The sequence below is a fragment of the Cyrtonyx montezumae genome, unplaced genomic scaffold (assembly GCF_038088225.1).
Source record: "Cyrtonyx montezumae isolate F1298 unplaced genomic scaffold, pur_monq_1.0 scaffold_3, whole genome shotgun sequence".
Classification (NCBI taxonomy): domain Eukaryota; kingdom Metazoa; phylum Chordata; class Aves; order Galliformes; family Odontophoridae; genus Cyrtonyx; species Cyrtonyx montezumae.
Window position 1 is genome coordinate 152,068,166 of NW_027072034.1, and position 576,716 is coordinate 152,644,881.

A 576,716-nucleotide genomic window follows, 5' to 3' on the forward strand; every position below is an offset into this window, starting at 1 on the left:
TCAACAAGACAACATGATAGATGCTTATCTTAACTTTGCCTCAAAAAAGAAACAGAGCATCTGATATGATTCACATTCTATTAGCCTTCCAGGTATACCTACAAGTCTTGAACAGCTTCTACTGAAATCATCTGATTTTACTTCAGGTCTGCAGTTCATACTGGTACAATAAATTGGATATGAAATAATCCCATGAATGCTGGGAGTCTTGACAAATATGAGGGGATCCTTACTGTTTTAGCTTTCTAGCTTATATAATTAAATTCACATGCACTGTTTGCACTTGTGTTTGCATGCTCCATCAATACTACACATTTCATATAAATGTAGTGATGCTCACCAATAATTTATAACATGAGGAAGGGTATTGTCAAGATAGCAAGACAGTCAAGATAGCAAGAAAAAGGATATTTGGATATTCAAATATTTGCACTTCCTCTACATGGATAACTGTGTGTCATAGTCAAGGAGAGCTTTTCACTTCAGCTTCCCAAAACTGCTAGCTATGCAATATTTACTGAAATTCTGTTGCAATGTTTATCTGCAAATACAATTCATAATTCCTTAAACACGTATTTTTTGAGTTCTGCGAGAAAAAATGTTTTTTTCCATCTTCCCTATTTGTTTGGTTTACTATTGAATAAACATGTCTTATTCAGTCGTCGGTTAAATTTTCTTAATATTATCTAGTGACTAAGAAAAGATTTACTTTCACAGTTTCACCTTATGTTTTAACAGTTCTAGAATCTTTTTTTTTTTTTTTTTTTTGCTGTTGTTTTCTTTCATACTAAGACTATTTCTGTAAATAAGTTTCCAGCGGGTTTGTAACTTTTTCCCAGCTTGGAGCAAACAAGCTAGACAATCTACTGAATAAATCCTGCTGTGAAAGATAGACCAGTGCACATGTGAGTGAATATTATGTAGGCAGTACTAATGAAACTTTCAGGAGTTGAATTGTATGCTCACAAACAGAAGCTTGGGGTAGCCCACAGTATAATAGTGTCTGCAGTACACAGATAATGGATGAGGTGTGCATTTTTTGGTTTGACAACCAGTGGGACTAGCATCTAGGAAAGGGGAGTGTGCTCCAGAATAAAAGGGGACAAAAAAAGTAGTGGAGTTGAGAAGAAATGCAGAAAATGCAAGAGAAATAGTCTTGAACATATGTTATCCAGTATAAAGCTTATGGTTCTGCCACTGGTAATGGCATTAACTAGTTTCTTGTGATTATGGCAACGTTTTTTATTACATCTGGATATGTCTGGTATTTATCAAGTGCTTTTGCTAAGCAGTATTTTCTGTCTTCAAATTTGATTAATAAAGGAAATTTTATTTCAATCACCAGGAGACAGAGACAGAAACTTGCTCTGGGAAAGATCCTTGCTATCCTTTATATTTTTGAAGGAACCCCCAGGAAGATTGAACCTAATCTTTTCTGTTGCCAGGAATACTTGGCAGAAGGTTCCTGATTATGCTTTGACTTATGCTTTGACACATTTAAGATACTGAAAACAGCCCTATAGCTGATGGAGGTTTATGGTTAAGTCTTAATTTCTCTTCATTCCATAGGCTATGTACGTTTGGTTACAAAAGAGGAATGAAGGAATGAAAGAACAGCTGATGAGAGTGATATCTGTTTTTAGGTATTTACTGATGCATTACAAGCTTTAATTAAAATGATCAGACCAATATGTTATACTTATGCCAATTTTTGCTTCTCAGGGAATCTAGTACACAAAGATAGCAATAACTATTTCCTTCTCTTTAAGATTAACTATGTATCTCAAAAGTACATCCATCTCAATGCAGTAATTCTGCCATGTTTTCAGTTGATTCTACCAAATATTATCTAAACAGAGGCACCTAAAAATACAGCTTTCTATAAAATCTTAACATGGCCCTGAGCACTTTGCATCAATTTTTAATGCTGCAGATTTCAGGAGTGTAAATTGTGCAAAATTTATCAGCATCAGACAAGAAAACCTTTTTTTTTTTTTTTGCCTTTATTTTTTTTTCTTCATTGAAAAGAGGATTTGAGGGCTATTCTGTGTCTACAACAAACTGATATTTCTGGATATTTCTTACTTCTCCTTGACTTCATCTCAGCAGTCCCTTGATCCTTGACGTTATCAGAACCCCTTAGTAGGGAGATGAGTGTTGGAAGTTAAGTATAGGCACTGTAAGCAGAAACATGACCCTTTGTAAAAGCAAAGAACTCAGGAAGACTCAGAAGAGAACTGGGAAGGGAGAACTGACATGGCATAAGAAATGTGCCAGAGTTAATGCTGCTTTCTAGTACCTTTTCCTCTCTATGGGCCTTAATTTCTTGATGAGCACCAGACTACTTTTTTATTAAGAGGGGAGAGTTGGATGAGTGGGGGACAAATTTCCACAGGAAAAAGGGATGTATTTTCAACAGAAAAACAAGTGAAATAAAAATAGAGTTCTGTCATTGCTCTTCATTGTCTAGAATAGACTGGCAAAGTCCAAGTCCCATAGAGGTGAACAATAATGAGTAATGTTGATTTTTGCAACTTCAGTCAGAGTGTGAGTAGGAGAATTACACTGTAGTCTGAATGTGGTATTCTGAACAGCTGTTTACAGATATCCCTGCCTTTCATTCTCTACTTCATTACACAGAAAACTGGTTTGCTTGAGTCATTGGTCTTTGTTTTATTTACTGTTTATGAAATTTTAAAGCTACATTTTCCATTAGAGATTCAAATGAAGTACAGTGCAACAAGATATATTTTACCCCTAAGCATTTACTACTAGATGTATTTCAGCTCCTGACAGCAGTGTAATTGGGCACTCTTTGGTTGCTACCTTCATGGGAATTAAAAAGTTTTTAAATAACTTCTGTGCTAACCTGAAGTATTGTCAGATGATTTTTTCCAGAAGTATTACTCATGTGAATTATTCAGTAATCATGAATGATCATGTCCTGAATTATGCTCTTATCACAGAATAACAAATTATCTAACTTGGAGTATCTTCAGAAGGAGTTATTCTTACCATTCTTCAACAGCTTCTTTCATTGTCTTTTCTAAGCATTAAAAAAAAAAATGCATATGACACCTCTCACTTCAGGAGTGTAGTTCATCTTGGAATGACAGACAATGTTTTTGGCTTCCCTAGAAAAAACATCATACTGAGTAGCTCAGGAGAATTTACTGTAGAAGGATCATTGGTTTGTTGGTCATTCCAGTTGAGCAAGTAAGCTATATCTGATATCTTGGTTGTAAACAGTTTCCTATTTAACTAGCTATGCTAGATAGAGACACATTAAAAGAACTGATTGCCCAGTGAGTTTCTTTTCCATGCAAAATATCTTAGATTGAATGTGGTTGCTTGTTTCATAGTTTGATTGATGTTCTGTGTTTTGTTTCTGTATACTTGTCTCTTTCCTAGATTTGCTTGATATGATTTGGTTTGAGAATGCATTTTAAGAAAGACTCATTAGCATTCATTACTTAATCTGGCTTCTGGACCTTTTTCTGATAATTAGTGCACTATAACATCTCTCCCTTTTCACCTAGTTTTGCCTCCTCGTAACCTAAGTCAGATGAGTTCTGCATCTGGCTTAGCATTAAATTATTGGGCATAGCAACCTGTCTACAACCTAGTGTTTTTTTTTACTAGAAGAGGGAGCAGCCTATTCTGACAACAGACCTGTTCTGCAAAAAATAAAAATAAAAAATTATCTTTTCCTAACCATAAATGCTTTCTTCTTAGTTATGGAGACATATCCCTCATTCTTTTCTTGTTACTTGTTCTTCAGTAGCTAAATTTTTCTTTTGAGGAAGCTGCAGATTTTCATGCTGTCCTAAGACTAGAGCTTTAAAAAGATTTACCTTCAACAGAATAAATGGAATAAAATGACTGATTTGTTCAAGGGCATTTCTGACTCATGATACCAAAAGAAATAAACACTAAAATCTCATTTTTCTAGTGCCATCTTTCACAAAAATATACAGTTGAACAGATTGAATGGAAACCATTTCTCCCAACTTAGGCAACTGAAAAGTTACGTGCTTAAAGCTGTTTGTTACCTGAAACTTGTTTAACAGTCACTGAAGATAATATGTTCTGCATTGGACTTTTTTTTCTCACAGCTTGCTTTTTACATTCGGTTAATGACTTGACATTGACAAGGCACATGTTGTCTGTGTAGGAAGTCATTGGTAACTAGACTTCCACTCTACAGCTGAAAAGCAGATGTCAAATATATTATTTTTGTGGATAGGAAGAACAATATAGCAGAAAACGAATGAATAATTAGATGCTTGCTTCCTGATTTTAAACTGAGAGGTGTGATGCTCTCAAAGGCAACAGACGCACATACAATCTCTATTGCTGAAGTAGAGAGAGGATTACAAAGAATTGGGACGATATTAGAAAAAAATATATAGACTGGTGGAAAATTGCATTAAGAGATGAATGAAAGATAACCTGTTATTAATGTGATAAAAAATAAAATAAAATAAAATAAAATAAAATAAAATAAAATAAAATAAAATAAAATAAAATAAAATAAAATAAAATAAAATAAAATAAAATAAAATAAAATAAAATAAAATAAAATAAAAAGTAAAGATAGTGTGGAGTTAAACAACAGGACTGGTATCTCTCAGAAGATGAACTGTACTTACCATCTCCATAACAGTAAAATGTGACTCCCTTTTATCTTCACAGTAAATATAGAAATAATTTTACCTTGACTTTTGAACTTCATTTAGCACACTCTCATATTCTCCATAGAAAATGTGAAGAATACTAAAGTTGTCAGAAAAATGAATAAAATGTGTAATGATATACATATTTATAACTAAGCACAGAAAAGACCAATGGCAGATAATTAGTGCTCCATGCTATGAGAAGGTCTAGGTTGTCCCCACTGGACTGCAGTCGAAGAGGTTGAACGTAAAACTGAATAAATATAATATCCCTCACATGTCACATTGTTTACTACCTGTGTGCATTGCGTACACCTGATGAATTTGTTTCTGAAACATCTGAACTTTTCCTGAATTATCATTGTGCTACTCAACTATTATAGTGCTAGTCAAGCCATGCTAATGCACTATTGTGAAAACTGATATGCATAGGTCACGCTGGAAGCTGCGCATGGCCATTTGGAACATGGCTTGTCTTTTATGCTGCTGTTAATGTTGCTGAAATTCACAACCTCATTGTATTATCATTAACTGTTTGGTCTTCATATAAGTTCAGAAATCATCAGTAAATGCTAATGGGTGTAATTTCTTGGATGTGTAGGAGTTCAGTGTAAAGGTGTCTTCTTACACACATCCATGTCAGATGCTGTTCTGTTAGGCTGCCCCTCTGTTGCCATCTGTCACAAGGTGACAAAATATAGTGGAATATTTGTGGAAGGTTCAGTTTCCTCTCCTATATCATCAACATTCACTGCTGATGGGTGGGCAGCATAATAAAATAGGAGGCATTTTATTTAAAGCATCCCTTGTATCAGCCTGATTCAAATCATGCGAATAGAAATATTCAATGGGGATAAAAAATATTTTAAAAAGCCATATAAATATTTTACTGTGCCTTACAAATTTAAGGCACTTAGATGAATACAGGACTATGTCTGCATGAAGGCAGCAAAGGTAATTTTGGTTATGTCTTATACCACCATTCCTGTATTTATCCTGCCATGAAATGAACGTGAAAAAAGTAGTTTATTTTTATGTAGTTTTATTCTACAGGTGTCATTTGAAAACATAATTTCATCAAAAAAGATGAAAAAAAAATCAAAATAGAATGTAACCAGCAGGCTCCTTTATTTCCAACAATGTCTACTTGTCTAAGATGCAAGGGAGTAAGAATGGGGCCTCTATACATAGAGAAGAGAAACTATAAGAATGTTTACATCAACTTACCCCTTCTTTCCTATTATTAAATTTTTCTTTGTCATTCTTTTCTTTTTTCCTACTCCTTGGCATATAGGCTACTCACACTCATCCTCCTACATTCATCATACAACAGATCTGAGTAGGCTTAAGGGAATAATTTATGCATCTACAGGTTCTTTAAAGTATATTTTATGACCATTTTGGAGCAAAGCTATAAGGATTCAATTTGTCACACACATGGGACTCTAAATACATATCTGTATGTATTTTATATTTCAAGCCACAAACCCCTCATTTAAAAAATTGGTAATTTATTATCTGTGTAAGATAGAATGAGCTTGCATGTATTATGTGTTCAATCCATGTTTCTGTGTGCTGATCTGCTCGTCGAAGTGTGAAGTACAGAGCATCTTGCTGAAGTGCCAGAAAGTTCTGCCTCTGGAAAATCTGATCCCCTCTGATGTTATTGCTCTTCTAAGGAAAATAAAATGTATTTCAATAGAGCAATGATGAACTGGAAGTAAGGAAATTGAAGTTTAAAAACTACCACTAGCCAACTCTATTACCATGATCTTATCATCGTGCAATATAAAACTCAAAATAAAAATGAAATGGAATTAAGATGTTTACATTCCACCCTGTCTTGTAAATGTTCAATTTTCACATTTTGTTTTCTACTGTATCTGCCATATCTTTAGATCGAAAGCAGAGGTCTGCTACTCCATATGCTTAAGTTGTAACAGTGTTCAGAGTAATGCTGTACTGCTTAAATGCAACTGGAGTTTTCTGGAGGTCACATCTAGAACAGACAATATGCAGGCAGTTAAATTAAGTTCAAAGAGGGCAAAGTTGTTTTGCTTCATTTTGAGATGGAAGTTGAAATTAAATACCGAGTATTTTGGTAAAAACATAGGTATGATAAAAACAGAGGGTCAGGAGAGGTTCTCAGGGTTGTTTCAACCTTTTGATACCTTTTTATTTTGACCCCAAATCTTCCATGGCATTAGTCTTTAATTTTATATGTATGTGTACAACCTGTAACCAAATGTGATAAAATTCACATGAGACTTTCAGGTTCTTATATAATGGTAAGACTGCTTTTTGTAAACTAATTATTTTCAGTTAGTACTTCACTAAGATTTTCATTTAATGTTTTACGGTATGATTTCTTTCCTCATTTATGTTCTGAAAATCCTCTTTTATTCCTCTTATTTTGTACATAATGAGTTCAAAATTAATTATTTTGGGAAGTCTTTTAAACTAAGTACATTCCTTTATATTTGGATTTTACCTTCTGTTTACTAAAATACTGCCTCAAGAAATTTAATAGCTCTGAAATATCACTTCTCAAGTAGCATCATGCCCAGAAGTGTCATCCTACACAAGCATTAAGTGTAATATTAAGTGAAGTAGACACAAAGGGGAAAGGAGGTATTTGCATATAACTTGGTCCATTTGGGTAAGTAAAAAAGAGAAGACACGGGAAAGAATTATTACATTTGGAATCCAAGCCCTATGAATCTTACCATGTTCAGACTCTTCTCAATGGAAGTCTATGACTTCTAGAAGGAGTCTGTACCTCATCACTTTTTCAGGTGTGTGCCCCAAAAGAGAGAACTATTTTTTGGATCTAGGAAGATTCCTGAGCATCAGTTCGTGGTTGCTAGAGAGACATTGCACTTTTATTGCTGGCATGGCCCTTGCAGCTGCCTAGGGCTTATGCTTTCTACATTTTTCTTGTCTCTCTTTTTAAGCTAAGCCTGCCATTACGTTTTGAAGCTTCAGATGATTGAGCCTTCCAATTTTCTGTGGGATGTTGCATCACAATCTCATTTGTACTCTACTATCAAAAAACATATTTTATTATTTGATTATTTTTCATAAAAAAGCTGAGGAGACAACAACATAATTTTGTGGGTTCTGTGAGAATTTATAGAGAGACACATTGAGAACAATATAGCAGTATTTCTTACAAGAAAGAACGCTGGAGAAGGAAATATTTTTACACAGATTTAAATTCTAATTTTAATCTAATGTAAGCAGTGCTTGAAGTTTCTGACTTTTACTGAGTTAAAATCACCTTTTCTGAGCATCTATGCATCTGATTTTGATACAGATTTATTTTTATACATTAGTGTGTGTGTCTAAATCCCTCTCTTGATGAAGCATTTTGCTGTCTGTTCTATGAGAAAGATTAAAACTGAACATAAACATGAGTAAAAAAACTGCTAAATGAACAGTTTATTCAATTGCATTTTTAAAATATTTTGAAAGTTAAGATTTTTACCTTTCTACTTTTATATTTGCTGCTGGATAACTGTTCATGACATTCAGTAAGCCTCTTGAAAAAAAGGACATGCAATGAGACCTGAGCTGTTGTGTTATTTTCTTTCTCACTTTTTAATATAATAGAGAAAATAAAATCTTAGTCATTAAAAATCACTATTAACTATCACAGTTCAGTCCAATGGGAATGTTTTACTCATATCTTCAATAGCATATACAGTGTTAAAAGCTTTTAGAAACTTATTACTTGCCATCAATTTTAATAAAAACACCTCACATCTGCTATTTTAATTTTAATGAAAAATTCTTTTTTTTATGTGTGTGAATGGAAATTAAGAATTAGGCTTTTTGGTACATGTGTTATCAAGGGGAATTAACTCAATGATTTATTCATTGTTTTTTCAAAGTGTTTCATTAGAATTCATATTCCTCTTGGAGAGGAATAATTAGAGTAGGCAAAGATGGTAAATCTTTGTTTCCAAAACAGATCTACTCAAGGAACGCACAGATTTGTGGTATAATGGCTTAGCAATTATTGCACTGCATTTTTTGGTATAAAACTGAGGACCATTTCTCTTCCTTTTATTTTTTGTACCTAACAGAAACATCTTTGTCAGTGAAGTGGTATCTAGATTGATTCTCCAGAATAGATGGACATCAAAATGAGTCTCTCATACAGTATACATAATTTCTTTGTCCAGCATCTTTCCATCCTCTTGTTATAAGTACATGCATGACACATAAACTCAATAAAACTTCTGTGGAGTAAGAAAATCCATTTAATTCAGTGATGTTAACCAGGTCCATCAAGTTTAGTACAGTAACAGCCCTTAAAATAATATCAGTTTAAATTAGGGTTGTGAACAGCTTAAAGCTCATACTAATATTTGAGTGCATAATCACTACGACAGTATACATTTACTGGATTAAACTAAAAAAAAAAAAAGTAAGTATAGACTGAAACTAACAGAAATGAACTACTTAATTGACATAACAATTCTCATAAATGCATGAAGCATACCATTCATTTTTAATTTTCAATTGTTTTCAGTTTGTTTTTCCCTCTGGGATCTTAGACTGCTGGATCTGATACAAATCTTGTATTTCAAGCTTTTACTCGGGTTTCACTGAATGCTTTCTAAATATTTATTAGGACATAGAAGAAATACCTTATTGTCACAATTTAACCTTAACCATTTACAGAGCTATATTTTTACAGACCTTTATAGTGATTTTTCTGCTATGCCTTTGTTTTATAACAAAAGCCACTTATACATCTACAGACAAATTGGTATGTATTATCATTATGTCAGTAAAATCATCGTTAGCTGTGCATTTCTGTAAAGCATACAAATCGATATGTGATAAAGGACTGATATCTACTTATTTTATCCCTTATTTTTAGCAGCGTTTCTTGGCCAGTGTGAACACTTTACTCACCAATGCATGAATCTGCACATACTCTGTAAGAGGCATGAGATGAGTTGATCATTATGGCAATCCTATAAAATTGCATAGGATCTGCAGCATCTTCATGTAACCATTTTATTAGTTATCATTGCTAATAAAATGGTTACATGAAGAAACTGCTACACTTTTTGAATAATCAATCAATAATGTGAGCCAATTACCAATGCTGCCAATCTCAATTTAACTGTCCTCATCCTCATCTTAGTTAAAAAACAGATATTGTTAATTGGAATGTCAACATGGAAGAAATAAATTGTCTTACAAACATTTCAGCCTTTGAAGACTGTGAAATAATAACACTGATGATGAAGCTCCATTTAAAGATGTTGCATAACAAATAGAAAATAATATCTTGTTACATTTCCTGTTGGTTTTGAATATAATTACATTTATCTTCTCAAATTCTGTGATGCAGGCTGAGCTCCAGCTCAGGAACAAACTTCTTTTCTGCCAAAAGAGCAAATTAAATTATAATTTTATAATCCAATCCTTTCTTTGGCTAATCCTATCTATTGCTAGTGTTCTTGGATAATATGATTAGTTTGTTATCTTGATAGTGTTTCTAAAGAAGATATGCTGAGGCACATGCTCTTTTGATATTGTGATTTTCTCCTTTCTATAGATATCAGGTTTTAATGCCTCTGTTTTTGTATCTCACTTCTGTTAAAAATCCTGTAGTCTTGATGATCAGCTAAAAGAAACACAGAAATTCTTCAGTTTCCAGTTAAAAAGCTGCAAATGTGTTGAAATTCCATTTAACTAATAATGAATAATCCTGTGACTGTTGCCTATGCAACTGTAAAACAGATGATTAATCAGAATTTTATTCACTAAAATTCTTAGTTTCCTAAGTTTTTCCATATGCATATCCAGCCAAGACCTCTGTATCTTAAATTTTCATCAGTGGTCCTAGTATTCTAGCTTCAGTCAAATAACATCTTCCTGTGGCTTACTGTAATATTGAGTAGGGAGTTAATATTGAGTAAGGTTGGAGTTCTGTCACCTAACACTAGGATGAGTTCTTATGAAATGTCATAAGCCTTTTTGCTCCACCTCTCTGTATGGGCAAGCATATTTCTATATCTTGTTTCCAGATAAATATGCAAAGCATTATCAAAGACTGAAGATTTAGTAGACCTGTTCTATAATATATTTAGGAATTTTTTAGTCTACTTCTAGCATATATGAGATTTTATTCATCTTATTCAAATCAAAATTTCATTGGTAGATGAATAGATAGATAAATATTTAATGCAAAAATATTAGGAATTATTAATACCACTTGGTATTAATAGTAGCTTTGCTTTTCTGACACTAAAATAACCCTTTTTTGGTTGTTTCAGAATCTGATTATGAGCTGAAATGTGATGGATCACTGTCTCAGATTCGTTTTTAAGTCCATCTATTTATGGACTTAAAAACAAAACAAAACAAAACAAAAAAACTCAAAAAACCTCAGGACAGTTTAGTTCTGTCTCAGAAAAGGCAATGCAAAAGTGCCTTGGTAGAAAATATGTTCTTTTAAAAATTCTAGAGACTTCAAGCAGTGGCATAAATGGCAAGCAATTAAGCTTTGAATTCAGAAATGTGACTTTATGTCTTTAATCACAATTAATCTAATCATTTATACTCTAAAAGAGTCTCTGTGACTTTTTAGACTCAATATGCCTTCTGATCAACTTTCAAGATATTCCTCAAAACCTGTGCTGGGTTACTGTATGCTTTCCTGTATATATATATACTGCTCAAAACATCTGGATGTAGAACATACACATACATTAATAATCACCATTTTAATGTGCTTAGGTGTAAAAGAGGAAAATGAAGATTACTACTTTAGTTTTCCCTCTTTCTCTACTACTTTATAGGATAGACAGTGCAAGGAACTAGAAACACTAGAAAAATTACTGAAGTTACAACGTCAGTGTTTAAAGCAGTTTGTTGTAGTGAACTGTTATGAAAACTTGGTGGTAATCATCTTTTGTGTGATGCTACCATATCTGATGTAGCTGGTGTGAAATTGGCTGACCTAAATTTGAGATTGATTAGTTGGCCACAGCAACTGTCAGGAGCAGACTTTTGGTTGCCACCAGTTGGAATAACATTTGAGCTATTTCAAAACATCCCTCAAGAATATAGGCTTGAGTGGAAAGATGTGAGAGGCATGTGAATGCCACAGAACATATTAAAGGGGGGACACTCATAATCACAGAAGCCTAAAATACTTAAAATTCCCTGTGTGTAGAGGGAGCTACTACTTAACCATCTTATAATCTTGGCAGAAATTTCTATCTCTACAGCAGATTAATATATATGATAATTTTATAATCTTTTGTGGTTTGGCTCCTTCATCTTTTTCACTAAAAAAATCTTAAACACCTTTTTCTAACAAAAAATTATGCATCCTTAACAAACCTTTGGAAACAATTCAATAAACGAATATATACGCATCAGGAATTCATTGAATATTCTTTATTTCACTTGGCTCCCATCATTTTATCTTCAAGCTTTATACTTCTAGGACCAAATTTATCCCCAGTGTATATTGAGTTACCTGCTGTCAATGGAATTATGTTGCAGGCATGTTTGAAGTTGTGTTTGAAAAAGAATATTCAGGAATTTTCTGTGTTTAGTCATAACAAGTACATAGTTTATGCTGAACTGCTAATTAAAATCTGTTCTTTGAGTCTCTAAAGAACAGTATTATGTTTCAGTTTAAAGGGCAATACAGTGAAATAGGAAGCGATGAATGTGCCTGATTGGATATACATTACCATATGCAAGTGATTAGTTACATTTTTCATTCAAAAGTTGCTTGTTTTTTAATAAGTAGTTATTCTTTGTACCCATTTTTCTCTAAGTATCTGAAGATAGTACTGCTACAGAAATAAGGCAATAGGGCAGCTCTTAAATTGCAGCTTAAAAGTTGGTGAGGTTGATTCTTGAATGAGTCTAATATGGTAACACCAAACAAAAAACATGCTGCAAATTTCTGAGTGGATTCTTAGAGGCAGGTTTTAAATATGTAATATGACTGCTGATGGGTCGCATTTAATGGGATTAAAACCTATCATCCTGTATTTTCCTCACATTTTTAAGAAAGGTAGTAGGCAACATCTGGGAAACTAGAGACTGGAGAACTTAATGTCTGTGCCTGATAAGATCACAGAACAGATCCTTCTGGAAGCTATGTTAAGTCATATTCAACACAAGGAGGTGATTCAAGTCAGTCAACATGTCTTTGACGAGAGTAGATCATCCCTGATCAATCTGGTGGCCTTCTATGATGGAGTGATGAAAACAGTAGACAAATGAAGGACAACTGATGTAATCCACCTAGACTTCTGCCTTTGATATTATCCCATATAATTTCTTAACTTTAAATTGGAGAGACACGGATCTGAAGGGTAGATTATTCAGTGGATAAGGAATTGGTTGGACAGCTGCAGACAGAGGATTGTGATCACTGGCTCTATGTTTAGTAGAGGCTGATCACAAGTGGTGTGCACAGGAGTCTTGTGAACAATGCTCTTCATTATCTTTATCAGTGACCTAGACAGAGGGACTGAGTGCACCCTCAGTGAGACTGCTGATGATACCAAGGAGAGTAGTGCAGTTGAGACAGTAAAAGGAAGGGATGCCACCCAAAGTGACCTAGAGAAACAAGAAATGTGGGCTCATATTAACCTAATGAGATTCAACAAGGCAAAGTGCAAGATGTTCCACTTGGGTCAGGGCAATCCCAGATATGTGTACAGACTGGGAAAGAGTTCTTTGAGAGCAGCCCTACAGAGAAGGATGGGGGTTTTCTGGTGAATGAAAAGTTTGACATGAGACAGCAGTGTGCACTTGCAGAACAGAAGACTGATGTTATTCAGGGCAGCATCAGAAAAGGAGTGGTCAGGAGGGAGAGGAAGAAGCTTGTTCCCCTCTACTATGCTCTCAGAAGGTCCCATCCAGAGTACTACATCCAGTTCTGGGGCCCTCAGCACATGAAAGATGTGGAACTGTAGGAGTGGGTCCAGAGCGGTCCAGAGTAGAGCCATGAAGATGATCAGAGTGCTGGAGCACCTATCCTATAAAGAAAAGATGAGAGAGCAGAGAGCAGGGCTCGTGCAGTCTGCAAAAGAGATGGCTTGGGAGAAACCTCACTGTGGCCTTCCAGTACTTATAAATGAAAGGGAGACCGACATTTACACAGTCTTGCAGGACAAGGGAGAATGGATTTAAACAAAAAGGGAAGAGATTTAGTTTAGATGTTGGGGAGAAATTTTTTTACTCAGGAGGTGGTTAGGCACTGGCACAACAGGCTGCCCAAAGAAGCAGCAAACTAATCTGGCAGGTGCCAACCTTGCCCACAGCAGGGAGCTGGAACTAGATGATCTTTGAGGTCCCTTCCAACTCAAGACATTCTGTGACCATGATTCTATATGATGAGAAACACTGATACAGCATAGTCAAATTTTTAGTGATTTCAGTTTGGAACAGCTTGTAAAAAACTTGTATACTTTTATATTTTGGAGGTTTTGTATTCCTAAAGTGAATAAAACCAGTTTTTTGTTGTTGTTGTTTATTTGTTTGTTTGTTTGTTTTTGCAAGAGCTGTTGAGCTCTGAGTAATTCCCTCAGTGAAAGAACAGAGAAAAAAAACCAACACATTATTAAAAATCAAATCTAATGAGAAATGAAGGAAAGGAACAGAGACTCCCACTGGGTTCATACTTAGAAATCATAAGACACTGTAGAGTAATAGGAGCAAAAGTTTTCTCCACAAATTTGTTTTTTCCAGAGTTCTCCCTTAGAAAATTCCCTGCCAAGGAACACTATTTATTTTTCCCCCCAGTGGAGAATCTTGTTTTCTACTTTCGCATTTACGGCAAACTAATGATCCATAAAGAATCATGTCCCCACCATTAAAGTTATTTGAAGTTTTTGTACCTTGAAAAATAATGTCTCATTATACAACTGGGTACTCATAGGGCTTCCTACTTTCAGTCAGGATTTCATTGTATGCACAGAAGACAAATAAGGGGGTAATGCCCTGTTTATATTGAAAGGCCTCTGGTACAGGAAGAAAATATGAATTTAATCAACCTTATTTAAAAAAAACCAAACCCAAATACATCTGGTGGGAGTATGTAGAGTATAGAGTAGGAATGTATGAATTTATCTCTAAAAACTAAAATTAACAAACAGCAGGCTGAAATACTGAAGCTACACAGACACTATTTGACACTTAAGCTAATTGGCACAATGCCATTTATTTCTATAACCTTGTTCTCCAAAATGGTGGCCATCATCTCTTGCACCTATGTTCTATTCAGATAAACTCCTGAAGCATGACAGAGGATAGTTCAGAAGAGTCTTACGTGGCAAAGAGCAAAACCACACCAATGATTAAAACTGCAACAGTGAGTAGTAGGAAGTATATAACTTACTGATATAAATGCATTGGAGTCTTGAAGAGATTGGTTTGTTGAGTAGAAATATTAGGAGTAACTGTAAATGACTCAGTCACAGTAGGTTTTAGTAGAAATGAAGGGACAGCTCATTTAGAGCCTTTCCCAGGTTCTGGGACTGAAAACTAGACACATATTCACACATTGTAATACCTTACATAGTAGCAAGGCATTAGGATGAAGTAATGAGAAAGCTACTTCTAAACTAATGAACCTGGAAGCCCTTGTAAAGTCCTATGGAGCTCATGCATTATTAGGGTGATACTTGTTAAATAACTGAATCTCTCCTGAAAGGACATAAGATGCTTTCTAGTCAAGAAGTCCCTGTAGGAAGATGATATCCGAACAATATGTGTAATCTATGTAATCAGGAGTGGACAGATTCTATTTAGTCTCAGCACAGGATATACACATTAACAATAAAGAAAAATGTAATAGATTTGTTTTTTCCTGTATTATATAATCTCATGTGAAGATTACTTTCTGTAGAAACCAGCATACTTTAGTAGGCAGATAATTAAGCCCTGGAAGGGTTTTCACAAAGTTAATGGATCGTTCATATTCTGAGGTTCCTAGGAACTTATCTTACATACCAGCTGCATATAAAAAGCTAATATATGTTTTGCATTATTTAGTTAAGGATGTTTTTGCCCTAATGGACAGACTGACTCTGTGTGCTTTTCTAAGAACAATATGATAACATAGAACAGGCCGTTGTCAGCTCCACGACAGTAACATTTCTGATCATACAGCCTAACTGATGAGGACTGGAGGCACCTTACCTAGTAAATGCCAAACTTAAACAGACCAGATATCTTTCTACAATCGTCAGAAATACCTTCTCCTGTCTATTTACAGAACTTATTGCGAATGATTAATTCTTAAGAATCAGACATTTAATGTGCCAAAATGAGATCAACTGGAGTCCAAAAATTTTCCTTTCATTTTAGCACTATTTTTATGCAGATTTCAAATTAACATATTATGATTCATAAAAAATAAAAATTGCAGAGCCACACAGAACATAGTCTTGCTGTGCTTTTAGTCTCTAAATAACTTACATTTACTACATATCTTATTACAACTGTGAAATTTATGTAGGGCAGTAATGAAACCATCAAGCTAAGCATGTAGTGAGCTATTTTTGCTTTCTTGTTAACTGCTTCTTTGTTTGCATTATATTTCATGTCTTTGTAAATATGATTGAATACAATAATAACTCTAAGAGAACTGCAGCAACTGCTTTGTTTTGAGAAATATTTTAGTGTATTGAACTTGTGCTGAACATGAATATTGTAAAAGTAGAATATTTTTTAAAATGAAGAATTGCTTAAAGTAAAATATGATGCTAATTAGAAAGAAGCTCATAACAATGCAGAATGGTATAAACTTCTGTTACAAATGTTGGTAACCTGATTTTGAAAAATAAGTAAAGCAAATATTGCTACAACAGTAATCTTATTTTTTAAAGGTGGTGGATAACCAGTATTTCATAGATTTCATTAGAAACTATCAGGCATTCAGTGCTTTCAAGGACAGGCAGATGAGGAAAGGCAGCTTCACCTGCAAAATTCCATCAAGTAAGCATGTTGATAAAGTGTTTCAGATCTTGAAGATTATTTTCTCACAACAAGTAAGCTTATCACAACTTGGATTTTTTACACAAATACGATAGAAAGATGCACAGTCATGGAGACGGACATTAAGTTAAAATCATACCCTAAAACAAACAAATGAGCTTCTGTAAAGTTGTTATGCCTATGTATGGATGACACCTTACTGTGAATATCATATTTAACTTGATGTGGCTTTTTTGTCTTGCTTGGTTTGGCTGAGCTGTTATCCCTTCTCAATACAATGGTCAGTGTTTTCAGGAATTTCTTCTAATTTGAGTGCTTTAATAGCATTATCTTTCCCTTTTTTTTCCCTTTTAATTTAAAACACTCTAAATTTTTTCTCATATGGGAGTAGTCATCTCTGAAATAAATTTAAATTTGTTGACAACAGATCTATTTTTCTTAATTACATTTAATAGTCTTCCCAGAAGTATCAGAGGTTATTGGTTCAGGATTGCTCTTTCCTCAAGTATTCATCCCAGAAAACTATCCAGGATTTCTTAATTTGGAGTGTTCCTAGATTAGCTCCAAAACTTTTCGGTGCTGAATTTAGTCACCTGTGGACATTCAGAAGTATCTCAATTCATGACACAAGAGTTTTTTGAATAATAAACATGTCTCAGTGGGTGATCAGATAATGTTCACTTGCATATGGACAGAAAGAAGAGTCTTCGGAACTGTGGCATTTGAATGCTTTCTAGATGCAAGCATTCAGGAAATGTAAATTGAAGAACTGGTTAGTGAAAGCATGATTCAAACACTTGTGATTGGGGCAAAATTCTTGGAGAAGGCAGAATGCTTTGAAACTGATTCAGTAAAAAGGGTTTATGCAGTTTCACGAGGTAAAAAAAGACCAAAATGTTTCCTGGGAGCTAGGACCAAATGCTTCTACCATTCAGCCAAATGTGAAAATATCATTGTTAGCTCCAGAATCCCATTTCCCTACTCTTCTTGTTTTTTCATAACCCTCGTATGCTAAAAACCACCACCATAGTGCCATATTACTTCAATAAGAAACTTGTGGAAACCAGACTCCAGGTCAATCCAAGTGTCTGTCTTGTCTTGTTAGTCCCCTGCACTCAGAAAAGTGGCAGTCATTTAAAAATTGCTCTAATCCACAAATTGAGGAAAATGTCTGAACTAGATGAAATGGAATTCCACCTACAATCACATACATTTGTATGGTACTAGATAGGTAAATTTTCATAAAGCACTGTAAAATGAAGTTAAGAGAGGTTGCCTGGCGTTTTACATTTCAGTTATGCAGATGACTCAAGGCCAGATGGTGGAATAATAGAAATTCAGACTGAAAGTAATTTTAAATATAATGAAGCATAGGGACGGTTTAATAAGGAAAAGATTGTCATTGTGACTAGGGGTCTTTCCAAAATACACTGGCCTAAGTAGTAGCAATGATCTTCCTCTAAAAGCAGTAGAATTTGTTCTGTATTTATTATATTGCCTTTAATATTCTAGTGCTCTAATATTATTCTTGATGCATCACACTCTTACTTTGAGGTAGTTTTGTCTGCAACACTTCCAATTCATATTCAACTAAATGACCTTTCAATTAAAAAAGTATGTATCTGTATCTATTATGGACAAGAAATAAATGGGGTTCCTATAATGCAGAAGTGCTCAGTATTACTGAAAACGGGCATTAAAAGACTGGAGAAAATCTAAAATAACTGAATGGAATGACTATTCTATTAATTTAACATTAAATTATAGTTTTCTAGACATGGTGAAAGAAGTTGTTTAGAATCTGCTATTTTCTCACAGAAGGTAGGAACAAGGTAAATTAAATTTACATTATCTTGCTCTTTGTGGAATGGAAACTACTGATTATGTTGTATTCAGTACAATGATCCTTTTGACATAAAGAAAAATCATGGAAAATTTTGCAAAAACCTGATTTCACTCACTGTAATAATGTATTGTCAAGGTACAAAAATAATATAATTATTGTATTTTCACTGTTTCCAATATGACATGTTATTACTGTTTGCATGGGTGATATATTGAAACCTCAAGTTATATATATTCATGTAGTTTAAGTAAACAAAGTGAAAAAATGACTCTCCCAATTGTCTACAGAAAGAACATTATATATATATACATAATAGGGGCAGAAATCTTCCAGAACACAAGACAGAGTTAATAGAGTTGCCTTAAGACTCAAGTAGCAATAAAACACAGTGAAGCCAGAATTTATATTAATAACACAGTTCAGAAATATGCCACAAGTGAGACAGAGCCCTTTTCTTAGACTTATTCCTTAACAGTGAAAAGCTGAAGAGCTCCTTGTAAAAGGCAATTCGATTTGCTATGGGGCGTTTGGTTTAAATAAAGGACACTTATCCTATCGGGAAAAGCTTTCTCTTCATAATCAAAAAGCCAAAAGTTTCCTCTACCATCTGAATCAACTATTATTGAAACGAAAAAGTTAACTACAGCAGAACTGTGACACCAAACTTTTTTAGCTACCTGATGAGAAGATTCCCACTGGTATACCTTCTGCCTGATGTAGTAAAAATTTCAGAAATTCTTAGGTTCAAAAAGGCAACATATCAGACTTGCTGAAATGCTTTATGAAAGGCTGTCAGAAAGTTTTCATCCATCTAGCAAGTAATCATAACCCAAGCAAAAAAAATCTTTCTTATTGAATTTGTACAACAAAAACAAATTTTAAAATTATTTTGAAAATAAGTAGATGTTTTTACTTCATGTAATTAACTTCTAAAAAGCTCTGCTGTGAACTCCAAGTTTCTGAGGGCAAATAGAGCATTTCTCTGTAGAGTAGTCAGACTGCAGTGGAGTTAGAGATCACTTTTTTCCAATGTATGCTTGGTATGTGGAAAGATGGGTTTAAAGTCCAAAATCAGCAACCTTTAAATACTTGGTCACTTTTTCTAGGTTCTCTCTTCTATAAATAAGCATGCAAAGTAATAAATATATCATTTAAATACAGTTACTTCAGATGAAAGCACCTAAAACTTTCCCAGCTTCCTTTCCTCAAAGTCTGAACAGTGAAAAATAGAAATAGACATTTAGACTATATGTTATTGATTGTTCTTTTAAAAAAAAGGTTGCAGTCACATGGCCAAAGGAATATTTGCAGTGAGGATAATGTTTGCAGCTTAGATTTCTACTGGAATTTGTGCGGGAGAGAGTTACTCAACTTAAAAAAAATACTGATTGAATCCTCGTAGTGTCCTTTGTGGACCAAAAAACAAAGACAGTGATGTATCTGTTCTTTGTGATGTCCTGCTGACAAAATGAAACAACCTATATAATGTGGTAAAAATCATTCAAATTTTTATTTATTAGCTCCACTGGAGAGCTGTGTCTAGATCTTCATGTAAATCTGAGCTTTTCTATCACTGTCTGTTCCTCTTTCGTTCATGGTTTGGATCCAGCTCACCTACTGCACCAGAACTCTCCAAATTAGGATTTTCCTATGGATGATGGGATAATAGTGTATTTCTCTCTGTAATGTCTTTCCATCACTTAGTCTGAGAGTGACATTTTAGTCATAGATCAGGATGAAAGCAGTATTAAATCTCTGCACATCTGCTGTTTGTTTACATGGTCTCTATGTTAGCCAATCTTTCCTTAGGGTTTTTCATCCAGATTTAAGGTAGAAATTTTCAAGTTCTTAGCCTTGAGGAAGACTCTGCTCAGTTCTGCCTCTAAAATGCTGGCCTTGACTTTTGCTTTCAGATGTAGTAATAATAACATCTTCCTTTACTCACAAAGAATATCACTGAAGTAAAATCATGGATTAGCACATCTGTGTACATTATATTGATAAATGACACTATCATAGAATCATTTGTGTTGGAAAGGACCTTCAAAGCTCATCTAGTCCAACTCCCATGCAATGAGTAGGGATATCTGCAGCTGGATCAGGTGCACAGAGCTCCATCTAATCTGACCTTGAATGACTCCAGGGACAGGGCATCCAGCACCTCTCTAGGCAACTTGTTTTAGTGCTTCATGATCCTTATTGTAAAGATCTTTTTCCTCATATCCAGTCTAAATCTCTCCTCTTTTAACTCGATACTATTTCCCCTTGTCCTATCATAACAGAATCGGCTAATGAATCTGTTCCCTTCTTTCTTGTTAACTCCCCTTTAGATACTGAAAGGCTACTCTCAGGTATCCCCTGAGAGCATTTTTTCTCCAGGCTGAACAGCCCCAGCTCTCTCCACCTGCCCTCATAGAGAATGTTTAACATCCCTTGGATCATTTTTTGTGGTCCTTTTCTGGACATGCTCCAACAGGTCTACATCTCTCCTGCACTGAGGACTCCACATCTGCATGCAGTGCTGCAGATGGGGTCTCACCACACTGAGTAGAGAGGCAGGACAACTTCCCTTCACCTGATGACCATGCTTCTTTTGATACAGACTAGTGTATGGTTGGCCTTCTGTACTGAAAGGACACATTGCTGGCTCATGACCAGCTTGCCATCCACCTCCAAAGCTCTTGTCAGCACAGTTGTGCTCAATCCTTCATCTTTCAGTTTGTATTTATAGTGAGGTATTGCCAGGAGTCAGGTGGCAATTCTGGATCCCTGGGCCCACTGCTCAAGCTTGTCTAGGTCTCTCTGGATGGTATCCCATCCCTAGGTCATGTCAGTTGCACCATACTGCATGGTGTCTTCAGCAACCTTGCTGAGAGTGCATTTGATCCCATTGTTGATGTCATTGATGAAGATGTTTAAGAGCACTGGTGACAGTAGTGACCTCTGAGGGACACCACTTGTCAGTCATCTCCATCTCGACCTTGAGCCATTGACCACCACTACCTCAGCACAGACTTGTAACCAATTCTTTCTCCATAAAATGGTCCCCCAGTCTTTCTAGTCTGGAGAGAAGGACGTTATGGGGTATGTTGCCATAAGCCTTACTGAAGTCTGAATAGGTGACATCAGTGCCTCTTCTCTTGTCCACTAACACAGTTATGTCACTTAGAGGGCCACTAGGTTTGTCAGGCAGGACTTGCCCTTGGTGAAGCCATGCTGATTATCCCATATCACCTCCCCACCATCTCTTTCATGTGTCTTAGCAAAGATTCTTGGAGAACCTTCTGCATGATCTTCCCCACACTGAGGTGATACTGACAGATCAGTAGTACCCTGAGTCATCCTTTCTACACTTCTTAAAAGTGGTTGGGACATTGCCTTTTTTCCAGTTACCAGGGACTTCACCTGGATGCCGTGACTTTTCAAATATTGAAAATGTCTTGGCAACTAAATGAGCCAGTTCCCTCAGGAGTTTGAGATGGAACTTACCAGGACCTATAGACTTAGGGATGTTCAGGTTCCTCAGGTGACTGTGAACTTCATCTTTTCTTAGAGATTAGTGTCACTGCATATTCTTTCTCTGAGTCAAATCTTGGGAGTCGTAACCTTTCAGATTTTTTAAAGTCAGTAGCAATAGCAAGTCTACAGCAATAAGAATTTTAGTGCAATAGCAGACAGTCTTCAAAGGAACTTCGAACTTTAGTTGCTATTGTGCAGTTTTTCTTTCAAAATGATGCACCATGTTCTTACAGCTGTGCAGCACAGGCTAGATACTGTCTTTGATTCCATCTCAGGTGTTCACTGTGAAAAGATTCAGACTTCATTGTGACTGATACTTACTTATAAGTTATCTCATACTTGGCTGCTTGGAGTCTTGGCAGACATACAGTATTGAGCGTCTTGTGATGACTGATGATGAGTGAATAGAGAACTTACAACTAAGCCTTAGATGGGTGCCAGAGAGTTTGGTTATCTGAAAGGCAGACAGAAAAAAACTAAAAACAGTGATCTGATATGATACCAGCTTCTAAAACTCTGCTAGTGCCACAGCTGCTTGGTATTTTAGGTGGATAATTTTGCTGCTGCTTTTAGACTTATTATTCTTGAAAATTATTATGGAGATTTACTCCTTTTGTGGCCTTATCTTGGTCTGGGAGATAATAGGACCTGGACTTGGCTTCATCCCCAGGCTTACTTGCTTAGAAAAGAACATGACTGTGAGAGATAGGAAAAACATAATCCAAGAGGAAATGGTAAAAAGGAGCATTGGAGATGTTCCCATTATCTCTTCATATTCCTGCTCTGTGGTAAGTAGTGTCCTGATCAGCCTGATTGATGACAAACAGAGATAGAATTTTATAGTGAAATGTTTATAAACCAAAGCTTACCCTTTTTTTTTTTCTTTTAGAATATCACTGTCTGTGTATTTCTGCACTGAAGTCTGAAACAGACTTCAATCCTTCCTTTGCTGGTTAAACACTTGAGAAGAAACCATCATATGAAAATATTTTTTTCCTTTTTTTCCCATCTGGTGAAAGGTTTTATAAGGGCATATTACTTTATGCCCTGAATTTCCATGCAATTTTTAGTCTCCAAATATTTCAATATTCATTTAGGGGATTTATATATATATATATTTTTTTCTATTATAATTTGACTTATAATTCCTGCTACTTACCAGGACTAACTGAACCTAAGATCTTCTGAAACACTAAACAAACAGATAAAACTCAAACAACGAAGAGTAGAAATAACTTTTTATTTATTTATTTATTTATTTTTTACGGAGTGAAATATTTAAAGGGCACTGCCTTGTTTGACTTGTAAAAACATTGCACGTCAACTGGATGCATGTATGGAATACCTTCTCACCTTTTTGCTCTGTTACTGGCATAATTAGAAAGTTATTAATTTCTGATACTAACTTTATCTATTTCAATAATTCAAGCTCAAGGCAACAGTAAGCTCAGGAATTGTCTGGTGGTCACTGTTAATTTCTGGATGACTTAGACTCATTGAGTTGTAAGCACTGAGTGCCATCTAGTGTGCACATCGGTAGGAGACAAAAAGCAGCCAGGAAAAGTCTGTGGTATCACGATGAGACCTCCTAGCCAGTAAGTGCATGGAAAAGAGTTCTATGTAAGAATTATTAAATTATGTTGCCTCATTAAAAAACAAAACAACCACATTTCAGATTAGTGATAGAGATATATAGACACAAAACTCATTGGAGGGTCATATATACTATTCACAGAATTTGTAGGGGCTGGAAGGGACCTCTAGAGATCATCTAGTCCAACCCCCAATTACTATTGCTTCAACAGGCTGAGCTTATTAAACACTTTGTATCCCTTGTATCCTTTTGTTCCCCGTGATTTCCCAGCATATCACCTTATCATTCCACTTTATGTCTTAGAACAGTTAAGCCATTTGCAAACTGTGATTTGTGAAATTACTTCAGCCTTTTCCTTCTGGGAGAAAAGTAAATCTTAACTGAGAGGTCTGGCAGGGTTAAAAGCTATTATGTTCCTCCAGCAATTTGATGTATCAGCAATTATAATCCCATTAGGTGACAAATTGACTTATCAGTGGTGATAGATCTGTTGGTCTGACACTTCTCCCTTCTAGTTTTCCAGTTTTCTCTGAAATCAGTAGAAACCTTTCCACTGATATCTGGAACTATTTTCTGAAGGAATGATTGTACTTTGGTGAGACAAACAAAGCTCTTACAGTAAACTCTCACAAGTGTGAATATAACTTATTTTTTCACCATTACAGTATAGCCTGAAGAATTCTGCCATAAGGGTAAAAGATAAAATCTTTTCAAATTTCTAAGATCATAAATATATATGTAAACTGATCAATGGTATGGTCTGAAACTGCAAAATGGAAGCTTATAACTTAAGCTGGTCTTATATGTAAAATATCTCGAGTAATTTTTTCAAGAAAGCTGCTTATGTATGCATTTCTATGTCTGCTGGATGAGATTGAAAATTATTAGAAATTCCCTAACATGTTTATGACAAAAAAAAAAAAGGGGTGTTATTGTATTAAAATTGAAGGTAACGTCTCAAACAAAAGTTCCTATAAAGCTACTGAGAAGGTCTCCATGTGTATTCACAACACATTAAACTTGTTCTTACAGAAGAAATATAACTACTTGAAAGAGTAAATGGCTCATGAAATGCTTAGGAAGTGCTATATACTACGTACAGCTGTATGTGTGCAAAAGGACAGAAAATAAGTGACATGCCACATTCTGTAGAAAAAATAATTATCCATGAAGCTGTTGCTGATTCTACATATTGTTTCTATTACAACTAAGTTTACTAACTTATGGTGGTTGTACCAATCACTTTACTACAAAGGGAGGTCAGGTGAGAAAAATACATAGGCACACATACCCACACACCTGCTTAAAATTCTCATTTACTTAACCTAGTTACATTGAAAAAGAGAACACCTGGGAAATGACTGCAGAGTTGTAGCAGCAAAATGTGGTGAATGGAAAATTGATTCTTCCAGTTGAGGTGGAGGATCTGCTGCAGAAACCCAACTGAACTGCTATGGCACAGTGTCCTTCCCCAGGGAAACAAGGCTGCAGAAATCCTGCCTACTCTGCCTCTGTTACTTTAAGAGCTTTCACTTCTTTTTATGTATTCTTGTTATACCCTTTCTGCTTTAAATGTTTTAAACGTGATGAATACATATTGTCTGTTGTCTCTTCTGTGCACAGCTCAGGTTGTGCCCAGCTCCCAGGGCTGCATTGCTTTAGCGTCAATTTTAGATTAATGTTATGCAAAGATGCTGTCATAGAATCATGGAATCACTCAGGTTGGAAAAGACCTTAAAGATCATCGAGTCCAACCATGACCTAACCTTACCACCCTAACTAAAAACCCTCCACTAAATCATGTACCTTAGCACCACATCCAAACAGTTTTTAAACACATCCAGGGATGGTGACTCAACCAACTCCCTGGGGAGCCTATTCCAGTGCTTAACAACCCTTTCTGTAAAGAAATGTTTCCTGACATCCAACCTAAACTTACCCTTGTGCAACTTAAGGCCAGTTCCCCTTGTCCTGTCACCAGTGAGAAGAGACCAACCCGCTCTTGCTGTAGAGAGCAGTAAGTTCTCCCATCAGCCTCCTTTTCCCAAGACTAAACAGCCCCAGTTCCTTCTGTCTCTCCTCATAGGACATATTCTCCAGGCCCTCCACCAGCCTTGTAGGCCTTCTGTAGACCTACCCTAGCACCTTAATGTCCTTTCTGTATTGAGGTGCCCAAAACTGAAGACAGTACTTGAGGTGAGGCCTCACCAATGCTGAGTACAGGAACTGGATTACTTCCCTAGTCCTACTCACCACACTATTCCTGATACAGGCCAGGATGCCATTGTCCTTCTTGGCCACCTGGGCACACTGCTGGCTCATATTCAGCCAACTGTCCATCAGTACACCAAGAGCCCTTTCCATCAGGCAGCTTTCAGCCACTTCTCCCCAAGCCTGTAGGGTTGCCTAGGGTTGTTGTGACCAAAATGCAGGACCTGACACTTGTCCCTATTGAAACTCATAAAGTTTACCTTGGCTCACCAATCCAGTCTATCCAGGTCCCTCTGTAGTGCCCTTCTCCCCACAGGCAGGTCAACACTCCCTCCCAACTTGGTGTCATCTGTGAACTTACTGAGGGTGCACTCAATCCCCTCATCAAGATTGTAAATAACCATGTTAAATAGGAGTCACCCCACTACTATACCCTGGGAGACACCACTCATAACCAGCTGCCATCTGAATTTAACTCCATTGACCACAGCATTTTGGGCCTGGCCATCCAGACAATGATTTACCCAGGAGAGCATACACCCATCCAAACTAAGGGCAGCGAGCTTCTCCACGAGAATGTTGTGTGGGACAGTGTCAAAGGCTTTACTGAAGTCTAGGTAGATGACATTGACAGCCTTACCTTCATCCACTAAGTGGGTCACCTTGTCATAGAATGAAATCAGGTTTGTCAGGCAGGATCTACCATTCATGAACCAATGCTGATTGGGCCTCATCCCCTGGCTGACCTTTAAATGGTCCATGATGACTCCTGAGATTATCCGTTCCATAAACTTCCCAGGCACTGAGGTGAGACTGATGGGTCTGCAGCGACCAGGATCATCTTCCACTGTCCTAGTGAGTGTCCTAATAAATCAGGTCCATAACAGGTCACATATTCAGACAACGTAGCATCACATATTTGGAGAACTTACTGGAAGTGGTATAATTGCGGAGGCAAGCTTAGCAGGCAAGCCAAGTCAAAATATAATGAAGTAAGTTTGGAGTTGAAGAGATTTGCTGTTGAGACATAAAAACTCCAGGTGTGAATGACTCATGATCTCCTCAGATCTCAGGACTGACTCACAATTCAGTAAATATCATGTGCCTTTTTCACACAAATAGAATAAGAAGCTTTGAGCTTAGAAACCAACACAGAACAACTGATAAACTCCTTCCATGAAAGCTTTCTTTCCATAGATCAAGTAAAAGATCAAAATGGCTTTTGCAAACATTTGTTAAAAAGTGCAAAAATTGAAAATATTTGTTACATGTCATATTTGTTAGACGTGTATTATCTCTGAAAGAAAAACGAATGTGGTACTAGTGGAGAAAGTTGTATATTGTCAGTAGAAAAGACTAGGGAAGCAGGAAAGGGGAAGCAAAAAAACAAATACAGTAAAATAGTTATCTTCTGGATGAAAGGAAGAAAAATAATGTTTAGAAAAAATTTAGTGGAGAGGAAGAATAATGCTATATACCCTAAAAGCAATAGCAATATCTTCTTTTGTTTGTTTTTTTGTCTAATATCTATTCAATTGAGTTATGAGTCTTAGTGCTCAAGATCATTGAAGAAACATAGTTTGTCTGTTTCTCTTGAAGATAAAGACTTAGAGATCAGGAGTAACATGATTTTTCCTTTTTTAGAAGTATTAATCTTTTTTACATAGCCTTTTACAGATGTTTTAGAGTGCTTATCCAATGAAGTCATGGGCTGACATGTTACTATGCTAGCATGTCAATATTCAATAACTAAACATGACTGATAAAGCACTTTGTCTCCAGAAACTGCTCTGTCACTCACTTGTAGATATTCTAGTGGGATAACATTGAAAGACACAAAGTACAGAAACACTGAAATGTGTAAATGGAAATCCTATTAATTCTCTTGCCACAGGACTTAAAAATATGAAATAAAACACAAACAGCACCATAGAGCTGTTTCCACAAGGCTATATTGTTTAGGAAAGTGTTAGACCTTCATTATTACACATATAAGAAGGCGAGAGAGATGCAATGACTGGAACAAAGAAGAGGAGTCTGGATACTTATTCTCTTACAAAAGAATCAGCTTCCAATACCCATAATTTTTTTAGCTATAGATGTTGTTATACTAAAAACTTTGTTAGAAGAAGTACCTCCTACAGAAAACTAGGAATTTATTACTAGTTTAATAAAAATATCAATAGTTTTATTATTATCTCAGGTCTAATAGTGATATTAGAATATAGATAGGATAAAAAATGAAATCTTGGTATTAGTAATAAAACATTTAAACTTCTATACATACATTTTGTTTCTACCAAATTTCCTGATGGATGTTATGCTCATCTTTCCTCTGCTTCTCTGGCTTCTAATGTTGTCAGTTTCATTCTGTTGGTAGTGGGTGGTGAGTTGTCAGCATTTGGAGTCCTTTGTAAGAAGGAATATGTTGTTCATGTTAAAGATTTCTTCTTCCCCACTGTAAAATCCGTGTAGGGTATATTGGAAACACTGAAGAAAATGTTGTATTCAAACAGTTAGTGATCTTCAGCAGGATATGTCTGCCCTACTGGGGTTGTACTAAGGGCTTGAAAAGCCTGTATATCAGTAATGTAACCTGTAACATATAATATTCTTGGGAAAGGTAAACTGGATGTTGATCAAAGGGTGGAATATATTGATCCTAACTGAGAAACCATTGAACACCTAGATGTAATTGAACCACACAGCAGCTTGAGTAGTCTGTAGCTCTGGCACAGCTCTCAGGGCCATGTTGTGCTGCAGAAACCACTGCAGCCAGTGATTTACTACAGGGGAGTCTGCAGGCAGCTCCTACTTGGTACCTGTATGGCCTTGCCTTTATATAACAGTGCAGCAAGACGTTTTCATGTGAATATCCTTTAAGAATAGTTTTCTTATAAGGAAAATCTATAATAACTTAGACAAAGGATGGCTTTTCTTCATGGATAAGATCTGTCTGCTTTGCACTATGATAAGTTTTGTGTGAGATATGTCCAGTGCACAGCATCTGATGGGATATAACATTTACTTATTATCAATATTCACCACTCTTATCAGGAAAGGATGAGAGACCTGGGTATGTTCAGCCTTGAAAAAAAAAGATTCAGAGGGGATCTGATCCACGTCTATAAATATCTACGGAGCAGGAGGCAAAACGACAAGGCTGGACTCTTCTAAGCAGTGTGAAGTGATAGGACAAGGGGAAATGGCCACAAACTGATGCATAGGAAGTCCTGCACAAATACGTGTGGGAACTTCTTCACAGTGCAGATGATGGAGCACTGGTTCAGGCTGCTCAGAGAGGTTGTGGAGTCTCCTTCTCTAGATATATTCAAGACCCATTGGGACACCTACCTGTGCAACCTGGGCTAGGGAGCTGCTATGGCAGGGGGTCAGACTCGATGATCTCTAGAGGTCCCTTTCAACCCCTACAATTCTGTGATTCTGTGATAGTCTTCTTCTTATTTAGTCTTATTAAGCAGTTATCAAATTAATTCATCTGTGTTCTTACTGAGATTGAGACAAAGCCCTGCATCATCATGTTCTCACTTCAATTCCCACCCTGATACAGAACATGGAGTCATTTCTAAATGTTAACATAGATTTGTACCTTTTGTTTCTTCATAGTTCTTCACCTCTATGCTACATGCATATTTACAATAATCAGTGCCATCTGCATGTGTTAGACACCAAATGATAGATTTGGTCATTCTGTTTGCTACTTTTAAAGCCATTTTTGCACAGCTCCAAACTCACCACTAGTGTGTTAAAACAGAGCTGAAGTTTACCTGAGTAGTTCAGAGAAAGCATGAGACTCTCTAAATGCAATAAAAATCTACCGTTTTTAAGTATTTGTAAGTATTTTTCACTAAAACTAATTAATTCTTGATTATTCTTAGAATATATAAGAAGCATAAAAAGACCATGCTGTCTTAACAAGGGTCCCTCTGGCACCTGCAAAAAAGACAGTTGAGCCAGGTAAGTAAGCTGACCTCAAGTGAAACTCAGGCCATCCGCATGCAAAAAATGTATATTCAGGACTAGCTCCTTGTACTAATCCAGCACTTCAGGCTTCTCACATGGCTGCCAAGCTCAGTCTTTTAATGTAATTGATGCAGTTTCTTCTGTATAGCAATATCCATGGGAAGAGTGATTTTAGGGTAAAATATTTCAAAAAGAACAATAAAATAAGAAGCAAAAGAAAAGGTGAAGGGCATGTGCAATTTGGATAGGCTACTTAGTGCAAAGTTCTGGCTTCAGTCCTGGCCATCTTTACAAGAGAGGAGGTTCAGGAATGTATCCAAGCTTTCCAAAGCAACGGGGGTCTTCTTTCAGTGTTTTTGCAGAACCAAATTTATCCTGACATGAAACATGATGCTTTGTGTCAATCCAAAATATTTATCCTTATCTTTTATTATTAGCTCTTATGAACTAACAGATACTTGGATCAATATTCTGTCAACAGAATAATTTCAGTTTACGAATTAAAAACTAAACGTAGTCAAGTTTAGAGGAGTAAAGTAAGGTAACTATTCTATAAGAATATATCAAGACCAGGCAATTAAATTTGAGAGAATCACAGATGGAAGGGAAGAAGAGAGAAAAAAAATTAGTAAGCTTCTGAAGTGTGAAGTGCCTTGGGGCTCAAACCTGTGTGCTTTCATTTTTACTTCATTTTAGTGCTTCAGATTAGCAATGTATGTAGTAGTGTTAAAAATAAAAACTATAAATAAAAAAAATGTGCAGCCTGCTATTCTGTTTTACTGCTGACTAAAAGATCAACGTTTTCTGGAGTCATGGCACCATCTCCTGGCAAGACAGAGTGTTTGCTTGTAATCAATAAAACCGTAAATGAAATCCAACAAGCTACCTATGTGCTACCTTCGTAGTTTAAATCTCCATCTTATTTCACTTGCCATAATCCTTAACTGCTTGTGTTATCTTAATATCTGAGCAGTGAGCCCATGCTATTACTAAATGAAAAAATGGAAATAGAAGCAAAATTACTAATGAATTTTTGAAGACTAAGCAGTCAGTTGTACATTGACATCTGTGTGGAAAAATACATCCTCTGAATTTGAGTATGTAAAATGTTATGATGAAACTTCACTGTGAGAGAAGACAAACGTATTTCACCTTTGCTTCCCTAGTCAAACCATCTATATCCCTTCATGAGGTCATGGGAGAATCTAATCCGTGTCTGACATCTGCTGACTAAGTACAGAAAATCAACCTTGGGATTAGAAAGTGCACAGTGCCACATCAAGAGAGTGTCATAAATCATCCTGCAATACTTTGTGCCTTGCTTTATCCTTCAGACTCAACAGACCTCTCAAATCACACTGTAGCAGACCAGACATAACTTCCTGACATCCCTTTCAGCAGAAATTTTACTGTGATCCTGTTAACTCATCAATGCTATGATTCTGCTGGCTTTTCTTGAAAAGATTTAGAATAATTGAGCTGACTGGAATTGAATTGCTTATATTTTTTGGGAAAATGTTACAGGCAAAAGAAAAGAAACATAAACACAAAGCAAAAGAAAGAAACATAAACACAAAGAAGCGTGATTTATGATTGTCTGATTAATTTTTTTTGGATGTAGTAGTAACAGCAATCATCCGTCTCATTGTGGTCTGTTAACATGGTGTTACTGATTTTTGAAGACGTAGATAATAAAATTAATCCAAACTAAAACTGCAGAGGAGTATTGAGAGTAAACTCAAGTTTGCCGAGGAATGCAAACTTGATGCCCTGTTGTTCTCGTTGTGTAGAAATAATGAGAATGCTCATATGAACAAAATTGTCCCAATAAAAGAAACAAAGATATAATCTTATAATATCACCTGCTCTGGTATTTTCCCCATGACTTTATTTCACAGTGCAAGAAGAGATGGACAGATTTTCTTGTTAAAATACTAAACACTTGTTCACTCATTAGGACTTTATAAATAGTCTATTAATATCTTTAATAACACAACATTCTAAGACTTAAGTTTTAAAAAGTCAACATATAATTTATAACTGCATTTATGAATGAAAAAAAATTCAAATCACAATCATATGTTGTTTATTTGTTTTTTGATTGTCTCTAAGCATTTTAAAAGCTGTACTGAGCAGTAAGACCATAGCAAGATCACTTGCTACCATTTTGGATTTTATGAGATATGACTACTACTCACTTGTTTGATTTGTCATTTCACTGCATAGCTAGTAAAGCATGTTCATATCAAAAGTTTTTTTTTGATATACACATCACGCTTGCATGGATAGACACCCTCAAAGTCATGATTCATAAGGAATGTAGACAGAAGCTTGTACCATTTAAGTAAAATAAAATGGAGGGAAAAAAAAAGAAAAAAGAGAAAAAAGCTTTTCATAAAATAAAAATCTTTAGTTAGGCTTTAGAGACACTTAGTGCACACTCCAGTTATACACTCTTCCTGGAGAACTCCTGAGATGAAATGTCATTCTGTTCTAGCAGAGAAGTCCTTCTTTACATATTTACACTGTCCATATAAGAAGATAAACTATTAAAAATGCTTTTTTCTTTGATTTTATGTGTGACCATGAGAGTCACAGTTAATGGAATGTCCATTTTAAAAACATAAATATTTTCCTCTGATTTTTTTAAAGCCACTTATTAGCCAGTCAAAAATGGTACTTTTCATGCAGATGCTTTGTTCTCCCCACCCCCAATAGCACACACACACACATATATATATATATCCTGCAGTAGATCAGCTGGATTCATAATTAGTTTTTGTATAACTAATTTTAGCTGCACAGCCTGGGATCATTAAAGAAGACCCCTGCCTGTCCCACACGTTAAATTCTGAGCAGCCTAATCTGCCCTTCACAACACTGCCTGCACGTAAAATTGAACATTATGCACTAGCACAGGACCTCTCCTACAGATTCAAGAATGTGTGTACTGATTACACCATTTGATCAGGCAAAAATACAATTCTACATTTTTATTTCTTTCTTTCCTTAAAACTTACATTCAGACGTATCAGATGGATCAACCTCTCCCCCTTCTACTGGAAGTTACAGAACTTGGGATCATGCGTTTCTTGGCTTCAATGTGCACAATTCTGTTGTTGCTGCTTCCACCTGCTGCTTTCTCTAAAACCAACAGGCTCTAAATGACAAAAAATTCCTGTGTGAAGCTTTAACTGATTTTGAGGAATTCTACTACATAGAAGTCTCTGGATTCATACGAGGTTTAAAATAAGCAATGTAGCTAATATGCCTAGGTCTGGTGGCTGGTTACTGTTAACTCCACTAGGGAGAGCTGGTCACTGTTATTGGCTTTTGTGTTTAAGCAACAAATGAGGGAGTCTAGCAAACAAATCCTTCACATGCTGAGCTAGACTTTTATTGCTTCAAAATAACAAGGTACACTTTTTAAAAAAGTGGGGCAAAAATATTACTTAATGTATATATATATATAATTTTATTTTATAGTTATTCATATGTATTCCACACAGAAATCAACTGGGTTCTAAGATCCTTTTCTGTATGTTTACCGACATGGAGTATATCACAGCCATTAAGACAAAGATTAGATTGTTGTATACAGGGAAAATGGTTTGGAGATTTGTAATTACTGACTGGATTTAATTCCAAGGCAAACAAGTCACTAGCTTGCTTTTTCTTCTTGTCTATAATCAGAACCCTAAAGAGTAAAAAGGTTGTTGTGATAAACTGCTAGATTCTCATGACTTTTGGTAAATTGTTGAGTGGGATCCTGCTATAAGGTCCATTAACTCCTTCAGTACTCTGAGGTGAACCCCTTGAGGCCCCACCAACTTAAGAATATTCAGCTGATACAACTGCTTCCTTACAATTTTGGTAACTACAAATGAAAAGTCATTGCTTCCATAATCATGGTCCTCCAACTCAGAGGACCAGGCAGCCCCAAATCTATTATTAAAAACTGAGGCAAAAAACATGTTACATTAAAGGCTAAATACAAGTTTGCCACTGTAAGTCTGATATTATTCGACTAGGCTCTCTTGGCCACCTTTAAGGAGTTCAGTCCCAATCAATGAGTAATTTCATGTTTAGATTAACGATTCTAATTGAAGCAACATATTCCATTGGATTGCCACTGGTATTGACATTGCATGCAGAGCACATGCATGTATGAATGCTTTGGGTGTAATGGCTGGGCTGAAGGAAGAGGCTGGGGACAAGAGGAGTACACCATTATGATGCATTAAATATCACTGCCTTATCCTCATCCCTACTTGTTATGTGACCATTCTCATCAGGTATCAATATGGTGTTTTTGTTCCTTAGAAAAGAAAACCCTATCTATGTTGTCTGACATCACACTGGCCTTTGTAAACTCATGTTGAACTTTGGCTTTTCTTGTTTTGTCCCTGCAAATTGAAACTACAGTCTGTAATGGTAATTTCATTCTCACAGGTAGTTTTGAGAGGTCTCCTGATGTCAGAACAATATAATCTGCAAAATCAGGATGAATTTGAAAAATGTAATATACATCGTGTTAGACATGAGACCAAAGCTCTTAGTCTGAACACACTTTACTCAAGAAAGTCTCATTTTACATCCTTCAGAAGCTTTTTTACTTACTTCAGTAAGCTTTTAATATAGTCAGGATAAATTATTTTGATAAAACCTCATTAAGAAATTACAGATTTACTATTGTAATGTAAATATGTAAATGTTGTTATGCCTTCATATCTACAGGTGCTACTCTTTTACACTTAGTGCACTGTAATTCCTTGGCAGGCATGTAGTGCTTACTCTCAAGAAAAACTCTTAGGAATTCTGCAGTTTCTTTGGGGGAAGTCTGATTCCAATATTGTCAATGTTTAAGCATTTTAAAATCACTTAAAAAATGCAACTGCGTTTCACAACCAAAAATCAATTTTAAGAATGATTTCATTATTTTGTGTTTCTGAGCCTTCAGAGTGCATGCTGTGCATGTTTTCTGACTCTTTACTACAGTATGTGTTTTGAAATATGCTAAAAATCATTGAAAGCAAGTACAGTTCTTATCAGAGAGGCTTGTCCTTTCAGTAAAACAACAAAAGGGGGATTCATTTCAGGTAGCTTGATATCAGCCTAATGTGCTGAACAGCTCAGATGAATCCATTCTTTGTGAGTAAATGTTAAATAAACTGAGTCTGTAGGTCTGAATTCTTTTCCTGAACCAACATTGTGCATATCCTGTAACATCAATAGTCTGCTCATGAACAAAAGATTTCAGACCGCACAGGATTTATTTTCATTAAACCACATCACTCTCATCTTCTTACCAGACAGAACTGCTGCTCCTAAGATTTTAGTGTTCCTTTGGCTTGCTGCTTATGACAGCAGTTACAACTTCCAAAGTGGAATTTATCTGACTGAAATTTAAATGCTTGAAATATAGACCTCTTATTCTCTGTTCTATTCCAGAATATAAATTTAATATAAGCTAAACTATTGAGCAGACATCATCATATCATGTGGGAAACAAAGTGTGAACCAGATGAGGAGTCCTTGTGACAAAATTTGAGGGGAAAAAACCCTCATTGTGGAGCAAAAGCACAAAAACCAGCCGTGTTCCCTGAACAAAGATGGCAACCAACGAACTCTCTTAGGAAGGCTGTTTGCATGCCTATGCTCTTCAATCTATAATAAAATAAAGAAAAGAAAAAAATAATACTAGATTCTACCATGACCTGAAGTCATGCTAGATGAGACTGCAAACGGAATATAAAACTACAAAACTAAAACTAGCTTGCAGGTAGCATTTTTTTTATTTTTTTTTTTCATTCTGTCATCTGAAATGCTCAGTATGAAGCAAGAATGAAGTGCCTCCAGGTTGTAAAAGCTTCTCCAAATTCTGAAAGCCATCGACAAAAATGAGCCTGTTATTAGCATTATCAATTAGAGCAGAGATTGCAAAGGGAAGTTACCCAGACACATTCAGCCTGAATCTGCTTCAAAGGCCGCATTCAAGCTCCAGGCACTTTCTGTTGGCATGAGTGCTTACTGCTTTTTAGTTGGAATTTCCTTTCTCTCTTTAGACATACACAAATTCTGCGATTTTCAGAACATAGTGTTGAAATTAGGTTTTTTATTATTTCATTTCTCCTTAGAGGAAGGGATTTTGTTCTATTCATTGCACGAAGGAAAGGTGAGAAAGTCGTGAAAGTGTGAATCACTTTGAAAAGAGACTTGTGGCTTCGTTGTGCCTCCATTCCTCTATTTTATAAGATAAGAAATGACACTTTCCTAGTTTCTGTAGACCATACAGAAGATAAAGTTTGCAAATTTTTATAAACATATGAGTTGTTTTTGGTAAGACCTCAGCTGACTAGAAAATCAAGAGATTCTCTTGAATTCTTAATTAAACTATTTCTAAGCATCTTCAGGACTTGAGTTCAAATAGCATGTTTTATGAGCATAGCAAAAAGCTAAAAATATCAAATTTTGTTTCCTCTATACTATGACTTGCCAGTAGGAAAAACTCAGTATCAGAAAATTAACTTTAAACTAGATATTGATATGTATTTAGTGATTGAATACAAATGTCAAATTCCCATTCTCTGTCACTTTCATCTCCACAACATTTGTTACTTTCAAAAGGATGCTAAATAAATATCATGGATGGGTTTCTTATTCCTTCCTGCCTGGTAATTATAGCATTTCTTTTAGTTATACTTCACAAAAACAATTAGTGTTAAATTATATTTTGAGCAGGACTTTACATCTTTGTGTATTAGGAGTACTCTATTATTTTCTGATGCTGAATGGGAGATGTGCATGTCATTATTTCTCCTACTTGAAGGATTAACAGTGAATGCTTGCCCCAAATCCTCAGTGAATCCCTTAAATCCTCAATTTAATAGATTTTTTCATGTTCAAATGATAAATTGGTGACTCAAATTATTAAATGACACTACTACTGTTTTTTATTCTTATGAAAACTCAGATGAAGTAAACTCATAAATTAATTTAAGAATGAATTATTTCCAATGATTAAGTATAAATAAATGAAGCAACAACTTTCTGTGAATAAGAGCAGGTAAAATCACAATCCAGTGAACAGACCACTTTTAGAAAAGTCTGGAGAACTGAACATCATTCTTGCTGTGTTACTGTCATTGCTTAAATCTCATGCCTTTTCTCATAAAAAAAAGGACTATGAGCCTTTTAGACCTTGGATTAGTGCACTGCCATTTTGACCACAATGCTACAGCCCTCTTTTTGTCTACTTGGTTTTTACATCCCACTTACAGGTATGCCTTTGCCGTGCTGCAGTCTTGCACTAAAGTCATAGAATCATAGTATCATAGAATGGCTTGTTTTGGAAGAGACCCCAAAGATCATCGAGTTTCAAGCCCCCCTACTGTGGCAGGGCCACCAACCTCCAGATCTGGTACTAGACCAGGTTGCCCAGGGTCCCATTCAACCTGGTCTTGAACACCTCCAGGACAGAAACATCCACAGCCTTTCTGGGCATCTTGTTCCAGCACCTCACCAATCTCTCTATGAAGAACTTCCCCCTGACATCCAATCTAAACCTTCCCCTCTTGAGCATAAAACCATTACCCCTTGTCTTGTCACTGCCTACCCTTGCAAAAAGTTGATTAACCTCCTTTTTACAATCACCTTTTAAATGCTGGAAGGCTTCAGTGAGGTCTCCTTGCAGCCCTCTCTTTTCCAGAATATGGGGTTAGGTGTCGGTCATAGCCACAACTGTTCCTTCAGAAACAGGTAACCAAGGTGTCCCAAAATGATAACTTTGTGATTAAGGCAGATTCTGGGAAAATGAGAGTTTGTTTCATGGTGGAGTTTAAGTAGAAGTTAGTCTGCATCACTGCTGTAGCAAGTTGGCTAAGGTGAAGAAGGGGCATCTCTTGTGATGAGGATCTTCAAAGGCTATTTCTCACAGCCTTGTTTTTGAAGAAAAGGACATCAACTTTGAGAAAACATTCAAGGCTCTGTATTCCAGGTGCCAGACTCACACATTAATTTATTTCACTTGGCTAAGACATGAATTTTATATTATTTGTATAAAGGAGGGAAACCGTGAAAATATAATAAAAATAGATTTAGACATGGCTCTGAAATGTAATCTCTACAGGAAAACGTCATCAATGTTCAAGCCAGAACTGTATCTGTCTGTATAAATGATTGCTCAGAGAAGTAGACTTCTTATTTATAATAAGGGCTAAAAGACATTGCTCCTTCCCCTAGAGGAAAAAGCCAGAAAATATCTTCAGGGATTTTTAGATGTTTTCTTCTGCCTTCATCAGGAACTTAAAAGGGTGCAGAGGATGTATTTAAAATGTGCAGAGCTAGGCCACATTTTCAGTTCATCTTTTCTTCTCTGTATGGAGGCAAAACAGTATGTTCCTAAACTGTGCTGATGTCAGAACATTTATTTATTCTTTCTGCAGAATGGCACAGGTGAATGCAGGTGAACATAACCAAAGAGCTACATGCAGATTCTGGTTCTGACATGTTTGCAGAAAGGTTCTGAAGAACCAGTCATTCCTTATGTAAAAATGAAATGTGAGACATCAGTGGAGCTGCATATACCTGGAAAGTGAACTACTGCCAGAATAGGAAAGTCAGATAGTGTGCACAGCATTACAATTATACAACTATAGTCAGCAAATGGAAAATATTAAAATGCAAAATAGGGTCTTGTGTTAATTAGAGAAATGAAACCAAACCAGATATTTTAAACTTTTATTTGTCAGACTGAAGTAACAGTCTTTATACAGCACAATTTGCATAATTTCTCAAGATACATCCTGTATACAATCACAAAAACATGACATGGATTTATACATAAAGTGAAAACAGACAGATTTACAAGCATTTTTGTACAGTTCTCATACTGCTTTAGTTTCAGTTTTTACAACCTTTAGAACAAGTCTGTATTGTTTTCTCTGATGAATCTGGAAGCAAAATGAAAATTAAAATAAATTCAAAACCAAAATGAATATTAACAAACCACCATCTAGGCATGCAACATTCACTGTGGAAACATTACATTTCTCCAAGGACTAATTTTTTTTTTTTTTGTGATTTTGTGGGTATTTTTTGGTGTTTCAGGATTTTTTTAAACATTGGGTATGCTGCACACGTTGTCTGTAGCATGACAGCACACACGCTACTCAACCATTGTTGAGCACCTGAACACATCACTGAACATCGATAAGATACAATCAACTAAGGACACATTCACATGCTTGGATGTTAGATGGAGTTAATAATTTAAACTCAGTTTGTTTTACAAAAATGTGTACCTATTTACAGGGTAACAAATTAAGAAAAATGTCTTTCTCTCAAATCTTCTATTTTGAGTTATGGTTATCTATATATTATAACTTTTGTGATCATCAGTATATTTGCTTATTTATTTTCTTTAAGTAATAAAACAAAACATACAGAAAACATCAAAATGCTTATGATTTAAAGAGAGAGTATCCGGATTCATCTATTCCTTCTATTTTCCTTCTAAAGGCAACATGTATTCACAAAGAACGACAGATCCTGCATGCCAGGTGTACTGAAAATTCACAAGGCATGGAGGAATAGGGTTTAAATATAATGTAGATGGATACTTACACTAATTTTCCTCTCTGTTTCATTACCCTTATAAGTTACACTCAAACAAATGCAAATTTTCTCTGTTATTCACATAGGTATGTACATATCTAGATATATATGCAAATAATGGAATCTGGGACATTCAACATTGTAGCAATGAAAATAAAGTACTTAAAAATAGTGTCAGTTATGATTCAAATAATAATTTAAAAAAATACTATTAACATCTTTATGATATCTCCATGAAACTAAATCCTAATTAAATAATCTCTATTGGGCACACACTAGCTTACAATATAATAGATGTCTTATTTTTCTTCATCATCATCCTCAAAGAAAGGATCATTATCAGCTGGTTACCAGCTACCATATCCCACAACCATGCAGACACCCAGCATCAGAAAAATAACTCAGACATTTCCTAGGTCTTGATTTAAAGCCAGGTTAAGTCAAGAGAACAGTTATTTCTGACTTTAACTAGTTTGGATTGGGTTTTTGTTTATTCCACAACAGATGCATGCAGTGTAAAAATGTGGGTAATAAAGAAGCAGCACTCATTGCCCCTGGATACTATCCCTTTAAAGTGTAATGATAAAGAACTAGCTCAACATTCTTCATAGAAACTCTCTTGTCTATTTTAAACCTGGAAACAAACAAACAAACAAACAAACAAACAACGTGGTTAATTGCTGCTCATTGTATGAGTAATAATAATGACCACATTAGAAATCCCTGTCATTTGTAAACACACACACTGTGCTTTTGCTCATTTTTCAGCTTGTTTCCACTATACAAGGCCTTGAACAAAGAAGCAGCTTCAATCTCTGTCGACTCAGCAGATTTATGAATAAAAAAAATTAAATGCCTGTGCTATTGCCTACCTGCACCATGCATCTTTAAAGCAATTGTTGGAATGTGCAAACTCATTAATAAACAATCACTCAGAAATGATAAAAGCTGTTGTCATATCTAAGCATTTTTTGGCCAGATAACAGAAACAAAAACTAATGAGAAAAAAGTGAAAAAAATACACGAAGATATATACAAAAAAGTAAAAAAATACTAATAGTCCTTGTTTGATTATTTTTTAAAAAACATTGTCACAAGACAGTTTTTCTCAACTGCATTCATAAAGCAAGGAACAAAAAAAACAAGGAAAGAAAGCATTCAAATATGAATCTGTGTTGCATAGAGTGATTCCAGTACAACCTAGAAATTTGGTCAAAAAAAGGAACTTGGCACACTTTGGAAACATCCTTTGACCTCTGAATGATACTGCCTTGGAAAAGAGAGAGCGTGTGGGCCCAGGTCAGTCCCTGTCCTGCCCTGTAAAACACCTAAGGGGCCCCATCCTTGCTGCAGCTGGCCAAGGTTGGCCTCACTCCTGACAAACTCTGCTCTTTGCTTTTCATTATAGGAATCCAAAACTGCAATTTCAACATCCAGAAACAAGTTGTGTGTTGTTCAGAAAATCTAAGATGCTTCAATTAAACCAGTTGCTGACAGCTGATTAGCAGGCAAAGATAGTTGTTTCATACAGCCACAGCTATACCAACCAACACAACTATTTTATATAAATATTGGCCACATTTGTATACACTGTGAGAGCAAAGCACACCTGTCCTCTTTCTCAATTAAGAGTGATGATTACAGGCTTCCCAGGAGGACAGCCGGATAGCACTTGTTCCTGCTGGAAGTCTCCATAGCAACTACCAGCATGACTTGCTGTCTTTATAATAAATCTTAGCAAGAACACAATTACCAGAAGTTTGCACAAAATTGCACACCTCATGGCTTGTACTTTGCACAGTTATTGAAACTGGACTAATTTTTTTAATTATTATTTTTTTTAGGAAACAACAACCACAGCATAGCCATCAGGAATGCAAGATAACCCACTAAAAATAATCACAGATGTCAAATATATCCACATATTTTTTTTTTTGTTGTTGTTTGAAAGGTTTTTTTTTTTCTTTGAAATAATTATCCTCTTATAAAAACATACGTAACATCAAAACATACAGAATGTTTACAATAACTCTAGTGGACTTTTAAAATGTAAGAGAGGTGGGGTATACACATATTGGTGAAAGCATAGAATTCAATATTAAAAGCACACCTGCTACTTCCACTGTCAGTGGCACTGTGTTTATAAAATAGGATTTAGATTAGATCATTCTGCTTGCAAGTCAAGCAGGCTATCAGCAGGTTATCAAGAGCTTCATGGGAATTTCTCTGGTGCATATATCTTCAATATTTTCTGTGTTTCTTGTTGTATTTCTTTTCCACGCTGTTATTTTAAGTTGGTAAAGACAAATAAAAAACTCTATGTGGGAATTGTCACCAGTTTAACTGGCATGTGGTTTTGTAATGATCAGTCCAACTTCAGAATGAGCTGAGCTTTATTTTTCCCTTTATCTATTTTTTTAAAGTATGCATTATTTTCAAAAAACAATATTTTCAGTTAGTCTTGTATAACTCGTGGGAGTGTGCTACATAGAAATATATTCAGAAAAAAAATGAAGACGTTAAGTGATTTGTGAAATGTCCTTGTTTGTCAAGAAAAATTCAAGTTTGAAAGTTAGATCATTTTCTTTTTAAGTATGCAAATGTCATGAGGTGATATTTCAAGCGAAACTACTTTCTAATGAAACTGTGAAATATTAACTGACTTCTAGGGAACAGGAGAGTTAGTACCGCATTGACTCTTGTTTTAAAGAAGCTGTTTTTAAATAAAAGCTCTTCTTTTGCTTCAAAAATACTTTGGAGGGAAAATGCAAAACCCAGCCTAAACCATCTCATGCAGTAGTTGCTGCCCAAAGTGAGCTACCTGCTTGATTGCAGTCCCTGAATTGTTGACAGTCTTAAGTGTTGCAAGTTACCTTCCCATTTGTTTCTTTCATAACTCAATACTCAGCCATTCAACAGAGATAGCAAGATGATATTCTCAACTTCAATGCAACAGCCCCCAGGTGGGAGCTGTCCTGGTATCTCTTTCACTTAGGTTTCAGGTAATGTTGACAATGAGCCCTGCACTGAGCAGGGTGGTGGTAGCACACTGGGTTTACTACTCCAAAATGCCTATGGAATAGTCTACAGTTCATCGTCTCTGTACAGTTTTGGAATAAGACTGATTGTTAAAAAATAGAAGGACTAGCTGAAATAATTGTGTTAGTCCCAGTGCTTGTATCTCCTCTATTCCAAATTTTGTTAAAGCTGCTAAAAAGTAGAGTGAAGTACAGTGTCACTGAAATCAAAACAGCATTCTTTCTTCCTGTTATAGTGCATTTTACATACCGTCTTTTCTCTTTAAAACCACATCCCAAACTACAAATCATTAGTATAGTTTTATCCATTATATTCTAGGGCAGTGGTTTATGTCGACTGTTAACACACAGAAGCAAAATAAACAATTAGGTCTGATTCTCCACACCATAGTTTTTAAAAGGAAAAGAAAGAAGGAAAAAAGTAATGTAAAATAACATTACTGCTCTTGCATATGCCTTGCACTTTGTGTCAAGTGGCATAATATCACTACAACAAATTATCAGAGGTCCTACGGTGCAGAGGAACAAGTTTGCACATCTAATAAGTGAGATTTGGAAAGTCAGACACTCTAGGTGCTTTTGCATAAAATGATCTCCTTCTGGTCACACAGGAAACCAGACTGCACTTAACATCACACTGCCTCCAGCTGCAGCCAAGCTATGCATTAACACCTGCCTTCCAGCCTTCATTATTTTCTTCACAGTTACTCTCTTCACAAAGAGTCCAACAACACAGAGCCCTCATAGCAGTCTTCATTTCAAACAGCCTCACTTTAACTTCTGGGCCCAGCTTGTTGTTATTTTTTTACTTTGCTGTCTTTTGCAGCAAAACAAGTGTACTAGCCCTCATTTTAAGTGTGCTACATAGCCCAGAGACTGCTCTTTTCTACTTTGTATTCAGAAAGACTAGCTAAACACAATGATTTCAAACGATAGTCTTGGAGTGATGCTGTTTATAGCAAACTCTTTTGTGCCCTAAGGAGACAGCTCTGCTCAGTGTGTTTGTGTAGAGCTGACCAACAGTTTGTGCCAGTTTACTATTCTTTTCCTTAGATCCACTTTGTCAAGCCAGATGTAAGCTTCCCCAATCAATGTCTTTTTCATGAACTTCCCTCCATTGGAGACAAGCAGAATCTGGGAAAATAATAATAAGAGATAGTTATCAATGTGTATAATAAAATGTTCAATTTGCTGGCAAACCCAAAAGATTCACAGATATTGAGCTCTGTTTTCTGGTTTCGCAGGAAAGAAGCACTGACCATAACCCCTTGTTTAGGACCATCTTCTCCATAGAAAAAGCCCAGTGAAAACTGATCTTTTACCTTTGTTCTATTTTATTATCACAGTATGTAGCACCTAGAAGATGACAGTTTTGAACTTTAGTGAGTAAATTGTTCACCTGCTGTTTTACAAAGAAAAACACAAGGTCAAGTTTTATCTTAAAGTTTAAAGCTTTATGCAGCCAATGTACCAATTCTTCTAGTTTGTGGATGCTGAACAGTGTCTGATATATTAAAATAAACAAACAAACAAACCAAAAACAACCAAAACAACAACAAAAAACAACACTCAAAACAGACTGGTGTGTGAGAAATTCCAGAGTTCTGGCTTCTGATCTCAGCAAGAGGTAGTCCAACTTAAAAAGTTGACTGTGTCAGGAATCCCTGCTATGTCTCTGCTGAGAGCCAAAGTATTGATTATATAATGCCTCAGTCAACTCAGAGTAGGAAGGGAATGAATTAGACCAGGGAACTCATGTGAGCTCTGAAAGCAGAGTATTCAAGACTCTCCCTGATTTATCTTACAAGCATCATGTTTTCTAGCTAAGCAGTTTAGTGTCATGCAAGCAACAACTTCCTTCTCTACAGGATCTGATTCATTGTTTGGATTTATAGATCCATTCTAGATGTTTCTGGGAAGAATATATTTGATAATAGACATACTTCAAGGAAGGGGTGAGTTATAAGTCCACAATTGGATAATTTCTACAATATCTTAATTTTTGAATATCCAAATTAACAAGTTCAATACTAATTTATTTTTTTCTCAACTTTCTATGTTTTTGAGAAAGAGAATTTATGAAAAAATGCATTTCAGTGATTAGTAGGTTAGTAATCCAAGTCACTGAGCAGACCTCGGGCAATGAGTAAAGGATAACAGTAGGAGGCTGTCACCCTCCATGTGAAGCAGTAGGAGAGAATTAGGAGCTTTTTGTTTTTATTTCACAGATACACACAGCAGAAGAATGTCAGGACTCAAGAAAAGTTGTACCTCACTGAGATGTTGAAGGACACTGTACAATAATAGAAACCTAACAGAACTGTAGAAGAATTAGACTTTAGTAATCAAGAATGTTAACATTTCTACACTGTTTCCATTCTGATAATTATTTTGACAAAGTAAAAAATGCAGATTTTACAGTACAATGGAAATTCAATACATAGGGGGAAAAGAAATCTGCTATCATTTTCCTGGATGAATTTCCCATTTTTCTGGCAGTATTTCATACCAAATAAGGTACCTCCCTGGAGAGGCTGGACACCTCCATGTGTGTCAGTCAACAAATTTAAGGAGGGAGGAACTCAAACGAGTTGGCCAGAGCATGGAATTATTAGGGAATCCCAATTCACTCCTCAGAAAGCCTAGGGAAGAAGGCAGCCTAGTGGTTTCCTAGGTCACTTTCTTCTGAATAAATGGACAGCCCAAAGACTGGCAAGCAGAGCCAGAAGCTCTGATGAAAATATTCTTCTTTTTCAATTACACTCATATAGAACATTCTGAATTGCTAATTGCAGACTCAGATAGGAGACAGCTAGGGAACAAGGCAAAGGAGCCAGCTGTCCAGTGCTTTCCAAAGAAGTCCCAGGTGGGTTGCCAAGGAGCAGGGAAATCAGAAAAATGAGCTGTTAGGGGCTGAGATGAATGCCTGTCTGAAACTTGTCAAAATGTTTTCTTCAGAATATCTTGATTTTGTCACATCAACGTTTTTGGAACAGAAAAAATTCATGACAGAAATTTTCTGTATCTTCTGTCCTTAATCCTTCTCTCCAGTCCTACCAGCTGGATCCCTAGTAACTGTCTTCTCTAGTTTGTCTCTTCTCTCAGCCTTGTTTCTTCCCTTCTCCTGTCATTAAATTCCAGCCTTGTTATCCTGAATCAAATAGCCTCCATTCATATTTCTTTTTTCTTTCTTACTCTCGATATTCATGACCAGCCAAGCCTAGACTTTTTTTTTCCTTTATTTCTTAAACTCAATTATCCATAGTCACATTTTCATGGTTAATGTTTACTGGTTTTGCTTATTGCCCCATTGATTTTTGGAGTGCAGATCCTTGTCCTAACTTTTAACTTTAGTCAATTCCTTATTAGGTGCTTTCAATGACTAAAATGTTTGATTTCTTCTCCTCTCTGATCTAATTTTCCTTTACTATCTCCCTAATCCATTTCTGTTCCATACATCCTGTTTTGCTTTCCTTTTCTTCTTCTCAAATCTCTTTTGACATTGCCCATCTCTTTCCTCCTAAATGTTCATCACTCTTAAATTCAGCATCCAAATCAGCCATCTTCATACTTTCCAGTAGGAACAGATTGACTGACAGGAACAAGTATATGAAAACATATGTTCTGAGTCAGACCAAAGATCTCTCTAAGAAAGTGTTTTTCTTCCAAAGGTGCAGTGCTTGATGAATAGGATAAGAGTCATGCAGTGGTACATTGCTAAGATACCTACTACGTTCTACAGAATGTGAGTTCAAGAAAAGTTTAGATAACACTCTAAGAAATATGGTTTGATTTTTGGGTAGTTCTGTGTGGAGCCAGGAGTTACACTGGATGATCATTCCAATTCTGTGATCATTTTCTGATTCACAAGCAGTATGTTTGTGTAATAGCTTATGAGATATTTTTCCCATGAATTTATTAAATGATTTTATACAGATAAATTTTCCTAGAAATCATTTAGCATAAAAAATAGCTTATTGTAATAGACTTTGTAGGTTAGGCTCCAAATTACATGAAAAATAAACAATTTTTGTTTGTTTTAAACTTGCTACTTGTTAGTTTTACTTGTAATCCTGCAGTTGTGTGCTCAATGATGCAGGGAAAAAGATTTTCCATGCCAGTTACAAAAAGAGTCTGCTAAAGGAGAGACAGCCTTTTTTTTTTTTTTTTTTTTTTCCATTAGATGTAGTGTGCAGGACCAGATACATCACAATGTTTCTGATTTTACGTTGCTATGTCTCAGGCTGGCTGTTCCCATGGCTACTTCCCTTACTCCTTAACAACTTGATAGTTCATTTTCCCACACAACTACGTGGGTTCTTCCTTACTGTCCTCACTCCTTCAAACTGCCATTAGAGGGTAAGGTTTTTACAGGAATTTTAACTCTTAAATTTTGGGAAGATTTTATTGACCACATCAAATTTTCCCATGTAATATAGTTTTTGATAGATTTACTAAATCTGTTTAATCAATAAGGATATTAGGATGTCTTAACACAGGGAAAACTGTATCTATTATTGTTGCTTCCATTTTCTAAAAACCTTTCATATTGGCTTTAATTTTAATATTATAGCCAATAAGTTTAATGTAGGCATGTAGATTACTGATCTGATCTTATTCATCAAAACCTAGTAAACATGTTTATCTGTCATTCAGTTTTTAAAGCTATCTTCAGCAGACATTGGCACACTCAAGATTTCCTCCAGTTTGCTTTCAAGATTAGCATGCCCTGGAATTGTTCGTCATCACCACTGACTAGATGAACAAGAACTCATTTAGTTGTCTACTCATGCGAAACCAACTGAAAGTAGACAAAGTGAATTCTACCTCTCCAAAGAAGCATATCTGACCAAATCTGTCTAAATCAGCTATTCCTGAATTCCCATAAAAACAAACAAAAAAACCCAAAGAAACAAATAAATCATTTGATGTGCCACAGACCATACACAGAGAATAATATCTAAATTAGCATATTTAAGTTGGATGATACAATAAACCTTCCAAATATATTGAAAAATATTTTTTAAATATGTATAACTTCTCTAGAGGACTTTAAGAATAAGATAAGCCTTCAAATTTCAGAGTTGGTCTATAAATACTCTTCCTCAGTGGGAGGTTATGGATTAAGAAATCTTGGTGAGTGTCCTCTTTTTTAAATTACTTTGTAATTTTCTCTTTTCAGCAAACAAACAAGGTAGAAATTGATCTCAAGTGCCCGTAGAACAGCATGAAAAGCATATAAAATTAGATTTTGATAACATGTAAGATTACCTGAAGAGAATGTCCAGCAGGACTCAAGCTAAATCTAAATGTTTCATTGAATGAAGGCTCTCGGTCATGCCTGCATACCCTCGTTTTCTTCTTAATTACTCTCTTCTGGGTCGAGACATTGACAACATACAGTTTCACATACAGGTCTAGAGAAGAATAATTCAATAAGTTAAATACAGAAATTTTCAAATAATCATTGTTGCTAATAATTTCAATACATGGCTACATTGAGAAAAAAACAAGAGCACAGTACTGTACAGAGCCATGCTCTGTTCTCATTTGCATTGCGTAAAAAAGGGAATCACTCAACTAAATTCAAGGAAATTCCTTAGTGTTGATAACATTGTAATTAGAAGAAAAAAATATTTTACATCTTCACAAACATATAAAAATATTATTAGTAACATGCGTGTCTCATTTTTAATAAGCATTTTGTTACCAAAATAGAACTTTTTAATAGATCTTTTATAACCTTACAAGTTATGATGCAAAAAGATAATTAATTTTAAACAATCAGAAGTGCTTTAAAATAGGGATTAACTTATGAGAGTTAATTTGTTTCCAAAAAATATTTTCATTTTAATGAAAGTTATTAAAAGGAGGAAAGAACACTTCCTAAGTTATCCTATAGAATATGACATTCCTATTAGGAAGCAATTTCCTTTCCCAATTTAATGGTGTTGTTAAAAGATTTCAGATACATCTTACTTAATGTTTTCCAAATATCATGAAGCTCTTTTCTGTGACATACCTGGTAAATGATCTGGAGATTTAAATTTGTATGTGATATTTCTGCACTGAAGGATTTCTACTATCAGCTGTTCTCCATCTGTTTTCATTTCCTTTTTTAACGCAATCTTGATTTCACCCATAACTTGTGTTTTACCTGGAAATACAGGGAAAAAAAGAAAGAAAAAAAACATGAGCAGCTCAAATAAATAGAAAAGCAAAAGGCCAGCAGGCCGAGGGAGGTGATCCTTCCCTTCTACTCTGTCCTCATGAGGCCACATCTGGAGTGTTGTGTTAGGTTCCGGGCACACCAGTTCAAAAAGACAGGGATCCTCTATAGAGAGTCCAGTGGAGGGCGACAAAGATTATGAAGGGCCTGGAACATCTCATGTGTGAGAAAAGGCAGAGAGATCTGAGTGTGCTCAGACCGGGGAAGGCTAAGAGGGGATCTCATCACTGATTGTAAGTACCTAAAGAATGGCAGTCAAGTGGATAAGGCCAGGCTCTTTTCAGTGGTGTGCAGAGACAGGACAAGGAGCGAGGAGCAAAAGCTGCAACAGGGAAAGTTATATACAAACATGATAAAGAGTTTTTTTAAGGATGAGAGAGCTCTGAAACAGGCTGTCCAGAGAGGTTGTGGATTCTCCTTCTCTAGAGATATTAAAGAACTGCCTGGATGCTTTCCCGTGTGACCTACTGGCAGGAATCGCCTTTAGCAGAGGAGTTGGACTTGATGATGCCCATAGGTCTCTTCCAAGCACTACAATTCTTTGATCCTGTGATTATTTTTTTTTTATTTTATCATTTTAATGTTAGTGTTTCTCACTGTTTGTTTGTTTTGAGGTGGTGGTGATTTTTTGTTTTGTTTTTCAGAAGATATCAAAAGGTATCCAGGAATTTTAAGGATAATGTAATTCTGTGTCAAACACTTTCATTGTATAAATAGATTACATGCTTCAGCATGTACTTGCTTCAGAGAAGCTTTGTTTACAGAAGCAAAATTTAACTGAAAATCTTTACAAGGCATACGGTAGTCACTATATATCACCTTTTCAGAAGCTTTTAAACCAAAATACCAAAGTGATCTTATAAAACAAGCGAACAAACCAGAACAAAGTCCCACCAACAGTTAATAGGGCACTGAAAAGTAAGATTCTCAGAGGCAATGAATTAAGAAAAAAAAAACAAAAACACTTAAGCCTCATGGAGTCTTTATTACCTAATTTCTTGTGCCAACATGATGGAGACTTATTGTACTACCAGTAAATTCTACAAGCTGGTGCCAAGTGTAAGGAGCAAAGCAATTTTGCTGAAATTAAACAATTATGATGCAAATGGAGAACCTTCTCACTTAAAGTGTAGAAAGGTACCACACAGCTTTTTAAAGATTACCTACATGTATCACAAATGTATTACCAAAACTGAATAATCCCCCACTGAATAAGCCAGCTGTTGTTTAACAAATATTCATGAAAAACCACGCATTCTGTTGTTTTTCCCATTTACATTTTTTGGGGGGGATCATGAAGGAAAAATATAATTACAAATTATCACTACTACAATCTGGCCCTTCAAACCACTGCACAAACTGAAGCTGGAATATGATTTAGTTACAAACAATAGAAAGGTTGCATTGATTTCAGCTGAACCACTGCTTCACCCGTAGTCGATAAGATGGAATAGAACATGCTCAAAAGCAAGTGATTCTGTCTTTATATTTAATCTCCTGAAAACCCTGCTTGTATTTTTGAACATGCAGTACTGGGATTTTACTTTCTAGTGATTATGCAAAGGGAATGGAGCCTGCATCTTAATTTCTCCTACAGCATGCAATGAAATAGACTTAATACCAGTGTGATGACACACTGCACTAAAATAATTGGCTGCTTTAAAACACAGCAAAAATCCGAGGTCTCAGGAGAAATTCCTTTCATTGCCTGAAATTTTTCCTTTTTTTCACATTCTTTCACCTTATCTTTCTTTTTACAGATTTGTAACAATAGCTCAGATCTACACTGGTCAGTAGAACTGATTCTTTAAATAAAAAAGGCACACTGATGAGAAGTGTAAATATAGGTCTGCTCATGAGTTTTTGGTAGAGTTCACAGTTGGCCAAGAAGAGCATGAAAGTTCTTTGGATGACATGGCAGAAATGAAGCTGTTTGGTCTGTCATGTAATGGAATGACCTTGAGAACTGCACTGGTAGGAACAGCTAAAAATACAGTGCCCAGTGACAACTGTCTGCATTTTTTCTACAACTTTATTAAACATCAGTGATGGCTAATCTGTGAATATAATTAATTGTGGATATTTTGCTAATGTTTAGATGATGACAAATAAATGCTATCGTGCAACCTTGAAAGAAAGTAAGTACAATGAATAAGAAATCCATATCTTTCTAGGAAAAGACCAACATGGCTTTCTAAAACACTGGAATATGATTTGATATTTGAATACTATTGTTTACCTGAAGAAAGACAAATTTCAGATGGAACAGACATAAATTAGGAATACTGAATTGGCAAAGAACTACATAGTAAAGTATTAAGAAATTACCTTCAAATTCAATCAAGCAACTAAAGACTGAAAAAAAAAGATGCAGTTGCTTTCTACAGATGTATGGTGGAGTAAATATAGAAAGGGACTGCCAATATTCAATCTGATTTTGTATCATATTTACATTTTAAGTATATCTATCTATCTATCTATCTATCTATCTATCTATCTATCTATCTATCTATCTATCATCTATCTATCTATACATACATACATACATAGATATATAACTCAACCTTACTGAGGTACAGCATGAGGAAAACAGGCATGGATGTTAGCATTGTGTTCAATTTAGGAACGCAGTAGCAAATCAAATCTTAGAAGATATACCCATGACTAAACACTATAGTGATTATTTTGCATGGCAGCATATTTCTTTTTAGGGGACCAGACTTACTAAATCTCATTAACAATTAAAAGATGATGGTTATTTAACAAAATTGCTGTGAGGCATGTTGAGAAATTAAGGAATTTAGGTTTGCTATGGCAATGGAAAAGAAAGCTTTTACTCTTGCAGAACTATTATGTTCTGTGCTGTCAGAGGTTAATTAGTTGCTATTTGTCTTAAATGACTGCTGCTGTAAATCACAGGATGCATCATCTGCACTGCTGCTATCACTATTGAAGTTATCACGAAATTGTAAATTACATTTCAGTTTCCAAAGATTGATTACTATGGATTATGCTGCAATAGCATTCTTATCAGATGCCTGCTGACAACAAAAATTACCTTGACAGCAATAAAGATCTGTCTTTGGTTCATGCTATCAAGGCTCATTCAGCAGTACACTTAAGTGAGCAGGTAAATTTCACTGGACAACAGCATGAATTTTATCTTGTTCAATTGTCTGAAACAAGTCTCTGTCACAGTTGAGAGATAGGTAGGTTGGCTCCAGAACTACAGTCAGTCTCAGAAAGAGCAAATTGGTCCGTGTTTTAAGAAATCTCAGGAGCAAACTCCAACAATTTAGTATGGAAATCAAGGAATAAAGGTCAGATAATAGATCAAGGAGGGACATTATGTGGTAGTGCAAAAGTAAATTATGAGCTCACCACAACCTCCCTTCAGGTACTTGTAGAAAATGGTAAGGTTTCCCCTGAGCCTCCTCTGATTAGAACACTAAGTAGCATGGCATAAAATCTAAATAATCAAAAATGAGTTATTGAAAACTTTATTTAAAACAAACAAACAAACAGATATTTTACAGCTTTTGGGAACTAGTCAGTGTCATTAGAGAGAACCTAAAATCCATGCTGAGTTCTGTCTCCATAGCCCAGTTTCTTAGTGGTTTTCTGTGACCTTTATCTCTATGCCTGACATCAGAGATGGAGACATTAACAACTGCATCTCTAACTTAGAGGTGTTTGGATTTATTAACCAGGATGGAAATATTTTAGAGTCTTTGCTATTGTAAGCATAAACAGTACTTCAGTGAATGATCACTTATCCCATGACAGAACATCAAGACCTAGAAAAGCTGATAGGAACCTCTGCCACAATTGTGTTTCCCTCCACCCGTAATCTATAAACTCATACAGACATAATATTCTGTCTACCAAGGAATGCTGTTGTAGCAAGAATTGTTACTTCTCGATTCTTTTAGTACTATTTTGAGAGCCAGCAGACAGCTGTGCTTCAGCAAAACAAGATAACATTATCAGCTTCCCATAAATAATTCAAAATTACTGTGAATACTCAACATATATTGTTTTCATTTAGTGCTGGAGTTAAACAACTACAGCTGAAGGTAAAGAAGAAGGGTATTCACTGTCATTTTGAAAATAAATATGCCAAGAATCCTAAATAACAACCAAAGTCTTCCAGTAGTTGTTTATGCAAACCTTGCTATTTTTTTTTTTGGGGGGGGGGGCTTGTTTGCCTGTTTTGTTTGTTTGTTTGTTTGTTTATGTTAGCTAGTTATTTACTGTTTTTTTTCAGTGGCAACTATTTGTTTTCAAAATGTCTTATCCTCTTGCTGAGACAACATCTACTGGTGGAACTATTGTGAAATAATGATGGATGAGCTTTATAAACAATGTATACTAGTATTTCCAGACTCTGTTCTTTCTGTCCTTCTATTATCTCCCATTTCTTGTCTTTTGCCTTTCTCTCATATATTTCTTTCTCCCTTGAAAATTGTTACATTTTTATTCTGTAGACTTTTCACCTCTGTGTTCTCTACTGTAAGAAAAATCAAACATCTAATATAGTCTTAAATACTATTTCCTCCTGTCTTTCAAAACTTTTGGTAGATATGTTTGGATTTAATGGCATGGGACTGACTCAGTAAATACACTCTCCAACTCCCGAGAGAATGGCTACAGGCAGGTTCTTAAGTTTGTTGCTTCTCTTGCAATGAGATACTCAATCTGCCCTGCACGATGCTCTCAACAGGTCCCAGGACAAACTAAAGTGCAGACTGAAGCCACCTCTTTTTTCTCCTGCTCTAAACAGCAGTTGCAGCAGCTCATAATTCCTGGTATATGTTCAGTCTTCTCTCATTTGCCTACTTGAAAACTAGGTGCTAGTATACATGAAGGTCTCAGATGCTCTGACAAATTATCCCCTCCCTCACCTGATATGTGCAGGGATACTGTGTCAGGCAGTCAAACTCCTCTGGAATGAGGGCATAAATGTTATCAGGTCATCTCCTGGCAAACTGGTTCTCTGTGGGAACAAGGGATGCTCCACACTGGGAGCAGGAATGTACTAAGAGAGTTACTCTCCATTTCCCTTCCTTTTCTTACCCTGAAGACTTGAGCTGGTGTGGAACAGCCTGCATATTATGAAATGAGCAAAAAAGGTTAATATTTTCCTGTCTCCTCTGATGTGATGCACATGCAATCATGTAATGAGGGAGATAAGAAGAATTAAGAAACTTTGCTCCCAGCAAACACAATTTACAATTCTGTGGGCAGTGTGTATGTATGGCTTTAAGGCTCAGACATATGAACAAGCTGACAGATTTATGTTATGATTCCTAGGACTACCACCCATTCACACTGCCCACAAAAATTTGAATATGCTATTGCAGAAATTTAGCCTGCATTCCTAAAATTCTTAGTAAAATTAAACATACTCTTTGACAGAGAATATCGTTAAGACTTATTTTTTCAGATAAAGCACTTATGCAAAATACACTTTTGAAACAAAGACTTTACTTGATTAATTAATTTATTTATTCGTTTGTCTATTTATTTGCCTGATGAGGAGTGAAATCTTTCCCAGAAAAAATAATCTCTGTTCCATTTATTGTTCACCCCGTGTTTTTCTGTTTTATAGATGTGAAGAGACAGAAGTAATACTGTCTCTGAACTGATGGCATGTTTAAAAATTCTTGAAGTAATTTAAAAAAACAATGGGAAAATAACACCGATACTTTGCAAGTACTTAAGTAAAAACATAAAGAAAAGCTATAGATGTACAAGTCCAATTTCAACTGGATTTATTTCTCTTAGTTGGCAACCTAAAATGCTTTTGCAGAAGTTGGGTAAGTGTATAAGAAGTCAGCGAGGCAATAAAATTAAAAAAAGTGGACTATGAAAGAAAGCTTCTTTAGTGTCAGAACATCAGTAAATGGAACTACAGAATTAGAGAACAGAGATTTATCAAGAAAAGCTTTGTCATTTAAGTGAGAGAAGTACATGGTAACATTGAGGCATTTTAGTGGAAGTTAAATCCTAACTGTAAAAATCACATCTAACAAATTTAGATGATCAGAGGTGACTACAGAGATTGTTTTCAATTATGAAGATGAATACTGAGTACCTGAATTCGAATGAACAGTGGTAGAAGGAGAATTAAAATGGGTAGAAGGAAATCGAGAGTGATGCAGAACTAATTCCAACAGTCCATTCTACTATGTACCTCTGCTTATTTATACTTTTGCAAAAGAGAAGTCTTAAAAGAGAAAAGCTGATTGTTCTAATATTATCCCTGCAATTCATTTCAATACCAGAATTTCAGGAAACTCAGCTATGGTTTAGAATAATATATAAATGACAGAGTTAATCAGAAGGAATTTTAAATGACAAACTCTTCTTAAACATATCTTGGTATGGATAAATGCCTTTTGGAAGGTAACTTCCCTTTCTTCAGTGGTAAATGTGAGGTGAGGTGATAGCTTTGATTTAAAAACCTGATTTTTAGTCATTGAGCTAAAATAATCCAAATACACGTCTATAATTTTCCATAAGATCAGTGAGTTGAAGCCAAAATAATTGTCAGAATTAATCTATTTTAATTGAACTTCAACAATATGTGCAGGCTGGGTGTCAAAGGGAGAACTATGCAGCCTCATGTCTCAGGAAGAACTCCCTTTAGACACCTTTGTTCCCTTTCATTGTCACCATAAATAATTGTCTGAGCCTAAATATACATTCACAACAATCTTTTCACAATTTTAGCATCTTACACAAGGAGAAATATAATATACTGCATATTCAATTCCATAAAAGATGGCTTTCCATGGCATGTCAGAACTGTTGGTGACTTGTCCTAGATTTCCAATGGGAAAAAATTCAAACAGGGAAGAGAAGAGTTTAATGCCATGCATACAGAACAACCTGAACTGGGATTAATATAATGTGTTCTGAGTCTCTTCTATCAAAGCATTACTGTGAAGTAAATGTGCTAATGGGAGAAGAAATTTGCAAACTGTCATTAAAAATATGTATTTGACTGTTCAATAAATTATTTTGCACAGTACTATAAAATGTTCAGTTAAAGTGAGTGGAAGCTCGTTATCCATGTCAGTGGTTTTTATCTACATAAAAAGAGGGAAGATTTTGCTAGTTTGCTTAGGTTCTCATTTAAGTGATGGCAGACTTTAAACTATTTCCCATCTCCTCTGACAAATACAATTTCTTTTTATCATTTTTAGTCTTGAGATGCAAGTTTTTAAGAGTTTGGCATTGCAGTCTGAAATGACATAATCCCTCCTGAAACAAACTTCACTTTCTGTGCCAAAGCTTACACTTTCTCTGAATACACATATGAAGATGTGAATATCACAACAGATTTATTTATTCTTTATTCCTCCTTGACTTCATGGAATTAAATGTTCTAGCAACAAGAACAAGTAGAAAGCCCAGCAAATAGGTTAAAGTTAACTTGGTCTATACTACAAAATGATAAAAGTATAGTGGAAATCATCCGAGTGCTTTAAGATGAGTAAATGACTGAAGTTACACATGGAGTCCCATGGATGTTAGCAAGAGACAACAGAACATGTCCTCAAAAATTACATTAAAGAGCATCAGATAATTCTAAATCTAAACCAGAATATTAGATGGCAAAAAAAAAAAATCTAAAGAGAAAAGCTTAGACTGCCAATTTGTGTTTGTATACTTATTACGTCTGTGAATCCAAAGAGAAAACAGCCCTCTGAACAAAATATTTTGTAGGTAGGTTGTAAACAAACAACCGCCAACCTAAATTCTTGTGCTTGAAAAATATGGTAAGAATAACATATTCCCTAAGAACAGCAGCTAAAAATGGAACCTATGATGCTAAATTACTTGAAGATTTTATTTCTGTAAAGTAATGATCTTGTTGGGAAACATCACCTGCTGACCACCTGGGAAGCAGTATGAGATAAAGTTTATTTCTACAATTTCTGATACATTTCTAGGTCACCCAGACCATATAGGAACTTCCCCATATCTCTTCGCAGATAGCTTGTTAGGTGGTGATTTTTCAGTTCCCCTTAGTATCTTAGAGGTATTCATACAAAAACCTGGGTTGAAAAGGACCTCAAAGATCACCTATTTTCAACCCCCCTGCTGTGAGTAGGGTCGCCAATTACTAGAGCAGGCTGCCCAGGGCCACATCCAGCCTCCACAACCTCTCTGAGCAAACTGTTCCAGTGTGTCTTGACCCTCTGTGTAAAAAACTTCCTCCTAACAGCCAACCTAAATCTACTCTGTCTTAGTTGAAAACCATTCCCCCTTGTTCTATCACTATCCACCCATGTAAACAGTCATTCCCTCTCCTATTTATACACTCTCTTCAAGTACTGGATGGCTGCAATGAGGTCTCCCTAGAGTTTTTTCTTCTTCAAAGGTAAACAAGCCCTTCTTTCATAGGAGAAGTGCTCCAGCCCTCTGATCATCTTAGTGGCCCTCCTCTGGACCCGTTCCAAGAGCTCTGCATCTTCCTTGTGCTGGGTCCACAGGTCTGAATGCAGTACTCCAGATGGGGCCTCAGAAGAGCTGAGTAGAGTGGGACAATCACCTCCCTCTCCCTGCTGGCTACCCTATTTTTAATGCAGCCCAGGATGTAGTTGGCACTCCGGGCTGCCAGCACACACTGCTGGCTCATGCCCAGCTTCTCATCAACCAGAACCTCCAAGTCCTTCTCTGCAGGGCTGCTCTCAAAGAGTTCTTCCCCCAGTCTGTATGAATATCTGGGATTGCACCAGCGCCTTGCATTTGGCCTTGCTGAACCACATTAGGTTCACATGGGCCCATTTATCCATCCTATCCAGGTCCATCTGGATGGCTTTCCTTCCCTTCAGTGTATCAACTGCACCACTCAGCTTGGTGTTGTCTGCAAACTTGCTAAGGGTGTGCTTGATTCAATTGTCTATGTCACTGATAAAGATGTTGAAGAGCACTGGTCCCAAGACTGACCCCTGGGGGACACCACCAGTGATCAGCCTCCACCCAGACATAGAACCCTTTGGCTGCTACCAGTGAACCAGTTTATAATCCATCCAACAGTCCATCTTTCAAATCCATACCTCTCTAATTTAGAGAGATGGATGTGGTGAGGAACCATGTCAAAGGCTTTGCAGAAGTCCAGGTAGATGACATTAATATAAACTAATATAACAGAATGTTTTGATGCTTTCCCCCTCCCATAAATCCCACATCGAGGGGAATTTTACACAGCAAAAAGGTACTGGTCTATGTTTCGCATATTACACGTTTTTATTCCAGTTAGTTTGGATAGTGTCTCATTCCACATTTACTGCATAGAGAATAAGCACAGAGTCTGAACTTCTAATGCAGTGGAACAGGCTGTCTTATTTCACAGCTTGCCTAAGTCATTTATAGCACATAAAAAAATTACTTAACACATGGTGGCATATGTAACTCTATAAAGCTTTTTTTTTTTTTTTTTGAGAAGGAGGTGGAAGATGGCATTTGTATACACAAATATATCCATACACATACTCAAGCTAACGCAATATGTTAGCACTCTTTTCTGTTATAAACACAAATTAGGCACATTATCGTGGTAAGTAAAGGTGAAAATTTTTGTAAGAACCTGCCTATTCTTTCTCCACATCACGATTTCCAGATTCCCCCTCAGATTTATCCTGCAGTTCTTGGTCTCTTCAGTGAAATATGCTTAAAGTCTTGCTCATACCTCCCTGGAGCTGCACACTGGTGTGCACCGTCATGTGCACTGCACAGCCTGGGTACCAGAGCAGATGCTTCTACACTGACTGTTCGTGTGGAAGACAGGTAATGCTATTATATTAATAGTTTTTCTGTTGTGTGCTTACATTACCTGAAACAGTGGTTGCAGCCCACTGTAGAGATGCTATTTTTCTATTATTAAATAAGAATGATTTGTGAAATAATTGCTGCTAATAAAACTTTTAAGCATAAGAGTCTGAAAAATTGCATATTCAATATGATAGCAAGAGCTGTGATAATTCTAACATGGCTCACTGTACCAAACAAAGCTAATCTGTCTTCCGGGACTTCGAGAGTGTTTTGTACCTGGCTGCAGAGAACCTAAGAAATCTTAGCACAAAAAAAATAATACTTGTAATTACAACTGGGATTCAGCTATTTTCAGAATCTGGCCAGTGGAGCAAATGAGGGTTGATCCTTTCCATTAATAAGGATAAACATGGAATCAGCCCAATCTAAACTGGAAAAATCAAAATTTTGCTCAGAAAGGATGGACAGAAATTATATGCAGAGTGTTCCACAGTTTTACGAAGAATTCAGAGTACTACAGTCACTGGAGGATTGGTACCTGGAAGCAGTGTTTGCAGTAATGTGGAGCTGATTCCTAAAGTTATTAGCAGTTTGGAGAAATATCAGTTTAACTTTTCAGGTCTTCTCTAGATCCTTCTGTTAATTGTATACAACTCTTTCTAAACTTTGTTAACTTTCCATCTGAAGTCTTTATGGTCAAAAGTACTTTTCATTGAAATACACAGTTTATATCTGATCTAGTACTGAGAAGTTATAGCTGCAATGCTGATTCCCTCAAGCTAGTTATAATAGACATATACTAAAGATGTCATTTCATTGCACCATTGAGCTGATGTGTGCAGTTAAAATCAATGGAGATGCATCTTAATAATAATAATAATAATAATAATAATAATAATAATAATAATAATAATAATAATAATAATAATAATAATAATAATAAACCATAATCTGAAAACCTAGAGCAGAAGAAATACTATAGGGACAATACAGCATTTAAATAAATGTACTTATGGACCTTTGTGTTAAAGATTGCCATGATGAAAAAAAAAAAAGAGTGAAATTTGTCCCTATTTACAATGTTCATGAACTGGGAAGAAATCTGTTAAATAAATAGAATTATATATCATGTAAGAAACAATAACAAAGCTCAAGATGATTTGATAAGTCCAAGTGGACTAAATCGTTATATGAAAGAGCTCTTAATCTCTTATGGAGTAAAAATTCAAATTGTTTCTGAGTCTCTGAACATTCATGAAGAATGAGGGATATGGGGGAAGCCCTCATATTGAGTGAAAGCTGAAAATCAGGTATTTTAGAAAGACAGAGGAATCTAATTTCTCCAAATGGAAGAATGTGGTATTTTGATGTCAGAGATGCAAGTGGAAACCTTTTTTTTTTAGTGCAAGACCAAAATTTTCTTTTCAATACGATGACCAGAAACCTCCACAACCACATCTTAGGTGAGACACCCTATTTGGTGACACACACCAGAGGTAATCAATCCCTTGTTCTGAGCTATGGGAGTTTCTCCAGGGCAAAGGCTCTCAAGAATGTGATTGTTCACCTAAAATTGACAGCAATTCTACATGCAGTTTGTCCAGAAAACTATGAATCAGAAAATACACATATTAATATTTAAATATGTTTATCTGGCTTAGAAACTCCCCATAAACTTTATGAGGTCACTGAAGCAAATATCTATTTGCAGATAAAGTAAAAATCTTTCTAACATTAAAAATCATATTCTACTTCTGTATTTCTTTATGAATACATATCTTTATGTATTCAGTAATAATTATATAATTAACTGCACCCCCTTCTATAATGAGTACAAATGAATATCTCATAGCAAGCTGATGCTGCTAGAGCTACTGCAGATTTTGTTTTCTGTCAACGGTTTTAAAAGAGGAATTACTTTTTTCCTGTCTTCTGACACAGTCGTGAGACTGCTTTGTGAATAAATGACTCAGCCTTTCAACACATTGCATCCTGCAGTCATGAGTTTATCAGGAGTCTCTAAAATTTAATGCTGTTCTTCTGATTTCTGAAGTCTTGATCGTAATCTGACTGCACAAATTGATCCTCTACTTTAAGGAACTGAAAGACAACCCTTTCTATGCCAGGGTGGTTGGAACTAGATGATCTTTGATCTCCCTTCTAATCTAAGATGTTCTATGATTTTCCCTTGGATATTGAAACAATTTATTGTGAATCAGGTTACTAATAAATAACATTTAACTTAAAACTGTTAACTTAAGAATGTTCTTATGTATGGTAATAAGTCAGAAGTCACGTGACATATTACTGAAGGTTTTTGCTAGTGATGCTGAGTGTGACATTGGTCATGGTAACTAACCATGACCTGACACTAGTTCAGAACTTCATTCTTTATGAAAAATAACCTAAGGGAATCATAGAATCACAGAATGGCATAGGTTGTCATCCACCAGATCAGGTTGCCCAGGGTAAATATACAAAATATCTGCACAATATGAATTACTTATATCTCTCTTTTTTGACAGAAATTAATCCCTACTTAATGTTCAAGAAAGGTAAGTTGTGCAAAATGGTATAAAATACAATCTTCTACCTTGATATTTTACTATTTGTGCAAACCAGCATGGAGATTGACAGCACACAAGAGTTAAAAGAAAAAAAAAGGAAAATACCATGTTCTGTCTTTGAAGTAATTTTAGTGAAATGCTACAATTTTCTCCCATTATGACTACATACACCAGAAATGTGTCCTTGCATGCATTTTAACAAACTAAACACTGGGGATCTACTGTTAAACTGCAAAGTTTTCGGCTGCTGTTATATTCCTCAGTGTGGAATCCACAAGTTTTCTTTATTGGTAGCTCTTCCATAGAGGAAAAAGCCTTCCTCCACCATTTTTGTTTTTAGTTCTTTATATTATTTGGCTGCAGGGAGGAATGTAGCCAACTAGATCCATGACTTGGAACCAAGAGCATTGTAAAAAGCTGGGAAACTGCAAAATTCATCCTGAAATGGCTTGCATGACTTCTAGTTATTTTGTGTAAGGCAAGCCAATCAAGCTTTGAAATCAAATTTATGAAATACAATTCAAGGTAAACAATAGGTACAGCACTCTACATATCATAGAAATAAACTCAAGGTATACATCATGCTTTCAATTAATAGCCATAATATTTTCCTTTAAAATAATCAAAAATTCTGCCTCAGGCCCTCCGTGATACATACTCTCAACTACTTGCACAAATTATAAATTGTAATTGTTTCTTTTAGTTAGCATAATAGTAGCAGTTATTAACAAAATACATTTTTAAAAGGATAGTATTGTAATTTTCAGTTTTCAAGGGACTGAGGCTGAGACAACATAATGAGACAAACCAGCAGCTTAAATAGCCATGTACCCCTTTTTATTTTTTCATTCTGAGTCATGTGGGACAGGATGCAGAATTCTTGGTACACCTATGTATTAGAATGGTCTGTATTGAATATTTACACTTATTATTTGTACAAAATTGTAAGCAATTATAAGAAGGTCTTCTAATCAGAAAGGTCAGGCAATTACAGCTACAGATAGCAATTGTAACTAAATATATGTTGTTAACTGCAAATATGTACTGGTAGTCTTAATTATTTTTCTAACCAATCTCAAAGAAGCACAAAGGCACAACATAATAGCGGCTTTCAAGCTCCATTCTGAATTTCATTCTTTATCCATGTGACACATAAGCTAAAGCAAAGGACCACATTTTTATTGAAAATGCTTCAAAATATAAAGCAAGTCTGCTGCAAGTTCAGCAGTGCGCTTTCTCATTTTGGAAGCTTTTTGATATGTTTTGAAGACAGGGATTTATAATGGCAGAATTAAATACTCTTCTGTTAAATACAAAAACTGAAGCCATTACTGGGAACAAGTCACTGAATCTTCCTTGCTGCTTTACCCATAAAACATAGTCCTACTTCTCAAATGAAGAACAACGGAGGAAATATAGTCATCTTATTTTCCATTATTTGGCAAAGAGATTTTTTTAAAAAAACAAATCCTTATTTACAAAGCCTGTGATTAGATATGCCAAGTCTTCCTGCATATAGGGAAGGGAAAGAAAAGTACATGCTAAGAAAAGAGTATGCTACCTGTTGTCAGACTCAGTAGAAAACTGTAAGCAGTGTCATATAATTATCTGGACAAATTTGGCTAACAGTTGTTAAAAAAAGTGCTATGGAGTGTTTAATAAAAAAACTCCTGCAGATCATTGCTTTAAATTCTTCCTGGTGATATCTCATCTGAAAGAAAATAATACTCTGGCACAAGTCTAACTGCGGAGATCATCTTTGCCTGTAACTAATCACTGATCCTTACTCATCTTAAAACAGAAACAAATTTACACCAGTGCTGAAGAAAATCTCTTCATGGACCTCCTTATTTCTTTTCACACAATTTCCCTAACATTAACTCCTTCTTTAGCCACAAATGTTCACAAAACTGCCTAGTGAACTAGTTAGTAAAATCTATCATTTTAACTGCATCACTCACAGCATTCCACAATGCTTTGATTTGGATTGCTCACACAAATCAATTCAGGATATGTTTTGTACCACCACGAAGTATGAAATGAGGTTGAGAGAGTGGAAGGATTAGATTTTTCAGTGCCAGCAACATGGCCGGCATACGACTGTGTTTTATGAAACAAGTATAGACTCATAAAATAATCGAGAGAAGAAATGGCTAGAAAAACAGCAGTTCAGCTGGAAGGGACCTAAAAAGATTATTGAGTCCAACTGCATGACCTTTTCATGGCAAAACATAAGTTAAAGTATATTGTTAAGAGTATCATCCAAACGCCTCTTGAACGCTGGCAGGCATGGGACACCAACTATCTCTGTAGGAATCCTATTCCAGTGTTCGATCACCTTCGTGGTAAAGAAATTTTTCCTAATAACCAGTAAGAACACCCTCTGGTAAGTAATGTATCAGTCCCATGCATTCTATAGTTGGTCATGAAGGAGAAGAGATCAGCACCTCACTCTGCTTTCTTTCCTCAGGAAGTTACAGAGAAAATGAGGTCACCTCTTTGTCTTTTCCAGGCTAGACTCAAGTGTCCTCAGGATCTCCTCACAGGACAGGACAGGACTTCTGGCCCTTTTACAGCTTTGTTGCCCTTCTCTGGATGTATTTAAGTGCTTTAACATGCTTTTTATACTTTCGAGCCCAGTACTACACACAATGCTCAAGGTGAGGCTTCACAATGCTAAATACAGTGGCAGAATAATTGAAGTCTCCTATCCAACTTCTCATTTACAATAGGGTTAACTTCAAGATGACATCAGCCTACTCAGACCTTGTCTGTTGAGTTGTGAAAATTTCCAGGTGAGGCCTTACAGCATTACTGAGCAACCCTACCCAGTGTTTCAATTAAACTCATGGTCATTTCTTACCCCTTTTCTTTATGTTCTGTTCCATTTTCCCTTGCTTCAGCTTGTGAATGTTAATTGTTTATTTGCTGTGGAGCTGTGCCTGCCTCCATCTTCTCTATAACCTTCCAACAGGTATTTAGGAATAACTCATTTCCTGATTTTTAAATAAACCCTCAGCCTCTCTTCAATGACATTTCTTCTGGCCATTAAACATCGTACTGACATTCTGTAGGAAGCTCCTCAGTATAACTGGAGACCCCAAACTGGGTCCATTTGTCTGAATGTGGTCTCACTAGTACCTGAAGACAATAATCCATTCCTATAGCATGCTCCCTACACATATATTTTTGCAGATCAATGTACAGCAATAATGATCATAGGACATTTTCCAAATATATTGTTTAACAAATAATTAATGTCAAGGTAAAAGCAAATTCCACAGAAAAAGTTAGATTTGATGTGTGCTTCAAACAAGTTTTGTTAAGCAGACCTTAATAACACTGTATATTTTGGGATAAGATCATGTAAAAATCAATTGCTTTGTGGGAAAAAGACATTGTCTGCAATGTCTACCCTTTTTTAAAAATTGCTTTGAGCATCAACTGTAGATTTTCAGTTTTCCTCATTTTGAAGGATTAAAAAGAATAATCATTTTGCTTTGCAGTTCTCACATTATCTCCCAGATTGAAAACACACTCGCAAAAAATTTTTTTTCATAGCCGGCCCATTTTTATGTCAATAATAAAAATAAGCTGCTTCAAGAAAAGAACTATAAATATAGCTGTATATAAAAATATCAACAGGTCATTACTATTCTATGAAAGCAAGTCCATTTGTATATTCAAGAGCTTTGCAACTAGAGATAGAGATCAGTAATACTGTAGCATTAATGTAAGTCCAATTCTTCATCACTTGGTATTGCTGCAGGAAGTTGAAGAGACCAGAATCATACATCTTTCTGACTGTCCATGTACAGTTAGATTTGTTTTTTATATGATTGAAAGGCTGGCAGTGATTCCCAAATAACTTCTAATACTGGGAACATACGTTCTTAAAGTAAGCTCAATATGAATGTTTATATGAAAATTGATATGCACTTTTTAGAAGTGACCAGATTTGCTCCTGTCCTTTTGGATTATTATTATTATTATTATTATTAATTTGCAAAAATTGAAGAGGAGATGTAGCCATCTTGATCATTTAAACACAGGGTGTCACTGGCACAGGCTGTGAGCTCATAGGCCAGTGGGAGCAGATCAAAGTTCAGTGATACTTGGACTGAGTGTTACCATTACCCTAGAAAAGTCTAAGCAATGAAATTTAGGCTTTTCTTCATTCTTGTTTTCTCTTATGGACATTCAGGGTCTTTGTGGGCTGCTTACTAGCAAAGCTTTTAAGCAGGCCCACACTACATGTTATTTTATACAATTTGACTAGTTCCTGCGTCAGCTTTGTTTCTTTTTCCCATTTTTATCTTACTTCCTCTAACAGCTCCCAGAGTTCTTTCTCTTCCAACTTAGGAACTGTTGAGTCCAACTCTACAGGATTCCTTGTGTTCTTTCATTAACAGTTACCTGAGTGGAAGTTACAGACAGGAATTTCACAGAATCACAGAATGGACCAGGTTGGAAGGTACCTCAAGGATCATGAATCTCCAACCCCCCTGCCACAGGCTGGGCCATCAACCTCCCCATTTAATACTAGACCAGGCTGCTCAGGGCCCCATCCAATCTGGCCTTGAACACCTCTAGGGACGGGGCACCCACAGCCTCTGTGGGCAGCCAGTTCCAGCACCTCATCACTCTCATTGTGAAGAACTTCCTCCTGACTTTCAACCTAAGTCTTCTCTCCCTCATTTCCCCTTGTCCTGCTGTTATCTACCCTTTCAAAGAGTTTACTCCCCTCCTGTTTATAGACTCCCTTTAGGTACTGAAAGGCTGCAATTAGGTCACCCTGCAGCCTTCTTTTCTCCAGGCTGAACAAGCCCAACTCCCTCAGCCTGACTTCATAGGAGAGGTGCTCCAGCCCCCTGATCATCTCTTTGGCTCTCCTCTGGACCCTCTCCAACAGCTCTCTGTCTTTCTTGTACAGAGTGCTCCAGATTTGGACACATTACTCCAGATGGGGCCTCTCAAGAGCAGAAGTAGAGAGGGGCAACCACCTCCCTGTCCCTGCTGGTCACTCCTCTCCTGATGGAGCCCAGGATGCCATTTGCTTTTGAGCTGCAAGTGCACACTGATGGTTCATATTAAGTTTTTCATCCATCAGGACCCCCAGGTCCTTCTCTGCAGGGCTGCTCTTAAGGAATGCTCCTTCCAGTCTGTATAGATGCCTGGGATTCCTCCAGCCCAAGTGCAAAACCTGGCACTTTGCCATGTTGAAGCTCATTAGGTTCACCAGGGCCCACCTTTCAAATCTGTTGAGGTCCCTCTGAATGAATTTCTTGAACTGTTGAGTACATTTCCAGGTTTGTACCAAATAGTAGTTCTATAATTATGTAAAATACTGTGGTATGCATCAGAGGCAGAGATCATTATCTTGTTATATAGACTATTACCTGGATGTGACAAGTACTAGGGATCTTGGATAAAGAAGGATAAACTTACTAACTGTAAGTGTTGCATTTTAATGTGATTTATGTATTTTTCCTATTTGTTTAATTAATTTATTTTTTTCCAATTGTGTTTGTTATTTTGTTGTGAGATCTATAGGAATAGAACTGCAATCTCCACTGAGGTAGAGAATTCAGATAAAAGCATATACGGTCTCTTTAGGCAACTCAGAGCTTCTTATGAGGTTTCCTTAGGTCAACAGGGAGGCTGTTATCTGTTAGTGTGCTTTGAGGCTGAGCTTCCTTTAGCAAATACAAGGCAACAATTCTTCTGAGAGACAAAACCAATTAAGAGGCAATCAGTATCTTCAGGTACAGTGTGATTCATGAGAGTAATTTCCCTTCTTTCTAATGAGCTTTGTGTCAATCACTGAATCCATGAAAGTATTCCACAGCTGTCTATACCATCTCCATGGTGTCTATTTTTACTCCCCCCCATGAGATTTGAAGGTTAGAGAAAAGTTTAGTGTAGGTCTTCCCTCAGGCAGAACCAAAAATGAAACATATTTTATCACTAAATTGAACACTAATCTTGGCAGAATTCCTGTTCCCTTTTGGAAAAAAGAAAAAAAAAAGAAAAAGAAAAAAAAAAAAACGTAACAGATTTGAAAAGAGGAATTTAGAGAACTATAAGTATTAGGCTGTATAAATGCAAAGGAAGCAGAATCAGTATTTGGAACATATTGTTAAGATTGGTCCTTAATCTAGATCTGTTATCTTCTTTGATTTTCTTATTTAATGAACTAAAACCTGATCTTTGTTATCATGTTATGTCTTTTATTTTAAGATTATTATTTTGAATATGCCTGAGTAAACTGCTGACCCAAACTTTCTCCCCCATACAACTTTTCACTTCCTAATTACAGTCTTTTCTAATAAGAAGCAAATTTAACCTAACCTGTGCTTCTTGTTACTTCAAGATAATTATGGAACTTAACACTTCAAGTGATAATTACACTTGCTATTGAGCACAGCAGCCATCTTAGAACAGCAGACCTAATCAAATAAGCATTTTTTTCAAATAAAGTTAAATATGCTTAAAATTTACTTCTTGATGCATATAGAATAACATTTTACAGTAAATGTTGGAGATAGACCCTGCTGATACAATTCATTTGTCTGAATGTTGACGTGTGTATGTGAGGCAGATGTCAAGGCTTCCTATAAAGCTTAAGAAAAGCAAGTTCCCTTCTAAAGTGTGGTCTCTTTTATTTGCAATTATATCCTTAAAAGAGGGCAGATGAATGCAGATGAATTGCACTTTCCACTGATTGCAAAAGGCTTTCCCAAGTGGCTGATCATCCCATAATTCCCCTGACAAATTCCAATTGTTCCATTATCTAGTTCAGAGGTCCCAGCTGTAAAAGATACTAGATTAGATGGTTTGGTATATCAGACAAAAGTCCAGGTTTTTAATTAGGGAATTGATATAGAAATTGAATGCATATAAGACTTAAATAAAACCTTTACTATAGAGAGAAATGTGTAGACTACTTGAAGGATCATACCAGAAATGTTCTTATTCTATTCTTCAGATTCAAAAGAAGTTGCCAATCAGTAATACATAAATTACTGTAAATGTACTTTAAAAAAAAAGAAGAGTAGTAAACCAATATAAAACATGAAAAGTCAATTGCAAAGCTGAGTGAGATTAAAGAAATCCCTTACTTTTCTAAGTGAGACCCAGTTTGATACATAGGGCTCATCTCATTGAAGATTTTTGCTATCCATTGGAGTCACAGAGGTGTTTATTTTTCAGATTATGAAACTTCATGAAACAAATGTTGTATTTCAAATGATTAAGACTCCTGCAAAAAGAGATGAAAAAACTCATCTACAACTGAGGTTTTTTTTCTAAACATGTTGGATGATTACTAGATCATAGTCTGCATACGTACATGCACATGTATATATATATCTATATATATTTGTATGTGAATGCCATTCATTCATTTATGTATATGCATACCTATTGTATATATACTGGCACACACATATATGCATGTGTATGAATATGTTTAGATTTGTATAGACATATGCATATAAATAATTGAAATTGACCTAATCCTAGGAATCTGTATGAAATCTACCTTGGCTCAGCACAAAGTTTTAGCTTGCTGAATTAACACTGAATCTTCAGGCACAGGTTTATAGGATCATTGCAACCTATACTGATCATTGCTTCCTACACTGACTTCAAATTGCTGACTCCACTTTTGCTCCTAACATGGATTATTAAACAAATTTTCCACTTCAAACTGTTAATAAATCTTACCTTCCACTTTACAATCTAACCACTAGTTTAGAAAATTCACTGATATTAGTAAGAAACCTAAGGGGCAAAATATTATGGGCTATGGATATTTCTCTAAGGTAAGGAAGCTGATCTGAATCCCAACAAGAGTGGGTAGCAAATGACTCCTTCTTTCTGTATACACAAAATTCTGAAATGGTGTAGAGCTTATTGAAAGTAATACAGTACAGTGAATAAGTCCAGTGAAAACCTGTGGAGATAAAAATAATCATGGAATGGGACATAAGTAAAGCTGTGCTAAATAATAGAGTAAAGGATGTGGAGACTGAGCTCAGGGTTGCTCGGAGGACAGGCTTCCTACGTTCAGAGATCATTTCAATTCTTACCCAGCTAATATGCACTGATCCTAACTTTCCTGCACTTCAGTGCTCTTCAGTATTGTCCACAGTACTTGAAAGTTTCTCACTGTGTGATCCTTCCGAGCCAATCTGAGTCTATATTTCAATGACTTATATGGGTATATTCTGATCTAAATTGTTACATGATTCTAGCCCACTACATCTATTTGACTGTGTATATCACTCTACTCATGATTTCATATACATCTCCTATACTTTGCATTGTTGTGATGTTTGTTTTATAAAGCAATGAAATAAATGCATACATCAATTCAGCTCTCATAAAATCAGCAAGCTAGGATGAGAACAAACTATAGGGGAAAATTAAATGGAAAGAAATACCAAAAATTTGCTTGACTTCCTTCTGTATGGGGGGACTTTATTGATTTTCTTCTCAAAAAGATTTGAAAGGTTCTTTATCAGAGATTTTCCACCAGTGCAGTGTGGAAGAAGGAGGTGAAATGTTCATCACTGTTCACATTATTTCATGTTTTTACTGCAAAGTATGGCAGCTGACACACTTATCTCCTTTATTTCATGAGACTCCTTTATATAGGCATGAAGAAGATTTCTCACCATACAGATCACAGGATGATAGAGGTATGTATATTTTTATATGTGTGTATATATTTTATATCTGTAGAATTAATAATGATTCAAAACTGGGTTCTCAAGTTACTTAAGTGGCAAAGTCCATAGGTTTATACTTTGGTGTTTCATTAGCATCTAAACTGGTGCAACAGAAAAAGATTGGTAGACAGAAGTAGTAAGTTTTGAGGTTCCTACATCTACATTGCATATAGTTGGGAGCTTTTCCCTGTAACTGGATCAACTCTGTCCCCCGATACGAATGTTAAATTTCTTCACGTGGTCCAGTTCTGTCCAAAAGACTCATCATTGGTTATGATTATGACATACTCAGGGACAAGAGCACATACTATGCTCAACTGAAGAAGATTTCCCAGTTAAGTTTCCCTCAGAATGAACCTCCTTTGGATGTATCAAAACTATTCTAAAAAGAAGATCAACTCAACTGGAGAATTTATTTCAAAGCTGAGTTACTCCTCTGAATCAAAACAATTATGCAGATGAAACTTGCATGATCACGACGTTAAAAAAGGTTCTTTTGGAAGTAAAGCAGGGAAGTCAAGGCTATATTTCAGAGTGGGGTTATGTTCAGATTGCTTAGTGGGGGGTTTAAAGTGATCCCTGAATTTTTTTGCTTTAGTTTTGCTTGGAGATTTTTTGCTCTGTATTTTCACCAATTCTTTTGAGTAAGTAAACTCCAAAGGCTATTAGCATGCTTACAAATAGGTTAAACTCAATGCAAAATGGACTGGAAAGTTAAGGATTTTGATCAATACGTATAAGGTAAAAATAGTTTTTGTGAGACTACCCAAGACTGATTGCCTCCCAATGATTAAGACACGCTGAATTGATTCTGAAGGTAGGATATTCATCTGTCTCAAGTGCAATGGAGATGAATGAATCTCTGAATCTGTGGCAGACTTACATTCAACCACCGATAGATATCTACAGTGCATCTAAGAAAATATCCAGAAGGACAGCAAATTCAGTCTCCCTTTGAAATCTCATTTTTTGGGTAGCAGCCAATAGCACTTATGTGATGCATGTTTCAGCTATATGATATTGCAAATGAGTTGAACACCATCTCAAGAATTCATTTAAAAAGGCAAAAAAGAATAGTTAAGAAGAAAGTATGGAAGGCCAGATGCTGATAGTGTACATTACCTATACCTGCCAGATAGGAGCATTTACTTTGGGTACTAATTCCATTGTCCTATCAAAATGTTGCACAAAATTTTGAGGCTCCTCTGTTAAAAATCTATAGTTAAACATATTAAGTACCATCAGAAAAGTATTTGTAAAAGACTTTCCAATCAGTATTCCTCTAACCATTCTGTGTGGTTGAGAGTGCACTGAAACCTTTATTTAGTAATGAGAGACTACATTATAAAAGTGAGGTTATGTATTCAAATATCTCATTGAGAAACCAAAGAAGAAGGATTTCTTTTCTATGCACCACTATTTAAGTTTTTATTATTTAAATTAAAAATCTAAACTTCATCAAAATTGAGAATCTTTTGAAAAAAAAAAAAATCTGATCTGAGAAATGTATTTACTGGGATTATTCAAGGGAGAATAATTACACAGTTAAATTCACAAAAAGCCTCCAAAAATATCTGACCACTTTTTACTTAACTTATAATCAAAGCTTCCCTAATAAGAATTTTCTGCTTATAATTATAGCAGGAGCCAGAGATTAATTATCTATTTTGTTGTATGCTTTAATTGTGCCCTATGTTTCAGGTGATCCCAGAAAGGGGAAAGAAAGGAGATAAGTGTTTGGCTTTCTTGTTCCATCACATTTGGCAAGCCAAGACTGTTCAAGTCTCATTAAATTTGCATAATTTTGTAAATTCAGAGTAGCCCCTTTGAGTAAAGTGGAATAACACCTAAATGTGTGGATAAGGACTGATGAAGAAAGGCTCATTCACCCAAACTCTGGCTCCAATTTTATATGAAAGATCTTTGTGTGCACAAAACATTAATAAACTTTGGAAATAATAGTTTTCATGTTCAAATGTATAAAGGGTTTAAAATTGACTGGTAACCTATATAGTTTATTAATTGTAATAATCTGCAGAATAATTTTCCAGAAAGTTAGGAATTTTTTTGTTTGTGGGAGTGTTTGAAGAGAAAGCAAAGCATATGAAATAAGATCCTAAATTTGGATATTGTGTGGGCTTCTCTTTTTCAGACATTCAGGAAAGTTGTGTGAAAAGTACCTTTATATAAATACAGATTATTTGCATATTGCTATATAACATGTACAAAAACAAATAGCCTTAAGAGCAATGTACATACAAAGAGTTAAAGTGTCTGTGATAAAGCTTCCCTTATCTCTTTTGCCTGTCATGAAAAAATGAACCCTTAAAATTATGATATTCATCAGAAGAGACTAATCTGGGGAAGGATGTTTGAATAATTGTATTCAGATCACTAAGTATCCAGTACCTTCAAAAACATGAACAGTATTCTTTCTAAAAAGCTAAAAACTCAGACACAACCAAGGAGAATAAATGCGGTAGATATGAGATGAGCAGCAGGAGGAAACAGAAAGAATCCATAACAGTATGACTCAGTAGGCACTGATAGAAGTTACATATAGGTCTTTTTCTATTAAATCACACAAACAGAGTAATTACTGTAGCCAATATGTCACCAGAAAATACACGAAATTCTAGGCACTATGGCAGTATGAAGCATGAAATATGGTGGTAGATGTACAAATTGGATGTTCAACTTAGAACTGCAGAAACTTCGAGTTATTTCAGAGCATGGGAATTCAGTCATGCTACATTAGCACATCCCAATCAGTTAGATTCTAAAGCAAAAGAGGCAAAATATAAAGCAAACTTAAAAAAAAAAAAGACATTTCATTTCATTCTATTATAAAACAAATAAATTATATAAATATATATATATAATAATATGATATTTCATTAAATTATATAAATGGTCAGGTTGCCCAAACAGCTACTTTACTGGAGCACAAAATACTTCAGTCCCTGAATCATTTTCAAAAACATAGTAAAGTGCAGCAACCTACTTTGGAAACACAGCATAACATTTTCTACCACATTTATCTTAGTCTTCTGTTTTTTTCATTCTCTTCCACTCACAGTAATAGTAGTACGAAAAGAAATAATGCACAAAAGGGAAGAGAAGACTATAATAGCCCAAAGGAGTTACACATGCCAACATTGGACAAACTGCTAGGAGTCCTTTAGTAGAAATATGAACTTGGAGATTTTCCAGAGCAGAAAAATCATTATTCACATGTATTTCATTAAAAGTATGATTCTCTAAGCCTACTGCCATAGGATGAAAAAATGGATCATTAGAGTAACCATATGCATCTATATATAAAATAGGGACAAAGCACAATGTTGTAATTACAGCTATGACGGCAGATTCTTTACCATGAGAATCAGAAGAATCTAGTCACTTTCATCACAGAAGAGATTCATACTAACTCTAATGCATTGATTTTCAAAACTTCTATCTTGAAACAAAATTTACAGGCTCTTAAGCTGTTTGAATACTAAATTAAGTAACAACTGAGGACTAATTTTAGCCTGCCTTGTGATCGCACCTGGAAATGCTCTAGCCATCTGTATTCCAAGATAACTGTTTGAACATCAGCCTAAAAAAGGATTTATATTACGAAAACAGATGGGGGAAAAAAACATTTCTGTATGTCAACATAATAATATAATTTATATTGTTGTAAGTTAACTAATGACATAAATAAAGAATAAATAATCTTCTAGATTTTTTACATGAAATGCAATACCATCTATTATAAAATGTTACAAACATTAAGTAGCCACAAAATATTGTAAATTATAGAAGTAGGTTATGATATTTACAAATATATATATAAGATTTTCTTAACAAATGATTTAATGGCTAGTACCTATCCAGACCCAGTTCATGAGTGGGTAGTCAGCCTGGCTAGCTGATGGTTAATCACAGTAAGGCTCCCTGGATTATTTACTTCTCTTTTAATCACACTACATACCAACAATTTGGCAACAGGATTGTTTATCATTATATAAATTTATGTTGTTTGTCACATGAATACAAGAATGTAGATAACCTTGCCTCATTTTCCTCCATGCTTTTATCTCTGGCTGCAGTCTTTATTCTTATTTAAATTCTTCCTGCTTCTTTTTAGGAAAACCAGTTGGGTTCTCCTGGCAAATACCACAGGAAAACAGCACTAATTACTCCAATTGTTACTGGAGAGCCAGATGGGCAAAGTAGACTGCTGGGCCAATCAGTGATATCTGAAAAAAATGCTTCCCAAAATTTAGGAAGCTAATCATCCTTAGGTTTATAATACTGTTGTTTTTAATCTTGAATCAATTCTTCAAATTAGTGTCATTTTTAGGTATTAATAGTTGGGTATTCCAAGTTTGAGGAAGTGTGTATAAAATGGTATAGATTGCTTAAAACAACAAAAATAAAAACAAAAAAACAAAAAAAAAAAAAACAAAAAAAAAAAAGAAAAAGTCTACTAACAGTGTATTCCAGCTTCATTCACTGCTTAAAGATCCTGTATGGCAGAAAGAATCTTTTCAATTTTTAAAAGTAAAGGCGCTGAAGTATGAGGAAATCAACACATGACAGGTACAAGTGCTTTCATTACTTATTTTCTATTCGTGTCCCATATTGAAGCAGTTATTCATATGAGAAATCACCACTGCTGCTTATATTACTCTTACATCCAACCTAAATCTTCCCTGTTTATATTTGAAGCCATTTCCTCTTGTTCTATTACAACAGACTCTCCTAAAGAGCCTGACCCCTTCTTTCTTGTAGTCCCTCTTTAGATATTGAAAGACTGCTATCTGATCGCCTCAAAGCCTTTTCTTCTCCAGGCTGAACAGCCCCATCGCTCTCAGCTGTCCTCTTAGGGAAGGTGTTCCACCCCTTGGATCATTTCTGTGTCCCTCCTCTGAACATTATCCAACGCATCTATGTCTGTCCTGTACTGAGGACTCCTCATCTGGATACTCCATTATCCCAGGTGAGATCTCACCAGAGCAGAATAGAGGGGCAGGATTGATTGCCTTGTCTTCAGTCACCTTGACTACACGTAAGTTAAGATGGTAATCATGCCTATAAGCTCAGAGCTTCTTATTGATAATATGTTTCAGAAAAGAGATGATCAAGTTTGTATTTCTCTTTAAGAAAGACATTGAGAGTGTTCAGCAGTTTCTTTTCATATATGCTACTAGACGTGGACTCGGAAACAAGCAGGTTTCAGGTCTACGTTGCTAACACTTTCGATTTACTGATTTTCTCTTTAAATCCATTACAATCAAGTCAGTAGTCATACATATAGTGATTATAAGAGTCTATTGATTCAAGAAAAATATTTTAAAGTTATGCATTTGTAGATTGCACTCTTAGAACATTTTCAAGTTCTCAGGTGTGAATACATGTTAGAACTGAAGGTTCAACAGTACTGAGATATTTCTGTTATTGGGAAGGCAGCAAAAAGCAAATGTAGTATATCAGACGTACAAGAAAACAATGGATGGTGCTATTTTTAGTTTTGAGATACTAGACTAAAATGACCTTGAAAAGAATTGGATAGAGCCTTTTTCAGAATGGAGTTATTATTAAAAATCTTAAATTATCTGCAGTTATGAAATAAACTGTTTCTGTCATTTACTGCTGCACAAGCATGTTGTGAATCAGGTATTATGTGATAGAAGATAGAAATTTTGTCACCAGAAAAAAAAAAGGTCAGTTCAACTAAATCTAAGAAAAGTAAATACAATATATGTTTTGTAGGTTAATTGGAGACTTCTTAGAATGCATCTGTCTATTCATTCACTTCATAAACCTTGATGTAAATGGACATTGAAAATATAATAACACTTCACATTTCCTGGTTAACAACAGTTTCCAAACTCTTAGTACATGGTGTTATAGATGCAAAATTCTGATATTGCTCCAGTGATTGAAGCTCAATACAATGGCAAGAAAATAAATAAATACATAAAAAATAAAAAGGGGATTTTTCCTGCTACACCTGGATTGTATCTGTTTCAGACAAAAACTGGTTAAGGAATGTGAGACATGAGTGCCTGAAGCTGCCAGGTAGTCAAAGGTATAGAAGAAAACACTGACAAAGAATAAATGTGTTTCCCCTAAAAAATAAATAAATAAATAACCTTGCCTGAATGGGCATTTGTCCCCAGACAATAATTTGCAGAGGAAAGGAGCATTTGTAGTTCCTATATTGTACTGCCCAATAATCATTGTCATGTCTTTGACTGATAGTAACAAATACAAACTCAGTGTAATCTGCCCTCTTTACACATTTTGCAGGTTCTCTTTCTTCTCTATAGCTAAAACTCTGAAAGAAGTAAGTTATTATCTTTCTATGTACTGACTGAGAAAAAACAACAAATTGGTTGATTTATTAATTAGAAATAAATTGTTACAAACTAGCAAAGAATTTCCTTTATACAAAAGGATCTGCATGTAATATGTGGAGTATTTAGAGTCATCATATGGTCAAAGAAGAGTCTTAAATATCTGAAGGGGCAAATTATGACACATAAACTGGATTCTAATGCACCTTGTAGCTCTGGCATGAAGTGGTGTTACACCATTCTACATAAAAAGCGAAGATGGACTCCCAAAATATAGTCTATGAGTGTCTTTTTATCCCTTTATTTTTTGCATTTTCATTCCTATATCACAGTGCTTTTCCATTAAATATCAAAGAACTTATTTAAAACACATACAACAAGTGGCTGGATGTTTTATCATCTTTCCTTTATGCACCTCTGTGGGGCATGTGTCTCTAAATGTAATGTTTTTTCCTCTCCCTTTCCCTTTCCCCTTTCCCCTTTCCCTTTCCCTTCTTTCCTTCCTTTTTCCTTTCCTTCCTTTCCTTAATGCTTTTTTTTTCTCTTACTCATTTCATATGACCTTACGTGAGGTTATATTTCTCAAAACTTACCTTCTAGCAGATACAAAGATGTAAATCAGACTGGATTATGAAAGAATGAAAGTTACATAATTTCTATACTTAATATGATCTCTGTCCTACACTACTTCCTAGTCTCGGTGTTTTCATTCAAAGCCATTATTACTTGTACAAGTGCAATAAAAGCCACCTTAATTTTAATCCATCAAGAAGTCTAACATTTATTATTGCCTACATCATGAATATTAAGTATTTCATTATATTCTGATTCACAGTCCTATTTTTTCTGTGAAATGATACAGATAACCGCAAAAAGAAATTCTCTTCTTCACTGAAATATACTTTCAGCTACAACACTAATACATCAAAATAGACAATTGAGAATAGGCAAGAAATTAAAAATCTCAGTGATTGTATTGTGATTAGCCTTTAATAATTTGCAGTATTTTTCTGTTTTCCCCTCTTATTTGTTTTCTTCCGGTTGAAGTTCTGGAATTGTGACCTTTTCTCTCTGAATATCCTCAGAAGGATTGATATCATAGTTCCAATATTGCAACCATTGGAATTAAAAATAATAATAGAATGCTAAATGTTTAAAGTGTGGAGATGAAGAAAATTGATGTCAGCAACTGCTAACGACCTTATTTTCTTCTCAGTTTTACCACAGTGAGTCCTTTCACTCAGCCAGAGTTACTCCAGCCTAACTAAACAGTAAGTAAAGGAAGAATGAATTTATACATTTCTCCAAGTTTTAATTACTTTAAAGAATGTGGCAATGGCTAGTTGGGCCAGTACTGTCAGTTTATCTTATGGTGTCACACGCTGAGGGCATGAAAACCATGACAAATGCCTAGTTTTACTTCATGGCTAACCACATGTTACTCTTGGGAATCCCTTCTAGAGGAAAGACAATACAATTTGAAATTTCTATTCCAATTTTCTATATTTCTATTACAATTTTCTATATGTATTCCAGGCATGTACAATGGATTCCTGTTAATGAGGACAACTCCGAAGCTATAAAAGAATGATATCCTGCCCCTGTTTTGAGGTTTGATTTGTATTTCCAGCTTTTTTTTTCTTAATGATATAATTTAGATTTTTAAATCCTTCTTTCTTAGTTTATTATCCAGTCTGATGAACCACACAGCTCAAAAATTAAGAAAAAAAAAAGTTATGTTTTTAGTTAAGACTGCTCCTACTAGATGAAATAAAAAGCAGGTATTGTAAACTTTTTCTGTTTAAGCATCGTGTTATCACAAAACTTTTTCATCCATAAGTAGAAAAAATATATAGCATGCAAAAAACAAAACAAAACAAAACAAAAAAAAACACTAGGAGAGTTTATGAATGCTTATGTAAATGAGGAGTGCTTATCACTACCATGTTATCTTCCAAAAGTTCAGTAAATAAATATTTATCGTTAGAAACATTTATTGTTTTCAAAAATTACAAATCTATTCCTTCCACGTGATCTGGAAATAGGTCTACAAAACCTTTACCAGAATATTCTGGAATTTTCTGAATAAGCTGACATTCAGAAAACAATTGGAAATGTCAGAAACTGAGCCTGTGGACCATAGAAGAACTGCATAGAGAAGTGCTTGGAATTCAGTACACATACTGGTTGGGAATCACAGAATCACAGAACTGTAGGTGTTGGAATGGACCTCTAGAGATTATCTAGACCAACTCCCAGTTTAAAAAGAAAGTAAACTGCACTATGTTGAGGGGCATGAGTGGGGGGTCACTCCATTCCTATAAGAAATTTACTATTTCATGTCTGGAAGTCTGTAAGCAAGGCCAAGCAAAGACCATGACAAGCTTTACAAGTATTTGATGACTCCAAATATGGAAAGAGTGAAGGCATTTCATGCTTACTGATGTTTCTTGTAACATGTTTCATCTTTCCTAAGAGAGCATTCATTTCATATGAACCTTTATGTCTGAAATGCCAAAATGTTAGCTTACATGTATGTACACAGCAACTTCAAAATGAGAAGCTTCAAAATTTTCTTATAGCAAACTATAAGTTGAAATGCTATTGGTATCTATACAGCTCTTTTTTATTAGAAGTAATTGCAGCTGAGTTTGCCTTGTGAATTCACAATTTTGAATTTGAAGAAAATAATCTTCCCTATGTATTTCTTAATCTGAAAAACATTTGGTAGGAGGAAAATACCATGTATGATCTGTTGGCTGAGGAGTTACATAGGGTAGATAAAGCAATCATGATCTAAGACTGAATCAATATATTAATCATGTGCTTTTAATTATTTTTAATTAGTTATTTTCAATCCTTACAGGGAACACAACTGTTACTTTGTCTGTAATGTCTGAAATATTCCAGAGACATGTCATAAGCAAACTTTAAACAAAAGATATTGCATTTACTGAAATGAATAAAGAAATTGGTTTCCACAACTCAGTGAAGATCACAATATGTACCATAATATTTACTGAAATTTAAGAAGATGAAGTTTTTCATCTGCTCAAGGCAGAATGTCAAGTATAAGATAGCATGCAACAATGCATATCATAAAAATAACTAACACAGTGTCCAAGAACAAAACTCTGAAATATTTTATACTCTTAACTAGTATGAAAATACAGAAAATGACAAGATGACATGTTTATAGAAACAAAGATTATCATAGCAATACTCAGTTATTTATATTGACCATTTGGTTTTTTCAGCAAAATAAGTAGTACTGTTTACCAATATTTGCTTACTTGGTACATTTTCATAGCACAAAATTCCCAATAAAACATTAGCACATTTCTCAGATCAGTAAACAATGACAAAAAGGAGCTTTAATTTTTCCCTGATAATTCTACTAGTGCACATTCTGATGTTGTAGACTGTGTTCAGCTGCCTAAAAACCAGTTTTCACTGCCATTTCAGATTCCTGCCTTGCCTTTTCTCATGCTACCCATCTTAAACGTCTTCTCTGTGTAATTTCCCTGTCATATTTCTAAACCTGTGTGAGTAGCTAGCATGACTAAAATATTTCAAATATCAGTAGATATGCATGTTTAAGGAAGTACATTCATTCCACACTACATTGTTTTAAATAGAGTAATCTATATGCTACTTTTCACAGAAGTCATCCATTAAGAGTATTTGAAAATATAAAAATAGTATTAGAATTATAATTTTAGTATGTTACTAAATTCCTATCTGCAAATGAGAAAATAAATGAAATCTCATTGCTATGAGAGCGACTGTTCAATAAAAAATGGGAATAAATATTTACTTCTAGTTAACTGCAGAGCTCATCTAGTCCATAACATAGACTCTATATGATACAGAGAAGATATCATCTGACCTTTAAGTTTATCGTTCACTTCTGTTCATTTATGAAAATAGTACCGCAATATTTCTATAATATTGAAGTAATTCTTTTGGGTAATATTGAATTCATATAAATTCTGAACTACATCCCCAAAATATAACTGTATTTACATACGGAAGCAAAAATGCTATTGAAATACTTTCCAGCCTTTGGTTTATTTTATCATTTGAAATCGATCTCTTCCCACTTTGTCAACTAGAAGTCGGACACTAAAAACTTGTCTGTCCCCTACCTTCTCTCAATAGAGAGAAGCAATACTTGAGGACGATCATTCTTCTTTTTCTTTTATTAGATTTCTAATTGGACTAATTGAGTTAGTCTTCAATTTAAGGGAATTATGATGCATCAGAAATGAAAATTAGGGAACTGATATTCTTGAGCTACTTGTAGATTTTAAAGATGAGCAGAAATGTACCTTTGGCTGGAAAAATACTTCTAGTGACGGTGTCTTACACGTGTATTTTTGAGAATTTGAAAAGAGTGGGGTATTTCTGTCTTCTTTTTGAGTGATGCAAATACTACAGTAAAGCATTTTATATTTGTATTTACTCATGATCCAAAACATGGACTAAGGGGCAACTTACGCTGAACAAAATGATGAAAAGCTATTTGTTGACAGTTATCTTTTTGTATTAGACACACCATAACAAAGTAAAAATGGAAAATTCCTGATTTCCCATTTTCTTCCCGCCACCTCTCTTTTCAAAGTAGTTTGTTTGAAAATATTTATAAGAACCCTTGAAGTAATTGAAGTTTGATAAGCAACTGAATTTGGATTTTTGCTTGATAGGTAACGTATTTAAAGATTTAACAAAATGCATATACACAGTTCAGGATTCTTGCTTTGAAAAAGAGAATTTTACGTTTTGCCCTTCAAATTCTAGTTTAATTTCATCAAAACTCTGCAAAACTAGATTATTTTGACAACAAAAATAGCAACAGCAATTATTACCCCAAGTAAACAGATTGCAGAAACCTGATAATTTTTTTTAAGCTGAACTTAATGTGAAATTAACTTCAGTTGTGTATATGAATTTCAATTTATGACTTAAGTAAAAACTCAAGGTAGTGCTGGAATTCATTCTAATGATAAAAATATTATTTTAATAATAAAATGATAATTAAGTTTTATACTTGAGGTCAACAGAAGGTTATACTTCAAAGAAAATAACTTATATGTAAAGGGAAATGGAATTTTCCAAACATATCCTTCAATACAAAACACTGTCTCTTACTTTTCATGCAGTTGTCCATTATTATACACAATGATCACATTGCTATTTATCTTTAACAGCCATCCTGTCAGGCTCTTTCCAGCTCCAGTACTACAATGGCTCCTTCTTTGGTAGCATCACATTCATATTGAAAAAAATTAACTCAGGATTTTCCAATCAAATAACAGTTTCACTATGATTTAAGCAAAATGGTCAAGCTTGATGTTCAGCTAACATTTATATTTAATGTCAATGTTTTATAAAGTAAAAAAAACATTAATTTCTTCATGAAGTATTCTGAAATACTTATAAAATAGAGCCTGACAGCCACTGGATGTTTTCTACTGATGTAATGAGTATTGAGTCAGCTCCATATTTCATATTTTTTATTCTGACACTATGAAAAGCAATGAACATTGAAAGACAGATATTATTCATTGCAATCTATTTAATTACTTTAAATAAACAGGTAAAACAAGCTTCTCATTTAAACTGAAGACTCATTACATTGTCACTATGTGCAAAGGGCCCTTAGAATAAATAAAAGAGATAACTTTATATTACAAAGAGAGCATAATCTAATCTTTCATAACATAACGTATAAGAGAAATCATCATATCAGTTTTATAAATAGAAGGGAATACCACTGTAGCGTTGTTTGTATTTCTTTTTACCTTCTGCATCAGTTAATCCCACTCCTGACTGCTTTATTGGTTCTTGTCCATTCTGGCTCATCTTCCCTCTGTTAAAGAAAGAAGATGGTCATAGTTGTCAATAGGACCATGAAGAGGAGATTAAGAAAATGATCAAATCAAGCCAAAGATTCTTGGCTCAGCACAAGAAGAATTTATTGAAAATAAATAAATACATATACATAAATTCAAGAAAATAAAAGAGGACAAAAGCCTTTTTTCTATTGCTGTTTCAACAGATCACATTACATTTTTGTTTGTTGTTTTTGTTTTGGAGACAACTGCAATCACATCTTACTAAGCCTGTGCATACCTAAAGAATGGAGCAATTGAGGCTGTTTGCAACCTGCCTTCCATCAGACCAGGATTCTGAAAGCAGTCTGCATAGCTCTTCTCCTCACTTTATTATTTATGTTATGTTGAATAGTGAAATATAGGAGAAATTGCTGTTTGTTCTGCAATGCCATTACTTCAAAGGTAGAGTTTGTTTGTGAAAAATGTTGTCTTTCAGTGCCAGCTTTTACAATACTGTTAGGTTTGTCATAGAAGACAAGTTATGAGACTTAATCTTAAAGCAAGGTTAGTAGAATAAAGCATGTGCTGCTAGACTCTAGATGTAGAAAGAATCTAATGTGGATGAGAGTCTAGTTGTCTGTTTTCAGTTTGTGAATGTTAGGTAAAAAAGCTTTTATACCTAAATTCTTAATTTTTAAACTTATTTGTTTTAAGCTCTAAGGCGTGACTTTAAGCCCCATCAAAAACACATCTGCTACTGTGAGTTGTGTACTTATGTACAAAGCATATTATGTGTATGATACAATAATTATTAGTCCCTACATATTGTTCAATTGCTTTTTAAATTTGCATCCTAAATTAATATTATTTTACAGACATTCCTAGAATCATAGAATGGCCTGGTTTGGAAGAGATCTCAAAGATCATCTAGTTCCAACCCCCTGCCATGGGCTGGTTGCCAGCCTCTAAATAACACAACCCAGGGCCCCTCCAGCCTGATCTTCCACACCTCCAGGGATGGGGCATCCACTGCTTCTCTGAGCAATCTGTTCCTGTGCCTTTCAGGCTGCAAGAGCACACTGCTTTTGTCCACCCAGACTCCTAAGTCCTTGTCCATAAGGCTGCTCTCAATGGGTTCTTTTCCCAGTCTGTATATATATATGGGTTTTCTCCAACTCATATGTAACATCCTGAACTTGGCCTTGTTGAGGTTTACGTGGGCCATAGTATTACTAAGGATGGTTACAGAGTATGAAGGCATCGTCATCATAGATGGAAATGTATTTCTCAAGGACAATACAAATGAACAATAAGAGATTTTTATAAATTATTTCCTAAATAGAAAGACTACAAAATTTATTTATCTGTGTATAACTATATAAAATGATTAATTTCCCTTGATATTTAAAACAGTATTTATTACAGATCTGTACTGAAATAAATTAATTCATCAAACAATTCCCACAGTGTTACTACTTACATTTTTTTTTTTTAATATCATGTCTAATAACTCAGACAAAAGTAGAGAGTGTAAAACTCAGCTTTCAACACTTTTCTACTGCCAGATCAGAAGATCATTCTAAACAGAGAGCTTATCATCAAAGATTTTTTATATGCCAAGACATTTAAAATGATTTTGATCACTTAATGATTCAAATTATGATTGATGGTCTCATGGGTATGCTGAACGTCAGTGTACAGGAAGAATCAGAGTCCCTGAAGTCATTTTCAAACCCATTAAACATAACACTGACTAGTCAAGTATATATTCAACTATAAATAATATATACAACATGCATATACTATACAAGTATACAGCAAACAGATATGTTTTTTAACATATTCTCCCAGAAGATGATTCCAGAGATCTCTGATGGTAAACAGCAATGTTGTCATTTTCATTAATTGCTATGTAAACCCCTTAAAAATAGCCATTAAAAAAAGAAGAAAAAAAAAGTCTGGTAACTATGTAAATGTTCTGTATAAGTTTTAGAGGTTCTGTTCAAATTCATCAAAATTTACTTTAAGAACACAATATTTGTAAAAATATGTTCCAGTCCATGCAGCAAAAAATAGGACTTGGATATATTTTATTTAATTAATCAAAATTCAGTGGAATAAATTGCCAAAAAGGAAAGGTTGAAAGGTTCTCCCTGCTTTTCAGTAGAAGTGTGGCAGATTTCAGGTTTAATAGTATAATGAATTTGTTAGCAAAATACTAAGTAGCTGTAAGATACTGTCACACTCCTAGATAATTCACACTAATAGTATGTGGATCAATTTAGCATATGTTTACTAAAATCTATTAAGTTCTGCCTCTTGTGTTTCTTTACACAAGGACTTTAAACATCTTTGCCTTTCTCATTAGGAATGATTGCAAAATAATTTTCTTTTGATATTTTCAAATCCAATTAAAAATAATCTTTTTGCCACTGGGAATGAAAACTCATTTTGACCTAAAATTTCATTGAGTGAAGTTTCAATAAAGATTAAGCAATTGGCATTCCACAGACTGAGATTCCATAGATGAGAGAAATCCTAGATCAGTGGCAGATTTCTATAGTTTTTTATAGCCTTTAGTATGTTGTGATCTTACTAAAAATGATGTTGAATATTTAGAAATGTTACTGTTCTAGAGAACAAATTGAGCCTTTTCTTTATTTCCTCTTCTTATTTTTTAAATTCAAGCCTTTTTTAGTAATTTTAAATCATGTTCTTGTGACTGCTATTACTGGACTGCAAATGAGAACAGCAAATACTGCAGAGTCTGAATGAGCAATGACCACTGACTAATTTTGATGACAGCCAGTCTGTTAAAAAAAAATCAATCTTCAAACATTAATCTGATGAAGAGAAATTATTGTTTCTTTCTGTAAGGGAATTCTAGGAGGAGAACAGTCTGAAAATCTAAATGAATCAGTCACAATCATTAGAAAACCACACTTCTAAACCATACCCAAGCCCATCTCGAAATGGTTTCATCAAAGGCTTGGATGTCTCCTGTTTGACAGAAATAAATTCATGAGGCTTAGGGAGAGGTTTTGATGGTTATTAACAGTTCAACAGAACAGAATGAAAGTGTGAGCTGTGAGAAATTCTCCCTTTAACTGCTTTTCTACTGTGTAACTCAAATCTGCAGAGGAAACTACATATGAAGATGACTGGCAAGTGAAGGTGCTACACATCATCAGTGCACAGAGGATTCTGAATATTAAAGGAAAAGCCTTACATTCTTGGGATGGGAAACAGATTATTCTCTCCCGCGGCACTGCTGCTGCCTTCACTATCCATGCTGTATCCACTGCCAAAGCTACTGACTGACGAGCCAGTGGAGACAGAACTTTCTGCAGGTCGGTGGTTAGTAGACCTTGCTGTACAGGACAGGAACAATGCGTTACCAAGTGCCTTCTAAAAAATCAGTGCCATCCACATTAAGAAAAAATGGAATTTATCAGAATGATATGCTGTAAATTCTTTGACTTTTTTACTTTACATTCAGTAAAGTAAAAACACTGATACCAGTGTTGTAGTATCATCTTTTGTGGATAATATTTATTTTCACATAGAATGGGGTCTAAACCAAATAGAGTATCACCAGAATATTTTTCTTCATTCATGACAACAGTTCAAATCAATGGCCTGAAGGAAAAGAAGAGTGGGTTAGATTGAGTAACACTGTTTTTCTGGTTAAATTTACAGAAAACCATTTAAACTTTTTGTAGGGTAGCCCAGTAAAAGTGATGGCCCGTTCTCTTGTTCTTCATGAAACATTCATTACATTTTATGATTTTGAGGAAACGGAAAGGAAATATATGTACAACACCTATAGTCACAGAAGCTATATGAAGACCTCCACCCCCATCAGACATAACACTGCAACCATACTACATTTCTCAACTGCTTCTATCTATCTGGATATCTCTTACACTCTGCCTGGAACTTTAATGTACATATTTTGATGGGATTTCACTAATCATGATTAAGAGAGTTTGTTTGTATGTCAGATGTACTATTTCATGTTTTGGATATTGTTGTATAACGTGAACAAATTTTCCAGTATTTAGACTTCAGCAAGTTGAGAAATATACACAAGAAAAAGGACACAGTGATACTACACATAATAATCAATTTACACAAACAGTAGAAAGACTATTCTCATATAAAATAATGAAATTATAAGGGAAATATTAAGAGAAATCTTTTGATTTTGTTTTTATGTCTCACATACTACATCTACTATTGTCATGCTTAATCTTTTTCAAGTGACTGAGCACATATACCTAAGGTAAAATACTTTACTCTAAATTTACTATTCTGTGAAGCCTCAGTAAAGTTTTCTGTAACATTGGTGAACTGTAAAACAGTAATGAAAGCAGTTAAAAATTATCCTTCTTTAAATAAAAATGTAACCAACTATCTAAATGGAAATTACTTCAAATAAGAGCCAGAGCCCCAGTGGTGTCCTGCTGTAAGCCGGCAACCAAGATTAGTTTTCTGTGACTGGATAAATAATATTTTTGATGAAGACTGCTGAATGCTTCCTAATGTGGGACCAGGAAGCTGAATGTGACTCTTCACACGTATTGTAAAAACAGATTAATAATTGACACTGGAAGAAAGAAATGAAGCATTTCACATGCCATCAGTCCTAGGGCCAAAATGTCTCATAAACTGCTTTTTTTAAAGCACTATTAACTTCATCTGTTTCAGTAATGCCTACAGCCACTGAATGAATATGTCAAGTTACTTTTAGACAAAAACATTATTTAGCTCAAATTCTTTACTACGTGCATTGATCAAAGGCTATCTTTTTGGATAATACTACAAATTAGTAAACTGTAAAATCGAAGTGTTATTAGCAGTCACTTTCAGTATCTCATCTGGAGAAAAAGACATCCTTGTTTCTGCAGCACAGACAGCCAGAGCACTACAGTATTCTCTGTTCAGGTACCTGTGAACATTAGCTACTCCATCACTTTCATTCTGTGGTGCTGCAAGTGAAACGTTCTGATTAAGATGACATGTCAGGAAACTGGTGTCAGGAAATGTTGGTCAAGAGAGATTTTGGAGAAAAGATGTAATGTTCTGTTTTACAAGGCACTATGTCAGCTTCCATATACTAAACAGCCTGTGTTGGGACTTTATCAAGCTTGCCCAAACTAATTCATCACCTCAGATTTCATGATGTTTGAGTAAGTCACCTGTATGATTCTTGACACTTGTTTGGGGTTTTGAGATTAATTTCTGTAGTTCTTTTTTGTTGGTGGTGTTTGCTGGTTAGTTGGTTGGTTAGTTTTTAGTCATTACATGACTAATGCCTTGTAGATGAGGACAGTGTGGATAGTATGATGTCTGCAAAACCCATGAAAGCAAAGGGAGTATAATAGCACAGAAAGTGTATCTAGTCCTTCCTTTCAGAATGAGTTTACTTAATGGGACATAGATCTTCGCCATAGCATTTGTGGTTCAAATCTGGCCTCCTGTTTATGTTGACTTCATTGTAAAATGTTGTGCCTGAAGTCATTTTGTATAACTGGTTTATTTCTAAAACTAGTAAGAATCTAAAAACTAGTTTAACATGTCCCAAAAGCTTGAATGAAACGTTTATAACTGGTTTAGAAGTTGTTTTACATCCATTATTAATTCCAATGTAATCATTTCCTTTGACTGAGCTGTATTCTAATGATACATTCAGTGTCGGATTTTTAGTTTCATGACCATTTTATCTCATTTAAATATTTTCTGCATTGATCATTTTCAGAAGTATTTCTTGATGAATGGATATAATATGCCTAAGTTTAGACTAATTACTAGATTCTGAAAATTCTAAAGTTCAAATTTTCAATTTTTTTCTTTCTTCTCTGTGAGAGCAATGAACTACATCAGTATGAAAGAGGAAATGAAACTGAAGAACAGATTTACAGATGATTCTGTGAAAAAAAAATTAGGTACAGATAGCTCCTCTATAACTCACAAAACACATTTTTTATATATCTGTAGTTTTTACAGACAAATCTAAACCTGTACGCTGTTCATTAGGTAAGAAATTTCCAAGTGCTGATGTAGGTGATGCCTGCAATATTTTGTCTGAGTTAGAATAACTATGGGTAGATTTGTACTCTGCCAAGTTTATACATTCCTTTCCAGTTCTACCCCTTGTTTTCATCCAAACGCAAATACAGTCCTAGGAACATTTACAGGAATGGCTGAGTTCACTATGATGCTCTTCCAGTCCCATTAAACTAAGTAAGGTCTGTGATGCCCTCAGAGCAATCACCACCATTTGGCTAATTGGCTATATGTCCACATAAAGGACATATAACTAAAGTGAGATTAGGGCAGTTTTGCTTCTGAGTTAGAGATTCTGCTGACCACTGCTTATGCTGGAAAATGTCTAATTCAAATTTCTGGAGAGTGGTTCATATTGGACTGGAGAAAGTTAAGTAATTTGCTATTCATTCTCATAAGTATTTTGAGGAACAGAGTTTGGATTCTTCTTTCTGGTACTACAGAAGTGCCTGATAATGCAAGGCACAGTCTTTTTTTTTTGCCTAAATGTACAGCATTTATGTAAATAAGAAACAGGTCAAAGTCAACAGCCAACTTCTGACTATCAAGCATACACAGTACGGAAGAGCTATGGCGTATTCCTTCCTTACCCTTTGTTTTTTCAAATTGTATACTTCCCGGTCCCTCAGAAAATGGTCTAGCTTCTTATGTTCAAGGTGCTGCTGCCAATTACATCTGATACTGATGAAAAGACTCTGCAAGCTTCAGCAGATGGAAAAGACTAATTAACTGAAGATCATGATAATCTGGCCTACTTGGAGAGAAGAAATGCTTTCCTGCCTCTTCTTTGATATCTATTTAATATTTTTAAAGTGTATTTTATACTTTCTAAGTATTGTAACTTCAATGATGTCTGGGCTGTCCAATCATTGGGTTATGATGAATAGATATTGGAAATGAAAGTTCAAAGCTCTAACATGGACTGCTTCCTCTGAAAGAGTGTACAAAATTTCAGCTATTGTTACAGAATTGGTGTTCTGTTGATTTCACTTTCATTCATCAATTATTTTAACTGTGAGTTCCCCCTACTGAGAGGAAATGTTCTCTACTTTAAAGTTGTGTTTAGGAGTAAAGATTTCATATTTAGTAGCCAGCAATGCAATGTTAATATTAACACTTCATAATACTTTTTCTACTATCTTTTCAACAGGATGGCACCAGCACAAGGTTCAGTTTGGCCACTTTCCTAAATAATACACAAATACTTGGAAAAATTACTGATTCCAAAAATGAATTCTTTCAGATTCTAAAAAAGTGGAAAATTATGTTATTCCTGATGTAAGATTTTTTTTTTTTCAGGAAAAAAAGTTATCATGATGAAAATGATATATTTTGCATTCACCATTTTTTACAAATGAAAAAAAAGAAGAATATTTCTTTGACAGAATGATATTCATCCACATATTCCCTTATGCCTTCTTGGAAAAATAACTGTTGTTTAAGAAAATTTGGATTTTGGACATAGAAAGAAAAACAGATAAGTCAGCTTCATATAAAGAAAATACATTGAAATAATACATTCATATAAAGAAAATACAAAGAAAATAAAAGAATGGGAAATGCTACCTTTTTTCAGATAAAACTGCTTTCTCAATAAAGAAGATTTTTTTTTAAACATAACATCAGGAGTATAATTCATACAAAACCTTTTGCCATGAAGAGTCAAACAACTCAGAAGCAAAAGAGAAACAATTCAGTGCTGTCGGCCACTTCAGCTATTTCTCTAGAGTGAATGTACATGGGGGAAAGGAAAAAAAAGAAAGGAAAAGAAGGAGAATAATAAAAAAAAAGGCATGACTGAGCTGTTTTATGAATAGAACAGCCTCAGCTTTCTCCTGGTCATTAAATTGCAGAAACTGTGTTATCTTTCTTTAAATGTACGTTCAATTTCTCAGGTATCTGTTTAGAAGTTTAGAGATTTTGCCTCTAATTGTCTGAAAAAGTATTATGTAGAGCTGACAGTCTTGTGACAAGCCCTGGGTAATGAAGAGGGCTGAAATCATCTTGCACAGGACTGTAAGTCCATAGAAGAAAGTGAAATCACAGATCTGCTTTGCGTACTTATTAGTGAACCAATGGACTGTTCATGTCATACACACTGTCTCCAGGCAGAAGCTTGTCTATTCTTCACTCTCCCTTGTCTTCTGTTTCAAATGCACCATGCTCTCACTGCCCCAGAACTGCTGCTTACATACTTTTAAGATTTTGCTAGCACTAAAAAAAAAAGTACTGTTCTAACTTGATTTGTAGATTTCTACAGAACCAAATTCTGTTGTTCAGGCTGTTAGCTGCATGTTTTGTCAACTCCCAACAGAGTAAAGGTACATAATGAAAAACCAGTGATGAATGCTCCAGGTTAGTTCTGATAGTCTCCTCCCCCCACTCTTACACTGAACAGTACTTTAGATCATGGTCTCACCTATTTCCGCCACATTTATATATGAGGCACAGCTTTGACCATGCACCAAGTTGTGATATTTTGTGAGTTTCCTACTCATCTCTTTGCAGAGCAATTTACCATTTGAAGTGAGTAACGGTGGCAGAATAGCACTAATCTGAAAATGTGGTTATGGTATTTCTTTATACCTTTATACCAGCAAAGCAATTCTGATGAAACGATTTATTTTTTATGTGCTCCATAGGCTTCAGCTACCATCTAATAGACTTTTGAAATAGGAGTTATCAAATGAAGAATCTGAGCAATTTCCTGAAATTATATGTCAACTAAAATTGTGGAAGAGTAAATAGCAGGAATAGCCAAAATAAAATGTGCCAACTTTTAGACTAAAACAGGACTTAAAAGACAGCCTCAGATTTTATTGCTGTCTGAAAAGTGAGGACATACTGTTCTTGTTTCACTAATGATTCTTGGAAATTGGTTATTTGTAGCAATATGAAAGCCTTTTATCTTGGAAATTAAGAAACTGGTGGAGCAGATTATGTAAAACAGCTTTGGGCAGTAAATTATGTAAGTGTGAAGGAAGTATCCTAAATTACTGTAAGAACTGAAAACATATCATTGCCTATTAAAAGTGTGAAAATGGGAGCCCAGATAATGAGATATTTAAATCCACAGTCAATCCAATACAAAAGATTTACAGAATCTAGGAATCAGTTTCCATTCACTTTACATTGTTGTGAACATCAGCTGGCGATAACGACAATTCCAGCTGATCTTATTTTTTATTTTTTGATTTTATTTTATTGTTAAGAGGTTAGAAATTACACAGCGCTGGCTCAGACCTGTATCATGGATTTTATGGTGCTAACAATATCCTATTGGTACATACATAACAACACATTTTTGTGAGTATTTAATTTTTTGCTATACTGACAATTCTTGATGAAGTTGGTGTATGCAGGAGCCAAAAGCAGACATTTTGCTCTCTGAGATAAGGTGTCTTGACCTAGAGGTCCTCAAGAGGTGCAATTTGACAAACTGTGTGACTTGAATACAGTTATTAAAATGTTTATGCACAGTGTATTACTAGTTTGCTATGTTGACTCTTCCATTCTGTAAAGCCAGATGCCAATGAAGTAGGTTGTGATGTGCATGGGTAGCACAACCAATATGCTGAATTCTCACCTGCAAATTGATACTTCATACTCATTGTTTACTTTTGTCTCAACTTTTAAAAATGTTGAATCATAGGGAAAACCTCTCTTGCCTACCAGCACTAGCTCTAGTTGCAGAACATTCTCTGATCAACATAATCACTCAATACACAACTATTTGGGAATCAATATCTTCACACAAACCAGATGTTGGGTGGCAATAGAAAATGTAGAAGACAAAATGTTCTATATGAGATGGGAGAAATGCATTAGTTAGTCTATATATTTTTTTCCATTAAATGCTGTGATTTTAAAATGCTAGAAGTTTTGGATTGAAGACGTTTTGGGTTGAAGAAGCTCTGTCACATTAGGTGAGCATACCTATTGAGTATAATAACAGGAAAAATGATATAAATGATAGCTGTCACTACCTCCTTGTGATATCTTTCTGTTATCAGTAAATATGTTTGGATCTTTAACTGTATTTTCATTAGATCTTGAACAATTGCTGATTCACATCAGGAGCAGAGCAGTACTTTCCTCCTACTGTTTGCTTCCCATGTGCCAAACAACACAAGAGGTGCATGCTAGAGCAGCCAAAAGCTCTAACCTCTTTTGGCATTTACCATGATATGGATGTTCAAGCAAGAGGGTATTGACTCAGAATATCTCTCATGAGTGTCAGTTTGGAACAGCAGAAAAAAAAATCATTTGAGTACAATTATTTTCAGGTCTAGACCATCAATGTAGCTATTCAAAAACTGAAATATTGTGCTCCAAGGATCCTAGGAAGAATCAGAATAGTCTTCTAGAAATTCTCTTATTTGGTTTATAATGTTTTCTTCCATTGACTATTTGATATTTTAAAGGAATAAATTTAAATAATGTAAATAGTAGCTTCTGGGGCAAAACTAACACATCTCCCTCTACAAATAAAGACAGACACTGCATTTAATTCTTCCCATTAGGCAAGTATATAAAACATCTGTGTTGATAGCAAAACTACCTATGAAACTGCATACTTTAAAAATGGCCATTTGTGCACTTCCAGCTCCAGTGAAGCTGAGTTGGGGCACCTTTCTACTTCTTTTGCTGAATTTACTCTACTTCTGTTGCTGAAGGGAAATTACATTGTTCATTGTCCTTCTCACTTGTTTTATTGGAAGTTATTAAAATTAAACCATGTAGTTTTTTTTCTTTTAACTATTAACTATCTTAGAAAAGGCTTTCTATATAAAATCAGGAAATAAATATTGCAGATGCACCTGCATTTTTATATGCATATATACAGAGAACCAGTAATTACAGTATTTGCAATTGTTTAATCATCTGGAGAACTCTAAAATCATTTATTACATTTTAAACATAAGCGAACTACCAATAAATTTCCACATAACAGGTAAGATCCTTCTGTAGAATAAATTATTGACATAAAAGCAGATGATGGGCTTATTTAAACTATCTCAAAAACTGAATAATCTGGTGGATAAACCCTAATTCACAGTTTATGTTGAATCTATTTAACTTTATGCGAATGTATAATTGGCTGTGGTTCAAATTTTGCACAGAAATGAATTCAAATTAACTTCAACCTAGGCCCTTCTGTCTCCCTCTGGCTTGTATCCCTTGCTGCTTCTGCATTCAGAGGGTTTAGTCTGAAATTTTATTGTTTCTTTCTGTAGGGTATGAGGGGAATGTATATTGGGCAATTTGTTTATTTGCAGATTGTACTCAACTCTCACAGGCAACAAGGACGCTATAATTCAGGGTATATTTTTAATTAAATCCTGGAGTTTACCATTGGCTTTTACCAATGTGTTGAACAAAGTCTTCTGTTGTAGCTTTACCTTAGTTTTAAAACAGCTCAATTAAAATACATTTTTTACTATTTAAAATAAATAAATAGTAAGTCTAATAAACTTAATGTGATGTACATCCTCCTCATTCACAGTACTGTGATTGATGTTTTTGTTTATGATTTCCTTTTTACTTCTCATCAAACACACAATTAACTTAATAACAAAATATATTCTATGGGAAAAGTCATACGTCCAGAAGTAGAGGATGATTCTTTGGGACATTCAGAGGGTTCATTTTATTTGGTTTTGTTTAAGTGGAAATCCAATGCAATGAAAAAAAAAAAGAGTTTAAGGAAGAAACTTTTTCTAAGGGTTCTCTTAAATTATGTATGGAAAGACTGATAAACATGAAACAGAGTAGATTTTTTTTCCCATCACCATTGTGGAAATATCACTATATTGCTATAACATTGTACACTTGGCCTGAAAAAAACAAACAGCTGTTTCAAAGGGTGCTGTTCTCCTATAAATTCAGATAAATCAATGTGATAATAATAATAATAATGCTCTACATAATATGGAATGACTTTCTAAAGAAAGAATTTTGACATGTAGTAATAAAAAAAAGTAAAATCAGTCCTTACTAACTTGCTAAGTGAACTGTTCCACTTCACAAAACCAAATGCTAATAAAGTAGATTGTGATGGGAGTGGGTAACACAACCGTGCAGCAGGAATGGACTTGTAAACTGCGATGCCCTAACATTCAACATTTACAATTGTCTCAACTTTCAGAATTGTTGAATTAGAGAAGAAATCTCTTTCCTTCACCTCCCCTTTTTCCCTCAAATAACTTTGAAAACTGATGTGAATTGTCTTGGTGCCTTTTCCATTTAAGCTCATAATCTTTCCTGGTTGAATTTAAATACTACAGAAGACTGAAGATAACCAATCAATTAACCTCAAAATTGTAATTATTAGTTCACCCTACATGAATAAATTATAACAAACTAGTTTTCTAGTAGTAAGAAGAAGTCCAAACTTCTCACAGGTCTCAAACCAAACTTGTCAAAATTGTGAAGGGCATTTTGTACCTGTATTTGTCCAAAGTAAAAAGGCAAAACTACTATATCTACTTATAGTAACTCCAACCTCGTTAATATATCATTGGTATAAATGATGACTCTTATTCCTAGGACTCTATAATATGCTTCTAATATTGGTCTCAGACAAATGTGTACTGGTGCATATCCTTTTCATAGTTTTGAAAGTAAAGATGCTAGCATAACAGTAGCAATTAAAGCAGATAGCCAGTATCTTTCTTTAACTTAAAAGTGTTTGTGAACCTTAGTTCAGCCTCATGTCATACGGAAAAGGGTTCAGCATTGTTTCTCTCTCCAAAAGATATTGTTAGTCTTTATGATAAATGTCTACAAACATGGCACAATAAAAGATAATGAGTTATTTAGATTTCTATGGTATGCATTCCAGGAGTAGGATGGATCTTTCAGTTATGGTACCTGAACTAATGTCCTGATCCACTCCAGCCTCTGCCTAAACTGAGTGTCAGAAGCTAAGCTTTACACTCTAGCCACGTTTATGAGTGTAGGAATATATATTTTAAAGAAGTTTTCTTAAAGCTTTCAGAGATAGAAACTCATTGTTTCTACATGCAATGTTCAAAATTACTAATTAAATTTACCCTTGTTAATTAGCCATTTCTCCCTCACACTATTTCTCTTAATGACTCAATGTGTTTAGTATGTATCATTTGAAATATCATGCCCATTTTCTCTCTTACGTTCTCAACTATTCTTTATTGCCCATGGTGCACAATAGCATTAACTGAAAAATCTTCGAAGATTCATGTGAGGTTGGAAAGGGAATACACACAAGAGAAGATCTGGGAGTCCAATCTCTAAGTTTATTTGGATAATCCCTCCGATTCTTTGGAAATAACCAAAATGTTCTAGAAGTCAGTAGAACATTGTCAATTTGAATCAGCTGAGATTCTGGCTCCTTATTTGTGATAAATGGTTAAGTTGATGACATGAAGCATTTAGATTTGATGAACATATATTTACAGGTGGGAAGTACTTTAAAAGACTGATTGAAGAATTGTCAAGAGTTTGAGCTATACATGAATCAAAACTTTCCTTTCCACTGGTGGATTAAAAAATTATCTACGCCTATGGCATAACAATAATGGGAGAGAAAAAAAGAAATTAATGTCCCAATAAGAATTTCAGAAATAAAATGTGCAATTAGTTTTTTTGTCACGAGGTATGTTAAATCATGCTTAAACAGACTAACATGGTTACATGCTCTCATTACCTGACAACATGATTAAAACTAGACAATTTTTCAGGGGAAGTCCTCCAGTGGAATGGAAGTATATATGTTTTTTGTTTTGTAACATTTCTTTGCACTCTTTTTTTTTTTTTTTGTAACGTAATTATGTGCTGATGTGGAAAAATCAAGCAGAGCTCTTGATTCATGTTAACATTTACAGCACTTAACAGAAGAATAAAATAAATAATTAAATATTGCAGTGAATTAGTAGACATGGCAAGAAGGATTTGGGATATGTTTTTTTCTTGACCATGCCCTTCTGCTCACCTCCTTCAGGCTTGACTGGTCCATCAGACATCACTTTCCTGAGGGCTAGTTGGCTTTGGTCTTTGTTGTCATTGGCTGGTGGAGGCAGATTGTCAGACTGAGTTCTTTGAATAGGGAGGACTCCTGCTATGCTGTGTCTGTGCTGCTTCCTGGCATGATTAGATTGACCGCTTTTATGTGCTGCTGTGGCAGTGTGGGTGAAATGGAAACCCAGAGTATGTATCCTCAGATGGAACCAGCTTAAATGTTATTCATGCAAACAGAAGTGTTTTTTTTTTTTCTGTATTTAAACAAGTAGTGTTTTCAAACACCAAAGAGACACCACATGCACAGCATTAAAGAGTACTAAAACTGGCTGTTTCTTTCATTAATGAAGGTGAAGGCAAGGGAAATCATTTCCCCTAGTTTTTGCGTTACACCATGGTAAGATTATGGCATATCAACAAATCCTGAAGACAAACACAATGAATCCACAGTCAGAGAGTTTGATTTGCCTTTACGTAAATCCTTAACTAAAAAACAGATGATGGTATGATTGCTCTGGAGAGCAATCCTCTTGAATGGGAAAGTTCTAGCTTATTAATCTATTTAAAGATGCCAGATAAAGCTCATACTGACTCATTAATCAATGTGTGGCAGAAAACTTCCTAGAAAATCTAAACGATGACAACTGACTTAGCTCTTAATTTCAACTTCAATAAAATGTCAAAAGCTACTTATTAATTGTTTTGTGTGCTTAACAGTTTTGTGTAGTGCTGTCCTGCTCATCACTAACATGGTTTTATGTGAGAGATAAAGAAGGTTTCCTTTCATTTCCTTGCCAAAAACCATTAGACATTTACAATCACATTTGAAAAATCGGTATCTTAGCTATGCTGTTAGAAAACTTTTTTTTCCCAAATCTTTTGTATGTGGTACTGCCCTGCTTGATTACTATTCAGAGGTATATCTTACTGTGTTCTCAGTACTCAACTTGCAAAACTGGCAACTGCTTCTCTGTAGATTTTAGTTATTTAATTGGTAGTTATTTAGTGACATCAAAACATCATCACACAATGGAACTCTCTGTGAGTCATGCACAACTATGGAACACCATGGACCACGAGTGAAGGAAGTGATGGAGAAACAGCCAGTTTCACTGCAGTCGATATAAATTAAAATAAATAAATAAAAGACATTTAAATACAAGAGTATATTGTAATTATATGTATTCACACACGGGCACACAAAGAAAGACATTGAAAAGAGTGAGCACTGTGTGCCAAGAACAGAAAAAAAAAATAGCCAAGAGGGAAAGACAGCAGGGAAAAAGGCAACAGATGAACATTAAGCTGCCATGCTGAGGAATTTATTTGCGTCTTTTACTTGGTTGAAGGCGAAGCTGTTGGACAGCTGCTTCAGCAGCGGCGATGGCTGCCCCAGCATCTTCAAGGTGGGTTTGAGTGACGCTGGTTTTGCTTTGGCTGCGGGATGGTCCATGAGAGCGTAGATGTCCTTCAGAGGAAGATTTGGAGCTCCCTGGACTGCTGTGAGATTTCTCAATGGTGGGTACTTGCATGTCTACCAAAGAAATGGAGAAGCGAAACCATTGCGTTTATGAAAAACAACCTCATTTTCTTTCTCTCAGTTTGCTTTTCTAGCTACATTCCAGAACAAGGAATATAGATAAAACTGTGCAACACCATTCAGTGTCTCAGGACATATTGTGACTAGGAATCTCTTATCAAGAACCAATTTCTATTTCCTCACCATTTACCAGGGAATAATGCATTTATTACTGAATTTCTAACATCTGTTACTTATGCTCCCTGAACTGTTCCTCTCTGGTAGATTGGGGTAGACTAAAGCCTGATTTCTTGCTTTATACTTTTCTAGTATGTGCAGAATAACCAGTATCCCTTATGCTGGTAATTGAATCTTAGGTAACACAAGGAGTTTTACTCTCTGTCCTGCCAAATTACTGGTCTAATATCATCTGTACTACTGCTTTGGATATGTAGATCTTACATAGACACCAACTGCTATTAAAACATTGCACTGAAGTAGAAAGGAGTCTTATCCCTCAGTGCCTCTCATCTGGATTGTAATAGGGATTGCAATTGCACTGACATTGCAGATGTTTCTTTTAGAGGGCAACATGCCACTGTGGACTTAGTATTGAAAAAAAAAAAAAAAAAGAGAAATTTCTTGGAGCAGGAGACGCTGAGATAATTCTCCTTTTGTAAGCAGTAGTAAAATTGTACTTTATCAGCTCCACTGATTTTCACTGTAATTTAGATATACTACAGACCATTATTATTGACTAGAAATGCATATACATTATTATAGCATAAAAGTTATTCTATAAAATATTAATGTGGCATTGATAGAAGATGAAATGTCATTGAATATTTAAAGAATATGAAAAACTGAAAGCTAAAGAGGTATTGAATTTGGTCAAAGTTACCAGAAAAAAAACAAAAAGAAAAAAAAAATCTATAGCAGATGTAAAAAGATGATATGGCTTAAAGGTTGCTGTTTTAATGACACAAATATTGATGAGCATGCTAGCAATGATTGGGCCAAATTAAGCATTAGCACACGTCTTCTCTGAATTTACCACAGAGAGAAATAAGTTTTTAATAAAAGTGTATACAAACTTGATAGCTGTGTCTTTATTTTTCCATTAGAACTTAGAAATAGCAAATGTTTTCCTGTTACCTGGGAAAAAAAAAATCAAAACAAGTACATTGATATTCCTACCCTTGGAAGGGTCTGGGAAGATTCCATGACTCCTGCTCTTGATGACAGATGGTTTTGGAGACTGCTGGCTATTCTGCCCGGAATGAGATTTCCCATGATCAATGTTCTCACTCTGTTCTTTCAAAGGGTACCACCGAGGAGTGTTGTCAAGCTGAGAGACACTGGACAAGTCGATCAATACCTATAAGTGAACCAAAACACAACATACAGCCTATATCTGATCTGTTCTATTAAGATATAGCAGAGGCATCTAAAGTTGTGTAAGCAAAAGCCACAATCAAATATAAGCATTTCAGAGTATAAAAGGTAGTGTGCTGACAGATTCAGGACTTTCTGCACACAATATAAACTAGCCTGATATAAACCAGCCATGGTTGGAAACCCACATTACTGTATATCACTGTCTATACAGTAATACATCTCAGCAAGATCTTGGTATGGAATATGAGCTTAGACAGCTCTGTACCAAGTTGACTAAATAGGCTGAGGAGCAGATTGAGCACTAGCTTGATGGCAAGACTAAAGAGGGTACTCGTCATTCTGCCTCGTATAGACACATCCTAACAGAAGAATTGGGCAGTTATTTTCTCCTTTTTGTCAATGTACAAAAAAAAAAAAAAAAAAAAAAGATGTAAATTATTTAATACTTGGATTTAACAAGATCTTCGGTAGTGTGAGATTGGGTCTTGATCCTTTCAAAATTGCATGAATGTGCAGAATTTGTAACAGAAAAAGTAAAGGACAGGGAAACCTTTGCATTTCAGCAAAATTTCCAATAGGCTAAGGTTGAAAACTTCACTGGTAGGAAAAAACCCAACAAAATCATAATGTGGCAATGAGATGCACAACTTATTGAAAATACAAATATAACATTGCAGTTAAAAATCTGCTCTAGGCTATTTTCATTGTTATAGAGTTCAGAAAATTTCTTTTTTAAAAAAGTCTTTAAAAAAGAGCATTACCAATAAAGAACCTTAATGAAATTGTAGTACAGGGAGCAAGGAGGTACAAACTAACAGGTCATCGCAGTCTTGAATGAAAGAATGAACAAAAATAGCCTTGTATTTGTCACTAAGGTGAGAGAGTTAAAACTGATGTCATATAGAAGTTTTAGAAGTGCCAGGCAAGGTTTCTTTAGCACTCTATTAGAAGGCTCTGAATAAAAGTAAGCCTCTTCAAGCTTAGGAATAGATAAGTTTCTTCACATCTGATTTTTTTTTTCTACAATGTTAGAAGCTTTGTTTCCACTTTTTCTTTCAGCTTTGTAGGCTGTTTATGACCTGACTTGTTCTCTCTGATTAAGTCTATAACTATTCTGAACAAGTTAACTACTTAGCATTCTCTCTAGTACAATTTTTTTGGTAACAGACTGAGGAATGACATGGTTAACATGGTAACAAATTGTTCCCACTACACAATATAGGTTAGTGACTCTGTTTTGAGAAGAAGAGGGTTTGTTCTCATGGATGTGAACCATGATGCACCATTTGACATCAGAGGCATGCAAGCAGTGATGGCTCTATTCAATTTTCTAGCAGTCTGTGATACTCAGTACCATCTGTGCTTGTGCTTATGTGCAAGCTCTTTAAAAATTCATTAGGGTAAAATTTGGATATCCCTTTTTTTGATGTTACTGAACATTATTCCTCTGGACTTCAAAATACTCCTGAAACACAATGGATAGCCTTCTCCATTTTTCTGTGAAGTAGTGTTAGTATATTTAATTTTTAATGTTTTAATAAATAAAATATTTCTAGAGGTTGAAAATATGTGAAGGCAAAATTTCAAATCTTCCTCTAGAAGTAGCTGCTGGAGCATCTATTTTCTAAATGCCATAAATGACAATGACGTAAATATTTAGTAAAGCCCCGCTTTTGGACAAAATGATGAATTTAACAGGAAAACTGATGCAGCATGCAGGAAATAAGTAATCATGTAGCTGCTTCCTATACATTTAGTAATTGTTCAAATAGTAACACTGATTGCTCAATTTTATAGTTACACAGTTGGGAACTGAAGCTGCACTAAGTACACTTTTGCTAAATTCAAATGCAGACTAAAGAGGTACTCTGAGTTACTCTGTATAAGAACAGTAATTTGAGCAATTGATTTTTCTGGGCCTCTAATTACAATTCTTTTCGACAGTAACATTTTTAATTACTTCTTTGACATCCTAGTTATTGTTTGTAATTCTGTATTGTACATCCATGTTTATTTACTTGCTTTTAAAAGACAGACTGCTTCCAATGATCTCTCATCCTTTTTATTATTAATTAATAGTGTATTCAGTATAAGTCTTACAAGATTTTGCCTTCACTTATACATTGGCAGTGGTATTACCCATTTTCACTGTTAAAAAGAGACTTCAAATCAGCAAGACCAAATAACTCACCTTGCAGTTAATTCCACACGTGCTGATACATCTTTATAGTGTAATTTAATCCTTTAATAATTTCCAAAGACTGATATTAACATGCAGTTCATCAGCTTTCTAACTAGTCAGAGCAGAGAAAAGGAAAATACTTACTTCACCAAGGAAGTCATTTGAGGAGAATCTGTCATAATCCCAGACAGTTACTTCTAGTGTTTTCTTTTTCAGCTGCAATTTAAATTAAAAAGTTATTAAGCCCATTGCCATCACAAACTTCAGACCAAGTGAATGGTGGTTTCTTTTTATTATCTCCTCCTTGTACCATTTTTTCATAGTTGACAGCTAGGTGGTTTTGTCTTCCCATCAACCTTGATCTCAGGAAAATAATTTGGGGCTATTATTTGCTATCAAGATCAATAGGCCTATGCTTTGCTCTACTTCAGGGTTTTCCACAAATTATTTGTGACAGCATGTGTACCCACCACATCAGGCAATCTGATTTCAAAAGCCCCATTTATGTATTTTTGTAGGTTTTCTCATCATCAGGATTTAGAATATGACTTTCTTATGTATTATTTGCGTTCACAAAATTGAAACAATTTCACCTAGGAAGACCTGGTTTCATAGTTCTGAAAGTTCAGTGTCATCAACGAGACTCTGCAAGTAGTCCAGATATTCAGGACAAGTTGTACTGCTAGGCATTAATGACAGCTATCAAAGCCTACTATCTGAAGACATTGTTAAACACGACAGTTGTGTCAAGTGCTTTTATTACAGGCTGAAACTAGAAACAAGATTTTTTCTATATCATCAAGTATCATCGAATCTAACTCCTGGCTCCACACAGGACCATACAAAATCCAAATCCTATGTCTGAGAGCATTGTTAAAATGATTTTTGAACTTCAGGAACTTGGGGCCGTAAGCACTGTCGTTGAAAGCCTCTTTCTGGGTCTGACCACTCTCTCAGTGAGGAACCTAGAACTTTTTCCTAAAACTCCCCAACACAGCTCCATGTCAAATTTTGGGGTCCCATTACTGTTGCCAGGGAGGAGGGATCAGCACCTGCCTCTGTGTTCCCCTTCAGAGAAATCTGTAGGCTCCAATGAGGACTTCTCTCAATTGTTTCTTCTCTAGGCAGAGCAAATTAAGTGACTGCATCCACTCCTCATACATCTTGCCCTCCAGATGCTTCAGCATATTCACAGCCATCTATGGGTACTCTCTAAAAGATTTATGTCCTTGTTACATTATGATGCTTCAAACTGCACATAGTACTGAAGGAGAGGCTACAACAGAGAGGGACAATCTGTCTTCTTGATTGGCTAGCAGTGTGGGGCCTGGTGCATCCAAGACTATGGACAGGATGAATATGAATCAACAGTGTGCCTGACAGGGCACACTGTTGATGCATACTCAACTTGCTGTCATCCAGAATGCCCAGGCTCCTTTCTGCAAGACTACTTTCCAGCCTCTCATCCATGATTGCCTCCTCCAAGGCTAAACAAACCAAGCAACTTCAGCCATTCCTTGTGTTTTCCCATCTAAATTTTTCACTGAAGGTCTCTGTATGAAAAAATAGCTCAAAACAGAAAAGCTGTCAAAAAAGTTTTTAGCCTTATTGGACAGATTAACCTGAGTGTCATCCCAGGGGTCTCTGGAGACAGATGGGAAGAAGAAGCTTGAATGATAGGAACATGAAGAAAAATGATTATTGGTGTTGCATACTGAGGCGAAAAGCTAGCAAGTTGTTGACGTGTTAATTTGTCTTGTCAGATGCAAAGTCAAAATCCTGGGGAATGAGATGTCTAAGAAATCAGACAGTGAAGATGTAAGAAGACTAGAATTTCCTCTTAATTTTCACTTTCCCATGGTTTAACATAGCAAAGATCCAGACATTTTTTAATCACTCTATATTACTATTAAACAATAATTTTATTTTTTTATTAAGTATTATGAATATCTTCTGCTACCAGCTGATTTTAGAAAAATGAGTAACTGTATAAATCCAGATTCTTTGGAAAACAAGTTAAAATCTGTATATCCTGGTAAACCAAAAGGAAATTATAATACTTTTAGCAACTAGACCATATTCTTTAAGAATAAAAAAAAACATTACTTGACAGCTAGGATTAAATAAAAATAATAATAGAGAGTAATTCCTTAATCTTCTTCTTTTAAAATCCTGCATAATTAGGAAACTTTTAACACAGTCTACTTAAGAATACCTGCCAAAATTAAGCAAAAAGTTTAACAAGTGATTCTTGAACAACCTATGCAGAATAGGTGAAACGTTGATTTCCTTGACTGAATAAAATTTCTTTTCTTAACTGTTCCATGAGAGCATCGATGTGAAAATAACCTGAAAAATAAGTTGAGAAACCACTGTTCCATGCTACTTTTAGTTGCCTGGGTTACACAGTTTCGTACTAGATGTTATATTGAGTATATGTATTTTTGTCCTTGAAAACAGGAATACCCTAAATACTTTCCAGACATGCATTGTCTCAACCTCTGCTATTCTGGGAGGACATGTTCATTTCTTCTTACAAGTGATGTCTGCACAAAGACAGACAGAAAAATGTGGCGATCCAGGAAAGGGAAAAAAAAATGTTGAAAGATTTTTGGTGGAAACAGAAAAATAGAGAAGATGTTCAAGTAACTGCAACACTACTTCACTAGCATTTTTTAACATTGTATGATAACAAAACTGTGTCGCAAACTTGCAGTATTCTACATTTCTTTCAGATATCTATTCTAAGCCTCTTAGTTCAGTAAAGGTCCTATAAAATATGACAATGAAAAATAATCTGAAGAGCTTTATTAGGCAGTGCATGCAATAAGTTTCAAAGAGAATGAAAATTTGGTTTTCCAAAGATATGTTTATGTACTAACAGCAAAGAACACTATGGCTAGTGAATGCTTACTGATTTTAAAAGGAGACATTATACCATCACAGCAAAGTAAGGTTTTTTCCTTAGATAATCCAGTTTTATTTAGTTAATGAAACCAAAAGTTGAAACTCCAAAGAGTTTAACTGGTAGCATTACTGAAAATGACTTCTGAAATAGTGTTCTTATGAGAGTGGGTTTCTGCAAGTAGGCAATGCACTCACAAGAAAATGGGGAAGTGTACCTACCAGACAGAGAGCAGTTTGATCTGCTAACTTTAAACATGTGGTGAATCTCATTTGAGCTCAATACATAATGTGAAAATAGTGTTACTAAGCTAAAACTACATTCGGACTTTGCCATGTGGAAAAGAGAAGAAAGAAAAAGGAAGGAAAAAAAAAAGAGAGAAGAATGGAAAAAGAAAAAAGAGAAAGAAAAAGAAAAAATCTCACTGTGCCCTTTTCAAGCAGTAAAAAGGTTCTTTAAAGGAGGACATAGAGAAAAAGAAGAATGAAGTGTTACATACTGCCTCAGTTAAACACTTAGATCAGTTAGGGTTATGAAGCCATCAAGAAACAGATTTCCACAGACCTCCTTCCCAGATGTAATTTAAATTGTTATATTACAAGGAATTGAAATCTCTTCTGAATTTTGTTGGACAGATTCATATTTTAAGTCTATTGCTTTAAATTACTGTTAAATGTGCAAATGTATCTATAGACTTCATAACAATTTTGAAAAAGAAAATGTCAGGATCTGTTCTTTGTGAACTGGCATGGCTTTGGGAACCAAGAGTTGTCCTGATTTCTGCATCTACTATTGTCTTTTTATTTATTCCTTGTATTCCATTATCATTTTTAGAATTAATTCATCTGTATTTTTTACATGCTTGTGAATGTAATACACACAAATGATCATTTTTCTGAATAGGAAGAAAAGAAAAACTATGGATATTCTGAACTCTGCCAGCAGTGTGGAAATAGTTCCAAATGTCACCCAAATTTGCTAAGATTTCACACGCATTCACAAAATTTCCAGTAATGCTGCTCCCTTCACAGTAAGCACTGCAGACCACACAAATAAAACAGCAAATTGCATTGAATACTTCTGTCAGTCACGCACCTGCTCCGTGGAGATATTTTTGTAAATGACTGTCTGGTTCCACTCAGGATTCAGGCTTTTCTGCACGTACTTAGTTCTCCGCTTGTACTCAGCACTGAATTTGAACAAAGGAAGGAAACATTATATTAATGATCTTTTGCTTCTTTCAGTTCTAATACAAAACAAAACCAATTCATATGCACACACACACAAATAAATCCCAGAGAAAGAAAAGAATTTCTTCCCCTTTCTCTGAGAACTCAAGTTTGCAAGCTGACAATGACAGCCTGTGGCTTTTTTCACTACACCTAGTGTGTTTTCCTGACATAGTCTTTTAAAACTTCTGATTCTTCAGTGATCTCTCTCTGCCTATTTCAGTGTAAAGCATCAGTCAGCAAATGTGCAAATGCTTTGTACTCTCATTATAGATATTGTACTCTGATTATAAATGACAGTAATATTGCATTGATTTTTTTTTTCAAAACCATCTTCTTATTAGCACATTAAAGTAGCAGGAATCCATTATAGTTATAGCTTATAGTCTCTAATTACAGGATCCCTATCTCACTAGAACATTTAATGAAGGCCATGGGGTAAATAATATCCTGTTAATGATAGAAACACTAATTTCTTATTGATCCTGTTCTCTGCATTTGCCTCTAACCATCCTGGAAACAAACATAAAAGTACATCGACCTGATGATTATTTTTATCAATAGCCAGGAATAAAAAAAAAAAAATGCCTGCATAATCTGTTTCTAAAAAAGAGTTAATAGTGCTTTCTATTGTACTTTACATTTCCTGAGGATGTAGAAAGCAATACACAAACCTCTAATAGAGGATTCATCTAGTGCTGTGAGCTTTGATGTCTAATCTTCTTCCATTCCAATTTTAATTTAATATAAATTTTAATGGAGATCTCAAAAAGAGCTGGTTAGTAGAACATGAAAAGTTTTCAATATTTTGAAAACCCAGGAAGTTATAAGGCAATGAACTTACTTTTGCCACTCTGCAAGTTAAATGCTCATTGACTTCTGTTCAAACCTCTCATACAGTAAGGTCATACATTTGCAACTATAACAAATGTGTCCAGGACTCTTTTCCAGTGGTAAAGCCAAACAGAACACAATGACCTGTATCTGTTCTATCCAACTCTTACGGTATCTTTACATTAATATTTGGTACTGAGCTTTTCTCCTGATTGTTCCACTTCTGACTTGTGATTGAACTACACTTTGGTTCACATTGCGGCATAGTCTGAATTAATGAACTAAATTCCTTTCAAGTAAGATTAATTCAGAAGAATTGCTTCAGGGGCTCATTTAAATTGGCCATCCACTTATATGTACTGTGCATGATATCAGATTGGTTTGGGTCTGAATTAAAGTTATGCAAAACATGCACATGTTTCATTGACAAATATATTAATGTTGGTTGTTCAGCATCTGCAGTTTCCCTCTACAAATTCAGTACTACTCTGCAGTCTTGCCTTCTAATTATTCTGGAATGTGTGGAGGTCTTATTCTCCAAAAAGGAAAATATTTATTAAATATGCTTATCAAAAAGCCATCTGTTGACTTGTTGGGCCAGCTTTCTACTGTTAAAGAAACACAGAATGAAGGTTGAATTACTATTATTAGATTCATAGATTCATAGATACATTAGGTTGGAAAGGACCTACAAGATCATCTAGTCCAACCATCCTCCTATCACCATCCCTACCCACTGAACAAATCAAATCCCTTAGCACCTCATCTAAACGCTTCTTGAACAGCGCTAGGGATGGTGCCTCAACCACCTCCCTAGGCAGGCCATTCCAGTGCCTGACCACTCTTTCAAGAAAAAATGTGTCCTCAAATCTAATCTAAATCTTCCCTGGGAAGATTTAATTATGATTTTAGCCTTTGTTAATACTAGTGTACCTTGAGAACAGAATTCAACTTTATATTTCTAAATCCAGGACAGATTAGTAGATCCAATTACTGAAAATTCAGTTTCACTGAATAGTCATTTATGTTCTCAAATAGCATTAATCTGGAAGATTATCTAGACTGAATTTTAGAATTAATGTATACACACTGTGCAAGGTATATAGAGAAAAGTATTCCATCTCACTTACAAAGGATGTTGTTCTTCTTAGGAATAACACCATTCCACCACTCAAAATCTAGAGACAAGTTTGCTGTTAATCGTTATACGCTTTCAGTGAATGAAAATGTATTTTTAGTTATCTATGACTAAACTAAATTCTTCCAGACTTCAAAACAAATTTTATTTGTCCTCAAGAGTTTGGGCCTGGGATATTATTGTATCAAGGAATATTAATTACTTGTTTCCAGTTTCTTCTGACCTGGAAATGAAATTCACTGGAGAATGAATAAATAGCAAAGCCACGCAGCAATCATGAATTGTGAAAACTCAAGAGAAATCTACTTTTCAGTGCAAAGGCTCATCAAAACATAGTACTTACAATAAAAGTGAAAGAAGAAAATTGAAATACACTCTACCTTGCATTTTGGACAACCATGACTTGTCTGCACATCCAGCATTAAATAGTTAGGAACACAGAGGAAGCAGTGTGAGAGAAAATAGGAAGAGACAGAGAAGAAAGAAAATGTGAATAAGGGATAGTTTCTACTATAAGAATCAAAGAAAATAGGCATCGGGTATAGTAAGCAGTTGTGTAACGATTGAACTACTGATAAAATATATTTAGTAGCAGTTTACAGTTCTGCTTTTATAAGCAAGTTTTGAACTTTTGAGAAGCTTTTCTTTTGCATTATTCCCTAAAGTCCCAAGATACATTCAAAACAGTAACATTGCCATATTTTGCATTAATAAACCCAAATAAAATTCATAACTTAGCCCAAAGTTTGAATCTAATGCTTGGATCTGAACTAGTATTCTGCAAGTTGAACAACTCTGTAGTTCAAAGCCTAACGTCTACAACAGTGAATGAATATGCAAAATTCCCAGTAAAATTGATTTGACAAGTATTTGGCAAGATTCTTAGGTGCATTAAAATACACTCAGACCTGTTCCTATTATATCCAGTAAGAGTTTTAGGCCCAGTGCCACTGAACAATATTCAATTATGTACAGATTGAATCAGCATGATACTAAATACGCATTTCTTTAGCTGTTCCATTTGTATGCTCTTAGCTATGCTTTCCCATACGCCAAATGTGAACTGTGACCTGAATATGCACTTTCCTTTTATTTTGAGTACATCAGATATACATATTTCTAGTTAAATGGTCTCAGCCTAAGAGTCTTTTGGGATGAGTGTGACTACACAAATTGAAATGTTTGCAGGAATTTGTCTTTGCAAACCAAAATCTGATCCCTCAGCTTAACTTCAGGTATATTCGTAAATCCATTTAAGTCAGCAGGATTATTATAGCTCTATATACTTACACAAACATATGACATTCTGCAAATTTAGGGGATAGAAAAGAGTTATAATATTGCTGATACAGAAAAACATCTTTTAAAGGAACATTAATGAGCTATTTATAATTGCAGTCAGAGTTTTAAAAAGCAATGCTCTATGAAAAAAAAGTGGTCATATATAAGATTTGTACAGTCATTTAATACAAGCTTACCAGAATTTATGAAACTATATCTTAACTCTAAATAAATGAACACAATCATGTGAATAGACTGGTTTTTTTTTCTTTGTATGATATTGCAGTCTTAAACCAGTATCAGCTACTGTGATTGCATATGTTTGCAAACCAGCTCCAAACTTGCAGTGTTTTGAGCAAAAGCAAAAATACAATTTTAACCTTAACATGCAGGCTTTTTTTTTCTATTTCAGAATCAAAGACCACCTTATTACTCCCAAATCCATACACTTCACTACATCTTAGAGACTTCTAATGAGAACTTTGAAATCTATATATTTAGTACCCTTCAGAAGACTGTTCTTTCAGTACACATTTTTCATTGTATTACATTTTTTAAATGGGTAGATATTAAAAAAAAGATGAAATCTAAAAAAATTATCATAAAGTTTCTGAAGACATTAACAATGTATTGCACACCCTTCTGGGAGTAGGATCTGACTTCCCATTAAATATCCATTATTTTTCCTGGTGTTGTACCTTCACTATCTACATCAACAAGCTCTCAGTTCTGTTTATTAGTGACAAGCAACAAACTCAAATTTAAACAAAGAATATTCTGGTTAAAATTTATCCTGCACTTACCCTCTCCCTGGAAGAAGATAAACTTTAACAAAAGGATCAGAATAGCCATTATTGTCTCTGGGAGCAAGGTTTCTTGCCTGAAGTATATGGATGATAAGGTTGCCAAGGTGTTTGTCGTAATTGATTTGAAGCTAGAGAACACATTTAAACACAGTAAGATTATTTTTAATTTAACTTCCTAGATGATCCAAATTCTCTAAAAATTCTATGCATGAAGTGAGTTTTAAACCTTTTGCTTTCCCCATATTGGAAGATTCTGTTTCTCAACTGACTAGAATGAGATGCTGGATGATTACTCTGGATTTTGAAACAAATGTTTCTCTCACAGTCTGTCAGTATTATTTTTGTTTTGTTTTGTTTTTAAACAACATGGACATTGCTCTACTCTGGTAAGTAAAAAGCACATAAAATTTGAACACTTCATATTATACTGAGCAATAGCCAGTTTATTCAGTAAAAATTACACAAATTCTGACTACCTGGAACCCAAGTGCATGGAGGATTATACACAATTAGAGAATACAATCATAGAAACATGTAGATTGCAAAAGACCTTCAAGATCACCTAATCCAACCATCAGCTTAACCTACCAAAGCCTAGCATGTTCCTTAGTGCTGAAAGTCTTATGGTACCTAACATTTACTATCTTATTGTAAAGCTGTGTTACCATGGATGTCTTGATACAATGGAAAGACCATTTCTACATAAAAGGCAGGGATGAATAAAGACAACAAAAGACAGAAATCTGTAAAAAATTTGTTCTGCTGCTCCCAATTCCACTGTTTTAAAAAACAAAAGTCTGTTTACATAATAGATAATCACATACTTCACACTGCATGGAAACAAATGCACTGCATTATGAGAAAGTGTTCACAATCCTTACTGGAAGTAGAGTCCAGTGGTTACCAGTAGTATTCCAGTATAAAGTTATAAAGTCATACAGTAAATGTATGAAGGCTAAAGATCAGAATGTATTTCACTACATTTTCAGCACTTTCAGAAACAGAAACATTTTTTGTAGTTTTATTTGTATTTCCCAAGCAAACTTCACAGAAAAAAAAAAGAAAACCTAGCACTGCCTTAGACCTTATCTTATTCCATTTGGTGACATTTCAGTGGGTTGAATAGCATGAAGATGTATCAGGAGAGGGTCAGTTTAGAGATTAGGAAAATATTCTTAATGAAGAGAGTGGCTGGACACTGTAACAGGTTCCCAGTGGCAGTGGTCACAGCCCAAATTTGCCAGAGATCATGAACATTTGGACAATGCTCTCAGACAGAGGGTTTGAATCTTGGTTGGTCCTGTGAGGAGACAGGAGTTGAATTTTGTGATCCTTGTGGGTCTATTCGAACTGAACATATTCGTGATTCTATGATTCTATAAATGAGAAATCACTTAACGAAGATAATTTTTAATATATTCATTCAAAAGGGAAAAGTAGCCAGTTTAAACAATTTACACTTAGCGAATTACATATTTACCTGAATTTCTCCAGTGACTGGATGAGAAACAGACTTTGTAGCATCAGTGGGCTGTCAGATTAAAATGCAGAAATAAACACAGAGATATGTCATTATATTATGCATAGTTTACTGGAAATAAAAGATTCTCAATATCACACTTCTAACAGCTGTTGTCATATTGCAATTTCTACACATATTTCTCAAAACCATTCTATTGTCTCCAATCTGTACACTCAATACTGACAGTTACAGAATTGCAACAGCACTTAAAACCCTGACATTTTGATCTTTGTGTATGTACAGAATCAGATAACATGAACACCAGAGTCTTTACAGTCTAGACTTGTCAGAAAGAAGGCTTTGAGGAGAAAGAGACATCACATTAACCCTGAATAACAAAACTGAATGTTGAAAGTAGGTAGGTTGTGGTTTTTGCTATTTGACATAATAAATGTGCAATGCTCAGTGTGATCACACCAACTACATATCGAGGAGGATATTATTATCATGCAATTCTATCAGGTTCGGGCCAGAGTGTCTAGAAAGTGGAGGAAAAGGATCTGTTGGTGTTGGCCAACCCTCACCTAAACGTGAGGCAGCAGTGTGCTCTGGTGGCCAACTGCATCCTGGCTTGTATCAGAAACAGTGCAGCCTACAGGACCAGAGGAGTGATTGTACTCAGCTCTGGTGAATCCGCAAATCAAGTACTGTGTTCAGTTTTGAGTCTCTCACTAAAAGGAAGGAGTAGAGGCCCTGAAGCCTCTATGAAATGGGCAACAAAGATGGTGAGGGATCTGAAGCACAGGTTGCTGATAAAACAACACAATGCTCAGAAAACATTTTGTCTTTGTTTTTCTTATCTTTTTTTTTCCTCCCCTCTTGTTTGTTGGTAGTTGGGAAGTAATACCATGATTTCCTCCTAAACCTGGACTCTCTCTCTCTCAAAAAAAAAAAAAAAAAAGAAAAAAAAAAAGAAAAGAAAAAGAAAAATCTATCCTGTTAAGTATCAGTCAGTTAAAGAGAATCCTCAAGCAAGATGCTGAGTGCGTTCATGGGGATGTGCCAAGCATTCACGCATCTCCATGAACTTCTGCAGAGAGAGTTACAGCCTCACTGAACACCAGTAATTCTCCCTTGGAGGATTTGTCATTTGGGGAAGATTTGCCCCTGTTTCAGGGATTTTTCTCTGGGACATGCACTGCAGATCAGCATCAAGCCCCATGCCAATGGTTTTGCATGATGCGACCATGGGTGCTTTTTTTTTGTCAGCTTGGAGATGGATTTGATGATTTTTATGCATCCCTTGCAATTCAAGATATTCTTTGATTCCCTGAGCCACTCTGGCCCTACCTCTAATCTGCAAGTCGATTCATCAATCAAGAGAGAAAGCCCTGTTTCTATTAGTAGCAGGATTTGGACATCTTTGCATTCTCTCCACATTTGCTTCTTTGGTTGAAAAAGCAGAGAAAAGATGGAAAGAAGGACAAACTTACTGCACTCTGATGACCAATCTAGAACTCATCTTTTACTATTTTCCAGATAGTGACCATCATATTTTTGGGGCTGAAAGAGTCCTCTGGAGGTCACGTGGTCCAGCCCCCAGCTCAGGGTAGGGCCAACGTTTAAGATGGATCTGGATTTAATAAGATCACATTTGAGGAAACTATTTTCATAGAGGGTCCAGTCTTGTATGACCTTAGATAAATCACTTAATCTCCTTATTTTTGTCTCCAGATTCTGTATCTTAAAAGTCATAATCATCCATCAGTCACTGTAAATGGATCCATCATTATGTGCTGTGACCTCTTGCTAGAAGATAAATAGGCAATTCCTTATTGTTATCAGAATGCTACTGCTGCATGACTCTTAAGTTTCTTACCTTGCTGCTATGTCTCTTTTTGCTGACTGAGGGAGAACCAGGTTGACCGGGGCTGGGAACAGCGCTGGAAGTGGCAGAAGTGGTTCCAGAGTGGACATGTGATGACTTTTCTATTCCTGAGGAAGCAACCAGAGGTGCCTGCTGTAGGGAAACCTTTTGGAGCTCTGCAGCCAGCTGCTTGGGATCAACCCCTGGGGACTTTGCTTTATCTACTGGATCAAAATAAGAGCGTTCATAATTGTTAGCACATTCAAATTCATCTTGCCATGGCACATGGACTGCTTGTATACTTTGAGGATGCAAAAGGCAATTTATATAAAAGAGAAATCTCTCCACAACACCAACCTACAAATTCTAATCCTTCTAATCAAGACAAGTGCTACCAATCTCTCAAGCTTACTGAGAAAGTTATTTTCTAGCTGAGGAAAAGTAAGCCTTGGATGAGAACTTTGGATCATACTGAAGCAAATTATACCATTAAAGTCTATCCTCACTGTTGAGACCTTGACCAGTTTAACCAAGTATCTGAACTTTGCTGCAACTTTGCTGCAACAGTGAGGCATGTAACCTCAACTTTTTTTTTTTTTTTAATCAATTGGACATTTAGTAAATCTGAATTCTGCTCCTGAGATCATTTATATAAAGATTAAAGAGAAAAGCATCTTAAAACTTCAGCACTGCAAATTAACCAAAGCAGAACAAAATGAAAGCAAATGGAGATGAAAAGCCAATCTTTTCTTATGACAAAACCCTATATGAAGCACCTGTGGTAGGAGAGTAATTGTCTTCCACCACCACTGGAAGAGTAGGGAAGAATTTACTCTGGAAATGAAGCTGTGTAAATTCCACATGTGCTTTAAAACACTTAGATTTAAAATGATAAAAGGCTCAGCTTGATTTCTAGGTTCTCAAAAGCATGAAAGGCTTAAGGTCTTTACTACCATTTCTGATCTTGTTTATCTAGGGTTTAGGCAGCATAGTCTATGTTTCTACCATTTTTGTATCAAGGTAACATAGGCCTCAGGGCTTATCATATCTACTTTCCAGTTTGCTAAATGCTTTGTCTCAGCATGTCTAGATGCACCAATAACTGTCTAATGACCAGGTAACTGTAATTCCTCTTAGTTACTCTTCACCTTTCATAATTGTATGCTGTGAGGCCTATTTTTGATAATTTTAAGATGTATTGGAGTAACAGTAATTACGTTGTGTAGAAAGATCTATTTCTGTTATTTATAGGAGTATAGGCATGCTGCAAGTGCAAACAGCTTTGGGCACAGGATGAAAGCTGAGGCCCCAGGGCTACCAGCATCTCATTGTTACTGACACTACCATAGACTCAAGAGCTGGACAAAATCCATTTTGGGAACAATGAAAGAAACAAAAAACATGTGTATACTACATATAAAGAAGTGTACAATATCTAGGCAAGTCATATGTGATGTAGAGCTGCTGACTAGCATGGGAAAAGCAGAGCACAGAACATACTAGAAAACATTAAAAAGCCCTGAGCAGATCCTGAAAGGAAGAGGAAGGAATCAGTAACATCATCCATCTCCCAATAAGGAGTCCAACATTCTCACCACAAACATCACAATCCTTCCAGCAGATTCTTTTCTACACTGTCAACTTTCTGTAATGCCTCTGAAGACAAAGCACTGCCACAGGGACCAGAGAAGCATTGGAAGGGGGACTATCATGACACAGAGAAAGGGGTAACTAGCAGGATGTCTTCCATGTGTAATAAATGTTAGCCATAGTATTGTTACTAGGATTTCCTTTGTGGTAATTAGATGGTGTAGGCTGTGTCAGTATGGACTGAACTGAGTTATTAAAAAGGGTGATTTGCTTAATTTTGGTTAAATTGTTACAAAATTCAGAACTGCTCTGAAATAATAATCATTTGCTGCATATACTGTTGCAACCTTCAATTACTCAAAAAATGCTTGGCTTTGTATAGAAGGTATAGTCTTTTCTCTGCCCGTGGTAAGATTTTGGATGCAACACCTGTGCTTACACTGCTAATATCTTAGCTAACATTAAATCCAGATTTCAACTTCTATCCATTGCTCAAACGTTGAAGCATCATCTCATCGCTCACCTGCCTTTACTGGCTCATGCAGTTCCAGGTGCTGGGGATTCTCGGAATCCGAGAGCATGTTCAGGTCCCTAAAGAAAGCAATGAGAAGCCTGAGACAAAAGAAACTCTTTCATGGCACCCTCCTTATCATATTAAGTAGATAAATGAATAGTGGTTCATGACAGAAAGCAGCTCCCAAGAATGGCCCCTTCTTTGCTGATACATATTTGCAGTGCTGTTCAAGAGCTGAGAAGAAAAGGTTCTTTTAAGGTGAAATCTTTAATGGATTGAATGCAATTTTATACGTTTCTTAGGATGTATAAATGACTTTCATCTAAACTACATATTTCAGTGAAAATCATGTTATTGCTATATTAGCTTTTTTTTTCCTAATTGTCAGTAAATTCAGTGGATTATATGTGTGTCAGTGAAAGGAGACTATGGCCTGAAAGTGTGGATATCCTTGTTTGTAAATTACCACCTCAACTTACCATCCCATTTGAATTAACAGAACAAAGAACAAACCCACACTCACAATGAACTCTTGTGTTAATTATTACACTGATGCTTCATGCTAACAAAGGTTCCACCTTAACAACTGTAAATTTGAAAAAAGGAAAAAAAAAAAAGAAAAAAAGCCATGAAAAGCCAAAGAAAAAAATGGAAACAGAAAGATGGGGAAAAACTCACAGTCTTACACATATTTCTGCTTCCCCACATTGTTGAATTATAATATTCTGTACTTCTTCATAGGTTTTTCCAGTCAGGGGGATTCCGTTCCATTCCAGAACCTGCATTCCTAAGATGGCAAAACAGCATGAGGTAAATTGCTCAGATTTTCACTAAGGCATCACATAGATTGCTTAGACAAGAAGATCTGATGTGACATTGAGTGACAGCTCTTTAAGGGGCACAACACATTAGAAAAGCCCTTTCACTTCACACAGATGAGATTGTTGAATATTATTGTCCCATCAGCTATTACTTACCTGTTAAAATACATGAGAAGATGAATTCCCTTCTAATTTAAAAATACATGCACTCTTTACAGTTTGGGCTGCATGATATTGAAAAAAAACCCTGCGATATCAAAATCATGCAACCCTACCAACATGGGAAGGAGCCGTACCATTTTACATGAGATATTTCCTGGCCAGTCATGGTCTTGGAAGATAACTCATTATCTAGCGGCAAATAGATGTAGAGAATTTGAGCCTCAAATTGGGACTGAATTTGGAAATGTGATGAATGGTAATTCAAATTAAAATTTCTCTAGTTTGTCCCTTAAAAAAGCATAATTACATGAGGCTTAGTGAGCTTACTGATTTTCAATGGAGACATACTTCCAAATTTCAAATACCACCCTGCAAATATGCAGATTTACATTTCACTTCCGTATAAGCGCTTCTGAAGAAAGTGGCAAAACAGCTGACTATAGCTAATTCTGGAAGATAGAATAATTCTGGAAGATAGAGCTAAAATAAGCAAGCTGAAATAACTGAATACTGATTGAAACTTTTTTGTCTTCTAAGTGTTCCATGACTGAGCCAGGAGACTCGGTATGGAGCAAGCAAGCACTATAAGGAGGTTTAACACCTAGTATTTGAAGAGGCAGTCACTCTATAATCATGAGATGTATTCTGATGAGAGATCTTTTGGTTACTGTAAAATGCTTACAAACAACAAAACACAGGTTAGTATCTGGTAGTTAAGACTCAGGTTTTGAAAGCTGCATTTGTATTTTGAATAGCTAGTTGTAAGGATGGTTCCAAAGGGACCAACTTCTCATAATAACCATAAAAATCCAACCCTCAGGCTCTAGAGGTAAAAAATGCTTAATGGGACAAGATATTGAATTCTTAATATTCCATTAAAAGCAATATGTTACAAAACAGTTGAAAACCACATCATCCACACAGCAAGGAAAACCACAAACACTTAGATTTCTACCACTTACACAGATTAAACCAAGTCTTCAGCTGGATTATATTTTTATTTCAAAATCCTGTGCTGTTGCATATAATAAATGGGAAAAATAATGAAATGAAATGTGGAAATAAACTCATAAGAAAACCTATTGTTAAAGTAATGATAATTGTTTATGGAATAAAGCAGATGAATTTTTTTCACAATGAACATGAGAAATAAAGACTATAACATCATCATACAGCTTTTTATACAGGATTTATAGTTCTAAGTATGTAGGATTTAGTATTTGAAATACCAGAGTTGCATCTTAGTTTTTCTCAGTAGGAAATTAGCATCGTGTTCTCAGTAGTCAGTTCACGGAAATACAAAGTGCTGAATGACTAAAAAGTAATGTTTAGAAGGCTGCTTTGAGCAAAAATAGATTTGTCTTTTTTAATATTTAGCCTTTTTCATTTACCAGCCATCATTCAAAAGCATGATCTTGCATTTTCTTGTTATAGAAGATCTGGTATTAAGCTCAGTTCCTCTGTAATAAAGCATCGGTAATTATGAATAAATGCAGTTTCCCCAGTTTCCTGCCACAGAAATATCAAAGCATGCTCTGCCTTTAGAAGATTTCAAGAAGGAAAAGAGATGAAATTACTTTCCTTTTTTTTTCTTTTTTTTTTTTTTTGGGTAGCATTGGATGTTGAGTACAGCAGTACGAATTTCTCAAATAAAGCAAACCACCACTTTCATGTATTGCTGGCCACAAGCAAGAAGGACACTTTTTTTAGATGCTTTTTTTAAAGGAACTTTGCTAACAAAATCCATTCAGCCACTATCCTAGGCTTTTCACTTTCTGTTTGTATGACTTCTGTAGAAATGCTATCCAGCTAAGTGTCCATAAGGCTATCATCAAGTTGCTTTAATTTAACAGACCAGCAGGAAGAACCCAGCAGAGCACTGCTGCAGTGCTGGGATTAGGAAATCTCTCATTTTCACTGGTGAGAGTTCCACTGTGGAGTGCACTGGCACTACAGTGACACACTTGGTCAGTAAGGCTAAGCACACATGAACAACGAGGCAAACTGAAAGGAAATAGAATCTCAACACCTTCAGACCACACAGAGATCCATTTAACACTGTCAGTACAGGAGTAAATTGCTTTTACTGGTTGCCTTGTGGATTCACCAATGTTAAAAGTTAAAGCAATTGAAACGATTTAATTGTTCTGAGAACCCTCTTCCCTAGGAAAAATGTTTGTAGGTAAAAAGCTCATTTCTTCATTCTTAAGCAGCAATTGCTAAGTATCTTTTAGTAGTAACACTGCAAAGAAAACTTCTCATGGTACTGTGAATCTAAGAACAGAAAAAAGGAAAAAAAGGTACAAAGGAGTCAGTGCAGACTGGTGATAATAAAGTTTTCACCTAAAGACTGGTCACATACTATAACTGGTCTTTTGTAGTCACTGTTCACATTTATGAAACTTTGTATGCTCAAATCACCTATACCTAGGAGAAAAGAACAAACAAACAAACAGGGAGATGAGAAAATGTACTCTGCTCCATGGCAACTCTACTGACTGAGGAGGAACTAGTAATTGCCCTGATAATCAAATTCTTACCGTCTTGCATCATTCTTTCTTTTACAATTGCAACAGCTACATCCTGCACTGATGGTGAGCTACAACTTACTTAGCAATATCAGCCCCCACAGATCAGCTTTTATACCAGGAATTCTGCCCTGCTCCACTACAGGTGCTGACATACTATTTATTCCATCTTGTTGGTATCAACTTAGTGGTCAGACTTAGAATCTGGAATCAGAATGAATTTACTACTTTCCACTGATTACAAAGTCACTATTCCAGGGAAGGGAACCCATACACACATAACTTCCATGGGGACAGCCATCTAATCCTTGCAGAATGGGACATACAGTCATACTGAACTGAAAGTGGCAAACATACCATTTAATGTCTGTTGTGTTCATATATTCTTTAACATACAGTTATTACAAGCTACAGTTGGAACATTATCAAACTATTAACATACCTCTGATCTGTCAGAATAGAATAGAGTAGTTCAGTTGGAAGGGACCACCAAAGATTATCTAGATAATCTGACCTTGTATAGGTGAAATAAAAATTAAAGTATGTGAATGAGGACATTGCCCAAGCAACTCTTCAACACTGACACTGAACACCTCACAAAGAAGCCTGTTCCAGTATTTGGCCACCCTCACAGCAAAGAAATTAGGGAAACAGAAAGTAAGCCATTAAGACCATATTTTTAAGTAGCCCATGAATATCTCAACACACCCTGCACTCATTCTAATTGCTGCTCTCAGTGGCTAAGTTACAAGCTTTCTCCCCAAGGGAAGGCCAGTGCTTGTACTGTTAAAGTAGGGAAGGGTCCTGAATTTCATCAAAACGCTCATAGGAAGAAGAGTGCGCAATTCTGATTGTATTGCATTATATTTCCACATTTGACAATAATTTAATTGCTATGCTGTTCAAGATTATCAGAGAGTTACAGCAACCAGTAAAGTTTTAACTTTTTAAAATTTTTGTGCAGCCATGTATAGGCCAATTATTTGTTAACAGATAACAATAAAAACTGAGAACTCTGCAGAACTGATTTCCTTTTTCTGACAGTTTGACTAGTTATCTGACAGCTTGTAAAATGGAACTAAGTACTGGTGAAAAATTTGAAATCTGTAACAGCAGGGAGGCAGGGACTGTTCAGAAGCATCTACCATCAGCCTGGGGATCTCAGTACTTGAAATAATTATCTGCAGTCCCTGTGGAGCATTCAGCATGCTTTGCTAATCCTGGAAACTTTGGGGGGATAAAGAAAATCTTGGGAGAAAGTTTTAAGAATGTGGGAAAAGATGACTACTGGATCAAACCTAGCACCAGACTTGAGCTTACAATGCAATAGATAAGCTCACATAGCCTGAATAAATTTGTCTCCAACGATGGAACTGAGTGCTGAACCCGCTGGACTGGCCATGTGCTCATGGTCATGGTCCCGTGGTGTGGACAGGTTCACTCTTCTCTGGGTGGAGAACTGGCTGGAGGGCCGTGCCCAGAGGGTAGTGGTTAATGGAGTTAAGTCCAGCTGGCGTCCTGTAACGAGTGGTGTCCCCCAAGGGTCAGTTTTGGGGCCCATCTTGTTTAATATCTTTATTGATGACCTAGACGAGGGAATTGAGTGTACCCTCAGTAAGTTTGCAGATGACACAAAGCTGGGAGGATGTGTCAAACTGCCTGAGGGTAGGGAGGCCCTTCAGAGGGATTTGGATAGGCTGAACAGCTGGGCTGAGCAAAATGGGATGAGGTTCAATAAGACCAAGTGCCGGGTCCTGCACTTTGGCCACAATAACCCCATGCAATGCTATAGGCTTGGGGCAGAATGGCTTGAAGAATGTAGAGAGGAAAAGGACCTGGGGGTGTTGGTTGATGCTCGGCTCAACATGAGCCGGCAGTGTGCCCAGGTGGCTAAGAAGGCCAACAGCATCCTGGCCTGTATTAGAAATAGTGTAGCCAGCAGGAGCAGGGAGGTGATCATCCCCCTGTACTCAGCTCTGGTACGGCCGCACCTCGAGTACTGTGTTCAGTTTTGGGCCCCTCACTACAAGAAGGACATTGAGGCCCTGGAGCGTGTTCAGAGAAGGGCAACAAAACTGGTGAGGGGCCTGGAGCACAAGTCTTATGAGGAGCGGCTGAGGGAGCTGGGATTGTTTAGTCTGGAGAAGAGGAGGCTCAGAGGAGACCTTATTGCACTCTACCACTTTCTGAAGGGGGGTTGTGGTGAGGAGGGGGTAGGCCTCTTCTCCCTGATAAGTAATGACAGGACGAGAGGGAATGGCCACAAGTTGCGCCAGGGAAGATTTAGATTAGACCTGAGGAAGCATTTTTTCTCTGAAAGAGTGGTCAGGCACTGGAATGGCCTGCCTAGGGAGGTGGTTGAGGCACCATCCCTAGCGCTGTTCAAGAAGCGTTTAGATGAGGTGCTAAAGGACTTAATTTAGTAGTTGGGTAGAGATAGTGATAGGAGGATGGTTGGACTAGATGATCTTATAGGTCCTTTCCAACCTTATGAACTTATGAACTTATGAACTTATGCTCAAAAATGGGAATCTTCTCATAATTTTTATCTCCCGTGCTAAACATCTGACCTAATTGCTGGCTACTTAGATTTGTAAACATCATTATGTGGAGCAGATGTCAGAATTACATAACAGCACAAACGATGTTGGTTTTGCTTGCTGTCAAGTCTCGTGCAGTGTTTTACAGCTGCTAAATGTAAACATGCAAAATGCAGCTCATCACTGACGTTTATCTGTCAGTATAAAAAGATGCACTTTTTAATCTTTAAGGTTTGAATATGTAAGTAATTGAAAATTGCAGTTTTCCCAGAGATTTGGAATCTCCATCCTCAGAGGTGTTCAAACCCCAACTGCACTCAGCCCTGAGCAACCTGCTTTCACTGGCAATGTTTGGAGCAGGGTGCTTTGAAACAGTCTTCAGATGTGCCTTCTGGTCTCAAATACTTTACAGTTCTCTGTAAAATAGTTTGCTTTATGGATTGTTCTAATGCTGTCTCCATATTAATCGTAACTTTATGTATCAAAGAAACCAGAAACAGACAATTCCAGGGGTATTATTCCAAATCTGAACTGTGATGTGCTTGATGAGGTTAGAGTGCAGGTTCAATAATTAAGTGATTTCCTCTAACTGAAGGATAATGAGTAGTTCATTGTCAATTTGAGTCCCTGCATTAGAGTGGGTATCTATTCAAGCTCTTTTTCAGGAAGAGAGGACATATTAAGTCACAATGAAAGGGTCTACAATATTAAACAATCAGAAATTAGTTCCATAATTGAAAACTCTGTGTGTCTAGCCTAGATATCATAGCTTAGTTTACATTCAGTTCTAGAAGTTATATATAATCGAATCCTGTATCGTTGATCACAGTATTTAGGAGAAAATTAAACAAAAACAATTATTCTCTGTTCTTTTACTTCTTGGCACAGGGACCTTGATGTACTTCCTTCAGATAGAGTCTTCCTTCAAAAAAGACAAAAAAGGGATAGTTGTATCAAGGCCTCTTTTAGTTATGATAAAGATAAGTTATCCAAGACATAGATTTCATAAAAAACAAAACAAAACAAAACAAAACAACAACAACAACAAAAAAAAACAACAGTAAGAAATACAGTCTTTTCAAAGTATTTCCTTGATTTGCTCTGCCATGCTCATATAGAAACTTTGACACTAGAATTGTTTCTTTCTTACCAGTGAAGATCATGACATCATGGTTACGCCACCTAACATGTAAAGTCACTTTGGAAATAAAATAACTCGAGATCTAAAAAGAATCTTCATGCTGTAAGTGGTCAAGAAGAAATGTCTTTAGTGTATATATGTTGTGGATTAACCTGGCAGCAGCTCAGCACCACATGGCCATTTGTTCACTCCCCCAGGGTAGGATGATGGAGAGAATTGGAAACAAAATAGAACTTGCAGGTTGAGCTAAAAACTATTTACTAGATACAAAGAAAAATGGAAATAGCAATGATTATTTAATGATAACAATATTGTTATAATTGCATTTTCGTCTATCTATCTATCTATCTATCTATCTATCTATCTATCTATCTATCTATCTATCTATCTATCATCTATCTATCCACAGTAGCAATGCAATTACTCACCACATGCTGACCAATCATCAACAGTATGACAGCCCACCAGGACCTCTAGGTCTCACCCATGCCAACCAAAGCTCTGCAGCTCTCGAGCAATGACCATCCCTGGCCAGCTCTCCATAGCTTTATGGCCATCCACATTAAACTAAAGCAGGAGAGATTTAGATTAGATGTCAGGGGGATATTTTTTCTGAAAGAGTGGCGAGGTGCTGGAACAGGTTGCCCACAGAGGTTGTGGATGCCTTGTCCCTCGTAGAGTTCAAGGCCAGGTTGAATGGGGGCTGGCAACCCTGCCTGTGGCAGGGAGGTTGGAAGCCAATGATCCTTGAGGTCCCTTCCAGTCCAAGATTCTATGATTCTGTGATTCTATGTTAAGGAATAACCTTTGAGGACTGTTCCTATGGAGATGCTGTTCAAAGACTGGGGCTGTTAATGCTCCCTTCTGTGCACCTAGATGCTTTCTTTCTTTCAACCTGCACTTGTTCTATGAACTCCATTAGCATTACTCCTGATTTGCACTAACGCAAAGCCCTGATTCAAATGCTCTTTTAAAAAAATCAGATTATTAGACACTGGCTGTTAAACAGATTTAGACCAAGATTTCCTCTCTACCTGAGTACACCAGGAGTGACACAGAGTTTAGAATGTCTGTAGAAATGATGGCTTCCCTAAAATGTCTGTAATGGGGGTTGATTCAGAGCTACAACCTTGTACTATTTATAATATTGAGTTTTTATTTTGAGAACATAAGTGGTTGGTTTATCCATAGAAACAAAACAATAAAGGTTCAAATACCTTATGTGAGTGCTTTAGAATATGTCATCTGAGACACAGAAGTGCTACTTCTATCTTCCTTCTCTGCAACTGGTGAGTTCTTAGCTTTGCATTAAGATTATTTTCCATAACTCTGCAGAACTCTTCAGTTATCGATTATTTAGATACCATGATTTCAGACAGAGCATTCTGGAGAGGATATTTTCAGCCTTCAGAAGCTGACTATATGCAGCACAGTGGGCCAACTATATCCTGGGCTGCTTTACAAAAGGGGTGGCCCACTCTACTCAGCTCTTGTGAGATCCCATCTAGAGTTCTGCATCCAGGCCTGGGCAGTACAAGAAGACACAGAGCTCTTGGAATGGGTCCAGAGAAGGGACACTAAGATGATCAGAGGACCTCTCTTATGAAGAGGGAACTGAGCTTGTTTAGCTTGGAGAAGAGAAGGCTCTGGGGAGACCTCATTGTGGCCTTCCAGTGCTTGAAGGAAGTGTATAAACAGGAGGAGGAATGACTGTTAATAGTGATAGAACAAGAGGGAATGGTTTTAAACTAAGACAGGGGTGATTTAGGTTAGATAATGGGAGGAAGTTTTTCACTCAGCAGGTGGTGACACACTGAAACATATTGCTCAGAGGGGTTGTGGATGCCCCATCCCTGGAAGCATTCAAGGCAAGGCTGGATGTGGCTCTGGGCAGCCTGGTCTAGTGGTTGGCAACCCTGCCCACGGGGGGTTGAAACTTTGAGTTCCTTTTCAACCCAGGCCATTCTATGATTCTCTGATGGTATGAGTTACTGAAAAAAAAAGGTAAGACAGAGCAAAATAAGAAAGTATTGAATATGTTTAAGTTAACTGGATAATAACACCAAAAGGAATTCTGTAAAAAAAAAAGATCTGGATTTGGACAGGTCATATTACCTGTTCCCACATTTGTCTTAGACATTTCTTTATAATTTATTTTTGTATGTCTGCTTCCTCCATAGTGATCAAGGGCAAAAATATTTCTTGCTTCATCCAAATATTACAAGCATATATGGATATATGTCCAAATATATAATATATTTGAAGAGCCTATAGTCTGCTTGAGTGCTCTCAATAAATGCATCTTTCAGTCTACTTCCTGGGTGATAAAGCTTTTCTGTATAACTGAATATAGATTCATACATAACATTCCTATCCTAAAACAAAACAAAATAAAACAATCAAAAAAAAAAAAAACCCCCACCAAAAACAAACAAACAAAAAAAAACCACAAACAGAATAGGTGTTGGTATTAGAGTTCCTGACTAATTGGTAGACACAGTACATATCCCAGTTTCCATCCATTTTCTGTTATTTTTCACATTTTCTTTCCTCTTTAGTTTCTTTCTTTAAGAAATGACTAGGCAGTGTGATTAGATTTGAAGTTGAAAGGAAGCTGAAAATCATCAAAGATTTTATTTCTCTGAATATATTTGCTTCAAATAGAGAAATACTATACTGAGCCACTGAACACCTCTTGAATTTTATTCCCATCTGTGTCACAATGACTGCTATTATAAAGATAACCTTAGTCACATTTTCTACACTATTATGTTGCAGGGTCTTCTATTTGGCATAGTGAAAGTGCTTCAGAAATGCTTTGTTGCCAGGAATTAGTAATTACTTCTAAGTCAGACAATACAATGTGTAAAAGCTCACTTTCGTATAAGACTCAGAGTTGCTCTTCTACTCCAATTTAAGGTCTAGACATTAGAATAGTTCCTTCGGTCTTGGTTACACAATAGTTATACACATAGACATAATAGGGATTTATTTTCTGTATCTTCATAGTTTGCAGAATTTACTTTTATGCAGAATAAACACAACAGTTTGATTTCTGTTATTAACCATTGGTGTGTCTAATTCCTGCAGTGGAAAAGAAAACTGGTCTCTCTAAGGCTAGCTGCTTCTGTCATTAAAATGTGAATGTTAGTATCTATTTACATCATAGAAGAATTAAAATTCAGAGACATTACTTTGAAATCCCAGAAAGTTCTATGAACGTTAAGTGTACACTGAGAACAAGGAAAAACAGTACCAACCATAGTCTGACATTCAACACTAAATTACTTCATGGTCTGTTTTCTCCAGTTATTTTTCTTTTATTTCTAAACCCTTCTGATGTTTAAAAATAGGGTGAAGAAAGTCAATGTGTTAATATGTTTCCCTGTGCTGATAAGCATGAGTCACACCAAAACTCATTATTTTTTTGTAGACACCTCAGCTTCCTCTTCCATTTGTCATTCATAACAATACTGAATAATTTCCATTATTAAAATAATTATTATATAGACAACACTTGGAATTATTAAGAATGGATGCACTGTTTGTCAAATAGAGATGATAGTAATGGACCTACCTATGCTTCATAGCTTCTATTCTGCTACTATCAAATAGCACTGATTAAAGCCAGAACAAATCAGCTTTGCATTTGGGGATGTACTTAGCATCTACAGGCAGCTAAATAATACACCACAAATCAATGTAGGTAAAGTTATTAACCCAATACTAAGCACCTCTCTGATTCAGTCTGATGTCAGACATGTGCCATCAGCACACATTTTTGCAGATCACCATGCTATTGCAAAAAAATGATTATATGGATGTATTTGTATGATTTGAATTGAAGATCCTGGGAAGTTAAATGAAGATTAGAGTTACTGCTTATGAAAATCACAGGGATTATAGCTATAGACGATAAATCAATAGCACTTTCAACACTACTACTTAAACTTAACAGACTAAAGTTACAAATAGATGATCACTTATATGATGCTGAATAAAATGCTGTGGTGCCCTGTAATTATCAGTCTTTGTTTCAGAAGAAAAAAACATTTTTCAAAACATATTGTTCACAGAAACTATAGAGTAAACTGTATGTACTTCACCTGCAATGTCTTATTTAAAAATCAGAAGAATTTTGCCAAAGAGATGAGTTTCCTGTAGAGGACTTTAAATTAAAATCTTAAATATTTCATTATCAGATTGAGTTGACAAACCAAAATCCTCTTTTAAAAGCAGTACATTATGACTTGATAATGTGTTTAATTCAATGTCAGCTGGAGATCAGTACAAGGAACGATGCTGTAGGAATTTCTCTTTACAGACTACTTCATAAATAGTAAATACACTTAAAAAAAAAAAATTTCCATGCCATTATAACATTATTTTCATATGTACTATTTATGAATTTTAGCTAGTATATCCTTGTTTGCACTCTGTTTTTCAGGATTAGTGTATTCAGAAGTCTTTTTTTTTTTTTTTTTTGGTCTTACATTTTTATGTCTTGAGGACAAAATGGTTCTCATTTACAAAAATGCAGTCCTCACAGTTCAGTTTCTCTAGGTTGCAACTGAGAATTTTCTCCAGTGATATTTGATTCTGAAATTTTCTTTTGAAGAGACCAGAGGAAAATGTGATGAGATGCAAGCATACAATTGTTGCGGAAGTTACGTGTGTCTGAAAAGTCACTCTCCACATTTCATAGTATTCTTAAGGATACAAACTACTGCAGCAAACAAGTCAAACAAAATTTACATACAACATTGCCCTACTGTCAGAACAATTAGAAGCCATGCACAATAGTTTATGTCAAAAGAAAAATGGCATAACCTATTTGATTTAAAACTTCTTTTGTGCTTTCAAATAAAGAAAGAAAAGCTGTAATACTCCACCTTCTACAGAAGAGAAGTGAAGTTACATCCCATGCAGGGAGAGGCCCATTAGCTGCTGCTAAGGTACAGTCCAATCTTCCCTCTAGCAAGTTTAGCAACATGGATCCAAGACTGACCCAGACTCCAGTCCCAGCAGCACCTGTCCGTATGTATGCCAATGGAATGACTGCTGTCTTTTCTCTGCAGCTTCCCTTTCTTCAACCAAAATGCCCCCCAATAAAGAAAAGACCCAGCACAGGCTGGACTTTGATACATCAAAGAAGATAAATAGTAATCTACAGTACCCCAAGCATGACTGAAGCGTCTAGAAATACTGAGTTGAAAGAGATACTTGATCCAGAACCACGGTATTCCATTACAGCTATGTAATAGAAACCTTAAGAATTAGAAAAATGAATGGGTATTTATGCCTGAAGGATTTCCAAAATGAATGGTGGAGAAAGGAAAAGAAAGTTCATGGCACATTGATTTGCAGGTTATCAGGATCCTAGTGCATTTACCTGTAGCTTCTCAGAACTTCTCTTGGGAAAAATAATGCAACCTAAAACGTGCAAGGTACAATCTGCTATAGCAAAGGACTGATTAAAACATAGTGCAGCCTGAAGCCACAAAGAGAGAGAAGCACAAAGACAAATAACAGGATTGAATCCCTAATTTCCCAAGATAAGGTCAAAAAAAGAACTGTGAATAACCCATCAAAGCTGTTCAGTGACTCTAAGCCATGGAGGGGGATGGGAATTGTTGGCCAAATAGAGAAATGAAAGACCATAATATCTCTGAACTTCTAAAATTGTACAAAAGGCATCTCTGAAAACCACCACATGGTAACCAACTTAAGAACTTGGAAGTCAAAGGCTCAGTAGCTAGCATTCCTTGGACAAATCACCTGGATACACAAATTCTGGTGCTTAGGGGAATGCGGGTATGAGAGAATGGTTTTAATTAGAAAGCATCACACTGATCTGAAAGAAAAACCTTAATATCTGCTACACTGACAAGCAGGACAGAGTGAATCCAAATTCCAGTGCCAAGCCTGCAAGTTACTTTTAACTGAGGATCCCCGACCTGCTGTTTTGGTCAAGGATCCATGAAGGCAGAGACCCTTCATGCAGACCTGCACCCTTACTTGATGCAGTGCTGGCTGGTATGCTAGTGTCACCATGATGGAACTTTTTATTAATCCACAAAAATTATTGCCATCATTTCAACACTAAAATAGTGCTAGGAACAAGGAAATGCCATTGTTATGCATTGTGTGGCAATGAAGCTTAAGGCCATATCCAAACAAGAGCAAAAAGTTTTTTTGTGACTCACAGTGAGCAAATACCTCTGTTTGAGTAAAAAGTCAAGCTTTCTTAATGAGAATGACTGAAGACCTTAAAATACCACTCTGTCATAAAGGATAGAATGAGATCTTTACTTGATGTGTTCTAATAGGAGTCACGCTGTCAAATAATCATCCCCTATACCCTGTGGGTAAATTTATATTTTTGACACTATGTGATTATTCAAATATAAAATAGAACTTTAATCTCATTTTTTAGGGTCATCTGACCTGAAAACCAAGGGAAACTAAATACAAACTGCCAGCCAGTGCTATGCAGTTCTTCGCTCTTGCTTTCATCTATTTTGCTTTTGCGTATGCATTAGAATTATTTGAAAAGTAATATTCTTCATAATTCCATAATCATAATCCTTGATATTACCTTTTGATCAATATGTTCATACTCTAATTCAAGATAACCTAACTTTTTCAGTCATTTATTGAGTTTGTAGACTTGAAAAATTCTTAACGGAAACAATTCAAAGAGCCATTTACAATGTAGCATTTTATGGTTAGTAAATAAAATTGAAATAATGCTTTAACTTTCACCTCTTTGTTAAAATTTCTAGAAATTCTTTCAGTCTCAAATTTTTAATTAGATATAATATATAATTTGAATTTTACCACTCGTTTTTAAAGGAAGAAAATTGTAATTCATTAGAAAGCCAGATTCAATTTTCATGCTAACTTATATGTAGGCATGAATGAAAGAACACAGTTATACCAAAATATGGGAGTGATGTAGACTTTGCTATATTTTTTTCATCGAAAATAAGGAGGCTTCTATTTGTTTGATTCTCATATTTTTCATCATTTCATAGTTTTTATCAACAACAGCAGTTATCTGGTACTGCAGAAGTGCAGTAGAAGGCAGGTCTTAAATTACTGAATAAACAGATATTTTTAAGCTTTCTGAGGAATATTGTGAGGTGGAAATGGGTGTCCTAGTATTTAATGAAATAAATAAATACCTCTGGATAAACTTGACTAGATGTGCTATTTAACTAATTAAGGAAAGGAAAAAAAGAAAGTTTTACTATAGCTTCTTAACAAGAATCTCCTGATTTTTCATTAGACAGCAAAATATCTTCCCTTCGTACAGTTATCAGAAGTGTAGAATTCTAACTATTGGAATGATTATATTTAAATCAGCATTTGCTCAGCTTCTTTTGTAGAGGTTAGCTTGATATCTGTACAAATTCCTGACATACAGATCATTCTTCGTTGCAGAATCAGAGTAGAAAGTATCTGGAGCATATTTGTTTAAATATTGGCTGGTTTGCAATCAATAAACTGAACAAAAGATGAAAATGTGTAAAAACATCCCTTTTTTTCATCCAATTTTGAGAATATTTAGAACAACAAAGAAAGAACATGTAATATATACGGAGACAGAAAAAAAGCTGTTATACATTACAATAAATAAATAAATAACAACTTTTAGTTTTACCTCACTTTGGGCTTATAGGCAAAAAGCCAATTTTGAGATGTTTAAATGTAAGCATATTATCTTGGTAATTGTCTAGGAGGCAAGCTACTCTTAGGAAGTTTCATCTCAACTGAAACGTATTTGGAATGAGATAAATCACATCCATCAGGGCATCTTTCTTTCATCTGTAGTTTGAAAAGGAAACACCAAACAAGCTTATAGAAAATACTGATTTTTCAGAAAACTAATAATATGTGCATTAATCCCCCTATTTGTCATCTATCCTAGAAATAGAAATTTATTTATTTATATTTTTATATATGTATTTATTAATAATTTAGCAAACTTAACCAAAAATGAGAAAACTAGAGATACACAAATTACCAAACTGGGTTGTAATTTTGCTTCCCCTGTAACCAGCCAGGCGTACAGTACCAAGCTGATTAGCCTCTTTGTGCATTATTTTCTTTATGTGGTAGAAAGTAGCAGTGGAAAGACAGCTAACGCTGAGATTTACCAGGTGCTATTAGCAATTTTTTTTTGTATTAAGAATCTTACTAACATTAAGACAATTGCAGAAGATAGATTGGTTCACGGCAAACTACTGAAATAGCTTTCTTTTTCTTTACCTTTTAATTAGTCTTTTATCTACCTTAGAATGCAAATCCTCTGATGCTTACATACATCCAATATTTTTGTACCTGTCACATGAAGTAACTATTTTGTCCACATATCTGCACAAATTTGATCTGCAGGAATTGATCAAGGAAGTAGCATTATTCCCACAAATAAGGACTGTTGTGATAAATTCAAAATTCATGCATGAAGAAAGAAATAGCCTTGTGAATAAATGTTGCAGGATTAAGTCCATAGTTATGCCGTTCTCTGCAGGGAAATCTAAAAGAAATTTGAATGCACAAGTACTGAAGTTATATTGCCCTTTCAAGATGGGATGTGATTATCTAGCAACTAAGCACCTAATCAACTTACGTGTGTACTCACGTAAGATTTTAAAAGTGAGCCTTCCCTTTTAAAATATTGAGTATTGCTTCTACTGTAACTGTTATTTCTATTATAATAAGTCTTTATAGTATAATGAGCTTTCAGAGCTCAAGACAAAGCTTGATATGAGAGGAACTTGATATGAAAAACTATCTAGGCAAAAAAAACCACAAAACAACAACGTGAAGATGAACTGATTAGTTCTATGCCAGATAGGGATAGGAGAGAAGCTGCAGAAAGGGAGCTAAGTAATAAAAGCAATGCAAGAATTTTTCTGCTTGACTATTCCATACTGCTGAGTCTTTCAATTGCTGAAAAAATCTGATTCACATGCTGGATTACACTATTCCCAGGAGATCTAAGGTGTACATTTTGCCAGATACATGTGTTTCTTCTTTATGAAAACTCTACAAAAATAATTTCAACAGCATATCCCATGCAGCTGCAGGTTCTTGGAGGGAATTTATATGATAAATGCTTTTCTTTTTTAATTTGTTCTAATAGAACTAGAAGTGCTTAGTATTATCACAGGAAAAAAATAGCTTCAATTGGAACAGGAAGAAGATAATTGGGTGCACGTGAGGGACGTGTGAATGTTTAAAAATGAACTTCTGAACTCTCAAGTAGAAGCTTGGTGCTTGCTAACTGCAACCAGTATGGTTTCTTTTGAAATAATGCTAACATCCAGACAAAAAGGAAGTGACCCTTCCTGAGTCCTCCAGTTAATAAGAAGAAATTTTGTATTGGGTCAGTCATGTGCTGTGCTACTGCATTTAGGCTTATTTTGATTATGGAAACCAGATAGTAGAGGGAACAGAATGAACAGAGGATGCAGAAAAGAAGCACTCTCAAAAAGAACAATCCTTGGAAAGAAGAGGGGTCCCTGGAAAGGAAGAGGAAAAGATTCCAGTTAGAGGAGAGAGCTGGAAAGTGGGGAAGACCACGGAGATCTAGGAGATGGATGGAGACAAATTCCAGGGAACAAGCACTGGCACAGAAAGAGAAAGAAAGGGAGAAGCTGTTATTTAATAATGAGAAGGCCCTGTTTGTGGTTGGCAATAAGCAAAAGTGCTGGTAGTTTAAAAACTCATTTACAGGACTCGTGAACTCACTTTAGTGCCTTTCTGCTGAGTACCAATGCATGTAAAAGATCTTACAGAATAATACATCCTACAAGAGCTAGTTTGAGGTTTCTTTGGCCAAAGGATTAGAAGTTGGGTGATGAAAGGGGGTGGGTAGGGGCAGGAGAGGAGCTGAAAGGATGCAAGTACAGCTTGAGTGGAGCCGAGGGGGTGGGTGCAAATACCCATCCTGCTGTTCAACCACTGCACATACAGGCAACTGTGTCCTGAAGGAACAACAAGTTGTTTTGATATTTTGACAGTTTTAACCTAGGAACCTTAAAATAGTTCTACAGAAACCTCTGGTCCATATTTCTCCACGATTGGATGATGTAATTACTGTTCAAGCCCACATATAGATGCAGAACTGTTACTGAATTATCAGTACTGCATCTGCCTTTAGCTTTGCTGGCTATTGGAATGGCCTATACTCCTTGGAAAGCATGTAACAAATGAAATATCAGGCTAAATTTTTAAACAGACAAATTAACATTTCAACTCTATAGGGTCAAATACAAATGTGTACTATAGATCACCAAAGACAAACAAGTTTAATCCTTTCATTTTTAAGATTGCTTTCATTTCATCAAAGTTATTGCAGTTTGAAATCTTTTTCTCAGGTCTGATATATTAAAATAGCTTCAGCAACAAAGCAAAATAATAATGTGTACCTATTTACATAAAATCACTAAACATTATTTCCCAGGTGAAAGAAGGAAAAAGATGCGGTATAATATATTTTCTTTCTTCTAAAGCAAATATTAGTGAAAAAAATTTTATCAAAACTGAACAATTATAATTGTGAAGCACAGTGAATCAGATATGTAACAACAAAACTATATAAGCAAGCAGTAAAAAGTGCTAGCTGGAAGCATAAATCCTACCAGCTCTCCAATGATAATAAGAGTAAAGTACGCTTTACAGATGAAAGAGTTTGAGTAATTTCTGTTAGGTAAAAAGTATCCAAGGAATTGCTCTAAACTCATCAGCATTTCAAAGAAATTTCGTTCTCTCTATCAAAGGTAATAATTACTTTCTCTAAAGTTAATCTTCCATATTAATTTGATTTTTTTTACAGATTGTAATAAATACTGTCATCAATATGTATATATACATATGTGTGTGTGTGCCTATGTATATATATATATATATATAAAATAAATTGAAATAAATACTCCAATCACTTTTCCTAGTTCATTCCAGTAGCTCATAGACAACAGAAATATAACTGACAATTGTACTTTTTCTGTGTCAGTTGCCTGGAGACCTGAGGAATCACTTCTAAATCATACTATGTATCTCTTTCTTTGCAGGCAAATGTAAAGAACTGAACACACAGTGTGTCCCAAATAACTATAAATATGACCAGCAAATGGAAACTTACTCATTCACATACACATCTCTACAAAGACTGCACTTTTCCAGATTGAATTTCACCAAACTGAGAATGATTGCACTTGTTCTGTTGATTTCTGCGGTAGTTAAGAACTGGACATGATGTCTAAATTGCAATTCTAATGCTACTGCTCGCAGTCTGGTTGGGGATGACGCTACTGAGATGACAGGAATAAGAGGAGATGCAGCATTGCATACCATACAATTGATGGAGTATCAGTATGCTTGAAGTATGAGGGCAGACATAGACATGAGTATATAGTAAATCCTCTATATAAGTAGAAGCTACTCTATAATATACTCATAGGAGTTCCTGCGTTATACATTCTATGACATAGTCATATATAAAACCACACGTATGGCTACAACTGTATGTGTGTTTACAAGCACACTTGCATGCACACACATGCATATATATATATATATATATATAGGTCATATATGTCTATAGGTCACATATATGTCTGCCCATACAGCCAAGAAGGCCAATGGCATCCTGGCTTACATGAGAAACAGTGTTGTCAGAAGAAGCAGGGAGGTGACCTGTTCTCAGCTCTGGTGAGATCATACCTCAAGTACTGTGCTCAGTTTTGGGCCACTCCCTGCAAGAAAGATACTGAGGTCATAGAGCCTGCTCAGAAAAGTCCAATGAAGCTGTGAGAGCTCTGCACAAGTCTTATGAGGAGCAGCTGAGGGAACTGTGATTGTTTAGCCTGGAGAAAAGAGAGCTCAGAGGTGACCTTATTGTTCTCTGCAGGTACCTGAAGGTGGTTGTAGCAAGGTGGGAGTTGACCTCTTCTCCTGCATATCTAGCAATAGGACTAGAGAGAATGGCCTCAAGTTGTGCCAGGGGAGATTCAGGCTGGATGTTAGGAAAAATGTATTCTCTGAAATAGTGGTCAGTGTCTGGAACAGGGCTGCCCAGGAAGGTGATGAAGACACTGTCCCTGGAGATGTTCAAGAAATACGCAGATGTAGCACTAAGGGACATGGTTTAGTGGCAAAAGTTTGGGTGGATGGTTGGACTGGATGATCTTGGAGGTCTTTTCCAGCCTTAATGATTCTACGATTTTAATTGATTTAGTATATGTATATTTTATTAAGACTCCTTCCAACCCTAGCCGCTCTATGAAATCAGAGCAGCTGTAAAATAGTCCCCGCCATTCTTCAATTTAAAGCTAACAAATGCAGAAATCTTTTCACAAGCTGTGGGGATTAGTAAGTATTCACTCCTAAACAACATGCATTGTATACCAAGATATATAATTACACATGCTCAATTAGAAATTCTTCGTGTGAAGGATTCACTAATATAGGCCTTTATAGATCCCTTGCAAAAGCATCCCTGTAAGAGTTTAATACACTTGAAATTCAGATGGTTGGAAGTTGTCCATTAGGTGGCACTAATTTTTTCCCTATGAATGGAAAGTGTAGGCAGCAGAGAGGTGTTTACGTGCTAGTAGCTACGAGGTGCTCTCCTAGCTAGTCTTCATTCAGAGGCAGGACTTCTGAAATGACACTGCAGTTCATCAGTGTGCTTCACTGCCACGTCTGATCCAAAGCCTTCAGTCCTTGTGTAACTGTTAGTCTGCTGTGATGCTGTTTTAATCATATCCACATTTCTGGCAGCATCACACTCAACAAAGGTCTCTGTCGCACTCAAAGGCATTTTCATTCCTTCTTAGGAGTTTGCTATTTCCTAAACAGTGAGAGTATTTTTCTTTTCTCATGTTCTTTGCAGTTTCTGAGTCAGAAGAGAACCCCTGCTTTTCAACTAAATCAGTCAGCTTCCACATTGCAAATTGCTGCCACTGAAATAGCCTGACACATTGAAGAATAGTACAGTGAACTGTGAATAAAAAGATGAAAAATTCTCCTTTATTTAGTATTGTCTAAAATTAAAACTGCTTCTGCTTCCCTGTTAATACTAGTCATGAAAGTTCTTGCCAAGAATTTTGCTTCCCTTTACCCTTTCCCTTTCTTTCAAATACATCTCAGAACATCTTAATCTCTTCTAATCGGTCTCTTCAAATACATCTGGAAAATATAATCCATAAATGTGATATGAAACTTTGCTGAATTTAGACATGTCAGTGCTTATTTCTAGTTAGTAGTCTCCAAACTGTGCATATGAGCAGCTAATGTATGAATGATATGGATTGATTCCATTTCACCCACGCAGTGACAGAAGTAATTTAGGAAGCTCAGTGCTCACATGCTGATGAACATTGCCTTGAATGACTCATTTCCCTTTACTGTGTCATCTTAAAGGTTAATTTCATGGAATTCTGTACAGCACATGATGTAGTAACGGAGAAATAATCAAACTTTCTATTAATTTATATGACTGGTCAGCACTGCTAAATGGGTCTGTCATTGTACTTGGGCAAATAGATAGTACTCATCTAATTTTTTTGTGCGAATGGATTGTAACGAGGAACAAGATATTGCTTCTCACCACACTGCTTTCCACACAGATCTAGAAATCCTTTGCTTTAGCACTCACCATCCTCATGTCCTTTGCACCCCTGCCTGATCTTCTGCACCTTGTGTCTGCCATAACATAGCTAATGCAGTCTAATCCTGCAAAATAGATCTGTCCCAGTTTACTGTGCATTTTCTAATCTGGCCTGTCTCATATGAGCACCATATATGCTCATAAACGAATACATTAAAGCAACTCTGTTGTGCACAGTTGGTGCCATTGTACAAAATGTTGTTAGGAGTCTTCTCTGGTGAGAAGTGCTTAGAAGGAAGAGCAACAGGCCCCAAAACACTCCTGAAAACCTGACCCTCACAGAGCAACAGGGCCTGTCTGTGGTACCCAAACCTGCTTGTCTGGGTACATATATTGAAGTATATTGTTTCAAGGCATATTCCTTCCCAAGCTGAGCTGTTTGGGAACAGGAAGGAGGAGCAAGGTAGAACAAGTAAGCATGAAAGAAGAATCCAGACCCCTTCTTTCTGTCTGTACTGCCAGTTTATTTATGCAGACATGCATGTCTGTCTCTCTGCTCTATTTCTGTTGGCCTTCTATGAACAGATAAAAAACAATAACAGACACAGAAAATCCTTTAGAATTTCAAAAACTAAGGAACAACTATGAAAGAATCATAGAGTCACAGAAGCATAGGGGTTGGAAGGGACCTCAAGAGATCACTGAGTCCAATCTCCTTGCCAAAGCAGGTTCCCTACACCAGGTAAGTAGAAGTACCAGTGCTGCAAGATAGTACAGCTCTTTTTCACCTAAAAAGCTACTTATATCATCTCTAAGGCAGTACTGACTTTCTAAGATTTAATATTTCTCAGTTTTTAGCATATCTTTTGGGATTTGCAGCAATGAGTCCCAAGGAAAAAATCCCTCAGAGTTATAATTCATTGGTATAGGCATAACATTACATAGCTAGTTGAATAAAAGTCACTTTAGATCAAAAAACAATATTAATAAATCAAATAATTAATATATTTCAGTAAGATTATTCTCAGCATTCAGATATAAATGTGGAACTGTAGACTCATTATTTTGTATCATTGTGCGTTATAAATAATCAGAAAAAAAATCCACAGAATATTTATCTGTATCTGTAGTTCTTAATTTACAGATGTATGTCACATAGCAATATATCAGTGAGAAAGTCCTTTTTTGAAAATCAATCTAAGACTCAAAATAATTGCAGGGAAATAATGTCTGTTGATTGATAACTTATCAACAAACCCAAAAAGTCCAGAATCTGGAGCTATACTAATATAATTTCAAAACTGCTTCCTGCTTATTTGTCAAAGCTTACATTTATAGATTTAAAAGACAGGTCAAAGTATACAGTAAAAATGCTCGTATTTGTAATAATGTTTAGTACTTTTAATACTGCTTTTAAGAAATTCAACTTCATTGTGGAATCTTCGAGTCCCTTCTAGTGCAAAGTGGAACACCTGAATACATAAATCAGTTACCCTAACTGAAATAGTTTAGTAAACCTCATTGTATCAGTTGTTGTATATTAAGCACTGGCTCCTGTAGGAGTCTTGATTACTACCAGGTGATTCTTTTAATCTATTTCCAGTTAAAGCAAAATAAACTAACACTGCAGTGATGCTGAATCTAAGCTATGTGATGTATTGTTTTCCTGAAATAAGGGAAAAGCAGACACAAAACAACTAAAAAAATTCAGGAAATTATTCTCTGCCAGTTATTGAGCTACCAGTACGATTTATGGCAATAACATACAGCCTGGTTTAGCATTAAGTGATATATGCAGTCTGTAGTTAAACTGGATTACTAGGCATGGCCAGTATGACTTTCAAGAACTGGCTAATCAACTGGAGAAAACTTACACCTTGTACAGAGATTTAATTAAAAGAAAATTCAGCTGGAATGAACATTACCACAATAGCTAGAGTGTTCTACAGTTTCACAGAAAATCGTGTTTAGGAAATTTAATGTTTATAACTAGATGGTTTGGGGAATAACCCGAATATATACAGTAGTGCCACAAAGAAAAGCACACTGAGATCTCATTTCCTAGTCACATTAGCTCAACTCTGACTTTTCCTTGTCAGGCTGAAACATTAATTTCTAGGAAAATGACAATTAACAGCTTATAAATGTTATTGATTTGAGAAGAGGAAGGTCACCAAATGGATATGTATGTCCAGTAAAAAAGATTGCAGTATCCTGTAATATTACAATTCTTGTTCCAATTCCATGCTGCATGGCAATATTAAATGTTAGAAGCCAATGTCACAGTAGACATTTCTAGATGTTCTCAAAATTCTTGTTTGCCCAATATCTAATTCAAATCTGTTGATAAAACACTTCAGCTTCATATAAGTCTTTACAATTGGTCACGTGGATCCCCTAGCATACATAGAATTGTTTTCGGACCATTTTATTCACATACCTGAGAACTAACTGAACATTGTCACTGAAAAAAGTTTAGCATGTAGTTCTGTGTGGTCCATCTCTCATTGCAATTTGTTATGTCAATGTTGCACAAAGGAAAGAATAAAAAACATAGGCCAGTATCAACAGAAAAACAGACAAGAAATTTGACAATGGAACAACTTAAAATCAGACTTCAGAGTAGAAACGTTAATGACTGCCAGATTCAGGGAAATATCTCCTAACAGGGGATGACATTATATAAGATTCTTTACAGCTGTAAATCGTGAAGGGATGTTGAGAAAGCAACAGCTACAATCAACATGAAAAATAACTTGCTGTTTTACCTAGGATATCCTTCCAGTGAATAATTTTAATGTTTTTGTTCCCCTGTTCAGCCTTAAACATTTTCAACATTATATGACACTCTGTTCCAAGTGATTATTACTCTCAGCCTGTGACTGTGCAGTTTAGTACAAATGGCAATTTAGTTTAGATCAACTCTAATTCAGTTAAGACATGTCAGATGGCAATGTCTGGTTTGTTTTCAGTTGAGCTTACTTAGAAAAGGTAAAAATGTTATGGCATTATCTTGAAAGGACAGGAGATACGTAACTAAGGGACATGGTTTAGTGTGGAAATACTGGTGACAGATGGATGGTTGGATTGGATGATCTTGGAGGTCTTTTCCAACCCTGCTGACTCTATGATTTTAATTTATGTAAGATGTGTGTGTTTTTTTAAGGACAAAATGGAATTCTGGTTATAAACCACTCATATAGACCAGTAGCAAAACAATGCAGATTTAATCTTTTTTTCCCATTCCTTGTTACTGAAGCACTTAACTGATCAATGCACATATAATTGCAATTAACCAACGAAGAACTAGACATTAAAATTTGATGTCTCAGGCTTAAATGACCAGAGGGTATCTGACCTCATTGTGACAAATGCGAAATTAGACATAAACAAAGTGGGAATTAATTATAATCGAAAATTATATTTGAAAATTATGATTGAAAATTTTAAAAATCATTTTTTGATGGTTTTTGATGGTTAAGGTAAAGATATAGAATTTTCCCAGAAAGTGCCTCAACTACCACACTAAATAGTAAGGTAAATGGTTTGGAATACAGACCATCTGCAAAATGGAGAGCAGGATGCAACTCAAAATAGATTTGACTCATTTTTAATAGAATTTAATAGTAATCTCCATCAAGTGCATGCTTTCTTAGAAGCTAAAGTATCAGAGCAGCTGAACATCAGTTGAGCTGAGAAAGACCTAGAATCAGTGTTTCCCATTCCCTTGTCAGGCACTGAACCTGCCTACATAAAAGAATCCAGATCATCTTGATCTATATGTGATGAACTAGAAATACTGTTAAAATCTACACGTTTCAAATGCAGTGTAAAACACTGCACATGGTGTCCTTTCAGAGACTTCCAGAGCTTAGACCTGCAGAACTTAGCTGCTGCCCACATATGCCAGACATCAAGATCAGTGTATGAAATCTCTTTGCCTCAAGCTTTTCTACCTTTTATATTCTAGTTTGCTTCTCCTGTTATACCCAAGGAAAGGAAATGTCAGGACTCTCTGACTTGAAATGCTCCCTCAGTGTAGGATCACACATAAAAATCTGATCTCCAGTATCAAAAGAAAATGGTTATTACCACAAGAATATTACTGTCTTACTGAGCTGGACATAATTTTAAAGCCCAGTATTTTGTAATTATATTGTTAGTGTTACCATTCTAGCCCCACAACCACACAAATCCTGTGACTAATTACATTGTTTTAGAAATTAGGAGATTTAAGCACATAGCAAAAACATTTTAAAACGTTACCTGGAACATATTAATACACCTATAATGTAATTCTGGAAGTTTTCAATTTTCGTATAAAGTCTAGAAATTTTAATAGAATTACACAAGCTGCTTTATTTATCAAACAGTTATCAAAACAGTTTTATATTACTTTCAGATCATATACATATTTCCATCATAAACAAAGAGAAATAATATTGATTTTAACAAGTTCTGGGTCAGACATTTTAGAATCTGTATAGAAAAACAATATAGCAGAGCTTACTATTTAAAAAACAAACAAAAAAACACTTGTGGAATTAGAAAATTCAAAATTAGAAAAATATTTTTTCTGAACTACTTGGAATGAGGTTTAATTGAAACCTAGACATTAACTTCTTTTCCAAAATTCTGAAAATGTTCTTGTTTGGAACAAAAATGAGATTTGATATTTGATTTTTTCTCAATTAAATGATTTCGAACTTTAACTACTTATAATTTAGATAATTTACAATTTACTGTCTTGAATTTCAGTTACATTTTAAGTTATACTCTAAGCATTTTCTTTCAGGCTTTTCATAGAGAAGTGTGAACTTCTAAATTCAATATATACAGAAGTTAATAAATATGGATAACAAGTACGGTTTTTTAGTGAACAACATTTTGATCTGTTTTCTGTTAAATTATGTGATCACCTGATCCTTTCAAAGAATCCTGAAGATTTCCATAGGAAACCTTTTACAGACACTCTTTATGGATGATCTAGTTAGTTTTTGGAATGAAACATTATTCAAGCAATTTAAAATAGCAAAAGCATTGTGCCTGTTAACTTCTAACTCCATCGTTTTATCTGAGTACTTAATTAGAGATAGAAGTGCTTTAAAATATTATCACTAATGACATTTGTAAGAGTAAACTACCATATTTTTTGTTATAAAAGTTCTCGTGTATGTTCATAGCCTGACCTTCGTCTTCGTTCTTCTCTTCGTTGCTTTCATAATGTTTAGTCATTGTGTCTGGGTCTACTATCTGCTTGAAGCATCCACACTATTTTGCTTGTCTCTATAAATCAGACTTTCCTATTCGAGACTAAGCAGAAACTCCTAAAGAGCTCATAAGTTCATAAGTTCATAAGGTTGGAAAGGACCTATAAGATCATCTAGTCCAACCATCCTCCTATCACTATCTCTACCCAACTACTAAATTAAGTCCTTTAGCACCTCATCTAAACGCTTCTTGAACAGCGCTAGGGATGGTGCCTCAACCACCTCCCTAGGCAGGCCATTCCAGTGCCTGAACACTCTTTCAGAAAAGAAATGCTTCCTCAGGTCTAATCTAAGTCTTCCCCGGCGCAACTTGTGGCCATTCCCTCTCGTCCTGTCGTTATTTATCAGGGAGAAGAGGCCTACCCCCTCCTCACCACAACCCCCCTTCAGGAAGTGGTAGAGTGCAATAAGGTCTCCTCTGAGCCTCCTCTTCTCCAGACTGAACAATCCCAGCTCCCTCAGCCGCTCCTCATAAGACTTGTGCTCCAGACCCCTCACCAGTTTTGTTGCCCTTCTCTGAACACGCTCCAGGGCCTCAATGTCCTTCTTGTAGTGAGGGGCCCAAAACTGAACACAGTACTCGAGGTGCGGCCGTACCAGAGCTGAGTACAGGGGGATGATCACCTCCCTGCTCCTGCTGCTCTTATTTATTTGTTATAACAAATCCAATTTCCTGGTGTAATTCGTATGGCAGGGTTTTTCCACAACAATAATTTTCAGCAACAATTAGTTGATCAAGATATTTTCAGGTTCTTGATCATAAAGAAAGTATGATCTATACTAGTTTAACAGAGCTAAATGTATGAGTGAAAACATTGCAACTTGTCTAATGCAAGAGGCCTGGTCTTTACTGGTCCTAATATGTATAAATGTGATACTTTATTCTCATACCTTTAAAATATTAATTAGTGCCCAATATATTTTCTATTTTGCTTTAGACTGAAGAAAAATATTTTATATTAAAAAAAAAAAAGGCAAAAAGCAGATTACAAAAGTTCAGTCTATGGGAGGACTTGCTTGATCCGAGTTGTTTAATAGCTATATTCAATGATATTTTTGTATTGCAGGAAAATTAAATCTAGATCAATTGCAGATTTGGGAAGAAAAGTTAAAAACTCATATTGTCTTCTTTAGTTCATTATAACAGATACTCTGGGTATACAATAAGTTTTTGTGCAAAATTGCAATTGTAGCATTCTGCTACTGTAAGAGTAAACCAAGTCTCCATAATTTAGATTGGAGGTGTGGAAAAATATTATTTTTCTAGGTGTGTTTCTACTGCCTCAAACAGATTTAGTAAATAAAGTCATGGACAGTGTTACAGTACTCAGCACTCCACAGAATCACAGGTCAAATATAATGCAAATAATCCCCCCCTGTTTATTTCTGTAAGCTCCATACAGGTACAGAAGCAATTCTCATTCTTTCCTTCTGATGACTGTGACTGAGTTTTCCTTCTCATATATTTGAAAATGACAAAACAAAATTTTTGCTAGCATATTAAGAACAGAACGGTGGGCAGTGTCATGGGACTACACATCAAATGGCTAAACCAGAGTAAGAAGGACTTCTTTCTTCCTTCATTTATTGTAAGAGATGTTTAGCTAATTGCAATATCTAAGTGATGAACATAGTTGAGGCGTCCTTTCTACCAGTTAAAACCAGTTAATTTCTAAATACTTAAATGTTGGTGTTCTTTTTTTTGTTTGTTTGTTTGTTTTTGTTTTTCCATGCTGAATGCCCATAACCCCATGTAGCGAGAAAAACATTACACATTAATTATTTATTACTTATTTAAAATAAGTAAAAGGCAGAATGAAATATATGGGTAAGAGGAGCACAAATGTGCAGGAAAAAAAATTATGGTGGGTAGCTGATTGGGGGTAGTTACTGGTTTTGTTTAGATTAAGTCCTTTCTTAAAGAGCTTTAGGGCAAAGCTTTCAACCCAGATGTGACACACCTGTTATTTTGTTCACAGAACCTTTGATTAAGTCAATACTGTTCAGATATATATACCTAAACCTGAAACCTTGAGAATATACTGAGAGCAAACTTCCTTCTTCCAGCCCCACAGAATAAGGATGGGTAGCACAACAAATCACTAAGACTAATTTACGGAGAACAAGGAAGTTAATTCTTTTTTTCCTTCAGTGCAGTTATAAATTAAAGCTGCCAAACTACAAAACAGGAGTGCAGTACAGGAAGACTGTTTCTTTAATTTAAGATGACTCAAAGTTTTCTGAGAATCTTTTTTTTTTCCTCTTCTCGTGTACCTTTAAATTTTGTTTCATCACCTTTCAGCTTCATTATTTTATCTACTTTCTGCCAGGAGTGTAACTATCAGAGAGACACAAGAAGTGATGCTGCCTGTTCACTGTCCCTAGCTTCAAGGAGACTGGGAAATGTCTTCACTGTGTTGAACTGATCAGTGTTTCTAATTTTATCTTTCTAAGAAGTAAGCAGTGCTCACTACAGTCTCTTAAAACTCATTAAAATCTGCTGCCTACTGAACTTCTGACTGACAGATGACCAAGACCGATCAGTGCTACATTTGAGTCCACCTGTAGTTCAGGAGAAAGATAGAAGTGGAGCAAAAGGAGAAGGGGAAGGATAACAACTTGCTGCTTCTGTTCTGGCTTTCCAAATATTTAGCTAATCACAGCCAACTCAGCCACACTCCATTTTCTAAGCAACATCCAAAGCATGTGCATGATATGACAAGAGATAGTTTCAATAAGATGAACAGATATTACATATTATTTCCTTTGTGATGGAAACTTTCGAAACTAGGTCTGGTCTTGGTCAGCCCTTAGGGATATCCAAACTAGAACAGAAGTACTTTGAAAAAGTTGCAGAAAAATTACTTTTTTTTTTTTGGACTTTTCATACACTGTCTCTTGAGGATTTATATCACCTCCTTCTGATGCCAGAAAATAATAAGTGTTAAAATATGCCTTTTGCAAAGCATAAAAAAACTTGGAAAGATATGACTGAAGAATTATTAGCTGAAAGCATATAAAGAGAACATCCGTGAGGCATAGCTGAGATGAAATAGCTTCTGGAAGTTGGATAATTTGCACTTGTACCTGGAGGGATAAGAAAGCTGCTTTATTTTTGGATGTTTTTGCTCATAACCCAAAAATACTTTGCAAACTAAACAGTGATGCTGTTGATTGGCCTCTGGACAGCTGAGAACAAAAGTGCTATGAGCCTGCTGAAATGTACTTTGGTGAGTAAAAATGGGATATAGACAGGGTAAGAGTAAAATCTGCAGCAGTATTGGGAAATTTGGGATATACTATAGAAAAAACATGGAATTTTCCATTAAAGGACTTTTCCATTGAAGCCAGGAAGATCACCAATCTGGCATCTACTTAAAGGACAATTTAACAAAAATCTGATCAGTATCTTGGTTGCTGTTGACTGGAGGAAAGGCAGTAAGATTACCACAAATCTAGTTCACCATTAGCAAGTTCAGAGTATGCAAATCTCCTAGAATGATAAGAAGACCAGAAAGTCAAGGATTTTCCTCTTGATTACAGTAAATGTTAGCTAGCTTAAGCTTAAGCATTGCAAGGTATTGTGCCTCATTGATTGAAAACATGGAACAAAGACACCCATATTTCATGAGCACCAAGCTTTCCAGTCAGCCTGTCAAAATGCTCCAATGAGAGCTCTGGAAGGCTGAAGGCATCCAGGAAATTATAACAGTTGGTAACAAATATTAGTGTTTTACTTCTGCACTTTAGTCTAGTTCTTATGTTTCTGAAAAACACTGACACTATGAGATGCCATTTCCCGTGTAGATTTACCAGGGAGAATATAACTGAACTGCTTCTGTCAACACGAGAGGGAGCACAGACACATCTATTAAACAATTCCTGCACTTGATGAGCTCAGTGGAATGAGTCTTCCACCTCCAGTTTTTTGTGATGCCAGTGAGTGATGAATCAGATATATTTTTGACATATGAAAGTAATTCAAGGTGAGAGAACCAAGAAAGACTGGTATTTGCCAGTCAGAACTATAAATAAACTTTTCTGCACTGACTCCTCCAAAGCTATTTAAATAGGCTAAAATTTTATAGATTGCTATTCCCTAAGGAAAGAATGCTATCTGTATTTTAAAGTATGTCATTTCTTCACAGATACAGTCACACAGACAATGAGTAGGACCTTGCTTCCATTATAACCACAGTAAATCTATCCTGTTCCTTACTCTACTGACAGGGTTTTCAGACCGGTGTTTTCTGTTTTGAGAATTAGAAGAAATAAAAAGATGGGATGAGATGGGGTGGGATGGGATGCAATATGATGGGATGGGATTTTTTGCAGTGAATCACATTCTTGGAAAGGCTAGTGAGTCATGTAGTACCTTGTAATGACAATATTATAGGATTTGTTGATGAGTAGGTATGTTCTCTAATTTGAAGTCACACAGCATTTTAGCAGGTGAGACTACTCATGATTACTCTACAAATAACTAATACAGAAGAACTGACTTTTATGGATAACCACATATAAAGTTTTCTGTATGTGATATGAGAGAGTCAACATCTTGGTAAGACTAGCCTCTATTTTCAGTCCCAGCAATGTCAGCAATATTAGTAACACTGGCAATTTGGCTAGACTTACACATATCCATATGAGAGTAATTGAAGACCTCAAGCCAACTAAAATAATGTAAAAAGTAAATTACATACATAGGAAAGTTTTAAGACATATCAATTACTGTCAGTAAGGGGAAGACTCATGTTTGTCTTGAATGCTATATTAATAGTAGATTCTACAGAAAGTCCCTTTTTTACACTGGCAAAACATCCAACATATTAATAGTAAAACATTCTGGGATACTGTGGGGTCAAATTCTACAAATTAAGTCTACTGATTTTGATAGTTGCTACAGACTTATACCAATTTACTCAAGTCTATGAAACTTTGTTTATAAAAGCCAGAAGCACTACTGATTATATGATGGCAGTATGAAACAAATAAATATTTTGCTGTCCTACTATCTATAAAATATGAATAAATAAATATACATCATGAAAACAGAAAGAAAAGCAAGCTGCCCTGTTTGAATTTCTCCAGTACTTACTGTAAATCCAAGATGCTCTTGAGCACTGCTAAAAAAACAACCATATGGTGGGAATGGAAGTTCTTTAAACCTCAGTTCTCAGAAGAGCTCCCAATGAGAGAAACAAGAAGTGTGGTTACCTGCGTGCTGCTTCATGATTTAGTGCAGCTATGAGAGACTCACTTTTTTCTACGGAGGGAGCCAAAACAAATTTTGGCTTCAAAATCAATTAAGGACAATTCTTTCATTACTTATGTGCAATAAATAACACATTTCTACCGTTTCATGAGTAAGATACTACACATAAATCTGAATGGTAAGATCTATTATATATGGAAAAAAAGAAAAATATATTTGTTGATATATCATTCCTTCACCTTAACTTTAATTTAACAATGACAGAGGTATAAGTGTACTTCTTTATCTTTAAAAATTGACAAAAAAAGAAAACCAAAAACACCAAGGATGTAAAAAGTGGAAGAGAAAACATGAATGCAGATGATACTGTTTTGTTATAAATACAGCACATTTGATCTATTCTTTAATCAGTTTACTCTGTTACTCTATCTGCAAAGTGCTTTTGATTTAATCATGACTTCTGGTGCATGTTTTCTATTCAGAAAGTTTATGTGAATTGAGTTCAGCCTCGGAGAATTATTTCTCTTGCTTGTCTTTTTTCTGGATTCAATTTTTAATTGTTTTCTGGATCACCACTTTTATTAAAGAAATACAAAAAAAATAGATGAATTAATTAGAAATACATTTTATGCTTTTGTCCACATGAATAGTCATTTCAGGTGCATACATATATGAAAAAAGTAACAAGGCAACAGTTATAGAAAAAAAAGATCATTTATATTACTATGCATAAAATGTTATTAGAAAGAATTATCAGATCTGCAATAATATCTGAAAACATAAAAAATAAGCAGCATTTGTTTTACCACACATTAGCTGCCTAAAGGGAACTGTGTGGTCTAATGCAGTTTTCTTGAAGACAAATAAATGGAAAGACACTCCCTGTTCTTGAAATAGAGGTCTATGATAGATTAAATGAATTGCCCTTGCGTAGATGCTGCTTCTTCTCCATTTCCTGTTTACTCTTTTAGACAGTAAAAATAAAATTAGGTCAGATGAATTCAGTCAAGCCTGACTTCAGAGATATTCACAAAAAAAGAAAAAAAAGTTAGTGAGTGTAATAGAACAGAACTGGACTTGTGATTCATTTTAAAGGTGTGACTAAGAAAGGCGATCCCAAACAGGGATACCTAGGTGAACAAGCCAGGTGAAGATCTTCAAAATGGCACACGTCCATAAAAAATGTGACACAGGCGAACTCTTGCCATACTGTCTTGCTCCTAGTGCAGAAGACAGCATGATGGTACAGAGTAAGGAAGACATGTCAGAAAACTGCTCACCATGGTAACTCTCTCTGGCTACAAAGGGCATGAAGGAGTCTTTTGTTCCTTTTCAGTTTTAAGACTGATAGATGTTTACAAGAGCTCTGAGATACACCTCTGCCCTTGCATAAGATTACATTTGTTATGTGAGAGTAAAACAGTATGAGAATATATTATAAACAATCCTACTGTATTCCCAACACTCTCTTGCTTCCACTTTTCGATAATACATTCAGCTTACCTTCTATTAGCTTCCCTGTCTGCTCTGCATTGCCCCCAGGCAAGACCTTGGCAATGTAAGCTCCTATTTCTCCACTGCTTCCTGGAATTTCTTTCCCACCTACGACTCGGATTCCCAGTCCATTACCTGAGATCAAAAGAAAAAGGAAACTTTAAACAGAGATGAAGCAATGAAAAATTCACCGGAAGGAAAGAAAGAGAACAAATAATCAGCAGGATTTCATCACTAATTTCTGTTTGTGAGCAGAAGAATAAGATCACATCCACCACATTCTCAAAGACTTAACTTTGAGTAGTAGAGTTCAGTTTACTTTCAGTGCAGGAAAATATTTTTTGTTGTTGTTGTTTTTTTTTTTTTTAGTTAATTCTGTATCACTTGCATCACACACAAAATTCATCCACTGAAAACTGGACGGAAGGCAATCCTACCTTTTTCTGACAGCCCTGCAGTACTGTAAAATGACAATCTGCATGGCAAATCTATTTCAAGCCAACCTTAATTTGCAGTATGACTTAAATTGCACTAAAATGCTAGAAATCTATGTGAAGCATGGATTCAAAGGATAGCTTTATCATATGACAAAAACACGAATACAATTTAGCTGAAAAATTATAGTAGCTGAGCTTGTAGAATCCCAGAATTAGATTCATTAGAATCATTGAGATTCTTCTGCAAAGCATGTACATTTACATCAATCTACATTTAGTAGATAATGATATATTTTTAAAAATATTTGCTTTTAATTGACATATTTTACATAAGAAGATATATGAATTATCAGAATGGAAAACAGCCTATAATCACTTTGTGGTAATGCACCATCAAATTTGATATATTTTCTTTCTTCTTTAAAAAATCCAGAGATTCAGTTTTTTCCCAGGAGTACTATTACTGTTTCAGTAGATCAGCCCTGAGATTGCATTAGAAGGCAGCTACTCACTGAGCTCCCAGACATAAAAGTTTCTACTTGTTTTTCTACCCCAGTTTATCTAAGTTTATATCCTTTGTGACAACTTTCCTCATATATACATAGATAGATACATCTGCGTAGATACATTTTCTGAATAACCCTTTTATTTTCTTCTGAACCCCAAAGAGCACAACAAAAAGAAAACAAAGGCCAGCAGAGTCACACTGAAGTTGGGAATACTCAGCATGAAATTCATAGCATGAAATTTCTGAATAAGTTCCCTGGAATTTTTTGTTAAAAATTTTAGCAAATACATTTTCTCACATCGTGTTTGTCTTCTTTTTTACACTTTGAAGTCCTGAGCAATATCTTAAAGAAAGTCAGCCTCCTGTAAGCTTGTATTTCTGCAGATGTTAAGCAATGCAAACGTGGTGTAAAAGAACGCAGATCTTTGTCAGACTCTCTTTGAACATGATAAGTGAACAGCTGTTTTAACAGCAAATTAAGAATTGGAAAGGCATAAATATTTGAGTTTGAGGGGGATCCCCTGAAGTAAAAATGCAAAGCTATCTATATAGTCAGCATAAAACAACTTCATAGAAATACCCAAGCTAATTACAGGCATAGGGAATATAATTAAATTTCTGCAAGTTACATCCAACATGATAGTTTATACTCCTTTAATCTTGAGCTCAGCATGTATGATAATCGATCAACTATATGTATTGCTGTTTGGCTATTTCTAATGCAAATAATTTGATTTACAGAAAGGATGTGGTGTTTTAAACAATAGCTATACTGGAACTCTGGAACAGTGTTACTGGAAATTCTATTATTGTTTTTGTTTAGGAGAGGAAATTATTTATTCAGTGTAATTTGAATGCTACTTGCCAATAGAACAAATTATTTTCAGTGCTAACATGAAGCTTTTTATTAATATAGACTTTGAAAAGCCTTGAAATTTTTAAGTTCTTAGAGTTAAATGTATGACTAAAGTGTACTAATTATGAGCATGCTTGCTAAGGGGCAATCATACAAATGAGACTGTTTGCAAATGTTGCTGTTGCTGGACAACTTGGAGGAATTTCACTTATTTTATTTGTTTGTACTGAATTAGAAAGTGGTATTTCATTATTATTATGTTGCAAAAATGCTATTAGAAGAAATAAATTAACTAACAAAACATTCATTTCTTTACAGAGTGAATGCATTAATGTTTGCCCATCGTGTTCTGGTTGACAAAGAAGAATTGCTTGTTTGTTGCAATACTGTCTCATATGAAGACGGGATTTCAAGTCTGTTTATGTGTACTATATACTTCAAAAATATTTAGCTTACTACTTCTGTTTGCAATGACATTGACCAATATACCACACTGAGGAGATAGCTTAAAAGTATTATCAAACATACAGTTTCTCAGATCTCCTTTTTCTGTCTTTTCTTTCAGTCTTTGAGTCTTAATTTTCATCTCTCAGACTATTCTGATCTATTCAGATGTTAATCATTCAACTCTAGCTTTTCAGAGTAATGAACTCCTGTTTTCTTCTTAATAAGACATCAGATATGTTAACTGAGAGAAATGGAATCTGTGCTGTGAATGAGAAAGGGCATCTTTCTGATCTCTATTGATTTCTATGGAAAATACCTTCAGGAAAGATATTTTTATGGAAAATATCTTCCCTTCTCTTCAAAGGGAATTTTACATATTTAAGATCCAATGCTTTTTAGGGTGCTTCAAAGCTAGAAGACTGCTAATTAAAGGCAACTGATTTTACTGATATCCCAAGGCTGTGAGCCTACCTTTCCATCTAATCTTTACTGAAGCCTTAAGATGCAGCTCACTAAGCAAAACAGAAAATAAAAGCTTAATCCTAAACATTAACAAGATAGAGGATACAACTAAATTTATTTTATAAAATGATAAACAAGTACAGATATTAAATCATTACAATTAGCTTACGAGCCATTGACTTATATAGTTGAAAGGATAAACTCATGAGGTTCAATGAATATTTCAAATGCTTAATAAAAGATGTGTTTTCCCCCAATTTTTTTACTTAATGACTTTCAAAATGTCATTTTTCTCACAATTTCATGTCCTTCTAGACAAAACAGTTTCAGCAGTGTGTATTCACATATGTATATTTGAGTAGTGATCAACAAATTGTCACTGATAAATTCTGTCACTGGTGACCTGGCAAGCATCACTGCAGAAGTATTTGAGAAACACCTCATTCTTTTTTTCCTTATCTCCAACACTGGGTACTTGGTGTTCAATTTGACTTAAACTTGTGCAGCTCAGTGTTCCTCAGAACACTGTGAAATCTTATCCCCTTATATTTTTGTGTCCTGCCATGGAAGCAACACAGTAGAAAGACAAGAAACATCACTCAGCTGACACAAAATAATGTATTCTGTTGCAGTAGGCTGGCCATAAGTTCTGCAGCTATGTTTTGATCATTTTTCGCCATTATAGAGATAATAAAGATGTCATGGTTTTATGATTTTTGTTATTGGTGTCCACATCATAGCAACACGTGAGGCACTGGGGGTCAAAGAGTTAATGCTCCAGTCTGTGTACTGACGAATCTCTGGGTACCTGGTTCTCAGAAGAGAAGAGTGACACACCCCACAGGACTTTGCGTTCTTGTTTTCCACTCAGAAGGAAAGATAAAACTGCATGCAAGTCCTGAGACTGCCCCTTTTTTTTTTTTTTTTTTGCTGCTCATCTGCACTGAGAGCTCCTTACCCATCTTGCCTTCAGCTTTAGAGTAAGACCTTAGGTTTTGGACACTCTCACTTTATTTGATTTATTAACCTCAATTCACACTATATTGTATTATATTATTTTGTATTCTGATATCTTATTTAGTAAATTAGTTATCCTCCTTAGATCGTTGCTGCTGTTTTGCTCTTAGGCTCATCTCCCTAACCTCTCTCTTTTCCACCTCCCCCATTCTCAGGGCATGGGTCCTTAGGTTCCCATGCCCCATTAGTTGCAGAACCAGGCTGAACAGATCCGTAAACCATTGACAAAAGATCAGATTGCTGCCTATCTGTTGCTGCTGCTCTGTTCACAGGGAAGGACATGAAATCTTACTATGTTTTACTACTTAGTCAAACAGCTCTGCTACAATCATTACTATATGAGCAACCTACGTTTCCTGGAACTGTTTAAGCTTCTAAGCAATGATTAGGTGTGACTTTAAAAACAATGTCAATAACTACATATATAAATGGCAAGTAATTAAAATAAATAAATAAATAAGAAGAAGTAGAGCACAGAGCAATGCTGAGTAACTTGCAGCATACAGGGCTTTTGTTGTTGTTGTTTCTGTCTTAATACCAAAGTGAAAATAAGTTTGCAAGAATATTTTCCTGTATAAACCAAAACAGAATTCCAGCATCAAATGAAGGGATTGATATTGCTTAACTAAAGGGTAATCCCCATACAGGAACAGTAACTGCATCAGTGGACTGAGAATACAGCCATGTGAATCAGAAGCTCTGTGCAAACAATGTTCATATGCTAACTCAAACAAGTATTTCCTCTGGGCTAAATTTCCGAAGGATAAAACCACTTGTAAAATTAGATGAACAAAGATAGCAAAAAAGCAATTACAATGTGCAACAGATTTTCACAAAATTGCTTGGGGTGGAAGGGACCTTAAAGATCACCTAGTTCCAGCCCCCAGCTATGGGCAAGGTTGCCACCCACTAGATCAGACACGAGATCAGGTACTAGACCAGGCTGTCCAGAACCCCAGACAATCTGGTTTTGATCATCTCCAGGGATGGAGAATCCAGAACTTCTCTGGGCAATCTGCCAGTGCGTCACCACCCTCACAGTGAAAAATTTCTCTAAGATCTCATCTAAATCTGCCCTCTTTTAGTTTAAAACTATTCCCCCTTGTCCTATTATATCTGCTCATATAAAAAGTCAGTTGCTTCTGTCTTTATATCCTTCAAGCACTGGATGGCTGCAGTGAGGTCTGATCTGAGTCTTCTCAAGGCTGAACAATCCCAGCTCTCTCAGCCTGTCTTCATATGAGAGGTGCTCTATCTTCATGACTCTCCTCTGGTCCCACTCCAACAGCTCCACATATTCCTTATGCTGGGAACCCCAGGCTTAGGTGCGGTACTCCAGATGGGGCCTTACAAGGGCCGAGTGGAGAGGGACAATCACCTCTTCCTGCTGGCCACTCATCTTTTGATGAAGTCCAGGAAACCATTGGCCTTCTAGGCTGTTAAGTGCACACTGCTGATTTATGTTAGGTTTTTCAAAAATTGAGACCCCCAAGTCCATCTCTGCAGGGCTGCTCTCAGTGAGTATTTCTCCCAGTCTGTACACATTCGGGATTGCTGTGATGCACTTGCCCTTGTTGAAACTATTAAGTTCACATGGGCTCACCTCTCCAGCTCGTCCATGTCCCTTTGGACATCCCTGCCTTCTATCTGCTGCACCACTCAACTTAGTGATGTATGCAAACTTGTTGAGGGTGCACTCAAGTCCACTGTCCATGTCATTGACAAAGATATTAAAGAGTACTGATCCCAACACAGCCCCTCGGGAACACTACACATCCTGATGGGCCTCCATCAGGACATGTATCTGCTGATCACAATGTTCTCAGTGTGACCACCTAACAAATTCTTAATAATTGAATGGTCTACCTTTCAAATCTGTATCTCTTCAAGTTAGAGATAAGTATGAGGGGAGAGACCATTCCAATGGCGTTGCAGAATTCCAGGTAGACAAATCAGTTCCTCTTCCTTTGTCCACCAATGTCATCACTCCATCACAGAAGGCCAACAGTAGCCACATACAATCTGCCCTCAGATCATATCTTCATCTCACACGTGTCTCACCATCTCTTCCAGGATTATCTGCTCCATGACCTTCCCAGGAATGGAGGTGAGACTGACAGGCCTGTAGTTCCCTGATCTTCCTTTTTCCCCTTCTTAAAAGTGGGTGTGATGGTTCCCTTTCTCCAACTCAGCAGGTACTTCACCTGATAGCCATTACTTTTTTAAATAAGATAGAGAATGTTTTGGTAATCACATCAGCCAATTTCTTCAGGATCCTGGGATGCGTGTCATCCAGTCCCAAACACATTCAGTCACACTAAGTGGTCTACAACTTGCTCTTCTCTTACAGTGGGACAGATTTTTCTCCCTCATCCCCCTCCAAGAGATTCTGGGATGTGAGAGACATAGGAAGTCTTTCATTGAAGGCTGAGGAAAAAAAAACCAAGTACCTCTGTCTTCTCCATGTCTATTGTAGCCAGATTTCTCTTTCAATTTATCAGACTTCACTCCTTTACCTATCTCTTCTGACCTGTGTACCTGTAGAATCCAGTCTTATTTTTCACGTCCTTTGCCAAGCTCAGTTTCGTCTGTATTTTCCTGATCCATGCTCTGCATGTCTGGACTGTATTATTCCCAGGCCACAAATCCTTGATTCTACATGCTGTACATGTCCCTCTTTTCCCTCATTTTGACCATCAGGACCTTCCTTGCTCAGCCATGCTGGTTTCCTGCCTCCTCTGCTTGATTTCTTAAACTGGGGGAATGGAGAGCTCTTGTGTTCACAGAAAGGTGTCCTTAAACACTGCCAGCTCAGCATTGCTCCATTGTCCCCAAAGACAGCTTCCCAGGGGATCTCATTCAGTAATTTCTTAAATAGTAAAAAGTCTGCACTCTCAAAATTTAGGGTCTCAACTGTTTTTTTTTGCCTGGACTGTATTCCTCAAGAAACTCACATGAGTTTGAATGAATTGGCATAAGAAACTCAAATTAAGAGAATCAGTAGCAATACGACAGCCAGATATATGTGGGAATACAAAAAGTATATTTAGAGCTGCAGCTGTGGAACAGGATAAACAGCAGATATACAGCTTTCAGAATTTTTAATAGACTTCTAGGTGTATGATGTTTTAGAAAGATATATCTATGTATGTCGATCTAAATCTATATAAATGTTTTGATTTTGATTTCTAGTGCCTAAGGGCATGCCCTTCAAGACAGTAGTTGAAAATCACTTGCTATTTCTCTTGATTTCTATGTGCTTTGAAGTTTAATCTTTAAAGAAGTTTAAGTTTCAAAATGGATATTCAGTCATTTGTTTTGGGCCCATGATCCAATGCATAGACATACCCCCCAGGGAAGTAAAAAAAAAAGTTCATAAACAAATTCAAAACTTTCAAAAACAAAATTCAAAACCAGGCAGCTGAATCATAGCAAAGAAGGACAATAGTGACCTTTTTGGGGATCAGATGGCAGTGACTAGAAAAATGTGCTACAATAAGGCATGAAAAAGAGATATTAGGCACGAATAATTTTACAATATGACAAAATATCATGGTACAGAAATGAGAACAAATTAATCATAACAAACATTACGAAGTTTTCCAACTCTATCTGGCTGTGAACAGAGAGTGAAGATATCTTCCTCATGTGGTCATTTAAATTACATTATCTTCTCATTCCTGCTCCAGTCTTATCTGGACATATACTGGGGTTCTGCTGGGTCCTCATCTGTCTGTATGAACAGAACTGTCAGCCACAGTAAACAATGAATAAGATAGTACTCTCTTTGAAGAGTTTGGTTTTAAAAGTGAAGAAAAGTAAACTATTTACATATCACTTTACAATCTGGAAAGTCTAGATAACAGGAAGAAAGAAAATATGGCAAAGTAAGCACAAACATGTTAGGTTAGGCATTTGGAAACCAACAGAAAAATAAGTGTTTATAGTTAAATGCAGGATAATTTAATATTTGCCTTATTATTGCTACACAGTTACATAGAATATATACTACGATGAGCAATACCAAAACTTGGTTGTGTAGGTAGGTACAACACTTTCAAGAACGTTCTCAAAAAAACCCAGTTCTGGCACTTTCTAAGCTAAATTCACTTACATGAAGTTGTTTCCTAAAAGCATGATTAGATTTTCTGTTATTGTACTTAGCCATTTGCAATGAAGGCATAAAAAATACATGAAGCCAAATCCTGAGCTGAAGAAATTCATTTATATTCTGTTTGTTTTAATAGCATAACATTGATTTGTATCAGCTGAGAAAGTTTCGTGATGCTTTGTACACGGGTTTTCATTCTGAAGGATCATAAAGTACTTTACAATTTAGCCTCTTGGACCACTTACAATATCTCTTGAAAACAAGAGACAAGATTTCTTTTTGGATGATCTGTCACATCGGATTAAGATTACTCATGTGCCATTTATGGTACTATGAAGCTTTAAAGCTATGCAAAAACTATAGGTATTGATATTCATCTGTGTTTACTGGCAGACACCAGTGGCTCAATAAATGCCACTGGCTGACAGCTGAACTCTATTTAGGATGCTTTGAACACTCCCTTCCCAATCATCTTTGCTATTTAAGGGACAGCAACAGATGTGAATATGACATAGCAAGTAAGATATATAGATGTGAGATGTGTAAACTTTTCTAACACAGAGTAATGTTTCTGGTAACAGCCGTGGATGCTGTTAGCCTTCTTTGCTGCTACAGTGTACAGTGTGTAGCTACATGACCTTCCCCAGTGGCCTCTTCTGCAGGTCTGCTTCCCAGCCAAACAGTCCCTGCCTTGTGACATTGCATGGGGTTTCTCCTCCCCAGGGGCAGGATTTGCATTGTCCTTGTTGAATTTTACAAGGTTCCTATTGGTCTGTTCCTCCTACCTGTCTTGGTCGCTCTGAATGTCAGCCCTACCCTTAAGCATTTTTCCATAATCCAGTGCCATCTCTAACAGTTATGAAAGTTTACTCCATCATCTCCTCCACATCATTGATAACAATATTAAATGAGGTAAGTCCCTAGATTCATTATGTGCCCCCAGGGAAAGCACAACCCATTAACCACTGCCCTCTAAATCCATCTAAACAGTTTATTACTCATCACATTGTCCAGCCACTCTGACTACTTGTAAATGTAATGCTTCACAAAACATTACAGATTCCTACAGAATGAATCATAAAAGACAACCTTTGCTCTGTTCAGCCAGTGTGTCAGTCAATCATATATGACTTTACTGTAAAAAAAACAATCAATTGTCATGACATTTTCAATTCTACAGAATTAGCTTTTAGCTTGAAGACTTTTTAGTCTTTTGCAAATGTTCTTTGTAACAAGGGGGAAAATTTTATTCATATTTCCCATATAATATGAGTCAACTCTCTTATCATAGGAAAGGGTTATATAAAGGATGCTTTGCTCATGTATCACAAATTAATTAGCATATTATGAATCTGGGAAATTCGTGACTTTTTTTATTACAGTTCAAATAACAGGTCAGTTCTAGGAGAATGTTATCTGTTGTCTTAACATCCTAGACCAAAACTTGAAACTTTATTTAAGTACTTTGTAAGTGGGTTTCCAGGTTTTGACACTATCTATATTATGTTAAAGAAAATAATAAGTAAAGGCCTGAAGGCTTACCATATACTACCTAAGTTCTCTTAACTACAACTTTGTATGCTGACCCTTTATTAAAAACACTGCATAACATCTCCTGGTGTTACAGACTAATACAACCTGTATACAGGTGTTTATGTAAGTAAAATTAACATTTACTTTTACTCAATATACTTCTTAGAGCAAAGAAAATCTGTGTGATATTTGTGCAAATATGTATTGGTATGGTAATGGCTAAACCCAAAGCTACTCCCTGGGGAGTGTGCATATCATGGGTAACATTTACAGCTCATGGTCAACATTTTGAGGAATCTCTAGAAAAGATATTACAGCCTGTATTTAAAACGTACCCAGCAATGCCTCTGAACAATTCTTGACAGAAAGTCAAAAGAATATCTCACCCAAATGGGCTTACTTCAGAAGAGGATCAACTGACACAGCATTGCATAGATAACTGTCATGAATGAAGAAGAGTTTGAGAAACCATTCACTGTAAAATATCCTTCTTCCAAAGCAAGTAACACCTGAAGCGATTTAATTATTTGCAAAAAAAAAAGAGCTTTCTTCCTTTTTTCTCAATGAGAAAAACACTATATGTCTGGGGTGTTTAATTCATTAAAAGTGCTATGAAAAGAATATAAATTACAGAAAATAAGTGAAGGAATTCTAATTCCTCTGTCATTAAACTTCAAATTAACTTTTGACTCATTGCTTGGAAAAGTGCCTAAGCTGGCAGCAGGACAGACAGAAGCTTAATGTTCATTCTCAGAAGAGGTATCACAGTGCAGCTGTTCAGGCAGTCCCATTGGAAGGATGGAGTTGCCATTTGACAGTTCATTTCTTAAAACCATTCTGCCTGTGAATATGGGACAGGTTTGTATATGGAAACAGGGAACTCTTAATTAAGACACACATTGAGACCTTCCATTCATTTCACATGCTCTCTCCCTGATGACAACAGACACTCCTGAATGAGGTTATAAACTGTATTTAAACATCTCTCATCTGCCGGATTTCAACTTATGTTTTTAGGTCATGAAGTCCCATTACTTCTGCTATATCAGCTTGGGCTGATAATAAATCAAATGAAAACAAAACAAAACACAGAAAAATAATGTTTCTACACTTTACTGCAGTTGACAAAGTGATTTTCAGGTCGTTTTTCTTGTTGGTTTGGTTGTTTTTTTGGAATATCAGTACAATGAGACTTGACATGCCACATCTTATTTCTAACATATCTATCTATCTATCTATCTATCTATCTATCTATCTATCTATCTATCTATCTATCTATCTATCTATCTATAAGATGTCTCAAATAAAATAAAACATTCCTGTAATATCTACTGCAGAAGAAAAATGGTGTATGAATTAAGTAATTTACTAATCAACTAGCTGCTCAGTAAAATGAACCCTTTAAAATATTCTTTATGGCAGGGATGAGGATAAAATTTTTATCTGCATTGCTGCTTTAGATACTGAACACTTCATTTCCACATCTAGAGAATTGAATCATATTTTTTTCTGCACACTAGAATTAGTTGTCAAATAAGGAAAGTTTTCACTCTTCTCAAAGTGATGTTTGTTTAAGCCAGTGGCTACTGTTCTCCACGTCATCAACAGGCAGCAGAACTAAAACATTTTTTACAGAAAGTAACCTAATATTAAAATCATCATACCTCTGCATATATATCTTAATCCCTTGTCTCCTGTCTCTATATCACTATTATAAAAATGGGCATTGTAGTAATTACAGGATCTAGTTTTTTTGTGTTTTTTTGTTGGTGGTGGTGGTGGCTTTTTTTTTTTTTTCATGGGTGGTAGAAATTAAATAACTTTTTGGAGTTCCTATCCTCTGACAACTTTGGCTTCATCAGCCTTGATTGTCTACTGTCAGTTCCATTCCTTTTCTTGATGAGCAGATTTCTTCAGGAAGAAGAACACTTTCTGTCAAACCTGAGGTTATTCAAAGGAAATGTCTGAAGAAAAAAATTACTGAAGTAAGAATAAGTCCTTTTTCAGGTAATGAAGAACAGATAATGAACAACAGATTTCTCTTTGCAATTGTTGCACCTCAGTTAGTTGCTGTAATGATGCTGTGAGAGGCATGAATTCAGAATTCCCTATCCATGCATGAGGAATATTTTCTCCATTTCAGTGACCTGTAAAATCAGAAATCTTAACCTGACTCATCCTGCTGCCAGACTTCCTGAAAGTGTATGCCTAACACACTTCTAAGAACTGCAGTCTGAAGTCAAGAAATAAATAGTGAATGGGAGGCAATCATTCTCAGGTTGTTACAGCACCTTGCTCTGGAAAATGTATCCAACTCAAAGGGGCATTTGTCACTTGGTGATGTGAAGTAATGTGGTCCTTTCAGCGATCTGTCTTCCCCACATCCTTTTATTGTTCTATAGCTTCTTTGTACATAAGCCACAGGTATTCATCTCATTTAATTTAAGATCTACCGGAACAAAATCTGTCTAAGACACTTCATGCTTCCTTTATAATCAAGACAGGAAAAAAGTGACATTCAAAAGGTGATTTAAAGTATTTCAACAACCAATTATTTGCCCTTTCTATCAGCCTTGTTCTAATGTAGTTATAATTGTGTAATTATTAAACATAATCACATTTTTCATAGCAAGTGTGTAAAGATGGGAGCACAGAGTCTTCATTTCTCTCTGAGAGTTGCTAAGATCATTCACACCTTTCCTGAGAAATTAAACCTTAAACTAGCATTTCTGTGCATTTTACTTTCATTAGAAGGACTTCTGTCAGTTTTGTCCTAATGTCCTTGACAGTCATCTGTCTGATGACAGACCTCCCTGAATATCTCCTCTTCTATTTCCTTAAGAGAAAGTGCTGAGCTGTGGTAGATGCAGTTAGAGATTGACAGATGCAATTTCAGCCTCTTTCAATCTCATTCTTACTTGCCTGCTTTCCTCTTGGCTTTCCATGAGAAACAGGGGGCCAACAGAACTCTAACTCAGTAATTACAATGATTTGCTTCGGTATCCTTTCCTGCATTAGATCTATGACTTTTATGATCAGTAGACACATTTCTATATCAGTCACATGCATTCTTCTTGTGGTCTCATTGAATTTTCTTAAATGGGTATTCATACACTGAAAAACGCATAAACAAATGGAGCTACCAAAGAGATTTCATAGAAAGTATTTTAAACACACACTCTATTGAATTTCAAATAAAGTTAATTCAGGTAAAAGGTACATAAACATGGAATATTGGGTAGCCTGGTTGTAACAACTCTGTCTCTGTTTATTGATGTTAGCTTTTGTGCTAGTTCTCTGATAAGGAGACAGCATTTGAGGGAATTATGGCCATTAATTAGGGATTAGATCCTTCCCCAGTGGTAAATGAGTGCTGGATGAGGATACATGTTATGCAAATTATTACCTTAGTTCTTCACAATGCTAAAGCAAAGAAAAAGGATAAGCAATAATCTGTGAAGAGTCTGAGGACAAAAGATGACTTTTACACTTTTACCTGAGATCCATGATTACTATGCCAAATTCATCATGGCCCATGACTATATTTAATGTGTTTTTTTTTCCTTGACTACACATCATATATTCACTGCATTTCAGTATTTTGCTGTAAGAACTTGCAGCTGAAAACATATTGGGTTATTTGTTTAGAAACTGTAGTGGTATGGATTTGATATAGAAAAACACTCTAAGTCCCCTCTTCTTTCTCTTTGAATAAGCATCCCATGAGCTGGCATGCTTAAGAGATGTGGTGCTGGGTACAGGAATTAATAATTCTTATGAGAGTATGAGGCATCTCTGACGTGTGTGCAGCCTTGCAGGTACCCTGTCATCCTATTAGCTGTTTCACTGACATCACTACTAAAGTGAAGATTAGGGACACAATCTTCTTCACACAGTCTAATTCTCTCTCTCTCTCTCTCTTTTTTTTTTTTCCCTCTGCTTTTTTCTCCTTATCAGAATTGAAGAGGATGTTTCAGAGCACAGACAGCCTGCCTGCCCACCCACAGGTATGTTTTGCTTCTTGGAAGCACAGAACATCTCACATATGGAAAGGGGAGAGTTATTGAGACTGAGTCCCAAGTGAGACAAACCTACAAGAATTATTTTGATTTTCTTGCACTCCTTGTACTCTACCACAATTTCTATTGAGATTCATTTACCTTGTTGGGAAGAAAATAATGTAATTTTTTCTCCTTGCAACATTTCCAAAGGCACTGGCCACACTTCGATGGCTTCAATAGCCATGCCCTCCCTTGATGAAAGATGAAAGACAAGAAAATGCTGGCAGAATGAAACAGTGCATATTCTGGTTTTGTTAAAGAATCCAAAAGAAGCTCAGTGAAAACAAACGGTGAATTTGTGAAGCGTTAAGTACTGATACATTATCATTCACTGATCACTGCCATCATTGCTTTGACAGCTCACCAGAACTCTGATGCCTATTCTTTTTTCTTCTTTTAATGTTGCAAATTATTTGTCTTTGCAGAGAAAATCCTTGGCATTTCCTTCCTATCAAACAGTGTTGCATGAGGAAGAGACAGAGAGTACCTGGAACGGAAGAGCTGTGAATTTTAGATGATGGAATATGTTGGAGAAATAAGAACTCTCCAGAGAGAGGCCAGCTAGCAAGTATCCTTTTATTTTTCAATAAGATCTACTCTTCTCTTGCCATCACAATTTTCCATTCTTAAATACCTCATTTATATGCTAAAATTTATGATAAACATTTCAGGGTGCAAAATTATGTCATATTATGTAAGAGACAGCAAAGGCATCTGTACCTTTCATTAAGCAAGAAAGCAAATAAACAGAATTCACGTGCACAGAATACATAATGAGAGAGGGTGAGTTTTATAGCAATTGGGATCACTCCTACTACTGATATTCATAATGAGACTATCTCTGAAATGCTTATCAGACAGTATTCTCCACTATAGTAAGCACATGGTGTGATATTAGGATATGAGGAAAAGGCTTTTAATGATAAGGGTGGTGAGGCACTGGAACAGGTTGTCTAGAGAGAGCTTTTGGAGACATCCTAGGTCAGGCTGGACAACATGATCTAGCTGTAGGTGTCCCTGATCATGGCAGGGGAGTGGATGAGATGGCTTTCAAGGGTTCCCTGCAACTCAAATGATTCTATTATCTACAGACTTCAAATTATTAATGGTAATAGAAGGATGAAATTTGTTTTTTCTTATAGTTACAGCTATGGTATAGCTGGTATACACCCATGCTGTGTCTGTGCTTATCCAGCACACACTGCTTAAGATACACTAATTGTGTATTTAAACGTTGATCTATATTCCCAGTGGAGAACCTGGCAGTTTTGGCAATCTCTCCAGGCTGTTCCTGCTGTTAAATTGACCAAACTGCATGTTTACCATTTAAATGATCGCTAGAAACTATTCTTGCATGTGTAGAAAAAGTCTTTTGTGCACAGTAAGGCCAGGGATGCTTCGTGCATGCTGTCAGACAATCAGAGACAGTGGATGATGCACACCCTGCAGTGGGCACACAGGACCACGAGTCCTCTTGAGTTCAGAAATGCAACTGCTCAGGGAGTCTTATCCAAGGCAGATGCAAGGAAGGGAAGAAACCAGGGAAAAAGGAAAGAAACCATAGGCAGCCAACGAGCCAATCATAGCATCTAGATTAATATACAAAAACCTTACTTGTGTCTAGCTGACAAAATGAGGAAGCTGAGGAGGAACCAGAGTATGCGTTTTTTAATTTACCACTATTTTAAGAAAATTCTGTTGTGGAATGGATTTCCAAGTCTGCCTCACTGTCTGGTTCATAAGGACACTTACTAGAAGCGTACAGATACCAGTTAACAAAAGTTGAATTTTTAAAGCAAATGAAAACGTGCATCTCTGGGAGAGCCCACCTTCAAAGTTTAAGGCTCAGCATAAAACACTGCACATGTAAAGAGCTTTTCTGCTTTAATTCTCGGGCTCTGTGAGAGGGGGAAGGATTGAGTTGTGACGGCAAGGAGTTAGAGTACCTAGAGGTTGTACAGTGAGTGAGAAATATGCCAATTTCTTCTGGATCAGCTCCTCCCAATTGGTACCCTATTTTGCCTTTGGGTCTTCTCTGCAGAATCTGCATTTCAACCTCCTAACACCTGTAGGGAAATCTGTATATACACCACACAGGAGCATGTATCTGCAGGGCTCCAAGGACTTATCTGGATTACAAACCAAAAGTATGACTGGAGCTGGCACAGCGATGCAATACAGCGCAGCTAAAGCAGCAGTTCCAGCATGGGCTATGGAGCCTTGAGGGAATATTCCATCACGTGCTCATGCTGAGCAGAGCATTAAGAAGTGGGAAACAAATCTCTACACCTTGGCTGTTCGGTCGTCACTTACAAGGTATTTCCCCTGATGCATGGTCGCCAGCAGCACAGCTAGTGGAGAATTTGGAACATTTTGAGTGTGAGTAATTTGACACAGGAGACTCAGGCCTTCAGCAACATTATGAACTGCACAAGGTTGTGTGGCTGTTGTTCCACTTGTTCTCATAAGACAGCGGCCTGGATCACAGCATTAGTCATCACTCCCCAAAGCAAAAAGTCTCCAGGAGGATACTCCCGTTGGCTACAAGGCCTCAGGCAGGGAAGGCTGACAGAAGCAAGGAGCTGGATGCTGCTTTCAAATGGTGCTGCGTGGGTGAAAGGGTCCTGATGTATTCCAAAATCATCAGTGGGTGTTACACTCACTAGTAAGAAAATGCCTGATAATATATACAGAAAATTCATGTAACACCCTAAATAAGAGGTAGATGCAGGGAGTGGGAGTGATCATGACTTTACTGCCAGAAAACTTGTGTAAACAATATTTAGCAATTCAAGTGAGTTCGTGCCACTTTCTACTTAATGCTCAAGGGAACACCAAAGCTGACAGTCGGTAATTACTTCTGCACAGAAACAGGGTTTGACACACACTACTGCATTTCTTTAAATGGAAAGAAAGCCTGATGATTTCATGACAAACCCACTTTAAAGCACGCACCTCTGAAGGAGACAAATGGCATATTGAAAAACCTCTGAATCTTTTGTCAATGCTAGATGCGAGAAACAGCGCAATTCCAAAACCTCCATCAGACAGAGCTTACCCTTGCAACGTTTGGAATTGGCAGCAGTTTGCAACCTGATATGTTAAAACATCAGATTGCACTCCTGCTCACAGCTGGGAGGTGATTGGACATAACTTTTGCCATTTTCTTCTCCTCTGCAAGTAAGGACCTCATGTGAACGTTTGCATTAGTTATGGAAAAGAAAAAATCTCAAGTAAAATTTCTCTGTGTGAAGAGATCACTGAAAAATGGAATCTTATTGTTCTGATAACCACTTCTGTAGAGGAGTCCCAGTAGCTCTACAGAAAGTATAAAATTTGCAGTTCTGTTCCTGTTGAATGCCTACATAAGCTTACCCATTTTTCTGACTCCCCTGTTGAATGTTACAGGAGCTTCTCCTGCAGAGAGTGCAGTTATATAAAGAGCAATAGCAAAACAGACTCCTGATATTTACATCACGACAGATTTTCCCTCTGCTTTTAATGTCTATATAGCTTACTTATCCCAAACAGATGTTGTGATGTGCTGTTTTTTCTGCACTGCTGCTTTCTATTACAACCAAATAGAAAAATGTAAGATAACCACTGAACCTCCTCCTGCATATGACGCTGGAAAAATTTTTAATAAGGCAAACGTTTTTCACAAATCATGCTAATCAAATTAATGAATATGTCTCACAGAGGGTTGTTGCTGTTTACCTGAAACTGTGTGATCCTTTGGGTCTCTCAGTAGTTTGAGCCTTGCATGAGGGAAAATGTACTGCAGGGGCTTTCCATTTATCTGAGGAACACAAACATGCATGTCATAAAGAGATAACGTAACATCAATTGTAACAATAATTTTAGACAGTTAAAACAGAAGCAAATAAACTTATTTCATCCAGGGAAATATCACCACTCCACGACTAAAACATCCCCTTAATTTCAAGATATGTTTGTCAGACAAGAAAATCCTTCTGCAGGGAAATATTTGCTTCCAAAAAAAACCAACAACGGAGATTCAGTTTCAATATGGCATTAGTTCTCTTTTTATTCCCTAATGACTGGAAGGTGATTTCTGTCATCTGTAGTTTTTCTTAACATTAATCCTTTGCCCAAATGATGTACAAGAAGAGAATAAAAAGCCATACAATTTCCATAATTGTTACAAAATACTGTTCATACAGACCTAAACCAAACGTTGGAGATTGTGCAGACAGCCACAAGTTACTGTTCCAGTTTCATCAAAGACAAATGAACCGATGTACTTCCTCATCAAATCTTTTTGTATAATACTTTTTGTATAATCATGATAAGCATTCACTTGGGCTAATACTGCAAAATGTCAAAGCTGAAAGCAATGCATCTCTGCAATGTGTGTTCAAAGCCAGCTAGGATAACTCCACCAGCCCTATGTGATGGGCAGAGGAGGGGCCAAGCAGCATGTATCAGCCCACCTATGAGATAATCACCATATATTCACACCAAAATACCTTTGCAGAATGTTCTAACACTCACACCCCTCACAGCCATCACACACACTCTTTGCCTGCAGTTCTTGTCTTTCAGAAGCTAAACAGAATCCAGCATCTCTGCTGAGCCTGAGCACCGTACTCTGGCTGAGCATTGGGAACAGGGTGGCCTGGGGCTGCTTATGGGTGGGTGCCAATGGGATGGGACCAGGGGTGGAATCCAGGAGCTGGTGGGACAATGTCAATCAGTATGAACACATGGAAGTCTGAGTGCATCAGCAGCCTGCTGCCAGGTGGTTACTACTGTTATTTATGGTTAAGAAGCATTTAAAGGGATTAAGCACCTTCTGAACTGAGCACTTTGAACTCATCTCTGCCCTGGAGAGCTTATGATGTTAATGGATAGCACACAGAAGTGACAGGAGGGGAAACAGATTTCAAGTGACTTGCTTAGCTCAGTCTCGCAGTGAGCAAGAATTCATAGATCATTTGTCATAACTCAGTCTCTTTTCCAGTGGACAGCACTGCATCTAGAAGGATGAAATCCTCCCATAACATACTGTAGTTTTAGCCATAATTTACCTCAGATGAAAGAAACATCTGGTAGAGGACAAGTGCTCCAGAATAAATCAGAACTGAGATCAGGCAGACTTTATGGCTTACCATAGGATTCAGCTAGAACAGAGGGTTTAATGCTAGTAAAAGTGCATAAAGTGCCATGAATTGTACATACATATAAATGGATAGGGACATTGTTTTCTGTTATTAAAAGTCAGCAAGTATAATCTAACAGTAAAAATGATGCATTTCTCATGTGTAGCTTCCATAAAATTGTAAACAATCTTAAAAAATATGTAGTTAATTTTATTTTTAATTCAGTAAAAAAGAATACAAAGTAATAAAGCTCAAGAGAAGCAGTATGAACATAGTGGATCTTAGCTGGGATCCATCTTGGTGGAAGTAATTCAAATTTAACTGAGCAACACTGCAGCTCATAAACTTCATCTTACAATGTATTTATTTGGTGTTGCTCTATCTTATCTTTCTTTAGCAAAATTGCTTTCTGAATAAAAAGTAATCCAAGAATATTCAAGAGCATATTGTATATAATTTACTGACAAATATATTAGAAAATATAGACCGTCTCCTCCTTTAGTATATTACTTTCTCATTACTTTCACTTCCAGAATTTTATGATAAGTATAAATCCTAGTGATTTATAAAGTTATGAAGAAAAGCATTAAGGTTTATGAGCATTCAGGGTAGCATATTATTTTTTATTGTTCGTGGGAACCAGTACTTAAACTGAACATGACATTAGGCACTTGCCTTCAGAATGGTTTTGTGTCTGAAAATGGCAGGAGAATACATATGAAAAAACAGGAGTTGCTGTAAACAGAGTATGCAAGGAATAGCAATCACAATTGGCTTTGATGGTTTTACTTTAGCCATTAATGCTCATATTTATCTGAAATGTAGTACATTGAAAACCCTGCAGAACACAAGTTGCTTACTGTTGGCATTTGTTCACTTTTCTTTTTACCTTTTTTTTATGAAGGTGGTTTCCATTACCTGAATATATCCCCTTGGACCTTCTTGTTGACTTGTTCCTCAGCTATGACCATGAAGACAGAGAAGGCCCAGACTGCACACAATCACACAAGGGTTCAGGAGTGGAGGATGTGCAAGTCCCCAAGCCAAGACTTAGGTCACAGGGCTGAAGGTGACTCAATCCTTCACTACAAAACCCACAGCGTTATGCCATTTGTCCTTGCCATGGAGATCCTTTCCTCACCTTTCCAAGAACACTCAGTACACTTAAGCAATGAGTCAGGAAGCACTGATAACGCTCTCCTCCTCTGATCACAGCACATTTAAACTCTCCAGCATGTCTTTCCCCATAGCATCCCTTTTGAGCTGACATAGGACTCACGTCACATTTTTCGGCACATTACTCTGAGGGCCCTTGGGGGCTCCATCCCAGTGAGCTAAATGAAAACTGGAGTATAAAGCATTTCCTCCAGGAATTTTAGCTCTGGGCATGTTTGATGTTATCACTCAGCATTAAGCCCTTCTGAAAAACTGAATGAAGAGCAGATAAATGCGCTGAGGATTTTTACCACTGTTACAGAAAATCAGTAGACTCTATTTTCCTCTTGTTGTCTTTATACTTTTTGACTGATAACAAAATTCTACGGAAGCCTCACAGAATTTAATTCTATCAAGTAATGAGGACAATTAAGACTAAATTTCTGCAGTGCTTTATTTAAGTCAAAGAACTAAAGTAAATATATTCTAGTATTCCAGGCAAAGTCTGTAACAATAACTATAAAGTATGACCTGGGCTTTGGAGCAAGACAACACAGCCACTGTAAGCCCTATTTTTAAATAGTGCTGCATCTCTTCCACCAAAATCTGGAACAACCTCATAAGCTGAACCTCATACATTATGTGTGGGTGCAGTTTCTTACAAAACAGTCCTCAAGGGATGGAGGATACTCAAATTGATGAGTTGGAGTATCAGTCTTAATTTCTGAATACTATAGGAAATTGCATGAGTGCAGAAGCCTGGTGACAGCCAGAACCAGTAAATCCTACAGCTGAGGCAATTATGCTCCTTTGAGCTGCTGGATTTCCTCTGTACAGAGCAAGAATACCAAGTTCTCTGGAAATCCCAACAGTGGAAAGTTCTGTGTACTGATAGATCTCTGATGAAGTGGTATTTTGTGGAAGTACTTAGGAAAAACATAACAAGTACGAAGTTCCTGCTCATGAATGCAATGAGAAGAGTGGTGTATGCTTCTTCATGGAGGTCAGCATCGCACTCTGAATTTTGATATAGAAGTCATTCTGTCACTGCATTCTGCAGTGAGGATAATAAATCTGGGTGACTGAAAAATGAACAACTGCCTGCAAAATTCTATCTTGACTTACAATGAGGTGGCAGAAAACAGTTAACATATTTGATAACAATTGGATGCCTATTTCTTAGATATCCAGAGAATATATATAAAAAAATGACTCCCCTAAGCCTGAAATAGAGAAAGCAGTTTTCTATAAATTCAGTGTGATCTTGAGAGTTGAAAAACTATCAAAACTAAGTATTCTGCATTTGTAAAATCTGTCAGAGAAGTTCCCAGGTAGTCTTCTGGATCTCTTTCATAAACATTCTCATTTTGACTCTGTTGCTTACCTCATGTCCCATTTTTCATCATTTTTAAATGAAATATTTCATACATTTAAACATAATATTATTAAATGCCCCTGAAAATGCATGAGTTACATGTTATTTCAAGGAAATGATACAGTTCTAAGAGTCAAGATAAGATACAGGAGAATGACATTTCAAAGATTAAGTCTGTAGAAATCTACGTTTATTTCTGTGCTCAGAAAACTCTTGCCAAAATGAACTGATGATAACACAGTGGTACTATGATGAGTTCACTAATCAATTTGGGCTTAAAAGATCACATGTGATCACTGGAAGATATGTATTTAACTCCCCCTATTAAGAAGCTACTTATCTCCTGTTGATGTAATCTCATTGTGCATCTCTTAGTCCTGATCTCTTGTTCCTCTGGCACATTCTCCTACTGCTCCTTCACAGCCTGTCTGAAACACTCATATTATTTCAGAATATACGGATAACTTTCAGAAAAAAATAATCACTAAAAGCTGTGCTATCTGGAGATAAAAAGAAGTGTCTGGTCAACTGGCAGTGTCCAAGTGAACTACTGGGGTCAACAGGGATCAGTGAGAAATCTGCAATGGATTATGTACTGATTAGGTTTAAATCATGTTGACTCTCCTCAAGTAAGAAGTTCAGAATCACTGTACTGGGAAACAGCTATCAAGGCAGAACACTGCACTGCAATTGAATGTGATTTAAAAATACTACATAGAATCACAGAAGTTGCTATAGAAACAAATGTATTTAAATATTAGTAATACAGTATATGTAAGCTTAATTCCTAGGTTATAAGAAATCCATGGAAACTTGGAAGTTCAAGCTTGTCACGCTGCTGCAATCTTGCTTCAAAAGTGAGGGGGTGTGCTTTATTTATTACCTTGAATTGTACAAGCTCTGTGGGACATAATTGAGCAATTCTGATTTCACCTAGTAAGAAAATTTGAGTTTCACGTGTGAAACAAAGTCTTCTCAAACACAAATATGACTGTGGTCAGTAAAGCTTTTATTCTTTTTCTTTTTTCTTTTCTTTCTTTTTTTTTTTTTTTAAGACAAAAATAATTTGTCAAATTTACAGTGAATAAAGTATATTTTGAAACTTTGATATGACAAACACATTTATGTTACTAGTGGAAATACTTCCTTCTGCAGCTGGTTTGTGCTTTGTGTGGGATATTAAAAGAGGTGCAATGGCTTAATTACTGTATCAACTGGGAGACATCCTAAATGATTTCCAGAAAGCATCTGCAGCCAGGAGAGCTCCAGGTGAGGCTGGACATGCTCATATGGTCAGGATGTGGAATTGTCATTTGGAGCTCCAGAACATGAGGCAGGACATGACAGTTCTGCTTAGAATTGGTCATGTGGATACAGTAGAGAGAGCATGGGGCAATGAATTCTGAATTCAATGTACAGCTAAGGAATGAAATGTTTAAAATGACTCACACTTCTTATCTTATAAGTAATTTCATATCTGTATGTGCATGAAAATCAGTTTCCTTTGTTGTTGTCTCAAATGTTCACAGATATTCAACATACACAGTTTCTGAACAACTTTTTGACAATGCAGATGACACTAAATTGGTGAGAACTGTCATTTCGTACTTCTGCAGTCATGGTGGAATTATCTTGCATCAGTAAGTGAATGACTGTAGCTAACCTGGACTGCAAGAGATGAAGAGAGTACTGCTCTTCCTTCTACACTGCTCTTCTTCTGCAACAGCTTTAATCACAGAATCACAGAATTGCAGGGGTTGGAAGGGACCCTCAAAATTTTGACCAAAGTCCTTGAAGTAGTCCTAGCGCAGTGCAATATAAACAAGGATCAGACCTTACTGATGAGTAAGAAGTCTTGGAACAATTTCCAAGGGCAAAGCATGGATTCGTAAAAATTAAATATATCTCATTGAACGTGTCCATATCATCATATCAGTCGTTCTCTTCTTGGACCAATCTGAATTCCAAAGTAAATTTTTAATTTTAAGTCATGATGCTGAAGTAGTCAAATACTACTGGTTATGTTGATAATAATGCACGTTTTTTCATGAGGATGGAAGTGTTCAGGCAGGTTTTGTTTTTGTTAACATTGATATTAAGAGCAGTAGAGTCTAAAACATACTTTATTCTGCTGGCTCATAGTGAGATCTTATCTTGTAAAGATTATGTTCTAAAGAATTTCTTCTCAACAAGAAGGGCTCAGTACAACATAGGTTGTATAAATCTGTGAAGATGCTAAACTAGAGACAGGCAAAAGAGAAACAAAAGTAAATAACAGCTTGTATTATGAGATATTTGGATGCTTACTTCATAAATTTTAGGATCCTCATAGAACCTACATTCTATTTTCATACATGCTCACCAGTTAAAATAGTTTCTATGTCCACATGAAAGCAGGATAGTCCCACTCAGGTGTTACTGAGGAATTAACACAGCCCTAAGCTATTAAGTAGAATAAATTGGCCATGCCATACTTTATCTTGCTTCCATTATGTCTTTTGGAAAAGAATGCAATTTGTCAGTAAAAATGACAGCTGAAATAATCAAGTGAAGACCTTAAAGATATCAAATGAAATTTATAAACTCAATTATTAAAAAGAAGATATTTGGTGATTTACTAGGTTGAACTATATTTCAAAACATTAAGTTTGAAAAATGGGATGGTATTTTTCTTTCTCACTAAAATAAATGAGACATTTTAATTATTAGATTGATCAGTCTTGCTGATTTATTTCATACTTGATCAAAGGCTGTTGGAATTACAATGACCAACTAAAGTGTAAGCTAATGTCAACAAGACAAAAGCAGTTCTTTACCTTCCACTACTATAAGGGGATTGAATTTGGATGGAATAAATTTGGTGAGGTAAAAGAAGACCAACCATGGATTTTCTTAATATCATAGTTGTGTTTAGTTTAATTCCATTCAGATACATTTCAGAACGTCAAGGACAACCTGTGAAAATTATACTGAAATGCAGAGAAATGCCTTTTTAATACTGTCTTCAAGTACTGATGACAAACACAGGTTCAAAAGCACTTCAACTGAATAACTGGAATTTGATTAATCCTACAGTCTCTCCACTGTTGAACGGTATGATAATTAAATTTTCAAACATTTATCAAACTAAAGGAATGGCTTACTTGGCAGCTAATTTGATCTTGGTGTTGACTTGGTGGTCGAGAGTGGGACAACTTCTCAGGCAGCCTTCTGTCGAGGCCATGTCCATTGTCCAAACGAGATTCCCTGGGCTTGTCAAACCAATCTGTTTCTTCACGACGGAGATGATAGGCTTTGAAAACCAAGGACAGGTAAAATGTTCTGTTCCAGTGCTGGGCAAAGGGCAATCATGTGCATTGTGCATAGCAAACATGCATAGTGGTTATTAATTGGCCATGCAGTTAAAGCAAAGTAACAGGTGAGACTTCAGACATTGAACTGAGGCATAATTTAGCTGTAAGTGATAAAGGAGAGTGAGAAGATTCTGTTTAGGTTGAAACAATGGATATTAAATATCAGAACAAACCTACTGCTGAGTGCTATAGCCATTTATTCCCTTCTGATAGCTCAGAAATACACTGTAGATTCCACATATTTCTAAAATGTTTACTGAAAAAAGAGTTAAATTTTAAAAAAAGGAACAAAAACAAACAAACCGAAAAAACTCAAAACCCATCTTCTGCTGCTTCCCAAACTAACTTCCTAAACTGAACTTTTTCAATTTGGAGATCATCTAAAACTAGTTATATGAAAACTGAGCCTACTTCATCCTAAATCTATTATCTTTCTAATGCTAAGCAGAAACATTTCAGATGTTAGCATTTTGAATTCCACCCTCCAATTTTGCAGTAAGAACCTTCTTTGTGTCTTGAAAGTTAGCTAGAATATTCTTAATGCAATAAATTACCAATTTCTTATATTTGCAATAGTTTTAAACTGGTATGAAACGTGTTGCGTTAGATACTTGCTGCAGATGAAACAGCATTGTTTCAATGAAATCTGTTTTGCAAATACCCTGATTTATGCTGACTGACTCTTGGGTCACCCAACATAGCTTTCACTCTACTAAGATTAGAATGAGCTCCTATGTGTGCAGTAACATTTCTGCTAAATGACCTACAGATTTCCATCTACATGGACCATCAGAATGAACCAAAACAATACACAGCTAAATATAATCCAGCGAAAGTTTAAATGTTATATTGTAATAGTAATGAATTTTAAAATCGAGAAGGACTGTATGTTTCAGCAAAATTTCTAGAAAATGCAAACCTAAAATAAGGTCAGTTGTTGCTATAGTAACAGGAGTGAATGCAGTTGTATGACATGACACAGAAAGTAAAATACAAAATGGTAGTGTGCATATACTCCCTATTTAGCTGTTAAAGTAAACATAATCAACATAGTTTAGTAAATGATTGGAAAAAAAGTTTAATGGAAAAACAAAGTCATGTTTTTCTCACTATTTCACTGAATTACTCCAAGAACAAGAATACACACACATGATTTTTTAGAAGTACTACTCTGTATGTCTTTTTTGTGGCAAAAACAATGTTCCTAAATTATAGCAGATCTTGGGAAAAGTCTTCATCTTTTTTTTAATCTGTTATACAGTCTCTTCCTTCTTAACTATGCACAAATTTGATCTATAGATCAGCATATATGCAGTAAATAGAAATATTATTAAAGATTAAATCTTGGACGGTGAGAAATTAGTTATTAATCACTACTCCGCATAAACCATGACAATCTAATACGCAGATCATTTATGCTTTACACATTTATGCCAAATGGCAAGTGCCTGCAGTTACCAGTATAACTCATCCTGACAGAACTTCTTACTGGGCCTTGTATTAAAAACCTAATGAAATTTTCTGATCCCAGATAATATTGCTGACTATGGCAATCCATGTCATCAGCTGAGCACACAATTTTTTTTCTCCTCCAATCTCGCCTGAAATTACTTCTGCTGGATTTATTCCACAGAAAAGCTAGCCCATACATAGAACAGTTATATTGCAGCTCTGGCCAACCTACTTTCTTCTAAAAACCAGATAAATGTGTGCATTTTACATGAAGTTTTTAAAAATATGGATGTGTATACAGACACACATGTCACCGTCATATGTACATATACACATTGTTTTTGGCTTGATTGGTTGAGATATATTTCAGCTGGAAGTCTGAGAACAGCCAAGGTGTTTTCTGATGGTTTGGCCAAGATGAACACTGATGGTTTTAGAGGACACACTCTTGTTTCTAATCTAACAAGATGCATCCAAACTGCTCCACTTTTAAAAATTCCTGCTGGAGTCAATAAAATTCTATGCTGTAAATTACACAGCTTTAAAAGGTGAGATTGGACTCCAGGCAGTGGAATCTGAGGAACTTCTTCAGTGAAATCTCTGGCCTTAACCACACACTGATGAAATCACTGTAATCCATAGGTTAAAAATTACAAAGGGTCAGTTGTGTTGTAGTGAGCATTTAAGTTGTGCAATTAACAAATTAGTACATGAAAAACAGTCTTTGAGGTCAGAAAAGGAACAATTTCTCTCTCCTGAGCTGATCAGCAGGGACTATTAACCTTCATCAAATTAAGCACTAACTTCAGGATTCTTGAAAATTAGCATCTTCAGCATACCTCATAGTTTGTTAAAACTGTCATCTCTTTAGGGATAATAAATAACTATTTGCTGCATTGGAGTTTTTGTGGCACTCAGAGTCCTGGGAAACTAATACACATTCAAAAGCTCAGAATACTATTTTCAATGAGGATATCTGGATGCTGTGTTCTTTTGATACTAAAGTCAATTTTTTATCCAGTCTGAAGCTTGGAATCCCAGTGTAGGTAACAAATAAGTGCCAAAACTCATTTTTAAGATGTATTAAAGCTATGTAGATGCAGTTTATTAAAGTTACACAGTGAAAAACGTAAGGATTGGCCTTCTGGTCCTATCTGTCTTTTCTTTTTTTATTTGCTATGGAATGTGAATTCTAAAAAATGAACATCGAGTCAAGCACATGCCTCAATTTGGACTGAATTAACACTGAATAATAAAATTAATAAATTAAAGAAAAATTGAGCTCTGATAATCATTAGCACAAGAAATGCCTTCCTAAGATTGTGCTTCGGGCTGATTTCTTTCCATGAGATCTCATCAACACCATGCAATAAGAAGGAGGTGGAAGGAAAGGGAAAAGATGAAAAGCTGGAAAGTTGAATGCAACCTGCCAGATCACCAGAGTAACTGTCCACTGTCAGGGCACTACAGAGAGAAATGCAGTTCTGAGGAAAGAAGTTCATGACTTTTTGAAAAACTGTAATAGATTTTCTGGAATATTTTTTTATCTTACATTCAAGTTACATGAATTATTTGCAATTCAAACTGCTTGTTATTAGCATATTTGAAAATAATATCATAATATGTTTTGATTTCTCAAGACTTAACATAAAGTACTGTGAGAGGAATTTCTCTGAGAAGAAGAAACAATCTTGTGAAAAATTAGAAACAATACAGATGAAATGGGAAGCCCTGATATTCATATATATGTCAGTCTAGTGAAGAACAATCAAATCACGTTAGAATGCTTATGAAATAGTCAGGGGTTAAGTTAAAACCAAAACAGATTCAACCTAACATTTAAGATGTATGCCTTGTAGAAATACATAACAGAAAATAATGCACTGTAATGTAGGAAAACAATTCCCTATGACCTTTTTATATGAGGCAGAAAAAGACCAAATCCAGTTTTTGCAGTCCAGTTTGGTTATTCCTATTTTTCAGGAGGGAAGTCCTGTGTGTTGCAGAACATGACCCTGTAGTGATCCTTAATAGTCACAAGTTGAGTTGAGACACAATAACACCTATTAATTTAAATAGCAACTCGGGGGGTTCCTTCTAGTTTACTTTTGGTTTCATTATAGGACAATGTGTGATAAGAATGGTGAGAATACTGAAATTTGTGATACAACTAAAAAAAAAAACAAAGGTGGCAGACTCGAACCTCCTCTGAAACAGACTTCATGAGGAGACTATTTACAGTACAAAATGCTGCAATACACTGTGGTATCAGGAAGGCAAATAGATTTCATTTTTCTAATGTTTATGAAAGATTCAGTTTACGTAAAAAGGCAGTAATGCAATAAGGAATAGTGAGGTTAATATAAACCTGAAAAATGAACCATACTACTTCATAATCATGCAAATGTGTCTTTATAGACAATCATTGCCATTTACAGACAATATAGCGCACGCAAAGTCTCTTTTATTGTGCAGTAAATACACATAAGAAAAAGTTAAGGGAGCGCATACAATTTTGAACATATTAATTTCATTTTCTTGCAGTCTGTCTTTATGATTTTTAAACAATTTAGAATATATTAAATCTGAACTGACTAAAACAAAAGCCGTACATAATTTGCAATTATTCAGTACTTAACATCAGCTGTAACATTCTGCTGTACTTATTTAGAAGAAACATTTTTAATTGCACCATTTATAATACATCAGAAAGGTTCATTTCACGAACCTAAGTGAGATAAATTCTTGTGCTTATTTGGCAGACATACTGTATGTGGTGCATAGAAAACCAGCTACACTGCATACTCCATCAATAGAAGTAAAATACTTTATGCAAGTTTATTGAAAGATGTGATTGTCTTGCACCATCCGAATGACAAATTATCTTACATCATCACAAGTCTGAATGCACAGAAGTCGACATATGACAGGATGCTTTCAACAAACCACATGAAGAATGTTGTTTTGCTATCATGTTAAGTTCTATATGGTTCTAACATACAATATGTACTTACTGGACATACTATTTCTATATAAATGTAGGTCTAAAGTGGTGCATCAGGAGATGGAATTATTGGCTCTTGAATTCTACAATGAAATTTCATGCAAATAAAATCACTAGAGTTTTTTCTTTCGAGGATTTAGGAGATTGTGTCCAAATCCCAACAAAAACTATTGCAAATAAGTTCAATGATCCACAGTCACCAGAGAAGGCTCCACATAAAGACTGATGGTAGGGCACGCGTTGTACACAGAATATTCTACATACTATAAAAGCATTTAACAACAAGAGAAAAGGAAAATGCACAAGCAAAACCAAAAGGAATGCAAATCAACAATATAGTGAGCATGCCAGAGTAGCATAACACCATCCAGAAACTGCTGTTAGTGTAAAATAAAAAATATCAAAACAAACAAAAAAATCAACTCCAAAAAAAAATGTAGATACATAGAAGATGCACCAAGAAACAGAAAGAATGAGTCTTTGCAGTATAACAAAGAGTTAGACACATGCATAAAAATGAGGGTTTGCATTGTGATAGTAAGATACCAGTCTGAGGCCTAATTTACCTTCACTGTCTGACATGGCATGCTGGAAGTCATCCATGATGAAGGCTATATCTCGATCATAGCCTCGAGTCCGTGACTCCTCCCTCATATGTTGCTGGACCTCAGGTAATGAATGGCTTGATCCAAACTGGTCCCTGGTATCTGCAGATATTGGTGGCAAGGGTCCAGCTGCCGCTCTTGCCATTCCCATTGGTTGCCCAACAGGACTTAGTGGGCTTTCTTCCTCTGAGTTCTGTGCTACAATCGGGATCCTTCCCCTGCTTTGGCTAATAGGTAGACTGGTAGGTTTAGTTCTTCCAGAAGGTGCTGCATGGCTAAACGAAACATCTAGGGGTTCAGCTTCTTGGGCTTTCAGTCTTAAAGAAGAACTAGAAGAGTCCCTTTTCAAAGACAAATCAAGCCCATAAACTGAGGAGGGTCTGGATGAGGGCCTAGATCTACTACCACTGCTATAAGACTTGTCTGCTTCATCTTGTAATGTGGATCTCATTGTTGGACCTAGTGCAGCCCCAAGGCCGGCACCAATGGATGAAGTTAGTGGTGTCCCCATGTATTTTTGTTGGTCAGTGATGTTTTTTCTAAGGCCAAAAGTGATATCATCCTGAAGAAGCCTTGCCCTAGTAGTAATTCCCCCAAGTGATGACGTGCTTGATGAAGTCATGTAGGTTGAATAGTCAGGCTCAAGGTCTCTGCTTTCTTGGATAGGTGAAAACTTTGTTAGTTTGGGGTCTATCAAAGCTTTCTTGTGTTTTGACTGCTTTTGGTAAAGGAGGGCTGCTGGAAGCTGCTTAGCAGCCTGTTTCTCAAGGGTAAGCCTACCTATGCTATATTTCTCTGACTTGGGAAAATGTCTGAAGCTGCCCTCCGGGTGGTAATACTGTGACAGGCCAGCCAAGTGATCAAGACTTTCTGCACCTCTACGGAACTCTTGCTTTATCTGGTGTTTCAGAAGTTTGAGCTCATAAGGGTCCTCCATTGGATCTTCATCAGCTTTAACATAGGAATGTAACCTAGAAGAAGTCTGCAGTGGTGCTAGGAAGTCTGATACTTCCTGTGCTCTCCTGGCCTCAGTCGTGCGAAGCAGTCGATCTGTTTTGGTTAGATCTTTTTCATGGAGGCTAAAACCAGAACCAAGTGCTCCCGTTCCCTTAGTAAGCTCACCTATATCATCAATCAGCACATAATTTCGGGGTGCATGGTGGTGGTCTATATCTGCATAGAACGAATCTGCAGATATGCTCGATATAGGGCTGCTTGCTATGCTGTTTCTCTCATCTAGTCCTATCCTTAAGTCCAAAGTAGAGTACTTACTGCCCAGCTGGGATACTGCATAATTATTGTCAGTTGAAACTGGTGCTATCATGAGAGGCTGATTGCGAATCACATCATAATTTGTTGTTATCTTAGGCTCCAAATATAATGGAGTTTGTCTTGGCTTTGGCTGTATCACCATCATCTGTGATGAGAGTTGATAGGATGGCTGCTGACTTGGAGGAGGTTGAGCCTGTGGAGTAAAGGACATAGTAGCTCCTGTTTGGAAAGCTGTCTGGGTCTGATAGGGGGAAACCTGCTGGTGATACAAAGGCTGCTGTTGTTGGTAATGTGACTGCTGTGTGTACTGAGTCGGTGCTTGCGTAGGCAGGGCAGGAGATGAATATTGATACTGAGCATATGGGCTTGTAGCAGGGGCAAACTGTGTTTCAGGCTGGGTTTGTGGTGGTATAAACTGATTGAATTCTGTCTGGGGTGCAGTACGTGGTCTTTCCAAGCCATGCTGAGTTTCTATTCTCGTTGACCTGGTATTATTAACTTCACTGTCTGACATATAATCACGTTCTTCTGCTACTCCTTGGAGATAGGCACGCTCTCTCTTTTCTCTTTCTTTTAATAAGGCTTCTTTCCTTCTATTAATGCCCATTTCCAAATACCTCAGTTTGGCATCTATTTCTTTTTCCTCCTCATCTAGCTCTGCTTGCTTCTTTCTAAGCTTGGCTGATTCCCGTTCAACCAAATCCAATTCTCTGTCTATATCCTGAAGAATTTTGGCTCTGGCCATAGTGGTAGTCCTACAAATCCTTCTGCGTGAAACTGATCCCACAGAAGTATATGGTGACTGAGTTCCTGCTGTTGCTTCCTCTGGAGGTGGGTTGGGCAGAGTCCTCTTCACCTTCTTCTGAGTGCCGGATGGAGTAATGCTTGAAGAACCTTTTGTCTGCAATAGAAGAAAAACAAGACTTAATCACTATTCGGGAGGCTTGATTGCCAATAGATCACAAGGAATCTAAAACTTTTTCACAGTATTGTTTTGTATCTTAGCCACATCTGTAACAGAGAGGAAGCATGTGGTGTCCTTGAATAAGCTTCAGGAAACAGGATGAAATAAACTCTAGTAGCCTGTTGGAGATCAAGAAGATCAGCAGCTTAATGCAAAATAAGGGAGATAGCAGGGCTCTGTTTAACTTGACACTGAAAAATACACATTATATTCTTGAAATGGAATTAATACTGTAACTTAAAAGTGTTATTTTTATTCATCCTGACATACCTAAACATACATTATATGCATGTGTTAGGATGAGGGTAGTACATGCAGATCTATGCACCTTCATTTTACTTAACAGAAAAAATTTGTATGTACAATTATAAATGTACATTTATAAATATCCATATATATACATACATATAATTGTACAATGTAATAGGAATCTTTGAGCCAGATACTGTGTGCTTACTGAGCAGTTACAACTTATAGTAAAATCTAGACACCAGTGCAGGACCTTCGAGTGCCAACACACTTGGTACAAGAGGTAGTCCTGTCTCTCAGTCCACTTTTCCAATTTTCCTCAACTCCACAGCTATATATTACAACTTCAAAATTTAAGCAATGACAAAATACAATAATCTACTTCAGATCAGCTGTGCAGAGCTCCCCACAGTTAATGGTAGGAGGGTGATTAATGCTTTTCTAAAAGAAGTACATACCATATACTGATGACATACTTTTTGGAGGTCTCTAGCCTGTCCATCAGCTAGGAAAGCTGGCAACACAACTAGTCAGATGCAAGCAACAATGCACTCTACACTACTAGTACTTCTGAAAGTTTTTGAAGAAATTTTAGGCTCCCATTCAGTGTAGATACAATAAGACACTAAATTTGAATGATTTTGAAATTGCACCGTCTTCCAAATAGCTGCTTATGGATTTTGCCATAGTTAAGGATAAAAGATTGGTCTGTACTTGTACATAAGAATAATAAAATCAGCAATTATAAAATGCAGCCTTGTTGACAGAAAAATACAGAAACACTTCAGCGAAGTTTAAGTAGGGAAATAAAAAGCATATTAACCAACTTGTCACTTCTGCCTCTGCAGGCAAGCACAGAACTTTACCAAGAATTAACTATTATTAATTAAAAATGGAATTTCTTCTGAAATAAATGCTACTTCACTCAATTAAGAATTAAACAGGAATAATTTTAATTAGCAATAAAAAAGCAGTTATCTTAGTTCATTTGTCAAGAAAGTTTAAAAGATTTTAGAGAGATGACAACCCCTTTGTCTGCTAACCTTAAGCTAACCTTACCAAATCAGAATAATCCACATTTGTAATTAATCTTTAGAAAAACATTCACTACTTTTACAAGTGCCATTTAATCTTTTTTTCATCCTCTTCATCTCTATTCCATCAACTTCCGCATGTTTCAGATTTCAGTAAATGTAATTTAATTTTGTTTTCAACTTCCCATGTCCATTTCCTAAACCCATGTTGTGCCAACAAATCAAAAAATATAATTTTCTCTAGCTCAGTGTAGTTATAATCAAAGACAAATTAACCATCTACAGTAGGTCTAGGTGGCTATTAATTTATATTGTAAATTCAGTGCAATACCACTGTTATTCCTTCCTCAAAATTTTATATAGCAATCACAAAAGTTGAGGCAATCACAGATAGTCACCACTTTTGGGGAACAGCTATTAATAACACACTCATTAAAAGACCTGTAACACTTTACAGAATTATTATTTTTGAATGCTATGTTTTTGTTTGTTTGTTTGTTTGTTTTTTCTTCCTAGCTACCTCCATCATCAGTTGCATTAATATCTTATCTGGGAACTGTGTTAGTAGGTGAAAAGGAAGTTCAAGTTCAGTATTTTGGTAGATAAAAATCTAGAGTAATAGTTAAATTTATTTTTTTGCATTTTCGTTGATGGAAGGAATCAAGGAAAATAGTCAAGCCAGGCCTGATCTACACCAAACTCTAATCTGTTTAAGAAATAAGAAAATAGAGATTACTGGAAGTGGAAAAGAGTATTTCTACTATCTAGCCCTCTCTCTGTATATTTTGGTCACTGTAATATATTTATAATATTATGCTCATTGTATGTTTAAAGTATCCAAAGGAAAGAGAGAAGAAACCTTCATCAGGCTACTACAGTAACATATAATACAGACAGGCATTCTTAGGACTTACAATTACTAATTAGATATTAAGTTGGATGTAAGGCAGGCAATATTAGTGAGCTCTTTGACTTAAGAACCCATTATGTTTTCTGCCATAATTTATCATATTTTCCATCTTCCTCATTCTAAGATATCTGCTTCTTGTCAACTATTATTGTCTTCCTTGATTTTTAAAACTCTGTCCACGTTTAGCAAATGATTACTCCGCATGCTGACTCTAAATCTCAATAACTAATTTATTCTGCCTCCTGTTTTACCATGACAACCTTATAAAAGTATTACTTTATTGATGATGATTACATAGAAAGAATTTCAAACTACTCCAGGACTTCCCTTTAGGATGTAGTCATATCTGTTTCTGAGGTGAAGCTGAACTTGCAAAAATAACCCCAAAGCTTGTGCTTGGGATAAAGTATAGATATGTTGTCCTGAGTACTACAGAGTAAAGAACTGACAAAGAAACGAACTTGCCCATGGCAGGGGTATTAGAGCTTAATAATCTTTAAGGTCACTTCCAATCTAAGCCATTCCATGATTCTATGATACCTCTCTCTCTCAGCAAGCTGTACTGTGAACAAAGTTTTGAAAATAAAAATAGAACTCCTATTACCATTCCTCAGTCTTTCAGTTCAATGACAAGATCACAAAGAGGAACTCAAAATGTTCCTCCCTGTGATCTGAAGGCTGTATACAAACAGGTTTAGCAAAACTTTTCTTTGCTGCTTCACAGCACTGCAAGCGTGTTGAGGGAAGGAATTGTACCACTCTGCTTTGTGCTGGTGCAGCCTCACCTGGAGTACTGTGGGCAATTTTGGGCAACACAGTATAAGAAAGACATAAAACGTTATAGAGAATCCAAAAGAGGGCTATGAAGATGGGGAAGGGTCAAGAGGGAAAGACATATAAGGCTGAAGTCTCTTGGTTTGTTCAGCCTAGAGAAAGGAAGAGGAGGCCTCATGGTGGCCTTCAGATTCCCCACTATTGTGGTTTAACTGAGCAGGCAGCTCAGCCCCACACAACTGTTTGCTCACTTCTCATCAGTGTGATGGAGAATTGGCAAAAAAGGTCCACAAGACTTCAACAGACAGGGATGTTAGACTACCTACACTCCATTGATGCTATAAAAATGAAAGTAAAGCGGGTCACAGCAGAAGCCACTCCTCTGCCACAATCCCCTGTGTACTCAACTGTGTGGAGGAAAGTTTGTTCTACACCACAGATGAATAAAATTTCTGCAAGGTAAAGATTACTGAATCTGCTAACTTGCACCAGACTTGAAATTTCTTCAGAAAATTGTCTGCACCCTAATTACCAGGAAAACAATGCAAATATTAGTATTTATCTTTAAATAAGGAATGTGTAATCAATAAGCTTGCTCAGCAAACTATAGCTAATACTAGTTTAAGAGATGCATGTCGAACTCACAAAATATGGTAAATAGAACTACAGAGAATAAATTATTTTTATCTAGAAAAGCTGTCAAGCAGCAGAGGAACACAAATCACTGAATTCAGAAAAGTGGTATCTTTAGGTGGGGACCAGTGTAGGTTACTAAGGGTAACCAATGTGTACCGGTGGGGTGGAAGGTGAAACTTGTGCTCTATCTCTGTGTTCAAAATTCACTTCTGAGAATTTTCATGTACCAAACAACTCCACAAAGACAACCCTTTCAAAATTCATGACTCCCAATAAGATTTGCAGTTGCAATGATGCACTTCACATTTGTAAAGAGTTTGTGTGTGTAACTCATTGCCATTCACCATCAATAATACATCAGTTGTAACAGTTATAAATTTTGGTAATTCCTTATTTTAAATATTTTAGTTACATCAAAAGATCTATGGAAATTATTTGTCATTCATTGAAACCTTTTTCTGCAATTTGTTAGTATCTTTAATTTGCTTGCAAATGAAATCTAATTTCAAAGACAAGCTAAGAGATAATATATTATCTCATTTTCAGTATGGAAACTTTAACAGCATATTTCTGTAGGACACAGAGAGTGATAATGGACTGTGTCTCAACGTTTTGTAGCTTGTCCTATGCAAATATTTCTCATTCAAGTGTTCGTAGACCCATCTGGACTTAGTATCTGTTATGTGAATACCACGTAACCAATGGCTAGCGGTGTTACTCTTGGTAACAAACAGAGCAAGAATACTGAGAAAATTCTCTCAACTGGGTGATATAGGGTACATTTTAGCGCATGAGGAATCATAGTTTTGAAGACAAGTAAAGGAAAACAGAGAAATTTTGCATCATAAGAAAAATGTATTAAAAAGTGTATTTATAAAATCTAATCATCAGTGCAGACAGTGGAATAATACAGGCTCTGAACAATATCTAACCATCAGTAAAACCCTACCAGCCAACCAGCATTGCCTTTCCTCATGCGACCTTGAGGACAATGGGAATGGAAGAAGAGTCTGATGAGATGAATTTGGTTTTGTGTATAGGAGGGAAATAATCCTGTTTCGTGAGTAATATGACAAAGCTTTTCTTTAATGAACTATCGTCTTTTTCTTTTCTGGAGAATTTTGCTCTGGGGACTGAGCAGTGAAGCAGAAAACTAGTTCCTAAATCACACAGCAGCACTGAGATGCTGATAGTCTGATTTTTTCTCTCTCTCTCTTTTTTTTTTTTCCCTTCACTCCTCTGGAGGCTCTGTAGTGATAAATATCCTCCTGTCAAAACCAATATAATTTTTTTTTAGAAATAGTCTATTCCAAAAGAATATGTATTTTTTTTTATTTCATTTGTTTCAGTTAGAGTCACTCATTCTTCAAATGAGCAATTCTGTACTTTCCATCCTCTTACTCCTTTCTTTTTCTCTGTGAAATTGACATTTTCACTTCAAATGCAAGGGGAACAGCACAGTGCACTTCCTAACAGCTGACGTGACATGAGATAGCAATTTCTTTCATCAGTTAAACACATAAAAGGACATACACTGCTTTTGATCGCAGGAGGAAAAAGAAGAAATTCAATGAAAATTTGATACACAAACTACATTTAGATGTGGACTTTACACAGTGGTTTTCAAAGTGATCCAAACTGTTGATTCATCTACCTTATGTGAGTACACATAATCATTGTTCTCCAGCATTTGCATGTAAGATTACTGTTTTCCACAGGCCAGTCTATCTATGAGCCATTCTGAACAGGATAGACAATTTAGTCTCTAAGGGTAATGGGGCAGATCATTCCTCAATTAAATTGGTAAAAATTAACTGCTGTTTAAATAAGCACAGATATATCAGTGGAAAATCAGACAGTGAGAATAATGAAATCCAGTGATTTGAAACTTGGATTTGAATGGTTGTAACTGGAACAATATTTCATATGTGTGCATTTAACTGATAATACACAACTTACACATTATTCAGAAGCTTGTGTTTCATCTCCTCAGCTTATATACACAAATGATATCTATACACTGTGCTTCTTCTGCTTGTAGCAGTCTCTTTAACCACTCCCTCAATATAATACAGTATTGTACAAACTATTTTTCTTTTTAAGATTAAATTTATACAAAAGGGCAACAGTTCTTTTCTGTCTCCCTCTGCTATTCCTTGCTATTTATCTTTGTAACTATATTATTTATCTTTGCAAAGTGCTCTGAAATACAATTTCATGTGAGAGACTTGCTGTTCAATCTCATTCAGTGCATATGGAATTATATCTCCAAGTTACTTTAGAGTGAGGAAAAAGTTTCTGGGAGATTGATTCAGACAATGGATTCCTGATTCCTGTCAAGCTAATAGAAACAAATTGTTAAACATTAGCACTGCTTCTGCATCAAAATGTATGTATCAAAATGTATGTATCAAAAGATAAAAGAAAAAAAAAGATAGAAGAAGAGGGAGATGAAGGAAGAAAGGAAGAGGAGAAGAGAACGATTCTGTTTACAAAAAAAAAAAAAAAAAAGAAAGAGAAAACTATCACCAGAATTTCCATCCTGAATGATAAATTTCACACTTCCCTATAAAGTGCCTAAAACACTTCAGGACACAACACAGCTGCTATATAGGAGATTCTAATGAAGCCTAATAAATGCTTGTTTTTATGTGATTTTTTCAAAATATGCTAAATATGGAATCACAGAATCACTAAGGTTGAAAAAGAGCAACTAAGACCACATAGTCTAACCATCAACCCATCCCCACCATGCACACTAACCCATGTTCCTCAGTGCCACATCTCCATGTTTCCTGAATGCCCCAGGGACAGTGACTTCATCACTTCCCTGGCAGCCTGTTCCTATGCATTATCACTCTTTCTAGAATTATATTTTTCCTAATATCCACCCTCAATTTCCCCTGGTGCAACTTGAGGCCATTCCCTCTCATTCTATGGCTGTTACCTCGGATAACAGACCAACTCCCCACCTTACCACATTCTCCTTTCAGGCAGTTGTAGAGAGCAATAAGGACTCCTCTGAGCTTTTACTTCTCCAGATTAAATTATCCCAGTTCTCTCAGACACTCCTAACAAGACTTGTGCTCTAGACTCCTCACTGCTTCACTGTCCTTCACTGGACACACTACAGGGCCACAATGTCATTCTTGTAGTGAGGGACCCAGAACAGAGTGCAGAATTAAAGGTGACAAGTACAGAGAGATAATCATCTCCCTGGTCCTTACAATGTTTTAATTATATGTATCAGTATATTAAAAGCTACAAAGAGACTTCACAGAAAGAAAACACTCTTCTTCTAATCCCCAATACAGTGTTTTTACTATAAACTATGGTTAGTATTCAGTGTACTACAGTACAATAGACACAGTTCAGAACTGAAGCCTGAATTTAATAAGGTTCATTTCATACCATCAGTACAGAGTAAATACCTCTGTCTGTGAATTAAAATCTTTCCTTAATTGTAATTGTTTTGTGAGTTTTTCAGAGGATAGTTTGAAAGTATCTAAACTTACCTAGATGCTGTCTTCCTCATGACTCAAGAAATTTTTTGAAGATAAGGTTTCTGAAAAATACTCTGCTTCTATAACCCATAACATTATGAAATAAATGATGCAACATTTTGTACAAAGTATGTTGAAGTCCCTGCACTTCATAACAAGTTGTAAAAGAGAAGGATTCACCATCTAAATAACAAGTAATGGTAAAACTAGAATTGCTATAAGTTGGTGCTTAATAAGATCAAGAAAAATGCTGCAGATTCATGATGGCTATGTGCTATATTATAACTCAGAATATTACACTATAACACAATTGGTGTTTCTTAATCATCACTTATTTTTTCCCCTATAATTTCAGAGGCAGGGTGCTTTATGTAAAGTAGTATGGAACTGCAGATACTCAGAACTTCCCAGTTTAATCTGTGGAAAGCTATCAGAAGGTCTGTGAAGCAGATGGACCATTTGCTGCCTGTGTTTAATAAAGATAAAAACGTTGTATGCACATCATGTGCTGTTATCCCCAGCAAACTCTGTTTTCAGATTTAACTAATTAATGGCACTAAACTGTACCTGAACAGCACATTCTGATACAGAGGCTATGTGATTCTGCCATTGGTATTTCAAACCAGTTATTTTAAAGGATACTGGACCACAGCATTAATTACTAATGTCAAGTTTTGTTGATCATGAAGCTATTTGTGGCAGTAGAAGAAAACACCAAACACCTTTGTCTTGGAAGGATGAAGCTATCTATGTAATAAATCTTTTTGCATGTGCTCACTCACTCACTGTAATTAATAATGCACCGTTTCTCATCAGGTAACACACAAATGATTATAAGTATTTCCTCTCAGTCAGAATAATTCAGTTTGAAGCTCACATCACATTCACTGAAAATTCCGTTGGATCGCAGAGTCCCAGTCAGTGAGAACATACTTTTAATTCTCTCTCTTTGCAGTCAGAGAATTCTGGCCAGAAAGTACTGGTGAGAAAAATTCAGAACAGTTTATACTTAACAGTAGGATATGCGTATGCTGAATGAACACCATCTGTTTTCAACTGATATCAGACTACTTCACAAATTTTCAGATGTACTTTAAAAAAAATGTACCCTCTCTCAAAAACAATGGAAATATTAATGTTGTTTTCCAAGAAAAAGCAAACAAATAAAGAAGGTGTGAGAAAATCTTGTCTTCTTCTATTTATTCTCTGCTACTCGCTTCCTCCAATGAATAGTGGCTGACAGGACCTCACATGCTGCTCCACAGCCCATGTGTATTTGCTAGACTGAGAATTCATCTGCTGAAATGCAGACATAAGTTACAGAGCTAATCTGAACTAGTCTTCCACACTACTGAATTGAAAGAAAACAGATTTTAATTCAGCTCTCTCCACAATGACACCTGTTTCTCATAATGGCTGTAGAAACAACCTCACGTAACATAGATGAGACGTGTACATGTCTCAAGACAGAGGAGGTCAGTTCCACTCCTAGCAACTGCTGCAGTATGAATTCCTGCTTTTGCCTCCTCATGCAGCAGCTGTTCTGTAGACAAATTCAATCTTTTTCTCCACACAGGAATCTCAGCACCTCAGCAGTCAGAGGCTTTGGACTCAGCTCCTTCTGATTGTAGAGGCAGTATTTATTCCATTCTGCACTTCTAATGCTTTACTCCCCTGGTCTAGATTAAAGGTGATGGAGCCAGTAGAGCATTGATTAATCACTTTCTCTGAAATGTGGTTCATGCTGGGCAACAATGGCTATGTAAGTCAGGTTGTAAAGCACAGATTAGACAAACTCCCCAAGTGCCTGACTGCATAATGCAGGTCTTTCTTTGTGCCTCTCAGTACACCTTCTGTCTTTTCAGCTCAACCCTGAGTTTGTCCACAGTGCTGTGCACCTGTAGAACAACTTACATCCATTTTCCATCCTTCTTTTTCCTACAGTGCCCTAGAATTTACTACGGCAACACGTACTGCTGTAGAAAAACACACTTCTTAATTTCCTTCACTAGCATATAAGCTCTGCAAGGCTTATCAGGCTCTATAAGAACCAACAATGCTTCATGGTGGTGGCACAGCTGCCAAAAATACTCAGCATTACTCCACTGAACAATAGCACAGTTCAAGGAGTCAGTTCAATACAAACACAGAACAATTTGATAAACCTATGTTAGATCATAAGCTAAAAACTCTTAAATAAGCCAAAGTCCTCATTCCAAAATGAGTGTTTACATTGCCTAATTCTAAGTAATAGATCAGCTAATTAGGTTAAGAGACTAATGATGATTATAGTTCTATATCCATAATAGATGGTATGACAAGACCCTCAGTTCAACCAGACTTTAGTTGTGAAATAGCTGAGACATGCAAAAAAGTTAAACTGAGGCCAAATTTCATTTGAACACTTACATCTAACATTTTAAAACTGAATTTGTCCAGGCAGAATGTAAACAATGGTTTATGACACTCGCCTTTCTTGCTGCCTCGTTGTTTCCAGGCTTCCCCTCATTCCAACAACTCAGAAGCTTTCTGGTCTGCAGCAAGTTCCACACAGCCTCCTCTGCCTCGGCTGGACAGGTCATTTTCTCCATCAGTTCAGGTTGTGAACCCATTCCTGTCACTTCTCTGCAGTTTTTCAGCACCTCCCTAAACTTCTGCCTGCAACAGTTTCCCCCTCCCCCTTCTCTCTCCACCCCTCTTTCTCTGAAGCATGAGAATTCCTCCTAAAATATGCTCTGTTGCTCCAAGGATAGGAGCAATCTCTCTCCAGAAGCTTCAAGCCAAGCCAAATGAATGAAACCAAACCTGACAACAAACACACAGAATAGATCATCTGTCACAGATGGCTATACTTATGAAGTGTGAAAACCACTCACAGTATGCCCAGATTTCCTGTTACGTTTTTTTCTACAAAGTGTACTAGCCAGACCACACAAAAACCATATCTCTATTCTTATTCTCAGATAATAACTTCCTTCCTCCCTTCCTCCCTTCCCTCCCTTCTTCCTCCCTTCCTCCCTTCCTACTTCTTCCTTCTTCTTTCTTTCTTTCTTTCTTTCTTTCTTTCTTTCTTTCTTTCTTTCTTTCTTTCTTTCTTTCTTTCTTTCTTTCTTTCTTTCTTTCTTTCTTTCTTTCTTTCTTTCTTTCTTTCTTTCTTTCTTTCTTTCTTTCTTTCAAAACAAAGACTTTTAAAAGGCATGCAACAATTGTTTTGAAATTAACTTTTCTATATACATATTTATTACTATATATGTATTCCGCATTCTGTTGAAACTACAGTAAATTCAGTCCATGGAGGTGGCATGACATGGCAAATGTCTCATTATTTGATACTATTTAAAACTAGATTGGACATCAGCACTGAAGAAATCCAGTCAAGACAATCAACTCACTCTGATCAGCTCAATTACAAATAAAATTGGGAGAAACTTCTGATTTTAAGAATAGCCTGCAACTTTTCTTTTTAAATATATACTAATAAATTTTTAAAGCTGATTGTTTTACGAATTATTATATGTGGTTTATAGGACTAACATAAGCATTACAGAATCTATAATATTTACAGAACTAGCTGCTTCAATACTTCAGCAGGAAACACTGTTTTAATTCTCAGATCTCTCTTATGGAATCTGAATGCACAGCAATCATTCTAGTACCTCACTGTACATATAGCAGACAGGAGCCAGGCTGGCTGAATAGTGATGATGAGTATCCTGACTGATGAATCATAAATGCCATTACCTTACCATGCATTATCTGGAAGCTCTGCATATTAGCGTGCAATTCCTTATCGTGCTGTTTGAACATCAGTTGACATATAAACCGAAACTACTGAAGTTATGATGAAATATTTCTCTTTATTTGCTCTCGTCTCCTTCTTGAAAACAGTCAGTGTCTTCGTATCTGACCATAGTCAACATTTTTAATCCATGCTGCTTTTCCACCACAACATTCATTCCCTCTTCAAACATTTTATAGATTATATAGTCATGAAATATAACTACAATGCTGTAACATAGTAATAATTTCAGAGAGGTAAGATGAACAAGATTTAGAAAAGGGAACAAGTTTAGCGCAAAGTAACATAAGAAGAATAATGTTTCATTAATTGGAGACCAATTCAAACTCAAGATCAAGTCATGGTGAATGAACCATTGGCAGAAAGGTCTCTAATAAAAAGCAAACCCTGAGTTCTTTGTAAGACATAAAAAGTGATGATGAAGAGAATGCTATTACTTTTATATGATCATAGATCTGGACCTGAGAGTATTATCAGCCTGTTCCATCAAGCAGAAATTTCCTATTACTCATGGAGCCATACCACAGCACAGCTTTTCTATGCAGCAGTTCTGAAAGAACACTGGAAAAACACGCACAGGTCATAGGTAATGCAATCCATGTATTGTACAATATGAGCTTATATGCAAAACTTACATGCTTTCTTCGTGTAAATTCTCTTGCTAGCCTCCAGGTGATCTAAATGATTTGGAATCCACCTAGTTTTTTGAAAGACACTGCTTTACACTTTGGAGCCAGGCAGTAAGATTAAGTCTGCTGCAAAGAGCTTTAGAAAAAGAAGACAAAGTGTATCTATATAAGAAAAGTACCACACTCTTGTATCACAAACCATCACACTGTATTTTTGGTGTGCAAGCTGAAGATGTAAATGTATTTCTGCTAGAAGTTTTTGCACATCGTCTTTTATCTGAAAAAAATTACAGTTTCAGAACAGAGCAAGTTCTACCTCAGCCTTACTGTTTGCCAACTGCACCCAAATGCCATCAGTTAATATTTACTTATGGCCACTGCATCCTTCCAACCTGTACCTGTAATATTGTCTGTGTTTTTTTAACTGTTATATTACAAAAAATTTAAAAACAACAACTAAGCTATCTTAGCAGTGGTAAAAACAATAACTGTGACTTTCTAGTGAAAAAAAAAGTATATAGAAATCAGTTTTGACTACTTTTCATATTGCTTTCCTCCTCTAGGTTTTTTACTGCTTTTCATCCTGTCATTAATACTTGAGGAGCTCTTATATGAAGAGAGGATAAGAGTTCCCTTTGCTAATTGAAGACAGCTAATTGATATCTTCAACTCTCAGGTGTGGGATTACTGAATGCAGACCTACATCCTTCCAAGAGATGCACAGAAATCACAAGAATTCTCTGCCATGGGAGCAATGAAGTCCCAGAACAGGCTGCCAAAAGAGGCCGTGAAATCCACAGAGATTCTCAAAATCTAACAGGACAAGACCTCTGGTTATCCAACCTAACTTCAAACTAGCCAAAGTTTGAGGTGGAGGTGGAACTATATTTTCTTAACACACTGCTTCCAGTCTGATGAGTTGGTGATCTTTTCCTCAGTCACTGTGACAGCTAAGGATCTTGGCTACTTAATGTTTTCAAAACTCAGCACAGGCAATCACATTCTTATGGATTTCTTGCCAAGATGCTGTGGAAAGTGTGAAACAGGAGGGACTTCAGTGTTCATTTTTATTAAATAAAAGCTTCAATGTAGGCAAGGGTTCTATAACGGCAGCATTGTTGAGATGAAAGGTACTGTTAATCATGTATAAAAAATATCCTTCAGATGAGCCACTTTGCTGTTATTTATGTATATATGCATATACGAAAAGGAACAATTTTAAGTTAAACAGTAACAAACAGATGAAGTAAATCAATGTTACTTTTGAGTTTTGTCACAAGTTTTTGTTGTCTTTGATGAGATCTTGGGCCAAATGATAAAGAAACAGAAAAAAAAAATAGATAGCTGCCTAGGTTACATTTCTCTGAGATGGGCAATGTTCAAACAGGCTGTAAGAACATAAGGACAGAGCAGCCTACACTACTGCTGTGAAAAGAATGACATTTATTGCCTAAAGAAATAACTGGAAGCATTACTATAAAACTCTCTGTACTACTATTCACTGATCAAATGAGCCAAGGACAAACTTGGTGATTCCTTTCCTTCCTTTCCACTCTTTCTGTAATATTCTGTAATATTTTTGCTATGGATTCTATTTTTGGTATCATAAAAGAAGATTCAATATGATGTAAGTGATAAACCATTCAAGGCAAGGCTGGATGGGGCTTTCAGCAACCTGATATGGTGGGAAGTGTATCTACCTATAATGGGGGGTTGGAACTAGATGATCTTAAAGGTCTCTTCCAACTCAAACCATTCTGCGATTCTATGATATATACAGCAAAACCACAACTATGCAACAGGATAAGGTGAAATGGCCACAAACTGAGGCATAGGAAGTTCTGCACAGATGTGTGTTGAAAACTTCTTCACAGTGCAGTGACGGAGCACTGGCACAGCTGCACAGAGAGGTGGTGGAGTCTCCTTCTCTGGAGACGTTCCAGACCCACCTGTATGCCTACCTGCGCAACCTGGGCCAGGGAGCTGCTTTGGCAGGGGGTTGGACTCCATGATCTCTAGAGGTCCCTTCCAACCCCTACAATTCTGTGATTGTGTGATTCTGTGATATAGATATAGTGCTCCATATGTTATCGAGTAAATGCTACTTACATGCTACATTATGATTTCCTGAGGCACTATATTTACTAAATACATGACTTGAAAATAATGCTCAAATTCCTTTTCCCTACATTAGGCCTAAATTTTAGGGAGGTAACTCATTCTGTTTCACCTTGCCTACCATCTTTCCTGATAATCTGTTCACTTTTGGCAATTGCCAACTGTTTAAATCGAGCAGTTGTCCAGATCTGCAGAAATCAGCAGTTACATTACTTATTTCACGCATACTGAGGAAGTCCTCAGCATTTAATCCTCTTCAGATCCTTCCTCTATAGTACTTATTTTTAAGCTCTGTCTTTACTTTTTGTTAATGGCTAGCTCATCTCAGGGTCCTACAGCAGGGAATAGGTTTGGCAGGCAGTGTAAGAACACCAAAACACAAAATGCTTGATCTGCATTTGGTAATATCCAACAACTTGCCAAGTGAGTAAGGCAACAGAATGAAAGCTGTACTTCAGCAGGAACCACTCAGACAGGATGAGATGTCAGAGAGGGACCAGCTGGGAAAGAGAAGTAGGATTTTGCAAGAAGATTAGAGAGAAGATATGGACAGATGGGGAATGTGAACAGAAATGGAACCTTGATCCAAATTCAGTCCATGAGTATGCAAGAAGTTCTGGAGGAGGAGAGAAAAAAGGCAGGCTTCATCCATAGTCTCACACAGAAGGACAGAAGGAATACCAAGAAAGAAATTTCAAGCTCTGCATCAGTGCTTCACAGATGTGCCTAAGCCATATCCTATGTTGCAGCCTTACTCATCTATTTGGAGTTTCTAAATGGCTGATCATAGCACTGAACAAACTAGCTACTTATAATATCTGTCTTGGAGCTTCATACCAAGTGCAGGGGCTTTAAGCACTTGCCAAACCTACAGATATCATGTTAGTTATGATTTTACACCATCAATATCTAACATGAAACATGATGTTTCCTGTCCTGTATACAAGAAGATGTTTGGCCTATCTAGGCTAATGAAGCAAAATGTAAAAAGAGGAATTTTAAATGCAGAAGACACTTCAGCTAAAGCATAGAAGGAACAAGGCAGGTACCATTTAGGCTGTTTCATTACAGATATATTTTCTTTATCTCAGCTTACTATCATGTAAATAAAGAACTGAAGCACTGAGACCATTGATACTGAAGACAGAGCCCCAAAATTACTGAGTAGTTTATATAAGCACTCTTAAGAAAAACACTCAATCAATACAGATTGAGAGCAATAATGTGGATATGAATACGTAATAGGAGCTACAAATATTTAATAAAATGGCATTCAATTTTTTAATTCAATTTTTAGAGCTAATACTATTCCTAGGTACAACAGATATCTTATATATGGACAAGTTCTCCACACTTTCCAAGAATATTTCTACTTTTTCCCAAGTATTTTAGACTTTATGTTATAACTGAATTTTTATATATTTTTTAAAGTACAAGTATTGTCATATTTCTGAATATTGGATGGATATTTTTAAATATTATTTTTATTTTTAAAATTTTTCTACCTGTAGTGTCTGTACTATTCCTGAACTTGATTTTGGAACAATGCTTTGAACTACTATTCTGCTTTACAAAGTGATTGGGATTCCTATACTGTATTGATCTGAAAATGATATCTAAGTGCTTTTTCCACAATCTAAATTGCAATTAATTTTTTAAAGAGTCAAGTCTATGATGAAATCTTCTTTGCCCCACTTAAAGTTGCCTTCCAGTTTGACAGTGACCAGTTTAACCTGATAGCTCTTTTCAGTTTGCAGATCGAAAGTTCACTTCCATTAAAAATAAAAATAGTAATTGCAAAATATTAGCTTATGAATAAATAGTGGTAAAGCATTCCTACAATTAAAATCTCAGATTAATTCAGAATTGTAAATACAATTAGTTATTTTAACAACTGCTTTTTAACACAAAAACATTTACTTAGCAAATCATTGTCAAAATAGAAACATTTTGAGAATAAAGACCAAGATAAAGAGCTAGTAAGTTTAGTTATGCCATTACTAAGCCATACTGATTTCAAAAAATGTCTATTAGGTGCTATTAGCCCAAATGGTTGTGCAGCATTTATGAGACAATGATGTAGCAAGTATTTCCAGAGACAAGATATAAAACTTCAGAGCTCTGACTGTTTATTTATAACATTAATAATGCATTGTTCACTATTAACACACTTATAGCCTAGACATTAAAGACTAGCCTGATTTCATCCTTTCCTATTTATTTATTTTTTTAATTTTACTTTTTTGAGTGAGCATCAGATCATAAATTTTGGATGTACTGAGGTATTTTTCAGATATTTTCAAGTAGGACATATGAGCTATCATCTTTTTTTTGCCAGTCTTGGATTATTTCCAAGTAAAATTTAATCACATTTGGCTTATCAAGACAATGTTTAATTTTTTTTTAAAGTATGATATTAAGTGAAGAAGTGTTGGAATTAGTTTGTGTTATGTCATGAGATGAAGTTTTGGAGAAGTTATTAGTCTACTACTTTGACAAGAGCAAATTCCTTGTTTTTCTCTAATTATTGCACATACAGAAAATTTGCATGGAGGCTTTTGTGCATGCGAACTATACACCTTCTGGAGAAAGGAATGGAGAATCTCTGTTTTAAGGATGCCTCAAAATGTGTTCAAATACCAGGTAGGAACAACCAGCCCAAACCAATGACTTCCAACAAGATCAAACTATGGGCTGAATCCAGGTCAGTGTTAGATTCTCCAGCTGCACAAAGCATACTTGAAGAGGCTTTAACACCAGCTAATGTGATCTGTTGTTCTGCTTTTAGTGTACCAAATGACTTTCTAATAGGGCACATTCAGTGTTTCCTTTGTAGGGAAGCTTTTATAGAAGTTGGTCTTCTGTCAGTTTCTGAGGACGTATGCTCATTTTCTAGGTACAATTTTTCTGAGCTTTTGTCATAGCTGCTCCTAAGAGAGTGAACAGAATAAAATGCAAAGAGTCAAACTTGTCAGCAGAACTTATGAAAGAAACTCTCTTGAGTTCAGTTGTATTAGTCCCTGTCCATCTAAGATAAACAGACAATTACAGTAGTAGAAATTGTAACCTCCTTCTTTCTGTTCAGATAAACTACTGCATTCCATGGCTTGGCAAGAGAGAGGACTTTGAGGCAAAACAGGTAAGTTCATTCTAACTTAACAGTCAGTGTATGCTCTTCTGTTGCTCTTCCATGCTTGCTTTATTCTGCTGTATATATATATATATAGTATTTGTTACTCTAAAGCAGGGAGCATTATATTGGTCTTTCCCTACATCCAAAACTCAAAGAATTCCTAAAATGGAACCAGGAAGGTAGATAACCAAGTCAGCTGGAAATGAGCGCAAAGAGATTACAATATCTTCATTCTTCTTTGTCTTTTATAGAAGATAAAAGTTTGAGGATTGTGGCCATGAGTTCTTCTGTGTAAATGAGAACTGGCTAACAAGGAGATGGATGAGTTGTCAGCAGGTAAGAAAAAGTCTAAATGACAGAAAGCCTAGGCTCTTTGTCAACTCAGCCATAAATCTCATGCTTTATAATAGATTATGAAGGGTTCCCTTTGAAGAGAAAAAGATTGAATAACATAATATTTTTCGGCTATGCATGAATGTCCCTGTACTGAATACTGAAGGTTTGAAATCAACTAATTTAAAAGTAACAGGCAATTCAGAATGACCCAGTTAAATGCTCTTTAGAAAACAAGGCTTATATGATATGTTGACCAAATGTGAAATAGTCTTGTCTGTTTTAAAATCTGACAGATGGGAAGAAAGATAGCTTATTTAATTCACAGAAAGGTTATTCCAAAAAATTTAAAATACAGCAAAGGAAGCAGTAGCTTGAAATGTTAACAGAACTCTAAACTAAATACTCAAAACTTTCAAAACTTCAGTGGAAAAGGCAATCTTAAATCTACTGAAAAAAATGAAGTTAAAGAAGAAAGGTATTTTATTATTTACACAGGGATAAAAAGTTGTCAAGAATTGTCTTAGTATGTGAATGAAATGATAACTTTTCAACTCAGTTTCCAGTGAATATTTTTAAAATGGAGAAGAGAAGTGGAGTGCCAGGAAATGCAAGAATCAGAGGCCTCTGCAGTTCCCTCTCCTTCAGTGCATTGCTTTACTGAACTGACACTGATACTTTAAAGATGCCTTTTTAAAGGAAATCTAGATGGGAAGAGAGATTAAATCATATGAATGTGAAGCAGAAAACTCTTTTAAAGAAATTCAGCTGCTAACAGAGCCTGAGTCCCGTTAAGAAAAGACAATAATATTTAATATTCTGGACATTTAGGTCACTTTTGCAAAACAAGCACATGAGCTCCTGAAGGATTTTGGATCTTTTGGAGATGATGTAGAGCACTTTGAAAGTAATGTCTCATATTTATATAAAAACTACACAGATACAAAGAAAATGATAACATTTGATAGAGCAAATTCTCAACTACTAAACAATATTTTTCAACATAGCCACTGCCTTGAGCTCTGCATTTTGAACAGTGATGAACAAGAGTCTACACGCTGTGCTGTGATTTTGATACAAAGGCGTAGGAATGATGAGGCTGTGAGTGTCTCTTCTATGTCCTTGAAGCACTGATAAGCATCATCAGAGCACTCTCTCTCCACTACCTTCATGGATGAGATAAAGCAAATGGTGCATATCAAGTAAATTATTAATCTCTCCCCTATGTCAGAAAAAAAAAAATGAAGGAAGAGTAAGAGAGGAGAAAATTGTCATGTGAGGGGTAATAGGAAAGAGGGTCCACAGGAGGGCCATGAAGAAGATCAGAGGGCTGGAGTATCTCACCTATGGGGACAGAGAGAGCTGGGGCTTTTCAGCCTAGAGAAAGTTACAAGGAGATGTTATAGTGGCTTTCCAGTACCTGAAGGGGACCTGTAGGAAAGCTGGGGAGGGAATTTTCATAAGGCATGTAGCAAAAGGACAAGGGGAAATGGCTATAAACTGGAAGAGGGTAGATTTTGATTAATTATTAGGAAGAAATTATTTACTGTGTGAGTGGTGAGACACTGGAACAGGTTGCCCAGACAGTAGATGTCCCCTCTCTGGAGGCATTCAAGGCCAGCCTGGATGGGACTTTGAGGTATCTGGTCTAATGGGAGGTGTCCCTGCCTACAGTAGGGGGGTTAGAACTAGGTGATCTTAAAGGTCTCTTCCAACCAAAAACATTCTGTGATTCTACGATGACACAGAAAACCAGATCTTTCTTTTTTTTTGTAGTTAGCATGAACCCAACTGAGGCACAAAAGAACAAAAGGAATTCAGTGGGTACGTCTACACCTTCTTTGGATTGCTAGTCTGAATTCAAACTCTAAATAAGATCTATCCATGGGCAATGAAACAGCTGCATAGGCAGCTGTGGGGCACCCTTCAGGGATGTAGGAGCCTGTATGATTAACCAAACCTATTGACTTCATCAGTCACTATGCATTTTAATGTACTGCCAGACTGACCCTGACAAACTGCATGCAAATATAAGAACCATGCAAATCAGACCATTCTCAGACTACACTTAAAGACTGGTGTACACATGGCCAAGATGAAGGATCACTTGCCACCAGTGCCTGGAAAAGAGAGTTATTAAACCACATCGAACAGATGCCACTTAGATTTCCTGAAATAAAGGAAAAATACTTCAAATCTAGGATACTCTTCCATCATACAACCAAAGATGATTTTTCACTCAATACTTTTTACCTAAAGCCCAAATAGCAGCTGTTCCTGCACAAGGTGACGGCTGTTATATGGAAAGATGAATTTTAAGGAAAAGAAAATGTTCTATCTTTTCTTCTGGAGCAGATCATGAGACCAAACCAAAAAATTAAATCACCAAATTAAGTTCTTTGCAATTACAATGATGAGACCAAATACCTCACAGATCATGAAACACTAAAATGAATATAAAAGCTATAATAAACTACTATACCGTTTTAATTGGTTATAAGAGTGGTCAACAAGAAACCAAGAAAAACACCAATGTTCTGGGCTCCAAGGAGAGCTGAAATCCTGTTACCTGAAATTCCGGCATGATGCTGAGAAATGAACCTACTCCATGCTTATGTTGAAGGTAAACAGAAACATCCAACCCCAAACTACCCCATGCAACTACCCATGCTCTTTAACTCTGTTCATTTATCTGCTCGTTCACCCAAGCATAACATCCTCCACCAGCATATTGATCTGGTGATCACTATAGTTCTGAAAGGACAAGGACGTAATATACAAAGGTTTTTAATTCTACTGGGAAACACTAACTTGTTTCTCTTCTCCAGTATCCAAATGTACAGCACAAATGACACAGTAACAGACATCTCCAATCCCTGAAATCCTAATCTTTATTTCTGAAAACAGCTAAACATATGTTCTTCTAATTGAAAATATGAAATTATTTCAAATATAAAATGTTAACATCACTATTCAAAATACATACAGCTAACCTAAATGTGACATGCAGTAAGGATTTATGCAAACCATCAAGTAAATTTGTTAGTGATGAAAATGAGGAATTATGTTGTAGTTACACTATCATAGACAAGGCTTAAATGTCACAGTAAAAAAGGGAGTTGTTAATAAGGTAAATTCTATTAATTTGATTTTAAAATGAGGACAGAAATTATAGAGAACAATATTTAGTGTAATCTACGTGTCTGTTTATTACACAATCATCCTATTATGTATAGTATCAATGTATCAAATCCTATAGATTTGAGCCAACACTTTCAGACTTGCTGCTTTGTATTTGTAAAATCGGTTAGCAATACTCTAGAATACAACATACAGATTAATGTGCTTTGTTTTTGTTACTTCATTTTTTAAAAATGATACTTTTAAAATCAGTATTAAAAAAAAATCACTTCTGCTCTTAAAGTAGCGGCAGATTAAGTTCTGCATTTTTTATCTAAATAAACAATCTTTGGGGATTTTTCTTGAAATTGTGGCCTTTTTTACTATAGTATATAGCTTTGAATTATATAAGCCTTATAATTGCAGCAACTAACTTCTGATGAAAAATTCAAGAAGTATTAACTTTCTTTACAATTTGTTCAATCTCTGGATGCTTAAAGACATGGTTTCTACCCTGAAGCTGGTAGGCCACTGACACATGCATCTTTGCATTAGTTTCAGTAATACAGACAGTTTTTCTGAGGCGTTATGCAGTGCTTAGCTGTAGACATTGTGTAAGTATGACAGCTCATCTGCAAGATCTTCTGTCACTTGCTTCAATTTAGTTAAGCAGGCATTTTACATCTAAAAGCAAAAGGCAGACAAATCCCATCTTTGATTACTCAGATGCAATGTGTACAAGTGCCACAGTTGACTGTGACTGGCATGTGACTTCATTACATGATGCACTAGAGTAAATCTATTTATTTATTAAACTAGTCAGGTACTCAAATTTTTTGTTACTGCTTGAATGGATTAATTTGAATCTAATCTCTAGAAGGACTTCATGCCCTCAGGAAAATCACTACTATGACATCACACCTTGTGAATGTCCAAACAGGACTGAGGGCAGTCTCGAAGACAGCACTGGGGAGCTAGCTCATTAGCACTGGGAGCTCAAGTGGCACAAAGCTCACAAAAGGAGAAAAATGGGTATCTTTGCATAGAAACAATTCTAGATGAGTGGCTTCCATGACTCTTCTTTGTTATTGGCAACCTGCATCTCACAATTTTTCCTAGACACAGTTACACTTGGTTACTCATGGAACTGCTCTCTATAAAAGTTACTGAATTAAGCAAAATGTAAAGCAATATTTCTACTCTAGGATTAATAGGAATTCACCATCTGTATTCATTCTAGTGTTCACAGTAGCCATGTCCACTATAAATGATAAAGTGAAATGTAAACACATAACTTGTCATCTCAACATTAAATGCGCTGTCACTGAAAACAATATTTTCTGTATATTTATCATTAGATGATTAGCAGACAGATTATTTTTGAGCCTTTCACTTCTACTAGACCGGATAAAATATCATAATTTCCTACAGAAGGGATATTAAGGAACATAAAATTACAGCAGTAGTTGTAAAAAGCAGAGACACCATTTTATCAGTGCACTCAGTCTACATAATCTTTCTCTTGTAATACCATAATAATATATTTTTAATGGAAGAAGGATATGAATGATGAAAGTGCATTACCTGGAGGACAAAGTGTCATTTTACTGTAATCCTTAAAAAGAGACTGGTTTCACTCCTACCCTTTTAAGCTCACTGATTGCATAAGGATAAACTTTTTTTTATAAACTCCCACAAAATCACGCCTGTGAAACATGCAGATGACCACATCACACGAACACCCTTTTCACCTGCAGTGAAAAATGGAGGCAAAGACATAATCCTGAAACAAGAACTATTAAAAATGTGATGGGATACTCATCTGTTGAAAAAAACATCCCCTAAGGCAGGGAAAAATCAGACTTTCATTTCCATGATCTCTCTTTACATTCAACACCGCCTTCTTCTAAGTGAACTGTTTCACAAGTTTTTCTGCACTGAACTTCATTGTTCAGAGTGATGTATCTGATTCTCTCTGCCTTTCCCTTTTTGCAAGTAGGCAATTAGGTGCTCTCCACTCAGTAGGAACAAAATGGAATGCTGAGAATTTACAAATGACCACTGGAAACTGCACAAAAATTAAAAAATAATAAAAAAAAGCCACAGTACAAAAATATTTCACTGTTGATGAAACATATTCATTTCATAATTATTAAGATAATCCACAAATGACCTTCTATTCAAAATTCAATATAACATCAGCATGTTGTAACAACACAGATCTGCAGTTCTAAAAAAAGGTCAACAAGGTTTATACTTCGTCAACACTGCCATTATGTATATACTATCAGGAGGAATTTTTGAGTATTAAGGCATAAAAGAAGAAATCACTGTCCACTCTCTTTTCTATACTTCTGAGATGCTACAGTTCTAACACCAGGTTCTTATCTGGTTTTAAAAATCATAGTCATACTGGAAAGAGTTCTGGAAGTCTTCTGGAAACTAACGATCCCCCCTTCCAAGTACAAATGGATTGAGTAATAGAGAACTGAAACTGGTATAGATAATGCCAAAGCAAATTATGTCTGTATTTCCAGATGCTGACGATATCGTTAGATTTCTTTCTGTTGTCACCATTCTGGAAGGTTAGATTTCTTTCTGTTGTCACCGTTCTGGAAGGTCAGACCATTAGGGCTAGTGATGTCCCCTGCTAGGGCCATAGCCACACACAGACACCCATATGGATGAGTAGAAAATGGCAAAATGGCATTTAATATGGCACTATGGTTCTTTATATACATATCCAGCATTGTCTACACCCCCTAAAGCATGTGTCACCCATCAATCACAGAGCAGGGGAGGTCCTATCGCATCGCATCCCAGTGCCTTGTCCACACCTACTACAACTTTCCAAACCTTCATAGTATTCTTTTTATTATATTTATCTTCTGCTCCCTTATTTTTCAACTGATTTCAGCCTAAGCTTACTGAACGTAAAAGCCTGTATCAGAAGGAGGGGAAAACACACTTAATGCTTGACATAGCATCAGGGCTGAAAGCTGCCATGATTGCCATGGGAGATTTGTGGAACAGTTTCCCCACCATATGACACAAGAGACAGAGCAGTCCATTTTAAATGCATGGAAGATTTTTACTTGCAGTCCACGTTCCAGAAAATTGTCCACCTCATTGATTTACATTGTAAGCACTTGAGATGTGGACTATATTCTACTTGATGATTGCGTAGTAGTATGAATGGTATAGTTCATTACCGTTTGAGATCAGGGCAAAATGGTGACAATCATGTGGGTAAGAAATGAATACAAGATTTTTGTTACCGTGTCTTCATTAATGAATACTGTATGTGTTCAAACTCTAACATAAAACATTTTAAAAATCACTACTTCATAGAATTTATCATCATCCATCGCTGCATAAAGAATACAATTGATATTAAATCTATATGAATCTATAAAATAAGTGAACTGAATCGTTTGTCCTCAGTAATAGTTTCACTGCATCACCAATTGTTTTACAGTATTATTCTCCAATATCTAGTACAACTCAACATTTTCTAACCTCTGAGCAAATTTCTTCAAGATGCTGTTCAACACGAAAGGAGTGTTTGTACTCCTGTTTCTCACACTGTTAATCCTGCACTAGGGAATGATGTTGATATGGATTACCAATGCCAAGACTACAGTTTTCCCTTCAAACTTCAAATAATGGTTTAAAGCAGTTATAGTTTAGGAAGCACTTAATATCTGAACAAATATGTAAAGCTCCAGAATCTGTTTACAGTGAGGTTCTTGGAGGGTATGACCAGAAAAACCTGGTCACTACAAAATATCAAACATAGAAGGACAAACCCACTTTATTCAGTCTGTACTACAGAACCCCTTATGTATTCACAGGCAATGGGAACATAAAAGACAGAAATTACAGGTGAAGTCAAATGGCAGTTCTCCTAGTGCTCTTACAAATTAGATACTAACCCTACAACTGACTGAACGGACTCAGACAAAAGGACAGTCAAGAACGTGTTAAATTACGACTGTTTTTCTGCTAACCAGTAGTACCTCTAATTCATTAACAATGGATTAATTGCCAAATCAGAAATCTTACTTCTCAAGGAGAAAGAATATTGTAGAATATCCCATGTAAAACCAGTACATCTCCTCTGACATCATAAGAAACAGCATAAGTTCTTGATAACCTTTCCTATCCAAAACAAACCATAAAGAAAATGATTTGTGGTCTGAAAACCTTCAGTTTGGAAGAAGTAAAAGATGTACATATACATTGGGTCGTAAGATTAGCCACTGAATCACAAATGGCAAAAAAACCCACATGGGTCAAAAACAACAGCTAAATCATGACATTACAAATCTGGTGTCAGTTATCTGTCAGAAGGTATATGCAGTAATTCCAATATAAATACACTACAGACCATGTCACATGAACTGGTTGTTGTACTACTAGAAAAGAAAATGCTTCTAATTTTCTAGGAATTGTTAGTAACTATTTTATTGTCAGTTAACTACTATTTAAAACATAAAGAGCCATTCAAATTCTGAACAAATATTTATTATTTATTTTTCCTGATTCTCACTAAGACTGTGATCTCAATTCCCCTATTTCCAGGCAAAGTAATGACTCAAATAGCCTCGCTTTAGACTGCAGGCATTCCTTGGGACTTTCCAGCAACATGTAGAAATCGACTACATACATTGGCACTGCTAATGAATGTGTCAGCCCTCATGCTATAATAAAGTCAGCTGTACAACTGCATACTAAACAAAAAAAAAAAAGGGGGGGGAAAGAAAAAAAATACTTCTTACCATGAAACCCTCAGTGTACTGAAACTGAGCTCTGGAACTGTCTTCTGCTGTGGGACTCAGGGGCTTAGGATCAGACATTGAGCGTTGCATCATCTTTGCTGCCTTTGGGCTTGATGGAGGAACCTTGGCAATGTCAGCATGCAGCATCTTCTGAGGGCTGATGTCATCAGTGATGGATTTTTCATAGGGGACAAATGCTGACTCTATAACTTTGCTTGGTGAAACAGGTGAAATGGGTGAATAAAGAACTTTGGGAGATTTGGGAGGGGAAGGGACTACCTGCAGAGTGGAATCTGGACGAAGGTGAGATGAATAGCCTATTTCTAATGGTGTCGGGCGTTTTTTATCTTTCTGAGGGGATGAAGCTGACAAATATTGGGGACTTTGAGTATCTGACTCTGTTTCTGTTTGACATCCTAAACTTTCTCCTTTATAAGTCTTTTCTGGAGCTGAAATGTGTTTTATGATTTCAACCTTAGCATCCAATCGAGCCCTGATTGAAGGCGTTCTTATTGTTCCTACAGGTTCTGTTTGTACTGAAATCTCTGCTACTGTCTGAACTGCAATACTAGATACTTTGGAGAACTGTTTGGCTTTGTCTGCCTCTGTGGTACTCTCACTGTATTTCCCTAAGCGAGACTTTCTTCTAGATCTGCTAGAAAGATCCCATTCATCTTGATCCTCATCATCTGTCTGGACACTTGTATCAACACTCTTCTTAGTTCTCCGTCTCCTGTTTGTGTAACCTCTGTCTGCTCCATCTTCATCATCAGTTTGCACTCCACTGTCCACTATCTTTTTGTAGCATCTAGGCTCTTCTTCCACAGTCTCCTCCAGCTCCTCATACGGACCACGTAATTTTGGCATTGAACTTCTCTTTTTCAATTGCTTCTCCTCTCTAACATCAATATCTTTCAGAGACATTTCTGAAACAGAGCTTAGGATACCAGATCTAGGTATATATTGGGTAATACCATCTGACTGAACTGTATACCATGCTTGGCTTTGTGGAATTTCAATACCCAGCACTCCTGAAGCTGTAGTGGTTGCATCATCAGTAGGCCAAAACTGGCCATTTTCTGTGGTTGCATACTGCCCTTCCAAAAGTGCTTGATCTGTGGTTGTCTGTGGAGAGCCAGTTCCTGAAGGGTCATAGCCATATTGATAAATTTGTCGAATTTTTTGTTCCTCTAACTGTTGGTGGAGCTGTTGTTGAAGTTGTTGGAATTGTTCAAGTTGCAACTGCTGCTGGGCTAACGTCTCTTGTCGCATCATATACTGAGCTTGACGTTCCTCCTCTTGCTGAAATAAGAGATGATGTTTCATAGATTGCAGCTCCTCAAGCTTTTTTTGCACCATAAACTTCTCTTGTTCCCTAAATCTTTGAATTTCCTGACGTTCCCATTCCAGCTCTTCAGCAAAACGTTGTTGCTTAATTTTTTCCAGTTCAAGAAGTTCACGCTCCAAATCAAGTTGTTGCTGTTTGCCTTCTTCAGGGGCAATGATAAGAGCAACCTCATCTTCAATTACATCTGTATAAACTTCAGGTGCTGTAGCAGATATTAAGTTGGTTGGCTCAGTGGCAATAGTTTCTAGAGTAAGAGGTGGTAAGCCTGTCTCAATATCAAGGGTAGTACTTGCATCTTTTTCAGCTGCCATTGTTGTCAAGAAACTGTATGACCTTGGAAGTGGTTGATTTTGTTGCAAAGTTGATAATGAGGAAACTGAGTCAACTGTTTGGAGAGTAGGTAAATCTCTGACAGTTGTACTGAAAATAGAACCAGGTTGTGTAGTGATGGCAAATGTAGATGGGATTGGAGTTGCTACTGAAGAATAAACAACACCATTGGATGCTCTTAAAACGCTTCCAGTGCCGAATGGGGAACTGAGGGATGATACCATTCTTGCTTGGGAATATTGCGGTGTACTGATCCCGATGCCAGAAATTACCTGTCGAGTCTCTGGGTAAGGACCAGTAGTCTTGCTTGAGTAATCCATAACCTCACCTGAAATTACAGGGCAAAGTTATAGTCCAGTCCCACAAAAGAGTGTTGCTCTGCGGATTCTGAAAGTCATCTCATCTTGATGAATTAAATGGGAAGGGGAAACCGCATGCAAATCTTCAGGTTATTGGTCTATTTTAGATGTGAAGGAAAGCATTTCTGAACATGCAGGCACATGCAGGCACCTCTGTGCAAAACACATATGTAAAATGAAGAAATGGAATACATGTGTAATCCAGAATAATTTGTCACACTGTCCAAAAGAAAACAAAACAACAGAAGGGGAAAAACAATAATATATAAAAAAAATCATCCTGAAATGAGGTGAGGAACATCATAATCATATTTCAAAGAAAGATCTGCAGCTGTGTCATACTGACCTGTAGTAACTCTTCCAGAAGTAAGATCTACTGCTGCATCAGTTGCCCCAACTCGATAATCAAAGCTATTCTTGCTTTTGTATGCAAATAGTCCAGCTTCTGATAAATTTGTGTCAGACATAGATGGTTTCATACCTCCCATTCCTCGGTAGCCATATGACCCTGAACGATCATATTGATAGTGGTCATCCCTGTAACCAAAGCGATCTTCTGGAAGTGTAGTTGGAGGTTGCTGTGCTGTACAGCTTCTACCAAATGGCAGTTTATAAACCATATCACAGCAGACGGCTCTTCTCCCTGCAGTCAGGTCCACAGGTTTTTCATCATCTTCTATTACTGTAGTTACAATACCTGAAGTAGTTTCATCCATTGTTACAACTGTTCTGTGAGATTTTGTAGTACTAAGGTCAACTGCTCCAATCTCCATTTGCTCCTGAGAAGTGGAGAGATCAGTCCAGCCATTTGTGACACTAACAGGTGGTACAGTAACAGGTTTTGTAGCAGCCCATGTCACCGCATGTGTTGAAGTACCTAGGGATAAATTTATTGGCACTTCATCTCTACTTACAGAGAAAGCTTGGCTGCTCGTTACTCTCAATGTAGGCTCAAAATGTTTTGATGTTGTTAGCTGCAGTGGAGTTGTCATTGCATGTCCCAGATCCACAAGGCTGTCTGTGCTGGCAGAGTAGCTTACAGTGGCAGTGCAGGTTACGACAGTTACTGTCTCAGTGACTACAGACAGAGAAGGATCTGCAACACATGCAGTACTAAGATTTATTATAGCTGGTTGAACAGTGCTTACTGGCCTCCCAGATGTATCACTTGATGGCATTTGCCTTCTAGCGTCCATGGAAACAGCAGATAGATCCATACAGCTATCTCTCATTTCAATATCCATCTTAGTTAAAGTGCGAAGATCAATGACATCACCCAAGGGATGGAATCTTCCATTCTCTCTATACCTGGGCTGATCTGTTATATATACGGGCTCTGGAGGTATAGTAATAGCGACACTACCTAAACCAACACTGGGCACTGGGCGCTTCACTACAGACACTGTAGTCTTGGCTACCTCTGTGGTTACTGCTTCTGGTTTTGAACTAGGTACTTTTTCAAAAGTTGATGGTGTTGTGATAGGAATAGTTTGCAAAGCACCTGTAATATACATGTTCTGATCTGTCATACTTTGAATTTCCACAGCTTTCATAGATGGAGTAAAAATTGGTTGCATAGTGTGGGGAATCTGTTCTTTAGGAGGTGCTTCTGAAGGCCAGCTGGTAACAGCCTGACTAGTGATAGCTTCTGTGGGAGTTCCAGGCTCAGATGGCAATGTGATAACAACATAGGTTTCCTGTGAGGGTTTTGTCAACCTTGGTGAAGATTTGTTAGAGTGTGGAGACAAAGGGGATGTGGGAGATGCTATTTTGTATTCAGCTGAAGAGACCAAATTCAGAGTCATACTTGATGTCAATGACAAACCTATTGGTTTGGCCTGTGTTTCTGCTGGCTTATGAACAGCTATTGGGAGTGGAGGAATTGCTGGTTTAGGAGCAATTGGAGGTTTAGTTACTTCAGTAGGCTTGTGACTGAAAACAAGCCCTGCTGGAATGGAGGATGGCTTGGGTGGTACAGGAGGTGGTGTTGGGGTATATGTTTTTGTAATAGGTACCATGTGATTCTTTAATACAGCTGTGGATTCCAGTGTTGCAACACTTGTGACTAATGGTAACACTGTGGGAGCTGTTGCCATGGGAGCCTGAGTCTGTGACTTCTTTTTGGGATAAATGGCTGGTTTGGGTAAAATAGGTGGAGGTAATGGTGGAGGAGGAGGAGGTGGAGGAGGAGGAGGTGGAGGAGGAGGAGGTTGTACAGGAGAATCCAAAGAAGAGCTTCTAAAAAGTGAAAATACTTTGGATGTTAGAGCAGGAGCTGAGGAAGGCATGGAGACCATGCTGGTCTTACTTACAACTCTGGGAGTAGGTAAAGAAGGTGTTTCTGATGCAGGCTCTTTAACTGAAACTGATCCTACACATATGGGTGGTTGCTCAGATGTAGCACCAGTCAACTTAATTCTTGTCATATCAAGACTAGATTCTTCGTGTGAATCTTCATGATGAACTTTGACAATGCCAGCCTCTACTGTACTTTTTATTTTTCTAGCTGCATCCTCTTCTTCTGAGGAGATATCGTAAGTAATGGTATCAGCTGCATATTGCTTGGGTTTTATAACTGTAGTGGTGAATATTGAAGGTGCAGTTTCAGGCAAACAAACTGCAGCTTGATGCACAGTATCCATATCTGAGGCTATAGCTGGCTTCGAAGTGGCTCTGGCAACAGATTCATAAGGCATACTCACTTCAGAGTACTCTTCTGTAGATGTAAAGGGAACTTGGGCTATTATCCTGACACCTTCAGAATCTGCTAGTTTACTTACACTATCTGCTGTATCTACATAGCCTGTGGTTGCACTATCTATGGGTGATGAACTGTCAGTGGTACAAACAGAAGACGTGGATGATGTTAAGGAAGCTGTATCAGAAGGTAAAATTGATGTAGCACCTTCTGACATCTCAGAATACGTCAACATCGATGTTTCATGAGAAATTATTTCTTGAATTTCTCTGGCATAATCTGTTAAGTATTCATCTTCAATTTCCTCTGCTGTAAAATGCTGTGTTATTTTAACATCTGGAATAGAAAGGGCTATGCTACTAAGAGATGATACATCTGAGATTGCTGAAGTGGTGCTTGACGTTAAAGATGTACTATCTGCTAATTCTCCAAAACTAGATCCCTTTGAATCAGATGCAGGAGCAAAATCTGAAGTTGGTTGTGTTGGACTGGAGCCAGGAGTTAGCTGCATTCTTTGTCTTTTCATAAGCTCTTCATAAGCAGCTTCTGCATCTAACAGCTGCTTTTCTTCAGTGGTGGAAGATACTGCGCTATCTAATACAACTATTTCGTGACTTTCTGGAATAATATAAGAGCTAGAAACAATATCTTCTTGAGGCACAATTGAACATAAAGACTCTACACTATAATAGTCTTCTTGTAGATCAGTAATTTTCTGTGGTTCATCATAGATCTGCTCTGAAGCTCTTATTTTTTTCTCTTTTCCTCTCTGCTGTATATATTCATTACTCTCATCTTGTCTCATTGCAAGATTAGTATCAACAGTTCCATTGTAAGTATCCTCTATTAAAGATTCATAAATATAATCCTCTATTAGCATTCCACCATATAAAGATTCTTTTTCAAATACTTCATCTTTTTCACTTGCAATTTGAAATGACTTGGACTTCTGGGTCTTATGAATCATTTCCTCATACACCTCTTCAGCACTTTTCAGAGTCTTTTGACCACTTTCTTCCTTTAGGACTCCAATTAGTTTTTCATCTGTTGGTGAGTATAGAGAGACAGCAGTAGGCAATTTGTAAACTTTTTGTACTTCTATGATTTTTTCTGGGCTGATTTCAAATCCTTCAGGATCTGATTCAATACTAGGTGAGTACTCCGAACAGGAAGATCTGTGCAGCTCTTCCATTTCTGCTGCCTGTCGTAATTCTTCTGTTGGAGACGCATCTTCAATGGGAGAAAGATTGCTTGGAGGAGTCTTTGGACGTTCTCTTCTTCTCTGAGCTCTCAGTTCATCCTTGTCTTTTTTAGATTTTTTGCTAGAACTTTTTCTTTGTTGTTGTTCTAATTCACGCTGTTTCTCTTGTTCCTTTAGCAGTTCTTCTTCTTCCCGTAGCTCTTCTTCTTCTGAAGAATCTTCAATAGTTGGAAGAAGAGGACCATGAGATCGATGCCTAGCTTTGCGTTGCTGCTTGCTCTCCCCTCCCAGTTTTTTGTGACTAGGACTGCTGTCACTATCTTCATCAAGTGATGACACCGATGTAGGCGATGTACCTGGTGTGAAACTAGAAGCATGTAAACTGGAAGACCCTTCTCCTCTAGATCTATCTTCAGGTGAATCTGTAAGACTCTCCATCTCCAGCTCAGGCTCTTCATCAAAATACAAAATACCCTTCTGTTGTTCAGGTGTCTCAGAATATTTGCTTGTTATTGTACTATTTAGTTCTATTGTTTTGAAACGACGAAGACCTCCTCCTCCACTTATAGCAAGTTCTTCACTATCTTGACTTTTAGTTTCCCTGTATTTTGGCTCTGGGCTTTCATCAAAAGTCTCATCATCATCATCATGCCAAGAATGTCGTCTTCCTGAATCCTCATCATAGCCTGCACTAGTTTTCCGTGCCATTCTCCTATGTTTTCCTGCCGTTCCTTTGGCTTTGCTTTTTACTTCTTCTTTCTTTTGGCTTTCAGTCACACTGATCTCTTTGAGTTGATTTCTAATGAATTCATCATCTTCAGAACCTGAGGCATCTTCATCAGCACTCATCTCTATAATCTGTTTTCTAATGAAGTCTTCCTCATCACCAGATCCTTGGCTGTCGTCTCGTTTGTACTCATCACTACTTGAAGAACCAACACTAGCTCTTCTCTTTCTCCTTGGTACAGGTGAGTTTTCACTCTCACTGCTATCTTCCACAGAATCATAACGTTGTCTTCTTGCTGGTGTGTCATCTCCTCCATCTTCTTCCTTGTAGTCAGATCGGGAGGAAACACCTCCTTTGCCATCTGCTGCAATGGCTCTTTCACCTGCTTGAATAGCTTCTAAGTCTTCCTCATCAGAACTGTAAGACTCTGGAGTGACTGGCAAAGGTTTCGTTTTTTGCTGATCCTTTGTCTGTTCACTGTATGTTTCATAAAGTTCTTTCCTTCTCACTGATTTTTCATCAGCAAGCGTACTTGCCTGAGCTTCCAGAATAGAAAGGACTGTACTTTCCAATTTAGCTAGATCTGAGGGGCTCGGTGGACTTTCTTGTGAAATAGTGTCTTTTTGACTAGAATCTCTGTGTAAGTCCTTTTCATCACTGGGGATATGACTTGGAATTTCACCAAGTGAACTTGATATCCCATCAGAAGAATACCCGGTGTCACTCAGACCTTGTGGACTTTTCTGTTGCTGAGAGCTTGATGTGTCTGATTTCTCATCCTCCTTTTCCTAAAAAAATAAATACATATGCGTGTCTATATACTTATAGATAAATTCTTTATGTCTCCAAGCAATTACATGTGTGTTTTTTCTAAAAGTTGAGCTAAAGTCCCAGATGTAAGATTTTGTCAAATTATATTATATTGTATATGATAAAACACTAATTTTGTTTTGTAAAGCCATTAAAATAATACATTGCTTTATTCAGATTTTGAATGTTGGCATTTAACCATGCTTTGCCTGGTTTTCCATGTCAGCAAACGATATTACAAATAAAAAGCAAATAGAATATTTTACTGTTTTCAGAATCCTTTCTAATGATAGTCTATCATTTGTTCATATGTGTACTAGACAATTTTTTTTTTGTTGGCTAATTTAAATTAATATTTAATTTCTTACGCTTCTAAACTAACTACAGAATTCTAGATATAAATATAGTTTACCAAACTGCCTGCAGTATTTCTGGGGTCTGGTCCTTACTTTTCCCATTTAATCTTTTACAGTTCCCTAGAAATAGTGCAAATCTTCTCAAATTTTGAAGCTTTGGTTTAATTTTCCCGAATTAAGTGTTACCCATTGTAACATAAGAATACACAGTACTGAAGCATGAGTTAACATGATCCAGAACATTCCCATTTGTGTACATTTTCTGAACAGAACATTTAAAACAAGATTCTCAGTACATTCGTAATGCAGAGGTAAGCTGTTGCTAGGGGAGTATAATTGCAAGACAGACAGCTACTGATCAAGGGAAATAAGGAAGAAAACAAGGCAGGCATATGCAACTGAACACTGTATTCAATATTTTCCTACTTAATCCTAATTAAATACCCTTAGTCACTAACCTACCTTCAGTTCCCTTTGAAACACTCCAAATGACAAGCACCTCTTTGTCCTTTGGACAACAAAATATCAAGAATATCCTACAAGTATTTTCACACCAGTTTTCCTTCTCCTAGATGTGAAATCCCTCCTAATTTCTTGCAGCTGTGAAACACTTTACTTACTGAAAGAATCTAATCATTCAACTAATAAAACAGCTCTGTCTCCAAATGACAGTTTATTTTAGCTGCCATCACAGCCAACAAGTGTCTCCATCTCCAATACAAATTTGGGAACAAGCATCCCAACTCTCCTGATTTTAATAATATGATGTGTTATCACTATTTGTTACAGAACTCAGTTATTTTCAGGTTGGTGAGGCACTGGAACAAGTTGCCCAGAGAAGCAGTGGATGCACCACCTCCAGAAGCGTTCAAGGCCAGGCTGGATGGGGCCCTGAGCAGTCTGATTTAGTGGATGACTACCCTGCCCATGGCAGGGTGTTGAAACTAGATGATCCTTAAGGTCCCCTTCAATTTAAGCCATTCTATGGTTCTATGATGACTCTATTGTTATTTATAAATTTTGTTAAACTAAGTCAATAATTTCTGAAGAAAACCTAAAAATTTACTTAAATCTTTGACTTATCAGCATCCTTGGCACTATGCTGCATTTAAAAGAAAATCATGTGGAATAAATACAAAGAAGTCATGACAGTGCTTAATTATAGTTTTTAGGCACATTCACACTTGTGTTTAGTTGTTCTTAATTTTAATTATTTTGAAAAATTTCCTTTAAGGACAAAATTACCTTTAAGGATAAAATATCATAAAACAAGTATTTGTTAACTGTCAGTTATTATATTTTTTAAAAACAGACTATTTTTTTTTCATTATTTAATTTACAGCTAATGTACCTATTCTTGCCCTCAGGCATATCACTGTGCACATAATCCTCTACTAAAGCCACTAGCAATAAGATTAAAATAATCTACTCATTAATATCTTGTTTAATAACCTCAATTTAAAAAAAAAAATTACATTCTTAGCAAAATCAGATATTACATATTATAATAAACCCAAGTATCTGATATCAGAGCAAAAATCATTGCATTTAAAAAATTACATCTGACAACAATTATTTCTAAGAACAACTGTAGTGATAAAGCTGTGTTTAATGCATAAAAATGGGCAAAAACTCCAATAGTACTTCAAACAATTCTGGGAAGCCATCACCACTTAAGTACTTCAGAACTCTTTATTCTGCAAAAGGTACTTTTGGAGATTCTCCAGCCCATAATTGTAGAATTATACCTACCCTATAATAGGGAAAAAATGAGGGTTTTTTATTTTTTAACTTGTCCGTATATCTTTACTTCTGTAATTAAATAATAATTTTTAAGGGACAGTTATTGGAATATATGTATATATATATATATAAAATATTATATATTTTAACAAATATATAATCGGTTAAGACCAATGGATTTTCCCATCTAGAAATATCATTCCTCCATTATGATTTCAGCCATTGTTATTTTTTTACTAGTATGCCCATTCTTGTAAAGACATACCCAATTATGTATGTCATCAATTCAGATTAGCTTCTAGAAAATTCAAACATTTTTCAAGCTCAGAATGTCCTCTAGGAGTTGATGAACAGACTCTGCCCAAGTAATGTGAGTCTCTGAGAGTTCCATAGAGAGATGAAGTGATAAAATGACTTAAAAAGTATACGAGAGAGAACATGTTAAATAAGTAGTTAAGTTCAGAAATAAACAGACAGGTGGCCATGGAACAACATTAGCCATTCTCCTAATGTGAGATGGTTACATTATTTATGAGTCCAGTGTGCAGTATCTCCTCAATGACCAAACAAGACAAGATGGAAATGAGTATTGCCATTGCCTGCCCTATTGCTGAATCACACTGTATGCCATAACATCACTGCTATAAATAATAAAACTCTGAATAGTGGAAAAAGTGCTATTTGTAAAGAGAAAGAAAAGTTCTACAGTAGTTAGGGACTTCCCTAGGAACAAATGTGACAACAAAATCCATCTTTCCTTTCAAGGTTACTATGATATGAATATATTTTCAATCATTTTTATATGTAGAGTTGTCTGTTCTGTGATATGTGATGCAAAAATTATCTTGCATATCATGTGCTGAGATAACACACGTAATTTATGAGAAGTAATCTTTGGTCTTTGTGCACTTTTTCCCTCCTTTAGGCATTTTGAGAGTAAGGATATTGTCATTAACTTTATCTGTTCTTCAATGACCAGTAATCAATTTTGGACAGGACTGGCCACCACATATGTGAAGATAACAACAAACTTGTAAACAGATTGGATCAAACACAAAATCTTTAGGCAAACAACAAACAGTTGAAGAAATAATGTTTCTAAAAATTATAAATACATCTAACAACAGTTAGAGAATGAAAAATGTATCTGAATCAACAGGGAAAAATCTTTCTTGTTGGTGAAGTTTTCAGTACTTTAAAATTTAGCTATAATACCAATATTGGTGGAGGAATATTCTTAAGGCACAATGAACAAGAAGACATACCTAAGCTACAGGTTGCATATGACTGTTTAAAAAAAGCAAACAGCAAATGCAACCTCATTAACTTGTACTAATGACAAACATGATCTAATTTTGGATATATTCCTATAGTTCCTGTGACATTTCTACAGTGATGGTGACAGTACATCATAAAACTATTCTACAACAACAGTTTTTGCCTATTCGAAAATAGGTGACATCTAACTTTCTTTAAAATGTTAAATTGATTATCGTATGAAATAAGAGCACTTTTAAAAGAAAACTGTGATGTAAAAAAGTATTGTGAAATTTTAAAATTATTGATAATTTAGCAAGATTAATAAAGGAATAATTACAGATTACATTCTGTTGTAGAAAATGTATTGTGCAGACAAACTCATGACTTTAAAAAGGTCATTTTCTTAATAGAAGCAATATACCTATGTGCAAATTGTCTCTGAGTAAACTATTAAATCTTTTTTTTTTAGATTATTGAACCATCTTATTTAATAATCTGTGACCAAAAAATCTGCCTACAAACAATCCTCTTCTTACTTATTATTTCTCCCTCATCCATGTTTTGTAATTAACAGTTACAATGTCAATTTACAATATATCACAATATCTCAACTTCTAACAATATTTTCAACCAAAGCACATGATTGTTCTTCAGTAAATATGAGATGTCAGTCATAAGGACACTTACATGTTGTGGCTGATGTGTTGTAAATATGTCCAATTTACACCATTATAACATGTTCATTTGGATATGATGAACTACTTTTATGTTAATTGGGAGTTCCAAGATAACTGTCACACACTGACAGATCAATATGTCGTAACTGTCCAAGAATTCTAGGCATCCTGGTTAGAACTATTAATTGCTACTGCACATGTATTTACAAGATTGTTTATTGGGAAAAAAAACCTATCAGCAAATATAGTATTATCCTTGACATGTCTTTGAACAAATTATAGATTAAGATATCACTAGGATAAAAAATTGGTTTGAAGAAAAAATGGCTTTATGATACCTTAAATCATAGTTTGAGACAATTTTTAAAAAGTGTTTGTATACTTTTATTTCAAAGGATTTCAGATCTCTAAATATAATTGAGATCTCTGTGACATTTTCCAAGGCTGACTTCATTATAAGAAATCTTTATCCTCTATGTTTCTTTTGAGTCTTGTTGGCATGTTTCTGACTTCTTTATTTCATAAAAAATGAGGATAACATTATCTAATCATTTCACTGAGACTCTACAAGAGTTAGTTGATCACTATTTTCACAGATTTTTATATTAAATGTCATTAACAAATTGTCAGGTGCATCTTTACTTCATATGTTAAAAATACACCTGTCTGAAATCCTTCATAAGATTCTGTCCTGAAGGTATTACAAAATATTAATTATATATTATATTTTATATATATTCAGTATGCAGATATTATCATTTAATTATCCAAAAAGTATCAGTGCTGATACCAAAATGGTTATTTTAGCGTCCATTTCTGTCACATGCTTTCATGGAGAGAATTGTATCTAATGCTCAAAGTAAAGGTGGGTAAACATAAATCCATCAATAATTTTTTTTTTAAAGCAGACTTATTTTCCCTAAGTATGAGCTATATGAGTCAACAGCTTCAAAGTTTAGAATTCAATTATTTTTAGTTTGAATGACTTTTCCAAGGAGGAAAAGCAGAGAGATGGGGGAAAGAATGAAAAAAAAAGAACCACAAAGAAAAAAGTGTTTTTGTTTGTTTGTGGTACATATACATATTAAATATTTAATTTTCATTCATTCAGTTTTGGGGTCTTTTTATCTCAGTGTTCTAATACTAAAAATTTTTAAAAGGGGGCATCTATGTATTTCTTTTTATGTATTAAACTATTATGCTTTACAAACTTCACCTGAGTGTGCTTCAGAGTCTACTGATAAAGTAAAAGAAAGCTAAATTTCATCCAGGGAGTTAACTTAGGAAGTTCTGATTAAGTTAGAAGGCAGTGAGAGTAATAAAGTGAAACAAAAGTGAAATGCAGGTGTGTGCAACAGATAATATATCAAAAGATAATTAGAAATAATTAGTTTACCATAAAAATCTGTTGCTATCAGAGAGAGAAGTCAAATAGATTTGCCAAGAGTGTCATGTAATTTCTTATCTTCACAGAACACAAAAATGACCAGATAGGACTGAGACTAGAGAGTGATGAAAACTTTTCATTACAGAAATTTTTATACATAAAACATTAAGCTTTTAATAAAAACAACAACAACAAACATGTACTTCTTAGGTTTTCTGATATTAATGTATGTTACTAAGAAAATGCTCCCAAACTGACATTTTTTTAACTTGCTCTTGGAAAGTCCTGCAGTAGTGTCTCATGCCTAATATGAAATAATCAAACTGTTATTATATTTTCTTAGATCTCTTTTTTGTTTCTTCCAGAAGGGAGGATTTTGGTTACGATACTCAGAACAAGATTTGTATCCCCTCAGTACAATCACGTGATATCACTTGATACCACTGTGTGATATGAACACATCATGTGATGGAAATGTATCTGACTGAGAACATGACTTCTAAAAATTATAGTGTTCTTAACAGAACTTTCCACAGCATAATTTCCAAATTGGAACAATTTTCTGCCCAAATATCTTGGTTATCAAAGAAAGAAAGGAAGAAAAAAAGAAACAAAAACCTGATCTTTTATTTGAAAACATAACTTTGGCAAGGTTGGAGTTTTCTCCTAAACATTTCCCTACTTTAGTAACATAATGTTCAGCACCTAATTGTGAGTACTGATGAAAAAAAAAAAAATCAACCACCATGTGTAATTTATTAACAAACTGTGTTATCTACTTCAGCTGACAAGTGACTTGTTATTGACTTCACATTTAGGAAATGCATTTATATAGAAATGCAGCCTTCTAGAACATTCTATTAAGAAGTTAACTAACAATCTGACTTGAGAGTTCACCACAAACACTACTTAAACATGGGACAGGCAAAGGAGACATTCAAGAGATGTAAAGGCTGCATATTTTAACATACCATTTTCAGGTGCCACAAAATATTCCTAAAATGTTTACCATAATTTGATAGTTCAAAACACTGTGCAACTTAGTATCAATTACTTGCTTTTGGAATTAAGAATTATAAAAGCATTCCAATTTCAACAATTAAACTCCAAAGCCTTGAGGGTCTACAGAACAGTTAAATAAATCATACGAATTTGAAAACTGACAAAACAGAAACTTCGAGTTAGTTTCAAATGCTTAACTAATTAAGCTGAAAATCATGCAAGAACTACAATAGTTTACAATAGAGTTTGCAAGCAAAGATAAGTTCTAGTTTACAATAAAGTTGCAAGCAAAGAGGACTAATGGGTGAAACTCTTACTCAACAAGACTAATTGTGTCATTGAGAATCATCTTGTACCATTCATATGGATGATCCAATCATCCATAACAATAAAGAACAGGAGGATGTAAAGGACAGGGTCCATCAGGACGGTATTCTAAAAGCAAAGGGGGAAAAGCATATAGAGGGAAATAGCTACTTACCATTTTTTCTCTCACTGCTTCCACATGGTCAGATCTTGGCAGACGTGACACTTGAACAGGAGTTTTTTCTTCCTCAGCTTTTTCAGTTTTTGAAACCATCTGTGGAAATCCAGTTGCCAAACCCTCTTTCTTAACATCCTCTCGTTTCTTTTCATGGAATTTATCAGAAGGTGTTTCAACTTCTGCTTTCTGTTCACTAATATGGTCTTTTGTCTCTGCTGTAATTTGCTCTTTTTTGTTCTCTGGATGTGGAGTACTTTTTTCCAGGAGCTCAGGTTTTTTATCTTCTTCAAATTTGCTTAAAGGTTTCTTTTGATCTGAACTTGTTGCATGAATTTTGTCTTCTGAAAGTGTCTTTGGCAGCTCCTCTTGCTGAAGTTTTGATTCCTCTTTTTGAGCTTCTTGTTGGATTTTCTCCACTGAAGAAGTTTTCTCAATTTTCACATGTTGAAGATTTAGATCTTCTTTCTGAATTCCATGTTGAATTTTATCAGCTGAAACTGTCTTGGACAACCTAACTCCCTGAAGTTGTACATCCTCTTTCTGAGCTGCAGGTTGAATTTTGTCAGCTGATACTGCCTTTGCCATTTTCATCTGTTGTAATTTTGGGTCTTCTTTCTGGACTCCATGTAAAATTTTGTCAGCTGAGGGTATCTTTGCCAATTTTGCCTCTTGAAGTTTTACGTCTTCCTTCTGACCACCATGCAGAATTTTATCAGCTGAGGATGTTTTTGCCAGTTTTGACTCTTGAAATTTTGCATCTTCCTTCTGAACTCCATGAAGAATTTTATCAGCTGAGGATGTTTTTGCCAGTTTTGACTCTTGAAATTTTGCATCTTCCTTCTGAACTCCATGCAAAATTTTATCAGATGATGGTGTCTTTGTCAGTTTTGTTTGCTGGAGTCTTGAGTCTTCCTTCTGGGAGACACGCTGTATTTTATCAGCTGAAGGTGTCTTGAAAAGTTTGCCCTGCTTAGATTTTGCATCTTCTTTCTGAGTTCCTTGCTGGATTTTATCAGCTGACAGTGTTTTTTCCAATTTCCCTTGCTGAAGTTTTGGAACTTCCTTCTGAACACTCGGTTCTTCTTTAGGTTTTGCGGCTGCTGGAGTAGGCGGTGTGGAAGTCTTCTGTGGGGAATGTGAGACAGCAGGCACAGGCTGTTTTTGAGGAGATGCAGGTGGTTTGGGTACTGGTTGTGAAGGGCCTAGTTTTGGAAGTGGCACCTTGCCCATATCCCCAAGTTGTCCTGACATTGCCCTTTGTGTCTGACAGTTTAAGCACAGCCATTCCTGTACCTGTGACAGAACAAACATATGAAGTTACTTATATGAAAATGTAACAGTAAAATACATTGTCCTGAAATATTGATGGCATTTATGTACAAAATTTGTGTATTTCTAAAACATATTGTTTTCTAAATCCTCTATTATCTATCAATAGAAACTTTAACTTTGTTATCTCTAACTTCGACAAAATCTCTGTGATTTTCTTTAGAAATCACTTTTCTTTCTTGAATTTCTGTGTATGTTTTACTGTTTAAGTTAATATGGCAATGATTCGAAAGGAAGAACACCTATTTGTTCCCTGCTGCACAGTCTCCTTTATTGTAGTTTCCAGAAGGTCAGAAAAAAAAGGATAAGTCTGCATTAAAGATCTTTTACCAGTTGTCTAGCTACTACATAGAAGAAATTAGACTATCTCTAGAGAGATTTGGTGTACAGTTTCTTTAGAATAGAAGATTTTACATACAGAAATCACAGAATCACAAAATTGTAGGGGCTGGAAGGGACCTGCAGAGATCTTTGAGTCAAACCCCTCTGTCAAAGCAGCTCCCTAGACAAGGTTGCACAGGTAGGCGACCAGGAGAGTCCTGAACGTCTCCAGGGAAAGAGATTCCACAACCTCACTGGGCAGCCTGTGCCAGCGCTCTATCACCCTTACTGTGAAGAAGTTATTACACACATTTGTGTGGAACTTCCTTTGCTTCAGTTTGTGGCTATTTCCCCTTGTCCTATCACCACACACCACTGAAGAGTCTGGCCTCATCCTCCCACAAATTAGATATTCATAGACATCAATCGGATCCCCTCTGAGTCTCCTCTTGTCAAAGCTGAACAGACTCAGATCACTCAGGCTTTCCTCATAAGAGAGGTGCTCCAGGCCCTTTATCATATTTGTGGACCTCTGCTGGAGTCTTTTGAGGAGAACCCTGTCTTTTTTGCACTGGGATACAGAAAAGTACTAAAAAGAAAGAAGAAGATCCAAGACTTTTGGATACAAGAATAAATAATGATTGTCTACTTTGCTAATGATATATGAGGTCTATACTGCACCTTACAATTTTTCTGATTCCTTTTACTGTGATGATGGATTGTCCCACCAATTCAGTTACTGTATTTCTCTCATTTAGTTAACTTAGTGACCTACTGAATCCAAATACATGAAAAACAGAGCAAAATTGTTTTAATAGTAATTATATAGCTAATAATGTAAATAGCATTACTAATCAGTACAGAAGACTGATCTTCTACATACTATTAGATATTTCAGAATGTTGCCCGGAAAATGTGGTGTCTAGTTAGAATAAGTGGTAGAAGTGTGATATCCCAGTAACACACATTCTCTATTACAAACTAATTAAGCAACAAATGGTGTAACACCAACAGCAGAGACTGGAAATCCAGGTCTGATCCCTGCCAGTAAAGAATGCCTGAAGTACAGGGTTCTAAGTATCAGATTCCCTGCACTAGGTTTTATTTCATGAACCCTGCCTTTTTCTGTGAGAGACTTAACATCAGTACAAAAACTAGTACACTCTTCTATCAAGAATACTTAACATTTGGTGGTGCCATCATATTGTCATTAGTCTGGCATTACTCAACAAGAACATCTGCAGTGATAGAGTTTGCTGTGAACTACTTTCTAAAATTTCAAAATCAAATTGATACATGTGAAATAAAATTTTGACTTAATCTATGAAAATTAGTAGGTAGTATCATAAGTTCTTAAATGTCTAAATACACTAGATAATTTTTATTATGAACAGCATAAAGAAAAAATAACTGATTTTACTGTTTTTTATCTTTCCTCAGAGATTGCTATACAAAGTTGTCTAGGTAATTATGATGGATCAATTTTAATTTCAAGTCATTCTACATTCAAAAAGCTTTTAAAATAATGAAAAAAGCTTTCTATACACAATTTCTTTTCATAGCATCACATGGCAAAATTTAATTTTATTTCCTGATAATTTATCCAGTATCTAGGGTTTCTGTTTTTTTTTTTCTACACATACACATCCTAACTCAACTGAAAACTGATTTGGCAACAAAACTGGTGAGGGGTCTGGAGCACAAGTCTTATGAGGAGCAGCTGAGGGAGCTGGGATTGTTCAGTCTGGAGAAGAGGAGGCTCAGAGGAGACCTTATTGCACTCTACCACTTCCTGAAGGGGGGTTGTGGTGAGGAGGGGGTGGGCCTCTTCTCCCTGATAAATGATGACAGGACGAGAGGGAATGGCCACAAGTTGCTCCAGGGAAGATTTAGATTAGACCTGAGGAAACATTTTTTTTATGAAAGAGTGTTCAGGCACTGGAATGGCCTGCCTAGGGAGGTGGTTGAGGCACCATCCCTAGCGCTGTTCAAGAAGCGTTTAGATGAGGTGCTAAAGGATTTGATTTAGTAGTTCAGTGGGTAGGGATGGTGATAGGAGGATGGTTGAACTAGATGATCTTGTAGGTCCTTTCCAACCTAGTGAACCTATGAACTCTTATCCATTTTAGTATCCCTTCAACTGCAATCACCTCACTGTTCATTCATGTGCCCCTTCTTAGATTCACACACAGTAGCACTAAGCATATCATAGGACAAGCTCCTTAAAAAGAAAAATAACGATAATTAAGATGAACAAAGGCAGTTGATGATGTGTTAATTACCAAATCGTGTTATATGTTTGTTTATCAGTCATTCCTCCCTGCCATACTGGTAAGTGCTGCTGGTGAGATGACCCGTAATCGTCTGAATACACCGTGATTTAATTAACCTTGCTCTTGGACTTCTGTTATCTTTGCATCTACTTTTCACTTTACTTGTAAAGTTATATAGACATGGAAAATACTTCTATCAAACTATGTGCTTTAAAAAACAATCTAAGTTTTGATAATCGTGAGGACATTTGATCACAAAAGAACCTATAAAAATCTTCTTATATCACCAGCCCTCTAGCTCCTGATTCACTGTCAGAACGGTTCTCTGTAAAATTAAATTTTGCACCATGAAGTCATATTCCTCAGTTGTAGACTTGACTTTTCCTCAGTTAACCTCATGCCCTGAATACTAATTTTGCCTAAGGCTATCTTTTCAGTTAGCCTGTCAACCTAAATTTATTAAGCCTTAAGAAATGGACATCATCTTCCTTCAGCAATTTTCACTAACGGAATTTTCTTAGTTCTTTATGGAAGTATTCACACTCTGCTTCCTGAGTTGGCAGTAGACACCATTCTTGATATCACAAGCAATACACATGTGCATTAATGTTCTAAATCCAGTTCTCTCACTGTGTCATCCATAATCCTAACAACGCCATACTGCAGGACTGGACAAAGGAGTAGTCTCTCAAAGTTCTCCTCATCCAGTTTAATAAAAACCAAATGTCATCTTGAGAATTGCACCCACTATTTGGCAAATATCATGCAAGGGCTCAAGTATTTCAGTTTCTTTGTTTTGTATTTAGTAGCCAATGTCAGAGATGTCTAATTTGAAAATCATAGAATCACCAACATTGAAAAAGAACTCCAAGATTATCCCGCTGAAGTGTAGGACCCATCGCTAAGTCTTGGTGAACTTCATTCAATTTGCCTTAGCCTAGTGATGAAGCCTCGACTATAGAAGGAGATCAGGTTGGTTAAGCAGGACTTGTCTTTCATAAACCATTGCTGGCTGGGCCTAAACCCCCAGCTGTCCTACACATACTGTGTGATCTAATTCAAGATGATAGGTCAACAATTCCATCTCCCTGCCAATCGAGGATTTTACATTGCAATATGTCAATACATTAAGCACTCCTAGCAAACACCAACTGCTAAACCAAAATTTTCTCTAATTGAAATTAACTCAAAGTACTTAATGTAGGTGAATGTCTGAAGGTGAAACTAAACACTGCATTCCACAGAACTTCTGTTGATTGGCCTCAGAAGTCAAATGCTTTAGTTTCATCTAGAGAACAACTGCTTTGTCATGGATGGAGTATACCTTTATCCATTTCTAACTGTTTCACAGCTCTCATCTCATTAAAATCAAATCATACAACCAACATAGGAACATTAAAAGGATGAAAAAGTACTTATCTGAAAAACTAATTTCCTTTTGATTTTACTGTCAAAAATAATCACAATGACAAATACAATCTTTATCAAAACTCATGTTCCAAGTATAAATGGAACACTGCTATGACAAGAAATGCATCCTTCTTCTCAGTAATTACCCAATTAAAAAAAAAAAAAAGAGGAAAAAAGGCAGACATCACTAAAATACATTTCTTATTATGCAAGTTTTCCATCTTTTCCTTTGTTACTTTGATTTCTTTGACACGTATAGATTTAAATCTGTTTCTAAAAAAAGAAAAAAAGAAAAAGATAATGAATAGACATTTACTCTGGTACAAAGACTAATATAAATCAGTTATTCTGCAACTTTAAGACACTTCTACCTAGGATATTTTTTTTTCAAATAGCAGCAACCTGATTAGCACAGCAATCCTCACCTTAAAGAGTGTAAAAAATGAGGATGAAGAAAAAATTTAAAAAATCAAATTCTGCAAAAAAAGTTCAAGCAAGAAAATATTTGGCATACTTGTAGACAAAAGGAATCCACAGTGCAGTCAAAATGCATCAGAATTAAAGGTAATGTTCACATTACACATGCTTTAATCTCATCTTTTTTTATAAAAAAAATAGTGAAATTGAACTCAAGCAAATATCAAGAGCAAACGAGCACAAAGAAGAGAAATCATCATACTGGAGGGGAAAGCACATGACGAATGGCAAATAGTAAGCATCAGGATCTGTTGGCATATGAAAGCAATATCATGTAGTTTTGATATATATATATGTCATCTGTCCAAACTGAGTGACAGTTAACCCACATTAACTCATATTTGCCCTCATTCAATGTGTAGAATAATGGATTCTGGTAACTGCAGCTCTGTTAGTCCAACCCAAATGTTTACAGTTTTAGAAAATAATTTCAAAGAAAGTAGAATTAATCCTTGTGCTGAAGAAAAAGGCCATATACTAGAATTTGAGATGTGTTTTCTGGATGGAGACTGCATCAGATAAATTCTATATTTTTTTTTAACATCTTTTATTTTAAAGGTAAAAAAATAAACTATTATGCACTGAATGTAGCTAGGGTCCAGAAAAATAACTTAATCTGTGTCAACATGGTATTATTAGCTAATTATGAGAGAAAAGTAAATTGCCAGGTAGTAAAATCAGATCTTCTATGGAGGCAAATTATCCTAAATTATATTAATGTTTTAGCTATTTGAAAGTAAACATGCTTTCAGACTTTGGAAGCCTTTATATCCTCCTGGAGAGGAGAGCTCTGGAGAGAGAGAGCACAGAATTGGAGGCAGTCTTCTTAAAGGATTCCCGTCCTGCTTGCTACAGCCCCTTTGTGAACAGAAGGCTGACAGCAACTGTTGAAACCCTCAGTTCAGAAGTTCAGCTATCTCACAATGCAAGCCCTAGTTTGGTGTAGCACAGCTGTAAGACCTCTCCTCAGCTTTAGTGAGATAAAGACTGTTAGGATGAGGGAAAATACGTGAGAAAAAAGCCAGGGAATATAAGAAAATTAAAATATGGTCTGTCATTGTCAAGGCAAGAATTTAAGAAGAAAAATAATGACATGAAAAGGTTTAAAACAGAATAAAACAAAGCAAAATACACAGAAGTGCATGGCAGCAATTCAGCAGCAGTTACAGTTAGTTGCAAGGTGCAGAGAAGCTGATGGCTCTTCACAAGGCTGACAATTGCCTGGCCAGCAAAGACCGTCCAAGGATTTCTGTGAGGTTGTATTTTGATACTAGTTCTTCAGATGGATTGGACTGCTTTGTGTCTGTTGCAATTTGAGTATTTTTGCTTCAAAGTCCACCACCATTTCACAGTCTTATGGAGGGACGCATATACAGAACAGGACCACCAAATCAGACAGTACATCTGACAGCAGAAAAATATATAGCAGTGTGTAATCACTACTTGAAACTTCCCTTCCTTTTTGTGTTTTCCCATGCTTAATGTTTTCCATTCCAATTTATGGTTTTTTAGTAACAGAATCTTTCAGGGACACTGTCCTCTTGAATAGACACACCTTGGATGCTTAAAATCATTTGAAGAGCTCAAAAAGATGTTGAACAGTCCATCTATGTCTCCAAAGTGTTGGCACATCCCAAACTCGTTATTCTCCAAACTGTTATTACCCTGCCACAAAAAGTACAATGACTTCTGAATTCTCTTTTCAACCTCAAATATTCTGTGATTTTGTGTGTTAGAAATTAATATCCTGGCACCACAAACAGTAACATTTTATTCAGTCTGAATGTTTCAAAGAATGCCCCCTAAAACCACAATCCTAAATAAAACAATCTATTTGATACAGCAATAGAGCAATCACAGTTATTCTCAATGCCCTACAATTTTGTTTGGCTCCTAAACAAAATGGAAAGTAAGAAAAATACTCTTGAAACTTTGGCAGCTGACTTGCTATCACAAAATGATAACTTATTTCTTCTCCTGTATTAAGTGTCAATACTTGGAAGTGAGCTGTAAATGCTGCAGTAGAAGATTAACACAGATGTACAGGTGAATCCACGTTTTTTCCACAAGTCAGGAATTATCTGCTCCTTAAATTTAATAGGATTAGGACTCTTGTATATTCCACTCAGCTTTGAACGGATAAGATGCAGAATACAGTAACACAAAGATGACCTGCTTCCTCAAACAGTGACAACTCTGAAATGCATGTCATCATTTTACTTCAAGATACACCTCAGCACCTTCAGAGAAAATCTGTTATTTTATCCTTCAAGCAACTGCTCTGTTGTTTTAGTATTCTTACATCAGTGATCAAATTTGACAGATAATGGGAATTTTATGTGTATAGTGTCCATATATATTTTAAAGGCCTTTAGAGGCTTAGAATTATGCTGGAAATGCACAAACACATATCATTATTGTATACATCACCACAGTTGTAGAAGCAAAGATGTTGAAAAACAACTGCTCTTTTTGGTTAATCATAGAATCATAGAACTGCTTGGGTTGGAAAAGACCTCCAAATCATAAAGTCCAACTGGAACCTAACTATACTACCCTAAATCTAACAACTCACCACTAAATCATGTCCCTGACTACCACATCCAAACAGACTTGAAACACATTCAGGCATGGTCACTCAACCATCTCATTCCAGTACTTAAGAGCCCATTCCAGTACTTAAGAATCCCTTCTATAAATAAGCTTTTTCTTATATCCAACTTGAACCTCCCCTGGTGCAATCTGAGGCCATTTCCCCTTGTCCTATTATATGTCATCAGAGAGAAGAGACCAACCCCACTCTCACTGCAATCACCTTTCAGGCATTTGAAGAGAGCATTAAGGTCTCCCCTCAGCCTCCTTTTCCCCAGACTAAACAGCCCCAGTTCCTTCAGTCACTCCTCAGATGGCATATTCTCTAAGCTCTTCACCAGCTTTGTTGCCCTTCTTTGGACCCACTCCAGTATCTCAATGTCTTTCTCCACTGAGGTGCCCAATAATGAACACAGTTCTCAAGGTAGGGCCTCACCAGTGCTGAGTACAGAGGGAGGATTACTTCCTTAGTCCTGCTCTCAACACTTCCTGATACAGGCCAGGATGTCATTGTTCTCCTTGGCCAAGGCAAGAAGGGGGAAAAAATATCATACTAACTTTCTGTCTGCATTTACCTGCACTTTATTATGTTCATATGACTATTGCTCCTTCATTGCATTGGCAGGTTTAGATGTAGGAGTGCTGTTGCCCAAAGCTTTCCTCTATCTTACTCAAAGAAATTCTCATCAAGCATTTTACTGGTGGCTGATTCTTTTGTTTTCATGGCAAACTCAACTGCAATGATGGAAAAAATCAAAGTGGACATGAGTTTCATCCAAAGGCCAGAGAAGACAATGATTGAGCCTCAAGTACTTCAGTGAGGTCGAGAAGATTAAGCCACACATATACTTTGAGAAATTCTGAATTACAGTGGAAGTTCACAAACACAATCTGAAATACAATATAAACCTTTATTTTTTTCCACCAGGCAAGGAAAAGATTGTGACATTCTAACTCCTTTGGATCATTACATATCATACTTGCAGTGGCTGTCATGATAATATTAAAAGATCTCAAGGTACCACCATAGTAATTTAATTAGAAAAGTAACCTCTAATTCACATGAAATGATACTCCGTAAACCTATGAGTGTTTTAAGTAGTGAATCCAGAAAATTCAATTTAGCCAAAACCTTACCAAGGTAGGGTTAAACACTTATAATAATTACATTAATAAATATCTTCTGAAAAGTCCATGTTTTGCATTTTGTTTGTTCTAACAAAGCAGGTAATGCTAAAACTCCCATGCCGCTCATTTCAGCAACATGCTTTGCATAAACAATAATCTCTGCTAAGAAAGCATGAGAGATGTCTGTCTTTTGCTCATGTTTAGTCTACTATTGCCCAAATAGGCTTTTTTACAAAGATGGATCTTCATGTTATTTCATGTAATGGAAGTGTCAGATCAACATTTTAAACAAAAAGTCTACACTGGAAGATGGAAATGCTCAAGTAATGGAAGGTGTTTGGAACTCTTAGCTCTATCCAGGCTGATCTCAGGTACTTAACACTTAAATGAGGAGTCGAAGTTTTGACCCTGACTACCAGCATTCCCTCTAAGCCGTGGAACATCACTTCCAGATTCAAACACCACTGGAGGGTTGACAAATGCATCAATTATTCCTGATCAGTGAGAAGACCTGGAGCACAGTGTTCTAGATAAACTTCACTTCAAGGATGATTTTGAGGTGTGTTGACAACCCACACTAACATGCAGAGATAAGCCTTAAACTGACAGCTTGAGGAAAGTTCCTAATTCTGTAATCTGATACCTAAAGAAATGGTCCAAATTTTGAAAGCTCTACCTGAAGACACTTCCACTGACTCATTTTCCAGCTCATCTCATCTGTTTCAATCTCTCTTTAATCAGAACCACAGTATGAATGTACCTGTTTCCTCGTTTGTGTTTAATGTTGGTTTTATCATTTAGAAAGTCTATCATTTAGTGCTGATTCATGTCTAGTACTTGTTTTTTATCTCATATAACCGATACATGGATCCTTTAAGTGCCTGAAGATTTTGAAAATGAAGGGAAAAAGCAAAGAAGTAAGCAAGCAAAAAGTCTGGGGAAATTCATAGTTAAGGAAACACAACATTCTCAAGTAAGAGAGCGCCAATCCAGCATAAGATCGCCTTAAAAAGGAATATGCAATTTAGTCAGCAAGATAATCCTGTCAATAATTTTAACTAATTCAAAAATGGGGTGTATGCTGTGCATTTTTGGAATATGCCAAATTCTACTACCAAATATGTACATGAAGGATTAAAATAAAACATTTTTCTTGGAAAACCTCAACATTCATTACAATTTATACTCGATATTTTTTTTTTATAGAAATGTGCTTACAATCTGTTTAAAAGCTTAACATATTGTTATGCTACAGTGTAACTAAAAGCAGATTTTTTTGGTCTTTTAATACGCAAATAAATCTTATATACTACAACAATCATACACAATAAGATTCAGCTTACTTTCAAGAGACACCATGGGTACAATTATAAACCATGTTATATAATACAAATTATCCAAAAATCATTAGTCTTCCCCAAATTAATGTACTGCTAAATCTTAACATAAATATTAAGGAGGAAAAGATGAGTTTGGACTGCTAAAAATAATGAACAATACAAATCTAATTAAAAGGGTAGCCTTAACTTTTCTGTCTCCTCAGTGCTACCAATCAACAGCAGCTTTATAGAAGGAAATAAGAGTAAGACCCCAGAATATTGACTTGAAATATGAGTGAGCATTGTCCTCATGGTCTTGCAATGTCTGTTAATAGACATACGCTCTATAGTGTTATTCCTTGCACAGGCGCGTGGTAAAATTAACTTGAGGTATTTTGTAGCATGAACAAGGGCTCCAAAATGGATCCCTGTGCCATAAAATCTCAATTTTAAAATCCTGAACTGCAGTTCTATTAATTTATATATTAACATTATTTGTGTGGTGGCATTATACTAGCATATTACAAGTGTGTTTTAATTTGGAAAAGCTTCAACTAAGAGAAACAGTCAAAAAAAAAAAAACTTAAATACAAAAGCTCTATTTTATTTTGTTTTGTCAAATGGAGTTAGATCACTCCAGATTAAACACAAAGATACCTCTGCACAATTATCTTTAGACTGCTTTTCCATGGCAGAGCACCAAGGAATTATAACTCTGGAAAGAAGCCAAAATTATCTGTTTAGAACAACAATCATATAATGAAGAGCAAGTCCTGCTACTTGCTATTTGAAATCACTTCTGCAATAAGCGACCCTGGATAATTCTTCCTTTAGTTCTCTGAAAATCAGATGTCCAGGTAAGAGTCATCATGGAAGCCCTTCCTCACAATCCCATCAGGTCAGGGGGACATCCCATTTAACAATGGAGGTTAGATAAGATGAAATTGAGTCCAAAAGAACCAGAGTCACACAATTCAAAATGCAGTATAATTAGGCCCCAGATCTGAATAATACTGATACATAATTCGAGGAGCATTTGGAGAATGCTCTCAGAGAGAAGGTTTGAATTTTAGGTGGTACTCGTGTGGAGATGGGAGTTCAACACAATGATCCTCGGCGGCCCCTTCCAATTCAGGTTTTTCCATGATTCTATGATCTGCAGAAATTACATTTGTACTACAAAGCTCAAAAGGAGTTGCTTCTTGCCAAAGGATGGTCATCAAGGTAGAACCTCAAACCACAAAGAATCATAGAATCATTAAGGTTGGAAAAGATCACTACGATTGTTTAGTTCAACAATAAACCCATGCCTGTGGCCACTGTAAACCATGTCACACAGTTTCATATCCACCTTTTTTTGAAAACCCCCAGGGACAGTTACTCAACCACCTCCCTGGGCAGCTTGTTCCAATGCATCACCACTCCTTCTGAGAAGAAATTCTTCCTAATATCCTACCTGACTCTCCCCCGGTGCAACCTGGGACCCTCCCTCCCAACCACTAATCACCTGGGTGAAGAGGCTGACCTCCACCTTTCCAACCTCCTTTCAGGCAGGGATAAGGTGTCTCCTGAGCTTCCACTTCTCAAGAGTAAACAACCTAAGTTTCCTCAGGCACTTCTCAAAAGACTTGTGCTCCAGACCCTTCACCTGCTGTGTCACCCTTCCTGGGACATCATACACCAAATCAAAGATTGTATTAATAAAATGGAGCATTTTTTTAAAATAAACATCTTAAATTTATTTTATCCTGAAATATTTATATATGAAGGATTTAATACGTTTTAAGCAAATCCTCACAATTATATCTGAACAAAAATCCCAAATGCTTCCAAACTCCTGGAATGCTACTTTGAAGACTATTTGCTTTAATCTTTTTAAAATATATATTCTTACATGCGTCAAAACACTCACATAATTGCTTTAGTGATTAAAAAGTGAAGTATCCATAGAGTTATCAAAATATAAAGTGTCCCCTAAATGATCTCCTTCACAGCCCTAGGTTGCTCTTTCAGTACTCAGTGCTATCTCTCTTGTCCCCGTTCTGGAGGGTCTGGACCGCCAGAGGCTAGTGATCTCCCCTTGCTAGGGCCATAGTTACACAGACACCAATACGATGATGTAGAAAATGGCATTTAATAAGGCACTACAGTTCTTTATATACACATCCTGCTTCATCTACGCCCCTTAAGCACGCATCACACATCACTCACAGAGCAGGGGAGGTCCTATCTCATGACATCCCGATGCCCCGGTAACACCTACTGCAACATATCTCCAAAAGAAGAAATAAACCTCTTGAAACATTGTTAGCTCAGTTTTAATAATAACTAAAAAATTACTCTCAGAACTTAAGATGATTTAGAATTTCTCCTTGATGAGAAGACAGAGGATCCCTCTGCACATATTCAGCAATCACTCTAAGATACAACATTTTTCATGACAAGGGCAAATCTACACACTTCACAGGACGATGAATAAGAAATCTTATAGTCAGAAGAAAGACATACAGATGGACATTCATACACATTTGTGCTGAGCACTGCAGGAAGCCAGACTCAATATTCTTTTGACCAGAAGGGGTCATTGCTCTCACTTGATCATTAATGCCAAAATCCACTTATCTACACCAACATCTTTCATTTTTAGTCTTAGAGAGCTTCTTTTGGAAGCATATGCAAATTTATGGGGGAGAAACTTCTCCATCTTCACAGTGAACTGTTCCAATAATTACTCCATATGAAAAAATCTTTGGACATCTAGGATCTTAGGGGCAGAGAATAGAAATAAAAAGCTGCAAAACTATGTTTTTTTCATTATATTTGTCTTTTTAAAGGATTGTTAAAATTTAAAAATCTTTTAAGGAAGTCCTACCTTACAGAAAGATCAAATTTCATGTGAATCATGTGATAAAAGTTCAGTGTTTCTACATAGTGTAAACAAACTGTAGATGTATGTTAGATTCACAATGTCATTTGGCAGATAAATTTGCTTTATCATAAAAATAGTTTGCGTGTTAAACAGGGCTAAAATATACAGAAAGAATTCCAGAAGAAGACTAAGTATGGATGTATTATTCTGAAATCATACAATGTCCAAATGTATTTTAAATCATAATCCTTGCTTTTGTAACTCATGGTAGATTTAACAAACCTTAGTCTTGCAGAAACATTCCATTTGTACAATTCTCGCAGTGTCACAAGAAATTGCAAAGAAGCTTTTCTCCTGAAAGCATAGTCCTCCTCTAACCACATTTTCATAGGGTATTTGCTGCTATAATGGCTATCACATCTTTAAGCTACATTGGTAATTGCATAAAATTTAGAAATATCTAAAGTAATTTAAATAAAAAATGTTACTGTGTTCTAAGGTTAATTGCTGATTTAACTTTATAGATGAGAATCCAAGTGTTGTTACAGAAGTAAGCCACTCCCTATACCCAAAATATTAACATCTGTCACAAAAAAAGAATACAATTTTTACTCCTTAAATCTTGGAATTCTATTTTTGTATTCCTTACTACAATCATGCACACACACAAAATAAATCAATAAATAGGAATAAAAAATAAATAGGAATAAAACATAAAATCTGAAAACTTCATATAAAAGCAAATAAGCAAAAAAGAAGAAACATTTATTTGAATTTTTACATCACTGTTGTTTCCTCATGATTTCCAAAACTAAAATTAACTATCTATCAAATTAAGTTGCTGTTCTTATTTTCTAACTGAAAATAAAATTTCAAGTTTTAATTACCTTGAATCATTCTCTCAAACTCTGAAACATCCTTTTAAAGGCCCTGTTTACATCTGATGCCATAACACGATGCAGTCTTCCAGAATGAGTATCACTACTGCTACCTCCTAATTAATTTAATCATAGGTTCTCTTTTAACTCAAGAACAAACATCTGGGGATAGAGATGACAAAAAAAAAAAAAGTTAATAGCTCTCAGTTGTTTGATGAAATTTTTAAAAAAGGATTCTTCTTTTCTAAGATTTGTATTATTTGCTTTCTCCTCTTACTCTTTTCTCTCTTTCTTGTCACATGGAAACCAAAAAAGACTAATGAGGAGAGGAAGATAGGAGACAGAAGAGACCAGAATTATAATTAAGATAATTTATTTGGGTCAGACAAGATTCTGAATAAAACATATTTTTTTCTGCATGTTTTCTTTATTTTTTTCCTTTTCTTAATTTATATAGAGAAGGCTTTTTAATGAAAGGAAAAAAAAAAAAAACTGATAATCTCTCTTCTTAGGCTACAGCACTCCAAATTCAGCCAATTAAATTCAGGTGATAAAAATGAAGAGAGTGTCTTATCCAGATAGTAACTCCATTATTTCATGTAAGCAAAATTTTTACTAGAATTTTTATGGCACTTGAGGAAACAAAGAAACATTTCACTGAAGCTGAAATTTGCATTCATTTTGTTTTCATCTACATAAATTAAGGATTCTTATTTACATTCTAAATGAAATATATATATATCAGTAAGCTATTTACTTCTTTGTTGCTGTTTGTTTTTTGTTTGTTTGTTCTTTAATAAAAAATAGAAAATAAAATAACTTCTTTGGTAAAATAGGTAGCTGCCTTAATAAAAAAAAAGTTTCTATTTATCAGCAGAAATTGTAAATAATCACATAAAGCAGAAGTTTTTCTAAATACAAGTTATGGAGAATTGAAAATACAAATGTATGAAGAGAGTATTATAGAGATCTTTATTCCAGATATAAACAACAGGAAATTAAAATTTTGATCTAAAAGATAACAAAAGTCATCATATCCATATTATACTTTGTGTAAGCAATTCCTAAGCCTTTAACACTAAAATAATGTACAGAGTGCTTGTAAAATGAACCATTTATTGGGACTCATTTCAGAAAAATATATCTAAGCAATGAAGTGGAAAGTTCACATCTGTCTTCAAGGGCAGAACTGGAAGCAGTTTCCAAAGTTCACAAGTGAATTTTTATAGATCAAAGCAGTTACAATGATGTTCTTCAATAATCTGCATTTAATACATATCAAATATTTCATAAATACTCCTATATAAAAATATAAAGCATCTCTTGAATACTTATTGTAGTAAATATTTTCACACTTTTTATTGCAAAATAATATTTTAATAGATAAAAAAAGCCCAGTTATTCAGGTAAAGAAAATATAACAAAGAAACAGAAAACAGAAACAATTACTTGTTCTGATAGGGTCTTGATAGGCAGGATGTTAAAGAAACACTGTTTTCAGAGAAACAGCAAATAATAAAATAAAATAAAATAAAATAAAATAAAAAATAAAATAAAATAAAATAAAATAAAATAAAATAAAATAAAATAAAATAAAATAAAATAAAATAAAATAAAATAAAATAATAAAATAAAATAAATATTATATGAATGTACATATATAAATAAAAAATAATGTTTTTCTACTTTATGCTACATCTTAGTTTATCTACTTGCAATCTGAAAAACTGGTTTCATCACCATATTTGCCACTATAACTTAAGGTTTAGTCAACCTTAAGTTCATCATCCTGCCTTACTACACTGATCTCCGTTTGCGGTAAATTCACCCACTCGGCTGATGAAGGGAAGGTGGTGATGTAATTTTTCCAGATTTCAGCAAGGCCTTTCATGTTGTTCCTCATGGCATCCTTCTGAATAAACTGTTCAAGAGTGAGACGAACGAGTTCATACTATGCTGGGCACCAGAGCTCAGCAAGTCATAGTGAACAGAGCTACATCAGGCTGGCAGTCAGACACAAGTGCCAAGGCTCAATGTTAGGGCCAGTCCTGTTCAACATTTCCATCTGGATTCAGGAGCTGAATGTGTCAGCAAGTTCAATGATGATGCTAAAGTGAGAAGTGTTGTTTACTCCCTGGAGGCAGGAGAGGCCATGTGGATGGATCTAGATACATTGGAACATAGAACAATCATCAATGGCAAAAAGTTCAGCAAACGCAAATGTCAGATGCTATCCCTGGGATGGAGTAATGTTGGACACAGGTACAGAGTGGGAGACAAGAGGCTGAGAGCAGCTCATCAGGAATAGACTTGGGGATGCTGGTGACAGCAGTTCAGCGTGAGCCAGCAGTGTGCCCTGGCAGAAAAGACACCAAACTGAATTTCATCAGTGATGTAGATCAAGCCAGTAGGAATACAAAATCATATCTGCAATAATATTGAGCATTTTAGGAAACTTATTATTTAGGTAAAAAGACAGGATAGATTGATTTGAAAATTAGCAGTGGGAGAAGAGCTGATTTTTTTTTCTGGTTTTATGTAAAAGGATTCACTCATTCAACCCAACAAACCTAATGAACTGATCTAGCAAGTAAAAGCTTAAACACAAGCAGGCAGAGGTCTAAAGCTTTAACGAAAATGCCAATAAAACAGTAAAATGCAATCATTATAAAACTCGTGGTAACCTGACTGCACCACAGCATATTTGACAGGATCAACGCTCACACACTAACATCACAGAGATAAAATGGAAATTCAACTGCTGGAGAATGAAGCAAAACAAAATGCAGAGGACCTTGGACAGCTCCCAGCTAATAGATAGCACCTTTTACACTCATTCCATCAAAAGATCCTACTCAGGAAAACAGTGAATCAGAAAAAAGGGGAAGAGAGTGCTGTCCTGTCTGCTAAGTCTTCATGCTTCAGTGAATGATTTCTGTTATGTAACAGCAGTCAATATGGTAACAGTACACTTAAAGAAAAATATGCATCTGTAGGACTGGGTAATCTGCTTTTAGAGCTTCCTCTCTAAAACCTGATGAACTCTTTAGGAAGCTGTATGCTTACCAGTCTGATTTTAAAAAACATGACATTGCGAATCTGCTGTAAAAGCTTTCTGCTTCCCAAAGCATTGAGTTTTCAGTTGATCTCTGAAAATAATATTTTAACAGCTTCATATTATTACAAATCAGTATTAATCAGTAGGTCAGAAAATGAATCAATTCTGCCAAAAAGACTATCTAAAGTTTGCACATGATAGAGCTTTTTTTGTGCAATCAGTCAGGAAATAAATGCACTGAGTATTCAGAAATCTGAGCGATAATAATATAAATCCTACTCTGCACAAAGACTATATATAAATAAAAGACTTGATGAAAGCTTTAGAAACCATTAAAAGTTAAATTGAAAATCATGCAGGCAACTTTTCTTAAATGTCATCCAACAATGTGAAGGCAGTTTTCCCTGCTTTTGAAAACCACCTGATGCAGACTGGTTCTATAAAGCTAAAATTCTCTGTGATTAGCTGGAGTGTTTCATCATCTTCCAATATTGAAAGGCACCAAATACTGGAAAATGTTTTCCTGTGAAAAAGAAGTGCAGGATCACTCTATATTTATATAAGCATGGAATTTTCTAATGTGATACTAAGAGATGGCTAAGTGAGCATGTGAGGAAGCATTGTAAAATGGAGGAGATGGAAATGGCATCTGAGGACAACAGTGAGACTGCATTTTAGGAAGCGCAGAGAATTGTTACATTTTTATGCTATCTTCTGTTCTCATTACAGTCTGACTCTTTTCACCAGAATAAATTAAGTTTGGGATATTTTCTCTTCTCATTACAATCTATGAGACAAGAATGCATTGTAAATTTGGCATCTTCTATGTCTTTCAAAATAATCCTTATAAGAAATATATCACCATTCAAGGATGTGCACAGAGTCACTAGATAGACAGATAACCAATATGTGACTTTAATCTCACATTTACGTGGCGAGATTTACAAGTATCATTAGAAAAAATAAGCCCCTCTGTGAGTTTATGCAAATGTCATGTTAGATGGAAGTAAACATGAGGCTAATCTACAGAGTTCAGACGCAAAATAGAACAGATTCTAATGCAGCAGCAGATGAGGTGGGAATACATAGTATATCTCTCATATTTAGTCATTTATTTTGATCTAGGCCATTTATTATAAATTCCACTGTTTCTGTAGTTCTAGTTTATCTTTTCTAGAGGATTGATCTTTTCTCCACACACTACCTTTCCGTCCTATGTGGATGATGATGTATTGCATTATGACAGCGTACTCATCTCAGGATGTCAAAGTCATGCCTAGACTTTAATTCACAGTTCTCATAAGAGTAAGCTGCAGTCCACTGCGATATTCGGCACAGTAATCAACATACGACTAGGGAGTTATGATATGTTTTAGACCATCTGGTATGCCAGATGCAATCCAGAAGTTGACCCCTAGCTCAGGCTCTATATTTTCTTCTCCTACCTGCTCACAATAATTTTAAGGAAATTAAAGTGTATATTTTCACTGAAAAGAGAAATAAGGGAAAAGAAAATGTGCCAAAAAACTTAGCAATAAATGTTACAAGCTCCTGTTTTCTATACTACTCCTTGAAAGCATTAGATAAGAATATACTGCTCATTTCTCATCTAGGAATACAACAAAAAGATCTCTAGCTGAAAACCAGTATCTAAACTTGATGTGATATGAGCATTCACTGACTTATGCAATACACACATAGAACAACAAAAAAAATTGCAGTCACTATAGCTACTTCCAGAAACTACTGATGAATTTCAGTGTGTATCAGTAATTACCATAGGAATGTCAATAAATATAGGTAGCTTGAAGTTATATATTTCCCATAAAACTCTACTGAACTGCTAAAGAATCATTTAATGTAGCTCTGCTAAAGTTCATCCTAAACAGACCAATTAAAATGAAGATTCACTGCGTACACTATAAATTAATGGAACTGTTTTCTGTACAAGGCCTGTGAACAACAACATTATTTAAACTTCAGAAGGATCAATAACTATTCCTTGAATATAGACTGCAGTAACTGAAATCAATTAGATTTGCTCAGCCAACAGTGGCTGAAGACAATGTCTGAAATGCTTTGTGTTTATGTGTACATGTGTGTTTACATGCGAAGTTCTACTGTGAGTTTGCAGGCTATGAATATTCCCTACAAAAGCCATCCAACCTTTACGCAAATGTATTTTTTTCTGTTTTTCATAGCTGGAGTCACCATGCCATGTACACTGTAATTACATAAATTCTTAAACAGTTTTATCAGCAGATCACATTTTGGTATTTAATAGAAAAGGTAGTACAATAAAGGACTGTGAATGACAATGCACACTCTCTTGTGGAAAATCCAAAGAATGAAGAGCCTTAGAACTATAAATCTACACCTCCTTCTTCACGTAGATAAACACAATCTCAAGTAAAAGAGTCAGAATAGAGACTAATCAGCCACCAGCCTCATCTGACTTTAAACACCTAAAGAAATATATATGAGCTAGTTACTTTAAATTACTTTCATAGTGTATGAAAAGAAGCATTTGCCTCAAGAACACAAGTCATTTTCTTGTTTATCTATCTTAAAATTCGGTACAGCACAGGATTAAAGCATTCTAAAGAAGAAAATAAGACATTAAATATGTTATCTGCGGAGCCATTACAACATTTCATCTCATGACAGACACAAGTTAAATTGTTTTCTGCCATTAATCTTCCTTATGGCAAGTTTCCATGGTCACATCTCCAAACAAAGGGGTGAGGTTCTCTCCCTCAGGCGGTCAGCATGGCAAGAGAGGCGATTGTCTCCCTCTGCCATTGTGAGACCCCATCTGGAGTACTGCATCCAAAAATCCAGTACCCCCAGAACAAGACAGATGCAGAGCTGTTGGAGTGAGTCCAGAGAAGGGCCACTAGGATAATTAGTGGGCTAGCACACCACTCCTGTGAAGAAAGGTTGAGGGAGCTAGGCTTGTTCAGCCTGGAGAAGAAAGGCTCCAGGAAGACCTCATTCCAGCCTTCCAGTACTTGAAGGAAGCTTATAAGCAGGAGGGAGAGCAACTTTTACATGATTTAATAGTGAAAGGACAAGGGAGAATGGCTTTAATCTAAAAGAGAGGAGATTCAGGTTAGATGTTAGGAGGAAATTCTTTACTCAGAGGATGACAAGTCAGTGGAACACTTTCTCCAGAAAAGTTGCCCATTCCTGGAGGTGATCAAAGCCAGTTTGGATGGGGATCTCAGCAGACTAATCTGGTGAGGAGCACCACTGTCTGCAGCAGTGCTGGAACTGGATAATCTTTGAGGTCATTCTATGATTCTTTGATTTCACTCAGTATTTTATTTGCCACACAGTACAGATATATTTGATAATAGTACAAAGTAAATGACTTACAACTGGCAGCAACTCTTAAAGAACTATAATGTGGTCATTAAGAAAAAATTGTGAATAATCTTGTATAACAGTAATTGTACGTAGATAGAAATTTTATTTAATTTTTATTCACTTGCCTAGGACAAAAGACTCCTTGTCAGCAAGGTCATTTGTCAAATTAGACCTGGCTCACTGAACCAAAGTTCATTAAGAGATCACAGTTAATTGAAGTTCAGAAAATTGGATGTATTGTTTTTAGTCAAAACTGATTCTGACTTACAATAAAATTCAAATCAGCTTTACCAAGCATAATCAGAGGCATACAGTCATCAGATTCCATTCTATGTATTATTATATGAAATGTAACTACAGTCAGGTGTAGGCTTATGTCTTCTTATATTCTTGTAGTTACTTGTAGTAACAAGTACACTTAGTTAAAAATTACAATAAAAGAGGACAAATTTATTATTCCATATCAACTTGATCCCTTTTGCATATACAAAAATTTTGAATATGCTACTATTTTTCTAGTATTGATGAAATAACAAACACTGACATTTCTTGGACACATACCTTTTTTTGACCTCGCTCTTACATATCAAAATGACAAACGTGAATGTACAGATCCCATCAGAAAACAGAGCTAAACTCCTATGTTCTTGTAATAAAAATTGCAGACACTGGTAATGCTCCTATTGTCCATAATCAAAGATGCAATTGAACAAATATAAAATGTGAGTAGGCATTTTTGAGAACTGCTTGGTACCCAAACTGCACTGAATCTGTGTACTCTAAATGACATGCCAGAAAATACAATTTCCCAGTAATTAATAGGAACAGAACCATAAGCTTCAATAGGAAACACTCTGAAGAGTTGACTGTATTCTAGAGAGAGATTAATGTCTATCACATTCTTGTTACTTCCCAGACAAGTGTAAGAATTTTGCTTTTTCTTGCCCCTACAGAAAGTGGCTGACAGAAGCAGGATTTCACTGTTTTAACCATCTGCTGAAATGCCTTGAATTCACACATTTTTTCTTGCTCTTCAGATAAGGTCAGAAGAAATCTCTTAGGACAGGAGAAACTTTTCTTTGTTCACTTCTACATGAACTAAGTTTGATCTAAGATTCTTCTGAAGCACATCAGTGGAATCATTGCACTATCCATGGAGGTGCATGCTCCTTCAGTCACTCTGTGACACATTCCACTTGAATTATGTACATGTTAGATCAGAAACTGTTTATTCATTAACACCAACAAAATCCTATCATGAGTTAAAACAAACAAACAAAAAATTGATTAAGATATCCCTATTCTTCTCTAGTTTTTGTGTTCCAAAAGGGGGAAATACTGAACATGATGCATTTTCCATAAATAATGACAGCTATTAATACTTTATCTAAATTATCAAGGAATGTTTAAATTTTAAAATGAGACGTTAGTGATTTTAATGAAATTACTGTGGTATCTTCCCCTTGTTTGACAGTATAATGTAAAATCTTGGAGGCTTTCATGCAGACTGAGATTCAAAAGCTCCACACAATAGTGTATGCACACAGAAAGAATACTGAAAAGTAACTGAGCTTCAGGATGGCATTTCTTGAGCTAATGTGCTTTGAATACTGCTCCAGGGTAACAATGAACAAAAATATTCATCAATTCAGTTCTTAGAAACTTATGTCAGAAAATATCTCAGTGAGATTTTGAATGAAGGATTTTTTTTCATTTCAAAGTGCTTGTTCTCCTTATTGAGAATTACTTGAAAAGTTTATCAGCTTACATAAAAGCTTTGGTCAAGAAAGTGCTCTCAGATTAATCCATCATGGCATGTCCAAGGGTGCGAATGCATCACACACTGATATCCAGAGAAAAAAGATAGAAAAGATAGAGAGACATCAGATATATCAAAGAGTTGTATTTAATTTTTGGATGTAAATATATATTTTGAATTGATGCTTTACAATGTTAATTATTTATGCAAGTCAGAGTGTATATATAAGTAATCCAACACAGAATACAAGTGGATTTCACAGAAATATGAAGAATCAGCCTTGGTTGGTATCAGGTAGAGAATAAATATGAACCTGTTTTTCACTCTGTGGAGTTACAGCATCTCTGATCTGTTGATACTTCACAACTGTAAAGAGAATAGGATAGTAAAAAAAAAAAAAAAAAAAGCACTCCCTACCCACTTCCAACAAGAATTTCCAGTCATGTCTGAAGGTTGAAATGTTTTTGTCTGTATGGAATAGTTTTTATAATTATTGCCACGAAATAATCTTGCTTTCTCATTCAGCCAGCATTCAGAAAATACTAATTCACTTCCACTCTAGAGAACTTATTTGATGTTTATTTAAGCAGTTAATTTAATTCAGCAACATTTTTATTAAAATCCTTAGACAATCTCTCACTGACATGCACAAAAAGAAAGAGGAAGAAAATAGTGAAAGCAAGAGATAAGAATTTCTATTTCCTGATGGCTGTTACAAAAGACACTGATGAAATCTCATGTGTCCAAAGTGACAGTGTACATAGACATGATTGCTTAACATGGACAGAAACTGTAACCTAATGGGACACTTAAGTAATCTTTTTGTAGTGCTCAGAGATTAACTAACAGCAGCAACAGCATTGAAAATGTACACGCTCCTACAAAGAATGCTTCAAAGCACACATAAAACATTCTCCAAACTATAAAGACCTTGTAATCAGTATAAGGTGTCATAGTCTGCCTACAACCATAAAGAGAGAGGAACTAGATCTGAAACTGAGACACATCGATTGTGTATGTGTGTTGCTTTTCTTTTTGACTGTTAAGGATGTCATACTGTTGTGTGGAGTCACAGCCATTTTAAAAGCCTTACTGCATCCTGCCTCATCCCTGTCCAACCATTTTAAACACTCTGTACAGAGTCCAAGACACCAAAAAGAAGCTGGAAGATGCAACCTGTGCCTTCTGGATTGCAAGCTAGAGGAAAAAATAATAATGTAAAATGCTTGAAATGGTATTAGGTACCTATATTTTGCCATCTGAATCCTAGGCAAGTTTTCCAAGTCCACATTATTAAGAAATCACACTAACAAGAATTTTAGTGGGAACTTTCTAGGTTATTTATTTTTCTAGGCTCCATTAACTGTATTGACTAGATCTCCACTTACTGTAACATGAGGCCAGATACCTTCTTGTAGGGAACTGAATTTATAGACAGCAATTGCCTACTGAATCCCACCCGGTCTCAAGAAACATAGTGTGCCCAAGGAAGAGATCAGGAAAACTCAAAAGCCAATCTTATGTCACAGGTTCCTTCCATTCTCAAATGAACGTTGTATTCATTGTATTAAAAAAATAACTATCCTCTGTTTTACAACCTTTCACTTCAAACTTTCTAATTATTAAATAAAATTCATAATAATGTTGAAGTAAAATATCAATGAACAGTTACGTTCACAAACATAATGACAAAATATGTGGCAGTTCTAAAATGCTGTTTCACAGATATTATTCATCTTTGGTCTAGCATCTTCTCCTCTTCAAATTCTATTTATTAAGAAGTAGCAAGAACTTGTTGGAAACATTATATAATAGAGAAAGTCACTCCTACAAGTATTTGTATGTTTACGTCATTCATATGAGTGAACACAGTGATAATGTGGTGCTTAAGAAAAAAGAACTCAGTAGTTAAGGTCATGTAATTATCAGCATGCACATTTTCAGTCCTTCCACTGCAAATTAAAACACATTAATTTACTCTGAGTATACTAATTTAACCCCTACTTAAGCTAATGTGTTTTGACTTGAAACGAGGATGAGCTGAGAATACAGGCGTAACCAGTGAAGTTACAGTGACAGTTTTCAATGTAGCTACACCACCAGACTAAATGCTCATTTCCATTCTGTCTCAATTTTAAAACATGTAGTACATTTGTAGTGTTCATTTTACATTACATTTGTTACCATTAAGGTTGCCTTATCACCAGTTAAGGCTGCTCAGTTGAAATTAGGTAATTAATTGACAGCTGATGCTGACTGCTTTGCAGCCATTTAACAGTGGTCAGGTATCATATAGGCAGGAACCACAGTTCAGCTGTCAAGTAGTTTGTCAAGCTGGTACAACTCAACTCAAATGTGGGCAAATTTTAGAACTTATCCTAAAATAATTTATTCAAGTAAAATAATTGGCTGAGTAAAGAAATAACATAAGAAAATGCTTATTATATTTAACATGGAAAGAACTGCTTTTTAATGATACCAAAATCAAGCAACTGTCGAGCTGTAGTAATAAGTCTTAGTTATCAATTATCTACTGCTTAATTAATGCAGACACTGAGCATAGATGGAAATGTGGTGTCTTTTTTGTGTGCAAGTGGAGTTACAGATATCAGTCATGCTCTCCAGAAATGGCTAGAAAAGAATGCTTTCATGTAACTTGTACCAGTACCTACTCTGCTTTTCACAGCCTTTTCCTCCTTCTTGGAAACATGTTTGCATAAGATTTACTGGGGACACTGAAATGGCTGACATTTCAGGTTACAAAACAGCTTTAAAAACAAGAAGGCAATTCTGTATTCAGAAAAGGATATGACCTCATGAAGCATCACTTGAAAATACTGGCAATGCAATTTGTCAACATTTATCAGCAACAGAGAGTTCCATTGTATAGGTGCACAGGTAATTTTCTTGGCATTTCAGTGTCAACAGATGTCACAAGGTAAGGAAGCATGTGGCATCGGTGTGGCAATTCTATCTTAAAGCAGAGCTGTCAACAGAAGAGCTTTTGTAACTGTCTAAACCCACATTCATTTGGCACCTGAACATAAGTATAATGGTCTGACCAACTTCTAAGTAGGAATTGTGCCATGATAACAGATGGATAAAAGTGTAGGCAGCAATAGGAGCATGTACCAGAGTCCAATGTATTTACTGAGACTTGGAAAACCTAGCCAGCAATGACTCAAGTGACTGAAATAAAAGCCTATGGCCAAGATGGCTTGCCAATGTTAATTCAGCTGTTCCTTCAGTTAGCATTTCAAAGCATATACGTTCTGCCATTGCTAAGTTAGGGGTTAGGAAGTAGGAGACTGTATAGTAAATATGGAGGACCTTGGGCTTTCAGTCTTATCTGACATTGGGCATCCACACTGGTCTGTGTAGGCACTGACCAAGTATCTGCCATCCAGTAAGTATCCTGGGACCACTGCAATAGCTATCCCATAAAAGTCTGTGAAAGCCTTATAGACCTTTATTTACAAGACCCCTCAGGGTGAGCAGTGCTGTTTGATCAGCACTTCAGTCATTAGTGTAATTGCAGAGCTCTCCCCTGCCGTGCTACAGATGAGGGAGGCAGACTGCTGTTTTCAGAGTTTGGTGATGCCTCTTCACAAACCAGTTTTCAACCTCATTTTGTAAAGGCTTTCCAGACTAGCAGGAGGAAGCCTCTAATAGCTCTTGTGAGCCAGAGGTTGTTGGAATGGGTAGGGTAAAGGGTTTTGTACTTGAATTTTCGTAGTCTGGTCATAGAAAACTGATATAGAAAATATTCCTGACTCTTGAATTCAAATTTTCAACACTAAATCAAACAGATCTGTATCCAGACATAGAACAATTGATTAAGCCAAAAAGAACTCAAGCGAAAGAAAACACCTCCTCAGCAATATCTGCTCTGAGGGCAGGCAGCTGTGAGGTTAACTCTGCACAGGGAATGTGCTTGCTTTCTTCCTGCCAAATGCCGACCACTGTTTCATTTCATTTCATTTCATATGAAGCACATCAGAAACCCAGACTCTATCCATAGTTATCTGTCTGACAGCAGCATATGAAATAACAGTGAATGTACCCTGTCCTGGAAACAGATTTTGCAGAAATTAAATCTGCGTGTACCTCGGCATAAAAAAAAAAAAGCTGGAATTAAATTTCTAATAGACCAAAACCAGAACACTCAAACATAATAAAATGCAGCAGGAGGAAAGAGGAAGGAAGAGCAAATGAGTTCCTGAAAGTCTTATACCAACTAGTGCCTTAGAAAAGCATGTAAGACATTTAGTAAACCAGTTGGTCTTCCAGAAAGTAGCCATACTACAGTATAACAGACCCATCAATTCTTGCTACAAGAAAGAAACCTCATGTGACATAACGTAACCAAATGACATATTTTAGTGTCACATCCTAAAATACCCTGATAAGAAACTCTTAGTTTTGTAAAAAACTCTTAGTATAGAGTCTTTATACAGTTCCTTTTTGGTAATAAGAGACTTCAAATAGCACTACAATTGGTTTCTCATGCCTGCTATTACAGTGGTTGTGATATTTGACATGGGTTAAAACACATACTACAGATAGTTTGTGTGCATGCCATTTACTACTTAGGCTCAGAAATAAGTTGTTTTCAGAATAATATCAGCAATATGCCTCTGGTACTGTTTGTGGATTAGGCTAATTTAATAAGCTTGAGAAGGTAGCATTGATGATGGATGATATCCTTCCAAATAAAATTCCCTGACATACTAAGTAAAATTCAATGAGTTCCCTTTATATTATTTATCAGTAGTATAATGCAGAGCTCATTAAAAATACTACCGCTACCTGTGAATTATTATTTTAAGTGGAAGTACTGTTAAAGAGACACTTGCCACTAAGTGACAAACCAGTTATCAGGCCTTGTAACTTTCTATGAAGGTGAGATGTTTCAGCACAGTCTGGAACAAAGAAACAGAGGGATGAGAGGGAGTATCTATACGTAAATAAAGAATGCCTCTGCTTAACTCAAAATCTGCCGGGCAAACTTAGGTTGATTCAGCAGAAGTTATTTTAGAAAACTCTTAGAGAGTATAGATTTGCTAAGAAGTTTGTGATGCTCAGGTATTCCATCTGTGTCTGCTGGGCACCCAGCAAGTCAGCATTAAAAGCCCATCTGTTAGCAGAGATATTGCTATGTTACCCTGGAGGAGTCCTACTGTCAGGCTACAGAGGTGTCAATGGTTTACAGGCAGGTTCGGCCCGGTTCCGTGCTGATTGGTGTGGGGGACCACGGACCCATGCCCCAGGAAAGGGGAAGGGGGAAAGGGAAAAGGGAGATGGGCCTAGAAACAAAACAGCGGCAACGATCTGAGGAGGAAAACTAATTTACTAAATAAGATATCGGAAAGCAAAATAACACAAAATAATACAATATAATTGGAATTAAAGCTAATAAATCAAGTAAAATGAGCAAGAGAGAGTCTGAAGGCCTTACACTAATGCTGAAGGTGAGACACCAGCGAGCACCCACTGCTGAGTCGATCCCAAAGGAAAGAGAGTGTCCTGTGACTGCAGACAGTTTTATCTTTCCCTCTGAGCGTAAACACGTAAAGCATCGCAACGTCCTCTGGGGAATGGAGTTCTTCTTCTCTTCTGAGACAGGTATACCTGGAACTATCAATGATCCATGGAGCTGGAGCATTAACTGTTTAACTCTAAATGCACTGCATGATGTTATGATGTGGAATACCAATACCAAAAATCATAAAACCATGACAAAAGGGTGATGTGATGCAGGAAGCACTGCAAAAGGACTTCTGTGTGACATACAGGGCTCTGAGTCCAGAAGGAGCTGTTAGTACAGCAGGATTTCAGGATATTCAGGATTTCTTACAAAGCAAAATTCTTTATGACAAGGTAGTTTGTTACTTGAAATGTTCCTTTCTTTCTAGAGATTACAGCACAGAGGAAAAAATTATAAACCAACTGCATTTGCTTTGTGTGCAACAGAAAGGTCTGATGTCAATAAGCAAAAACTCTTGTCAAATATTGGGACTATTTAACTTCCCTGGATGTTCGACCAGGTAATGGCTCAGTAAGTGCATACTTTCATTCATCTGATGGCAGCTTCAGAAAGTTACTGATTCTACTGACTGTGACCTGCGGGAAATCCAAGATGTCCTTAGGATGAAGACGATGTTTAATCCCTACTTTCAGTTTCAGGTAGATTCTGGGATTTGCAAAGACAAGCAGCATAACAAGACCCATAATCTCCTGGCATCCTATAGATTAGGCTTAGCTAGACAACAAACAAACAATATTCAGAGAACCATATATAATCATTTGGGTTGGAATAGACCCTTAGGATCAGTGTTTGCAAGCAGAATAAGAAAACCATACACCGACCTCTGACATCTCATACTACAGATGCCCATAGGATAGCACATACCTAGGTAAGCCACGAGTATTACTTCTGTTGAAATCAGCCATGCTATAAATACAGGTTTTGGAGTGAGGTAAAAATGGTTAAGCTGGAAAGGGAATAATGGGGACTGTTTTTATAGGAATTCCCTATATCGTTTTTAAGTAAAGATTTTCACTATATGTAAATAAATGCTAACCTGTAACTGAAGGAATAAGGAAATACCTTTCGTTCTCTTAATGGTATAATTTCTGTTGATTTGTTCACGTAATTATGAGCTACCAGTTAGCTACTCAATATTCTTTGTCTGTAATATTTCTATAAAAATGTACGTACAAATGAAGTTCAGTGTTCCTGGGGGAATTTTTCAGGAACCAGTACTTATTTTGCAAGGAAAAATAGAATGAGAAAATAGAGTAAATAAATCAGCTCTTAGATTGCATGTGGTTGGAATAGCTTATGATATCTCTTCTTATTTATCACAAAAAGAAAGGAAAAAAAAAAAAGAGAACAATGAAGGAAAAGAAATATGGAACACAACATTCCCTATCAGATAATTGTATTAACTTGAGAATCTAACCAAGGGTGAAAAAGCTCAGTAGTATCTATCGCTACATTGAGTACAAATTATTGGTTACAGCTGGCAATTGTAATATAATAGAGCAAAAATTTATGGTGGTAAGTCATGAGGGAGTACTCTAAATTTTGGATTGGCTTACATTTGGCTCTTTCCTGACAGCAGATGGGAGTAAGATCGCTTCGTTGCTGTGACTTTGATGTGCTCTCAAGAGGCAATTTCTGTATTCTTAAATTTAGCCTTCTGTATACTGAAGCATATGCTATACTGCCCACAAGACATAATTAATCTAAAATATACACAACTGCTTATCAGTTAGTCTCTCAGTAGACTGAAACCAGGATATTACACACAATTTTGAGTACAATACTGCTGCTGAAGAGGGCCAGATGTTCTTTTCTGAAGCTACTGATTCAGTTTAACTGCACACAAATTTTGTGCACTCCAAAGTAAACAGGTTAAAACCTAGCAAGAAAGGTTTATACAAACTTAAGCTTTTTTTTTTTAGATACATATAATATATGTCTTATAAAAATATCATAATAGAAGACAGGAAAGTTCCCTTGTGACCTTCTCTGGAGCCTGTGTAAAAATTTACTTCTGCTCAACTCTGGATTAACGAAAAATCAAAAGTTTATTCTGTGCCCAAATCCCCATTTCTTGTGCTCATTGTATATGGCAAACTTGTTACAACCAAGTACTTTTTCTTTTTTCATCTCACAGATATGAACTCTACCTAGAAGTACTATGCCAGAACAAAACCATACGTGACTGTATAAAACGAGATACAGAGTGGGACAAAAGGAAGGCCAGGAACTATCAATACAACAGAAGAAAGTAATAAATGTGTCATTATGCATACTAAATTTACAAACCTATGAATAGACATACATATGGGTGTACAAGCTCATATAAAAATTCTTAACTTCAAGGCACAACTACCATTTTGCCAGAATTAGAAATACAAATTAAGCCTAATACTAAAGATTCCTGTATATATTTTCTTAATTACAATGGATAAGTCTGATTCACCTTTGCAGCTTAAAAATGTGAGCTCAGATAAACTTTTTTTTTTAAATTGCAGCTTTTACAAAAATTGTCCCCAAGTGGTTTCTGTACTACGAAATCCACTTTTAATGCATTTGAGACTTCTGCAACTTTGTCAGATCTGAAATCTCTAAAACATTCAGAAGTTTCTGAAGTCTGAAGTTTTCTTATTTCATTTTATAGAAGCAAGTGAAGCCCAGTACACTAGTTGTGCTGTTTTCCACACTTCTATAAACTTGTCCCTTTTTTTTTTTTAATTCTTCATGTTATCTGTCATGGGATCTACGAACAGAGAAAAGACTTATATTTATATTACAGGATAACTTTTTATATTGCAAACTCACTGAAAATATCCCGGTCTATAAATTGTGATTCTCCTTCTTGAATCCTGTGGGACTTTACCTGTCCTCTAGAGTCTCAAAATAGTCACATATAGGTCAGAGACTATTTTTGGATAGAACTTTAAGTATGCTCATCAAGTGCTTCATCATAACCTACTAAATGAACACAGTCATCTTTTCCCGATAGTCTCTAGCCTAGTGAAGTTCCATTCACATTGGAAACTAGCTTAGGTTGCATTTTTTAGGTGGTTGTTTTGGGTTTGTTTTTTTTCCATAATTAATGTGATTAAGCCTGTTTACCATACCTACACACTGTATAATGAGAACTAATATGCCACAGATCACTCAGTAAGCATCAGACAATACTGAAAGAGTATTCAGAGATTATTTAAAGCAATATAACCTAATGTAATTGCAAAGACCTGTAATTCTATATTCCCCCATTTTGATGAGTAAGTCTAATAGGTACTTATTCACCACTCCTCCTTCCCCCCTGGACTGCATAACTATGAACCTCTTCAACTTGGGCTGACTTTCTGTTTTTCTAGCAACAATGCCAGCTCCAAAAGCCTCATCTGGTCATTCCTTTACTCAACAGTTTCCGAAAACAGATGCGAGTCTGACTGAAAAATCGATGTGGCAAAAATAAAACATTTATCTGGCTTATTAATTCAGAGGAATTGAGGAGACTTTCCAGGTCAATTTGAGGCCACAGGAGTAGCTGGTCCAGTACAGTTCAAAGGGTGGACAGGAGTGATTAACTGTGAACAAATGCCATTTAAATAACTGTAAACAGTGTTCCCAACAAATATTCCTCTCTGTACCGTTCACTAGTTCAGCATTGGAAGTGGGACATTACCAGGAACTTAATTCAGCCAGGCTTCTGTCAAAGGCAATAGGGAAAAATAGGTAACTCTAGACACAATTCATATCACAGGAAAACTGGCGTACAGTGATGGTCAAACTGGTAATACATTCTAGAAGTATCTATTTCTTTCCATTGATGACAAAGGAGGTAAAATTAACTTGACCTAAGTCCTTTCACAGTAGGCATGCCCATGGTAGTGGCTCTACTAGTACAATGCCTTCCCTGTTTGAAAAGAGAACACTAGAGCTTATATTGAAGACTTGTGAAAACTAAAAATAAACTCTATAAACAATTATGACAATAAATCTTTTGCTGTTCTGCTGCTAATTGTAAACTATTACATGTATATATAATGCAATGTAAGCATTATATTCATACAGATGTGGCTTTAGAAGTTTCCAAGTCTACAAATTTTTCATCTCCTTTTCTTTAAATTATTTTTGTCTGAAGTTGTGTACCACCAAATAGTTCTTCAGTTCATGATTAAATTATTAAAAACTCTCATTTTCATAGAATCATTTAAGTTAGTAAAGAACTTTAATACTGTTAAGCCTAACCATAGTGCAACCATCAACTAACAACCATTATCTGGTTGTTAACACTGCTTTAAATGAAAAATGTTACTATTTATGTAACCAAATTTGTGCCAAACTACTGCATATAAACATAAGGCATTTAAGATAATTAAATTCCAAGCATTCATTATGGTTCAGTTCAGTTCACTGGCCTCCATGGCTACTCAGCTAACATGCTCAAATTAATTTAAATTCAAACAAAAACAAATTCATAGTTATTTGGAGAATTGTGCAATGATTTTCAAATCTCCATTTACCTCCTGAGGCCTCCTAGCTACAGAACAAATATTAACTTTTCATGGTTGTGTCAAAAAAAATGTCGGGAGAAAACAAATGAAATGATCATCCTTTCCTGCTAAAACAGTATTCCTTGCATTTTTATCAGAAGTACCTATATATTATACTACTGTACAGTACCTGTAGTTGGTAATGTGAGAAGTGCTAGAAAAAGAAGCAAAAAGAGTAGCAGAGTTTAGATATTTACTTAAATAAGTACTGTCTTCCAAAAATCAAAGTTAACTACATAACTCTGCAATGAAAAGAAAAAATAAATATTTTATTTCAAGTTAAATGAATTTTGATTTATCCATCCAAATCAAGAATATTATTTCACATTACTTTCTAAGTCAGACAAAGCCTGCCTGAGCAGGGAAGAGCTGAAGGTGAAAACTTCAGCATCATGAATGATGAAGTTCTATTCCTCTTCATTCTATACTGTGTAAAACTATATATTCTTCAAATAGCAATTTTTTCATTATTTTTATTATATCAGTAGCTTTACTTTTCATTTAGCTTAACAGTTTGTGGCTTGTTGATTTACTCAAGTTACTTGGATCAATTCAGCTGCCTCTATCAGGTCTTTCGAGCTCAACACTCTTTTATAACAGTGCTTATTATGGCTTCCCTGTTTTGCCTGCTGATCATATAGAACTATCCTCTGCAGCTAGAAGGCATCTTGTGTTTGTGGCCACTGGGAATTTCAGAAAAAGAAAAGTTAAAAGGATGCTAGAATCTTTAATACCCATAAAACTCTATCAACTGAGTAGCTTCAGTCATTACTAATAGATTTTCATAAAGAGGTACAACTGTAAACATAAGTAAGCACAGTATTCCCTGAAGAGTTCAGACAACGTCTGTTACATTCTGCCTCTGTCACTGTAAAAATAAAATCTTTGTAAAGGACTATTTTTCTCTCTGTTTTTCAAGGTATATTTTAATGCAGGAAATGTAATTTTCTCCTTACAAAAGTGAAGCAGAATTAGATAGAGAGACTATAAAATGTAATTTTAACATGCACAGTGAAATTTGGTCTATTCCTGGTAATAGAATAGACTGATGTTCATAATTTTCATGAGAAAAAGTACTGAAAGCCATGTAAAAAAGAAAATAAACAAAAAAGAAAGTAATTAGTGAGTATCAGTGTCTGTGATAGCAGATAATACTGGTAGTGTCTCCCTAGCCGTCAGTAACTACTGGAACAAAATCTGTCCTTCCTGCAAAATGATACAATAAAATGAAGAGATACACTTAAGACTGGCATGGCTAAAAATAATGAGGACAATCTAAATAAATCATTCTTTCTTAAGTAGGGGAAAAGAGAGTAAGTGAGGTATTTCAGAAGTGACTCCGGAACTGAAGAAGTTAGGCCCCAGACTCCCAGTTTCCGGATTTCAGAAAATGAGAAGTTACCTTGGTGATGTTAATGGATTCTGACTGCCTTAAAACTCATTGAAATATATTCACAGGATTCATTAAGTATGTTCAAATATCAAGACTTCATTATTTTTTTTTCCTTTTTAGAATAAACAGTAGAAAAAATATATGTAAAAAGCATCTACTGAAGTAGAGGTTTTATGGTTCATAGTAAACATATTGAAAACAAACAGGTACAAGAAAACATTTACGTTCTGCATTTATGAGCTTATGAAAAGGCAGAAACTGGCAAATGGAATATAAAATGATGCTTTGATATGGTACAGTCAGAATAAATAACATTTATAAAGCTGTGACCTTCCTGTGCCACTCCTGCCTCAGAGTATTTTTATTCAGTGCATTTTTCTCTTGGACTGTGACTGCCAGATCAGAGGTGACTCTCTTTCCAGTGAAGGAGTTAGATGAATGCTTAGTAAGCCTTATGTGAGCCATGATTTTTCTTTAGTTTATGAATGTAACCCATTACTTTACCATGCTTAAATATGAAATGATTAAATAAAGACAAATTTGGTTGTTAATACCCACAAGCACTATCAAAACAATGAGAGGGAAGTGCAAAAGTAAGAGCAACTGAATATGACAAGCATAGATGAGCAGAGTTCATTTGAAGAGAAAACAATACATGATTACTGTCATATATTTTAAGGAAGCCTTATTATATTCATTTATAAAAGCTATTGCAGAAGAAAAAAAATCATTCAATAAATGAGAATATAGGTTTATTAAAGACATTGGAATTGAGTTTAAAGATATATAAATAAAAGGTGATAATCTGTGAGAAACAGAATCATGTATTTCAGGACAATATGAAAGTAAAAAATGGTGATTAATCCACCTATTTGCTTTTATATCACGGCTGAACTGAAATCACCAATGGTCTGAATTTACTTTCCATGTGCAGCTAGAAAATCATCTTGGCTGACATACAGAAAAAGCTGCATCAGATTTTAGAACACTTTTTCAAAATCAGAAATCATTCATCTCCAGTGCTGTGAATGAATAACACTGTGTCATGTACACTAATGGTTCTCAGACTTTCATGTCTAAATATTTTCCATCAATCACTTTGCATCTCCACATCTGGTTTAAACACACACAAACAATACAAAGAATGGAAAATATACAGGTCAAAAGAGCTGTTACAAGACATTTCCCAGTTTGGATAATTCTTTAGGTACCTAGATTTAAACTGGAAGCTGTGGTTTAGAGCTCTGAAGGTGAGCAATGTATCAGCTTTATGTAGACCAGATCTGTTAGGTTAAAGTAATCAGTGACTGCAGGTGCTCTTCTTCTCATAACTGCAAGAACTAAGGTGCAGCTGCCGTCCTTCAGGATCTGGCCCATATTTACAAGAAGGCTGGTGCTACTACCATATTGCTCCCGTATGTGAATCACAGATAAGACCATTTATTTTTCCCTGATATGCATTTCTGTTTGGTTTTGTGAAAAGGCAGAATAAGGAAATTCACAAGCATTCTGATCCTCTATAGACTGGAGCACACAGTAGGGAAAAATTGTGTGCACACAGAATCTCATCATCACTAGCTTATTGGGCAGATACCAATTTATTCACCAAAGCATTCAGTTCTCTATTTTTTCTCATATTCTAAACAAAACAATACAACAGCAAGACATTTGGAACAGATAGCTAATGGCCACCTTGCTTTGGGTCTGCCAGATTTATAATCATGTTTAGAAAATGTTTATGTTCTAGAACATGGGATAGGAAAAATGAACTGCATCTCATAACTGCAAGACTTGGAAGATTCCAGTACGTGGTGATAAAAAACACTGAAGATGTCAAAATCTCAAGGATAAAACACATGCTACAACTTTAACTGCATTCTTTTACATCCTTTGTCACATGGAGGTGACAAGAGACTAATTCCCTGCAGAAAGATGACAAACACTCAATAGTCCTGCAACAACTACTAAGAAGTAGCATGCAGTCCCATGGAAGTCTCCTCCTCAAAACACAAGACTGTTTAGCACTGCTAGGAAAGATAGCAACTTGTAATCTCTGTGGGAGATAAAGGGAAACAAAGAGCTCTGGATTAGCTAAGCAAATTACATTCCATATGTACAGCCTACTGTATTAATACTCATTTTTATTATGCTGCTATTTTTCTACTGAGACTATGTACAACTTTAAAAGGCTGAATTTTGTCAGTGCTTTCCAGGTTGCAGCTCCATTCATGTATGGAGGACTTTTGCACACCCAGAGTTTAGCCCAAATATATATATTTATATCTTTCTATATATCTTTCAGTCTAACAAATGGAAAAGTTGAAAAGTTAGAGAATGAGTAAGATGATGAATTTCAGCTGCTGGACAGTAAGCCTGGCCTACAATCACAGTTCAAGAAATATGAAGTTTTTCAGCAATCCAGAGTCACATGTGCCCATCCAAATATTTGCGGTTAATATGGATCCCCACAGAATCTTCAATATCTATGTTTGGAGACCCTTACCAGTGCAGACTAGAGAGCAGATGGGACAGTAGCTGTCCACCCTAGAATGGGAGGAAAAGATTTCCACAGTTCATCAATTGACTGGATTTGTATCAACTATAACAAAACCTTAAGAGGTGAGTAGATACGAGAGATGCACTCACTACATACACGTAAAACAGTGATGCTATTTTCCATGCACTCCTAAACCAGAGATATCTAATGCTACATCTTTGAATCTGAACTTAATCCTATTCTATGCAACATTACAACCGACTGGTTAGCTCTCAGAATATATTTCAATACCAGAGGTATGCCTGGAGGTACTTCAGAGATGTGTGAAAACTACACATGATGGGACTATGATGGGACTTCGTAAAGTCAAGTCAATGGTTGAACTTAATGACCTTGAAAATCTTTTCCAATCTAGATAAGTTTGTGATTCTATGATTCTAATACAAATCCATGCAATCACAGGTTATCACCTGAGAGAATTAAGTGAAAAAGAGAAGCAACTTCTTTTTTAACCACCAGTGATGTGCATGAAGGCCAGAGGAATGCTGAGCATCAGCACTGACTTTGAGTCAGAAAATGTTCCACATAGAAATAGTCAAAGTTTAATAAAGATTTATTTATCAAAAATTAGATAAAAATTAGAGAAAAATATATATCTTCTTCTGCAGTCAAAACATCTGACAAATACAGAAAAGGTGATTTCTAACCACAATAGCTGCCTGCTGACTCCAAACTACCATGGCAGCAGTGATCACACAGCTTTCTCTACCAGATCACAGCAGTTACTGGGAAAACAAGAAGAGCAGGCTTTACACATATAGCTTGTATAACCTCCATAAGGTATTTCTGATTACTCTTTTGCCATTATCTTAGTAACGAGTCACATTTTCAGAATTATTGGGTTATTATTGATTTTCAGCTACTTGGAGGAAACATGCATTATACAGATGGTTGCCAGAGATCTTCAAATTAAATCAGTGTGCTTAGAAGACCTCACAAAGCTAAAACAGCAATATGAAAAATAAATCTAATAAAGTTAATATTTTACTGTATATTTACAATGCCCAAAACGGAATATGCTCACAAAGAAGCATGGTTTCACAGAAGTTTTATACACGTGAAAGCAAATTTTCATAGACAGAAATCTTAAATCCCACACTGTAGCTAAAGATATTCAATATCTCTAGCATATCTAAAATGGATTTTATAATTAAATATTGTATTTAAAAGGCTACAGAAAAACATTTCACCATTTATTTTTCTCAAACAAAAAAGCTGACATTCATAGATTTTATTAATAAATATTTTGGTGTTCTGCATATTCCAGTTTCCCTAGTAATGTCATTCTTTGGTAATGAAGACTGCATATAAATAAGTAAATAAAACTCACACAGGTTCAAACAACTTTAAGCAGACTGAAATTGTTACTAGTATCATGCTTCTGCCATCTAACTCACAGATTTCAAAGTAGTTTCATTTATAATTTTCATATGATGGATACCTATGGTATCATTTTGGTGCTCAAATCCACACATAACCAGTGAGAAGTGTTTTCTTCCTATCATCATCCATTCAATTTCAAGACAATTCTAATTATTTACTGGTTTTTTGACATTGTGTAATTTGATTGTTTTCCCATTATAGCAACGAACAGGAACACTGTGGACACAAATCTGTATCAGAACACAGTGTGACAAAATTGTATTAAGAATGTTCATCCTACTCATTAAGAAATAGACCATTTTCCCGATTTATCCCTAAAATTATTCCACTTCCATTCTGCTTTTAGTAACCATTTCAGTGCCCATTTTAAGCACACGAAACCTAAGTTTCTTGAATTTATGCCTAATAAGCATTGTAATTTGGCACTGCCTCACTTGTCTGATCTGTTACCTTATAACCATCCAGCACAGTATGTGCTTTCTGAATATGGTCTGTAGGAAGATGCAAAGGATGCAAGAAAGGAAAAGTGCTTAGCAGACACTCCTCTGCCTTGATTATTTAGCTTTCCATTTCACTTAATCACATTATGCTTTTTCCTTTTAGTGGAATTCTCTTAGTATAGGAACTAAAATAGCAAAAAGACTGACATGATTTTTTGGGGAGTTTTGGAAAGAAAATATATTTTTAGTGCAACTGCGAATATTCTGGAGGCGATGCACATCAGCAGAGGTATTTGCCTGCAGCACGTTACTTGAGGGCAGAAGAAGATTTACTGAGGTGATGAATTACTGATTTTTAACACAAGCATAAGAGACCAATGTTTTCTTTGTTGAACAACACAACACATTCCCCTGGAGCACACAAGGTCTAAGCAGCCCCTTCCTGAGTGGTACTCTCTAAGCACTTCACTGATTTGCTCTTATCAGAGTTAGTGGCCAAGTTACTGCTAAGTTCAAGAGGTGTGTGCTCACACAGCCACAGGGTCAAACGTAATTAACTTGGGCTCACAAAGATTAAAATAGCACCCTCACAAAACCAAGAAGTGACAGCTCTCCCAACCATTGCTTAGGACTTACTCATGGCTACCAAGTAAATATTTTTGAGAACATGTGCATGTGGAGATGGGGTGGACATTACTGTCTCCTCCGTGACTGTAACTGCTTTGCTCAATCAGAAAGCTGAAAGAGCAATGATCTCAACTCGAAATAAGAAAAGCTATTTCTGTTATGCTCAATTTTGTGAAGATTTCAAGCTAACTCAGTAGAGGGATCAAAGTGCTGAGATATGCAAAGGAGTTATAGACTAAACTCAACCTAGATTGGCACCAGGACATTCTGAAAAGATAAAGAGGACAACAGTTTACCAAGAAAGACTGCTTCATGATACTCAAATACTTCATGATAGGAAAGAAAATAAAGTCAACGTTACAGTAATATTATCTCATTTCGTACTTACATATATACTTGAGCAATTTAACTAATTATTTAAGCAATGTTTGTTGCAAGTTGGTTATCTTACCAAGCGAGGTTATCTTTGCAAGCAAGACTCATGTCCTTGAGACATGAATAATAATAATAATATTGGACATCTGACTCAGCCTACAAAAGTAGCAATTTGGTCAGGATTAAAGAAATAACATCAGAATTCATAAAGCACTGAGAGAAAGGCAGAGACCACAGCGAGATAAATTAAAATCTCTTTCATTTTCCTACACAGATTTCAGTTTAGTTCTCAGGTATTTAGAACATAAAATACTTAAATATATAGGTATATACATACACACTTAAGGTATGAGGGTCACTGAAAAGCTCGGGACTATTATTACATACAAGCTGGCTTATAAAATGAAACAGCAGGTCCTGATGTCCTCCTAGTACTTTTTATGAGTTATCTCTTGAGATGTTTAGACACCTGAACTCTTTCTCAGCCTGTGGAAGTATGAGTTACATGAAATATGTGGTGTGTATATACCTTCCGAGAGTGACCAAAAACTTCCAGCTGTGAAAGATCCACAGGAAAAGAACATCTGGGTTATGAGAGACTGAACAAACTAACGTGCCAACAGGTAGATCTTTTTCCTTTTTTTTTCTCTCCTCAGTTTTGTTTGCTTTATGGAACTAACCAAAATGTGTTGTAACAGCTCTCCTCAGAAAATACAACAGTTTAGACGAAATTGGAGTTTGATCTTTAAAAGCTTTGCTGATGTAAGTGATTGAGATTTACACTAATGCATGATAGTTACCAGCCAACTGTTTTACACAGTTTCCAACACACTATTTGCAGGTGAAATGTGGGAGAATGACAAACAACTTAGCAATGCTAAGTTCTTGAGGGAATTGACAGATTCCATGCCAGAATCCATGATTTAATAAAATAGCCTGCATTTCCTTCTATTAACATTCCAAGGGGAATGCGGTGCCATAATACAAACTCATTTTTCATTTATCCAACATCCCTCCCTGCCAAGTGCATTTCTTCTCTCAAGCTGACATCCTCCATAGAGTACATCATAAGGGACTGTAAAAACCATTTGCAAGATTGCACTTCTGCAGTGAGCTGTCTACAGCCTTCATTCCAAATCACAACCAGTATGCATAAAGTTCTACTCTGATTCAACTGAACAGCTTATTTTACAGCTCTAACACTGCTGGTTATCCGTGTGATTCAGCCACCTAACAAATACAGCTTCACCAAAGTCAAGATTGTATCTTTGCTTCATTTTTTTCTTTCATCTTTTCACTGATGCAAAACTAGAAGATTCCCTTCCTGTCCAATGTACTTCTACATTTTACCGAAAGAAAAGGTGTAATTCTCCTGAGAACAGGATCATCTCTAGGTGTAACAGTCAATGAAATGAGTAATAAAAGGAGATTAATGTTCCTTCTTACATGGAGCTGAAGATGTGAATATCTCAGTAAGCTCCAACTTTTGCACAAACTTTCCAAGTCAGATACTCCCTCAATGCTTCATGAACTGCATACCAAATTGAACACAAAGCACTGTATTTCAACATTTGATACCAATTAAATGTCAGACAGATCACTAATCTTAGTGATCAAGTAAAAAGAATTGTCCCAGGAAGGAGTTAGCCAGGGTCAGGAACGGATGTGACACTTCATGTTATAGGTGAGATAATTCAGCTGTAGGGCACCACATCATTCTCTGCCAGCAGATCTCAGTACCTTTTTCACAGTGCAGGTGATGGAGCACTGGCACAGGCTGTGCAGAGAGGTGGTAGAGTCTCCTTTGGAGACGTTCAAGATCCATCTGGATGCCTAACTGTGCAACCTGGTCTAGGGAGCCGGCTCTGGGAGAGGGTTTGGATTAAATGATCTCTAGAGCTCCCTTCCAACCCCTACATTTCTGTGATATACTCAAATCACCTGTACATGTACTTGAAAAACAGATTCAGAATCTGTTCTTAATCTTGATGAAGTAAAGAGGATTTTTACCACAGAAACTAATGGGCTGTGATTTCAGATATAGTCTTGCCAGATTTTACACAGGCAGGATATGCACATAGCTCCCATCTACCACCATCCTGCTGAGCTCTCATCACCCAGGCTGGCAGCATGAGGCCATCAGCATCCCCACACACCTGCCACAGATGGTTGTGCAACAGCAGGTGGCATAAAGTCTGAAGCACCGAGTATGAAATAGGCAGTGATGGTTCACTGCAGTGGAGGAAATACCCCACAATTTCTCCACCAACATCAAGGATCCTCCCATGTTGGAGGACCAAGTCCTACAGGTACAGCTGATCCTGGCTTCAGCAGCAGAGATGAAACTTCCACTCAGCTTAACTTTCACCCTTGTCCTGTGACCAGCTTAGAAACAGACACTGGATTTCTCAAAGCTTGAAGGATTTACAGACACCAACTTTTTGCACTGTAAAACCAAATTGTTCACACTTCCCCACTGTGTTAATGCGCTGTGAAACCAAACTCAAACTGTTTCCAAGACATTGAGATGCTGTGTTCACCAGCAGCATGCAAGTCCTTACATAAATAAAATTAATTTATCCAATGCTGTGGAATGAAGCTACTTGACATTAATGCCAAGAAAAATTCTTATGATTGACTAGATTTTGCAAATTAGAGAGGAATAAACTCCACTAAAACACTGCTATCACAATTTGTGCTGTATTTATTTGACAAGTTACAGCTCAGTAATCTAGTAGATATGCTGTACTACATTTTGTAAATGTAATTAAACCTTAGTAGTATGAGACCTCACTAAAGCATCTGCAATTAAATCCTTACTGTGAGCTGTTACTGAGAGACAGGGTTTCTTTCCTCCCTCCCTTTTTTGGAGGATTATAAAGTGAACTGCTTAATGAAGTGCAGATTATCATTATTTCACTGAACACGACTATGACACAATATTTATACTTAGTTAATTTATCTCTGACTTTCCCATCCAGCATGAAACTCAGAAAATGGGAAAAAGGAATGAAGGGGAAAAGGAAAAAAAAAAAAAAGTATTATACTTTCTTGGCTTTTTTTAAGGGCAAAAACACCCAAGAAAAATCACAGAATTGTAGGGGTTGGAAGGAACCTCCAGAGATCTAGTCCAACCCCTCCGTCAAAGCAGCTCCCTAGCCCAGGTTGCACAGGTAGGCATCCAGGTGGGTCTTGAACATCTCCAGAGAAGGAGACTCCACCAATCCTCTGTGCAGCTGTGCCAGTGCTCTGTCATCTGCACTGTGAGGAAGTTCCCACACAGAACTTCCTATGCTTCAGTTTGTGACAATTTCCCCCCGTCCTATTGCCACACACTACAGAGAAGAGTCCAGCCTCGTCCTATTGCCTCCCGCTCCTTTGATATTTATAGACATGGATCAGATCCACTCTGAGTCTTCTTTTTTCAAGGCTGAAGAGACCCTGGTCTTTCAGGTTTTCCTCATAAGGGAGGTGTTCCACATCCTTCATCATCTTGGTAGCCCTCCACTGGACGCCTTCAAGAAGATCCTGGTCTTTTTTGTACCAGGGAGCCCAGAATTGGACATAATACTCCACATTCCCAAAGTTGGCTGGACAGTGGTCACAGTGATGCTAAATATGACTCTTGACAACAGGCAGAGAAGTCAGAACTGTGGAACAGATTCATACAGTTGGGCAAGAGAGGAACCCAGTTGACAAGGAAGCAACAGAGCCAGGCCCTAGACAAGCCAAGCACACACAGATGGCCAATTCCTTTGTCACAGCCCTGTTTACAAAACCGGCTGTATGACAATACATATATATATATATTTATCATATAAGCATGCCTTGTGCTGTTCAACCCACTGGAAAAATCAGAATCAATTAGCTACAGCATAAGCATCCTCAACTCCAAATAACACTGAAGAAATTAAGTTAAATTAAAACAAATATAAATCTAAGACTAGCTAATATTTTTCTTATTTACATTGTTGATCTCCCATCACACTAGACTGGGACTAGGAACTGTATTTATGTATTTATATATTTATGTATTTATATATTTATGTAGAATATAAATAAGAAATTCACACAATCTCTTGACACTAGCAACAAGATTTCCCTAGTGCTCCTCACCACCTACAAGATAGCTTTAGCAGTCCCAGAACAGCTGTTACCCCAAAAATATTGAACAGTTGCCATCCCTTATTTTCTAATGACAGCTAGTAGTTAAGTTTTCTGTTATACTTTAAACATATTTCATTATATTTAAATCTGTATACATTAAATACTTGGTACTGAGATATAAGCCTCACCTCATCAGATCTCATAAAAAAATGTTCATGCAGATCAGGTAACGTCTGACCATAATTATTTTAGTAAAAATTACGTTAGGTGTTGAATTTGCCTATAAAAGAGATTGCCCAGCCTCTGGTTAACTCCTTATTATGACCTGAATCCTCTTGGTTGTGAGTTAAGAACACCTTACCGCGATTAAGTGTCACATTTAGGATATATAGGACACATTTTTGGGAAGCTTCGATCTCTGACTGGCTTGTCAGGGAGGGAGCAAAGAAAAAGATTTGTTCCAAAATTAACTTAGTTTTTTCAGGGCAGAGGCAACATCATGATGAGGCTCATCGATTTCTAAGCACCAGCTGCCACTGCAAATATCTTGAGAGCTTTCTACCTGAAGGAAACAGAGGAAGAATTATGTGCAGTTAAACTTCAGAACAAGAATCGAGCAAACCTGGGGAAGTTGTTTACATTTTAGCATCTGTCCCTAAAAACAGCAAGTATCCTAATTGTTCTGTATTTTCAGTAGACTACGTTATTAATATTTGCCTTATTTTATAGTGATGTAGGAGATGCTGAAAAATGCAGTCAGGCCATATCAATCAATTCCAGCCAGAGGTACCAGTCCACTCTGTGGGATCTTGATACCCCAAATATAAAACCAAAGATCTCCAACATGCAGCACTGTGCTCCTCCACTAATCTGCAAGGCATAATTTAAAAATTTGTAAAGCAGAATGTTGTTTTTGAAGCTGTTTGTCTGAGCATCAGTTATTAATCACAGTCTTTGCTGCACTTTACAGGATTGCGGGAAGACCATCTGTGTTAGATGAAGGGAACTGTCTCACAGCAGCTACTCCTGTGCTTCACCTTCTTCTGAGATCTCTCCTCCAGACTGCTTTATTAAGCTTCATTGCTCTCTTATTTGCTTTCCCTGGACAGCTCCTCAGCCTTCTAATAGCTTTGGAATAACCCTGCCACCAGCAACACTGCTCCCAAGCTGAACAAGGAAAGGCAGTTGCTTTACTTCTCATCCCATCCTCAAACAGCTCATGATGGAGAAGAAAAATTGTAAAAGGGAAAGAAAACTTTTGCAAACATTCAAGGGAAAGGATAAATGCAGAATGGCAGTTATTGAGGCATCTGTTCATCCCAGCCTAGCTCAGAGAAAGGCAGAGGCTCACAGCTAGAAAAAAAGAGCTCCTTTACCTCCTGAAGCCTGTCTGAGTCACTGGTACAGATCACCCAGGATAACTGTTTCCTCTAAAGGAAAGAAATTTTAGGATGGTCTGTTTATCATTGAATTATCTTGTAATCTAAGCCAGTGGGCACTGATGCAGAAAAAGGCTTTCCTGACAAAAAAAGGCAAATGAGGTCTCTAGAGTTTGACCTGCAAAATTTTACATGTGTGTGAAGACTTAATTCCAACCCCATACAGCTGATGGTAGAATTTTCTATATATGAACCAGCTAGATAGTTCCAGAACAGAGAACAGTCACTCATCACACTACAATCAGAGTATGTCACAGAGGATAAACAAAGTCTTGCAGGAAGAAAACCATGTAAAAATGTTAAAAAAAAATCTCCTTTTTCTAAGTATGAAGACCACATAGGAGGTGAGGAATAGATGTTTTTAGCTGCCATCTGAATCTTGAATTTTGCAGACATAAGCAGCATAATAAAGAAGGAGAAGATGAGCAAATAACGTCAGCTTCTAAAACCCACATTGTTTCGTCTTGATTTATATAGAAATCTAAATACAATAAAGTATGGATTCCATTAACAGTAATTAACAGGGCAGAGGTTGTGACAAATGAGGGTATAATTACTGTATTTTTCCAGAAGAACAAAACTGAGAATAACTTTGAAAGAACATACAAAAAAAATCACAAATAAAACTGAATAGAAAGAATGCAGAGTACTCACAGTTTAGGGAAAAATGAGAACGCTAATTATAAATCACTCAAAAGCACAGGAAAGTCCAGTTCACACTCACTATTAATTAAAGGATGTCTTCATGAATAATCTAAAAAGCGAGCTGAAATTAAATTTTCTTAAAGAATTAAAGCTGCAGAAGCAATAGAAATACGTATACCAGAACAGCAAACTGCCAAAGGCACACGATGTTCCAGAGTAAAGCAGAAAAGAGAGACATGTCAGAAACATTTATTTTTGAACTGCTTATAAACAAGAAAAATTGGAAGGCAGAATACCTTCAGTTTATCCCAGCACATGATGTTCACAACCCCCTTTCCTTTCTTTCAATTACTATACAACTTTAGTAGTCATTGAATTAAATTCTTTCAGTTAAGTTAGCAAAGAATTCAAGTGTTAAAATTAGATCCACTGAAATAATTATTTTTCAGCTGGAAAACTGCAAGAATACACCAAAATGTGTTCTGTAAACACTATTCCACTTTCCAGTAATTAAATATTCATTGGAGTACAGACAGTCTGAGTCTGCAAGCCTAGAGGTTCAGAGAGAGGAGATCAAAGCTCAAATCTTTGCTCCAAATACCACTTAAAAGAGATCAGAACGTGGGTTTCCTTTGTCCTGGGAAATATGTAACTGCTTGATATTTGGGACTGTAAAGTAAAGTAAATCAGCTTCAGCTCCAGAGAAAATGAATTTTTCGAAGTCTAACTTGCTGTATACATCAATCCAACATGTTATTATTTTTCTGGGGCAGTAAAATAAACATGAGCAGGGAACACACTCAAGCACTGGTCTGCAACTATCCATTCTGTTTTATTGTTAGCACACATCCTGTTTTGATACTGAGTGGTGTCAAGAACTGGACGGTTGAGGGAACAGTGAGTTAGCAAAATCCTCTTTCCTGCAAGACCAGGACAAACAAGTTCAGTGGTGGGGATACATGTGGTGGTATGTAAGGCTAGTAAATGGGCCTCAAGTCAAGATACAGCTTGAGAGGCCTCAGCATTTGGCAGCAGCAGGCACAGCAAACAACCAGATTAACCCACACCAGGCACTCACAGGGAAAGTGGCAAAAAAAAGCCCACTAAGTATTTTGCTGTTAAAAAGTTTACTAGCACGGAAGTGTGAAGAATTTGGAAAACAATAGTGACACCAATTTGCCCAGACTAAACTGTATCTGCAAGCAGTCATCCTCAGGAGAGAAATATCAGGAGAGCTTGATACCTCCAAACTGATGGTTTTGAGGCAGCTTATGTACTTCAGAGTGATCAAACAACTAAATCAAAGAAAGTTACTAGGGAATAGCTAATTTTACTAGTTAACAGAGATGCAGCATAGAACCGGGAAAAAAAAAACAAACATATAAAGTACAAGAGGGTGGTCAACACTCATGGAACCTCACCTGAGATTAAAAAAAAGTCTTGCAACTTGCAAGGAGTAGATTATTGCCTAATAAAAACAAGACCATAACTCAGATTCCTCAGAATACAAAACAGAAAAAGAATGTTTACAACTACTAGGATCAACCCTTGATAAAGCAAACCAAAAACAGTCCAAGGAAGCTATCTAACAGAATGATCCTTATAACAAATGACAACAATTTTGCAAGAGAACACATCCAAAAACAAACAAAAAAAGAGACCTGAGGCAGTAAGGGAGACAGAGTTCAAAACAGTAGCACAGCAAAAAAAACACACATAGTTGCATACACTGTCAAAACAAAAATAAGCCAAGAATATGCCTAGAAGACACAGAACTTCTGCACATCTATAGCATGGAGAAAAGTAGAAAAAAGTCTTCTTTGATCAGCATTTTTTGTAAGAGTAATACATGATGCTGTGCAGAAAGTAGGGAGAAAAAGCAAACAAGGATTTGAGCTGATAGTTCAGACATTCATGAGCTGCCCATTCAGCCTACAAGCTTGATCTATAAGAAATCAGAAAACACTCAAGAGAAAAATGGAGGCACCAGGACAAGAGGATTCATAAGCTCTTAATGTCTTAACTTTCATGAAAAGACAGCAAGTCCAACCAAACTGCTTTAAAATTATTCAAGCAACACCTGTGAGTTGAAATCCACTTGTATGCTCTTGAACTTGGCTAAACATTCATTTGATTTTCACATAGTTTTGTACTTCTATTGACTGACCTCACCAGCTAGAAGCTGAGAGTTGGACTTAGAGGCTCCTGTCACCATATGCAGCTGCTAAAACAAGAGCCAAATCCCTTTTCTAAGAGATAAAGAATGAAGCCTGAAGATAAAAGCAGCTTCAGCAGGAACTACACAGGGCTTGGGCTTTCCTGGATACAGGGAAAAAGCAAAGAAACTGATCCAAAAGCTAACAGTGCAACAGAGTCAACATGACGGCATGAGTACTCTAATGAATTACTCCCAAGAGTTTCCTTAACAGAAAAATAAACTCTACAGAGACTTTAAAGTAGTTCAGCTATCAAAGAGTAACAACTCTAAGACAGTAAATTTCACGTGTGTAGCAAAAAAGTCTCAAGTAGTGTGCATTTCTAAACCATTTCCTTGATGTTAGTCTGTTTCTAGAAAGGAACTAAGACTAAATTCAGCTGTCTGGTCCAAGGCATTCAACTCTCCATACACTACAATTACCACTTCTGCTTACTTCACTACAATCTCAGGATTATAATCACAGAAGTTAATATATATCACATTTTTAAAACTTCCATTGGAAAAGGATAAGAAGCAATTTCAAACATTAAAAAAAAAACAAAATTCATACACAGACATTACATAAAGACTATGCCTCTTTTATATCTAGAAAGTGAATACTGCAACAAGCAGATGTGGTTCCTACTGATAGACAAAAATTGCAGTTACAGACCCCAAAAATCAGTATTTAGCTCAGGAGATTGTTTAAAAAGAAAGTACTTCATAATATGCATTTTGACCCCTCTTCTCTTTAACACTTTGGTTTAAAGTCACTGATTTTTTATTTAATGTAACTTGGAATGACATGTTAATAGAGTTAGGATTTGAATCATGAATTCTTCATTGCACTGTATCTGCTATTGTCAGTGTAGAGAAAATTCAGACTTCATTAACTTTCGTACATACACAAATTTTCATCCCACCACAGTGTCCTAAATTCACTGTAATAAATTGGGGAGTGCAAAAAGCAGATATTAAATTCAGTTCCATCAGCGAAGAACATAATTCAGTCTTCCAAGAGATAATACTTCAGTTTAGCACTAGGTTTATCCACTAAAATAAAAATTAAATACAAACACATAGCCAAACATTGACCAACTATGTTACTGAAGGTGAAGAATTGAATAATGTTAATAAGGAGAGCAAAGTTAAGACTATAAAAGAAAAAGCTTTGACATTAAGAGTCTAGTCTGCACAACATTTTCCCAGACCTTGGATTATTTTAATAACATTTCCTGAAATGTAAATCTCCTGATGATATTTTGCAAGGAAAAAAAAAAAAAAGACAAGGATGACTTCAGTATTATGTAGCTTCTTATAACTTTTCATTCATAATTAAGTTTTAAAACTTATAAAAGTTTTTCTTAAATATAAGTTTTTACTCATGTAATGAAGTTAAGAGGCTTTAGAATAAATAGGATTTGATGGACAGATTATTTCTCTTAGTGCAGTTAATGACATATCCATACACAGGACCCTGACATAATAAATGCACTCAAAATAATAACGCTTGTCCTGTTTTTCAGCTTGCTAATACAATGATGGAAACCTCTGTTTTCAGGAAAAATTCACTGCTTAGCCAAAGACTGCATTGGTTTCGATATTCTGCATAGCACCATGAAAAGCAATCAGATTTTTGAAGTGCAAGATTAGAAGATGTGTAAGTCTATATTGTATAGATGTGCATAACAATTCATAATAAAAGGTTGGATGGTCTTCCATTCAACGCAATTCAACCTAATTGCTTGAGCAGAAGAAGTTTTCCATATGGTAATATTAGATAGTACGATCTGAATCCCCCTAAAGAGGGTCAAAAATAATGTACTGGTATACATCTATTAAAAAATACAGCTTCTACTGCCTCAAAAATGAATAAATAAGCGTTTCTTGCACCTTTTGTATTTGTTAATAGGTTAAAAATGATTTCTGATTCGTCACTTGACCCTACTCTAGCTGACATTTTTCCGTAGCTCTGCAGCTGTATTTTCATTCTGTTTATTTACAGTAAAAATATTCTATTAATCTTCCTTGCTTCTGGGTGAGATTACTCTTCAAACTACAACAGAGAGACTGAAAAATGGATCGTTCAGAAAGAGAAACTGCTGTCAAACATATTTAGAAAACTACAGTAATGGACATTGCTCTCTATATATTTCTCTCAGCTTCCCATAAAATCTACTGGACAATAAACAGTATATGCCATGAATGTTTTCAGTATTGCACTGTAAGAGTTCTGCAATGAAAATTTTACAGCTCAAGGCCCTGGTGCTCCAAAATATGTCAACATATTCTCAATTCTTAGTGCTAAACCTGGTTCCAGTGGCTCTCACAGTAGACAGAAAGTATGCCATGAGCGTTAAGAAAACTGGAGCACCTAAGTACGATATTCTTTAACACTGCAGCAGAAAGTCCTCACTGCCTGTGAAGTCTGAGTACATAGCTGAATCATCAGGAGGATGAACAGATGACCATATGGTGAACTGGGAAATGAAAGATACTCTAAGAATAAAAATAGTGCCCCAGGGATTAAAACAAAATAGCAATAATCAAGTGCTGAGAAAAAAACACCAAAAGACATGATCAAAATTGTATTTCCTATTATTCAATGTTAGGCATTATATGACAATGTAACCTTTCTTTGGAAAGACCAGAGATATAATTTCCTATTGATTTTATGATTCTCTCTTTTTCCCCCTAAAATAATTGTATTAATCACGGAAGTAAAACCCAGGAAATAGCGTATAAATATTTATTTTATTTATTTATTTACTCTGGAATCATGTAACACTAGGTTGATATAATCTGGCACATCTCATTAAATCAGCAGGGTTTCCAATTGTCACACAACAAGTGTTCTTAAGTGTTAGATGTGAACTATTATGCTATTATAATGTTATTTTTATTCTCATCATTTCAGCTCAGAATAGACTGTGATTTTTTCAACCGTCAAGTCAAAACAACACACCTTCTCCATTTACTTTAAAAAACTATAGAGTTGATTTCAAAGTATAATTCAAGTTATGAAATTTATTCTGAACACGCTTCATTACAATTGATTACAATGGCAGCAACATCCACCAGCAAATATTCTATTTATTACAGTGATATTTTATGAGTTGAAAGACATAATATTTTCTGAATCTCTTTCAAGACAAGCGTAAAGAGATCTATCATAACCAACCCATAGAACACAGCATGAGAGTAAGGATAACTGCAGGCTGTATGGGAACTGTTGAATCACGGCCTGAACCACTGACTGATCACCTGAGGTGAGCACTGAGTCAGCCACAGGAGCACAGGTGAAGGCAATGCACCTGTGTGACCGGAAGGGTGGAGTCTGGCTCCACCTCTCCCAGACCCCATTTAAGGGCTGACCACCACTGGGGAAGGATCTCTTGTTGGAGATCTCTCCTCTGTGGAGTTATTGGCAAACCTCAACCATCTGCAAAAGGTGAGCCTCTCTTTATTTACTGGTTGTCTGTTTACCATCCAAATAAGCCTAGCAAAATATACCATCTTCCTCACTATTTTCTGTGAATACTATTCTTTTGGGTTATTCACCCTACACAGGCCTGGAAATAACTGCTTTATGGTTATGTTTGGACACTTCTTCCAATAAAAGCAACCAGTGACCATGGCCCTATGCTGAACAATGCCAGGAACCTGCATCTGCTGTGCCTAAGATGATTGCAGTGCCTTAACACGTGGTACGTAAAGAAGAGGGGAAAAAAGAAGGAAAAAACCTCTCAAAGTAGATAGTTTCACTTTTCTTAAACCTTGCCTTTAATCTTTCTTCCCACCACTGGCACTTCCACAGGTCTCTTATCACAGAGAGTTATCTATTTTCTTATGTACTGTGATCTTGCTAATATTTGACACCACATCTGTCTTCTGTTTTCTCTTTCCATTATTTTTTTCAATCTTCTGAACCTTTAGCCTCCATGTATTCTCCTCACATAGAACAAAATCAGAGCATTCTTTATATATTTCATTTCCCTGGAGTGTTTTGTTTCCTCTGTGCCTTTCTAAACACCATCTGCTCAATGAATTTGAGCTTATGATCTCAGTGCCTGGGTTTCCACTTGTACTTTTGCTGCTCCTTTACATTTCCTAGACTGAATGGAAATATTTTCACTTATATTCCATCAATGACATTATTTGAGAGTACAACCCTACTACAAAAAACAGGGATATATTAAATTATCCCATTTAAAGATGTTCTACTTAGGTATTTATGTAACTGGAGAATTATTCTATAATGTATAAAGACAGAAGTTACCCATTCTAATTAATATTCAAGTATTTCATATAGAAGCAGAACATTTCCAACAGGAGAGACAGTTAAATAACGTGGGGAAAAGGAATGAACACTAGATTTAATCCGCCACAGTTAATAAAACATGCATTCCCCTGCAGTGTTTTTGGCAACAGCCGGACATGCATTGGGACTGACCATGGCACAGACTACTCCCAACAAGCAACTGTGTAAGGTTTCAATACAGTAGCAGTAATACAGACATTACTTTATGTAAGGTAAGAGCTTCTGAAGAAGAGAGATCTTAGTTTGAATTCAAAATTTGAATCAGAAAGTGCCTTCATCTGAAGTGTTATGGGGTAATGCAAAACAGCTGAGAAGAACAAACTTAGTTTCATGTCTTCCACCAAATATTGTTCAGATAGGAGTAATGTTAACTACTACCGTATAATCATTATACTTTGGAAGGCATCTAGAAAAGCTTGCCCAATAATCATCTGTCCTTTTTAGTTTTTGGTTTTGTTTTAAATAGAAACAGTTTTTAGAAACAGTATTTTTTCTTCCATTTGAAGCCAGATAGCACCGGAGAAAGGATGAAAGAACTTAAATTGCACCTCATACAACAAAATCATGCAACTGAGTAAAAGCAAAAGTTAATCAGTATCTCTTATTCTTAAATAATTAAAAGCTTACTTTAGAAAGAAGTCCACATGTAGTATGTTAATATATTCTTTTTAAACCCAAAAAGCAAAAATCTATGTTTCAGAGAAGTTCAAGATGACAAAACAGAACAGCATGCATATTCAGGCATTTACTACCAGTATGTCATCAAATGGGAACCTAGAGAGTAGAATGTTTTCCTTTAGGCAATCATTTAGTGTTTTGACATTTCTAAAACGGGACACTTAACGGTGAGTAATACCACAGAAAATATCCTCACGAAATAATAATCAAAGTGGAGGGAAAATGAGGTGAAGTGTGAAGGTCTCAATGCCCATATTTGTTTAATTATGTGCTTTATGAGGCCTTCCCCCACACACACACTCTGCCAGGCTGTGTAATTTATTCAGTAGTTTTTACATATCAAACTAACTTTACATGTTAGATTGTCCCCAACAGGTTTCCACAGTGAAAGTGTAATTTAGCCCTTTTTCTGTCAACACTGGAATACAAACTGAGAAAGAATAGGAGGAAACCCAGGAGGGGAAGGAAACATGAAGTAAAGATGAGAGCAGAAGAAAAGAAGTTAAGGAGATCCAGGAGAAGGTGATCTAAGAGTTAAGACAAGTAAGAGACCGTTTACAGGGGATGTCAGAATACTTGCACCTGACTAATGAGCATTTAATACTGTGTTTCAGATTTCATACTGGAAGCTTAGGTATATAGGGAAATAGTAAGAATTTTTCACCAGCGAATACCCTAGGTCATCCCACCACAGCATACATCCAGGAAGCCTTCTGCTCTGATGGATGGATATACACCCATGATGACTACTGCTGGCATAACCAGCTGCTCATACAGTAACACTTGCAACATGATACTTACAACTGATAGGTCTTCATCTCCAGAGGATGGGACTAAAGGACAGTAGAAGAAGGGATATGGTAAACAAAATGTTCAGGTTGGATATCAGGAAAAATTTCTTCCCAGATAGAGTGGTAAGGTATTGGAACAGGGTGCCCAGGAAAATGGTGGAGGCAAAGCCTCTGGAGGTTTTCAAGATAAGGGGAGATTGGGCACTGAAGGATATAGCTTAGTGAGCATGGTAGTGATGGACTGACGGTTGGACTTGCTGAACTTAGAGGTCTTTTCCAAACTTAATGATTCTATAACTCTATGATTGTATGAAATAGCAAAGTGACCAGGTATGGTGAGAAGTTACACTTCATACATGACATGTGCTGCCAAATGTAGTACAAACAACACTGTGGTTAGAAAAACATACAAAAAGTGATCAAAGATAAAGAACATTAAGAGAACAAGAGTAAAACAAATACTGAAGTTGAGATCAAATACATTTACTATTGGGTCACAAGAAAGTTGAAACTCATTGATGAAAGCTATCATGTATGGATCTTGGACCTTGAGACAACACATTCTTTCATCTGTGAAATTATGAACAACATACTGTATAATTCTAAACATTATCTGTTACAAGATTCCTGAATAATTCAGGTATGAAGGTTCCAAGGACCAAGTTTGACATCAGATTAACTTTGCTGAAAGCTGAACTGTATGCTTGAGAGCTTTAATTACAAATATGATAGGTTAGATCTCAGTAAAATCTAAAATCTGAAGCAGGGAGGAGAGTGCATATTCATCTTCATTTGCAGATGAAATGATTGCATAAGTTCTCAAAGTTATCTTTTTTTCTACCTGCACAGATAAAGCACAGTTCTAATAAAATTCCCATCTAGGGTTATTTTTCAGGAGTATAGTTGCATTTTTTCTGATCTGAACGTTTTTGTCTTCCCTTTTTTCCTTGTTTCAGTTTAAACTCCCAAGCCAAGTATATAAATCCAGGTAGTATCATAAGTTCACAAAGTATCTGTAATATTTTTTATTTCTTCCACATCATAAATGTGTCAGTTGAGTCCAAATGCCAATTCTATTTCTTCCTGCTCTCTCTCTCTCTCTCTCTACTGCATCTTAAATATACGGTCAAGTCTACCATACTTATTTTTTCCCTGAAATAAGGAAAAATATCCCACCCTGACTGTGGAGTGTGTTTGAAAGCCATGCTCCACACCTTCTGTGCACTATTTCATATGCACCCATTTTAAAAACAATCAACTTATTTTTTTTCCTGGAAATGCAGTCCCTTCCTGGGTAGGTTATCTGCTGTAAACAGAATTTTATATTGTCCTAGTTATCATTGTAAGATGGCAATATCATGGATTTTGTTTCTCAGAAGATTTAATTCTCATCAACTTTTGCATGATCTTGAGTGTATGTGTGGTAACCCAAGGCATTAGCTGAGTTAATAACAAGTAAGTGCTCCGATGATATATCTTCCTGAGTACACAAAAAATGAGCCATTGGAGAAGGACAAAGGAGAGTTACACACATTATGGAAAGAGAGATTTGTTCTGCTTTGTTCAACTGACTTTGATGAGGAATTAGAATGAGAATTTAAGGAAAAAAGCCAGGAAGGGACAAAATAGGTTGCTCAATTCATCTTTACTCCATGATAAGAGAACTGGGAAAAAAAAATCACTTCAGTACGATACATTCTGACAGGATACCAATCACCAGAAATATCTCATAGAATCTCAATACAAATATAATACTTTGTAGGGAAAACTTCTGCTGTTGTTGTGTTTTGGGGAACACAGAGGAATGCAAAGAGAATGGAGAACCCACAAGACTTGCTTGTAAATGTGGAGAAAACTGAAAAAAATCTTAAGTATATTACAACTGGAATTAACAAGTATGTTTTCTATATATACTTAAAAATTTTATCTGCTAGAATAAAATCTTCTACTCAATAGCTTATGCAGGCAGTTCCAGTAAGGGGAAACAATTGTGGAGAAATACTGAAACAAGGAACAGCGTTAGGAACATCATGCCAGTTGTTTTGACATCTGAAGTTAGTTTCACTCTCTGAAAAAAAAAGTATGTAATAATAAAATCAAAGTTCTCCTATCTATATGAATGAGAATGATTATGATAAACATTCAAAGACCTCCTGCAAGCTTCTCACTGTAAACATTACAGAAAAACTACATAATTAGTATACCATCTATACAAACACTCAGATACACAGTGAGGACCAGGTATGCAAAGTATGATAAGCATGACATTCTGGACAAGAAAATAACATATACTACTGCTTTTTCTTTACAGTTCATTGCTTGTGACTCATTGCACTTTTCACAATTTATCTCCTGCTGTGATAACTGACAGAAACACATTTTTATTTTTCAGCTTTGTTATATATTCTCCTAAGTCCTTAACATATTCTATAACAACGTAATAAAGTATTATTAAAGTGTTCCTTTTTTATGGTTTATTACTGGGAAAGTGAAACTATGATCAACTACCTGAACTTGAAATGTAACAACATTTACCATTATTAAAAAATTAAGTCATATTTATTAATATATTTTTATTACAGTGTAGTCTTTTTGTCAAAATAGATTCTCAGCATCTATTAAACAGAAAGAATTTAGTACAAAAAGCCTTTTCATAAGTATTGAAACTGCAGTCTGCAAATATGACATGGAAACTAAACATCTAAACGAAAACCCTTGTTTCTTAGAAAATACTTCTAACAATCTTCTTGATTTGAAGGTTAAAGAAGGTCAAAATGTATTACTTGAGATTATCTAAAGTTGGATAATCTAGAGATGGAGTCATCTGAAATTCTACCTCAGCTTTGCTGAGAATATTCATTAAAAAATATAACGCCATTATTTTGAGCTCATATTTTTCCAAGATAAGTATGAACAAAACTTACTGAAAAAAATCTATCCCATCTGCATCTGTGTTCTAATACCATCACAAAAGGGTGCCAAACCACATCAGAACAATGTTCTATGTGAATTTCAGAAGTACAAAGACAGCAGTTGAACCTTTCTTTAAACTTTAGGGAAATAATTTAACTGGAGTTTGTGCCTCTAAACTACCTTCCTGTAATTTTGTTACACTAGGGTGTAGTGGGGGAGGGAAACTAGCAGTATTAAAACTTGAAGTAGATCAATAATAGAACAAATCTATTAAATGACTTATTTACTATTCACCTGGACAAATGTACATGCTGTGTATATGAGGCAGATGATACTTCTGCTATATCCTACTAGCATGAAGTACATTTTCTTCCCACTTGATAAGTGATAATGAATAAAAATCAGTGATACAAAAATAAAAGGCCAGTGTCCACCAAACCATTTACTTTTAAAATGCTGATCAAGTACTTTTTTTCTGAGAATACTCATGTATTTGTGCTCTGAAATTTTAAACTGAGCTGCATGGAATTTAATAATAAACCATATTTCTGAAAATTCATATTCAGAATTGTTAGTTGGCCATAATAAATCAATAGCACAGAATGCTAATATTTTATTCTCCTCTGTCTTCCAGATAATATATTAAATAATTTCTGTTCTTAATAGTGACAGGTACTAGTAGAGTCTTGAATTAGTATTAGCACTGTTAACATTGTCCCAAACAAAAAAATTAAAAACAGTTCAATTGGGTAGATTAGGAAACGTGAGTGCTCACAGATAATCATCCCTGGTAACTGAAAGGACTAAACTCTGTTCTGCTGCAGCTACACTAAGAAGCTCAGTGATGTCTCCAAAATAATCTGCAAGATTAAATTACATAATTGCTATTGATGTCACCCATTGCATTTCGATGCTGACATTATCAGCTATGTTATTAACTCATATTATAGACTCCAGTTCTGTACTAACAGGATACACAGTAGTGCCAACCCTTATAAAAAAAATCATAATGGTAATTGTTATCTGTGCACTTTCCTTCTGCAAGATATTTTTGTCTGTAATAATGAGTCCTGTAGGGGCTAACTCCCATTTGAGCCTCCCCATGTTCTCCTTGCCTGACACCACAAGATTTGATTCAGCTCAAATGACTTGGTTAGAACTTTGGTGGTAAAATAAGTTAAACATTTTCATTAAAATTCAGACACAAACAGCATATCTGCGTGTGTGTTCATGCAGACACAACATACTATTCATACACATGAACTCAATCTCTTAATGAAATCCTGGGTCAGAGATAGCCTCACATATCCACTCTGAAAGGGCAGTTAATGCACATCCAACAGAAGTACAGCATAAGTTTATATGCATAACATAAGAATTTGCTTATTCCATCATTAAGTTGCTCAGATAGAATCTATAGTCTTCACTGTGAATCCTTTAGAATCGATTTGTCATGAATTTATAAGAAAATTTCTCTAAGTTAAACTCAATTTCTGTCTAGACTTCTGTTTAGAATTGTTTGCATAGCAAATAGAACAAAGCAATAACAATAACAAAAATAAAGTCTATGTCCTGGAGAGCTTGTAATAATACAGACTTCATGCTTCATTGAGAAGCTGTAAAAATATATTGTCCGTACTTATGCTTTATCCCTATAGGAATTTTATGTATCACAGGTTATATTCTAAAAACACGAGTGCCTTTGCAGAAGAACAAGAGCACCACTCTGTTTTTCTGCTCTGAACTGTTCCTTGCAGCTTTCTGTAACACAGTTTCTTTTTGGAAACTAAAAGAAAAGCCAATAAATAAAGCTTAAAAACTAAATTCTAGTTGGGAGTATTAAAAAGATCAATTTGTAAATTTTTTTTTATTGTAACAACATTTTCAAGACAGTGAAGTCAGTGAAATAAGACCTTCTGCCCCCCCAAAAAAAATTAAACAAAAAAAATTTCTTATCACAGAAGAATTTAAAAGTTTGGGACATCTTTTTAAAACTGGGAAAATGTAAATTATGTTGAGCTGGACATATACTAATAAATATTTCACCCACTGGTGAAGCAGGGCAGTAACCTTTCTTATCTCTGCTGACTAACAGAAACAATTATTATTACAAGCTAACAACTGTGAGAAAAAGATTTTTAATTTCTCACTGTAATACATCTGTGCTTAACTAACACACAGATGTACTGCCCTTTACTCACTAACAAATGTTTGCTATCTGTACTGATCTGCAATTCCAAAGAAAGCCATCTCCGCAAGAGTCAGTAACTCAAAATGTCATTTTTTTTTTCAATAAGATTGCTCAAAAGTATTCTAAAGTGTCTGTGATTAAATTTGTTTAATGTATGCTAAGCATTTCATTATCGTAAGAACCTCACCACATTTTCTCAACCCTTGGTAAATTTATTTCACTCAGTTGACTATGTGGCATAAGCTTAAATGCTAAGATGACTCCTAAGAATTCACCTATGTATACAAAGGCATAAATTGAAATTGGATTTTAATTTCAGTATCAGGAGAACATCATTTTCTACAGAAAATGTAAGCATGCTCATTCTAGTTGGCTGAGTCACCATACAGCTTCAAATAAAAACATGGCCATAATGCAAAACCTGCTATGAACGGGTAGGAGTATGGGCTCAGGTTTCAGATGAAGTTAAGAGTTTATTTCGTGTATCTCATACTCCTGACTTGAAGGCTCATCCTGTTTGCAGAATTCCCTGAAAAATCCATGTGAACCTGCACAGTCAGCTTGTCTGGGGACAGGATGTCTGTGCTTTCCGCATTAGAACTGGAGGGAAAATGAGTATTAAATTTCATTGTAGATTCAATTAAAAAAAATAAAAATCAACAGTTAAAGAATGTACCTCCTTTGGGACATTTATTAGAGTAAATATTTTCCACATAAATTCACAAAGAAAGTCTTGAAGATATCCCAATACATGCTTTACTGGATTGACTCTGTCTCTCAGCAATTGTTTCTGTGGAATATATTTTGCTATATTGATTTTCTGGATTATGCTTTAGTGTTCAAAAGATAACCCAACTCGTTTGCAGGCTGTCCTAATCAAGTAATTTACACCAGTAATGCAAGATCTGCTAGTCCTATATTCCTATCTACTGCTAATACAACAGTTTAAAGGTCAGCAGCACAACCTGAACAACAGGCTTAAAAGCAAGGACAAGTTCAGCAGACAAAGAAAAGAAAGTCTCCATGTTTTACCACATGCAGGAACCTTCCTTTGTAAGCTTCCAGAAGTTCATCAGTTTTATGCTGAGTTGAAGTTCAACTCTTTCTCTCAGAGGAAGATCAAAATTGCTCTAATTTACCATTTTCCATCAGGCCCTCACTCTAACTCTGAGCATGAACAAAAGCAGAACAGGTCCCACCACTTTAAATTGTGCATTCCAAGCATAAGTTATCATGACAGCATATTTTACCCAGAAGTATAATTACAGCATCTCCAAGATGCTAACTAAGACAAAAAAAGCTGCATAGCTAAACAGATGTTTGTGCATGTTGCTAAAAAATTTTCCTCATGCTTGCAGAATCAAACAGGAGGGAGAAAGAAACATCAAAGGAAAGCAGGTCATGTGCATGAAAGTACAAGCACCCTCTGCACCACCGGATTTTATCGTGTTGTGCAGGCAGCACCCCAAGCTGAACAAAAATCCTGCTGAACATCACAGAGACTTTTGTCTCCAGCAAACAATGTCCTAAAATGTTCCCAGAGCTCTGTCATGAAAGGCTTCACTGGCTGGCAGGAATGATAACCTCATTTGTGCATGCATTAAAAAAAAATAATAATAATCTAAGCTAATGCTCCAATATGCTTGTATTCTGTGCTGAGGGCTGCAAGAGTGTCATGAAGCACCTATCAGGACAGGATACAGTGTCATTCTATCACCTAACCAAACCTGCTTCAGTGCCAGGGTAAACCACAGGAGTAAAACTAAAATAAAAACACAGTGTCAGATAATTGCTGATTTACACCACTTTTCTCATGTCTGGGAAGGATGAGACATACAACCTACAATTCTGAAAGACCCAAGCAAAAAAGTTCACGTCATAGAGTCAATCTAGATTCAAGTAAAATGTTCATTAAACAACAGACACACTTACTCACCTGGTGCTAGTAATACGGTATCCAGCCCACCCCCAGGTCTGAGCTCTTACTCACTGATACTGTCTGGTGGGGAAAATAGTTTGAAAATGTCTCTAGTGAGGGCTGACAGGCACTTCCAGATAAGCATAAAGGAGTTTCTCTCTTCTCTCCTTATTCATCATCTTTAAGTGAAGAACTATTCACCTTTGCCAACTCAGGTTGTTTGGTTTATTTTTCCCCCCAGCAGTGATAGATGCTTTTAGCCTCATTTTGGCAGCCAGGAAGTTAGTCTTCCCACCTCCTTATAAAAGGGAAGCTATCAGTCAGTTTCCAGGGTGATACAGAGGAGGAGCTTGCTTTGGATATTCTGAACCTTCACACACTAGATGCCCAAGTCAAGTAGCCTTTGGATCTGTAATCTAGTGCTTCAAAAACTCAACAGGCCTTGATTTTACAGGATGTGAGAGAGCATGTTCCTGAAATACACTACCCCGAATCCCGTAATGCTCAGGTCTGTTCCAACAGAGCACAGCACTTTGGTCACAGAAGCCCTCTAAGTGCTGCACTGCCAACCAAGATAACAACTACTGAATGTACTCTTTAACTTTCAGCACACATACAGCCGAACCACTTTTTCCTCACAGTTCTTCATACCTATCTTGGATGGGACCCAACCAGAAAACTTTTATAAATTTTCAGTTTCAGAAAGAATTTTTCTATATTACTAAGTTTGTGATCATAAAACAGCAACAGAATAAAGGGCTGTGCATATCTCTGACAGCAGTCCTTAAAGTCTGCTTGTTATAACATTTGGGAAGTCTAAGAAGGCAAGAAAGAGATTTGCAGAATGTAATCTGGCTTAGAGTGTAAGAGTGTGTAAACACCATATCATAAAATGCTGTAACACAGCTGACAGCTCACATGAAGACGGAGGCCCTCTGTTTTCCTCCCAGTTAAAGTCTGGCTGCATACATCAACCAACGTGATGCCTCTAATACACCAATGTTTCAACATATAAGAATGAAATGAGCAATGTTAAGCGAACCTTTGAGTATAAGAAGACTTACTACAGAATACTTAATGGCTTATTTTTCATTAACAGGAAAAAAAAAGATGTCTGAAGTATTCCTAAAAAGTAATTGTCATCAATGACACCAGCACCCTTCCAAACTCTGGATTCATTTTCCCAAGTAAATGAGAACTCGTTTCTCTCATCAAACACTGGAGATAGCATTCTCAATCAATACCTCTGTTCTTCCACTGACTCCGAACAGCTCTGCTGCCAGTAAAACATTTAGCACCAAGCAGTAGTATCTTTGAAACAAAAAAAAAAAAACAGTTCCTATATTATGAATATACTTCTACATCTCACCAAATACCAGAACTTTCTAGATAGCTAGAACAGAAAGGTTTGTGATTAAAGTCAAATCTCTGTTTTGAAAACAAAGAAACACCAGGTGACTTTAAGCAATCTTCACACTGGTATCTGAGTTTTATGAGAAATATGCCTGCAACTAGAATCAGCCAGATATTCATCATGCTGTTTTCAAATTGCAGTAATACTACTGTGTTACCCCTGTGGGGGTAGCTTTTTTTAGGTTTTCAGTGCACTGCCTCTTGCTGTGTTGCATTCATGCCCTGAAGTGGTCACACACACTGGGTGACCCTACAGGATTACACTGACACCTTGCTTCTCAAGGTGTCAGCTTGACCCAGTAAACAAGCTCAGTGATAACCTTGTGACAACTAGAAAATGTATTTCCCTTCAGAGTTCTGCTGAAAGAAGCCTTTCCTGTCTTACAAAATTTTGTCTAGTCGAGGCACTTAAATTAAATTACCATGTTATAGATTTACTGTTACTCCAACAACATCACAGGGAGCATTTCACAGCTCCTGTAGGATCTATGTTGAGCATCTCCCCATGTTTTGTGGAACTATATATTGCCTGCTTTTAAAAGTATTTTGTTTCACACTATAGATTTTGCAACAATAAGAGCATTCTCTTATTTTTAGCATCATTACAGACTGAAGATTTTAGGCATTCCTTATGATATTTATCAACAGACCTCCCACTGTGATCTTAGGTTTTGCACAGTTGTACAGGAGAACAGAAAGACTACATAATCACACCAACAGAAAGACAAACAGACTGGTTTCACAGCCTTTCACAGCACAAATCCTAGCCCATGGCATCAGCTGTGGGGAATGTGGCTCACCAAAAAGGCAGTTACACAACAGTGTGCAGCAACTCAAACCATGTTCGAGTTGACCTGGCTGAGGGCATTGAGTGCACCCTCAGTGAGTTTGAGGATGACACCAATTTGGCTGGAAGTGTTGATCTGTCTGCAGGTATCAAGGCCCTGCAGAGTGATCAGGATAGGCTGGATCACTGGGCTGAAGCCAGCAGGACAAGGTTCAACAACACCAAGTGCCAGGTCCTGCACTTTGGCTACAATAACCCCAGGCAATGCTACAGGCTTAGGCAAAGTGGCTGGAAGTCTGCATAGAGGAAGCAGACCTGGGGGTATTAGTCAATGCTCAGTTGAACACGAGCCAGCAGTGTGCCCAAGTGGCCAAAAAGGCCAATGGAATCCTTGGTCTTTTCCAATCTTGGTGATCCTATGATTCTACATCTCATCTACAACTCCCATCCTTCAGTTTATATTCAGTCATATGAAATGTTCAAAGAGCTTGTCCTTGAGCAGCAGATGCTTCTCTTTCACCTAAAGCACTGGGGTGACTGAAGCTTAGGTGGATAATTGTTTACCTCCCAGTGGAGGAAGGCATGGGTAGTCATAACCATATTTTGCACATCAAAGGGATTATATCGCTTAGCAAAGAATTAGGAACCTGATTCCAGACTGCCTCCCAGATCCAACAGGATGTCCCTGACACAGACATGTAAGAGGAGTAAATCCTGATTTCTCTAGGCATCTCAGATAGCCCTTTTTAGAGCTTCACTGTGTTTCTCCCAGCTGACTATTCTTTCACTGTTCACCACTTTACTGTGTTGTGCCCTTTATGTACCTTGCTGATGACACTTAGTGGTCTTAGATTCAAGATCTTATGAGTTAAAAAAAGAACACGCAGAAAAAATTTACTGACAGTAGAATTAATGTTTCAGTAGTCTAATACACAAGTTATCTAATACAAAAACTCCATTAATAATAGCTATACCAAACATTTTATTTTACATGGTGCTCATTCTTCCAATATTCCCGTTCTTAGGGCTTACAGTTACAATCTTCCTCAAATAAGTAAAGGGGAAACTTGAGCTCCTTGCTGGGAGCAAGATGTTTCACAGTGGTGAGAGTATCTTTCTTTCTATTCTGTGCTACACCTGGAGCTACATCTGTGTTTTCTTATCACACGCTGCCTCCTCCTTGCTGCTTCCTCACTGAAGTCTGCAAGTTGCATCCCAAGATGCAGCTGACATTCACAAGGCAGTGCCTCTCCAGGTCTGCCATACCCTTAGCATCCAGGGCTTCACAGCCTCAGCTCACACACAGTGACACTACAGTCACTTCAGCACTTGGGTATTGTTAAAGCAAGCTGAAATCATGCCAAGACAAATCTAGACAAGTCTTGACACTCTGCACTGTCAGGGCAGTCCAAAGTATTTGGCCTTTTACAAGTAAAGGAAAAAACATTTTTCCCTTCCCCTTCCTACTCCCTTTGTCGTTAACCCTCTACTCATTACAAGCAGTTGCCTACCAATATTGGGTATAAGAGCTATCTATGCTATATGTTTGCTCTCCCTTATCATTTGTAAATCACAAATTTGAAGGAGTTAGAATGGAGATCATCTGGGAGGCTTTGTCTACATCAAGGGAACAAATGATGTACTTTTGAAGTAAGGACACAATGCTCTATCAGAGCATTGTATTCATTGTATCTATATCCTTTTGGCAGCCAGATTATGTTACAGCTGAAAAACCATTTCCCTTGTTGCTATTGCGAGCCTGAAAAAAAATACTGCTAGAGGAACCTGATCATCTCTGGAATTGCATTGGAAGTTCAGCTTTTTATCTTTAATCTTTTTTTTAACTTAAATCTTTTAGAATCATCAAGGTTGGAAAAGACCTTCAAGTTTTAATTTTAATGTGTATCTAAAGTAGTATTGTTTTTCTTTTCTCCTATTGCTTCTATACTCTTTCATCACTGTTTGCAATCTCTTCTATACATTTTTGAAAATGCATTACCAACTTATTGTCTTTATAGAGAGTAGGTAAGACTTATAGCTTAAAAGAGGTGATAAATGTCTCACAAAGATCTTTCTACAACACTTTAAAAGCCAGGTAATGCAAATAGAATTGCTTTTGGACACAGAATTAATCACAGAACTCAAACACCATTATTCCTTTGTCATTCCCTTTTTAAGGACAGCAATTTATGCAACAGCCTGAAACAAAATTCCCTGATTTTCATTTTATACCAACAAACATCTCTGTAGAGCTCCACAAATACTATTTAGTCTAAAAAAACTATTGTATTAAGCGAAAAACAATGTATGAATAGTTCACTGATTTGTTAGTGCTATTTAAAAAAAAAACAACAGTCACATTAAGTTTAAAATAACAGGAAACTTTAATAACTACTTTTGGACTTCATTTTTGAAGAACTGATATTTTTAGAGAGTTTTTAATCAACGGTCATTGATATTTTTACACTAGAAATAACAGAAAGCTCAGGTAAGCATTCTGATAGATACACAGGGATACAAGCAAATAATAATCAGAGTTCATAGAACAATTATGTAGTTACTACTAGAAAATAATTACATACACTAAGCATAGACCCCTCATTCCACTAAAGATGATAGAAAGATGTAACTGACCACACTCGCATCTTACAGATATGAACGAGACACTGATGAAAGGCTAGCAAACCACAAAGCAGCACTGAAGTATCAACAAAATCTGAGACTTCCTAAATGAGACATTTGTCAGCTGCTGCCACTTTTCTCTGCTTAATTTAGCACAACTTGTTATTTCAGGATGCAATGATTGCTGTAAAGTGGTTTATTATTTAAATCACTGTGGTATTTGAATAAAGGACTCAAAATCTAGAGACCATATTCACTGGATGCACGCATCATTTTAGATGTTCGTGAATGACAAAAGCAAGAGACTGACAATGACTTGTAAACAGGTCTTGTTCAGTGAAGTGCTGAAGATACCCCAAGCCCCACTGAAGATATTGGTTCTCAGATTTCTGCATCATTCCTTGCAATATCCTGTTACAAAATCCCTTTCCCCCTCCACCCATGTGCTGCTTATGGCTGTGGCTTCAGGCCACAGGTCAGGAAGTAAATTCTGGCACCCCTCTGAAATACAACCAGAGCAGCTGGAAATTGCAGCCAACAGTTCCTGTTCTTGATTATTTATATTTACGAAGTTAAATAGTAGAAAAGTTTTACATTTATACTTACAATTAGTACACAAGGAAAATCTGGAAGTTAACTTTGATTTGAACAGTGAAAGACTAAACAGAAATCTATCCAACTTCAGAACTGTAATTTATTTCATGCTTTTTCTTCTGTTGTACTGTAGGGACAAATTTACATTCATCCAATGGCATTACAGAAGTGTAATGAGCCCCTCATCCTTTTCCCCTAAAAAAAAAAAAGGGCTTCAAAACTTGATCTTTATTTAAAGGATTCATCCTATACTGCAAATTATAGCATTTCATATATAGGAATGGCTATTTATTTTCCAAAACATGCAATTAATTCCTCATGGGGACAACTTTAGATTGCTCTGAACATAGTATATCTCTGACCACAGGAACAAGAGCAACACTCCACAGCATGGTCCCAGCAGAGCTGTCTCCCCACACACTGTGTACCCTTGTATGTTTAATGGTGCCCAGACTGAGCAAACTCCCCAACTTTCAACAGTTTTCACTTCTGTTTATAGGTCCCTCCTTTATTCACTGGAGTTATACAGAGCTGGATGGCCTGGCATCAAGACTCTTCTCTTTATGACTGAGCCTTGGAGCACACTCAGTCCTGGTATTTATGGCCACTAAGTTGCCTCTGGAAGCAATACCCTGCTGCAGTTGTCTCTGAGCCAGACACTGACTGCAATTCAGGTACTGCTCTTATAACAGAAATCTTTTCTCTCTTGCATAAAGCCGGGACTATTTCTCTCTCATATTTATATTCTGAACTGTAAAAATTCATGCTACGTAACTTGACTTATATATATGTTAATGGAACAACTCCTTGTCCTTCTCAAAATTATATATTCATCCGGACTTGAAGTACACTTAACAGCATCACAAGTGGTGGGACAGTTCAGATATCCTTGACCACTGACTACCATCAGAAAGAAACATGCCACTGTCTTCATATGTAAAATAAGAAATGAGCAATATGCCATAATTTACATTCCCACATGTGACACACATTTTTAAAAGATAATTTACTTGATATAGTTTATTTATGGGGAATTGACAGTCATCATAGAATGGCTTATGTTGGAAGGGACCTCAAATGTCACCTGTTTTTAACCCCCTGCTGTGGGCAGTGTCGCCAACCACTAGATCAGGCTGCCCAGGGCCCCACCCAAGCTGGCCTTCAGCACCTCCAGAGTTGATGTATTCGCAACTTCTTCAGTCAATCAATCTGCTCCAGTGCCTCACCACTCTCCGAGTAAAGAATTTCTTCCTAACATATAACCTAAATTTCTCTACTTTTAGTTTAAAGCCATTTACATACATCCTATCACCAACAGACCATTTAAAAAGTCAGTCTCCCTCCTGCCTGCTTATAAAGCTTCCTTTGCTACTGGAAGGCCACAATTAGGTCAATGATGAGAAATCCACCTCAGACTATAAACTTGAGCTTATTAGCACCCAGTTTGATAAAAAAAATTACCTAATAAACATTTCAGTCAATTTCTCATTACTCAAAATTAGTTTTAACTATGGGCACATTATCTAGAGATTTCCTGGGTCCTACCTCTAAGTTTCCTCCTCTAGACAGAAAAGCGTCCACTGATTTCATTTCTAATAGAAAGTTCTGTAAAAACAGTTCTATTTAAATGAAACTAATGAGAAAATGTGGCATTCAAATACCTTAAATATTTTTATTTTAGAATTCTTGAGAGCACGTTCTTGCTATTAAGTCATAAAAGAAATATTCATTCATAAAAATACACTAATCTGTTTCTACTGTAGAATTTAAAAAGCTTCATGGAGACACTCAAAACCCACCTGGACCCATCCCTGGGTGACCTAAGCTAGGTGCTCCTATTCCAGCAGGGGAATTGGACTAGATGATCTTCTGAGGTCCCTTCCAGTCCCTGACATTCTGTGATCACCATATTTGGAAGTCCACAGAATGGGTAACCTTACTCTAATTTTCTAAGTTCTAAAAAATTGAATTAGCTAAGAAAATATGTAAATCAAGCTAATTTCAATCTGACAACATAACACAGACTGATAAGAAAATACTGAATTCTTAATATTCATTAATCACTGAAGAGAAACATGTTCCCTGTGCACTGAAATCATGGTATCTCTGTTTAAACAAAACCCCCTCTCTAACCCTCACAGGTCAGCATGATGGGTTATATCGAATCCCTAGGATATGTAAGATATACAGCGCTTATCTGGTTCTCCAAGATGCTGGCAGAAGAGAAACCTCTTCTGCAATTACATCTGTTCAGTGATCACCTCTTCTGGATATCGCCAGTCTAGCTTAGTAATCAGGACAAGAAGCATTTCTTGCCTTCAGTATTCCACACAAAATCCCTGAACAAAATGCTCATGTATTACTTGACACTGTGCACCTCTACAAATATGTGATTGGTTATTCTGACAGACATCACACCTGACAAACTTCAAAACAAGTGCATTAATACATATAAATAAATAGAAAATACCCTAAAGTTTAAGTGTTATTAGTTTTATTAAAAATTAGACAATGTTTTCTACATTGGGATAGACTTTGATACAATTTTGTAGGATTTAAGCTAGCAGAAGTAAGCAGTCTCCATTTTCTGTGTACACTGTTGCTGAGCCAACTATGGAAAACTACAGAAAGTGACTTTTTCCTCATCTTACAGCGGGGAGATCCAAAGCAGATGTCTCCACTCCAGACAGCCATTTAGATTTCATTACAATCAATGGAGACCTAGGACTCACTTCAGTGGCCTAAACCAGATGTCAGCAGAGGACCAGTATCACTGAGCCACAGCACTGCTGTCAGAGATGCCCTGAGACAACTGCACAGTGGCAGATACTATCTGCAAGCCTCTGGATCAGCACAGAAACTAGGCAACATGCCCACAGGCATCTCAGCTAGTACTAGATGTCACTGTTTAGGCAACTGAATCAAGCCCTTAGTCAATACAGTCAATAAAAATTCAGAGACCTATCCATCTTATTAAATATGTGTCTTCTTGAGGAAGAGTTTGCACACTGAAGGCAGTACTGAGCACACAGAACACTGCCCTGACTGCAGACAAGCTAGGCTCTCTTGCATACACCTTCACTATACAGCTCACTCAGTTCTATGTCATTATGAAAATATGTATGCGTATTTACAGCAGAAGGCACCCACAACCACAGTAAAACAAAGCTAGCTCATCTCAGCACTACAATCAATGACTGTTCTTACCCACGTCCAAAAAAAAAGATTAGTATTCAGGTTTGTATGCATTTCCTTGTCTAATCAAAGCCTCCTTAAATTTTTGATGTTACCTATACTGAACTCATAGATTCACTTCCTAATACTTAATCCTGCTAACAGGTCTTTTCCTCACAAAATATAATGCAATTGTTGTCCAGGCAACATATTTCTGAATGACTACCCCATTGCCCTGTGACTTTTACACAGAAAGAGTATCCATTATTTTACATTTCCTGTCCTTTGCTTACTTGGCCCAACTCATTCTCAGTGATAGGTTATAATTTCAAAAGAATAATAAAGAAGAACATGATAATTAGAAAACAAAATAAATATAACTCATAGGAAAAAAAGTGCAATAATATTAATGTGTTGGGACATCCAACCAAAAAGAGCAAATTCCAAACCATAAATGAATTAAGCTTTATTACTATACCCTCATTTCTTTTTAAAATAAGAACTCTGATGTTATTGTAAATGCAGTTAACAGAAATCTTTCTTCAGCAAAATGGTATAGAAAAGAATTAATTTTTAAGCCATAACATCTTCCTATCTTCTTAAAATGAAGAAATGATGCACTTTGTGTTCAATATCTTCACACTAATGACAGGAGAACAAAGCTTGAGAAAAATAAATGAAGATCGTGGGAAGGTTAATAAATTAAAAAGTATATATTTTTAAATGGGCTCTGTGACAGCATATACTACTAAAAACTATTTTAAAATGCAACTGTGATCTTCTCCTTTCATCTTTCTACAACATACTATCAGATTCAAAGGATGGCTGATTGCTTCAAGTAAAAAACAAATCCTAATACACCTATATTTTATAACATTGGAAAAGGTTTTATTTTCACTGTGATTTGTAACACATCCATGCTTTGAAACCTTAAGGCTACAAACACAACAACACAAACTCATTGCCTCCCTGCCTGTGTCAATGGGGCTGGAGCTAGAGGATTTAAAAGGTCTCTTCCAGTCCAAACCATTAAACATTTCTATGATTATTCTCCAAGTATCTTGACTACTCAATTTCCAACATACATTCTTCTACATTTCTTTTTTTCCCCCAAGATTAAAATACTTTATTCCACAAAATCCTTAGAGATGGCATGAGCCCTCAAAGATCACCCAGTCCAAATCCCCTCTAACGACAGGGACATGCACAGGAAAATCAGGTTGCTCAGAGCCTAAGCCAACCTCACCTTGAAAGTCTTCAGGGACAGGGCATCAACCACATCTCTAGGCAACCCATCCCAGTGCCTCCCCACCCTCATGGTAAAATACTTCTTTATATCCAACCTAAATCTGCCCTCTTAAAGCTTGAATCCATTTCCCCTTGTTCTATTACAATAGATCCTGCCAAAGAGTCTTTCCCCTTCTTTTCTGTACCTTCAGATACTGAAAGTCTGCTTATCAGGTCACCTCATTTCTCCAGACTGAACAGCCCCAGCTCCCTCAGCCTGTCCACGTAGGAGGGATGCTCCATTCCTTGAACCATTTTTGTGACCCTCCTCTGGACACGCTCCAACAGGTCTATGTCTCCCCTGTAATGACACTCCCCATCTGTAAGGAATATTCCAGGTGAGGCGTCACCAAGGTAGAGTAGTAGAGCAGGATCACCTCCCTCACCCTGCTGGTCACATTTCTTCTGATGCAGCCCAGGATACAGTTGGCTTTCTGGGCTGCAAAGGCACATTGCTGGCTCGCACCCAGTTTCTCATTCACCATACCCCCATTCCATAATTAGGAACCATTTCTTCATTTAGTACTTTACATATCTCATTATACTGATGAAAGTACTGATGGATCTTCCTCTTTTGCTACAACATGCTCACATCTCCCTAGAGTTAGGGAAAATGTTTACCGCTGAACTATGAACAAAGATAAATGTAGCCTTAGGGTTATACAAAAATATAACAGGGAGCATCATTTCCATTACTTTAATAGGTAAAGTGTAATAAATTAATACTTAACTGCTAGATTGTCTGGTTTGGGTCAACTATTACATCAAGTATATTCCTTAGCTGCTTCTCTAAAGCCAAAAGGACGTTAATCTCAGTAATCAAAACACTGACTGCTACCATGCTCATCTCCTCCAGCCTGTGAATAATTAGAAAGTGGATTCAAGCAGTCCAGTACAGTAGCAACACTTGAACTTGTTCTAAGTGATAACAGTTGATGTATTAGTACAGTTTGTTTGAACTATTTACAGAGTAGACCAAGTCAAACATCTGAATGTTCTCTCCATACCAGATAACGAATTCCAGAAAGTGTGTTACTGTAATTATGGACTTCCCCTGAGGAGCCAATTTCATGTAACTTTTAAAATGAAAGATTTGTACTGAAGAAACTCTCCGAACAGACTGGGTGGATGTGGTTGACTGTTCTCTCTCCAAAAAACAAGATGTTATTTGTATCTCTAACAACAAAGAATTCAGCTATTGCCTAATGCCCACTTATTCAATTTCTTATGGAAAAGTAAAGATCATGTTTCAAGACATCAAGAAAATGAGAATATGACAAAATACATTACAATTGTCTTCCATTCTATCAAAACAAAGGAGCCACATGATGAAAGATGAGTGCTGCAGTAGACAAAGTATAAATACACAGATAACCTGGAACATGATTTAATAAGTTTTCAGAGTTTGATGACAATGCAATGAAGAAATGTCACATGAAATCACCGTTATGCAGTAGGCACTTCAAAAGCTAACTTTAATCTTGCCCATGTCTGATATTTACTCTAGAGTAAGATGAACAAATACTAAAATTTCTTTTTTCCCAACTCTAAAGAAAATTTCAGCAGCCAGATAATATGCAGACACGTATAATGCACATTACTATATCTGGTAATGTAAATCTCACTCAAAACTTTATTTTATACATCACAAATTACACAATTTTAATTAAATTATGAATATTCTTCATTTCCCCCCTCTCTCAAAAATAAAATTAAAAAAAAAAAAGAAAAAAGAGAAAGATTTACTATGCTTTGTAAAGTGTAAAAAATTAATACTTGCTCTCTGCAAGACCAACTCACCCCATATAGAATGTTATTTCTATAATAAACTGTTACAGAGCTCCCTGCTTTGTAACACGATAAATTTCTTAAAACTACAAAAAATCTTTTCTAGTCACAGACTGTAGGTAGTACGTAACGATAGTACAGCCTGTCATTACCTCCAGTAGAGACATTTAAGGTGCCCAGTGGATTACAATATAATCAAGACTCACAGAATCTCTTTTAGAAAATCCTGTTTTTTTGAAGCTGACAGATTAGAATACTCTGAAAGTAATTTTTCCTATTTTATAATGTTGGCCCATGACATCAGAGGTGGATGTTGTCAGTTTGGCAGTAGAGGTTGAACCTTCCCACCAATATTGCATTCCATTTTATTGCCACGCAAAAGAAGGCAACAAAAGGGCAGTCTGACAAAATAGTGCCTGACACGTAAGTGTGTATGAAGCAAAGGTATGTAATTGAAAGCACTTGTTTCTTTAGAAATTAGAATTAACTAGAACAAATACTGAATGTGGTCATATAACCTGACATGCTCTCCCTTCACAAATCAAGAACTCCTAAAACCTTGAACCTAAAGCCTGTCATTTGTACTTGCTCCTCTAGAGTTGTTTAATCTTCAGTAAAATTAATCTATATTTTGCAAAAAGTAAACTCACACTTTGAAGTCAGTTTCAGGAAAGTGTCAGGAAGAGTCAGATGTAATTTGGAAAAGAAACTGACTACACAAAATCTGAGTACAATTCTTTTCTGCCTTTGAATCTAGAGGTACAGAAGGTAGCAAATACATATACAGGTATGGCCAGGAGCTGCTATTTTTAAAGTAGCAGTCCACTTTAAAAGAAGGTTTGATCCAAACAGTACAATCATAAAATAATTTAAGCTGCAGAGGACTCTTGAGAGGGTCTGGTCCTACCCTACTGAACAAGCATGGTCAGCTAAAGCAAATTGTCCAGGATCGTGTCCAGAAGGTTTTGAGAACCTTAAAGGACAAAAGCTCCACAAGATCTCTGAGAAACCCACTGCAGTCGTTAACCTCTCTTACAGTTTTCAAAAAGGAAAAACAAAATGGAATTTCACATTTTTATTTGTGCCCATTGCCTCTCAGCTCTTGAGCAGGCACTGCTCAGAAAAGCCTGGATCCATTATTTTTACACCTTCCTCTTGAGTCTTTGTACACTTTGCTGAGTGTACAGACAACTCCCCAAACAGCTCTTCTCCAAGTTTAACAGCTCCAGCTCACAGTCTCTCCTCGGGATGCTTCACATTTTATCTCTTTCCTGGGTCTATCTGTTCTCTTTTTACTCTCTGAAAAGTCATATTTTCCCATATGCTTTCTTCTCTCTTATATGGTTCCCCAGACAAAAAACATAAATTCAAATTCCTCACAGAAAAGCATGCCTCTTCCTCTCCAAAATATTGTGGCCACGGCAGTACTATGACTGAAAACACACCAAAACATGGTTGCAGAGTCTCCTTCCTCTCATTCCTACTAGGGAGTAGGAAAAAAATGGAACAGTCCATATCAGAGACTGATCAGTCACCATGGCCAGTTACTTGTTTTAACTAATTATATGTGCAAGTTCCCTGCTAGAGATGTTGACCTTACTTTCTAGACTTTTGTTATGAAAAATAATGGTTCTAATTTCCCAGCTGATAGCTAGTATTTTCACCTGCATAAATTAAACTTTTACTCTGCATAAATAAAACCAGATGCTTTAATATCATGCTTTGTATGTGTGAATGGGAAAATATACTGCAAAAAGTACGCTTCAAATTACTGTAATTTTCTCCACAGAAAACTGTAACAGCATATTTGCAGTGCTATAAACAAAAACTTATAACTGAGTCCTCTGACACAGTTCAAACTGAAAAGTCAAAGACTTCTATCAACTCTCACGTGCTTCAGAACAGTTCAAAATCTTAACATGAGTTTAAATCTGATGCCACTGGTGCTCCCAAACTCTACCAAAAAAAACATTACAAGATCAAGAAGCATATACCAGAAATATGAGAGATGTTTGCACTAAAAGCTGATGCCAGTATGAAAAGCTGTTTAATGATGGAATTTGTAATTACCTAAACAATTAATTACTATACTCTCAGATCACTGATTTCCAGACTAACTTTAGGAAAAGATTAATCTTGAAGATGGCTACTTTCTCCTTGGACAACTCAAGAATGAAATTATTAGAGCATGACCTTTATTTAAAATATATATTATGAATTGAATGAGTGAATGACTTAAATATTCCTTCTTACTGAGATAAGTAAATAAGCAGTGATGATTTTTGTCCTTGATCTCATCTCAAAGAAGCATCTGTTTTCCCCTCAGAAAACTGAACTAATCTCCGTGACTCTTCAACTTTTAAAATAAGCAATTTACATTTGTAATTATGATGAAAGACTGCATTTCCCTTCCAATGAACAGCAGCCTGCTGCTCTCCCACAACTCCAATTTAGAATCATGCTGTGGAAGCAACATGGCTCAAAGAACGCTCTCAAATCAAGGGTCTATGGGGCCTATTGGTATGACTTCCCAGTGCTCCCAGTCTTTATTATTAACAAGAGAAGTACCAATTTTCATATTTCCTCAGGAAGGCACTCAAGCAAACTGAGGATAGGAGAGAAGAGTGCACTGATACAGATTGGTAAAAGAGAAAGGCAAGAAGAGGCCTAGAGTAACTGCATAAAATAACATTGGCAGGTGGTCACGCTCCACTTCGTCCTCTCATTAGGCCAACACACAAAAAGAACTTCATTTTCTGATTCAAGCTTCTCAAGGCCAGGAAACAGGCCATACATTTAACCCAATGCAATTTTACTTCATCTTAGAACATAAGGTATGGCAATTAGTGCACTCTAAACAAAGGATGAGAAGAAGCAAACAGTGTAGTAAACGAGAACTTATGCAGTCATAAAGAAACCTGTAAAAACATAATTTGCAACAACCCTTTTATAAGTTATTTCAACTTCCTTTACATATTTTTATTCTTTTTCAATCTCTTTTTAAGGCACAGTCAGCTGCAGACAGATGTTGTGTCAAGATTGTGCAGGTCCAGGTTTTCCACATACAGCCCTGAATAACTTGCTCTGACTATGAAGACGTGCCAGCTCTGAGGAGGTGGCTGGCGTGCAAAACCTTCAGGTGCCTTCCAATCTAGGTGTGCCTACCTTTCACACTAGTGAAGTGAATACAGCATTTTATAAGAGGTGCTGTTTTAGTCTAGACTGAAAAAAAGCCAGAAAAAGAAGTGTTTGTTCCCCCTGTCCACATCAGACAGCTACTCATTGAAGCAAGTTTATCATATAAATAAATTGTGATTATAAAACAGTGGTTTAATTAGACTTTCAAAGAAATCATTATTCAGCTGCAGCACTAGTGAACACAGAGCTCATCATCAAAGGAAAAGTGATAGCAACATTCAAAATAATCTGTTTACTGAACTGAAGATATCAGTAAAAAACTGAAGTGCTAATAGCTCTAAGATTCTTTTTGAAAATGGAGTTTCATGGTGCAGACTGTAGGCTACTGTCACACAGGAACTGAATGTTAATGATGGCAGGATCTTCAGAGGAAGATACACAACAGCCTGCATGAAAAGATAAAGAAGACACCAGATCAAACTAGTTTTTCTTGAAATTCTACTGTTGAATGTCTAATTCTAGTTGTTAGGTAAACAGGACCACTTTGCCAGAAGAAGTACCAAGAAAGAATAATGTATCAAAAGCCTAAAGAAACATTGCATGATTTTGCATAGAATGACAAGGGGCTAACAGACCTATCCTTGCACTGCCTGTCCTATGAACATGAGTTACCTTTACTCCAGATGCTACAGAGCCATGTCATTATTATAGCATGTCCCAGCAGGGAAATAGGTCAAGTTTCCTCAAGCATGGAGCATCACTTAAGATGAACACTTGGCTTCAAGTCCGTAGATCTCTTATCTCTAGACAGCTTGGGGAATAAGGCAGCACAGCTGGTGTCTATTTCTACATGCTTATATAGCTATGTCCTTTGTGATCTACTGACTAGGGCATATCTGCTCCTACAACACAACAGAAATTTAAATTGTTTAGGCAGTTGTGAAGAAAATTGGTGAATAGTTTGTAAATAGTTAATCACTGATACATTTTTAACAGGCACCTACCAACATAGGTAGGTCACTCCAAAATCAGTGACTCCTATTTATTTCCATGGAAACTACAACAGATACAAAAGCACAATAACTCTATTCAATAGAGCAAATTTTCAGCTACAAGACACTATTTTTAAACACAATCACATCCAGTAACTATGCAGTTTTATCAGTGATGAGTAAAAGCCTGCATACTGCACTTTTAAAAATCAGCACCAGCAGAGGTGACCCACTGTCTCTGTCACTACTGCTTAAAAGCACCCACTGCCTCACTGTGCTCACATCCCATGTTTGTCAATGAATGTCAATGGATGCAATTTTTTCAGAATGGAGAAATTCAATTCCATACCTTTGCTTCATACACACTTCCATGTCAGATGACATTTTGTCAGATTGCCTTTCTGCTGCCATCTGCCGCAGAGCAATAAGATTTAATGGAATATTGGCAGGAATGTTCAACTTCTACTGCCATTCCACCAACATCTGCTTCTGAATTATGAGCTAGTATAATAAATTAAGAGGCATTACTTTCGGAGCAGCCCTTGTAGAAGCAAGTACCTCTGTCTCTACTCACAAGAAAATCATATTGTCAATTTAAATCTTCAGTTAAACTAATTTATGTCACAATAAGGAAATGATTTGGGGAGTCTTTCTTCTAAATGTTGGGAAGAAGGTCCCTTCTAATTTATATCACCCTGTGGTATTCCACAGAAAGGTGAGGAATGCAACCCTCAGCACACACTATGAGCCTTGGCAACCTGCTTGACAGTTGTGTTCACTGCCAGATTGTTTCCTTCTGACACCCTAAAAGCTATACTTTGAACACTTTCTGCCATGTTGAGTAAGTTCTCTTTGCTGTGTCACCCAGACTCCTTCCCTTCTATAAAGAAAAACTCACTTTTCCATAGACCCTGAAAAAAGCTACTTAAAACCTTAATAATAAACTTCTCAGAAGTAATTTCCCAGATTTGCATACCAAAGAGAAAATATAAATCATTCAAAGAAATTGACAGAAGAGCACTATACAGAGTTATCCCTTGGAACAGTGCTCAGGTGTAAGAAGACAACATAGTCAATTTCTGTGCTTCTATTAACAAGCCAAATATAGGCACCATGTCAGTGTAACTCAGAATGGACTGGTAGCCCAAACAGCACACTAACAGTTTTCTCTTTGGAGCACAGGTACAATTTATAGCAAAATCCATAATCTGTGCCAGGACTTCAGTATCAGAAGTTGTGAAGAGAGGACCAGAAGCTGAAATTAAACCCAATATTGAAGTCATAACCCACTTCCAAATTAAACAGCAGCCTTCTGTAGTCCAGTCCAGTATGTTAACTGCTATGTCCTCTTCTTGTTAGCCCCAGCCCATACTACACTCAAGTTCTTAGCTCTCCATGACAGCAGCAACAACTTCCCACTGCACCCAGCTCCTATATGTATTCTGTATCTCATTCTGCATAGATAAACAAAGCTCTTAATTCTCTTTAATTGCTATGAATCCAATTTCTTCTTGTATTCAGTTATGAATCAGAGGTACAGCTTTGCCCTAACAATAATAAAATTACATTCAAGTGGCTTCATTCTCTCTCCCAGAAGCACATGCATTTTGCCTCACTCTAATTTCATTTTAATCAACTTCATGTACATTGCTTTTAGAGCTTTCACAGCACTGAGTAATTGTTAAGGAAAATTACTGGAGACTGCAAAGAACACAAATATAAACCTATCTAATTATAGTATTAAATCTGACAAAATCAGATCTGTTCATTTGTGAGGTGAGTTGTACAGATTTCCTCTTTGAGTTCCCACAATGCTTCTTGCATACAACTGCACAGTAAGTGGGCAGAAACAATGAAGATAATCTCTTAATAAATCCCTGAAGCTGAGTCAGTACCAGGTATTCACTACTTGGAAGAAAGCAGGAAGCTGGTTTACGCCTTTGAGAGAGCAATGAGAAGGCATCAGCAGCAGAGCTGGTACAGCCTGACACAGCAAATGTAATGTATGACAAGAAGGCACTCACTCATTATGTCCATGAATTCAGAAATGCTAACAGCAGAAATAACTTGAAAGTGTATTTCTGAAATAAATGGGTTCCCAGCTCTAGATTTCCTCTACTTTTGTTAATTTGTTGGTGTGTTATTTTTTGTTTGCTTTGTTTTTTGAGAGCTCTCCTCGCTCCCTTGCTTGACACGTTTCACTGTATGTAGGAACATCCACTTTTCACCTACAGCAGGACTCCAGGGCTTTGCAGTTCAAACAATCTGTCACAGGTTATTGTATCAGAGCCAGGAGATGCTTGGCAAGCAAATAAAGGTCATACATCACCATGATATATTTGTAAGAAACACTCCTGCAGCATAACCCTTGCATTGCATATGCGCCCTAGAAATGGGACACAGCTCCTTTTAGTGCTTTAGGAACACTAAATTGCTACCACATACCCAATACACCTAACAATCAGGACTAATATTTCTTTTTAATTTTCCTAACAAATGTTTTGGCATTAATATGTATGCCATACTATAAAAAGATCCAAATGACTTGGAATTTTGGAATTTTTGCAATACATAGTAAATAATTATAAGGGTCAAATATTCAAAATGAAGACGAAAAAGAAAGATTAAATAACTACATTGCTATCCTTGTAAATAAATGAATAAATAAATCTATCTTGCACTCGGGAAGGAAGGAAGGTGCTAATGAAGATCACACTTGTCACAGTTTCATTTTAAGTGCCTGACTTGAGAGCTTTTAATATTCTTTCATTGCATTTTAAAGAAAATAGACAAAAACTCTAATGACAAAACCTGTCCTAGAGGAAGAATAAATAAATAAATTTGAAACAGTAATTTCAGGCTGATAAAGGTAAAGTATTTGATTTTAGGAAAGCATTGACTATAGGAAAATCAAGACTATTGCTGAAGTAGATTGAAACAAAATTTGAGACATAGGAAGAAGTATGGAAACAAATAGCGAAGCAGATTAAGAGAAAAAGCAGACCATCAAGTGTGGGAACACCAGCAGAAAGCAGGTACAAGGAGAAGTGCAAAGGCCATGAAAACCTCAAGGGATCTGGAGAAAGAGAATTTCCAATTGAACAAAATGGAGGCTGGCAGAGACAAAGTACATATTTAAATACTGAACCTCTTTCTGCAGCTGTAGATAGTAGGAGAGTATCTGGGGAAAGTACAGTGTATTGTTTCCTTATTCTGCTCTTTTATGTGCCACTGACAGAGTTCTTTGCCCCATGTGTCTTGGTCTGACACAGAACCATCCCCTCTAAATTAAAGTTTCCCTCTGTGTGGGCTGACAATCAAAAAAGGAATATTTTACATAGAATAAATGGTTATGGCCTACTCTGAGCCCCCTAAACAAATCAGTCTGACCTAGCCTCAGACTAGCTTCAGGGACTGAATTATTAATGCCTTGAGAGCTCCAGAAATTACTACAGAGAGCTCACACACAAGCATGCAATAACAGAGGAGTGGAAAACAAGTCTCCTAGCTTTTAAAAGGAAGACCATCTCCAGGAAAGAAAAAAAGAAAAAAAAAAAAGTTATTTTTCAAGCCTCCACTATTTTCTGTAGGTTAATTTACTCAACTTTTTTTCTTATTCAATGTGTACATGTTCAAGTGTGTAGATAGTCTGATGACTGGTAGGAGACTCTGGGTTTTCATGCTGTTTAGTGAAGACAGGTCTATCCTGACAGCTTCTCATTCTCCTAGCTATCACTTATTTCTTCATCAGCGGAAAGTTCTACATTCTTCACCACCCAATTATTTTCTTTTATTACTATTTTTACTATATTTTTACTGTTGACTAATATTTTTTATTTAAAATTTTATTTAGCAGTTTTTCTTTAACTGACATATCATGCAGTGACTGGGTAGCATTGTTCTCAAAATGCTCATCAGAAGACGTGGTGGTAAATTCTTTTTTCATTTTTGAGCACAGGATCCCTTCCCACACTTATCACATAACACAGGTCACTTTGCATGCCTATTGCAGCAGTCTCCAGGGAAATTTGCCTCCAAATGGACAAATACTGACATTTTAAGCAGTATGAGAGACACCTTGCAAAAACATCTCCCCATAAAATGCACAGTGAGATTCCAAGGAATAATGTAAGAGAGATGCTTAACATTTTCATAGCAAGGGGCAGAAGAGATTATTCTGAGCTTAGAACAGTTTCATGCAATGTAAAGTACAGTTACTGAATGGCAGTTGTGCACAAGGGGTAAAGATTCTTCTGTTATGTTTACAGGATCCTGCTATTTCCTTTACAACACTTACTTTTTGGTGTGTTTAGTGAATTGTTATGTTTCATAACAGCTTACAAAGTTAAGAAGTAATTATATTACCTAGAGAAATGACCACATGTACTTCAAGTATGTAAGAAGCTAAACTGAGGAAATTGTAATAGTTCCTTCTCCAGTCTGAAATACAGTTATTTTAATTCTTATTGTATAGTAAGAGTAGGAGAATTAAGTCAAAGTTCGATTCAAAGAACCTGTGGCTAGAGAAACGAACATCCTTGTTTCTAATGTTACCTATCTACTGTTCAATAACAGGGTCACTTGTTTCTCATAGCTGTTGCATTCACTGGCACTTTTTCATTGCTATTACAGAAAAAGAAAGGCTCTGTTTCTCTCCAGAATAACCACCATACAAAATCTTAAACAGTGGATTTTCTTAATCTGAACAATCAAAAGAAAGAAAACCTCAGGTAGAAATGACTGCCGGCATGACATTCAGGGAGATGACATTCAAAGGGCAACTTGTCAACAGTCCTAGATGGCATACAGGCACGGTACTTCAGGGTATCAGTAACACCAGCCACCTTCTACAAGGGCATCACTGCCAGAACATTACCTAATCTTAAAACAAGAAACAACACATTGGATGACAAACAAACTAGAAAGTCTCTGAATCCAATCCACAGTCATAAGAATTATAAAAGCCCAGAGTAACAATTACACAATGATCTAGATAAATGATTAAATTATGTGTGAATATCTTTATAATTCAATACTTAAGTTGTCTCTAGTTTTCAGAGTTAAAAATATAATTAAATTAAAATTAATACAGTTGGACTTGCTCCCAAATGGTGCAGGTTTGTATGTCTGTCTAGCCTCATTTTACTCAGCTGCTGTTGCACCAAGAATCTACCACCAATTATAGTATCACACTGACACTAAGATTAAGAACAGAAGTAATACACTGTGAAAGTACCACCATTATGTATGTCATACAAGCACTGAAAATCATAGAGGGGCTTACATAACAAGAAGTCACTCACTGCAAGTGCAAAATGCACATCTTTTCAGCTGGAAAGAAATGAAATCTTTTCTGTCTAAAGGATACTGCCTACAGATAAAGCTCTTTCCTTTTGAAGACGGAAAGATTTCCAACTGATTTCCTCCTTATGTTAATAATGTACATGTTTGAAGGGAAATTGTCAAACCTCACCTCACGTATTTAGGAAATGTCATTTTCTTCACACCAGAAATGTAACGTTTACAGCTGCATACTTACTAATGTCCCATTTTTGTCTGATATCACTGTGTTTTGGGAGAGCTACAAGGGAGGACTACGATAAAGGAACAACTGCTTCATTCCTGCCTGACACTTCTTATGCTTTTATGAAACAATCATCTGTGATTACCAACTTGTTTTTAAATATAATCTGCTGGGGGTAGAATGTGATTTGCAATATTAAATGGCATCAGTGTAATCATACAGCTCAGTTCCTATGAGTCTCTTCGAAAATCTGCTCACTTTTGTACTTAAACTCCTCTTCCCCTACACAACAGAGCATTGATTCCTCTTTAGCGAGATGAATCCTTTCCTGTGTGATTTCCCACGTCGGTCTATTCTAATCGCTTCCAGCTGCTGCAGCTCATCTGAACGCAGTGCAGGCATTTGAAAGGGATGAGGGATGCTTTCCATAGGAACTGGCCTGGATAGGAAACAGATTACTTTGATGACTCTGAAATGTGGATAAAGCAAGGATGTTTCCGGCATACTAACCTGCTGCTGACAGAAATAATAAAAAAATATCAATGCCTGTTACATTGTCTGGCCTTCTGTAAGCTGGATGCTTTCCAAGCTCTTTTATTTGACTGATTTACTGATACACTAACTACCTTGTCAGAGGAAACTTAGTGTTGTTTCCTACTGCCATAACAATGTAGAAAGAGGTCAAGACTCAAATAAAACTGCTCCATCACTGGAGAAAAAAAAAAAAAAAAGGTTTACACACTAGAGCAATGCCAAACCGTTTTTTTATTATTTATTTTCACACTATAATATGCAATGCATTTATTTTGCCAGCTCCCCTTCTCAAATGAAAAAAAAACAAACACAATCTCAAACTCATAACTTCATTGTAAACTATTGCTTTCTAAACACTGTATATCATGTGCTATCAGCCTTCACCAAACTTCTAACACATTAAATAGAAGCAGTATTGCAAATAATAATTTCATTTTAATGACACTTACATGGTTTCTGTTCACATATCCTTACTGCAAAAATAATACAAGTGTAAGTAAATTAGTATCTAAAATTTTTGGCTATATATATATATATATGCCTTCTGTTTCATATATAGATTTAAGTTGCATACATTTATACAGCCTTGTGTAAGTTTTCTCACCATAAAAGATTTGTAATAAATATAAAGCTTTGCAAGACTTTCATATGAAGCTTTGCAAGTCTTTGATTTTTAAGGCAAATTCTACTTTCTGGGTTTTACTTTTTAAATTATGTATTTCACTGAAAACATAAATCCCCATTTGAAAAGTTTCAAAAGTAAAAAGATTCAGCAGTTATAAACTGATTTTTACATGGTGCTCAAAGTTCCTTTACTTCACTTAAGTATACTGAAATGAGATCATACGACTTTTTTTCCAGAAATTTAACAGAAATCTACTTTAAAAAGTAGTCATTCTTCTCAAGTATGGTTTGTATGAATAAAAACATTTGTCTAGATTTTTACATTTTACTCTTAATCAATGGATCTGAGAGTTAACCACAAAGCAGCTGTTGTGAGGATTACTTCCTACTGGTTTTATTAAGGATGTTGCTGATTCTGCTCTTTTCCATGATTGAATGAATATCTGAGCTTTATTCTCCTTCAGAATCCCAGTGGGATGCATAACAATATATTATGGAAGATTGATTTGCCATGCCCATGAAAATTATGTTTATTTGTTCTTTATTTATCCTTTGCTAGTCAGACAAAATGTAACCATTATTTTCCTTGTGGTACATATTTTCTTCTCCTCTGTCACCTTTTAAATAAAACCAAACTCAAATTTCAAAGCCATGTAAATGTTCTAAAGTCAAAGTTACTGCGAAATATCCTTAAAACTACTTTATTACTCTAGCTGTGTATTTTTTTAATAATAACTTATTTACCATCTCATAAAACAGGAAAGAGTCCCCTCAAAAGCTTCATGCAGTAATTAATGCCTGTGCTTAGAAGAGATGATGCACAGATGTTAACCGTTATATGAGTGTCACAATTATCTCTATCTCTGTCTAGGTGACAGGGGGACAGCAAGCCCTCAGGCCCACTGGCCCAAAGAGGGGGTGGCATAGGAGAAAGGGAACAAGGGGGGGGGGGGGACAAAAAACAAACAAATCCACAGCAGCAACAATTTCAGGAAGAAAAATAATTTACTAATGATAACTTCAAAACTACAATTTAAATGGGATTGAAGCTAATATATTAAAGAAATTATAGTTTCTGAAAACTGAGGTTCTTAATATGATCTGTGGGAGCTCTCTCTTCTGAGCCTTCCAGTGCACTACATGATCTGATAGTGTAGAATACTAGGAACAAAAATTAATAAAAACACAACAATGACTTTTATATTTTGGTAAGCACTTAGCTCAGCTCACTGCCCACAGAAAGAGAGAAAGAAAGTTATTCTAAGGATCTGCAGCACTGAATGTGGATTATAAAATATAAGAGCAGACATTACGAGTACAGGTGGTGACACTGCCAAAAATAGTGCTGGAAATGAAAAAGTATGCATATAAAATACTAATATGTGAAATATATGTCTTAGATTCTATCCTGCACTTAATTTAAGCATGAAAATGACTGGAAAATGTAATTAATCTGATTTACTATGATTTCAGTGTTTCATTCCATACACACAGCTTGTACATGAAGGGTCAGGAGGACTCAAAAATCTTGCAGCATCTAACCTCAAGCATGTCTTTATGGACAGTTTGGCAGAGCAGGGTGTAGCTATACATTAACACTGTCAGGTGTGACACTACAGTATGTTCTTTACATATGACTTTGAGTGGAATGGGATCAAGTCCTGAATATTCTTTTTCAAAAGGTGACTACTTTTTAGACAACAAGCAAATGTAAAATATTATTTATTTCTTCTGAGTTTTTGAAGTAAAGAGCATTGTTAAACCACAAGGCTTGCTTTATCAAATGCCTTTTCTCATTTATCAAAAGAAAGCAGAAAAAGTGACTATGAGATGATATTTCACTTACAATAAACCTGAACCAAGAGAAAAATCTTTTAAGTCAAACACCAAAGAATCATTTTGTTTTTGTTAAAACATAGTTTCTTCTTCTGCATGCCACATTAGATATATTGTTGCATTGAACCCAAAAGATTTTATGACTTTTTATGTAACTGCCTAACAGTTCACTAGACATTTTGCCAACTGTAGTGGAAATGGCTAAGTCACAGCCTGAAGCAGTGATTGAGCACCTGGTGGGAAGGCAGGGCTAACCCAGCAGAGTTCAGCTACATGCAATGTACCTGAGTAACCAGAAGAGGTGCAGCCAGGAACCACCCCTTCCCAGACCTTATTTAAGGTTTGGCAGCAAAGATGAGGGCATCTCATGTTGGAGACCCCTACATAGTGACCTGTTTGGTAGATGAGGGAAAGGCTGTTGATGTAGTCTACCTAGACTTCAGCAAAGCCTTTGACACTGTCTCCCACAGTACTCTCCTGCAGAAGCTGGCAGCTCATGGCTTGGACAGGTACACTCATTGCTGGGTAAGGAACTGGCTGGAGAACCAGGCCCAGAGAGTGGTAGTGAATAGAGTTAAATCCAGCTGGCAACTGGTCACAAGTGGTGTTCCTCAAGGATCAGTACTGAGGCTTGTACTCTTTAATATCTTTATTGATGACCTGGATGAGGATATTGAATGCACCCTCAGTAAGTTTGCAGATGACACCAAGTCTGCTGGAAGCGTCAGTCTGCTTGGAGGTTGTGAGGCCCTACAGACCAATCTGGACAGGCTGGAGAGCTGGGCTGAAGCCAATGGGATGAGGTCCAACAAGATTAAGTGCCATATCCTGCACTTTGGCCAAACCTCAGGCAGTGCTATAGGCCTAAAGCAGAGGGGCTGGAAGTCTATTTAGAGGAAACAAATCAGGGGTATGGTCAATGCTCAATGAACATAAGCCAGCAGTGTGCCCAGGTGGCCAAAAAGGCCGAGGGCATCCTGGCTTGTATCAGAAATAGTGTAGCCAGCAGGAACAGGGAAGTAATTGTCCCCCTGTACTCAGCACTGGTGAGGCCACACCTTGAGTACTGTGTTCAGTTTTGGGGCCCTCACTGCAACAAAGACATAGCTGCCCTGGATCATGTCCAGAGAAGGGCATTGAAGCTGGTGAGGGGTCTGGAGCACAGTCCTTATGAGGAGAGGCTGAAGGAGCTGGATTGTTCAGTCTGAAGAAGAGGAGGCTCAGGGAAGACCTTATTCTCTCTGTAACTACCTGAAGAGAGATTGTAGTGAGCTGGGGTCAGCCTCTTTTCTTGTGTAACAAGTGACAGGACTAGGGAGAATGGCTTCAAGTTGCGCCAGGGGAGATTCAGACTGGATGTTAGGAAATACCTCTTTTCTGAGAGATACCTATACATTTTCTATAGGTACCTACTGGATGTCATGCGTTGTGGTACTTCTCTTCCATGACTTATAATCCTTTCATGAGAAACTTAATGCAGTCAGAGGACATAAGGTAAACAAGCACTTATTCACCATCTATAGCATCCAAGATCCTTTATGAGAACAAGGTAACAAGAACTAAAGAGCATTCTTTTCTGACAGTGCATGAAATAGGGAGAAGTATCAACTGAGGAACCCCCCTCTCATACACACTTGCCACCTTAACACCAAGATCAATTGCATTGATCTAACAAATTCTCAGCACGGGTAAACAGGTGACACTGTTTTATCTGATCCACAGAACACAGAAAACCTAACAAATCTGTGTTTTATAACTCATAATTTCAAAGGATTTACAGAAGTAAAAGAAAAGCAACAAAACAACCCAACAAACAAAAACAAAACCCTAAAGCAATCTAAAGACAAATGACATAACCAGTAATGATATGATGTATTCCCTAAAAAAAAATGTTTTAGAATATACACATAAAAATGCCACCTCATTTTTCTTGCTGGTTGACTGGTCTTCCTGTAGTTCCTTCTGGGTGGAGTGGACCCTCCCTAAACTGTTTTGATACATGCTTGTGATGAAGACTGATTTAAACTCCCTTTATAAATTTACTGAAGAACACTCTTCCAGGCTGAGGTCCTAATCTGCTCTCAGTGTTATCATACACACTGTCAGACACAAAATTAAATAACCTCATTAGTACTTCATACACTGAATAGCAGGAGAAGATACTGATCTGGTTCTATCTAGATATTTTCTCCCTCCTAGAAATTTAAAGAGCCAAACTCACTGCCACACCAAAATTACTGTCCTCATATTCAGAAGCAGCAGCACACATGGGTGCCTATAGATTTATACAGACATGAAGTCAGTTTTGTTTTATTAAAAATAGTTTCCCAGAGGTATTCTTTTGAATTACTGGAAACAAACAGTTGTAGGGCTATTTTCAATTCTTGCCTTTCTCTTCCACTCAATCTCCTGCAGTTATTTGGAGCATCAACAAACAGGATTGATTTGATATGAATGTTATAGTGGCTAGTCTGAGTTCTATCAAATGTTTTGGTAATTTACTAAATTGATCAAATGGTAGGAAACTTTTATTCCTTCCCTACCTCTTTAAATGAATTGCTGATTCATTAATGATTTCAGCACTAATGATGCTGTATTTAATCATCTTTCTTTTTTTTTATCTTATGTTCAGAAAGTGAATGAGTAAAGCACTAAGGCAGGTTTTCTAGCCACTAAAACCCACCAAATTTCAATTCTGCATTTTTTTTAATGTGTTGCTTATGTAAAAGTTTGCACAGTCTATTGGAAAGATGAATGTCCCTGCACCTTGTCTGTCTAGCAGGGTCTCTGCTTCAGTGCTAGAGGCTCCAGCTATCTGAGTAACTAACAGTGAATGGTAGCCATTTAAATAAGACATTTTGGGTGGATTTTTTTTTCTTGAATTACAAAATAACTTGCAAAAACATTCTCCAGTTTCAAATTCTCAAGTACAAGCAGAAATTTGTTCAACCAGCAAAGCAGACTTTTTGGGAAGTCTAATAACCTAACACAAATAGCTTACTACATACAGCTTGGAGTAGAAAGCAGGTAACTTCTGCTACTGAACTTGTATTACCATGTCTGTCATTTTAGTTAAGAAAGAAACATAGTCAGTATATATATTTTTTGCCATTAACTTGTACAACAATGAATTCATAGGAAGTGACAATCGGTGTTATTTACAGTAGCAACTTAAGTGGGATCACTGAGAAATGCCTCATCTCAACCAGCTCTGCAACTATAAAAGCAGCCCTTTTCACTCTCCTTATGTGCAGAGTGACCATGTTACATATTTCTAGATAAATTATAGGCAGCACTTATACAGCATTCCATAAGATCACAACAATTAACAGATCCATAATCTCTTTTGCCTTCAGGTGACAGAGAAATGTCAGCACTTAACCATTTTGAGACATTTTGCATTTCTCTACAGGAATACTACTTATTTCTTAACCTGATTGTATACCCTAGCATATACAAATTCTGATAAACTTTTATTTCTCAAATTGTGCAAAAAGATCAAAGCTAAAGGAGAATGACAAAAGCATATTTATAAATAAAAGAGGATGTCATGGCACACAATACCTTGAAGAACAAAAAAAATATTTTAATAAAACCTGAACATAACACACTAGTGGAGTTTCAAGTCATTAAACATTCACTATTTCTGTACTTTGTGAACTGCTATATTCCCAAGCATATGAAATTTCAGTCAGCCATCTATAGTCCTGGCTTAATATAGATTATTTCCCTTTCTCAATCCATTAAGCAAGAACTGTTTGACAATTTAGTTGACAAATGCTTCAAATGAAAAACTGTAATATTTATTTTTATCTATCTAACAGAAAAATTTACATCTCTAGTTTCCAGAAACATACAACTTTGTACTCTTGTGTTCACTGAAATTTCTTTGCTCATCTTTTGCAAACACGAAATACGTATTCAATTGCTGTCATTGAGATTTCTACATAAAACAGATCGAACACGATTTTCTTTCACCTTTTCTACTCATACCTAGGGAAGGCTGGAAAGCATTCCAGAGGGATTCATAGTAAAAATGAACTAAGAATATGAAGCAAAATGAAGTTCAAAGGCAGCAAATGCAATTATTCGTCTGTTCTCTTGATGTCAACTGGGACATGAAGTGATCAGCACAAAGCCAGCCCCGGGCCGCAGGCAAAACAACAGTTGCCCCTGGCAACAGACTGCCGGGAGCAGCAAGATGGCGGCGGCCTGCTGCCTGCTGGGCGCTGCAGCGGGACAGGAGCTGTGCAGTGCACCGACAGATGTTATGAAGAAGCCTGCAGCTTGCTCTTGGAGGGAAAGAAAAGCTTCATCCTCTAACGCTTTCTTAAAAAGCAAAATTAAAGGGCTAGCTCGTGAAATTCAGGAAAAAAAAAAAAAAAGCCTCTCCCTGGAGCAAACACATCAATTCCTTTGAAAAAATATAACACACAGTTCACTAGCAGAACATATCATCAGACTTTAAAAAGGATTTTTACATGGGCAATAAAAATAAGTTTTTCTCGTGTTCATTAGACAGAAAATAAATAAATAAATAAATAAATAAGCAAGCAAGCCCTGTAAGATGGCTGGGATAGTTAATTTTCATCACAGAGGCTTGTATCCTGCTGTGGTTGGGATAAAATAGTGATGATAATACACCAATCAAAGCTTTAGCTGTTGCTGAGCAGTGCTCATAGAGCCAAGGACACTTACCTCCCTACCAGGAGGTAGGGTGCACAGAACGTGGACCCAGAGGAATATTTCACACCACATAACATCATGCTTGGCAACAAATGATGGAGTAAGAAAGGAACAGGAAGAGTACACCTGGAGTGATGGCATTTGTCTTGCCATTAAACCACCAGGTGGAAGATCACTACTTTCCTGGAAGCGGCTGAACACCTACCTGCTGATAGGAAGTAGCAAGTGGATTCCTGGTTCTGCTTTGCTTGAATGCATGGCTTTTTCTTTACCTAGAAATCTGTCTTTATTTCAACCAAGGTGTTCTTGCACATTTATCTTTCTGATTCTTACCCCTGTCCCACCTGGGGAGTGTGAACAAGTGGATAGCACTGATGTACCTACTGGAGTTAAGCCACAACAGCTCAGCCACAAGCTCTTTGATAACAGATACAAAAAAGTAATCTGCCCTGGTAACAGGAAATTCTGAAACAATCATCCTAATTTCATAGAATCATACAATGGCTTAAGTTGGAAAGGGATTTTAAAGATCACTGAGCTCCAACCTCTCTGACATGGACTGGTTGCCAAGCACTATATCAGGCTGCCTAGGCCCCCATCCAACCTGGCCTTGATCACCTCCTGAAATGGGGCATCCACAGCTTATCTGGGCAACATGTTCCAGTGCCTCACCATCCTCTGAGAAAAGAATTTTAATTTCTACTTTTAATTCCTTAGACCTCATTCTATGGTGCCTGAGTAGGCAAGGTAAGGGGAACGTCATGAGCAGAGTTCCTTTTTGTTTGCTGTGTTACACACTGAAGTCACATCACTTTTTTTTTTCCAACTTCTAATTCGCCACCCATTTTACTGTTTTCCTTCTTCTACTGTCATTTACATCAGCACTCTCCTAATTTAAAGTTCCTAGTTGTTGCACACTGAAGTATCCAGAAAGATCATAGCCTCAGGGTACCTGATTCACCACTGAGCTGTTCTCAGCACCCATGCAGTTTCAATTCTCCAGCCCACACTGCTGAAGTGGCCAACGCCAACAGGAAATAAAATATGACCAACACACACGTCATAAATAAAGGATCAAAGTAGCCAGCTGATAAAGTTAACCAGATTGATTTCAGTACACGGCAGACCTAATAAAAACAAACACTTACAACCTGCACAAAACCAGAGAAGTAGAAAAGAACGCATAAAAAAAAAAATACAGAAGCAAGTACTGAGGGGAAAATAAATTGCTTCTTTGGAACATATAAATATCTTACAGATAACCACATTCAGAAGGTTCATTCAGCTACTCCAATACAAGTATTACTGTGAAGGTTCACAATCTTCACTTTTACAGTATGCCATAAATTTAACAGCAGGTTTTTTAGTCCTAAGAAAACATGAATTTGACAAACATCACATTCAGAATAAAACTATTCTGCATAAAATAAATTAAAAAAAAAATAAAAAAATATGATCCAAGAAAGGCCTTTGAAAGGGTGTATCATATCCATCACTAGATGGACAAGCAAAGAAGAAAATCACTGTTAGAAAAAGTAAGCAGTGGTGAAGGGAAACAGTAAAATTTGAGTGTACAGAACCCAGACCACTCACTCTTCCATGCACAGATTATGCTAGACTGATTGTTTCTAACTTTGCCCTTAATATTTATTGTGCATATTCAATAGCTTGATGCATACAATCTGATATAATGCTGAGAAATGTTTATAACCTTTTCCAGAGTAATCTCAGAACATTTAGTGCTAGGTAGGAAAAATAAAAAAAAATAAATAAATGAAAACAAGCAGGACAGATTGAAAACAAGCAGGACAGATTGAGCACAAAATGGAGATTTGCAGATTCATACTTGGAGATTCAAGGTAAAACTTCACCAAAGTAGCCAAGGGTATTACAGATCTCACACATTCGTACAACTTCTAGAAACAGAAGCCTGCACTCATCAAGCTGTGCTTAACAACTGGAAATTTGAAAGCAAATATGATTAAACTGTCATGGGCCACATAATCAAAAATAAAAACTAGAACAAGAAAAAAAGCACCCTTAAATGGAGAGTGATTTTTTTTTTCTGTGACAATGCATAGGAAAAGACCATCATAATGAGGCAATGATCCAAACAGTGCACTGAATGTCAAGGGAAATTCTACCTAAAGCCACCTCCAAAATCCTGAAAATAACACAACTCCATTGGTTCCTCAATAAGTTTAATCATTTTACATCAGTATTTAACTCCCTGTTGTCTCACACTGATTAGTCTTGTGCTTTTGATGTCCCAATTTCATCTATTTATAGTAACAAACAGAAGTGTGGAAATATAACTGGTAACCACTTTTGCTGAAGCATAATTTTGGGTGAAGATGATTTAAGATTTTCCTGCTGCCATGGGGGAGGTTTGAGTTGCAAACCAGGTAACCTACAGCCCTAAAACCTCCAATGTGTAAAATTGTCTGTCTTCTGCTTTAGAGTCAGACAAGATGGGATTTGCACTGCTTTCCACCAGTTATGCAAAGGCTAGACTTACGTTTTTACTTTACTCTGTACTCTTGCTCATTCTGCTTTTACAGTATTATAGTAGAAAATGGAAATTAGTTGCAAGAAGTGTGTACACGCAGTCAGAAACAGGCTGAGGAAAGAGATAGGACAATTGCAAATTACTTTTTAGTTCCCACTGTATACTCCAAAACTGTCTGCACTGCAACCCTTACCACTGTTGATGAGAATCCCTCAGGGATCAATAGATTTCTTAAACTCTAGTTATGCTATGAACTGTTAAGGCAATAAAGAAAACGAAGGAGGTTCTCAGAATACTGAAGGGCCTGGGTAGCACTAACAGGCTCTGCCGTCAGAGCGTTGGGAATTAGGCTGAGATGCTTTCGCAAAGTGATGAGGCAAGGCTGCCTTGGATCTAGTAGAATTTTATAAATAACTTGGAAGATTTGTATACTAGCCTCATGTCTTTTTTTTTTTCTCCACAAAACTTTGCACATCATCTTCTGTTGCATGTAGAATAGTAAGCAAATTGCCTTAACTTTCAAATGTTTTTTAAGCCAGTGTAATATACTAACTAATAGTAGTTAAGGAAAAACATTTCCCTCCTCCTTTATGCATATATACAGGTAAAACCACATTAGCCAACCTACAGCTATGCATCACATTCTTTGTCAATCCTAAGAATCAGTCCAGGTGGCATTACTTTTAAATGCAGTTGCCAACCTTATGACTAATTCCTGCTTACTGTAAAGGGAGGCACACTGCAAGTCAGACAGTGTCTGAGTTTGGGACAGTTGCTGTAATACAGGTCTCTTTTTAATCAGCAGTTACTATGCCACATAGGGATTTTCCTATGTGTTTCCTGAGTGCTTTGCCTCAAGGAAATAAGGTAGATTATTTTCTACTGTCAGGGATAAATCTGATGAAAGACCTCATAACCTGACCTTAAAGAAGCATACAACAAGAGACTAAAATAGCACAGAAGATTACTGGGTGCATACTTTCAGGAATCAGTTAAAATCATTAGTTGCAAAAGATTAAAATATATTCCATTATATTACACATAAGGGAGAAGAATTACTCCCCACGCAAAAATTCTAGTTAATCAGTTCTCTCTGCAAAGGAACAAAAATGCCACCAGGTAAAGCACAAAACAATTAACACAACTACACTGCACAATTCTCAGAAACAAAATCAGGCTAAATAAATTCATAATTGTTATGTATTAATACAAAATTACCATTAAGTTCACTTTCAGCTCACCCAGGCTGCAATTTATTATTTAATAATGCAAAGAAATTTAACATGTATACCCTTCAAGCCTACAATAAATTGAGCATTATTTATCACACAAAGATATTAAAGGTTATTTAAAGCCTAAAAGGAGGTAAGTAACCTAGGATTACATAAAATGTGTCTAGATACATTTTATGGATAACAGAAACTACAATTCCAGTTTTTATTTAATTACATATTTATTTAGATATTTCATAAATGTAAATAAATATATTTATATATAAATGGAAGCTCTGTATGTATAAACCCACACATTTCATACATCTTACCAAATAATGTGCTCTTCTTTTTGCCCTTAACAAATTTATGAAAATATATTTAATCCAACAACAGTGAGATACTGTTGCTAGTACAGCAGATAATACACTGAAGAATTTATTGCAGTTTCCAGAGTTTCTTCTTTGTGTTTTTTAAAATTATAGAAAACCTCAAGAGCTTAAAATGAAGGACAGCAATGGTAAGATACAGAGGTATGCCAGGTATGGTATTGTCTCTTCTACTGAGGTGCAAAAAGTCATAATCATTAACAGAGACTTTGAAATATAAGTGTCAGTGGTTTACGGGCAGGTTCGGCCTGGTTCCGCGACAATTGGTGCGGGGACCCACAGTTTTTATCTTTCCCTCTGAGCGTAAACACGTAAGAACGCAAAGCATCGCAAAGTCCTCTGGAGAATGGAGTTCTTCTTCTCTTCTGAGACAGGTATACCCAGAACTATCGATGATCCATGGAGCTGGAGCATTAACTCTTTAACTCTAAATGCACTACATGATGTTATGATGTGGAATACCAATACCAAAAATCATAAAACCATGACATTAAGGAACAGGTGCTACCTTTTCTCAAACAGCTATCAGCAATACTGGCTTAGCTCCCTTCCCTGCTGTCACAGTAGAAAGCACTGGGAAAAGAAATCAAATCTCTGTTTTCATTTTCTTATCACAAAGCATATGATGAGGTACTTACTGCAAGTGGAAAAGCCACCAATGTGAAACTGCAGGGCATTTTTTGTTTGCTTTATTTTTCTCAATTCAAACCAAAATGGGTTTTACACTTTTGAGTTTGTCTGTGACTTATTCCTATGTTGATGAATTACAATTATCAGTGAAACAGCTGGATATGGCATTGAGAACAGGTGGTGAATTTACCCATCTGCTACTCATTAATAACTATAAATAGGATAGAGCAAAAGTAATTGAGTTTAGATCCATACTACCTTTTAGTTATAGGTATACAAAATGCTATATGAAATCTGGCAGTAGCAGCTGTAACCATTCCTTCAAGCATGCACCCAGAAGAGGAATGCAATTTTGGAGAGATTCACAGAGACATAACAGAAAATTCAGTTACCAGAAGTCATAATAGAACCAGTTAGAGGGTGAAAAAAAAGCTACAAACGTTTGAGTGAAAAACAGAGTTAAAGAAATTAGTGGGAACAGTGGAAACTATTTTTAAGTTGTTAATAACACTTGTTCCATTTGATGCAAAAAACGAAACAAAATAAAAGCTTACAAAATTCATACTAAAGTTACTTCTCGAAAAGAAGTGAGATCTGTATGGTTTTCTAGATCTTTGATTTCTATACAAATATGTGGCCAAAATGTTTCAGATGATTAAAGCAAGGGGAGGGAAGGCAGGGAACAAACCAACCCCAGCATCCTCAGCCATCTGTGAAATTCCTCTGAACAAAAGTGTTTTCCTGGGTACAACAACAGCTGCACTTAACAGCCTGCTTATCAGAACTTCCACTGCGTGAATTACACACAAAACAAAACAAAAGATAAAATAGTTAAAAAGGTTTTAAGTCCAACAGTTAACCATCTTAGAGTTGAGATACATTACAGGGCAAGCGAACAGGGCAGAAGCTACTGTTCTACCTGACCAGGCTGATATACCTAGTTATGCTATATTCATGTACACAAATGAGAGTGAACTCGTGTATGAAAGAATACTCCTGTAAAATACAAATATCTAAGAGTCAAAAAAGCAGCAAATTAATATATCCATTAAAAACGTGGAACAGTGCAAGCATGAAACCTAGATTTGACAGTTTGCCAGAGAGAGAGAGAGATAGACAGACAGACAGACAGACAGATAGATAGATAGTTTGTACATAGAAAAAACATACACAAAGGTCTAAACATCAGTTGGAACACCCCATAGTGACAGACAGAGTGTAGAAGATGCAGAACAGGAGTTATCCAGAGAACTTTCTTCTGAGGCTGTCTTTGGTTTTGTTGCAGGTCCAGAAGTTAAACTTCCTTAGTTGTGTATACAAGTTGGAAACAAAAACTAGTGGTATAACACATAGAATTAAGTTTTAAAGTAAATGATTATCAAGTCTCAGTTTATCACTCTACATTAACATAAATGAAATTAGACAAACGAGAACAGAACACTGTCTTGGAGGAATTATTTGCCATTGGTAATGTATAAATGGGCAATAAATGTAGCTATTAGCATAGAAATGATTTCATCCATCTGTAATTTCAGCACTCACTGAATTAGAAAGTCATAAGCCAAAATGTACTCTTTCCTTCTCCACATTAGGAAAAGAAAAACATACTGTGAAGTCAAAAGTATAGCAAGAAATGTGTGTGCAGCGTACACAATCATGTAAAAAAGAACAGCAATAGTGCAAACCACAAAGCTTAGACCAAAACCTACATGTGAACTTCAAAAGGCAGAAGGGCTCAGATCTGCTGATCCAGTGGCAGACAACTGCACAATTATTCATTTTATTTGATCATAACACTGCAAATTGAAAAAAATCCTTTTTCTGTTGCCTAATCTTATGATATTTTGTGGAAAAAGGCAAAAACAAGATGTAAATATCAAGATATATTGCTTTTTTTTTCTTTGTTTTCTAAGTCATTCTTCATTTGCTGTTTCAAGAAGTCAGTTTCTTTTGTGTTTGCTTGTTAGTTATCCTAAGTACGAGGCTGTGTGCTATACACAATTCTGAAAATATTTGGTTACTGGCTGGAGAAACCTCAAGTTCTCTTTTGCAGCATGAACACTCCATTCCCTATTTCACAAGACAAAATTGCAGCTATAACAAATTTTAATGTCTGAAACTTTCACTACCTGGTGTTAAGCCAGTTCAAAAACAGAAATAAATGAAAACTTTACCTACATTTAAGAAGTGTCATAAATTAAAATCTGCTGTTTTTAAATTAAATTCTAAATTAAATTCTAAATTAAATCTCTGGAACAAGAAATACTATACAGTTAAGTATGCAGCTCTGGCAAGGCCACACCTCAAATTCTGTGTTCAGTTTTGGGCCCTTTACTACAAGAAAGACATTGAGACTTCGAAGCGTGTCCAGAGAAGGGCAAGTAAGCTGGTATGGGGTCTGAAGCAGATGTCTTATGAGGAGCTACTGAGGGAATTAGGATTGTTTAGACTGTAGAAGAAGCAGCTCAGGGGAGACCTTATCACTCTCTTAAAACTTCTTGAAAGAAAGTTGTGGAGAGGTGGGGAATTGGCCTCTTCTCCCAGGTAACAGTGACTGGTACCTGGACAAGAAGGAATGGCTTCAAGTTCTGTCAGAGAAGCTGCAGGTTGGATATTAGGAAGAACTGCTTCTCAGAAGGAGTGGTGAGGTACTGGAACAGGTCGCCCAGGGAAGTGTCAGAGTCACCCTCCCTGAAAGTGTTTAAAGAAAGGTTAGATGTAGTGCACAGGGACATGGTTTAGTGGACAATATTAGTGTTAGGTGGAGAGTTGGATTAGATTACCTTAGAGGTCTTTCCCAACACTGATTATTCTATAATTCTATGATATGCTTGTCAGAGTCTTACAGACCTGTACTCGGAGTCTTACAAAAAAACCTGATCAAATCTATGCATTATCTCTTCCTCGTCAAAACAGACTGACAGTATATTTCTTAGTCTCTTTCTAGAGGAAGTTTGTTAATTTTCATATAAAATAATTTTTACAGACTTCTGAGGGCCCTTCAAACATCAGTATGTTTCTTAACCACAGTCAGAGTTTATAAATAAAAGAATAATAAACTGTCAAATACCTCTTAGCCTTTGAATCTATTTCTACAGCATTAGTATTCACAAGCATTCTTGCTAATCCAGGATTCATATACCCACTGATATATATTCCATAGTGTTTGCTAGAATTTATATTCATGCTACAGTCAATATTAACTAATCTAAGCTTCTTTTTTTCCTTCAGCCCTTAGATCATACTTTCCTTTTGCCAGCAGTATATTACACATCAACTATTTCTAAAGCAGAAGAATTATTATAAATAACAAAAATAAACAAGTGAAAAAGCTCTGCATATTCCTTTTGGAGAAGCACACATAAATAAAATCATACTAAAATCAACCTCTTTGACATCTTCAGAACTCTTGACTCTCCAGAATATAGGTGCTGATATCACAAGGACAGACTTCTTAATGATTTCTGATATTACACATTTTTAATTGGGTCAGAACAAGATGTATGCAGACAATAAAACCTCTTCTTGCTATAGCAGACAAAACAAATTGTGCAGCAAATATTCTGTGTGATGTTACACAAACAGATGGAGAGTTTCTGGAATTTAATAATTCCCATCTTACATGCTGCTGCCATCATTTAAAACCATAGCTAGGATGCTGCTAGGCAAGATGGCAAGCAAATAGACCTGGCAGACCAAACAGTCAAGTCAACGATTGAAAGGAAAAATGCAGAATTGCCCATGGATGGTCAGTTTTAGAATCAAGAGTTCAAGTCCATGTACATCAAGAGCTGTGAGTTAATATGAGCTCAGACAGCACTTGGATGAAAAACATGGCTTGCCTTCAGAAACAGCTGTAACACTGAATTTCACTCTTGTGTATATTGGTATATAAGGTAAAATTTTTCTGTCAGTGAAGCTACTTCAGATTTATGCTGATTTAAATGAGAGCAGATGATGGGGTGGCTGTAATCTGCTGTCTGGTTTATAATAGCTCAGAGAATCGCAGAGAAATATTATATATCTTTAGTGTAGAAACCCTAATGATCTTGGTCTTACTCAGAAAAAAAAAATCCACTGATGACATTAATCAAGTTGCTCAACAACAGAGAGTGATGTCAATTAACCAACCAGACAACTGGCATAAATATACTGAACAGGTGGAAAAATGACTGAGTGGACAGTGATTGGAACTACCTTGTCATATCTGCTGACTAACTTTTCAGCATCTAATGCCCATACGCATTCAGAGCAGTCTTAACTTTCACACTTGTAAATGAAGGATCATCAACGGTTGCCAAAACTTTCTCATCAAGCTAAAGGCGATTTATAACTCTGCTTCTGCCTTTAGCTTCTGCCCTTCCCCCAAAACTGATGAGCTGAAGGAAAAAGTACCTTCACACTGTTGCCCTGTTGTGGTGGGAAGCACTCTGGCTTGGAGCCAAACCATTTATTTTCTACTCAGAGTCAATAGCTTCAGCCAGGTGGGCTGAACAGAACTCTACTAAAAAAATATGGATATTACAGTTGCTGGTTATTATTGATAATTCATTTCCCAAGACTGATTCTAATCTAGGATTTCTTCAACTTGGATGACATGACAATAACCATTTTTTTCCCTGTAATTAAGCCATAAGTTTGAATATTACAGAATCTCTTTGGCTTATCAAGATAATTTTGTGTTTATCAGATTTAAACCACATCTTTCACAATACTAGTGGAATGTTTTTTTTCTCTCCACTATGCCGTGTCATTTTCTATTAGAGATAACAAGAGAACAAATACGAATAAAGTCATCTGAACCATTAATTTGTAGTAATGCCCCTTTCAGACAGAACATCTGTCAGAATTTCAGACAGTAAAATACTACTAAGGGCAAAATAAGCACTGTTATAAGTAATGACAAACATGCTAACTATATTTTTACTGTTCAAGGACAAAAACTTGCTTTGCTATTATAAACCAACTCAATCTCACACTAGTGGTAGAATTTTATGCATTTTATATGACAACTGCAGTTTTTTTCTGACAACTGCATAAAATAAAACTGAAGAAGAATGTATTATTATTAAATGTGATAGATACAATAGTGTCAAGTAACTCAGTGCAGAAAAACAAGACATTATCATAGAGTTTAGATGGAGAACTATATTAACATTCAAGTAAATTTGACTCAAAGAAGCAACAGCTTTTTCTGGGGATCAGAAATGGTTACTTATGTCTGTCAGAAATATAAACTACCACTATGAGTGCAGTCGATACCTGGACTAGCAGATTGTCAAAAAAGATTAACATTAGATTATGCTACTTCAGAAAACAAACAGCAATATAAAGTGCTTATTTCTGTGCATCTTTGCACTTGATAGGTTTTTTTCAGGAACAATTACACAAACAGTTGTATACACTGTTTGCAGTAAGATCTGTGGCATTAAAACAAACAGGTATATACATGAAACAAGGGGCCTGGATCTCTGCAACATGCTTCAACTCCAGAACTAGCACTCCTAATTAGATGAAACCACGATAGAAACATGTTGGGCAATAAAATACATTAACTGTACAGGCAACAAAGAAACTCTCACAGAGTCAGAATACTTAGCTAAGTTCCTTGGGACCTCTTTCCGTACTTCTATTTCAAACACCAGAGTGGCCTGCCTATTCAAGAGTAACAGCTCAGGCCTTCATCAAAACTCACTTCCAAAAGCATGAGTAATAATGACTAATAATTGGAGAGCACTTAGACAGATATTAAATTTATTTACATGGTGATCTGAGAAGAAAGGTAAATGCTATATTCCCTGTTCGAAAATTACCTAGACTGGTAAAGGTCACTTCATTCTGAGAAAATCATGGAGGAAGTCAAGAACACAATTCTGTAGGTTTGAAGGCAGAAAATACAAGTAGGAATTAATGAGTTTGCCAAAAGCAAGTAATACCTGACCAATTTGATTACTTCCTAAAGTCATAAATGCTGAGATTTATGAACAAGATGAGAGGAGTGGATGACATTTATCTTGACTTTAGCATGTTTTTGACATCATATCCCAAAACATTTTTGTATTAGAGCAAGAACATTATAGTATGGATGGTTAGACAACCATATGGATTAAGACCAGGTTAGATGATCCAGCTTAGAGGGTCATTGTTAAGAGGCTGTACATAAATTACATTATGGCTGATAACAGATAACTACTGGAGTCTGTCTTGTAACTTCATTGGTTGACTTGGGGGAAGTAATAGAGTGCATTCCTTCGAAGTTGCAGAAGACCAAGTGACTGTCAATCAGAGGAACCTAAGAAAAATGAAGAAAGGGGCCAATGGGAAGTTTCATGAAATTCAGACAGGACAAATGCAAAGTCATGCACTTGTGAATGAAAAAGTCCTAGCTGGAAAGCAATCATGCTGACAAAGACCTTGGGGTCATAATGGGCAGCAACCCCATAATATAAGCCGGCATACACTGGCTGTAAAGAAGGCCAACAGCTTGGGCTGCCTTAAAATGACAACAGCTAGTTGATCAAAGCTAGTGATTACCCACTTTTATCCAATTACTCATTAGACTACCTCTAGCACATTGCATCCAGTTCAGTGTCTCCAAGACAATGAAAAACAGGAGTAACTTCAGTGAAGAGCAACCGAGATGTTTAGAGGCTGGAACAACTGCCCTGTGAACAGAGGTTGAGGGAAAAGGGGCTTATTCAGCCTAGAGAAAAGAGTTTGAGAGACCCTAACAGGTGCATCACAGATCTTACAAGAAGGTCATCAAGGAGATAGAGGTATGCTTTCTAGAGCACTGCTCAGTGGTAGGACATGATACCACAGATATAAACTGAACCTAATGAAAAACTTTTTTCACTTGGAATAGGTTACCCAGAAAAATTGTACAGCCTCCATCCATGGAGGTTTTCAAGACCTGAACAAGCTGGTCTGGTCCACTAACCCCACTTTGACCTGCGGAGGTTTCTTTTAGACTGAATTATTTTATATCTGCAATCTAAATGTCTGCATTTGAGCTAGTTGTCTAAGCTCCCATTAAAGCCATCACATATCTAGGCAATACAGTCAATAGAGTTTAGTCAATAATTCATATGACTAAATGCAGATGTCTATTTTAGGATGAGATGAATCACATCACTTCATTAACTATATTGATTAGCTCATTGTTGAGTAACGTTAGCCTTCACAGTCTTGATCAGCTGTAGCTGTCCACATCATATGCCCACAGTCATGAGCTCCCCACATGAGGTTTAAAATATCAGGTTCTAAAAGCACAACTCTTCCCACTCAAAAAATGTCTCAGAACTGTAGAAGTACATACTTCATTCCATCAGAAAAAGTTCAACTCATTCTAGGAAGCAAAATAGCAGGGATTTAATTAGAGGAATAAGGAAGCCATCAGCAATGGCTCTTACAACATATGCATTACAGACCACACAACAGAGCACTCAAAGAGCAGTCTCCCAGAAATTTTGCACCCATCTCTGATGTCCTCAAAAGCCACTGACACCAACCGGAAGTGTCAGAGCCCTGGATCCTATTGCCCTGCCCAGTCTTTAACCATCTGTACCCGCCCATGCATCCTCTACTGCCTTGGGTGCAGCACTGAAGCTCAGGCCCTTGGCCTCAGTACCTTGCCTCTGTCCTGCTGATATGTTGGGATTTACCTTATGATTTCTGACCTTTCCTTTCTGACTCAACTTCTTGGCTTAACCTCAAACCTGTGTTATTACAACAGACTTCATTGACAATCACCAGCTGGACTGCTGGCTTAACTGTGTTACCGTCACCAAAACCTGGCTGGCCTCTCCTGTGGGACATCTTTCACAAGTGAGGTCACTCTTTTGCTGCCACTTTCACCTTCCCTGTGAAGGAGTTACATTGAGTGCTGACAGCAACTGGAAGAAAAGGGTTTGGAAGCACCACCACTATACAAGTGGAAGCATAAATTAATATGACCACTGACACAGACTTACGGACATCTCATTGACTTTTTCAGTCTCAGCAGTCTATGGAGCCACTTGACCTGTAAGTCAAGTGCCACTTCAAGATTGTGTCTTCAGAATGCCCTTCAACAGTATTATTACTTCAAGATGCTATTCCTCCAAACTCATCAGAATTCTAGTTTTATCTCCTCCTTGTAATATTATGCATAGGCTAAAAACATTTGGTAATGTATTTCTTTATATGAAACGTGCTGTGGTGTTGTTCCAGTATAACTTCCACCACTACTCCAATAAGACAAAAACCTAATCGTACAGTTAAAAAAAGCTTCAGGCAAAAGCCAAGCAATACTGAACAACTCCTGAAAAGTTACCGTGATATACTTTCTTGTTCTTATTTATGGGTACATGGCTACAGTTTTTCATCATAAACAAATTATATACTTTCAACTGTTTTCTAACTATGCACTAAATCATTGCACGTAGAGTAGCACCATGACAAACCAGCATGGATCACTTCTAGTGACTGTGCCACATTAGTCACCGTCCCAGCAGATTTTATTCATTGTAATGGTCTGTACTCAGGAAGAACAAAATTTGTCACCTACATTCCTAATAAGCTCTTTCCTTTTGAATAGTTCGATCAGGCAGACTGAGCTCCTTATAGGATAAGTCATTCCATCAAAGGAATAAAATACAGCAGCACTCTACCTGTGAGTAGAAAGCTCAAGTACATCACATTACTCACAGGAAAGTTTATTATTTGCAAGACTAAGGCTTGAACTGTAAGTTGTCAAAATATAATCCCAAAAAATTGTTGTAATTTTCAAAGTGCTGTGTTCAGGGTTTCAGTCATATCTGAACATACCCAGACAGAACTATTAACAAGAGAAGAGACAAGTTGCTAACTTACCTCATCAGTTTAGAGGATAAAGTTCTGAAATCTTAACTGCCACTATAAAGGTATATCCTTAGAGACAGAATGCAAGCACTTAACCAGTAGCTGGTTCTCTCTCTGGCGGAGAAGTTTCAGTCACTTTTCTGTCAGACATTGTATGTGAATAGCCAGTACGTGAGGCTGATTGACCAATGATGGTCTCTGCAAAGTTAGTCATTCCTAGCAGGTCTTGGGATGTTAAACAAGGAAAAATGACACCCACATTACCTAGATGGGTAATTTTGTGAACCCTTTCTTCTAGAAGACATAACTGATCATTTCAAAATTTACTTCAGCTGCCTCTAAAATGGTCATGAGAAACATATTTAAGAGTCTGAGAAGCTTCAGCTGCATGACAAGCATTAGATACTATCTCCAGAAGTGATTCCTAAAGATGTCTTTCTCTTTTCCCTCAGTTTAGCTGACTAATAGAGTTTATCTTACAGTGTTTCATAATACTTTTACTTTTTTTCTCCTGCTTTACAGCTTTAATCTTGCCAGTGTGATTTAGACCAATAGAAGTCAGCAGTAGAAACTCCTGGTCAGTCAGAAATGGATGAAGGAAATACACAATACCTGAGGTCACCGAAAGCTATTCCACTCTTACTCCTAATTAGGTAATACCATCCTATTTCTACTAATAATCTGTTTATGGAGGTACTACCCACTGTTATATGCAGGACTCCTGAACTGGCAAAGTACGAGTGCTTTTCAAGGACCAGCTAATGGAGAAGAAACGTTCTATATCTTCCCTCTCTCCTTTTACATTTCATCAATAATTTAAACATATCTTTCTAGTTTAGAAGCCCTTGGTGCCATGGTATTTTCACCTTCAGTGAAGACTTAATGTTCATAGGTTCATAGGTTCATATGAATGCCACTGCAAAACTTAACTAAAGGCAGGATTTTCCTGGTTACCATCCTCTGAGTTTAAAAACTGGACACAGTGAAGAAAGACTGTCCTCAGGAATTGACTGCAGGAGCTTTGTAATCTATGAACTCCAAGGACCCCAGGGAGAAGTAGTGATTAACTGAATTGATCCATTTGTGACTGATCATTGAAATCCACTTCTGTGACTGTCTGACAGTCTACATGTCTTCCTACCTTCATCATTTTTCGTAGGTAAGTCATTCAAGCATAGGCTGTTTTTACATTCCTCATTTGAAACTGGTTATTTGGGGTCTAAATCGATATGTTACAGATTCAGTGGACTTCCTGCATTTCTTCCTTCAAGCCACTGCAATGCCTTCTTGGATTTTACTGTTTGTATGTGAAGAAGGCTGCCAACATGAAGCATCCAAGAACATAATAAATTAGACCCTGGCCTTTTGAATGAGAAAGAAACAATTCCACCCAAATTAAAAAGAATTTGCAATAAGGTCAGGTAATGATTTAGAGTCTTCACTGGAAAGTAGATGGCTTTCAAAATGTACATATGAATCATTCAAACAGCAAATCAGTGCTGCCTGCAATGAATCTTTGCACTCTCCTACATTTACCATATCTACTACAAGAGTCTGCAATGTATTCTAACCACCATAAATCCACCATAGGTTACAACCATTAGAAAAGAACATGCAAAAATGCACATCATCTACAAATATATAAAGAAGTGATATACAGTATGAATCTATGTATTTTAATCTCTATATTAGTTCATTTATTTTTATGATGCTAGGAATACAGAGCAAAGAAACTAAAGACTTAAACTAAATCATGACTAAGATAATTGTCTTTTTTTTTTAACTCTTTAATAGAAATAACTCCATCTACTCTGTTATACCATGTTGAAGCACTAGCTTCAGATTTGGTATATTCAATAGACAAAAAAGAATGTAATTGAAAGGAAATAAACTAACATTAAAGACAGATCTTATGACTTCTATTATACTAACTTGCAAATAACCATCTTTCTGTCAGCACCTTCTTTTTTCCACTTGACTAGTTTTATTTCTCTTAATGTTTTAAAAAAATGATCTTGCTTTTTGGTAAATAAAATAAGATGTTCTCACGTTTAAGTTTACTATCAAGTGGAAAATAGATAATAAGAAAAACTGCTTTAGAATTGCTGAAATAAAAAATAGAGGTAATGATAATATAGCAGTAGTAGTGGTTCGTACACAGAATTCAAGATACATCTCTTCTCAGACAGATTCAGTGCAACAGATTTAAAGTCAAGTGCAGAGAAAGAAGTGATGCCAAGGAAACAGCAGACAAGATCTGTCAAGAGAAATAAGCATTTTAATCTGAACAGAAACTGTCCTTATAAGGTATACTCAGAATGTATAAGGACTTAGAAGGCCTACCAGTGAGAAGATTACTTTCCAGCAGATATTTGTATTTATAAATTCTAAGTGTGACTTTCTTAAAGCTGTATCATACTGCCAGTTCTTCTACATTTTATTGACAGGGTTGTGTAAACAAGATTCTAACACATGAGAAGAGGGATGCATGCAGAGGATGCCCGATTGCAAGGATACCTTGGTCTCTCTTGTTTTTCATCACAGGCACACAAAGCTTGGTAGTCTAAGGAATTAAATACTTTTCTATGCCTTCTTCAGTGATTCCCATTTTTTATAGAAAGTATGTAAGCAATATGAGACTTATTAAAGGAGGTATTAATACCCTGAACACACACAGAATTAATCTAAATCATAAGGAAAAAAAAAAAAAAACACCTAATCAATTACAATAAAGTAAGTGAAAGAAGAAAACAAAACAAAACAAGAAAAAAACTAACCAAGTGCTGCAATCAAAACTATAGCTTCAGAAGTTCAGGAAAATAAAGAAATAAAAGCATTTATTGCAAAATTCACCTCCTCAAACATCACACGACACATTGACTTGGCATCTGTTTTAGCCTCTCCTTCCCTCCAAAACAATACCCGAAGTTGTTACTGTCAAATGGGTTAATACATCTTGGAGAAGTGAATATACACCTGCTTTAGAGAAGATAGGACATATCTTTTGTAGGGACATGACAGCAATCACAAATCCACACTCTGTAACTTTGTATACAACCTTTGTGAGATCCACTCATAGACACTGACTTATGGTCAGTTTAAAGATTCTTGCAGTGAGCTGATCAGGATTTCCTCGGTACCCCCATCATCTCCAAACACAGTTATTAACTTCTTTATTTACAGCCATGATGAAAGTACTTCACTGCATCCTGCCATGGTAGTGCTTCCCAACACAATACACACGACCTTGAGTATGGGGAGGAAGACTAGAGGAGGCATGGGGCAAAGGCATACACCTGAATACTTGCAACATCCTGGCTTGTATAATTTAAGAGTTTAGCTACCTTGCTAAGGGCAGCAATTATTCCACTGAACTCAGTACTGGTGAGACACATCTGGAGTGCTGTGTCCGGTTCTGGCCTCCCTAGTACAAGAGGGACACACAGAGACATACTGGAGCCAGTCCAGCAAATATATAAAAGAAAAATAGCAACACTCTTTCTCTTTAGAGGTCTGTGATAACAATGTAATTGAGTCCCAGGTATACTGGCATAGGACTTTAAAAATTCACTAGGCAGCACAACACAAGCATTCTTGGCTCATTTATGATTCAGGACAAAACAGAAGTGTGCTGTAGGTCAAAGAAAAGTGTTTCTGTTTTACTTCTGTAATGACTACAAAGCCTACGCGTTCACAGTCTCACAGATGTCATACTGTGATATCAGTCACCTTAAACAGATTCATAATTGAATCCTTGTGCGAAAAAAAAAAAAAAGAATTACTCTGAACCTGAATTTTGTTTTCACCTGAATTTTTGCCTTCCTACAGTTAAAATAAAGCACTACAAAAATGCAGCTACTTCTGAAATTGTGATGGAACCTTAATTCAGCATCCAGTTTGACTATAAAATAAAAGTGGAAAACAAATCTAATAAAAATCACTACAAAAAATTACCCAGAAGGAAGAGCATGTTGAAATTTCACTGATAGCCAATTTCCAGCATTAAAATAGATGTCTGATAAAGCAACATTTAGTGCCTATTTCAATTAAAAAAATGAAGAAATATGTTTTAAACATCATTTTTTTCCTACCGTAATTCAAATACAGAGAAGTTCTAATATTTAGTATTTCAGCTCAAGTGCATTCTGAAATGCCAACAGGCAGCTCAGGAACTGCACAAATTGAAATTTACATCAGACTCTCAGTGACTTGTCAGATTTTATCTCTGAGGTCACATTTATCACTGGATACCAGCTCTTACATAAATTCAAGGTGTTCCCATGTGTTGGCTGGAGTGCAGCTGCATCAGAGCCACACGTGCAATTCAATGTTTATTGGGCAGTTCAAAAAAGATTCAAAGGTTTGTATTGACAATTGCCATGGAATTAGTATCAGGATCAGTGTGTACTGCATCATTATCTTTAGAGTGTTTCAATACTTGCAAATGTGTGCTGTTGTAAGTGAATGGAGTGGTAAATCAAATTATCACAATGATGTATTACATTGGGCTTACATGGCAATGTTTTGGTACTGAGGAGTAGCTGAGGTGACCTGTTCAAGCACAGCCCAGCAGTTGTCCCATGTCAGACCAGAGCCAGCTCCAACAGCTCTAAAAGGGACCCACTGCTGCCAGAGCTGAAAGTACACAATGCTGGTTATGCCTCTGGGAAAGCAGACTGAAGAAAGAGACTGCAGCCCACGGATTGGCCCACTGCAGAGCAGACTGTCCCCCTGCAGCCTATGGGCACCATACAGAGCAGATGTCCACATGCAGCCATGGAGGAGCCCACAGGACAGAAGTCTCTGAGGCCTGATGGAGGCACAGTCCTAGAAAAAGGCTGTTCTGCCTTGGGTAAAGAAGACTGGGGGGAATCTGATTAATGTTTATAAATATCTAAAGGGAGATGGGAGGAGATGGGATGAGACCAGGCTTTTCTCAGTGCTGTGTAGCAATAGGACAAGGAGCAATGGCCTCAGACTTGAGCATAGGAAGTTCCATACTAACATGCAGAAGAACTTCACAGAAAGGGTGATAGAGCACTGGAACAGGCTGCCCACAAACATTGTGCAGTCTCCTTCTATGAAGATATTCAGGACCCATTTGAATGCTTACCTATGCAACCTATAGTAGGGAACCTGCTTTAGCAGGGAGGTTGGACTTAATGATCTCTTGAAGTCCTTTCCAATCCTTGCAATTACATGATTCTGTAACTGGCAATAAATTAAATGAATCTTCCCCAAGGCAAGTCTGTTTTGCCCTTGACAGTGATTGGTGGGCCATGTTCCTGTCCTCATTTAAACCCATGAGTTTGTCCCTCTGTGTTTTCTTTACTGTCCTGCTGAGGACTGCAAGTGAGAGAGCACCATGGTGGACACCTGGTGACCAGCCAACTTCAACACACCACATCTAAATAGGTCTGGAAAAGTTCAGAAATCTTAAATAAAATTATAGGATTATAATTATACAGACAGGTTTTAGATCAACTATTCAGGCAACTGATAAGAAGCTCTTCTCAAAAAGTAGTTAGATTCATTAGAATTCTAAATTTAAGGACAAGGTTATTTGTGTTCAATTTCTAATCTTCATACATGACAACTGGACCATTTCCAGTGTGAAGGCCACCTGCTAAGGAAGAAATAAAAGAAACCACAAAGAAACCACTAACCTAGAAATACTAAAAACAGAAGACTACCATATGGTCTTTTGCATCTTGTCCTTAGAAGCCTAGCTTACCTTACTGTGAGTAATTTCATTAACCTCCAAAACATAGATGGAAAACTAGCATACCTCATCATTCTTCTCAGTGAGTGTGATGGTCTAATACAGTCTAATTTTTTTCTTTCTAGTAACTGTAGAAAACTTTTTTTTTTCCCTGTCTCAACAGCACTGTGTATGAAATACAGACAGAATAGCTTAGAGGCAGATAATCCCTCTCCTTCAGCATCAGTTTATGACCTCCTGTTTCAAATGCTTTGAGACAGCATTTCAAACAGCTTACTGGCATTCATCTAATCTCTTTTCCACAACTATATAGTGGCTTAAGCTCCCAACCAGTTTCTGTCCCCACCCTTAGTACTACTGGAAAAAAAATCAATTAAATTCACCAATAATACTAAATCTAAAATCAGGTTTGTTCTTCTTTTGGTCAACTGAACCGTGTGCACTTCAGAAACACTCTAACAAAAGAAATTACTGGCCAACAATCACCTTGAATGACTCTTACATTCTTTACAAAACTCAAGGTGAAGTTCTATTGTGAAGCACACAGAACAGAAACAAGAGAAGTGCCCCACCTGGCTCGTTTCCCTCTCTTTACATCTTCAAGTTTAACTGATTGTTTCTATTGCTGGTCACGCTTCATGAAAGCATTTAAAATTAACTGCAGGATGCCTTAGATACTGCACGTATACATTCCCATTAAATCAAAAATCATCACACAACAGTGGAGCCAAACTGATTTTTGGGCCTGCTTTGTGCAAAATACTGACCTTTCTTTAAAAATATACTGTCATGGTGCATTAGTCTTTCAGTTAGCACAACCATTACATGGAATTCTGAACATACACAGCAACTGAAAGTTATTAATTGCTGTAACAACATGAATAGATTCAGTTTGTGGGAAATGAGTACACTCTGTACTTTAAGGATTTTACAACTCAAAAATTTATGTTCTAGTAATTAGAATATTTCATTAGCAAATAGTGAAAAATATTTATAACTGATATGTAAAAACATATTTCCTTAGAAATAACACCACCTCTTCATTCTGCTGGATGAAAAAGAGGAATCTATTCACAAGTCCTCCCTGCAGTCAATCTACAAGAAGACCAAAACTATGCAAGGATTCTGACAAAGAGGTTAAGTGAGTTATGTTTTTCTTATCACCTAAGCTTTGACAGTGCCTGTACATATAATCAATGTGATTAGATGGATAAGGTATTTCAGCTGGACACTAAAAAAAAATTAAAAAGAGGTATTTAATATCCATTATATTTTGTCCACTCATTTAACAAAATCTGGAAAGGGGGTCAACAGGGTTTTCAAGCCCTTAGTTTCATCCTGAGCTAATTTAATCCCACACTAATATTTAAATTTTGTCAATAAAGCATTTATGTTTTGCAACAACAACAAAAGATTATACCACATTGTAAGACAGAAAAAACATAGTATCCTCATCACAAAAAGTATCATTATAGTATTATTATAAAGCTCACAAGATGATGTTAAACTTGGATGCAGTAACACCTTAGGTTTCAGAAGCCTTATTCCTTATTTAATAACAAGACACCAAAAAAATTGCGACTGACATAACACAGATGAAAATCATCTGGCTCAACGCCAGGTCAGTAATCTTTCCTGATTATCTGCTTTAGATTTCAGACTTCTGCCTGACCCTCAGTAACACACTACTCTGGGAACTGTCTGATTTCCTAATGGCATGGGGAAAAAATAGACCACACATTAGAATCAATGCTGAAAGCTCTATGCTAATTGCTCACCTAAGCACTTTTCATTTTCAAAGTGCAAAGACATCTAAAGATGGTACCAAATCATTAATGTTGGTAAAGAATATATTAAATACGAATTCCAGACGGATAAGGCAACTCAACAGCTAAACAGGATGTGTTTGTTTGTCAGTGGCAGAGCTGCAGCAGACATCCCTTCAGGTTTTACACCATCAATAGCCATTACCTACATTAATAAAAGTCATGTGGGTTTGTATAGCTTTATGTATATATCCCATTGTTTGTTTCAACAGCATTTAGGCATGTTCGGAGTTTTTGCTTCTGAGAGGGAATTTGGAAACTTTCTGAGGTCTGAATATACAATAAGCAATTAATCATGATGATAGTACTTCCAAAGGTCACACTATTACTAGGAGCACTGAAACTCATCTTTCTCATTCCTCAAATTTAATTCCAGGAAAAGGAAAAAAAAAATCCCCAATTTTATGGTTGTAACTACTGCAACAAAAAATTAACAAGAACACAGTCTTGTAGATAATGTCATGACTACATGACTCTGAAGATCTAAAGAAGCCTTGCTTTCAAATTCTGTTTCAAGATCAGCATGCTCAAGAGTAACCAACAAAACCTGAATGCCAAATAAATGAAACTGCATTACAGCATAATTCACTTCAAAATGACAAGTTCTACTTAAATGCACGGCATCCATTTAGGTGAACCTGTCAGTAAATTAGGATGTTCTCATTTCTCTCCACAGCGATTGAAAATTCAAATAAAACTATTAACAATTTTTAGGTCACTTGGATGCAGTGGGTCATTATTGGCTTCATTTTCCATATAGTAGTTCAGAGAACACAAACTGATGAGATATTAAAGGGAATCAGGAGACAGGAAACTCAGCTGTACCCTGAGCTGGGGATGGGAGTCCTGATGTCACTCATCTACATACTTGCAGATCTTTTTTGTGTTCAGAGAAAGAAAAAAAACTAAACAGACTACTACCCTGTTGTACTTGACCGTGAGCAGGCATAAATATCATCTGTAAAAACATCCACAACTGCTTCGGAGTGAAGTATGCTCAAAGACACACCAATATCAGCTCCCAAAAGGGATTTCATCAGATGCTTTGGTGCTAAAGGGATTTAACCAGCAGACAGTGCTCAAAAGGAACAGCTCAAGCCATATGCAAACGACAGAAGATCAAGCCTATGGAGAACTGTCAGGTTGAAGTAGTTTTTTTTGGAACACAGCTTTGGCTTGGCATCAAAGAGGGGTGGAAGGACAACTCAAGTCTGCAACTTTAATCATTTAACTGCCCCTGCAAAGATGGGTGCCAGAAGTCTAACTGCATTGATGATGCTTAGGCTGTTCAGCCTTATTTGTAAGGTTAAACTTTTGTTGTTGTTGTTGTTAATTTTAATCTGTTTTCATTCAGTTTTCACCGAACTGTCCCTCAAAGGGTTGTTCCATATTAACCCTTCCATTTTATATATACAATATAAACATTTTGAAGGAAATTGGGAAGAACTGAGTTCTGTTTCTTTTAATGCAATTTCTATTATGCATACAAAATGAGTTAAAAAGGAGAAGCAGGATATCTCATTTGTAGTTAAATTAATTTCATTCTGAAAGTCAAGAAATACACTGGAAGATTTATCATCTAACGTGTACTCTGTTTTCAATGCCAGATTTTATCTTTCAAAATAGTAATTTGTATTTTTAATGTTTTCTCAGTAATAAAGACTTACCTATTAATGGATAAAATTTCCATAAAATTTAGTGAATGCATTGTATTGAATGCATTGGCTACTGTTATTAAAAAAAAATAGCATTCACTTTCTTACAATCAAAGTTTAAAAAGGAGCTATAAATAAAAGGGGAGAGGGAAGAGGCAGAGCAGATAAATTATGCAGCGGAAAGGAATGGTTGTTTTTTCTCTTCCTATCTTAAGTGCAGATTCTTCTCTACTGCTTCCCAGACAGATCGCCATAGGTGATCTATTTACAAAACAACTCATTACTAAATACAGTAGAAGAGACAGGAACCTCTAATAGGAGTGAAATTTGCCAACTTGCAGAATGGTCTGTGCCTTCTTGAACAAGCGAAACAAGGTAACGCAGGTTGGTTAATAAAGCAAAGACAGGCAATGGGTGTCACCTCAGATGATGTAGTGCACCATTTTAAGGCTTTTCTTTGGAATTGTGGATGTCTTGTTACTTTACAATGCTCCCGCATGTGTACTTTAAGAAGCCTTTGCCACATTTGGGCATTAAACCACTGGGTAGGTCTTTTATTATATTTTCACTTTTAAAGCTATTTAACCCTTAGTACGGGGTCACACCTATTGAGATCCTTGCTCCACCTTTAGGTTAGACTTCAGTGACAGTTTGGAAAAAAAGAAACTGTCAGAATTATTTACATCAAAGATCCAAACATACCAGTACCCTAAACCTGGAGGTTTCTTCATGGAACGTACAAGACCCCAATATGTATTCAGGTATAGGACAATAAATCAGAACAGGAGTGCACTTCTGATGTCCCAAGAGGCATACATCAGTTCCAAAATGCTATCTACAGGGGCTGCAGTGACAGCAATGCCTATTTTATTACACTAGCTTATGATGTCAGAGGCAGTTGGTGGTGGTATGACAATAGAGGCTGTATCTTCCCACTGCTATTCTGTTACATTCTATTGCCACGTGACAGATAGCAACAGAGGGGCAGTGTGACAAAATGGCATCAGACATGGAAGTGTGTTATGAAGCAAAAGCGTATCATAGAATCATAGGGGTTGGAAGGGACCTCAAGAGATCATCGAGTCCAACCCCCTGCCAATGCAGGTTCCCTACACAAGGTCACACAGGTAGGCGTCCAGGCAGAACATCTCCAGAGAAGGAGACTCCACAACCCCCCTGGGCAGCTGTGCCAGTGCTCTGTCACCCTCACCGTAAAGAAGTTCTTGCGCACATTCGTGCAGAACCTCCTGTGCTGCAGTTTCTGTCCGTTCCCCCTTGTCCTGTCTCCACACACTGCTGAAAAGAGTCTGGCCTCACCACTTTGTCCCCCACACCTCAGATATTTATAAACCTGGATCAGGTCTCCAGTCACTCTTCTTTTCTCAAGGCTAAAAAGAATGTGTAAATGAATCCATTCATGTAGAAACAATTGCATCCACTGATGTTTACTGTTGAGCACAGTGAGGCAGCAGGCGGTACGTCTCAGCAGTGGTGACAGTGGGGGCACCTCCACTAGTAAGGATTTTTTACAAGCATGGCATAGAGGCTCTTATTCATTGGTGGCAAAGTTACATAGCTAATGGTGGTGACTGTGTTGAAAAAGAGCGTTTCGTAGCTGAGAATTTGTGCTATCAAGTAGTGTTATGCTTTTGCATCTGTTGCAGTTTCCAGGAGAATAAATAGGAAATACTGCTTTTGGAGCAGCCTGTGTACTTACTGTTAACTCTAAATGTTCTTATTGGGAGAGCAAAGTACCAATTTTAATCTGGTTATGTTACTGAGATTAGTGAAAGCACTGTTCTTAGAAAATGAGTTTAATTTTTTTGCTTTTTCCTTTCTCCATGGCATTTGTGGAGACAATATATAATATATCTATTTACTCAGTTTGATCTAGTAAGTAACAGTGGGAAGTAATCAGAAAAGAACCCAAATTCTTTGAGTGGGTTAAATATATATATATTTTTTTTTTTTTTTTTTCATTTTAACAATCCAAGAATATAGACTGGAGAAGGATCATAATGGTCATTGTTTATAAACCACAAGACAAAGCTTCATAGAGAGAATATTCACTGTAATAAACATATTAAGAAACATCACTCACTATGCAACATTGCTTATGTTATCTGTTTGATTACATCTCTGACAGATAACATCTTTTTCAAACAAAAAATCCTTAGTAAATCTGGGACACTATGCCTTTTCTACCCTCCCCAACTCCTCCTCATCTTTCTGTTTTGTTTGAAATAATTCTTTCCTTTCTATAGCTCCAATAAATTATTTCAAACATGGAACATTTTATACTCCCAAGTACCTTTCCAGATAATTTTATAGCCATAAGTAGTCTAAAGAGCTCTTCTGTAGTTCCCTTGGCAGTTCTATTAGATTACATCCATTAGCATACTCACATATCAACATTACATTTTGAGCTCTCTCTGTTCATAATATATGACTCTTAAGATGTTCATTCTTGTTGCCCATAAGGACTCTATGGATTTGGATTTCTCTGTTTTCCTGCAGCTGTTTTAAATCTTTTGTTGTGTGTTGTTTTTTTTGTTGTTGATGATGTTGTTTTGTTTTGTTAACTATACATTAATTCATCACAGGTTCTATATTCCTGACCCTGGTGCCTCAATATACTTAATTGCACTATAGGCAACCATCTCACTCCAATATTCTGAACAGCTTCACTGAGTTTTAAATGCACAAAATGGTCGTTGTCACACAATTCATTTCTAGCTCCTGCAGTTGCAATCCTGTGCTTTGTTACTAAAAATAGAGCTGCTTCCAACTACCTGAGCTGGAAAGCTAATTACAGAGCTAGTAAACAGTGCACCTCCCTGTTGAGCAAATGGCAGAATAAGGAGTCTGTTAATGCATTACAGCACAACATGGTCCTGTGGGTCTGAAATCTATCAAGTGTCATTTATTTAATCATTTGAAGCTGTTTGCTTCATGGATAAATTACATTTAAGTAAATAACCGTTTGACTGTTGGAGCAACAAATCGGAGGGAAAAAGAACAATCAGTGCATTTCAGGTAGAAGTATTCTAGCTTAATTCTCAGCTCGCACAAACCAGTGCAACTTCACTGAAGTGAATAGCACTTTGCTTAGGGTAAAAGTCTAGTTCTCTTATTTCCTGCAGAAGAGAGGCTATCAAAAGACCGTTTGCAATGGATTAAAGAATGAATTTTTCAAGTTAAATTTGTCATGTATGAGCAAGAGCAAGTACCCCACTGTAACCAAGTGTAACATTCTCCCCTTTAAAGTATTCACAGCCATGTCTGCAGCACAGCCATGCACTGCTTAGAGGACGTTTCCTACTAAAAGCTCCTCAGGTAGAAGTGCCCACAGAGTTTAATCTCATACAGCTCAATACAAGCTTTGTTAGTGACAAGGTTTGGACCATCATGCGCTCAATAAAATCCACCTTGTTTTCAGCTGTTACTAAGGCAACAATATATAGATAATGTACAAGCAGCTGCTACATACACTGTGATATAGCTGTGACTCTACAACAAACTATAAAGCATTCATTACATTTGTGTGTTCTGGGGTCAGGAAGGAACACAGCCTATCATAATTTTTCTCTTTGGATGAAGAAAATAGGAATTTAAAAAAAAAAAAAAGCATAAAACCAGACCAGACAATTAAAAAGGCATTCACATTTATCCTTCCTAAGCCTCCAAAAATAAAAAGTAAATAAAGCCTCCAAGACTGCACTGAACATCTTAGAAAATAGTTTTCTGAAGGAGAAGAGAATGCTAGTGAGCATAAAATATTTGGTCATCATTACATTATACAACAGCTATATACTGCATGCAATGCATATATGGACAGAGTTGCTATCTGATATAAAAAACATTGTTTGTGCAGATCATGTGAGAGAGGAGAGGATGAGCTCCCTCTTCTGTCTCCCATCTTCATGCAAATGACAGTCAAACTGTCCTCAGCCAAACAAGCTGCTCCCAAAGAAAAGAGGTTTGCCAATTTTTAGAGAAAACTGTCAGAAAAAGAAGACAGAAAACTGTGGACAGAGGTGGAAATGTGTAGTATAAAAAAAGAAGAAAAAAAAGTAAGGCAAAGAAAGGTCAAAGGAAGTCCGACTACAGAAAATCTTTATTATTGCAAAAAGCTGAAATTGAGAGAATCCTCTGGTAATAGCAGATAGCAGAAAGAAAACAAAATACCACCTTTCTCATCTCAGCAGAAATAGAGAAATCTGCACACCACAATGCAGTGCCAACACCATCAAGCCTAAACCAACGCCGAGGAAGTCAACTCATGTACGAGGACTTTCGTAGTTGTCATTTTAGCACGTTTCACCAAAATGTACAGTTCTTGTTTCTGTGGTACTCTGAGCAGGCATGCATTTTTTGCATTGAAAACGTAAGTGTGTGTGTATACGGAGCAAAAAGTTGAACAGTGATGTAAGAATTTGTGTGTCATTGATGGTTTTCAGTGCAGAAGCAACAATTTAATGGAATCTTGTCTTTCAATCACATATCTTTCTGCATTTTCAGACCTTTGTTTGTGACCTAAATGACTGCTTTGGACAGTAAAAAGCATATTTTTAAGGTAGAAAAAATGTTATTATAGTAGGAAAAACACCTTTCCACTGATAGCAGATCCAAGAAATTATCTAACAAAAAAAAAAAAAAACAACAAATGTACAACAACGGAAGTAGCAGGGAAAATAGTGCTTATTTCTCCCTAGCATTTGCTCTCACCTTAGGGTAGAGATGTTACAACTTTTAGCCCAGGGAGCCATTTCTAATTTATTCATTCAGGTTTCAAAGACAACACCAACAGCCACTTTTCCCATGAACCACACAGACCAACTTACAAATTTAAACTACAGATATTTTTACATTATCTGCATGTGTCAAGTTGGACTTCACCAACTTGATATAGAAAGCCTCCATCTTTCCTTTAAGCAAGTATAAATTTTCCAATCCTTACCATTTATAAGTACAATTATAAGAAATAAAGGAATGAGGGTAATACTGAAAAAAAAATCTGAGGAAACTGTTGAAAATAAGCTTAATTCTTGTAAACAGAAGTTAGCCCTGCTGGATTTCTCTTGGGCAACGACAGAAAAGGCACCTTCAAACTCTCAGCCCTCGGTGAATGAAATGACTTCAAAACCGTATGTATTTCACCACACAGGTATCAATCAAACTTCAAATTTCCTAATGAGCACAACAGCATATACAAAGCCTCCAGAGACAGAATGAGGTTAATTGAACAAGCTTATTAAACTGGGAAAGAAGGGGAATAACTAAGCACTAATATATTCCTTCATTCTGCAACTGCTTGAATCAGGGACATAGATTAAATGAGGAAGCATACGTGTTAACGTAAAATACTGAAGCGTGTGAAGAAACTTTATCATGTGATGGACTAGAAAGTACAGTAGTTTGCTATACAATAGTAGCACCAAAAAAAACTAGCAACCAGCCACACCACACTCAATTAATCCGCAAAAATTTCATTGGAAGCACCTTCTGACTGCTGACTAAGTGTGGATATTTAATTTTAAAAGGCTGCAGAATAAACATTCACATTTTTCCTAAACCAATCAATAGCTACAGAATCGACACCCCAGCACATGGAACTTGCTGGTAGGAGCACAGTAAATACGATCTGTTGCCTTACCTCAGCTATGTGTGGCATTGGGTTAAATCCACAGAGGTTGCACACAACTTTCTTGCACTCTGTACATGTATTAAAGTTGGGAGGATCCTTAGAACCAATATTTAGTCCAGTTTTACAAAGGGGACAAGACACTTCAGGTTGGCTGGCTTTTTCCTGTTCTGACAGCTCAGCAGGTTTCTTAGCTTCAGCAGCCTGAGGCTTGCTATCTTTAGCCAAACTAGGTTTCTTTCCTAATTCAGATCCCTTAGTCGTTAAAGTACTATCTGCAGCCATTGGTTCCAATTTTTCACTTGCAAGAGGCTTGGCTTCTTTCTTTGTAGGAGCAGCTTTTGGCAGAGGCTGAGCCTGAGTGGCCTCTTTGGGGGGTGCCTGAGAGGATGTAGGCTGTGAAGGAGGCTGGGGCTGCTTTGCAGTAGGTGGAGCAGGGCCTGATGCCTGTGAGCCTGGTTGACCAGCTGTAGAAATTAAACTTGAGGCCTGGCTGAAGATTGAAGCTCCAAATCCAAAGAGTTTCCCAGTAACTGTTTCCTGTGGTGTTGTAGGCTGAGGCTTAGGAGCATCAGTGATGCCTCCAAGGTTAAGGCTGAAACGCCTGGATTGCTCAGGAGTTTTCTGAGGCTGATGGGGTTGAGGTGCTGGCTGTGCTGACATAGGCCTGGGACCTGTCCCTGCTTGAGGGCCTTTGGGAGCTGGTTTGGTGTCAGGTTTTGGGGCTGGTTTTGTTTGTAATTTCTTAGTATCATCTTTCACTTGTGCTGGTTCAACTGGTTTCTGAGATTTAGCATCTGATTTAGCCCCAGACTGAGAGGCAAGCTTGGGATCTGATTTCTGCCGAGTCACTTGTGGAAGTGGTTTGGAATCTGGTTTGTCCCCAGCTGGATGTGTGTCTGCTGGTGGCTTGGTAGACTCTGGCTTTGGGGAATCTGTCACTTTCTGTTGAGTTAATGGAGGCCGGGGATCTGCTAGATCTTGTTTCACCCCTGGAGTTGCAGAGGTAGGCACAGAATCCATTGTAGGCTTCTGTATACTGGGTTGGCTTTGCTTCTCTTCAGCCTGCGTTGGTTTGGCCTGATCAGACTTCGGAGTAGGATCTATTTGCTGGCAGGTGTCAGAAGGCTCAGCATGGGTTTGCTTTGATTTTACAGCGGGAGACCCAGGCAAGGATGGCTGCTTTTTCTGTGGTACAGGCTTTTTAGAGTCTGCTTGCTGCGAAGGATCAGGTTTTGGGGAAGCATCCTTCTTTTGACCTGGCTGTGACTGAGGGGAAGATTTAGCTGTTGAAGCCGTAGTTGGTGTTTTCTGTTTGGGTGGAGGCAGCTGTGGCCCAGGACCGTGACCCGATGCTAGGTCCCCACCTAACGCTCTTTGCATCTGGCAGTTTAAACAGAGCCATTCTTTAATCTGCAGGAAAAACAAATAATGTTAAAGGTATTATAATTAAGATTAGACAATGTTAATAAAGTCAACATAATAACAGCTTATATTAATGCATAGATTGTTGCAGTATTGCAGAATTTTCTGTAAAAAGAGAAAAAACTAAAACTGTTTTGCAATTAAAATGCTCAACTGTTTCTTTTCTGTTATTCTTCATGTCCCTGTGATTTGAGCAATCACTGGGCCCATGCTTCTAATGACTTCACATTCAGTTTACACACAGTTTAATAACAGAGGATAAAAACCTAGCAGAATGAAAAAATATTCTGGAATTTCATAAGGCCCAGCAGTGAGTCATTTACAGCAACGATTTGCCAGAACAGGAGAAAAAAAAAAAAAAAAGCCAAATTCTGTTAAAATAGTTTGACAAATCAAGTCTGCTGACAGCAAACAATAATCCTAATTAGAACAAAGAAAATACATAATTATCTTTAAGTGTACAACTACTGAGCTCTTCACATAACTTATGGCTTTGGTATTTTTTTTATAGGGCATCAGTAGTGTACATATATGTAGTGAATTAGGCACAGAGGTGAGTTACTGATCACTGGGATAGAGACCCACATTTTACCACCCGTTTCAGAGGGGAAGCAAACTTTCATTCAGAATAAGTAAGGGGCTTTGCCTAAGCACTGATACTGGGAATTATAATATTTCCCAAAATACATTTGTAATTAGAAGTACATCCTTGAGCAATTACTGGGATTTTTTTTTCTCTTTCCCAAAATGCACTGTGTCAGTGGAAAACCTGTTTTTTACTTAATCCCCAAAAACAGAAAATCAAAACATAACCCTAAGCAGCCAACCCTTCCTTTGCATTCGCATAGTCTCACAATCTGAGGAAGCATCAAACATGTTAAAGCAACACATGGCCAGGAAGCATCACGTGCAATTTTCCACATCTTCCATTGCTAGCAGAAACTTTATAGGCAGCAAAAATGCCATTCAATATGGTACAGAGTCCCATGGGCCTGCAAGTAGATACCTGAGCCACTCATCTGTAGCCCTACTTTGGTCTGCATATGAAATTCAGTGTACCAGCTATGATATTTGCATGCACCACTGGAACAGAGGAAAGCTGCAATTAGGAGGATTCACTAGACCTTGCCCCTAAGGGTGAAGGTTTCTGGATCCTGTTTCTTACTCTGGTCTGAAATCTCTCCCATAACATAGGATGAATCTGAAGATTATATATATAAAATGTATTTTGGCTGTGTAAGATCAGAGTTCATAGAAAAAAAAAAAAGTGATGGCATGGACTGAGGCAATAAATTCATTATTTTCTCATGTCTTGCCAGCCTGACATTTTTCAGCAGCAAAAATTAACAAACAGTTGGATGCAGTTCCCTAAAACAGTTACTCCAATTATTCTGATAAACATAGCATATACACACTCTGAATATGAGCTTGCTAACAATAACAGATTCACAAAGAGATGCACAATTCTGGCCCCAGCTGCAAGTTCACAGTAATCAAGTTACTATTCATAATAGTACTGCTTTTATCTTCATTCTCAGTGCAATTTTTTTTTACTATTGTTTTAACAATTTTCTGATCTATGTGTAACCCAGACAGCAAATTGATATTTAAAGGTGAAACCAACTGAAACAAAACTGCAGCACTTGTTTAAGCTCTTCTCTGAATTGCTGAAGGAATTCACAACTGCACAGAGGACATAAGCAATGATGATATTTAGCTCAACAACCATGATGTTTGATTGATGGTCAAATTCCCATACAAGTCCCCTGTCCAGGGGAGGATCTCAGCTTAATTATGAGAGCTGATTTTAGGTAACAAGTAATCTAATTTAATTATATAAATATTGCTACCATTTCTAGATGAAAATCACAAAATCTGAATATCCACCTTGGCTGTCACAGTGTTTTGGCTTTGACAGGGTGGCTCACATTTTTTGTATTAGGGTGTTGGATACTACTCCACAGTGCAAAAAGAAGATTCCATGAGGAATTTTTTAATGTACCTGAGCTAAGAATGTCTTTTCCAACTAAAACACAGATTTTTACTGATATTTGGACAATGCATTTTGCATGGTGATTCAGTGCTCCTGTATTTGAAGGCAAGAATGACATGAGAGGCTCAGAGCAACTGTTGTTATCCTGCTTCTTTCTACCATCTCAACTGGGTTTTTGTTGTTTGTTTACCTGTTAGTTTTGTGTTGGTTTTTTTTTTTTTAATGAAAGTGCTGCACTCTCAAGAGCCAATCCTTCCTAAGTGTTGAAGATGTTTTGTACATTCTGTTCCATTTTGCAGTGGAACCATGGGTTAACAGGTACCTATCTGCTCCCACTCAGAAGCTGAGTATCTTCCAGTAAATTTGATTTTAAGTCACTGTGAAGCCTTCAAGGACTCAAAAATAGCTGCAGGTTTGAGTGAGGATACAGAAAAAGTAGTCCAAATATTTCTTATGTTTAAAGTGTTCAAACTCAGATGCATTTACAAGCATTTAGATTTCAGCAGATAGCTGGTGCAATCTGTCTGTAACATCTAACTGGAGTCTAAACAAAAGTAAGTTTTAGATTTAAACCACTGAATACAGAAAGTGCTACCTTGCTTTCCAGCTCAGTGATGTGGAAGCTATGTGCCCTCAAAACAACAAACAAGTACCTAATATATATTTTATGCATTATCATCCATAACATCTAAAATTTTTAACAGCTTTATTTTACTGGTTGGGAGCAGCAAATGAATTCATGACATTTTACTAACTAGAGCCTACTCCTTTTGGTGAAAGTGTTCAGATTTGTTCTATCAAACATAACCAAAAACAATGTGAAAACTATCAGAGAGCAAGTACATTGATTGCTGTGCTCAGTTTCTTTTCTTGCAGGTGATGGGGGGAAGAAGAGAATTCAGCTTGATTCAAAGATTCCACATGTACAGTGAGAAAGAAATTTTGACTGACAGATTGAATGCATTTTATATAAAAATTACTGGCACACCGTCCATATGAAGCTCCTGGAAACCATTTTAACAATTGTTTTGCAGAACAGAGCTGCATTCTAAGGCAATGGGTCTAATCTTCATTTAGACTAGCTACTTGGCACTGTAAAAAGAAACACTACAATAGGTATAATATATTAAGATCTCTTTACATCACCACAGAAACACAGAGATTTATAGAGGCTTCACATTGCCAAGGAGATGGAAAGGGAGTTTGTTTACATTGCTCAGCTCCACCCCAAAGCTTTATCAACAAAATATGTTTCTAGTCTGGAAACATATCAACTTATTTTGTACCTGACAACTTCAGAGAGAAGGAATCCAGATTTAGCTCTCAGCAGACATTTCTGACAAGATGATATGAGAAACATGAAAAAGGAAAACACTTGAGCCCATGACTATATGGAGCTTTAAGTAAGGAACTTGTATTGTAAGAAGAAACTAGACCAGAAAATCCTTTTTTGAACAAAAAAAGAGCTACTACCACAAAACAAAATAAATGTGTATTTCAGCATACAACTGGAAAGCTCCTCTAAGCCAGACAGGGCAATTCTGGAAAGAAAATCTCCTTCTACACCATCCCTTCCTAAGATCTCAGTCATTCAAAATAATCACAGTGAAATAAACATGTAGCTAGTATATATTATGCAACTGATACTCACTGAAGGAAAGGATTAATCACTGAAAAATAAATATTTATCTTCCTTTCAGAAACCAGCTGTAAAAGATGACCAGGGAGTTTATCAGGAAACACCAACTCAGAATGCTGACAAAAAAAATGCTAAGTACATCAGCAGCATGTTCCTCAGGTTATGAGCACTGTAGCTTGCACCCAAACCAACGTTCAGCAAACTTTTTAAATAGTCATTTTCAAAGACCATTTTAAATGTTACTTTCAACTCAAAGCTGTTTTAAAACTACTGAAATTTAGATGAATTGTATTATACAGTTATTACATTCCTAACGCCTTCTGCTATTCTCCTTAAATTACTAATGCAAAAAGCTATAGTTTGTGTATGAAGTATGGGTGTTTGGGGAACTATTATTCTATGGCTTATATAATTAGAATCATAAAATAGCTAACATAATCGTTCTGACCTTTTTCTTTAATGCCAGTATTTCAGAAAGAGAGTTTTTAAACCCAAGCATGTGTTTAAGCCACCTGTCGCAGCAAGCAAGGAAAAAGAATTTTTAATACAGCTCAGGCACTGCATCACACATCACTGCAATAAATTCTGATTGCATTCATTAACCGCATCTAGATTCGGTATACTAGAAATACATAAACAATAAACAAAGAATCAAACTGCAATTCAGCAGTGAAGCAAAGAGAAGGTTAACAAAGTTCATCTGTGCTGCACACAGTGATCTGAGGGAGTATGGCTGGGATCTGAGCTGGGATTATGCTGTCTGCTGGAAGCAAGGCTGGGCTGTGCTTCCTGCCCAGTGATTACCCAGCAAACAGCATCCCTACATCACATGGCCTAACGTAGTAGTAAATTACAGTTGCTGAGCAACAGCAATCCTGGTGCAGATGGCTCACTGCAGTTGACATCTTTAGCTATGCAGATTAATTTATTATTTACTTGTGTTAAAAACTGGACAGGACAGTTATCTGGACTAGTGAGGAAATGCTGCAATACATTGTGGAATATTGTCAAGCTAAAAAAAAAAACAACATGGATAAAATATTTGGCATACACAGCTACGTGCTTCTTCCCACATTCTGACCCTTTCCTAAAGCAATAACAACAAACAACAAGCATGGAATCAACACCATTAACACCTAATCATAAATACAAAACAGCAATGTAGACAAGCAGTGTTCTGAAAGAGAAATTACGTGGGAGCATTCTTAAGAATATTCTAGACACAGTATTCTGTACTAGGGACAGAAATAAAATAATGACATCAACTTCATTTCATCCCCCAAACTGGGAAGTGGAAATTATTCCCTATAAATTGCACAGTTAGGAGTACCCTGGGATTCTTTGAAGCAACACAAGTATTACACTCAAATGTATTTCAAATTTTGATAATCTTTAAAAGACCACCAACTAAACAGGGTTTGTCTGAATCTACCCTCCAGATTAAGCTCCGTCCTCTTTTACAGAATACCTCCGTCTTTACTTTGCAATAGTTAGGTTGTGGGGGGGGGGGGTTGTTTTTGTTTTTGTTGTTGTTTTTGTTGGGTTTTTTGTTTTAAAAAGGGCCCTGAGTTTAACTCATTTACTTACACCCACATCACGAATAAAACTGATGGTTAGACTTATGTCCTTTTCTCTCTTCTATTTTGCTTTACTTATATAAAACTGAACATTAAAAAAGCCTTATACTTTGTGACATGCTACTATCCACAGTGACAGGAGATCCCTTTCTTTTTTCATCTCATTTCCAGGCCATGTTGCATCCTGGTTCTTATGTCCCACTATAACACAGCAGTGCCTAGACTAAACTGCATGGAATATGTGAATTCCATCAATAACTTCTTTCACTATCAAATTATCTGCAAAGATTTAACACAGTCATTTATATTAATTCTATTACAAGTAGAAGCAAAATTCATTTGAATTCACCACAGGAATTACAGACATCTTCCTTCAGTAGTGTTTTAAACTGTTACATATTCATTTCCCTGTAAAAGCTAATAACAATAACTGAGGAAAATGAATATCCTTCTGCTTAAATTCTCTTTAGTTCCTGAACATAATTCATGTCCAAGATTTGCTACTGTTTAGGATACTTAGAGACATAGCACATTAATGAAAAGATACCAAAAATCCAAACATCACTGTGAGCATCTGAACCAAATTATACCCTTAAGTCACCAATGGTAGCAGTAGGACTGTATGTAAGAACAGCTTCAGAAAGAAAAAGGAAAAAAAAAAATCAAGGGTGTAGTACTTGGCACAATTGATAGGGAAATTTCCTAGCCCTGGTGGAAGGAGAAAAATATTGGTACTACCACCACTTTGCCTCCACTCTAGAAACAAAGAAAATGTTTTTATACTTCATGTTGAAATGTAGAGATAGGGAATGAGGAGACAGAGAGGGTGTAAGTCTAGTAGAACATTCTGTGTGGTCTGAAATCAGTGCAGGCAAGGCAGTATGTGAGGGACAGGCTTGCCTGTACTTAGATTGCAGTTGGCAATGGCACTGTTCATCCTGCGGGTAAGGATGAAGGGACAAGCAAACAAAGTGGATGACATTACGGGAGTCTACTATAAACTATCAGCTAGGAGGATGACACCAATGGAACATGCTCCTCAGGGCAGTGGGCACGGCCCCAAGCAAACAGAGTTCAAAAAGCACTTGGACAACACTCTCAGACATATGGTTTGAAATTTGGGTGGTCCTGAGTGGAGCCAGGAGTTGGACTCCATGATTCTTATGGGTCCCTTCCAACTTGGGGTATTCTACTATTCTTACTAGTTCACAGATAAAAATTTATCTCATTTATCAAACATATGCACAGGCCACTTATGTTTATCTATAGCAGTTCATGGTTTTTGCCTAGCTAGCTTCATCAGAAAGCAGATAATGTTTAACCAAATGGATAGTCTCTCAGATGCCCCTGCTTGTTTCAGAAAGCCTATTCCTAATTTAGACTGTCAACACAACTGGATCATTTTCAAGTTGCTGCTGGCTTCTGATGCTAAGGGCTGATTGGGATGTTTTTAAGAAAACAGATTGGTTTTTTTTCTTAAATAAAAGATTCTCATTGTGTAATAAAATTAACACACCTGCTACAAGTTTCTGATGTACACAGAAAACAAAAGGCACAGAGTACCAGTCAATAAACCTGTTTATATAATTTTTCCCAGTACTTTATGCAACTGTTGCTAGGCACTCGTGCCATGGTGATGAGTGAGGTGCAAATACCTAGACAGATTAAAGAGACATATGTTACTGTGCACATTATGTATGGCGTATTTTCCCTCTGGACTGCTGTGCAAAACCAAGATACAGCCTATTCCTCTTCCCTAGAGGGACAGCAGTGTCAGATAGTTCAGAAAAACAGTTCAAAGGATCTGACCTTGTGGCAATAAACTATCACTTTCTACTCAGGAGTTCCACAGTTCTCCCTAGTGAGTAAAAACAGATCAAGTGCATGTACTACTGCACCTTATATGGAAAAAGATGACTACAAATCCAAAAAACTAGTAATTCCCACAATGGTTTGTGAATGCATGAAAATATTTCCCAAGACGGTTTGTAAACTCTACTATATTCCTCCCAGAACCAGCTAGAAACATCGAATATGAAAACTTCAGATTTACTCTGGAGAATGAATCCATGTTGGTAGTTGTGAAGACTAAGCTATCCTGTAAGAAACTCACAAGATGTCAAGGAATTTAAGGAGATAGTTCCAGCAGCTGTATGGAGGAAAAATTCAGAACAGAAGTAATATAAATCCTTCACTAAATAAATGCCTTTTGCCCTCCCCACCTTCTGCATTAGAAGTACTCCCTTAAGACAGATAAACAAGAACAATAGAGGCTAAAAAGGGCACGGAAAGGGCAACACTGGACTACAGAATCATGAAACTTGGCAAAAGGGATAGCAGGGTATGTGCTAACATTATATAATAATTATATAATAATATTTGTGAATATCTCAAGTAGGAAGCTTTGCAGATGAAGCAATTCAAATTTCCTTATGTGCCAGAACAGGTTCTATTACTTTGCTCCAACTGTTCAATAACACAGTCAGATGTGATTTTCATTGCACTTCACTGCAGATAGGAGCAGGACACCCACAAGGAAATTTCACCAAGACAGCTGGTGGTGCAAAGCTGAGCAAATGAGAAAAGTCTGAGTGGGAGTTTGGAGATTAGAACTAATGGCTGAATAAATTAGATGTCCAATACCTCCATTTACTGAAATGCTTTCATCAGGAAATAAATGCATATCTTGTGTTTATTTCAATGTGTAATATGAAATGCAAATTTACTTTTACATATGTATGTAATCAGTTAGTCTTAAATGCAGCTGTTTTTATTGTTTTAAAGCCCCAAAATTCACACACAGAGTATCCACTTCAAAAACTAGTAGCTTCACAGAATTTACTTTCAGATCTTCTTACATAAACAGCCTTTCTTTCTTTCTTAAAATCCACATTACTTAAACATTCTAAACCTGTCAATCATTTCCACAGAACATCTGAAGTTCCTGAAGGAAGTTGAGCTCAGAGCGACCCCAGAAAATCACTAAGGAAATAGGGATCAGCATCCACAAATAAATCTAAGAAGTGTTGGTCTAAAAAACATTGTTTTCTTAGAAAAGCTTATCTGTAATGTGATAACATAACGTTCATAACGTAAAAAAAAAATACTTTTTTCCACTCTCTCCAGAATGACATGCCAGATAGTAGAGTTTCAGGTTTTAAACTATGTATTTTTTCCCCTTTATAATATCCCTTGATTACATACTCTGAGTTTATTTGCAGATAATCTGACATTTCTGCACTGGGCTGTTCAAATCATCTCTCTTCCAGTCCAGTAGATCTCCAATCTCAATTCTGAATTTCCCTAAATTCTAACAAGAGAATACACTGCTAAACAATTCAGTCTGCTAACTGAATCTTTCAGGTTTAACTTAAGACAATTTTAACAACAAATCAACAAATAATCACCAGATGCAAAAACCTATTTGTTATGAGGTACCAACCTAAAAATATCACTAATAAACGTACACTGAAATACAATCTAACAAACAGCAGTATTCTTAAATCAGTGCAATACATGTCAAACAAGATGCACAGTGAAGGTGAGGAGTCTCCATCCTTAGAAATACAAAAAATTGGACAGGACACAGTCCTGAACTGCTTTAGGTGGTCTGTTTGTAGCAGGAAGTTGGACTACATGATTTTGAGCCCCCAGTAATCTTAGTGATGCTTTGATTCTGTGATTTTAAATCTAGAGATACTTGTCAGATTGAAAATAATGTCTATACTCTTCTTCCTATTGCCATCTGTTTTGGTATTAGTTTAGCTGAACATAAGGCAAAACCAAACTCCCCAAATCCCCCGTCTGGCTGATTTATCACTAGTCAGTCTTGACTATCAGGTCAATTTCTATAAACTGATAAAACTGTTGTTGCTGGGGAAAAACAGAAAAACCTATAATGCAAAATAAAAACTAAATTATCAGGATGTATAGGCAGATGTTCAAGAAATAAGACTACATCAGACATTCATATGATGCCTTACTCCCCTGCACAACAAGTAAAGTCTATATGTATGTATGGGCACATAAAGCAAACTAATGCAAACATATCAGGTTGAGATAAGCTCATTTGAAGTCCTAATATTAGTTTCCACACCATTTCTATGTTATATAATTACAGCTAGAATGGTAATCAAAGTTTGAAATAGTCCACAGAGATCCCTTTCTTAGCATCACACAAGAATGAAATAACCTAAGAATCACAGAGTCAAAACTCATGACTCAGGCTTTCAGCTAATGAATGCAGTTGCAAAGCAAATCTATCCAAGTCCTTTTCTGAAACCCACAGAGGACCTATGAACATGGTCATTTTCATATTCAATTGTTTTTTTTAGTTATTTATTTGTTATTTCCCCTTTTTTATATAAAGAAACAAGAACATATTCCTAAAGACTGTATAAACAGAAAACCATTACATTCCCTTTCACCACACCAATACTTTCTTTTTCATCTTTTCACAGTAAGGGTTTTGGTGCACTGGAACAGGTTGCCTAGAGAGGTTGTGGTGTCTCCTTCTATGGCAATATTCAGGACCCCTCTGGACGCCTAACTGTCCAACCTATTGTAGGGCACCTGTTTTAGCATTGGGGGTTGAACTTGATGATCTCTTGATGTCCCTTCTAATTCCTTTGATTTTGTGATCCCCTCTTAGTGTATGTACTTTCCTAAATAGCATGATTATTTCTCAGAACTCGTTAAGTTCTTAAATGGCTGTCATAATACACTATAACAAATTTAATGTTTTGGCATAACAAAGGTAAACTTAATTTTGTGCTCTGGTAATGAAACACAATATAAATGTTACTCACCTCTGTTATATGAGGGTTAGGATTAAATCCACACAGACTGCAGACTACAGTATGACACTGTGTGCATGTATTGTAATTGGCCTTTTCTGGCGTGTGCAGCAGCAGTTCAGTGGTAGTGCAAAGAGGACAAAACGTTTTCTTTGGGGTGGATTCCACAGGTTGGGCTGCATTGGCTTGCTTTTGCTGCGAGGGCTTTTCAGGCCCTGGTTGCTGGCCCAGTGGTTTTGTAAGTCCTGGTTGTTGTGCTAAGGACTTTGTTGTACCTGCAGTTTGAGAAGACGGTTTTGTAGGCCCTGCTTGAGGTGCTACTTGTTTTACAGGCCCCGTTTGCTGCAGAGGTGGCTTCCCAGGTCCAGGTTGAAGTGGCTGTTTTGCAGGTCTTATCTGCTGAGCAGTTGGCTTTTCATGTCCAGGTTGCTGTTTAGGAGGTCCTGGTTGCTGGGCAGATGGCTCTACAGGACCTCCTTGCCTTGATGGTTGTTGAGATGGTTGTTTTACAGGTCCTGACTGTTGTGATGACGGTTTTGTGGGAGGTGGTGCCTGGGATGATATTTTAGCACTATCTGGTTGCTGTGGTTTGGTTGGTCCCACTGAAGGTTTTGCAGAAGTTTGTTGCTGAACAGGCTTTGTTGGCTCTGACTGTTGGAGCTGAGATTTTTGTGGTCCTCGTGACTGAGGTGGTTGTTTCATTTGTTCGACCTTAGAGTCTCCAGGGTGACCAGGGCCTGGTTTCTGAATTTGCTTTGGTTCCCCAGGTTGCTGCTGCTGAGGCACTGGTTTGGAAGACTCAGTTTGCTGAGGGGTAGGTTTGACAGGTCCTTGATGTTGAACTAGCTTCGGAGACTGTTGTTGAGGTGGATGTTTTGCAAGACCCCTCTGCTCCTCAGGTTTCCCCTGCTCTTTCTGGGTAACCTTTTGTTTCCTACCAGCTTCTTCATGGACTGCATCTGAATCTGATATCAAATCAAAAGGATTGAATTTATTCACAACTGAAGTGACTGCACTCAATGGATTGGCTTCTGAGAGAAAACTGGGCATCATACTTGGCTTCTGATCTTCTTTAAAATCAGTCCTGGACTTCGATTCCCTTAGACTTATTGAAGAGGGACTCCGTCCAGGTGCCCGTTGTTCTGTCTTCAGCACATCTACTGTTCTGCTTTTACTTAAACCCGGTCCTGGATCTGGAGGCTTACCTGGTTGTCTTGGATGGTGGCTTGTATCAAGATCAGGATGCCTGCAGAAAGAGAATGCAATAAATTCAAACAGTGCAATTTATCAGGGAAACAATAGTTAAAATAATCTGTACCTGTGCCCTTAAAAATGTTTAGGTAACAATGTGAAATCCTCAGGTGTTCAAGTGAGGCTTACAACAGTGTTCAAGTAAGGCTTACAACAGAGTGTATATAAAAAGTATTTAAATTAAAATTATTGTTCTATAAAAGCTTATGCAAATATTAATTCACAGACTGACTTAGTTAGAAAATAATCTCATTCAGCAACTGTGTTTAACCAGATTATTCTCTCTTAAGGAAGATGAAGAATTCATAGCTGTAACTCCTATTTTACCTAAAACCAAACTGCTGCGTTTCACTCTATCCCTTGGGATACAAACATGGGGAGACAAAGAAGACCAAAAGAAACAGATGTTGGGGAATTAGCAGATCAAAGCAGAGCCATACACACAAAAAACACACATTACTAACTGCTTATGCACTTACATTCTGGCTATTTGTACAAAGTTTTGATCATATTTACTATACAGCAAGGATTAAAACTGCTAAAAATCCAGATACGTTCAGAAGTACATGGGTTCATTTTGTCTGTTTTTTTTTGGTGGGGAAATATTTTCACTACCACCTATCCACTCATTACTCAGAGTGTTCCAATCAGATGAAACAGATGACAGTTCACAGAGTATGTATCAAAACTTTCTTTTTCAAATAGAACTATCAAAGAGCCTCCTTCCAGCATCACTCCAAAATTCACATTGCCCAACAATAATAAAATTGTTACCATTAGAAAATGAGGATAAATCTCTACACACCTTGCTTTGTTTTCATAAAGGATAAAAGAAGGCTAAGAAAATAGGAACTAAAGTCAAGATCATGTTGTTATATGCAGCGTGGTATTCTTTTTTATTCTTATATATTTGTTGCTATGCTCAATTGCAGCTTGAGGACACCATATACCAGGCAGTGCTATTGCCAAAGGATGTAGTAAAATACCCTATTCATTGCTATCACTGTGCATTTGCTAGAAGATATGGTGTACTTTTCAGTGCCACAACAGTGTTACAACAATAAAATTTTCAGTTTTCACTTCAAGAGATCCACTTAACTGTGAACTTGTTTTTCAAGACATTACATTTCTTTTGGGGCATTCATACCAAAACAATCACTTCTTACGTTTAATTCCATTCCGTGAGCAGCATTTTCTTTTTTTATTAAGTGTTTCAGCAGAAGGTTACAGAATGACATATACTCAATACACTGATAACTGTGTTTTACACTGTTAATATTACAACTGACTTATTATTACTGCTGATGAATATTTTCAGTTTTCATTACATACCTAGTAATGGCAAAACAGATGGAAAAAGCTAACTGGTAGCAATTTCTGCAATTGTTAATTCTCACAACATGTGATTTTATCATAATCTTTTATCTGACTTTTTTTTTTAATTAAAAAATTTTCACGTGAAATTGTATTTCTAGATTTCTGTACCTCCATTTACTGTTCTCCATCCCTTGAAAAATTCTTGATTTTAAATCTGAGAAGTATACAATCTTAACGTGCAACTCAAGAAAGGGAGCAAGTGTTTCCACTGACATTAGTAATGTTTGTTAACTTGTTATTCATGATGAGGATAATACACAGAAGTCCAGTGATAATTTAATTCAACTAGACATTTAGCATTTTTGCTACATAGAGAAAACAAGCAACTGTAAAGTTTAATTAGAAGCCAGGCAGGTCTATCTGACTTTTTTTTTCTTGCAGTTTAGATAAGCACTGTACACTTTATCTGAAGAACGACTGCTTGATAAGTGCAATCATTTCAACTATTGTATCAGTGGTAGTCTGGTACACTTCCAGCATTCACATCTGCAAGTGTTGGAAAGCTTCAATCAGCAATGAAAAACTGACAGGACCAAAAAAAAAAAAAAAAAGGATCAACAGTACTTAATCAACAGTTTTAATACATTCAGGTCAGGAAACGCGGAACCAAAGCCAAACCTTACAGTGGAAGTGGAAGAAAAAAAAATAACTGTTTATAGAAATCGAACTAGGAGATTAACAAGAATAAATAACTGTCAGTTCCTATTGGCATGAGTTCCCATTCAGCTTTCAATTTTTATCAAAATAATGTGATCTATAAATTTCTACCTGATCAGATGTCAGGACTTAAAATGAGATTACAACTCATGAGTCAACTGAATTAAAAAAAAATAAATGCTAGAGTATTCTCAAGAACAGACTTGTCTTGCTTTTTAATATATCTATGCAATGGAGTCAGTTCTTAACTACTGGAAGAAAAAGCCTTGAAAAGACAAGCTTCCTGAGAAACATTACCTCTGTCAAAAGCTAGGATCTCTTTAGTTTTAGGCAGTAAGAAATTGAAGCCTTGTTTCTAATACTACTTTACAACCAAATACAGACAAATGTTGGACAACTTTAATGAAACTGCAGAATTAGAAATTCTCTGGAAAAAGAAAGTATTTATTTGAAAAGTATATTTTTTTTAATTTTTAACCTTCTGAACCACAAAAAAATTAAGAAACTGCCATCAGTTTAAATTTAAGAAACAAAATCATTTTATTCTCCCTCATCTAATTCCTTCATTTTCATTGCTGTTTCTACTCACTTGGCCTTGATTCACAGAGCTCATCTTTATTCATTTAGATAAGTTTTATAGCCAAATCAAAGCTTACTTTGCAGTTAAGTAAAAGTTTAACAAAAGTCTATTGGTCCTGTTCTTTATGGCATAATGATAAAAACTGTTTTAAAAGATGTGTCGTAGTAAAACTTATTAGTATAAATAACTTTAAAGAGAAGTAAAACTATTGCACAATTGCAAGACAGACTCCTTCACATCGACTGACAAGATATGTACAAAGTTATGCATGGCCCTGGAAACTTATTTTTTATTGACTTTAAAAGGTGATATTAACAAAAATACAAATTTCTATTGAAACTACAACACAATTGTTTCTTAGAAGTGCGACATTTAATAAGGGCTTCTCAGAATTTTCTCTCAAAATGCATCTGACTGTGTTATTATATGGTGTAAGCAACTTAATGAATCGAAAAAAACAAACAACACAACAGTGATCTGCTCAAAATAAAAACAGTTGCATTAGATGGTTCATATATTCAGCCTGTTCACACATTCCTTTCAGATGATGTGAAACAATTCCTCAGCAATTGGACACTGAGATAGTTACAAGACCATTCAATGAAGCTAGAAGAAACAGAAGTAGCTTACCAATTAATTAAAAAAAAAAAAAAAAAAAAAGACCTAAACTAAACTTCCTAAACTAGAGGGCTTTTTTCGGAAGATGGTCAATGGAATGACTTCTATAGATACTAAGTATTCCAAAATGGGTCTGGAATCGATAGAATAAAATATTACATATATATTTATATATGTACTTACCCACCACTAAGACTAAGAATTTGTTTGGAAGGGGACTGGAAGCATTTAGAATAGGAAATAATTATTAGTATCTCAGATAAAACTGGATAACAGCTAATATTAAATTTTAACAATCCAGCTAACAAGATTGGAAAGAAGAAAAAAACAACAACAACCCTGAGAGACAGCCTATTAGGAACACTGGCACAATACATGGTTATATAAATTAAATGTCTAAATGTCGCCATTCCTTTTCTGCTCACCATTTCAATCACTTAATATTTGGATTGGCTATGCCACACTAGGGGAAAGAAACAAAAAAAAAAAAAAACTGTTGAAAACAGCACTTGTGGATCATTGTTAAAGAAGTATTTTCCTTGCAGACTTACATATAAATTAAAATAAAGCTTGTAGCAAAGAAATCTGTTTCTCAGGAGGTTAATTCTTTACTTGAGTTAAAAGTCTGGACTCCAAGGGTTTGAATCAAGTTCCTAGTAATCACTCCCATGATTGCTAGCAAATTCTAGCAGCAAAGACAAGTATAGAAGACAAGCAAGTAAAGCAAGAGAGAAGAGACAAGCACTAGCCTCATTACATTATAACAGGCACAAAGATACTATAATAGGAATCACTACAAATCCCCAAGGGAAGCTAGATGACAGGCTACTGCATCAACTTAAGAGTTAAAATGCCAATTTAACCAAAAAGCAGAAGGGCAGTATTTTACAAATATAGACTGTCTTTAAATAAGAAGAATGGTATGCTAGTGATGGTACACTTTAAGAAAAGACTGAAAGTACGGTATGCTAATAAGAGGAAAAGAGTTTCCTATATGATTGTTTGTAGGAAAGTAGTAATTTACAAATGCAGAAATATTCACATTTTAGCCTATTCTGAAGTCCCCCAGGGATATTTATTTTGGAAGCTTAGTATGAAGAAGAACTTGTAAGCTGTATACAAAAGAAAATTTTAAGCTTTCTTTCAACAGAACTGATCTGTGAGATTTTTTTCCCCACTACTGACATCCACAGAAGCTGGGTAAAGCCCTGAAATATATATAAATTCTATGTAGTTGTACTCACAGTTAATAAATATGCAGGATTTGAATCCCAATTAAAATATAAATCTTAGGTACAATCGCAGTGATTTCAGTGTTTCCCAAAAATGACTATCATCCAACTAACCTGCCTTACCTTATAAAATTAATTTATATAAACCTGGCATTGTAGAGACTCAACAAGAACCGATTTGCACAGTAGAGGAGGATCACTCCATAACCTCCTTCTCTACCAACAGCCCGTTCAGCGCCAAAGGAGGAAGGCGAGACGCCTGAGCTCGGGAAGGCAGCGAGTTCAGCACCACGGACAGCGGCACGGGCCGAGCTGCGGGAACTGAGCAGGCAAGGCCAGCGCCGGGCACCGAAACCCGACCGAGCCGGGCACCGGGCTTGATGCACCTCGGGCAGTGTATTTACCCTGTGATAAGGACGGAGAGGGGAAGGGAACGACCCAGTCTTCACAGATGCATAATAAGGGAAAGCCACCAGTACCCAGATCGCCAAAATCTGCAGCAATCAATTCAAACCTGTTCTGCTGCCTTTATTTTCTCCTCAAAAAAAAAGCAGAGGAAAAAATAAGGGGGGAAATAAAGGCTGGTACAGACCTCTTCAATCCGTGACTATTTAGTGAAACCAAATGAGAGATGCAGAGGTTAAGAACTGGTGGAGTAATGGCTAGCAAACGCATTACGCCCAAAAGCTTTGAAAGATTCAACAAGAATCCCCTTTCCCATAGACAGACGCTTACAAAACCTATCAGGAGAGCTCATACACACAGAAAACCCAAACGCAGCCCGCACATCTCCCCCTACCCAGACCCAGAACGGAGCGACGGGAGGGGACACTGGAACGGAGAGCTGCCGGTATTATTAGAAAGCGGCGGAGCGAGGGCTCCATCCGAGCGCTCGTGCAGCCGCCCCCTTCCTCCCTCCACCAGCAGCACAACGCGGGGTCGATGCTGCGGGCCCGGATAGCACCGCACCCCACCGCGAGGACACGAAGAAAAAGGGGGGGGGGGGGGGGGGGGAGGAAAGGGAAGAGCGGGAGAAGGGCGATTTTCCGTGCGTGCCTTTGCATGGGAGGCGGCTCCGCGCCGGCGAGGTTCCCTCTGGGCAGCCCCTGCGCCCTTGACATGACAGCGGCGATCTGCCTCCTCTCCTCCTCGCTCAGCTGGCTCAGGTCCGCCTCCACGCCGGCTGGGACGAGGCGCTGCGATGGGGCCGCGGAGCCGCCGCCATCCCCGGCCGCCGCCGCCGCCCCTTCGAGCCCTTCTCCACCTTCCAAGCTCGCCTCGTTGCCCATGGCTGCCGCGGCTCCCCGGCTCTCCCTTCAGGCGCAAAGCGAGCGGAGAGCCCCGCTCTTCAGCGGGTGCTCGAAGCTCCGCGGCCGCCACCACGGCCCCGCAGGAGAGCAGAAGCGGCAGCAATAGGAGGAGGAGGAGGAGGAGGAAGAGGCGCGGCGGGGCCGGGCTCGCTGCCTACTGCCGGGGAGGAGCGGCGCCGCCGCCCGCGCACCGCGCCGCACTCCACCGCCCCACGCGGCGCATGCTCCGGGCGGCCCCGCCCCGTTAAAGCCGCCGCCGCGGCTTCCCCTCAGCGGGGAGGTGGTGGCTCCGCGGCTCTACTGCGAGTTTGGGTGGCTCAGGGAAGGGAGGTTTCACAGCCTCCCCGGGCCCGTGTTCTGGGGATTGAGCGTCTTTGTGATGACTGGCTCTGACTTGTAGGAAGCTGCTTTCTGGTTTCTGAGATACAGTGTTATTACACCCCAGAGAAAAGGCTTTATGCTTACTTCAGCAGTCCTGTTGCTCCGGCTTGCCAGGATCTCAGCAAGTAGATACACTGAAGTGTACTTCAATGTATCCATCACTCTCCCCAGCTTTATCCCCAGGGTGAATGTGTTCTGCATCATTAAGGAAGACATCAGAAACTGTTCGTCCTAAACATACAGCCAGTGATCCTGCTGGCACCTGTAAAAGAACCTGCTAACAATGCCCCATCTGAGCCTGATGGTTCTGTTTATTTTTCATATGCTGTGCAGATCTCTAATTTGGCTCCAATTATATGGGGTAACAGAGCACTGGTTGCTCAGAGTTGTTGTGAGTTTCCTTCTGTGAGGATATAAAAGTCCTGTCTGGGCACCTACCCGTGTGACCTACTGTAGGGTACCTGCTTTAGGAGGAGGATTAGACTCTGATCTCTTCCAACCCCTGTGATTCTGTGATATGATGGGAAGTCATGCTGAAAGCCTGATGGAGCATGATTTGCCTGAGGTGGAAACATGCTGGCATTTCCTTCTTGTCCTTCATTTGCTTGGATAGGACTCCCAGGAGGTTTTGGTCCGTAACCTTTTCAGAAAGAGAACCAGACGAATTAGACTAACTGGCTGGGTGGATCTCTCTAGTGGATTCCTTTCTTGCCTTTCTTGGAAACAAGTACAGCACTTGCTTTTTTCAGGTCATTAGGAAACTTTCCCAATGACCTTTTGAAAATGATAGAAAGTGATTCTGCAGTAGCACCAGACAGCTTTCTCAGCATCCTTCGATCCAGCCCATCTCAGTCCCCTGAGCTTCTGCACGTCCAAATGGTTTCTGCTCCCTGACTCTATCTTACTCAACACTACTTCAATAATGCTTCATTCCCAAATGCTTTGCTGTTCGTCTGAGGGACTTGGGACAATAAAGGCCAAATCTTACCCATGGCAAAAAAAAAAAAAACCATTAATTACCTTATACTTTCTTTATTCTTTCTTGCCCTTTTTAATGGGGGCATTTCTTTTCCTATAGCCAGATCCTCCCTAGAGATCTTACTAGGTTTTGGATCTAGACAACACCCTACAATATTCAAAATAAACAGCTAGATCCTCACAAATAGCAGTTGTTTTGGCTACAAGGATGTGACAACATTTAATATTCTCGCTTGTTTCCATTTGTACTAACATTACTGTCCTTCTGTAAAGCAGGTCAACACTTGATATGATCTCTGGAAGGATTCCATCCAAATGCGTATAGTACGTCTATATCTCAACAATCAGAGACATTTTTTTTCCAGTCCCAGTTCACAATAAATGATGAAACTAGGAGCAGCTGTAGGCTTACTACTTCCCTCTCAAGCGATTTTTGAGTTAAACTTCAAGTGAATAGCACAGAAGACAACACAATAAGGCACAAATGGAAAATCCTCTAAGTGGAGAAACATAACATGAATGTAAATGGATGCCTGTTCACATGGGTTTCTAGGTAAAGACATCACAGAAACCTGTGAAAGAGAAGTCACGCAACACACTTGGACAAAGGCAGATTTACCTGTATGTGAAGTGAATGTCAAGAGTTTTAGGAGGAAAGTATACACAAATACACACATTCCTATTCATTTATCACACAAGAGTACTGTGTACCTACATACAAATAAATGTGTAAAGTGGTGCTGCATGAAAAAAAGGCAAATACATTACAACAATGAGGAAAGAGGGATCTCATGACTGAAAGCATTTGGTTTTATGATGCATATTAATGTAAGCATTCACACACACTTAAACATATACTTAAACATATTCTGTGGAGAGTGATATTCCTGTCCTGCAATTAGGTAGTCTGGAGGCTTAATACATTTCCAAATGGAATTTTTCTTAAAATACAAAAATAATAAAATTAATTTCCTTATTCAGAGACAAAATAGGTTACTAGAGCATTATTACATCTAGAAATCGTGTTCTTTTTAAAAACAGATGGTATATGTCAGATATAGATGCAGACAAAACAAGAGCAAACAAAACATTAAAATTCCTTGGAAAAACAATTAAAACCAGGGAAAGAACAGCTTTGCTAGTGCTTATTGATGAAAACTATGTACACTGATCATGTTTCACTGTTAATTTGTTCTGAGATAGAGAAAGAGAGTAGAGAGACATATTATACTGAGCTCATAAGAAGAGGCAGTATGAGATATGACCTTCGGTGGGAAGTTCACAATTGGCTTCAGCAAGGATGTCACCTTAAGATGATGATCTCAAATATCTTAGGGATTTTTGTGAGAACTAGCTCTTTCCACACTGCTCTGACATTTACTTTTTCTTTTGAAACAGCAAGGAACTGATTGTTATCTATTCCAGAAGTTACAGTGCACCCCATCGTTTCTATATCTTTCTTTCTCCCTAAATACTTTTTACTACCCAGCTCTTCCATTTTGGTATTACTGCTAAAATTCACAAACTAATGAGGCATAACACTCCATAGTGACAAAGACAGAACAGTTATCAAACAAATCAGTCTATTTCCTCAAAAGTCATAATATCTGACCTGCAGGAAACAGCTTGTTGGTATCAGACTATATTCTCTTGTTTAAATAGATAGATAGATAGATAGATAGATAGATAGATAGATAGATAGATAGATAGATAGATAGATAGATAGATAATAAATAATGTATGGAAATTAGAACTTCTCATGTAAATTTAGAAGGAGAATATAGAAGCCATTTGCCTTCCCTTAGCAGAAAACATAAAGGATAATCATGAGCAGAGGCAAACTCAACTACCCTTTGTGGACTCACAATTTTTGTATCTATCTGAATCCAAATTAAATCAGTACAATCCACAAACACTGATGTATATGTGATCATCAAATCCATTATGTATTATTATCTCTAAAAAACAATGTTAGTATAACTTCATTTGGACTAAGGATTGAATAGTATTAGTAACACAGTACTTTCATCTGGGAATGAATCAGTTTGGTATGCAAACCAGATGCATCAACTCTCCAAAGGAGCAAGTCCAAGTTGGAGCCAAATAGGCAGAAGTAGCACAAAGAGGTTTGTTCATCTATTGCCAGCACTGAATCTGATCTAGGGCGAGTGAATCTCATTGTGTATCTTCAGCACTACAAAGAGTGCTCAGAGTTAATTCATGACTAACAACACCAGAGACATCCAGTCTCCTCAGATGCCTACGTAGCATAGACAATCTTTTTACACTGTAAAGGGGAGAAAAAGCCATTTAGCATATAGAATTTGAAGAAGTAATGCTAAAATCATTAGAAGAAGGGAACAAGAGGTCAGTAACACATTGACATGAACTGCCAAAATGGTAGGAGATGGAAAACTGTCATACCTAAATAGTATGCCTGGCACAATGCCCAAGTAAAAGTGAAGAAAGAATGTGTGTTAATCACAGCAATTAATAGGAGGCAGTAGTGATCACTTATAAACAGGAAAGTAAAGACAGCTAGAATTTGGATAAGTATATTCAAGAAATTTTGCATGTTAATGACACCATACTCTAATGTATACAAGTACCTTGCTAAATGTTACAGTGCCTCTACCAGAGTTACCTGCCCCATTTGAGAGATATAGACTGTTGAGGATACTTTGAGTTTAGAAGATAAGGCTAAGAAACATCCATGAATTCATTGCATCTCCTATACAGAATGAAAAATGCCTCTTAGTGGTAGCAGTTTCCAGTGTGTTAACACAATACATTTGATAAGTACACTTATGTCTATAAAAATTAAAATAAGGAATATCCTAGACAAGTCAGTTGCCATCTCTTCCCACTGGTCCACCATCTTGTAATGAAAGTGAGCACACTGCACTGGAGATAGAATAGAGGTGGTGAAAGAAAAGAAAATCACATTGTCTCAACACACTGAATGGAATTTATCGAGTTCAAAAACCTGATGAAGTTTGAAAGGGTGAAGCTAAAGAGTATGATTCTGTATTCTGGAAAATATTCTGCAATGCCTAGAAAGTAATTTTTTCAAATATGACATATACATTACGAGCACATAAGCCAAAAGCACAGGATACATTAGCAAACTACACATCTGTATGTTCACCTGTAGAATTAGGCAGACCACTGATGCACTAAATTACTAGGAAGCTCATCAATGCAAAATACATGAGATTCCTATTAGGGAATGGCAACAGATGCACACACAGTCTGCTCTAAATGTCTATGTACTCTAAAACAAGGGAGGTAAAGGCTTCTTCTCTCACAAATACAAATCATGTATTAAAATACACTTGTCTATGAGGTAGCCAAAATTTGGCTAAGGACTGCAGAGCAAGCATTCAAGATCATGACAGATTTCCTGTCTTACCTTACTAGTCTCCAGAACAACCAGTAAGAGGTCATAATAGACTATCTTACAAAGCACTGTCTGTCGACATGCCATTCAAACACATGCTATTCATCTCTCTGTATGAGTAATTTTCTGTTTGATCACTTTGAACATACAGTATTCTTTTAGAAAATGTAAAGGAATAGTGACTTAGACTGTACCAAAGATCCAGCAAAAAACACCGACTTAAGGGAAAAAAAAATACTTAAAGGATGAATATAATGTAAAAGCACCCAAGTAAGAGAAAACACCATGGACAGACTTATTTGCAGCTCTTTGGTGTTCCTGAATTTCTATTTTCTCGGGATACTCTGACACAGCACCATTGTTTAATAATAAATAGAATACTATAAAGTCAAACAATTTAAGAACTACAAGTATTTTAGTCTCATTTCCAGCAGCCCAGTCAGAACTGTATTAGTAAATGTTATTTGTCCAAGTGAATAGCCAGTGCATGGACACCTGTCTGATTTATCCTAGCAATCTTACAACCAGATTTGCTTGCTTAAACAAAACAAGAAGGTCTGCCAACTGCCTACAGCACAGCAATGCTGGTAATGCTCACAATATGGACTCCCACAGTAGAGATTAGTCACAATGTTAAAAATCTTGTGTTTATTTGCAGTCAGTACTCTTAATACACAAATAATGATTTGCATCCTGAACTGAAGATGGAGCAAATAAAGCCCTTAATGTCAAAGCTTCTACTCTAAACCACCCACAACAACAACAGCCGCATGCAGTTTTGGCCTGCTGTTCTCCAGTTGTTTACTCTAATTTGAGTTCATCCAGCTGCAGCAGTTGAGTACAACTCAGAGTGGTGCAAAAAACATCATTAAGATCTCAATGTTGATTTGTTTGTACCATGAGACTTTCATAGCTGTGATTATTACAGTTAAGAGCAAAAGAAGTTAATTAGGAAGAACGTAGGGAAAGATCTGAACCATCGCTAACATCAATTTATGATAGATCACATTAGAATAAAGTAACTGCTCAGTTTATTCAGTCAGGTTTGCATCAGTAAGCATAACAATGAGATTCTCAGGATCTGTCTCACAGGACAGTTATTGGTAAAATAAGAAAGATGGAAGTTTTAGCTGCTGTGGTAGTTCTATCTTTTCAGGCCCAGAACATAGCAGGTACTTAAACGGAAACACATAGCCCAAATAGAGGGAGGTCTCCTTAGTGAAGCATCTATTTTGTGGTATGTTCAGTGTTGATCCATTAGGACTATAAAACAGTTGTCGGTTTATAACATGTATCATGTATAACTCAGTATTGGCCAACACCAAAGTTTCCAAGAAAAAGAAAAAAAAAAAAGATGAAAATTAAATAGCTGAGTCTTCCTGTAGGAGCTCACATAGAGAATGATAAGCAGGGATGTTACTCACAGTGTGTACAATTCCACTGGGTACTTCCTGTTGCTTTCTGGTAGTGAGTGATGCATTGTAGACCATGCTAAACACACATGAACTGAGTCTTTTTAACATAAGCTACCAACAATTTCTGCAGTACAATAAGAGAACAAATAAAAGACTTTTTTTTTTTTTTTTTTTGTCTATAAAGTCCTCCTTAGAATTGGTTTTGAATACTGTCCATTTCTTGAAAAATTAACATCAATCTCTATCCCTGAAAGTGCATATATTCAGGCCTAAGAAAGTTTACTCTTCTCTTCAGGTATGCATTTGAGACCTTCATATCCTTGACACTAGAAATAGGTCTTAAAGGAACACACAAAAGCTTCAAATTCATCTTAGTCCAAATAAAAGGATGGGAAAGAAGAGGTCACCTGGTCTAATCTTTCCCTCAAAACAGAGCAAACATAGATGAGGTTGCTCACAATACTTTTCAGTCAAATTCTGAGTATTTCTAAGAATAGAAATTTCTGTCTCTCAGGGCAATTTTTTATCTATTCAGACTTTCTTTCTTTTTTTGCAATGTGTCTCTATTATTTCCCATTCTTTCCCTGTACACCTTGAGGATGAGTAAAGCTCTATTTTGCTGTTTCTCTGCAGATCACTGAACAGCACTCTCTGTTACCCACTCTTATCACTACGTCATTCTTAGTGGCCTCTTCTCTGATCCTGACTTTCAGGCTCTCAACTACACTGCTGTCCCACACTGCACTGGAACTTCACACAGTCAGTATGCTCCTCCAAATCACCAGCATTCTCTCTTCTTTCTTGAAGACTTGGTATTGATCTGTTTCAGCATACCAGGCATATGACTGACTGATAAATCTCAGGCATTTTTGTGATATAATTAAATAAACATTTATTCCTACCCAAAATTCTCCCCTTCAGCAGCAGCAGAACTGAGAACAATGTCACCTGGACTCCCAAGCTGCTCACCCTAGACTCCAGAGTTCTCAAGTCCCTCTTGCTAGGCTCGTCATCTTCCTTGACAGTGTAATGGTGCCCATGTAGATGAACATGCAGTGGAGTGGATGAATAGTTCAATAACTTTCTCTCATTTAACATAGTTATAATGTCACACAAGCATCACACTAATTTATAGTGCCCAGTACTTATAAAACATGAAACACAAATTCTTACTTAATACTAATCACTGCTATGTGCAGCTTTCTTTAGTTGTGCAATTTGTGCAGCAATACCTTTGCATGTATAACCTCCACTTCAGAAAGATAACTTCTTATAATGTGTCTGCCACTGGATTAACAAAATACATATTTTTTTATTCTGTGCCAGTGTTTTATTGTAAAATAATACTTTTTTTTTCTCCCTACAAACTCATGCATCCTATAGTCTGTAAACTTTTCTTACTCTCTTACAATATTACTTTCTTTAGATAATTAAGCATGCTGCAATTCCTTTCATTATCAGGTAATGTAGCAGTCACTTTTTCCTCACCAAGCAGCTAAACACAAAAGCTTATCCAGGTCTTAGGAACCCAAGATTTCCCGCTGTTAAAGGAACTTTGTTTTAAGTCAGGAAAAGCCATAAATTGTCAACTGGAAGTCAAGAACTGCATGCAGATGGTTAGGAGGCTCATTAATCTGTTACAGTGGGGACAGTGACGACTCTTACCCTAACAATAGTGGATAATTAGTGTTTTCAGGATTTTTAACATTTGAACATTGCTCGTTCCATGCAAAATAAATACCAGTCTTTCTCCCAGAAAGTGTATCTGTTCAGGTTTATGGAAATCACCACTAGAGTGGTCAAGTCCATTAAAACATCTGACAATTTTCTGTGACAGACATTTCCAAATGAATTCTACGCAACCTAATATATGCACAGCTATTAAATTAGGTAAGAACACTGTATAAATCTGATGGCACAAAGGAGCCACCATCAGCTACTCAAAGTTATGCTAACTTATAGATATATCCACTAAGTCCCAGTGAGTTAGTACAAACATGCCTTCATTCCAGAAGGTAGATACATGTTTCCACTGATCAAATTCTAAATAAAAAATAATATCTGATGAAGGGAAAGATGGCTTCATTCTAAATGAAGAGTTGTACGTTGTTACTTCTGAGTTTAAAAGACATTTACAATTCTTTGAGGATATCCATATCCAAATTGCAAGGATACTGTAATGTAATTTCATTAGCACTATTCAGCGTAAAAGACAAAATCAAGAAATAGGAAAAGTGATATACTGAGCATGCTGTTACACAAGCTCTAATGAGCAGTACTTAATGAAGACAATAAGGAAACTCAGAACTCTTATGTCACTGATGGATGGGCCACTGAAGAAACCACTCCAACTATTTCTGAGAAGTTCAACCAGAGCTTTGTAGTATATAAGAATAGAGAAAAGATTATCATGAGTATGGTGATAAAAATAAGGTATTATGGATTATTTAAAGTGGACTGTTGCAACTTATTGTAGGTTTTTTACGGAAATAATAAATAACAGGGAAAGGGAGGGATCAGAAACATGGGAAAAGAGGAGATGGAATAAAAATTTGTCCATTTACATGTAAGCTGGCTAACAGTCAGCACTTTTATCTGGCCAAACCATTTGCTTCATCGCTACAATCTGACCTATCATCTCACTATAATGTATTATTATCTAATGGGACAGAACAGAATCAGGCCCTTTTGTTGTATTTATATAAGCACTGGTTGTATGTATGTGGGTTATGGAAAGTCACTGTCTTCCTATCTGTGTTCATCTGTTTTCCATGGTTATACTAAGGGAGTGACATATTTTATGTGTACAGGTAACATATTCTTGTCTCCACTACTGATTGAATGTCAAATAGGGAATCACAGGAGCTTTATCTCCAGTGGACCAGGAGGAAAACTCACTGGTGTCCTGAAATTTCCTTCAGTTCTTAACCTTTTCTGACAGTTCTGGCTGTCAGTAGAAACATATCAGATTCCTTCTCAGCTTCCACTGAGCAATTAGACTTTAGGGTAAGACTTAGATACATCAGGATGCATATACATAATTATCTATATACAGATTCTACATAAATGCTAAGCATTTAGAGTCCCACTGTAGAGAGTAGGAGTCAGTCCATATATCCCAAAGGGGTAGTCATGTGAACAACAGGTGGGTTTCAGTTGCATAAAGATGTTGTACTCTATGTAGGCATTAGTTACAACTGCAAAGAAGAGCAAGTCTTCTACAAATCCTCAGTCTGCCAGCCACGTGTGCATATCTGATACATAGTAAATGAAATTACACACCTACACGTGGGCTTGTGACTCAGATTGAGCAATATATACTTCAGAAAGCTAATCAGCTTGGTGTAAGCTCCCATTAACTTAGCAGAAAGCCAGAGAGACAACTTGCTGAAAATGTGTATGTCTTCATGCTTTCAAACTGGATCTTAAATTAAGTGTCTAATTGAAATGTAAAGCTTATAAACCTTTCTTATAAACATTCTCTTATTTTACATTGCAAGCCCTCAGCCTATTCAGGTAACACCTAGAGTTAAGAACACATTCTAAGCTTCACTAAAAAAAAGTCTTTGTAACAGCTGGGGCAGGGAGGGAAAAGGGCAGTATGAACTATTCCAAGTTGAAGGAAATACTACTTTCGAAAAAATGTTCAAAACACAGTCTAGGTGGCAAAAATGCATTTTTTGTACGTTTTGAAGGTTCACAGAATAATAGATTGGTTGCCCAATGCCCCTGCTCAAGTATGATCACCTAGAGCTGGTTGCCCAGGATTATGTCCATACAGCTTTTGAATGTCTTCCAGGATGAAGACTTCTCTACAGTACAACAGTTCATTGGGACACTGTTAAAAATCTTTGACGTTTCACACTAATATAGCACTAAATGAAGTCATAGGCATCTTTGTGATCTAACTGAGCTGTACTATTTCTCAGCGCAATAGCAAGAACAACAAAAGAAAACTATTGCTTCAGAGATCAGACTGTAGAACACTGGGAAACGCTATATAGAAATATCCAGCTCATATGTCTTATTGGTCTGATTATTACATAAATAAGAGTAGCTAGCTAAATACATGTCTAAATCATTGAGAGTTTAAATTAATATTGTATAGTAATCCAGCTCAACGTAAACCTTACCCATTCAGGCTCACCTATGCTTTTTTCTATTGCGCCTATTAGCCTCTTGGGTAAGTTCTCATTAACAGAAACAGATTTTCTACATTAATAAAGCTCTCTCATTTAGTGAAGAGACACCTCTTGACAGTTTCTGAAGCCTTTTGTACTAATTCAGACAAAGCAGTTCTGAAGGCATGAAGACAGACAGACCCACAATTTCAGCTAAAAGAGATATTCTCTCCCACACAGACCCTTTCTTCTTTCAACCCATCCCTCCTCCTCCCCTGCCCTGAAGTATCTGCAAGTCATCGTTCCTTCTACCTATAATTCCCTTAACACCCATCCTACATTTACAAAAATACAAGTAAAAATAAAATATAACTCAGAAGCCACAGAAAGATGAGAATCAAAGAGCAGCAGAGCATTCCATCCAGGTTCTGGTGGGAGAGGTGGGGTATGACCTTACTGAGTTCTAAGCTCTGCCTGCTAGCACAGAACCTTTGATAGTCTGAGGATTCTGGAGGAGACTAAAATATTTTATTGTTAAAAATAATAATAGTAATAATTAAAAAAATATGCAGTGATTTAGTGAAAATGCTATCCTAAACGAACTGATTTTCTTTACTTTACTTTCTATTGACCCCGAAAACTGATTTTTAATGCTAAGGTTCATCTTTGTAAAACGTGATTTCAATTTAGCTCTTCCAGTAGGATACTCTGTTTGCCTGCAGTAAAATCATAATGGAAGAAAAGCTTTATAAACATATTTATTTTCCTCTGTGTCGAAGAGATAAATATCTCCCAGTTCTATTTACATACTAAGATTTAATAGGAAAGTTCAAGCACATTTGCTTTTAACTGTGCCCACTAGATCTAAACATACACAAAGTAACAGAAACAACACCAGGGAAGTAAATTAAAACTCCTAAGAGACAAAGCTGTAACAATCTCAGATTGTCTCATGTCTGAACTTTCAGTCACTTCTGTATCTGCCATGTTTAGCATAATCCTGGCCCAGGGCTTCCCTCAGGATGATGTATTTGTTATTTCATTTTTTTTTCCCCTAAATCTCTTCCCAGCTACCTTCCTCTCAAACTCCTCAGCAGAGATTCCACACTCACTTGTCTTTGGACTTGCTGAATTCTTCAATTGACAGAAACCTGCTGCCTGCTGCTGTGGAGATCGCACAAATAACGTATCTGTTACATTTATGCCCTAAACTACACAGGACATCAACTGAAAAATTATCTTCATCCTCAGATTTGCTGTAGGCACTGAGCAAATCTTAGGAAGCTTGAGCAGGAGGAAAAAAAAAATGAGAGAAAGAAAAAAAAATCTATTAAAAAAAATGTTAAGGGAAAATGTCCTTGACCAAAACTGTAAGTATAAGCATAAGCTTTCCCTTTCAGGTTCAGCAGGCTTGTATGCAACATCAAGAGAAGAATTTCAAAGACTTGTTCAATTTCAAACTTTCTTTCTTGTCATTCAGCCTGTATTGGTTTCAATTTAAGAAATTTATGCTTGTATTCACGAAAACTGTATGTAATTTAACTGGAAGCAATCTAAGGCTTGGAGCCTGGAACTAACTTGGATCAAAACCGAAATAGTGGTTCAAATACACTAATTAATAAACATTAAAATAAATACTTCTTCACCAGATAGATGTTTTCAGGATTCTAGAAATGCTCACAATTAGCAGATACCTTCAACAGCGAGGCTCACATTACTTCCAAATAGGCCAAAATGCATGACAGTATTTTTAAAATCAATCTTTCCTAAGTATATGAAACATCAGCAGTGTATTGCAAAACAGTAGTATTACCAGAATGACTTATTGCATAGCGTTCTTCTATGTATGCTTACAGAGAATATTACATATCAAATAAAATTGCAATAGGAGGGTTGAAGTTATGTTTTCTTCAGTTTTTGTTCCCAATCTTGTTTGTCCTTATAATTGTTTCTTCTCTCCCTCCTCCATTTCTTGAATAAAAATTTGAAAGACAATTATTCTTCTCTGTTCTTCTGTCCAGAGGAACATGACTCTCTCTGTAGCATGAAGTTTTTTTTTGTGTACAGGTAGTATATAAGATGCTTTAAAAGCCCTCACCTAATCTCTGATTTGTATAATTTTGTATACTTTTTTGTATATTTTTTCAAAATATATAGTTGATGTTTCCCATTGGGATGAGAAATAGAGCCATATAAATGATATTTAGTTATAACCTACTCTCTACAATTAACCTATTTTATAATACATTGAATTATGAGAGATTATAGAAGACTACAATCCCAATTAATGCCTATGAAGACAAAGTGTATTTGTCTTCCTTGTCTGTCTTCTTGTGCATTATTTTTATATATGAATCTAGACCTCTGCTATTCTTCAAAGATTCAGGAACTCCTAATTACTCTCTAATTTTCACTCTTTGCTAGAAATATCTTTCTGACAACAATTTAAATGCAGTTGATATCGAAAGTACTGTCACTTAGGATTTCCACCAAGGAAATGTAGAACAAAAGATGAGTTTATTGGTACTGGATAACTGCCCAGCTCCTGAGCTATGTTTTTGTTTTGTTTTGTTTTGTTTTAAATAGATAGTATCTACATTCAAAATTCAATATAGAAAAAGTACTCACTGTGAATAATTACGACTAATAAAATAATTGCTTACCTTAAATATTGCCTTTCTTTGCAATCTTGATTTTTTTTGTCTTCATAGCTAGTAGCTCCAGGTAGTAGTAGAGTGAGAATTGCCTGTGTCTCTGTGAATGTTCAGAGTAAAGAGGTTAGTCTGTGATATATTAGTCTCTCTAATCTCTTCATATCCTTCCTGGTGCAACTGAGTATTTTGCCTAGCCCTTAATACTGAACACAGATTACAAAATCAGTGATTCCAACTCAGCCTTGCAAGGCAGGAATTTGAGTCCACATACTGTTTTATAATGTAACCCTCTTACATAAGGTTAATCAAGATATATTTTACAAAGGAAACCATTATTTACAGGTCTGGGATGTACCATAGTGTAATTGTCTTTGTGTCCTTGACTATTCTATTATGTAATGTTTCAAACATTCTTTTCTTGTTTAGAAAAATGTGAGTACTATACTTAATGCAGTTACAGGCAGCTCGTGAACAAAAATATTTAGGATATAGATGGCCTTGATCCCCAAACCCTTTGCCATGTGATCTGCACTCACATAAACCAAATTCTGAACAGCTGGCAGTGCCCACTTACCTTTCAGCCTGAGCTGTTGTCTAGCTGCTCTGATCACTGCCATTCAAACAAGTTAAGGAAATGATCTAGGGGAGAGTTGTGATTTCTCATTTAATTAGTAATGTATTTGGATGGACTGTTTTTATCAATGTCATTTAGAAAATGATTTCCCAGCTTCTGCAGATTTTTTTCCTCCTTCAATGAATTTAACTTTGTAATATTCTGTTTACTGTATTTTATAACTTTCTTTTGCTCTCAGCTGTCTATCAATAGATTTAAAAAGAACAAACCCAAATTGTAGCTGGATTAAACTGAGCTAGCGCAACAGCTCCAGGAAGACTAAAGCAGTTTACATCACATGAGGATTACAGATTAAGATTACTGTGCTCATTGTGCAAACGCCTATGAAAAGTTCAGATTTCTTTTTCCTTTATTATAACTTCAACATCTGGGACTTACTCTGTGTACTATTTGTAATTTTTCAAGTGGATTGGAATTTAGCATGATGGTGTCTTTTAAAACTTTTAAAGTGAATTTCTACCAACTACCTTCATACATATCTGTAACAGATATTTTACATTCTATATGAATCTCAAGAAGTTCCGTAGTCGGGAAACCAAACTTTAGGAAGAACAATCTCCATTGTGAATTTCAAATGAGATAGCATCTGTTTGAACCATGACACAAAACTCTGCCTAATCAGTGCCTAATCCTTTAGAGCCAAATATCCTATTGCTGAAATACCTTTAAAGTCTGACCCTACTGTAGGTGTATGTATGCATCCAAATGCATCCATATGTATATGTATATAAAACAAACAAAAACCCTCACTGTACACATTTGCAGGCAATTGTACATTAACACATAAAAATAATTTAAATTTTGTGAAAGTTCAGATTAAAAGTTATACAATTTTCTCCAATCGTATAGTTGAAGCTTATTTAACATACATTGTAAAAATACATCCATTTTTCTTTAATTCTGATTGTGACTTTTCTGTCTATCTCACAATTACATGCACTAAATAAATGACACTAAAACTTATTGTCTGTCACAATATGCAGAGTGAAAGTGATTTTCTTCTGGTGTGTACCTTTTCTATAATGTCTGTAACAGACCACTAAGAAATGTAACAACAAAAACAAAGAAAAACATCCAAAGAAAAAAAGACTCACACTGAAGTAGGTTTGTCATGAAGGACTGTAAATTGTGGAGAAAATCCTCGCTGTGGGGAAAAAATAAGGAAGGGAGGAAGGGAGGAAGAAGGGAGGAAGGGAGGAAGGGAGAGAGGGAGAGAGAAGGAGATAAAGAGAAAGAAAAAGAAGGAAAAAGGAGATGGAAGATGAAGAAAAAAAGGGAAAGAAAAAAGGAAAAGGCAAAAAGAAAAATAAATGTAAAAAGCATGAGGAGAAAGATGTGGCAGAGTGGAACGATTCTGAATTGACAACATTCTCACATTCCCTATATTGTTTGAATTGGGAGAAGTAGAGGAGTCGAGCTGGGAGAAGGAGAGGAATCAGGGTTTTCCAGGGTCTGAGATTAGATTAGCAGATCTGCAAGTCTTCTGGATCTTCTCTGATGTCCTTTTTGTAAATTGATATAACACTGGGAAGCTTCCAGTTGGTGGAGACCCCTCCAGACTTGCATGTCCTTTGATATATTAATAAAGTTAATAAATGTAGATGATAAAAATAAATGATGTTGATAAGTTAATAAATTCACTGTTGAAGTCAAACAGCGAGGCTCAGACTTCTGGTTTATGGCACTGAAATCTACATGAGAACAGCAGGGCTCATATCCACACATGTAAGTTATCCTCTGCTAAAAAATACAACTGGCCTGTACTCATTGTGAAGATTCAGAGGCTGTGAAGGGTTTTACCAGATTGTTTATGTTATGGCTGCGGATGTAATAGATTTCATCTGTAATATTTATGATGAAAAGAAGCAGAAAGATATTTCTGATATCTGGAATCTGAATATAACCTTTCTGTTACTAGTAGAAATATGAGCAGAAATTTTATTTATGCAAATTTTAGTCCACATAACCTTCACCTTCCTCTAGAGTAATCTGGATACAGCTGAATAGAGTACAAGGTTATAGGCAACTGCTTCATCTCTGTCTCCACCTTTTAAAAATGTGATTTCCAAGCCAAGATAACTATTGTATCACCTTCACAAGGAACAGTAGCTACTTTTGTCTTTTTACATTTCACTAGAGAAAATCTCAGTAGTTGACTGAGATTTCATTTTCATCTCCTCTGTGTTCCCCTATGTGACATTTTGCTGTTCTTTAATACTGGAGTGATCTTACTGCGTATTGTGAGACATGATTTTGTAGAACATATAGTGGGTCACTGTGCAGAAGGAGCTTTCTGCAATCAGCCTTTATGTTTTAGCACTGGCTCTGATAACTGTTGGATTACTTCTGCAGAAAACTGCATTAAATGAATATATGGTCTATTTTACAGGCCTGTGAGTAACAGAGAACCTATTGTAATATATATATAAACAAAAGAAGTATCTCTTTCCACTAATTTCTCTTTCCTGAATAACGTATTTTTGTCATGGTGCTCCAAATATCTTATGGGGAGAAAAATGAAATAAAAAATCAATATTCATTGATAATCTCTTCCAAAGATAACTCAGCTAAGACTGTAGCTGTAACATTTATATTGTGTCATTTCCTTGCCAATATACAAAGTAATAAAGCTGGTTGAAATTTCAAAATTATGATTATCAGAATATCTGAAATAGAAGTTCACACCTCAACCACTTTAATTCGCAAAATTTTCTTTTTCATCTAAGCACCAACTTTCCCTTTCTGTTCTTTGTTCAGAAAGGTTTAAAAAACACAGTGAATGAAACTGTTACCCTGTTGAAGTCAATCTTATTTTTGTCATTAACTTGCGTAAATCTAGTGTTTTTTTCAGTACCTCTTCATATGCTGCTTTTTTTTAATATATATATACTTGTTTAGGGTAGGAACTATGTAATCCACGTAAGTACAGTATGTGAGAGGTTAGTCTAAAATGTGAAGAACTTAGTCAGAATTGGACATCGTAATTTGTACCCCTCTGAGTTGATATTTCTACCTCCCAAGTACCCACTCAGCATTGGGATAAATATTACTTATAAAAGTCAGCAATTTTAGTAATAGTTCAGAATTAATAGTTATTTTAAAACAGTCACCTGTAGCTTTATTCTTATAGTATGTCTCAATATGCCTGTATCAGCAAAATAAATCTGACTAAAAGCATTTACATTTCAAACAGAACCTCTTAACAACTAATTGGGTTGACATTTTCACAGAAGAGCTGCATCAGCAGGTGGCTTTTGGATCTGATAGAAGTCTACAACTGCAAATCGTTGATCAGTGGTAAGATCCTACTGACTCTTTAGTTCTGGATCAAGAATTACACCATCTGAACATGGTCATAGCTCATGTTCAGAGCTCTACTATACCATCTGGCTTCCATGGACCTTACTCATGTACTCAGTTGTAATTTATACAGTGACAATACTTCAGATAATTTCAGTACAGAAGAAACAAACATTTTCCCCTTGCAGACACACAGGGATCCGCTAAGTAGCATTACATCCTCAACTCTAAAGGAAATCGCACACTTTGCAGGAAACATTTAAAAGGTAACCTCCACCATCCATTACACATTGATGCCAATGGGACTGCACTATAAGAAATGAAGCACAAATTGTGAAATACATTTATGTTCAGCTACAATCCTATTTTGTCCCCTCAAGCTTGAAGGTGGAACTTTGCTTTTTGTATCTATTATAAATCATTTTTCTTTCCATTGCCTGCAAGCCTGCTAGACATTTCCAGAAGCATAAACAGAATGAAACTAAGGCAACTGCTTGTGCTGTTAGCACAAATGCTTATCATTTCTCCAAACTCTTTGCTAAGAAACTCTTTAAAAATAACACTTTATCTCTTTCCTAAAGAAAAAGCATAATTATGTAGTACTGTTATGTAGCTTTTTAAAAACCTTAGTAGAGGAAATTTTCTACAAATGCAGTTTGTGTACTTGCTGTACATAAAAGCTTTAGGCAAGCTTTTTTGGCACTTAACTGCCCTATTCACTTATCCTTTCTGAAAAAGTAAGTTTTGCATTAATCCACAGCATAGTGGATTCACTGCAATCCAGATTTGGTCTGTTCACTGCACAGCTCTTTCATTTCTAATATGGTACCAGAAGGAAGAATTCAAAGCCTTTTTCTTTTTCTTTTTTTTTTTTTTTGCTCCCAATTTGGTTAAAATATACTGAATATTCCTAGGTATGATTCAGAGAATCATCTGGCAAGTTCTGAAGAAAATGCAGTACCTTCTCCAGCTATGGAGATAGAATGTTCCCAAATTCAGTACAATTAATTGACTTGTAGTTATAAATGACATGAAATTACATTCTATTTCTAGGACTGCATGGTCATCTGACAGAGCAGTATGTTCAGTTTCTTAACAGTGATGAAAAAAATAATGACCAAATGAAAAAAAGGAAAAAATAGAAAAGGGAAGAATGAGAGGAAGAAAGACAGAAAGAGAAAGATTTGAGTCCTTAGAGCCCTACTGTGAAAAAAACAGTACAGATTTGACAAGGACTGAGAAGATCCATGTATCTGTAAGACCCTGCATTCTTGATTATTTTAAGTCCTGTTTCACATACCTTTTGCCTTAATTTTCAATCTTTAACTGAACTGTAATTGCTGGAAATGCTTGTAATAATAATACAGTTTCTAAAAAGACATCTGATGTACTCCTTTTTTAAAAATATCAATTAAAGAAAAGAATACTCTTACTGTGTAAATAAGGCAAAATGAAGTCTAGAAGGATCATCAAGAGAAGGAAAAAAACCCACAATTCTAAATATATATTTAATCCATGTATTGCAAACTCCATTTAAAGATTATTGGTATCTATAGTGGCCGCTCCTGTTTTATTATGTTGGGTCACAGTGTCAGAGGCAGATGTTGGTGGTATGGAAGTAGAAGCTGAACCTTCTCACCGGTATTCCATTACGTTTTTTTACTGTGTGACAGATGGCAGCTGAGAGGCAATCTGACAAATTTATGTCTGATATGAGAGTGCATAAGAATGAAAGGTGTGTCACTGAATTCCTCCATGTGGAAGAAATTGCACTCACTGATATTCATTGATATGGGATGAATTTTTATGGAGACCAAACAGTGGATGTAAGTATAGTGAGGCAGTGGGTGATGCGTTTCAGCATCGGCATCGTCGACACTGGGTCACCTCCACTTGTGCAGATTTTTGTGAGCGTGACATGCAGGCTCTTGTTCATCACTGGTGAAAATGCATAGCTAACGGTGGTGACCATGTTGAAAAAAAGAGTGTTTTGTAGCTGAGAATTTGCTCTGTCAAATAGTCTTATTGTGCTCCTTATATCTGTTGTAGTTTCCATGGAAACAAATATGAGACACTACTTTTGGAGCAACCTACATAAGTATTTTCTACTGTCTAACATCTGTAGATGTAAAGTGCAGAGAGAAAGAAATTTTATAAAGATGAACTACAGAAGTATAATAAAATATATATTTTTAATTTTATTAGAAAGTTTTCTTGTAACTACCTTCCAGTAATTCCAGCTACATTTTCATTCACAGTGCAGGAAAAAGATCTCCTTGCAATTTTCATTACTTAAAGATACTACTGATATGATCAAACTACCTTGTGACTGGGGTTCTCTTTTTTTAAGGAAGCCAACATTGCCATAACTTTTTCACCGACCTCTGTTCTGTAAAAGGGCACATAAATTCTAACTTTAAATAGAGGTCAGGGCAACTGTGTTTGAAAATTCATGCAGAATTTTTCATTAAAACTATTTTTTTATGTAAGCTTGAAGTCTTGCATATGGTAAATAGGCACTGAAATTTCTCTGGGGAACAGGTGTATCTATTATTCTGTGTATTGGGACACTTAAGAGAAATACAAGACAAAAAAGGAGACTCAGTAAATCATACATACCATGTCATACACAAACTTTCCTTCTATTCAAAGTTGTGAATTATTCAAACTCCACTAATAAAATTCATCTGAATAAAATTCTTACCATTCAAAAAAATTACTTATTAAAGACAGGACTTCATCTGGCCTTCCATTTGTTGCTGATTATTGTTAGCTAGTTGCTGATTGACACCAGGTCAGGCAGTGTACCTAGGCTGTTGGTACTGAGAAACAAGTCAACCCAGCAGCACATTTAGAGAAGAAAGGAAGGATTTTTCTATCGAAGTTCACATTAATAATTATTCTTCTGTTTCTGTTTTCTCTGCCTAAAACAGGCTTCCTGGAGTGGTGACTGATGCTGCAAGCCGGTTAAAAACATTCAGATAATGCCCTCAGTGAAATGCTTTAACTTTTGATTAGCCCTGAAGAGGTCAGTCAGTTGAACTAGATGATCTTTTAAGGTCTGAGCCAGTGGAAGTATTCTATTCCAGTCTAGTCCAGTCTAGTCCAGTCTAGTCAACTCTACTCTACTCTACTCTACTCTACTCTACTCTACTCTACTCTACTCTACTCTACTCTACTCTACTCTACTCTACTCTACTCTACTCTACTCTACTCTACTCTTCTTAAATCCATCATTACCCACATTTTGTCAGTGTTGTGGTTTTAACCTGAGGTGGCTGAGCACCAAACAATTGTTTGTTCACTTCCCACCTTCCCAGTTAGATGGGGGACAGAATTGAAAAAAATAAAGTAGAACTCATGAGTTGAGATAAAAACTATTTACTAAGATAGAAAAAAAAATAGGAAAAAGGTAATAGTTATCACTATAAATATATACTTGTATATATGAATGTATATAACAAGTGGTGCACAAGCAATTGCTCACCACCCTCTGACTGATGCCTAGCCAGCCCCCCAAGCAGTGAAAGAGACAGATGAACTCCCATCCCCTTCAAAACTAGTTCCACGTGATGCCATATGATATGTAATATCCCTTTGGACAGTTTAAGTCAGCTGTCCTAACTCTGTTCCCCCCAGCTCCTTGGACCCTTTGCTGAGAATGACCTTGGCTCTTTAAAACACGGCTCAGCAGCAATTGTAAACATAGGTGTGTTATCAATATTGTTTTTCTCCTAGAACCAAAAACATAACATCATACCAAACATGAAGAATTTCATCCCTGCTGAAACTATACAGTCAGCCTTCCCGGTTAGTTTTAGTAATCTAGTTCAGCTATGCATCATTTGAACTGACTTAGTTTAGCTGTAAGTTCACCTTTATTTTAAAATCTTCACCTTGTTGTTTTATAGTGATGGCACACAGAAAACATTCCTTGTAATGTCTGGTATTTCCCAGGTAGAGAAAATACACCACATTCAACAGCTACTGTTGTTATTCTTGAGATCCTGGTTAGAAAAGGATACTAAATGTTTTAGACATCAGAAGGAAAAACATGACTTGCTCTCAACAAAGAGGTGCAAACTCTATTTTGAGATTCTGTATGGAGAAACCATTGTGATTTGCAGTCAGCAAAAGTTAAAAATAGCAAATTATGCGATTCTGGTTGAAATGACTGACTTTAAATTGAAAGCACTGCCTTTGCTCTCTGGGTTGCAATGTGCCTTTCATGACTAGTTTGCATATATGTGATGTTACAGAATAAAAGGCTGTATGCTAATGATTCCACACATCTAGTCTGAAGCAGTCAGAAGTTCCTAAATGGTAAGAGCAAAGCAAAAGTTACTGTTGAAGTCTAAGCACCAAAAGATCTTATTTTTTGAGAAATGTGTTGTGTTTTTTTTGTTTGTTTTTGTTTCTGTCAAGCACTTGAGAGTAAATATCAGAGATTTATAGAATGATTTGGGTTGGAAGGGAAATTAAAGATTATCTAGTTTCAGCCTTCCTACCATTGACAAGGACATCTTCCATTAGATTAGTGTGCCCAGGGCCCCATCCAACCTGGCCTTGAGCCCCTTCAGTATTGTATTGAAAAACAGAATCAAAGTAGATTACCTTTCAGATACATACATGTGGCTACTTTTAAAGGAAACCTAGTGGATATTCTTTTCATTTTTAATGTACCAGGAACATTACTTTATATGGGCACCTGAACATGTTGATAGGCAGAAAGTATATTTTCTAACTGTTATCAAGTTAGATGCCTAACTGCTACTGATGTGAAAACGCTAATCAGGATAGGGGGGGATGCATCATAAAACAGGATTAAGGATTTGCTAAGGACTGAACAAACTCTAAAAGGTATCCTGGTTGCCATTTTAGGTTTCTGATGTGAGGCCTTACCTGCATTTCTCTCTTTACTGCCTCTCAATACACAAACAAAATCCCATAGACATTCTTACCTTTCACCCACATAGTTTGTTGTTGGGAGGAAAGAAAGAAATTTTCCACTCTAAATTCACCTTTAATCTATCCTTTTTTTCCAAATCATTTCAGTTCTTATTTACACATTTTAATATACATACAAAAAAAATTACAGTCCATCAAGATATACTGATGCAAAAATAAATGAGAAAGAATGGATTTACCAGTCTAGGCTGACCTAATTTTCCACTGATAAGAGACTGTACTTTCATTTTCCATGAAAGTTGGGTGCACCTTTCCTGATCATGTATCAGTTAAGCATCTGCACTAGTGCTATTGCATCGAAAACTGGATAATACTGAGATACTCTATTTATTAGAGAAAAAGAAAGTGGTAAAAGATATGAAAAAGCACATTATAGACCAAAAGAGCAAGGCCGGAGAAGGTTTACAAGTAGATCTTTTCTACAATTGGTCATGAGGTTAATTATTTTAATATGCTTTTTTATGTCCTTGGCACAAAGTGAAGCAGCGGGTTAATGAGATTCTCTCATTAAACAGAATTGGAGTCACTGTCCACACAGAAAAGAACTCTTTCATATAGGAAAAACTGTGTGACCTTGAGAATAGTAACAATAGAAATGAAGTGAAATTCAAAAACTTGCGAACTTAAGGCTAAACAATAGGAATTGATGCCAGAATACAGAGTTTGAAACTCTGGAGGGGAAAAGGATATGAGTAAATATGTATGTCACAAGATGACTAGAAACCATGCTTCTTCTCTTCTTTCAAAATATTGATTTGCTACTACACTCTTTTGGACTCTTAAAATATAACTGACACCAGTCAAAATATATATTCAAAAGAATCTTAAAAATAAAACACAGAAATCTACTAGTAAAAATGGAATGCTACATGCTTACCTCAACAGGGAAAGTATTACAAAATTGTAGGGTATACCACTGTTCGTACATTCAAACAGTAGAGCCTTTTTTTTTTTTTTTTTTTGAAAAAGCACAGTTTTTGATATGGATATACAGCAAGTAAAGAGAGGTGTATTGTAATGGAAATAAACATAATACAAGTTTCTGCTTGAACAGAAATAGTTGTTTGTTATAGCATATACTTTGATATATTAAATGGCATGAAGACTGTTCAGGCAGCTTTGGAGAGCATCCTCATTGGAACAGACTAGATACATAATCAAAAGGACATCAAATAGCAAAACATGCACTACCTTCTTATTTTCATAGGAATAACTAGTATCTTGGAAAAGCATTTCATCATCTCTGACAAACTGTAAATTCCCCATTAATAATTAAACTGACATTTAAGTGTTCAGAATTAGCTTTTAAGTTAATTTTCTCTGAGATATATCCATGTATCTCTGTTGTAATTATAGCACATTTACCTCTTTTAATTGATGCTTTTAATCTAAAAGGTTATGTTTTAAAACACATTTCCCTAAAACACATACTAGGAATGAGTTATTGGCAAGACAGCAAAATTGTTCTGAGGACCATAAATCACTAGATCATTAAAGATAGCAGAAACTGGTAATTATTTTAAGGCAAAGTAACTTATACTTACACTCTGATGGTATGCCTAAATCCTGTAATAAGTGATCTGTTTCCCAAAGTCATGTGCTAAGGTCAAGTATGGGAATTCAAAGAAAAAAAAATCTAGAACATATTTGTTTTTACTCAAATAAAATTGGAGCTAACTAATTGGAGCCAATCAAAAACTGTAGAAACCTTTCCTTTTTGTTCAGTTCTATTTACATTCATTCACTGAGGCATAGGAGAGTGATTTTCATCAAGCTTGTTGAAAGTCTTGTTCAGACTGAATGGGATATAATTCCCAAATTAAGATTTGGGTAAAAAAGAAATTTTCGAAATACTGAATCAATAAAATCTGAAAATAGATCTTCACAGAATCACACAATGATTGAAGTTGGAAGTGACTTACAGAAGTCACCTGATCCAACCCTTGCTCAAGCAGAGACACACAGAGCAAGCTGCCTAAAATATCTAAAATATCCAGATGACTTTTGAATATCTCCAAGTAGGGAAGACTCCATAACCTCTATGAGAAACTTGTTGTGGTGCTCTGTCCCCCTCACTATAAAAACAAACAAACAAAACAAAACAAACAAACAAACAAAAAAAAACCCATGTTTCCTGATGTTCAGATGGAACCTCCTCTGTTTCAGTTTCAGTTTCAGAGAAGAGAATATTGACTCTTGTCCAGACACTGAGCACGACTGGGAAGTCCCTGGCTCCATGTCTTTGCACCCTCCATTCATGTATTTATTGACATTGGTGAGATTCCCCCTGACCTCCTTTTCTCAAGGCCCAGCTTTCTCAACCTTTCCTCATGTGTGAGATGCTCCAGTCTCTTGATCATCTATGCAGCCCTTCACTGGACTCTATCCAGTATGTCCATTTCTCTCTTGTACTGAGAAGCCCAGAACTAGATGCAGTACTCCATGTATGGTATTATCCGTTCTGAGCAGAGGGCAATTATCATATCCTTCAACCTGCTGGTTTTACCTAATGCAGCTCAGGATACCATTAGCCATATTTACAGAAAGGACACATTCCTGGCTGATGTTCAAATTACTGTCCAACAAGACTGCAAGCTCCTTTTCTGCAAAGAGGCTCTCCAGCTGTTCAGCCCTTTGCATGTTCTCATGCCTGAGGCTGTTCATCTCTAGATTCAGGACTCTGCACTTCATGCTGTTTTATTACCTCAGCTGTGTATTGGATAGATTACACATGACACCAATTAGAATTAATGTCTGGAATGGAATGGAGGGACCTACAGAGATCATCTAGTCCAACTGTCTGACCACTTCAGGGCTAACCATATTTTAATGAATGAAGGCATTGTCCAAGTGTCTCTTGAACACTGAAAGACATGGGACATCAGCAACCTTTCCAGGAAGCATGTTCCAGTGTTTGCATGTCTCTCTGATCTATGTAAAACAGATCCTCATTTCATGGTCAGAGTAATGAGTTCTATACTAATATTAACACCTTAGAAATTAACACAGTACCAAAGTTAAATATTATAAAAAGAGAGCTTTTGTAGAAATTAGAAAGCTTTTTAACATGCAGAGGATGAGTTTGATGAGTATTACTCCAGACTGTGTTAGGCTGAATGTGTCACTTGAATTCTGCAATATGAACTTTTAGTTTTTCCTTCCTTGGAACTTAGCACTTTACAATTAAAAGAAATACTTTCAAGATCAGATATCACATAATGAGTGAAATAGCATTCTGTCTTTTCTACCTAAACTGTGATACCTCCTGTATAACATTAAACACTACATGTTTTTCTCTCTATAAAGGTTTATCAAACTTTGTGAGAAGCTCCTCTTGCTGTTTATCAGCCTGGCATTTCTATATAATTTTCACTTTAGAGAACATTCCAGGTATTTCCGTATGATTATCTAGCTAGTTTCAATAATAAAGAAATACTGGTGTCCAAAATGACTTTACAATTGTTAAATGTGGATTTTAAGCTGAGCCTAAGGCTTCAAGCAAAGAGCATGGGAAAAAAAAGGCCATTTAAAAATAGCATTGAAAATTATTTTAACAAATATGACATACTTTTTCTGGGGAAAAATGTATTGAGAATAATGAAATTATTGCATTCTGCCAAATAAAATCACACATTGATTGTCTTTCTGAAAAACAGCTAGATAAAGAGAAGTCTCAGTGTACTGGCACAAAGATTTTGACAGATAAGTTCTAGAAATTGAATTGAATAAAATGAATGAACATTTTATATACAACAGTACTGGCATAGACAGACACTCAAAAAATCACAACCCAGGCACAATAAATCATGAGACTGTTAGAAAAAAAAAAAGAAAGTAAGAGGAGAACTCATGAATCTTATGGCATTTTATAGATAGGGTTATTTTTATTACTGATCTGTTTTGACCATAAAAGAGTGATGATCTTGGGATTTTTTCCATGCCCTGAAGGGCAAAGACTTGATAAAAACTTGAGGATTGATAGTACTATGAATCTCCTAACATGCAATGTTTTATTTAAAGCCTTAGTTTCTATGAACAAGATAAGAATTTGATCCAACAAGTTTCTTCCAAGAGACAAGGCTTTAAATAAACACTGAAAAGCACGAGACTAGTGATAAAACTGTAACTGAGGACATGAAAACCTTAACTAAAAAAAACCTTTATTTTTGTGTGCCACAGCAGTATTATTGTATTTAAACATCCTACTAAAATCCTGTAACAAATTTACAGAGAATAATATTTTTTATTAATAGCATGCAAAAACAAATTTTTAGAGCAAGGTGAAAGTGGTTTTATGAAAATGTGTTACAAAGCTTATCTGGAAGATATATGCAGTTTTTATTGTGCTCAAATGCGATTGGGTAAAAAACAAACAAACAACAACAAGGCTGCTTTTTGTAAACTGCAATTCTCACAGGAAGGGAGGTTGCTGGCCCTGCCTGTGGCAGGGAGGTTAGAACTTGATGATCTTCGGGGTCCCTTCCAACCCAAGCCATTCTATGATTCTATGATACTATGAACTTGCAAAACTTGTGCCAAAAATACAGATATGCAGGCTTTTTTCCCAAAGCCTCTTTTTTTTTTCTCTCTCTCCTGAATTACGAAGCCTGTGAAAGATTATAAACTAGTTTTCCAACTGTTCTCTGGAAGTGAAACTAAGTGTGCAATAATTCCATAGCTAAATATGAATTTGCCTCTTCTCCAAGAATAGGAAAGTCTTATGGCCAGGTAAACATTTCTCTCTCCCTTCCTATTAGGATTTCACTTTGATAATTAGATAGGACTACAGTGAAAATTAAATAATGTAATACTTTGAAAACAAGATAGAGGTGAAATTTTAAAACATAAATAAGCAAAAGTACATGGTGCAGAAGTCAAAGGGGCTGTTCTTGTTAACTGTGACTACAATTTATGTGTTTTTTTTTGTTCTTGTTTTTGTTTTCTAAAAGATAGTTCAGAAGAATCTGTAAGAACTCCTAGATACGCAAATCCCATAGAATCTGTTCTATCATTGGTCTGTATTTGAGAAATGAAAAAAAATATTATGGACTCAGGAGGAAGTCTTCATCTATCTTAGATAGCTTATTATAGTATGCTAATAACGTGATCAATAATATATTACTCCGAAAAGCAAATGAGCTCTCATCAATTTATAGATTCCTTCACGGTTATTTGCCAGAGCAACTCAAGTACAGGAGTAGGCTTTACACAATATGTGTATCAGGCTCCTTATTGATTCTGCAGATAAATAGGATACACAACATCTGAGATTTTAGAAAAGCATGAATTTTAGGTGAGACAGTTTATTTCAATGGTTAACCTTATTTGGAATATTTTTGCTTGTAGAGAAGACAACCATAATGGCATGTTATTCATTGGAATCCACTTAAAATGCTAGCTAATCTTCAAATGAAAATGAGATTTTAATTTAACAAAGCTGTTTCAAATACTTGCTTACAAAATTGGAGTTTTTATAAATGAAAAGTACAAAGGAAAGAATACATGGTAGCATTTAGTCCTAGTATCAATCATCTTGGTTTAGATGACATTAACAGTTTTTTGATGCCTAACATCACCTCTGTAAGCCAAGAGAATTATCAAAGTTCACCATCTTTCAGAAAAAAAACCTGAATGGTTAAGTCTGGCAGAGACTTCTGGGTCCATATGGTCCAACTATGGACACCCATAGCTAGTTACATAGGACCAAGTTCAGTTGTCTTTAGAAGATCTCCAAGGAGGAGACCACAACTTATCTGGACAACTTGTGCCAGTGCCTGTTCACCTGCACAATAATGAAATACTTTCTGTTTAGGCGGAACTTCCTGTGTTCCAGTTTGTGCCCATTGTCTCTTATACTCTCAGTGGAAACCACTGAAAAGAGCCTGGCTCTGTCCTCTTTGCACTCTCTTCAGGTTTTTTTGGACACTGGTGAGATCCTCCTGAGCCTCTTCTCTAGGCTGAACTGTTCTGAGCTCTCTCAACCCCTCCTCACAGCAGAAGTGCTCCATTTCTTTGATCATCTTGATGGTTCTTCATTGGACTGTCTCCAGAATGTCCATGACTCTGTTATTGTGAGGCCTGGAACTGCACACAGTACTCCAAGTGCGACCTCACCAATGAAAGCTTCATGGTTATGGAACCTTCCTACCTCCTTCAGCGATAGTGCCCATATTGGGTATATTGCTCCAAATAAATTTTCTTCTCTTTCTCATGTTTTCTTCCTGGAGTGGTACTGCCACGCTGCACAAATTCAGACACTTCTATTCATGTTCCCTAGATTCTCTCAGTTAACGAAAGTAATCTGTTCTTTACTCAACATAACCTCCTAGATTAAATGGCCTTCTTGCTAGTCCTGAATCTTTCAAGACAGCCGCTACACTTTAAATACATATTACTGAAAAACAGTCTCTCTGCTTTCCACGGTATCAAACTTGCAACTTCTGGTGAGCATAAAGATCACATAGAATATGTTAATTAAAACAGAATTTGTTAGTCCTCTGTGTTAATTCAGACTCAAACATCTACTAGATTAAATTGAAATGAACCCCAGTAACATATAAACACTTTTCAATATGCAGGGAGAGGTATCAAAAATAAATGATGGCATAAAAAACAACTGTAAGTCCTCTAAGTACTAATTATTTCTTACTAGATAGCTGTGAGGGATTTTATTTAGGAGAGGTTACAAGTCATCTGAATAAAACTGATGAAAGGGGACACAACAAGAAGATAGAAATGCTACAAAGCAAAGCTGCTGTGAAAATTCTAAAGAAGCAAAAAGAAGATAGATGTATACAACATGAAATATACAGTCCAATCAGAACTGCAGGAAGTTTTCAGAAGGGTGAAATCTCTTTACTTTAGATTACAACTAGTATGCTTTCCCCCCCCCAGAAGCAACATGTAGAAATAACATGAAGAGGTATCACATGATTTCTATAATTCTATGCACTGTAAAAATGGGCTTTCCTTGCCTATTTTCCATATTATTCCAGTGAGTGTCCATGTTTCTGTAATCTTTTTAAAATTTTAAATTAGATATTATACACAGTATTGCACAGGTGTTAAGTAATATGTACTAATTAGGACTTGTTAATTTTAGTATACTTGCACAATATTAGAAAATTAATTAGCAAGATGCCCCTTAAAATACTGAATTAACTATGAAGTATTATTAGTAGGCACGTACTGATGATTTAGAGCACCTACCAATGAAGCCTCTCAAAGGCTTTACAAACGCTACTATATTTAGAATCTCTGTAGTCTTCCAGACTACAGAAATATAATTATTCCTGATTTTAAAGCAAGTTAAAATGAAGTGACTAATTGATATAGCAAAGTCCTGAAAAAGTCTTGGGGTGATGTAGGAAAACTGAAGTCTCTTTTTTTCCAATTTCTTTGTTTTGATTCTTGATTGTCTTGGGAGTATACAGTTCCTATACACACATCTCTTTTCAGCTTGAATAAATTAAATTCTAATTAGTTGTAATAACTAAATAAATCATCTAAGAAATTTCTCAATTACCCATCAGCAGACTATAAGATCTTCACAGAAAACATGAAACTTCTATAACTTAAGAGACAAATGAATTATTTAGTCTTCAGCTCTCTTTTCTCCCATACTCCCATACTTAAAAGTAGCTGTGTCTTTTTTCCAGACTTTGTTTTCAGTAATTTTAATCTATGTGATAAAACAGACACTAGATGCATTGGAGCACAAAGAATGCTACTGAGCTTAACCTCACCAGTTGTAACAACTATGGGCAACTGCCATAGATATTCTCATTAAAACTAGCTTTCATAGATTCATAGGTTCATAGGTACATTATGTTGGAAAGGACCTACAAGAGCATCTAGTCCAACCATCCTCCTATCACCATCCCTACCCACTGAACTACTAAATCAAATCCCTTAGCACCTCATCTAAACGCTTCTTGAACAGCGCTAGGGATGGTGCCTCAACCACCTCCCTAGGCAGGCCATTCCAGTGTTCTGGAAAACCATGTTCTTAAAAGGTTGCTCAACTTTGAACCATTGGGCTGAAGGATACCTTGGAATCTGATAGCTATGCCTGATTGTTTTAGTACTACATCAAGTTATGGATTATTTGGCAATTGATTCAAGAACCAAGAAAGAGAAAAAAGAACAAATAGCTGAATGCAAAAAAAAAAAAATCCTTAATGATATACATGTTATGACAAGTTCTCTTAGGATTAAGACCTCTTATTTCCTTGCCAGCTGATAAGAGGGAGCAGGGAGATGCCAAATTGTATCTCTGTATCAATTGTATCATCCCCCTATCTCCTATACCAGTTATTTGGACACAAGCCAGATCTTCTGCCAGTAAACACTCCTGAGCACTCCCTTCAAAGGCAAACAGTTCCAAAGAAATGCGTTCAAATGTAAAACTGTCCACAAAGTGATGCTGGCCACCACACATCATCATCGACAACTCACATCCTAGGTAAGTCAGTCTTATCACAAAAATGCCTCAGGAAGCAAGCTTTGAGCCAAAGAAAAAAGGGTTCAGACATATGGAAATCAAATGATTTACGTGTCCAGACATACACCCAAAAGTATAAAATAAATTGAAATCACTTTTAAAGGAGAATTAATCTTTGACAGCAAGAAAAGAATCACAGCTATCTACCTTACTTTATTCTAGGCTAGCTAATTAAATGGGCTACTAGAGACAAAGTTTCCCAAACTTTTGATACCTGAGGCACATATTTTTCTATGATAAAACTGATGGCATTTGACAGATCACCCTGAGCAGTCCTGACCCTGACCAGCAGAGCTAGAGAGCCATACCATGACCAGCTGCTGGACCTGTCATGCATGATATTCTGCTTCCAGGGCCCCTCACTCTTGCCAGACTATTTAGACTGGTTTCAGGGCAGAAAGCATTGACCATCACAATCCACCTGTTAGGAGTTTTTACTGCAAGGCATCAGAAAAAAAGAAAACAAATTAAGAAACACTTTTAACTTTTTATTTTACTCACAAACTCTACTGTGGTGTGTGAAAACACAGAATAAAGCCCAGGAATTAGTGCTGCTTGTATTTTCTTCCTTTCCATCATTTTTATGCTTTAGACCACCTGTATGCCACTCAGATGGACCAGGGGTCTATGGACTCTGATCCCTGCAGCCAATACTGTTTTGGTACTTTCCATGTCAAAATGGAAGAAGTCATCCTTCCTCCCATCCAGAGCTCTAAATTCCAAATACTCTAAATTTGGGCCCCTTCCTAATATTCTTTTCTAACATAATGAATATCAAACTCTTACTAGAACATGGTGTGATTTCAAAAGAATACATTGAAACTACCCCAGTGCAGATTATTACATGCATTTAGGAGAATCTTTGAAAACATAAGAAATGCAGGTATGTATTCTTCTGAATTGGATCCTGTTTTCTATTTCCTGAGTAAAGTTGCTACTCTTAAAAAAAATACTCTGCGTCATTCTCTTTTACTCAAAGGAGTTCCTCAAATTTTTCTGTTCCTTTGGGTTCTAATCTGCCAAAAAAAAAAGTATCCCAAGAAGTGCTTTCAGATGTAGCTGCTTGGAAAACAGATGTCTAAATCCTGATCAGACTGAGACATGAGCTATGCACAGAGCTGATCAACACTGACTGATGAACAAGATATATTTAAAGAAATGCTGGCACTATGTAACATGCAAAATGTTAGGTCTCTATAAGAACTGGGGCTATTCTGGGATCCAGTAACAGCAGGGGAAGGAGCATAGAGGCCCTCACATTGAACTTTGACACCAAAGTTCTACACAAATCTCACTTCTACTAATACGATTTCATGTTATTTAAAAGTATTTTATATATTCTTATTAATTAAGCTTATTCTGTGGGATTTTATATACTACATATAGAACAGATGTTGTACATGTCAGGACAAGATGTAAGGAGCACAAATCTGAACACAAAAGGTTCCCCAAAAACACTAGGTAGAGCTTCTCTGCTGTGCAAATGATGGACCACTGGCACAGGTTGCCCAGAAGCCGTGGACTCTCCTCTTTGAGGATCTCCAAAAGCCACCTGGACATGATCCTGTGCACCCTGCTCTGAGTGTCCGTGCTTGAGCAGGGGTTGGAGCTGATGATGTGCAGAGGTCCATTCCAACCCTCACTGTTCCATCATTCTGTGGCTCACAGTGCTAAGTGCAATTTAACAGAACAATGCATCTGTACACCAAGGTTTCAAAACTTTATGACGTAGGTCCACTAAAATGATCAACTGTTGCAATTCAAATGTCATGAATGGTGAAATAATTTCCGTGTGTATCCTACTGCTATAATTTTTTGGAAACAAACAAACAAACAAAAAAAAAGTTTCCATGTTGGGAAGGAATTTCATAACTATGGACTCCAGATAAACTGATGCCTAAGTATTATGGATTATCTTTTAAAGAACAGTGTGCCAAGATCCTCCAACAGTATGTAAAAACAAACAAACAAAAACAAAGAAAGGAGCTACAGATTTGTTTAAAGGCAAAAATGGGAACTACTTTAAAGCTTCTAATGACACCATCTTGATTCATCTTTCATAAGTAATCCTAAGAAATATTTTTTCCAAAGTCTGGAGCAGGCATGTTTCTTCTTTAGTGAAAACAGTATTTCAGACACAACAAAATAAACACATATACATTCCATAATTATCTATTGTAGTTTCCTGATACTGGAAAGTCAAATACAGCAGTATGATTTTTATTCTTTCTAAAGGTGGTCGTTAAAAATCACATTACATAGGTATCTTGAATGAAAACAGCTTCTTTGAATTTATTTAAATATTGGAATGCTTGAAATTACTAAATGTTTTTGAACTACTTATGAACTACTCAAAATATTATTGTCCTTTGAAACATTACATTAATTACTGCTAAGAAAACATGATGAGACAAGGGATATTCAAAGTCCATGATCTAACCTGTCAAAAAGAGACCATGAGATATTAGTGAATAATAGGGTAGACATGGCATTCCTAATATCTGAAAATGAAATATCAGTACAGCACTACAACATCTGGAAATCTAATTTTGAATGTAGGCTACAGTATGATAGGAAATTGCAAGGGAAAACTGAAGTCTCAGACCTACCACTATGCACTTTTCAATAGATGACAATCCAGAGTGTGGTATTCTAACCTGATCAAACACATTACTACAGGAATGCAGGATTTGCAAGGCATAACATGATTTTATACAGATGTCAAGTAGAACAATAAAAAGTTCAAAAAGAATTGGATTGTTATAGCAGATGAAAGACAATCACGACTGACAGTAAAGCAAATCAAAATCATCAGTCAGATATGAAGAGTACAATTTACATGAGTTTTCTCCAATGTAAATACTACATATGATTTGCAGACTGCAGCCACCATAGTAAATTACAGTGTGCAAGGATTATAATTGAGAACATTTTCAGTACAACCCCAAGATCAATATAACATTCATAAAGTAGAATTCCTCTGAAAAATATAACGGTTGAGTTAGTAGACAAACAGAAGAACTGTGTATGCATGGTTGGTAAGAGAATGTAGAATGGAGCTGACAGACCTATGTAGTATGTAAAAAATGATCAGGAACTTTAGTTGGCTGGGAACACCCAGCAAAGACAATATGAAAACTTTGTATTTTATTCATTATGTGAGGATTTATCATGGAGTGAGTGACTCGCATTCACTTCAGCAGAAAATCAAACTCTAATTTTCAATGACAGCTAGTCCTCTGGAATGGCTGATGAAATAGAAAATAAGAAGAAAATGCAGCCAATCAGGCCAATAAGTTTCAGTTTAAAATATTATATATTGCTAAAAATTATAATGAAATGTCATGATTAAAGGCTACATACTATGCTGAAGGATATGAGGGCTTTATAGAAGAGAAATACAATGAAATGCTTCTAAAGTGCAAATTAATATTATTCCTTATTTGTCTTATCATTTTTCAAAACATTACTATTGCCATTTATATATCAATGAAGCTGAAAAAGCAACACCATGAGCGAGTCCTTTCACCACAGCCCATTTCTTAGTCCTACAAAGCAAGTCTTGCAAATTATAAAGTAGAGGCTTATAACAAGATGAGTTCCGGTACCACAGAGTATGCTTTAAGAACGCCTGCTCAGTGTATTTATATATACAGTACTTTATTGATCATTATTTCAAGAAGTCTGACAGACCAAATCTTTTTTCTAAAGTAAAAGCAGATTCTTTATGGTCAAAAATAAATTATGTCTGTACCTCGGGGTTACACAACTTTAAGAATTTACATTAACACAAACACACACACACACAAAAAAAAAAGCCCTCTTAATTTGCAGACTTATCTCATCCATTTTCAAGGGTTGTTCACTGTACTCCTGGCAGTAAAATCAGATGCAAAAGTATAAGCTACCCTGGGGCTGATTGTGGCAGTAAGTAACGATAGTAAATGAAGATCTAAAAAAAAAAAAAAAAAAAAAAGGAGATAGGGAAATAAGGGTAGAAACAGAAGAAATCCTGAGGGGAACAAATAGACTAAAATAATTTTTGAAATATAGAATTTACAACTGGATGCTCCTGGATAATAAGGATTACCAATGTGACAATTAGAGTAGAAAAGCAAAACTACAAAAATAACAAGAGTAATTTTTACAAAAAATATCCATCATAACATAAAAAACATATTTTGGCAGAACAACATATCCTCTTACTCTGTTCTTCCCTGATTTAGCAGTAATTCCTTAACTGAGCTACATGTAAGGTTCCTGCAACATTCACTTTGACCCACTTTGAAAATGTGGGTGAAACTGAGTCTGGTACTGTTGGCCTGTACAGTGAAGACAAGATATAGATTCAAGTTTTTGGAGTGATCACAACAAAAATATGTAATAACATAGTATTTCTACTAAAAATGTGGTAACACAGACACATTCAATTTGCTTGCCGATACTAATTATGATGAGTTAAACAAATAAAACACAACAACCTCAATTACCAAATCCTTTACCTCTCTGCCAAATAATACTCTGAAAAAACCGAGTCCTCTCATTCTCTCTGAATCTCTGTATTTTGTGGTATAAACTGAAGAAAAAAGGCAAACACTCAGTGGTGGTGAAAGTAATATAGTATTTAATTTTAGAACTGTTAGCTTTCAGACCAGATTTTAGATTTTTAAACTCTTGATTTTGAGGGAGATTTATCTTCAAAACCTGAGCTAATAAATAAAGTATAACATAAAACAATACTGATTGTTGGTATATCATTTTTTTCCAAGGATATAAATTTTAAAATTCATTTTTCTTACCTGAATATATTGTAGTATATGGAAATGGTGAAGGACATGGGAAAACTGATTGGAGCATTTTTGCCATCTCATTCTAGTCCAGACAATTCTCAGGCAATAAATTTGCTTTACTGCTTCTTGTCAAGGCTCTGACAAAAGGACTCTGAACATAAATTGGTGGCAGTATTTTAGTTAAAATACACTAAGCATATTGATTTATGCTTTGGTCTGAATTCCTTGGAATCTTCTCAACCTGCTTTTGAAAATTCATTTGTACAGAATGCATTTGTTGCCAAGGAGAAGTTAAATGTACTTGCTTGGGCACTTAAGTGGATGCCAAACTTAAAGCGATTACGTTTTGGCCTCTTAAAACAAATATATTTAACAATGAATCTGGAATTTCCCTACAAATTCCTGAAGACAGAACTCAGAAAATACATAATCTGTAGCTATATAGCTATAGTTTTTTAGTACTATGGACTTAAAAATGAATTTATCTTATCTTAGTCTACTTATGAGCACTACTTCAGTTTTTGCAAACATCTCATTTCATGGTTTTGAAATAAACATTTAACCTTTCCATGGCTCATCAGAATCATTTGTATAACAACGATAGTACTCATAAAGCTAGAGAGATAAGCATTAAAAGCTACTTAAATGCAAGTTCTAAAGACTTGTTAAATGAATGGTTATGTTTCCATCTATTTTAATGACTTCTAGATCGTGCTGTTAATTCCTAAGATTACAATTTCAATTAAATTTTTAAAAGAAAAGAGAAAAAAATCGATAAAAGGAAAACTTCCATTTTGTGTAATGCACAGTTCCTCATAGTGTTTGTGTTCTGAACAACTTAGCATTGTAGTAGTGACTGACACAGAAAGTGACAATAAGAAACAAGAGTCCACCCACTCCACTTTCTTTCAAAATTCTTTTTTAATGTAAAGTTTACAGTAACATTGGTGGATATCTACATGACAAGGAGGAAATTACACCTTTTAAATTTGTTACCTATCATAAATAAAATCTTTTTATTCCCAGCTAGTTAGTATTTTTGTTCAGGAGATCAGTTGTAAATATAGTAAAGTACTAGAAAATAAAGTCTATAGGAATAAAAATAATTTGCAAGTCAACACCTGAATTCAAACACAAGACAACTTTGTGCTTGTATCCAAGTGTCCTAAGGGACACTAAAACATTTACAGAATGACTATACTGGACAATGATAAGAATTTTCAATGCATCATTCACTGCTGTGCCTGGTTCCATTTAGAATATATCTGTGTTTCAGATATCATAGGGCAAAGCAGATGAAATGATGAAATGAATAGTCATTAATGTTGAAATGCATATTTCTTCTATTTAATGAATTAATATGCACAAAATCATTAACACTCTTATGAGAAAAGGGCTAAGAAAGCCTAAATGAGTAAGAAGAGACAACAGCTATGAGGCCGAGGCATTGACCAAACCTCAGAATCAAAGCAAGAAAAGATTGAATTGCACCTAAACACCTTTAAGTTTGTTAGTTATTTTACCTCTTTTATATACATACCTTTTCTCAAACGATAAATAATTTTGTTTTTGATGAAGAAGTAGAATACAAAAATTAGAGATTTTTCAAGTCCCACCTAGCTCTTTGCCTTCGCAGTTAAAAAAAACTCTGTAAAAAAAAGCAGATTAAGATCAGTTTATTACTCAAGATTTTCTTAGAAACATTTCATTTAAATTTCCCTACATAATTTGCTGCTATAAAATCACTATGTTGATGTAGCTAGTAGAAGCAAATTGCTCTGTTTTGTAAGCTGCCTACTTCTCTATTGTTGATTCTGCATACTGATGTATTAAGATCTAGGATGGCTCTTAAGAAAAAAAAAAAGAAGGCCTTTGAGAAAAGACATTTCCAGCAGGAATAATACATATCTTGTTAAGCTCTCAAACAGTTCACCATTTGGTAGTGAGTCACTGAAGCATCTGGCATGAATTTAAGAAGCTTCAAACCATTTATGCACTGATCATACTGCTATACATTTCTTTGTTTATGGAAAAGAAGCTGTGAATGCACTCATTATGGTCTATGATGAGAAAGATAGAATGGAGTTCTCAGAAGTAAATAAAAAAATAGATATTTAAAAAAAAATAAAAAAAGCAAAATTAATCCGGATTCCTCATTCATTTTTGGGAACACAGTATCTTATGGTTTTGCCAAGCTGATCATCATTTTTCCAAAAGAATGAAAGTTAAGGCAGACAACAGGTGCCTGAAGAATTACTGTATTAAGACATTTTCACCTAATTGTCAAAACACTGTAGTATGGAAACTAACAATATAATGACTTAGAAGCAAAGCTGAATATATTTTGTATACTCAACTTATCTAGAGTATGGGGGGTGAAACAATCTCATTATAAAGAACTAACAGAATTTAAGAAGGAAGTTAAGTTTTCAGTTGAATTCTCACAAGCTACAAGTGAGCATTCAGGAAGACATTCTTATCATGTCAGAGCAACATTTTGTCTACAGTTTCTCTCACACCTCCAACATCTCTCGATCCTTCCCCAAAGCAAGAAAAATATCATCTGTGAATATGATGGAGAATAGTTACTTATTAAAAACAAAGAAGTGAAAAACATTATTAAAAATAAAAACAGAAAAGCCACTAATAAATAATTTAAAATTTTTGTGAGACTTATTTTATTCAGTTATTTGCACTAGGAGGATCCTGCAGTTGCCTTTGTTTAAAGGGAGTTTTGTGGTGCCTGATGAGAATCTAGACTCCATTTTTGTATGCTTTACTCCATTCACTTCAATAAAGGTTCTTATAAAGTACTGATATAAATAAATCCAAATTCAAATCCATTATTTGTTTTGGCAGTAATGACTCTCTGAAGAAAATCTTTTTCACATTCAAATGCCTCATGTTTAACCTATCTACTTAGAAAGATTAAGTTGGCTGAACAGTCGAATTTGTTCTGCAATTCTTCTGCAATTCAGACCATTTATTACTTGCTTTAATGATGACTTCTGGTATTGAACCTTTTTTTTACCAACTAGAAAAACACTGAAGTGATAATCAACATATTAATAATCATGTGTAATAATTAAAGAGGAATAGCAGGCAAGATTAACCTGGCAAAAAGAAAACAGTATGAGATTGGTGTAACTACCCTCTAGAACAGTAGCCTTGCCATTCGAGAGAAGTAGGTGTTCTAGCTTGAGTTTATTAATGTTTATAAACTAGGAAGGAAAACATTGTGAATAAAAATGGTACAGGGTGAATGCAACATGTGATAGATAGCCAAGCCTTCAGAACAGTTATCTGTAATTTAATGGCAAATAATGAAAAACATGGCAAGTTATACTGCATAGGGATCTATCATAGGATAATAGATAAGCATTGTGACTTTTGATTACCATTTCAACAGCAAGAAGCTAGAGGAGGCTATAAATATAATGGAGAACAGTACAAAAGTCTAAAATCAATGCATTGAAAACTTGGAGAAATGGTTTGATGTATTAATTTTTTTTAATATATCTTCTGTGTATTAAACAAACAAACAAACAAACGAACAAACAAAAAACCAAAAACTGTTTTTATTTGAGCAGGAATGTTCAGTTAAACACAGAATGAAAAGTGGCCAGGCAGGCTGCAGAACAAGATCTGAGGCTATAGCGTATTACAGGTTGCACAAATCAACAATGCTGTCATGTAATGTCAAACATTTATGTTAAGTACTACATAAAACAGGACAACAGAACATAAAGTATTCCTTCCAATTTCTAATTTAACTGCTTATCCTGGAACAGGACACTTTCCAGGACACTACCAACTGCTCAACAGAGTTCAAAAAACAACAGAACATCAGAAGTCCAGCAATACTTTAGGTGGAAAAATCTTGGGAGGAAAAAGAAGAGAATGAAGAGGAACAGAAAAATTTTCTGTTATATAAAATGATGATGAAGAAAGGAACAACACACTTTCCATCTGCTGTGGCAGGGTCTTAGTTATCAAATTTCATATGTTCAGTTTACGCTATCCCCTTGCACATCATATATTAAGAAAATGCAAAAATATTCAAAACAATGTGGAAATGTGAATGTTTCAAAAATTTCAAAAATGGTTTGAAGTAGCCATTGAACATATCAGAAACCCAGTCGACCCAACAGGTGACCCAACAGGAATACTGCCTATTACTAGGAACGCACATTCTTCTGTTAATAGAAAGTATAGTGAAAAATGATTTCATCACTGAAAACCAAATCAAACAGACTCTAAAATTCAACGAGCTGCACTTAACGTTATTTTATATTCTCTTTTGCAGTATAACTAATCTATAGAAGAAATATATCTTGAGGTAGCAGTGATTTCTGGTCTGTTTTCTATAGACCAATTCTGTCTTTTGCTCCCACGGAATCAGTGCTTCTCAGAATATGAATCTGTTGAACAAAAAAACAGTCATCTATCACATCTTCTACTGTAGAAATACAGCAGCATTTTGACTACTGCTTTTATATTCCATGTACTGTTTTTAAATTAAAAAATCATAGTAATAATAATGCTGTTGAAATTTTGTGTTTGGAATTCAAGAACTAGCTGGGGAAAATAGGTTCATAAGTGTTTTCTTGCTAAATCCAGCTTCCCAGGGGCAGCCTAAGTAAATGGTTGTGGTTAAGCAGTACAGTCTTAAGAACTGAATAAACACTTTAGAGAAGGAAAGACAAAAGGTGACTCAATGTGCCAGGTAAGCTTGCCACTAGCATTACTGTGTGGATTGCAAGATATAGTCAGCGATTTAATGTCCAGGAAGAAACCAGTAATGAGTGATGTCTGTCAAAGGTCTGTGCTGGGACCAATAGTATTAAGTATCTTAATAGGTGACACAGGTAGTGGGATTCAGTAAGTCTTCATCAAGTCTGTTAATGACATGAAGCTTAGTGGTGCAGCTGACACTTCAGAGGGAAGGATTGCAATCCAGAGGGATCTTGGCAAACTTGAGAAGTGGGCCCATGTGAACCTCCAGAAGTTCAGTAAAGCCAAGTACAACTTGGTTTGAGGCATACTCCAGTATCAACACAGACAGGGTGATGAACTGTTTGAAAGCAGCCCTTCAGAGATTGACTTTGGATTACTGATGGGTGAAAAACTGGATATGAACTGGCAGTGTGCCCTTGCAGTGTGTAAAGCCATTTGTATCCTGAGCTGCATCAAAAGAAGAGCAGTCAGTGAGGGGAGGGAAGTGACTCTCCTCTCTGACTCCACACTCATGAGGACACACCTGGAATATGGAACCCAGTTCTGGATTATGCATCCAAGGAAAGATTTAGAGCTGTTAGAGTGGGTCCAGAAGAGGGCCATGAAAATGATCAGAGAACTGGAGCACCTCTTGTACAAAGAAAGGTTGAAAGAGTGGATTGTATTTTAGAATGAGCTGGAGAAGTGAAGACTTTGAGAAGGCCTTCTTGTGGTCTTCCAGTATAAAAAATCCTCTCATAAGAATGACTGAGAAAGACTTTTTACCAGAGTATGTGGAGACAGGACATGAGGTAATGGTTTTAAAAAGAAAAAAGGTAGATTTAGGTTGGATAAAAAGGAGAAATTCTTTACTATGAAAAGAATAAGAAAAATGTGAAGAGGCTTCCCAGAGAAGTTTTGGAGTCCCCATTCCTGGAAGTATTCAAAGTCAGTTTGGATAGTGCTTTGAGCAACCTGATCAAGTGAAAGATGTCTCTGGCCATTGTAAGGGGGTCGGGACTAGATGATCTTTAAGGGTTCCTTCCAATCCAAACCCTTTTATGATTTTGTGATTGTATGTCTCACCCAGGAACAATTCCAAGCATGCTAAATAATAATCATTTTAGACACTTAACAAAATCAACACTACAGGTCAAATAATTTTTAGTGTAAGCAGTCTCAGTTAAACTGAAAGTAAGTCAGTCACAGGAGAGCCTTTGACAGTATCAAAGCAAAATAACACATCATTAATCAAATCTATTACCTATAAAAGGGATGGCAATATACAAAACCGTACATTTTTACACAGAAAAATGTCCCCAGACATCTCCAGACTCTCCTTCTTTTGTCCGTGTTTTAGGAGGAAGGATTATGTTACAGTTGGGAGCAGGCAAGTCCTGGAACATCTGTACCTGTAATCTTATTGAAAAATTGCAAGATCACTATACTCAAGAGCTTACATTTTTGCTTGAATCACCAACTTTGATCATCTGGCAAGAAGCCATGGAGAGCACAATCTATCAGAATCATACTGCTACCCCTGAGGCTTTTATAGCCCATATAAACACATTTGGTTTTATTAAAAATTAAGGAATCATACTACTCAGTTATTTCTTTTGATAAATAGAAAAAAAATATACTAAGATGATCTATAATGAGTGTCATTCACTATAACTAAGTAAACTTAATGTCATATTTATAATAAATAGTTTGTGAATTAAACATTAATGTTATGCCTTAATAGAACAGTGCATCTTGTCTTTTGTTCCTTTATGCTTTGGTATTAACACACAGAAAAAGAAAAAAAGAAAACCACAAGCAGAAAAAGAAAAAAAAAAGCTTTAAGTAGCATGTTAAATTACAGGCTCAGAAATGTTCATACTGAAGCACTTAATCTTTCAGAGAAATCCTTGGCCATCTGTTTGCCTAGGGTTCAGAATGCTGGATGAAAAGAAGTACAGAATACATCTCAGATTAATTTTCACTGCTTTTATTTACTGCCAGATTCTCTCATAACACTGAAGTTTTGTGACAAAAAATAACCCACAGCCGAAATGCTTCTGCTTGTTTTAGTGCAATGGAAAACAGTCCCCAAGCACAAAAATAGTATTCTCAACAAACACAAAAAACAAAACAACATGTCTGTGTTATAATCAAAACAGTAAATGAGAAAATAATAGTTCTCTCAACTCCAAGTTTTTATGCTGTTCCTTTTCATCACAATCACTTATTAATTTCATGAAGAATACAAACCAGGACAAAAAGCAACATGTAAGACCAAACTGTCTCTTCACTACTTTCTCCTGTACCTGAAGAGACATAAGCCATATATACATAATATATACATAATTATATATATATATACACACACACACACACATATATATACATATATATAATATAATATATATATATAATAATAATATATATATATACATATATACATAATTTTAATGCACTGACATCAGTTGCTGTAGCTCTGGCCCTCATGCAATTTTGGGCTTTCTATTCCTTTGAGGATGAAGTCACATAGCTCACTGGAGCAATAAGTGAAAACTTACAGAATTACCTTAACATAAGCAGATGAGAATTACAGAATTACCATAACATAAGAGATGCTGTATTTTACAGGGGTTCAAGTTATCCTGCATATACCATTGCAGATTATATATGGCCAGTTTTGCTCAAATTACTGCCAGATAACTTTTTTTTTGTTTGTTTTGCTTTGTTTTAATTGAAAAACATTCAGCCTTAAAAAATAAATAATTGTGATCCATTAGATTCCTTATATACTTACAAGCAAGTCAGAGGCATCCAAAGTTCAAGTAATAATGTCATTAGGACTTAACTGCATAAACAAGTGGATAAATATAAATGATAAAAATATAATCAAACCTATAGTTAAGAAGAATGTTAGATGTACTTCTACTGTTTTATTTCATATTTCTATTGTGAGAGCATTAATGGCCCAAAGATCTTTAATGGGGATTTCCAGAAGGACCTAACTACTTTAGAACCCAAGTCTGATTTATTTATTTATTTGTTTGTTTATATAAGGCATTTGCCAACCTTTGTAAGTCTCTATCAACACTGCAAGACTAATATTTAATGTTGGTCCCATCATATTAAACCTATCACAAACAGTGAAATAGTGTTTTCTATTCTGATAAGACTAACTAAGATACCTCTGGAAGTGTGAAGAAAGGAGAAGCAAGCACTGAGTTTATATATAATTTTGACAGGATTATCTGTAAAGTTGATCAGTAATCAGAAGCTTGAAGAAATGTAGTTTTCTCTGTGGCTCATTGAAGGCAGAAACTTTAAGATGAGCTTTCAGCATAGATGAGTCTATAGATTTGCAGATTCAAACAGTTGTGGGTTTTTTTCCACAGTGTATGTCAGGTCTTCCTGATAGGATAAATACATAACCTATTTTATAAAAGTTTAAAGTTATGATTTCTGTTTGATGTGGTTAAGAAGAAGGAGCTAATAAATTGGTATAGCTCCCATGCAGAGAGAAATTTCAATTTTTTCACATGAAAAATCTTAAAATCATCCCATTCTCTGTCCTTAAGTAAGTTGGAAGTCAATAAACAACTTTTAAGTAATCACAGAATCACAGAATTAGAGGGATTGGAAGGGACTTCAAGAAATCATTGAGTCCAACTGCTAAAACAGTTTCCGTACAGCAGGTAACGTAGGCAGGTATCCAGAAAGGTCTCAAATATCTCCACTGAAGGAAACTCCACCACCTCTTTGCAAAGCCTGTTCCTGAGCTCTGTCACTCTCACAGTAAAGAAGTTCTTCCCTGAGTTCATCCTTAAAAAAAAACCATATGTATTTTAGAAAAGATTTTTTTTTAATTTAAAAATAATTTTGATACTTTCTCCCTAATTCTTGATATTTAAAAGTTAAAAGAAACTTAAATTTTCATGACTCTTTAGATTTCTGCTGACAGAAAATAGCCTGTAGGTAGTATCTTTTCCTTTCCCAGAGTATGGGAGAAGAGGAAAGATGAAGTCTTTTGATTATTCAGGGTCATCATTTATTTATATAAAATCTTTTTTTAATTTTTTTTAAACATTATCAGTGATGTTGCATGCAATCTGATTCTGTCTTACTATTAGTATGCTCTACTCAGAAAATGTGTCTTTCAACAGTGCGAAGGATCAACATAATCATCGAGTTTGTATTCCTGTGTTGCAAAAACCAACACAAATTCTTGATTTCTAAATTGAATTTAGCAGTATCTACTTAATGTATGACAGATGTTTTAGGAGAAAAACGTTTTTATTTAAAATTAATGATAATCTCTGATAGTTATCTTCTCTGATCATTTAATTGTTCTGATATTTAAAAGGTAGATGTTTAAATACTATTTAAAAGAAAGACTGAAATTTTCAGATGGTGAAGGAATTAGATCTGACCTTTATGTTAGACTGCCAGTTCAAATCACTGTCAACCTGTGATGAATTTTGAATGCCTCACTTCACACTCTGGTGGCTAAATTAATGTTTCTGAGTAATTAATAAATGTTTCTACCTATCTCTTCATAGAAAATAGCTTTTTTTTTTTCATTGTTCTTTTTTTCTTTTTTTTCTTGTTTCCTTTTTTTATTTTTTTTATTTCTTTTTTTTTTAATGTCCATCACTCAGATCTTTTTGTGAATCAAACAGATAAAAATGATGACTCTGCAAGACAGTCTTGGAGAACTCCTATAATTCCAGACTGTTCCTTGCAATTCAAAACACTTAGCTGCCAGGGATGTGCAGTGTTATACTATAATCACCAGGAAATATTTGTTCTCTCCACACAGCTGTGTTTTGAAATGAATAAAATATACTTCTTTTTTCTTCTAATTCCTCACTTAAATGGTAAGTCAATTTTTTAAATGAAATCTGAGAGAAAACTCCAAAAATGTATTAGTTATAATCGTTGCCGTTTTTAGACATAGGGTTCTGGATTGATTGAGTAAGATTTTACATTGATGTAAAAATACTTCAGACTCATTGTCAGGGTCAAAAATATTCTTATGAGAATTCATTCATTTCCATAAAAGAGTGATTTCTGAGAAAGAAAAGAGTGCTATGTTGAAGGGAGAAGTTAAAACAATTTGAGTACAAGATTTAATATGCTAGTATAAAATATATTTGTATATTGTTCAGCCAATAATGCAGCTACTACCATTTGTCTTAAGTCTTATGAACCATCCTCAAAAGTCCTATGCTGTTGACCTTATCCATATATTACTTCAACTATATACAACAAAGAGAAGGAAATATGCAACTGTTTTAGGGAAGTTGATACACTTGACTTAAAAGTTAAACTGAATATTACCCATGGATGAATCAACTCTAAATTCTATGTCAAAATCACATTAAAAAAAAACAACATCAACCAGACATAGAAAAATATGTATCTATAAAGAGTGTGCTAATAACAATTAGACCTTTGATTTTGCTACATGAAAAAACATAACCACATCAGAATGTAGGTGTTTCAAACTCCAAATTCTCTGTACTTTTTGGAAAACATAAACCACACAATTTAAAACTAAGGAAGAGTCCGCAAGACAGCAACAATGGGGAGTGTGAAAGATGCAGACAAAAGGAGTTAACATCTAGAAGAAAAAAAGGCGAAAGCCTCACAATGGAACTACTAAGTTTGCAAGAAGCAAAACCTTTCTCAAAGGAATATTTTTAATTAGAAAAGTATATGCATGGTGAAGAAATTAAAAAGATATAATTTGTTCATTGGAAGCAACTCTACATCACTGGAAACTGGAAATTATGGCAATCCTAAGAGCAAACTGAATAGAGAGACTGGGACATTGATCAGAAAGCAGAAGATGTTGACTTGAACAAGACAGTGTGACATTTGAAGCTACAATAAATTAATACAAGAATGATACTTCATGTTAGATTTTATAGGCAGGTAAATCCAAGACTATAGTATTGGGTTGGTATTTCTGAATTAACATGAAGTTGCAGTAAATCTACTTTGAAGTAATCACCCAGCATTCTTAAAAATAAGTAAAGACTAAAACAAACAAACAAATAAAGACCACCAAAATAATCATAATTTAAAAAACCCTCTTATTTTGTGCCTAAAATCATGCAGAAGAATAATCCAGAATTCATTAGACCAAATTCTGGAACCCATAGCATAAACATATTATTATTATACTCTCTTTACAGCCAGGGGAGAGCATAAAGATTCTCTTGAACATGATTCACCTCACCTCCTATACTAGCCATCTAAAATTGGTTGGATGAATCATTCCCTTAACATTTTATTTTTCTTTACTTACTTTGAAAGGTATCTAGACAACTAACTCAGAAATAGTTGGATGACATAAAACTGCAGGCAGTGTCTCTTTCAGTAAATGTACACTGTGCAATTTGAAATGTAAGAATCCTTCCTGTTCATGAGGGTTAAAGTGAAAAATCAGCATCCAATGTTGGAAAAGAAAGAGATTCAATCTATAAAATAGTTGAAGAGCAAGCAAATATAGCTCATCACTGCTGTTCTGGCTTCCATATGGAAAAAGTTGAAATAATAGGCAGAGTAATTAAAAATTATTTTTGAACTCCATCATAATGTTCTCCATAAGTAACATTACTAAAGAATGCAATTACTAAATGTGTAACCCCAATACTCACCTAAAGTTCTTTGAGGTAACATTTTCACTGCAGCAGCCATACAAACTACAGGTCAGCTGTTACAACTTTAAATCCTTTTGAAAGAAGTATAATTGTAAGACTATTGCATTTGGTTTCTGGTATTCATTCCCTAATGGTTTTGTGTGAAATTCTGTTAAAAGCATTTAAAGGACATTTTGAAAATGCTGAAGAATCATATCACTTCTTGGCATTACTATATTACAGATCAGCACTCTGAAACTTGGCATGGAAATAGCTAAAATATTATCTGATTAAAGTTTTAGAAGCAGATTACCTGATTACATAGCAATAAATAGTATAAGCAATTTGTTGTAAAATCATATTAAGACACCTAAAAACATCTAATCAAATATACTGTCGATTTATCAGAGCTAAACTGTTTGCAGTGGTAAGAAAATGTAAACAAATAGGACAAAAATGGCTAAAAGACCCCTGCTTTTGCAAATTTATTCCAAATCCTCTGGTGATGATTATCAAATCAAGACAGTCATATAGATGAAACATAAGAAGGTTCCAGCTTTATACACAAGCAAAAGAAGATTAAAAAAAAAAAAAAAAAGAAGCAACACCACCACCAAAGTTTGTTTCTGTATCATTATTGAAACATGAAATAACACAAGTTGAGCCAGTAGTTCTGATAGCACAAAAGACAAAAGGAAAGCAACTCATAAGAAAGCTGGGAAACACATGGGATGCCATTAAATCTGCAAAAGTAATATTAGTTCTAAGACTCCCAGAGGGATTTCCAATTATTATATTATATCCTCCCTCTCCTAGAGAGCAAAAGAAGTGTTCATAATAAAAAGCCAGCACCTCCTAAGAAATCTGGATTAAAATCACAATCCCTAAACGGTCAAAATACAGTCAGTTGTTATACCATCACCACTAACCTAGAAAAGATATTTCTTTCCCTCTAGCAAGATTTTTAGCCATCATTTATTCTTGGCATCTAGAACTTGAGCCTTGAATTTCACATGTATAAAAAATTCACCGATCAGTGTTCAAGAGCCACATTTAAGGAAGCTATTATATCGGGATAACTTTGTAGGAAATTCACATAAATCACCACATTTTTATCTTTTTAAATGATCAAACTTAAAGATACACTTTTCTAGATTGTGTTAACCAATGCTCATACAGATTGCATTGCTCTAGTTTATTGTTAGCCAAGATATCAGTGTGGCATGTCTGTGCAGCTGCTAGAAATAAAAAGTGGCTTTATTGAAACACAACTCAAATGTGCAATCCAAATTATCAAGATAATAAGTAATATGGTCACATTATTTACCACATGTAACAGTTAACTTAAAAAAAAAACCTAAAAATCTGTCTAAAAAAGTAAAACATTTAAAGTAATAAATATCATAAGCAGTGTCACATTCAAAAATTTATCTCATCCAAGGATTTTCAACAGTTAACTTATGAATATTTTTGTACCTAAGTACCAGTTATACATTTATTGCTTTAAACTCAAATTTAATCAACTCAAAAATGTGATAAAAGGCTATTTCTGATAATTTCTGGCAATTAGAACTTGTAACATATCTTCATAATCCATCAGAACTAAATCCAAGTCAATATGACTTCAAGTTAGTTCATAAGTTCATAAGTTCATAAGTTCATAAGGTTGGAAAGGACCTATAAGATCATCTAGTCCAACCATCCTCCTATCACTATCTCTACCCAACTACTAAATTAAGTCCTTTAGCACCTCATCTAAACGCTTCTTGAACAGCGCTAGGGATGGTGCCTCAACCACCTCCCTAGGCAGGCCATTCCAGTGCCTGACCACTCTTTCAGAAAAGAAATTAATTACTGAAAAGAAGTTAATTACTGCTTAGAAATAAATGATAGCAACCACATACAGTAATATTGGTTCCCTACAGTATTAGCAGCCTTTCTGTATCTCAGATTTCAAAATCTCATTATGACAGAATTTCAGATACGATTTGTTTCTCTATTACCATTAGAGAAACCATATCACCACCCAGATCTCAGTTTGATGGTAGGAAACTTGCAGAATAAAGTCAGTACCATTTGTATATCCATCCTTTCCCAAATAAATTTTACACAAAGGTGTATTTTTCAATGCTGAAAGGCACAGGCACTCTTCTAAACCTGAGGATTTTTGGTGGCATTCACATTCACTTAGATGCATAAAGATACTCCTAAAAAGTAGATGTTCCTTTGTTACTTTTTATTTTTTCTTCTGCACTACAATTTTTTTCTTTTTTTCTAGATTCTGTCAAAAAGATGAGTCCAAACAGCTGAAATTTGAGAGATTATTCCTATGCTGCATTTTACTATGTATTGCACATATTTCTATCTCCCTGAATGTATTCTCTGTTTCTAATGGTTGAAGAATACACTATATTACTTCAGTGTCTTTTTTTCACAGCACATTTCCATTAGGCAGGGGAAACAGCAGACCGTGAAATTATGAGAACACATATTTAGAAACTTTAGAGTCACTTTGGTGTGAAATACTGCTTACTCTCTGCTGAGAAACTCAAGATTACACCATTGCTACTACTGAGGAATAAATATGCAAGTTAGAGGCAAGACTAGGATACAAAATCTGAAAAAAAAACCTAGCAGTATAGTGACTCATTTGTTTTATCTGCTTGGGGCAGAACACATATTTTAGCACATGCTTTTGATATCAGGATTGATTCCAAGTAATGAGTGACATTAAAGTATTTTATCATCATGTAAAGGAAGTCATACATCTGGGTAGTAACTCCTTAGGCCTTTTAAGGCTGCCATGAAAGAGAAGTACTCCACAGACGTGCACAGTTCCTCAGTGGGGCTTTTTCACATTGTAATTTATTTAAAGATGGAAAAAGACAGCCTACATGCTGACAGCAGCTATGCTGTCAGATGGAGGAAAATAAGTATTTGTGTTTTTCTTCAGTGGGACTAAGTAGACACATCTATGCTACCTCTCAAGTCAAAAACATACTACAGTTCATAACAACCACCTCAGAGCTCTAAACTTACTAAGTCAGAGACCTTTTTTAATAAGAGCATGCTAGCATATGCCCAATATTCAATTAATCTTCTCTACACAGGCTGTCTGACCCAACTCACCTGCCTTTAGAAACAGTCCTGACTCTTAATTTTTCTGTTTTTCCAATTGTTTGTTTATGTCAAAGACATAAGTTCTGGAAAGAACAGGACCTTCTCTACAAAGGAAACAATAGGGCAGAGAAGACATACAGCCCTGGGACCACCTAATGATATTCTCTATGGGATCAAGCAATATTTCATTCTGCAATCTGCAAATGATTAACTAGGGGCAACAACAAATACATAAAAGAAAGGCTAGAGATGCTGCTGCTGTGTGCAGAGTTCAAGTCTCATATCAACTTGTCTAATATACATCATGGCTAACCTCTTCTCGGGCCACATTCTCCTCTGGATATGGTATTTGAGAATCACAGAATCACAGGATTGTAGGGGTTGGAAGGGACCTCTAAAGATCATTGAGTCCAGTCCCCCTGCCAAAGCAGCTTCCTAGCCCAGGTTGCACAGGTAGGTTTCCAGGCGGGTCTTGAACATCTCCAGAGAAGGAGACTCCACAAGTTCTCTGGGCAGCCTGTTCCAGTGCTCTGTCACCCTCACTGTGAAGAAGCAGCTGCATTTCTGACAGAGCTGAAGGTCAATTAATCTGGGATTCAAAGGTGTCTCTTCTCAGAGACTGAAAAGTTGTAATATTCTGAAGAGAAATTGTTCTTTATAAAAGGCTCTGGTGAGACTCCATATCTAGTGTTGTGTTCAGTTCTGGATCCCTGACTACAAGAAGGATACTGAGTCACTTGAGTGTGTGTGGAAAAAAGCAACAAAGCTGTTGAAGTGAGGAGACCTCATTGTGGCCTTCAAGTACCTGAAGAGAGCATATCAACAGGAGTGGGAGCAATGGATTACATGGGTTGATAGTGACAGGTCAAGAGGGAATAGTTTTAAACTAAGGCAGGGGAGATTTATGTTAGATGTTAGGAGGAAGTTTTTCACTTAGAAGGTGGTGACACACTGGAACAGGTTGCCCAGAGAGGTTGTGGATGTCTCTTCCCTGGAGGCATTCAAGGCAAGGCTGGATGTGGCTCTGGGCAGCGTGGTCTAGTGGCTGGCGAATGCCCACAGCACGGAGGTTGAAAATAGATGTTCTTTGATGTTCTTTTGAACCCAGGCCATTCTATGATTCTTTGAAGTGACAAGAAAATAAGACATTTGAGGAGTGGCTGAGGTTATTTAGTCTGGAGAAAATGAGGCTGAGGAGACAACCCTTTGCTGTCTACAACCACCTGACAGGAGGTTGCATTGAGGAGCAATCTCTTTGCTTCACGTTGCGTCCTCTGCATCTTATCATTTAGTGATTCAGTTATGAAAGTACTTTGATAAGCTCCCACTATGTAGCTGAAAACAGCAGTAAGATTACAACCCAGCCTTCTCAACTAGTGGGAAAAAAAACCTAGCTCCTTCACTTGTCATTTTCCCAAAATAATTTTCTCTCAGAGCTGTCCATGATGAAATCTCACATAAGACCGCTTGTTTCCACCAATCAAAAGAAATTAGGAGATAGATAGCAAGAATGTTCTCCCATTTTCCTCACCCATCCTTATTCTTTATTGCTGTGTATGGCTAGATATTGCTGGTGCCTTGCAGAGAAAGTTTCCTCTCAGTGTTCAGTTTGAAATCTGTACCGTAGTCTGATTGTCCTTAGTAGCTAGAGGACACAGCTATTCTTCCACAAAATAGATGTTAGTTCAACCTTAGAAATTTATTTTCTGACTGACAGTAGGTTTGGGAGATCATGTCCCTCTGAGATACTCATAATGCAAATATCCCTTTCTAAGTGCGATACTCTAATCATGCAGCTCTTATTCCATGCAAGGAGGGAGGTTGTCACAGCTCCACAGAGATAACCAAGTGTTCTGTTCCTATCACTGAACATATGCAGAAGGAAACCAAATGCTATGTGGTATGTTATAATTGTAAACTTCAGATATAAACAAAGTTGGCTGTTTTAAGTCAAGAATTATATACATCTCTTCTTTAATATGTCAGCTATACCAATTAATATAACAGTAAAGTATCAATTTTGCATTACATTTTTCTGCATTTCCAATGGGTATTTTTTCCTTTGCTATGCATACATAAACCAAACTTATTCATTAGATCTTTTATAATTATGTATCCTAGAAGAATTAACATCATTTTCTACAGGTATTTTCTTGTGTCATTGTTCTACAGTTTTCATGTTTGATCGTTTTTTAATCTTTTAATTTCAGTCTTCATTTGGAAGAACCAACACAAAGTACAGCTGTATGTTAAATGCTGCTACAAATGAGTAAAGCATTGTAATTTCTGTGGGAACTAAACTGATTTCTACCCACCAGATCAGCCAGCCTTTATACTTCTTTTTTTCTGCCCCTTCATTCCATCAGTTTATTTGTACTTGAGTGTGAGAGAGAACTACAGAAACAGTATCAGTTTGGATTTGAAGAGATATTCCTATATATTCATGAGCTTTTATTGCCTTATGACAGACCCATCAATAGAGGAAACAGAGAGTAAAGGAGTATTCGTTACAAGCTTGGTAATCATTCAGGAAAGGAAAAATATCATTGCAGCACCATGGTTTAGAAACCCCAGGGAGATACAGACACAGAAATCTGCAGTCGCCATGAGTAACATCAAATCTAAATTATTCAAATGGAAGTATAAGTTCATAAGTTCATAAGTTCATAAGGTTGGAAAGGACCTATAAGATCATCTAGTCCAACCATCCTCCTATCACTATCTCTACCCAACTACTAAATTAAGTCCTTTAGCACCTCATCTAAACGCTTCTTGAACAGCGCTAGGGATGGTGCCTCAACCACCTCCCTAGGCAGGCCATTCCAGTGCCTGTATGTGCACTTTAAGAATGGAACTATCAAAATAGAACTGTGCAGGAATGCAATCCCAAAGTTTTATAGAGTTACAGAGGCAGTGCAATGCCAGTCATACTTGGAAATAACCATGAAACATCAAACTACATGACTGATTCCCTCTTCCCAAGTTCACGCTCATTACCTGCTTCCAGTCCCCACAGGTTGACCTTCCACACATACACCTGGCCTAAATAATGTGCTTGTGTAGAACAGCCTCCACTACAAACTCAGCTATTTGCGAAGACAGAGAGTTAAGAACCAAGCATTAACCATTAAGCATGAACCTTTCACTACCTATGTGATTTCCTAGGCTGTTACGAGACAGAAATACACACCTGTTTAAAAATGCATCTCATACTGTATGATTGAGGAAGTAAACCATAGCATTTGCACTACACTTTACATGGGTTGTTCAGTATTAATATGAGGTACCAGGGCTGACTGACTGTATGGCATCTCTTTAAGGCATTAGTTACATCCATACTTCTCAAAAGCTGTTGGAACATGTGCAAAAATGCTTTCAAAAGAAGTTTTTTCCCCCTGTAGATAAATACCAAAGGAAACCAAGTAGTCTGAAATTTGATACAGGTCTGCAGTCCACTGTCTGATTCACTATCTCATGGCCAACAAACACATTCAAGGAGCTGGAGGAGCAATGAGACACTGGAGCAGAAAAGAGAACAAAAAAAATCAAAAACTGTGCTCCCAGCTGCCCTGGGCAGAAGCCACTAGTGGAGGCCATCAGATGCCCTGGGCTGATCACAGATCATTTCAACTGGCTCTGAAGCCACTGTGAATTCTACAGGCAGCCTCCAAATCAATAAGAGCAGAAGAAAGAAACCATGGCAGGTACAGCTCCAGGCTCCAGGCTCCAGTCTCCTTTTGTGCTGGTCTCCTCATCACAGGAGAGTGTCAACTAATTGCTCATGCTCTCTTCTCCCCTCTCCCCCCTTTCAATAAGCAAAAGAACAATCAGGGTTGAACAAATATAAAGAAGAATATTCCTAAGAGTGACTCAGCCCTGGAACAGAGTGCCCAGAGAGGTGGAGTCTCCTTCTTCAGGGATATTCAAGATCTGTCCGGATGCCTACCTGTGTGACCTGCTGCTGGATCTCCAGACATCCCTTCCAACTACTACAGCTCTGTGATTCTGTGGTTCAGAAGTTTGTGCTATTCGGCAGTCGAGGCAGTGAAAAATCCTAGACAGTTCAGCCTGAGATATCGATGTGAAACTTTTCACCTTCCCCACCCTGGCGTGCAGTCTGCAGTTCTGACAAATCCCATTGCAGGTGTATCAGCTCCAGGCAGCGGTGGGGTGGAAGTGGGAAGCAGACCAAGGAAAAGCTGACAGGAGTGGCAGTACTGCGAGGGCGATAACCGTGTTGGAGGGAGACACCGCTATAGCGGCTTGTTTATTACTCAAATATGCGAAAGCTATTCAGAAGACTGGGAAGGCTTTTGCCTTGAGACCAACTTCGGAGCTGCTGAAGGGAAGAGCGGCTCCGAGCAGGGCCTCGTACCTACCGCAGGCAGCCGGCACCCGCCTGTGCACAGCGCCATCTAGCGGAATGGACGCCTCTCGTTCATATGCTCATCCAGCGCGAAAAGTCCAGATAGGACATGACAGAGTGGTAGTCAAGATGTTACCTGGATGTAACTAAAAATTATATCTTAATCCTGCACGATCTAGTTCGAGTCGTTCTTTTTTTTTTTCATTAATATTAACTAGGCTGATGATCAATCAGGCTAAAAATATCGTCTATGGTTATTATTACATTTTTAGAAATTAATCTATATTCTTCTCACCAATCAAGATGAAAGATAGTTTGTAAGATACTTAAACAGGTGAGCCTTTCTCAGGGAAAAATTACTTCTTTTGGCTGTTTGTAAAGAGCAGTCAGAAAATAATGTATTATTATTACAACTGTCAGTACGATTCCAATCATAGAATTGCTTAGGTTGGAAGAGACCTTAAAGATCATCTAGTTCTGATCCCTCTGCCACAGACAGGGTTGCCACCCTGCAACCAGATCAGGCGGCCCAGGGCCCCATCCAGCCTGCCCTTGAATGCCTACAGAGATGAGGCACACAATGTTTCTAGCAGCTTATTCCAGTACCATACTGCCCTGAGTAAAAAAATATCTTCCTAACATCAAATATCTTCCTAACAATCTTCCCACTTTTAGTTTAAAGTCATTCCCCTTGTTCTTTCACTATCAGACCATAGAAAAAGTTGTTCCCCCTCCTGCTTATAAACTCCCTTCAAGTATGGGAAGGCTGCAGTGAGGTCCCCCCAGAGCCTTCTCTTTTCTAGGCTGAACAAGCCCAACTCCTTCAGCCTTTCTTCAGAGGAGAGGTGCTTCAGCCCTCTGATCATCTTTGTGGCCCTCCTCTGTACTCACTCCAACAGCTCTCCATCCTTTCTGTACTGGGGGCTTCAGGCTTGGATAGAGTAAAATGTACTTCAATCTACAGCATTTTATGAATTTACTTAAGTAACAGCCATATTTGACTAAGATATGAGCCAACGTAGAGAAAAGCTTCATTTTAAGCAAGCTTCGGATCAGAAAATAGCTTTCCAATCTTTCAACTCTTAATTATAGGCTTCTAATAACCTCCTAATAACAAAAATTAGAGTCAAGAAAAGGAAAGGCAAAAGTCAGTAGGCCGATGCAAAGAACTAATGTAATATTTATTTCATGAGATCCATTATCTGGAGACTAATCACAGGAAGGCTCTTACTGCATTTCTATGTTACCTTATGCCACTAAACTTATTGGAAACATATTTCCATCTCCTATCTTCTTTTCCCTTCTATCTGCTTTGAAATATTCTGCATTCAGTGGGAATTGTAGAGACCTAAAGAGCACCTATTTTTTACATGAATAATCTTTATTCTTTGAGAACATAGGAAAAAAAATCAGCAAAGTAATCCAATCTCTAATTCTGCACAAGTTCACGTTGATGCAATAAATTCTACACACACACACACACACACACACACACAAAAAAAAAAAAAAAAACCCTCTTTGTAGTTACTGCTCCTTTGAACTTAATCTCTGGAGAACTAAACATGAAAGTCCTCACAGGTATTTCATGTTACACCATCTCATGTATTTGAGAATTTCTACCGTTTTCAGCTTAGAAGGAAAAAATAAATAACAAATTAAAAATAAATATATATATACATTCTGCTTCTAAAAAAAGAAAGAGTTAACAATCTTCATATTGTTCCCATATTTGTACTTCTAGAATATTTGAAACTGTCTTGATAGATGAGGAACTGCTTTAGAAAAGTACTAGAGAGATTGCATTTAATCTCAGGTATTAATCACGTACCAGAATATGTACTTTAAGACACAGCTTGAAAATAAACACAGTATAGTAACAAACTAGAAATACCTCAATAAAACAATATCTCAAAGGTTCGCCTCAGGTTTCACATTTTTGTTTCCAAGAAATGAGGTTCATGGAGTGTGCATCTTTATGAATCACTTTGTAGACATTTGAATTTAGTGAATTTGATGCTTATGAAAGCAGTAGACTCAATACAATGAAAGCCACCTGAGCGAGTTTGCTTTCCTGTTCCCTTTCAGTGACTGAAGAAGAAAAACTGCTGTACCTTTCTGTTGGTTTTTCATTTTGTATTTATAACTGACGACATTCAAAAACTATTTTGCTCTTTTATCATCTTCATTCTCATTAGCACTATTGATTCATAAGCATGGCTACTGAACAGACATCTTGAGAATGTAACAGCAATTCATTTAATTAAGGAAAATAAACTTGTTTTGTGATTATATTAATTTTAGGTTGAAACAGCCTTCCTTCTAGCTATGAGCTATGACCAATCTGTCTTCATTCATATGAGTTCTTTCATTCAAGAAATAAATGGTGTAACAGGAAAAAGCTCAGAGAGTAAACTCAGGTTCACAAAGTAATATTTGCTACAAAGAGATTAGTAATAATACATAAGCAAAAACTGATAACTTATGGGCAGGCTAATCTCAGTGGTATGGCATCCAGGAAGTTTTTACTTTTTGCTAATCAAAAAAATCAAGTAAATGCTTAAGTCACTTTAATTTGTGGGTATCCTACTCATTAACAGCTTAACATAGACTGATAACATAAGTTTAGGTAGAGAAAAATAATTTTTGTTTTAATTTGATAAAAATAATTATCAAAAAGAAATGAAACAATAAAAAAAAACACAACTCACAGGAGTGTGAAATGGACTTCAGGAAAATGTCACTGCCTGGCATCAGATCTGTCCTTCTTAGTGTTTTCTCATCTCACAAATGTGCACACACACACACACACACACACACACACACACACAAATAAAATAATAATTAAAAAAAAAGGTAGAATAAATTCAATATTAATATAATACAGCTCTGCCTAACAGGAAAGTTTCTTCAAGTTAAAAGCCAGTTACATACTAAGACTCTTGAGGCTATCTGGAATTGTAACAAATTCAGGTTCTGTATCTTAACTTCCAAGTTTTCTACCAGTGATTTTCTATTTTCTGCCATTTGTGAACTCTTAAGTTCTTGTTTGTTTGTTTGTTTTAACTGAAGTCGCAGATCCCATATAGAGCAAGTTTAAGCCAATCAAAGAATTGAAAACAAGAAATTTGCTGAAACCAGAGTCTAGGCAGCCAGTCTTGAGTCAAATCTGTAGGACTAGCTAAGAAGCAAATTTTCCTTGTGCTGGAGGATTTTCCTTTGTTGTTGTTGTTTTTTTCTTCCTTTAAATACACTTTCAATTCAAAAAGACTCTATTTTTACTTCTCTTTACAGTGAAATTAGAAAAAATACTGCATCTGACATTTCTCAAAGTGTGCTTACAGTTTCCAGTATCTCCACAAGAGCAAAGCTGCTGAGAATTCATTACTTCCATGGATCTTCTCCAGCATTTAACAAGATAGTTAATTTCAAGTGGCACTGAATAAAAACTGCAACTAAACTTTCAACTTTGCATTGATTTATAACTGAGTTAAATAAAGTACTGATATTCTTTAATCAGTACCTGGAGGGAATTAAGTACCACATAGTGGAATTCACTATAATTTCCTTGGTAAGTAACTTGAAGTCTAAAATAGCTAATAGAAAAATCTGGGAAACAAAATGAACACTGAGCTTCTTTGTGGTGCTGTAGCAGCTAATTGATGGTTACAGAGGAATTCCTGTGTTACATCAGGTTAACAGACATAGCCACTCTCCAGCTGCCAGGAGCCAATATCAACACTTTTCCCCACTTTATTTATTTATTTATTTATTAAGTTAAAGGTGTTTAAAATATAAAATTTACAAGCTAACATAATTAATCCACTAAGTCAGGATTTTAAGCACTCACTCAAGCTGAACGCTGTCATTCAGTAAGTGTGTGGAGACCAGAGTTTTCTCAGCTCCATGCTCATGACCTAAAGAAGTTGCATAAACAGATGTCTTCTTTCTCTGAAGTTACCAGGTTTCCAGTAGACAAAAGCACAGCTTTGAAGTTCATCTTTACACCACATGATGTTATGATGTGGAATATCAATAATACAACAAAAAATCATAAAACCATAACAACAGGACACTCTCCTGAGAATTGGAAGAGTGGACAGGACAGGGAATCAGTTTTAATCATTTAAGTCTGAGCTTTTGTATTAAGAAAAGGATAGCAAATATTTTCTGTGTGACCATCATTTGAATAGAAATGGTTTGAGTGAGAAATGAATGCAATTAGCACACATTAGTGAACTTTGGGGACACATAATATGTTTACCCTTGAAAAGACAGATAAGCATCTAGTCTACAGATATGGAACTTGATCTTTAGAGGTCTCTTCCAACTTAATCCATTCTATAATCCTATGAAAAAAGTGTCAAGGTGCTCAGGCAAGTAAAAAAAAATGCAACATTTAAACATGCACAGGAGCAAAACTGTAGGTGCACACAGTTGCTTCCATGCCAACTTTTGTGGGGCTGAACCATAGGGTGCTGGATGTTGGCTCTGATGCTAGACCCAGGAGTGACTTCACACCTGAGATAGCCTCCACTGTTGGAAATGACTCCTGCAGCCTCCTCAGGGCCAGCTGTGGACATCTGGGGCTTGGTGTCGCACTGAGGAATGGCTTCACATGTGGGTCTCCCCTGGCTGCTTGGTTCATTCGCCAGTGTCTGAATGAAGGGAAGCCCTCAAGCATGTCCACGTTTCCAGTCTGGTCATGCTGTGGGTGCTATTCTGAGCAGCTGGTGTTTGCCTGCTGCCTTGAGGTCTTCTGGTCTGGCTCTGGAAACATGGGGCCTGAGCTTGCAGTGCGGGGAGGTTTCATATCCAGGTTGCTCCCTGCTGCCTGGAACTCCTTCTGCAATTCCATCATATATGCCACTGACAAAAATGTTGAAGAGCACCAATCCAAAGGCCAACCCTTGGGGGACACCACTCATGACCATCCTCCACCCAGACATAGAACTGTTGATCACAACCCTTCGGTTGCAATCTGCCAACCAGTTCTTAATCCAAAAAACAGCCCATCTTTCAAAACCATACCTCCCAAATTCAGAGAGATGGATGTGGTGATGGATCATGTTCAGGGCTTTGCATAAGTTTCGCCACGTGACATCCATCCCCTGTCCACTGATGCCATCACTTCATATTTATATGTTTTCTAATTTCAGTTTGCTTTCTTGCTTCTTCCCTGCTAAAGTCTGAATATTGCCTTCCTTGGCTTCAAATAATATCACAGGCTGTGCATGCAAAGCAAGAACTTCCCAGGTTTGCTAGACATTTACTCTTTCCACAAGGCTTCATATCAGTCAAAGATGAAGATACAGTCCCTTTGACACCAGGCAATTGTTAAAACAAGCTGAGGTATGCCAAGACAAGTCCAGACACATCCTGATATCCTGTAATGTCAGATCAGTCCATATCTTACAGCATTTTACCAGTTATGACAAAAATCTTTTTTTTTTTTTTTTTCCTGGAGCTATAGAGCATTTTTCATTACTGGTTTGCATGCATAAACTTCTAACAATTTTTATGGATGGTGATTTATTTACTCAAAAAGTTTAAATATCTCATGAGGAATTTCACATTTTGTTTAGCAACCGCTGGGTTACAGCCTGAGCCACTGATTGAGCACCTGGGGAAAAGACCTGTTCAGCACTGGGAGCACAGGTAAAGGCAATTCACCTGTGTGACCAGAAAGGGTGGAGCCAGGCTCAACCCCTCTTAGACCCCCCATTTAAGGGCTGATTGCCACAGAGGAAGGATCTCTTGTAGGATCTTCCTCATTTATGGAGTTTTTCCTTGTGAGCCTTCATTTTTCTGAGACTGGTGTGCTTTCTATTTTCTTCATTTTTTGTAACATCTTCTCAATGCACTGGACCTGTTGCCATTATACCACTACGACGTGCTATGGAATCTCTAAACTGATAAAGTAGTCCCTCTTGTTCAGTAGGTGTATTCATAGCTGGCTGAACAAGGTTACTAAATAAGGATAATGGAAGCAGATGCTTATAAGAGAATAAGGATACAAGTGACCTTCACTACAGGACAAAACCAAATTCTGTAGTATATGAGATCTTGAGGATGACTCAGGTCTTTCTGTGCTGACACAAGTGTGATAATAAATTGACATGGATAAGGCAAAGTGTAATCTGAAATTTTGCTTATTGCTTTAGATCTTGATCTTTGGCCAGCAAGTTTCATATATTCATGATGTACTGATCTCCCAATCAGTATATGCATCCTGAATAATATGCACCCTGTTTTCTGAAAAGGAGTGACAAAGTACTCTGGGACTCCTGAATGTGGAAGAAAAACAAGTGAGGGGTAAATTATAGACAACCATAAAACAGGAGTATCGTGGAATAGATAGGTTAAGTATTTGCTATGTCTACCAGAAGAAAAACAGAGAATTATATATAAAAGTAGTGGCAAATAAGTTCAAAAATAAGCAAAAGGCAGTGACTTTTAACAAAGCAGGTGGTGTACTTCTGATACTCACCATGAAAGGATTTTTGCTATTTTTAAAATTTTACATGGATTCCAGTTAAGGCTGGACATGCTCATTAAAGACAAATTCACTAAGGATTACAAGCCACATATGTCATAGGCAGTATGACATATGTGCATATCAGCAGAAAATTGATAGAGCCTCAGAGAATGCTAAGGGGAGGGAAACCTATGTGATTCCTCTGTTATTATACTCTTCCCTGACATCTACCTTTGACCACCAGAGAAAGCAGGATGCCAGAATAGCCATTGTTACGAAAACCTTATGAAGGAGTTCCTCTGAAGATGTTACTAGCCTTAAATCGAGGCATTATGAATAATAGTCTGAATACAAGAGAACACATTTTTATATAATACAGATTACAACACAAAATTCACTTGCATACACACTCAGATTCACAATGGACTTTTGCATCAATAACCATGAATTAGCTCAGAGGTTTCTTGTATGTATTATTTAGGATAAGAAACAATTCCTTAGATACTGAACCCCAGCTAATAAAACAAACAGGCAAACAAACAACTTTGAGCCAATTGATGGAATTCATTGCCCTGCTCTGTTCTGTACTTGCGTGCCCATATCTTAATAATAATAGCAATAATTCTGAACAGAGAACAAAGGAGAACTACTGTAGTTCATTACTAATAATAACATCAAAGGAAATGAAATAATTTCACTGCCTAGCTGTCAATCTGTGATTTTCAGACTGATCTCTGGTGGTTAACACTCAAGTTTAACAAATGAGTACAGTCAAATAGCCATTAGAGAGAAGTGCTATAAATGATACACAATAAGAATAAGCTGGGTACTTGAGTTTACAGTCTTAAATCTACAAAAGTCCAGTGAATTTAATTCAGTCTGAAAATGCTGCACTTAAGTCACCTGTTGTACGTTTTTTTGTTGTTTTTTTTTCCAGTGATTTAAGAACAGATGGCCAGCCTCAGTTCAAAATTTCTTCCTCTTCTGAGTTTTATTCAGCCTTCACAGCACAATTTGTAAGTCATTTTTCCTGATTAATTTTAAACATTCTGCAATTGGAAGAATGAGCTCTGTTCTGCTTGCAGGACATTTACATCTTTTGTGTGGTTGCTCTTACACAAAATGTAAATGGATGTTATGCAAAATAGATTATGGTAATTATGATTATTGTAATTGGTTACAAAATTTGAAGAGGAAAGCAGGAGTGGGAATTAGAAAGTAGAACATGATGGGGAATCTCAGCTTCTAATATTATATCATACAGAAAGTGCAGTTGGCTTACAAAAGCCTCCAGATGCTCGTCAAAGAAAATTGAGAACAGGAAACAGAAAATCTGCCAGATCTTAGAGACAGATGCAAGACAATGAAGTATTAATAATGAAAGGCTCAAAAAACAATTCTGAAAATTTTTCCAGCTTCTCCAGTGTTCTTGATCAGAGTATGGGAAGGTATATGTCCTTTAAATAAAAGTAAGAATCTTCAAGCAAAATAATTTGTATCAAGATCTGTAACTCCAGCCAAGATGCAAGGAACAGCCTCTCTTTCCTTGAAACACCTTCTACCCAAATAGATTCAAGAACCTGTTCAAGAACCTTTTAGATGAGGTGCTAAGGGATTTGATTTAGTAGATCAGTGGGTAGGGATGGTGATAGGAGGATGGTTGGACTAGATGATCTTGTAGGTCCTTTCCAACCTAATGTATCTATGAATCTATGAATCTATTTCAGGTCCAGAGAAAATTAACTTAAAATAGAAATCTTCTCATCTTACATCCCCTATGCAATGTATGGAGAGAAAAGACTTCACAATTTGTTGTGCTGGAGTTCAGGGAAATTAGCTGTCTAAATTAGCTGTCAGTCAAGAGTGAAGGAAGACCTTCCCATTCCCCAGCATTTTTTGCAACTAAACAAATTTAATAGCAATTAGATGATGGGTAGGGTAGATAATGCCAGTGGGTACACTTTGCAAAGTCCATTTTATCTTTTCCAATTTTCCTAATGTGGATTAGCTATGTAAATAGAAACAAAGGAAAATACAGAATGACTATTTATTTAGTTGTACAACTCTTGCTCCTGGAGTTTGATTCTTAGAAAAGTGATAGATTTGCAGGGAGCAGAGGAGTTGCATGCTCAGCTCAAGCCATAAATGTTGATAAAGCAATGAAAATCCTCCAGACTTAGATTTAACACTGCAATTCAGAGGACAGAGTGAATCTAAATCACATTCACTGCCTATTTCAAATGTTTTCTCAGCTAGGTAGTCTTGCAAGGAGTTTTAGTCCTTTTAACAAAAACTGTTACTTAAATGAACTTCCGATATAAGAACAGAAAGTGGCAACCTGCAATATAGATCCACAGTAATTTTTCAGTGAGAATATAAAGGAGCACATTTGCCATATTTTCTTGAGTTTATATTTTTTGGTTCAAAGAACTCAGTTAATTTATATGTGGTGTATAGGATTTGGTTAACCTGTACCTCGCTGATTTTCTCTGGGGGAGTCAATCATTTAGTACATGGCTAGAAGCTTGGCATGATCCAGCTTTTGTCACTGCTAAGACTGCAGCTTCTTCCACTACCCAAAATATAAAAATTAAATGCTATAACAGTTTTCCTTGGTGACCTACAAATATCCACCTTTTGCATATATAATTTCAATTTTTACTATTTTTACTATTTTATGTAGTGCATATTACTTGTTCATTTTAAAAGTTTGCATCATCAGAAACATCAGAATACTTAACATACCAGTGTAGATGTTCACCTCAGGTAAGAGATCCCAAGAGCAAGCTAACATTGCACATTTACAGAATTGTTTGACTGCATATATAGCTATGAGAATACAGTGCCAAATGAGCCTTACTATCTTGTTGCTTTTGCTGCCTTTTAAAATATTTTTCCACCACACATTGGGAATTTGTTAGGAATTTTTTATCTGTCCCAGTCCACCACTTGATGAGAAATCCTCAGCAAAGGTACTTTGAGGTCACTGCACAGAGAGTGAATCTTTGTCATCCCACCTTATTCAGAGGGGATATAAGCATGAACTTGCATGCTTTTTCTGAGTCAGGTTGCTTTCATCTATTAGGAACTTTATAATTTAAGTCAGTTTTCTCAATGCTTATTTAATAGTGGTTATGGAGGAGGGAGGAAAGTCCTAATGCACTGCTTTGAAAACAGTCTGTTATAGCAGACTGTAAATCAAAGTGTCTGATGCATCTTGCCATACTTGTGAAATAATCATCTGCCAGAATGCATTAGTGGAGCGATGAATTATGTACCTGAGCCTTCACTGCAGCTAGCAGTAGTCTGATTCTTAATGTAGTTTTGTATATATATATTTTGTTGTTTCAGAAATGAAACAAAATGCCTGTTTTTCTCTCCCTAATAAAAACTTGCCAATAAGATGATTTTACAGCCAAGTTTATGTGTTGTTTTTTTTTTAAATCGTATCTGCTATCTGTTCAGTAAGTATTAATTAGTGAGAATAGGGTAGGAAAATGTGTTGAGGCAGTCAAATTTCCTTTATTAAAAAAAAAAAAATGGGTAAAAATGTGGATGAACATGTTTTTATGTCAGCTTTGTTTTTCTTTCTCTAAAAGCCCTATGATTTTATTATGGAGCAATTGTGAAAGAATTTCATCAAATGGATTTCACAAAAGGTATCTTAATGGAGGGACCAGTAAGTATGTTTATTACAGGCATTTGTTCCATGGCAGAGCTTTAGGGCTGAAGCTGAGGTCAGGGCCTCACTTAGACTACCTACTTCAGAAACACGTACAAAGGGAAAGTGCTTCCCTGAAGAGCTAATAAAGCAGCTTACTAAAGAAGATTGCAGAAGATGCCCAAAGACACATGGAAAATTGGTAGTAGACTAACAGATCAGCAGCCCATTTTTCTTGCTATCCTTGCCAGAGTTTTTCTCATGCACAGGAGCATTTTATGGCCATAAATGGCATCTTGTGGTCATCTTAGACTTTGGCACTGTCAGTTTCTGTCCACATCGTATCCACTGCCTGGGCAAAACACCTCCATACAGCTGATTTGTCACATGAAAGCATAAAAAGTTGATTTAAATGTGTGCAGAAATGCTTTGGTATAACTTGGAATTCAGCTCCCATTGTCCTTGTTACACAAATAACGTGCCTTTCTGTCTGTTACTAGCCCACACAGGCACCTGTCTATTAGACTAACAAAAAAACAAAGTAAAAGGAATAATCTCCTTATTGCTGCCAAGTGACTGTCATGGTAATACTCTCCTACATATTTAATAAGTCACAGACACATGGTGTGAAAGTAGTCCTGGCAGGAGAAAAGGACATGCTGGGGATAATTGTAGGTGTATATGGTTAAATAATGCCTCTGGATGTATTCCTGAAGTGAAGATTTCTCCAGAAGTCATCTTTATATTCATCTAGGGATATCAGTTGTTGACCCATCAGTTGTTGACAAGCAAATTACAGCTGGACATGTCTGGATCCAAACCACAGGTTGCACCAGTCCTTGGCACTGTGGAAAAATGAAGCAGTCAGAGGAAAAATTAGAAGAAAATGGCATTCTGCTGGGCTCAGCTCTCTCCTCATCCCAGGAAAGCGTGCTGTGTTTATGGGACTGGCTGAGTGACCCAACTTGTAGCTGTCTCTAATTGTTGCTAAAAATACCCTACACGGACTTCTGTGAGGGAAAGGAAAATGAACATGCTTGGGTGGCTGACATGCCATTCAAAATATGCTATGGATATCACAGTGAAGTTGTTTCAGCTGGTTGGCATCAGGCTTATTTATGTCAGGTGCCTTCTAGAGTGAGGAGGGTCTGTCCCCATCATGCATGGTAACTCCTGGTTTATTCTGCAAAGTGGGACTGCTTTCTCTTTAACTTGCCAACTGTATTGTTGCTTAGAAGAAGAAAACTCTGAAGAGTTCATTAATGGAATAAGAATCTGTATAATCTTCAGCTAAGCTCACTGAGAATATTTATATTTTAAAAATCCCCCCACCAATATTCATAAGTTTGACAAAAATATTTTATTTGTTTTGAAGTTCGGTACATCTGGAGTCAGTGAAAAAGTAGACTGACATTTAAAAATAAGCTTCTTGATAAAAAACTTGAAAAGTAACTGAAAGTTTCAAAATGAAAAGTGTATGAATTTTTAAAATTTCTTAATCTTGTTTTCAGAAATTTGAGTATGACAACAGACCTCTATTTTTTAGAACAGATATAAAGTCAGAGAATGCTAAAAAAGCCCATCTATTTTCCTCTAGTTATCTTTCATTGGTAGAATCACATTCAGAAGAACATTATTACTGCTGAATTATAATCTTCATGGATTTAGTAGTTTGCAGGACAGCTTATTTTAACAAAATAAAGCATCAAACAAGACTGTAAAACAGATACTGTACCAAGCAGAGCGTACACTAGATAGATAAGAAAAAGAAAACAAACAGAATGGAAAGGAATGTTAACCTGTAAAGAGAAGTTAACCTGTATTTATACAGTCTGCATACAATTAATCAGTGTTACTTCATCGTGCTCTGCTTGCATAGTGCAGATCTCACATTCGCAGCTCACTTTTCCAGACCTGACAATTCCTTGAATGTATAAGATAGCAAAAGAATACTTTGCAGAAATACAAACTGTGCACAACCATAAGTACAATGATGCTTCAGAGTTGATCACTGCTCAGGTCTCAGTTCACTCTTTGTGAAATGACAGATGTTGCAAAACTCAGGCATCCAGAAGGCTGCTGGTATATCCAGGCAGGGACTGACAACAAAATGATCCATAATAATGATCCATCAAATAGCTCTACAAATTAGCATTAAAAGCAGTTCCTACCGGAGGTGACATGTATGAGTGTTCTAAGTCTAACTTTACACATTACAATTCTAACATTTGCTTTAAAATTTAGGATAGTCAAAGATAGTTTAGCTTCAAAACCCCACACTTCCACCTTAGTTTGGCATCTGCTGCCGCAGTCTGTACCGTATCATGTGCTGTTGTCTCATTTTTCTGTGGTTTAACATAACAAGATCAGGCACTGCAAGGTCTGTAGAAATCTGAAACTAACTGTATTTCTTCTTTTAACATTTTAATCTTACTTGTCTTCAGAATTAAGTGTTCAATCTCTTATCAGTAGTTGTTTTCCTAGCAAGGTGCCATTTTTTGCCTTCAAACATTGCTTTTGCTCTTCAGGACATGAGTCTTAGATGGTTGAAGTAAAATTGAAAAATGTTGTAAAATGAAGCATAAATGGAGAGGAGAATACTTAATTATTAATTAAGGCTAGTATGCAACTTGCTCTGTGTTCTGATCATATCTGCTAGCTGACAAATTGGCTGATATTTTGGGCCAGTTAAAGCCAACTCAACCTATTACCAGAGATGACCATCTTGCTCTGCCCCATTTATTTGTTATTGGTCTGCTGTACAGAGTTTTTTGATGATTTGATTTCTTTTGCAGAAGACATAGTAAATCACAGTTTTTCTGAGTATATACAGCTTCAGAGGAAGACAAAGTATTCACCATTTGACAAACTAAACTGCTGAGTGCTGTCAAAAAGTTTTGTGGTCAGTTTAGAAAAGGAGTTTTTAACTTAGCCTTTGCACTAATGAATAAAACTTATTGGCAGAAAAGGCAAAGCTGAAATATAGCAAATATAAATTGTACATTTACTTTATTTGACCGAAAAAAAAAAAGCCATTTCATTTTATAGACTTAGAACTGTGCCTAGAGGTTAAACAATGTAAGAAGAATTCATTTTCTTTTTTTTTTTTTAATATATTTTTATGCATTGAAGGCATAAAAACATGTTTCTGCTTATGTGGCTTTAATGCATCAATACATCCAAGTGTAAATCAAAACAGTCATTAAAGAAAAACATAGAAAATTTCACATCTATCTCTAGTGTAAATGAGATAACTGATAATTAATAGGAGAACCTAGAAGCAGTTATTTTAAGTGGACAATAGCGGATAATATTTTGTCAGTAATTTGTTGTGACTCCCATGTACCTGCTATTGCTTTTTTACATTTTACTCCATCAAGTACTAATGAAAACTTTTATAGAGGTCACAATACCTATGGGATTAAATAGGGCAATCTGCTTCTAGATAAACAGGCAGTAAATCAATATAAATTATGGAACCGTCTGAAACTTGGAATTGATCTCCTACTGTCAGAAGGAAGGTAGATATTCTACAAAGTTACACAATATGTGACTGCAGTGAGTTTCCCTGAGCATGCTGCTAATTGCTTGTACAGATGAATGGAGGAATGCCTACCATTATTCTAAGCACATGGAGTTATGTTAAACAACCAATACTGGATTTTAATATCTTACCCACGTTGATTAGTCTCAAGCACATCTCAAGCATCAGTACCCTCCGGGCTGCTTCTGTGCTTGCTAGAATTAGTGAAAAGAACTGCACCAGCTTCATGAGATTTGATTTCAAGAGATGAGATTCAAACAACAGATTACACTGAATAGCTGAAATTACGAATTACCACAGTGTGACATTTTTATTATATGATTTTTTTGATCAACAGTCATACAATTAGAAAATGTGAACTTGAGTGATTAAGTCTAATCTGCGTGCATTCATCCTATGATGCTTTTCACTTGAAAATGCAAGAGCATCCTTACTTACACCAAAAAAATCCAATTACCTGAGAGTGCATTACATTGCTTTAAAATATGAAAACCCGAGGTTGTGTAACAGTGTGCTTGAGTAGAATAGCCAATGACTGCATTTGCTCTCAGTCATCTGAGTGACAAAATATCCTGCTTGAAATCCATCATTCTAGCCTATCGCCAAGGTTAATGTGTACACTCATGCCTCACCAGATTGCTACGTGCCTGCCACTACGAGCTAAATGATAGGTCCTTTGCAGTTTCCAGGCACTGCTATCAATCACTTCCAGCTCTGCATCTGGCCTCTATTTTGCAAGCCTGGTCATTCTTGACTTATTATTAATCACACCAGCTATCAAATTCTTAGGTCAAAATTACATTGATAAATATGACAATGAATTATGGAAATTGTAGAGGCCCAGGAGAGGAAAAAGCCCATCTCAAAGACAATGCAAGCTGAGATGTTCAAGACTTGCCCAGATGCCTACCTATGCAACCTGGTCTAGGGAGCTGCTTTGGCAGGTGGGTTGGACTAAATGATCTCTAGAGGTACCTTCCAACCACTGCAATTCTGTGAAGTCAATCAAACATTAGAGATATTTTTAATTAGTAATCACTGCTTGATTTGTCGGGGGCTGATCCTTATTCTTTTGCCCAATATCTTCTGGCTGTGCACACACTTCAACCTTTATGTTTTTTCCACCTTCAGGAGGCAAAACCATAATTTCTTTATTATATGATTTGTTTACTATTTTTTCAGCCCATTCTAGTTGCACTTAATGGAGTGGAAGGATGGCTGTTTTCAGAGGATCACATTGCAGTCACAGGAGCTATTTCCTCAGCCTTAATTAAGTTCTCTTTTATCGTTTGTCCACAGTGGCTCTAAGTTAGATACAAGTAATAATTTTTATATATTTATTTATATAATTATATATATATATTGCCTACAAACAGTAGCATGTAGAAAAGGACCATGAAAGGATACATTCTAAATAAATTCAGATTTTATTTGGAGAGAAGATTCTAGGCCACCAAGGATGTTTTCAGAGTTGCAGTTGTGTTTAAATGAAATCTTTCACTGAAAGATGAAGTAGAGTGTTATGAAAGGCTCTATTTAAGAAAATTGGGAAAGATTATAGCTACAGGGTACTGCCTAACTCACCAATAAAAAAAAATCACTGAATACATGTTGCACTTGTGGACCTGGAGAAGTCTAGGAGAAAATAATCCTAATGTTTCTCATTTAGATTTCCTTTGTTTAACATAAACACTCCCAGTGTTTTAATCAACAGTAGAGACAAGTGTGATCTCCCAGTCTGTGCACAGGTCAGCAACAAAAAAATTACTGTGTGCCAGCCCTTATTCTAACTCCTGGCTGTTAAATTGCATGTGATGGAGTTAATGGGCACTAATTCAAAGGAGCTGTTTACTCATTTCCCTGGGGTAAATTGGTTAAGATTTGGGAAGAGCGATTAGTATATATTTCATGGGAATAGTGTTCTGACTATAAGAATATTCTGGAAATTGTGAGATTGTTTAATATGAAGGGAAATGTATGCGGATTTGAATAAATCAGCCTTGATATATAACCAAACGTTTGGTGTCTTAGAAATATAAAACCCTGAAAATATGAAAGAGGTATTTCTGTACTTTGGCAGCTGCAAGATCTACAGATGAAGTACTGAAAGAAAAAATTGGAAGTATAATCAGTCAAGGAAAAGTTAGGATATAAAAGAAAATCTATGAAAGACACCACATTAATTAGAAACCATTACAAACAGGAAATGATTGGAGAGATAACATTGCAGATCTTATTTCAGAAGAGTTTTTTTAATACATAAACAATAAATGCATATTCAGAAAATTCTGATAAGTGCACATGGAGTTGTGTGTACTGAAAATCCCTCTGATGTCATTTCTGAAGCAGTGGCAGGGATGGAGGTCATACTTTTTTGCTAGGTGTGTTTTTTGCATTTCTTAGTCAAGTACAGTTTCATCAATTTCCAATTAATTTCGCTCTCCATTTCCCTGCACCATTCATATCTACATGGTTTCTGGTTGGCAGATACTTCAACACAGTATCATCTTTTAAGCTATTATTGCAGGATATTCACAGAAGGCACATTTTGAGTTAATAAGCACTAGCATTTATTTTAGAAATGTGATATTGGAACTAATATTATAGCACACCATCCAGATAAAACCAGGCATTCAAGTAATCTCAGATACTTCAAAGTCAGGAATCTATCTATAAAGTAATTAACAGTTTCAGATACACAAATATTGGTTTTATATATTTTCCTCTCACTTTCTATAAAAAGTGTTGAATTTCCATATTTTCATACTGTTTCAAAGTCATCTGAACTATGATTATGCATTTAAAAATATATATATGAGAACACTGAAGTCAAAAATAGTAACGTGATTCCAACATTTTATGCTTTCAAAATGGCAACTGGTGGCCCTTGCAAGAATTATCAGATCTCTGCATATGATTTTAAAGTTTCTCTGAACTTTTTATAAACTAAAGAAACTAAGATTTATTCTATAACCAGTTTACTTCCATTTATTTGTATATATCTATATAAACATACCAAATGGTTCTCAAGCCTGTTCTTACCGCTAAACAGAGTATGAGAAACTGGTTCTAATTTCCTCGTGACTTATAAATTATTGGAGAATTTCTCTCCAGAGCAGCATTAATACATCTCAATTTGTGTCACTACCTACCATCTATCTAACTACATTTCCATCTTTTTTTAAAGTAAAAGGCTTATTCCCCACTGTAAACCCTCATAACTCAGCCAAACCCAGATGATTACAAAGTATCTCCAACTCAGTCTTTTAAATAAATTCTCACATTTCTCTTTCTGTTCAGTATTTTCTTTGTCATCTCATTTCAACCATTGCTATCCGAATAATTCCATATCCATATCATTGCTATCCATATCAAGTAAAAGAATATGTGACAGCCAAGGAATAAAGAGTTAGAAACAAAATGAGTAGCTAAGATGTAGGGACAAAAATATGTTTTCCAAAGCTTTCCCAAATGGTTTAAAAGCAGAGAGAGAAAATTTAGATTCCCCATCCCCTTTCTTTTCATCATTAAATCTAATTCTCATTAAATCTACTAAGTGCATTAATTCTATATCCACCCCTCCTTAACAGCAAACAGTGTGCTTTCATCTAAATTGGAAAACAGGTTTCAGATACAAATCTTTAGGTGATATGGGTTCCAGGCTCCATTCCCATGACAAATTAATTTGGAGTAGCAATATTTCACCTAACACTCTCCTATCCTACAACTTCTTCTGTTTCTAAGAACTTTCTGATCTGGATGTGCATTTCACAGAACAAAGCAAATCTGTCTTCTCTCAAATTCTCCAGTTTGCTGTTCAACCTGTGCAGCCCATGCCTCAAACATCAACTCCTTTGTTGTGCTTTGAAGCAGTATTCTACTGACTTCATTTGATTCCCTCCAAGTTTTTTTTGTTGGAAGAGGCAGTCACTAATCATTCTCTACCCACCTCTATACTATTCTGTAGCCCTTTTCCTGTCTGAAAAGACTTTATTTCTACTGGTTCCTAGTTCAGAAGCCATTCCATGCCCTTCTTTGTTCTCTTTGAGCTTACACATTTCTGGACTATACTTCTGAAAAAGACTCAACTTTCTTCAAAAATATGATATATATGATATTTAAGATGTGGATATGCCAGGTATTTATACAGCAGCAAATTTTCCATAGACATTTTATACTGAATATTTGATTAAAATATTCAGATTTTTTGTTTCTTTCTGTTTCTTTTTTTTCTTTTTCTTTTTTTTTTTTTTCATAGCAGAGATCACTGATGAACTGTGGTGGTGATTTCATTCTACTGTGAAAGCTTAGCAGTGACTCATTTGTTTAGTTGAATATGAATCAGATTATTTTGATAACACTACAACTATATTACACAGACTAGAGCTTGGGCAACAAGGTCTGATTCAGATTTCCTGTTTAGTGCTCCTTTCTCAGTTCTTGTAGCTGACTCCACATGCTTCTAGCATCAGTCTCAAGGACTTTCTTTGCATTAGTTTAATTTGTAATTTTATTTTCTTTGGAGAGTACTGACAGGAAAATACACATTGTATGCTACAGAGTGCAAAAGCCTGTGAAATACATTTTAGAATAGACTTTCATTTACCCTAAGTCAACCAACATCTGAAAACATAATACAAAGATGTCTGGCAGCTGGAATAACTGAATGTCAGGCATCACTGCTGTACATAAAGTAAGCTGCAAGTAAACACTACAAATTATGGAATATTTTGCATGATTTTACTAATGAATCTGTTCTTTCTCCTTGTATTCATCCAGTCTTTATTAAGTAAGGCATAATTTTAATTGTAATTTTGTATTTCTGAGGATCTTTTTTTTTTTTTTTTTAAGTTAGAAAAGATAAGGGAACTGAAATACATTTCCATCCTGCTAGAAAGCAATTTTGTGTTGCTACAGGCAACAAAGCTCTGTTTACCTAATGGGTTGTTTTGCTACAAAGGGGAAAAATATCCCCTGGGGATTGATGCAGATTCTACCCTGTATTGGCACATTTTCTTATGACTAAGAAACAGAGAAGCTTCCAGAGGATTATGAACTTCTGTTACCAGAAAGGGTTATTTCCATTTGTTCTTTGTCTAATTGTACCCATCCTCTATTTCCCAAAAATGAGTACATACATGCTACTTATTTTAATGCAGCACATTTTATCACAATAGTTGTCACTGAACATTTTAAAGATGGTATATTTTCCATAAAGAAGGTATAATTTCCTATTATATTGTATCTCTAAGAAAGATCGTAACAAGAAGAGAGAATAGCACAATATTAATTCATGTACACTGTAACAGTAGGAAGGAGAACAGAAAAGCACGTTGTCTTCCTATTGTCTTGACAGTGTGATGGGTAGAAGGAGGCCAAAAATATCCTGAAATATCTCATAACAATCCAACGAGCAGAATGACCAACAAGAAATTATGCCTTATACTTCCACGTTGCTCTTGAAGGCCGAAAGGAGCAGTGTTATGAAGAGGTAACATACCAACCATCACTCTTGGGTTAGGGTTATACGACTAAGTGTGAGTTACAGCAGCTCAGCAACTTACCTCTTCACAGCTGTGCTGATTTTCTGGCCTTTTGTACATCTCATTTACACAGATCTTGTTTATGAAGCAGAATGTGTTAGTCTTTCTGACAGATGCATAAACCAGTCTTCTTTGCCCCACAACTAGAAGGAATAAGGAACAAGCACTGAGTTAGTTATGGCGTGATATAGGGCAACAACTTCAATTATTAAGATTTTCTTTGTATGACTGCCAGTAAAATCACTGCTAATATTATCAACTATATCTGCAACTGTATTTATCAGCACTGAATCAGACACAGAGGTGTATCTACAAAGAGTCTTGCTTCCATTTTAGTTATCCAGTGGGTAAATCTAGATCATCATAGTGATTTGCTTTTTGAAGAAATAGCCTACAATCTACAGTTTCAGGACAAGGTTTCTAGCTATGAAGCCTGAAGGTGTGGAAAGGCATGGTAGAAGAAGTTACCTGGCACATCTGAGGGCTTTTTCAAACCAGAGCATTATAATTTGTGCCACACTAACAGATTTTAATACAGAACAATGAAATTCTGATATCTTAATGGATTTATATTCTATATAAATTATGAATAAATAACTAAATAAAATATGCTGTAACACTATCTAGACTGACATGTTATTTTAATTTTGAATATATATTTTTTTTATTTTTATTTTTTTCAGTGTGGGAAATGTACTTTTGGTGTTGCAGATAGATTTTCTGGACTCTCAATTTTCCACCACTACTACTTCTTTGCTCAGTATTTCTTGATGACATGTTTTCTGAATTGGCAGAAAAAAATTATCTTCTGTTTACTATTCAGAGTAATCATGGAATTGACTTCTCATTATTTTTGTTGTATTTATAAGTGTTAATTCTTACCTTAACAGACTTAACGATTAACTGGATACTACAGAAAATAGAATGGAGAAAATCAATATTAAATCAGTAAAGGAGTAAAAACAGAGAGGCTTACAAATCTTCAAAGGAAAACAAATACAAAACTTGGATAACACAATGATGAATTCAGTGTAATAGCAGAGTACAGAAGTAATAGCTTATAAACTCTTACCCCCTACATTTTTATATTAAAATGCTCTAATGTTGCCTTTTGAAACTAGGACATGTTGCTGCTACAAAAGATGGTGTTTACACAGAAAGACTGAAATAGATATCTAGCAGTGATTAGTTAGCTGAAAACCAAACAGTTCATCTAATCTCTTGAAACAAATGCTAATTTCTGTCCTGTATTGCACATCCACCATCAGACCCCAAGGATACCTCACTATCTTGATGTTTTCTTGATGCTGGAAGAACACAACCTTACAACGAAGTCTTTCCATTTGTATGTAGGAATAAAGTTGGTTGGAACATCTCACCAATTTAAATTGTTTATCTTTTCTAGATCCCAAAATACAGCGCTTCATACTTAAAAACATATAATAGTCCCAATGACTCAGACACAAACATACTCTTTCATAGTATCATTAAAATCATTAAAAGAGATATGACAAGCTGAAGTGTAGCTAGTTTGAGTGCATAAAAATAGGAAGACTCCCTAAAAAGTTTCTCAGATTCCCAGAGCAGAAGAAAGCAACTATGTAAGGATAAAAGTTTAGAGTGAAATCAATATGGACAAACAAATGTTTTCCTTGGAGCTACATCCTCTAACAAAAAGCTACATCACACCTTTCAAGTTCTTTTTCCTCAACATAGCCCTTTTGTGACTGTTGACAAAGCAAGAAACACCATCATTCTTTTCAGCATCTGCAATAGATAGGTACTACTTCTTAAATACAGTGGAGTAAACATTGATTTCCTATGATAATAACTCTTAAAAGTGGTTTCCTGTTACAGAAGACTGCACTCACTGATTTTCACTGAGGCTGGACAGAGAACCAAGGCCACTTCTAAAGGGAAACTATTATTGAATTGCTTCAATGTTTTTAAACTAAGACAGAAGAGATATATTTTTTTCTGTTAGACTGACTTTTTTTTCTTTCTGTTAGACTCTCACCACCCATATGAGCCTTTGCAGTGGCATAGACAGAAACATCCATAAATATTTCAGTAATACCAGACCATACTTGGTATTCTGCACATCTGTTTTGGTTTAATCTCCATTCATCTCATGACATCGGCAGCACACTACTATTCTTTCTTTTCAGGTGTCAGAGAGCAAGAAAAAATAGTTTTGCTTATTGAACACTAATTCTATCAAGCATTATGTGTTTTGGTATTTTTGTTCTTTGAATGATGCATTTTGTTATCGCTTACTATCTCAGAAGTAACAAAACAACTTAGCAGCCTAAATCGGTTCATTTTCAATGAGTCTCTGACATCTGCATAGCCAGGACACTGAGATGGCTGCTGCCCAAAGCAGCACATACAGAGGGAATTGAGTGTTCCAGGAGTTCATTGCCAGTATAGAGACTTTCCTCTTAGACTTGCCTGACAGCCCTACCAACTCCATACATATAGTATGGATGTGGGTACTTTTTATACACCCTCACTATAGAGCACAATTCTTTACTACCTCTGCATGTTTACTCTAAGGCTTTTATGAAGATGGAATTCAAAGTTACTTCCTTTCATGCATTCATATTTAATGAATGTGTGGCTGGTGATGTTTTTTTCATAAAGATCCCACAGACTAGCCCAAGTTATTACAATTCAGCTGTGTAATGTCTGTTCTTTACACTGCTGTGTGCTTCTTGCATCTTTACCATTGAGGATGATTCACCATCTGAACACAGCCAGAGTAACATGCGTGGTTACAGCTAGAGAACAAAAACCAGGTTTTCACCCTGCCACCCTCAGGGCTGTTCTGTGCTCCTATGCTACACAAAGCTCTTTGGTAGATCTTTAAAGTGGCATGCATCTGTACCAGGTGTAAAACAGTCGTGATATGCTGTCACATTAAAGCCCATGAAAAAAGAAAATTCAGAGGGGATCTGATCCACATCTATAAATATCTAAGGAGTGGGAGGCAAAGGGATGAGGCTGGTCTCTTCTCTGCAGTGTGTGGTAATAGGATGAGCGGAAATGGCCACAAACTGAAGCATAGGAAGTTCTGCACCATTTCCACGCAAATGTGTGTGGGAACCTCTTCACAGTGAGAGTGATGGAGTACTGGCACAGGCTGCACAGAGAGGTGGTGGAGTCTCCTCTGGAGATATTTCAAACTCACCTGGACACCTACATGTGCAACCTTGTCTAGGGAGCTTACTTTGGCAGGGGGTTGGACTTGATGATCTCTAGAGGTCCCTTCCGACTCCTGCAATTCTGTGATTCTATGGCCACATCTGTGTCACAGACCTGCATGCAATGAAGATCTTGGCAAATTCTTCAACCCTCTCCACCTCCTCCAGTGCGACCGGTTTTGTTGTTCAAACACAGATTTTCTATAGTGCAGACTTACAAACTTGCTGACTTGTTAAAGAGAGAGATCTGTGTCGCCTTTGACTGGAAACTTCATTTAAGCTCTGAGCGTGCTGGTCCTGACCCTGGCCCACAGGCATGACTTCCCAGCTAGGGCTTGGGCTTGTCCCATTGCTATGGATTTGTCTGATCTGGACTCTGGGCTGAGCCTGGCTGCTGTCCCCAGCTTGCCTCATTTCTTCACTTTTGGGCAGCAGGCCTGAACTTGGTAGGTGAGGCCACTGCTCTGCCAGAAGAGGTAACGTAGACTCTTTCCTTGCTGCTCCCTCGAGTCTGGCCCCTTTCACATGCTGTTCAGTTGCAAGAAAAAAAATTTAGAACAGGAGATAACAGAGACATGGAATTAGGATTGAGGTCCCACTGAGCTATGCTGTTTGTCCAAATGTAAGTAAATGCATAAAGAGGAATATTTTAAAGTCTTTCTACCTATCTCTTCCATAATAATTTCTTAGCTAATGCACTGAGGTCACTAAATATGTTTGAGATAACCTGACACCTTCTGGAAAATTTCCCCAAATAATCAGGAGCAGCTAAAAGAATATTATCAGTATATTTAAGTTTCTGATTGACCTTTTTTTGGAAAAAAAAGTGACTTTGACCTTTTCTCGGTATCTTGAAAGTATTAATGATATATCATAAGTCTTGCTGTGAAGTGATAAAATTATCACTTAAAAATACTTTGAAGCATTTCCAGAATCAATATTAACTTAGAAGGTGAAAGCTGAATCTCAGTTCCAACAAAATATGACTGTTTTCCCCACAAAAATCAAAAGGAAGTTTATTATGATGAGCAATATAGCACAAGTGTACACATATGCAGTTATGCACTTTATTAAGGAAAAATCATACTCCTAATGTACTCAGCTACTTTTTAATGTAAAAGTTTGGAGTTATTCAACTGATTTTTTATAACTTGACTTGGTGATATGAATCTTTTTGCCAAGTTCAAAGAAAGGACTTGTTCTCTTTCCATGCCGACTGCAGAAGAATATTAAATCCCTGATTGTCAGGTGATTATGTGTAGTTTTACCTTTGTCTAGGTTCTCCATGTGTACTTCAAATCATTTTCACAATTTCTGTTTTAACATTCGTATTGCATTACTGTAATTATTTTAAGCAATGTTTTCATACAGCTCTCAGAGAATGAGCTTCTTTGACCTCAATCTGAAAAACTGATAGTTTTAAACCTAATTTGAAAGATGCCTCTATAAGAGATAGAAAATTGCACTAGATTACATACTCTAAACACTTCCCTGGAGTGTGTTCAGAGAAGGGCAACAAAACTGGTGAGGGGTCTGGAGCACAAGTCTTATGAGGAGCGGCTGAGGGAGCTGGGATTGTTTAGTCTGGAGAAGAGGAGGCTCAGAGGAGACCTTATTGCACTCTACCACTTCCTGAAGGGGGGTTGTGGTGAGGAGGGGGTGGGCCCTTCTCCCTGATAAATAATAACAGGATGAGAGGGAATGGCCACAATTTGCTCCGGGGAAGATTTAGATTAGATTTGAGGAAACCTTTTTTCTCTGAAAGAGTGGTCAGGCACTGGAATGGCCTGCCTAGGGAGGTGGTTGAGGCACCATCCCTAGCGCTGTTCAAGAAGCGTTTAGATGAGGTGCTAAGGGATTTGATTTAGTAGTTCAGTGGGTAGGGATGGTGATAGGAGGATGGTTGGACTAGATGATCTTGTAGGTCCTTTCCAACCTAATGAACCTATGAACCTATGAACCTATAAACAAGGAAATAAAAATATAAAAATAATAGTGAAGTCTGACTCATTATTCAAATGTTAAAAAACATCACAATTAATTACCTTTGTAGTTTTTTATTTAGTTAGTTATTTTTATTTTTATTTTAATTTAATTTTTATTTTTAGTATGTATACCTTCTTGGCCATCTGTATCAAAAGGAATTCATAGCTCTTCCAGTAGGATTCCTGATTTATTTGGGACATCAAAAAACTAGAAGTCATTCAATATTTTCCTTAATATTTATACCAGTTATTCCCAATGTGTTAAAATGTGTACTATTTGAGCACATCTCTGACAGAAATTTTTCAAATTTCTTTGAGGTTCATCACTAGCATCTGAGTATATCATAAATACAAATGGTTAATTTCACCTTATAACTGAAGGCACCTAATAACCAAAATAAGTGCCACTTTCCTCTTTTGATGTTGTTGCAGTTAGTCTGCATATTCGTATGTGAAGAAAAGGCTATGCCTGAATCAAGAAGCTCTAGGGCACATTTTAATCTATAGGACTGAATGTATGCCACAGCAACTTTGCTGTATGACTTGAGCATTCACTAATTCTGTGCAGTGCCTTCCAAATAAAGATGGGTGTATCTTCTGTGTGGGAACTATGTGTGATTAGTGTATCAGAAAAGCAAGTCACAAATTACATCGTAGTAGATAGTCCTAGTCTTTCCATAGAGATCAATACATCACAAGGGCTCTCTGTCACAGTTCTCAGAGAGTTGCACAGCTAGATCAGGTTTACCAGGGCCTGATCCAGCCTTGCCTTGAAAGTCTCCAGGGACAGGGCAACAACCACATCTCTAGACAACCTTTTCCAGTTCCTCACCAAGCTCATTGTAAAAGACTTTTTCCTTATATCCAACCTAAACCTACCCTCTTTGAGCTTGAAGCTATTTCCCCTTGTTCTATCACCATAGACCCTGCTAAAGAGTCAGTTTCCCTCTTTCTTACAGCCCTCCTTTAGGTATTGAAAGGCTGCTAGCAGGTCATCAAGCAGCCTTCTCTTCTCCAGGCTGAACAGCCACAAGTATCTCAGATTGCCATCATAGGAGATGTGCTCCATCCCTTGGATCATTTTTGTGGCCCTCCCTTGGATGTGCTCCAACAGGTCCACATCTCTCCTGTTCTGACAATTCCCCATCTGGATGCAGTATTTCAGGTGAAGCCCCACCAGCACAGAGCAGAGGGGCAGAACCACCTCCCTCTCCCTGCTGGCCATGCTTCTTTTGATGCAGCCCCACAGCATCTTAATATGTCTTTTATTTATTTGTATGTCTGCTGTTTATTTGTTTTTACCTCAACCTGAATGGAGAAACTTCAAACTTTTTGCAAAAATCCTCCAACCCAGTTAAGCTCAGCACGGCAAAAAGTAAATGGTCTGAGAAATAACTTCATTGCTAAGACCAGTAGTGCAGTGATTTTCAATACAAGGATTAAGTATGCCTTTCTGCAGTTCATACAGTGGGACTAGAGTCCATCTACTTGACAAAGAGTTCAGCATTTTCAGAAATTCAGGCTATGATGGACTCCTTTCTAATTGCCAGGATAGGTAGCAATGAATATTTATGCTGTGTCACAACATGACCAGTGGACTTCAAAAGGAGTTGATGTTCTTTCTTTGACTCAAAGATTAGCTAGGACTGAGCATTGGACAAATCATTACACACCAAAAAGGTGTGTGATACCTCCATGCCTCAGGTAGGTTGTGTTTCCTAATTTGTGCATTGTAAGTGCTTTGAAAAGGATAGATGGGATAGAAAATGTTTCGAAATTGCGGTAGCCATTTATTAATTAATTAATTTATTTATTATCATTATTATTTTTGTTAGTGATATGTAGGGGTTTGTTTCTGAGGTTTTTTGTGTGTGTGTGTGTGTTTTTGTTTTTTTTTTAAATAAAGGCTAAAACACTGTTTCTGCTTTTCTGGAGCATATTATCTATGCAATGAAAAATTTCCCCACAGTTCATATTTCACTCAGGCACAAGAACTTTGACAACAAATCACAATTCAAGGTCTTTTCTTGGATGAGCCATTCTCAGATCACTATGGACTCTTAACTTCACACCAGTATAAATAACACAGCCAAATATTAAGCTGCCTAGTGTAATATTTAATGAAATTCATGAAACAGTTGAAACAGTGCTACAAAGACATGAAAAACAATCAAAAATCCTCAGTGCAGAACAGAAATGGATACGTTCTAGGCTGGAACATTCATCATTCCAAAAAGGTATTTCACATTCTGGAGACTGAATGAATTTTTATCATGAGCATACTGTTAAAAGGTCAGTGCACATAAGAAAAAAAAAGCAACAAAACCACATTTCTATATTTTCACAATAATAAAAAGGCAGGAAGGTACAAAGGAAGGCAGCTACTGTTTGGAAGTTTCACCAGATTTATGCATATCTATATTCAAATAACTCTGGCATCCACATAAATAGCTAATTCCCCTAGTTTCTGAATAAACCTGTATAATATTTTCTTATTAAAAGTAGACTACAAGGAAACATGTCTTTAGAATGAGCAAGAGAACATTATATAGTGATTTCAGCTGTTGTGTTCATTCTTTTTAAATCTTCTTCCAGAAACATTCCCAAAGATATATTGATTTCCTGTTGAATGCTGTCAACTTCATCCACCCCACTGGGTTTATTTGCTAGCTCTTCAAAACAAAATCGCTCAGAAGCAGTGGTTGTATTTTCAGCTATACTGATGTTCTGGAGTATTTCCTTTGAGACAAAAATTGTTTTGAAATGAGCTTTCTGATTACTTTAAAGCCTCATGATGGAGTTAATCTGACAAATCATATCATCCTAATGAACATATCTAAAAATGAGCAGGTAGGTTGCAATCTCTATTTCCACAGGTTACCATAAGCTGAAGCTGCTTGGAAAAGATCGTGGTTACAACATAAAGAGCCCTTACACCAGGGCACAGCACATTTGGAGCACAAGCTGGGCTCTCCATGTTGCAACGCTATGGTGTTTTAAATTGCTGCTCACCCAGCACTACCCCATACATTGCTGCAGCATGACATGGCATTGTGCCATAGAGAAGCAATGTGTGCCTTTTCTGCTTCTGTGAATTACAGTAAGGGATGCTAAAATGTACTTCCAACCCTCTGGTGTCTGTTGTGAAACTAGATCAGCCAGTACCTAAAAAATTCTTTGAACATTAAAAGCACTAACAGAAATTCATTACTTTTTCATGATTCCAAATTAATGTGGTAAGTAACACACTTAAGCAGAAGAAAATCCAGTAAATGAAATTCTGATGATCTGTATGGTGGAATATTTCCATTACCTGATTTTGACAAAGTCTGCAGTGCATTTTTCAAATTCTGATTATTAATAGCACCTTTTAATCCAGCGAGCAAATTAAAATGAGAAAATGATCACAGTCCATTTATCGTGCCCATTGATCTGCACATCTTATCTCATTATTAGTGAGAGAAGGTAGTGATTTACAGCTGTTTGTTAATGCTATTATTACTATTATTATTATTATGTGTTTATAGACATGCTGGAAATTCATGTTGAGGGCCTGAGGTGAGTGTGATTCTTCAAAGTTAATGAGAAAAAAATTCAGCATGAACTATATGTGTGATTTTGCTGGGTACGCTGAATTTGAAACATCTCTCAAATCTGACTAGACATGTACTGAGGGTTCATAATGTACACATGCACACCCACATTAAATGTAATCCTAGGCGGTACTTCAAATACACTTTTTCAAGTACATGCAAAAAACACTCCTGAAGCTATGAAATTCTGCACCTGAACTAACCAGCACTGCAAAAAATATGAAGTATTGCTTTGCTGGAATTTGTCTTGTGTTGCAATTGGACAGGTCTGCTGAAATAGGTCTTGTACCATGGCTCTTTAGCCAGAGATGTACTGAAACACCAATTCTGATTTTCTGAAATTGTCCCTTCTCCTCCTCCAGTTAAATCTGCTCTTTCTGGTTAATAATATTGGGAAATCTAGGAATCAGGCAGCCAAGGCTTCCCAATTGCATTTAACTATGTCAAATCCTGCACTTCTGCATAGCAGCTCTCACTTCAGCAAATTATAAGCACACGTGCACAAAAGCCTAACAATATATTTCCTGGTTCAACATTACATGACAGTCATACCTCATTCCAGTGCTGATAAGGTGCATCATCTGAAACGGGCAAAGCTATTTGACAAATGGGATTATGGTGATGGATTAGGCTGATGCTTGGCAAATAGGTTCAGAAATTGTAAAATCTTGATTAACTCATGACTAGTAGCTTCTCTTGGCATTGCTGGTGCTGTCATTTTCTTGTTTATAGTGCTAGTCAGTTAAATTATTTCATTAAAATAAAAATGATAATTTATTGTTAGCAGAAGTATCACCCAAAGACAGGACTTGTCAAATTGTTGCTTCATTTGTGATAAACACTCATGCTAACTGGACATGAATTCTCCTTTGAAAACAGTAATTTGGGGAACTGAACAGGATTCCAGGGCTGATAGGCATTACAGGCATCCTGCTAGGTTACAAATGTGGAAAAGCTCACTTTCATTGCCTCTTATCTGGACAGTGCAGCTTTCAAAGGCATTTGTACCTTCTGGACCCAGAGATATAAAGTTGCGTTAACAGCTCCAGCTTTACTGCTCCAAGGCAGACTAAGGGGATTAATGGACTTTTTGAAAGTGTAACTGTCTGGCTTCATTTTGAGGAAAAGAAAACTGTATTTTCTTCTCCACAAATTAAAAAAAAAACAACAAGAAAAACTCCTTAACTATATGAATTAACTCAAGCACTTCCTGCAATATGACCATTTTTCTGGCATCTGGATGTAGGCAATTATTTTTATCTATTTCACAAATCTGTTCTACATAAAGAGATGTGTTTTATGCTGCAGAAAATTTGCTTAGACCTTAAAGGCCTATTTTGATACATAAAAGGCAAGGATTTCACTGCAGTCCAGCACTCTCAAAACTAGATGCCCCTACAGAGTCTGAGACCACAGGAGTATGAACAGGTGGCAATAGTCTCATTGACAACAGAAAAGTGAGAGCAAGCTAGAAATAAGTGTTTAGTACAAGAGGTCTACATGGTTTGTTCTTTATCAGGCAGCAGGGTGGAACTCAATTTTTACCAACCGGTTGTTTCTCAATAAATGCCTATAAATCAGAATCTGGTTTTAACCATGTTGCACTCTCAAAAATATTTCCGTGCAACAGATGCTGCTTTAATCATAACCTTCCCAAATCTACATGATGTTGAAAAACTAAATCTACTCATGATCACACACATGATCATATGGTCTGGTAAAACTGAATAATGATAAATAATACAAATGATGTCAGTCAAATATGTTTCTTAATTATATTTGTAATTTGACCACTTCATGCACATACAAAATACATCAAATTCATAATGAAAAGAAGCAGGCAACGCCCTCCATATATACAAAGAAGCATTTTAAATAACATTGTGTACGAGCACATTTGTGCGTATTGTTCCAAAATGCATTACTGCCAGTCTTTCTCTTCTTCCATAGATGTTGTAGCACTCTGAAAAAATTCTTTTAGTTGTGAATTCTCAGTCAACCAGGGAAGCTGCAAGGTGTAAACTAGAAATTTAAACTCTTAATAAAGAATTAATGGAATTCTCCATACGTAACCAATAAAGAGATGGGGAGCTAAAATACACAGTTGTATTAAATCAGGATTCCTGATTTGTGTATCACATGATTTCTACCTGAAATCTCAGAGAATGAGACATAAAGTTATATTACACAGATGAAATTCTGTTGTTCTTTTCATACAGTCCATTAATGGTACATTTGGCACTAGATACTAACAAAGTAATCAGAAAAAGAAAAAAAAGTAAAATTTAAATCCCATTACTATTGAAAAGAAGTGGGCTCCATAATTCATCAGATGATATCAGTGGTGTTTTAGCAGTTTTCCAGTCAGGGATGCCAGGGTAACAGTACAATAGATTAATTATAAAATTCGGATGCTTATTCTGTGTTCTGTTTGTCATAGTCTTCAATGCTAGTACTTTCCACATAATTGTAAATAAACAGAGATCCTAACTGCAGCTAAGTTCCATTAAACTGTCACTGAAAAGTGAATTTAGCCAGTCTACTGTATCAGATCAAAGTTAGCAACCTTGCACGTTCATGCAAGGCAATGCACAGTGTCCATTCCCATCTCTCTGACAGGTAATCTAATTAAACAAAGTGCAAACCTCCCAGTAAATTGTTTTCCTTAAGATAACTGGCTGATGGAAAGGCTTATTTGCTGTTATACGAGCATTTGCTGGCAGTGTGCACACAGGCTCTTTCCAAACCCTGGGACAGTCAGTTCCAGAGGGGCACAGTGAACGAAGCTCCGTACTCCTGCTCTGAGACCTTCTCACACAGCACTTGGAGGGCACTACATCAGCATCCATGGTGAGTTTTGTCAGCATAGGAAAGCTAGAAAATCTCTGTTCTACCGGATGTTAATTCAAAGTTCTGCTTTCTGATTAGAAGTTGAAGCTGTATAGGAACCTCATTACAGCTGGTGAATCCTTTGCATATTTTCTTGGCAGCACCATAATCTGTAACAGCTTGGCTACTACTTTACTGGCTTTTTTGTTTGAGGAGTTAGCTCATTTTTCACTCATTTCTGTTAATAACTTAACTTTCCATTAATTTATTTATTATTGCTATATATCAAGCCCATTTTGTAATATCAGATTTTCCATGTAGTGAACTAATAGATTTGCTGTAATTTATGTAGCTGTTTTTGTTTGTTTGTTTGTTTTGTGCTCAAATAAAAGGTTTTTTTTCATTGAAAAGTTCTAGATTGTAAGTGACTTACTTCTTTGATCTCCCCTCCTGGTATCAAGCAGAAGAGCAGCAAATTAGCTCTTTTGACCAGAGATCAGATGTATCAGGAAAATGTGCCTGGATCAGGCTGTGAAACAATAGAAAAATAACTGCATAACATTGTTGTTGTTTCAGTCTACTTCCTAACTTTGTATTATATCCCAAAAGTACATTAATGACATAAAGGATTACTTTAAATGCTGTCTTTACAGGATGAGTGACTTCCAACACTACCTTCTAAATCTGTGGATTTGGCAAATGGAGACGAGAAGTGTATGCTGAAAACAAACCAGCTGTGAATCAAGGAATACTTCTTAGCTACACACATTTCTTGAGAAAATATGATACTATCACATTTGTCTGTTTTGCCACAAGAGGGCACTCTCTTAATTTGTGTTACTAAGGCAATGTCCGTTACTAGAGACAAAATAGTCTTGCTCTCTACCTAAACTATTATTCCAACGTTTCATATAGATGTGCTGATGATTTTCATTCTGTTTGTGTTCTCAGCATGCATTTGACTTACACGGAGTTACTAGGTAATATTACATAGCCGTGACAGTACACTGTGCTTCATAAACAACTGAGAAGACAAATAATTGTGGGAAGTAAATAGGGTTTCACTTCATTATCTTTAGAAACAGCAGGACACCATATTAACATATCACTGTTCTCAGTGATGAATTAGAACTGGTCATAATCAAAATGAAAGATCTTAAAACATGCTGCTTTTAGAACCATGAGAAACTTGTGAAAACAAGGAAAGATACATGTTCTATATTTCACCCACTCATTAGTGCTTAGCTATTAGAATTTACATAAATATGCCATCATATGCAACAATATACAGCACAAGCATGGTTCACACAGAAAGTGAGTCAAGCCCTAAAAGTCTGAAGATTGTCACACCCTCCTTAATGCAAAACTCTGACTGTTTTGACCTACTTAGATACAGTTATGTGTAAAATGCTTCTGAACAGTCATCATGAGTGTACAGTATAACTTACCATAGCATATTTGTATTCAGTCCTGATATTTTATACATATAAACCTGTTTCATTTACCAAAACCAAACTGATTTTTGCCTCTCACTTAAGTCCAAATAAAATTTTGCCCAGAAAGAGCAGATGATTTTGTCCATCAAGAGTCAGCTGTGTTCCTGGGCAACCGGTAGTGCTCTGGCCTGATCCTTGCCTTCTTCTCCTGAGGATTGGCATATTTCCACTTGGATGGAGATATTTTGAGCTTTTTTCTCCTCTTGTCTGTACACCAGACTTTTTCACAGTATTCCTCCACTCTCTGGAAGTTGCTGTAACCTATCAGTTGAAGAAATTCTTTGTACCATGGTTTTGATACCTGAGGTATGTTGCTCTGCATTGGGCATGGCATTTTGTGAGGTATCTCCTCCTCGTAGTCTTTATTGAACATTTCATCTACACGTTCTTCCTCGACTATTTCTAGGGTGATTTTTCTAACAGTGTGAACTATGCTGTGTTCCACTGTCTGACAAAAATAAGTCCCTGCATCCAGCCGATGCAGCTTCAAAAATAAGAGGCCAAGCTCCATTTTTATTATTCTGTCATCTGTCTTCACCTGAAAAAAGAGATTGTTGCATAGAAAAGAGTGCATTATTGCATTACATCAGTGCTTTTTTTTTTTTTTTTTTCTGGAAAGTACTTTCAGGAGTATAATATTAAATGTTGAGAAGCAGATTAAGGATCTGATACCCTTTAATTCAGAGTTTATAAGAAAATAAAATATCTACTTGAAGTAAAGTAGAAGTTGAGCTGTGAAAGGAAAGCAGTCCACAGAATCTGGCAAGCATGGCAGAACAGACAGTGAAGCAGACAGCTTTCTGCTTTCCCAGCATGGGTTAGTCATTCGTGGGTAAATCACAGAGGGAAGTTAGGTCAAAACATGCAAATAAACTTCTGGATGGAAAACAAGCAGGCTTTTGCCAATTGACCTGCCATAACTATATCTGTGAATGCTCTTTTACATTGTCAAATGTTTCTGAAGCAGCACTCACAGACATTTTTAGATTACAGAATCATAGAATCACCAAGGTCGGAAAAGACCTCCGAGATAATCCAATCCAATTGACCACATATCACCAGTATTTCCCACTAACCCATGTCCCTCAGTACAACATCCAAATGCCTCTTGAGCACCTCCAGGGTTGGCTGGCTCTATTACCCCCATGGACAATCCGTTCCAGCGCCTGACCACTCTTTCAGAGAAGTTTTTCCTAACATCTAACCTGAGATCTGAATGTAGGACCACTGTAATCTTGAATCCTCAGTTCTGAGTGCAGCGTTGGAATTCCCCCTGCAGCATTTGAGAACTAAGTTATTAAATACAGGGCATTCAGAGATGCCAGCATGCAGGGAACACAGAGCTGTCTGATCCAGCCAGCAGAAATGCCCAGCAGAATGGAATCCTCATATTTCTATTTAACAGTAAGATGCTGAATCCTAGGTAGAATGTATTGAATGGCTTGCCTAGTCAATGACCAAATGAAAAAGTCTAGTTTAACATGAGATGATACAATGGATTATACCTGCAACAAAAGTTGCTCTGACATTGACGACAGCCTACAAAGACTAGCACCCATTTAGATCTCTTTATTCTAACTGTCCGTGTTCACTATCTGATGAATCTTACTCCTCAGACTCAGTCTACAGATGTCTTTGGATGAGCTGGGGTCATGTTTGCAGCAGAGCCTAGCTGCTAGGCAGTGAGGAAAACAATCATACCCTATGATAGTCAGAAGCTTTTATCCTATGTGTTCCCATACCCTAAATGAGGTTAGCTACACTGATATGTATCATGGATGTATCAAATAGTTATGAAGCATAGAATTACCATAGAATCATAGAATCATAGAATTGTTTGAATTGGAAGGGACCTTTAAAGGCCAAATGGTCCAACTCACCTACAATGAACAGGGTCATCTACAGCTCAATCAAGAACTTTTACAATTGGGCAATATACATAAAAGAAGCAGAGAATCATCAGTGTTCATTTTCAGAAGCCTTTGTAATGGGCAAGGCAGCAGGAATTAACAAACGCTAAGCAAGACTAACATTGAGACTGATATGTAAACTTTTCACCTTTGCAATAACATATCAAGAGAAGTGGTAGATTCCTTACTATTTTGAGACCTTAATAAGTTTAGCTGCATTTCAAATACTTATTCAGTTATTCAATTTCAAGATGCTGAACTTGTACACCAGATGGAATTACCAGGTCTGCTAACTCAGTGGAGTATAATGACTCAAATGATCGCCATCTTCCCTTATACTTAGCAACTGATGCAGGCCTTTCAGTGAAGGTGCAATATTCCTAGACATGGGTGTAACTAATGAAAAGATTAGGATTTAACAATAGTTACCTCTTCCTTCCTAGTTTCATGGGCTCGCTGGACAAACCAGATTACTTTTGCCTGTAAGGTCCGAGGGGTACACTCCAGAAGCGTGCTGTTATACTCTATTCCATAAACCAATCGCTCCTCAGTCTTCTCAAGGACTTCTCCTGGAAGGAAAAGAAAGATTTTAAAATATACATCATATATATGTCAATTTGTTTCTGACAGTGCTTGCCACCTTCTGACTTCAGGCTAGAGTTAGTTTTAAGACTGAAATTTAACCTACATCCAGCCACATAGTTATTTCTAAGTAGTGCCTGGTGGAGGTCTGACTTCCTATCATATCAGCCTCTCATAGAATGTGGACATGAAACAAGTGGAGAAAACTGGGCCATGATTCCACTAAGATTATACACAAAGAAACAAATCTCAGCCCTTCATACTGCTAATTGCTTGTAGCTGCTTCTTATGAGTTGTTCATCTATTTGGTTTTCACTCAGTTAAACAGGAGGATACCATATATGCTCAAGTATAACCACAAATTAAATATCTTTTTTTTTTTCTGGATAAAAATGACAATGTATGATCTTTTGCCTTTTGGCAATATCTGTACATTCTGGGTCAGTTATTTGCTAACAATTTGTAAAGGTGCGAGTAGATTACCAATGAACTGCTGGCCAAAGCACTGCTGAGCTGCATTTCCATGTCGTACATCTTGTCTGCGGAAGCGTCTGGAAAGGAAAAATAAAATATTTTGAGAAAATGTGTTCAGCATATAGATTGTTGGTATATAATGAGGAAGTATTCATTAAAAACATGAAGAGCTAATTCTTGGTTGCTAAAAATGTTGAGAAAGGTAGTCATTTATGCCTTGCTATTTTATCTCATCTCAACCTATGATTTCATCTGTAAAAAGAAAAAGAAAAAGATCCTCCAACAGCTGAGGCTTTTAAAGTTCAGCTAGACAAGGTGTTAGATGATCCCTCCTAGGTTCTGCTCTTGCCATGAAAAGCCAGATGATCTCTGAGGCCAGTTCCAACCTGGGCCTTTCAAGGACTGTAATGTTTCTCTGCTTTTAAATAACTCAACGTGAATACATGCAAGGCAGTTATTAATTGGCACAAACAGATTTTACTGAAATTATGAAGGTCTCATTGTAATGCCTCCTATTTTATGATGTTGGCCCACAATGTCAGAGGTGAATCTTGATGGTATGGAAGTAGAGGGTCAACCTTCCTGCCAGCATTCCATTACATTTTGTTGCTGTGAGACAGGTGGCAATAGAGGAGCTGTCTGACAGTGGCACCTGACATGGAAATATTTACGAAGTAAAAATGTGTCAGTGGTGGGTGGTGCATTTCAGCAGTGGCAACAGTAATATCAAAGAAAAGCCATGTTCCAAATGCCCATGCATAGCTATCACATCCCAAAATGAAGAGCATCTCAATCAGCTCACACACGCAAATCAGCAGAGTAAGCCCGAAGAGTTGTGTATAGAGCTAATATCAACTTCAATGCATTGGAAATGGCGACAACATTAAAAAATCACAAAGTTTGCACCAGATGGGTCCTCTGAATGTTTTCAAAGGAAAAGAAAGAACACTGTAAGCAAGTTTGACAGGACCTCTTGAACCAAGATGAGGCTGAAGTTGACAGTTTCCTGGATTGCATTATCATCAGTGATGAGAGGCAGTGCCACCACCACAAGTCAAAATTAAAATGACAATCCATGGAGTGGCAACATGTGAGCTCACCATTGAAGAAAAAGTTCAAGATGTAGCCCTCAGCAGGTAATGTGACATGCACTGTCTTTTGGGACAAGAAAGGGATGATTCTTCTGAGTTTCCAAGTACCTGGACAAACCACCAATTCTGACCTCTACATCATGATGCTCAAACTTCCAGAGTCAGGCCAGAGAAGAAGACAATCTTTCTCCTACAGTCCAGTAATGCCAAGCCCCATTCCTGTTTGAAGACTGTGGAGCACATTGCCAATCTTGGCTGGACTGTCCTACCCCATCCACTGTATAGTCCAGATTTGGTGCCTTTTGACTTCCATCTGTTCAGAATGAAGGAAGGCGGTTTGTGAGGGCAATATTTTCCTAGCAACAGTGCTGTGAAAGCAGCAGTGAAACAACGGATGGCCTCTGCTACTGCAGATTTTTACAAGTGTGGCATGTAGACTCCTTTTCATTACTGGCAAAAATACAAAGCTAGTGATGGTGACTGTTGAAAAAGCATGTTTTGTAGCAGAGAATTTGCTCTATCAAATAGTGCTATTGTGCTCTTTGTATCTGTGGTAGTTTCCATGGAAACATTACTTTAGAGTGACCTACCAATGCTAGATTTTACTCATGGCTGTTACTCATCTGTCATGTCTTATGCTTTTTCTTATTCCACATTCTGGTATTCCACATCCTAATATCAAGTTAAGGCACTGGGAATGAAAGAGTTAATGCTTCAGTTCCATGGACTGCTGAATTTCTGATTTTTTTCACAAGACAAACTAAGTACCCCAGAGGACTTTGCATTCCTGTTTTCCACTCAGAGGGATAGATAAAACCACACACAAGTTCTAAGACTGCCTTCTTTTATGCTGCACATTTTGGCAGTGCATGCTCCCTGGCAGTCTTGTCTTCAGATTTAGAGTAAGGCCTTCAGCTTTGTACATGCTCTCTCTCACTTTATTTGATTTATTAACTTCAGTTCAAATTATACTGTATTACATTGTGTTATTTTGCATTCTGATATCTTATTCAGTAAATTAGTTTTCCTCAGATCGTTGCCACTGTTTTGCCTTTAGGTCCACCTCCCTGCTCTTTCCCTTTTACCCTTTCCTCTTTCCCAGGGTGTGGGTCCATGGGTCCCTCACCATCCATCCCATTAGTCATGGAACAGGGCCAAAGCAGCCCATAAACCATTGACACTCATCATATTTCCAAACTGCAAGTAGTTCTGTCACTCAAATTGACTTTTGATCTAGGGGTACTGAGGGACCAACAGAACATCTTTAGTCTTTAATGATATTCAGAGTGTCAGAGCCAATGTTTTGCCATCAGCAGAATCTGCAAATTCAGCGGGGACAACCTGGGGACTTCTAGGCAGGCTAGGGGCTAAACATGCATGTTTCTGAACAGAAGCTGATATTCAGAGATAACAACAGGGCTTTAAATGGTCCTGGGATTTTTTCATTTTAATGTATACATGTGGTAGTTGTGCTTACTGATAACTTGGTGAAGTGTTAATGGTAGTGCTACCAGCTTTGCATATGAGTGTATGTAGATTATTCAGAAGACATATTCTCTTGCACAAATATGCATAAATACTACTGACACTAGCCTTGAAAAAACAAACAAGAAAACTTCATAGCTGTGAGGCAACACTGTTTAGTAAGGACATGGACAGTTAGTAGGCACGTACTAAGTATTCTTCCTGATGAACTAAAAAAATCCTTGTCCTGTTAAAATAGAATATTTCTCCAGATGCTGGAACCATTCAGGAGAAAGAAACATTTGTTTGGTGGCATTTTGGTGGAGATGAATGAAGATACATTTACCTGTGCCTTCACTTAAGGCACTTATTTCAAGAGTAGGAAGGAGTAGGGAGCAGTGCTGAAACACAGTAAGGTTCTGGGAGATAAATGTATTGCACACTGACATAAGCCTTGTATTTGTTATTTTTTTCTTGGTAATCATTTCATTCAGAATTCCTTGAACAACTAACTATCACACAATGCAGAGATATCACAAAGACAATTTTTAGTGACTATCACAGGGACTGAGTACATGGCTGTGTAATCTGGAACTTTTAATAAAAATTATCTGCAGAAAAAGAATACAGTCATCATCACCATCACCCACATGTTTCTGTACCATTTCCCCGGGAACAGATGAGGCAAAAGTCATAAAGATCCAGAGAGAGAAGTCTTCACTGCAGTCTGAAGACATAAATCAGTAGACTAAGCCTTCATGCAGAAGAAAATGTTACAATAGAGTGACATTTAAGTTAGCACCCAGATCCTTACTCTGCAAAGCATTTTACACAAATGACAACATATAATTTAAGGCACAGCAATTCAAGATATTTTTCAAGGCAATATAAGTAGAAACTTAAAAAAAAAAAAAAAAAAACAACTGAATGCTTAAAATATTCTTTCGCCTATCATCTTGATTAGTGTTTTTCCCTTAGGAAAAAAACAGCTGTAAAACGAGCTCACCCATCGGGGCCGGGCCGGCAGCAGCGCGCAGCTCCTCACAGTGGCGCCCTCTGGCGGCCGGTTGCAGTTAGTGCGCAGCAAGGCGTTTGTGTTAGCAAGATCTACTCAAAGTGAACGGGATTTATTTTAAGATCCAACCCTTTTTCAACCTGTCTGACGTAGTGAAGTTCACCAGCGGAATTTAATGCTTGTTTGGATCAAAACTGAACCTGCTTAAATCAGATTGCTGAGGTAACAGTCAGCTAACACAGCTATTTAAATCCTGGAACTCTCTGTTTTTCAAAGAATATTTCATTGAAGTTGAATGCAGAATAATTTCCTTCTGGCATCTAAAATATCTGCAGTATCCCAGAGCTGCTGACCTGTAACTACCATCACACTGTAGTGTTCTGCACTGCCAGCACTGGGATATAGGACTTTTGGTTCCGTTTTTATGTCTTCCTAATTAAATCCCGTATTTAATTAATTATACAGGCTATGCATTTGAAAATAATTTAAATACAGGCTTTCAAAATTAAAAACAAATAGTACCAGCTGTCAAACAAAGGGTTGATTATGTGTTTTGTGTGTTTTTTTAATTTCTGTGCAGTTCTCTATATCCTGCATATGCATTAGTTTACAGTTTTTCTATTTCATGCTTCTCTAAACATTCGTCATACCTTGCAGGTCTAAAGCAGACAGCATGTGAACCAACGGGAGCAGGATATACTGTGCATCTCCACTTCACTTCAAGGCCAGTAGAGCAGAAATGAAAAGAGAGCTCTTATTCTTCTTAACTGCACTAGCAAGGGCTGCTCCTACAATTCAGAAGCCCAGCCTACATAACTTGTGCAAGAATCTAAGACAAACTCTAAGCCAAGACCAAGCCAAATTAAGAGGTGTCTGCTCTGGGGTGTGGCAACAGTTGTGTCTAGTGTGACGGCAGGATTATCACCTGAGAAGGTGATAACTCATAAAGTTAGGAGAAAACTCCATGTTGTCTCATGAGACCTGTTCTACCTAGCAATGGTCCCACCTGGATCTCAGTGGAAAGTAGCTTAAACAACTTCTGTGCATGTGCCCTGAGGAGCACTCCTTGCCTTGTCATCTCCTGCACAGTTCACGCAAGCTCATAACTGTTAAGATGGTCTGAGCTTTTGGCACAAGTTAAAGTGAACAAAGAAAATACTATCCATTCCTTTCAATTTTATGGGTTCTCTCTGGCTGTTCCCCAAGCTCTTATGTGTAAAACAAGTTTTACAGACCTTGAGAACATTCAACAGAGTGTAAATCCCTTCTCTACTGCTGCAGCTCTTATCTTGAGATCAGGAGAGTGATAAGAAAAGTATTTTCTATTTTTAGAGACTGACCTGATGAATGCTAGGGAGATAAGGCACAGGAAGGTGCCTGAGGTGCTGCCCATATCACTAAAACCTGGATAAATCCATCACGGAACTTAGGAGCTGCTACTCTGGAAGTTGTCTTAGGTGAGAAATATGCTAAAAATGTGTACCTGATTTAAGGAGTGAGCAAGTTTCTCTTATCTTTTCATGGACGATAAACAGCCTGCAGAACAACATAAGCATGGTGCAGCCTAAGCAGGCTGGTAGGAAAGCTTTTACCCCTTACCCTCTTCCCCAGATGGTAATTACATATTAGATAACTAACCCATAAGCATTATAATGACAATAACTCAGTTTATATGTACACTGGGACATGAATCTGCTTGGCCCGTCTGTTCATCATTCTTAATCTGGGGCCAATCTTGTCACATGGAGCAGGAAAACAGAGCCTGCACAGATGACATAGGTTTCCTAATCGGTTTAACCTATCCCTCAGAGTAGTAACTCCAGGAGATTTTAAAATATGCTCATTGGCAGTATTTCTCATTTTGACTTTTTAATGCTCACTACCCAAAAAAGCCATGTTATCCAACAATTTCTGCATTCATTATCTTTTAGAAGTGCTGTGAAAAGGTCTGGATTAAATTATACGCTTTATATTTTGATCATATCTTTGTTGCTGAATTAGAGAACCTGAGTTTGAGAGGGAGGAAAGATGATAGGTATATGAGAAATCACTGCACTAAGAATGAGGGCCAGAAGCCACGAATAAGGAATTCAGAATGGAGAGAAGTCTACCCAGGGGTTGTTAAAGCACCCAAGTTGGGTTCATGATTTGAATGGGCCTCCAGAACAACCCTGATTTATAAATTCACCTAACCTCAGCTTTTGTGGACATCCTACCTTCACTGCTGGAAGTGTGTGGCTACCAGACTCTTCTTGTTGTTGTTTTTTTTTCTTTTTTTTTCTTTTCCCCTAAATTCTACTGAATATGTTATTGCTTTATGATATCTTCACTGTATAAATACTGCAAAAAATATATCCCCGATGTTATAAAGAATGAAACATCCATCTTTGCTAACAAAAAGAAATAAAAGGAAATTGAGGTTTGCTTAAAACTTTCTTCATATAATAACTAAGTGGTCATAAAAATAACTAACTAAGTAGTCATAACAATAACTACATTTCATCCATAAAGTATTCCTTGCAATGCAGTTTATGCCTGTTGTGGTTTAACCCAGCAGGTGGCTCAGCATCACACAGTTCTTTGCTCACTCCCCCCCCCTTCCCAGTGGGAGGAGGGAGAGAATAAAATAAATAAATAAAGTAGAACTTGTGGATTGAGATAAAACTATTTACTAAGAAAAGGAAAAGGATAACGTATGACAAATATATATACAAGCATATAACAAGTGATGCACAAGCAATTGCTCACTAACCCCCAGCTGATGTCCGGGCAGCCCATCGAGCAGTGGAAGAGAGAGATATGAACTTCCACCGCCTTCAAAACTCCTTTCACATGATGCCATATGATATGGAATATCCCTTTGGACAGTTTAAGTAAGCTGTCCCAATTCTGTTCCTTCCCAGCTCCTTGGGCCCTTTGCAGAGAATGGCCTTGGCTCTGTACAAAACTGCTTAGCAGGCAAATGTAAACACTGCTATGTTATCAACATTGTTTTTCTCCTAGAATCAAAACATACCATCACATCTAACATAACAGACAAAAACAATTCTGTTCCAGCTGAAATTAAGGCAATATCCAGCCCTTATTCCATAACATTTACATTGTGCTCACATTCCGCAATTTCTACACATCCATGTACACCACTCACGTTACCACGTCCTGTCTTGCTTTTTTATATATATACACTCATATATTATTCCTGTGGCCTATGGTTCATTCATGTAAATTGTCCATGGTATTCATTTGGTTCAAAACTTTGGGCTTCATCTGTCATAACAATCCATCAGTGCATTAGGAGCCTTTATTAAAGCTATTCTACAAAAGAGATTTCACAGAAAGAACCAGTTCTCACCTCTTTGCCTGCGTTCCTGTGGGGTAGTACCGGGAGCAGGAGATGCCATCCCAAGCACAGTAGGGATCTCGAGCCAGGCAGCAGTCGGCGCAGGCTGTGCCATACATGTCACACTGGTGAAACTTCACTTGTGCTACGACTGACTCAGTTCCAACGTAGAGCTGTTGCTGGAAAAATATACCGTATATGATTAAGTTGCTAGAACTTCCAATATGACTTGTGTAACAAGTGGAGTTTTAAAGAAATATTGGTTTCAGCCTTGTGCATCCAGCCTATGCCCAGAGGGAGGCAGAGTTACTCTGTAGGAAAACTGACAACAGACTCATGCATGAGGATGAAGGAGCAGAAGGAAATGAGAATAAACAAATATAGTTTGGCATTTCCTTGCTTTGAAGTTTCCACTTTGTAAGCTTTGTATTTAAACAGAGAGTTTTACATTTTTTTTTCTTCCTCAAAGTACTTTCCAGTGCCTCTCTCCTTACACTTCTAACACCTAACCGATCTGTAAACAAAGCTTGCCATAAAATACTAATCAAAGAAAATCATATTTGAAAATGTTTCAAGCAACCTCAAACTTAAAACTGGAGTTATCAGGTACACTTAACTTTTGATGTCACTATATACATGTAATATGTTCACATATAAAAACACAGAGTAGCACTATGATTTATATAATCCCTCAGTGCAGAAGACATAGATATTTTTTCTGCTACTGTACAGTCTTTTCTTATAAATTAACTGGTCACATTTCATCTTTTTCTACATTTTTTTTTTCCTCAGCATTAATGCTAAGGGTACTTGAGTCATCTAAATTCACATAATTTTCCTCTACAAAGCAAATGTAATTTGATCAATCTGATTCAGAAGTTGCTGGGATAATAAATTCAGAAAATAATAGCTTGAATTTACAGGGACTAAAGAAAAATCTTGTTACTGGTGAATAAAAAATGGACTGAATACAGAAATACGAAGTGTGTATACATAGGAAATGCTTTTTCATGGCTCAGTTCTATATTTTGCCAGTCAGAAAAGAATTCCTTATGAACTCTAGACTGGGCTTATCCAAGTAGCCAAAGATAGCACAAACTTTCAGAATGCTTTATTTTAAAATTGTTTAAAGCTGGAAAATGCACTTAGCTCATTTAACCTGGCTTGCCTATCACAAACCATGAAATTTAATCCAAATAGTTCATTCTTGTCCCCGATTACACCACCTTTTTTTGTTACATATTTTAACTCTCAGAAATGCTAGTGTAAGAGACTAGGAGCAGCTGGTAACAGCAATGTTTGAAGACTTCTTCAGCTAATACAGATAAACAAGAACTCTATCTGATAACTAAACCTAAGATCCTTGTTAGATGGGAATTCTCCCTTGTCTGCCAAGGCTGCAACATGACTATCCCAGAAGACATGAACAACACATTCAATGGCACATAAAAAATGGAATTTTCTCTTTCATCTGTTAAAAAGAGTAAGCTCTACTGTACATCTTGGTTCATCAGAGGAGAGCAAAAAGTATCTGATATCTAGCAAACAGAACATCAAAGAAGAACATTCTTGCCTAGCCACAAAGATAAACAGCTCAAGCCTGAAACAAGATATTTTATTATATCACAGACGGTGAAGACTGGTGAATGTTATAAGGTTGTTGAAACAAACCTAGCAAGGCGATCTCTACAGGCTGAAAAACTCCACAGTTAAAGGAGACTAGGAAAAATGCTTGGGCAGAGAAATTGCATAACTCTTTTTCACATAAACCTAGCTAAATTATACTTCTTGCACAAATCTAATATTAAAGACAAAATGTCTTTGTGCCAGCCCTGTACATGCATTCCAACATTTAATTTTCCTTAGTACCAGGAAACTGCATGCTATTTCCAGATTAAATTAGTCTATATTCAGAAACCTGAATTGACTTATATTTCTTTGAAATCAGTCTTCAAAGCCTTCCCCCTCCTTTGCTTCAATAGCAACTCACTAAGTTGAGTAAAATTCTATGTCTGGATGCCCAATTGTCTCTCCGTCTTCTCTTTGATATTTTGAAAAAGTAGGGCTGCTTTTAGTGCCTGCAGGAACATTTATTCTACAGCCACTGAATAGTTTTGGCAACTCTTCTACTGTTCTCTCCATAATTTCCAGGTGCTACTTGAATTTGTGGAGTTTAGCAGCCCTCTTGGGAGTTGGGTGTAATGGAGGCAGACTACTTCCCTTGTAACATAATACCTACTTCTCACTCTTCCAGCACAATCCATTTACTGTGACATTTCACTGACAGCAAATAGGCAAATATCTAAAATGATACTTCTTTTTCCAAACTCCCTTCCAACTCCCAAGTCCCACAGACTATTCTGTGACTGTACAAAACAGTCGCTTCGTTGAAATGTTAGGCAATCTAGTCTCCAGAGCTCATTGAGTTAGGATCCTCCCCCAAGTCATTATCAGAGAAGTTTGTCTTCCTACATTTTTTCTACAAAAAAATACAAGCTGACTAGCCATTAAAACTAAAATAATCTTTGAGGCACAATCATGCCTCCTATTAATACAATCTCCCTTCTGTGTTATATTTGTTTCACTGTATTTCCGTGCAATAGATGCAATAGTTGTCTACATTAAGAAATAAGCATCCTGAGATGTTTATAATGACTCCATCCTGAGATGGATCCATATGAGTGATAGGGTACAGATGAGTACAGAATAATAAATTATTTGTATTAGGAGAGACTAGAAGAAGCATGGAAGGGAGTCAGATTCAAACAGATCTGCCTTCATTGGCAACTGAAAATATGGGACACCCAGCAAGGCTCTTTTAGAATGTATATTTGCAATGGGGCTGAAATCTGTTTGCATTTATCAGCAAGGAGCTTTTCCTTGCGTTGTCATATTCACCACACTAATCCCTGTTGCATTTAGTCTGTCAGTAACACATGGATCAAATTGCATATGTATTTGTTTTTTGTGTGAACAATATGTGTAAAACATGGAATCTGATTTAACAGATTTAATCTTAGATTTGGAAAACATAAATGCTTCATAAAGAACAGAATTTACAATACAGAAGGATTGTCTGTTTTCAGACCAGATCTTGCTAGAGGTTATGTACAGCTATATCTCTATCTGTCTGTCTGTCTGTCTATCTGTCTGTCTATTGTTTATAGCGTTATTACATTTCAGTCACAATTTTTGCATGTGAAACTCATCACTTACCCTTTTTGAAGAGATTTCCATGGAAATAATAGGAATTGGAACCTATAAAATAGAAAACATCCTTCCTTAGAAAAAATAATTTGGTTTTGCTATGACAATAATTTAGGCAAAATAGTGTTGATGTTTGTTTGCATTCATTGCTTCTAGATACTTTGATTTTTTCTAAATTCAAATCCTACAGAACGATGTGAGGAAATTGTGGTTTGGGGACGTACTGCTTTAAAAGAGGTTATTTAAAAGCAACCAGCCAACACTTAATTCAGGATTATCAGAGACACATAAATATTAGAGTTTCCCTGTCAAACATAACATTTGCTCTTGCCAATGTGGAATCGTTTTTGTTCCACATGAAGGTGATAAGTGGAGCGTTATTTATAACAAAACATTGATTGAAGATGAGATAAAAATAACAGGAATTCTTTCTTGTACTCTTCTCTGTCATCTCTTCAGATTTCCTGGAATGATCGCAAAACATAGCTCCTAATAAGTTTATTGAAACAGATATTTTTTTTTCTTACAAGCAACAAGTCCATAATCACAGTGTCCAAATTCAGTACCAGATTTAGATATCTACATTTGGATATTAGGATTTCTCTGTGGTTGCAAGTGTCTCCTAATTTATGTGCTAACATGGGATGATGTGAATATTCCTTAATTCCTTAAGTGAATTTCACTGTGTTAGCTTTCCACATACCACATATTGAGGTTTAGTCTTAGGTCTCCCTTAAACAAAAGGGAGTTTATCTCACAAGGACAGATTCAATCTTTCTTGATTTTTTCAAATTATTTTATTTTACTCGAGACCTCTTTTAAGCTTCAAGACTAAAGAACTTTTTTTTTCATTAATTGGTTATGAAGGAAAATAAATAAAATGAAATACTTTTCCAGTCCAGCTTCACCCTGCACCCTCTATGCATGTCAATGGGAAAACAATGGTTTGCTGCAATGTACTTCAGTACTTGAACACTGTCTTGATCTAAGAAAAAACTTATTGAAGACAACTATTATGTAATGTCTATCAGATTTTTTAAAATTTAACTGAAATATATTCAAGGCAGTTTTATATATGCTTCATATACAACACAGTTCACCTTGAATACTTGCAGCTCTTCAAGAATCACTTCTTCCATCAATTCTGTCTCTTGATTGTATATTGTAATAATTTTCAGCACAATTCCATTATCTGGGAAGAAAAAACAAACATAAAAATTCTGGAATAAAAATCTTGGAAACTTTTATTTGCCCTTCAAATATATTAAATAACTTCTTCAAATTGATAATGGTTAGGAACTTATAAATACAAACAGGACACACACATTAATCTTACAAAATAATCAAATATGTTAATATGTTTCAAAGACATTGTGACATGCTCTGGCCTGTCTTGCAACTAAGAGCCAGCTGAGACATCCCTGAGATAGATGTTTAATTGGATAGCATTTTTCAAAATCTAGGTCATAACATCTTGGTGATCTGCAGAAAGGACAAAGAGAGTGATTATATCTGAGAAAAAGAAATGACAGTAGGAAGGGGCTGAGTCCATCAAGTCAGGGGATTCTCAAGTGGTTTTAATTATAGGACATGAGTGTTGACAGTACTTAGAAAACTACCAGCTATCCTTAATTTCTCACAGCAGCTCCATCCTTCCAGTCAAGAGCATCAATAAATTCAAGGGTTTATAATACGTAGTTATCTTTCTCTCAATGAGCTGCTGTTGAGCTGAAGGTGTTAATCAAAGTAACATAAACAAAGAAAAACTGTACTTTCAAAAAGTTTAAGACATTTTGGAATTTAGATCCTTTTATTTGGCAGTATAACTGTCTCAGTAAATTAAAACACAAGAATAGCATCTGGTCTTCCACAACTTCAGGTTCATATTGTTGACTATTATTAGAGGAGTATCTTATTTTCCTTAATATGAAAATCTGTCCCAACAACAGCAAATATCAACTCTTTCCCTATGTTTCTTTCAGTCATCCTTGATTTACAGGTGAAATATTAAGCAGGCAAACAATGGAAAAAAATCTTCAGCAAAAGATGAAAGTGGTAAAAATAAAGGGGAACTACTTTTCAAATAGAACCCGTAAGGATATCCATTTTGTGATGAATCAGTAAAAAAAAAATTTGAGTTCTGATTTTCATATGTAATTCTTGTTTACTGTTGTGGCACTCAGGGACATAGTTTAGTTGGTAATATTGGTGATGGGTGGATGGTTGGACAGATGATCTTACAGGTCTTTTCCAGCCTTAATGATTCTATGATTCTTTATATCTGACAGATATGTGAGAAATTATTCCTGATATTCACACTTCTGCTTTGAAAAACCTTCCTAACTTGCAGTTCTACCTCAAGGAAACTTCTGCTGAGCTTCAAGACTGCTTACAAATGTTGCACAGAAGGTGCTAGACCCAGATAAAAGAGGATTAACTCTTTCGAATATTGTATTGCTGAGAGAAGCAGTGAGCTTTCTGATGGGAACTTTGCCAGAACACAGATTGCAGAAATAGACTTAGCATTTCTAAAGTCCAAGGTTCCTATGATGAAATTTCTTGTCATCTGAGATTGGACATCTCAAAACTAAGCAGCTGTTGGGCACCAGTTCAGCACAACCCTGAAGCACATACTTTAAGTCTCATTAATTTCAACTTTGCTGAATAGAGGACTTGTGTACAAATGTTTCAACCATAAATGCAATTGGTAAATACGAAAAATCTAGTCACCATTATTAAATCTGCAGTAGGGACATAAGTGACATTTGACACAATGTTTTATAGGCCACACTAAGTCCAATGCGGAAACAATTCTGAGGCAATTTAAAAGCTTAGAGTATGTGACTAGTATAAATAAGCCTTTGCTGTTCTATGAGCATGCTTCTTCTGCATGTTTTCAACACCGAAATGTGCTTATTAGAGGAATTTCATTAAGTAAAAAATAATTCACTGCATATGCTTGCCTAGTCAAAATAGTTAATGATCTGTATCACCACTCCAGTTGTCAAATTGATAAAATGTGAATATAAGAATCCTTGTTGGTTTTTTTTTTTGTTTTTTTTTTTCAAGCAGATTAGATTTGACCAGTCATTTCTAGTTCTTGTTTTTTCTCGTATTTTCTTAAGGTTTCTTATTTTTCAAGTACCATTAGAGTGTGCTTTTTTCTTCACTAGCTGCTCAGGGTTACAGCAATTCTGTACCACACTTCTGTAGCGTAATTTAACTTAGTCACACTTTTTTTTTGTTAGGTATTTTAAAAAATCAATTTAAATGAACTCCATGTAACTTTTGAAAAAATTGTAATGGAAAGACAAGGAAACCTGGAAGAAAATTTCTAACAGTTCATTTTTTAACTATTGACTTGGGTATATCCACGTCCCTTCCTAGAGCTGTGTCACAGCCCAAGCCTAGAAGCTGTCAGTTTCTTTTTAACAGTGTCAGATAGACTTGTGGACTGCAGAAAAGGAGAAGATAAACATTGGAATAAACTTGAACTGGTGCTTTTGAAAACTTTATCACTTGTGTTCCTTCCAATCTAAATTACAGCTTAGAATTATGTTCAAATACATTATTGTGTTGTGAAGTTTTAAAAGTGTCAGAAATTGGATTAAGATTACTTTTATGGATGGTGGTGGTGGTGAATTCTGTACTTAAGTCTCTATTCTTATTCTTTACAAATGTTTCCTACCATTATTTATCTGTGAAATATCAGCACAATGAAGCATGTGTCTAGAATGACTACCCTCTTCTGTACAACTATGAGTGCAGATTGGCTCAGTCATGCACAGAGTTATTGTTAGAGTGGGCTATTGTAATGCTTTGTTATTTTCTGACTCAACCATTTCCTTCATCCTGGAAGCTGAAAACCTATTAGATCAGTTGTACTACCAGTTGTCTTTATTTTACCTGTGCCAATGAACAACACATCATATTGCCCATCTTCTGCTTCCACTCTGTCAACTGCTATTTGCTTAAGGTTGTATTTCCCATCTGTTTTTACTAGAATTGGTCTTTTATGAACAGGCTTGATGGGTTGATACATCAATGGATGACTCCTGGCAAAATGGACAGCTTCATCAGGATAGTCTTTGGTGGTAGTATACAGACCGCCATTCACTTTGCTGGCACACTGCAAAAACAGAAAACACAGATCATCCTGAATGCTTGCCAAGTAAATTGTCTGAGACTAGTCTTGTTCACAGGGGTGATGACAAGTCTATAAAAAACCTTGTATTAAAATAGGCACAGAAAAACACTATAGGATCTGTGACTGTGAAGCCTGTGCTTTTTGCATGTATGGATTATGAATCATGAGAAATCAGTCAAGGTGCATTAATCTGCTGCACAGAACCTTGTCATTCCCATGTTTTAGAGACTCCTTCCTGTCTGGTATAATAAGAACAGATTTTGCATTCAGATTTTGGCAAAAAAAAAAAAAAAAGCATTTGTTTCATTCCCAAATTCATAAGCTGTAATCAAAATGGCCATTGACAGACGTAGGAGAAAGGGCTTTCCTAACCCAGCAGAGAAACAGTCATGTAAAGACAGCAGGGCAGTAATTCTTGAAATTAGTATTTAGTCTAATTGCTTTGTGATTGCAAAATATCATGAGAAACTAAGCACAATTAAAAATGATGCCAGCAGGAACAGTAATTCTTTAGCTTGAGAATTTAAACAGTATTAAATTTTATTCTAATTTCCTACTCATGAAAAAAGTATTACATATCAGAGTTTAGTATGAAATACCAGTGTTTACACTGATCAATCTATCATTTTGTAAAGCAAATACACTTTGTGTGAATGATTGATTAAAAGAGGCTTATTCCTTTGGTCAAATATGCAATTAGAGGTAATTTAATGTGTTATACAGAGAGGTTAATTTCAAGATGCTTTGCAAACGATACAGTGTTCCTTAACTGCACATAAATTCTACATTTCCAGTTTGGTTCATGATGTCTAATTGGAACCATTTATGATTAAGCTGGAAATATCTCAGTAACCGTTTACTTTCTCCAAATATTCATAAGGCAGTGTGGTTTTAAGAAGCACTGCAAACAAAGCCACAGTAGCAGCATCTCCATGCTTAAATTGGACCTTTTCAATCAATAAAATGAAATAAAGTACTCTTTGTTTACCAGAAACAGTAATTTTAAACTTGTGACCAGCTATAATTGACAAGAATAAACTCCTACTCTTTTCAAAGGGGGCAATGGTTGTTTTCAATTTTTGGGCTTAGCTTCAGGAAAGTATTTGTTCAGTGTTGACTTTAAAGTAATTGCCTAATCAACCCAGTGATGGAGTTTTACTGGCTGTTTACAATAAAGAGACAGAGCAGGAGCTTGAAGACAGGCTAAGCTTCTGCTTTCCATGCACTGCACAGCATATCAAGTGAATAGGTATTGTCAACTTCCCTTTGTAAAGTTCTAGTCTTGGAGAGATTTAATAAAAATAATCCTTCACAGGCTTTTTGTTTTTAATTAAATAAAATCTAGTAGTCTAGAATGGAAACAGTATATGCTGTCATCTCTAAATTCTATGAACACTGTTTTTGAGATAACTGATGACATTTTCAGAAGCATAGCAGTCTAAATACATTAAGTGAATTAGAGTAGCAACCTAGAAACTGCAAAAAACAGTGCTTCAAAGAGAATTCAGAGTAGCAAACTATAGAATCTGTCAGACACTGCAATTCTAGCAGTGATTTTCTATTTATTTAGCTCTTAGATGTTCTATGATTCCTTATAGACTCAATTTTTTTCTCATTCAGTAGCTGAGATGAAGGAGTGCTGAATCACGGAGATACCTAATAGTAGGTATTTTTGGCCTCCTGTCACTGTCACCTCTGCAATGGAAAAGGTAATGGGTAGTTGGGAGTTGGACTAGATGACCTTTAAGGGTCCCTTCTAACTCAAACAATTCCATGATTCACCTTAACATTATTCTGACCTGTTCTTTGGAAACCTAGGAGTATGGACTACAACTTTCACTTCACGCTACTTGACAAGTATTGAAAAGACCTCTCAGCTGTTCCCTTGATGAGCAGCCAGTAATGAATTCACTTTCTGTTAGCTGACATAGTCAGCTACTCCAGCCTCTGATGTGCTCTGCAACTTGAAGGCAAACATGATTAACTGATTAACACTCAAGAAATACCTCTTTTCACAACAAATATGTTCTGTCATACTGGGAAAATTATTAGCTGTCTTTTTTTTTTTTTTTTTTTGTATGTGTTTCAGCTTCCATGCCTGGAATGTTATGGAGGCTTCAATCCGGTATGAAACAAATGTGGGTGTTCAGAGCTAAGGAAGGGAAGCAGTGATTTTGAGTGGATCTTAATTCAGCCTTTCTGTAAATCATTGTCAATTTTGCTCAACTGCTGGCTCAATACATTGTCCTTCTTGGCAACAAACGGTTCTCAATCTTCAGTCAATGTAATGCTATCTATGTAATACCATAGTCTTTAATTCTGAATTCCTGCCTATTTCAGCTCCAGCTGAAACAATGTATGGGAGGTCTACTGCCTGTAGATAACATGAATGCACTTAGAGATCTTGTATCATGTCATCTTTATAAAATATGCATCCATTCCACAATTCAAGCATGATACTCTCTCATTACTTGGTAAAACTGTACAAACTGTAATTTCCTATTTAATATGTCAAATAGGAAAACATTAATTGCTTTGGATTATACTGTTTTGCTCAAAATTTGATAAACAGTTTATCTCTTTTTCCATTCCAACTCAGTACTGATGATTTACTTTGTTCAACTTCAAGTAAGCAAAACCAACCAACCAAACAAACAAACAAATGACAACCAACATTTGGTATTGATATCAGCACAATTACAGTGATCAAGATGGTCAAATTATATCATTTGAATCCTAGATAATCTCTTTTTTAACATCCAATTCTGTATTTTGACTTATATCTCTAACTCCAGGTGAAGAAGACATAAGCAGTAATTTAAAATGAGAGAGGACATGCATTTAAAATCAGACTACAGAGAGAAAATTTGTACTGGCATGGACTAGATAAGCTAATAGGCCTTTTCAGCTCTCATTCCTGTGATTTGGGGATAAATGTTTACTTCTGCAAATGATTGTGTTTAGTAAAAAAAAGAATATTGATTCAGTTAGAGAAGGAAAAACAACATTGAAAGTAAGGGTCCAGCAACTGTTTATTCACCATTAACCTCAAGAGAGTGAGTTCCTAGCCCGTGAGAACATAAAAGAGGTGAAGTGTGAAAATTGTGTGGGTTTTAGCCAAACAGCTATTAGAAATGTCTTTGCATCCCACTGAGTCAAAAATCTGCACAATACTGACACATTAAAGGGTAGATTTTCTGTGACTGTAAACAAAAGCGCCTTTATAACAGATAACAATTGCTGTGGATGGGTAATTAGCAGTACTCCCAGAAGGCATTGGACAAGAAGAAATACAGATGTTTCTCTCTGGGTTATCCTGCCATTGCCCGTTGTGGGGCTTACAGCAGGAAGGAAAAGGTGAAGGAGGCCCTGGATGTGCACAATCTGTGAAATGATGATGGAGCCCTGCGATGCAAAGGGCACCCACACACAACACTGATCTCCTCACCCCCTGAGGTGGGAAGTGAAATTCCTGTGCTAAGAATATGACAAAAATTGAAACTTCAGAAACATTTAAAAGTAGACGGAAACAGTAAAAGAGTTTGAGGTCAAGATTACATTTGTATAATTACAGAATCACAGAACGGTTGATGCTGGGAGGTCATCAAAGAATCACAGAATCGTAGGGGTTGGAAGGGACCTCAAGAGATCATCGAGTCCAACCCCCTGCCAAAGCAGGTTCCCTACACCAGGTCACACAGGCAGGCATCCAGGCGGGTCTTGAATATCTCCATAGAAGGAGACTCTACAACTCCCCTGGGCAGCCTGTGCCAGTGCTCCTTCACCCTTGCCATAAAGAAGTTCTTGTGCACATTCGTGCAGAACCTCCTGTGCTGCAGTTTCTGTCCTTTTCCCCTTGTCCTGTCTCCACACACTGCTGAAAAGAGTCTGGCCTCGCCACTTTGTCCCCACACCTCAGATATTTATAAACCTGGATCAGGTCCCCTCTCAGTCTTCTTTTCTCAAAGCTAAACAGACCCAGTTCACTTAACCTTTCTTCATTGGGGAGATCCTTCAGGCCCTTCACCATCTTTGTGGCCCTGCACTGGACTCATTCCAAGAGATCCCTGTCTTTTTTGTACTGGGGAGCCCATACTGGACACAGTACTCCAGATGAGGCCTCACCAGGGCAAATAGAGGGGGAGGATCACCTCCCTTGACCTGCTGGCCTCTTGGCCATGAGGGCACACTGCTGGCTCATGGTCAACCTGTCGTCCACCAGGACACCCAGGTACTTCTCTACAGAGCTCCTCTCCAGCAGTCATCTTGTACAAACCCCTGTTCAGGCTTCAACACCCAAAGCCAGTTGCCCAGGATCTTTGAGATATCAATATAGGAATTAGTAATTCCTTGAAGAAATCAGTTACCTTTCTCTAAGTAACAAGTTCATGATTTCCTCCAGAACTTATTCACCAAATGAAGTCTGGATGGCAGGCAGGAACTCAGTAGATGACATCACCTATATATTTGCAAAGTATGTTACAGCAGTTGTCAGATGAATTGGATTTTAAAAATACGTCTTGTGTCTTATTTCTTCACTTGCTTTGTTTCAGGGTAATATAACTACTGCATCTGAATGCAGTATCTGATCTACCTTCTGGAGGTGCCTCTCCATTTCCTTTGATCTTGGGATCTTTTCTGTAATGAGTGGAATGCAGTAGTGGAAAGTATCCTCAGCAGGTTTTCTGATGATAATAAACTGGAATATGCTGTTGATCCCCTGGAGAGATGAGAGGCCTTGTAGAGGGTCCTTGACAGTCCAACAGAGTCAAATGCTGGGTGCTGCACTTGGGACAGAGCAATGCCAGACATAGGCACAGACTGGAGATCAGTAGCTGAAAGCAGCTCAACATGAGCCAGCAGTGTGCCCTGGCAGAGAAGTGGGCAAACTGCACTTTTGGGTGCATTGAGCACAACGCATCCAACAAGTCAAAGGAAGTGATTCTCCTGCTGCATTTAGTATTGGTGTGTATACTTTGAATATTGGGTGCAGTTCTGAGCTCCGCAATATAATAAGAATTTTATGATCCTTGAATGAGTCCAGAGGAGAGGAATAAATCTTGCAAATGTGTTTAAAGGCATGAGGAGAGGCTGAGGACACTTGGGTTGTCTTGTTTGGAGTAAAGAAGGCTGAGAGGTGGCTTCACTGTTGTCTGCAATTTTGTGGGGAGAGGATATGGAGCAGGAGGTGCTGGCCTCTGGTCTCTGGTAACTGATGACAGAATGCAAGTAAAGCAGCACCAGCGTGAGGTTCAGACTATGCATTAGAATATATTTCTTTACTGTGAGAGTAGTCAATCTCTGGAACAAGTCTTCCTGGTGAGGTGGTTGGTGCTCTGTGGCTGTTAGTGATCAGAGGCCTCAATAACGTGCTTTAACTTTTGGTGAGCCCTGAAAGGTCAGGCAGTTGTTGGACTTGAGGATCTTACAGGTTCCTTCCAACTGAACTTTTTCTTTTCTTTCCCCTTTTCCTTTCCCTTTCCCTTCCCCTCTCTTTTCTTTTATCTTCAGGATGTTGAGCCCTTAACACAAAGTTCTGAATTTAGGCCCCAAAAAGATTTTGAAAAAACTTCTATTCTTAACCCCCCTGTTTTCCTCTGGGATCTGTTTTTCTAACGCTTGATAAAACCTATTGCTACGTCATTCCACATTTTTTCAGAAATGTTTTATATATATATATATATTTAAATAAATATGTTCCGGACTGTGAAGATTTTGCAGTAGTAGCATTCTGTTTTTTTCCATAGGCTCATTTACAAAAAAAGTGAAAAATAGATGGTACTTACTGAACCAGGTCTAGGATAAGGTACTTTCCCTTCATATAGAGCCCAGTGGTATTCTGGTCCTTCTTTATGGGCGTATGGTCCATTGAAAGCTGCTCGGACACTTGCCATATGGTAAACACATATAGCATATCCTCTAAATATATTGCTATGAAGTAAAATTCAAAGATATTGTTAAAACAATATGCCATATTTGCTATGTTTTACTGGTATTATATACTTAAAAAGAAGTCTTACTTCAATGGTATTCGGGGAGAAAAAATACTTCATGTTTCCTATGTGCTTTTCTTGTAACTACTATGTGCAACGTTCTCTATAAAATATTTAGTATATTTATGTTTATAATTTCTCTAAGGAAGCTCAGTGCTTTTATCTCCAAATTTCAAGATGATCACAGGCTCTACATTACTTGTTTTTAAACAGAGAGAAATGGCAGGGAACTTATCTCAGGTATTGTATGTCTTTTTGTGTTAATGTGTGGGAATGCTAGTCAGATTTATTCAAACATAATGACTAAGATTTGTAGATCAATACACATACAATGTCTTTTTCATATTTTATATATTTTACACTCTTCGTTCTGGAAAAGCAATTCATTATTTTTTTAATGAAGCATCAATGCTCCTTGCAAAATAATTCTCTCTGAAGTCTCCTTAGGGTGATCTAGATAATTTTAATTAGGTGTCCATCTCTTCATATTGGCATAGAGAGCCAGCAAGAAATGATTGGTGCAGACTTCCTTAGAGGACTCAATCTGTCTCTCCTTCAAAAATAATGAAGCAGAAGAGTGAAATACTAGCAACAGCACAGCTGCTCCTCTCTACCAGTTACATCCTAAAGTTAGGTCGACAAGAAACGAGCTTGCACTTGGCTTATGCGGATGCGGAAAAGGAGGGCAGCCACAACACCACAGCTAATGTTTTAGGCCTTGTTTGGAAGTTAATAGGAATTTAAGCTACTGTGTAATTAATACTGAGCTACATTGGAACTCTTAAAGGAAGACAGGTGATTTTCATAGACTATTCTTATCACCATACAGGAGTATGTATATGTTGGCACTAGAAAATTATCAGAGAAATACTTAGTTAATTCATGTTTTCTGGAAAACAGATAAACTGAATCACAATGTGAGACTTCAAGCCACCAACACAGAGGAGTTTTTACATTAACAAGAGACTGTATTTTCTATGTGATATTTATCATACACCTTCTGTCTCTTCCAATAGCCAATTCCTCTATTGCTGCTATTATTTCTTCTAGTTGTTTACCTTGTAGTGTTGAAGAGGCCAAATATCACTGGATTTTTATTATCACGAGTTTGCAGCAAAAAAACATCCTCTGTAAAATAAAAATGAGATGTTATTGATAGCAAACTAATGTTCAGAACAGAAAGTTGTTTATTCTCGGGGTAATTTTATTTAACTTAAAAATACAATTTTTTACTGCAGATTTTAGATGGGTTCTTTAAAAACAACACCATGAGTAAAGCTGTATTTGATGACAACCAACTCCATATGTATATTTTTTACTAATGAAAACATATACAGTATAAAGTAAAATGTATTATCATGAAAGTACATATTTTAATATGATTATTTTAAGTTTGTTGCAGTTTAGGGTATTTACCTAATTCATCAAAATGTGTATCAATTCCATTTCTTCCAGGCACAGAACAAACTAGTCTGGTTTTGAGGAAAGTGCTCCATTTATTCACAAGCATTCGCTGTCCTCCCATATCATTCTGCACAAAAGCAAACACACTGATTTAAATAACTCTAGAAGCACAAACATCTCCACTGAATTAGTCTCAGTCTATCTCTTAATGTCAAAAGCATCCATTTTCAAACCACATGTCCATTACTAGTGTAACCGCTTTGGAGGTGGTTTTCAAGTAAGATTGCACTGATCAAGTCCAGACCTTATAAGACTTGTGGATTTGAAAGAATTTTTTAATTCCATATTGCATCCATGTCTAGGTTAAATATACAGCTGTTGTAAACCTTTTTTTGGTTAACTGGATGTAATGAGTACATTAACAAAACTTAGCTCTGCTTCAGGCACTCATTGTAGGGTTTAATGAACATTTTTGGAAACTGAAGCCTTGAATCAATCTATACAGCTGGTACATCTGGTCCAGTCTGAGGCAAGTGTCTATAAGATGTTCTAACATTTTAACAATTTTTCAGCAACTTTTATTCCTACTTTACTATGGCAGACCCCTTTTTTTTTTTTTTTTTGACTGTGAATGACATGGTGCATTTAACTCTACTCAGTAATCAGACTTTGTAACTTTGTGTAGCCTTCTCAGTAGCTATGGACTTATATTTTGGTTGATTGTGTAGCTGCATAGTGAAGATTCTATAAGAGATGAGGAAATCTATAATTGATTTCCTCATCTTTACATTGGCATCTCAAATAACAACAACAACAACAACAACAACTCTTTTTTCCTTATCAAAGTAGATATAGACAGATATATACAAGTAGATGCCTCTGAGTTGTAAAACCTGTTATAACACAAATGAAAATGTTAAAGTTGATAAAAAAGGCCTGTTCTTAAATCAGTAGCTAGCTCTCAATTTTTTTATATTCATGAAATCAAGTTCCAACTACAGCGTACCGAGTGAAGGCTGCTAAGGTAAAGTCTGAATGATAAATCATTTGGGGTTTTGGACATGTGGAGAAGAAAGGTCTGTGGGATTTTGGTCTAACGCCTGGCTAGAGATATGACATTCAGTTCAGCGTATTTCAGGCTTCAGGGAGCTATCAAAATAATCTATTCTGACATCTACCAGAACATAGGGCAAAGAATTTGGCTTCAGGCCTTGATGCGTTGTTGAATTCAGAAAGCCAACTGCCTATGAGAACAATCATGTCTTAGGTCCCTATTTTGTACAACGTATACTCTGTTTAAAGTCATATATGGACACATTTCAAGTCATTTTAACAAGTAGTATGTTGGTGAGCATATGTGACACATAGTATACTTTGGGGTGAAAGAACATTTTTAACTTGTATTTTGTTCTTTGCCCATCAGTTTTAGGAAATTGTCTTCCAAAGCAGGGAAGGAACACAATTTCAGAAATGAAGTTGGATGCTAAGAAATAAAATTTTCCCTCTTTTCTAAGCAATTCAATCCTTTGTTCTGATTTCTTTTTCTGCACATTCTTCCTTAGAGGATGTTGAGAGGAACAGGAATGATAGATTAAATGAAAGCAATTAGCTATTATTTAGAAAACAGTCTATAGATGCATAAAAAAGTGATATTTGAAATTTCCAGAATCCCAAAATGACAGAACCGTGAATTTGGCAGGGACTTTTGGATATCTTTTAGTCCACTTGGCCTGCTGAATTGGGTCATCTACAGAAAGTCATTCAGGACCATGAGTGACTTTCCATAACCTCTCTGTGCAACCACTCTTAACACAAAAAAACATGTTTTCTTACGGTCAGATGGGTGTTTCAGTCTGTGTCCATTGCCTCTTGTCCTATTGAACTGGCTACGAAAGGATATCTGGTTGTATAGCTGTCAACCCTGCATAAATCCAATTCAGTCAAGTCTACTTGCTGACAAGAGTAGGAAAGTGAGAGGAAATATTAGAGAGAACCTGTGGCTGAGCTTGTCCTGTCAACAGAAGTATGAGGGGACAATTAATGTCAGCTGTGAGAGATGCAGAAGGACCTGCAGATAATACGAGGGATGATGTGTCCTTGATTTGAACTGAGAATCTGTGATGGTAAATAACTCCTGTGGGGAACTATTCTTACTGCTACCACATATCACCTCAAAGAGAGATGGAACTGAATAACAAGGTGTCTGAACTTTACTTTCTAATTTTCTAATATTTAAGGATGTTGAGAAGCAGAGTTTTCGGCCAGATCTGCGTTCTCATATACTTTATCAGAAGCCATATTTACCTGTGAGAGAAGGGAAAAAGAAAGGAGAATGTTTTTCATTTTTATTATTTCCCCCATTCAGTTTGGGTATTACAAAAAGGATCTTACCACACACACACGTCCCACTCTGGTATAAATGGCATGAGTACTTGTCTCAGCTTCTAATGCTTTTTCCGTAAAGAAGAAATATACTTTGTTATCATCGTGGTCTTCATTGTCGGGAATCATGTATGAGCCAACAAACTTTGGTTCTTCAAAAGAAAACAAAACTAAATTCAAATAAAGTTCATTCTGACATTCTTTTACTATTTCAATCCTTAAAATCAACTGGTATCAAAGGATAAAAAAAAAAAAAAAGAAAAAGAAAGAGTCAGGGATTTGTCAATCAGAATGCTACCTGAGTGGAACAGGGTGATGTAAATAAGTGTATATCTATAGAACATGTGGAATACATTAGTGTCAAACTATTTTTATCAGTGTGATTCACAAGTCAATATTACTTTTAAGTGTGCAAAAAAGATCTCTTTCCATTTCTGTTCTCTGAGGGTTTATATTCTTTGCAATATATACTTTATAATGCATATAAATTATATACTTTATAATATATACATTGTGCAATTTGCATTAGGCTAAAACCTGGCACTAATATTCAGATAATAATCTCTGATTCCATGTGAAACAGGAATAGGAATGCTAACTTTGGAAAAACAGCCTCTTAGTTAAAGTTCAGCTAGTAATTGTTATATGAACACATATCTTCATAGACAAAAGACACATCGTGCATTTTTTTAATGAAATAAAATCAAAACCTTCTATGATTTTCCCACTTTCACATTTTGCTAGAGTTGAAGTCTAAGTACAATCTTCAGTGTGCACTCCAAAACTTTTAACCCCAGACCATGGCAAGCTGTGAATGATTTAATCTGTGAATTGTAGCAAATTTTTTTACAAACTCCTTAAGTGAGAATGTAATTTGTTCACACAATTAATATTAAGAAGCAGTTGGTAATGTAAAGATTTTCTAAATTCTTATTCTTTATGAAAAATATTGTTTCAAGTTATGACTAGAAAACTTTTGCTTGCTAATTTTCTGAACTGCTTTCCAATGCACACTTAAATACATTATAGATTTCAATTTCAAGTAGGGTGTAAATTAAAAATTAAGTTTGAGGCCACAGTACAGAGGATACTATTTTTAAAGGAAGAGAGAAGAGCAACTTAACTTCCATATAGAGACATTTATGTGATTGTTACTACACATTCTAGTTGTCCTAAATACTGAGTTCAGCAAGAATCTAAGTATTGAGCTTACAGTGGATATCACAATATTCTAAACACGCTTTTATAAGATGAATTCAAGTATGATGTCATATTCATGCAGGAAAAAATACATGAACTTCTCTCTTCTGATTCCAGAGAAAACTGCCCTGACATTTGAGAGAAAAAAACCAACAACAACAACAACAAAAAAGCACCCTTTCTAGCTATGTTCATTGAAAAGATGATGCACACTAGATGTATCACCATAAAAGGAATTTACTGAATCTCCTTGCCAAACATTAGCTGTAGGTATGTTACTGGTGTAATGAAATATTACACAACTTTCAGAGTGAGAAAAATCGAGTCTGGAGAAAAATCGAGTCTGGCAATTAATTGCAAGGAAATTTCAGTGCTTTGAAATTCAATTACATTCCATGTTGAAGAGTGTGAAATATTTTCTAAGTTCTCGAGTATAAGAATTTTCTCAGTGTTTTTCTTGTGCAATAATTTTGTGTTTTTCTTCTAAATAACCTGCTTGAATTTTTATTGCATTCAACTGTTAGATAATTTCATTTTTATTATTCTGTATTGATTCATATCACCTCTTCAGCACAGAACTCAGCAAAGATTCAGTTGTTTGATTGCAACATAAAGATGAAATGACCTCATATATAAGAAAGAGCACTGTATTCAAATTAGAAATTCCAGTCAATTAAAATTTTTTAGAATATTAGTAGAATCATATCTGGTATCACAAAATAATATGGAATATCTAGAGTACAAGTTAAAAGCACTCTTAAAGGTGAAAAATGAAGGTTTTTGAATCACTTCTGAAATGTAATATGTAAAGATGTGAATTTGTTAATTGTAGTGGGAGATTAATGAAAAATTTCATGGGAAAAAAAAGACACTTTAAACACATTTCTCTCCAATGAGATATACACACGCAAGGACAACATCATTTAAATTTCTCGTTAAATAAATTTCTCCATTCATCGAAAGCATTACTGTTTCCAGGTTGTTTCTTTTCCTATTTTCTGTACCTTTCAGCAGGCGCTCACTATCAGGTTCAGTTCGGAGATGTGCCATACGATTCATAGTGCGAAAGATAGCAGCATCTCTTCCCCAGTAGTCACTGTAGAGACCAGTAAAAAGTTCACCACCTGCAGACCACATGTTAAACAAATAATCATTGAAACACATTTACATTTCAAAGAAATATAATTTCTTTGAATATCATGGACACCATATTATAAGCATGGTTCACTATTCTTTGTTCAAAAATAGGCAATAAAGTGTAAGTTACATGAAGTTTAAAGGGTTAATAGTCATTGTTTCTATCAGCACCGTAGCACTTACAGTTGAAAGAGCATGAGGTCAACAGTTTTAAATTTTGTTCAAAAGACAGTATCTTTGGAATAGATTCACACACAAAAAAAATGTGAAGACATTAAAATAACAACCACATCTAGCATGATAACATCTGTAACATCAAGCACCTAAGTACAATGATCTCACTCTCAATTCAGCTGCTACCTGGCCCTAGAGATACCTACTCTTTGTCAGCACATAAGATTTTACCAGAGCCATGCCTCTGACTTAGAGTTTGCTTCTGAGCACTTATAGATGTGCAATTTTCTTGATAATGAGGAGCAGAGAGTTATTTGGTCCCAGAACTGGATGCAGGGTTTATGAGTATTTTAGAGATAAAGTTTTCTCCCAAGCTGGAGAGATAAGAAGCTGTACATGCCAGTTTAGAGTTCATTTTTATAAAGAAGCACAAGTTTTATTAGGCTGAGTTGTTTTTCCCTTCAGCCTGCAGGAGCTGTTCTGCTTCACCTGGGATAGCCACAGCTGGGTGTATCTTGCGGATGAAGGACTTAGGTGTTCAGAGTACAAGCTAATGGATGGCCCTCAGAGGTCCCTTCCAACTCTAGGGATTCCATGATTCTAAATAAACCCATTTTTCTCTGGCCTAGCAACAAAATGTTTTCACGTCTATGAGCTATTCACCAGAGTTGGGGCAGGACCTGAGATCTCTTGCATTCTGTACATCTGGTGGTGAATATCTGCTGACTAAATTATGAGAGAAGAAAAGGAACTGATTTTCAAATAGGCATTTATGAATTAAGCAAGTGTAGTGAAATGTTATAAAAATATACTGAATGCCAATAACTTTTGGAAATTTATATATCATCAGATATAACCAGTGAACACATAAGCTCAGAAATCTGGCCTATCACTATCCGGTCAGATACAACCAGCAATAATTCCATTTCTTCTTTGCGATGTGTGGGTGCAATTCCCTGTAAACTAATCAAGAATTAAGAGTCATTCACTTCATATCCATTTGGAATTAGATTATAAATTTCTTAGGTCTAAATTTAAAAGCTGAAAATGTTGGTCACTAGGTGGCAACATTATGTCATAAAACAATGCAGCCAGCATTAAACTGCACAAGAAGAAGGAAATTAGTTATTTCCAGTTCTTGGCTAAACTGAGAGGAGATTTCAGTGGCACAGTTTCCTACTCCCTTATCAAAACAAATGACTCGTCATTTCAAATAACATTTGCTGGCATTTGTAAAGGATTACAGCAAAAGCAAGAATGTTGCTTGTTGGTCTCCCTCAGTGTGTGAAATTTGTTTATTTTAAGAGATATATATGAATTTAATGGTACAATAACTCTAAATAATGATTCTGAACAGTTCAGAGTAGTTTGGCAGCTGGGGCTGGTTCAGAGCATAGTTTTCCCCTAGGCTTCATCTTATGAAGAATGGATATTGCGCTGTAAAATACATGGTGGTAATCCAGTGTAAAATATTGGCAAGTGAAATTAAAAGTAAATATAAATTATAGCACCAGTAGAACTAATAGAAAGCTTTACTTAAACAACAACAAAAACAACCCACAGAGGTGCTTAAATGGAACTCACCAGTGTCTGAATAATGTTCCAAGCAAGTTTTACAACCCTAATTAATGAGTTACATTAGTCTTAAATTTTCCTCTAAGAATTCCACTGGAAAATTTTTGTTTTCTTTTTGTTAATTTTATTGTTAGTTATGGTTATGTATAATAAAAATGAGGCTTTTGTTCTTTCAACACAGCAGTGTAATGTGGAAAATATATTCCTGTAAGGTAGACAATTCTTCAGATTTTGCTATTGAACAAGATTAGCAGTTGTACATCCAAACATTCAAAAGGGAGGCTATTCATTCTACTTGACATAGGTATCTGTATACATAATTATCTGCTGGTATGTCACCCCACATATACTGGGCAACTTGTCACTAGTTTTACCTCTGAGATTCCATGAGAAACAAATCGAAGGCTTGGATGGATTTTGTTCCATGGATGATAATTTACAGATACAGAAATTAAATCTGATTTTTATAATGAAGTATTTCTAAGTTAAACATAAGACAAGTAACAACAGTGAACAGAAGCCCGAGAGAGATGGGATAATACTGAGCAGTGTGACAGAAGTATATTAAACATAATTCCGACATCTTTCACACTTTTGACATTAAGTGGATCTTTTCCTGTTCAATAGACCTTTGCCCACAACCTTTAAATGAATGTTGTAAATCTTTAACACAGCTAAGTTTTTAAAAATGCTGACTATTTCTAGTTTTAGAGACAACCTGAAGTTGTGTTTTAAAAATCTTAGCAGAATTTCTATTTTTTTCTCCTCTGCTGGTACTATGTAGCAGCTCACGTTTGCCTTAGTCACAAAGTTTTATACTTCTGCACATCACTGATAAACCCATGTCTTCCAGTGAAAATCATCTGCAAATTGAGTGATTTCACAGACCATTGCCATTCTTCCTCTTTTCCAGTCAATCTGTAGTATTCAGTGAGGAATTACATACACACATACTTGACAAATTAATGGCCACAGTTAAGTTTAACACAGCTTGGTTATTTCTGATGAAAAAAGAATGAAAACTTGATACAGCCCAGGGTATAGTTGGCTTTCAGGGCTGCGAGGGCACATTGCTGGCTCATATACAGCTTCCTATCCACCAGTATCCCCAGGACATTTTCAACAGGGCTGCACTCAACCTTTTCATTGCCCATTCTGTATTGGGAATGGGAGTTGCCTCGACCTAAGTGCAAGATCTTGGATTTGTTGAATCTCATTTCACCTGGTTGCTCCGCTCAAGCCTGTCTAGAGTTGTGATTTCAGTGTATATGTGTACAACTATAAAAAATTATAAATATTTGAAGATGTGTCAAATTAATACACAGGATAAATATATATAAACATACATATATATGTAAAGCATTAAGAGTTGTATCTCTTTTAACTAGATTTAGGTCTATTTATACTTACTCATTTCTAATCCATGCAAAATGCTTTCCATAATGTGCAAAGTTAAAGTACAAACAAAACCAAGAGTCTGATTTAGTTCTTGTGTCTGTGAACTGCACTCAACTATATAAGGAATAAAGGTACTTTGAGCTGAAAGTATGATGGGTTAACTACTTTTTCGTTTTATTCTCACTTTAATATCCATACTACACTCATCTTCCATTGGGCTCCTAATGAAGAACTTGTTTTTACTGTTTTTAATACAATGTCTCTACAGCAAATCAGCTTCAGTCACTGCTGAGGTCTCTATCACACAGAAGTCCCCAAACTGGTAGGTAATTCTGAAGTTTTATGTGCTCAATCCATAACAATTAATTTTAGCACAGTAAGACACACAGTCAGATTTTTAGAAAATTAAACTTTCACAGTAGAGAACCACAAAATCAAAATAAATTATCAATTGCTTATCCTGTAAACTTTCTCACTATGTTTACTTCTTCTGTCTGTCACTCAACTACTGTCTTCTGTTCTGGGAGAAACTGAATTATTTTTAGTTCATTGTCTAAAGTAAATGAAAATACAAAAAGACATGAAGCTGCTCTAGAATTGCAAATCACAGAAACTATCGGAATGGATTCCCTGGGTGGGAAGTTTATCATCACTTCTGAAATATTTCAGGTAACAAAATATAGGCATAAGCTAATTTCTCAACTTTCAAGAGGCAGTGTGATCTAAATTAATCCATGCGCGTGATCAGATATCAAACAGAGTTATGGCTATTGAAAACAGATGGTAAGTGCATTCCAAATAATTTTATATATATATAAACTTAATTAAATAAAATTATTAATAAAATTAAATAAACTACATATTAATAAATATGTATAATAAATAACTAAATATTAATAAAATTAAATAAACTACATATATATATATGTAGTTTATTTAAATGTGCACCCATCCAACATCCATTCTGTTTCCTGATAGCGAGAATAAATTGTTAAAAGTTAATTGTTCATAAACTGGGGAATTCATTACAAGCTACTTTATCATTGGGTCAGATGACCTGTAATAAAACTTTCAGCAGCATGGGTACATAATTTTAAGTCCAAGTCACGAACTATTATTTTCTTGAAGTGAAGGTTTTAACTGAAGTGTTGAGATAGGAACATGAAGAGACACAGCACAAGAGATTCTCTTTCTTCCTAAATTAATCTAGCTAAATCTGGCTCTAATTAGGGATGTTGCAAATGATCCTCAAAACCAAAGAGCTTTTAAACATTTATCAGAGGTAGATAGTTTCTTTGTTAGCCTAATCCTCACCATTAATCAATAGCTACACTGGTATCGATTGCTGTGTCAGTGCAAGTTAGATCTGTTTCATACAGAGGTGGAAGTAGATTTTGGATTGTTTTGTTAGGAAGAGAAGGAAGCTGGGATATGAAAGGCTTTGGTAAAAGTTTTGCTTACATTTTTTTCAAGGACATTCACATCAGCACAGCCACCACAAGCTGATACCAGGGTTGATCTGAAGGAATGAGCATCCCTTCCTTTCAAGTGCATTTGGCATTAGATGTATCAGTTAAAATTTTCAAAAGTCAGTTAAAAGATTCTTTGATGTTAAACATGTTTGCATCTGTCTTCCACCCTTTTCAAATGGATACCTACAGAGGGAAAATATATATAGTCTGTAGTCTAAGGAGAAGCGTTTGTTTTGTTCATTCTCTAAGCCGTATGTCTCTAGTTATTAGAATATATTAAAATACATGGAAATAACTTATTTAGGATGTTTTTCTTAATTTCTGGGAATGCTTAAATCTAATAGAACTATAAATAAATATAATAAACATGTTAAATAACTTTGTTTTGTTAAGTTTTAAAATATTCTATGATCACTTGATATAATAGAATTTCCACTGGAAAAAGGAAGTGTCTAAATAGCTTCCTCAGATCATATTAGTCTTAATGGAGGCATGAAAATTTGTCTGTTTTTTGGATATGTATCATTGATTTGCTAAGAATATATTATTTTCCCATTAAACTTAACATATTACAGAAGTTACAGTTTTGTGAGATCAATCTTATAAGTCTTTGACTGGATGTTCAAAACAGATCACCATTTACAAAGGAAAAGCTTATTTAGTAAATTACTCATGCAGATAAAACTATGAGGATCCGTAGGACCTCCCATAATCCAGGCACAGTAATGAATAGGCCAGAAGCACAACATCTAATCACTAGTCTTGAAATGCTCAGTGGGACAATCTGGCTTCCATTTAAGCAAATAAAATTCACATTGATCTCACAGTAGGAACATGATCAGGTTAATTTATTTACTTAGTGATGACTGAGTAAAGGTTGAGAAGGACTTCCAAGACCATGAGGTTTCAGGCCTACAGCAAATTCCATGGGATAAGCCCTTGTTCTCAGGCTGAGCAAAGACTGGAATCTGTTAAAAACTGTAGAAACAATTTGGAATTAAGAATGGAAGAAAGGCGTAACAATCTGTACGTAATGGATTTTGGAAGGTCAGATAAAATAAAATCTAATTTTTCCCAGATTCTTTCATGACTTCTTCAACCAGCAAGTTAAGAATTTGAGCTGTGATGTTTGATAACGGGAATGAACAATATTTTGACAAATTGCAGCAATTTGAGAGATTTGGAAGCATTGGTGAATATTCTTCTTGTATTTTGTTATTGTAAATGATAAAATATACCTAGCTTATATAAATATATATTTGTCACTCATGACCAGAACTTCCTCAGCATCATAGGTGATTGTATCATTGGGGTTAATAATTAAAAACTTTAGCTGTCTAAATTGAAGATCCGACTCTAATATTTGAAATTGAATGGGAAAATCAGTCTCTCCCTTTTTGTAACCTTCAAAAACTTACAATTTATTTGATCCTTAGCCTCTCTTTTCTAGCTCCTCGTTTCTATTACTATTCTTTTTGAATGCTCAGTTTTCATTTTATTGGTGTATCCTAAAAACACACTGTCACTGCTTTACTCCCTACGTGTATCTAAATTCTACCTTTTACCTGTTATTCCAGTCTATTTTTATCCAATTATTATTATGTTCCTAAAATTATGTTTTCTTCATCTCACAAAATGTTCTCAGGAACATATTACGAGGAAAAAAGCACGTGGTTTACTGTACTACAACTTCAAAGTTCACAGCCCTACCATGATAAACTTACCAGCAAGGCAATGAGGAACACTAGCTCAGCACAGCTATCTGGCACTGTGGGACTTGCACTGAAATCTATTTTTATAATTTTTAATTGCATGATTAACAGAAAATCACTCATTTTGGGTAGTTTTCATAGAAGACAGCACAGAAAAAAAAAATGCTTCAAATTCAAAAATGCTATAATTCATATAAACAATAAGAATCTCAGATAATAATGATAAAAAAGTTAACTTCACATTTTTACAACACGCCTGTTATTTAGATTACATTACAGAAGATGAAAATTAGTAAGCTTTGCATATTTATCTCAGTGATCTGAGATAAATAGGACTAAGCTAGGTATATTGCTGTGCACTGAAGTAAAGCAGGAAATTATTTCCAAAATTACACAATCAATTACTTCTTCAGGATCACTCATGCCATTTAACATCTACTAGCTCCTCTGAAATCCAGTTGCTGAAATGAATGCTGTCTGCAATGTAACATTAATGTGGACAGCACCATGAGGATTAAACATGACCTGTGGAAAACAGTGAAAGACTGACAACACCTTGGCATGCTAAAGAAGGATGCTCAAAACGACAGATTGACAGGACCATGAAGTTTGTGACATAAAGATCATTACCAATTAAGATGGAAGTGAAGGAAGAAGTGGGGTCAAAAGGGCACCTGCCTCGTCCTCTCTCAAATTTGTGCGATTCCAGTTGAAACAGATGATCCTTCGAAACAAACAAACAAACAAAAAACAACAAAAACACAGAAAACAGTGTAAACCCTACAGGCAAGTAAAAAAGTCCTTAGAAACCAGCCTGTCATACCTTTCCATACCTTTAGAAACTCTGTCATACCTTTGTTCTGAGTTTAATTCATTAGGAAGAAAATGCAATTATTGTTGTTCACTGACACACTTGTAAAAATTATCCACGTTTCTACAAATCACTGTTCCGTGTGCACTGTCCCAAAAGAGTCATTTAAATATGCAGTAAAATTGTACTTCATGTCTATGGGAGTAGGGAGTGAATATTCTCTATGTTTCCTCCAAATTACCTAACTTTAGATACATATCTAGCTATGGAATGTATTTTCCCTCTTTAAACATGTTTTCCAATAGCCGTTAATTATGTCATACTGCAAAAAGAACCCAACAAATATTGTTTGAATAAATTATTAAGCAAGTGTACATTTAAAAATAATTGTTTATATATTAGTTGCCCTGAAAAGCAAAACAAAACAACAAACGTGACCCATATCACAAAAAAAAGAGGTTTGTGAGGAATAAAAGGGGAAATATAGAGAAATCTCACCTATGAAATCTCATAGGCCACCCAGCCATCAACAGTGTGACTAAGAGACTGCAGTAGTCTAGCAGTTGAAGTTTAATGTAACAATTTTATTCAAAAATAATGAAATACAGATTTTATCAAAATATTAGATAAATTCAATCTATGTATTCAGCAAATTAACCTCAAATTCAGGTTGCACATATAATTCAGTGAATGTTTTGTAAGGCATAAAATTACTTGTGACAGCACTCCCAGATCCCCTGGAATTTTTAGGTGGATGTGCCTGGACCTCTCCCTTACAGCAAACATGCCAAAAGAGATCCAGGAGGTTATTCAATGATAAAAGTCAGGTTTTATTAGATTGCAAATTAGTACAACTCAGTATAACCCAAGGAAATATCTCAGTATATCTCAGGGTATATAGACCGGACAAAATACAAATAAAGAGAAGTTGATAAGCAATTTCTTCCCTTTCCCAGTGTCCTAGTGGTCTTTTTATAGTCCTTTTAGTCCTTATTTTCAGTAGCTAGAAAGTTGTACTGGGAGGCACAGAAATCTGATTATTACTCTCTCTAATATCTCTAATATGCACTTCTTTCCATCTAGATCATTCTCTTCTGTCCACCCCTCCCACCCTACAACCTAGAAATCTCTCTCTCTGCATCTTTGGATGCATTCATCTGCAAAGTAAAACTAATATTCTTTTCTGATTAAACACTGCACTTATGGCAGCTATGCTTTCCTGAAAGAAACACACAATATGCACAATGAGCAAAGATGTAGAAAGCGTGATCATTGTAAATAGTAGAAAGCTGTGAAGATTATTTAAAAGGAAAAAAAAAAGATTATATATGAAGGAGCTGAGGAAGTTGTAGAAAATTTAGCAGCCACACCTTGATGATTAATGGAATTACATTTCATTTAAAGGAGTATATTCTTGATTCCTCAGAAGCCCCTTCCCTTCAAAACACTTTTAACTTCCTAGATCACAAATTAGCAAAGCTGTTGTACCTATCTTATTCCTATCTGTCTAAACAATAAATGCCTTCTTTTTCCTGCAACATCTGGTCAAAAACAAAGAATTCCATTAGTTGGATAGTTTTCATTAAAATGAGATGCAACCTAGAATACAATTCTGAAAAGTAAAACATTTGTTCCATATTTATTTGAAGTGAAAAAGTCACCCCTATAATAAAAGTAACACGCAACCCCTCTTAAAGTAATGAATCCTAAATCTCATGAATTAACGAGACACTCAATCTCACCTCTTCAGAAGCTTCTGCATTGGCCAAACCCTAGCACATTATCCATAATAGGGCCTGATGTTATAGCTGATGCAGCAGAAAATAATCATTCTGGTAGATACTGGTGTTGCAAGATTATTTTTTCCTGTAGCAGCTACAATTGCACATTAGTAGTCACCATTCCCATTCTGCTTTTGGGTAAATGTCAAACAATGAAGAAATATTTCTGTCTGTGTGGAAATCTCAACCTCACTCCATACTTTTCAAGCATCACATACCAGTTATTTCTTTACAAATAAATACCATAATCTTTTGGGTCAACGGTAGAAAAAGAATAGCGAGGAGAAAGCAGGAATACAAAAGAAGTCATAATTGTAGTAAAATACTATTTAAAATAAATGCCCTAAAACTTTTGAGTGGCTGATGCTATTTATACTCCAATCAGGTATTAAAACTAAGGTTACTTGTGAAAAAAATTACCTTCTGGGATCTTGAATAAAGCAATTTTCGATAGATTGGGTCAATGAAAAATATATTTTTAGATTTGAAGATGTAGAAGTAAGGGGGGAGATAAACAGAATTTCAAATTAAACAAAGTTTTCTAGTTTTAACAATTTTCATTCTTTTTTTTTCCACCCAAAAAAAAAAAAAAAAAAAGAAAAAAAAAAATGAAATTACCAAGCAAAGGAAAAGTAAAAATATTGTAATCCATTAAAGCAAAACAGCTTAAGTATCAAATATCAAAACCAAGCAATCAAATATGGAAACAAATATTTTTGATCGGTACTGGTAAATGTAGTGTTATTCATTCATAGATTTATTTTTCTTCCTATATAGAGAATGGCAAGTGAAATTCCCTGTTGTAGGGCAATAGATGATCTCACCTGGTTATCATAAATTGCATTTCCTATTCAAATCTTCCCACACTAAAACTCCAATATTCTCAGATCAGAGAGACTTGGCCCAGTATAGGAGTCTTCCAGAAGATGTGGAAGGAGTAACTGTATGCCAAAGTATAGTACAACACTGAACAAGCTGCTAAGTGTAGCTAACCATTGCCCTAAGAATCAGAACAAAATCAGTGGTGAAGACAAACCTATCCCTTTGAACATTTATAGAATGTATGTGTTTAATACAGCTGACTTTATAAAAATGGAATGAAAACATAAGACAGTATGCATGGTGTCCTTTTACTATCTATACTTTAACATCTGGAATTCATGAATGAGGACTATAGCCTAAATACATAAACCCTTACTAAAAGTGAAAATAAACAAAAATCTGTATTTTAACATAACTTGGAAAAGTTTCTAAGAGGATCTTATCTGTCTCGATACAAAACAGGTTGCACATCTCATAAAAGCTTGCTGATACATGAAACTGTTTGAAAATGTAATCAGTGACTCCTCCAAGTGAAATTTTCCACCTTCATCATTTAGGACAGCATACCAAATATTCCATGGCTGCAGCAAATTATTCCCATTGCTGGAACAAGAAACTGAAGATCAGGTGTTAAATGTGTCAGCTTCCACAGAATGCCAATTTAAGTGAAATGAGCGTCACACATTAATAATCAGCTCTGGAGGCTAATACCATAATTCTAACCTTCCTTGCAGTTTGTGACACTGCAATCCATTGCAAAGAAATGTCACAAGAAAACTGACAGTTTCATCAAAGATTATCCAACACAGCAATTCAACATTGCGATTTATTTTATGAGTATTTCTCAATGGTTAGGATAAAATTCATACAAAAAAAGACTATGTAGGACTGGAAGTGAAATTAATGATTTCTACATAAAGTTTGGAAAAAGTGGTGTTCTGAGCATGATTTACGAGAACTTTGGCTCAGAAAACGTTATACACATTTAAGTATTATTAAAATAATAATGTAATTTTAAGAAGAAATAGAAGGTATTTCCAAGGGCATCACACATTTTACCATTAACTTGACATGAATTGGTAATTTTAGACAATGAAGAATAATGTAGGTTATAAATAATAAAGAAAGAAAAGGTCAGTCAGAGCCATTAAAATTTAAAGACTGCATTTAACTTTTGTTGCAGAAAATTGTTTTCTCTCATGGCAAGTGCTGCTTTGCTCTGGTTCAAGAAAGCATTTATGTACGTGATTAATTTAAAACATATGTTTACTTTCATTCCTATTCAGCAAAGTACTTAAGCCAATTCTCAGCTTTAATGCAAAGTTTGTAGCTTTTAACTAAATCAGGGGCTTAAAAATATAGAGGATTTGTTTGGGATTTCCTATGATATTATTTTTATGAGATAAAAATAATTTGATGTTCTGTAAGTGGATTTTTTTTCCACTCTTAATTGTTAGTTTTTCCAGGTAACAAACAAAGTAAAACGTATCATAGTGATATTTTAAAAGGAAATTTAAATCATTTCACAATCTTTCATTACATTTGTACTTGTATATTTTCCAGGTACGAATGTCATTTGGCTTATTTTATTTATTTTTATAGAAGTCCATGCTGTTTAAACTGCTGAAATGTAAATCATATTTAGAGTAATTCGACAGGGCAGATTTTTTTTGTGAAAACAGGTCTTAACACTGTCTATACTACTTCCTATTATTGTAAGTCACTGGACAAAATTCATAACATTAATGATCTCATCACTGTATGATTTTAGAGTAGGTATGGAATTGCATGCAAAGCTATTTCTTAAGTTTCATATATTTAGAGGCATTTTGAAAGAGTGCTATTAAAAGCTATGAAAGTTCAGTCACAAAATGTGTCAAATGGTAAAAATGTAAAATAGAGGTGCATTTCTTGTGAGAAATAATGAAAAGGTTTTTTAAATATGAAAAATATAGGGAGTTTGAAACCATGGATTCACCTTATTTAATTATAGGGACCTGCTTGAGGAAGAAGGCTGTTGGAAATGGATGGGACATACTGACTTCACTTCGGAAAACAGCTTTATGGACTGTCTGGCTGAAAAAGTGAGCTTGTAAAGTGGGCTTCCAACAAAGGTTGTCAGAACTGGGGTCCAAAGCTCAGATAGCAAGTGGAAAGGGTCTATGAGGGACCCCAAAGGGGATCTTAACATTACTACTCTGAACAGAATTTTCAGAAGTTTTCCTTGCCCTTGTATACACTGGTGAACAAGAGCTGTGAGGTTACCTCTTGCTTGCATAGCAATGTCCACTCACAAAGCACTTCCATTGGAGTCTACTGCAGTTCTGCCTTTGTTCTTTATGACAATTACATTGAGACTCTTTTCATAAAATAAAGGATATAATCGGATTCACTAATTCCAAGCACTCTTTTTTTTTTTTCCCTATTACTATCTCAAGCTAAACAATAATGTAATGTGTAAGAAAAACGATGATTTAAAAAATTCCCCAGGTTACGTATCCAATGAGACACCACTGCAGCTCTCTTGATGGCTCTAAGTTCCATGGAATTAATGTAATCTACGAAATCTCCAAGACAGTAACAAATTTTATCCTGAGGACAATAGAATTTCAAGGAATTCAAAAGCAAACATGCTGTTTATAAACAAATAAAACATTTGTTACCCACAAATATTTATTCTTAATTATTATTTAATTGTTTTTATCTTAACCTTACACCTCTAAAGTCTGTCAATTTGTACAACCATATGCAGTCATGCGTACTGAAATTCTTTGTCTCCTTAGGTTAGGTTATGTTAAAGTTAATAAAATATTTAAAAATATTTTTTGCACAGTATTTTACAGTATTTTTTACAGTTATGTAATTTTACAGTATTTTTGTTATAAATACAGATTACATTTTTCAAATACTCCTTTTCCCTGTGCATTATCAACATAATTTTTCAGTGCATTTTCTTTGTATACTTGCTTATCTATACTTTATTTATTATTATTTTTTTACACAAATAGACATGCTGTATACATTGTTCAGAGGCTTCATTTGGGAAAGACAAACTTAGATATTCAATTTTAAACAGATAATCTGAAAATTCACAGAACATTTCTGTGAATCAGGAGGAAATCAAATATCTCCAAAAGCTCTCCACTCCATCATCCTACATTGATCTGCACGTTTCCCTCATCAAGAAGTCACATGGTAGAAGGAAACGCTAAAATATATTTTCTTTGCCAAACAGAAAATAATGTACCATGTCAGGCCTGAAAAGGTTTCTTATGTCATAGAACCTATAGGTACTGCAGAATACATTTAGACAAAAAAAAACATACTTCAGCAGTGTCTGATAATTACAGTATCCAATATTATAGGGGTGCCTGAGTGGTATGAATCCAACAAAATATGTCAAAAAATGAAAAATATCTAAAACCAGTGGAAAAAGAATCAATATCACAGAGTTTTTATTAAAAAAACCATTCCAAATATGTTAATAAATTCCTATTGCAAATCATCATAACAGAGACTAGTGGATGAACAACACTGGGGTGCTCCAGCAGTGAAAGAACTCTTCATGATGGAAAATCTTCCCAAAAAATTCCAAATGCTATATATTTGTTTTTATAAATCTACTTACTGGCTAAAGTAGTTCTGCCTGCTTTCATAGGATTAAGACATTTGAACATTATAGCTTCCATGTTTATTCAACACTATTTTTTATTTTCTGAGCCAAAGGGGAACACACTATTAAGGATAGAGTCCTCAAAGAACTCGCTGAAATAGTTACTTTTCCTCTATTTGACATAAGATTATTTCAAGGGTAGTATTTCTTCTGAGAAACAGTTTTCAATCCTCTTTACCATGCAGCAACATACTGAAAAGATCAAATGTCCTATGGGACGAAAGTGCATAAAGTATTATAGACATTAAATCCTCCCTAAAAATTTACATCTTACAGGTCTATGTCTTTTATTCTACATTTTAATAAGTAAGACACATTGGACACCAATGAAAAAACATATTTAAAATCTGTAGCTGTGTCAGACTGCTGCCTAGGTTTGCTAAAGGATTAGCAATTTGTGACTTATGTCAAAATATCTACTCTAAAGTGACAGAAATAATATATTTCAGTGATCCAATTCAAGTTAAATTCTCTGGCAAAGGGGAAAAAAAACTTGCATATAGAAATCACAGACATCTATCCTTAGCATTTTGAAGTTATTATGTACAAGCGATTGAATTTGTCAGGACTTTAGGAGACACAGTTTTGCATAGCCTTAGCCATAAAGATAAATTCATTATGGTCTTTTGGCATAGCATAGGATCATTAACAACATAATTTAAGATTATAGTTCAGTAGTATAATGGTCAGTATATACGAAAGATCTAGAAAACCCAAAAGGGATCTCTATAATTAAAAGGTTTTACAAGGAGATCTAGTCTTACAACTAGAGGCTACAGAGAGTACAAACGCTATGCATAGAAGCAAAAAAAAAACAAAACAAAAAAAAAAAAACAATGCTGTGGGGAACTTCTCTGTCTTTAGGTAGAACATCTTTCCATAGATAGCCAAGACCTTCAATTTTCCTCAATTTTGACAATCTAATCTTGGGACTACAAGGGTGATATCAGAATGAATACAAGATAAACATTTTCTCATCTGAAGATTACTAATGATTAGGGATCAAAAGCCCTGAAAAAGAAAGATACAGCTTTACAGTTTGAGATTAGATTAATAGGCATTGGTGATGCGCAGAGGAACATATACATTAGGCACAGAGAAGACAATGGGTATGCTCAACTGAGAATGACTTTCAGAAAAAAAGAAATCCTCTGGAAAAGTGTTTTTTGTTTCCACAGACTTAGAGCCTCAGACAGCCAACAGATCTCCTGGAAAGTTCTAGAAAGGCTTATCAAAAGTAGGGATTCTGGAAGAAAGTGCAAGGGATTAGTTCCACTGACTGAGGAGCCTCAAACTGTTTTTTCTTTATGACACACATGAATTACTAAAAAATACCTCTTTTTAGTTCATTTTTAAGTCTGGAATAATTTTCTTGGATAGATCTCAGGTTTAAAAAAGTCATACATTATAGAAGACTTAGAATACTAAGGCTACATTTTATAAACCTGCAGCAATCTTATCTAAATGCCAACATTGCTCAATTTCTGCTGATTTTGTGATGACTAGCAACTTGCTACATAGTACCTTCACTCCTCATACAATGTTATAGACTTGAAAAGATAACCTCTCTTAGAAAAATTATTTCTCTGATAGCATATTGGCTAGCAGCAGCTTAGCATTCATTTCCCCATGTAGGGTGGAGAGAATTAGAGACAAAATAGAGCTCATAGCTAGAGACAAAAGCTATTTACTAAATGTTAGAGAAATAACTGAGGAAAAAAAATGCAATTATACCAATACATAGAACTGCAATGCAATTCTTCACAACCTGACAATAAGATCTCACCACTCACTCCTCTCACCAATAGATACCCCCACAACCTCCCAAGCAGCTAACAGCTGCCCTCCCCAATCAACTCCTCCCAGCTTTATGGCATTTTGCACAGTGTCACATGGTATGGAATAAGCCATGGTCTAATTCTGACCACCTGTCCTGTCTCCACTCTACCCCTGCTGCTGTGGCATAAAGGCAGCGGCTCTTCTCTAACAGGTCTGGTCTTGCTCCTACCACTCAACAACAACCTGATGTTGTTATTAACATCAGTTTGTCTGAAACCTGGATGCTAGATACTTGGGTTTCTCTGAGGCATTTGACTATATGTACCTATTTGATGAAACATTGTGCATTGTGAAATTCTTAAGGAATATGAACTGCTGATATATATTAAAGTGTAGTTATTATTAGGTGCATAACTATTGATTCTCTTTTTTCTGATTTTTTTTTAATAGAAAGTTGATTTATTTATTTCTTTGATGAGGAGTCTGGAACCCAAATCTTATAAGGAACAGCTGAGGGAAGTGGGATTGTTTTTTGTAGAGAAAAAGAGGATCAAAGGTGACCTCATAACTATGCACAAATGTCTGAAAGGAGGTTGAATTAAGGTGAGAGTTGGCCTCTTCTTCCCAGTAACTAGCAATGGGGCAAGAGAGAATGGCCTCAAGTTGCACTAGGAAACTTTCGGGTTGGATATTAGGAAAAACTTCTTCTCCAAAAGAGTGGTCAATTGCTGAAATGAGCTGTCTATGGATGCGAATGAATCACCGTCCCTGGAGGTGTTCAAGAGATGTCTAGATGTAGTACTAAGGGACATGTTTTTGTGGGGAAATATTGGTGGTAGGTAGATGGTTGGACTAGATGATCTTGGAGGTCTTGAACTATCTCTTTTAGTATCTTGGATATCCTACATGCCTTCTTCCTGCAGATAATGACAAGCATCTCTAGAAATCTTTCTTTGTCTTCCTATATGTGACTACTACTTAATTAGGTGTCTTAACAAAGAATAAGTTAGCTGGAAAAGTTTGAGCTCCAGAGAGTAGCTTTGAATCAAGCATCAAAATATAAAAAAGATTTCTCAGTGTGGTGCTGTGCCAAGAAATCAGCAATTGAGTTATGGAAAGAGGAATCTCAAACAGAAGTAGGGAAGTGACCCTGCCTCATCAAATAGCTTATCTGGTTGTAGTGCATGCCCTTCCAGCACACTTAAAAATTACTGCAGAGTTCAGAGGAAGGACACAGATATAATTGAAGAATCCTTGTGATAGGAGGATTAAGGAGCTATATTTATTCAGCTTATCAAAAAAGAGAAGAGGTAGCTTGATCTTTGTGTATAGGTACTTATACATGGAAAAGATTTGGAAAAGATAATGAGACACTTTCTACTTTGCTATCAGAGGCATATCAAAGTTAAATGACAGGAAGCTGATGTTAGATAAATTTAGCCTTGAGTAAGAGGAAGCTTTTTAAGTGGAAGAGTTTTCATTATTTTGATTAATTAAAATTTTAATGTCTTATTTCCTGAAATTTTTAATTAAATCTTTGGGAGAAATCATCCATACAGTATGTGACTGACCACACAAAATGGTCTTGTAAAGATTTCTGGCCTTGTTTCTATTTATACAACACCCATTATCCCTTTCCTTGTGAAGAACTCAAGAGATTTTCCCTTTCTTTGTCACACTTACCAGAGATTCACATATCCAAGCATTCATTAAGATAATTATTGTAACCATATCTCATGAACTTGAATTTCTCACATAGACATGCATTTGTTTGGAAGGACTTTTTTTGTGTGTTATAAGATGATGTTTATCTTTTCAGAAAAGGATCAGAGACTGGCTAGATTTGAAGATGGAGTTTTCTTTAAATTGGGGCAGAACTTATTTCATGTGTTGCTTGCTAGTTCTTACTCATTTTCTCAGGAATACGTAGATAAGTTGCAAGATCAGTACAAGATATTACTTGAAGTTAGGGTTGGTGTATCTTTATTTTCTAGATTTTTCCTGTTACAACAAAGCACTTCTGTTGTTCCCAATGAGCATAAGGGTAATGCCACCTAATAACTTTCTTGCTTTTTGTGATTTCAGGCGGCATTTTAATTTCTTTTGAAATACACATATTTAACTTCCAAAACCTGAAGTATTTTAATTGAAATAAAATTTCGGGCTTTTGGGTGTTTTGGCGCAGTTTCACAGCCTGCAAGGTGGACATTCAGAGTAGATTATATAATTATTTCTGGTTTAAAAAAATTCTATGATGGTAGTTGATTTCACTTTACATATATGAACTCTTGTCAACAGTTTAAAGATCATCTAAATTTTTTCATGTGAACTATAGATAAAAAGACCTGCAATAAATAAGCAATTTCACAGCATTAGTCATTGCAGTTTTAATTCCATAAATAGACTGTACTGATAAACATGTTAAGATTTAGTGGATAGTGGCAGCTTTTTATCCTTTCAAATAGAACACTGTGTCTCTGAGCAAATATTTTCAGTGTAAGAATTTGTCACAAATTCTATGTAATAAGGGACTAATCAACACCCACTTCTGTATGGTCAGTGAAACCAGATGTTCCTACTCCTTAATCCTCCACAAACTGAGAGTTGAAATGAGTAATGGGAAAAAGCATGTAGAGGGAATAGCTAGGCAGATTATTTTGTTTAGATTATAAAAAGATATGTCAGAAACGGTATCCTAAAATAATATACATAAATATGTATTCAATTTTGTTCCTTAACAAAAAAGGTGAAAGAATTATAACATTACTTAAAAGTGATCAAGAACAGGAAAGTTATGTCATGTAAAAATTAAACTGAGATATGACTTGAGCATTTTTTCTTAACTTCTATGTCAATTTACTTCAATTTGTTAAAGCAAGAACTAGGATGCTTATTTTGCCTGTTTGTCTGGGGAAAGTTTATTGCTGTTTATTACTGTTGAACCTTATCTTTTTTTGTTCTGAATTAGAAAAAGTAGTATCCCTCCCAAAATTCAGTGAAGTATTAAGAGAAACATGGATTGGGAAGAATGGAGAAACTCCAGCCTGAATCAACTGTTCTACCAAACAAGCACAGCTATGGCTTCACTAAAGACTGTGCATTACTAACAGGACTTAAAAGACTTGCAGTTTAGCATTGTTGTTCCCTGACAAGCAGAATTCCAACAGGATAGCTGAAAAAGATACAGATAAGTAAGGAGTATGTCAGATTAGGGACATTTAGGGTAGGCTCCCTGAAACTCCCTGAAAAAAAGAGTGTATTTGTGGAAAGGATGACTTAGTCATCAGCCTTCTGAAGTTGAGAAACACAACTGTAGGAAGTATTGACCTAGGTGAAGTATTGAAAATGGTACTCTGCCAGCTCGCTGTACAGCTCAATTAAAGATGTAAACAAAATGTAATAATTTTCTGGAAGAAAAATTCTTAATCATAGCATTATAGAATCATTTAGTTTGAAAAAATCGTTAAGATCATGAAGTCAGCTGCCTAACGCTACAAGTTCTCTACCAAACCACATCCAGCAGTGCCACTTCCACATCTGTCTTGAATATATCTAAGAATCACAACTTCACCACTTCCTTGCATAAGGTGCTCCAATGCTTGTTCACCCCTTCTGTAAAGAAATTCTTGATATCCAAATTTATACGTCCCCTGGCACAACTTGTGAGTTTTTTCTTGTGTTCTATCACATCAACTGAGAAAAGAGACCAACACCCTTCTTGCTGCAACCTCCTTTAAGGTAGTTGTAGAAAGCACTGAGGTGTCCCCTCAGTTTCCTGTCCTCCAGACTAAACAACCGCAGATCTGCTGATCCTCATGTGTTTAATGTACTGTTGTGTACCACAACTTCTATTCCCTCAACAGGTTCTTTATGCAGAAGCACCTTCTTTAGAAATCAGCTGTGTCTTAGCTCTTCTAGTTCATAAAAGCTTAGGATATTATTTTCTGTACATGGTATTCTTTTAGAATTTTCACTTATTTTGCAGGTCATATAGAAGCTGATTGATATCTACCTGTTTTTTATGGCACTCTGATCTGGACTTGTTAAAGTTGCTTCCTTTATTCCTTAATTGGACAGTCTGAACCTCTAAAGGGCTCTGGAACACCACTGAGACCTTCTCTATTTAGTTGATAGCTCATTAAGAAAAAGAATATTGACTACAGATTTATCTGCAGTCTGTATCTTAGAATCTAAGGTTCATGATAATTCATCTACAGGATCTTGAGCTATTCACAAAAGTATGGGTGTACTGCTTTGCTAGCAAATACATGAGGAGAAACAAAATCTGATGTATATAAAGCATTTCTTCCAGTACTCTTCTAAAAAAATGGAGTGTATGCAAATGGAAAAATAATAGACTGCATGGCAGATGTTCTATTTTATATCTTATTTTATATGTGTTTATTTTTTATATTTTATTTTACTCTTTCTCATTTTCCTAGTGGCATCAAAAGCAGCAAGCATGACAACTGCTGATAACCAAAGCAGAGTAATTTATTTCTTTTTACTTTCCTTCATCTTCTGTATTTGATTTGAAGAACTAGCTTAGATTTGTTCTCACAGAATATGTGTGAAGGTCACATTGGTTGCATCATGGGACATTTGGGTTGGATGGTCTCTGACTCTTGCTTTGTTCACACATGCTATAAGAATGCAATTGTAATAAGATTAAGAAAATTCATTTCTGGATGATAGACAAATACAGATCCAAGCTTTCCAATCTGAATGGCCTTTTTAACCATTAAAAGTATTTCATGAAGTCAGTGATAATGATCTACCTTAATGGCTGGCAATACCTTTGTGCTTCGTAGGTAAAAATATTTAGTATGCTCTTGGTATCACCAGCTTAGTTATTCTTTCTGCAGAGTCAGCACTTATATTTTCACCTATTTGTAATTTATTTCTAAACGACAGAAGAATGTTGATTAATTTGCTGAAATGTTCAGATTTGGAAGGCAACGTTGATCAGAGTTGAAGTAATTAGAGAGAAAAAGACAAAAAGCTTCTTGTTACTGTCAGTGACTCTAATTGTATATTTTTAGAAAGGTAATATTTGGCAACAGCTTTATTGAAGTGAACAGCCTGGAAATCCAAAGCAGTATGAATTAAACCAATCTTGCAGTAAAATAACTGCATTAATCTGCTATATATTTGATCTTTCAAATGGGTATGTATTGTATCATAAAAAGTTATATATAATTTGATTTGGAAAAACTTGTGGGTGCCTCGTCCCTAGAGGTGTTCAAGGCCAGATTGGATGGGGCCCTGGGCAGCCTGGTCTAGTATTAAATGGGGACCTTGGTGGCCCAGCCTGTGTCAGGCAGGTTGGAGTTTCATGATCCTTGAGGTCCCTTCCAACCTGGGCCATTTTGTGATTCTGTGAACCCTGAACTTTTTTACAGAAAGGATTACATCTTGCCTGGACAATTAGCTCAGGAAGCAATATTGACATTTATGTTTTAGGTAGGAAGCACAAAACATGTATTTCTTCTATGAGTATTCATATTCTTTCCACACACAAAAGTAAATCTAGCTATATATCCTTTGATAGCTAGGTTTGTAGTCCGCTATAATGATTATTTCCTTTTTACATTTTATATGTCCAAAAGTCTTCAAAATTTTATTGTTCAAAGAAGGTACATAAGCCTCAAATATATCTTGTACTACATAAAGAGTTTCAGTTTAGAAGTTGTTTTTCTACAGCTATGCTTAGTAATAAAAATGAATTCAAAAAAATGCATGAAGTATGATGCTGTCATGTCTCCAGCTGAGGTTGGCTATGAACTAGTAGTACCATGTAGGGATCTCTGTATTCCCCGATTAGCCTATTTCCATGGCTGGACCTAAAGACTTTGGGGAGCAGCTGTCAATCAGTTCTTATTTTTCCTTCCATGAAAGTCAGACAGAAAGAGACAAGAGAGCTGAGGTGGGGGAAACTGAAGAGCAGTAATTGGAAATTACTTTCTCAGGATATTTTGACCAGAGAGAGCAGCAGTTTTAAATTGCAATTTTCTGATAACAGATTTGACTCCTTTACTCTCTGCAGCTACATGATATCCTTGTCCCACATGATTACAATTTTCAACCACATGCCATGTGTTATTTTTAAACTACCATACACATGGCACTTGCCTTTTTTAATCCTACGGTCAAATTTTCAGATAATGGAAATGGTATAGCTACTTATAGCTCCAAGTGTAACAAATATGTTTTCTGCTGGTCAAAACAAACAGAAAAATGATATTTTTCCCATGACTTCAGTGTGGGTAAAATTTTAGAACTTCAGTTTTACATGTTAGAATAATAAACCACAGGAAGGAAAGAAAAGACAGTGATACTAAAGGGGGGAATCATGAGCCACACATTCTCGTATAAAAAATGTTTCTTTTTTTTTTTCTTTTTGTTTTTACTAGTTTGTTGATTAAATAGAATTCCTAAAAATACAGCCATCGCTTCCTTTAAACTATTCCAGGAAGCCTGACACACAATTCATAATAGGAGCAAAGACACGCTTGGTTTCTTTATTTTAAAACTACTTATAATTTAGTTCCAGAATTTTAGAAGTGTCAGGGAGCTGCAAATGTTAGTCCTGTAGTGAGTTGTCCTGTAAGGTAATGGGTTCTTAACTAATGAGTGCTGCTGATTTTAGCAGCAGATGATGGCGCACAGCATAGATTGGATCCTTATCACTGATGCTGTGTTTTCAAAGGTATGCTTCTTTGCTAAGGAAGGATTATTAAAACTATATATCTGAAGGAAATACTTAACAAATAAGGAGGGGAGTTTACAGGAAAAAAAATTATACCTGTGATTAATATTTGAGCCAACTCCATATTTTAACAAAGGATTGAGGCTCTAGCTTCGATCCTTTGTTTTCCTGTTCTGACCAGTACATCAATAAACAATACTGTTGCCATCAGAAAAGTATGAGATATAGCTTCTATGACTTGCCAGGCATAAAACATTGAGCTAAATGTATAATGATGATTAAAATATGATGAAAAAAAAAACCAATAAAAAAAGATTGATTGGAGAACTTCAAGTAATTCTGTTGTAGAATAACTAGGAGTGATTTGGATTAAAGTGGGCTGAAAAAACATCCACTTTGTAGTTGCGTACTTAAATACAAGAAATCACACAAATAAGATAAAAGTTTGACAACAAACAGTAAAAAAAAAAAAAGAATCAACATCAGTAACAACAATGAAGAAGAAATGCAGTGTGTATTTGTGGTGGTTCTTCTCAACTAAAGGTAGCCAGATCAGAAACTTGCAACGTAGTTCAAAACCAATCTTTAATTTTCTAGGATATAGCAGACTTATTACAGTTTGTGTAAGTTCATCTGCACAGAATGTTAAATATAATGCATTCTTGTTTTCTTTTCATTTTGTATACATATACATCAACTGATTCTTTATAATGTAGCTTAAGGATTTTAGCAAATGTTCTGAAATATTTGGACAGGGAAAGAAAAACACTTATGACTATATAGAAGCTTTACTTTTTCACAGACTCAGGAACTGTAGGTGTTGGAAAGGATCTCTAAAGATAATCTATTCCAAACCCCCTGCCAAAGCAAGCTCCCTAGACCAGGTTGCACAGGTAGGCATCCATGTGGGTCTCCAGAGAAGGAGACTCCACAACCTCTCTGGGCAGCCTGTGCCAGTGCTCCTTTACTGTGAAGAAATTCCCACACATATTTTTGCAGAACTTCCTATGCATCAGTTTGTGGCCATTTCCCCTTGTCCTGTTGCCACACCCTGCTGAGAAGAGTCCAGCCTTGTCCCTGTGCCTCCTGCTCCTTAGATATTTATAGACGTTGATCAGATCCATGACAAATGTTCAGGTGGAATATGTTTTACAGGGAGATCTTGCCAACCACGAGCCAACTAAACCAGACCATTATTCAGCACCTCTTAAAACTCCATAATCAGGAATCTCCAATCAGATTCCTAAAAGTGGTCACAAAATATGCCTCTCTAGCAGCTTATTCTTGAAAAAATTCATGGCAGCTTGGATAAACAGTGGGATTCTCTACCAGTCGTTGTACCTTAGAGTAGAATAAACAATTTCCACATTGAATCTCAATTTTAATATTTCCATCTGTATTTCCAAGGCCCACACCTAGGAATATATACTTTTACTCACAGTATCAGCCTTATTATAATTGGAGAAATTCAGTTCCTCAAGAAGGGTTCGCTAACTTATTTATTTAGGGAATTTTAGGGTACGCACTTTGTTTTTTATTTTGTTTTGTTGTTTGTTCTTGTTTATTTGATTTTATAAATGGGAGCAGGATGCAAGCAAGATCTGCCAGTCAGCATTTCAGTGTCCTTGTAGTAATGTAGAGTTTATTGGTATAACCTGAAGTAGATTAAGTGCCTAAGTATATTTAAAATGAAAGATTGGTGCATTTAGCTATTTTTTTAATACTGGTCTAATCTAAGTGATTTCACGCAACTAAAATTTTTCATTAAGGAGCTAACACAAACTTGCTTAATATTATCAACAATAATAAGCTAAATTCAATTAAAAAATGGAAAATATATTCCATGTTTTATCTAAGTAAGTAAGTGTAGTACAGTACGTTATTTCCTAAAAAAATAAATAAATAAATTGACTTGATGTTTTTTGGATAATTCTCCAAAATATAACTTCAGTCATTAAGGAGTTCTCCTACTCTCAGTTTTGGACAAATGTCACATTTCATTTGGGAAAATATCTTATGTAAAATTTGTACGAGAACTACCAGCACTTCAACTGAAATATTTATTTTTAACCATAGAGGCTTTGCTGGAATGTAGATCAGAAAAATCATTACTGCAAAACAGATTTCTTACCTCTGATGGATGTCCAACTCTTACAAAGGTACAAACTGGATCAAAAGCTCCTGTTCCACAAGCCAGCAGATGTGTTCTGTTGTATCGGTGAAGGACGCGGATGTAATTTGCACATTCATCCTAGTTCACGTACAAAATATAAACACAGGGAAATCTTAGCATTTCTGTTAAAAATTAATTAAAAACTAATCATAATTATAAATAAATACATTTTATAATAAGAAATATTTTATTTTATAAATTAAATAAAAATATTTCTTGTTTTAATATATCTTAGGTGATATCAGATGATGTTCTGTATACTGAAAATTCTTTTTATGTTATTTATAAAGTTTTAGTTCTCTTACTTTATACTAGTACTTCAGTCTCACCAAATCCATGAGTGGGCACTTACAAAGTGTTTAGAAGGAAGTTTATAGCTCTGATTTATCACAACTTACTCTAGACAATTAAGCAGTCAGAAAATATTAATTTATGAAAAATATTTTGTGCTTCTTTAATATACATTCCACAAATCTAGATATTTGTTTTCTTAACTTTTATTAGATGAACTAGGTAATAAACTAAGAGCGAGAGACACAAACTATATGGAAAAAAAAATCCTTTTTTATATGCTTCTCCTTAGCCTTTCAATGAGAGGATTTATCATGGTAATAGACAAGTTATTTTTGCCAGTAGGATAGTTGACTTGAACATAAGGGCTTAAAACAAAATAATGGGGAAGAATAATCAGCAGCCCCACAAAAGAGAAATGAAGGTCAATGGACAAATGGACATGGACATATAGTGATGCAACTGGAATTGGAACACAGAATCAATAAAAAGGGATCACCTTCAACACTTGAATGAAAGTAAGGAAGTAACTACCAGGAACCATAAGGGAGAAATCCCCCAAAACCATTCTAGGAACCCAAAGTGTTGGAGTGCCTCTCAAAAGTCCCTGTATACTAACGCATATAGTACGAACAATAAATATGATGAGTTAGGGATATACACGCTGTTGCAAGACTATGATCTTGCTGTGATCATGGAGATTTCACTGGATGGATCCCAATACGGAGCATTGCAATGGAAAGATGCAGGATTTTTTGGGTGGGAAAGGGGATCTGATGAAGGGGTGTTGCCCTTTATGTGAGAGAGCAGTTAGAGTGCATAGAGTTCTGCCTGAGGATGGACAAGGAGCCAAATGAGAGTTTGTGTGTTAAGATTAAAGGGAAGACAGGGATAGGTGGCATTATCATTGATGCATGCTCCGCGCTGCTAGAAAAGGTAGAATGAAGTGATGAGGCCTTCTATAGATAGCAGCCTCACATTCATAGGATCTGATTCTCATAGGAGACTGTAACCTCACTGGGAATCTGTGCTTTAGGTGCCCTGCTTGACCAGTGTGGAGGGGATCAGATGCTCTTCAGAGTTCCCTTCTACCCACAGTCATTCAGTGAATCTTTGAAAGAAGCATGCAACCTACAGAGGCATATAACCTATTGTATAATTAAATATGTATATGCAAAGTACAAATGAAACTTGTTTAATATCACAAGTTTCTGGAAACTTAAAAAAAATTGTCTTCTGTGTTGTCTCTCACTTGGTAGTATTTATTAGATACACTGAAAACCCCCCTGACATGTCAGTTGACAGACAGAAGAAATGAGTTGAGATTAGTGGGATGATATTATCTATGCATCAGTCAGAACTCACATACAGAAATACCCATTTTGCTTGTGTTTCACAAATATTTTCTAACTAGCAGCAGTGGAATGGCAACAGAAAGGATGCTTTGTAATTTTTAAATAGATGGTTCACTTGCCACAGATGCTCTTCCTCATTCTCCCTCCCAGCCAAGTATGACCTTCCTGACTTAACAACCCTCTGTTCTGTCTCTGTGCTGTTATGATATTTTATCCATGGTTTTCTTTTGTAACACACATATCTTTGCTGCTCTTGATCTTTGTCTGAAAAGAGCTTTAGATGGAGAGAGATCTTAGGATCTGAGATCTTAGGATTTTTTTTTCTCTCTGCATGGGTTAAAGATTTTTTTTCTGTGCATCTTCATAGAAATGCCTGACATTTTCTACAGATAAGAAAACATGATAAGACACCAAATATAGAAAACATAATTCCAGGCTTTATCAAAATTATATATAAATTGGAAAAGGTGTTATTCTGCATCAGGCAACTTGGCATTGCTGCTGGCCTCACTGATAATATCCTATACACATAAGGAGGAAGAGATGCATCACTCGGAAGAACATTAAAATAAATAATCTTCCTACTTCCCATTTTTAAACTATTAAATATGGTGGTTATCTTTAGGAGACTTCATAGATGCATTACTTAATCTGTGGAATTTTATTAATCTCAAGCTTCTTGGTGTGAAAGTTAGTCATAACAACAAAATTGATTTCTATTTCTGAATGATTTCCAATTGAAAGGATCAAATGCTCTCACACAATAGGCTAACAGGTGTGTTTTCTGGCACACTGGACAAGAGCAGTATTTCATCCTTGGTTTCAACTGAATCAGAAAAGTAATATATATTCGACCAAAGGCACCTCAAAATCTAGAGGCTCCAAAAACATCCAGAAAAACGGAATGAACTACTAATGCAAGTAAAAAATGATGAATTCTAAGACAAGTTACTCTGAGTAATGTACTGTGCAATTGTTGTTGTTGTTATTATTATTATTATTATACTATTTGCCATCTGATTCACCCATTCTTTTGATGTGCGCATTTATTTTAAAGAAAAGAATTTATTGCTTCATCAACTTCACTCTGAATATGCGGTGATTATCAAAACTGCTTGCTTGCTATGATTTTGTGAGAAAACAATGTGCCCTTCTATGTTCATATCACTGTTGCTGTAAAACTATCATCTTTATCAAATCACTGTGAGCTCTGGCAACTCTGAGATTTATTAGGTGTCGTATGTGCTGTGTATTTATGAGTTGCAGATAATAAGCCTGGTGCACTGCAAAATTAGAGAGAGCTTCTATCCAGAAGAACTTTCATCCTATGGTATAAATGATACCAGACTCTGTGTTGGTGAGCTTTCATGCCTTTTTCTGGGAAATGATTAAAGTGAAAGCATTGAATCACAAGAACAGTAGAGCTTCTGGGTTAATTAAAATACAATATTTATATTGGTATGACAGAAAACCTATGGGGCAAATGTATAGTTTGTAATTACTGATAATTTTGTTATTTTAAAATGTATTCTAGCAATTCTGAATTTTAAAAATGATTTGGAATGTGTAAAAGATTAAACTCAGAAGGTATTCTATGTGTATGAAAAGAAAAAGAATTCTGAGAAGGGAATTATTAAGGTACCTTCTATCACTAGGAAAAGCACTGGAAGAAAGTTCAAAATGTTTATGAGCTGCTTTGAAAAGCAATTAAATAATTTAGTATATCCATAGCGATCACACATTTTTAAGCAGCAACACTTAGAATTATGTCCTTTCTTTGATGTGTCTGAAGGTCAGACATGACTGAATGTTTGTTTTGGATAAACAAAAGGTATTATTAAAGTACATTTGATTTGTAATAGATGATACTTACAGCATCTCTACCTTTAAGTATGCATTCTTCTGATTGAAGTGCTGTACTGGGCCAATGGATCTAAAGAAAGAAGAAAAATAAGCATAGAAAATAATACAGTTTGTTGTCTGATATGTTAATAAAACTTCCACTATTTTTCATGTGAGACTCTTATTGTATGTTATTTCATTTATCAAGCTTCTGTTACATGTTGAACAGATTTCAAGCCAAATAGTTATCCTCTAAATACCTATATGTGTATATAATAATGTATCAGATATTTTGTACCATGAAAGTTTTGTTTGGGTTAACTCAGGTAAACTAATACTAGTAAACAGAATGCAAAAGTAATTAATATATTAGGCAATTTATGTAACTTCAGCAGAAATGTCCTTGATAGATTTTCAGTGTCTGCCAACAACTTCCCATAAAGCATTAATTTTGAACTACTAATTCCTTCCTTTAAGTGACACTTAGGAAGGAAACTGGCTTATGGAAAATCATTATTAGCCTTGTGGGAGTAAGATCAGCTCTTCGCTGTCTATTGCTGAATGTGAAGCAAAATTACACAAGTAGAATTATTTTCACTTACCTGCTATATAAAATTTATTCTTCATTAAAAATGCATGATTTTTTGGGGTAAAAACAATGTTAAACAACTACTGAGCAGACTGGAATGATTACTTCATTTCATAGAAATTTTAAAAGTGAAAACAAAAACATGCTTACTTCATTGATATCTGGCTTGGCTGAAATCAAGTGTGAAAAAATGTCTCACCATTAAGAAATTTTGTCAGTAGTATAATTATTGTTGCTCTAAGTTAAATTCTTCTCTTAAACTTTTTGTGCAGATGTATTGAGTTTTCTTGAAGTAATTCTAACAACCAAAAATCTGAGTATTTGAGATAAATTATAGAGGTCCAGAGAAAGTGCTTGGAATCACAGAATCATAGAATGTTTTGGGATGAAAAAGACTTTTAAAGAGCATCTAGTTCCAATCCTCCTGCCATGGACAGGAACACCTTCCACCAGATCAGATTGTCCAAATCCTTGTCTAATATGCCCTCAAACAGTTTCAAGAACTGGTCATCCTCTGATTTTGTTTTCTTTTTTGCATATCAGTGATGCAAGAGAATGTTAGGAATGAAGAAACTGAAAAACCACATCCTGAATAAAACACTCGACTGTAACCTAGTATTAAATATATTGTGTGTAGGTGATTATTTTTGAATTTGTATACTTAGTCCCAGTGGCATTCAAAATATTATATATGCACATTCTCCACTTAAGGGATGCTGAATTAGATGCATAAACAATTAAAGGAGAGACAAAAGTCCAGGATATAAGTCAATTTTTACCCCTTCTCTGAAAATTTGAAAAACAGCTGCAGAGTAAGCAACAATGATTTGTTCCTTAGCATACTCCGACAAGAAGTGGGGGATGTGTGCCTCTTGCAGAGGTAAAGGGCTTTGCTCCATGAGTGAACTGCTCTCATCAAAAGGCTCATGTACAGCAGGAGCTACTCTGTATCTCTGTATCTACAACTTCTACTGTGGATCTGCTTTCTAAAACTTGTCACCTGCACAATGGCTTCTACAAATAAAATCCTGGTTCTGTTTTTGGCTCAGCCATGTGTGTTACCTATTGGGATATTTATCATAGCTTGTTGTAGCTAAAGGTGATTAACAAAAGTATAAATATAAGGGATTGTCTCTGTACCTTATCCAACAGATGTGCACAGGTGTAGAAATCTACTTGGATGCTGATAGCCATTTATCTGTGTCTAAGACAATGCCACATTTATAGCCCAAAGTAGATTTTTACAAGGCTCATGGGTCTTAAGATAAATACTCATTAAGATTTTGATCTCTTCAAAATTCTTGTAGACTCTAGGGTAAAAGAGCCTCTGACTTTTCTGTCATAGTATTTTCAAAACAAAAACAAACAAAGTTATTTTATTTCTTTTAATCCTGAAAACAGGAAAAGCAGTTTGGTCTGTCTGCTATGACCATTTGCAAAAATACTGACAGAAAATGGCTGAAGTTAGTAACATTATATTAAATGATATTAGTTCAATTATTTCGTTTTTCCTTTACTGGGACAAATAGGATATGTTTGTGCTGCATAGATATCCAGATATTAACCAGCTGTAATGGTAGCCTTTAATTTGCCACATGTAGGTTTTCCTAATGTTTATGCTTTAGTGTTATGAAAACTAGCAGCCCTAACTTTAAACTGGTTCTTTGCCAGGATTGAAATCTTTTGGCAAACAGTTGATAACAAGTGTTGGGAAATTTTTGTGTGCATCTAGACTGGAATAACATCATACTAACATAGCTCTCACAGGCCTGCAAGCTTTATCTTTTGTTTGGACATAATTATTCAAAGCTTGTCACCACTGTAGACTACTCTGAAGTAAACTTTCAAATTGCTTTTTTAATGATAGTTTCTTATCTTTCACTACAATGCTATTATCCTTGAGAACTGCATGGTATAATTCTGTATTGAAGAGACAAATGTTGTATTTAAATTTACTCTTTATAGGCAAAAAAGAAAAAAGAAAAAAAAAGAAAAAACTATAGGGCAATAGTACAACTGATAGCTTCTGAGTAAATTCAGAGAGAAAACAAAATTTAATTGGATTTGGAATCCTAATATGTATCTCCAAACAGCTTCCATGTTCAGTCTAAAAAAACAAGATAGGAACGTCTAATGGAAACTAATTTGAGGAAATTATATGAATAGAACACTGTTAGCCAAAATGGACTATTGTGAAAGCTAGTCTGAACTCCAGGATATGACAGAGCAATTAAGCAATTCAACCTTGTAGTCACTGTTTTGAGTTAGTAAATTGTACTTAATGAACACATAGATTGGCTTTGTCTGAGGCAAAAATTCTGAAAAAGGTAACTGTTTTTGTATGGTATTTGTTATTTGTATGACATACATATCAACATACATATCACCTTACCTCTTGGGAATTAATTCCAGGAAATAATTAAGCTCACTGATAAATTATGTGCTCCTTATATCCATTTGTGCATATTCCTATGTGATATTCAAAGGAGATGCAAGCAAGGCCTTATGTTCAGCCAGTTCTAGAGCAGAAATACAGCTAGCTTTACCAAATGTAAGAAAGGCAGGATATACTGTTGAGGTTCTATTGCATATTGCAATGACTATATAAATCCTGATCTGAAGGTCTCATGCTGGACAAGAAACTGCACATTAAAACATGTCTGTGCAAGCTTTTGTAAAAAGGCTGCTCTCAGTAGCAAGCCCTTCGTGTGCACTTTGAAGAAGAAGCTATGAAGAACAACTATCTGTAAAGAGCTTTTGAACAAACAGGGAATACTGTTTAATTTTCACTTTACATGAGAAAAAATGTAAAAAGTTATCCTTCTCTATGAACTGGTAGATCAGTGGCAGTGAACTACCAGCACTGATTCATTTGCTGTCAACAAAGATCTGCTGTGGTTACCATAAAAATTAACTTTTTAAAATTGGCACCGGATATCAACTAAGTTATTTATCAGCATGTTACATCATTACAAGACTTAAAGACTTTGGATCAAATCCCAAATATATATGAAGTTTAATTCTAAAAGTGGTGTGAAAAGAAACTGCATCTGTAGAGAAAGCAAAGGTCACATGGAGGGAACTCCAGAGATTTACTTTTACACATGATTTCAAGTTCTTGTTTAACTTTAATTCTCTGTAAATATTAATATCCACATTTCATAGTCTCCATCAGTATTTCCACTGATTTTCTTAGAGCGTTAGTATTACACAGCTTTGGATCAAAAGCTTATAATAAGACATACTAAACACTGCAAGCAAGATAAATTCTGTGTACCATAAGCAAAGAGAGAAACAACGAATACGAATCAAAACGAATGCAAAGTAGGTGAAATAAATATGACAGGTGAAGAAGTGAGATATATAGAAGGATTATGCCATGGTTGAGATCACAGAATTCCAGATTTTCCAGACAGTGCAACAGGAATAGTTTTCTTCTCTGAGAGATCTTTTCTATTTGAACTCATTTTTTCTTCAATATATATTAATGGTGCTCAGATAATATAATTTTGTTAATATAATTTTGGTCAGTATATACACAAATAATTAATAGTATACCAAAATAAACCTCTGATCCATCTTTCAGAGTGCTGCTTCACATTTGACAGCTGAATGTGCTGAACCCTAAGAAACTTAAATCTGTTTATTAAATGCAGATTTACAGGACACATACCACAACGCGTTGCAAGATGAGTTTGTTGGAAATACTGGATTATTCTGGCAGATAATCAGTCTCAAAGAAAAGGCATTTTATGCCCATTCTGCATTTCATTGTGTTCTTTTGTACAACTCCTAATAATCTTGCTAAAACTATCTGAGGAACTACAGGGTCATTTTATGGCAGAAGAGATATTTCTGACCGGGAGTGGGTTTAATTTGGTTTTTCGAGAGCATGTTCATATTCCAAACTGTAGAAAATATGATGGCAATGGATTAAAACACATCAACTACTCTCTAGAATGCAGAAAACAAACAAACAAGGTCAATGAAGTCTACCTAAAGTTAATAAATTTCTGAAACAGATACGTAGAGAATTAGCAGATACAGAGAGATGCAGACACCTACAACCTAGAGAGAGAATAAAACCCAGAAACTTGCCTCCTTCTTGTATTTTTGCTAGGTTGTAACTGTTGTCTTAGATTAAGTAAACTAAAATCTTCAGTTGGAAAAAAAAAGTTCAAAGGCTAACCAACGCATAGTTAAATATAACATGTCTCATTCTAGACTTTTCCTGATAGTGCAATGGGACACTTAAATTTTCCCTAGCTATCACTGAATGAGATCTGTGCTGAGCAAACTTTGGGAAAAAAGAGGAGGAACATGACAGCGGAGCTGAGACCCAGAGAGGTCATGCTGCCAAATGTGCGAGGTCAAGTTCCATTTATTCCAGTGTCTCATCTTTTGCACATCATAAAAGCAGGCATGCAGAGCTTCCATTAATTTGTCATATCCTGCACACAGGTCTCAAGACAGAGAATATAGTTTCAGAGTAAAGAACTGATCTTCTATCTAAAAACAGGAAAGAGAGCAGCAACTTTCAAGTGTATCCAGATGAGACAATGGTGGTTAGACAGGAGTGTAAAATGTTGTATCCCATCATCTTTCTCCATACAGGTTTAATTCCAAATGGGAAAGAAGGGAAGAAAAACTCATGTTATAAAAAAAAATTGCTTCTTAAATGTCTTCATATCCCTGACCTCTTATGTCACAAGATATTAATAATTTTTATCAAAACCAAAAGGAGTTTACTTATACCTCACTGTGCAGGAACACATCTCAATATGTATTAGTGCTCTCTGAGGAGTTAAAAAATATTGTTTTAATATATTCTATGTAGATAAATTCTCAGATGGTCTCTCTGAGTGTTTCCATTTCTGTACATATAAGATTACCTTGCTGAAACTGTTTACAAAAGGGATAAAACATGTCCTTTCACAATCATGCAGCGTATGGAGATATGACCCCCTTTAGGGTGGAGCTGACCAAGGTGTTGGCGCCTTAATACTTTATTTACTTTATTTACAAGTAGAGGAAGAAACAAAAGAATTTGATACATAAGTCTAGCGATCGCTGCAGTACTAAAATCAACAAAAGTAATCTTGCTCTAGAAGTACTTCCTTTACTTGCATTTTCATTTGGTTAATCATTTGAGAATGAATGAAAATATGTCAATATACATGGAAGAAATTTTAAAAACAAATTCAGGAAAACTGAAGTATTTCAAAGCATCTTTTATTCTTTGTCAGGATGACTGTGGCAGCAGTGACAGTCCCACAAATTCACTTTGCCACCACATGCCTCCAGTCTTAGCAACCAAGTGCAGAAGGAAGCCAGTGTCAACATCAACTCATACTCAAGTCTCTACTTCAGCTGACTAATCAACTATAACGTACCAAGCTCACTGGTATGATTATGACATGAATTACCCTTCTCCCACGGACCTCTAAGTAGACTTCAAATGAAATTTTCAGTGAGTACTTACCAGCACTGACTTTTAGTCAGTGATGCATTTTCTAAAAAGAGGTAGAAAATAATCAAAGGATTTTTGTTTTAGTTTATGTACTTTTTGAGGGTATGGGGGGAGGAGAGGAAGAGTATATGTGTTTGGTGTTTTCTTTTTTTTCTTTGTTGCTGTAGAAAAACTACACTAATAAAAGGGAAAGATCATTCCTCAGTAGATAGGTAGAGATGGGCACATCAGGTGCATATAAAGTGCTGCGTAATGTTCTAAATTTTAGTAAACATGATGAAAAATAGTGAGAAATAACTTTCAATGTCCCCCAGCTCTCTTTACACAGAGTGAATCTTACATGATATTCCTGGAAATTAATACTTGATCTATTTTTCTTGCAGATAAACATGGCATTAAAGTTCATGCACAAAACATTAGTGTTTACAAGAAAACAATTATCTCATTTCCAGTCATGCAAACTCTGATATTCTATGCTATGCATTATAACACAAAGCAACAAACATATACATCTTTTTACTCCACCTCTCGATAGTTGTTGCTGATTCGATCCAAACTGAGAGAGTACAAGAGGTCTCTTCCTCCCACGAACAGTCGCTCTTGATACTCATCCAGGAGCATTATATGAAGACCAAGATATCCAAATGGGCTATGAAAGACTGACGTCCTGTTTAAATCCCAGAGCTCTGAAAAGGAACCAGTGTGCATGATGAATACCAAAGAGCTTAGCATCATGACTTCATTTTTATATCCTCCTAGGGAACTAGACAAGAATTTGTGAGACATTAAAATGCTAATCATGTAATCTTTGAGTATGAAAGAGATGCAAAACACCTGGGAACAATTTTCAAAGTGAGCCAGCTCTCTAGGAGACTTGCATGTGAATCTTAACATCATAATCTTCATGCTCAATATATCAAGAGGTGAAGATGGAAGAGAATAATCTTTCTCCAAACCATTTTTTGAAAAGGGAAACACTTCTTAGGACATCAACTGTTAGTATGAAAAAAATGAACGATGCAAATTGAAAAATTACTGGAAATTATATCCTTGTCTTTCACTCAGTCATGTCAAATTGCAGGACTATTTTATGCACAGCATCTCTCTGGTTTTGTTTCTAGGGGTATTCCATTGACCGTTTTAATCCTGGCACCATCACAACTTAGTGAATGGAAAATACAGCTACTAATTCAGCAAGAAGAGTACAAAGTCTGTAAAATGAATATTCATAATTTTCTAAATGACTACTGATTTTGTAAGAAAATAGGCTGATGTGTTAAGATGAGCTGGGGACTTAGCTGTGCATGGTCCAGGCTCAAGTCACTTTCACAGAGAAAGTGAAATTCACCCTGTGTAACATTGCAGAAACTTGGAATCAGACCCCAGGAAGAAAGAAGTCATTCTACACTCTTGAGCAGATAGTACAGAGCACAGTCTGGTTTGCAGCATTTCAGAGAGGCTGAGAATCATTTTGCTTTGGGAAGCCTCTAGAGAAGTCATTACAGAGATTACCCTAGGACTGCCTGAGAAACAATACCTCAGAAACAATAAAGCTGAGAGCAAAGAAAAGGAACTAGGCCCCTACGGTTGTAATGATGAATCTCTTTATTTTGAGGAAATAAAAGCGTAAGGGGTAAGGTTAACACAATGAATAATACCAAATGGCATTATAGACAAAATACTTTTTTTTTGATAGCATAATTAGACAGATTACTGTGGTAGAAAAGAGACAAACAAAATAAAGGGGAAAAAATTGCTCACCCATGTCCTAGACTTACAAAACTCTAAAGGATCAATCTCCAAAAAGAGATCCCCTCCCAGTAGTGGTCAGACCTTGAATGGGGTCTAGGAGAGGTGGAGTCAGACTCCACTCCTTCTGGTCACACAGATGAATTGCCTTCACCTGTGCTCCTGCTGCTCAGGTGATCAATCAGTGGTTCAGGCTGTAATTCAACATTTACCATACGAAAACTCACTCTTGATAAAAATGACCAAATTCCTTTTAGTTTATCCTCACAGCTATCCTTATTTGAAGTAAATTTATCATTCAATAGGTATATTAATGTAAAATTTAGCATTTTAAGAAGATATTTAGCATTCATTAAGTATATGAATTCAATCCAACAGACATATTTTCACAACTGATTTTCATTTTAAATTATTATTTATGTGTGTGGTGATGAAGTAGTTTAGTTATTAGGTTAAGAATATTTTGCTGTAATTGACCAAGTTCAGTTCAGGAGAAGCCAAAAGCCACTAGTTTCTGCAAGTGGTTTCCCTAGATGATAACATTTTTATTAAAGGAGTCATTCAGTGTTATAACTGATTTTTTTCCCCTAAGCTATCTTCAAAATAATTAAATATTTCTGGAGAAAAGTTTTAATTTAGGCTTTCCATAATATTTCAAAACTGGAGAGGTCAAAACACTTTGCACCTGAGTGTGTCTGTCCTGATTTAATAAACAAAAAATAAGTTTTATTTGTCTAAACTTAATATGCAGACCATTTTTGGTAGTGATGCACCTAGTACAAGACTGCACAGAAATGCATAGATGGTGATTGCCTGACCTAGCAAAAACAACAGGCTGCTGTTTCAGAACATTGCTTGCTTGATATCAAACTAGGAATGGACTAAAATCAGTACTAGAAATTGTCTACCCAAATATAACCATTTTTAAAATATTTGTAAAACATTCCATATATTTTATTTTCACGTCTGTCCAGAAAAAAATATTACATTTCAAAATTCTACTTCAATCCAGCCACAAAAGTACACTCACTCTTCTAGCTTCTTCTGCTTACTTTTAAGCTATCTTGAAGGCAATTTTTTAGTAACTGAGGCAAAATTTTTTGACAGATCAGAGAGATCACTCACCTGTTTTCAATGAATTCCTCTAGCTGATCATGTAAACTGTTAACTACTTGTATAAGAGACAGTCCTGCCAGCCACACCTGGAACTGTAATCGTCTTAAGTGAACACTGAGAATATTAAATACCTTTCAAGATCCAACTTGTAAAAAGAGATATTGCTAGCAAAGCATCCACCTGATTTTGCTGTGTGTTGAAAAGAAAAGTGAATACAACATATGGAAGGGCCGGAAAAAAAAAAACAAGCAGAGAGACCTGGGGAGCAATTTAGTTATTGAAAAACCAATGAATCCTTTGAAGGGTACTAGGATTTGTGGACTATGTTTGCAATAGTCGGGCTTCTGGTCATGCCCACATCCTTCAATTGAACAATTCATTTCCTTGATCATGCCTAAATTTGAACAAACCAAAAAGTGATGTTTTTCTAATTTATAAGAGGGTTTAATAGCTGCAGTTATGCTGAGCTCATCTAACACACTTGCAAGATCAGATATAACAGATATTTTCCTTGCGAATCTGGCTAGGGAAAATAGTATGCTGCTTAATATTGTAAAAATATTTTAGTGACTAAATCTGTCACATTAGAAATTATCTTCCTAAATGCACTGAAACCCAGATATTCCTCTTTTCATAAAGAGGACAACATCACAATCTACTAGCTACTAGATTTGTAGGGAAGAATGGATGCTTTTTCCATTTCCTATTGGAGCTGTAGAACAAAATCATCAGGCTCAGGCAGAGTGAGCAGGAGGAGAATGATTATTTAGTAGTTAGACTGGTTTTCCAGGAAAGATATTCTGGCCCAATTGCTAAAAATGGCCAATGTATTTTGTATTAGAGGTCAGAAGGTAGTAATTGGTGGTGCAGAGTCCAGTTTGGAGCCTGAACTAAGTGGTGTTCCTCAGGGAAAAGTAAGTGCTGGTTCTGGTCCTGTTCAATATCTTTATCAATGACCTTGATGAGGGTATAGAGTACACCCTCAGTGAGTTTGCTGATGATAGGTAGATGATGATAGATAAGAGTTTGCTGGGAGGTATGGCTGACACTCTGGAAGGTTGTGCTACCATTCAGTGACACCTGGACAGGCTGGAGAGCTGGGCAGAAAGGAACCAGATGAGGTTTAACAAAAGCAAGTGTAGAGTCTTGCACTTAGGGAGGAATAACCAGTACAGGCTGGGGGATGACCTTTTGGAGAGGAGCTCTGTGGAGAGGGACCTGGGTGTCCTGGTGGATGTCTGGATGGGCATGAGACAGCAGTGTGCCCTGGTGCCCAAGAAGGCCAATGGGATCCTGGGGTGCATTAAGAGCGTGGCCATCAGGTCAAGGGGGGTTATCCATCTCCTCTATTCTGCTCTGGTGAGGCTTCACCTGGAGTACTTTGTTCAGTTCTAGGCTCTTTGATACAAAAAAGAGGGATCTCCTCAAAAGAGTACAGCAGAGGGCTGCAAAGATGAACACCTCTCTTATGAGGAAAGACTGAGAGACCTGGGTCTGTTCAGCCTTGGGGAGCTGATCCATGTCTATAAATACCTAAGGAGCAGGAGGCACAGGGACAAGGCTGGACTCTTCTCTGCTGTGTGCAGTGATAGGACAAGGGGAAATGGCCACAAACTGATGCATAGGAAGTTCTGCAAAAATGTGAGTGGGAACTTCTTCACAATAAAGGAGCACTGGCACAGGCTGCCCAGAGAGGTTGTGGAGTCTCCTTCCCTGTGGATATTCAAGATCTGTCTGGACGCCTACCTGTGCAACCTGTTTGGTCTAGGGAACCTGCTTTGGCAGGGGGGTTGGAATAGATGATCTCTAGAGGTCCCTTTCAACCCCTACAATTCTGTGATTCTGTGAATCTGTGTTAAACAGTTAATGGATAAGATATATAAATTAATCTAGCAAATGGTCAGATGGATTCATTCATGGGAATGGATAAAGATTTCAGCTGAGAAGGAACCCATTCAGTTTATTGAGATTCTGTAGATATATAGATTTCTATATCGATTTCTGTTACAAAAAGCTCCTCTACTATCAAGGTTTTATTTGAAGAAATCAAGTGTGAGATAAAAAGAATAGTTTTTGAGAGAGAATGTATTGTTAGTATTCAACATGGGACAAAGGAGAAAAAATCTTTCCTACTCCCATCATCTGGTGAAAATGGACCTTCACAATGCCTCAATGTTCTATACCATACGTAAAAATACACCACTAAAATAAATCTACTATTTTACTTCACAGAGAAATAATGGCTTCAGCATTTACATATTCATGCAAATCAGTGCACTTACAGTTAAAGCATTAAAGTGAGACAGGGTTGCTAGATTATGTTACACAAAAGAGCTATGATATCCGTGAAGAACAAATCTTGTTACTTCCTGCTTTAAATGACGAGAATAAACCTGCAGATTTCCTGTCTGTCTGCCAGTGCTTGCTGGCAAATATTCAGACTGATTTTACTTACCGTACTTTTCCTTAAACAATTCTAATTCAGTGAACATATTCACATTATATCCCTTTGACAAGAAGGACTCTAGTTATTTCTTACGCAATATTAGTTATATTTGTAATATCTGATTTTTATATTTAATTCAGGCACACAGTTCTTTCTAAAATTGTGACAAAACTGTCATTTCTATCTGAAAAAAAAAATCACCATTTTTATTCTGTCAAGTTTTTTTTAATACAAGTGATTGTAAACCAAATAGAATTAGGATATTAAATGAAAAAATAAAATAAAATAAACAACAGCAACAAAAGAATTTGTAACTGCTTCATAGTAACCAGAGTATGCTGAATTATCTTGTATATTATACTTTTTACCAGAAATTAAAAACTTAGTAAGGAAGACATAGTTTTAGATATGGAATAGAAATAAATATCATTTCTAATATATATATATATTTTTTTTTATTTTTTTTTTCAGGGGATGAAAAAATTGCTGTTGCTTTGCTCTGTTTAGTCTTCCATTACATCACCACAACTTCAAAATTGCTCTTGCCCTTTTTTGCCCTCATAAAAATCTTTGGTTCCCCTTTCAAATTCTACAGAGATATAGTCTCACCTCCCATACTACTTAATTCTGCAGAACATTCTTCCGGTGAAGATGTTTTCCAGATGCAGGGCACTGACAAATGAGTCTAGCACTTTGAACTTGTTGAGTGCATAAGGTGGACATCTCAGTGCAGCTTTACAGGAAGAGGTAACAAATGTCCCCATCAATATTATAAAAGGTCAGAAATATAAAGTCAAAGAAATACGTACACCTGAATAACATTTCATGTTTCCAACAATCAGCATAGTCCTAGAGTATAAACATTACAGTGGAACAGATTTTTTAAAAACTTGGTGAGCTGTATTGAATTGTAGTTAATTCAGTTTTTTACTATATAGCTAATAACAACCAAAATCTGCTTACATATAAGAAGAAAGGTATATAAACAAAAAGGAGAAAAAACAGATAGGAGACATGTGGAGACAGCCTGAAAAATCTGTAACACAGCTTATGAAACATAGGTTAAATATAAGACCAGGCTGTGCAAGTACCTTTCAGTTTAAACCACAAGTACCTTACAGTAGGTTACTATTCAAGAGTACTCTGAAGACTCATTCATCAAAAGGACAAAAATATAATCTTACAAGCGATTGGATCATTCTGACAAGGTTAAAAACTCTAAATGGCAATATTCCATGTAGAATTGTTAGCAGGAGGCAGAAACGTTCCTTGAGGAAAAAATAGAGATGGAAATTAATCTCAGAACTATTCCAATGAAGATGAGCTAACGCATTAGCAATTTTTACTTTCCTGTGCTCACAGTCATCAGTCATCTATTACTGCAAAACTGGTTACAGTCAGGACAATGGTTGCCATGTAGCAGAGAGACACTAACTCAGGTGAACCAGTGAAAATTAGAAAAGGATCAGAGTGAACTGACTAGAGGCAGCAGCATTCAGTGAAGCATGCTAACAAAATCTGAACTGAGAACTGAGGGGAGGATTAGTTGCAACTAGCAAACTAATTGAAAAATCTTGAATGTTGAAAGTAATGGTGAAATTTGCCATTGTACATACATTGTGCATACATGGATCTTTATATACTTCAGGGCTCACTTAAGGAATGTGAATTAGTAGGAGGTAAACTTAAAAGTCTGTGAATGAGACTGAAGTATAAACTTTCACTCCTTGAGGTTTTATCTTGTGGCTGCTAGGAAGATGCCTCAGAAACTTGGCAGGGCAGAAGACAGAAAGTAAAGTCTAGTAATGACAAGCAGAAAGCCATTAGTCCCTAACTACTCTCACATGATTCAATCTCTGCCCCTAACAGCAGGGAGGTTTGTCTACCTAGCTGCATTTGGAGAATGTAATTGGCCTCATGAAGTGAGGTAAAGCAAAGTCCATGAAAAAAAAATTGTTGTTTGGTGCTTTTCTACATGCTTTCTCAGAATGTGTGGATATAATGATGAGATTAATTACAGTGGAAAGCAAGCACCCGCCTTTAAAGATTTCTGCTTTTGACTTTGTTTAAACTGCAGGCAAAATTTTCTGAAATTATAAGGTATGGTCTGGGCAGATGAGAATATTTTTTATCTGTATGCAATACAATTATGTCTCTTTCTTTAAAGCTATTGGAAAAAAATACAAATAAAGAATGTAATAAATCATAGGGTATATTTCTGTTTCTTCTACATGTATTTAGCCTATGAAAGAAAAAAAAATCAATGAAATTTGGAAGCTTTTAACACAGTTAATCATGTCAGCTCATGAACTGATCCTTGATACTTCCATTATTATATTTTTTTCCACTATTATATTTTCTTCTGTTACATTTTGCAAATATTTAGTTTTTCTTTCCTAGTAGCAAAACATTCAGGTACTGACACTATAACTGTTCTGGTTTTAGTTAACAAACAGAAATATAAACATTACAGATCAAGACAAGTAGTGTTGGTATGCTACATACTACTAAAAAACAAAACATATGCTTAGACAGCATTTCATAACATTTATAGTAATGTTTGTAAATATATCAAATGAAGCTACACATCAACTGGAAAATAAGCACATATGATGTTCATGAGGGCTGGATTAATGACATTTTAAGCTATCTTTTTGGTAAGAAATCAAACCTACTCTGTAATTACAGCAGTTAACAGACGGTCTTGGAAGAATCAATTTAATACATTTACAATACCTGCTAATAGTTGCATAGTTTGCCACACTATTTGTCTTCTAATAGTAAAATATGTGATCCTGCCAAATTCTGGATCTTTCTGTTATTTTCATTACATGAAGAGTAAACTTAATATGGCTTCTGATCTAAATCCTAATCCAGAGCTCATTCATCATTCTCCCAGTCAAACTCATTGACTTAATCTAGGAAACCACAGATTAAATACCTGTGATATTGCATCCAACTAATAGATTTCTTCCTGTATTTTCACAGAATCATAGAATCACAGAATAGTAGGGGTTGAAAGAGACCTCTACAGATCATCTATAGACATGGATCAGATCCCCTTTGAGTCTTCCTTTCACAAGGCTGAACAGACCCAGGTCTCTCAGTCTTTCCTCATAAGAGAGGTGTTCCACACCCTTCATCATCTTTGTAGTCCTCTGCTGTACTCTTTCCAGGAGATCCCTGTCTTTTTTGTACCAGAGAGAGCAGAACTGGACACAATACTCCAAAGCCAAGAAATAGCAGACAAGGAACAATCACAAAAAGATATAATAATCCCAATACAAATATGGCATTCATAGGATAATTGCTTTCATGCATTCACAACATACTCTTAATGAAATTCATTCCATTAATTCTTAATGGAATTTACCATTTGTTTTCAGAGATTTTAAAATAAGCTTTCTATACAGATTTCATAGTTACTTCCAAGTAACTGGATATTGTTTGCATAGTGATGATTCATTCACGGTTTTAATTCATTCTGTTTCTAGATAGTAAATTTTGATGTGTTCAAACAAATTCTCTGTTATCAGGGACTCCATTGTCAAAAAAAAAAAAAAAAAGCTTTCTAGTGTGATTTTTTTTCTCAGAATGTATAGGTGCATCCCAAAAGTGTTATATGCCAATACACTTAAAAAATGTGTTGTGATAGAAAATACTAAACTACATTCCTTGCTTATGCAAAACAACATAATGCCAAGTCCCATAGATCTCTGTCTAAAGTAGAGTAGACATTTACTCATGTGAGTAATATTAAATCAGTATAATGAGACTGCCTAAAATTCTTTGTTGACTTCAAATCCCAATGACTTTTATCACTTTAATAAGTTGTTTTGAGAGCTGGTGATAATAAATAAAAATTATGTACATAATGCTAATAATTGTTAATACCATTCGAATTTTTTTAATGTAGATTTTCTGATAGAAAATTTCATAAATATATTTTTGTATTGTTTATATTCCACATCATAACATCATGTGGTGTATTGGGAGTTAATTCTCTAGCTCTGTTCTGGGTATACCTGACTGGCCAGCTCCTAACCACTACACCACAGCATTAACTCTGTAATAGCATTAAGTCAGTATTTTATATATGAAATAATTCCAGCCTAAGGGTAACACAAAAACCCAAGAAATACTCCTTGGGCATGTTATCCATTTCATCTCAGGCATTCCTAAGAAAGAAAGTATACAGAAATATATTTTTTACGTTATGCTCAGATAAAATGCTTTGCATTATGTTTAATATCTTAATAGTGTTAACAAGTGAAAGAATTGATATATAAAACTCCTGAGACTTAGCAGACACATATGGTTCAAATAATCACAGGCCTCTTCTGATGAAATACAGACAGTCCAGTCTCTTCAGGGCTTGATTTACTAAGGTGAACCACTTACTACATGCTTATTACTACACCAATCTGGTAAGAGTTGAATTCTTCCTATGGAGGGATCCAGTGTTTTGACAGAAAGAGAATCTGGTGCCTTCATTTAACGTGAAGAAGCCAGAAGTCAGTATTTTATACCATTGAAAATGACTGTTAAATTGAATTTCCTTTGAAAATATGGACGAAAATGATCTATCCCATGTGCTTTTCAGAGGCATATGCTCTTGGGCATGATGGTATGTGATTGACAGTATACCTTAAGACTGTCTGGAGTCATCAATGTGATAAAAAAAAGAATGAAGGCAAAGGGAGGAATTGTAAGTAATGCAAGAAAACGAAGGAAAATTGACATGGAAAGAACAAAAAGGATGAAAGAGGACTTTCAGATTTATATATTTATTTATTTATTTTCTGCCAAATCAATTACTCCCAGCAGATGCAACTTTTAAGATAATATTCCACAGGTGAATTCAAAAAGATTTGCAACACACACTGAAATAATCACACATTTTACTGAACACAGTATCTCTTAGCATCAGTGAATGGAGCTTTGTGGAAATTAATATATTATTATCAGAAAGTCAGTTGTCTTTAATTGTCCAGAACAGCTTTTCTAAAGATTAAATTAACAGAAAGGAGACAAGTATTCAGCTACTATACACAGTATCTTCAGAAAGCCTACCTAATTATGTGCTGGATGAAAGAGACAGAGAAAATCTTTGAATAACTTGGGAAATGTGTTTGAAAAGCTTTCAGAATCAATAACACTTTGCAAATATTAGCATTCAAAACCTGCAACATATCTGCATTTGATTTTAAGCCACTAGGACTCATCAGAGTTGATCTTAAGTACTGTAACCAGAGAATAAAAGTCAACACTGGGAAGCTACTAAGGACCTCTAAACTATTACGAACTGTAAAACACTGCATATTATCCTTTAACTTTCACAGATTTGTGTAACCATTCCCCAACTCTTTTCCCACATTATTCTTTGACATATTTTGCAAATCAGAGGGAAAAGTCTAGCACTTATTTAGGAGTTAAGTGTACGTTTGATGTAAACAATATAATTTCTTACTGATGATCAGTAAATTCTTCAGAAAATTTTGGTACGATTTTGATACAGTGTCTGAATGAGTCAGAGATTTGTTCTGAGTGAATTTCATATGTACTTTATGCTCCTAAACTCCTCATATTGATGATTGGACTGGATGGTCTTGTAGGTCTTCTCCAATCTTGGTGATTATATGATTCCATATTCATACTTAAGAAAAAATGCACACTGGTAATAAAAGTTCTGACAAACTATAAAGAAATCTACATGTAAAGTGGAGAAACTATCTGACCAAATTACAAATAACATCTCTATATCCTCATTCGACCTGATAGTAACAATAAAAAAATCACAAGTCATTCCTCCTTCAAAATAGAACACAACCTTGCTATTACCCTGTCCTGATTCAGGCTTAATATCAAGAACTTAGTGATTTTTCCTCTATTATTTTCTTCCTCTGTATACCTTTAGAAATTCACCTTTATCTTGGTGTTTGATTAGGTGTTGTTTGTAACTTTGGAGTTTTTAGAGTCAACCTGCCTTTTCTTGTTTTAGCTGATTTTACAAAAAGAAGTTAATGAAGTATTTTCATTAATAGTCTTTATTTCTCTCAAAAACTATTGCTTTCTACAGTATAAAGAGACAAAATAAATGTGAGGATGATGCAGGCATGTTCATTTTTATATACTGCCACTGAAATAATTTCTATTGGCTTTGTGCAGAATCCATAGTTTGTTCTACCCAGCACTGCAAAAGCACAATCCTTTTCTCTAAAAGTTTACATTTAAACTAGAAGACACAATGCAGAAGGAAAATTATGAAGAAGGAGAAAATGAAAAAATAATAATTTCTTATTTCACCAAATTCTCCAGTACTTGGTTTTAACCCTCTGTGATCTACAAGAATACTCACATAGTTTATGAGTAGGAAACTTCATATTCTGAATGCATGTACAATGCATGGCTAATGCTATGCTGTGATGAGTATTTACTTCCAGAAAAAGAGGAAGAATACACATGAGATATTAGAACTGTGAAGAAATTCCTTTCTGACCCTGAAAGAATTTTTATTGACATTGAAAAAAGCCAAAATGGGATACAACATTCAAATACAGAATTATTTTCATACTGAACTAATGGAACTATTTTGATATATTTTTCTATTTTATTTTGATTAAATTTGTTCCATCTTAGCCAAATATCATTTCAAAATAAAATATTATTTGAACAAAATAGAATTCTTAATTTAAGATGTGTAAATATCCTTCCTTTTATCTGCCAGAATAGTAGCTAATGAAAGCAGCCCTTGCTTTGATTTCCACAATTGCATAATACTATTTCATAGGATAAAAAAAATACAAGCAGAAAAAGAAACAAAACAATTCAACTAACCAACCAAAGAACCCCAAGATCCATATCCAGAACCCTTTTAAGCATGCCTTATGGCATATACTGTAATACATTTTGTAAAATGTGAATTTTCAGAAAAAAATTGTCTTCCTCCAAAAATGAGCAGTGCTTTTGAAAAGAATGTTTCATTAATTTAATTACTAGGGATTTTTCACTGTGGTATGATGAAATGGAAAGTTTTAGAGGAAAAAGATATAGTAGACAACATTCAGAGACCTTATGCAAGATTACATGTTAATTTTTCAAGATAATTTTTTTGAGGCATAAAGGTTAATTTCAAAATTATATTCAGTATAAATAAGAAAAACTGAAGTTATTGTATTAGAACTACACATCCCAAGTACTGTACATTAGATGAGTCTAACAGCATTGTTTTTGTTTGAAATATAAACAGAAATTTATATTGCAATATAAACAGAAATTTATTTAAATGTGTTGCAATATAAACAGAAACTTATATTCTGTGCATTATTTATGAGCATGGGACTATTTGAGGACATGATCCAAGCTGCTTCAGCATTTATTATCTGGAATACAATTATTCATTCCTGATACTATTGAAAATATGTAAAATGAGCAGCAAAACTACATGAAATATCTTGTCATAGAATAATATAGTTATCAAACTGTCATGAGTAAGTACACTTGGGAATGAATAAGTCCTTAACATACATTATTTAACTGAAAGCTATTTAATTGTTTATATTATATTTCATTAATACTTAAGAGGAAAGTGTTACAGTTAAGTAGTTCTGCCACTTAGTGGATAAACTTACTTGAAGTTCAAGGGAATTTTCTCTCTTTAAGAATTAAAAAACTGGAAGCATTTTATTTTATTCTGATGCACCTGGAGTTCTATAAAATAGTACCCTCTTTGAACACGTTTTTCTTTGCAGAGACATGTAAAAAGGAGTAAGTACATCAGAAAGTGCATATTTGTGTAGATTTATATCCAGTACATTTAATTTATTCATGCCAGCTCTATTCAGTGAAATAAGTATCATCCACAAGGGCTCCACCCCAAAAGTAATGCCTTCTATTTTATTACGGTGACCCGCAAGACCAGAGGCAGTTTTTGGTAGTATAGCAGTAGAGGTTGAACCTTCTCACCAATATTTCACTAAGTTTTGTTTTCATGTGGTAGATGGCAGCAGAGGGGAAGTCTGGCAAAAATATGTCAGACTTGAAAGTGAGTATAAAACAAAGGTGTGTGATTGAATTCCTCCATGTGGAAAAAATTGTGCCCATTGTCATTCATCAATTCTTGCTGAATGTTTAAGAAGACCAAACAGTGGATATGACCACAGTGAGGTGGTGAGTGGCATGTTTCAGCAGTGGAGACAGCAGTGGGTCACCTCTGCTGGTGCAGATTTCTATAAGTGCAGTATGCAGGCTCCTGTTCATTTCTGGCAGAAATGCATAATTAATGGTGATGCATAAAATGAAAAAGAGTGTTTTGCAGCTGAGAATGTGCTCTATCAACTAGTGTTATTGTGCTCTTTGTCTGTTGTCGTTTCCATGGAGATAAATGAACAGCATTACATTTGGAAGGATTTATGTATATACAAAGTTCCAGATTTCAATATGCTCGTTTCTGGGATAATAGATGTCTCTAAGACCTACATAGCCAACTTTTAGGTACCAGCACATGGCTGGCACTATGAGGCCACATAGGCAACAATATGCATTATGTTTGCATCATGGGAAAAACAGATGAAAATGTTATTCCCTCCAAATTTCACAATCGCATACACTTGTTCAAGTTGAGTGTATGATAACTATCAAATATTCTCTCTCCAATTTTGCTCTTTTAGAAGCAATAGAAAATAAAGTTTTCCAAACACGACAAAATCATAAATATATACTTTTGAAAGAAAAATATACAAACAAAGAGGAAGCATATGAAAAAAAAAATCAAGGACAAACCAAGGAATATTTGTCAATTTAACACTAAGTTTAGAAATAATGTGAAAGTCAGGTCTATTAGCTTCAGAATAATCTGCAAATGTGAGCACTGGAAATGTTATTAGATGAGCCAATTAAAAGATGGAAGGAAATGCTTGACAATCTACTCCAGTTAATAATCATGCACTAATTGGAAAAGAATTAGACATTTTCCAGGTTGTTTTTCCATCTTTATGTTCCATAGTACAATTTACACTAGCAAACAGAATTTTCTATATGCACAGAATATTGATAACAAGTTATTAGTTATAGATATCACTTCTCCAGGTAAAATATTTATGTGTAAGAGTAACATAAGAATATTCATATTCATCTCTCTGTACAGGCATCTGAGGAAAATACTCAGGCATCTAAATACTTAGACAGTCAGAATGTGCACACATTTATGTCTACATACATGCATAGAGAGCATATACATATATATGTGAATATAAATATATGTGTGTTATTTCTCAGAAAGGTCACATTTTATTAGTGATAGTGTTTGACATTTCAAACTATGTTAATGAAAGTAGTATCAGCAATTTAATAATAGAAATAAAAATATAATAGCTATAATAATCTGTGATTTCAAATGATTATTTGAGAAAAGTAAATATAATAAAAGCAGGTTCAAAACTGATATTTTTGTTTATTTTTTCTTGTGGTAGCTTATTTTTTCCTATTTTCTTTCATCTTTTTTTTTAACCTCTTCAAATTGTCTCAGTGACACCACGACAGAAAATACAAGTAATAGCTAAAAATCGTCACAGTGCTCATGTTTCACTATACCCTTTGTAAGTCTTGTCTGATGCTACTTTTAAAGGCAGTTTACATTAATTGTTTTCTCTGTGTTTACTGGCTCTTTTGATCACAGCCATCACAATTACCTGAATAGCTTAAAATAATGGTAAATATCTATAGGAAACAAGAATTAATCATTTTGGTGATTCAGATCTCACTTGGCCAATGTCTTTACATTAAAAGCCCATCATTTTGGAACTTGCCCTTTTTTTTTTTTCCTTGTGAAATGTAAAGATTGTAATGAACAGAAACGAAATCCTTCAGAAAAATTCATTTTCTCAGTGTAACTGTTTTTTGGGTTTTTTCTTTTTGTATTATGTTAAGTGTTGGTGCATAATGCAATATGGAAGTTGTTAGTACAGAAATTAGAACTCTAGAAACCATGGTGTTTGTGTAGCACTTCCACTAGTGCTACCTTGACAGTGTCAAGGCATCTACACAAACACAAAAAATCCCTTCCACTAATCCAGGTACTCCTGTACTTGATTTTAAATCACAAATATAAGCATCAGCTCTCTAATGCAAATTATGTGACTTGAAATACCATTCTCTGCTTCAGCTAGCTAGTGCCATAGACATGTAAGGAATCTTTTCATGTTAAATATTTATCTCCTTTTTACATTCAAATGTCAGAGAATTTTAAATGTAAAATTAGAGGAACAAGTCTCCAGAATATTTCTATGAACATTTGGAAGTTTCATTGCACAAGATGTCCATGAAATTTGGATTCATTTATGCTTAATCACCTCCATCTGTCTTCTGATATCATGCAACTTGGGCTTTAGGTCACAAAACTAAACACATAGTCATAAAAACTGAATTTCACCTTAAGCTACAAACTAATAACAATCTATTGAATGACCTGAAGTCTGTCTTATTTTTTCTTCCTAATTATATTAATTTCATGTAAGAGAGTCCTACCAATTGTTTGATTCACATAGACTAAAATTACCAACAAAGGTATAATGTATCTTTTATTCTCTACTTGTAAACTATTCTACAACATTGTCATATTCCATCGTGTCTGTTATAGCTCTGACTTTTGCAAGAGCTTATAACTAGAGTGTTGAGTTTATATGAGACAGATTTACACTGCAAGTTGATCTTGTGATTGTAGAAAAGATGCTGATTATATGACAAAACCATGAAGACCATGAAATCAGAAGAAATTGAAAAGTAAATAATTTCATTTCATTATTTCATTTCATATTCATATTTCATATTTGCAGAATACTTTTGACAAAATTCTTATAATTTTTAAACTCAGTGACACAGAGAAATGACTATTTAGCTTGGGCTTAACTTTGTTTCCTCTTGTACGTCAAAATTAATTGTTTTAAGCAACTGACTTCATAACATGATTAGTTGGATGTAAAGTTTGTTTCTAAAATTCACATATGAGACACTGGAGGGGTATTGAAGCTTGTCCAGCAGGCTATAATCTAACAAATGAATTCAGTTATTGAAAGAAAGCTGATTTCTCTGTTTGCTTGTTCTTTCTACCACTGATAACAGAATAGGGATTTGATTTTTTCTTTATTTATCATTTCTTAAAATGGTGAATAACTGTCACATACCTTTATGCACCACATGTTTTAGGGTAATCTAGTAGGAACATAATGTCAAACTCAAGTATTTTAGATATCAATATAATACTCTTTCCTTGCTTATAATGAAAATAAGCTTACAAGCAAGGAAATATGTTGCTACTAGACTGCATATGTATTTATTCACTCATGCACACAAATCAATAGAAATAGAATGCTGATCATTCATTAACACTGTAAAATAATCCACTTCCTTCTTTGGAAGTAGTTGAAGGCTGAATCACTTGCTTTTAAGGATACCTTCTGAATATAAATATTTGCATTCCTTAGAGGATATTTTTTCTCTACAGGAGCTAGGAGCACTTAGCTTTGGCTTTATGCCTAACTACACACCTTTAATGTGTGACTGTCTCAAAACTCTTGCATGCAGCATTTTACTGAGAGGTTAAATGTGGGATGTTAAGAGGAGTGTAGTTTCAATTGAAAATACAATAATGGCATTAGAATGTGCACTGCCATATCTTCAGTAATGTCTCTTGTCTTATTTTCAGTAAGAGCTTATTAGGGTTTGCTGAATTATTTGCACACTGGGAATGACACTGTTGTCAATGGCGTGGGGAGTGGTACCTGAGCTACATTTCAGAGTGAGAAAAAAATCAGCACTTTAAAATGATATTCACAATTTGGCATGGAATTCTGTACTGTTATATAGCTTGTATTTACAATAGGTTTTACATTCAGAGCTGCTGAGAATAGCATATTTACTGCTGAATTTCTTGAAGAAAAAGCATTAAAGAGAGATATTTGATAATGTTTATTTAAGACAGACTATGTAGCAGAAGTATGTTAAATGGTCACAAGAACCACTTCACAGAAGATCAATGAATTCTATGGCAACAATGGAGTCCCAAATATACACAGAGGTCTACACAGCCTTCTGCACTTCTACGTAGGAATCTGCTATTTTGACTTGGTGAGCTAATAAACTCTGCGTGAGAACTACTCCACATTATTTAAAACTCTGCCTTGAAAAGAGAATCTGACCTTAGGCTGGCATATTGCTTGCCACCTACAATTTCAAAAGATAAAAACTTCTGAGCTTCAGGGTTGGGAGAGGAGATATTGCCTTTGAAATGACAATAGAAATGAGACAAAAGAACGTAATCTAGACTGAAACTCTTAATGTCCTTAAAAGGCACTGGCCACTGGAAAAACATTGATTATTAATGCTGGAAGCAATAACTATTATTCTAAAACCTAAACTCTCTCATAGATAAAATGCCTCAAGTTTTAAGAGACAGATTCAGTGATAGATTTTTAAAACACTTGTTTAAGAGTTGCAAATATGCCGTTTCTCCTCCCAAACAAATAAGTGTTCAATATCTTCCCTCTTGAAACTTAAAACAATTTGCTTATGATTTTTGTATAGATCTCCTTTCCACCTGAACTAATAAGTGAGCTACATATTAAGTTTTTCTGGTCAGTTTTATAACATTTAAAAATATTAGCTAGTTTGCAGTAATTTATTATACTGTTGTGGATCCTTGCAAACCACACAATAATTTCCACTTAGTTCTATGTGTTAACACCTGAGGTGGTTGTTAGCATGCAAAGAACATGACTTGCAGAGTAGGTATTGATGCACCTGGAATAGGAACAGGTTCTGTACTGAAAGGCCCTCACGTCAAATGGAAGTCAGAAGTTGAAGAATTTTCAGTGAGAGCTTCAGAGCTGGTCACAACATCTTACATTATCTTTTGTGGCTTTTTGTTTGTTTTTTTTTCTTTGTTTTTGCTTTTTGTTTTGCATTCCTCTGTGAGCATTCTCCCCTCCTCCCCCCACTCCCTTAGATTATCTATAGTTGAAATGAAGTAAAATACTAGTGACCACTGTGGCTTTTGCATTAATGGATACTCTCATTCACTGTAGTTTAACTCACTTCTTTTCACTCTTTATTGCTTCCAGACATATATTCAGCCATATAATCTGTCACTGAACACAGAAATTGTTTGTCAAATGAAACTATAGGGTTCCAGTACTGTTGAAGCTCATTTAAGTTTTTTGTTTTGGTTTTTTTTGCTTGGGTTTTTTTTTTTTTTTTTTGGTTAGTAGATTTTGTGGTTATTTTTTTTCCCCTTGCACAAGAACCATTAGAGTATTCATGTCAATTAAATTGGTTCCATTACATATGAAACAAAAAAATTACCAGCAATGGGTTTTTATATTGAAATACTTTCTTAACATTACACACCATGGAAATTGTAGAGTGAAAACTAACAGTGAAAAGAGAGGAAAACTGAAAGAGCATGTGGTGGAATAACCAAATATAGCAGCAAGAGTGTTTAATTGAAACACTTACCATAAAGCCAAGGCTTTCTGATGACTGAGAAAAAAAAGATGACTAACAAAGAGGACGATTAATTTTGTATATAAATGAAATTCTGTGAAATAAGAATATAAAAGAAGTAACTAGCTTCAGCTGTCAAGTATGAGATACTCTGAATTCACAGATTAATCATACTAGGTTATATCCTATTAATCATGCATCTCAAAATGGCATACAAAATATTTTCTATTTTTTATGCAATATTGATGGTCTTCATATGTATTTGAAAAGTAGTCAAAATGTCAACTTGACAAATATTTTCACGTGATCAAAATGCTTGTTTCTGTCATATACTGGTGAATGCAGAGAACTATAATAAATTGCAGATGGTTGAAACAAATCTTACTTTCATACTCTTGGCAAAATTTTTATTATACTGAACAAAAAATTATGGAACAAAGTCACTTTTCATCATGTTTTTCTATTCTGCGTTCTATTCAATAATGAAATGTAAATGAACAAACCAAGAGATATTTCTTAGGGAGATAATTAAAATACATATGTGCTACAAAGTGAACACATTAAGCATCTTTGCATTAACAATCTTATTATAGAAGAAAACTAATGAATTGTATTTGGTACTTGCAAACATTATCTCAACTGTGTTTAGCTACTATTATTCTCAGATAAGATCATTCATCAATAACAAAGAACCACTGCTGCACAGCAGCAATGAATCTATTGATGCCTCTTCTTTTTGAGAAGTGTTGTTCAATAGGCCCTGCTACTATGAAAGACTATGGTCTCCTTGGCTACGTAAGTTTTACTAACTAAAACCATTTTACAGCTCAGAGAGCATGTGGCATATATCCATAAAGCTAAACTGTTCCACTATCTTAACCTCCAAACAATGTAACATCATCCAACCCCCTACTCAGAATGGGCTTTGTCATACTGTTTCTTGAACTACGTCCAGATATTATTTGGAGTGCTAGTTTTCACAGTTGCCAAGATCATAAAAAATGTAAATGCTAGGGATAATCACAGGTCAATCTTTCAGTGATATTTGTGCTCTATATCCACTTTTTAAAAATTAAATACAAAATTAAATACAATCTTTCCTGCTTACTAAATCTGTCCTTGCTAGGTTTGTTTTAGATTGAATCATTTATTTAAACCTATTCTACTCCTGAAAATAATATTTATTTTGTAAATGATATATTTCAGCATCAGTGAGAGAACTAAGTAACAAGAACTTCTTTTGTCCCAAGCACCTCCTATGTGTACTATAACAAGTCTGTTTCTGAAAGGCCTGGTTCTTTTATGATTCTACGATACTTTGCCTTGGAGAATCATAGTCAAGGGGCAATAATAAGCACAAATAATTTTACTTCAGTTACCATCTGTAATGATTTTAAGAAAAGAATATCTGTAATCTATTAATTAAAATCAAATTAGAATCTGCTTTGACATGCTTTAACTGAACATATAATTCAATAGCACTGGAGTATGGAATGGAAAATTAAGAAATTCAATCTATTTGAATTAATCAAAATCTCATTCTAATGTCATATTCAGCCCCCAAGAAATCTGTATCACAGATTTTTTTCCATGAAAATATTCTAATATTTTGGGAAACATCTTAGTTCACAATGAAGATTAGAAATATTAATTTAAAGTATGGAATCTGTGAAAACACATGTTCTGCAGTCAGTGGAGCTAAGAATAGAATTTAGAGGTATGTTTTTCTTCTTTTATCAGTATTCCCCTGAATTTTTGTGTTATTTCCCTGAATATGGAGAATCCTCCTTTAGAGCAGATCTTTAGATATGCTACTTAGCAGATTGCAAGGATGTGGGGCTCTTTTTAGGGGGGAAAGGGAGCTGCACACTATGTCTGTTTAAGGAATAATCTACAAACAATTATTATGATTATGAATACATTTACAATTTCAAGCTTTTACATTTTTGTATATATTAAAATAGTCTAGATTATAAACCATAGCAGTATAACTTTGCCAACCTCTTATTCAACTAAAGCAAGGAAAGTTGTTTTTTTTCATATTCCGTTGCTAACATTTGCCTTTCCACTTCAGCTGCATGATAAATCATCCTGTTTGAAAAAGCCAACTTTCTTGCTTTAAGAAATGAATAATAAGTTTACATTTCCCATAGATTCAGCCTTACCATTCTAACATATTCTCACTCACTTTCTGCTGTAGGCATAGTGTTACATTTTCCGATCTGTAATTTAGACATGCTGAATTGCATAATCCAAAATTAAACTATCTATATGACAAAACCACATCAAAGTAACACAAAGGACTTAATTGGCTCCACCAGGGTATTGCAGGTATATTTTCCAGTACTGTAAGTTCATTTAGCTAATTGTTCTGAGATAATTCTGAAATAATTTGCTTATACTAAAAAAAAAATAAAATGCAAGATTAATTTTAAATTAAGTCATTTGCTTATCTTGATGTACTTTTCTTTTGATCACGACTGAGTATTATGCTTCAGGAACCACAAATAATTTTTATACTACCTGGGTGACATGGTGAATGTATTACACCAGACTCTTCCCCTGTATAATGCACATCCATAAGCAAAGAACTGATGGATTTTACCATTCATGAGTAAGCAGTAATGCCAATAATATTAATAACATGCCGCCAGTATTATTTGTACATTGACCTGAAGTAAAATATTCACTCCTTAAGGTTACAGAATACACCTTAAACTTTGCACGTTTCCACTTTACAATGTACGTGTAATTTTAATGAATATTGTATATAAATCTTCTTATTCAATTACTCATTGCACCTGAAAATATTAAATCTTTCCCAACTCTTTTTTATGTGTTACATTTTGTATCCTCAATAACTAAATCACATGTATATATCACATATATTGATATAAGACTAGCACAAAGAAAAAGCCCCATTACTTAATTTCAAGTATGAAGAAAATGTCATTATTTATTTTGGTTGTGAATCAGATTCAAGACATTACTGTCTTCAATAAAATGCAAATATTCCCATTGCACACTTGCAGCAGTTGCAGTTTGACTGCTCCTCTTCACAAATAAGAAAATATTTGCCTTTCAGTTCACTAGTGTGGTGAAAAATGTGCGACTGCAACAGATTTTCCAATAGCAATGTCAGAACATAAAACATAATGTTTCAAACACTAAACATACAAGACCTTAAGAAAGAGCTTATTAAGTTGGTTAAATTAATAAAATGCTGTTTTCTAATATATATATTCTGCACTATGTAACATAGTTTGGGTTGGAAAATTCAGAGCAAGGTATGACTTCAGAATTGTTTAGAAATTGAAAGCCTAGTAGTACTTTAAACATACATTAGGCAAACAAGGAAGTCCTATCCCTTCCAGTAGGGCTAAATCCTTTTGGAAAAACACTTTGTTAAATTTTCTGGCACCTAACTTCCTTTGAAAATTAAATATAACGTGAAAAATAAAGATTCTGCATATATTACAACAGTCACGTTTCCACGTCGCTGAAATGGGCTTCAGAATACTGAAAAATCGCTGCAATTTGGAACTTTACATTTGAATTTATGTCATCTATTTAAATATATTTGAGGACAGGCCCTTCTTCCAGGAAGAAATAAATGGAATTCATTACAATGATGAAATATTAAAAATATAAATAATATAGTGATTTTTAAGTCTACTGTTTATTTTTCATCATCTTTATATACATTTCATGGTATGAAATTTTTGCAATCTTGCTCTAAATGGAAAGGGGACAACAAAAGATATACTGATCTAAGATTGCTGTATATATCCCTTTACATTTAAACTAACATTTCCTCTTGAGAACTCATTCATGTAATTCTATAAAACAGAAGATGAAAGTGTAGATATTTAGGGAAATATTTTATGACATTTCTTAAATACATTTAAGTCCAGTTAAAGTATACAAGGGAGGTTTCTCTAGAGGCCAAAGACAGTCAATACAAAGCCAAAGAGAATGAACAACATGATGTAACATCAAGACTCTTTCTCATTGGCTGCTTGTTAGTATGCAGAAACTCACAGCCTAGAAAATGATATAAATGGACTCCCTGCTGTTTTTATACCTAAGAATTGTCTACATGGAAAGGTTATACCAACATAAGTTTTCTGTGTCATATTTTTGTGTTGTGTTCTATTTCATTAAAAAAAAACTACTAACGTCACATAGAAATTTATTTAGGGAAAACTTTTAGGGAAAACATTGTAATAGAATTTATTTGCTATTTCATGTTTCCTCTTGCCTTATTCCTTAATAATGTTATGCAAAGATATTTCCTTGGTTCTCTAATGTTCATGTTTCCTGCTTATGATTTTAGCTGATGTTATATTTCTAAATTTGTCATTTTGCAACTGGATGTGGAATTGTTGTTCAGTTGGGATTCAAATGGGGTTATTCTATACCTTGAGATGTGATGGATGGAAGACCACCTATGTGGAAGGAAAGTAGAAAAAACTGAACCATGCACTCGTACTATGATCCATGAGCCACCTGCATTACTAACCTAAACCTTTCTGCAGATCATGCTGTGTTAGCTTTTTCCCTAGTCAAATTCAGTAGTTCTGGGTCCTGAGATGCAGCAAGGGCACCATGACCTTTTCACAGAATCACAGAATTGCTCAGGTTGGAAAAGACCTTCAAGATCATCAAGTCTAACCACAGCCTGACCATAATATCCTAGCTCTAACAACCCACCGCTAAATCATGTCCCTGACCACCACATCCAAATGGATTTTAAACACATTTAGGGATGGTGACTCAAACACTTCCCTGGGGAGCCTATTCCAGTGCTTAACAACCCCTTCTGTAAATAAGTTTTTCCTTATATCCAACCTGAACCTCCTCTGGCACAACTTGAAACTGTGGATAATTTTCTGTGGGTTCTGGCATTAGAAGTAGTAAGCTGAAGAGGTCTTAGAGAACTGAATAACATTTTTGTCTTTACAGTTGAAGTCCTAGGTCAGGGGCTCATCACGGGTAGGTAATAATGAATACTGTCACCAGGTTTGTCATGGGAGGTAGTCTTCAGTCCCCTCCATGGCGCTGGGACAATGTACTTCAGCATTCTTACTTATGTCTTAAATTAGTCTTTCCTAATTTGATTGAAATTACTTTGCTTTATAGATTTTAGGAGTCCCTTTTTTCTTTTCATTGTTAATTCCTCTACCTATATAATAATGACTCTAGGAATTGCCTCTCAGACTTCTTTTTCTTCTGCCATGTGGGTCCCCAAAATCATGAAAATAGATAATCTATTTTGTGCATTATCTGTAAATTTCATTAGCACACTGCTTGTTTTTTATGCCAAGCCCATAAATGAGCCTATTAAATAAGTCACATTCCATGAATAACCCTTTTGGAACTCCAAGAAAAGCACAACTCTTATTTAAGCCCAGTAACTCTTTTTTCTTTATTTATTTTATAAGGTGTGTGCTAATACCTGTCTAGCCCTAACCCTTAGCTGACTAATAGCATCTCACAGCACTATATTGAAATATTTTACTGAAGTCTAGACAGATTTGCTCTACTACATTTCATCTGTCTGGAGAAACGCATCATCTATCAAATAACAGTAAGTTAGTACAAGCAAGAGCATTTATCTTTGATGAAGATATCATCTCACTGTCAGTTTAGTTCCATATTTTAAAAATTGATTTTTTCCTTTAAGTTGGAAATGTACTCCACTAAATTTTAGCAAAACAGATTTTTTTAGTAGATGGTATTGTTTTACGATTCCCATAATGAGTGGGAAGACATAAGTAAAGTATAGAGGAAAGCAGTAAATATATATGCACAGTACATGCATGTGTACAAATACACAGAGTCATTTAAAAGAAAATGAAATATCAAATTTCCTATTTTGAATGAACTGTCAGCCATGCTTTCCAATATACGGATAAGCTTAGACTTAGGTGAAAATAATCTCATCCCAAATTCCTGAGGAGATAAAAAATTTATAAAATATTAATGTTTGATTTTCTAAGTTTCAATCATATATTTTTGTCTCATGTGTTACATTTCATTAAAAAATTCTTGCCACTGAACTTAGAAATTAAGATTCCAACTGTCTTGGCATTTAGGTGGATGCAAAGTGTGTGTTTTTGACATGAAGATATCAAAATTCTCATATTTGCTTTTTCTGAGAGAATTTTCTCTTGTATATTTCAATTAAGTATTAATCACTTTTTCTTTCCATATTCTGTATACCTACCCTTACTGAAAGCAATTTTTCATTTAGCTTTGGGTTGTACTTAGATCATCTCCAAGTTCTTCTCAGTCCTCTCTGAACAGTTATCTATTTTCTTCTTTCTAAAATTAATTTCAATCACCTAAAGATCTCACTGCAGCAGTCATTATGGAGGCTAAGCTTTGAGATGTGGGAAAACAAACAAACAAACAAAAAAACCTTGTATTATTATATTATACGAGTGTATCAAATGTGACTTCAGGAAGACTTATTGGACCCTTAGAGAAAAAAATAATGATGGCAGCCAGCACACAAAAATTCTGCCTTTTTCCTCAGAGCATGTCTGGGAGAATAATGGGCCTTAATATCCTGGTTCCACTTTCCAAGCCTCCCACTGGGCACAATGGAAGTATTTGACTAATAACAGTAGATGAACTGACAGCTTTTTCATTTCATAGGCTTTTGCTGCTGCATTTTAGCATGCCTGCTACAGACATTTTCTCTCCTGAAAGCTGTTTGAGAGTGCCAATTCTGAGGATACTTTGAAAATGACAGAAAAAAATTCCACTTCTGTAAGTATAAACATAACTATATCCTTATGTCAATGTTATTTTTGTGCTTTTCGATGTCAAGTGACACAAACCTCATAATATGAAGAAAAATGAATTCCAGATGGATTGCCCTAGTTTGTTATTTCAGTAGCATTCAGAACAATTTTAATTTATTTTTACTAAAAATTATGGCTTACAAAGACGTATTTTATAGTGTAGCTCAAGGCTGTAAATAAATAAATATATTATGATACTTAAAATGAAGTCCACAAAGTTCCAAAGTATCAGTAAGAGTAATGAGTTAGATTATCCAGCATGTAAGATTCAGAAGCTTTAGTTTTTCATCAAAATTGTTCTGTAGTTCAAAAACTGTATACATGTCTATCTATAAAATAAGGACACGTACCTAGAATTCAACTTCCAATATCCCTTGTTATAATTAAGATATCCTTATCTGTCATTACACTTTGCTTTGGAGACTTAAGAGGAAACGGTGAGCTCTTTTACGAGTCAAGATACAGTTTAAATGGCTTAGAAAGGTACATTAGTGAAGATGGAGAAGGCAAGTGAGCTGAGATGCTTACAGGTAGTTAAGATCCTAACTGGTAGTTCACTGTTTCAAAAGGATGCTCTTCCTCTAATGTTCTCTCTAATGTTCTTCCTCCTCTTTCCTGAAACTTGTTTGTTTTTTAAAATCCAAAGATTGCATGTACCCTTCAAAATAAAAGATCTAAGTTCCGCTGATATTTCTTTGCTGCAGATATCAGGGTCCAAATTGATTGCTCTCGAGTGGAGAAGCATGACAGACCCAATATGAGTGATCAGCTTCATTTATTACCTGGACAGCCTTATTCTTATAATGTTTAAGACAAGAGCATATCGAAAATAGCACACAACCATTGGTACAGAGCCTCGAGAAAAACAACTCTAAAAACACTCCTGGCAGTTAACAGTTCTGCAAAACACATCCTGGAGGAGGTGACTTTTGATTGTGATATCACAGTAGTTATGCACTCTTCCTCCAATTAGGGTCTGCCATCCCACAGCTTACTTGGACTTGTTTTCCTTTTCATCTGGAAGTGTCCTTGGTTCTCAGCCTTCCTTTCTCATGCTGTTAATCCTGTTCCACAGCTTCTGCTCTAAGTATACTTTCTTGTATTCCCAACATTTCTTAATGAATTTAATATACAGATCACTATTTTACTATATTAAGATGAATTACAGGCTCCTAAATGTAAGTACGATTTAGATATATTGGACCTCATTGTAAAAGGTGAGAAGAAACAGCAGGAATGAAGAAACATTACTGACCGATTTGCTATGTCAGGTGTGATTTCTTCTCATCAGATTAAAAGACACTAAAAACAAGTGGAATATTTGTCTAAGTTAGACTGCTCCTATAGATTAGACACTATGCATTATTTAACATATGACCTAAAATAGAAGACTGGTTGTTCAGTGACAAAATTCAATAACTCATCTATTAGAATGTACTGAGTTCTTTAGGTTAAATATGGCATCTTTAACTGGGTGAAGATCACACCCAATAGTAATATTGGATTCAATTTCGGAGGAAGTTCAGTGGGAAAAATAAAAAATCAGTAGCCTGAAGTTAAGAGACCAATACAAACTTCCAGATCCTATCTGGTTTTGCATTCTTCAGTGTCAATTTCTGAATCACACGGATTTAGATTCACTCTTATAGAGAAACTATCAGAGGCTCAAGCTACTGAGCTAAATACTCTACATAAATTCTAGGAAAAGTTAATGAGAGAAGTATGCCCTTCTAAATGATTCAACCATTAAGCATTAGACTCTGTAATGGCTCATCCTAGTCTAAGCATTACAGCTATTGAATCCACAGATGATCAACATCTCACATAAAAGTGATTATGATGTCCTATGAAATGTTGTTCCATGTTGTTTGATTTATAAACATCTTGTATTGGTGAAGAGTGTGCTACTTTGATAGTCTTAGAGCCAGAAAAATTATTTTCAGTCATAATGTCAGTACATTGAGTATGATGGCAGTATGTGCAGTGGGTAGTGGCAGTAAATATTTTTGTGCCTTGTTAGTTATTTGCCTTAGCTCTGATTTGCAAAGAACCACCCACTCAGCTGCAAGAATAGTTAAGTCCCTATGCCATTCAGTCTTCGCTGCAGTCCCTGGGACCACCAGAAAGGTCCAAATATTTGAGCAACAGATTGTCTACATGGTTTGTCAGTTGCTACTTATTTGCTAGCCAAATGCTTCATGTCTTATACTAATAAAGCCACTCAATCTTATTTATTTCACTACCAAAAAAACCCAAACAAATAAAAAAATGCAGACAAATGTAAAACACTAGCACTTAACATTTATAAGATCTTTACTAGAAAGTATGACAGAGTCAAGACAATTTTGGTTTTAGGCCAAAGGAAATTACAAATACTCCGTTATTTCTATTAATTGCAACTTAAGTACTTTTCAAAACTTTTTTATGTGCTGAGGAAATGGCCATCAGAAATTGCTGTGGTAACTCAAGTTTTCGTTGCAATTGCAATTCACTTGTCATTTCAATTGTTTTCAGTCAAGTATGTTAAAAACAGCAAGGTTTTTTGTTATGGCTTCCTGAGCAACAGATATTTGGCAACATTTGCAGAGCCAAAGAAGTCAGGAGTCAGGGCTTTTCTTTCACTTTTGCAATTATCAAGTGCATACATAACACTTCTCAAATGAAAACTATAAACCACATTAATAGAACAGGTCATCACAGACTGAAAAATAAATTAAAATTAGAAAAAATTTTTCTTCCCTAAAGATTCAGACATATGTCTAATACCTTACAAGATCTAACATTAAAGGATTTAATTTCAGAAGTCTGATATATTTACATATTATGAAGTTATCTAATCTCTCTACGAGAAAGTGACTAGTTACAGGAATATAGCTGTTCACCTCTTCCTTATACATATTCCCACTACTGCTGACATGATTTTCACACAAGAATTTCTAAATTATCTTCATTTGTTATAAAGGCTTCCATATGACAAGCTCAAGTGTAATTTTGGTGCAAGAATTTTGTAGTCCTATTACAAGCATATTACTAGCAGATTACATGATTCCCATTCACCTGAATCAATTGCATTTCCAAATTTAAAAACTGACTTTAAAAGACTTTTCCTAACAGTGTTGGTCCATCTGTCTTTAATAACTTTGGATTTCAAAATCTACTCAAAATTCAACTGAAGAATCACTATTATCTTAGTACTCAAAATATGTTTTTGTTTTTGGATTTCTTTTTTTCTTTTCGTGTGGTGTGCCTTTTAACACACTGTTTTTTCCTGTAGTTCTCTCAGGTTATACACCAGCATATAAAAAAAACTATAAAGCATCTGAAACATTTCAAGTATGATTTTATGTGTCTACAACAAGCAAACAAAATTATGCTGTATTGCTATAGATAGAGAATCAAGTTTTACCTAAATATCCATTATCGCCTGTTCATAGTTGAGCTATGGTACTACCTCCAGTGCACTATTTAAAGCCAAGCTTCCAGATCCATTTCTGTTCCTTTGTTAAAGTATTTGGCACAATCTCTGTGTCTAAAAATAATGTTTTTCTTTTATGTTTTCCTAAAAGTTAACTTAAATTAAACAGGTTATCAGTGGGTCAAAAGATCTGAAAACACGGAGATTTAAATAAAATAATAAATATAAACGATCTGGAATTATAACCAAAGCTTTAGGAAGCAAAACGTAACATTCATGCTTTTGGTCTTGAATTTTGTTTGAAGATTTTATCTAAGAAAATAATATGAAGAGGGACAGCCTCCTAGTTAAAGCTAGGCTGAAAGCCTTTGGACTTAGTATTCCTTAGCACTTACTCTGATGTTGGGATTCTTCTTTAAGAAATAACTGAAAGGCCACTGCAGATTATATTCTAAAAAGATGCTTGAAAATTACCATGATACTTGAGATTAAGAATACAATAGTGAACTTTACCACTATGTTCAGTAAATGTAACTACCATTTCAACAGTGAACAACGAATATTCAGATGAGACTTTTATTATCCAGAAGGTAATCTGGGAAGTTGTATTTAACTCTTGTTAAAGTGCTAACAGAATAGTATCCTGAATTTAGGTACCCTTCTGATGTAAGCGCATCACACAGATATAGAAATAGTCTTTTACCATGTTTTACCTTGACTTTATTTTGCAGTCCTAATTCTAATTTTTTCTAGTTCTTCAAATCACTTTCAGTATCTCAGACCTCATCAGCATAAACAAGCAAACAAACAAACAAACAAACAAGCAAACAAACAGACATTCTCTTGATTCAGCAGTTACTAGTGGTAAAAGACATCACTGAGGTCAAATCTAAGGCTGTCACACTAAACAGCAAAATGTGTCTGACAGTCTGTTGTTGAAATAGCACAGTGTCTTGGGGTCTGCACACGTGTTATTCCATACTATGTGATATCATGCAGGGGGCTAAAAGCTGTGGGAAGTTGGATAGGGGTTGGCCTCTTCTTGGGAATTTGATGGGCATTGGTTGGCATGTACTGAGATGTATTTGTATTGGGACATCAGTTGGTCAACAGGCTGGACACTGCTGGACAGCAGGTGGTGAGTAACTATGATGCAGATATGTATATTTATATATAGTTATCATTGATTTTCTATTGCTTTTTTTTTTCTGTCTTTGTAAATGGTTTTTATCTCAACTCATGAGTTTTATTTTGTTTCCAGTTCTCTCCATCATCCCACTCAAGGGGGAATGAATAAATGGCCATGTTGTGCTGGGTTTGAACCACAACAGATTTTAAGTTTCATTTGATTTTATTGTACTCAACATGAATGATGTCATAAACCTTAAAAGATTGTAAGCATGAAAAAAAGCAACCAGCTGTAAACTGTGATGAAGTATCAGTAAGGAAATACACCCCTGAAATACCATAATACTTTCTTCATAGCCTTCAGGCAATTTCTTCCCTTTCAGGCAGGATCTTACATTTAAAATGCCTGCTTTGTGCTAATATAGCCATATCATTAAATCAATCTTTCCTTTTTGTCTCAAGAATTCCAGTTATTAAAAGATATAATCAACATATTTGATGGATTAAGTAATGATCCAATAAAAGTGCACTTAGCCAAAAGATATATTTCTGATTTTTTGCCTACTCCTAAGGTGAAGAGTTATTATATGTAGGGAAAAAAAAAAGATTCTAATTAGCCTATACCTTTTCCAAAATGCAATGAGATAATCTCTTCTTATTGACAGGTGATGAATAATTAACACTTAAATCCTCCAAAATTCAGGTTAATGAAGGTATCATTGTAATCAAAAGCACATGATAATTGAGTAAAATCATATTCTTAAATGTAATTTAATACAGACATGACAAAAAAAGTTTATAAAAATATATTTTTTATTTACACATACACAGACGATGAGAGCAATTACACTATAAGCCTTGCATCTTTCCTACTTAAGAACAAATATTGCAAGAAAAATCTGTAAGATGTTTAAAAAGGCTAGACTTAAGATTCTTAAGTACAAGCAACCTATCAGACTACAAATGGATCTTTAAAAACTGAGATTATTCCAAAAATAGTAAGAGTTTGACTTATTTCTATATATTGAATTATTGTTGAATAGACCTAGAAACTAGAAAGAATATAATCACCGATTCTAAAAATAAACTTGACTAGAATGGACAAAAAATGTCATCAGTTATCACAGTACAAAAGGAGGCTTAAATTGCATATAAGTGTAGTTCCTTAATTTCACCTGATAACTTTTCATTTTTGTATCTCTTATTAATTTCAATTTGAAGATAGCTTTGTTCTATTAGAAATAAAAAAATAAAAAAATCAAACAATCTGAACAGTATGTGCATTGACTACATTTAGCTTCATATATATTTAATGGGATTAAATCTTCCATTTCCTTAGGCCACAGTTCAAAACCAGCTGTAATGATGTTTTGAGATTCACTGCTGAAAACAAAAGCCCTTCTTCAGGAAGTCTAAGAATTTCAAACAGTACTCCTTACTACATCAAGGGAAAGGGTATGGCAACTCCTAATGTCAACTCTGCTTCACAATTTTGGAATATGCATCAGTCTCCTGTTATTCTTTGAGGGAAATAAACATGGAAATCATAGTTTCCTTGAGAAGAATAAACTATTTCTCTCCTACAGATAGTTGGGGAATTAAATAGATAAATCTGCTTCTACAAACCATGAAATGTAATTGCTCCAGAGAGTTCTGGATGGCCCTGGTGAGATATGCTCTTGCAGCTGGCTGCACAAACAGGTCCAGACACATCTTTAATTAAGAAAGTCTTCACTAAATGTTGATATACGGAAGACTAAACATTGTTATTGTAGCTCCTCAGGATAGATAAACCAAATTAAAAATTAAAAAAAAAAAGAGAGAAAAGAAAGAAAAGGTATTTTTGCCCTTAATGCTAGAAGTATATCTTTAACGTCTTTCGGCCATCAATCATCTTCATACTTTCAAAACTTTTTTGTACTTCTAAAGATTTTTAGATGTATCTTCAGTATCTGGCTGCTGTCACTTTTCTGGTCAAATTTCTGCTAAATCCATACTGGAATTAAGCTCAGGTTGACTGGACTTTTTAAGTGATTAAAGTTTGGTGTGCTGACTACAAGCTTCAGTTAAATGTATCTTATTTTTTTCTCTTGTTTCATAATTTTGTCATACTTTACTTTCCAAAATATTTTCCTGTTATATAATTTGTACATTCTCGCTACTAACTTTAAATAGTTTTTGATGCTTTTAATTTTTAATATTTTTTTTTTCCCATATTTTTAAACAATAAGAAATGCACAGTACAAAGTCTTTCAGCAGTACTGTGTCAGATGGCAAAAATTTGAAAAGAAAAAAGCTTTATCCAAACCATTTATTTAAAAAATCAGCCATCAGACCTATTACCACAAATGCTTCAAAATTTGCTGTCCATTACAGAAGCAGGTCCTGATTCATCTGTGATTTGTCTGGGAGCATTATATAACAAATTGGTCATTAATTACTGTGGAAAATCAATTCACTGAAATAATGGCTTAAAAGTATTGCTGAACGGTTTGTCATGACGAATATATATGAGTGAAGATAAAATGCTTTAATTTCAGCTTCAGTTTATAAGTTATGTCTGGGCTGTCAATCACATGTAATAGTCAGGGCACTTCTTCCAGTGGTAGGAAATCCTGTCAACATTTTCACAAGTGGAAAGTAATTGAATTAACTGCAAAATGCTAACATTATCCCTTTTCATGTGCACTGAAAAGAGAAAGATTTACACATCTTAGAAATACTTAAATGTTTTAAGACAGAAGCAATTAGGGGTCACAACAGCAGACTGACCCCCGTTAAGTTCTAAATTGCCTTGGACTCTGTGTTGCATTATGTGATGGAGCTAAAAATACAGGCATTAACTTGCAAAAGAGAAAAAGCAGCAGGGACCTTCTCTGTGTCTCAGGGAAGTCAGAAAGTTCTGTACTTGACTAGAAGAGGATTGTGACCTGCTCCTTGGCACATAATACATATGATACATATAAATATGAAACTGTCATAATATTTAATGCAGTAAATATTACAGCCTTGTTAAATTAAAAACATACTTGCCAGCTCATTGCAAGTTGTGTTAGGCATATCAATACAAGAAAAGATACAAAGATGACAAATTTCCAAAGAGACATTCATCTGTTTTCTGCATAAGATAGAGGAGGTACTTTTATATTTTTTGGCCTTTCATAGAGGCACAAAAGATAATAATAAAAATGTTTACATCATCAAATCTATAATCTCAGAGGACAATTGCGTGTTCACTCAGCACATAGTTTAACACTATAGCTGAAGGCATTTTGTTGTGCAATCACTAAGAATGGAACCAATGTCTAAAGAAACATAGTTTTCCATTTATATTATTTCCTTCCATTTTAAAATTATTAGTATGCCACGACCCTATCTCTACAACAAAAACAGCAATGCAGAAAGTCATCAAGATAGCCAAACAAAATAACTTTACCCAAAGGACACCTTTGTTCTGTTACTGACTGAATTTATGAACTTGATTCGTCAGTTTGCAACACAGAAGCATTTGGGACAAAGAGGAATTAAGCTATAACTTCTCATTGCCATAGTACAAACATCATAACTATATCTCACTCTTTTTTTTTTTTTGTAGCACTTACAATAGATTAAAATAAGTGAACTAAAATTCATTCTACATCTGCCATGATCTAAGTAAGTTTTGTTCCTAAATGTATAGGGTAAAATCACTTTCTTATTAAGGTCAATAGGAATTAGGCCTTGGATTGAGTTGGCCACAATTTTATTTGCAAGTAAATCCAAAAAGGATTATTATGACTATTTATCTGACCTTTTTCATTACACGGGGCATAAAATTTAATTAAGTAATTTCTACATCAATCCTAATGACTTCTTGATGAGGTCAAGCAGATGATTTAGAAAGCCTTTCAGCTGGAATAGCTCTGTCAGTCTGGCTTGAAAGTATTCCCAATAATTAATTATTCTCATTATTATAAACAACAAAAAGGAGTCTACATTATTTCCCATCCAAATCTCTCTTACTATAGCATTGTTCACAATATTATTAGCATCTAAAATAGGTAAATTACTTAATGCTGGTATTTTTGGAAGTACTTCATACGTACTCAAAGAAATACCTCCATTTTTATTTTGTTTTAAACACTACATGGCCATTCAGGCACGCTCAATGGCAAGATGCCATTAGATACTTTCCTAATTAACACAATTTAGTCTCAGTAGAAGGTATAAAAGGTCTTTGGAGCAAATGTGATAAAAGTAGACTGAAAGAGCAAATTACACAAGTGAGCCAAATTAATTCTTAAGGTCTAAGTAGTGTATGTCAAATAAGGAGAGAGAGGCAGACGAAGAAAAGAAAGAAAGAAGAAAAAAACATAGTGATTCAAGCAAAAAGAAAAGAACCATCCTGTCTCACTGTAGCCATGCAATGGTGTTCCTTGTCAGCAAAAACTGAAGAGACCTAAGTACACTCTGCATAGCCTAAAGATTTCTAGCCTAATATTTCTAATCAGAATCTCTTTTTCATCACGCTTGGAGGAGTTAGATTTCTTTCATGTACTTCAGGACAATTTGTCCTTGTCACCTGCTCTTATTTTCAGAAATATGAATTCTTTAAAAAACTGTTTCAGAGAGGAGAGATATAAAGGATTTGTTTCCAAGTTTATAATCAGCAGCATATGAACTCTGCAATGAGGATAAAGTTACACGTACTAACCTCTTGCCTCATTCACCAATATCTGAAGTTTGGCCCATAATATAACGTCTCAACATGAATGACCTTGGGTGCCATAATTAAAATTCCTTGAAAGAAAAGTTTTCAAAAGATTTAATAGTTTGCAGCACTGGCATGTGTAGTTCATGCTACTGAGAGACTCTGATTCATGAAAACTGACTAGAGCTGATATGTGACTGCATGTAAACTTGGAGATGAGATGAAAAGATTATGTCAAGATTTTCTAAGGAATAACTCCTGATGTCTTTTCATCCATTAGTGTCAGTGTGGGCCAACTTCTTTCTAATAGCAAAAGAAAAAAATATGTAAATAAAATCTGTTTTCTTTGAAGGTTGATATAAATTAAGTTTGCAGTAAAGTAAATTAAAAATATAAACTTAGGTGTTTTGCATTAATGCAATACATCCTTAGAAGCTGGCCCTAAATATGTGTGATTACATCTCTTCAAGTTTCAGGCAGGGTGGGAATTATTCTAATTTGGAAAATTTTAATGTGTATTTATACCACAAACAGAAATGTCTTTCTGTTTTCTTAAGAAGACTTACTTACATTCTCAAAACTTAGTCTATAAAAGCATGGATTATCTTTCCTGATTTCCTGTGAGAGTAATTTTGTCCCTTAAAGGAGAATGGCTACTCAAGAAATGAAGCTGGTTGAAATTTAAGTACTAGGCAATAAAAATATGTTTTAATAGAAAAATTCCTAACTGGAACATAAATGTATTACTATCAAGTTCGGATATTTAAAGATAGGGAAAAATATATACAGTAAATAACAAAAATAAATAATCAATTTTGGATTTACATTATATTTGTAAATAGAATTTTGATAAATTAATTGTTTCTTTTTATTTTTTATTTTTTGCCATGTTAATTAAAAAAAAAAAACATGTTTATGAAAAAACTTGATAGAAAAGGTAAGGTAGCTTAACACTGAACTCCTACTGTGCAACTAATTAGTGAATTAAAAATTCTGTAGGAAATACATAGGATTATAACCCTGAGCAAATATTTAAACAGGAATGAAATTTTATAAACCAAATGCATTCTGAAATTTGCATTTGTGTGTATATATCTATGTATATACAAATAAAGACAAACATAAAAGTGTATATATGCATTCAATATACATACAAGCACATGAACACAAATGCAAACACTACTGTCTTCATGGTAATATATCATACAGATACATGATCATACAAAAACCCAGCTGCCAAATATTTTCCCTTAATTTAACGCCAAGTTTTGTAGGTTTTATTGTTTAGTTTTGTTGTGTAGGTGTTGTGTTTTTTTTCTTATTGTACACCTGGATAGGTGATATGAAATGCTCTGCTATATTATTTAGTAAATTAGTTTAGGTCCCTGATTACCTCTGCCCCATTATTTACAGAACTGGGCAAAACGGCCTATAAACCATTGACAACAGTTTTCATCCCCCCTTTTTTCTTTTTTTTTTTTGTATATTTTAATCCCCTTTTGTTTTCTAGTTGGCATCATTTCTGTCAGAGATGGGCAACTGAACTTGAGATATTTTCAAATGATAGACAATCTTCATTCCCTTCTGTATTGTTCATGTTCCTAACTAAAAAGCACCAAAATGTCTTGTGAAATCAATATTTAAATAACACTCCTCTTACCACCATTATAATTATGTCTGTTCAAATTGAGACAGTAACCTGCTAGCTTTGCTTACATATTATTCCAGTTTCCATAGAAAATAATCTCAGTTAAGTTAATAGCAAACACCAAAAGGCTTTGACCACCCAACGGTAACAGCATGATTAGAGGTTACTCAGAACTTATGAACTGCTTCTAAAATTATATTGTGTTTCTTCATTCCAAGAACAATTTTAATAGTTAATTTGTTGCTGTCGGCATGTAGGACTCCCAAGTATTTCTACACATTTGATTATGAAGGTAGAGAAAAAACAAGCTTCTTAAAAATGAGTAGCTCAAAGGCTTAGGTTTGTGATGTCCAATGTCTGCCTTCAAGAAATGACAGGCAACCATTCATGTGATTATATTTGGTCTTTTGAGTTTCTAATTATAAATTGTGTTTTAGATTTTGATCTCCTTTATGTCTATGTAAATCACATATAACATCACTCATGTCTTTGTAGTACTGTACACTGTAATGATTTTTTTCAGTATTATTATACCAATATAAATAAGTAGAAAGTATATAAATATACATAAAAAGAAATAAATTTCTTAGAAGAATAACAATTTTAGAGTTAGTTTTTCTAGATTAAAAGATCATAAACATTGGCAACATCTTATTAAACCCTATGCATGTTGCTGGAATAGAAGTACACTGCTTTCATATTTGCTATTCTAGCAAGAACACATACTATATGAATAAGCCCTCTGCCCCCTTTCAAGACTCCATGTTCATGAAGTAAACAAAATAAAGTGTTTCAGAATGCTTCTATGTAATTGATGAGACAGGACAGAAATCTGGAACAAATTCTCATGGAAAACAAGGAGGAGTACTCTCTAGTAAAGCATATCTACTGATATTCAGAACTATAAATATCAAGTTGTCTAGAATCTTCCAAGACTTTATGACTCTGACTTAGTCAAAGATATTTAAAGGCAAAAAGAATTAAAATTCTCAAAGCACAGCTCAGTGTATTGTATCTTCTTATCATGATCTGTGTGGAAGCATGAGCAATTCAACTTGTGGGACTGTCATTAAAACCCTGTTAGTTGGCTAGAAGATGGACTAAAATACTGTAGAATCATAGAATAATGGTGATTAGAAAGGCCATAAAACCTCATTTTTAAAGCAATGTCAATATGACAAGATTGTTAAAGTCTTGGCAATTGGATTTGTAATCAAGGACAGAGATTGCACAATCTTTCTGGGTCTATCTTCCAATTGTTTGTGTACACTCACAACATTGTGATTCTTATTTTTTACTTTTTTTTTTTGTCTTATCAGAATTCCTTTAGTACAATTCTTGCCCCTTATCATTTGAACTCATTATACTATGAAACTCTGAGAAGAATCCTATTCCTCTTTCTCAGAATCTACCAAGGATACAGCTGAAGCCAGCAATAAGCTGAACTTAGATCTCTGCCTTTCCCCAGACATCATGGTCACCCACCACCAGTGCTCTTCTTGGTTCTCCTCTGGTGGAGAATCCAAACCTGTGTTTGATACTCCACATATTTTCAAACAAAAGACAAACGATTTTCCCAGGGAGCAGTATGATCTTCCTATAGATTTGTACTAAAGTCACACTAATCTAATTTACATCCATAATAGACAAAAGTAATAATAATATTTAAAAAGTTAATAACTGAAGACATAGATGTGCTAGAGTAGTGTAGTTCAACTCATCTTAGAAAAGCTTTTGCTTTAAATTGATATATTTATCAATATTTGATACAGAAACACTATATAATTTAAAATTAAAAGCATTTTATAGAGAATGACAAATTGTGTTAGATTGTATTGCAATCATTTTTATAGCTGTCTTTTAATAATTCATACTTGTCTTACAAAACTTATTTTTTTGATAATTAAATAAACATGTTTCTAAACTGCTACGTGTCACAAATAGAAGTATACTTAAATTAATAAAAAAGTCAAGTTGTTTATTTGAATAGTTAATGAATATCACTTGAAAACAGAAGTTGTTCTCCTCAAAGACAAGCATATTTCCAAGGACTACATTATGTATCACTTGAGAAGTATATGAGTATTTTCAGAAATTACTCATTAAGACAGATCAGAAGTTAATGATAGGATTTCAAAGGAACTTAAGGGGATTAGATAAGGATTTTGTCACTGAAATTCCACAGTCTTCACTGAAAATGTCAACTAACGTGAACATTTCAGTAATGAAGCAAAACTATAGAGTCACTAAGTCATTCTATTTAAAGTACTCCAGCCAGATAAGAATCTGACCACTTGAACAAAAAATTCTATAAAAATGTGTTATGGTTTTATGATTTTTGTTGTATCATAACATCATGTGGTGTACTGGAAGTTTAAGAGCTAATGCTCTTGGGCTACTGGTTAGGAGCCGGCACTCTCAGCACCAGGGCCCAGGTTTGATTCCCGGTTGGGAATGCATAGAGCATGATGTTATGATGTGGAATATCAATAATACAACAAAAAACATAAAACCATAACAAAATGTAAATCAAAGAAAATTAAATTATATATCCAGGTTGAATTTGACTGAAAAGAAACATGTTTATTTCATTTCTCCTTGGAAAATACATCCAAGATCTGTGAAAAATTCATGGTTACTGCCATCAACAAATCCTTTCCACAGATAACTGCAAAATCATCTGACACTACATTCTGCAATGCAGAAAATCAGCAGGGGTGACTCTGCTAACAACGAGCGCAAACAGATGGAGTGGAATCTCCCGTTAAAATCTCAGTTATTCTAGATATGATACGATAGCCTACGTCTATATCTTAAACATTACCCTTTCAGTAAAGTAAGACCTTAGTTTAGAAGGAAATTTGAATTGGTGCTAAGAATGTGATAGCATAGCTGGATCGGTCTCAGCAAGTTTTTCATTTATTATTTCAAACACCAAGTTACATTAATACTTTTACAAAATCTGAATACATGAAGAATCCATAGATGTATCCAAACTATTAAATTCATAGCTGCTTCTGAGTATGTTAATTAAGCACACCACACATTTCTGAAGAGATCATATCCTTGCAGTCCCTTTCTTTTCAAATAAAGAAACACTGCAGAAATGATTTGGTCTTTTTCAAAAAGCGTTACTTTTAATAAAAGCAACATGCTGTGATTTTAGTTGTTGGTATCTAAAGTTTTCCATTTCCAATAAGTTTTATAACAGCAAAATCCGTTAAAGTCAGAGAAGACATTATGCTATATATAACAGGGTATCCTTTCAACCAGAATTTTTATTTTTTTCCCTGTGGATGGAAAAAATATGCTGTGGTTAAGCAGGATAAAACTCCCTACAATTTCTATCTTTTTAAATGAAGGCAAACAGTAGCAGCTAAGGTGATACGTTTCATATGTCTGCTCCAAGCCCAATGCAAAGAGTGTGTGCATTAGATGAAAGCTAAACATTAATGATGAGAGACTATCAGAACCACCTTTATAAACTAGAAATATATTGACAGTGAAATTCTACTAAGCTTGTGTATGCTTGTGCATTCAACAAAGCTGGACTGAATTATGCCAAATAAGAAATGCCCCAGAAATTTGAAGGATTTAAGAGACCATTATAATAATCTTATTTCAACCACATGCACGGTATCAGCTTTACAGTATGAACAGAGACAGAAAAAGAGTCTTTCTTGTACTAGAGATATTCTCATAGGAAATTCATATTAATGGTAGTCCTAGATAAATATTTGTATTTAGACATACAAGATTTGAATTTTTTAACATTATTTAACTAATATACACTGAGCAATAATAATGATAACCCCAATAAAGAATTATGTTCTCATGCTAGCTGAGACTGACAATTTACAGCTAAACAGACTTTTCCTTCCACATATGTCAATTAGCAAGACTGGTCAACATATGTCTGTCTATAGACAGCCATGTAAAATTAGACAACAGTCCTCATTTAGACAATTTGAAAGCCTAAGTTATGAAATTTTTAGCATAGCACCCAAAGCTGTGTAAAAAGTTTCCAGGTAGGAGGTATAAAGTCATGATTTCCAAACTGATATTTAGGCACTTCCATCTATGAGAGGCAGATGATTTTACAAAATCCTCTTTTCTCATTAATTTTTATTAATACTTTTTTTGTGCAATACTCAGCACAATAAAATGTATATATGAACTTATTAATAAACATAGTGAATGAATAAAACACTCCCTCCTGGATGCATGACAGAGGCCAAAGATTGCATGGAGTCATTGCACTGCACTTGGTGGTCAAGTTTGATGATTGCCTGAGTAGAAGACAATCTGGAAATATAAAACAGATGACAGCCTTTAGGAGTGGTTGTTCCTGGTGAAACACAAGGTTTTTAGACTTACACACCAATCTAGAGTCACAGTACAGTATACCTACTATTCTGCTAGCTTGCAGCTTTCTGATTGGATACACACTTAGCCAGACTCAAGAAAAAAAATGGTATTAACCCTTATTGGTCCATGTATCCTAACTTGCTTTACTGCAGACCTTCCTGTTAATTTGTGTTCTGAACTTAGTGTCTAGAATTTTCTCTAGGAATTGAATCTGAATTGAATTAATATTCCTGGGAACATATCTGGTAGATTCTTCTCCTAGAAGATATTCTAAAAGTCTTATATTTTCTAGGAGAATGGACAATTTTTTAGGGACTAAGGTCACTTTCGTAAATGAAAATATGTTGCACTCAGTTTCAGGTGGTAATGATTACAATGACTCCCTTTGAAAATAAAATTCTATAATGTTTTGTTTGTATCTGGAAAATGACTTTCCACTTAAGTATCATCCGTCACTACACATCTGAGGTAACTCTGTACATCTGTAAATCAAAGGAAGCAATAGGCATGTGAAATCTGCACTGATCCAGAAACAGTGAAGCCAACATAGATTGACTGAAGACAGGAATGGTATGGCAATTGACATGGAAAGGTAACACACATTGCAATGGACATACAGTTTGGATGCAATTTAAATTGTGTTGAGGAAATGGAAGATAGACTGAGTATATTTAAATCACATTCTGGATAATGAGTACATGCGATAATAAAACAAATTGGCAGTAGAAAATTATGTTCATACAGCATAAAAAGGAGAAAAATACAATCCCTGTATAACTTGTCATTTCGAATTTGAAAACTTAATTCTTTTAGAGAAAGGTGAAGTAAAGTAAATTGAAATATTTGCTTCATGAATAGGTATGTAGCCATGTATAGAAACAAAGTGAATGAAATATGATGATTGAGATGCCAGGTGTATGTCAGGCCCATTTTACATTAGAACATTTTTCAAAGAATAGAAGGATCATCATTTTAATCACCAGTCCTGAATCTTACTGTACTGCTACAAACTTTACATTGACTTATCACACAGAATTTGTGAAACTATGTTTGTATCAATATTTAAAGCAAATGTGTAAGCCAGATTACAGAATTTCTCTCAGACACTTTAGGTTTCTCTTAAGTGGAAATATTATAGAAAAAGCCAGATGTGAACAAAATTTGCTCAGGGCTAATTATTGCACTTTTGCCCAAACATCTTTTAATAGTCAATCATTTCATGCTGTGCAGGTTGAGACAAGACATTCTTAGTGGAAAAATCACTGCGACAAAACAGATTGTGCAATGTCCTAAGCAAATCCTTCCAGTGCTGATACTGACATTCTGCTTTGGAGGCCTCAATTTTGTATGACTGTGTTGGACAATGCAAGCATTACAAATGCTTCTGGTAAAAAACAAAACAAAACAAAACAAAACAAAAAAAGAGTCCATCTAGTTTGTGGAATACAGTGAGTAAGAGAAAGGAAAAGTGGACAGTTATTTTAACTGTGAATGTCATGTTCTCTGTGAGTGAGTATAGCTACTTACTGCAGGCAAACAGCAGTACTTCCTGCTGGTGAAAGACATATGTTATTTCAATATATAGGGTGAAAAAATATTGCTCCTTGAGACGTGGACAGATGTGCTTTTTTGCTGTGTAAGAAAGATAAACTGTTTAAGTGATCCACAGTGAAGTAGAAGACTCCATCCTTGACTAAAATAATAGTCCAGAAAACTGGTTATACTCCATGGATCTATTCCCTGGTAAGCTGAAACACTAGAGTTCTCTGCTTCTCAATTACATGTAGTGAGCAGAAACTGCTACACTCTGTGCAAGATTTCAGTGTCCCACAGGATATGCAGCATTGAATTTTTGAAGAGAAAATTGAAAAGGCGAGACTTGTAGCTTAAATGGCAGAGTAGTATGCAGCATCCTTCAGAAGTCTGAATCTACTGATGGAAGAATAACAGTGTAGTTAAAGGCTCTTCCTGTCAGGGTGGACTGCTAAAGCTGCTCAGCTATGATATCTAACCTTCGTATTATAACAGTCCTATCTATTTTCCAGACAGTAAGATAAAATTAAAGAAATTGTTGTTAGGAATTCAAGTGGTATTGTAAGGGCAATGAAGCCTTGATTAAACACCAAGATCTGCTACTGAACAATAATATTGTCATGCAATGACTACAAATAGTCAAATCTTACATCTAATATAATCGTAAAACCAATAAATAGTTTATAAATATACTATGAAGAATAGAAAAACAGCTATAATCTTTTATGATAACAAAAGCCTACATTTAAAAAGCAAAATAAGGAGTGTAAAGACTGTTTTTTAATCCAGTCAGAAATAAAAAATGTTACAAGAACTGAATACTAAATGTGAAATATACAGATCAGGCCCTCTGCAGTTGATGGACTTTAGTAGGCTCTACAATCATTCATATAACTTGAAAAGATATATTTTATGATAAGTTTATTTTATAAATTTATAACTTCCATTTCTGATCCCAGTTATTACTATAAGGGTAAAAGCAAGGCATGAATAGCATAGCAGAGTTACATGGTGAAAATAATTGAATATTTAAAATCCCACAAAATTGCTGTTCTTTTTTCTTTACTTTCATTTCAACAAAAGTAATTCTTTTGGAGGGTTTTATTGTATGAATCTTTACTAATAACTAGTATAACTAGTTTTGAAATAAGCCAATAAATTCCACTACAGAGTTGTTGCTTTACAGTTGTGTTTGGTTTGTTGTTGTTGTTGTTGTTGTTTTGTGGTTTTTTTTTGTTTTTTTCTAGAATGCAGGTACTAAGTGAAATGAATAGGTCTAATTTTCTAACAGTTGAAACAGGTGGAAGAAGCAGCAAGCTTTCGGATAAGGTTGTGGGTTTTTTTTTCACAGATCTCTCAGATGTTACACTTCCATCTCAAATAGAGAATTATGATAGAGCACTATTATCAGATTAAAACTATCCTGAGGAGGATAAACACTTACTTTGAAAGATCTTTGAAAGATCTGAAGATAATTTAAAAATACAATTAATACAGGTTGAAATTATCTGTGCAATTGATAATGATCTGTTGGATGACGCTGTTTATTCACTATTTTCTGCCTTTCTGTCATGGTGAACTGGACTCTACAAAGAATGAGAAGACAGTGGATTTTCATAACAAGATATGAATAATATCATTATTTGAGCTGCAACATGATGATGACTGATCATTCTAGGAAAGGAAGAAATGTGACATAGGAGCACAGCTTCACTCAATCCCAACACACATCTTTATCTGTACTATGTTGAACCCAAATCTAGTGGAATTTTGTGGAGGGGAGAGGGGTTCAGCCTTTCTTTTCTTCTGCCCACTAATGTTTCTCAAGAAGATGTTCAGAAATGATTCATTTTCTAGTAGAAAATCAGCCATAGTCCTAAGTGCACATAACTGTTGGAATAGATCATATGTAGAAGTCTGATGAAACATATAGGGTCAGAAATAAGGTGTAGATTCACAATACCACTGAAAAATTACTTAGTCATACTATTTTATGAATCAGAAGGGAATACTCTCCATGAATATGGTCAGTTACCGCAAGATCCTAAACTTAGCTGTAGTTCCCAAACAGTACAAATTCATCAGCATGCTTCTAAAACCACAGGGACATTAATTCAACTACAAATGAAAAGAGAGAAGTAGCATTTGAAAGGATCACATAACTCCACTGCGCTGATAATTTGTGCTTTTACTCAGTTCTCATTCATAGATGAAACTTTAGGCTATGTTTAGAACTTCAAAGTGAAAATCCTGGCTTAGGCTGTGATATGTGAGCTAGTTCTGCTCAAATATTTCAGTGAGGGTCCAGTGAAAATAATAATAATGATTGATCTTCCCAAAACAGAAGTGCCATCAAAATCTGGAAATGATCACAAGAGTCGCAGCCAAATGAAGCACTAAAGTCAAGATATGTTCACAGAAGTTCAGATGTTACACTGAACTTGAACTTCAGCATGGACCACATAGCTCAAATGTTGTTCAACTCTTCTTAATTCATACAAAAAATTATATAGATACAAAGTATATGTAAACAAGGAGCCCTTGTTCTTTCCTTTCTCTTTTCACTACAGAGTAAATATCCAGAACTATTTGGTCACACTGTTGAGAGAAAAAACAAGTCAATCTTAAAATTGCATAGAATACAATGCATTATTCTTCAGATGTTTACTGAATTCGTTATTCACTTTCTTACGACTCAGAACAAATATTCTTGTACCATCAGTCATCACTTTAAAATCCTTATTCAAAGGAATGTAAACTTTTAACACAGAGACAGATACAAAAGGATATTCAATTAAGAAATGTGTGTCTTGGGAAAAGAAAAACATGCCACTTACTTAGTAGTCATGAATGACCTATTGTTCTGTTTGACTACGTCACTCTCATTCTAGATCTTCCAAGGACATAAGAAAGTCTCTACTTGCTGAAAAATTCAGGATAATCTGAACAATGCATGAGAATTACAGTCCATTGATTCAGCCATATCCATTTTATCCTGGAATTTACTGCACACTGAGAGATTACATTTGTCATAAATCACCATTTATTAATTTTGACTGATTATTCAGTATTTATTTGTACATGTCTCAGAGTTAACATACAACTGATGACATCAGGAATTCTTTTTTTTTTTTCTTTGTCATGTTTAGAAGAATTTCAAAGGAACATGAAAAATGAAGCTAATTTTTCATAAATGTTGAAAGCTTTTGGAGTCAGAATCTCTGATAAAAATGTCCTTTTCTCAGATTAAACATTTTGATTAGCAGAAAATATTTCAGCAAATCTGTAGATGTTTCCCCGAATCTAATAATAGGACTCCTATTAAAAAACAAAACAAAACAAAATAAAATCTACGATAACAAACTTCAAAAGAGATTCAAAACAAAAAGAAGAACAAACTCAAGGAATATAATATAAAGGACAAAAATAATTTTAAAATGAATTCAAATCCTTCTGTTACTATCTGGAAGTTAGAAGGTAGTTAACCATATATCCATATATTGGAGAATCAAGAACGATAAATTAAAGATAAATCACAAATCAGATTTGCAGGAGTCTTGAATGGTTTTTGAGTGGAGCATTAAAAAAAAGAATGAACCCTGTGACTCCAACAGAAGATAATCAGCTTTTGCATGTGATCTGATAGTGATGTAATGCATAGAACCACAGAATCATAGAATGGCTTGGGTTGGAAGGGACCTTGAAAATTGTCTAGTTCCAGTCCCTCAGCTGTGGGCAGGATTCCCAACCATTTGATCAGACTGCCCAGGAGCCCATCAAGCCTGGTCTTGAATACCTCCAGGGATAAGGCATCCAGAGCTTTTCTGGGCAACCTGTTCCAATCCCTTACCAACCTGTGTCAAGGATTTCTTCCTAATTTCTGACATAAACCTCCTTTTTCAGTTTATATTCATTTCGCCTTGTCCTGTCACTATATGCTTGAGTAAAAAGTTGATCCGCCCTCCTTCTTTTAAGGTCCTTTCAATTATTAGAAGATTGCAGCAAGTTCTCCCAGGAGTCTTCTCCAAGTTGAACAATCCCAACTCCAACAATCTTTTATCATAGGAAAGGTACTACAGCTCTCTGACCATCCTTGTGGCCCTCTCTCAATATTCTCCAACAGCTCCATGTCCTTCTTGTACCAGGGACCTCAGGCCTGGACACAGTACTCCAAATGGGGTCTCACAAGGGAAGAATAGAGGGGGACAGTCACCTTTCTCTCCCTTCTGGCCACCCCTTTTTTAATTCAACCCAGGATACCATTAGCCTTCCAAGCTGCAAAAGCACACTACACTGCTGGCTCATGTCTTACTTTTCATCCATCAAGACCTTCAAGTCCTTCTCAGTGGGACTGCTCTCAGGAAGGTCATCTCCCAGTAAATACTCAAATCTAGGATTGCCCTGACCGAAGTGCAACACCTTGCACTTGGCCTTACTGAACCTTACTAGGTTCTTGTAGGCCCACTTTTCCAGCCTGTCCACGTCCTCCTGGATGGCATCCCTTTTGTTATATTGACTGCACAATTCAGCTTAGTGTCATCAGCAAACTTGCTGAGGGTATACTCAATACCACAGCCTAAGCTGTTGATAAAGATGTTAAAGAGCACTGGGACACCGCTTATGAGTGGCCTCAAACTGGATGTAGAGCCACTGACAACAACTCTTTGGCTTCAACCATCCAGCCAATTATTCATCCACAAAAAATTTACCTTTCATGTACATATTTCTCCAATTTAGAAATAAGGATATGATGCTGGACCATGTCAAAGGCCTGGCACAAATCCAGGTCAACTACACAGTTGCCCTTCCTTGGTCCACCAATGCTGTCATTCCACCATAAAAGGCCAACAAATTGGTGAATTTGTGAGGCGTAGTCTACCCTTGATGAAGCTGTGCTGGCTGTCTTGGATTACCTCATTGCCTTGCACGCGCCTTAGCACCTCTTCAAGGAGGATCTGTTCCATGATCTTCCCAGACACAGGTGTTTTTATGTAACCTAAGTTCTCAGAATCCATCTCTACTCTTTAATAGTCTCAGATGCACTTCTGAAATTCTGTAAATAATCCAGAAGTGGCTGAGTACTATCAGCATTATTTTAATCCCTGTGAAAGCAACTTCAAATCTCCAGAATGCTTACAGAAATGTGTTATTATCCTGTCCTACTTCAATACAGTAACAACCATGAGTTTGGGACTTGGGTGAATACAGTAATAGCTAAGCTCTGCTATCAAATTTATAGTTTCTGGAAGAGTACACCTTGCAGACTGAACGACCAAAAAGTAAAACTACTGAGACAGCATTTGCACAGAAATTCACATAAATCTGTAGAAATTTACCACTAAATTGCGAACAGTTGAACATGAAAGTCACACCACCCCAAACAGCTCTAGCAAGAATATCAGTCTAGGACTACTAGCCATGTAATGTATATATGTACTAATCATATTAAATATGACTAATTCGAGAAATCTATGAAGTACATTTTCACCATAGTTTGAAAATCTATTTGTGTATGTGTGTATTAGTTTTTTAATTTACACCATTTATATTACAAAGCATGCTGAGATGTGACAACTCTAACTCTCATCTATTCCCCCTGGGTTCCACACAATATGCAGAATATAATACAGAAGGGCAAATCAATACCTCTGTTACCTTTCAACCCACTGCTTTAGGTAAAGCATTTCTATGCTTTTATCACAGCAAACTCTAGGATCTATTTCACAAAAATATATAAAAAATGATGTTATTTTCAAATCTCCATGTATGAGGTTTTTGCTTTATTTTACTTTTAAATTAAAAGTACAAGAAGTTTTCAAAACCCAGAATTTTACATCTCAAGGGTTTTAATGTTATTACACATTTATGCAATTAAGTAAAACAAATTTAAAAAATCTAATCCATTAACATGATTTTATGAAGTAATGCATTGCATTTTCTAAAAGCAGGGTGGTTCCATTAAAAAAAAATACAATATAGCACCGGAAACATCTAGTTCACAGTTCTAAATGACAAATACATGCATAAATTACAGTGCTGTATAAAATCCACCAGCATGAATTTTACAAAAATACCACTTTTCATATAACAAAAGAGCATGGGAAATTGTAAGCTTCAAGCCTTTTCATAAATGTTTTAACCAAACAAAACAGAAAGTGAAATTATACACATAAAATCAAAATAGTCAGATTTTAATATTGCTTTGTAGTGCCTGGGGTACAGGAAAATAGAACAACTTCTGTCATTATTGATTTTAATTAGTTATATTACAGGCATGGACACATGGGCCTTAGACTTTGATCTTGCAAGCAAATACCACCTCAAGTTCTAGCCAGTGGAAGCATTTGTATAATTAAAGATACACGGATGATGAAGTATTTGTAGAATCTAAGTTTTGGTCTATAATGCCTCTTTGTTTACAGCAGAAATAAATGCTATTTATTACTGGTCCTTGCAAGAGACTAGCTGTGCCCTGGCAGGCAACTATGAGAGGTTCACATATTTCAGTGTGAGGAGCACAAGCCGAACTCAGGGTGCTCTGAAACCTGCTTAACACAACTAAGTCTATTGAGCCCTGAAGCAGATACAGAACACATCCGAGCCAGTGGTTCAGAGTGCTCTGTCTAGCAGACACCATAGCTGCTTAAGTTGCTCAAATCACTGATCAAGTAACTGCACCTTTGTCCTCATCTTCCAGGCCATTATTAAATCAAAGACACAGTATATTTTAGTAATAATATCTTCACTTATACCCAAATCCATCTTACCTACTGAATACTGATACTGAACACCATCTGAGAGTTATGTCAGGCTTCTGGTTTAAGTTAACTTATTTTGCCCTTCTGTGCAAACAGAAGTACATGGCCAAGATAAGTGTAATACTCAAACAAATCACCTGTTTCAGAAAGTAAGTTCAGGAACAAGGAAGGATCCTGTCAACTATTTAGTCATAGAAATTTGTGGGATGTTTATCATTGTCTTTAGTTACAGTGAAACAAGGTTTCTGTTCTGTTTTTGTATCAGAACTTTTGCATAGTTGGCAGTTGAAGATTTAAAGAGAGGATGCTGCAATTGAAGTTGTTTTTGGAGATCCACTCTTTACAGTACCTGTTTCTTTTATCTTCTGAATGTGAAGCATTTTATTAGAAAAAAATCAAGTACTTTAGAAATAAAATACCACATTGCATTGTTTGAGTGGTGCCACCACAGAACCAATACAGAATCCCAATAAGGAATTCTATGGTGTCATTGCAGAACATGGGAATATTTACAGCCTGTTCCTGAGCTTCAAGTAATGCTCAACCTGCTGAATACTTTAACACCTCCTCAATGGTGTGTTTAGAAACAGCTATCACAGATGCTTGTGTAACCTGAAAATATGCAGAAGGATGTGGCCAAGCCTAAGATAAGAAGAGAAGAGAAAATAATGACTTACTGCATGTAAACACAGGAACGTAAAGACAGGGCATTTTTTTAAGCAATAATTTTAAGATCTCGAAGTCAGCTTGAGTTCTTCTGGGCTCCAAGACAACACATATTTTCAAGCTTTGTATCATACCATTCTCAGTCAACTGAGATGAAATATGTAATGCATAAAGGAATGGGATTATTTTCCTTTGCTCTTAGCTTTTACACACACTCACAGGAAAGCACTTTGCTTTATTGTAAATAAAGGGTTGCAGGAGCTCATGGAATTAAATAACACTTGCTAACCTTTAGCTTTTTGGCTGAAAAATGACCTTTAGTGATGACCCGAGCGAATAGTGCTATTTGGAATAATTCCCTTGCATCAAACAACCTATTATTTTACTATTATTAAGGTTTGGTAACACTGCTGGGAGAAACCATCTGTTAAAAAAGAAACAAGGTACTGACCCTTAGATATTTGGGGACTATTGTTTTCTGCAATCAGTTTAAGGCACTTTTCATTCATTTTGTACAATTTATTTTCACCACTGTCAGGAAGATCAGAATAAGAAAAGGCCAACACCCCTGTGATGTTTATTACACATCAACAAATGAAAGATATATTTACAGCTGCATTCAGCATTTTACTAGGTCTATTAAACAAATGTGTTGTAAGAAGAAGCCTATAAAACAAACTGAGCAACAGTAAAAGGCCCATTGTTTGACTCCCTGCTGAAGCTTCAATTGATTCACAGTATGAAGTCAGGAATCCTTTAGATAAAAATAAACACAGAAGAAGTAGAGAATAGATACATTAAGAGGAGTGACATCTTCTTTCACTGAAAAGACTGTCTTCCAACCACAGACTCCTTGGTTTAAGGAATTATTTTACAAATGCTTTGCCAAAAAATCGATTACGATGATAGAGGTTCCAGTCAAGAATCTTTAAAAATTCTAAGTCTATTTCAGGGGATGAAAAATAATAAAACAAAAAAGGTAGAATTCACATGCTTCACTGAAAGAATGAGTTTCCTAAAATTTGAAATTCTTCAGTACTGATGATGTAAAAATGTTAGGATCATAAAAACTTTTCTTAGTTGCTGCTGCCAGAGGACTATTCATGGCATGTCATCAAAGTCTTATAAATAATGAATGTCTTCTGCCAAGGCCAAAGGGATATGTGAAGAAATCAGTGATTTTTTTTTTAATCCTGTTTAGCTAACAGGCTTTGCTTGACTGGATTTCTTTTTTCTTATTATTTTCTTTTTCATCCCCCCTCCTATTTATGGTTTCTTTGACCTTTTATTTCTTCTTTATTTGGACATTTAATGTTCATAGTGATAATTCAAACTATATTGTGATAGACCACAGAAAGCACAAAAATCTAATTTCTATCAAACAACATTATCCGACTGACTGGAAAGATATCCTTTGAGCTTGTGTTTTTGAAATGAAAACTCATTTCAGGCAAATTTGATTAAGAATGGTAACGTGGTTTTAGAAACTAAATGTTGCATGTCTATGACATATTAATCTTCACCATTAGTCTATCCCAGCATTTCCTTAGTGTTAACTTCTTAATTTGCAGAAACATTGTGAGGTCTTATTTCTATTAATTTCCTTGATACTGAAGTCATAAGTATTAGAAGTCAACCAGTGGCAGCCGTGAGTTACAGAATGTGCTATTGCACCATGTTTCCCCATGGAATGCAACAGGACAGAAAGCACTGCTGTTTCCTGTTATATTTCATTGATTTTTTACTAATCTGTATAGTATATAAGATAAATTAGTGACACTTCTGCCAACCAAATGAGATTTCAGTCTGAAATACTGCACTGCTTTTGAGGATAAATCTTAAATCATTTAAAGTAACTGGAAGCCGCTTTTTTACTTTACTTCAACTGCTACAAGACCATGGGACCAGATGGGATCCACCCAAGGATGCTGAGGGAGCTGGCAGAGGTGATTGCCGAGCCACTTTCTACCATCTATCAGCATTCCTGGTTATCTGGAGAGGTGCCACAAAATTGGAGGCTTGCCGATGTGACTCCCATCTACAAGAAAGGCCGTAAGGAAGACTCAGGGAACTACAGGCCTGTCAGCCTGACCTCGGTATCAGGGAAAGTTATGGAGCAGATGATCTTGAAGGAGATCACATGGCACGTCCATGGCAATCAGGGGATCAGACTCAGCCAGCACGGGTTCACAAAGGGCAGGTTGTGCTTGTTGAACCTCATCTCCTTCTATGACTGGGTGACCAGGCAGGTAGATGAGGGAAAGGCTGTTGATGTAGTCTACCTGGACTTCAGCAAGGCCTTTGACACGGTCTCCCACAGTATTCTCCTGAGGAAACTGGCAGCCCGTGGTGTGGACAGGTTCACTCTTCTCTGGGTGGAGAACTGGCTGGAGGGCCGTGCCCAGCGAGTAGTGGTTAATGGAGTTAAGTCCAGCTGGTGTCCTGTTACGAGTGGTGTCCCCCAAGGGTGGGTATTGGGGCCCATCTTGTTTAATATCTTTATTGATGACCTAGACGAGGGGATTGAGTGTACCCTCAGTAAGTTTGCAGATGACACCAAGTTGGGAGGATGTGTCAAACTGCCTGAGGGTAGGGAGGCCCTTCAGAGGGATTTGGATAGGCTGAACAGCTGGGCTGGGCTCAATGGGATGAGGTTCAATAAGACCAAGTGCCGGGTCCTGCACTTTGGCCACAATAACCCCATGCAATGCTATAGGCTTGGGGCAGAATGGCTTGAAGAATGTAGAGAGGAAAAGGACCTGGGGGTGTTGGTTGATGCTGGGCTTAACATGAGCCAGCAGTGTGCCCAGGTGGCCAAGAAGGCCAACAGCATCCTGGCCTGTATTAGAAATAGTGTAGCCAGCAGGAGCAGGGAGGTGATCATCCCCCTGTACTCAGCTCTGGTACGGCCGCACCTCGAGTACTGTGTTCAGTTTTAGGCCCCTCATTACAAGAAGGACATTGAGGCCCTGGAGCGTGTTCAGAGAAGGGCAACAAAACTGGTGAGGGGTCTGGAGCACAAGTCTTATGAGGAGCGGCTGAGGGAGCTGGGATTGTTTAGTCTGGAGAAGAGGAGGCTCAGAGGAGACCTTATTGCACTCTACCACTTCCTGAAGGGGGGTTGTGGTGAGGAGGGGGTGGGCCCCTTCTCCCTGATAAATAATGACAGGACGAGAGGGAATGGCCGCAAGTTGCACCGGGGAAGATTTAGATTAGATTTGAGGAAACATTTTTTCTCTGAAAGAGTGGTCAGGCACTGGAATGGCCTGCCTAGGAAGGTGGTTGAGGCACCATCCCTAGCGCTGTTCAAGAAGCATTTAGATGAGGTGCTATGGGATTTGATTTAGTAGTTTAGTGGGTAGGGATGGTGATAGGAGGATGGTTGGACTAGATGATCTTGTAGGTTCTTTCCAACCTAATGTACCTATGAACCTAATAATTGAGCACTGTAATAGACAGAAGAGGTAATAAGGTATGGCCAGTACAGTATTGAGACACAGTAACAAGACATGACAAAAACTACTAGCAATTATCTGCTTTTCCCTGAAACCAATAAAAAGTAATTTGAAGATGATATTCAACTTCTATTCCATCAAAAAAAATTTAGCTACATGAGTGATCCAAGTTTTACAGCTATTGGCTACACACAGTCTGCACATCATGCCAGGGCCAGGATGTTTGGCAAGCATTTCTTTGCTGACATCTTTGTGGTTACAGACCTCCTGCTCATACTTGCACAGAAACTGTAAATGGAATCTTTCATATGCTGTTATACTCCAGAGCTCCTGCAAGTTGCAGGTAATGTAAGAATGAGAGCAGATTTAGAAGCAAAGAAGCATCAGTAACTAGAGCATTGGGGCCAAAGAGTGTATTCAAATGCCTGATTGTAATGTGCTGAAGTTTACAAATGCTCTGAAAAGTCTAGCAACAAAAAACGTCATGGACAAAACCTGACTAAAATAAACAAACAGAAAAACTCTTCTTTGTGTTTGTAATGTTGTATACTGAAAAGAAAAAGGTTGAATACATAATGGTACAGTCCTGCTTTACACTGTTTTGAAACAAACAAAAAAAAAGACAACCTGACAAAGGGATGTACCATGGACGAAAACATATCTATTAATAGCTTCATCAGAGCTAACAGAAGATGCTTAGAACTGAAACACAGTTATAACAGTCGTCAATTGAATCCGTTAACAAGGTGAAATATCTCTTCCAAAATCAGAGTTGAGGAAGATCGGAAGAAACAAGATGATGGAAAAAAGGATTAGATCAGTGTAAGATGACAATAAAACAATAGGCTGGTAATATTCATTTTTGAAACAAGGCCTGGAGAGAATCAATGTTCAAATTTGCTTTTATCTATGTAGCAAATTCAGCCCATTTCTCAAAATGAATCTTAATGTTGACAGTTTACAATTTTCACTAACTAAAAGATGGTACTTATTTTATACTACTCAATTTTTTCTTCAAAGCTATTTAAAATCCTATCTTCACAAAAGTTTGGAATTAATGCTAAACTACAGTTTTTTTATAATACAATATTTTTGTTCTTTTTTTCTTTTAACATTTCCTTTCATGTATGGTCACGAGTCCTTAAATGATTATGTATGTGCCAAATACTAACTAAGTAACATAAAACATTTAAAACAGTATACTTGCATTAAGAGAGTTTTATCTGTAAAACAAAGATTAATATCTATATCCCTGCAGGGTTTGAATTTCTTTAATAAATCAAGTTTATTTCTAATTAATGTTGACTACATGTTGCCTTCATCATATTTCTCTAATTGCATGAAGAAGACCAAGACAGCAGTTTTAATAATAGTTAGAATACCTATTGCAGAGTTTTGAAATACTTTTTGACCCAAAGTATCTCAAAAGGTCTGAAACAAACCCTAACACTTGCACATCATACTGTAAATCATACAAACAACATTAATCTTGTGTTCATGTAAGTAAAATAAAACACTTCTAGTGAAATAATGGTAAGTACAATATCCAAAGAAGAGTTTAAAATAGCAGATGGTGTTATCGCTTTGAAAGCAAGGAGGAAGCTACATGGAAGCAGTTGCATGCAGAATATTCTGGTCTTTCAGCTTCAGATGGCGCTTACTTCTTTAAAGCAAAAGCAGGCAAGTGATTGATGTTACACAGCAAACAGTCTGCTTCTTACATCCCCAGAGGTAGTGCTTATCACTTTGGAGTTCTGCTACAGTAAAACTTAGAGAAGCCTTTGTCAACAAACTGCAGTTATGAAAGGAACTGTCATGATTTCTCTGCCAAAAAATTCCAGTCTTTGTGAAAAAGTCCGTCTAGGATTACTTGAAAACACTCCTGAACTTGCTACCAGCCACCTCTTGGGATATGGATAAATAATAAATTTGAGGCTTGGGTAAAGAATTTGTTGTTTGACCAATGGGAGAAAGGGAATAAAAGACCTCCTTTCTTCCCCACCACCTGGTTTGAGATATCTATACATCCTTCTTTAAAACATTTCTGCACTGATGCTGAGTTCTATGCAGCCTGAAGAATTTGGTTAAAAAGAGACTGTCATGTGTTGTTTTCACAGGCTTTTAATATCAGCCCTTATACTCAAAGATACTTAATACCTCCAGCTATAATGCAAGACTTTAGTTCCTAAGCCTTGAGTTGTACTGTTCCTTATTTTACCATAAGGAAAATCCAAACATTTGTCTGTTATTTACATACACATATTTTATAGATACATGTATTTATATGTACACAAATATTCATATTCATATATATATATATATATATTTATACATAGTTATACATATTCATAAATATAAACGTACACATAACTTATATCATTCTTTTTTAATACAGAACTCTCTGGACTACAGGTAACTGTAGATAAGCCAGATCCTTATTTTGGTAGATTCAAGTTGATTTACAGAGAGAGAATGAAATTCTCATTCACATTTCAACTTTTCTTGGTAGGAGAACTAGTCTTTCATAATCATTTAAAACCAAAATTCTACTACCATGAAAGTTATTAAAATAGAAAAAGTTTTATTCATGAAACTGAATCAGTCATGATTCAGGTACGAGTTATATGGCCAGTTATTAGCTAGCCATGTTTTCTGTGGACAGATGATTACTAAATAAAAATAGTGTATGTGTGCATTTAATATATTTACCTTCTTCAGAATCCACAAATGCCTGCCTAAAATTTTTATAATTTTTTATTATTCTCATAATTTGTTAAGTCACTGGCTAAATTTTGCTGCCACCTAGCTAGAGAACTGACACAGAAAAGATGCACGGTTAAAAGACCAGAGTAATGATTAGCAAGACATTGCTAGAATAATTTTTAAACGAGTCTCTGAAATCATATTTCTTTCTGCAAGTAAATCTCTGACTAGACAAACTAAATTGCAACCAATAAAATTTGCAGAAATGTCTTAATCTAGTTTAATTTGAATTAATTAAAAATGACTATTATCAAGAAAGTTTAAGTAGGCACGTTGAAAGTCCAGCTCCTGCAAGTGGCAATGAAATATTTTTCTTCTCCAGCAGCAGACCTCAGCAGTCCTCAAAGATTATTAAAAAGGCCTAACAAGCTATAATTCTTATAGATGGTATTATATAACACATTCTATGTATTAAATTCTGCATATGAACACAGAGTATCACTTTTCTTCTGCACAACTTCATCTATCCCTTCAGTCTCTTCTTTTGCTTTTTGGATATTTTATCTTGAGAACACAAATTTCTAAATACAGATTCTTTCTTTCTTGATTCAGTCTGATCCTTCTGTCTGTTGCAACTTCACTGCTGCAAGTAGCAAGCACTGCTCACAGCAAGCATGATGGAGATGTGTGGACTGGAAGTGCTACTTAACCATACTCTTTCCAAGAAAAGACAGCATCCAGCACACAGTTACACAACGTGGAATGGACCATGCCAAAATACCTCAAGTCTCTCAAGAGCGACATAAATGGTTAAAAAAACCACAAAAAACCTGATCTCTCAAGATCCGCAAATATCTGCACAGAGCCCACTGTACCAGATCCTATTCCTGCTACAAAATTGTGGAGACACCACAGGGCCTCAACTACTCACTTTTGTACCTTTGCTCTTTAACCTATCCACAAACCAGAAAAGAACACTTAGGAACACACTGCATACTGTAGGGGCTTGAATTATACAATTACATCCTTCATGGGCTCTTCAAGCCTACATGCTTTTAATGTAGTTCTACTAGGCTTATATAAATACATATCCTGCTCTCTGGGAACTGAATCCATTTCAATCTGTAATGTAAATAGCTTCTTTTTAACATACAGTGTGTGCTGATTTCACCTTGATTATATATTTCCCATTGCGAGAACTCAAACTGTGGGACACTGGGAAAGAATGCAACCCGCAGCCTATAAAGCATGGGGGCTAAATCTTGGCCTCCATTAACACCTCGTTAAGCAGTGCCTGTACTGTACTTAAAATCAACGAATGATTTTTAAATGTATTTGTCAGCCTACAACTCAATAATGTAGAAATCATATTTCTCTCTAATTCTGACTGAGCAATAATAAATTCTTATTTCTACAAATCAATGTGGAGCAGTAGGAGTATATTATTACCCAAGCAAGATTTCTGCTGGGTAATATCATCATCAAACACAACCTTCAAGATGACCATGCCACTAATACCACAAATGGTGTTAATTGCAATATAAATTTTCTTATGAACAAAGGCTGAGGGTCTGAGGAAAACACTTTCAATTCTTGGGCTTGTATCCAGTTCAAGTAACTAAGAATTAAGTTAAAAACATAAAATAAATTCAACCCCATATAAAGGAATGTCAAAATTCTCATGTTTGCGCTTAATGTGAGTAAAGATAATCCTCTGTGTTACCAAAAAACACCATTGCAGTTTACTTTAAACTGACAGGTTTAACAGTAGTTCAGGAATGCAGGATTTTGATTAACTCCCACTGAAGCTGAGTAAAGGGCCATAGCATCAAACAGAGGTTGCACAGTATATCCTTTAATTGGCAAGGGGATTGTGGTATTCCTATCCATCAGGAGACCCCTCTGAGCAAGGGTTAGGACCTGAACTTGTTGCAGTGAGTTGGGAAGCATGTGTGCGCTGCAGGTGAAGCCTGATTTGCTGAGGGCAAAAAAGTTCTCGTTCATTGTCAGTTACTTAACTTTCACTGAACATAACTTTTGAAGCAGAAATAGGAAAGGAAAATTTGTAAAAAAAATCAGCGTGTCTAATTTGTGGATGCCTCCACTTGGCTCTATAAGGTAATAAGCTTTTAAGGTAGATTAGTTATAAATACTCCTCCCATTTAAGAAAAAAAAATCTAACATCCATAAAGCTCATCATACTCATCACAGAAGCTTTAACTTATCTGTCAGTACTAGCCTAGCTTGCAGTGTCCTGAATGCTAATTAATAGCCTGCATTATGCAGGTATGTCTGCTTCATGTTTGAGGATCTTTGCAATTAAATTTATCACTGAATTTACAGATATTCTATGCTGAAAATATACACATATGGATTTCATTTCCTGTACCAAAATGGTGCAACCAGCACTTTCTAACTGCCCATGCCCAGCTGGCACCCAGAGCAGAATCCCTCCGGAGTAAGCACAATTAAAATGAAGGGATCCTCCTGCTGTTCCTGTTTGATTAGTGAATGCAACAACATTTACTCATGGTCTTCATACTTGGATGCTACATTCTTTTGGATGGGAGAATTGCAGGAGCTGTTCCTGGGGTGCAAGCAGGGATGCCATGTATAAGCTTTGACTTTGGAGACGTAGTAAGTTGGCTCATTGCAACACAGCTTGTAAAATCAGTCACATTTCATAAGTGAGAAATATTTGACAGGTTACTCTATAAGGTGAAATATAAGATGGTGATATGTGTGCTCATGGTAGAGAATTTGCTTGGGAAAGATCTTTTTGTGTCATTGCATCTGGGAAAACTGACATCAGGCAGGGGAGGTTTGGCCCTCAGTGAGAAATGGATGTTTTAAAATCTCCTTGAAAATATCAGAGTTAAGCTATGTTATGCCCAAATTACTGGCTCCCTGCTGAAAATGGAAGTAGTGTGCAGTAAAATGTACACTGATTCCAACCAGCGGAAAAACAATTACTCCTACAAGCGAGTACAGAAGCAGTTAATAGTTGCAGAACCATAGTGGGGAACTTGCCAAAACTGGCAGCTAAGCCCTGAAACAACATAACAGTAGGTCTATTTGTCTCATTTACTTTGCATTTCTCATCTCCCTAAACCTATCACAAGCAAATAAAGATCAATAACAATAGCCTTAGTGATTACACCTAGAAATAAATCAACATTCAAATAGGTTTTTGACAAAGGAGATTTGAGAGTTATATAATCATCAATTATCACTCATTTCTACTATACTTTGAAACCACTGTTTAAAAAAAAAGTGATTTGTATATTAAAAGTTATTTATTGAATTGACAGCATTCAATTGTTAAATTACAAGAGAGCTTTTCAAGAAAAGTCTATCTTTCTTTAAAACAGTTTCACTGCCCTAATAAAAGCAATACTCAATTCGTAGAGCTTCCTAGCAAGGAATTCAGAGCAATTATCCCATTCAGATTCTTTAATTATAATTGTTAATTTAGCTTGCTACATAAAACACAATTAAACCTTGTTTAGACTAAAGCTGTCTGCATATGGAGCTGTAACTGATGCTAGATTTTAAATCCTGGCCATACTTAAAATAGGTGTTCTAATATACATTGATGCTGCATAGTTATCACTTCCATAGCCACAGAAATGTACTTCAGTAAATCAGCATTTGTTCACTCCCAACTATGTCAGCAAAAATGTATTTTCTTTTCATCTTTGCAGAAAAGATAATATCAAAACCTTGCTGATGGGCTCAGCATCAATTTGTCTTGCGCACTTGCATTTTTTTCCACCTTCATTGCTAGTAACTGCCTGGCATATATTTATATGTATGACATTTACAAGTGCATATACAAGTGCATACTCCTGGAGAGGACTGAAAAGCCACGGCTGTGGACAGGTACTTACAGATATATGTAGGATGAGAACTGAATCATAAGAAAGAGTTTAAATCCCATGCAATTTAGAGCAAAGAGGCACTCTGAAGGAGTTAAGGGAGAAGGGATTAGCTTTCAGGGAGACCAAAACTGAAGAAAAAAGTTGTAAGTAATGTACACAAATAAGAGAGAAAGTAATTTTTTTTTCCTTTGGGTAACAGCTAAACTGGAAGCAGACTTATATTGGCAGTTAGTCATTTTAATTACTGTGTGATGACACTTGCTAGTTTAGAAAATGAATCATATGGTTGCACAGGAATTCAGTCTTTTTGCCTAAGCTATATTTATTTGTGGATAAATAGAATTCTAAAAGTGAAACAGACGTTCAATTGCTTAAGGGTTACTTCATGCATAAGAGTGTATTTATTCAGTAATAATTTCAGGGTATCTTTTCATGACTTTCCTTATTATTAGAGACTAGACATCCTTCTTACAGCAAAGAGGGCAACACAGAATGATGAGAAAACCTAACACACTTTTGGATATATGAATAATTAAATTGACAAAATCAATCACTGAAAATTCCTAAAATCATTCTAATTTCAGTAAAGTCAATTATAGATACAATTTAGTACAAGGACATAATTTACAGCATTTCTGAAAAGGAATATTTCAGTCTGTCAAAGGGCTGCAGTTCGAACCCGGTGCAATACTTTCAGTGAAGTCAGTGAATTTGCATTAGCATAAAGGCTTTAAAAACCTGACACACTGACCTACCTTTATGTGACAGACGTAACCTTGGCTGTCTCGTATCTGTTGCGTGATATCCAGCCGGTAACTCAAGTAACAAGCCACACAGTGCCAAAATTAAAAGGTCCTGGGCAGATGCCATCCTGCCCAACATCGAATCTTGCTCTCTTCACTTAACTGCTGCTCTTTGTTATTTTTTTAAGGCTCCAAGTTCCCCTTCTACTTTCCCAGTGCAGATAGATATTTCTCTTTGGTCAGTTTGTGGGGTATCTCTATGTGAAAAATCAGTGCTCGTCAGTGGAGCACACAGTCACAGCTTGCCATTAGTCAAGCTGTGCAAATGTCATGTAAAAATATTCCCTCTCCTGTACAATTGTTTATAAAGTGCGAGGACATTCCAAGGCGTTACTCTGCAGTGTTGTGTCTTGAGCTCTCTAGTAACTCTGCCCGTGGATTCAGGAAGAAGCTGTATTTTCAGTCCCTCCTGCAAGGCAATTCATTAAGAGAAGGAGGGGGGAGAATAAAAAAAAAAAAAAAAAAAAAAAAAAAGCACCCACCTCCTTGGTGCTCTTCAGAACTCAGCCCCTTGCTCTGACTTGCCAAACAGCCAGTTTTAATTCACCTTTCACCTTTGCTAATTAAAAACAAGAAGTGCCATTCCCTCCTGGAGTTGCAGGATCCACCCAGCAGGGAAGCCGGGCTGTCAGGCTGCTGTATTTACTGAGAAAGTTCAGCAAGGGTTGAGGCGATGTACAGTACGAGCTGCTTCTAGGAAGCGTTTTAATCCACGTGCCGTGTGCTGATTCCTCAATTGCTTCATGGTTTCATGTTGTAAAGCGTCAGGAGAAGGGTCAGAATTCTTCCAGCCCCTCCCTTCCGAAAAGTCATTTCAGGTTTTGTTCCCAGCTCAGTGTTAGAGGAGGATTAACCCTTGAATTAACAGTTTAAGTGCATTATCACTTAGAATCAGTACACAGCATGCTACTAAGTGGATCAGCAGTACTTTTACTTAAAAGAAAAAGAGGATTGTTTTTGTGCTGTTGCTTTTTGGTGTTGTTTTGGTGTTTTTTGTTATTATTGTTGCTTTTTTATTGCTTTTTTTTCCAAATGTGGTTCTATACACACCTTAATGAAAGCATGATTAACAGCATCAGATTTACAAGTGTCAAGCAGCTACTTCTTACATTGCTACTAATAAGTACCAAATAACTCCATCCTTTTATTTTTGTCATTTCTTATTAAACATCATTAAAATTCACATCATTAAAATTATACCTGTGGCAAAAAGTAAGTTTTTATAAAAAAAAATCTATAGGTCTATGTCTGAAATACATAAATGTAAGATTAAAATGCTCTGTAGCTCAGATCTCATGAATAGAATCTTTTAGCATTTTGTGAGATGTACTTTAGTTATTAACAATTGTAGGTTTTTCTCTTGTAATGAAGGCATTAATGTCATATCAGGTCTTTGCAAAAAATGAAACACGAAAACTAATATGCCCATCTGGAAATAGTGTACTTAGACAAAGTTGGTAGCCTACAAAAGGTAATGATATCTGGATAGAAAGAATTAATAAGAAATTTCTGTATGCACCCAAGCTGAAAAGAACCTAGCACAATAACATAGTGAAATGCTAATAATTTTAATGTCTGGATAAATAGATGGAAGAATACAGATCTGTTCATGAAGAATTAAAAAAATCCACTGCTAGGAATTAAAAAAAATAAAAATGGAAGAAACTTTGAGGAAAAGACAAAAGTAAATCTGCAAGAGTACCCAAGAACTCCTGTAGACTGTAATCTGAAGTGGGGAGGTCATGTCTACCTGTTAGTTCTCCAATAGCAGGTCATGTACTTGTACCTGGGCTAGCTTTAAATCAGCTGGAAACTATGCCATCAGCAGTTAAACCACAGGAGCAAGAGCTAAAACATACAGTTCTATGCTTCATTTCATGCACTCACATTGAAGGTTGCACTGAATTGTACACTGACGTAGGGTTGTGGGGCCAGCTGTCTGGCAGGCACTCAGCATGTGTGCTAGAGACATTGTCTGTGAAGACAATACTGGCTCTGCCTCCAAGAACTGACCTCAGCATAAATGAGTTTATCATCTACCTGATGGGGATTTTATTGTTGGCACCTTTCTCTCATGCTGAGGCACACCAATGTGCTGTATTTGATCACTTGAGGCTGTTGTAAAGAGCATGTTCTGGCGCCTGTTGAGGTCTCTCTGAAAATTTGCATTTGCCTTTGAATGTAATTCTGTAAGCTCCTATTGAAATATTCATATTTTATTCCCAAATAAAGATAGAATTAATAGAATTCTAGAAGACTCATTCTTTCTTAAATGTAAGTCTTCAAAATTTAAACACTTTGGTTTCTGAAGCAACCCAAATGTCCTTTTTGCTTTGAAGAATCTTGATGTAGAAAACACAGTATTCTTTCTAATTTTAACAAAAATCTAAATGCAAGCTCAACTATGAATATTGAAACCATATTTAGTGAGTAAATTGAACACTGGTGCAAACCCTCAAATTCTGCCCCTTTCTAGAAGTGTTATCCTAACTACAGTAGGAGGTTGGTTGTTGATGCTCTCAGGATGCAGCTAACGCTATAGATACTGAACCTATTAGTTAAGACTTCAAGTATCCTGAGGTGCTACTACAACAATAGTGCAACAAATTCTAGACAATTTCCTCGGCTTTAAATTCCTTAAATTCTAGTTTCATTTTCCTAGGGGCTGTGAGAGAAGGGAGCTGCTGGAAAACCATGGGCTTTATTTTGTACTTAGGTAAGAGAAAAGGTGCAGCATGTCTACTCAGGCAAAACCTGTGTAAAAATAAGGGCAGTTTCCTGCTGATGAGAACTTACATGCTCTCAGTCACACTTCAAAATCCCAGGCATCTCCAGCCATTACGTAATTCCTGGCTCCCTACAAACACAACGTGACCCAGAGCTGGGGCTTCAGCAACACCAGAAATACCCATGCAAGCTGATTTTCATATTTGTGCCCAAGAACAAAGCGTTTCTGTCTGAAATCTGATTCTTGAGCAGGGTGGGCCATGTAGATGCCTCAGGCTCCTTCCCGTGCCTGCCTAGGGAAGGCGGTGGAGCAGGGCTGCAGAAGCTGGAGCTGCTGCTGGATGGGGAGGCTTCAGCTGGCAGCAAGAGGTACTGGCATGCACATGCAGGAAATGGCTGCTGAACATGAAGAAAGACGACTGCACTGGAAAGAGGCCCAACAAGATGGAAGGGAAAGGGAAAATCCACATATTGGTCTAGGCAGGATACTCACTTCTTTTCTAGAAAAAAAAAAAGTCCTCACCAGAACATTGCTTCATTTTTTCTCAAATTGCTGTATAAAATATACAAGTCTTACACCAGCTTACAAAAAATTTTGATGAAAAGTGAGTAGTGGAAAGGTACACACAATTTCAAGGCAGAATTGTGTGGCCTCAGGCAAGGTAGACAAGCTCTTTGCCTCAGTGACTTTTCAATTAAACAGACATGTGGTCTTGCCTCAAGGGGTGTTTTGAGAGACTTGTTCCTGAAGGATTTTAAACAGTAGGTACAAGGATGGCAACTAAGATGTTCAAATATTAGGATTCTGTCTTAGATGAGTACAAACACAGATGCCAAGGGCTGCAGAGTCTACATGTAATACCTTGCTGGGTTTCTGAAGTGTAAACATGGTGGGTTTACTGTCATTTTCCGTTAATAAGGCAAATAGAACTCTTAGAATAGAACTCTTTTAACTCTGTTAAACCTGAATTTGTTTCAGTAGCAAAATCTGTTTAAGTGAATGATGACAAGTAAATAGAAATTCATGCCTAGAAGTCTTCAGGTATTTGAAAACTGAGATGCAAACCTGGTATTTGATTGCTGGGATAGTGTTTATATAATTACTCTCAGCTAAAAAAGACCAGAGGTTTCCTTAATACAAAAGGAAAAAGTGAAGACAGTGTGTACGCTTGCATTCTGTGTGCACAGTAAAAATATCTAGTAAAACATCTTCAAATTAATTGTGAATTGCTATATAAAGTCTGTGAGTCTCAGTTTGATTTGCTGCAACCACTGTAGATGCAGAGCAGTTCTAATGAAGCCAGTGAGCCTGTAAATCTAAACACTGCAACATAAAATGCTTCTGACATACTGTGTGAACTCGTTTAACTGATAGAGTGAAATGTAAATGCAGGAGCATGATATAAATAAGTAGATCTGCTATTAGCTACTAGCACCAGTAATAAATTCTAAACATTATAACTATAAAGCAAAATGAAGTGTTTAGAAATGTTAAAGCTAGGGTGGTCCAAGGATTGCTATAACCATAACTCAGAACCTGGTTTTAAAGTTACAAGACTGTCTTCTTCTAAAGGCAATACACTGAGCCACAGCAGAAAATCTCTCTTTCTTTTTTTGACTGTTTGCAGATCAAAAGGTGGTGTGCAGTCCTAGGAGGAGCTGTGTGGCCTTCAGTGAAAGTTAATGATGCCTGTATCTTCATTAGTCCTGTAACTTGTGGTAAGTGTACTGTATAGGTAATCATATCCTCGTTTATTTAATAGAAAAACATTTAAAATGCACTTAAAGAAATCCTTCTCTTACAGTATTTCCCTTACAAAGCTTTTTTTTATGTCACTATTTATCTAGTGAGCATTGCAGTTAGTATTGACACTTCAGCTTTCAAACACTGTCGTAGAGAACCACTTAGAATAGATGTGGGAGATGAAGGAAAGTCCTGCAGATCATGTAATTATTATCTCTGTCTTATCTCTGCCTTTGAGGTGGGAATTCATGCCTGCTCCAGCCTCCATTAGAGATTGGTAACTGGCTCTTGCTTCAGCACTATAGAAAAATGCTTGACATTGCAGTGGTGCAATGGTGCAGCCTCTCAACTCCTAATCAGCCCACAAAAATTCTGTGGGCACATTAAGCAAGAGTTCTGACAAGACACAGCAAGAAAATGGAAAAAGAGATCCAACAGATGAGTAATTACCCAATAGTATCTTCTTACATCTCTCCAACATGGGAGCAGAACCACTCAGATGACCCCATTGACTCTAGGGAAGATATGTTAACTGATAGCAAAAGAATACTGCCAGATTCTGTTTGATATTAGGAAATTACAAGAAATAATAGCACTTAGTCATCATATAGAATTTTGAGACTACAGGTGATTCTGACATTTGCTTTTGTCTGCTGTATTTGTATTCTAGCCCTGTGTGAATGCTGATGTGTTTATATACAATGTCTTTACAACAAGGAAATGTTATTTCTCTTGTTTCATACACAGTAAATTCTCTCTTTGATCCAAGATCAAATTTAGACAATATTCATTAAGCAAAAGAGTTTGACTGAACATGAACTTGCACTTCAAACTAGCATAGAATTATCCTGTAAATTAGTGCTCTGCAAGAAAAAATAATTCTCAACTAAATTACTTTCCTCTTGATTTTAGAGAGACAGGGTTTTATCAGGTAAATATTAAAACTTGGACCATTGTTTGCAGTAGTGTCACTTCTATGACTAATTACAGGTGAATGTCAATAGTACTTGGGCCATAGATCACATACTTTGTTAAGCCATATAAAACAGGTAGAATAAATGCTTCTTCAATTGCAGTTCTCTTGAGAGTGTCTTTACAAGTTTCACTAAAATAAAGATGATATCAGTATCTTACTTCTGAAATCAACTCTATGTGCTTGATTTATGATGAGCACATGGGTCACAGCGATATGTATGGTTAGCTGTGGATGAAAATCAAATTACTGATTTTTAGAGAAATGTATTTTTGATGATATTTTTCCTACAAAATAATTGCAGAAGTCTGTCTAAACAAACAAACAAACAAAAAAAGAAACAGCTTGATATTTATTGATGATAAAATATGGCATGTCATATTTTCCACTGATCATTAAGAAGAGTGTAAAAATGTGGTGTTCAAAAGTCTAGTATTAAGTGATTGTGGGTATCAGATATTTCCTGTTAACTCATAATGAGGAATAATATTTTCAAAAAGTGAGCGATGTATTTGCAGCACCAGATGAACAATATGAATCCTGTGTAACACTCTCTTTAAAAGATCTTCCAGTTGATTGTTTGTTGATTCTTGTGTTCAAAAAAAGTGCAAACTAGTTATATAAAAACACTGTCTTATGCCTTAAAGGTGTCATTTAGTTGCTTCAGTTCTTAGGTGTTAATCTTCTACACAAGAATGAAGTGGTTTGGCCATTGACAGAGACAGCATTAAAAATGTTTACTGTTCGCATTCAGACACATGAAGATATAACCTAGACATTTTCTGTCTGAAGCCTACAACCATCTTCTAATGTAATTATTTCTCAAAGCTAAAATGGAAAGTGTAAATTATAAAGCATTCTGATCACAAATCAATTGCAGGTTTTAGAAATACAAATGTATTTTGATGCGAAATATTTAAAAATGAATTCCTGTTTCATTGCCTGATAATAGCTTCCAAACATCTACTTGAGAAAGGTGATGACATCATCAGGATAGACATGTGCCCTGAACTACATTTAGTTTGTATTTTTACTTACACCTATTAGTGGAAGATACATATGACAGATCCCCAAAGCAGAGAGCAAACTGGTTTATGCACTGATTTGCCTTGGCAGTATATAATCTGCTTTCAGGAATGAATTACGTTTCTTATGACAACGTCATGGTGCAAAATCCTTTCCTTTGAAAGACAAAGGAAATCTAAAGAATCGGTTGCAGACATTTAACAGAGAATATGCTGAGTGGAGCCATGACTATCTGAGTCATAGTGGTTAAAGCATTAAGTCCTTCCATGGTGTAAACAGATTCAGAGGTATGTAAAGAGATTCAGAGGTATATATACTTCTGTGAATCTTTTCACAAGTGTTATTTAACTAACATTTAGGTACTGAGATGCTGAATACTGAAGCACACAAATCTCTGGTATTTTCTGTCTGTCAATTCTTGGTACATAGTGGCTGATCTCTTTACAGCCACAGACAGCTTTGGAGATATGGGAGCTGTCAAACCTTTCTGATTTTGGATTGAATAGATAATAGGAATTGAAAAATGTATATCCTTTAGGGGCTTTTGAAATCACAGCATTAATAAGATCATCACTTTCACAAAAACAAAACAAAACAAAAAATCCATTACTTCTTTTTAACTGCTTTGCCACACACATACACATGCTGCCTCTTAGCCAATAATAAATCCAGATGAGACAACTTCTTGACTGATTGAATTGCAGTCCTTTTCTGTGCACTAGTTGAAATAAAGACATCTGTCTTTGTGTGAAGACTTGGGTGTGCCTCACACCAAGTGTTGGGTTTTTTTAATTTTGTTGGGGTTTTTTTGTCCCTCTACTGTATTATTATGAAGAAAGTCATTATTATTGGATTTCACTTTTGACATCAGTCTAGACAGATATGTATTTGAAACACCAACATTCACTTAAAAACAAAACAAAAGAAGAAGTAATAAAAAAGCAGAGGCTTTAACACATTTTCTTTATTGAAGAGCCAACAACTTCAACTTCTAATAAGTCTCTGGAAAAGGTATCAAACAGCACTAAATTAATACTTAAATTAAATTCTTGAGGAAAAAAAGCAAACTAGATATGTGATTACTTTATCTCAGGGAAATCTACTGTCTGTTTGCCAAGATTATTGATATCATTTTAATAGGTGATATTTTTATGGATGATATTACTGTCATCTACTAAGACCACAGAATCACAGATCTACAGGGTTCAGATGGATGTTGAATATCTCCATAGAAAGCAACTCCAAAACCTCTCTGGGCAGCCTGTTCCAGTGCTCTGTCACTCTGTCAGTAATTTCTCCCTTGTGTTAGTGTGTGGAACTGTGTTCCAGTTTCTGTCTGTTGCCCCTTTCTCTCTATATGCTGTTTTAACAGTAATTCAACATTACTCCAGTATATAACATCAATTGTTACAGTTACTAGAATAACTAGTCAGAAATCCAATATTACAGTTGCACAGATAAAGTACAGTAGTATTGCCAAATGCGAGAAAAATATTAACAATTAAAAATTAAGACAGTGCTGCATTATACAGAAATGTAATATACACTAATTTCTTCAATTTCAAAAGCAAGAATAGAGATGGAGTCATTAACAGGAAGCAAGTGATTGTATGAATATGGAAAGCTCTCCTTTGGCCAAGGGAGGTTCACTCCTCCAGCAATAGCTAAGCTGAATCAAAGTGAGAGGCTGAAGCTCACTGAAGGAGGATATGAAGAAAAATCCAAAAAAACATTGTGGCAGTAGGATGAGCTAGGCAGCAAAATAGCTAGCTTGGGATGTGGTTAAAACCATGTTATTTGGGTCATTTTTAACTAGACTACTCTGTCCTTCAGGGGAGGTGTACCGGATGATGTATTACCTGTTTTCCACCCCTAGATGTTATGATCTTATAAATGTTGTGGCTCAGAACTATGTCTATTTTGAATTAACAAAACCACTTTGTATGTAATGGGCAAGGCAAGGATTAGAGAGCTGCTTAAATAAACAGTATAAGGCTATTTATATGGAGACTTCATGAAGGTACAGTGAAAACCTCACTTCTCTGGCTAATTCCTCTGTAGGGATTCTCTGAGTCATAATTTGTTTTTATAAAAGTGACTATCTTCCTCCAACAATAAAGGAAGGCATGACCCAAAAGAAAAAGTCACTGTAGACTGTAGTTTAGTCTTCTACGACTTCCCTGCTCAAACATGAAGAACATGTGTATTCCCTAAAATAGAAAAGTTAAAGTAGGCAAAACCAGAAGGATATAAAAATGATGACTGTCTAAGGGAAGCCCTGATTTATAGTATGGTAAGTAATATGGTCTCATTTGCTGTGCTATCTGTTGCTCAGCATGTTGCTTTAGCAGTCAGTATGATGTAGCTTTTATAATAATAATAATTAAAATGTTATGTAATTGTTAAATCATCTGAAATCCAAAATGGGGTGTAAAATGCAAAACCCTCTCATTTTTGTTCCCATGTGTCACTTCTGCAGTCTGTGTACTTCTTCAGTTATATTTTCCTAAGATTTCAGAGCCAAATTCTTGTATCACCAGAAATGTCAGAAAATAAATGACCTCATTTACTGGTTGTGTAAAATGATTTGATTCAATTTCTATTAGTAGGGATAGCTAAGAGCACCAAATGTTCTTAAATTAAAAACTTATTGTTGAAAAATGTGAATGTGCTAAAAACACTAATTGAATAAATAAAATCTATTTTATGGGTTAAATTCCTCAAACATAATTTTTTAAGGTTGCAACAACTTAGTTTCACTATTCACAAGAACCAAAATTATAAAAAATAGAGAAAAAGTGATCCCAGGTAATACTTCAGACTTACCCTTCCGACTACAAGGTCTGATTTCAGCACAGGTCTTCATGATTCTAAGCACACAGTCACATGATTTATTCTGTCAGGTTTCAAAATCCTGATTTTTTTCGGCAAGAGAAATCTAGGAAAAATAAAACAGACAAAAAAAAAAAATATATATATATATATCCTGGGAATAATGTTAGAAAAAACTATTCCTTTGCTTTAGATTTGTTTGGCCTTTTAGTAATTCTCTCAAAAAAGACAAGTATTTGTGTGAAACAGATTCCAGATAGAGATCTCCATTTGGAGAGAGGCTTGTGGGATTTCCTAAGGATGCAAAACCTACTGAGACAGTATTGAACATTGGGTCAAACTCTTAGGAGGACTCCCTGGATTGGATTCTTGGACTGAAGAAAGCTGACTGGAACAATACTGAAATGAGTTACTGAGCGAGATATTAATGAGTCCTGTGATATCTCAGTGAAAGTATATTGAAGCCCACTCCAAGAAATGTTGAAGGTTCTGGAATGAACGCAAGGATCTTTGTTTTTTCTTTTCCTATATTGGATAAAAGCCTTTTCCTCCTCCCCACATTTGCAGACACCTTTGCCTTCCCTCATGCAACAGCCTCTTGCTGCAGCTTGGTTCTTCCACTGCAGGGCAAACACTCTTTCCCTGTGTTTTTGCTACTGACATGTTTCTTATACATCTTTCTGCGTACCTTGAGCTGATGTGAAGATTGAGCTGCTTTTAAATGCAATGAAGATGGATCAGCTTCCTTCTCTTTCTAAGCTCAAGATCTGCACAGATTTCCAGAAAACTATGCTGAGAAAAAATGTGCTCCTGCCTCCCCCTGCTTGTGGATGCATAGATAAATTGAAACTCTGAGCCTCCAAGACTCATCTGCTTAGCTGTAGGCAGAAGGATCTCTCCTTTGCCTCTTGCAGGACTTACATCTGTTTATATTGTGCAAGTTTTTATCATTCAGACCCAAATCAGTGCCTATCAATTTTTTCACTATATTGTAAGTAATTATTTAGGGTAGCAACTTTTTCCATTACACAGATCTAGACATTCTTCAGTCTCTGAACAAATCTTTGTAATCTGCATAGCTTCTTTGACGTTTCCTGTTTAGTCAATTTTCCATACTTCCTCTAAATGCGGCGATGGAAGCAAAACACCTTTTTCCTAATTGAAATTACTGCTTTCTTCTTCTCTGAAGTTTGGGACTTCATCTGATCCACTTCTTATTTTGTACTCAGTGCCATAATCAACATTCCCTGCAGGTCATTTCTGTTCTCAAAATCAGAGGATGGTCAAGTTTAAGAAGACACAGCAGAAGCCTGCAATAAAGAAATGGTTATAAATCCAAAGACAAGAGAGTGTCATGAATGACTTGTTATAGAAGAAAAAGAGTTATAAAAGAGTTATAAAAAAGTTATAGAAGAAAACAGTACAACCTGAAGAATTTACACTGTTTTTATTGTGCTAACACTGCCTGGGAAGTAACAAAATAATGGACAAATGTTATCTGTCTACATGAGCAGTTTTATTAGATCAAAACTACAGTGTTGAAGTAAATGTTCTGATACACACAACACTTTGTCCAGCACTGTAGAGCAATGAGAGGATGCAAACTGTATTCCTTTGTAATGAAGATAAACCGGAAGATGCATTCCAGGACTGGGCTCAACATGCTTCTACTGTTATTGGGCACCAGCCCAAGAAGTCAGACTAGAACTAATCCAAAATAAAACTCCTGGAAATCATACAGCATAAATGTCAGGTCTTGTTAATGGTATGTGAACAGATGAAAATGACTATCTGATCTCCTGGCAGTTTAAGATCATAGAATTATAGAATTGTAGAATCACTGAATGGTTTGGATTTGATGAAATGTGAAGAATCATCTAGTTCTAAACTTCCTCTCATTGTCAGTGATGCTTCCTATTATATTAGGTTGTTCAAAGCCCCATTCAATTTGGTGTTGAATGCCTCCAGCAATGGGATATCCACAGCTTCTCTGGGCAACCTGTTCCAGTGTATCACCGCCCTCAAAGTGAAGAAAT

The 576,716-nt window shown here is 36.0% G+C and overlaps 2 protein-coding genes across 2 annotated transcripts; both read right to left on the reverse strand.

Annotated features, from left to right (window-relative positions):
• Window positions 1-43,470: 43,470 nt before the first annotated feature.
• PCLO (piccolo presynaptic cytomatrix protein) lies at window positions 43,471-355,398 on the reverse strand. Its single transcript, XM_065743701.1, has 26 exons — window positions 355,166-355,398; window positions 348,407-349,640; window positions 336,977-338,377; window positions 219,501-219,994; window positions 218,699-219,425; window positions 206,703-211,770; window positions 204,320-206,325; window positions 177,026-179,237; window positions 171,794-171,942; window positions 164,715-164,796; window positions 147,575-147,700; window positions 115,452-115,560; window positions 114,783-114,850; window positions 112,682-112,893; window positions 110,821-110,871; window positions 109,338-109,468; window positions 107,634-107,660; window positions 105,148-105,241; window positions 101,292-101,363; window positions 98,765-98,945; window positions 97,388-97,582; window positions 85,211-85,352; window positions 81,949-82,016; window positions 48,500-48,634; window positions 47,749-47,894; window positions 43,471-43,611 (listed from the first exon to the last, which is right to left on the reverse strand). Exons 1-26 carry the CDS (start codon window positions 355,396-355,398, stop codon window positions 43,471-43,473), a joined length of 15,504 nt encoding a protein of 5,167 aa, XP_065599773.1.
• An 85,368-nt stretch (window positions 355,399-440,766) lies between these two features.
• SEMA3E (semaphorin 3E) lies at window positions 440,767-565,457 on the reverse strand. The gene is made up of 17 exons (XM_065743707.1): window positions 565,331-565,457; window positions 505,236-505,396; window positions 498,683-498,742; window positions 495,122-495,241; window positions 478,046-478,139; window positions 470,952-471,071; window positions 468,757-468,899; window positions 466,378-466,492; window positions 466,020-466,089; window positions 464,755-464,899; window positions 458,728-458,950; window positions 455,922-456,013; window positions 454,831-454,872; window positions 451,627-451,793; window positions 444,714-444,781; window positions 444,078-444,217; window positions 440,767-442,276 (listed from the first exon to the last, which is right to left on the reverse strand). Exons 1-17 carry the CDS (start codon window positions 565,455-565,457, stop codon window positions 441,824-441,826), a joined length of 2,340 nt encoding a protein of 779 aa, XP_065599779.1. The 3' UTR covers window positions 440,767-441,823.
• Window positions 565,458-576,716: the final 11,259 nt, after the last annotated feature.

What these genes read in the sequence shown, in the direction of transcription:
- PCLO (XM_065743701.1), bottom strand. Translation starts at nt 355,398, where the DNA reads ATGGGCAACGAGGCGAGCTTGGAAGGTGGAGAAGGGCTCGAAGGGGCG. An exon ending in CTAACCCTCATATAACAGAG is followed by an intron (nt 338,378 to 348,406) that starts GTGAGTAACATT and finishes TTTTTCCTGCAG; the next exon opens with ATTAAAGAATGGCTCTGTTT. An exon ending in CTGTTTCCCATCCCAAGAAT is followed by an intron (nt 82,017 to 85,210) that starts GTAAGGCTTTTC and finishes TTTCTTTAACAG; the next exon opens with AGGGAAGATGAGCCAGAATG.
- SEMA3E (XM_065743707.1), bottom strand. Translation starts at nt 565,457, where the DNA reads ATGTTGGGCAGGATGGCATCTGCCCAGGACCTTTTAATTTTGGCACTG. An exon ending in TCAGCAACAACTATCGAGAG is followed by an intron (nt 498,743 to 505,235) that starts GTGGAGTAAAAA and finishes TTCTTTCTTTAG; the next exon opens with ATCCATTGGCCCAGTACAGC. An exon ending in CTTCACTTCCATCTTAATTG is followed by an intron (nt 471,072 to 478,045) that starts GTAATGATCTTT and finishes TGTGGTCTGCAG; the next exon opens with GTGGTGAACTTTTTACTGGT.